General features: G+C 47.0%; 14 protein-coding genes, 11 long non-coding RNA genes and 1 pseudogene across 33 annotated transcripts in view; 14 read left to right on the top strand and 12 right to left on the bottom strand.

The window, feature by feature from the left end:
* Positions 1 to 68,405: 68,405 nt before the first annotated feature.
* Positions 68,406 to 76,824, top strand: LOC140421986 (uncharacterized). Its single transcript, XR_011947200.1, has 3 exons — positions 68,406 to 68,594; positions 71,016 to 72,047; positions 74,862 to 76,824. It is a non-coding gene; the product is annotated as an uncharacterized lncRNA (long non-coding RNA).
* Positions 76,825 to 81,451: 4,627 nt separating this feature from the next.
* Positions 81,452 to 86,127, bottom strand: LOC140421932 (uncharacterized). Its single transcript, XM_072506915.1, has 2 exons — positions 86,005 to 86,127; positions 81,452 to 83,394 (listed from the first exon to the last, which is right to left on the bottom strand). Exon 2 carries the CDS (start codon positions 83,034 to 83,036, stop codon positions 82,029 to 82,031), a length of 1,008 nt encoding a protein of 335 aa, XP_072363016.1. The 5' UTR covers positions 83,037 to 83,394; positions 86,005 to 86,127; the 3' UTR covers positions 81,452 to 82,028.
* A 58-nt stretch (positions 86,128 to 86,185) lies between these two features.
* Positions 86,186 to 87,992, top strand: LOC140421973 (uncharacterized). Its single transcript, XR_011947187.1, has 2 exons — positions 86,186 to 86,332; positions 87,626 to 87,992. It is a non-coding gene; the product is annotated as an uncharacterized lncRNA (long non-coding RNA).
* Positions 87,993 to 99,401: 11,409 nt separating this feature from the next.
* Positions 99,402 to 106,363, bottom strand: LOC140421972 (uncharacterized). Its single transcript, XR_011947186.1, has 2 exons — positions 106,137 to 106,363; positions 99,402 to 106,047 (listed from the first exon to the last, which is right to left on the bottom strand). It is a non-coding gene; the product is annotated as an uncharacterized lncRNA (long non-coding RNA).
* Positions 106,364 to 117,543: 11,180 nt separating this feature from the next.
* Positions 117,544 to 122,932, top strand: LOC140421935 (uncharacterized). Its single transcript, XM_072506918.1, has 2 exons — positions 117,544 to 117,624; positions 120,443 to 122,932. The coding sequence occupies exon 2, from the start codon at positions 120,799 to 120,801 to the stop codon at positions 121,750 to 121,752; it is 954 nt and encodes a 317-aa protein (XP_072363019.1). The 5' UTR covers positions 117,544 to 117,624; positions 120,443 to 120,798; the 3' UTR covers positions 121,753 to 122,932.
* Positions 122,933 to 136,213: 13,281 nt separating this feature from the next.
* On the top strand, positions 136,214 to 137,531 carry LOC140421472 (uncharacterized; the record flags this gene model as incomplete). The annotated part of the gene is made up of 1 exon (XM_072506174.1): positions 136,214 to 137,531. A coding segment is annotated over one exon (1,071 nt), but the record flags the coding sequence as incomplete, so codon positions are not given.
* Positions 137,532 to 141,090: 3,559 nt separating this feature from the next.
* On the bottom strand, positions 141,091 to 147,830 carry LOC140421959 (uncharacterized; annotated as a pseudogene).
* Positions 147,831 to 167,275: 19,445 nt separating this feature from the next.
* On the bottom strand, positions 167,276 to 265,272 carry LOC140417959 (uncharacterized). The gene is made up of 5 exons (XM_072501390.1): positions 264,901 to 265,272; positions 261,455 to 261,999; positions 259,054 to 260,372; positions 232,084 to 232,521; positions 167,276 to 168,765 (listed from the first exon to the last, which is right to left on the bottom strand). Exons 3-5 carry the CDS (start codon positions 260,323 to 260,325, stop codon positions 167,884 to 167,886), a joined length of 2,592 nt encoding a protein of 863 aa, XP_072357491.1. The 5' UTR covers positions 260,326 to 260,372; positions 261,455 to 261,999; positions 264,901 to 265,272; the 3' UTR covers positions 167,276 to 167,883.
* LOC140421937 (uncharacterized) lies at positions 175,943 to 187,268 on the top strand. Its single transcript, XM_072506921.1, has one exon. The coding sequence runs from the start codon at positions 176,286 to 176,288 to the stop codon at positions 177,234 to 177,236; it is 951 nt and encodes a 316-aa protein (XP_072363022.1). The 5' UTR covers positions 175,943 to 176,285; the 3' UTR covers positions 177,237 to 187,268.
* On the bottom strand, positions 193,313 to 203,401 carry LOC140421983 (uncharacterized). The gene is made up of 3 exons (XR_011947197.1): positions 203,243 to 203,401; positions 201,796 to 202,015; positions 193,313 to 193,652 (listed from the first exon to the last, which is right to left on the bottom strand). It is a non-coding gene; the product is annotated as an uncharacterized lncRNA (long non-coding RNA).
* LOC140421956 (uncharacterized) lies at positions 203,462 to 208,961 on the top strand. The gene is made up of 2 exons (XM_072506949.1): positions 203,462 to 203,610; positions 204,645 to 208,961. Exon 2 carries the CDS (start codon positions 204,922 to 204,924, stop codon positions 205,630 to 205,632), a length of 711 nt encoding a protein of 236 aa, XP_072363050.1. The 5' UTR covers positions 203,462 to 203,610; positions 204,645 to 204,921; the 3' UTR covers positions 205,633 to 208,961.
* Positions 238,261 to 248,125, top strand: LOC140421992 (uncharacterized). The gene is made up of 2 exons (XR_011947206.1): positions 238,261 to 238,570; positions 243,019 to 248,125. It is a non-coding gene; the product is annotated as an uncharacterized lncRNA (long non-coding RNA).
* Positions 265,273 to 265,401: 129 nt separating the features above from the next.
* LOC140421908 (uncharacterized) lies at positions 265,402 to 297,939 on the top strand. 6 transcript variants are annotated; one of them, XR_011947165.1, is made up of 2 exons: positions 265,402 to 265,704; positions 270,214 to 270,581. XR_011947165.1 is itself a non-coding variant. In XM_072506868.1 (2 exons), the coding sequence occupies exon 2, from the start codon at positions 293,522 to 293,524 to the stop codon at positions 295,037 to 295,039; it is 1,518 nt and encodes a 505-aa protein (XP_072362969.1). In that variant the 5' UTR covers positions 280,201 to 280,318; positions 293,164 to 293,521; the 3' UTR covers positions 295,040 to 297,939. The 6 variants fall into 6 exon arrangements, 5 of the variants coding, with proteins under 5 accessions (XP_072362969.1, XP_072362967.1, XP_072362966.1 ...); XM_072506868.1 differs by lacking the exons at positions 265,402 to 265,704; positions 270,214 to 270,581 and adding exons at positions 280,201 to 280,318; positions 293,164 to 297,939; XM_072506866.1 differs by lacking the exons at positions 265,402 to 265,704; positions 270,214 to 270,581 and adding exons at positions 285,014 to 285,623; positions 293,164 to 297,939.
* LOC140422000 (uncharacterized) lies at positions 274,076 to 280,162 on the bottom strand. The gene is made up of 2 exons (XR_011947214.1): positions 279,916 to 280,162; positions 274,076 to 275,095 (listed from the first exon to the last, which is right to left on the bottom strand). It is a non-coding gene; the product is annotated as an uncharacterized lncRNA (long non-coding RNA).
* Positions 297,940 to 303,243: 5,304 nt separating the features above from the next.
* Positions 303,244 to 313,437, bottom strand: LOC140420024 (uncharacterized). Its single transcript, XR_011946145.1, has 2 exons — positions 313,242 to 313,437; positions 303,244 to 306,460 (listed from the first exon to the last, which is right to left on the bottom strand). It is a non-coding gene; the product is annotated as an uncharacterized lncRNA (long non-coding RNA).
* Positions 313,438 to 322,021: 8,584 nt separating this feature from the next.
* On the bottom strand, positions 322,022 to 335,848 carry LOC140422004 (uncharacterized). Its single transcript, XR_011947218.1, has 2 exons — positions 335,774 to 335,848; positions 322,022 to 330,219 (listed from the first exon to the last, which is right to left on the bottom strand). It is a non-coding gene; the product is annotated as an uncharacterized lncRNA (long non-coding RNA).
* Positions 335,849 to 336,130: 282 nt separating this feature from the next.
* On the top strand, positions 336,131 to 343,862 carry LOC140421913 (uncharacterized). Of its 2 annotated transcripts, none has more exons than XM_072506879.1 (2): positions 336,131 to 336,240; positions 341,901 to 343,862. In XM_072506879.1, the coding sequence occupies exon 2, from the start codon at positions 342,248 to 342,250 to the stop codon at positions 343,616 to 343,618; it is 1,371 nt and encodes a 456-aa protein (XP_072362980.1). In that variant the 5' UTR covers positions 336,131 to 336,240; positions 341,901 to 342,247; the 3' UTR covers positions 343,619 to 343,862. The 2 variants fall into 2 exon arrangements, with proteins under 2 accessions (XP_072362980.1, XP_072362981.1); XM_072506880.1 differs by lacking the exon at positions 336,131 to 336,240 and adding an exon at positions 339,142 to 339,216.
* A 3,306-nt stretch (positions 343,863 to 347,168) lies between these two features.
* Positions 347,169 to 475,553, bottom strand: LOC140417958 (uncharacterized). The gene is given in 11 exon segments (XM_072501389.1): positions 347,169 to 347,836; positions 366,925 to 367,976; positions 374,057 to 374,126; positions 378,936 to 379,043; positions 397,099 to 397,779; positions 405,864 to 405,879; positions 429,494 to 429,956; positions 433,401 to 433,467; positions 440,389 to 441,096; positions 474,007 to 474,768; positions 475,431 to 475,553. Coding segments are annotated over 10 exon segments (4,131 nt in total). The 5' UTR covers positions 474,415 to 474,768; positions 475,431 to 475,553; the 3' UTR covers positions 347,169 to 347,278.
* On the top strand, positions 390,371 to 394,229 carry LOC140421987 (uncharacterized). Its single transcript, XR_011947201.1, has 2 exons — positions 390,371 to 390,877; positions 391,969 to 394,229. It is a non-coding gene; the product is annotated as an uncharacterized lncRNA (long non-coding RNA).
* Positions 453,542 to 458,315, top strand: LOC140421921 (uncharacterized). Its single transcript, XM_072506892.1, has 2 exons — positions 453,542 to 453,698; positions 456,292 to 458,315. Exon 2 carries the CDS (start codon positions 456,648 to 456,650, stop codon positions 457,743 to 457,745), a length of 1,098 nt encoding a protein of 365 aa, XP_072362993.1. The 5' UTR covers positions 453,542 to 453,698; positions 456,292 to 456,647; the 3' UTR covers positions 457,746 to 458,315.
* Positions 475,554 to 483,861: 8,308 nt separating the features above from the next.
* On the bottom strand, positions 483,862 to 492,799 carry LOC140421943 (uncharacterized). Of its 2 annotated transcripts, none has more exons than XM_072506932.1 (2): positions 492,372 to 492,799; positions 483,862 to 489,915 (listed from the first exon to the last, which is right to left on the bottom strand). In XM_072506932.1, exon 2 carries the CDS (start codon positions 489,546 to 489,548, stop codon positions 488,625 to 488,627), a length of 924 nt encoding a protein of 307 aa, XP_072363033.1. In that variant the 5' UTR covers positions 489,549 to 489,915; positions 492,372 to 492,799; the 3' UTR covers positions 483,862 to 488,624. The 2 variants fall into 2 exon arrangements, with proteins under 2 accessions (XP_072363033.1, XP_072363034.1); XM_072506933.1 differs by lacking the exon at positions 492,372 to 492,799 and adding an exon at positions 490,764 to 491,212.
* A 9,925-nt stretch (positions 492,800 to 502,724) lies between these two features.
* LOC140421953 (uncharacterized) lies at positions 502,725 to 512,201 on the bottom strand. 2 transcript variants are annotated; one of them, XM_072506947.1, is made up of 2 exons: positions 511,978 to 512,201; positions 502,725 to 504,267 (listed from the first exon to the last, which is right to left on the bottom strand). In XM_072506947.1, exon 2 carries the CDS (start codon positions 503,678 to 503,680, stop codon positions 502,961 to 502,963), a length of 720 nt encoding a protein of 239 aa, XP_072363048.1. In that variant the 5' UTR covers positions 503,681 to 504,267; positions 511,978 to 512,201; the 3' UTR covers positions 502,725 to 502,960. The 2 variants fall into 2 exon arrangements, with proteins under 2 accessions (XP_072363048.1, XP_072363049.1); XM_072506948.1 differs by lacking the exon at positions 511,978 to 512,201 and adding an exon at positions 507,635 to 507,653.
* LOC140421990 (uncharacterized) lies at positions 512,168 to 529,578 on the top strand. Its single transcript, XR_011947204.1, has 2 exons — positions 512,168 to 512,659; positions 520,547 to 529,578. It is a non-coding gene; the product is annotated as an uncharacterized lncRNA (long non-coding RNA).
* Positions 529,579 to 534,722: 5,144 nt separating this feature from the next.
* LOC140421934 (uncharacterized) lies at positions 534,723 to 539,797 on the top strand. The gene is made up of 2 exons (XM_072506917.1): positions 534,723 to 534,935; positions 536,556 to 539,797. Exon 2 carries the CDS (start codon positions 536,891 to 536,893, stop codon positions 537,842 to 537,844), a length of 954 nt encoding a protein of 317 aa, XP_072363018.1. The 5' UTR covers positions 534,723 to 534,935; positions 536,556 to 536,890; the 3' UTR covers positions 537,845 to 539,797.
* An 18,628-nt stretch (positions 539,798 to 558,425) lies between these two features.
* On the top strand, positions 558,426 to 560,528 carry LOC140421951 (uncharacterized). Its single transcript, XM_072506945.1, has one exon. The coding sequence runs from the start codon at positions 558,713 to 558,715 to the stop codon at positions 559,439 to 559,441; it is 729 nt and encodes a 242-aa protein (XP_072363046.1). The 5' UTR covers positions 558,426 to 558,712; the 3' UTR covers positions 559,442 to 560,528.
* Positions 560,529 to 571,715: 11,187 nt separating this feature from the next.
* LOC140421989 (uncharacterized) overlaps positions 571,716 to 573,840 on the bottom strand; it is a 5,067-nt gene continuing 2,942 nt past the window's right edge. Inside the window, exon 2 of the long non-coding RNA XR_011947203.1 lies at positions 571,716 to 572,840. This is a non-coding gene — a long non-coding RNA (uncharacterized lncRNA). The remainder of the gene's footprint in view (positions 572,841 to 573,840) is intronic.

The raw sequence follows: 573,840 nt of genomic DNA, 5'->3' as shown, positions 1-573,840 counted from the left end.
GTACAGCCTTAAATGAGAGTAATGCTGTACACAGTGCTCCAGATGTGGTCTCACCAATGTCCTATACAACTGAAGCATAACCTCCCTACTTTTGTATTCAATCCTCCTCCCAATAAACAATAACATTCTATTAGCTTTCCTAATTACTTGCTGTACCTGTATACTCGCCTTTTGTGATTCATGCTCTTGGACACCCAGATCCCTCTGAATCTCAGAGCTCTGCAATCTCTCACCATATAGATAACAAGCTTTTTTATTATTTTGCCAAAATTGATAAGTCACGTTTTCCCACATAATACTCGATTGGGCAGATCTTTTCCTACTCACGTAACCTATCTATATCCCTTTGTAACCTCCTTATGTCCTCTTCACAATTTAGTTTCCTACCTGTCTTTATATCATTGGAACTTAGGAGCAGGAGTTGGCCATTCAGCCCGTCGAGCCTGCTCCACCATTCAATACGATCATGGCTGATCATCCACTTCAAAGCCTTTTCCCCCACACTATCCCCATATCCCTTTGTGTTATTGGAATTTAGAAATCTGTCAGTCTCTGCTTTAAACACACCCAATGACTGAGCTCCCACAGCCCTCTGGGGTAGAGAATTCCAAAGATTCACAACCCTGTGAGTAAAGAAATCTCTCCTCCGAGACCGGTCCTAAGTGGCTTCCCCCTTATTTTTAAATTGTGTCCCCTGGTTCTAGACTCCCCAACCAGGGGAAACATCTCACCTGCACCTACCCTGTCTATTCCATTCAGTATCTTAGAAGTTTCGGTGAGATCGCCTCTCATTCTTCAAAACTCGAGTGAATACGGGCCCAGTTTCCCCAATCTCTATTCATAGGACAGTCTTGCCATCCCCTGTGGTCTCTGGTTCCCTGTTTTCTCTCTCCCTCCTTAAATCGCGGGTTTGCATTTACCAGTTTCCAATCTAGAAAATTTTGAAAGATGATCACCAATGTATCCACTATCTCTCCACCCACCTCTTTCAACACTCTGGGATGTAGAGCATCAGCTTTTGGGGATTTCTGATTTATTTCTTTATTGCCACGTGTACTGAGGTACAGTAAAAAGTATTGTTCTATGTACAGTCCAGACAGATCACTCCATACAGGGAAAACATACCATTTATTAACTTTCAATCACATTAATTTCTCCAGTACTAGTTTTTCACTGATATTAATCTTTTTCAGTTCCTCGGGCTCTCTAGTCCTTTGGTGTTCTCATGTTTGGGGGAAATTTCTGTATCTTCCTCCGTGAAGACAGACTCACATTATTTAGTTTCTCTGCCATTTCCTTATTCCCCATTATAAACTCTCCTGTCTCTGTCTGGAATGGACCCACATTGGTCTTTGCTAATCTTTTCCTTTTCACATTCCTATAGGAGCTTTTCCTGTCGGTTTTATGTTTCTCGCCTGTTTGCTCTCACATTCTATTTTCTCTTTCTTTATCAGTCTTTTGGTTTGGTTTTCAGCAAAGGAGAACCAAGTTCCCAATCCTCAGACTTACTATGATTTTGACCACTTCATGAACCTCTTCCTTTGACCTAATGGAATCTTTAACATTGCTTATTAGCCACGGTTGCAAAACTTCTGTTGGAGTTTTGTTTATTAAGGGAGTCTATATTTTTTGTAAATATGTAACAATTCCTCAAATACTTGTGATTACCTGTCTATCGTCATACCATTTATTGTAATTTCCCAATCTACCACAGACAACTGTGAATACAGGCCCAGTTTCCCCAATGTCTCTTCATAGGACAGTCCTCTGTGGTAAAATGTGCCGTGGCCTGTATTTTAGGCTCGATAAAATCAGACACTTTAAATTAAAAATTGGCCATTTTAAATGGAGCCACAGCCAGCTCCAGCAACCAGCCTGAATACACTGAACTCCGACAAGCTGCCAGCACATGTCTGGAGCTGCTCTGCTCCATCCATCACCAATCAAGAGATAATTGGCTCTATTCATCGATTGATTGTTTTGAATAGACAAAGTTACATAACAAACAACGCACAGGGAAATGGACTCCCATGGACAGATTCCAGTGTCCTGCTGAGTGGCCATTGGTAACTCCATTGGGTGGTACCACTCCCACCCTGTGACCTCATCGGCTGGGGTCAGAGAACATTCTGGAAGGACACAGAAAGGGTATAACGATTGAACCCTCGGACCGCCCAGCAGTGAAGACTCCACGCAGAGGTAATCGAGACGACTGACCAGAGACGTAAAGAAGCAGCGGCGAGACCCATCTTCTCGGAAGAAGACCCCGAGGAGATTGAGGTACAGAATCAAACCCGCAGCTCGAATGAGTCCATCGGCTTGGGTACTATTGAGAATCTTGGGACTGTAATTAGTGGGATAATTTAAGGGTAACTGTTTTACTGCTTGTGGAATAAAGTTATGTGATTTATACACTCCATTGTCCTTTGTTTACCTGGTCAATAAAGATACCTGGGTAAAATATTTGTTTAATAAACTGGTCGAAGTGTCTGAGGTTTTATAGACACAACACCTCCCATCCCCAGAACAAGTCTGGTGAACCTTCCTTGCCCTCCCTCTTTGGCAATAATACCTTCTTTAAGGTAAGGGGAGTAAAACTGCACACCGTACTCCAGCTGTGGTCTAACCAAGGTCCTATACTATTGAAGCAAGTCTTCACTACTCCTGTACTCAAATCCTCTTGTGATAAAGACCAACATCCCATTCGCCTTCCTAATAACTTGCTGCACCTGTATGTTAGCCTTCAGTGACTTATTGATGAGGACACCCAGGTCCCTTTGTACATCTACACTTTCTAATCTCTATTTGAGACATACTCTGCTCATCGGTTCCTCCTACCAAAGTGATAATCTTACATTTTTCCACATTATATTCCATCTGCCATGTCCTTGCCCACTCACTTAAGTCTGTCCAAATCCTCCTGTAGCCGTTTTACATCTTCCTCACAACACACATTCCCACCCAGCTTTGTGTCATCAGTGAACTTGGAAATATTCCATTTGGTCCCCACATCCAAATCATTGTATAAACCATGAACAGCTGGGGCCCAAGTACTGATCTTTGCAGTAACCCACTCGTCCCAACTGCTAAGGTGAGAATGACCCATTTATTCCTCCTCTCTGTTTTCTGCCTGTTAGCCAATCCTCAATCCATGCCAGTATATTACCTCCCATCCCATGTGTTTTCATTTTGCTGACTAACCTCCTGTCGGGTGTTTGTCATAAACCTTCTGAAAATCCAAGTGTGCCACAACCACGGACTCCCCTTTATCAATTCTGTTAATAACATCCTCAAAAACTCCAAAAGGTTCGTCGGACATGATTTCCTATTCCTAAATCCATGTTAGAAGTCTTACAACACCAGGTTAAAGTCCAACAGGTTTGTTTCAAATCACTAGCTTTCGGAGCACAGCTCCTTCCTCAGGTGAGGAAGAAGCTCCTTCACCTGATGAAGGAGCAGCGCTCCGAAAGCTAGTGATTCGAAACAAACCTGTTGGACTTTAACCTGGTGTTGTAAGACTTCTTACTGTGCCCACCCCAGTTCAACGTCGGCATCTCCATATCATAAATCCAAGTTAATTATTATTATCCAGGTGTCCATTTATCACATCCTTTATAATAGATGCTGGTATTTTCCCAATACTGATGTCAGGCTAACAGATCTGTAGTTCACCATTTTCTCTCTCCCTTCCTGAATAGTGGGGTGACATTTACTGCCTTCAATCTGCAGGAACTATTCCAGAATCTATAGAATTGTGGAAGATGATCATCAATGTATCCACTATCTTTATATCATCACTTTTGACTGGTTCTGAGACACTTAAGTTTGGATTTCTGGTGCAGAGTAAAGTATAACCGTGGAGTGGAATTTTAGATTGTGTAAAAGGACAAAGTTCTATTTTATAAATAAAGATGGAGGTTTCTGGCAAAAATAGTGTTTAGTTAACGTTGCTTCTAAGGCATCGCAGTGGTTAGCACTGCTGCCTCACGGCGCCGAGGACCCGAGTTCAATCCTGGCCCCGGGTCACTGTCCGTGTGGAGTTTGCACATTCTCCCCGTGTCTGCGCGGGTCACACCACCACAACCCAAAGACGTGCAGGAGAGGTGGATTGGCCGCACTCAATTGCCCCTTAATTGGAAAAATTAAAAACAAAATGTTGCTTCTAGTTTGTTTGCTGCAGTAAAAGCCATAAAACCTTAACTCCTGTTGTGTGATCCTTTACATTGTTGACTTGGAATTGATTTTTTTTAAAGTTATTGATCTGTCCAGAGATCCTAATCCACAAGTTTTGACTTCCCATTTGAGCCTCAGGCAGTTTTCTGGCTCACTATTCTTGTGTCAGTGACAGCCAGGAGATGGAGCTGAGGGCTGAATTTAAGTTACCAATAACGGGGCCTGCACCCCAGTTGGGAAACTGCCATGGGTGTCGCACTAATAGAGAGACAGGAAGGTGCTGGAGGACTGACTGGGAAATGGGCCTCCAACCAATTAGGACACAGAAGGAGGTGACCAGGGCTGGTAGTGACCCCCCGGTATTCAGTGCCCCGGTGTCCAAAGTGGGGAGTCACGGGAACAGAGTAAAGAGAAACCATTTGGGTTCTGAACATTGTGAACATCCGTTTACTTTGCTTGCTATTTATTCTCAAGTAATTTTCTGTTTCTTTGTTTATCCATGTTGTTTCATTAATAAACAATTAACAGTAAAAATATTTGATTTTGTTGGATTTTTCATGATTAGATTGATGTAGTTCAGGGAAAGTGGGTGAGAGGTTGACAGGCTCTTTAACAGAAAGTGAGTCCCTCTAAGGCGATTGGCAAAGGAACCAGAGGGGTCGAGGAGATGTGATTTTTCTTTTGACACGCAAAATGGGGTTCAGGTTCTGATTCACTCATTTATTCAGGCTCCTTGAGGGAGTAACATGGGATGTCAATAAAGGGGAACCTGCAGATGTGGTTTATTTAGATTTATAGAAAGTATTTCCCAAGGTGCCACATCAAAGGTCACTGCACAACATAAGAGGTCATGGTGTAGAGGGCAACATATCAGCAGGGATAGCGGATTGGTTAGCTCATAGGAAGCAGAGAGTGGGTATAAATGGGTCATTTTTGGGTAGGTAAGATGTGACAAGTGGAGTATCACAAGGATCAGTGCTGGCCCTCAACTATTTACAATCTATATTAATGAGTTGAATGTGGTTAAATTTGCTGATGACACAAAGAGGGATTGGAAATGAATTTGTCAAGTGGACTTGGAGAATGCAAAGGACATCAAATAGGTTAAGTGAGTGGGAATGAATTGACAGATGGAGTATAATTTGGGAAAATGTGAATGTGTCCACATTATTTAAATGGGAGAGAGATTACAGAACTCTGAGGCACAGCGGTATCTGGGTGTCCTGGTACAGGAATCACAAGTTAGTTTGCCGTGTTACGACATCTGGGCTCGTGCGCGGTCAATTCCAGCCCCACAGTCACAGCACAAGCGAATTGACCAATAATTCTTATAAAAATACCCTATGTCTTTGGCCCTTGGCTGCCCAATAATCAGTCACCGTGGTTGCAAATATAAATACGATTACTGTTTATTTATAACAAGAACAATAATAAAATATGCAGCAAACACAACTGATTTACAATAAGCCAATTCCTAATTCCCACTTTAACCTGCCCCCAACCTCTACACACACAGAGACAGACAAACACAGAGGGGTGGAAAGGGATAAAATCATGTGAAAGAAATTCTTTTTTTCAGATGATGATTTTTAGCACACTTTACTTCACAGCAAGCTTGCAGATTAAAGTCTTTAGTTTACAGTCTGTAGTGATCTTCTCTGTAGGTTAATTTGTTCACGTTCTCTGTAGTTTAGAAATGCAGTACTCACACTTTTCTGGAGCGGCACCTCATCTCTGTTCAAACTTTTCTTTCAGTTTGTGGTTTGTATTCAGGTCTCCATGGTTTCAGGAATACAGCACCCACAGGCTATCTGGGAAGAGAGATAGCACTCACAGCTGCCTTCTGGAGAGAGAGTTAATCAGTTCTGCCTCTTGTGCTGCTAGAATCAAACTGAAAGCTTGGGACTCTGAAAAACATCCCAGTGGGATAGGATCCAATCACCGCCTGTTACCTAGGAGCACAGCCTTTTGGACCAATTCATTGGCCACCAGCGAATCAATCAAACCGAGTCCCAACCCCAATTCTCACACTGGTGCCTAAAGATCTGCAGCTCCAGTTTAAACCGGCACAGACACCTGGATTCTTCTGCTTGAATTAAAGATACAGGCTGCTTGCCTTAAAGTGACATGTCCATTAATCATCCATGGAGCAAAAATGTAACAGCAGAAATAAAAGAACGGGGAAATAAGGTTATGAAAAGGAAGGGCCCTTCCAGCCGGTACAGCAAGTGATTAGGAAGGTGAATGGAATATTGTTATTTATTGCAAAGGGACTGGAATATAAAAGTTGGGGTGTTTTGCTGCAGTTGTACAGGGCCTTGGTGAGACCATGGGCTGGATTCTCCACTGGCGAGATTCTCTGTTGCGCCGGCAGCGCACTCACACCCGGGGATTTCCAGGCGACGGACTGGCAACAATGGGAAACTCATTGGCCGTCTGGCAGGACGGAGAATCCCGCTGCTGGCAGGGACGTGCAGGGACGCGCCGCAGGATGGAGCATCCCGCTGCTGGCAGGGATGCGCTGCAGGATGGAGAATCCCGCTGATGGCAGGGATGCGTTGCAGGACGGAGAATCCCGCTGCTGGCAGGGACACGCTGCAGGATGGAGAATCCCGCTGCTGGCAGGGACATGCCGCAGGACGGAGAATCCCGCTGCTGGCAGGGACACGCCGCAGGACGGAGAATCTCGCTGCTGGCAGGGAAGCGCTGCAGGACGGAGAATCCCGCTGCTGGCAGGGACACGCCGCAGGACGGAGAATCCCGCTGCTGGCAGGGACACGCCGCAGGACGGAGAATCCCGCTGCTGGCAGGGACATGCCGCAGGACGGAGAATCCCGCTGCTGGCAGGGACACGCCGCACGACGGAGAATCCCGCTGCTGGCAGGGATGCGCCGCAGGACGGAGAATCCCGCTGCTGGCAGGGATGCGCCGCAGGACGGAGAATCCCGCTGCTGGCAGGGACACGCCGCAGGACGGAGAATCCCGCTGCTGGCAGGGACATGCCGCAGGACGGAGAATCCCGCTGCTGGCAGGGACACGCCGCACGACGGAGAATCCCGCTGCTGGCAGGGATGCGCCGCAGGACGGAGAATCCCGCTGCTGGCAGGGACACGCCGCAGGACGGAGAATCCCGCTGCTGGCAGGGACCTGCCGCAGGATGGAGAATCCCGCTGCTGGCAGGGACATGCCGCAGGATGGAGAATCCCGCTGCTGGCAGGGACATGCCGCAGGACGGAGAATCCCGCTGCTGGCAGGGACATGCCGCAGGACGGAGAATCCCGCTGCTGGCAGGGACACGCCGCAGGACGGAGAATCCCGCTGCTGGCAGGGACACGCCGCAGGACGGAGAATCCTGCTGCTGGCAGGGACCCGCCGCAGGACGGAGAATCCCGCTGCTGGCAGGGACACGCCGCAGGATGGAGAATACCGCTGCTGGCAGGGATGCGCTGCAGGACGGAGAATCCCGCTGCTGGCAGGGATGCGCCACAGGATGGAGAATCCCGCTGCTGGCAGGGATGCGCTGCAGGACGGAGAATCCCGCTCCTGGCAGGGACACGCCGCAGGACGGAGAATCCCGCTGCTGGCAGGGATGCGATGCAGGACGGAGAATCCCGCTGCTGGCAGGGATGCGCTGCAGGATGGAGAATCCCGCTGCTGGCCGGGATGCGCTGCAGAATGGAGAATCCCGCTGCTGGCAGGGATGCGCTGCAGGACGGAGAATCCCGCTGCTGGCAGGGATGAGCTGCAGGATGGAGAATCCCGCTGCTGGCAGGGACACGCCGCAGGACGGAGAATCCCGTTGCTTGCAGGGATGCGCTGCAGGACGGAGAATCCCGCTGCTGGCAGGGACACGCCGCAGGATGGAGAATCCCGCTGCTGGCAGGGATGCGCTGCAGGACGGAGAATCCCGCTGCTGGCAGGGACACGCCGCAGGACGGAGAATCCCGCTGCTTGCAGGGACACGCCGCAGGACGGAGAATCTCGCTGCTGGCAGGGATGCGCTGCAGGATGGAGAATCCCGCTGCTGGCAGGGTCGCGCTGCAGGATGGAGAATCCCGCTGCTGGCAGGGATGCGCTGCAGGATGGCGAATCCCGCTGCTGGCAGGGATGCGCTGCAGGACGGAGAATCCCGCTGCTGGCAGGGATGCGCTGCAGGGTGGAGAATCCCGCTGCTGGCAGGGATGCGCTGCAGGATGGAGAATCCCGCTGCTGGCAGGGACGAGCTGCAGGATGGAGAATCCCGCTGCTGGCAGGGACACGCCGCAGGACGGAGAATCCCGCTGCTTGCAGGGATGCGCTGCAGGACGGAGAATCCCGCTGCTGGCAGGGACGTGCTGCAGGACGGAGAATCCCGCTGCTGGCAGGGACACGCCGCAGGATGGAGAATCCCGCTGCTGGCAGGGATACGCTGCAGGACGGAGAATCCCGCTGCTGGCAGGGACACGCCGCAGGATGGAGAATCCCGCTGCTGGCAGGGATGCGCTGCAGGACGGAGAATCCCGCTGCTGGCAGGGACACGCCGCAGGACGGAGAATCCCGCTACTTGCAGGGACACGCCGCAGGACGGAGAATCCCGCTGCTGGCAGGGACACGCCGCAGGACGGAGAATCCCGCTGCTGGCAGGGACACGCCGCAGGACGGAGAATCCCGCTACTTGCAGGGACACGCCGCAGGACGGAGAATCCCGCTGCTGGCAGGGACGCGCCGCAGGATGGAGAATCCCGCTGCTGGCAGGGACGCGCCGCAGGACGGAGAATCTCGCTGCTGGCAGGGATGCGCTGCAGGACGGAGAATCCCGCTGCTGGCAGGGACACGCCGCAGGATGGAGAATCCCGCTACTTGCAGGGACACGCCGCAGGACGGAGAATCTCGCTGCTGGCAGGGACGCGCCGCAGGATGGAGAATCCCGCTGCTGGCAGGGATGCGCCGCAGGACGGAGAATCCCGCTGCTGGCAGGGACACGCCGCAGGACGGAGAATCCCGCTGCTGGCAGGGATGCGCTGCAGGACGGGAATCCCGCCCCATACTTAGAGCACTGTGTACAGTTTGGGTCTCCTTATTTCAGAAATTAGATAATTGCATTAGAAGCAGTTCAGAGGAGGTTTACTCCCAGATTCTGGAATGAGGGGGTTATCCTCTGAGGAAAGGTTTGACTGGTTGGGAATGTATCCATTGCTGTTGAGAAGAATGAGAGATGATCTTATTGAAGCACGTGAGATCCTGAGTGGAATTGACAGAGAGAATGCTGAGAGAATGTTTCCCTTGTGGCAGAGACTAGAAATAGGGGAGACTCGGTTAAAATCTGAAATGTCCGAGCAGCCACTCAGTTCAAGGGCAATAAATTCTGGTCCAGCGACTCCCACATCCCATTAAGAATTTACAAAACTCTCTCCACAAAACCTCACTCAATTTCACTCCTTTATTGTCCAGTTCTGGCTCCGCCTGGGGTAACATCTACTCCATATTTTCTTCTTGTGCGGTGAGTTCTAGGTTACTGGTACATAAGGACAGATGCTTCAAGCAACAGATCAAACATGGATGTAAAAGATTCTCCAGCTCTCTCTTTGTGGACAGTTCTTACTCAGTATTATTTCTCCCAAGCCCTTCATTGTCCCATTATCGCTTTAATTTCACTCCCACTTTGACCATGTCCAGTGTGTTTAATTCTATCCTGATTGTTTTAAAGTCAGTTTCTCTCTGGAGTGTGTCAATGTCTTGATGATGTCACAATGGTGTCTCAATCCCCTGGCCACATTAACCATTTCATCTCCTGCTGTGTCTCCAGTAGCTGTGTGTGTTTGGGACCCGGTCTTCAGTCCATTTCACCATGAATTTAGGCTTGTTATTTTTCACATGGAACAAATCACATCTGTACACCCACACCGGTATCCCAAAATCACGTCACATATACTTAACTCTCAGATGCTCTGAAGATCAAAGTGAGTGTCTGTTTGTCTTATCTGCCCTGTTATGGTGCTGATATTTCATGTTGTGTCCAAGCTTTCAAATGTGGATTTCTTTGAAACAAAGTTCATGGGCCAGGATGTAAATATTTCCAGGAGAAAGCGATCAATTTATTCATCCCATCTAAACATTCCAGACTTTCACTGGAACACAGGTGGAGACCAGATTGATATAGGTTTGCCTTTCAGTAGTCAATGGTCAGACACCTTGTACCATTTGTCAAACTGGACTATTTGACGAACTGCGTGTTTTAATTAACATCCCTCTTTCCTCCAGTTGCTCTACTGTGGGTAAAATCCCTTCGGTTGAGGACGGGTTGATGGGTATTGTTTGGTACACGGTGGAACATTACCAGTGAATGATGCTGGTTCCATCTGTAATTGGCCACAATCATTCTAACCTTTTGCCACATTTGATGTTCATAAAGCTGATCTTTCCTGATGGTTCTGATTGACCATGTTACTTTCCCATTTTCAAAGCTTAAGGGAGAATTCAATTAGGATCAAATATCCAGACCCAGAATAGCCTGGTCCACTGGGCCTATCCAGACTGAGGATATCAATTCATGTAAACCAAATTCTATTGATGTGGAGATGCCGGCGTTGGACTGGGGTGAGCACAGTACGAAGTCTTACAACACCAGGTTAAAGTCCAACAGGTTTGTTTCGATGTCACTAGCTTTCGGAGCGCTGCTCCTTCCTCAGATGAATGCAGAGGTCTGTTCCAGAAACACATATATAGACAAATTCAAAGATGCCAGACAATGCTCGGAATGTGAGCATTAGCAGGTGATTAAATCTTTACAGATCCAGAGATGGGGTAACCCCAGGTTAAAGAGGTGTGAATTGTATCAAGCCAGGACAGTTGGTAGGATTTTGCAGGCCAGATGGTGGGGGATGAATGTCATGCGACATGAATCCCAGGTCCCGGTTGAGGCCGCACTCATGTGTGCGGAACTTGGCTATAAGTTTCTGCTCGGCGATTCTGCGTTGTCGCGGGTCCTGAAGGCCGCCTTGGAGAACGCTTACCCGGAGATCAGAGGCTGAATGCCCTTGACTGCTGAAGTGTTCCCCGACTGGAAAGGAACATTCCTGCCTGGTGATTGTCGCAGCGTCTGCATGGTCTCGCCAATGTACCACGCTTCGGGACATCCTTTCCTGCAGCGTATGAGGTAGACAACGTTGGCCGAGTCGCACGAGTATGTACCGCGTACCTGGTGGGTGGTGTTCTCATGTGTAATAGTGGTATCCATGTCGATGATCTGGCACGTCTTGCAGAGATTGCCATGACAGGGTTGTGTGGTGTCGTGGTCACTGTTCTGAAGACTGGGTAGTTTGCTGCAAACAATGGTTCGTTTGAGGTTGCGCGGTTGTTTGAAGGCAAGTAGTGGGGGTGTGGGGATGACCTTGGCAAGATGTTCATCGTCATCAATGACGTGTTGAAGGCTGTGAAGAAGATGACGTAGTTTCTCCGCTCCGGGGAAGTACTGGACGACGAAGGGTATTCTGTCGGTTGTGTCCCATGTTTGTCTTGTGAGGAGGTCGGTCCGGTTTTTCGCTGTGGCGCGTTGGAACTGTCGATCGATGAGTCGAGTGCCATATCCCGTTCGTACGAGGGCATCTTTCAACGTCTGTAGATGTCTGTTACGCTCCTCCTCGTCTGAGCAGATCCTGTGTATACGGAGTGCTTGTCCATAGGGGATGGCTTCTTTAATGTGTTTAGGGTGGAAGCTGGAGAAGTGGAGCATCATGAGGTTATCCGTGGGTTTGCGGTAAAGCGAAGTGCTGAGGTGACCGTCCTTGATGGAGACGAGTGTGTCCAAGAATGCAACTGATTTTGGAGAGTAGTCCATGGTGAGTCTGATGGTCGGATGGAACTTATTAATGTCATCGTGTAGTCGTTTCAGTGATTCTTCGCCGTGGGTCCAAAGGAAAAAAATGTCATCGATGTATCTGGTGTATAACGTCGGTTGAAGGTCCTGTGCGGTGAGTAGGTCCTGTTCAAACTTGTGCATGAAGATGTTGGCGTATTGGGGTGCGAATTTGGTCCCCATGGCTGTTCCGTGCGTCTGGATGAAGAACTTGTTGTCGAAGGTGAAGACGTTGTGATCCAGAATGAAGCGGATGAGTTGCAGAATTGCGTCTGGAGATTGGCAGTTGTCGGTGTTGAGTACTGAGGCTGTTGCAGCAATGCCGTCGTCATGGGGGATGCTGGTGTAGCGTGCCGAGACGTCCATTGTGACGAGGAATGTTCCTGGTTCAACTGGTCCATGGGTGCCGAGTTTCTGTAGGAAGTCCGTTGTGTCGCGACAGAAGCTGAGTGTACCTTGTACGATGGGTTTCAAGATGCCCTCGATGTAGCCAGAGAGGTTCTCACACAGGGTCCCATTGCCTGAAACGATAGGGCGGCCTGGTGTGTTGGCCTTATGTATTTTCGGGAGGCAGTAGAGATCTCCAATGCGGGGGGTACGTGGGATGAAAGCACGTAGGGTGCTCTGAAGATCTGGATCCAAGGTCTTGATCAGTCTGTTAAGTTGGCGGATGTGTTCCTTGGTCGGATCTGCGGGTAACTGTCTGTAATGTTCTTGGTTGTTCAGTTGTCGGTATACTTCTTTGCAGTAGTCCGTTCTGTTCAGTACGATAGTGGCCCCCCCTTTGTCTGCTGGTTTGATGACGATGCTGCGGTTGGTCTTGAGAGCGCGGATGGCATTGCGTTGTGCTTGGGTGACGTTCGGGGCTGTCTTGTGAATGCGACTGATGAATCTGGCATTGACGCGGCTCCTGACGGCTTGAGCATACATGTCGAGTCTAAGGCAGCGGCCTTCCGGAGGGGTCCAATTCGACTCTTTCCTCTTCGGTTGCCGCACCGCAGATCTCTCGGTCTGCTGTTCCGGTTCATTGGTAGTCTGCTTGGGTTCGCTGTTGGCCTCTTGGGGTCTGTGCTATTGACATGGCCATGTCAACCCTATTGACATGGGTTGAGTTCTTTTAATAGTATAATTATAATCTGTATTATTGTCACAAGGAGGCTGACATTAACACTGCAATGAAGTTACTGTGAAAATCCCCCAGTCGCAATATTCCGGCACGTGTTTGGGTACACCCGAGGGAGAATTCAGAATGTCCAATTCACCGAACAAGCACGTCTTTCGGGACTTGTGGGAGGAACCCGGAGCACCCGGGGGAAACCCACGCAGACTCAGGGAGAACGTGTAGACTCCGCACAGACAGTAACCCAAGCCTGGAATCGATCCCGGGTCCCTGGTGCTAACCACTGTGCTACCGTGCCGCCCCATTAATAGATTGTAGCATTTTCCCACCTTCTGATGTCAGGCTAATGGGTCTGTGGTTCCCCGTTTACTCTCTCCCTCCTTAAATTGTGGGGTTACATTTACCACCTTCCAATCTGCAGGAACCATTCCAGAATCTACAGAATTGTGACAGATGATCACCAATGTATCCACTATCTCTACAGCCGCCTCTTTCAACACTCTGGGATGTAGAGCATCACGTTTGAGGGCTGATTAACTTTCAACCACATTAATTTCTCCAGGACTACTTTTTTACTTATTAATCTCATTCAGTTCCCAGTCCTCAGGCTGACTACTATTTTGGCCACTTTATGAGCCTCTTCCTTTGATCTAATGGAATCTTTAACTTTTCTTGTTAGCCGCAGTTGCATCACTTTTCCTGTTCGATTTTTTCCCCTAAAGGAATCAATTTTGGTGTGTATATGTGAAATGAGTTGCAAATGTCCCAGAAGACCAGAGACTGCTCTCCCCCTTGAGAGAGCGAGAGAGAGAGACAACTGGTGGTTTAACCTGAGGGTCACCACACCTCAGGCGAGGGGCAATGTTGCGAAGGTGGACCCTTCATGGATAACCTCAGCCAATACGACAGTTGAATCCCTGCTATTGGAGTCACTCCACATCATGAACCAGCCATCCAGCCAACTGAGCTAACTGACCCCCCCAGTAGATGAATAATAATGCCTGAAAATATTAGCTATTGCCTGTCTCCCATCATACCATTTAATGTGGTTTCCCAGTCTACCTCAGACAACAAGTCCCTCATACCCTGATTGGGTGTTCACCCAGATAAATTAAACAAAAACATGTAACCACCAATGCCCATCTTCATGGTAATGTGGCATGATTTAGGGGGATCCAAACAGAAATGGAAACTGAATATCTTCTCTCTTCGAAACACCCCTTCACTCTGTGATCGTTGTGAAATTTGAACCAAGGTAGTCGCAACAAGGCTCAAAGAGCGTCAGCCATCTGGAGGCAAAGCCATAGGACTGCCAAGTCGAGCAGAACAAAACCCTCCGACCCTCCCCAGTGACCAACTGACAGAATGAACAAAATACAGTCTTGGATGTAACTGAGAGCAGAAACAATAACAGCAATAGCCCTTGTAATCACTTGTGAACTTGTTGGTGTCTCAGCAGGTGCGATGAATCATGGATTCCCTTCCAACACAGAGGAGAATGACCTCTCACCAGTGTGAATTCGCTGGTGTGTCTGCAGGTGGGATGGATCACTAATTGCCTTCCCCTACTCAGAGCACGTGATTGCCTTCTCCCCAGTGTGAACTCGCTGGTGTCTCTTCAGGTTCGATAAGTCAGTGAATTCCTTCCCACACTGAGAGCAGATGAATGGCCTCTGCCCAGTGTGAACTCGCTGATGTGTCCGCAGTTTGGATGACTCACTGAACCCCTTCCCACACTGAGAGCAGAAGAACGGTCTCTCCCCAGTGTGAATTCGCTGGTGAGTCCACAGGTGGGATAACTGGGTGAATCCCTTCCCACAATGAGAGCAGGTGAATGGCCTCTCCCCAGTGTGAACTCGCTGATGTGTCTGCAGATTGGAGAACTGAGTGAATCCCTTCCCACACTGAGAGCAGATGAACGGTCTCTCCCCAGTGTGAACTCGCTCGTGACTTTGCAGGTGGGATAACTGAGTGAATCCCTTCGCACACTGAGAGCAGGTGAATGGCCTCTCCCCAGTGTGAATTCGCTGGTGTTTCTTCAGCCTGGAGAACAGAGTGAATCCCTTCTCACACACAGAGCAGGTGAATGGCCTCTCCCCAGTGTGAATGCGTCGATGAGTCTCCAACTCAGATGGGAATCTGTATCCCTTCCCACAGTCCCCACATTTCCACGGTTTCTCCATGTTTTGGGTCTCCTCGTGTCTCTCCAGGATGGACGATCAGTTAAGGCCTCGCCCACACACAGAACACGTGTACGGTCTCTCCCCGCTGTGAATGGTGCAATGTTTGTTCAGGCTGTGTAAATGTTTAAAGCTCTTTCCACAGTCAGTGCTCTGGAACACTCTCGCTGGGGTGTGTGTGTCTCGGTGCTTTTCCAGTCACATTGATGTTTAAAATATTTTGATGCTGACAGATTCGGCAAACATTTCTCCTTCTAGATTCAAAGGCCGGTGACATTCAGATCCCAAGGTATCGAGTGACTCTGTGGGACCGAGACGTGACAATTGAGATTTCTGTCTGTAATTCCTCCTCTTGTAATATCTGTAAAAGGAGTTTTCAAAGTCAACACTCAGTACAGGATAGAAATTCAGAACAGAGAATTCTAGTTTCTATGGAACATTCCTTCCTCTCATTCCCCAATACCTCGTCTCCAGGGAGCGGACGCGGAGGGGCAGGGTATCGGAGCAGTGACTGTAGGAAGGATGAGCTAGCTGACCACTGCACCCTGGTACAGGAGGCCATTCAAGCGGGGGAAGTGGTAGTTGTCGGGGTTTCTATAATTAGGGGAACTAATAACATCCTTTGGAAGCAGGACCGAGAGTCCCACATGGTATGTTGCCTGCCCGGTGCCAGGGTGAGGGGCATCTCTAACCGGCTTGAAAGGATATTGGAGAGGGAGGGGGAGGATCCAGTTGTTGTGGTCCACGTTGGGATAAACAACATCAGCAAGACTAGGAAAGAGGACCTGTTTGGGAATATCAGAAATTAGGAACAGAATTAAACAACAGGTCCCAAGGATTATAATCTCTGGATTATTCCCTGAGCCACGTGCAAATTGGCATAGGGATGAGAAAATTAGAGAAGTAAACACGTGGCTAAAGGAGTGGTGCAGGAAAGAGGGGTTCCATTTCATGGGGCACAGGCATCAGTATTGGGACAGGAGGGATCTGTGCCGTTGGGACGGTCTCCACCTGAACCGATCTGGGGCCAGTGTCCTCGTGGAAAGGATAAATAGGGAGGTCAGAAGGACTTTAAACTAACAAATGGTGGGGGAGAGGAAGGCCTCCTGGGAACTCAATACAGTTCCAAAAACAAATAGCAGGATGGTCTGGACTGGGTACCAAATATACCGGTCATAAAGTTTACAGGAGGGACAGAGAATATGGCAGAGGGGGTGGAGTAGCCTTACTGATTAGAAATACTATCACCTCAATGGTGAGGATTGGATTTGTTTATTGTCACGTGTACCGAGATACAGTGAAAAGTATTGATCTGCGTACAGTTCAGACAGATCATTCCATACATGAGAATACACAGGGCAAACATCAATACGCAATGTAAATACATAGACACAGGCATTGGGTGAAGCATACAGGAGTGTAGCACTACTCAGTGGAGGAGATGTGTGAAGAGATCAGGTCAGTCCATAAGAGGGTCGATTAGGAGTCTGGTAACAGCGGAAAAGATGTTTTTGAATCTGTTAGAACATAGAACATACAGTGCAGAAGGAGGCCATTCGGCCCATCGAGTCTGCGCCAACCCACTTAAGCCCTCACTTCCACCCTATCCCCATAACCCAATAACACCTCCTAATCTTTTTGGTCACTAAGGGCAATTCATCATGGCCAATCCACCTAACCTGCACGTCTTTGGACGTGTTCTCAGACTTTTGTATCTCCTGCCCGATGGAAGAAGTTGGAAGTGTGAACAAGCGGGTGGGAGGGATCTTTGAATATGCTGCCCGCTATCCCAAAGCAGCGGGAGAGTCAATGGATGGGACGCGGGTTCGCGTGATGGACTGGGCGTGTTCACCACTCTCTGTCATTTCTTACAGTCTTGGACCGAGCAGTTGCCAGGCCAGGCTGTGATGCTGCCAGGTAGGATGCTTTCTATGGTGCATCTGTAAAAGTTGGGAAGAGTCAATGTGGACGTGTTGAATTTCCTTAGTTTCCTGAAAAAGTATAGGCGCTGTTGTGCTTTCTTGGTCGTAGTGTTGATGTGGGTCGACCAGGACAGATTGTTGGTGATGTGCACACCTCGGAATTTGAAGCTGTAGTCAATGAATAGGAGACTGATGTTGGAGTCCTTGTTGTCGAGGTGCTCCAGGTGAGTGCAGCGCCAGGGAGATGGTGTCTGCTGTGGAGGATATAATGAGGGGAAGGATCCAGCGAAGACCATGGGCTGGATTCTCCGTCGGCGGGGTCCTCCGCTTTCCGGCAGCGCACTCATGCCCACGGACTTCCCGACAGCATGGGGGTGCCCACAACGGGAAACCCCATTGGCCGGCTGCCTGGATGGAGAATCCCCTCCCACATAGGTGGAACTGAGGAACAAAAAAAAATCTCAAACTGTAATGGGTGTTGTGTATCGACCGTCTGGTTAGCTCTCAGGCACTAGATTGTATAAAGGCAGAAATTAGGTGAGTGTGTAGCAAAGGCAGAGTAGTATTAATGGGGGATTATAACTGACACACAATTGGGAGAGGCAGACAAGCAACTGTCAGAAAGGGAGTGAATTTCTGGAATGTGTCCGGGATAGTTTCCTGCAGCAATATGTTCCAGATGTAACAAGGGGACAGGCAATATTAGATTTAGTTATGAGTAATGAGCCCAATTTAATTAGTAGCCTAACTGTGATCACAACATGATTGAATTCAGTGTAGTGTTTGAAAGTGAAAAGCACGTTACAGACAGTAGAGTTTTAGACTTGGGTAAGGCTGACGTTAACGGGATGAGACAGAGACTGTCCTCGGTAAACTGGGGAGATCTGTTAATGGGTCAAACAACTGAAGATCAGTGGAGAATATTTAAAGAAACATTTAACGAGATAGAGAGCAAGTATATCCCCCTGAGAGGAAAAGGCTCCATTTAACAAAAAAAAAAACAGCCACGGACAAATAAAGAGGTTAGGGACAGCTTAAAACTAAAAGAAATAACGCACAAAAATACAAGACACAGGACAGATCCGGACGAATAGGGTGGGAACAAGGACTCACAAAGGGTCACAAAGCAGCTTGTAAGAGCGACTGAAAGGGATTATGAAAGGAAACTTGCAAGGGACATCAATATCAATGAGAAGAACTGTTTAGTTATATAAAGGGAAAGCGGGTGTGAAGAGCAATGTAGGCCCAGTAAAAGCTGGAAATGGAGATATTGTCAGTGATAATGGGGGAATGGCAGACACGCTGAACAATTACTTTGCCTCAGTATTTACAGTTGAAAAGGAGGATAACTTGCCATAAGTCCCGAAAAAATTAATAGTCGATAAGAGGACAGGGACTTAACACAATTAACATAACTATACCATCACTAACTAGGAAATTAATGGAACTGAAGAGTGACAAATCCCCAGGACCTGACGGTTTCCATCAAGGGTGTTAAAGGAAGTCGGGGAGCACATTGTAGATGCCCCAACGATAATCGTCCAGAGTTCCCTAGATTCAGGAGTAGTCCCTCTGGATTGGAAAAATGCACTTTTTGAAGTGCGGTGCGGATACATCAGCGAGTTTACACTGGGGAGAAGCCATTCACCTGCTCTTAGTGTGCGAAGGGATTCATTATTTAAGAAGGGTGAAAGGCGAAAAACAGGGAATTACAGACCAGTTAGCCGAACACGACATGGTAGCACAATGGTTAGCACTGTTGCTATACAGGGCCAGGGACCCAAGTTCGATTCCCGCCTTGCGTCACTGTAAGTGTGGAGTCTGCACGTTCTCTGCTGTGTCTGCGTGGGTTTTATCCTGGTGCTCCCACAAGTCCCAAAAGACGTGCTGTTCGGTGAATCGGACAGTCTGAATTCAGTCCCTCAGTGTTAATGTAAGCCTACTTGTGACACTAATAAAGATTATTATTATGAACATCTATGGTGGGGAAACTGCTGGAATGTATAATTAGGGGTGGGGTAACTGAACACTTTGAAAAACTTTGTTCGATCAGGGACAGCCAGCCTGACTTATTTACTGAATTTTTTGAGGAGGTGACGAGGGTAGAGGACAGGGGAATGTCTATGGATGTCATTTATATGGACTCCCAGAAGGCATTTGATAAAGTTCCACACAAGAGACTGTTAGCTAAGGTGGAAGCCCTCGGAGTTGAGGGCAAATTATTGACACGGTTAGGAAATTGGTTGAGTGGCAGGAGAGTGTGGGGATATGGGTATTTAATAAGATACAATGAAGAGTATAACACCGAGTTGTACAGAAAACAAAACATTTTATTTAACATTAACTATATACACAGCTCCAGTTGCTGAGTTAGGAGGCGAGATTACCCAAATTTGACCTGTTGCACTTTTCAGGATTAAATTCAATTTGCCACTGTTCTGCCATCTAACCAGCCCGTCCATATCATCCTGTAATCTGAGGCGTTCCTCACCATTTCCCACAACCCCAATTTTTGTGTCATCTGCCAACTTATCATATCTCCAACATTCACATCCAGATCATTGATGTATGCTCCGAACAACATGGAACCCAACACCGATCGCAGTGGAACACCATTGGACACAGGCTTCCAGTCACAAAGACAATCTTTGACCATCTCCCTCTGCCTGCTGCCAGGAAGCCAATTTTGGTATCAATTTGCCCTGGATCCCATCGTGACCAGTCCCCCATGTGAGACCTTGTGAAAAGCCTGACTGACGTCTATATGGGTTACATGTGGGCGGCACTCAAACACAGTGGGTAGCACTGTTGCTCCACAGTGCCATGGTTCCAGGTTCGATTCCCGGCTTGGGTCAGTCTGTATGGAGTCTGCACGTGCTCCCCGTGTCTGCGTGGGGTTCTTCCGGGTGCTCTGGGTTCCTCCCACAAGTCCCGAAAGACGTGCTTGTTAGGAGAATTCGGAATGTCGAATTCACCTGAGTGCACCTGAACAGGCGCCAGAATGTGGCGACTAGGGGATTTTCACAGTAACTTCATTGCAGTGTTAATGTAAGCCTACTTGTGACAATAAAGATTATTATTAACTGCACTACCCTCAACGACACGCTTTGTCACCTCCTCAGAAAATGCAAATGAAATAGAATCCACAGAATCCTTCTGCACCGACCCTCCGATAGAGCATGCTACCCAGGTCCACTCCTCCTCTCTATCACCTTAAACCCACCTACCTTTTGGACACTAAGGGACAATTGTTCATGGCCAATCCACTTATCCTGCACATCTTCTGGACTATGGGAGAAAACTGGAGCGTCCAGAGGAAACCCACACAGACAGGGGAAGAACGAGCAAACTCCACACAGTGTACACCTTAGATCTCTTCCTTTCCAATTCCCCACCCTCTTCCTTCAAACCAACTTTCCCCTTCTGATTTCCTGCTTTCAGAGACTCAAAGACTTAGAGTCATAGAGTTTTACAGCACAGAAAGATGCTCTTCAGCCTATCGTGAAAATGCTGCCTGTTCAGCCACAGCAGGTCAAAGATGAAAAGAGAGAGCAACAGCTCAGCACTTCATGAAGACAGGTAGCCATTTGATCTGACCCTCACTGCTACCAGCTCAGATACAACACTGCACAAACTTAGCAGCCACTATAGAGTTGGGATCAGCTGTGGTGAAACACTGGACTGGATCCAGGACAGGGTGAAATATAGTTTGCTTGTCAGTTCATTGGAGGGTGTGGTCAGAGATGGGTGCTGCTTCGGGTGGATCAGATGAGGATTTTAATAGGCACTGATGAGGGTGTATATTGAGATGCTGGGCGGATTGTCTGGGTTGTCAGACAGTCTCCTCTTCACTGTCAAGCGGCATGTAGAGGTCTGGCTCCAAGTCTCCAAATTGCCAGAGGACATTGTGCAGAACGTGCCCTGTCCACAACCTCAGCTCCATCTCCTTGTCCTGGTGCAGAACCAGAGGCACTGCTAGTGCTGCTCTGAAACCTGTTACAGTCTTTGTTTGGGTTGGTCTTTAGAAGACATAATCTTCCTTTGACAAAGCCATGCTAACTATCCTTTTTAAAAAATAAATTTAGAGTACCCAATTTTTTTTTTCCGATTAAGAGGCAATTTAGCGTGGCCAATCCACCTAACCAGCACATCTTTGGGTTGTGGGGGTGAAACCCACACAGACATGCTGACTATCCTTAATTAGTTCTTGCCTTCGCAACAGAAATTAATTCTGTCCCTCAGAATATTTTCCAATCATTTCCTGACCACTCAAGTTAAACTCACTGGTCTGTAATTGCCTGGATTTACCCTACTTCACTTCTTGAACAATGGAACCACATTATCTGTCCTCCAGTCCTCTGGCACCGCTCCTGTGGCCAGAAAAAATTGAAAATTGTCAGAGTGTCTGCAATCTCTTGTCTTGCTTCCCACAGCAGCCTGGAAATATCTCATCTGGGCCTGGGGATTTAAACAAGTCACCAATAAAGGGCAGAATAAGAACATAAATTTAATGGGGAGAAAAGAAAGGGTTTTACTTACAGACGTGAGAGGAAGTTTCAGTCTGTGTGAAGCTGGAGGAGCAGCAGCTTTGCTGGGCAGACAGTGAAGGAAGCTCCGTGCAGCCAGTGACACAGGCCCCAGACTCTGATTGGCTGAAGGATCAGCGCCTGTCCAGTCGTCCACAGGTTCCTATTGGCCAATCTCCGTCATGGAGACAATGAGGGGACGGACCTCGGCGCACGTGGGGTGGGCGGGTATTTGACCTCCCGACGCTGAGCTCTTGTCCAATCCGGAGTATTTTGTTTCTGTGACCAGTTGTTGCTCTCAGAGTGCTGGGAACGCCCCTCTGGGTCATTGCGACGTCCCAAAGAAGCCCTGCCTGAATCACACTGTTCCGCGGTGACGTTTCCGGGTTCCAATGCGCAGGCCCGGCGGGCGGGCACGAGAGCCCCGACCCCTCCTGTTGTTCCCCCTCTCCCTTCCCCTGCACATCCTGCAGACAAGGTTTCCAGGCAACCGGTTGACGCTTCCGGCCAGAGCGAGAACTAGCCCAGTGATCTCCATCTCCACCCAGCCCGGGACTGCGCATGTCCAAGGGCGGCAGTGAACTGCGCAGTGCAGAGGAGAGCCCACCCTCTGACCTTCCTGCTCAGGTATTGGCTATTGAGAAACTGGGAGGACCAAAAGGACTTTGGTCCTCCAGCCAATCAGAGCACTGCCTTTGTGTGAATAAGATTGAATGAAGCTTCACACAGACTGAAACGTCCTCCTGTCTCCAACATCTGTGAGGAAAACACTTCCTTTTCTCCCCCTTTCCATTTCTTTTCTCATTCTGACCTTCAATTGGTCACTTGCAGCAACTGAAGGGAAAGGAAGTGAATCCAGGGAGGGTGCAGACTCTGGAAAGCTTGGCCCAGGTCCCTCTCTCTCTCTTAAAGACATTGACATCCTTTGCTCCCTCAGCTTGACACATTTATTTGGCTAAAAGAATGGTCTCTTTCCCAATGTTCACAATTAAAGGGCTGGTTTCCCCAGGAGATGGCTGACATTTAAGGGTCAGTAAATTAATATTAGCCAGAGATATGTCTCGTGTTGTTATATGGTACAGATTAGATATATTATTTATGGTTCTGTAAAGTACATTTATTATTATTTCTAGTAATGTAATATTGTACTGTAACTACATCATATATTTTCAGTAATCTGTTACCTCACAGGGTTGTTAATCTTGGGATTTCTCTTCCACAGGGACCAGTGGAGTCTAGAGGTCATTGAATATATTCAAGGATGAGTTAGACAGATTTAGTTTTTCAATTTAAAGAGCCCAGTCTTTTTTTTTCAATTAAGGGCCCCCATCCCTTGGACATGTGCATTTCTGGGCCATCTGCCTGCATGGCAGATAGAGCAGTTTCTCCAGCATGGGGGAATTGTTTGGAGCCCAATATCTAATCTCCTGGGACTGGGATGAAAAGTGGGGGGAGGGGGGGGATGGCATTGACCTCAACCTGACACAAAGTACATGCAGGTAGTCACTGGATTTGATTGTGACACCCCCCCCCCCCCAAACATTGAAGTCACCAAGGAATATGAGGGTAGTGTGGGTAAATGGAGCTGAGGTCGATTGGCCATTGAGCTCATTAAAGGATGGGGCAAGTGGGCCAAATGGCCGACTGCAGCTCCTATTTGTTATGATCTCTGTGTCCAGGACAGGAAGCAGTGAGCATAGATCTGTCAATCAGCACCTTCAGGAGAATTGGGAGGGAGAACGGAGGGAGAGTGTGTTGGATGGATATTTACAGCTTTTGGGGAATGAGAGAGGGAAGAATGTTCCATAGGAACCAGAATTGTCTGTTTTGAATATCTATCCTGTACTGACAGTGCTGACTTTTGTAAATTGTTTTTCCAAGATATTAGAAGTGGAGGAATTTCAGAGAGAAATCTCAAACGTCACATCTAGATCTGACAGAGTTATTCGATTCCTTGGGATCTGAATATCTTCGGCATTTGAATCTAGAAGGAGAAATGTTTGCTTGAGCTGTCGGCATCAACAGATTTTCAACACCATTGTGACTGGAAAAGCACCAAGACACACACACCCGAGTGAGAGTGTTCCAGAGCACTGTCTGTGGAAAGAGATTTAACCAGTTACGCACCCTGAAAAAACATTGCAGCATTCACAGCGGGGAGAGACCGTACATGTGTTCCCTGTGTGGGTAAGGCTTCAATTGTCCAACTTCGAGAGACACAAGGAGACCCAAAACATGGAGAAACCATGGAAATGTGTGGACTGTGGGAAAGGATTCAAGGCCCCATCTGCACTGGAAGCTCATCGACACATTCACACTGGGGATTCACCTGCTCTCTCTATGGGAAGGGATTCACTCAGATATCCAGCCTGCAGGCACATCAGGGACTTCATACTGGGGAGAAGCCGTTCACCTGCTGTCAATGTGGGAGGGAATTCAGTGATTCCTCCACCCTGCAGAGACATCAGCGAGTTCACACTGGAGAGAAACCATTCACCTGCTCTCAGTGTGGGAAGGGATTCACTCAGTTATCCAGCCTGAAGTTACACCAGCGAGTTCACACTGGGGAGAGGCCGTTCATCTGCTCTGTGTGGGAAAGGATTCAATTACTCATCCACACTGTGGAGACATCGACGAGTTCACACTGGGAAGAGGCCGTTCACTTGCTCTCAATGTGGGAAAGGATTCAGTGATTCATCACACCTGCTGAGACACCAACAAGTTCACAAGTGATTACAAGGGTTGGAATTTGCTGTTATTGTTTCTGCTTCAATTACATCCAGGACTGCATTTTGTTCATTCTGACAATTGGTCAATGGGGAGGGTCGGAGGGTTTCTTTCTGCTGGACTGGCCGATCTCCCGACTTTGCCTGCAGTGGGCTGTTGCTCTTTGAGCCTTGTTGCGAATACATGGCTTCAAATTTCACAAGGATCTGTTGTACCAAAACCATAGTGTGTCTTTAACCCTTATACGCTGGACAAATTACCATAAGTTGTATCAGACAATAATATACTTTATTTACGATCACACAATTGTTACTGTTAATTAATCACACACACATGCAAGTTGAACTCTAAGCTAATGCACACAAGACCTTAACTTAACTTTCAAGTGACTGGCAAGTACTGGGCAGATATGGCCTTATCTGGAGTCCGCAGTCTGGCAGTGTTGAAAGTCTGTTGCTGGTCGTTGTTATCCTCGATGGCGTGGATGGTTTTCCTCTTCGGTCGGTGAAGGGTCACTGTTTTTGGTTACTGTTGAGAGCTGCTGTCGAGAGAGCGAATGGTGGGCTGCGCAGCACCTTTTATCCCCAGGAGTTTGAGCCCCTTTGGGCGGTCCCAGGTGAAGGCCCAATCAATCGATCAGGGCTTGATCACCTTGATCGATAATGTTCAATTAAATTCACTACCTTGCGGGGCTTGTCCTGACCGGCCATGTCCGTTGGTGTCCGAGGCACGTATGCCTTCCCAAATGAGGAAAACTGACGCCACCAAATCTGCCACTTTGTCAATTTCCATTTAAGCCCATTGTCCCGGGATGGCCTTTCAATGGCCTTTTTCCTCGATTGTTAGACAAACCAGCTTTTTGTCTATTTGGAAGCTGCAGCCTGTCTGTCCCTGAACTTGGCCACTTTTCCCAGCATCCTTTGCCAGACGCCACTTTAGGCGGCCACATATCCCTCCTCTTGATCCTGAACACGAAGCGTGGTAGATCACAGACTTAGAATCAATACCTGCCCAGCATCCCCAGTCACCTGTCTATTAAGTAAGGCCCCAACACTAAACTCAGTTACATATTACAGATACTACTCAATTCAACCTTACAATTACACACTTAACTATATGGGCAGCTGCTGCTCTACATCCCAGAGTGTTGAAAGAGGTGGCTGGAGAGATACATTGGTGATCATCTTTCAAAATTCAATAGATTCTGGAATGGTTCCTGCAGATTGGAAGGTGGTAAATCTAACCCCAATATTTAAGGAGGGAGAAAGAAAATGGGGAACCACAGACCCATTAGCCTGACATCAGTAGGAGTGAAAATGCCAAAATCTATTATAAAGGATGTGATAACATACAAATTAGGAGGAGTAGGCCACTCGGCCCCTCGAGCCTGCTCCACCATTCAATAAGTTCCCGGCTGATCTGATTGTAACCTCAACTCCACATTCCTGCTAACCCCCCCGATAACCTTTCACCCCCTTGCTTATCAAGAATCTATTCAACTCCGTCTTCAAAATATTTAAAGACTCTGCCTGGTTCATCTTTGGCACTGGTATGATGGTGGTCTTCTTGAAGCAGGTGGGAATCTCAGAACGGAGTAGAGAGAGGTTGAGGATGTTCACGAACACACCCGCCAGTTGGCCCGCGCAGGATCTGGGTGCATGGCAGGGACTCAGTCAGGACCCGCCGCTTTCCAAGGGTTCACTTTCAAGGCGGCCAAACTGACTTTGGAGGCTGTGACGGTGGGCATGGGTGTGCCCAAGACAGCTGGGGCAGATGACAAAGGTTTGTTGGTTTCCTGCTCGAAATAAACATCAAATGCATTGAGTTTGTCGGGAAGGGGTGCGCTGTTGCAAAAGATTCTACTCGGCTTTGCTTTTTAGCGCATTATGTTGTGTAAGCCTTGCCACAATCGATGAGAGTCCATGATTCTCGCTTATTCCGGACAACTCTTCTGTTGTCGCTTGGCATCCCTGCTGGCTTTGCAGAGGTTGTACCTAGATTTTTTTGTATAGGTCAGGGTTGCCGGACTTGAATGCCTCAGACGTGCCCTTCAGTCGGGAGTGAATCTCCCGATTAAACCATGGGTTCGGGTTGGGTAACGTACGTACTACCTTCTTTGACATACAATCTTCTACAGACTTGCTGATGAAGTCTGTGATGGTGCTGGGATACATATTTAGGTTGACTGCTGAGTTCTTGAATATGGACCAGTCGAGAAGGAGCTCTTCTGTTGCCTCAGACCAGCATTTGCACAACCTTCATAGCCAGATTCTCCAGCTTAAGTTTCTGCTTGTATGCCGGGAGAAGGAGCACCGTCTTGTGGTCCGATTTTCCGAAGTGCAGTCAGGGGATGGATCATCAGGCGCTCTTGATGTTTGTGTAGCAGTGGTCAAGGATGTTGGGGCCCCTGTTGGGACAGGAGATGTGTTGGTGGAATTTTGGCAGTGCACTCTTGAGGTTGGCCTGGTTAAAGTCCCCGGCCACGATGAACAAGGCCTCCGGGTATTCTGCTTCATTGTTATTGATAGCGGTGTACAATTCATCAAGCGCCTTCTTCACTTCCGCCTGGGGTGGGATGTAGACCGCCATGATGATGGCAGAAGTGAACTCCGTGGAAGGTAGTATGGACGGCACTTCACAGTCGGGTATTCCAGATCCGGAGAGCAGTAGTTCGCCAGGGTCACCACGTCCTAGCACCAGGAGTTGACGAGGAGACAGACCCCTCCACCCACTCCAGGTTCAGTCCTGGATGTGATGAACAGCAGGAATAACAGCAGAATCTAACCCGACATCACTTGTGAACCCTTTGGTGTCTCAGCATGTTGGACGACTGAGTGAATCCCTCCCCACAGTGAGAGCAGGTGAATGGCTTCTTTCCAGTGTGAACTCGCTGGTGTCTCCGCAATGTGGATGATGTTTGAAACCTCTTTGTCGCAGTGAGAGCAGCTGAACAGTTTCTCCTCAGTGTGAATGCGCTGGTGGGACATCAGTACCTGAGAGCTTTTAAACCCACTCCCACAGTCGGAGCATTTAAAGGGTCTCTCATTGCTGTGAGTGACACTGTGGCTCAGCAAGTGATGACCGAGTGACGCTTTTCCCAGTCGGAGAGGTGAACGGGCTCTCCCCGGTGTGACCTCGCTCGTGTTTCATCAGGTTGGATGAGGATCTAAACCTCTTTGTGCAACGAGAGCAGCTGAACGTTCTCTCCTCAGAGTGAACGCGCTGGTGGGACATCAGTAGCTGTGAGCTTTTGAAACCCCTCCTGCAGTCAGAGCATTTGAAGGGCCTGCTCTTGGTGTGAGTGACATTGTGTTTCAGCAGGTTGGATAAATGAGCAAATCCCTTATCACACACAGAGCAGATGAACGGCTTCTCCCCGGTGTGAACTCGCTGGTGTCTCTGCAGGTGGGGTAACTGAGTAAATCCCTTATCACACACAGTGCAGATGAATGGCCGCTCCCCAGTGTGAACTCGCTGGTGTCTCAGCAGGTTGCCAATGTCAGTGAATCCCTTTTCACACTGAGAGCAGTTGAAAGGCCTCTCCCCAGTATGAACTCGTTCGTGTCTCCGCAGGATGCCAATGTCAATGAATCCCTTTTCACAGTGAGAGCAGGTGAAAGGCCTCTCCCCAGTGTGAACTCGTTCGTGTTTCCGCAGGCTACTAATGTTAATGAATCCCTTTTCACACTGAGAGCAGGTGAAAGGCCTCTCCCCAGTGTGAACTCGTTCGTGTTTCCGCAGGCTACTAATGTTAATGAATCCCTTTTCACACTGAGAGCAGGTGAATGGCCTCTCCCCAGTGTGAACTCGTTCGTGTTTCCGCAGGCTTCCAATGTCAGTGAAACCCTTTTCACACTGAGAGCAGGTGAAAGGCCTCTCTCCAGTGTGAATTCTCTGGTGGCTCTGCAGGTTGCATAACTGAGTGAATCCCTTCCCACAGTCAGAGCAGGTGAAAGGCCTCTCCCCAGTGTGAACTCGTTCGTGTCTCCGCAGGTTGCCAATGTCAGTGAATCCCTTTTCACACTGAGAGCAGGTGAAAGGCCTCTCTCCAGTGTGAATTCTCTGGTGGCTCTGCAGGTTGCATAACTGAGTGAATCCCTTCCCACAGTCAGAGCAGGTGAACGGCCTCTCTCCAGTGTGACTGCTTTGATGCCTTGCCAGCTTGGACGGGGCTGTGAATCCCATCCCACACACAGAACAGGTGAACAGCCTCTCTCCAGTGTGACTGCGTTGATGCCTTTCCAGCCCGTATGGGCCTTTGAATCCCTTCCCACAATCCTCACATTTCCATGGTTTCTCCATGGTCCGGGTGATCTTGCGTCTCACTGCGTTGGGCGATCAGTTGAAGCCCCGTCCACACACCGAACACCTGTACAGTCTCTCCCTGCTGTTAATGGTGTAGTATTTTGTCAGGCTGTGTCACTGGTTAATGCTCTTTCCACAGTCAGTGCTCTGTAACAGTCTCACACGGGTGTGTGTGTGTGTGTCTCAGTGCTTTTCCAGACACACTGATGTTTAAAATCTCTTGAAGCAGACAGAATAGACAAACATTTCTCCTTCTAGATTCAAAGGCCGATGATCTCCGGTTCCCAAGAATTGAGTGACTCAGTCAGTTCTTAACGTGATATTTAGTTTGTGATATCCGCCTCAAACTCCTCTCGTTCGAACTTCCTGCAATCAGATTTTACAAATCATTGTCAGTACAGGATAGAAACTCAGAACAGACAATTCTAGTTTATATCGAACATTCTTTCCTCTCTCTTTCCCTGAAATGCTCTCAATCTCCAACCCACACACTCTCCCTGCATTCTCACTCTGCTGTATCTAATATTCACCCTCCCAATTCTCCTGAAGGTGATGATTCAGGCTGATTGACAGATCCAGGACTTTAACCAGGCCAACCTCAAGAGTGCACTGCTTCCTGTCCTGGACACAGAGACCTGAAAATCTTCATGCAGGCTGCCAGACAGATATATGTCTATATTACTGGATGAAAAATGTGTGTAATATACAGACTGTATTCACTTACTTTCCCTCCCAATTTTCGTGAAGGTGCTGATCAACAAATCTCAACTCACTAAAACCTGCACAAGAGTAGAGAATCTCCATATAAGTACATTTACTGATTAGAGATAGGGAAATTCTGAGGAAGAATTTTATTTAGTCATGGAGTAGTCATGACAGGGAACTCACTGCCCACAAGGGTTGTGGAAGTCCAGATTATCAATAATTTAAAATAAAATAGGATGGTCACTTGAAGAAAATAAACTTGCAGGTGAACAGGGATATCGAGGGGGAATGGGACTGACTGGATTGCTGTACAGAGAGTCAGCATTGACTTGAGTTACCAAATGGATTCTGTCAGTGCTGCAATGACTGTATGACTGGAAATATATAATGAAGGTACAATACTATATTACAAAACTAGAAATAATAATGGATGTATTTTATTACAGAACCATCAATAATATATATAATACATACCATATAACAACACTAGACATAGCTCTGTCCGATAGTAAATTTTTAAAAATTAATTTACGGGATGTGGACAATGCTGGTCAGGCCAGCATTTATTGCCCTTCCCCAGTTGCCCTTCCGAAGTAGTGATGAGCTGCCTTCTTGAACTGCTGCAGCCTGGAGGTGTAGATACATCCCCTGGGCTGTTTTTTTAAAATTTGTTTTTTATAAATTTAAAGTACCCAATTCATTTTTTCCAATTGAGGGGCAATTTAGTGAGGCCAATCCACCTACCCTGCACATCTTTGGGTTGTGGCGGCGAAACCCACGTAAACAAGGGGAGAGTGTGCAAACTACAGACGGACAGTGAGCCAGAGCCGGGATTGAACCTGGGACCTCGGCGCCGTGAGGCAGCAGCGCTAACCACTGCTCCACCATGCTGCCCTACATCCCCTGTGCTGTTAGGGTGGGAATTCCAGGATGTTGCCCCAGGGACAGTGAAGGAACGGCAATGTATTTCCAAGTCAGGGTGGTGTGTAACTTGGAAGTGAACCTCCAGGTGGTGAGGTTCCCAGGTATCTGCTGCTCTTGTCCTTCTAGATGGTAGTGGTTGTGGGTTTGGAAGGTGCTGTCTGTGGAATCTTTATGAGTTACTGCAGTGTATCTTGTAAATGGTATACACAGCTGCTACTGTTTTTCGGTGATGGAAGGTTTGAATGCTTTGTCCTGAATAGTGTCGAGCTTCTGGAATGTTGTTGGAGCTGCACTCATCCAGCAAAGTGGAGCGTATTCCATTACACACCTGACTTGTGCTTGTAGACAAGCTTTGGGGCTTCAGGTGGTGTGTTACACACCTTGGATTCCCAGCATTTGACCTGCCCTGGGAGCAACAGTATTAATATGGCTATTCCAGATCAGTTTCTGATCAATGGTAACCCCCAGGATATTGGTTGTGGGGGATTCAGCGATGGAAATGCCACTGAATGTCAAGGGGTGTTGGTTAGATCCTCTCTTGTAGGAGATGGTCATTGCGTGGCACTTGTGTCGTACAAATGTAACTTGCCACTTATTAGGCCAAGCCTGGATATTGTCCAGGTCTTACTGAATTTGGACATGGACTGCTTTGTTATCTGAGGAGTTGAGAATGGTGCTGAACATTGTGGATGACTGCACATCACCACTTCTCACCTTATGATGGAAGGGAGATCATTGATGAAGCAACTGAAGATGGTTGGGCTGAGGAAACTGTCCTGACGAACTCCTGCAGTGATGTCCTGGAGCTGAGATGATTGACCTCCAATCACCACAACCATCTTCCTTTGTTGCAGGTGTGACTCCAACCAGTGGAGTTATCCCCCGATTCTCATTGACTCCAGTTTAGCTAGGGCTCCTTGATGCCATACTCGGTCAAATGCTGCCTTGATGTCAAGGGCAGTTACTCTCACCTCACTTCTGGCATTCAGCTCTTTCGTCCAAGTTTAAACCAAGGCTGTAATGAGGTCAGGAGCTGAGTGACCCTGGCGGAACTCAAACTGAGCGTCCGGGAGCAGGTTATTGCAGAATAAGTGCCACTTAATAGCAACTTTGATGACTCCTTCCATCACTTTGCTGATGATAGACAGTAGACCCACAGAGAAGTAATTGGCTGAGTTGGATTTGCCCTGCTTACTGTCCCCTTAAATGTCAGCCATCTCCTGGGGAAATCAGCCCTTTAATTGTGAACATGAGGAAAGAGACTGTCCTTTTAGCCAGACAAATAAATGTGTCAAGCTGAGGGAGCAAAGGATGTCAATGTCTTTAAGAGAGAGAGAGAGAGAGAGAGACCTGGGCCAAGCTTTCCAGAGTCTGCACCCTCCCTGGATTCACTTTTTTTTTCTTCAGTTGCTGCAAGTGACCAACTGAAGGTGAGAATGAGAAAAGAAATGGAAAGGGGGAGAAAAGAAAGTGTTTTACTCACAGATGTTGGACAGGAGTCTGTGCAGCTCCAGCTCATTCAGGGTTGGAGGAACAACGGCTTTGCTCGGCAGAAACCTCCATGTCCAGCTTCCGCATTGAGACAATGGGGGAGCTCTGATTGGCGGAGAAACAGAGTCCTTCCGGTCCTCCTATCTTCCCATTGGGCACAAGTCAGCGGTAAAGCCAGCGGGATTGAGCTCACCCTGCACATGCGCAGATTTCCCTCTCCCCGAGACATGCGCAGTCCTGGGTTGGGGGAGGGGCTTCTCGCTCTGGCCGGAGCTGTCAGCTGGTTGCCTGGAAACCGTCTCGACGATGTGCTGGGGGAAGAGGGAACAGACGGTGGGGGGGCCGGCACCCCGGGCGGTGGCCGCGCGCCGGGCTTGTGCGCTCAAATGCAGTGACGCCACTGCGGAACGGATTTATTCCTATTGGCTGGTTTAGAGGACGAGCTCCTTTGTGATGTCATAATGTGGAGGTTCGACAATGAGTGTCAGACGAAAACTTCCTCCTCTGGGCAACATCTGGGAGCAAATCAATGTCTCCCCCTTTCATAAGTTATAAGATATAGGAGCAGAATTAGGCCATTTGGCCCAACCAGTTTGCTCTGCAATTCTATCATGGCTGTGCTCATCCTGGCTTTAATTCCACCGTACTGCCAGTTCCCCATTACCCTTCAACACATTAAAAATCTGTCTTCTCTAAATCTGGATTTAGCCCTTTACATAAATTGTGTGACATTCATGGAAGTTTGCCAACTGGAGCGTTATTCTGTTAAATTCAGCCCTCAGCTCCATCACTGTCTGTCATTGACATGAGCAACAGAGAGACAGAAAGGTGCCCGAGGCTCAAATGGGAAGTCAAACCTTGTGACTCGAAACCAACACCTCAACATTTGTCAGTCAAATCCATGTTATTTATACTGGGGTTTTTATTATTACATTTAGGCACTGGAGGCAAAGGATGGGGGCTTTAAAGGGTAGCTTTCACTTTCTAACTTTGTATTGTCTATAGTATCAGCCGTGGCTAAGTGGGCAGTTTTCTCACCTCTGAGTCAGAAGGCTGTAGATTCAAGTCCCAGTTCAGGGACTGGAGGACAAAAATTACATCCAACATTCCTCCTCGCAGCACTGAGGGAGTGCTGCACTGTCAGAACAGCCTTCTTTCAAATAAGATGTTCAACTGAGGCCCTGTCTATCCCTATCAGATGGATGTTAGAGATCCCACGGCCATTATTTTGAAGAAGAGCAGGGGAGTTACCCCAGTGTCCTGGTCAATATTTATCCCTCAATCAACATCACTAAAAACAGATCATCTGCTCATTATCACATTGCTGTGTGTGGGATCTTGCTGTGTGTAAATTGATTGCCACGATTCCTACATTACAAAAAGTGATGACACTTCAAAGTACTTAATTGGCTGTGAAGCACTTTGGGACGCCCTATGGTTGTGAAAGGTGCTATAGAAATGCAAGGTTTTTAATTGAAGATACTGATCTTGTTATCGAGAACATAATTAATTTCAGCCACCCCCAACTTACCATTTAATAAATTCACTTTAGTTTGGACAGCATTTAAATCAATTAAGACAAAGGCAGAATTTTCTGGATAGTAAATACAAAAATAAGTTTATGAAAAGAAAAAGGTTTACTGAACTTTAAGGCATTGACTTTTCCAACTTCATGTGGGGGATCAGTCTGTAGAAGCGTAACCCTCTCTGGCTCCTTTGACAGTAATTCTTGTGGAATTCAACCTCGGAAGTCTGGCTCCTTCTTTGACAGTAATTTCCTTGGAACTCGGCCTCAGGAGTCTTCAGTACTTGGCCAGCAAGGAAGGCGTTCAGAACCTCTACTTTTATCCCCAAAGTGACCATTACCTCATAACATGACAATTGGTCAATTTGGTCACTAGATTAATTGAATTGGATCCCCAATTACTGACACCTCCTTCTCTCATTAACTTAGGCAGAAATACAATAGAACTGTTTCACACTGTCCTTTTATCTGCTTCTATAGAATCCCTTATTTTACAATATCATATGATGAGGTTAATCTGACCTTGAAGGTCTCTCTTGCCAGTACTTTTACCTTCATTACACATTCCTTCTTTAAAAATTTATAAATTTAAACTACCCAACTATTTTTCTCCAATTAAGGGCAATTTTGCGTGGCCAATCCACCTATCCTGCACAATCTTTTTGGACTGTGGGGGTGTGACCCACGCTGACGCGGGGAGAATGTGTAAACTCCACATGGACAGTGACCCTGGGCCGGGATCTAACCCGTTCTCGGCACCGTGAGGCAGCAGTGCTAACCACTGCACCACCATGCAGCCCAAAACATTCTTTACATATACAGCAATTAAGCTTTTTAAGAAATTTAGAGTACCCAATTCATTTTTTTCCAACAAAGGGGCAATTTCGCGTGGCCAATCCACCTACCCTGCACATCTTTGAGTTGTGGGGGCGAAACCCATGCGAACACGGGGAGAATGTGCAAACTCCACACGGACAGTGATCCAGAGCTTGGATCGAACCTGGGACCTTGGCATTGTGAGGCAGCAGTGCTAACCGCTGTGCTACTCTGCTGCCCTGCTTTTGCATTTTTACAGCAAATAAAAATCAGTCTTTTACGAGAACTGCTGATTCATTATTGATTCATTCATTGTAACTGAATTAAGGATCAATCAGCTGTTACTGATTGGTGGCTAAATAAAACAGTAATCTTTAATTAATATATTTGGTCACTCCAAGGTACACTGATTCAAAAAGACAGTTTGTGAAAGAAAATAGCTTTATTTCTTACTCATCTTGATTGGATTCAACAAATAGCCTTGTGGTTGAGCCAGATATTGGCACAATTTAATGTTCTCTTTCTTGTCAAAATTATTGAAGAATTTATTTATTTCAACAATTAATGCTCACTCAGCAGCGTCGAAGCATTCACGTTTATACAGTATTAATTTCTGAAATAAAGATCTCGTCACACGTTAGAGTTTAACATGGCTTCTGTAGAAACCAACTATTTTCTAATACACCTGATAGTTAAAAGATAGCTATTTAACGTTAATATTAAGCCCCAGTTTTAAATACCCATTTTAAATTAAGGATTTCAACACTCATAACCTCAGGTCATCTCAAAACATATAGCTTTAACAGAACAGAGACACAAAACAGCACGACACAGCATAATTCCATTATAGATCAAAACAGCACTTTTACTGAGCTCCATTGTTCTAACAAATACATTTGTAAGACAGTGTGACATTAAAACACAAGCCGTACCAGATATCATTCCAGGGACAGGGCAGGCACTAGTGTCCACAATGTGCAAAATAGCGAAGTCAGCAGAAGTCGGACACTAGTGTCCACAATGTGCAAAATAGCAAAGTCAGCAGAAGTCGGACACTAGTGTCCACAATGTGCAAAATAGCGAAGTCAGCAGAAGTCGGACACTAGTATCCACAATGTGCAAAATAGCAAAGTCAGCAGAAGTCGGACACTAGTGTCCACAATGTGCAAAATAGCGAAGTCAGCAGAAGTCTGACACTAGTGTCCACAATGTGCAAAATAGCGAGGGCAGCACGGTAGCATTGCGGATAGCACAATTTCTTCAGAGCTCCAGAGTCCCAGGTTCGATTCCGGCTTGGGTCACTGTCTGTGCGGAGTCTGCACATCCTCCCCGGTGTGCGTGGGTTTCCTCCGGGTGCTCCGGTTTCCTCCCACAGTCCAAAGATGTGCAGGTTAGGTGGATTGGCCATGATAAAATGCCCTTAGTGTCCAAAATTGCCCTTAGTGTTGGGTGGGGTTTCTGGGTTATGGGGATAGGGTGGAGGTGATGACCTTGGGTTGGGTGCTCTTTCCAAGAGCCGGTGCAGACTCGATGGGCCGAATGGCCTCCTTCTGCACTGTAAATTCTATTATTCTAAGTCTAGTTTAAACTGGTTGTGATAATCGCACAGAATCGCATTCCATAACATACACAAGTATTCAGATATGAAACATTTAAAGCTAATGTTGCACATTGAAAATTGACAGCTAATCGTCAAATCAAACTCATTTGATTCTAACCTAAACCAATTGGGATTACATAGGGGTGTAGATGGCTAAAGACTGATATGATTTTGTATAACCGTGCGGGTCCGTATGGCCATCTTTATTCATGAATCATCTATACTTTGATCTAAACTATTCGCTGTCTCTATACTTTCACTTTTCCACTCTAGCTGTTGAAGTAAATGCAATCTGATTTGCCGTAAGCAAGAAACCATTTCTGTATTATTTCAAAATTAAATTGTGTACAAGTTGCTTCTTTTTAAGTCCTTTTTGCTAGCCGGACTTATTAGAGAATAAGATTTAAGTGGTTCTCAATTGTAAACAAATAGAGGCAATAAACGATTCTTGTTTGCACCCAATAAATTTTAACTCAAATTTCTACTGAGTTTTAGTGTCGCAAGTGCCACTAAATCCACATGGTAGGTCTCTACAACTGGCGTCGTTTGGCAAAAGGGGAGGAGCCAGCCAGGATGAAATCAGAAGACTGAAGAAAGACCAGAAGGACGGAAGACCCAAATAAAAACGGCTAGACTGCGGTAAGAAATATCTTTTTCACCCATTAAAAGTCTTAAAGCCGCCTCAAGCAGTGCTTCGACCCCTAGAAAGGACCTTTTTATAGACTGTGTTAATTCAATCGGGTGCTGGTCGTTGAAACTAAAATAAAACAGGACTGAAAGAATAGTCGGGCTAGTGTACACAGATACACAAACATAGTTGGCGACCAAAAAGTAAGGCTGAGTTTATGGCAGACATGACTCCTAAAATAGATTCAGGACCTTCAAATGGTAGAGAACAAGTTCCCACAATGTCCAAGGGAGGTCGCGCTGTACCGGATGTCTCTATTGACGATATATTGGGTGATCTTAGATCTTTGATTTGTCGATAATATGGACTGTCTGAAGTTGCAAGAAAGATTGAATCAAAATATGATATCCCCATAGGACAGTGGTCCCTTGATAATATCAAGAAGGCATGGGGAAAAACCACACGTTTAAATGGAGGAAAACGTATGAAATGGTCTTTTGCAGTAATGGCACAACTCCAAAAACATCAAGAGACAATCGCAAAAGCTAAATTCGATCATGACCTTAAGTTCACTAAAGACCAACTAGCAGCAGTTGTTGAAGAATTACGCGATGCAAAATCTAAACTTGAACAATGTGATCAGATTAAAACATTATTGGAAAATGAAACCTTTAAAGTTCAACAACAATCATTTCAAATTGATGAACTCCAAAAGAAAGATACTGACACAGAATCCAAACTTCAACAGTTAATATCAGAAAATGATGGTCTTAAAAGTCAAAATTGCCAGTTATTTGAGGAAAAATGTATGTTGGAAAATGACAAGGACACCATGAAATGTCAGAACAAATTACTGACAGACAAATTAACAGCTCAAAAGCCTTCAAATCTGTCTTTAATAAATCAGCTGAACTCTCCAAAGCAAACAGCGACACCAACGGGAAGAGTTGAAATGATTTTAACTAAGGCCCAAGATATACCAGTGATATCTAAACCAAATCCTATATTATTGCAAGCTGCTACTGACATGAAAACAATGAATACACTGATCGAAGTTCCACAGGGGGAGTCTGGCAAAATGAACTATCTGTCAAGGACACTTTTACCACAGAACAAACCTAATTCTTACTCTTGAGACCGACCACAAAATGCTGCTGGCACCAATCCAAAAGCTTCTCATGGCAGCTTTAATAGACTGTGAGATTTTTAAACAAGAAAAGCCTATTCGGTTAAGCAACGAGCCTCATGGCAAACAAAGTGTAATACAACTTAACCCATTAAGCACCAAACAACTTGGAGATGAAGTGATAAAGACAACAACCTAGGTTGTAAACCATTTAAAAGATCTATCAAAAACCCATTTTGTCACTGGTTTAAAACCAGAACTGTCTGCAGCTTTAAACTTGATCCTACCCAGACCTCAGTCAGAAACCGCCTCTCCTCCTCCGTTACCAACAAATCTGTCCATAAGAGATATGAAATTCCTTTCTCGTGTTGAAGACGGCCATTTTGCGAGTTTCAGATTTCATGATTACAAACTGGTCTCCTATGATGAAGGCCCGCCCCCTGGCTACAGGGATACGCCCCAAGTCACGTATCGTAAAAGTTGCCAAGAACTGTTAACTTGAGAAAACTGTCATTATTTTGAATGTTGCTTTGTTAATTTTAGGAAATTAACAAATCTTGTTAGCAGTACTCCCTTTAACAGAATCAATGAATTGATATACAGAAAACCAAGTTCATTCAGCGCAAGATTGGTTCAGTCATATGTTCAATAAATTGTGTTTGATATTTTAAAATAAATGTTTAAAATTAGCTTGAAAATTAAAACTTCAGACAATGTGTAAGGTGTTTTTAAGGAAAGTAACTCTGATTAAAAACAAATCCATGGAGAGAACACATTGTTCGAAGACACTTGATAAGGGAATTTGGCAGCAATCCAACTTTTACTCCCAGTCCATTTGAGTGACATTTTAAAAAAACGTTGAGATGCAAATGGCATAATTCCAAGGTATCCACCCATTATACGCCCATTTTTGTTTCTGCAGGAAAATTAACCCTTTCAACAAGCTTTTGCGCATATTCCAGAAGATGTCAAAGACTTGACAACTCACATCCAATACAAAGTTTAAAAAAAACTTTTTTTTTTTACAAACGTTTAATTGAGGTTTTTTTTTTGCATTTCAACAACAACAAAATCAACAATATACATAACAAGAAAAATATAAACATGGTGCAAATTCCACCTTCCTCTCCCACAGGTCTTGCCATTACTTACCCCCCGAACCTACGCGAACCTAACCCCCTCCCCACCCTTTCTGCTGATGATTAGTTCTCTGCGAGGAAGTCGATGAATGGTTGCCACCTCCGAGCGAACCCCAGCAGAGACCCTTTCATGGCGAACTTAATTTTCTCCAGGCAGAGGAAGCCAGCCATGTCCGAAAGCCAGGTCTCCGATTTCGGGGGCTTTGAGTCCCTCCATGCCAACAATATCCGCCTCCGGACTACCAGGGAAGCAAAGGCCAGAACATCCGCCTCTCTCTCCTCCTGGATTCCCGGATCCAGCGACACCCCAAAAATCGCCACCTCCGTACTCATTGCCACCCTCATATTTAATACTGTGGACATGGCATCGGCAAACCCCAGCCAAAATTCCCTTACATAGAATTACATAGAACATACAGTGCAGAAGGAGGCCATTCGGCCCATCGAGTCTGCACCGACCCACATTAATCCCTCACTTCCACCTTATCCCCGCAACCCAATAACCCCTCCCAACCCTTATGGACACTACGGGTAATTTATCATGGCCAATCCACCTAACCTGCACGTCTTTGGACTGTGGGAGGAAACCGGAGCACCCGGAGGAAACCCACGCGGACACGGGGAGAACGTGCAAACTCCGCACAGACAGTGACCCAGCGGGGAATCGAACCTGGGACCCTGGCGCTGTGAAGCCACAGTGCTAATCACTTGTGCTACCGTGCTGCCCATCTTACCCCCTTAGTTTTGGACATGCCCAGAACATATGGGCATAATTCGCTGCCCCCCCCCCCCCCCCCCCCGCGCATTCCGCACACCTGTCCTCCACCCCATCCGGGCTGCTGTCATGTGAGCCCGGTGAACAACCTTAAATTGGATAAGGCTGAGCCTGGCACACGTTGCAGTAGTATTGACCCTTCCTAACGCGTCCACCCAGAGGCCCTCCTCTATCTCTCCCCCTAGCTCCTCCTCCCACTTTTGCTTCAGCTCCTCGGTTTGCGTCTCCTCCGAACCCATAAGCTCTCTATATATGTCCGAGACGCTCCCCTCCCCTATCCATCCTCTAGAGACCACCCGACCCTGAATCCCCCTTAGCGGCAGGAGTGGGAAGGTTGGTACCTGCTTCCGCAAAATGTCCCATATCTGTAAATATCGGAATTCATTTCCCCCAGCCAATGCAAACTTCTCCTCCAGCGCCCTCATACTTGGGAAGCTACCTTCCAAGAACCAGTCACCCATCCTCTCAATCCCCGCTCTCCGCCAAATTCAGAACCCCGCGTCCATCCTCCCCGGGGCAAACCGATGGTTGTTGCAGATTGGGGATCACACCGATGCCCCCTCTGCTCCCACATGTCTCCTCCACTGCCCCCAGACTCTCAGGGCTGCCACCACCGCTGGACTGGTGGAGTACCGCGCCGGCGGGAACGGCAGCGGCGCCGTCACCAATGCCCCTAAACTTGTGCCCTTACCTGAAGCCGCCTCCATGCGCACCCACGCCGGCTCACCCCCCCCCACCTATCACCTCCGAACCATGGCTATGTTAGTCACCCAGTAGTAATTGCTGAAATTCGGCAGCGCCAGCCCACCATCACCCGACTCCGCTCGAGCATTGCCCTCTTCACCCGCGGCGGCTTGCCATCCCCACACAAAGCCCACCATAATCATATTGATCCACTTAAAAAAGGACCGCGGGATGAAGATGGGGAGGCACTGGAAAACGAAAAGGAACTTCGGGAGGACCATCATTTTGACCGACCACCAGAGACAACGGGAGCGTGTCCCATCTTCGGAAATCCTCCTTCATCTGGTCCACCCACCGGGCCAGGTTCAATTTGTGTAGCCTGTCCCAATCCCTCGCCACCTGAATACCCAAGTACCTAAAACTGTCCCCTACCACTCTAAACGGCAGTTCCCCCAGTCGCCTCTCCTGACCTCTCGCCTGAACCACAAACAACTCGCTCTTTCCCATATTAGCTTGTACCCCGAAAACCGGCCGAATTCCCCTAAGATTCCCATAATTTCCCCCATCCCCTCCATTGGGTCTGAGACATACATCAGTAGGTCATCCGCATATAGCGAGGCTCTGTGCTCCACCCACCCCGGACCAACCCCTTCCAGCCCCTTGAGGCCCTCAGAGCAATTGCCAGCGGCTCTATCGGCAGCGCAAACAGCAGTGGGGAGAGAGGACATCCCGGTCTCTTCCCCCGGTGTAGCCTGAAATATTCTGAAGTCGTCCTGTTTGTCCATACACGAGCTACCGGAGCCTGGTACAGCAATCTAACCCAGTCAACAAAGCCCCTTCCAAACCCGAACCGCTCCAGCACCTCCCATAAGTAATCCCACTCGACCCGGTCGAAGGTTTTTTCCGCGTCCATCGCAACCACCACTTCAACTTCCCTACCTTCCAGGGGCATCATGATCACGTTTAGCAACCTTCTTACTTTGGCCCCCAGCTGCCTACCCTTAACGATCCCTGTCTGGTCCTCCCCTATAACGTCCGGTACACAGTCCTCAATCCTAGAGGCCAGAAGTTTGGCATCCACGTTCAGCAAGGCGATTGGCCTATAAGAATCACACAGCTCCGGTCTTTGTCCCTTTTCAGAATGAGCGAGATCATGGCCTGTGACATTGTCTGGGGTAAAACCCCTCTTTCCTTGGCCTCATTAAAGACCTTCAACAGTACAGACCCCAATATTCTGGAGAACTTTTTATAGAACTCGATTGGGTACCCATCCGGTCCCGGGGCCTTACCCGACTGCATGCCCTTCAAACACTCCACTATCTCCTCCAGCCCGATCGGGGCCCCCAGCCCTTCTACCAGCTCCCCATCCACCTTCGGGGAAGTCAACCCATCCAAAAAGTGCCTCATCCCATCCGGCCCCGCAGGGGGTTCCGACCTATACAACCTACTATAAAAGTCACAAAAGGTCTTGCTCACTCCTGCCGAGTCCCCGAGTTCCCATCCCCGTCAACAACTTTCCCTATTTCCCTAGCTGCCTCTCTCTTTCTGAGCTGCTGTGCAAGCATCCTACTGGCCTTCCTATGCTTGTAAATCACCCCCTTCACCTTTCTCAGCTGCTCCACTGCCCTTCCTGTGGTGAACAAACCAAATTCCGCCTGCAGCCTCCGGCGTTCCCTTAACAACCCTACCTCTGGAGCCTCCGCATGCCTCCTATCCACTCGCAGAATCTCTTTTACCAGTCGGTCCGTTTCTGCCCTATCCGTCCTGTCCCTGTGAGCCCGGATCGAGATCAGCTCACCACTGCCTTCAGCGCTTCCCAGACCACCGCTGCTGAGACCTCCCCCGTGTCGTTTACCTGCAGGTAGTTCAGCATGCACTTCCTCAACCTCTCGCACACCAACAGCCCCACATCCAACCTCCATTGCGCATGCTGCTTGCTATCCATAGTGACCTGTCCATCCAGTGCGGAGCATGGTCTGAGATCGTAATCGCCGAATAACCTGTGTCCACCACCCCCGCCATCAGAGCCCTGCCCACAACAAAGAAATCTATTCGGGAATACACCCCGTGTACGTGGGAGAAAGAAGAAAATTCCTTGGCCCTCGGCTGCCTAAATCTCCATGGATCCCCCCCCCCCACCATCTGCTCCATGAACCCTTTCAGCTCCTTTGCCATTGCTGGCACCTTGCCCGTTCTCGAGCATGACCGATCCAGGCCTGGATCAATAACCGTGTTGAAATCCCCACCCATAATCAGCCTGTGCGATTCCAGGTCTGGAATCTTCCCCAGCACCCTCTTTATAAAATCCCCATCGTCCCAATGTGGCGCGTATACGTTGACCAGCACTACCTTCATCCCGTGCAGCTTGCCACTAACCATGATATATCGGCCTCCCACATCCGAGACTATCCTCCCCACCTCAAATACCACCCGCTTGTTAATCAGAATCGTAGCCCCTCTTGTCTTTGAATCCAGCCCCGAGTGGAAAACCTGATAACCCAACCTTTCCTCAACCTGACCTGATCTACTACTTTAAGATGTGTCTCCTGCAGCATCACCACGTCCACCTTCAGTCTCCTCAGGTGCGCAAACACACGTGCCCTCTTTACCGGCCCATTTAGCCCCCGGACATTCCAGGTGACCAGCCTAGTTGGGGGGGCAAAGGGCCCCCCCCCCAAAAAGGGGCAACGGGGCTGGTCAGCCATCCCCTTTCTTGGGCCCGCCTCTAGCCCATGCGCCGCACCAGCTATAAGCCTTCTTGACACCTGTTTCAACCTGCCTTGCCACCTTCAGAGAATTATGGACTTGAATGAGCTGGAAGCTCATTCTTCCAGCGGAGCGGGCAGAGAGGGGAGCGATTTTTGGAGGGGAGAGCTGGAAGCTAAGCTCAGTTTTTGATTTTTAACTTACTTTTTCGGAGCAGGAAACCGGAAGTCGGCCGTGGGGAGACCAGGGAAGGTTGTATTACCCAATAAATTTGAAAGGTGAGGAAACCAGAGACATTACATGTGTAGTGTCTCCCACCCTCCCGCCTCCTCTAACCTAAAAAAAAAAGACTCAGTGCTGTGAGCAGGTAAGCTATTTTTTCTTTCATTTTTACTGGGAGACTAAGTAGAGTTGATAGCAGCGAGGGCAGTGGAATGTTCCTCCTGCAGAATGTCCGAGGTAAGGGAGACCACCGGTGTCCTTGCTGACTTCACCTGCGGGAAGTGCAGCCATCTCCAGCTCCTCACAGACCAGTGTTAGGGAACTGGAGCTGGATGAACTGAGGGTCATTCGGGAAGCTGAGGGGATGATAGATAGAAGCAACAGGGACATAGTTACACCTGAGAACAAAGGTAGCTGGGTAACAGTTCGAGGTGGGAAGAGGAGGAAGCAGTCAGTGCAGGGATCCCCTGTGGTCGTTCCTCTCAACAATAAGTATACCGCTTTGGATACAGTTGGGGGGTATTACCTAGCAGGGGTAGGCTGCAGTGACCGGGTCTCTGGCACGAGGTCCGGTTCTGGGGCTCAGAAGGGAAGGGGAGATATTAGGAGAGCAGTAGTTATAGGGGACTCAATAGTTAGAGGTACAGACAGGTGGTTCTGTGGGCACGGGAGAGACTCTCGGATGGTTTGTTGCCTCCCGGGTGCCAGGGTCCATGACGTCTCGGATCGTGCCTTCAGGATCCTTAAGGGGGAGGGGGAGCAGCCAGAAGTCGTGGTGCACATTGGTACCAACGACGAAGGTAGGAAAAGGGGTGTGGATGTAACAAACGAGTTTAGGGAGTTAGGCTGGAAGTTAAAAGCCAGGACAGACAGAGTTGTCATCTCTGGTTTGTTGCCGGTGCCACGTGATAGCGAGGCTAGGAATAGGGAGAGAGTGCAGTTGAACATGTGGCTGCAGGAATGGTGTAAGAGGGAGGGCTTCAGGTATTTGGATAATTGGAGTACATTCTGGGGAAGGTGGGACCTGTACAAGCAGGACGGGTTGCATCTGAACCAGAGGGGCACCAATATCCTGGGATGGAGGTTTTCTAGTACTCTTCGGGAGGGTTTAAACTAATTTGGCTGGGGAATGGGAACCGGATTTGTAGTCCAGCAACTAAGGTAGCCGATGTTCAGGACGCCAAAGCATGTAGTGAGGCAGTGGGAAAGGTAACACTGACAAAGGAGAGTACTTGCAGGCACGGAGATGGGTTGAAGTGTGTATACTTCAATGCAAGGAGCATCAGGAATAAGGTGGGTGAACTTAAGGCATGGATCGGTACTTGGGACTACGATGTGGTGGCCATCACGGAAACCTGGATAGAAGAGGGGCAGATATGGTTGTTGGAGGTTCCTGGTTATAGATGTTTCAATAAGATTAGGGGGGTGGCATTGTTAATTAGAGATAATATAACAGCTGCAGAAAGGCAGTTGGAGGAGGATCTGCCGACTGAGGTAGTATGGGTTGAAGTCAGAAATAGGAAAGGAGCAGTCACCTTGTTGGGAGTTTTCTATCGGCCCCCCAATAGCAGCAGAGATGTGGAGGAACAGATTGGGAAACAGATTTTGGAAAGATGCAGAAGTCACAGGGTAGTAGTCATGGGTGACTTCAACTTCCAAAAAATTGAGTGGAAATTCTTTAGATCAAATAGTTTGGATGGGGTGGTGATTATGCAGTGTGTCCAGGAAGCTTTTCTCACACAGTATGTAGATTGTCCGACCAGAGGAGAGGCCATATTGGATTTGGTACTTTGTAATGAACCAGGGCAAGTGATAGATTTGTTAGTGGGGGAGCATTTTGGCGATAGTGACCACAATTCTGTGACTTTCACTTTAATAATGGAGAGGGATAGGTGTGTGCAACAGGGCAAGGTTTACAATTGTGGGAAGGGTAAATACGATGCTGTCAAACAAGAACTGAAGTGCATAAGTTGGGAACATGGGCTGTCAGGGAAGCAGACAATTGAAATGTGGAACTTGTTCAAGGAACAGATACTACGTGTCCTTGATATGTATGTCCCTGTCAGGCAGGGAAGAGATGGTCGTGTGAGGGAACCATGGTTGACAAGAGAGGTTGAATGTCTTGTTAAGAGGAAGAAGGATACTTATGTAAGGCTGAGGAAACAAGGTTCAGACAGGGCGCTGGAAGGATACAAGATAGCCAGGAGAGAACTGAAGAAAGGGATTAGGAGAGCTAAGAGAGGGCATGAAAAATCTTTGGCGGGTAGGATCAAGGAAAACCCCAAGGCCTTTTACACATATGTGAGAAATATGAGAATGACTAGAGCGAGGGTAGGTCCGATCAAGGACAGTAGCGGGAGATTGTGTATGGAGTCTGAAGAGATAGGAGAGGTCTTGAACGAGTACTTTTCTTCAGTATTTACAAATGAGAGGGGCCATATTGTTGGCGAGGAGATACTTGTTAGGAAGGAAGATGTGTTGGGCATTTTGAAAAACTTGAGGATAGACAAGTCCCCCGGGCCTGACGGGATATATCCAAGGATTCTATGGGAAGCAAGAGATGAAATTGCAGAGCCGTTGGCAATGATCTTTTCGTCCTCACTGTCAACAGGGGCGGTACCAGGGGATTGGAGAGTGGCGAATGTCGTGCCCCTGTTCAAAAAAGGGAATAGGGATAACCCTGGGAATTACAGGCCAGTTAGTCGTACTTTGGCGGTAGGCAAAGTAATGGAAAGGGTACGGAGGGATAGGATTTCTGAGCATCTGGACACTGCTTCATTAGGGATAGTCAGCACGGATTTGTGAGGAGTAGGTCTTGCCTCACAAGTCTTATTGAATTCTTTGAGAAGGTGACCAAGAACGTGGATGAAGATAAAGCAGTGGATGTAGTGTACATGGATTTTATAAGGCATTTGATAAGGTTTCCCATGGGAGGCTTATGCAGAAAGTAAGGAGGCATGGGATAGTGGGAAATTTGGCCAGTTGGATAACAAACTGGTTAACTGATAGAAGTCAGAGAGTGGTGGTGGATGGCAAATATTCAGCCTGGAGCCCAGTTACCAGTGGCGTACCGCAGGGATCAGTTTTGGGTCCTCTGCTGTTTGTGATTTTCATTAATGACTTGGATGAGGGAGTTGAAGGGTGGGTCAGTAAATTTGCAGACGATACGAAGATTGGTGGAGTTGTGGATAGTGAGGAGGGCTGTTGTCGGCTGCAAAGAGACATAGATAAGATGCAGAGCTGGGCTGAGAAGTGGCAGATGGAGTTTAACCCTGAAAAGTGTGAGGTTGTCCATTTTGGAAGGACAAATATGAATGCGGAATACAGGGTTAATGGTAGGGTTCTTGGCAATGCGGAGGAGCAGAGAGATCTTGGGGTCTATGGTCATAGATCTTTGAAAGTTGCCACTCAAGTGGATAGAGCTGTGAAGAAGGCCTATGATGTGCTAGTGTTCATTAGCAGAGGGATTGAATTTAAAAGCCGTGAGATGATGATGCAGCTGTACAAAACGTTGGTAAGGCCACATTTGGAGTACTGTGTGCAGTTCTGGTCACCTCATTTTAGGAAGGATGTGGAAGCTTTGGAAAAGGTGCAAAGGAGATTTACCAGGATGTTGCCTGGAATGGAGAGTAGGTGTTACGAGGAAAGGTTGAGGGTGTTAGGCCTTTTCTCATTAGAACGGAGAAAGATGAGGGACGACTTGATAGAGGTTTATAAGAATTATGGAGTTTAATTTAGATAAATGTGAGGTGATGCATTTTGGCAGATCGAATCAGGCCAGGACCTACTCAGTTAATGGCATGGCGTTGGGGAGAGTTATAGAACAAAGAGATCTAGGAGTACAGGTTCATAGCTCCTTGAAGGTGGAGTCGCAGGTGGACAGGGTGGTGAAGAAAGCATTCGGCATGCTTGGTTTCATTGGTCAGAACATTGAATACAGGAGTTGGGACGTCTTGTTGAAGTTGTACAAGACATTGGTACGGCCACACTTGGAATACTGTGTGCAGTTCTGGTCACCCTATTATAGGAAGGATATTATTAAACTGGAAAGAGTGCTGAAAAGATTTACTAGGATGTTGCCGGGACTTGATGGTTTGAGTTATAAGGAGAGGCTGGATAGACTGGGACTTTTTTCCTTGGAGCGTAGGAGGCTTAGGGGTGATCTTATAGAGGTCTATAAAATAATGAGGGGCATAGATAAGGTAGATAGTCAACATCTTTTCCCAAAGGTAGGGGAGTCTAAAACTAGAGGGCATAGGTTTAAGGTGAGAGGGGAGAGATTCAGAAGGACCCAGAGGGGCAATTTCTTCACTCAGAGGGTAGTGAGTGTCTGGAATGGGCTGCCAGAGGTAGTTCCAAACGGGTCAGGCTGTATGGCATTAACAACTCACGGGTGACAGGTCATCCCCCGCAACCTCCAGGGCCTGTTCCTCGTAGGGGGTGAGGACTCTGATATCCGGCACCCCACCGCCTGTCTGGGAATTCTCCCATCTGTTGTGGGCCAACTTCTCCTGCCTCATACAGAGGAGGCATTGTGAGCTGCGTGCTTCGTTCATCGCGCCGGGGGGGGGGGGGGGGGGAGGAGGCGTACGGAGGGGAATGGGGACTATGGGGGGGATGGAGAATATGGGGGATGGGGAGTATGGAGATGGGGAGTATGGGGGGGGGGGATGGGGAGTTTGGGGGGCGATAGGGAGTACGCTGTGTCCATAACTGGAAAATATAGGTAGACACTAACCACTCGGTCCCGAGTTACTGACCATGATCCGATCCTGGCCTCTGCAACCTCCGCCCAGGCCCGGTTGACATCTGTGGGTGACAACCTCCTTCCCACCTCGGGGAACAGTGTGCCCCACGTCTCCTCCATGGCATCCAGTAAAAGCTCGAGCTCTGTATCCGTGAATCTCGGGGCCTGCTTTGGAATTGCATTAGTGCCACGTGGTGTGAATGCTGCCGCATTAGCATGTCCTAAATGGCTCCGGCAGTCACGCCCCCATCAGGACCGGGGAACACCTCCCATTCAGTCCTGGTGTCTACACTTAGCCTCTCAAACAGAGAATTCTGCCCCTTGTTCTTTGCTTCCTGACTTGATTCTCTAAATTGGGGAATTGTGGTCCCTGTGACATCACACTGTCGGGTATGATGCTATTGTGACAGAGTTCTGTGATGTCACGGTACCCACCATGTTTGTTTACGTCATCCCGCATCACCTGTTTCCATAGTTACCCAGTTTAACTCGCTGTTGACAGAATCTTTACCATTGATTTGGTCTTCTACCTGCCAACTGCTCACACAGAAAACGATTGCTAAGAGTGAACATTTTATCCAAGCACTCAGAACAATGATCGTGACTACGTGGATTATATATTGTTGGGCAAATGGTAAGATACACGGAGCAGTTTGTTCCGTTTCTATCGCAAAGATTGATGAAGTGAATACTGTAGAAATTATCCCCGGTGGAGATCAGGCACAACATGTCAACAGTCAAAATACCTCAGCTGCTGTTGTGTCTGGACAGGAGATCGAAGTTGGAACCGAACAGCCAGAAGAGGAGCTGAACCTCCAGGCCCTCATGTCAGAGATCAAAGGTCAGCTGTTGTGGAGGAGGGTGATCCTGGTACCGAGCGGCCAGAGTGACCAGCAGGATCTGGAAGTTTCCCTGGAGATCAACGAAGGTGTGAGAGACTGTAAAATGATCGACGTGGACAAGCAGCGCACCTGAACCAATGGTTGAATCTCTTACTCCAGCTGTTAATCTTGATGACATTGAATGCCAAATTGAACTGCAGGAAAATAGCGTCAATGGCAGTAGTGATGTGCAAGACAGATCTGCCGGTGAGGTCTCCTCTGTTGCCATCGATCATCATCCAGAGGACCAAACCTCACTGCTCAGCAACACTGAGGGAGCCACTGTGGACAATACCCCATCTTCTTCATAGATGATGAAGAAATGGACAGTATCGATCTAGAATCCGCGTCGGACGCTAGGAGCTTCAGGTCCTCCGGATTTTTATTCGTGCAATTCCCGAGCAGCGGTGAGAATGACTCACTGCTGAGCAACATTGAGGGAGACATAATGGACAATACCACAGCGAGAGGAATGGATGACATCGACCTGGAATCGCTGTTGGACTCAGAGACCTACAATTTCACCGGACGTTTACTCTTGCAGTTCCCGAGTGACACTGAGAGTGAGCAGTCTATTCGGAGACCATTACTGACACATTCTGTTGAGAGAATGCAGTGAAGAAAGGACTGAAAAAAAGTAAAGTCGCTTCAGACACCAGGAACATCGTTGAACGCTCAGCAGTTCGCGTCAGAAGTTGGAAAGCCCAAATTGAAGAGAAGATCCGCAGAGGCCCTGGACAATATCCCATTCCCAATAGTGCTTTACGCCCCGAATGCCGGCTCGCCAGTTGATTCGCCGAGGTAGAGCTCGGAGGGCCAGGCACGTTGAGGATCAGAGGGCACTGGGGTAGGGGGGAGGGGCCAGGTAGAGGGTGATGAGGGAGTGGGGTCGGGGGGCGGGAGGGTTGGGGGGGGGGCTCTCTTGGAAATGGGATATTGTGCAGCACATTAAACAACTCTCTGCACAAACATTTTGATGCCTCTGTCACTTTCCTCCGCAATGCGGGCTGACCCCCGGACACTTTGCCTGTCTCTCCAGACAAACCCCCCTCCCCCTGGCACCAACCCACCCTCCGGCCGTGAACATCTCCCGGGAGCTGTGTCCCAGCCCCTGGGTGTTCGGATGTTGGCTGCTGCGTGTGTGGTGTTGACCCCCACACAGTCTCCAGGCATTAAGGTTCGATTGGAATACGAGGCAATGACTCCCACATGCTACATGGCCCCACTTGGCACGACACATGGGATTGGGATTCAAGGGTTGGCATGGTGACGCCGCGAGGGATTGCCCCCCCCAGCGTTTCCCCTCCACCCTCCCATGGTGGCCCACCCCCAGCCGAGGGTTCCCCACCCCCCGCCGAGTACTGGGGTGGCAAGACCAGCCCCCACCCCCCGGTCTCTTTCCTGTGCACAAAGATTGCTGCTCCCCTTCTCGGCTCCCCACGGAAACCCTTCCGCCAGGTGCACGTTTTGAAAAAGGAGTATCAATGGGCGCCGGCGTGACCACTTGCTGGGGAGGCCGGGAAATGACAGGAGGCCGTTGGATGACAGGTGGCTCTCGTTAATTGTATGGAAATGGGCCTTAAATCGGTGATAGTTGGTTTCTGCCACGCTACGGCGGGATTCCGAATTCACCGACGGGAGCAGGCCGGTTGCATCGCAAACTGTTTGGCACCTGGCGCGGTTACTGTTTTTGGCCTCTCCCACTATTTCCCGGCCTCGTTACGCTTGAGCACAGGTGTAATGAGGCCGGAAGATCATGCCCAGAATTTCTGTTGGCACTGGGGAGCTGAACTCAGAGATCGGACTGCCATTTTGAAGAGCACTGTCTCCCTTTCAGGACCCCCACCCATTACCCACTCCCTACTTACGGGCCCTGTACTCCCCCTCCCTTCAAACCCTCCCTCCACCCTCATATTATGGGCAAGCTCCCCCTCGCCCCATGGAAGAGACAACCTGGGGTGGACCAGGCGGAACGGCACCCAGGGGGGTCATCAGAGACTCCAGGGTGGTCAGGGTAGCTGCAGGGTCGCCCTCTGGCCTTATCCCTGGTATGCGGTCAACTTTGCACTGTCCAGCTGGCATCCTTGCACTGCAACCCTGGCAACCAGGCAGTGCTCCTGCTGGCTCGGCAGTGCCATTCCAGCACCTTGTTCAGTTTGGGTTTAAAGTCAAACTAGTTTAATATTCTGATTCAGAATAAAGTTTTGTTTAACAATAGCCAAGCCGTAGTTTTTATGATGTCACTCCTGGAGTGAATCATTCTTTCTGCACACTCTGACAAAATAAACTAAAATATTGGGTTTTGGTCCAGTTTCCTAGACACTGTTGGGGCCGGGTCGGTGATCGTAGTATCGAGGCTGTCTGCTGCTCACAGGTAACCGGAGTCATTGTGATCCCCATAACCTTCAAAGGTTCCCCAGTATATATGGCCAACGTGGCCCTGGAGTCTCGCAGGGCTCGGGGCAAGATGCCCATCCGGAGATGCCGGAATGTTTATTCCCTGACGGTGGAGACGTCAGCTCCCGTATCCGCCTCTATTTCTCGGGAATGGCCATTGACCAAGAGTGTTATCTTTATCAGGGACACCGTAGGGATGATGATGCAGTTTAGTATTGCTCATTCTGACAGCTCTGACTGGCTCATGTTTTTTGGCCACACTTACAGCAATCTTGCGGCTGACATTTGTTCGTCCTCCCGGAAGGTTTGCCCAGTACTTCTAGGGTTTTGTGTCTGTCTCGAGATGCCAGAATGTCCTTGCTGAATGTCGAGTTGATGGTGAGTGTGGCACATGAGAGCTTTCATTGGGAATTCTGTCCTGGTATTCCCAGGGATCGTCCCAGCAGTGTAGAATCGGTAACGCTGCAGGTTTACGGACAGTTTAGGGTCATAATGTTTCTTTACTAAATCCACAAGATGGTTGAACATCTGGGCCCTTTCTCGCCTGTTATGGGCCAACTTCTCCTGTGGGACAGAGAGGGCAATGTGAGCCACATAAAAGCTTCAGTGGCAGCGGAAGGGGAGCTGTGGCGGGTGACAGGCATGGGCACCGCTGCTGATGATGGGTGGGGTGCGCAGGTTGGTGCCAAGGTGTACTGGGGGTGGGGGTGCTGTGCAAACCACAGGGCCATGAGAATAAGGGGGTGCAGCCGCGGTGGCGTGTGAGACTGGTGCGAGGTGGCGGATGCTAACTCACCCCTGCTGCCCGATGGAGGTCATTGATCTTCTTGCGGCACTGGGTGTCGGTCCTCCTGGTGACACCCCCCGAGTTGATGGCCGCTGCCACTGCCTCCCAGGCGGCACTGGCCGACCTGTGGCTGACCCTCCAACCACTTGGAGGAACAATTTATCCCGTGTGGACTCCACCGTATTCAACAGTCTGGTGAGGTCGGCACGCCTGAATCACTGTGCGGGTCTCCTTGGCCGCATGGCTGTGTGCTGTCTGGGGTTTGCTCTGTGAAATGTGTGAACGTCGTGAGCTTTTGTCCTCTAGAAAATGAGTGAAGAATTGATAATGGAAAATAAGGAGCTGGCTGATGAATTGAACAGAATTGTATCATTGTTCATTAGAAAGGATCCAAGTAACTTTAGGGGTTGCCCATTTAAGGCAGATTTGAGAAGAAGTATTTTCTCTCCGAGCGGGATGTGTCATTGGAACACTCTTCCTCAAAAGGCAGTGGAAGCAGAGTCGGTGAATATATTTACAGCTAACTGGATAGATTCTCGACAAGTAGCAACGTGAATGGTTGTTGGGGGCAGCTGGGAATGTGGCGTTGAGGTTACAATCAGATCAGCCATGATCTTGCTTTTCACCTGATTATTAAGCTGACGTTAGCCACCCTATTTCTGCTTCATCTTACACTTCAGTTCTTTTATCATCCTGGGAGCTCAATGAGTTGTCCTCCTTTTCCTTCTTGTACGAATAAACACTGACGGTACCTGAAGTATTTAATCTCTAGAAGGGGACCACTGTTCTGTTACAGTTTTGCTGCCAATCGTTGGTTGCAATTAATCTGGAATAGGTTCTAAATCCCTTGAAATTGGTCCCAAGTGTTTTTATTCTCGATTCTTTCCTGTTCTTTTCCAGAGCTTATCTAATTCTTGTATGTTCTTATTTTCCCTTTTCCCTAAACGTTGCGGAGACCAGCAGTAAGCAGGAAAATGTGGCGAGAGCAGCGATCGCTAGATCAGCGAGGAGGATAACGGAGCAGTGAGAGCAGCGATCGCTAGATCAGCGAGGAGGATAACGGAGCGGTGAGAGCAGCGATCGCTAGATCAGCGAGGAGGATAACGGAGCAGAGAGAGCAGCGATCGCGAGATCAGCGGGGAGGATACCGGAGCGGGGAGAGCAGCGATCACTCGATCAGCGAGGAGGATAACGGAGCAGTGAGAGCAGCGATCGCTAAATCAGCGAGGATAATGGAGCGGTGAGAGCAGCGATCGCTAGATGAGCGAGGAGGATAACGGAGCAGTGAGAGCAGTGATCGCTGGATCAGCGAGGAGGATAACGGTGCGGTGAGAGCAGCGATCGCCAGATCAGCGAGGGGGATAACGGAACGGTGAGAGCAGCGATCGCTAGATCAGCGAGGAGGATAACGGAGCGGTGAGAGCAGCGATCGCTCGATCAGCGAGGAGGATAACGGAGCAGTGAGAGCAGCGATCACTAGATCAGAGAGGAGGATAACGGAGCAGTGAGAGCAGCGATCGCCAGATCAGCGAGGAGGATAACGGAGCGGTGAGAGCAGCGATCGCTAGATCAGCGAGGAGGATAACGGAGCAGTGAGAGCAGCGATCGCCAGATCAGCGAGGAGGATAACGGAGCGGTGAGAGCAGCGATCGCTCGATCAGTGAGGAGGATAATGGAGCAGTGAGACAGCGATGGGAGACCAGCAGCATGGATAAACGCTCAACTGAAACAGATTATTTGCTCAAATTCAACTTGTGTTTAATCCAATTTCTTCATTCAAATGTAGTTGTATGTAGACAAACTTAAAATGTTTACTGATATAATTTGCCTTTGTTCATAGATATACAATGTGTAAAATAGAAATTTTAATGTCATGTATTTAATTAAGTTTACTTTTTAATTAGGTTTACTTATTGGTTTTAAATTAATTAATTGATCTAGCTTGCATTAGAGGTACTTATATTAAATTCAATGTTTACAGATTTAACCCTACACGCCTCCTTGTGTTGTGATGATCGATGTGAATGTTTCTTCCAGCTCCAATCACACATTCACAGAGAGGGAAAAATGACAAAGAGAGGGAGAAAGAGTGAGAGTGTGGGAGAAAGACTGAAGGCCTCGGGCCCTGTTGACAGAACTCTGCTCACAGCCTGCTCAGTGTCTGCTCCCTCATGGCCTCTGTTTCAGTGCCAGCTCTGCTCAAAGTCTCACCCACTGTCACCACACTTTGTCCCAGGGTAGATGGGCGTTATAACCTGCCTGCTTACCATTGGCTGGGGACTAATGACAATCCCACAATCCTGTGGGAGTATGAGCTTCCCCAATGAGGGGGGCGGAGAAATCCTTGAAACTCGTGCTGGATTCTTCGTGGCCCTCACAAAACTGGCGACGAGAATTAAAGTGAATAGCTGTCTACACTACTGACACCACCTATCTGGATTTTTGTTGGATACAGTTTGGAAGTAGTTTTCTATTACACCATGCCTCTGTATGGACGTTTGGATGTTTTTGATGCTGCGCGGGAAAGCTGGAACCAGTATGCACAACGGATGCGTTACTATTTCCGGGCAAACAATATCACCTAAAATGAGCGCCAGGTGGTCATATTGCTCACCGCCTTTGGCCCGCATACGTTTGGGGTGATTAGGAGCCTTACGTACCCAACTTTGCCGGACACCAAAACGCTTGAGGAACTTGCGAATTTAGTGGGGCAGCATTTTAACCCAGCCCCGTCCACGATAGTCCAACATTACCGGTTTAATACCGCTGAGAGGACCCCTGGAGAATCCCTTGCCAACTTTCTATCCAGGCCACGCAGGATTGAGGAGTACTGTGACTATGGTGAGACCTTGTCAGAAATGTTACGCGACCGTTTGGTTTGCGGTATTAATAATGCGGCCACCCAGAGAAAGTTGTTATCTCAGCCAACATTGACTTTTCAACAGGCCATTCAAATAGTATTGTCCCGAGAGAGTGCAGAACGAGGAGCGCAGGAGATACAGGGAATGGAAGTGCATGCCTTGGGGCGCGACCACTTCTGTCCGAAAACGTCCCCCCGCACTCCTGCGGCACCTTGGGCGAGACGACGTCCGGATCGACGCCAGTGGCCGTCGGACATTCCTCCCCGAAGGGAGCCTTCTCCAGAACCAATGGATGAGGAGCCATGCCCGTGTCAGACTTGTAGGCGCCGACCCCGTCGCGGACGCCGGTCCTGGGGGCACCAGAGGCGCCATCGTTCCGACCGAAACTGGGACCAGCCCAGGGGCCGTACCTTCCATGTGGATGAACCTGCGGCGACTACTCCTGAGGACGTGGAGACGGAGGACGACTGCCTGCAGCTCCATTGTGTGGCAGCTCCCCGTGTGGCCCCCATTAAGGTGACAGTACGGGTCAATGGTCACCCGCTTGAGATGGAGTTGGACACTGGCGTAGCGGTCTCCGTGATCGCCCAGAGGACATTCGACCGCATCAAGCAGGGTATACAGACCCTTACATGAACCGACACACAGGCCAGGTTGGCCACCTACACGGGGGAACCATTGGACAGCGCAGGAACTACGATGACCCCTGTTGTTTATAGACGCCAGGAGGAGCGTTTCCCATTTATCGTGGTGCGCGGCCATGGGCCCAGCCTGTTGGGACGGGACTGGTTGCGCCATTTGCGGTTGCAGTGGCAGCACATCCTCCAAACAGTTTCTGGAGGGTTGACTGAGGTGCTAGGACGATACCCAGATGTATTCCAGCCCGGTTTGGGGAAAATAAAAGGGGCCGTAGCCCGTATCCAAGTCGAACCAGGAGCCACGCCGCGCTATTTCCGGGCGCGCCCGGTGCCTTACGCCTTGCTCGAGAAGGTAGAAGGGGAGCTCACTCATTTGGAAACTTTGGGTATTATCAGGCCCGTCCGTTTCGCTGACTGGGCAGCACCAATTGTACCTGGAATGAAGCCAGTTGCCACAGTTCGCTTGTGCAGCGACTATAAACTTACAGTGAATACACGTCTTCCCTACTCGACCGATATCCAATGCCTCGCATAGTGGATCTCTACGCAAAGCTTGCAGGTGGACTCTCGTTCACAAAATGAGATGAGTCACGCCTACCTACAGTTGGAGCTGGACCCTGCCTCCCGACCATATGTAACGATTAATACACACCGGGGCCTGTATGAATGTACACGTTTGCCCTTTGGAGTATCCTCTGCCTGCGCTATTTTTCAACGCGTTATGGAGGGCATTTGAGAGGTTTACCGTGTGGCGCTGTCTACTTAGATGACGTTTCGATCACAGGGACGCTGGAGCAGGAGCATTTGGAAAATCTGGAGGCTGTCGTTAAGACTCTTTTCGGAGGCTGGCGTCTGTTCACGTCGCTCAAGGTGCGTCTTTCAGGCAAAGGAAGTAGTCTACCTGGGTTATTGGGTGGAACACGAAGGTTTGCACCCCGTCGCAGAGAAGGTGCGCGCAATTCAACAGGCCCCCGCCCCGACTGACACTTCGCATCTTTGTTCTTTTCTTGGCCTCGTAAACTATTACGGGAAGTTCCTCCCAAATCTGGCAACTACGCTGGCCCCGTTGCATCTTCTGCTAAAGACAAATCACACCTGGGTTTGGGGTCAGCCGCAAGAAACTGCTTTCCGGCGGGTAAAACAACAATTGTCGTCGTCCGGGTTACTAACCCACTATGATCCTGGAAAGCCTTTGCTTGTCACATGTGATGCATCCCCGTATGGTATTGGAGTCATCCTGTCCCACAAGATGGAGAACGGGGCCGAGCGGCCGATAGCTTTCGCCTCCCGCACATTGACTGCAGCGGAAAAAAAGTGTGCGCAGATCGAGAAGGAGGGCCTTGCAGTGGTCTTTGCGGTGAAACATTTCCGCCAGTACGTGTATGGCCGCCACTTCACTTTCGTGACTGATCATAAGCCTCTGCTGGGACTTTTCAGAGAGGATAAGCCAATACCGCCCATTGCTTCCGCACGGATCCAGCGCTGGGCTTTGTTGCTCGCTGCATACGAGTATTCTCTGGAGCACAAACCAGGAACGCAGATAGCGAATGCCGACGCACTGAGCCGATTGCCTTTATCGACCGGCCCCATGTCGACCCCCACGACCGGTGAGGTGGTTGCAACCCTAAATTTTATGGACACCTTGCCTATCACGGCATCACAAATCCGTGAGTAGACCCAGACGGAGCCAGTCCTGTCAAAGGTTCGACACATAGTCCTGTATGGTGGGCAGCAGAGACAGCTCCCAGGTGAGTTGCAGGCATTTTCCTCCAAGCTGTCAGAATTCAGCGTGGAAGACGGCATCCTCTTGTGGGGGACGCGTGTGATTGTGCCGGAAAAAGGACAGGAACTGATACTAAGAGACTTGCACAATGGGCATCCAGGTGTGACCAAAATGAAAATGTTGGCCCGGAGTTATGTTTGGTAGCCAGGCATCGACACCGACATTGAGAAGGTGGCCCAAAACTGCTCCATTTGCCAGGAGCTTCAGCCGGCCGTGCCCCTACATCACTGGGAATGGCCAGGGCGGCCTTGGGCACGCTTGCATGCAGATTTTGCAGGCCCTTTTCAAGGATCCATGTTCCTTCTATTAATCGACGCCCAGTCTAAATGGCTAGAGGTGCATAAGATGCAGGGGACAACGTCCTGCGCAACAATTGAGAAGATGCGTTTGTCTTTTAGTACACATGGCCTCCCCGAGGTGCTGGTCACGGATAACGGCACTCCATTCACCAGTGAGGAGTTTGCGAGGTTCATTAAGATGAACGGCATACGCCATATCCACACTGCCCCTTACCACCCGGCTTCAAATGGGTTGGCAGAGCGCGCAGTGCAGACATTCAAACGAGGCCTATAGAAGCAGTCTTCCGGGTCAATGGACACGAGACTGGCTCGCTTTTTGTTTTCGTATAGAACCACCCCCCATGCGATGACTGGGGTAGCTCCCGCAGAACTCCTAATGGGCCGGAGACTTCGCACCCGCCTTAGTATGGTTTTCCCAGACATTGGCCCAAAAGTACGCCGCACACAAGAACGGCAGGGACAGGGTTTTTCTCGGCATCGGCCAATTCGGCAGTTTGCATCCGGTGACCCAGCGTTTGTTCGCAATTTTGCTGGTGGTGCCCAGTGGGTCCCTGGCGTAATCTTTCGCCAAACGGGCCCTATATCTTACCAGGTGCAAGCCCAGGGTCGTCTCCAGCGCAAACATGTAGACCACGTTCGGTCCAGAAGACTATCCCTTCCAAAGATTCCCCGCCCCCGGAGCTCATTTCTACAGCCGCAGAGACCAGAGACAATGGTCCTCACAATCTTCCTCTGGTGCCTCACTCAAAGCCTGCGCAGGTCGTTACAGAACCGTATGGAGATAGAGACGCCGAGATGACAGAGGCAGCAGACTCTGACTCCGAGATGGAGACACAGGACGCATCAGAGGGGGAATCCTCGGGCACACGGGCCGTGGATGTACAACCGTTACGCCGTTCATCATGGAAGCGCCGGTCTCCATCTCGTTACACGCCACCCGATCCAGCGCCTCGTTCGAATGGTGTCCGGCCTGCGGCAAAACGAGTCCGACGCCCTCCTTCGCCAGGGTCTTCGGTGGATTCCTTGGACTTCGGCAGGGGGGTGGGGGGGGGATGTTATAACCTGCCTGCTTACCATTGGCTGGAGACTAATGACAATCCCACAAGCCTGTGGGAGTATGAGCTTCCCCAATGAGGGGGGGCGGAGAAATCATTAGCAGACTCCCTGTATAAATAAAGCTGGCCAGTTTGGAACTAGCAGGATGGAGTAAGCAGCAAGTGAGGTTGCTGCTGTTGTGTATTTATGTTATTGTAAATAAATGTTATTTCTTTGTATCCTTGAAACTCGTGCTGGATTCTTCTTGGCCCTCACAAAAAGGGGGCAATTACTAGGGGGCATAGGTTTAAGGTGCGAGGGGCAAAGTTTAGAGGAGATGTACGAGGCAAGTGTTTTACACAGAGGGTAGTGGATGCCTGGAACTCGCTGCCGGAGGAGGTGGTGGAAGCAGGGGCGATCGTGATGTTTAAGGGACATCTTGACAAATATATGAATAGGATGGGAATAGAGGGATACGGACTCCGGAAGTATAGAAGATTTTAGTTTAGACGGGCAGCATGTTCGGCACAGGCTTGGAGGGCCTGTTCCTGTGCTGTACTTTTCTCTGTTCTTTGTTCACACTGCTCACAGACTCAGATTTTATGAATGCTCTGCTCACTGCATCAGCCTCCATCACCACTCGGCTCAGGGCCACAGCCTCTGTGGCTCCACTGCTCCCATCCCCCCACTGAGCCGCTCACGGCCTCAGCCTCCGTCACCACTCGGCTCAGGGCCATGGCCTCTGTGGCTGCACTGCTCCCATCCCCCCACTGAGCCGCTCACGGCCTCAGCCTCCGTCACCATTCGGCTCAGGGCCACAGCCTCTGTGACTGCACTGCTCCCATCCCCCCATCCCATTACTGAGCCACTCACAGCCTCGGCCTCTGTCACCAATCGGCTCAGGGCCACGGCCTCTGTGACTGCACTGCTCCCATCCCCCCATCCCATTACTGAGCCGCTCATGGCCTCGGCCTCAGTCACTACTGTTTGGGGCCTGAGCCTCTGTGACCGCACCACCCACTGCCTCGGTCTGAGAACATTCTGCTCACAGCACTGCCTTCTCCGAGGCCAAAATACTGTGGGTGGAGACTGCCAGTGAGCATGCAAATCAATACAACAGACTTCAATTGCCGTCTAAAAAGTGACAGGGTGGAAACATAGAAAATAGAAGCAGGAGGAGGCCATTCAGCCCTTCGAGCCTGCTCCACCCTTCATTATGCTCATGGCTGATCATCAAGTTCAATACTCTGATCCCGCCTTCCCCATATCCCTTTATCCCTTTAGTCCCAAGAGCGATATCTAATTCCTCTTGAATTACACAACTACCTTTTGGCCTCAACTACTTTTTGTGTTGGCGAATTCCACAGATTCCCCACTCTCTGGGTGATGAAATTTCTCCTCACCTCAGTCCTAAAAGGTTTACCCCTTATCCTCAAACTAGGACCCCGAGTTCTGGACTCGCCCACCATTGAGAACATTCTTTCTGAATCTACCCTGTCTAATCCTGTTAAAATTTTGTAATTTCTTTGGGATCCTCTCTCATTCTTTTAAACGCCAATGAATTTAATCCTAACCGATTTAGTCTCTCCTCATATGACAGTCCCGCCATCCCTGGGATCAGCCTGGTAAATCTTCGCTGCACTCTCTCCACAGCAAGAACATCTTTCCTCAGATAAGAATACTAAAACTGCGCACAATATTCCAGGTGTGGCCTCAGCAATGCCCTATACAATTGCAGTAAAACATCTCGATTCCAATCCTTAAATCCTCTCGCTATGAAGGCCAACATACTATTTGCCTTCTTTACTGCCTTCTGTACCTGTGCGCTTACTTTCAGCGACTGATGCACGAGGACACCAAGTTCTCGCTGAGTACCCACCTCACACAATTTACACCCATTCAAATAATAATCTGCTTCACTAATTTTGCTCCCAAAGCTGTAAAAGGAGCATGGAGCTGAATGTGGAACTGAAAGGGGATTTAGACATGAAGGGAGGGAGACTGGTACCGAACGAGTATCTGCCTTTACCACAGAACTTGGTGTCCAAGGCATTGCTGACTCACGGCACCGAGGACCCTGGTTCGATCCCGGCCCCGGGTCACTGTCCGTGTGGAGTTTGCACATTCTCGCAGTGACTGTGTGGGTCCCACGCCCACAACCCAAAAAAAGATGTGCAGGGTAGTTGGATTGGCCGTGATAAATTGTCCCTTAATTGTAAAAAATAATTGGCTACTCTAAATTTATTTAAAAAAACAACTTGGTGTCCAAGCCAGAGTGAAAAAGGAGGCAGTCGAGACACTGATGGGTTAAACGTTGACAGTGAGGTATTTGATAGGCTGAATTTACTGAAAATCGGTAAGTTACCAGAACCGGATGAGACAGATTTAAGGATACGGAGTTTATATTAACTACAAAGGAGAAGAACACAGCAGGAGAACAGCAGAGGTTACAGAGATAGGGAGGGTCACAGGTGCTGAAGGAGGTTGCAGAATTCAGGAGTGTTGTAGGGGTAGACAATGTTACAGAGATAGAGAGGGTCGTCGGGGCTAAAATAATTTTTACACAGAGAGGGAAACCTATATGGATAGCAGGATGCTGGGGACAGAGGGAGGGCTGTGGGGGATGTACGGTTGTGCATGAAGGTCCCTCCTTCTCAATGTTGCCCCTCACCTGAGGAATGGTAATCCTCAGGTTAAATCACCACAAGTTAGCTCTCCCCCTCAAAGGGGAAAGCAGCCTGTGGTCATCTGCAACTATTGTGACTTACTTACTTTACTGTAGGGGAGGGAACTATTATAGAGATAGGGAAGGTTGTAGGGGCTGTATGATGTATGAAAGTTCAGGTGGGGTGTAACATCAATAGGAGGTTTCAAAGATAGGAAGCGTTGTAGGGGTGGGAGGAAGCTACAGAGATAGGAAGCGTTGTAGGGATGGGAGGAAGCTACAGAGATAGGAAGCGTTGTAGGGATGGGAGGAAGCTACAGAGATAGAGAGAGTTGTAGGGGCTGGAGGATGTGACAGAGACAGGGAGAATTGTACAGTTGAGAGAAGGTAACAGGCATGGTGTGGTATTAAGAGTCTCAACACAGTAACTGGGATGGAGAGAGTTTTATGGCTATTGGGATTATCAGACAAGGGAGCAATTGAGGGGATACAGCAATAGTGAGTATTTTTAGAGGCTGGGGAAGATTACAGCACTGTGTGCATTGTGGGGGCATCGAGGATTTAACAGAAAAAAAGAGGTTGGAGGGGGTTAAAGTGGTTTCAGGGATAAGGTAGGGTTGCAGGGGCTTTAGGGTTGCAGCATCTGGAGGAGATTGCTGTAATTTGATGTGCTATCTAAGAGCTGAGCTAACGGATGTTATGGAAAGTGGAGGGGATGTAGGAACTGAAGAATATTACAACGATGAACAGGGTTATACCTCTTAATGAGGTTGGAGAAATAGGGATAGTTTTGGGATTGGAGGAGGTCACAGAGATAGGAAGGGTTGTAGGAGCTGGAAGATATAGGATGTAGCCTCTGAATGACAAACTCAGATCAGAAGGGGCGAAGGTTTCGTGGATCGTAAAGAGAACTGGAGGATTCTAGTGGGAGGAAAATGTGAGATTGATGGGGATCGTTGCAGAGATTGGAATTGGTAAGAGATAGGGCGAGTTAGATGGTCTGGATGTACCGAGAGAGATAGGGCGCGGGGTTCTGCGGTTCCCCAGCCGTGTGGTTCTCGGCGGCGCGCCATTCGCCGGCGGCGGGATTCTTTTTGTTTAAATATTGTATTGGAGGCATTTTCAAATATATACTTAACAAAGAAGAAAAACACAAAACAACCATGGCAACAGCGAACAGCCACAGCATCCTTACCGCCACCACCCCCCCCAGAAATCTCCCCCCTCACCTCAACTTGGTGCCACCCCAGGCCTTCCCCACACCCCCCCCCCCCGTTTTTTTAAAAGAAACATTTTATTGAGGTATTTCTTTGGCATTGTAACAGCAACAAAATAACAATGTACATAACAAGGAAAATATTAACCTAGTGCAAATACCACCTCCCTCTCCCACAGGTTCAACAATTACTTACCCCCCTAATCTACGCGAGCCTAACCCCCTCCCCCCCCTTCTGCTGACGATTAATTCTCCGCGAAGTCGACGAATGGTTGCCACCTCCGGGTGAACCCTAACAGAGACACTCTCTTGGCAAACTTAATTTTCTCCAGGCAGAGGAAGCCAGCCATGTCCAAAAGCCAGGTCTCCGATTTCGGGGGCTTTGAGTCCCTCCATGCCAGTAATATCCGCCTCCGGGCTACCAGGGAAGCAAAGGCCAGAACATCCGCCTCTTTCTCCTCCTGGATTCCCGGATCCGGCGACAACCCGAAAATCGCCACCTCTGGACTCATTGCCACCCTCGTATTTAATACCTTGGACATGACGTCGGCAAACCCCTGCCAAAATCCCCTCAGCCTTGGACATGCCCAGAACATGTGGACATGGTTCACTGGCCCCCGCACACATTTCACACACCTGTCCTCCACCCCAAAGAATCTGCTCATCCGAGCCACTGTCATGTGGGCCGGTGAACGACCTTAAATTGGATCCGGCTGAGCCGGGCACATGTTGCGGTCGCGTTGACCCGACTCAACGCGTCTGCCCAAAGGCTCTCCTCTAACTCACCCCCCAGCTCCTCCTCCCACGTTTGCTTCAGCTCCTCAGTCTGCGTCTCCTCCGATCCCATAAGCTCTTTATATATGTCCGAGGCGCTTCCCTCTCCTATCCATCCTCTAGAAACCACCCTATCCTGAATCCCCCTTAGCGGCAGGAGTGGGAAGGTTGGTACCTGCTTCCGCAAAAAGTCCCGCACCTGCAGATATCGAAATTCATTTCCCCCCGCCAATGCAAACTTCTCCACCAGCGCCCTCATACTCGGAAAACTCCCCTCTATAAACATGTCGCCCATCCAAAGGCTCTCCTCTAACTCTCCCCCCAGCTCCTCCTCCCACGTTTGCTTTGGCTCCTCAGTCTGCGTCTCCTCCGATCCCATAAGCTCTTTATATATGTCCGAGGCGCTTCCCTCTCCTATCCATCCTTTCGAAACCACCCTATCCTGAATCCCCCTTAGCGGCAGGAGTGGGAAGGTTGGTACGTGCTTCCGCAAAAAGTCCCGCACCTGCAGATATCGAAATTCATTTCCCCCCGCCAATGCAAACTTCTCCACCAGCGCCCTCATACTCGGAAAACTCCCCTCTATAAACATGTCGCCCATCCTCTCGATCCCCGCTCTCCGCCAAATTCGGAACCCCCCTGTCCATCCTCCCCGGGGCAAAGCAGTGATTATCGCAGTTTGGGGACCACACCGATGCCCCCTCTGCTTCCACATGTCTCCTTCACTCCCCCCAGACTCTCAGGCCGCCACCACCACTCGGACTGGTGGAGTACCGCGCTGGCGGGAATGGTAGAGGCGCTGTTACCAACGCCCCCAGACTTGTGCCCTTGCAAGAAACCGCCTCCATGCGCACCCACGCCAGCTTCCCCCCCACCAGTCACCTCCTCACCATGGCTATGTTAGCCGCCCAGTAATAACTGCTGAAATTCGGCAGCGCCAGCTCACGATCCCCCCGACTCCACTCGCGGGGACTTGCCCCCCACACAAAGCCCACAATAACTTTATTGACCCGCTGAAAAAAGGACTGCGGGATGAAGATGGGGAGGCATTGAAAAATGAATAGGAATCTTGGGAGGACCGTCATTTTTACCGTTTAATCTCTGCCCGCCAGAGACAACGGGAGCGCATCCCATTTCCGGATCCCTCCTTCATCTGATCCTCCAGCCGGGCCAAATTCTATTTAGTCGCAAATCCATTGCCACTCGGATACCTAGGTACCTGAAACTGTCCCCTACCACTCTGAATGGCAGATCCCGCAGTCGTCTCTCCTGATCTCTCGCCTGGACCACAAACATCTTGCTCTTCCCCATATTGAGCTTATACCCCGAAACCATCCTGGATGACCTGCATCAACTGCTCCGATGGTCGCAGCGCCGCCACCCCAGGCGTCCGGTCCTCGGCCATGCTGTCTCCTGCTGCAGCTTCAACACAGCTCCTGGCTAACTTTTTATTTCTGCCTTTTCGTGCATTTCTGGTTCTTTGCTCCATACACGAATACGTGGAAACGGTGCCCAATTGATTCAGCCTTTGAATTTACCGTTTAAAACCAGAAAGAAGTCCACGGGATAGGTCCAAAAGTCCGACCAGAGCGGGAGCCACCAAATGTGCAACTTACTCCTTCATAGCCGCCACCGGAGGTCTCCCTCCATAGCCGCCACCGGAAGTCCAGAGTTGGTGAATTGGCCACTCTACATTGCTCCTTAATTGGAAAGAATGAATTGGGTACTCTAAATTAAAAAAAAAAAACACTCCTGTCTCTGCCTGGAATGGACCCACATTGGTCTTTGCTAATCTTTTCCTTTTCACAATCCTATAGGAGCTTTTCCAGTCGTTTTTTATGTTTATCGTTCTCATATTCTATTTTCTCTTTATCAGTTTCTTGATCCTCCTTTGCTGAATTCTCAAACAAGTTCTCAATCCTCAGGCTTACGACTATTTTGGCCACTTTATGAGTCTCCTCCATTGATCTAATGGAATCTTTAACATTTCTTGTTAGCCACGGTTGCATCACTTTTCCTGTTGGATTTTTGCTCCTTAAAGGAATCTATGTTTGTTGTATTTGTGTGAAATAAGAGTCGCCAAAGTCCCAGAGGACCAGAGTCTGCTTTGCCCTCTTGAGAGAGAGAGAGAGCTGACTGGTGGTGATTGAATCTGACGGTCAGCACACCTCAGGCAAGGGGCAATGTTGAAAAGGTGGGGCCTTCATGGATAACCTCAGCCGGTACGGGAGTTGAACCCCCTGATGTTGGAGTCGCTTTGCATCACAAACCAGCCATCCAGCCAACTGAGTTAATTCTCCCTGGTGTGAACTCGTTGGTGTTTCCGCAGGTTGGATAACGTGGTGATGGCCTTCTCACACGGAGAGCAGGTGAACGGCCTCTCCCCAGTGTGAACTCGCTGGTGTGTCTGCAGGCTGGATAACTCAGACAATTTATTTCCACACTGAGAGCAGGTGAACAGCCTCTCCCCAGTGTGAATTCGCTGATGTCTCCACAGGTGAGAGAAACCGTGGATATGTGGGGACTGCAGGTGGGATAACTGAGTGACTCCCTTCCCACACTGAGAGCAGGTGAACGGCCTCTCCCCAGTGTGAACTTGCTGGTGTATCTGCAGGTTGGATGAGGAAATGAATCCCTTCCCACACTGAGAGCAGGTGAACGGCCACTTGCCGCTATGAACTCGCTCGTGTATCTGCAGGCTGATCAACTGAATGAATCCCTCCCCACACTGAGAGCAGGTGAATGGTCTCTCTCCAGTGTGAACTCACTGGTGTGTCCGCAGACTGGATAACTGACTGAATCCTTTCTCACACTGAGAGCAGGTGAACGGCCTCTCCCCGGTGTGAACTCGCTGGTGTGTCTGCAGGTCAGAATACTGAGTGAATCCCTTCTCACACTGAGAGCAGGTGAAGGGCCTCGCCCCAGTGTGACTGCGTCGATGAATCTCCAGCACAGATGGGACTCTGAATCCCTTCCCACAGTCCCCACATTTCCATCGTTTCTCCATATTTTGGGTCTCCTCGTGTCTCTCCAGGGCGGACAATCAGTTGACGCCTTGTTGACACACAGAACACGTGTACGGTCTCTCCCCGCTGTGAATGGTGTGATGTTTTTTTCAGGCTGTGTAACTGGTTAAAGCTCTTTCCACAGTCAGTGCTCTGGAACACTCTCAGTCGGGTGTGTGTGTCTTGGTGCTTTTCCAGTCATCCTGATGTTCAAAATCTTCTCAAGCTGACAGACGAGGCAAACATTTCTCCTTCTAGATTCAAAGTCCGATGACGTTCAGGCCCTGATGAATCGAGTGACCCAGTCTGATCGAGACGTTTAGTTTGAGATATCTGTCTGTAATTCCTCCTTTTCTAATATCTTGTAAAAACAATTTACAAAAGACATCAGTGTCAGTACAGCAGAAATTAAGAACAGACGGGGACTTAGGTTGCGACATGTCGAGAGCAGCCGCATATGAGGCAGCTCTCATCCGGGGACTTTGTTTTCCATCTTTCTCCGGCCTCTCCCCAGTGTGAACTCACTGGTGTGTCTGCAGGCTGGATAACTCAGAGAATTTATTTCCACACTGAGAGCTGGTGAACAGCCTCTCCCCAGTGTGAACTTGCTGATGTGCTGATGTCTCCGCAGGTGAGATAACTGAGTGAATCACTTCCCACCCTGAGCAGTTGAACGGCCTCTCCCCAGTGTGAACTCGCTGGTGTGTCTGTAGGCGGGATAACACAGTGAATCCCTCCCGACACTGAGCACAGGTGAACGGCCTCTCCCCGGTGTGAATGCGTCGATTAATCTCAAGTTGAGATGGTGCATTGAATCCCTTCCCACAGTCCCCACATATCCGCGGTTTCTCCATGTTTTGTGTCTCTCCAGGTCAGAAAATTAGTTGGAAGTCTCGTTCACATGTGTCACGCCCCGCTGTGAATGGCACAATGTTGATTCATGCGGGGGGGGGGGGGGGGGGATTTTAGTGCTTTTCCAGTCACAATGATGTTTAAAATCCTTTTGAGGCTGTCAGATTAGGCAAACAGTTCTTCTTCCCTTGTAGATTCAAAGGCTGATGATAGTCAGATCCCAGGGAATCTGGTGACTCTGTCAGATCGAGACGTTACGTTTGAGATTTCAGTCTGTAATTCCTCCTCTTCTCATATCCTGTAAAAGGAGTTTACAAAAGACATCACTGTAAGCACAGGATAGAAATTCAGAACAGACAATTCTAGTTCCTGGAGAACATTCTTTCCTCTCTCATTCCCCAATACCGAGTCTCTAACGCCTCTTTCTCCATGTCTTCAGGGAGCGGACTTGGAGGGGCAGAGTCTCGGAGCAGTCAGTGTAAAGACCTTTCCTCGGGGATTCACGGCCTAGTTTCCAGGGAGTGGACTGAGAGGTCCGGATTTTCGGAGCTCAATGAAAAAACCTTTCCTTGGGGATTCACGGCCTACTCGCTAGGGTGTGATTTTGGAGCCGGAATTTGAATACCTTACGTTGGGAATGCGCTGCCCAGTCTCCAGGTAACGGATCGGAGCTGGAGGACTGAGAGCCGCCTGGTCCTCCAGCCAATCAGAGTGAATGAGAGGCGGGGCTGGATGACTGAGAGCCGACTGGTCCTCCAGCCAATCAGAGATAATGAGGGGCGGGCCTGGAGGACTGAGACTGCCGCTTGGCCCTCCAGCCAGTCAGAGTTAATGAGAATGGAGGACTGTGTCAACCATTTGAGTGAATGAGGGGCGGGACTGGAGGACTGAGACAGATGCATGGTCCTCCAGCACGCAGTGAATGAGGGGCGGGTCTGGAGGACTCAGAGAGCCGCTCGGTCCTCCAGTCAATCAGAGAGAATGAGGGGCGGGGCTAGAGGACGGAGATAGCCACTCGGTCCTTCAGCCAGTCAGAGTGAATGAGGGGCGGGGTCTAACCTTATTGTTTCCCCTCCCCATCCTCCACTCACTGAACAAATATTTTGGGCATTAACTTGAGCCTGGACCTGGGAAAGAATTTCCCGAACCAGGATCAGGGAGCTGACAACTATTCATCAGGTTTTGCGGCTCCACAGAGTATTTCCAAATCTTTCCACCCACCTCCTTAGTTTTGCTCGGGCTTTCCAAAACGAACAGGCCCATTATTCCGAATGCGCATGCTCCAAACACCGACAATTCCGCTTGTGGCCCAACGTCGACCGGTAATGCGCATGTCCATAACAGAGAGGCAGCTGCGCATGTGCAGAGACCCACCCCCCCGCCCTGACTTCCCGCTGAAATGTTGACGAAAGGAAAGAGTGGGCCACCGGAAGGACTTTTGCCCTTCAGCCAATCAGAGCGCGGGCTTTGTGTGAATGAATATTGAGCTTTACCCAGACTGATACTTCCTCTTGTCTTCAACGTCTGTGAGTAAAACAGTTTATTTTCTCCCCCTTTCCATTTATTTTCTCATTCTGATCTTTAATTGGTGACTTGCAGCAACCGAAGGGAAAGGAAGTGAATCCAGGGAGGGTGCAGACTCTGCAAAGGTTGGCCCAGGTCTCTCTCTCTGAAAGACATTGACATCCTTTGCTCCCTCAGCTTGACACATTTATTTGTCTGGCTAAAATGATGGTACCTTTTATGATTCGCCAGACCCGAGAACACCAAGCTCACCTGTCTGCCACCCCCGAGAACAAAACCACACAACCTAGTCAGATGTGCCCTGTGCACTGAGTCAAGCTCCACTTAACACAGGAGGAGGTTGTGTTGACCCTGTACAGCCTCACTCCACACCCCCTCCACAGAAACCAGATCCAATTCCCCCTTCCACTTTCTCCTCACCTCATTCAGTGGAGCTTGCTCTGCAGACTGTAGATATCTGAAATCCTACCCTCACCCACGTCAGCAAGAGATAGAATCCAAATCATCAGAGACGGCAGGGGTGCTAAAGGAAACGCCGAGATCTCCTTACGTAGGAAATCATGCATCTAAGAAAATTAGAGCTCGCGAGTTGTAATTTTTCCACCAGTTCATCAAAACCAATAAACCTGCCGTTCACAAACAAGTCACCAAACTTATCCAGAGCTTCCCTCCTCCAGGACCTAAATCTAAATCCGTAGGCAAAAAGTGGTGAGTCCCATAGAGAGGGGCCAACAACAATATTGAGCTGAGCCAATAGCGTTGCCTGAACTGTCTCCAAACCCTCAGTGTAGCCACCACCACAGGGCTCAAGGTACATTTCATAGGAGAAAACGGAAGCAAGGCATTAACCAAGGCCCATAAACTGGACCCTGACAAGTGCCTGTCTCCATCTGCCCCCATATAGAATTCAGATCTCTGAATAACCCCAGCACCCTTTCAATATTGGCTGCCCAATAATAGAACAAAGAAAAGTACAGCACAGGAACAGGCCTTTCGGCCCTCCAAGCCTGTGCCGACCATGCTGCCCGACTAAACTACAATCTTCTACACTTCCTGGGTCCGTATCCCTCTATTCCCATCCTATTCATGTATTTGTCAAGACGCCCCTTAAATGTCACTATCGTCCCTGCTTCCACCACCTCCTCCGGTAGTGAGTTCCAGGCACCCACTACCCTCTGTGTAAAAAAACTTGCCTCGTACATCTACTCTAAACCTTGCCCCTCGCACCTTAAACCTATGCCCCCGAGTAATTGACCCCTCTACCCTGGGGAAAAGCCTCTGACTATCCACTCTGTCTATGCCCCTCACAATTTTGTAGATCTCTATCAGATCGCCCTTCAACCTCCGTCGTTCCAGTGAGAACAAACCAAGTTTATTCAACCGCTCCTCATAGCTAATGCTCTCCATACCAGGCAACATTCTGGTACATCTCTTCTGCACCCTCTCTAAAGCCTCCACATCCGTCTGGTAGTGTGGCGACCAGAATTGAACACTATACTCCAAGTGTGGCCTAACTAAGGTTCTATACAGCTGCAACATGACTTGCCAATTCTTATACTCAATGCCCCGGCCAATGAAGGCAAGCATACTGTATGCCTTCTTGACTACCTTCTCCACCTGTGTTGCCCCTTTCAGTGACCTGTGTGGACCTGTACACCTAGATCTCTCTGACTTTCAATACTCTTGAGGGGTCTACCATTCACTGTATATTCCCTACCTGCATTAGACCTTCCAAAATGCATTACCTCACATTTGTTCGGATTAAACTCCATCTGCCATCTCTCCGCCCAAGTCTCCAAAACAATCTAAATCCTGCTGTATCCTCTGACAGTCCTCATCGCTATCCGCAATTCCACCAACCTTTGTGTCGTCTGCAAACTTACTAATCAGACAGGTTACATTTCCTCCAAATCATTTATATATACTACAAACAGCAAAGGTCCCAGCACTGATCCCTGCGGAACACCACTAGTCACAGCCCTCCAATTAGAAAAGCATCCTTCCATTGCTACTCTCTGCCTTCTATGACCTAGCCAGTTCTGTATCCACCTTGCCAGCTCACTCCTGATCCCGTGTGACTTCACCTTTTGTACTAGTCTACCATGAGGGACCTTGTCAAAGGCCTTACTGAAGTCCATATAGACAACATCCACTGCCCTACCTGCATCAATCATCTTAGTGACCTCCTCGAAAAACTCTATCAAGTTAGTGAGACATGACCTCACCTTCACAAAACCATGCTGCCTCTCACTAATATGTCCATTTGCTTCCAAATGGGAGTAGATCCTGTCTCGAAGAATTCTCTCCAGTAATTTCCCTATCACTGACGGAACGCTCACCAGCCTGTAGTTCCCTGGATTATCCTTGCTACCCTTCTTAAACAGATGAAATATGGCTAAGCCTGTCTCTCTCTCTCTCTGCAGGAATGTCCTGCAAATCCTCGGGGTCCTTCCCACCCAAATGAAAGAAGTAATCAGCGTATTGATTTTAACATTGGATGATTTGTGAAGAAAGATAAAAGATAGGGAGACATTGGAAAAGAAACAGCAACCTCGGAAGGATGTTCATGTTAACCATCTGAACCCTGTCAGCCAAAGACAGTGGGAGGTTGCCACCTCTGCAAATCTGCCCTGACCTCATTCACCAGCCGAGCAAACTGACATTTCTGAAGAGAGGCCCACTCGTGGGCTACCTGGATTCCCAGATAACCAAGCTGGATCTGGCAAGGTTAAAAGGCAACATCCCCAGGTCAGCCCCCCTCTCTGGGGGATCACCAGATAATATGAGCTCTTGTCCGGATTTACTCTGTACCCAGAAAAGGAGTCAAAACTCCACAAAAGCTTCATTATCTCATCCATCATGGAGACTAGGTCCGTGATATAAAGAAGCAGATCATCTGCATACAGGGACACCCTGTGCTCTCTCCCTCGCCTCTCTAACCCTGTCCATCACCCGGAAAACCTCAACATAGTAGCCAATGGCTTTATTCATAGTATTATCGAATTCCTACAGTACAGAAGGAGGCAATTCGGCCCATCAAGTCTGCACCGCCCCTCTGAAAGAGCATCCTACCTAGGCCCACACCTCTACCCTATTCCTGTAACCCAACCATCCCCTTTTGGACACTAGGGGGATGTTTATCATGGCCGTTCCACCTCACCTGAACATCTTTGGACTGTGGGAGGAAACCGGAGCTCCAGGAGGAAACCCACCCAGATACGAGGAGAAAGGGCAAACTCCACACAGACAGTCACCCAAGGCTGGAATTGAACCCGGGTCCATGGTGCTGTGAGGCAGCAGTGCTAACCACTGTGCCACCATGCCACCCCAAGGCAAACAGAAGCAGAGACAGTGGGCAACACTGCCTTGTGCCCCTATCCAACTGAAAATAACCTGAGCTCAGCATATTTGTATAAACACTAGTGGTGGGAGGCCTTTATAACAACGGATCCAAGGTATGAATTTCTGCCCCCCAATCTGCTCCATGAAGTTAGATGGGTTCTTGATTAATAAGGGGATCAGGGGTTATGGGGAGAACGCAGGAGAATGGGGATGAGAAAATATCAGCCATGATTGAATGGCGGAGCAGACTCGATGGGCCGAGTGGCCTAATTCTGCTCCTATGTCATATGGTCTTATGAAAGTCACCACCACTCTGGCCACCCGAAGGAATCACAGACCTGGGCATAGATCGGTCAGACTAGGATCCAAAACACAATTAAAGTCTCCCCCCAAGATTAGCTGATGTGTGTCCAAGTCAGGAATAGAGGTCAGTAATTTATTAATATAAACTGTGATCGTCCCAATTCGGAGTGGACACATGTACTGGGACTATCAAGGTGCCCACGAAAGACCCACTGACAATCACGTGTCTCCCATTCGGATCTGTCAGAATTCGAAAAGCTGAAAAAGAAACGCTTTTACTTATCAACACTGCGGTCCCCTGGGACCTACATCTGTCCCACCCAAGACTTCCGTAACCGTGTCTGATCCTGACCCGCAAATGGCTCTCCTGCAAAAACACCACATCCGCATTCAAACTCTTCACATAAGCGAATATCCCTGATCTCTTCACTAGACCGTTCAACCCCCTCACATCCTCACATTCCAAATGGCCAGTCGGATTGAGGGTTTACCCCCACCCACCCCGTACCCCAGTCAGCCATATCCACCAAAAGAGATCATTCTAAAATGACTGGAAAAGTATCGGCATCGAGCCCACCTGAGTCGGCCACCAGGCCCCCAACAAAACAGAGCAAAGAGCAAGCTGTAGTCACTGTCGATAAACCCTCCCCATCCCCCAGCTCCCCATCCCCCAGCTCCCCATCCCCCAGCTCCCCATCCCCCAGCTCCCCATCCCCCAGCTCCCCATCCCCCAGCTCCCCATCTCCCAGCTCCCCATCTCCCAGCTCCCCATCCCCCAGCTCCCCATCCCCCAGCTCCTCATCCTCCAGCTCCCCATCCCCCAGCTCCCCATCCCATCCCCCAGCTCCCCATCCCCCCATCCCCCAGCTCCCCATCCCCCAGCTCCCCATCCCCCAGCTCCCCATCCCCCAGCTCCCCATCCCATCCCCCAGCTCCCCATCCCCCCATCCCCCAGCTCCCCATCCCCCAGCTCCCCATCCCCCAGCTCCCCATCCCCCAGCTCCCCATCCCCCAGCTCCCCATGCCCCAGCTCCCCATGCCCCAGCTCCCCATCCCCCAGCTCCCCATCCCCCAGCTCCCCATCCCCCAGCTCCCCATCCCCCAGCTCCCCATCCCCCAGCTCTCCATCCCCCAGCTCTCCATCCCCCAGCTCTCCATCCCCCAGCTCTCCATCCCCCATCTCCCCGTCTCTCATTAAAACCACAACCAAAAGCCCGAAGAACCCCCCCAGACCCTTAGCTCAACAATCCTTGCTCAACAATCCTTAACGCCAAACAGAACCAACACACTCAGCCCATAATCTAAAACCTATACTATGTTAATGAGCTGCAGTTACCCCCACCACTTCGTTCCCATTAACTACCTTCTTCAGCTCGCAGGGCAACTCCCCCCCGGGGCATATAAAACTGAGTAACCATAACAACCCCCCCCCTCCCACCTGCACCCAACTTTAAATAAAGGAAACCCCCACCCCCACAAAAAAACAGTCAAATACAAACTGGTACAAGAAACCCCAACAAGACCCCAAAACCACAATCCCGCTCCAAAAACAACAAGACCCCATATATAATACAAAAATACCGAGCCTGAGCTTCCTCACAAAAGCATCGGCATCATCCAGCGCCTCAAAAGTAGTGGTCTTTTGAATTAAAACTCACTGGGAGGTGTGCTGGGTAAACCACCCCAAACCGAACACCACGTATGAAAAGTGCAGCCTTGGCCTTGATAAATGCCGCCCTCTTTTTTGGCAGCTCCGCCCCCACATCCTGATGGGGCCTGATGGCATGGCTATCCCATTTGTAGTTACGGTGATCATTCGCCCACCTCAGGACTCGTTCCTTATCCCGGTAACTGTGGAACCTGACGGTAATTGCCAGAGGTGGCTCTCCTGGGCAAGGCGTCTGACAGAGCGAGTGATGGGCCCCATCCAGCTCAGGAAGGAACAACTGTTCACCCTCCCCACCATCTTCCCAAACATCCTGGACGTGTATTCAGTCGGGTGCGGGCCCTCCAATCCCTCCAGCAGCCCCATAACGCGAAGAGTTTGTCTCCTGAAGTGATTCTCTAAGTCGTCTACTTTGGCACATAGAGATTTGTTATTATCAGCCAAAAGACCATCTTAGCCTCTAAAGAGACAATCTGCTTGCTCTTCATCGAAAGAGCCACCCCCATGCCCTGCACCCTTTACCGTTTATCAATTGAATAGGAGCTGGGGGCTCCTCGGTTGATATAGGGAAATCCTTGGAGATAGTCGGCTGTTGTTAAGATGCCCATGAGCATCTCAACTGACAACACTATAACTTTCGCTTCGGCAGCAGCCGCCGCCATTTTGTTTCCAATGAGCCTGGAAAAGAATCTGAATCGGATGACAATTCTTTGCCCGCTGGCTTCTTCAAACTTGGTTTCTTGGACATTTCCACAGTAATTGAGCTTTATCCCATTGACAAATTTGAAATATCCCCAAACCCCCTCAAAGACCGGGTGAAAAAGATGGAAAACAAAGTCCCCGGATGAGAGCTGCCTCATATGCGGCCGCTCCCGACATGTCGCAACCGGAAGTCCCCGTGTGTTCTGAGTTTCTGTCCTGTACTGACACTGATGTGTTTTGTAAATTGTTTTTACAGGATATTAGAAAAGGAGGAATTACAGACAGATATCTCAAACTAAGCGTCTCGATCAGACTGAGTCACTCGATTCATCAGGGCATGAACATCATCGGACTTTGAATCTAGAAGGAGAAATGTTTGCCTCGTCTGTTGGCTTGAGAAGATTTTAAAACATCAGTGTGACTGGAAAAGCACCGAGACACACACACCCGAGTGAGAGTGTTCCAGAGCACTGACTGTGGAAAGAGCTCTAATCAGTTACACAGCCTGAAAAAACAGCAGGAAGAGACCGTACACGTGTTCTGTGTGTGAACAAGGCGTCAACTGATTGTCCGCCCTGGAGAGACACAAATAGACCCAAAATATGGAGAAACGATGGAAATGTGGGGACTGTGGGAAGGGATTCAGAGTCCCATCTGCGCTGGAGATTCATCGACGCATTCACACTGGGGAGAGGCCATTCACCTGCTCTCAGTGTGGGAAAGGATTCATTTCCTCATCCAACCTGCAGAGACACCAGCGAGTTTACACAGGGGAGAGGCCGTTTGCCTGCTCCCAGTGTGGGAAGGGATTCACTCAGTTATCCCACCTGCAGATACACCAGCGAGTTCACACTGGGGAGAGGCCGTTCACCTGCTCTCAGTGTGGGAAGACATTCACTTTGTTATCCAACCTGCGGGCACACCGTCGAGTTCACACTGGGGAGAAGCCATTCGCCTGCTCTCATTGTAGGAAGGGATTCACTCGGTTATCCAACCTACAGAGACACCAGCGAGTTCACACTGGGGAGAAGCCATTCACCTGCTCTCCGTGTGGGAAGGGATTCACTCAGTTATCCCATCTGCAGGCACATCAGCGAGTTCACACTGGGGAGAGTTTGTTCACCTGCTCTGAATGTGGGAAGGGATTCCGTGATTCATCGCAGCTTCTGAGACACAAACAAGTTCACAAGTGATTACAGGGGTTGGATTCTGCTGTTAGTGTTGCTACTCTCAATTACATCCAGGACTACATTTTGTTCATTCTGACAGTTGGTCAATGGGGATGGTTGTCGAGTTTTCTCTGCTGGACTGGCCGGTCTCACGACTTTGACTCCAGTGGGCTGTTGCTCTTCGAGCCTTGTTGCGAATACCTGGTTTCAAATTTCACAAGGATCACAGATTGAAAGTTGGTTTGGAAGTTGGAAGATGTTTCCTTCCCATTTCTGTTTGGATCCCCCTAAAGCATGCCACCTTGCCATGGAGATGGGCCATGGAGGGTACATGGTTCTTTTGTTTAATTTATCTCTTGTGTTTCTCACAGAAGAAAATGATCAAGGTATGGGGCAGGTTGTCTGACATGGACTGAGAAACAACATTAAATGGTGTGATGGGAGACAGGCAATAACTAATATTTCAGGGGATTGGTTAGCTCAGTTGGCTGGATGGCTGGTTTGTGATACTGAGCGACACCAACAGCGTGGGTTCAACTGCCGTACCGGCTGAGGCCATCCATGAAGGCCCCGCCTCCTCAACATTGTCCCTCGTCTGAGGTGTGGTGACCGTGGTGACCGTCAGATTAAATCACCACCAGTCAGCTCACTCTCTCCCTCACAAAGGGGGATGCTCGTATGGAATTCTGACAATGGTACCAGCCAGTAACAAGGTTAAGATAAGTGAGTTATGTATACACGAGACCCAAGGATGGTCGATGAGGGGGTCTGGAAGGCATCATGAGTTCATGAGTAACCCCCTAGCTGTCCATGAGCTGATCACGCAATTCCCTGCTGCCCAGTAACCACTTTCATTGGGTCTACCAGTCAATGTGTGTAATCTACAGTCATTGTGATTGGGTCGTTTCCGGCTGAGTTGGGCTGACTAACTATTTGAAATTGTATAAATGATGATGATTCCCTTTGTTCAGTGGAGAGGTATCTGCCTTTGCCCAGAGGCTTACTCCCCGCCGGTGTTACAACAATAAACTGTTTGGTGTTTGAAGCAGACCTGAATGTCGAGGGATTCTTTTGGATTCATTCCCGCTCACAGGAGCATAACCTACTTTTGTATTCAATTCCCCTCACAATAAACAATAACATTCTATTAGCTTTCCTAATTACTTGCTGTACCTGTATACTCGCCTTTTGTGATTCATGCTCTTGGACACCCAGATCCCTCTGAATCTCAGAGCTCTGCAATCTCTCACCGTTTAGATAAGAAGCTTTTTTATTCTTCCTGCCAAAATGGACAATTTCACATTTTCCCACATTATTCTCCATTTTGCATATTTTTTCCACTCACTTAACCTATCTATATCACCTTGTAACCTCCTTATGTCCTCTTCACAATTCACTTTCCTACTTTTCTTTGTATCATTGGAACATAGGAGCAGGAGTTGGCCATTCAGCCCATCGAGCCTGCGCCAACATTCAATACAATCATGGCTGATCATCCACTTGAGTGAGTCTGTGTGAGTGAGTGAGTGAGTCTGTGTGAGTGAGTGATTGAGTGAGTCTGTGTGAGTGAGTGAGTCTGTGTGAGTGAGTGAGTGAGTCTGTGTGAGTGAGTGAGTGAGTCTGTGTGAGTGAGTGAGTGAGAGTCTGGGTCCCCCACACTATCCCCATATCCCTTTGTGTTATTGCTATTTAGAAATCTGTCAGTCTCTGCTTTAAACACACTCAATGACTGAGCTCCCACAGCCCTCTGGGGTAGAGAATTCCAAACATTCACAACACTCTGAGTAAAAAAATGTCTCCTCCGAGACCGGTCCTAAGTGGCTTCCCCCTTATTTTGAAATTGTGTCCACTGGTTCCAGACTCCCCAACCAGGGGAAACATCTCACCTGCACCTCCCCTGTCTATTCCTTTCAGTATTTTGTAGGTTTCATTGTGATCACTTCTCATTATTTGACACTAGAGAATACAGGCCAGGTTTCTCCAATCTCTCCTCTAAGGGCAGTCCTGCCATCCCCGGAACAAGTCTGGTGAACCTTTGTTGCCCTTTCCCTCTGGCGACAAGGGCAGTAAAACTGCACACAGTCCTCCAGCTGCGGTCTGACCAAGGTTCTATACAACAGGTACATTCTGGACAGTCTCATGACTTTGCATTTATTTTATCCTGGATAGTATGGGGGAGGCGGTGGCCTAGTGGTATTGCCGCTGGACGAGTAATCCAGAGACCCAGGTATTATTCTGGGGTTCGAATCCCACCAGGACAGATGGTGAAATTTTAATTCAATAAAAATTTGGAATTAAAAGTCTAATGATGACAATGAAACCATTGTCGATTGTTGTAAAAACCCATCTGTTTTACTAATGTCCTTCAGTGAAAGAAATCTGCCATCCTTACCTGGTCTGGCCCACACGTGACTCCAGAGCCACACAGATGTGGTTGACTCTTAACTGTCCCCCACTGTAATGACCTAGCAAGCCACTCAGTTCAAGGGCAATTATGAATGGGTAACAAATGCTGACCCAGCCCGTGATGTCTCCATCCCAAGAAAAGAGTTTTATCAGGTGGATCTAAAATAAATACATTTGTCTCGGTTCCATTGAGTCTACAGCACTGGGCCAGGCCAGTCGGTGCTCAATTGGTCTCTGTCAGTATTTATGCTCCACATGAGCCTCCACCCAGCCCTCTTCATCTCCCCCCATCAGCATATCCTTCTATTCCTTTCTCCCTTGTCAACATACAGCTGTTCATGCAGCATTCATGCTGTTCACCTCAACCACTCACTGTGGTAGCGAGTTCCACATTCTCACAACTCGCTGGATGAAGAGGTTTCACTTGAAATCCCTATTGGATTATTGAACCCCTGAAAATGGATTGAAAATGCACTCAGCATTTGACAGAGATTGGATGAATTGTCAGCGCAGATGGGGCAGCACGGTGGTGCAGTGGTTAGCAGTGCTGCCTCACGGCGCCGAGGTCCCAGGTTCGATCCTGGCTCTGGGTCACTGACATGTGGAGTTTGCACATTCTCTTCGTGTTTGCGTGGGTTTCACCCCCACAATTGAAAGATGTGCAGGCTAGGTGGATTGGCCATGCTAAATTGCCCCTTAATTGGAAAAATGAATTGGGTACTCTAAATTTAAAAAAAAGAATTGTCAGCACGGATAGAGATAAATGTGTGTCCTGATAGACGTTACAGAGACTTGTTTGAAAGGGGACCAAGGCTGGAATCTAAATGTTGAAGGGTATTTGACATATTGGAATGCATGAAGCTCGGAAAAGATGATGGGATTGCTCCTGTTCATTAAGGATTACATTAGTTCAGGACAGAGAGATCAACTTAGCCTGAACGTTAAGGGTGTGGAATCAGCTTTGCTCGAGATAAGAACTAATAAGTTACAAGGTCTCTTGTGTGAGTAGTTAATGGGCCTCCTAACAGTAGTTACATTGTAGGTAGAGTGTACAGGAAGTATTAAATAAGGCTTGTAATTAATGTACCACAATAATCATGGGTGACTTTAGGCATCAGTTAGGACGATGAGCCTGACGAATATTAATCATGAGGAAGTGACACCACAATGAGAAACTGACATCACACATCAGCAAGGTGACCGATATCCTTCAGAGAGCAATCAGACAGTGATCGTGCCCCATTTAACCAATCAGGGACTGATCATGGGCTGCTTGGGCCAATCAGAACCACAGGAAACTACCAGCCATGCGTAGAGGTAGGTACTAGAAAGGGTTAATGAGCTACAATTCTCGAGCTCGGTGCACAACACAACATGAAGAAAGAGGATAGACTTCAGTCAACAGAACAAGAGACAGCTCCACAGTCACCTGGAAGCTGAGAGCTGGTGATCCAGAGTGAACGGACTGATCCACTGCCTTTGTTAATTATTGTGATTTTGTACTTATTACAATTAACTTAATAAATTCTGTGACAATATTCTTGTACCTGGAATGGTCTGCAACTAGTCAGGAGCTGCAGGTAAGTTTCACAACACAGTCTGACGTGTAATTGATTTGAGTGTTACAATTGAGATTGGAGCCAAACCCGGATCTTACAATAGGATCGAATTTCACATTTCATTTGGGTATCCTGCACTAACAGTGATGGCTTTTGTAAACTCCTTTTACAGGATATTAGAAGGGGAGGAGTTACAGACAGAAATTTCACACCAAACATCACATCAAGATGTGACAGAGTCACTCGATTCATGGGAGCTGAATATCATCGACCTTTGAATTTAGAATGAGAAATGTTTGTCTGTTCTTCAGCTGAAAGAGATTTTTACACATCACTCAGTGTACAGACACTGAGCCAGGCTCATCCGAGTGAGGCATCACTAAAAAAATCCATTTTATATTTTGCAGCTCACTCAAAGATGGAAATTTCAGCACACGTTTCTCCATCTTGTATTTTTTAATGTTTTGTTTGCCTGTTAAATATCCTTGCCCTCTGGATGTTTCATTACAGAACTCAGCTCGAAGACATCAAAACTTGTATCCAGCCTTGCCTGTGGGCCCCATTCATCAATTCAACTTTGCAGCAGCTCAGTCCCAGCTTTGGAAACATCTTCATCTTTCTGTGAGGCCCCGGCCCCATTGACTGTGACAGGGTTCATACTGTCTCCCTGAGATTGTTGATGTAAAGTCACATCAGACCCACACTGCCCGATTTCCAATCCAATTTATTTAAAGGTCCCAGAAGCCTGGCTCCAACCTTAAATGTTGTTCTGATCCTGTCAGTAACATTATTTTGGAACTCACTAGTACCACCACATAGGCAGCCATCAACATGCATCATAAAGATGCCCGAGAGTTTCCTGCCTTCGTACCAATAAAGCACGGCAGCTTCTGCCTTCAGGTAGGGACAACCTGACTTGGACAAAACTGATCTAACTGAGAAGTGCCATACACTTGAAACATTGTTCAAAACATGGACAAACTTATTGAACTTCCAAAGTCTTCGATCTCCATCTGGCACCGTAGGTGGTTGCAGAAACCCTGCCCTCTGGAGGTGATCCCCCAGCGCAAATGCAGCTTTAATGTTTCTTGACTGAAGGTTCCGAGAAAATGTCACGAAAAGGGCCAAAGAAATTTCAAATTTACCTTTCCCGCTGTGGTCCACTCTGACCTCTTTCTCTCCAAAGACTTCTTCAAATTCCCGCGTCACTGACCTCACCTTGGGCCTTATAAGTTCCATCTGGTTGGACCTTTTCTGTGCAGATCCATCGATGTGATGATGCTGGCTGACCCCTATCTGGGACCTCTGAACACACGCCAAACTCTGTCCAACTGCCAAATCTTTCTGTTTCACCTCCCGTACGCCTTTATCCCCTCATATTTTGGCAGCTACAAAACCCTCTCGGTCACGGGGACTTCAGTATCGCCCCCAAACATATCCTTGGTGTAAAACCGACAATTCCCTGCCTGAAATGTTCCAGTTACTGAAATTGCATTGAATGGATGTCAAAGAAACAGACCAGAAACAGATCCCTGAGGTTCTGAGGAGTCCCCAGTGGTCAGTCAAACTGAACTAAACACGGGTGGTATAAAACAAACAATACTCACCCCGGTATCTGCTGTCCACGGGGACTTTCCTTTAATCAGAGCCGTCAGTGGATCCTGTTCCTGACACCAGGTTGTTTTGGGACAAATGTCACTCGGAGTCTAGAGTTGGGTAAAGTTTGGGAATCTTTATTACAAACATGTAGGGAATGCTTCAGCGAACCGAAGCATCTCTGGGAGTAGTTACAATAACACACGTTTATACACAGTACAGTTGCAGCTGTTTTGTCTGCAGGTTAGTGGGAAAGTACAGGATGTACTTTAGCACCTTGATACTGCCGATACTTCCAGTCAAGGATGTTGGGGTCCCTGTCGGGACAGGAGATGTGTTGGTGAAATTTTGGCAGTACACTCGAGGTTGGCCTGGTTGAAGTCCCCGGCCACGATGAACAAGGCCTCCGGGTATTCTGCTTCATTGTTATTTATAGCAGTGCGGTGTACAATTCATCAAGCGCCTTCTTCACGTCCGCCTGGGGTGGGATGTAGACCGCCGTGATGATGGCAGAAGAGAATTCCCATGGAAGGTAGTTTGGACGGCACTTCACAGTCGGGTATTCCAGATCCGGGGAGCAGTAGTTCGCCAGGGTCACCACGTCCGAGCACCAGGAGTTGGCGAGGAGACAAACACTTACACCCACTCCAGGTTCAGTCCTGGATGTGATTAACAGCAGAATCTAACCCAACATCACTTGTGAACCCTTTGGTGTTTCAGCATGTTGGACGACTGAGTGAATCCCTCCCCACAGTGAGAGCAGGTGAATGGCTTCTTTCCAGTGTGAACTCGCTGGTGTCTCCGCAATCTGGATGATGTTTGAAACCTCTTTGTGCAGTGAGAGCAGCTGAACGGTCTCTCCTCAGTGTGAATGCGCTGGTGGGACATCAGTAGCTGAGCGCTTTTGAAACCCTTCCTGCAGTCAGAGCATTTAAAGGGCCTGCTCTTGGTGTGAGTGACATTGTGGCTACGCAGGTTGGATAATTGAGTGAATCCCATATCACACACAGTGCAGATGTACGGCTTCTCCCCGGTGTGAACTCGCTGGTGTCTCTGCAGGTGGGATAACTGAGTGAATCCCTTATCACACACAGTGCAGATGAACGGCTTCTCCCCGGTGTGAACTCTCTGGTGTCTCTGCAGGTGGGGTAACCGAGTAAATCCCTTATCACACACAGTGCAGATGAATGGTCTCTCCCCGGTGTGAACTCGCTGGTGGGTCTGCAGGTTGTGTAAATGAGTGAATCCCTTATCACACACAGTGCAGATGAATGGCCTCTCTCCGGTGTGAACTCGTTCGTGTCTCCGCAGGCTGCCAATGTCAGTGAATCCCTTATCACACTGAGAGCAGGTGAAAGGCCTCTCTCCAGTGTGGACTCTTTCGTGTCTCCGCAGGCTGCTAATGTCAGTGAATCCCTTATCACACACAGTGCAGATGAATGGCCTCTCCCCGGTGTGAACTCGTTCGTGTCTCCGCAGGCTGCCAATGTCAGTGAACCCCTTTTCACACACAGTGCAGATGAATGGCCTCTCCCCAGTGTGAACTCGTTCGTGTCTCCGCAGGCTGCCAATGGCAGTGAATCCCTTTAAACACTGAGAGGTGAACGACCTCTCTCCAGTGTGACTGTGTTGATGCCTTGCCAGCTCGTGTGGGGCTGTGAATCCCTTCCCACAATCCTCACATTTCCATGGTTTCTCCATGGTCCAGGTGATCTTGCGTCTCACCGCGTTGACCAATCAGTGAAGCCTCGTCCACACACGGAACACCTATACAGTCTCTCCCTGCTGTGAATGGTGTAGTATTTTTTCAGGCTGTGTCACTGGTTAAAGCTCTTTCCACAGTCAGTGCTCTGTAACAGTCTCACATGGGTGTGTGTTTGTGTCCCAGTGCTTTTCCAGACACACTAATGTTTAAAATCTCGTGAAGCAGACAGAATAGACAAACATTTCTCCTTCTAGATTCAAAGGCCGATGATCCCAAGAATTGAGTTACTCAGTCAGTTCTTGATGTGATATTTAGTTTGAGATATCGGCCTCAAACCCCTCTCGTTCGAACTTCCTGCAAACAGATTTTACAATAGGAATCATTGTCAGTACAGGATAGAAACTCAGAACAGACAATTCTAGTTTATATCGAACATTCTTTCCTCTCTCTTCCCCTGAAATGCTGTAAATCTCAATCCCACACACTCCAAGGCAGGCCAGCAGCACGGTTCAGTTCCCGTAACAGCCTCCCCGAACAGGCGCCGGAATGTGACGACTAGGGGCTTTTCACAGTACCTTCATTTGAAGCCTACTTGTGACAATAAGCGATTTTCATTTCATTTTCATTGTATCTAATATTCACCCTCCCAATTCTCCTGAAGGTGCTGATTCAGGCTCATTGACAGATCCAAGCTCACTGCTTCCTGTCCTGGACACAGAGACCTGAAAATCTTCATGCAGGCTGCCAGACAGATATATGTCGATATTACTGGATGAAAAATGTGTGTAATATACAGATTGTATTCACTTATTTTCCCTCCCAGTTTTCGTGAAGGCGCTGATTAACAAATCTAAACTCACTAAAACCTGTACAAGAGTAGAGAATCTCCATATAAGTATATTTACTGATTAGAGGTAGGGAAATTCTGAGGAAGAATTTTATTTAGTCATGACAGGGAACTCACTGCCCACAAGGGTTGTGGAAGTCGAGATGATCAATAATTTAAAGTAAAATAGGATGGTTACTTGAAGAAAATAAACTTGCAGGTGAACAGGGATATCGAGGGGGAATGGCACTGACTGGATTGCTGTACAGAGAGTCAGCATTGAGTTGAGTTCCCAAATGGATTCTGTCAGTGCTGCAATGACTATAACTGGAAATATATAATGTAGGTACAGTACTACGTTACAAAAGTAGAAATAATAATCCATGTATTTTATTACAGAACCATCAATAATATCTACAATACATACCATATAACAACACTAGACATATCTCTGTCCAATATTAAATTTTTAAAAATTAATTTACGGGATATGGACAATGCTGGTCAGGCCAGCATTTATTGCCCTTCCCCAGTTGCCCTTCCGAAGTAGTGGTGAGCTGCCTTCTTGAACTGCTGCAGTCCTGGAGGTGTAGGTACATCCCCTGTGCTGTTAGGGAGGGAATTCCAGGATGTTGCCCCAGGGACAGTGAAGGAATGGCAATATATTTCCAAGTCAAGGTGGTGAGTAACTTGGAGGAGAACTTCCAGGTGGTGGGCTTCCCAGGTTTCTGCTGCTCTTGTCCTTCTAGATGGTAGTGGTTGTGGGTTTGGAAGTTGCTGTCTGAGGAACCTTTATGAGTTACTGCAGTGTATCTTGTAGATGGTATACACAGCTGCTACTGTTTGGAAGGTGGTGGAAGGTTTGAATGTTTATGGAAGGGGGTGCAATCAATTAGGCTGCTTTGTCCTGGATAGAGCTTCTTTGTTGTTGGAGCTGCACTCATCCAGCAAAGTGGAGCACATTCGATTACACTCCTGACTTGTGCTTGTAGATGTCTGGTGGACAGGCTTTGGGGTATCAGGAAGCGTGTTACTCGTCGTAGGATTCCCAACCCTTGATCTGCCCTGGTAGCTACAGTATTAATATGGTTAGTCCAGTTCAGTTTTTGATCAATGGTAACCCCCAGGATGTTGGTTGTGTGGGTGTCAGCGATGGGAATGCCACTGAATGTCAAGGGGTGGTAGTTAGATCCTCTCTTTTCGAAGATGGTCATTGCCTGGCACTTGTGTAGCGCGAATGTAACTTGCCACTTATCAGCCCAAGTCTGGATATTGTCCAGGTCTTACTGAATTTGGACATGGACTGCTTCATTATCTGAGGAGTTGAGAATGGTGCTGAACATTGTTTGTGGATGACTGCACATCACCACTTCTCACCTTATGATGGAAGGGAGATCATTGATGAAACAGCTGAAGATGGTTGGGCCTAGGATACTGCCCTGAGGAACTCCTGCAGTGATGTCATGGAGCTGAGATGATTGACCTCCAATCACCACAACCATCTTCTTTTGTGCCAGGTATGACTCCAACCAGTGGAAAGTTATCCCCCGATTCCCATTGACTCCAGTTTAGCTGGGGCTCCTTGATGCCATACTCGGTCAAATGCTGCCTTGATGTCAAGGGAAGTCACTCTCACCTCACTTCTGGCATTCAGCTCTTTCGTCCAAGTTTGAACCAAGGATGTAATGAGGTCAGGAGCTGAGTGACCCTGCGGAACCCAAACTGAGCGTCCAGGAGCAGGTTATTGCAGAATAAGTGCCACTTAATAGGACCTTTGATGACTCCTTCCATCACTTTGCTGATGATGGAGAGTATTCCGACAGGGAAGTAACTGGCTGGGTTGGATTTGGCCTGTTTACTGACCCCATCAATGCCAGCCATCTCCTGGAGAAACCAGCCTTTAATTGTGAACATCAGGAAAGAGACCATCCTTTTAGCCAGGCAAATAAATGTGTCAAGCTGAGAGAGCAAAGGATGTCAATGTCTTTAAGCGAGAGAGAGCGACCTGGGCCAAGCTTTGCAGAGTCTGCACCCTCCCTGGATTCACTTCCTTTCCCTTCAGTTGCTGCAAGTGACCAATTGAAGGTGAGAATGAGAAAAGAAATGGAAAGGGGGAGAAAAGAAAGTGTTTTACTCACAGATGTTGAAGACAGAAGTCTGTCTGCAGCTCAAGCTCAGTCAGGGTTCAAGGAACAACAGCTTTGCTCCGCAGAAACCTCCTTTTCCAACTTCCGCATCTGATTGGCGGAGGGGCAGATTCTTTCCGGTCCTCCCAGTCTTTCCATTGGTGAACATCTGAGCGGAAAGGTCAGCGGAAGTGAGCTCTCCTGCGCATGCGGAGCTTCCCCTCTCCCTGAGACATGCGCAGTCCCGGGTCAGGGGAGGGGGATATCACCGACGGCCGGAACTGTCAGCCGGTTGCCTGGAAACCGTTTCGAGGATGTGTTGGGGAAGAGAGAACAAAGGGTGGGGACGGGGCTCGCGCGTCCGCGCGCCTGCGTGTGCGCACTAATGCATTGACGTCACCGCGGAGCGGATCGATTCCTATTGGCTGATTTAGAGGATGATCTCCTTTGTGATGTCACAATGTGGAGATTGGACAATGAGTTTCAGACTAAAACTTCCTCCTCTGGGCAACATCTGGGAATCAAATCAATGTCTCCCCCTTTCAGAAGTTCATAATGTGGAGATGCCGGCGTTGGACTGGGGTGGGCACAGTAAGAAGTCTTACAACACCAGGTTAAAGTCCAACAGTTTTGTTTCGATGTCACTAGCTTTGGAGCGCTGCTCCTTCACCTGAGGAAGGAGCAGAGCTCTGAAAGCTAGTGACATCGAAATAAACCTGTTGGACTTTAACCAGAAGTTCATAAGATATAGGAGCAGAATTAGGCCATTTGGCCCATCGAGTCTGCTCTGCCATTCGGTCATGGCTGATCTCATCCTGGCCTTATCTCCACTGTCCTGAGAGTTCTTCAGAACCATTGAACCCGATTAAAAATCTGTCCAACTCTAAATTTACTCACTGTCCCAGCTCCACCGCACTCTGGGGTAGTGAATTCCACATATTCACAGCCCTTGGGAGAAACAGTTTTTCCTCAACTCTGTTTTGAATAGGGCAGCACTGTGGACCAGTGGTTAGCACTGCTGTCTACGGTGCTGAGGACCTGGGTTCGATCCCGGCCCCGGGTCACTGCCTGTGGAATTTGCACTGTCTCCCCGTGTCTGCGTAGGTTTCACCCCCACAACCCATAGATGTGCAGAGTTGGTGAATTGGTCACACTAAATTGCCCCTTAATTGGAAGAAAAAATAATTGGTTACTCTAAAAAAAAAAATTTTTTTTAATTAAAACTGTTTTGAATTTGCTACCGCTTTTCGTAAGACTATTACCTCTCGTTCTGGAATGCCCCACAAGAGGCAGCAGCCGCTCCAAGTCTACTTTATCTTTCCATTTATTTTCTCATCCTGAGGGGTCATTGGTAACTTGCAGCAACTGAAGAGAAAGGAAGTGAATCTAGTCGATATGTTCCACACATTTTGAGTTCAGTAATATAGACATATTTATGTCTGGCAGTCTGCATGGAGATTTTCAGGCCTCTCCAAGATGGGAAGCAGTGAGCAGGGATCTGTCAGTCAGCCTGAATCAGCACCTTTAGAGAATTAGGAGGATGAACATTACAGAGTGAGAATGGAGGGAGAGTGTGTTGGATGGAAACTAGAATTGCCTGTTCTCAATTTCCATTTATAAATTCCTTTTACAGGATATTAGATGAAGATTTGCAGAAAAAAAACGAACGTCACTTCAGGATTTGGAAGAGTCACTTGGTTTTTCAGGACCTGAATATCATCAGGAAAACTATCACTGCAAAAGACACATCTGGGGTTAAGGATTGCCAGTCAGGCGAAGGAACAGAATGGAAGTAAACACAGGAATGAAGAATCACATTGGGCTGGTTCCAGGAGAATTGAGTGACAACTTCAGCGACAAAACCATGGAGTGTGATTTTTGATTGTCTTAAAAGTAAAAGGGCAACATTCTATTTATAGTTTAAGGGATACGTTCCCTATAAAAATAGTGTTAAGGCATTGTTGCTTCTAGTTTGTTGCAGTAAAAATCATAAAACATGATGTTTTTGTCTTATGTCTCATTAATTTGTTCACTGGGTATAGAATTTATCCTTTAAAATTCCTGATCTTTTCAGAGATCTTACACAGTTGGTTTTGAGTCACAAGTTTCAACTTCCCATTCAGCCTCAGGCAACTTGCTGTCTCTTTGTTGCTCATGTCAATGACAGCCCAGTAACAGAGCTGAGGGCTGGAGATGCTGTGACCCATTGTAGGAGCTGGGATCAGTAGAAAGAAGAACCGTTGTTTCTGGTTGAGCTTTGTGTGAGGTGTCTGACCATGATGATATATGCAATAGCTAACCAGGTAATATGTTGTGATGAGGGTTTAGAAACAGACCCTGGGTAGACGAGTTCAGTGAAGCTGTGGGCTCGTCAGCTGTCCAGTGAAACCAGGCATCCAACAGCCACAGAGACCTCGAATATTGGACACTGGGTTTAATCCTGTTCTGTATTAAACAGAAGACCTAGTTGATACTGGGTGACTGTGATATAGTTAATCTTACCCTTTATTCAAAATTGAATAACATTGATTCAAGTAAAGTAACTACCATGTCAATCTGTCAGTAAAGTGGTGTCAGTTCATGCAGATCCATGTCTGAACTCAATTCCATTACTTATTTTTGTTACTGACTAGACTGTCTCTCTCTTCTCTCCTCTCTCCTGCCTCTCTCAGTCTCTGGTGCTCCTTTCTCTCTGGTGCCTCTCACTCCCTCTGCTTCCTCTCTCTCCCTCTGTCTCTCTCAGCTGCCAATCACTCTCTCTCTTCAGTGCTTAGGAAGGCAGGTGGGATAGTTTCCTTTGGTAGCCGAGGGCTGAGATTATGAGAATAGGGAGATTGTGCTGGAACTGCATCAAACACCAGTTAGACCACAGCCATATTACATGAAGGATGTGATCACACGAGAGAGACTGCAGAGGAGATTTATTTATTTATTTATTTAAATTTAGAGTTCCCAATTAATTTTTCCAATTAAGGGGCAATTTATTTTGGCCAATCGACCTACCCTGCACAAGTTTGTGTTGTGGGGGCGAAACCCACGCAAACGGGGGGAGAATGTGCAAACTCCGCACGGACAGTGACCCAGAGTCGGGATCGAACCTGGGACCTCATGCTGCCTGCTGCAGAGGAGATTTATGATGATGTTACCAGGGATGGAGAATTTTAACTATGAGGAAATATTGGATCTCCCCAGTGTGAATTCGCCGGTGTACAGGGAGTTGCTCCGATCGCATGAATCTCGTCCCACAGTGAGAGCACCTGAACGGTCTCTCATCAGTGAACAAGCTGATGGGGCATCAGTTCCCCGGACGTTTTATAGAATTTCCCACAGTTTAGACATTTGAAAGGTCTGTCTTTAATAATAATCTCTTGTCACAAGTAAGCTCACATTAACATTGCAATGAAGTGAAAAGCCCCGAGTCGCCACATTCTGCCGTCTGTTCGGGTACACGGTGGGAGAATTCAGAATGTCCAAATTACCCAACAGCACGTTAGATAAACTCGGTCAGTTCTCACTGGAACGACGGAGGTTGAGAGGCGAGCTGATAGAGGTTTACAAGATTATGAGTGGTATGGACAGAGTGGATAGTCAGATGCTCTTTCCTAGGGTAGGAGAGTCAAGTACTCGGGGACATAGGTTTAAAGTGCACGGGGAAATGTTCAGAACAGATGTGCGGAGCAGGTTTTTTACACAGGGTGGGAAATATATGGAACGTGCTGCCTGGGGAGGTGGTGGGAGCCGGTACCTTCGCGGCATTTAAGGGACATCTAGATAAATATATGAATAGGGTGGGAATGGAAGGATATGGACTCCATAAGTGCAGACAGTTTTAGTTTAGGCAGGTACCAGGGTCGGCGCAGGCTTGGAGGGCCGAAGGGCCTGTTCCTGTGCTGTATTGTTCTGTTTTTTTTTTAATTTAGAGTACCCAATTCACCTTTTCCAATTAAGGGGCAATTTAGCATGTTCAATCCACCTACCATGCACATCTTTTGGGTTGTGGGGGTGACACCCACGCAAACACGGGAAGAATGTGGAAACTCCACACGGACAGTGACCCAGAGCTGGGATTGAACCTGGGACCTCGGTGCCGTGAGACTGCAATGCTACCACTGCGCCATCGTGCTGCTCTTGTATTATTCTATGTTCATCTCTTTTGGGACTCATGGGAGGAAACTGGAGCACCCGGAGGAAACCCACGCAGACACGGGGAGAACGTGCAGACTCCACATAGACAGTGACCCAAGCCGGGAATCAAACCTGAGACCCTGGCGCTATGAAGCAACAGTGCTACCCACAGTGCTACTGTACCACCCCAATATGATCCCACTAGTATTTCAGCAAGGCGGATGACTGCATGAATCCCTTCCCACAATCAGATGAATGGCCTCTCCCCAGTGTGAATTCGCTGGTGGACAGTGAGTTGAGATGATCGCCTGAACCCAGTCACACAGCGAGAGCACCTGAACGGTCTCTCATCAGTGTGAATATGTTGATGGGCCATCAGCTCCCAGGAGACTTTATAACATTTCACATAGTCTGGGCATTTAAAATGTCTCCCATCAGTGTGAACATGTTGATGGTACATCCGTTTTCCAGAGCTTTTAAAGAACTTCCCACAGTGCAGACATTTAAAAGGCATTTTGTCAGTGTGAACTCGCTGGTGTCTCAGCAGGGTGGATATATGAGTGAATCCCTTCCCACACTCAGTGCAGACAAATGGTCTCTCCCCGGTGTGAACTCGCTGCTGTTTCAGTCGCTTGGATGAATCAGTGAATCCTTTTCCACACACACAGCAGGTGAACAGCTTCTCTCCAGTGTGAACCCGCTGTTGTGTCAGCAAGTTTGATGACCAAGTAGATCTCTTCCCACTCACGGAGCAGATGAATGGTCTCTCCCCAGTGTGAGTGCGTCGATGAGTTTCCAGCTCAGACGGGAAACCAAATGCCGCCTCACAATCCCCACATTTCAACGGTTTCGCGCCAGTGTGAATGCGCTTGTGTCTTGACAGGCCAGAAGATTGGCTGAAACCTCGTCCACACACACAACACATGTATGGTTTCTCTCCACTGTGAACGGTGTTTTTTCCTTCCATGTGAATTGATGGAATTCCCTGCCCAGTGAAGCAGTTGAGGCTCCTTCATTCAATGTTTTCAAGATAAAGATAGATAGTATTTTGAAGAATAAAGGAATAAAGGGTTATGGTGTTCTGGCGGGAAAGTGGAGCTGAGTCGACAAAAGATCAGCCATGATCTCATTGAATGGCGGAGCAGGCTCGAAGGTCCAGGTGGCCTACTCCTGCTTCCAGTTCTTATGTTCTTATATTATGTTCAAAACCTGTGAGGCCGGCACTAGGAAAAGGTGACCTTGAAAACTGCCAGATTTTCACAAAAGAACAACTGATTCACTGATGTCGTTCAGGGAAGGGAACCTTCCGCAGGTCTGGGCCAGAAACGTTTCGGGCCTCTGTGGTGGGAGGAGAGTGAGAAAAGATTGAGAGCAGAGGCGGAGAAGGAGAGGGAATTTATATTTCCAAAATTCAACCAGAACATTGACAGAATCTCCCAAACCCTCAACCTCTGCCTCCTTGAAGGACCAAGATATCGGGTCTGTGAACACCATCACATCCAGGTTTCCCTCCAAGGCACACACAGTTCTTTCTGACAGTAAGTAATGGGTGAGCAGAAACTTTCTCCACTTCAGTATTGGGAAGACATTGCGTTCAGCCCCTGTAACAAACTCCTTTATTAGCCACTGACTCCATCCCTCACCCTGGTCATTGTTTTGAGATTGAGATTGAAAGACATTGTCCAAATGGTTGGTGTGATATTTGACCCCGTGACTTGCTCCCAACCACATATTTACATCATCTTGAAGACTGGATTCCACCTCAGTAACATCGCCTGACTCCACCCAAGGCTCAGAGCATCTGTTGCTAAAACTCTGATCTATTCCTTTGTTATCTCTGAGACATCTATGATCCTCAAATTGATACTTCCTGAGTATTCCTGATTTTATTTACTCTGTCTTAGGTGGCATCACCTGAAGGTGCCAAGACCTCAAGACTTTGTAAGGTGCACCTTGTACACCACCTTCAGCGGTATCAGCCCCAGCCTCACACACAAAATCGAGGCGTTTAGCCTCCGCAGCACACAACCCTCCTCCAGCGCCACAGCCAGCTTTTCCTCCCACTTCGCATTAACACCTCCATGGACACCCCATCCTCCTCCAAAACCCTCCTGTAAATCACCGAGACGATCCCCTGTCGCCACCCCCCGCTCCCCCCCCCCCCCCCTCACCCCGTCCGCTGACAACACCACCTCCAACAGCGAGGAGACAGGCACTATTGGGAAGGTCGGGAAGACCTTCCTTGCAAAGTCCAGCACCCGCATATACCTAAAACATTCTCCCCATGCCAACCCAAACAGCTCAGTAAGCCGGTCAAAGCTCGTAAACGGCCCTTCCAGAAACAGAGATTCTATAATTCTAACTTTTAAAAAATATTTTAGAGAAGCCAATTATATTTCTTTTCCAATTAAGGGGCAATTTAACGCGGCCAATCCACCCAACCATCACATCTTTGGGTGTGAATATAATTCTAACTTAGGATGACCACTCGTGTGCCCTACTGAACTTAACTTTACCCCTTGTCATTGTCAGCAGTCCCTTCTTGGTGCAATATATAGATAGTCCAACGAGGGAAGGGGCAGTACTGGATCTGGTATTGGGGAATGAGCCTGGACAGGTGGTTGAGGTTTCAGTGGGGGAACATTTTGGGAGTAGTGAAGATAATTCCATATGTTTTAGGGTACGTTTGCCACAGATTTCTGGGCACATAAGGCAGGACGTCCCTTGAGGTAGTAGGATCCAGAGAGCAGGAGTTACATCCTTTTCTTTCCTTCCCTGCTTCCACCCTGCCTCCTCATTAAGACACTGGGACACAAAGGGTGACCCAGTTTGATGGACAGTTTGTCTCTATTCGAAACAATGGGGGACAAGCTCCACCCAGCTATGAAAATATTGCCCCCAACGTGGCGGCCGCACATGCTCAGTGCTGCACATTGCCCCCAATAAAGATGGTGATCATTAACCGGGACGACTTTAGGGATCTTTGGCCCCGCTCAGTACAAATGGGATTGCTGAGTTTTTGAGGGAGTTTGTAGATGACAGAACCTTTATAGAAATTGTCCCGTCCACACGCCGGCTCCATCATACGCTCCGATCTGCAATTTGCCGCTTACAAATTACAGATCCAAGAAAAAAAGCATCCACCCCTCACCATTTCCCGCATTGTGCATGCTTCGTTCACTGCCCCTCATTCGCTCCGATTGGTTGGAGGACCAGCTGCTCCCATTCGGTCCTCCAGTCCCGCCCCCTATTACTAGTGGTCCGGAGCCGCCATCAATCATTCCCATTGTGATCTGGAGCATGCGCAGTGCGGTTGATGAGGTGAGACAGTAGCGCGCAGGCGCAATGCTGTTGTTCGTCTGGAGGAGAGTCCTTTGTCCCGCGGAAGCAATGTTAGCATCAGGCGGTGGGAGGGAGGATCCGCAAACCCTTCACAATCATTGTCAGCTCCCTGATTTGCAGCTGCGGGGCTTCTCCCTCCTAGGAACAGGCCCAGGTTAAAGGTCACCATCCTGCTTCAGCGACTGGAGGATGGTTCACATCAGAGGATGGGGGAGGGGAACAATAAATAAGAGTTGTCACTTTGCACTCAAATCAATGAGGATTCTGATCTCTGGGAAGGAAGGAAACCCTGGGAGGTGGGCGGGGAGGATTCACAAACACCCGCTGGAGGCCCCAAACTGCCAAGAAGAACCCACAGATCCTGATTTTGCAGCTCCCGGGGCTTGTTTGCTTCAGCTGCGGCCGTCTTGGTGAAACAACAGAGTGGGCGGGGCATCAGGATTCCAGTGACCAGGAGAGAAAATTACCGATTTATTCTCACTCTACACTGAGGGACTTGAGAACTCAACCCAGCCAGAGTGGAGGGAGCGGGTAAACTGTAAGGAAAGGAATTTTGAAGGTGGTTTGAAAGGTTTGGCAGACTGACAAACTCTCATGGTGAAAATTAAAGGTAAGCCTGCATGGGTCTGTGTGAAGAGGTGGGCGGTGTTGGGAGGGCTGCTGACAGAAATGTGAGGCCAGGGAGGGGGTGGTTGGCTGCCAGAACGGTTGGAACAGAGTTCTACATAGGTCCAGTTGACGAGTCAGACACCCAAGCAGCAAATCTCAGTGGATTCAAATATGGCCCATAAAATGTGGGCTGGTCTGTCACCCTGGGGTTTGGATTCCAGCATAGGAAAGAGGAAGAACGTATGTGATGAGGATTTACTGTTTCGCAGAAAGAAGTGCAGAAAACCTGTTCCAAACAAACGAGAATTGTCTGTCCTTTATTTTTATTCGGTGTTGACAATGATGATGTTTATAAACTCTTTTTATGGGAAATTTGAAATCTACAGGTGTGAAATCGTCCAACCTGGAGAGACACAAGGACATCCACACCATAGACAAACCATGGAAATGTGGGGCCTGTGGGAAGGCATTCATATCTCCATCCCAACTGGAAACTCATCTGCGTAGTCACTCAGGGGAGAGACCTTTCACCTGCTCCATGTGTGGGAAACAATTTAATCGATTGTTCAACCTTCGCACACATCAGCAAATTCACACTGGAGAGCGGCCATTCATCTGCTCTGTGTGTATGAAGGGATTCAGCAGTTCATCACACCTGCTGAAACACAAGCGTGGTCACACTGGGGAAAGACCTTTCATCTGCTTCAAGTGTGGGAAGAGATTTACTAATTCACCTGACCTTCTAACACACCAGCGAGTTCACATCGGGGAGAGGCCTTTCAACTGCTCCATGTGTGGGAAGAGATTCACGCAGTCACAAAACCTAATGAGACACAGGCGAGTTCACAAATAACTTTTGGAAGTAGATTCAGCTGAACGGGTGATCTCAGTGTCAGTGACAAAGAAATCAATGAGCTCCTTGCACTTGTTCGAAGTCAGGAGAGAGATTTAGGAAGATGATCATGAAGAACAGAATCTGGGTTGTCCTTGCTTCCAGGAATAATCCAGAAATAGTGACCAGTTTAGGCAGAGGAGAGCAGGGCCAGGTAGAGCTGGATGTGTTGCTGCTGCCTCTGGTAATCAACAGTTCAACCAGTTGATAAGACTGCGCCAAGTGAAAAGGGAATTGGTCAGAGTGAGAAAATGGGCAGCAAATGATCTCAAGTTTACAGATGATAAAAGTTAGGATGCTGGTCGGGAGTGTGTTGGAATCATCAAGTTTAAAGATAACAGTTGCATAGATGTTGGTTTCAGAGCAGACACACTGAGGTGAGGGCTAGGTCAGGTAATATTATTGAGCTGGATATAAACAGTCTTAGTGATGGTGCAAATATGTAGTCAAAAGCTCATCTGGTCAAATATGACATTGAAATCTGCATTAGTCGCACACAGTGCGTGTATCACCTACAAGATGCACTGCAGCAACTCATCAGGCTCTTTAGACAGTACTTTTCAACCCGTGACCACCTCATACGACAAGCACAGCAGACACATGAGAACATCATCACCTGCAGGTTCCCCTCCAAGCCACACAACATCCTGACTTGGAACTATGTCACTGTTCCTTCACTGTTGTTGGGTGAAAATCCTGGAACTCCCACCCTGGCTATGCTGTGACTCAACCTACACATCATGTATTACAGCGGTTTGAGAAGACAACTCACTACCATCTTCTCGAGGGCAATTTGGAGTGGGCAATGATTTCTCCCAGCAATATCCACTCCCTGTGAAAGGATAAAATAAACACAGTTTCCAGCGAGGTGGATGGTGGCTAGAGAATGGAGTTTGTAGCAGGGCCATAAGACAATGGCTTCACTATTTATTTTTAAAAATAAATTTCGAGTTCCCAATTATTATTTTCCAATTTAGCGTGGCCAATCCACCCACGCTGCACATCTTTGGGTTGTGGGGATGACACCCACGCAGACACTGGGAGAATGTGCAAACTCAATGACTTCGCTATTTCCGATGTTTAATTGGAGGAAATGTCTGCTCACCCAATTCTGGATGTCAGACAAGTCAGGACGATGTGTGAATTGGAGGTGGTGGTTTTCATATACACCTCTTACTTTGGGGAAGTTGGGGGTTTGAGATTCTGTCAAAGTTATTGTTCAAGTTAGACCATAAAACCATAAGACATAGGAGCGGAAGTAAGGCCATTCAGCCCATCGAGTCCACTCCACTATTCAATCATGGATGAAGTTGTAGTTGTATAACATTTGTCTCTTTCACCTCTTGTCTCTCCACTTCTATTTGTCCCCTTCTGCTCCCAAAGTGTCCAGAGTCTAGTGTCGGCCCACTGACCCAGGTGACCGGCCGCCATCTTGGTAGAAACAAAGTAGAAACTTGGTAGAAGTGGCGCATGTGCGGCCATTTTGGTGAGGGAACAGGAAGTGGAGGCTTCAGGGTCCCAGTGACCAGAAGAAAAATCATTCTGAACCCTGGACCAGCTCTACCCTCCCATCCAATAATTTTAATATTCAAACATATTTTTCAGTTGATATTTTTGAAATACTCTCGTACTGCCCACTGCAAAACCTTCACTGAACTACCTGTATCACAATGGCAGTTGAGCAAAACTCAGTGAATTCCAGGATCTGCCTGAAAATGCAGCGGTATGATTCACTAATTAATTTTAAAAGAGAGGTGGATAGTTACCTGAGTATGAGAAGGTGCATGGCGTGGGACATGAAATGGGAATGACGGACTGAACAAGTCTGTTCTTTCTAAAATTCAGCACAGGAAAGATGGGCTGAACAACCCCCATCGCCCCCTCTTGTGCAATGCACCTCTACGATTCTCGGAACCTGAATGGAACCAAAATAAAATTTGAAATCGTTATTGGTCATTTTACTAAATGTAAAGAGTACACTGTCCATCAAGAGCCACTTAAGAGCAGAATAAACAGGAGCAGTTGGAGGACATAGAGCCTGCTCCACTTTTTCTCCTTGTCGCCATTTTCCTTCTTTCCCTCTGTATCCAATAATCTGTTGAATTCAGTCTTGAATATACTCAGCGACTGAGCATCCACAGCCTTCAAGGATGTCGAATTCCAATTGACAAACTTGAATGAAGAAACACCTCATCTTATTCACATAGCGCCACTAACATCTCAAGCTGTTTTACCGGAGGATAGGCAGACAGGGATTCCTACAAATAGTTGTTTGCGGTTCATTGCAGTTCCTTGACAAGGTATCGGCTTTATTCTGAGTGTTGTGAAGGCTGAGCTGCCTTTGCTGGTACGCCTGCTTTCCAGAGATGATCAGACAAGAGTAATGCTGCTGGGCTCAACGCTTTTTCATCAACAATGATTCGGCCTCTGCAGGAAATTGAGAAAAGAGGCAGCATTGCTCTGCGGCCACACAGGATAGTACTGGTTAGATTCAATGTCTTTATCCAGAGGGTGTGGAACTTGCTGCCACAGGGACTGGTTGAGGAAAACAGCATGAATGCACTTAGCAAGTTGCAGACACAAGAGAGAAAGGAATAGAAATACCTGCTGACAGAGAGAAGTGATAGGCTCATGGGGAATATATACACTGACACTGGATACAATGACCTGTTTTTGTGCTGTCTATTGAGTTTCATTCTACTTTGATTATTTTTACAGGGTATGGAATGGAAAAACTTACAGGCAGCAAACTCAAGATTTGAGAGCCTTTTGATTTGTCAGGATATGAATATCATCGGCCCCTGAATGTGGAAGGAGAAATGTTTGTCTTCTATCTGTGGGAAGGTCAGTGTGACTGAAAAAAGCACCGAGACACATACATATGCAAGTGAATGTGTTCCAGTGAGCTGACTGTGAAAAGAGCCTTAACCAGTTACACAGCCTGAAAAAACATCCCATCATTCACAGCAGCGAGAAACTGTACACGATGTTCTGTGTGTGAATGAGGCTCCAATCTGGAGAGACACAAGGTCATCGGCACCATGGAGAAACGGTGGAAATGTGGAGGTTGTGGGAAGGGGTTCAAATCTCCATCCCTGCCGGAAGCTCATCAATGCAGTCACACTGGTGAGGGACCGTTCACCTGCTGCCTGTGTGGAAAGGGATTTACTCAGTCAGCACACCTTATGAAACATCAACTTGTGCACAGTAATAAGAGATCTTTTAAATGTTCTGACTGTGAGAAGAGCTTCAAAAGTGAAATGAACCAGCGAGTTCACACCGGAAAGAGGCCATTCACCTGCTCCGAGTGTGGGAAGGGATTCACTCATTCAGCCAAGCTGCTCACACACCAGCAAGTTCACCCTGGGGAGAGGCTGTTCCCTTGCTCTGTGTGTGGGGAAAGATTTAATCATTTATCTAACCTGCAGAGACACCAGAGAGTTCACACTGGAGAGAGGTCGTTCACCTGCTCTGAGTGTGGGAAAAGATTCCTTCACTTCTGGAACCTTGCTACACATCAACTTGTTCACAGTGATCAGAAACCTTTTAAATGTTCTGACTGTGAGAAGAGCTATAAAACTACATCTGATCTGCTGAAACACCAACGCACTCACACTGGGGAGAGGCCGTTCATCTGCTGTGTGCGTGGGAAGAGATTCACTTGGTCATCCCACATGCTGAGACACCAGAGACTTCACGAGTGACTGCAGGGGTTGGATTCTGCTGTTATTGCTGCTGTTAATCACATCCAGGACTGAACCATGTTCATTCTGACAGCTGGAGTTTGTTTCTGTTGATAATAATCCCTGATACCAGTTGGAGTTTAATATTTTGATATTTGTCAAATAAATTAATGTTTCAGACGCACACTTTGTTGGGTCCTTAATTTCTCCAGGATAAGAGGCAACTAATTTGTGTCCTGTCGCAGACTGCTCCATTTTTTGGACTTTTCTCCTTTCTAACTCTATATTATTTCAATTCTCATACCTTATTACTTCCTTGGGTTTGAGGGTGAGACCCACACAGACACAAAATACTGTGTTTTCTGTATTGGACAATTACATTAAAATCTGGAACACGTGTAGATATGGATTGGTGTCTCCATATCATGTGTATAAAGTATTGATGTTCTCTAGTTATGCTCTTCTCCACATTCTCTCCATATCCTCTCTCACAAAACCTTCCATTATTTTAAACATTTCTATTAGGTTATCCCCTCCGCCTTCATTTCTAAGGACAGAGGAGACCCAGCCTGTCAATCCTTTCCTGATATTTTATATGTACCTACACATTTCTGGTTTCACAATTATAAATCTTCTTTGCACCCTCTTCAGTGCCTTGGTATCATTTTATAATATCGTGACCAGAACAGCATGCAGTGATCGGTGAGATACTTGATCCAAGAGTCACAGATAACCCCAAAAATGGGACCAAGCTAATGTGCGATTTTACGCTGGTTTATTAAGAAACAACAGTTTAAAAATGATGCATAATGGACACACAAAACATCATACAGCCTGAGAATGATTTCCCAGTCCCAGAGGACAGACGGATGATGCAGAATGAGTACTGGTCTCCATTACTAGTGGCTGCAGTCTCCTCTGGATGGTTCACTGCTGTGAGCCAGTGTGGGTGTTGGGTGAAGCCAGTATGGATCTTTTTAGAAATCTCTTCCTGTTTTAGCCTTTACACAGACAAATGGTTTGCGGATGGATCCTGAGATCCAATCATATCAGGGTTAGAAATGTCAATTTAAGAGCCTGTGTTAGAGACCAGTCCTGGGCAGAAAGAACAGGCCTGCCCTGTGTTTGTCACCCAGCAAACTGCTGTGGAAGATTTCGTCACAGGCGAGAAAGGCAGTGAGCTATTCCTATAATATTCAATAAATGCTTCATATTTTATCATTTATTTCTTACAAATCTTCCTGTCTTTGTATATCAGAGACACAAGTATTTGAAATCAGTTAGGAGGTAACTCCCATATCTCCCGTTCTCAAACACCCTGTTTTGAAAGATAAGAAATGGGATAAAGCCAAAAGGCAAATTGTCACCATGCTGTCAGTGGAATGGGTTAACTTCTCTGTTTGTTTGCAAAGGGATTGGAGCAAACATTTCTAACTGTGCCCAATTGTGCTGACTTTAGGTGACTTTCCTTTTCAGATCAAAGATGAACCAAACACCATTTGAAACTTTGTTTTCCAATTCTTTTGGGAAGGGGGTTTCAGCTTTGCCCAATTGTAACTTTTTTCCCCCATTCTCCTTGAGGCACCTTTCCAAATCACAGGAATAAACCTGAAGAAAAATAAAGCAAGAACATTAGCTTTTATCGGTCAGCTTCAACCTTCTTAAAGAGGGTGGAGCCTCCCACAGTTTGTGAGTTCTGAAATATTACTTCAAGATCCAAGGAATAAGCCCACAAATTGGCCAGGAGAAACAACAAACCTGAGGATTGGGAGCAGGTTAGAATTCAGCAAAGGAGGACCAAGAGATTGATTAGGAAGGGGGAAATAGCGTACGAGAGTAAGCTGGCGTGGAACATAAAAAACTGACTGCAAAAGTTTCTATAGATACGCGAAGAGAAAGAGATTGGTGAAGACAAATGGCTGAGCAACTCAATACATACTTTGCTTCTGTCTTCTCAAAGGACGACACAAATAACATACCAGAAATGTTGGGGAATGCAGGGTTCAGAGAGGGGAGGAACTTAAGGAAATAAGAGTAGAGAAATGGCGTTGGGGAAATTGATGAGATTGAAGGTCGATAAATCTCCGGGGCCTGATAATCTACATACCAGACTACTTAAGGAAGTGACTCAAGAAATAGTGGATGCATTGGTGGTCATCTTCCAAGATTGTACAGATTCTGGAACAGTTCCTACAGATTAGAGGGTGGCTAATGTAACCCCACTCTTTAAAAAGGGTGGTAGAAAGTAAACGGAATTATAGACCAATCAACGTGATGACGGCAGTGGGGAAAATTCTAAAGTCCATGATCAAAGGTTTTAAAGCGAAGTACTTAGAAAACAGTGGCAGAATTGGACAGAATCAACATGGATTTATGAAAGGGAAATCATGCTTGACAAATCTATTGGAATTCTTCAAGGATGTAACTAGTAGTCGATGAGGGGAAGCCAGTGGATGTGGTTTATTTGGACTTTCAGAAGGCTTTCAACAAAGTTCCACATCAGAGATTAGCATGTGAAGTTGAAACGCATGGGTTTGGGGATAGTGTATTGAGATGGATAGAAAATTGGTTGGCAGGCAGGAAATAAAGAGTAGGAATAAACGAGTAGGAATAAACAAGTATTTTTCCGAATGGATTGGTACTAGGACCTCAGCTATTCACAATATATATTCATGATTTAGATGAGGGATGTCTTGTTGCAATTATACAGGGCCTTGGTGAGGCCGCACCTGGGATATTGTCTGCAGCTTTGGTCTCCTTATCTGAGGAAGGATGTTCTTGCTATAGAGGGAGTGCAGCGAAGGTTTACCAGACTGATTCCTGGGATGGTGGGACTGACGTATGAGGAGAGATTCAGCCAGTTAGGATTATGTTCGCTGGAGTTCAGAAGAATGAGAGGGATCTTATGGAAACCTATAAACTTCTGACAGGACTAGACTGGGTAAATGTGGGAAGGATATTCCCGATGGTGGGGGAGTCCAGCACCATGTGTGATAGTCGAAGGATATGGGTAGACCTTTTAGGACAGAGACGAGGAGAAATTTCTTCACACAGAGAGTGGTCAGCCTGGGGAATTCACTACCACAGAAAGAGTTGAGGACAAAACATTGTCTGCTTTCAAGAAGCAGTTAGATACAGCTCTTCGGGCAAAAGGGATCAAAGGATGTGGAGGGAAAGTGGGGAACAGGTTACTGAGTTGGGTGATCAGCCATGATCATAATGAATGATGGTGCAAGCTCGAAGGGCCGAATGGCCTCCTCCTGCTTCTATTTTATATGTTTCTATGTAAGGCTGAAGTTTGTCTTGAGGGAATCAAACATTTTGGTGCCTTTTCCAATTGTACAATTAAATTGTGATTCACACTGAAAGGTTCACTTTCACTCAGTAATGATAACGTTTCACTTTTCTCAGCATAGACATTTTAGATTAAATACCAATTGTTCACTTCTCTTGTAGCTGGTATGTGGAGAAGATCATGTTCACTGCAGACCTGTCAGCAGAGAAAGCGCACTGTGCTTTGATGCACGAGGGATGTCTGGAGACCCTGTGGGGGACAAGATGGCGGCGCCACTGGTGCGCACATTGCGGGGTCGGGACAAGATGGCGGCGCCCATGGTGCGCACATCGAGGGATCGGGACAAGATGGCGGCACCCACAGGGCGCACATGGACGAAGGGGGACAAGATGGCGGCGCCCATTGGTCGCACATGGACCCGGGAGGAGAAGATTGTGGCTCCCATTGTGCGTCTGGCGTGGGGTAGGGGGCAACAGCGGGCGCGATCGCAACGACTGCGCGGGCCTGGCTCCCAGCCGCTAAGTGGCCCTTTTTACTGCAGGCTTTACAAACTGCAGTGCGGGCCGGGCAGTGTTGGTGGGGGTGCTTCTGCTGACCGCAGAAGTAGCAGCGGGGACCCCTGGGGTGCGCGGATCGGCGTGCGGCGAATTGGGAAGGCAGGGCCCCAGCTGAGGAGGTCATCAGCGGGGTCCAGGAGGGGTAGGAAAGAGTAGAAGGGTGGGCAGCGCGGCGGGAGGGGTACAATTATACGTTACGGGATGCGACCGTCATGGAGAGCGCCAAGGTTTTTGTCTCCGCCAGTTCGAGCGTGGCCCCTTCCAGTAATTGTTCTCGGATGCGGTCCGCGCAATCCCCGTCACGAAGGCATCATGCATGAGGAGATTTGCGTGTTCGGCGGTCGTAACGGCCTGACAGTCACAGTCCCGGACGAGTGGATTTAGGGCCCGCCAGAAGTCTTTGATGGACTCACCATGTAGTTGCGAGCGGGTGGCGAGTACATGCCTGGCGAAGAGCGTGTTCGCCTTCTGCGCGTAGTGTTCCTTAAGGAGTTCCATTGCTTTTGTGTAATTCGTGGCGTCTTGGATCAACGGGAACACGCTGGAGCTCAGTCTGGAGTACAGGACGTTTATCTTCTGAGCCTCCGTTGGCTCGGGGTCCGCAGCCTTGATGTAGGCCTCAAAACATGCTAGCCAGTGAGTAAAGTCTTTTCTAGCATCGGGCGAGTGCGGATCTAGCTGCAGGCGATCGGGCTTAATTCTGATATCCATTCTGTGGAAAATCTGACCGTAATAAATTGATGCATGATCAATTGCACAAAGACTAAAGTTGGGTAGAACTGTGGCTTTATTACAGTCAGATGCGTGGCCTCCTGCTGCAGCTGGCGAAATGGCAGGGCACTGGAGGTCATGCATATTTATACAGTTCTCCGTGGGCGGAGCCAGCCGGCAGGAGCTACCGGCGAACCTGTAGTGCAGGTCCTACCTTACATCTCCTATTACAGTGGTTCACCACATACTTCTGGATATATCAGTCTGCAAGTAGATGGATCTTTTAGACATGACCCTAGTGAAGGACCTCCCAGTGATGCTAAGGAGTGAGATGTCCCTGTAGTTGTTGGAATCTCCTCTGTCACTGCTGATTTTATATGTTGTGATGATTTTACATCACACGTATGGAATGGTTCCTGTCCCCCATCAGAGACGCCGGAGGTCATGAAGGTGCGACAGCCGAAGGGACTTTCCGTGTGTAAGCAGATCAGCTGGAATTCCATCCTTGCCGGGTGCCTTTCTGCTTGCTCAGCAATCAATGGCCTCTTCCAGCTCAAGTGGTGAGGGTTCCTTCTCCAACTCAACATGGAAGCTGCAATAGAGGCAATCAGAGTCTGGGAGATGTCCAGCTCACAGTCGTGATCAACCCAGCAGGACATCTGTTTACTTCTGTTGGTAAGAACTTCACCAGCTGCCAATTTCAGTCGCACAACTTTAGTGATGGTCGGACAAAGTTCCCTCTTGACCCCATCAGTCGTAGATTTCCATTGTCACAGGCAGCTTGGAATTATTGACAGAGGCTGGTCCAATGTTTATTTGCACAGGATCTCCCTGATATTTACACAACTGTCTTGGCTACGTTCAAGTAATGCAGTGTTCTAGCTGTTGGGTTTATGCTGCACATCAGGTCGACTTTGCTTTTTGCTTCAATGACAGATGTCATCTCGGCTGAGTGAGTCTGAACCAGTCTTTGTTGTGGGTTCCACCTTTACCAAATGTTGCTGCTGCTGTGTCAGAAATGATTCAACTCAGCGACTTCCAAACTTCATCAGTATACATGTTGATGTTAAGATTTCTATGTACGTTTTTACAGTACCTGTATAATATTTCACTGTTTGTTTCGCTTCCTTCACAATTTAATATCATAATGGACAGAACACTGAAGAAGTCAGTAAGAATTGTCAGCAAGGATTAATCTGCAGTTTGTAATTGGAGATGTCAATCAGTGGAACCTTTTAGACACTGATTTGCATCAAAGACCAAGTTAGGATTGAAGTACAAGTTCTTAACGTGGGCAGCACGGTAGCATTGTGGATAGCACAATTGCTTCACAGCTCCAGGGTCCCAGGTTCGATTCCGGCTTGGGTCACTGTCTGTGCGGAGTTTGCACATCCTCCCCGTGTGTGCGTGGGTTTCCTCCGGGTGCTCCGGTTTCCTCCCACAGTCCAAAGATGTGCAGGTTAGGTGGATTGGCCATGATAAATTGCCCTTAGTGTCCAAAATTGCCCTTAGTGTTGGGTGGGGTTACTGGGTTATGGGGATGGGGCAGAGGTGTTGACCTTGGGTAGGGTGCTCTTTCCAAGAGCCGGTGTGAACTCGATGGACCGGTTGGCCTCCTTCTGCACTGTAAATTCTATGACAATCTATGATAATTTTACTGTGAATGTGTTCCTGTTGAGAGTTCTTGAATTAAGGAGAAATATCACAGATGGGGCTTTTAAAAAGGGACATTGCAGCCCCAAAAATCAGTGACATTTTCAGAATATTAAACTGCAGCCAGTTATAGAGATTGTTAACATCAGCAGAATCAAACCAGATATTGTCAGACTATCAATCCTGGATGCGATTAGCAGCAGCAAAACAGCAGATTCCAATCCCTGCAGTCATTTGTGAACTCGCTGGTGTCTCAGCAGGTGTTGTGACTGAGTGAATCCCGCTCCACACAAGGAGCAAGAGAACCGTCTCCCCCCCGGTGTGATCCCACTGATGTGTCAGCAATTGGGATGCCCAAGGAAATCCCATCCCACACACGGAGCAGGTGAACGGCTTCTCCCCAGTGTGAGTGTGTTGGTGCTCACTGAGGTCAGTTGACTGACTGAAAGTCTCTCCACAGGTGATGCACCTGAATGGTTCCTCGTTTGTGTGCATTTGGTGGTGTGTCTGGAGGGTGAATACCTGAGTGAATCCCTTCCCACACACAAAGCAAATGAATGGTTTCTGACCCGTGTGAATTCGCTGGTGTTCAGTGAGGATGGATAAAGACTTGAATTTCTCTTCACAGGTTGTGCAGCTGAATGGTTTCTTCTCAGCGTGAACTCGCTGGTGTAAGCGAAGGGCAGATGAATGAGTGAATCTCCTCTCACACACAGAACAGCTGAACGGCCTTTCCCCAGTGTGAACGCGTCGATGGATTTCCAGCCGGGGTGAAGAATTGAATCCTTCACCACAGTCCTCACATTTCCACGGTTTCTCCATGGTGCCAGTTTCCTCATATCTCTCCAGCTTGGACAGTCCGTTGAAGCTTTGTCCACGCACACAGAACACCTGTATGGTTTCTCCCTACTGCGAATCATGTGATTTTTTTTTTACAGGCTGTTTCACTGGTTAAAGCTCTTTGTACAGTCAATGTACTGGAACACTCTCATTCCAGTGTGTGTCCTGATGCTTTTCCAGTCACAATGATGTCTGAAATGGTGTCACACAGGCAGAACACACAAACATTTCTCCTTCCAAATTCAATGGCTAATGATATTCTGGCCGTGGCGACTCAGTGACTCTGTCAGATCATGCTGTGATGTTCGGTTTGAGCTTCCTGTCTGTAAATCCACCCAATCTAGTGCCCTGGAAAATAAGTTTAAAATAAGTTTAAAAAAGAGAAATCTTGAACATACAATTCTATTTTCTACACAACATATTTTCTTTATTTGTACCTGCAAAACAGTAAATCCTACTCCCATACACTCTCTTGCAGAGATCAGAATCCTCGTTGATTTGAGTCCAAAGTGTCAGCTCTTATTTACTGTCCCCCTCCTCTGGTGTGAACCATCCTCCAGTCGCTGAAGTAGGAGGGTTAACCTGGGCCTGTTCCCGGCAGCTGCAAACCAGGGAGCTGACAATGATTCTGAAGGGTTTGCGGATCCTCCCACCCACCGCCTGACGCTGATTCTCCGGGACAAATGAGTCCCTTCCCGAGGCCAACACTGGAATTGCGCATGCTCCGAACTCCGTTCCTGCGCCTGCGCACTGATGTCGAACAATAGCAGCCGCATTGCGCATGCTCTGCATCACAATGCCAGGTTGACTGACGGCAGCCCCCGACCAATAGAAAGAGGGGACGGACCTGGATGGCTGAACGGGAGCAGCTGGTCCTCCAACCAGTCGGAGTGCGTGAGGGGCGGGGATCAGCTGGAATCTCCCACATTGGCTGGAACTCTACATCATTTTAAGCTGATTTGTCTCAAACTCCAGGAGAAAACTGGACCTTCCTGTTTGTGGCTTTAAACAGATGAAACCCTGTGGATCTGGAGCAAATATTTCAACGTTTGTTCCTCAAATGTGGAAATCTGAAACTATGTCCACACAATTCAGGGGCTGACTTCAAAATAAAGCTGGGTAGACAGGGAATGTCTCCAGTACCATAATGTACTGGACAATCTCAGCAGGTCTGACAGCATCTGTGGAGAGAAAAGGGAGCAAATATTTTGTCTGGATGACTCTTTGTCAAAGCCATCCAGACTCGAAACATTAGCTCCCTTTCTCTCCACAGATGCTGTCAGACCTGCTGAGATTGTTGAGTATTTACTGATTTTGTTTCAGATTCCAGCATCTGCAGTAACTTGCTCTTATCTGAATATTTACAGTATCTTGTTTTGGGGTCACTGTGAATCAGTTTTCTTCCACTTACCATTACCTGTTTAAATGTGAAACATTAAAGAATGCGAAACAGTAACTGACACCCTATTCAAAATAAAACTAAACTCGCTGTTTGTCTTTACCAAGGAGGTAGATGCTACCCAGGCTATGGACAGACTAGCAAACTTTGTTCCTAGATGGGTTCAAAATTGATAAGGTGGAAGTGTTAAAGTGAGAATATAAATTACAGGGCAGCTGGCAATAATTTCCCAGTCTTTGCTGAAGGCGCAGAGGACTGGAGAATTACAAATCTTATGCATTTGTTCAAAAAGGATAGCCCCAGCAATTACAGATCAGTTAGTTTAACATCATTGGTGGGCAAGCTTCGAGAATCAATTATTCCAGATTGAATTAAAAACCACATGGAAAAATATGGACTGATTTGCAAGAACCAGTATGGATTTCTAAAGGGGAAATCGTGTTTAACTGACTTGCTGGATTTTTTTATTTTTTTTTTAAATAATATTTTATTGAAAATTTTTGGTCAACCAACACAGTACATTGTGCATCCTTTACACAACATTGTAACAATACAGATAATAATGACCTTTTTAAATTTAAACAAAAACAACAACAAATAAATAAATATTAAATAACAAAAAATAAAAACTAGCCCTAATTGGCAACTGCCTTGTCTCAGGCCACCCCCCCCTCCCCATCCCCCCCCCCCCCCAAGTCCTGGGCCGCTGCTGCTGCCTTCTTTGTTCTCCCCCATCTATCTTTCCGCAAGATATTCGACGAACGGTTGCCACCGCCTAGTAAACCCTTGAGCCGACCCCCTTAGGACGAACTTAATCCGCTCTAACTTTATGAACCCCGCCATATCATTTATCCAGGTCTCCACCCCCGGGGGCTTGGCTTCTTTCCACATTAGCAGTATTCTGCGCCGGGCTACTAGGGACGCAAAGGCCAAAACATCGGCCTCTTTCGCCTCCTGCACTCCCGGCTCTTGTGCAACCCCAAATATAGCCAACCCCCAGCTTGGTTCGACCCGGACTCCTACTACTTTCGAAAGCACCTTTGTCACCCCCATCCAAAACCCCTGTAGTGCCGGGCATGACCAAAACATATGGGTATGATTCGCTGGGCTTCTCGAGCACCTCGCACACCTATCCTCCACCCCAAAAAATTTACTGAGCCGTGTTCCAGTCATATGTGCCCTGTGTAATACCTTAAACTGAATCAGGCTTAGCCTGGCGCACGAGGACGACGAGTTTACCCTGTTTAGGGCATCTGCCCACATCCCCTCCTCAATCTCCTCCCCTAGCTCTTCTTCCCATTTCCCTTTTAGTTCGTCCATCATAGTCTCCCCTTCGTCTCTCATTTCCCTATATATATCCGACACCTTACCATCCCCCACCCATTTCTTTGAGATGACTCTGTCCTGCACCTCTTGTGTCGGGAGCTGCGGGAATTCCCTCACCTGTTGCCTCGCAAAAGCCCTCAATTGCATGTACCTGAATGCATTCCCTTGGGGCAACCCATATTTCTCGGTCAGCGCTCCCAGACTCGCAAACTTCCCATCCACAAATAGATCTTTCAATTGCGTTATACCTGCTCTTTGCCACATTCCATATCCCCCATCCATTCCCCCCGGGGCAAACCTATGGTTGTTTCTTATCGGGGACCCCCCCAGTGCTCCGGTCTTTCCCCTATGTCGTCTCCACTGTCCCCAAATCTTCAGTGTAGCTACCACCACCGGACTCGTGGTATAGTTCCTTGGTGAGAACGGCAATGGGGCAGTCACCATAGCCTGCAGGCTGGTCCCCCTACAGGACGCCCTCTCTAATCTCTTCCACGCCGCTCCTTCCTCCTCTCCCATCCACTTACTCACCATTGAAATATCAGCGGCCCAATAATACTCACTTAGGCTCGGTAGTGCCAGCCCCCCCCTATCCCTACTACGCTGTAAGAATCCCTTCCTCACTCTCGGAGTCTTCCCGGCCCAAACAAAACCCATGATACTCTTTTCTATCCTTTTGAAAAAAGCCTTCGTGATCACCACCGGGAGACACTGAAACACAAAAAGGAATCTCGGGAGGACCACCATCTTAACCGCCTGCACCCTCCCTGCCATTGACAATGCTACCATATCCCATCTCTTGAAATCTTCCTCCATCTGTTCCACCAACCGCGTCAAATTTAGCCTGTGCAATGTGCCCCAATTCTTAGCTATCTGGATCCCCAGGTAACAAAAGTCTCTTGTTACCTTCCTCAACGGTAGGTCTTCTATTTCTCTACTCTGCTCCCCTGGATGCACCACAAACAGCTCACTCTTCCCCATGTTCAATTTATACCCTGAAAAATCCCCAAACTCCCCAAGTATCCGCATTATTTCTGGCATCCCCTCCGCTGGATCCGCCACATATAGTAGCAGATCATCCGCATATAAAGATACCCGGTGTTCTTCTACTCCCCTAAGTATTCCCCTCCATCCCTTGGAACCTCTCAGCGCTATGGCAAGGGGCTCAATCGCCACTGCAAACAGTAATGGGGACAGAGGACATCCCTGCCTTGTCCCTCTATGGAGCCGAAAATATGCCGATCCCCGTCCATTCGTGACCACACTCGCCACTGGGGCCCTATACAACAGCTGCACCCATCTAACATACCCCTCTCCGAACCCAAATCTCCTCAACACCTCCCACAGATAATCCCACTCCACTCTATCAAATGCTTTCTCGGCATCCATCGCCACTACTATCTCCGTTTCACCCTCTGGTGGGGCCATCATCATTACCCCTAACAACCTCCATATGTTCGTGTTCAGCTGTCTCCCCTTCACAAACCCAGTTTGGTCCTCATGAACCACCCCCGGGACACATTCCTCTATTCTCATTGCCATTACCTTGGCCAAGACCTTGGCATCTACATTGAGGAGGGAGATTGGTCTGTAGGACCCGCATTGTAGTGGATCCTTTTCCTTCTTTAAAAGAAGCGATATCGTTGCTTCTGACATAGTCGGGGGCAGTTGTCCCCTTTCCTTTGCCTCGTTGAAGGTCCTCGTCAGTAGCGGGGCGAGCAAGTCCAAATATTTTCTGTAAAATTCAACTGGGAATCCGTCCGGTCCCGGGGCCTTTCCCGTCTGCATGTTCCTAATTCCTTTCACCACTTCCTCTACCGTGATCTGTGCTCCCAATCCCATCCTATCCTGCTCTTCCACCTTGGGAATTTCCAGCCGATCCAAAAACTCCATCATTCTCTCCCTCCCATCCGGGGGTTGAGCTTCATACAATTTTTTATAAAATGTCTTAAACACTTCATTCACTCTCCCTGCTCCCCGCTCCGTCTCTCCATCTTCGTCTCTCACCCCCCCTATTTCCCTCGCTGCTCCCCTTTTCCTCAATTGGTGTGCCAGCAATCTGCTCGCCTTCTCTCCATATTCATACTGTACACACTGCGCCTTCCTCCATTGTGCCTCTGCAGTGCCTGTGGTCAGCAAGTCAAATTCCACATGCAGCCTTTGCCTTTCCCTATACAGTCCCTCCTCCGGTGCTTCCGCATACTGTCTGTCCACCCTCAAAAGTTCTTGCAACAACCGCTCCCGTTCCTTACTCTCCTGCTTCCCTTTATGTGTCCTTATTGATATCAGCTCCCCCCTAACCACCGCCTTCAACGCCTCCCAGACCACTCCCACCTGAACCTCCCCATTGTCATTGAGTTCCAAGTACTTTTCAATGCATCCCCTCACCCTTAAGCACACCCCCTCATCCGCCATTAGTCCCATGTCCATTCTCCAGGGTGGACGCCCTCTTGTTTCCTCCCCTATCTCCAAGTCTACCCAGTGTGGGGCATGATCCGAAATGGCTATAGCCGTATATTCCGTTCCCCTCACCCTCGGGATCAATGCCCTACCCAACACAAAAAAGTCTATGCGTGAATAGACTTTATGGACATAGGAGAAAAACGAGAACTCCTTACTCCTAGGTCTACTGAATCTCCACGGGTCCACCCCTCCCATCTGCTCCATAAAATCCTTGAGCACCTTGGCTGCTGCCGGCCTCCTACCAGTCCTGGACTTCGACCTATCCAGCCTTGGTTCCAACACCGTGTTAAAGTCTCCCCCCATTATCAGCTTTCCGGTCTCTAGGTCTGGGATGCGTCCTAGCATTCGCCTCATAAAATTGGCATCGTCCCAATTCGGGGCATACACGTTTACCAACACCACCATCTCTCCCTGTAATTTGCCACTCACCATCACGTATCTGCCCCCGTTATCCGCCACTATAGTCTTTGCCTCGAACATTACCCGCTTCCCCACTAATATAGCCACCCCCCTGTTTTTCGCATCCAGCCCCGAATGGAACACCTGCCCTACCCATCCTTTGCGCAACCTAACCTGATCTATCAGTTTCAGGTGCGTTTCCTGTAACATGACCACATCTGCTTTAAGTTTCTTAAGGTGTGCGAGTACTCGTGCCCTCTTTATCGGCCCGTTAAGCCCCCTCACGTTCCACGTGATCAGCCGAGTTGGGGGGCTTCCCACCCCCCCCCCTTGCCGGTTAGCCATCATCTTTTTCCAGCTTCTCGCCCAGTTCCCACGCGGCTGTATTTCTCCCAGACGGTGCCCCCCCGCCCATCCTTTCCCGTACCCACTCCCCCCTTTCCCCAGCAGCAGCAACCCAGTAATTCCCCCCTCCCCCCCCCCCCCGCTAGACCCCCCGCTAGCGTAATTACTCCCCCCATGTTGCTCCCAGAAGTCAGCAAACTCTGGCTGACCTCGGCTTCCCCCCGTGATCACGGCTCACCCCGTGCGGCGCCCCCTCCTTCCTGCTTCTCTATTCCCGCCATAATTACCATAGCGCGGGAACCAAGCCCGCGCCTCTCCCTCGGCCCCGCCTCCCATGGCCAACGCCCCATCTCCTCTCCCTCCCCACCTCCCCCCATCACCACCTGTGGGAGAAAGAAAAGTTACCATACCGCAGGATTAATCATACAATCCCTCTTCGCCCCCCCCCCCCCCCCCCCCACTCGTCCCACCACTTTGTCCAAACGTTCATTTTCGTAGTCCAATCATTCCAATTTTTCTTCTACAATAAAAGTCCACGCTTCATCCGCCGTCTCAAAGTAGTGGTGCCTCCCTTGATATGTGACCCACAGTCTTGCCGGTTGCAGCATTCCAAACTTTATCTTTTTTTTGTGAAGTACCGCTTTGGCCCGATTAAAGCTCGCCCTCCTTCTCGCCACCTCCGCACTCCAATCTTGATAGACGCGGATCACCGCGTTCTCCCATTTACTACACCGAGTTTTCTTCGCCCATCTAAGGACCATTTCTCTATCCTTAAAACGGAGAAATCTCACCACTATGGCTCTGGGAGCTTCTCCTGTTCTCGATCCTCGCACCATAACTCGGTATGCTCCCTCCACCTCCAACGGACCCGTCGGGGCCTCCACTCCCATTAACGAGTGCAGCATCGTGCTCACATATGCCCCGACGTCCGCCCCCTCCACACCTTCAGGAAGGCCAAGAATCCTCAAGTTGTTCCTCCTTGCGTTATTTTCCAGTGCCTCCAACCTCTCCACAGATCGTTTCTGGTGTGCCTCCTGTATCTCCGACTTCACCACCAGGCCCTGTATGTCGTTTTCATTCTCTGCTGCTTTCGCCTTCACGACCCGAAGCTCCTGCTCCTGGGTCTTTTGTTCCTCTTTCAGCCCTTCAATCGCCTGTAATATCGGGGCCAACAACTCTTTCTTCATTTCCTTTTTTATCTCCTCCACGCAGCGTTTCAAAAACTCTTGTTGTTCAGGGTCCCATATGAAACTGCCACCTTCCGACGCCATCTTGGTTTCTGCTTGCCTTCCTTGCCGTTGTTCCAAAGGATCCGCTGCAATCCGGCCACTTTCCTCTCCTTTTTCCATCCGTGTCCAGGGGGAACACCCTTCTGGTTTACCGCACGGTGTTTTCAGCCATTAAAATTGCCGTTGGGGCTCCTATCAAGAGCCCAAAAGTCCGTTTCACAGGGAGCTGCCGAAACGTGCGACTCAGCTGGTCATCGCCGCACCCGGAAGTCCTTGCTGGATTTTTTAAGGAGGTAACAGAAAGGGTTGATGAGGGTAATGCCGTTGATGTAGTGTACATTGACTTTCAGTGAGCATTCAATGCAATGCAACACAACAGATTTGTGGGAAGAATTATAGCTCATGGAATAAAAGAGACAGTGGTAAGGTGGACACAAAAAGTGGCAGAATAATAGGAAGCAGAGAATAACAGTCAATGGATATTTTTCAGGCTGGAGGGAGGTTTGTAGTGGTGTCCCCCAGGGGACAGTATTTGGACCCTTGCTTTTCCTGGTGTATATTAATAATCTAGATCGTGTTTGCAGGGGACAATTTCAAAGTTTGCAGATGACACAAATCTTGGAAGCGGATCTGAATCCATGTTCACCCATTGCTCAGCAATCAATGGCTTTTCCCAGCTCAAGTGATGAGTGTTCCTTGTCCAACTCAACCATGAGAGGAAGCTGTAGGAGAGTCAAGCAGAGACTGACAGTTTGTCTGTCGGAGCACAGCTGACAGTCATATTAAACCCAGAAGGACATCTGTTTACATCTGCCAATTTCAGGGAAACAACTTTGGTGATGGTCAGACACAGAGCACACTTCTTCCCATCACACACAGCACATAAATTTCCTTTATCACAGGTGGGGGGGAGGGGGGGGGGGGGGGGGAAGCTGGAGAATGAGGTTGTTTTGGTGATCTATGGTAGGATTATGGCGGAGAACAAGGAGTCCATGAAAAGGATTAAGACCAAGTGGGAGGAAGGGTTTGGGATGGTGTTGGAGGGAGGACTATGGTGTGAGGTGCTGTGGAGGGTTAACGTCTCAACCTCGTGTGCGAGGCTAGGGTTGATTCAATTGAAAGTTGTGCACAGGGTGCACTTAATGAAGGTGAGGATGAGTTGGTTGTTCAAGGAGGTGGGAGGATAGCTGTGAGTGGTGTGGGAGGGGTGCAGCCAATCAAGTCCATATGTTCTGGTCCTGCCCAAAGTTGGAGAAATTTTGGGGGTCAATTTTCAGCACCATGTCTGAGGTTCTGCATGAGCATTTGGAGCCGGGTCCCTTCGTGATCGTGTTTGGGGTGTCAGACCTGCCGGAGCTACAGATGGGTGAGTGGGCAGATGTTTTAGCCTTCGCCTTGTTGATTGCCCGCAGGCAGGATCTGTTGAGGTGGAGGCCAGCTTGCCCCCCTTCCCCCCTGCTCCCCTCCCACTGCACCGGTGCCTCAACGTGGCTGGAGGATCTAATGGAGTTCTTGTTCTTGTATTTAGAGAAGGTGAAATTTGCTCTGAGAGGGGCAGATGAGGGGTTCCACCAGAGATGGGTTTTGTTTGTGTTATATTTTGGGGATCTGGTGGCCGTCAAAGAGTAGGGGGGCAGTTTGTGGTTGGGGAGAGAGGAGTTGGGGTTTGGGTTTGTTTGTTTGTGTGTTGTACAAATGTTAAAATGTTGAAAACTTGAATAAAAATATTTTTTAAAAAAACAAACTTCACATCAAAATCTGACAACATTACTGAATTCATTGAATATCAATGGCTTTTAAATCCAGGAGGAGAAATGTTTGATTGTTCCTTTGCTTCAAAATGTTTTCAACATCAGTGTGACTGGAAAAGCACCGAGACACACACCCGAGTGAGAGTGTTCCAGTTCACTGACTGTGGAAAGATCCTGAAAAAGATCCTGCACCATTCACAGTGGGCAGGGACCGTACACGTATCCTGTGTGAGCCTTCAACTGATTGTCTAACCCGGAGAGACAAGCAGGCAACACCCGTACCATGGAGAAACGATGGAAATGCACAGTGCATTCACACTGGGGAGAGACCGTTTAGCTGCTCTCACTGCACAAAGAAGTTTAGAAGGTCATCCACACTGCGGAGACACCAGCGAGGTTTAGTTGTCCATCTACAGTGGAAATGCATTGACACATTCACACCAGGGTGTGACCATTCTGCTGCTCTGTGTGGGAAAGGTATTCAATGTTCCATTCAACCTGTGGACACACCAGCGAGTTCATACTGACGAGAGGCCGTTTGCCTGCTCTGACTGTGGGAAGAGATTCAATACTTCATCCCACCTAATAATAAAAACCTTTATTAGTGTCACAAGTAGGCTTACATTATCAGTGCAATTAAGTTACTGTGAAAATCCCCGAATCGCCACTCTACGGCACCTGTTCGGGTATAGTGAGGGACAATTCAGAATGTCAAATTCACCTAACAAGCACGTCTTTCGGCACTTAGGAGAGGAAACTGGAGTGCCCGGAAGAAACCCACGCAGACATGGGGAGAACGTGCAGACTCTGCACAGACAGTGACTCAAGCTGGGAATCAAACCCGGGTCACTGGCATGAGCCAGCTGACTGGGGAGGACAGGAGCTCCCAGTGTGGTCACTGAATACATTGTGGGAACTGCCCATTTAAAGAGGCTGCCTTGACTCGCTGGTCTCAGAATCCACCCCTTGTCCCTCTGTGTAACGCTGGCTGAGAATAGACATTGGGGCTGCTCAATGTACTGAAAGCCATTTGCTTCTGTTCTCTGTCTAAAATCAAATTGGAAGGAAAGGGAGACAACTCTGAAACTGGGAAAAGAGAATTCCAGGCATTATTGACATCACTGTACTTATTACAGACACACATTTATTCATCTTTGACCACAGAATCTCACTGCACAGGAGGCCATTCGGCCCATCGTGCCTGTGCTGGCTCTTAGAAAGAAGTACTCAATTAGTCCCACTATCCTGCCCTTTCTCCATGAACCCTGAAAACTAGTCCCTTTCTAAAATGTATCCAACTCCCTGTGTTGAATCTGCTTCCATCAGCCTGTCAGGCAGTGCATTCCGGAGCAAGATTCATCATCCTCATTTCCCCTCTGGCTTTTATGTAAATTACCTTAAATCTTGTCCTCTGGTTAACAACCCTTTTGTCAGTGGAAACAGTTTCTCTTTATTTACTCGATGTAAACCGTTCATGATCTTGTCTAAACTCAGATAATAGAAAGATCCTGAACAGTCCGATTATTCTATTCCACAGAACAATTTACATCAATGGTTAAATCCAATAAAATTAACCCAGTGACAACAATGACCAATTGTCTGATTACAACAGGTCTGATTCAAGATGAGGTAATGTTAATTCAAGAGGTAAAAGTGGGATTTGTGAGTGATCTTGGGTTTTGTAAGTTGGACTCTAGTCGTGGAGACACTGGAGTGTTCCTGGGCAGGAATTTAGGAAATCACTGTTGGTTCAGGAACCTGAGGAAGATTCACACTTCTACCAGGACAGGTCACCCAATTGAGGTGGTGAACGTCACTCGTGTACTTCATCAGTATACTGCTTTTAAAAAATAAACATTGACATTTCAGAGTCCTTTCTTGTCTGATTGTTAAGCCTCTTTCGAATTGAAGCATTTTAGAGGGTCAATTTGGAACTGAGTAAATAAGGTACCTTCAACCAAATTAAACCCAATCTAAATATTAATTATATACCCTTTAAAACAGAGATAGGGCCTCCAGGATGTGCAAGAAAGATTAACAAGGATGATATCAGAACTGAGAGTGTTTAAGTTTCAGGAGATATTGAACAGGTTGGGGATATTTTCCCTGGGGAAGAGAAGGTTGAAGACTGACCTGATAGAGACTTTAATGGGTGTGATAGGATTGACATCATCAGGGTGGCATAGTGGTCAGCACTGCTGCCACACGGTGCTGAGGACCCGGGTTCACTCCCTGCCCTGGGTCTGTGTGGAGTTTGCACATTCTCGCCGTGTCTACGTGGGTCTCACCCCCACAACCCAAAAAGGTGTGTAGGTTAGGTAGATTGGCCATGCTAAACTGCCCCTTAATTGGAAAAAAATAATTGGGTACTCTAAATCTATATAAAAAAATGTTTTTTTTAAGTCATCGCTGTGATTACAGAATACAAATTCACAACTGACAATTCTAGTTGTCACAGAAAATCCTTCTTCCTCTCAAACTATAAATGTGTGACCCCCACCTATGCTCTCCTCAGTATTGATTTTAACACTAATTTATCCTTCTGTCCTCCTGCTTTTCCCCAAGTCTCCTCCCGTCAAGATGCTGACTCTCGGGTTCAGTTTCACTCTCACCTATTGCCCTCCCCAGGTGCTAAGAGCGAACGTCACAATCAATTCCTGTGACTACCAACATGTACTTTGTGTCAGGGTGAGGTCACTGTCCCTCCTCCACTTTTCATCCCAGGACCAGGAGCTTGGACAGTGTCGGCCGTAGCTCCCACAATCCCCCGCGCTGGGGAACCCGCTCTATCCGCCGCACGGGCGGGTGATCAGGTACTGCGCATGTCCAAGGGTGAGGGGAAGCTGCGCATGTGTGGAGGAAAGCCCTCCCCCTGACCTTCCTGCTAAGGTGTTGACCAATGGGAAAGTGGGAGGACCGGAAGGACTCTGCTCCTCCAGCCAATCAGAAGGCAGGCGTTGTGTTAATGAAGATTGACCATGACACAGGCTGAAACGTTTTCCTGTCTCCAACATCTGTGAGTAAAACACTTTCTTTTCTCCCCCTTTTCATTTCTTTTCACGTTCTGACCTTCAATTGGTCACTTGCAGCAGCTGAACGGAAAGGAAGTGAGTCCAGGGAGGATGTAGACTCTGGAAAGCTTGGCCCAGGTCTCTCTCCCTCTTAAAGACATTGACATCTTTTGCTCCCTCAGCTTGACACATTTATTTGTTTGGCTAAAAGGGTGGTCTCTTTCCTCATGTTCACAATTAAAAGGGTTGTTCCCAGAGTTCTCCCTGTGTCTACGCAGGTTTCCTGCAGGTGCTCCGGCTTCCTCCCACAAGTCCTGAAAGACGTACTGTCTGATAATTTGGACATTCTGAATGTTCCCTCTGTGTACCCGAACAGCACGGCAGCCTTGTGGATAGCACAATTGCTTCACAGCTCCAGGGTCCCAGGTTCGATTCCAGCTTGGGTCACTGTCTGTGCGGAGTCTGCACATCCTCCCCGTGTGTGTGTGGGTTTCCTCCGGGTGCTCCGGTTTCCTCCCACAGTCCAAAGATGTGCAGGTTACGTGGATTGGCCCTGATAAATTGCCCTTAGTGTCCAAAATTGCCCTTAGTGTTGGTTGGGGTTACTGGGTTATGGGGATAGGGTGGCGGTGTTGGCCTTGGGTAGGGTGCTCTTTCCAAGAGCCGGTGCAGACTCGATGGGCCGAATAGCCTCCTTCTGCACTGTAAATTCTATGATCTATGAGCACGGTAGCATAGTGGTTGGCACAATTGCTGCACAGCTCCAGGGTCCCAGGTTCGATTCCCGGCTTGGGTCACTGTCTGTGCGGAGTCTGCATGTTCTCCCCGTGTGTGCATGGGTTTCCTCCGGGTGCTCCGGATAACAGGCGCCGGAATGTGGCGACTCGGCTTTTCACAATAATTTCATTGCAGTGTTAATGTAAGCCTACTTGTGAAAATAAAGATTATTATTATTAGAGTTGGCTAAAATTTAAATGGACAGTAAATAAATGTCGGACAGAGATATGTCTAGTGTTTTTACATGGTACAGATTCGATATATTATCAAAACTAATTACTGTGGAGGCTGGAATCTTAAACAAAAACAGAAAATACTGGACAATCTCAGAAGGTCTGACAGCATCTGTGGAGAGAAAAGGGAACTAATGTTTCGAGTCTGCATAACTCTTTGTGACAGAGAGAACTGGGAATGGGGTCAGATTTGTACTGTAGTGGGGGAGGGGTGGAATGGAGCGGTGAGGCTGGATAGGGGCCAGCAATAGGTGGAGATATAGACAAAGATGTCGAGAACAGAAGATAAAAGGAATGCAAATGGTGGTAATTCAGGCTAAGAAGGGTGCTGATAGTGGAGATGCCAGTGTTGGACTGAGGTGAGCACAGTAAGAAGTCTTACAACATCAGGTTAAAGTCCATCATGTTTGTTTCAAACACAAACACTAGCTTTCGGAGCACTGCTCCTTCCTCAGGTGAGTGCTGATAGTGATACATAAAAAGGTTATAATGTGCAAATGGCAGAATAAAGGTGAGCAGTCTGTAACGAGCAACCTGAAATAATTCGAATGGGGGGAGGGGAGGAAAATAATGGGGAGGGAAAAAACGATCAATGGAAGAAATGAAAATAAAAATGGGGTAAAGGTGGTGGAGAGTCTGAGGTTGTTGAACTCAATGTTGAACTCAATGGTGTATCAAGCTTAATCGGAAGATGAGGTGCTGTTCCTCCAGTTTGCGCTGGGCTTCACCTGAACATTGCAGCAAGCCAAGGATGGACATGTTGTCTGAGAGTAGGACGGTGAGTTGAAATGGCAAACGACAGGAAGGTCTGGATGGACCGGAGGCGTTCTGCAAAGTCTGGAAAAATATATTCATTTTGCTTCCGGTTTGCACCCCTCTATCACCTCCACATGGTCTATCTCCAACACTTTCCTTTCCTTCCTTGACCTTTCTATTTTAATTTCTGAGATAGACAGTCCACTAATATCCATTACAAGCCTACCGGCTCCCACGACTATGCCGACTACAGCACTTCACACCCCACATCCTGCAAGGACTCCATCCCATTCTCTCAGTTCCTTCACCTCCATCACATCTGTTCCGATGATGCCACTTTCCAAAACGGTGCTGCTGACATGTCTTCATCCTTCCTTAACCGTGGCTTCCCACCCACTGTGGTCGACGGGGCTCTCAACCGTGTCCGACCATCTCCCACACCTCTGCCCTCCCCCTCGCTCCTCTCCCAGAACCCGGATAGAATCTCCACTGTCCTCACTTTTCACCCCACCAGCCTCCGCATTGAAGAAATTATCCTCCGCCAGTTCTGCCAACTCCAGCATGATTCCACCACCAAACACATCTTCCCCTCGCTTCCCCGGTCAGCATTTGGAATTCTCTACCCCAGAGGACTGGAACCTCCGTCATCAAGTATTTTCAAATCCGAGATTGCTAACGTTTCAAGGGAGTGAAGGTATCGAGGGATATGGGAGATAGTGTTGGAAAATTATGCTGAGGTAGATCGGCCAATGCTCTCATTGAATGGTTGAGCAGGTTCAAATGGCTGACTGCAGCTCCGATTTGTTATGGTCCCTGTGTCCAGGACAGGAAGCAGTGAGCATGGATCTGTCAATCAGCCTGAATCAGCACCTTCAGGAGAATTGGGAGGGTGAATATTAGGTACAGCAGAGTGAGAATGGAGGGAGAATGTGTGGGATGGAGATTTACAGATCTTGCGGAATGCAAGAGAAAAGAATGTACCAGAGAAACTAGAATTGTCTGTTCTGAATTTCTATCTTGTACTGACAGTGATGTCTTTTGTAAATTGTTTTAACAGGAGATTCAAAGAGGCCAAATTACAGACAAAAATCTAATACATGTCGTCTGGATCTGACAGTCCCTCAATTCCTTGGGACCTGAATATCATTGGCCTTCGAATCTAAAGGAGAAATGTTTGCCTCATCTGTCAACTTGAAAAGATTTTAAACATCATTGTGACTGGAAAAGCACCGAGACACACACACCCGAGTGAAAGTATTCCAGAGCACTGACTGTGGAAAGAGCTTTAACCAGTTACACAGCCTGAAAAAACATTGCACTAGTCACAGCGGGAAGAGACCCTACACGTGTTCTGTGTGTGGACGAAGCCCCAACTGATTGTCCGAACTGGACAGACACGAGGAGACCTAAAACATGGAGAAACCATGGAAATGTGAGGACTGTGGGAAGGGATTCACAGCACCGTCTGTGCTGGAAGTTCATCGACGCAGTCACACTGGTGAGAGGCCGTTCACCTGCTCTCAGTGTGGAAAAGGATTCACTCTATTATCTGACCTGCAGCGACACCAGAGAGTTCACACTGGGGAGAAGCCTTTCATCTGCTCTCAATGTGGGAAGAGATTCACTCGGTTATCCAGCCTGCAGACACACCAGCGAGTTCACACTGGGAAGAGGCCGTTCACCTGCTCTCAGTGTGGGAAGGGATTCACTCAATTATCTGACCTGCAGAAACATCAACGAGTTCACACGGGGGGGAGGCCGTTCACCTGCTCTCAGTGTGGGAAGGGCTTCACTCAGTTATCCCACCTGCGGATCCACCAGCGAGTTCACACTGGGGAGAGGCCGTTTACGTGCTCTCAGTGTAAGAAGGGATTCACTCAGATATCCCACCTGCGGAGACACCAGCGAGTTCACACTGGGAAGAGGCCGTTCACCTGCTCTCAGTGTGGGAAGGCATTCACTCAATTATCTGACCTGCAGAGACATCAGCGAGTTCACACTGGGGAGAGGCCATTCACCTGCTCTCAGTGTGGGAAGGGATGCACTCAGTTATCCCACCTGCGGAGCCACCAGCGAGTTCACACTGGGGAGAGGCCATTCACCTGCCCTCAGTGTGGGAAGGGATTCTCTCGGTTATCCACCCTGCGGAGCCACCAGCCAGTTCACACTGGGGAGAGGCCGTTCACCTGCTCTCAGTGTGGGAAGGGATTCTCTCGGTTATCCACCCTGCAGAGCCACCAGCGAGTTCACACTGGGGAGAGGCCGTTCACCTGCTCTCAGTGTGGGAAGAGATTTGCTTGGTTATCCAGCCTGCGGAGACACCAAAGCGTTCACACTGGGGAGGTGCCGTTCACCTGCTCTGAGTAGGTGAGATATTCAGTGATCCATCCCAACTATGGAGACACCGCCGAGTTCTCACTGGGGAGAGGCCGTTCACCTGCTCTGAGTAGGTGAGATATTCAGTGATCCATCCCAACTATGGAATCACTGCCAAGTTCTCACTGGGGAGAGGCCGTTCATCTGCTCTCAGTGTAGGAGAGATTTTGTGTTTCATCGCACATGCTCACACACCAAGTTCACAATTGATTAGAGGGGTTGGATTCTGCTGTTCTGCTCTCAATTGCATCCAGGACTGCATTTTGTTAATTCTGTCAGTTGATCAATAGGGATGGGCGGACGGTTTCTTCCTGCTGGACTGGTTGGACTCACAAATTTGCCTCCAGTGGGCTGATGATCATTGAGCCATGTTGTGAATTCCTGGCTTCAATTTTCACGAGTATCACAGAGCGAAAGGGTGTTTGGTGGTGTAGCCATCTGGGATGGACACGTACAAAGAAACATGGACATTTGCAAAGCCTCAAGGGAAATATGGCCAATGTAAGATTCAGGCAGGCTCAGAGCCTAAATGTATATTTGTAAGCAGAACCAGACAGGATCGAAACCCCCAGCCGATTTGCATGCTAATGACCCATTTCCCTCAGACAAAGGACTGGTGCTCGGGTATCCGATACAATTCCAGACACATCGGCGCCACTCCCTTTACTCAGGAAGCATAAACAGCAAGGTCAATGACCGCTCAGGACACGCCCAGCCATCAAGGCACCCGCCCCTTTATTGGCTCAGATCGAAAGCCGTGATCGAGGACTGCAGAAATTATTGGGTCCAAACCTAAAGACCGCCCAAAAGAGGAGTACTACTCAGTGGAGAACTACCTGGCCTCTCCCCAGTGTGAACTCGCTGGTGGCTCCGCAGGTCGGATAACTGCAGTGGTGCTGCAGATGGAGTCAGACTCCCATCTGCAGCACCACCAGGTTCAAGTTCAATGCTCGCTACCAGACGGATGAGCCTAGCTGAACCACAGTTACTTCTCCAGACCCAGCAGATCCAGATTTGAACAAAGGCCACTGTTCCTCTGACCTAAGCCGGGTGCCTGAAGTTAAGTACAGGCTGTCATAGTGATAGGTGTAATTTAGCTCATAGTGTTTATGTTGCATGTGTAAGTTAATCCTGTGTATAAATAAAGTATTATTGATCTTGAACTAACAAACTGGTTGTTTGGGGTCTTTGATCGATATCCGGTTGAACCTTGTGGCGGTATCATTTGATACCTGGCGACTCTGAAAGCATATCCTATTCATATCTAGATTAAGAAGGGCAACCTTACTAGCTGCCATATTTATAGCAAGTAAATATAGCAACAGTGGTTGGAAGATATTTAGTTCCCATTTCTGTTTGGAACCTCTGAAAGCATGCCACGTTGCCATGAAGATGGGCTATGGTGGTTACATGGTTCCTTTGTTTAACATATCGACGTGTTTTTCACAAAGAAAACTCGAGGTTTGAAAGGCAAGTTGTCTGTGGTAGATTGGGACATTACAACAATAGACAGGCAATCACTAATTTTTAAGGTATTATTACATGTTGACATCAAATGTAGACTCCTTTAAGGAACAAAAAGCCACAGGAAAAGTGATGCAACTGTGGCTAACGAAAAAATGTAGGAATTCCACTAGATCAAAGGAAGAGGCTCATAAAGTGGCCAAAATAGCCGTACGCCTGTGGATTGGTGATTGATTTAGAATTCAGCAAAGGAGGACCAAGAAACTGATAAAGAGAAAATAGAATATGGGACCAAACTGACGAGAAACATAAAAACCGACTGGAAAAGCTCCTATAAGAATGTGAAAAGAAAAAGATTAGCCAAGACCAATGTGAGTCCGTTCCAGACAGAGACAGGAGTGTTTATAATGGGGAATAAGGAAATGTCAGAGAAACTAAACAATCTGTATCTGTCTTCACGGGGGAAGATACAGAAATCGTCCCAAAAGCACGAGAGTACTAAGGGGACTAGTGAGCACGAGGAACTGGGTGAGGTCAGTTAATCCTTGTTCCACTTACCAGCCTTCCCGAACAGGCGCCGGAATGTGGCGACTAGAGGCTTTTCACAGTAACTTCATTTGAAGCCTACCTGTGACAGTAAGCGATTTTCATTTTCATTTCACTTGTCTTCTTCAATATTCTCTTGGCTGCCTGGGAGTGGCAGTGGTCACTTGATCGGCTAGGGCAGGGCAGGAGTAACTGTGTTTATTGGGTTGGGCGGTCTGATGGGTGGTTGAGTGAGTTTCCCTTCCCTGAGTTGTCCCCTTTGGAGGCCCCTGGTCTGCTCCTCCTCTGGTCCTCCTCCACAGCCTGGTATGGCAACTGCTCGGGGCAAGACCATTAGAAACTACAGAGAGTTGTGAACACAGCCCAGTCCATCACGCGAACCCGCCTCCCATCCATTGACTCTGTCTACACCTCCCGCTGCCTTGGGAAAACAGGCAGCATAATCAAAGACCTCTCCCACCCGGGTTATTCTCTCTTCCAACCTCTTCTATCGGGCAGTGAGATACAAAAGTCTGAGAACACGCACTAACAGATAAGAAAACAGCTTCTTCCCTGCTGTTACCAGACTCCTGAATAACTCTTATGCTCTGACCTGACCTCTTCACACACCTTCTCCACTGAGTAGTACTGCGCTCCGTATGCTTCACCCGATGCCTGTGTCTATGTATTTACATTGTGTATTTATCTATGTCCTATGTTTTGTTTTTCATGTATGGAACGATTTGTATGGACTGTACGCAGAACAATACTTGTCCCTGTCCCTCGGTGCACGTAACAATAAAACAAATCAATCAAATCATCAATCAATCCTCTCGGGATAGGTTCCACTGGGGAGGTAGTAACCTGTGGGTTGGAGGGTTTGAGTGAGAGTTCCGAGTGTTGTGGATCATTGATGTTTGAGCCCTCATTGGGTCTGAGGGGGAGGCTGAGGGGGGAGATAGGCACCCTGCTCCAAGTGGGATTATATTGTGACTTCCTGAATGCCCCCCTTGTTGAAGCAGGGTCTCCCGTGGGGAGGCAGTGTTTTGACGCCAATGAGGCTACGCAGCTCTGCCCCGAGTATCCGTTTTGTGATGGTGCACGGTGCAACTTTCTTTCATTGGGCTGACGTTGAATCTTGATATTGTCATGTGAATAAAGAACATTAGACTTTGTTTCATAAACATAGTAAGAAGTCTTACAATACCAGGTTAAAGTCCAACAGGTTTGTTTCAAACACTAGCTTTTGGAGCACTGTCCCTTCCTCAGGTGAATGGAAGGAGCAGTGCTCCGAAAGCTAGTGTTTGTGTTGAAACAAACCTGTTGGACTTTAACCTGGTGTTGTAAGACTTCTTATTGTGCTCACCCCAGTCCAACGCCGGCATCTCCACATCATTTCATAAACATAGTTATTTATTACTAACACTACACTAACGAATTACTAAAATGTCTCGGATTAATACAGTTAGAAATAATGGTCTAATACTAACTTACACTAAGATACTACAGAGCTCCTCACCAACTCCTTACCAACACCTTCTCCTGGAACACATGGTGTGTCCGGGTCACATGTCTGCATACTCACAGCACCTGATGGTCGGATGCTGGAACTACAACAATTAACATATATCATTATTTACGTACAGATGACAATCTACTTATCATCACATATGGTGCTGGTTCTTGCCTGGCATCCTTTGGCCAATCCTGGTGTTCCTCTCTTTTGGAGTTACTTTTCCTTGAGGCAGTAGCGTACTGATGTAGGCCCCGATTTGGTACATTGTATCTCGGGGGTTTCCTTTGCCGTGAGTGGGGATGGAGGATCGCACCCCTCCCGAGATGCCGAGTTGTTGGGTGTCTTGACGAATTTTCCTCTCCTTGTGGGTGGAATCTCCTTGATGGAGGACGGTGAATCTTCTTGTGTGCACTGCCCTCGGGTGTGGTGAAAGAGGAGTGAGGTTGGGTGAGTCCTGCACAGTGTGACTATCCTTGCTTTCCTGACTCCTGTGTACGAGGGTGTACAGGGCCGGGCCAGGTCTTGTACTGTGGTCACTTTCCTGTTGTCCCCTTTTGCTTGGGAGGTTCCTTCTTGGCCGGGTGTCCTGAGAGGCTGAGTGAGGTTTTGAATGAGCAGCTTTTTCCCTTTTTGTCTTGTGGTGAGGGGCGTACGTCAGGGGACCGTGTGCTCAGGGCTGTATCCTGGTCCCTGTTATCCTGAGATCCTCTGCTTTTGGTAGTACTTTTTAAAATCCTGTTATTGTTAGTCTCTTGGAAGCTGCATCGGTTAGAATTTGAACCAATTGTGTGAATATTTGCTGGTCTTCTCTGTGTAATTGTGTTGAGTGATGATTGTTCTGTGCTGTTCCGGTGTTGGGGTTTTATTGCGTCCTTTTAGGATGAGTGTCCTTGTTGATTTTTTCCTGAAATTTAAGTATGTTATTTTGGGGTTGAAGAATCGTTGACCGTTTCCTGTAACGGTAGACAGGTCTTGTACCCGAGAAGGGGACATAAGGATGTGTTATTGATGCCTCTGGTGTGACTGGACCTGGGGGTTCAGTGTGTTCTGACGCCCGCCCGAACATGACGCCGTGATCTTATTCTGGTGGGTGGTGCGAGCACTCGCTACGTGGGAAGGTGTGCACCATGGCCTTTTCCTCCTCTCCCTTGTTCTCCAGTATATCCATTGGTACATACGGATGCACCAAGCTTAATGATTATACTGACCCATCTGTATTGTCGTCCTCCTGTCCTCTCCTGTACTTCTGTATTGCTGAGAAATTTATGCTGTGCTGCACCAATCCTGAGCTTTTGTTGGATATATATAAATACAAAAACCTGCAAATGGCTAAAACATTGGCTCTTGTTCCTCCCAGACTGACTCACTCTCCGTGTCTTCCCCCATCGTGGAAGTCTCACTGCTGGAAAGACGGATCTCCCGCAACAGTAAACCTCCCTCTGAAGGAACATTCCATTAGACTTCGGATTCTGGACACATGGAAAACCATGACTTGGATTTTATTGTTGTCATTCCCTGAACCCTCTTCCTTTTTCCTCATCCCCCGTTTATTGTACGAGTGCAAATGTGGGTGGGTGTTGGGAAACCCCTCTCACCCCGTGTGTGTAAAAATAAACCAACCTCTTTATTTCATCTTACCTTGAGTTTGCTGTGCAAGGTATTCACAGAGAATTGAAACATTCTCCTTGGGAAAAATGGGCGAGGCCCCAGCACCGATCCTCTGACTGGTGAGGGGCTCGCAGCCACGGACGTAAAACGCATGGCCTCCACAAAATAAATGGCCAGAGAATTGACGGGTCCTTAGCCGCGCATGTGCATGGCGATGACCTGCAGCAGTCGCCCTGTACAACATGGTGCCGGCCGCGCGCGGACCTGACCTACCAGATAGTGCTCCCCTGGACCTTGCCTGGGCCACCAGTTCCCCATGCCCTCGCTGAAGTGCCCCCCCCCCCCCCCCCCCCCCCCGACTGTGGAGCCGCTGGACACAGTTTGCCACCATGCGGCTTCTCACACAGCTGGGACCACACGTCAACTATGCGGTCGGGAACTCGGCCCATCGGGGGAGGGCCTTTAGCTAACATCCTGAGGCCGTCCCAATGGCATGCGCCGTACTCCTCGATGACGCCGTTTTGGAGGGTGCGGAGCGTCCAAAAACAGGTGCCAACCCCCCCCCCCCCCCCCCCCCCCCGATTTGGTTGGAAAAAGGAATTCTCTGCCTGATCGCTGAACCCCCGGCGGGGGTGAATGGGGTGTTTAGGGACTTCTATAGCAAGCTGTATGAGTCGGAATCCCCAGCCGGGGTAGAGGTGGTTTTTAGAGGGGTTGGAGTTCCCGAAGGTGGATGAAGAGCTGTTGGAGGTCCTGGGGGGCCCAATTGGACTGGTAGAAGCGGTGGAGGAGCTTGAAGCGATGCAATCGGGCAAGGCCCCAGGTCCGGATGGGTTGTTAGAAATTCTCGGGGGTATTGGGACTGCTGCTAGTAAGGGACTCGAACAAGGCAAGGGAGCTGGAAGTGCTCTTCCCCTGACGTTGTCGCAGTCTTCGATCTCCCTCATTTTGAAGCGTAAAAAGGACCCGGAACAATGTGAGTCATACAAACCTATCTCCCTGTTAAATGTGCATGCCAAACTATTGGCTAAGATCTTGGCCTTGAGAATAGAGCATTGTGTCCCAGGGTGACAGGGAAGGACCAGACGGGGTTTGTGAAGGGGAGGCATCTAGCGGCCGACATCAGGAGGCTACTCAATGATACCTCCAGAGGGACGAGAGGTAGAGGTGGTGGTTGCCATGGATGCCGAGAAGGCCTTTGATCGAGTGGAGTGGGATTATTTGTGGGAGGTCCTGGGGCGGCTTGGATTATTTGTGGACTGGGTCTGGTTGTTATACCAGGCACCGGTGGCATTTATACAGGCGAACCGGGTGAGTTCAGATTATTTCAGGCTGCATGGGGGGACTGCCCTGGCTATAGAACCGTTGGCAACGGCACTGAGAGTGGCAGGGATCTTGCAGGGGATAGTGGACATTATATAAGAGACCATCCTTTTAGCCAGACAAATAAATGTGTCAAGCTGAGGGAGCAAAGGGTGTCAATGTGTTTAAGAGAGAGAGAGAGACCTGGGCCAAGCTTTCCAGGGTCTGCACCCTCCCTGGATTCACTTCCTTTCCCTTCAGTTGAGGAAAGAAATGGAAAGGGGGAGAAAAGAAAGTGTTTTCCTCACAGATGTTGGAGACAGGAGGAAAGCTCTTTCTCGCTCGCGCTGATTGGTCAATACCTCAGCAGGAAGGTCAGGGGGTGGGTTTTCCCTCACACATGCGCAACCGCTCCTCTCTCTTGGACATGCGCAGTCCCGGGCCGGGGGGAAGATCACCGAGAGGCTTCTCGCTCTGGCCGGAGTTGTCAGCCGGTTGCCTGGAAACCTTGTCTCGGGGAGTGGGGCGGAGCTGATGTATCCGCCCGCCGGGCCTCCGCACTGGGACCGTGAGACGTCACCGCGGATGCCAATGCGTGCACCGGAAGATTGCTGACCAATGGGAAGAGTTGGTGAGCCGGAAGGACTCTCTTCCACCATCCAATCAGCTCCCCCGTTGGCTGAATGCGGAAGCAAAACTGGGGCCTCGCACAGACTGAAAACTCCTGTCTCCAACATCTGTGAGTAAAACACTTTCTTTTCTTCCCCTTTCCATTTCTTTTCTCATTCTGACCTTCAATTGGTCACTTGTAGCAACTGAAGGGAAAGGAAGTGAATCCAGGGAGGGTGTAGACTCTGGAAAGACCCAGGCCTCTCTCTGTCTCGTAAAGACATTGACATTCCTTTGCTCCCTCAGCTTGACACATTTATCTGTTCACAATTAATCAGTGGTTTCTCCAGGCGATTGCTGACATTTAAGAAGACAGTAAATTAATGTCGGACAGAGACATGTCTCATGTTATATGGTACAGATTAGATATATTATGGTTCTCTATTAAAGTACATTTATTATTAGTTCTAACCTTGTAATATTGTACTGTCGCTATCATAGATTATCATAGAATTTACAGTGTAGAAGGAGGCCATTCGGCCCATCGAGTCTGCACCCTACCCAAGGTTAACACCTCCACCCTATCCAGGCCAATCCACCTAACCTGTTATTATTATTAGTCTCTGGATTTCTCTTCCACAGGGGCCAGTGGGGTGTGGGGATCATTGAATATATTCATGCATGAGTTGGACAGATTTTGAATAAATTGTTATTTTTAAAAATCATGTTTTAAACGATGAATGCAACAGAGTAACAGAAAAAGTGGTGGGAAATGGGCACAAAGCGGAACAAGAGATATTGCCAACATAAATACAAGCAGCATATTGCAGAATTATTTTGGAACAGGATGTTTGAGGGCCCAGAGCCTCAAGATGAAATGCTAGATTAATTGAACAACCAATTAACAGGTTAAAATAGTGAATGGGGAAAGAAGGTAAGATTATATAAAAACGGAGGATAACAATTCAGTTTATAAACCCAAAAATATTGCAAACAGACTAACAGCTTAATCAAATTAAAATGAATAACACAACATAGATGACATAGAACTCCTATAGTGCAAAAGGCCATTCACCCCTCAAGTCTGCAGTGAGCCTCAGAAAGAGCATTTCACTGAAGCCCACTCCCCATTCTATCCTCGTAACCCGGTGCATTGATCATGGTCAACCCACCTAACATACACATCTTGGACAATATGGGGCAATTTAGCGTGACCAATCCACTTTAGCTGCACATCTTTGGACAGTGGGAGGAAACCAGAGCACCCGGAGCAAACACACATAGACACGAGGAGAATATGCAAACTCCACACAGACAGCCACCCAAGGCTGGAATTGAACCTGGGTCCCTGGCGCTGAGATAGCAGTACTAACCACTGTGCCCTACTCCCAGCCTAAGTTAAATTGAATTCACTCATGGAAAGCCCAGGAGGAGCAAGTCAGTCAAATTGGAGCCTATGTATTTGAGATGGGAGTCCCGTACTTGACCCAATGCATCAGACTCAGAATGAATTACAGACATTAAAAATTGCATGGAAATGCATTCCATAATCAGCCTATGCCAGTTTTTAATAGAGGGAGAACTGACTGGTCTGCTTCCGAATGAGCCTGATGAATGTTAGTCCATCCTCACCCAATCCATAAGACGAGAGCCCAATTGACGAAGCCTGATTTTCAGGAGACCATACCCTCCTTAGCGATTGGAGCTTAACAAACTTGAGGCGAGGTTTCTTTTTGTTCCAGGTAGAGTTATAGATGTTTACAGCATGGAGCCAGGCCCTTCGGCCCAGCTAGTCCATGCCGCCCAATTTCTATCGCTAAGCTAGTCCCACCTGCCAGCATTTGGCCCATATCCCTCTCTACCCACCCTGCCCATGTAACTGTCTAACTGATTTTTAAAGGACAAATTGTACCTTCCTCTACCACTGCCTCTGGCAGCCCATTCCAGATGTTCACCATCCTCTGTGTGAAGAAATTTCCCCTCTGGTCTCTTTTTTTGTATCTCTCTCCTCTCACCTTAAACCTATGCTCTCTAGTTCCAGACTCTTCTACGTCAGGGAAAAAATGTTGGCTATCTTCCTTATCAATGCACCTCATTATTTTCTAGACCTCTATAAGATCACACCTAAGCCTCCTACGCTCAGGGAAAAAAAGTCCCAGCCTATCCAGCCTCTCCTTATAACTCAGATCATCAAGTCCTGGCAGCATCCTTGTAAATCTCTTCTGCGCCCTTTCTCATTGAACAATATTCTTCCTATAATAGGGTGACCAGAACTGAACACTGTATTCCATGTGTGGTCTTACCAATGTCTTGTCCAACTTCAACAAGACATCCCAACTCCTGTATTCAATATTCTAACCAATAAAACCGAGCATACTGAATGCCTTCTTCACCATCCTGTCCACCTGCGACTCCACCTACAAGGAGCTATAAACCTGTACTCTTAGATCTCTTTGTTCTGTAACTCTCCCCAACTCCCACCCATTAACTGAGTAGGCCCTGCCCTTATTTGATTAATTCCCCTAACGACTCTGGTTGACAGCAGCATAGGCAGCATCTGCAGAGGGTACAACAATCTGGGCAACACATTCACTTTAATGAAGGCGATCCTCCCTCACCATGAAATCGGAAGAGCCGACCACTGGGCAAGGACCCACCTAATAGTCACCATCAGCTTTGGAAAGTTGGCCCCATATAGCAGTCTCAACGAGGAGCCATTGACATTCCCAGGTTTTTAAATGGCATGGTGTGGGGGGGGGGACATCTGAAGGGGAAGTTAGCAAGAGGAGGGGGCTTACCCCTCAACCTCTCCCCACCGGCATGGCCTCAGACTCAGTAAAATTGATCTCGATACGAGAGAGGATACTAAATCTATCCAATAATGTCCGGGCCTGAAACACTGGGATCGACACAAACAGCAGCCCGTCATCTGCACACAGCATGATCTTGTGCTGCCTCACCCCACCCCCCAATCCAGATATCAGAGGATCAAATCTAATATCCTCCGGCAAGGGCTCAGTGGCCAACTGTTGCTAACTTTTGCCTTAGTTTGTTTGTTGTTTTATCACCTTTGCTCTTGAGTCGCCAGGTATCTTTCTGATACCGCCACGTGGTTCAAGTCCGAGTAATGATCAATAATCCAATACACCGCTTAGTAAGATTTAAATCAAAGCACATTTATTATACACAGTAATCACTACTCGTGCATAAATTCTACGTCTAAGCTACTTCTACCACTAACAGGCCTATACTTAACTTGGAACTGGCCCACCAGGTCAGGGAAACGAATGGCCTTTCGTTCGGGTTCTGAGCCTGCGGGATTCGAAGTTGGTACAGATTGGTAGCTAGGAGCACCTATCTCGTAGCGAGCGTTGAAGTAAGACTTACTAGATTTCAGCGATGGCTGGACACCCGGTCACTGTCAAGGGTTGGTTCGCATTGCTGAGTAACCCGGTCAAGAAGAGCGATTTGAACTTGGACTGTATTCTTATAGTCCCCAGGGGCTTCCTGCCTTTCGGGGCGGACCCTGTACCTGGTTCCAAGTGATTGGACTTTGTCCCAATCACTTGGTTCAATTTTCTCCAATGCTGGAGTGATTCCTTGATCGATGGGCGGTCTTGAGGTGGTCGCACACCTCCCTTTGTGTAGGCTTCTGCTGGCGCCACGGAGTCTGGGTTGGCTTTATGTTTCTAAATGTTGCTCATTGTTCCCGGGGATTGCTCATTAATATGCAGATGGCTGGTGTTTTGTTATGCTGATGGTTGCCGGTATCGATCTCGTCTGGCCTTTCCAGCCAGAGGTAAATATACACTCAACCCGCAGCTGCTTGTTTGTGTCTTGTTGGCTGACTTTCTCATCAGCCTTTGCCGTTCGGCATTTTAAATCGGGAGTTAGCCATTCTAAATCGGGAGTTAGCCATTTTAACTGGCTACACAACGCAAACAGCAAGGGAGACAGAGGGCAGCCCTGTCCCGTCCCTCTCTGAAGCTCAAACTTCGACACCCTTATACCATTGGTGAGCACCGCCGCTGCCGGTTTGTGATGTAACAATTGAATCCACTCAATATAATCCTCACCCAACCCGAAGCCTCGCAGCGGATACACCAGATAATTCCACTCAACTCAAGGAAAAGCTTTCTCTGCATCGAAGGAGATCACCAGCCCATCCAATGCATATTTCTGAAAAGCCTGAATCACATTCAGCTCCCTTCCAACATTGTTACTGGAAACTCTTCCCCGTATAAACCCAGTCTGGTCCTCCCGCACAATTGTCAGAAGGATGTCCTCCAGCCTTATCGCCAAAACATAAGATCGCAGTTTCAAGTCAACATTCAAAAGAGAGATTGGGTGATGAGAGGCCCACTCCTCTGGGTCCTTGTCCACCTTCAGAATCAAAGAGATATTAACCTCATGAAGAGACGGTGGCAGTATCCCAGAGTCAAAAGAGTGACAATACATATCTACCAATGGGTCCAACAACAAAGCCGCAAACCCCCGATAAAACCCCACAGCCATCCGGTCCCGGGGCTTTACCCGGCTGCAGCTCCTTCATGGCCTTTGACACCTCTTCCCTAGAAAGGAGATCATTCAGATTTTCTGAGGCCTCCAGAAGCTTCAGGGAAGAGAAAGACTGTTCCACACCCACCAACACATCACCAGACTGCTCAGACTTGTATAATCCTGCATAGAATTCCCAAAATCCCTGTTTTTCTCCTCCGTCTTCATGACCCTTTTCCATCCCTTTGTCAAACGGACCAAGTATTTGCTCGGCTTATTCCCAAACTGGTACAATTTCGACCTCTCAAACTTTCAACTTTTCTCGACCTGCTGAGTAAACAGGGAGCCCAAAGCCACTCTTGCTGCGTTAACCTCCTTCAGCAATAGCTTACTCGGGTCCTCCATATGATTCTCCTCCACCTTCACCAAACAAACCTCCAGACGCCGCTGGTTCTCCAGCATTCTGCACCTTTTATTAGCAGTGTGAGAAATGATCAGCCCCCGAGCATAAACTTTACACGTCTCCCACAAAATGGAGGGGGAAATACCAGGAGTCAAGTTAACCAAAAGGAAGAACTTCCTTCTGCACTATAAATTCCATGAACTCAAACTCTTCCCGAAAGTGCATAATAAATGAACTCTGGGAGGCTCCAAACCTCCACATTCTCGACCTGGGGGTGAGCCCTCGAGCAGAAACTCCAGACAAAAAGGGAAGGTCTGCGATTACGATGCTCCCTGTGGTGCAAGTGGACACCAGGTGTAGGATCGTCCTCGGCACAAAAAAGTTATTGATTCTAGTCTGACACTGCTGTGGGGCTGGAAAGAAGGTAAAATCTCTGCTCCTCGGGTACAAAGTTCTCTAAACAACCACATAACCCACCTCCTCACTGTTATGATCCCGGACCAGACCCCAACAGTGGCTCAGATACTGGACACAAATCCCAATATTTTATTTGTGTTTTGTAAGATTGTGAGGAAAGGATACCTCACTCCAGGAGTGATGTCACGAACAATAGGGCCATGCTATATGAAAACAAACTTTATTACTGACACAATATTAAAATAAATTTAACATCACACCAGAAAACAGCTGACAATTAGCCCTTAAACAATGCTAATCAATACAATGAATACAGTAACCCTTAACTGCTACCTTTATTCCCACTCAAACAACAAAAACACCATGTCAGCTCTCAATCCACCAGGAAACAAAGTTAGCCCTCAGAGATGTTCTTTGAGAAAGAGAGATCTTGTGTCACTGCTTTAAAGAAAAGATCTGAATCTTGTTAGTACCATGCAGAAAGTCTGGCTGTATTTCATCGGAAGCTGTTTCAGCTTGTTACAGCTCACCTTCTAATTCCACTCTGCTTGGAAAGAAACTGCTAATTTGGCTCCAGACATATCTTTTCAACTGAACTGGGATGCTTGACCTCTGCTCATATCTTCAACTCATTCTCAACTAAAACACTGCTTTCCTGCAAAAAGCCTGAAACCGTGGCTCCTCCCAGTACTGACATCATCTTACCAAGCTGAAACCTAATTAACTCCACAGGGAATCCCCTTCATCCAAACAACTTTCCATTAGCCCATGTTTTTTATGATGCTTTAATTGCACCTTTGGCACCAAAACTTAGTTGTCTTTCAAACTAGGATTTCTTTTAGAAACATGACTGCAGCAGTCACACACACTAACTCAGGCTTTTAACCCTGACTGCGCCAAATACCCAGAATACAAAAACTCTGAAATTCCTACAGTCATCAAATTACAAGCCGAGGCCAACGGCCAAGGTTGCAGCGTGGGGGTGTTGGTGGTACCGGGAGTTTATCTACCAGAGGATTTCAGTGGCAGTTGAAGTCACCAACCACAAAAGCGTTCATTGAAGCTAACTCTGCAAAATCCTCAGTAATGAACTCCGGGGAGTAATTTGGGGATCCATAAAATTCATTATTGAAACAACATCTTCATTCACCGAACCTCTAATGATCACATATCCACCTTCTTTGTCCTTGATGCCGGTTTCAACCTTAAAAGTGATATTTTTATTAATAAGCATTTCCACACCCTTGCTACTTGACTGAATGGAGGCAGAAAACGTGCCCCACCCAAACCCGCCTCAATTGAAAGTGTTCCTCATCACCAGATGGGTTTCCTGCAATAAAGCTATGTCGACTTTCTCCTTAAGAAAGGAGAGGATCTTTTTCCTTCTGATTGGGTGATGGATGTCCCGTACATTCCCTGAGAAAATTTGCAGATTAACTGCCGCCATTAGTTAGGCGACAGTGAGAACAGGAACAGATTTTCACACCACAATCGGGCGTGCGCCATTACCCCCTCCTCCAACTCTCTTTACACCAGAGGCACCAAAGTTTCCCCAAACTGCTCCTTTCACAGATAAAAGCCCTGTCTGTACCAGAGTAGGATAAAGTCAACAACACATAAACCCTCCCATAATAACAAAAATACAAAAGAATCACCACCACAATAGACCCAAGGGGACATTCCTCAATAAGACTGAGGACCCGGAGGATTAACCCCACGGCCAGACTGTCGTTACCCTCAGGATACCTTCTCCAAAATGAGGAGAAGAAAAGTAACTTTTGTAAATTGTTTTTACAGGATATTAGAAGAGGAGGAATTACAGACAGAAATCTCAAACGTCACGTCTCAATCTGACTGAGTCTCTCAATTCCTTGGAACTGAGTATCACCGGACTTAGAATCTAGAAGGAGAAATGTTTGTCTTTTCTGTCGGCTTCAAAAGATCAGTGTGACTGGAAAAGCCCCGAGACACACACACCCGAGTGAGAGTGTTCCAGAGCACTGACTGTGGAAAGAGCTTTAACCAGTTACACAGACTGAAAAAAAAATCACACCATTCACAGTCGGGAAAGACCGTACACGTGTTCTGTGTGTGGACGAGGCTTCAACTGATCGACAAACCTGGAGAGACAAGAGGACACCCCCACCCTGGAGAAGCGTTGGAAATGTGGGGACTGTGGGAAGGGATTCAGGGTTCCATCTGCACTGGAAACTCATCGGCGCATTCACACTGGGGAGAGGCCGTTCACCTGCTCTGTGTGTGGGAAGGGATTCATTCAGTTATCCACCCTGCAGAGACACCAGCGAGTTCACAACGGGGAGAAGCCGTTCACCTGCTCTCACTGTGAGAAGGGATTCACTCAATCATCCCACCTGCAGACACACCAGCGAGTTCACACTGGGGAGAGGCCATTCACCTGCTCTGTGTGTGGGAAGGGATTCACTACTTCATCAAGGCTGCAGAGACACCAGCGAGTTCACAACGTGGAGAGGCCATACACCTGCTCTGTGTGTGGGAAGGGATTCATTCAATCATCCGACCTGCGGAAACACCAGCGTGTTCACACCGGGGAGAGGCCGTTCACCTGCTCTGTGTGTGGGAAGGGATTCATTCAATCATCCGACCTGCGGAAACACCAGCGGGTTCACACCGGGGAGAGGCCGTTCATCTGCTCTGAGTGTGAGAAGGGATTCACTACTTTAAGGAGTCTGCAGATTCACCAGCTAGTACACACTGGGGAGAAGCCGTTCACCTGCTCTGAGTGTAAGAAGGGATTCAGTCAATCATCTGACCTGCTGACACACCAGCGAGTGCACACTGGGGAGAGGCCGTTCATCTGCACTCAGTGTGAGAAGGGATTCGCTCAGTTATCTGCCCTGCAGTCACACCAGCGAGTTCACACTGGGGAGAGGCCGTTCACCTGCTCTCAGTGTGAGAAGGGATTCACTACTTCATCGAGCCTGCGGAGACACCAGCAAGTTCACACTGGGGAGAAGCCGTTCATCTGCTCTCAGTGTAAGAACGGATTCGCTCAGTTATCCGATCTGCAGAAACACCAGCGAGTTCACACTGGGGAGAGGCCGTTCATCTGCTCTCAGTGTAAGAACGGATTCGCTCAGTTATCCCACCTGCAGAGACACCAGCGAGTTCACACAGGGGAGAAGGTGTTAACCTGTTCTTAGTGAGAGAAAGGATTCAGATATCCAGACACCCTGCAGGAACACTAGCGAGTTCACACCCGGAAGAAGCCATTCACCTGCTCTGAGCAGGGGAGACATTCAATGATCCGTCCCAACTACGGAGACACGAGCGAGTTAATTATGGGGAGAGACCATTCATCTGCTCTCAATGTGGGGAGGGGTTTTGTGATTCATCACACCTGTTGTGACTCCACCAAGTATACAATAAATTACAGATGTTGGCTCCGTTGTTATTGTTTCTGCTCTCACTGACATCCAGGACTGTATTTTGTTCATTCTGACATCTGGTGAATGGTGATGATTGGAGGGTTTCTTTCTGCTGGACTGGCCGGTCTAACACCTCTGCCTCCAGTGGGCTGACTATTTTTGAGGCTAGTTGCGATTCACTGCAGTGGTCCTGTTTTTATTTTAAAGAAGGCTCCTGTTTTGCAGGGCCTGGGTGTTTTTAGTAGCCAGAGGGTGAAATTGACAAAGGAATGTGTTTTGCAGTCTGGGCTAATGGACTGTGGTTTGACTGGGATAGTACTTGTGGAATTTCTGTACTTTGCAGCCGTCAGGGATCATTTGTTTTCCAGCTTGGGGAGATGAGGTCATTGCTGGATGGAACCAAGGAAGGCAGAAAGACATTTTAAAAATCTTTAGAGAGCAGTTTTTGGAGAACGATTTGGAGGAGTTGAATTCTAGGTCCACAATTCTCCATAGTAAGATAGATTGAGAGCTGTATCTTTCTTTTCCTGTTGTTTAATGAGAGATTGAGTAGCTGTGGTTGAATGGGTAATTGTAAGCTGTTGTTTTTGGGTGTGATGTTAAAATGCTTAATATTGTCGCCATAATAAAATTTTATTTTAAAAATAACCAAGCCCTATTTCTTCATGTGATCACTCCTGGAGAGAATCATTCTTTCCGCACAGTCTGACAAATAATCTGAAATGTTGGGGTTTTGGTCCAGTATCCTAGCCACTGTTGGGGTCTGATCTGGGATCGGAATAGTGACCGATGTAACAATTGGTTGGAGGCCCATTTCCCAGTCAGTCCTCCAGCGCCTACCTGACTCTCAATTAGTGCGACACACATGGCAGTTTCCCAACTGGGATGCAGACCCCGTTTTTCTCAGCTAAAGTCAGCCCACAGCTCCATCTCCCGGCTGTCATTGATATGAGCAATAGAGACAGAAAGGTGCAGAGGAGCAAGTGGAAAGTCAAAACTTGTGGCTCGAAATCAATACTTCAACATTTGTCAGCGAAATATTTTTATACTGGAGTTTTTAATTATTAGATTTAGGCATCGGAGGCAAAGGGTGGAGGGTTTTAAAGTATAACTTTTCCTTTCTAACTCGTGTCCGCCATAGCTCAGTAGGCAGCTCTCTCACCTCTGAGTCAGAAAGTTAAGACCCAGTCAGGGACCTGTGGACAAAAAACAGTTCCAACATTCCTGGTCCGACCACGGAGTGAGTGCTGCACTGTCAGAACAGCCTTCTTTCAAATAAGATGTTAAACTGAGGCCCTGTCTGCCCCTCTCAGGTGGGTGTAAAAGTTCCCACAGACACTATATTGAAGAGCAGGGGAGTTATCCCCGGTGTCCTGGTCAATATTTATCCCTCAATCAACATCACCAAAAACAGATCATCTGCTCATTATCACATTGCTGTGTGTGGGATCTTGCTGTGTGTAAATTGGCTGCTGCGTTTCATACATTATAACAGTGACTGCACTTCAAAAGTACTTCATTGACTGTAAAGTATGTTGGGCCTGTTGCTCTTTTTAATAATGATGCTCTTTAAAGTCGCCAGATATCAAATGATACCACCACAAGGCTTTACCGGATATCGATCAAAGGACCACACAACCAGTTAGTCAGTTCAAGTTCAAAGATGGTTTATTTACACCCAAGGATTACTTCGACATGCAACACAAAACACGACAAGTTAAACTACACCTAACAACTACAATAACCTCTACTTAGCTTCAGGGCAACCGGCTCTATGCAGATGGACAAGGCCTTTGTCTGGATCTTGTGTGGCTAGGTGGAAGAAGTGGCTCTTTCTGCTGGGCCCATCCATCTGGTAGCGATCGTTGGTCTTGAACTTGTCTGTCTGGTCGTTATACTGCATTTGGGTTGGCATAGGCCGGATCCAAGAGAGACCGAGCATGGCTGTGTCTCTTCTTATCCCTCTGGGATTTCGCAGTCTGGGGCGGTCCTTAACTTGGACCCAATAATGCGACAGGCTTCGATCACTGCCTTCGATTTTGGCCCATAAAGGGGCGGGTGCCTTGATGGCTGGGCGTGTCCTCAGCGGTCATTGACCTTGGCTGTTTGGGCTCCCTGACCAAAGGGAGTGGCGTTACTTAGTCTGTATCTGTATCGGTTACCTGAGTACAGTTCTTTTGTTCTGGGGAAATGGGCCATTAGAATGCAAACGAGCGGGGGTTTCGATCACGTCTAGCTATCTGGGTTGCAAATACACACACAAGCTCGGAGTCTGTCTGAGTCCTGGGTTGGCCATAATTCCCATGGTCCTTTGCACATGGCCATCTGAGCTGGCTACGGGACATCCTCAGGTGTGAAAGGCGCTATAGAAATGCAAGTTTTTAAATTGAAGATTTCTATTATCTGAACTTTTATCTGGAACTTAATTGATTTCAGACACCCACAAATTTCCATTTAATAAATTCACTTTGGTTCAGACAAACCAATTAAGGCAAGATCAGAATTCTCTGGATTTAAAAGTTTATTAAATGAAATGATTTACTGAACAACTTTCAGACATTGACTTTTACAACTTCATGTGGGTGATCAGTCTGTAGAAGAGTAACCCTCTCTGGCTCCTTCTTTGACAGTAATTCTTGTGGAATTCAGCCTCGCGAGTCTGGCTCCTTTGACAGTAATTTCCTTGGAACTCGGTCTCGGGAATCTTCAGTACTTGGCCAACAAGGAAGACCTTCGGACCCTCTACCTTTATCCCCAAAGTGTCCATTAACTCATGTCAGAGTTGGGCCTGTTGTAACATGATAATTGTCAATTTGGTCACAAGATTAATTGAATTGGATCCCCAATTACTTATACTGCCTACTCTCATTATCTGAGACAGGAATACAATAGAACTGTTTCATACCCTTCGTGTTGGGTGGGGTTACTGGGTTATGGGGATAGGGTGGAGGTGTTAACCTTGGGTAGGGTGCTCTTTCCAAGAGCCGATCCAGACTTGATGGGCTGAATGGCCTCCTTCTGCACTGTAAATTCTATGATACTATCCCTTTATCTGATTCTGTACAATCCCTTATTCATACAGTTTCAAATGTTGAGGTTAATCAGAGTTTGAAGGTCTCTCTTGCCAGTACATTTATCTTCATTTCACATTCTTTACATACACAGCAATTAAGCTTTTACATTTTTACAGCAAATAAAATTCAAGCTTTCACTATCACTACTGATTCACAGTGGATTCATTAGTTGCAAATCGATTAAGGCTCACTAGGTATTACTGCTACTGGCTGGTAGCTAATTAATACAGTAATCTAATTCATACATTTGGTTAATGCAAGATATACTGGTTTAAAAAGACAGTTTGTGGAAGGCAATAGCTTCTTTTCTAATTTTTTTTTTCATTAAAAATTTTTTTAAAGAAAAATAAATTTAAAGTACCCAATTCAGTTTTCCCAATTAAGGGCCAATTTTAACGTGGACAATCCGCTTAGCCTGCGGGGAGAATGTGCAACTCCTCACGGACAGTGACCCAGAGCCAAGATTGAACCTGGGACCTCGGCGCCGTGAGGCAGCAGTGCTATCCACTGCGCCACCGTGCTGCCCCCCTTTTTTTTTTTTTCCAATCTTGATCAGGTTGAATAATAAGCTTATTCTTGAGTCAGACTTGGATAGAATATGATAGCCCGCTATTTATCAGAATACTTTCTTTGTATAAACAATTTCTGCTCGCTCTGCAGTTTAGAAACATTTGGGTTTGTACAATCTTAATTTATAAAACAATAATTTGGCCATTACAATATTATCTATTACATTGTTTTGCGAATTATAACTTAATCAGAGTTCATTGTTGCATAATCAACTGTTTTGTGACTGGCTTCTAACATGAAATCAATATGTGATTAACAAAGAAATGTTCCATAATCTGTGCTAGAAGCTAGATGTTACGAGTTTAAAATGACTTCCTTGACCTTGTTACTTATAGCCATGAATATGGAATTATAAAATTTAATGGATTTCCCAGTCCTACCTACAGTTTTGTACATTACAACAATGACTACACTTAGCACTACATTCATTAAGCTTCACCCGATGTCTGTGTATTTACATTGTGTATTTATTGCATGTCCTCTGTTTTCCATGTATGGAACAATCTGCTTGCACTTTACGCAGAACAATACTTTTTACTGTATCTCAGTACACGTAACAATATATTTAAATCTAAAATCTAAATCTTTTGGAGGTTCTATGATGTTACAGAAAAGGATTTTTTTTTTTTTAGATTTTCCTCAAACTTGGGATATATTACAGTTGGTCCCCTCATTAAAATGATTGATGAAGATTGAGGTTTAATTTTGAGTAATATTTTGATTCTCTCTGAAATTCTCAATGAAAATCTAAACATACTATATCCTGAATAATTTGTTTTTAAAATACAGGCAAGTTGTTGTGATCAGGAGTGCATTACCTGAAAAGGGTGCAAGAAACAGATTCAACTCTTTCTTCAAAAGGGAATTGGACAGATCCTTGAAACGAAAAGAACATTTCTGGACAATGGGATTAATTGGTTGGCTCTTTCACAGATCTGGCATTAGCACGATCGGCCGAATGGTCTCATTCTGTGTGACCTGAGCCTCGTATGCAGTTAACGTGAGTGGTAATGAGGGTAAAGAGACCTGGGTATAAATGGACCTGGGCATCCTGTCAATAAGTCACTGAAGGCTATCATGCAGGTGCAGCAAGTTATTAGGAAGGTTAATGGGATGTTGGCCTTTATCACAAGAGGATTTGAGTACAGGAGAAGTGTAGAACCTAGGTTAGACCGCAGCTAGAGTACTGTGTGCAGTTTTGCTCCCCTTACCTTAGGAAAGATAGTATTGCCACAGAGGGAGGGCAATGAAGGTTCACCAGACTTGTTCCGGGGATGGCAGGACTATCCTATGAAGAGAGATTGGGGAAACTGGATGTGCAGTCTCCAGAATCTTGAAGAATGAGAGGTGATCTTAAAGGAATTGAAAGTCTGGAATCAAGGACCGGTCTCGGAGGAGACATTTCTTTACTCAAGAGGGCTGTGGAAGTGCAGTCATTGAGTGTGTTTAAAGTAGAGACTGACAGCTTTCTAAATACCAATAACACAAAGGGATGTGGAGATAAAGGAATTGAAGTGGATGATGAGCCATGAATGTATTGAATGATAGAGCAGGCTTGATGGGCTGAATGGCCAACCCCTGCTATGTTCCAATGATACAAAGGTAAGCAGGAAAGTAAATTGTGAAGAGGACATAAGGTTAAAAAGGAAGATGTTAAATGAATGGAATAACACCTGCCAAATGGAGAATAACGTGGGAAAATGTTTCATTGTCCATTTTGGCCAGAAGAATAAAAAAAGCTTATTATCTAAATGGTGAGAGATTCCAGAGCTCTGAGACTCAGAGGGATCTGGGTGTCCAAGAGCATGAATCACAAAAGGCGAGTATACAGGTGCAGCAAGTAATTAGGAAAGCTAATAGAATTATTGTTTGTGAGGGGAATTGAATACAAAAGTAGGGAGGTTATGCTTCAGTTATACAGGTCATCGGTGAGACCACATCTGGAGCACTGTGTATAGTATCGCTCTCATTAAAGGAATGATGTAAATGTGTTGGAAGCAGTTCAGAGAAGGTTTACTGGACTCATACCTGGAATTGGAGGCTGGTCTTATGAGGAATGATTGGACAGGCTGGGCTTGTGTCCGATGGAGTTTAGGTGACTTGATTGAACCGTATAAGATCCTGAGGTGCCTCGACAGGGTGGATGTGGAAAGGATGTTCCCTCTTGTGGGAGGATCTAGAAATTGGAGTCACTTTAAAAGTAACAAGTTGCCCATTTGAGGCAGAGGCTTGGGAGTCTTTGGAACTCTCTTTCTCAAAGGGCAGTGGAAACAAAGTCTGAATATTTTGAAGGCACAGCTGGATAGATTCTTGATAAGCAAGGGGGTGAAAGGTTATCAGAGGGGTCGGCGGGAATGTGAAGCTGAGGTTACAATCAGATCAGCTCTTAACTTATTCAATGGTGGAGCAGGCTCGAGGGGCCGAGTGGCCTACTCCTGTTCCTAATTCGTATGTTATCACATCCTTTATAATAGATTGTAGCATTTTCCATCCTGCTGATGTCAGGTTAATGGGTCTGTGGTTCTTTGTTTTCTCTCTCTCTCCTTAAATAGTGGGGTTACATTTACCACCTTCCAATCGGCAGGAACCATTCCAGAATCTATAGAATTTTGAAAGATGATCACCAATGTATCCACTATCTCTACAGCCACCTCTTTCAACACTCTGGGATGTGGATCATCAGCTTTTGGGGGTTTATTAACTTTCAACCACTGGGTTACGGGGTTAGGGTGGAGGTGTGGGCTTAAGTAGGGTGCTCTTTCCAAGGGCCGGTGCAGACTCAATGGGCCGAATGGCCTCCTTCTGCACTATAAATTCTATGAGAATTTCTCCAGTGCTACTTTTTCAGTTCCTCGTGCTCACTAGTCCCTTGGTCTCTGGTGTTTTGGGGACAATTTCAATATCTTGCTCTGTGAAGACAGACACACATTGTTTAGTTTCTCTGCCATTTCCTTATCCACCATTATAAACTCTCCTGTCTCTGCCTGGAATGGACCCACATTGGTCTTTGCTAATCTTTTCCTTTTCGCATTCCTAAAGTTGCTTTTCTAGTCGGTTTTTATGTTTCTCCCCAGTTTGCTCTGATATTCTATTTTCTCTTTATCAGTTTCTTGGTCCTCCTTTGCTGAATTCTAAAACAAGTTCCCAATCCTCAGGCCCGCTACTATTTTGGCCACTTTGAGTCTCTTCCTTTGATCTAATGGAATCTTTAACTTTTCTTGTTAGTCAGGGTCGCATAACTGTTCCTTTTGGAATTTTTGTTCCTTAAAACAAGCTATATTTAATGTCAACAGGTAATAATTCCTTAAATGCTGGCAATTTCCTGTCCACCATCGTGCCTTTTATTGTAATTTTCCAGTTTCCCACAGACAACTTGCCCCTTAGCTTGGCAGTTTTCTTCTGTGAGAAACACCCGAATAAATTAAACAAAGGACCATGTAATCACCATTGTCCATCTCTATGGCAACGAGCATAATTTAGGGGGTTCCAAAATGAAATGTGAAGTAAATATATTCTTACTTTCAAACATCCTTTCACTCGGTGATCCTTGTGAAATTTGAAAACAAGTATTCACAACAAGGCTCAAAGAGCATCAGCCCACTGACGGTCTGGAATGCACTGCCTTTTCCTTCGATCTAATGGAACCGTTAACTTTTCTTGTTAGCCATGGTTCCATCACTTCTGTTGGATTTTTGTTCCTTAAAGAAATCTATATTTATTGTATAGATGTGATATGAAAGTCTCCAAAATCCCAGAGGGCCATAGGTTGTTCTCCGCTTTGACAGAGAGAGCTGACTGGTGGTGATTTAACCTGAGGGTCAATGCACCTCAGGTGATGGGCAATGTTGAGAAGCTAGACCCTTCACGGATAACCTCAGCCGGCACTGGAGATGAAGTTGTGCTGTTGGCCCCTTCGCATCATGAACCAGCCATCCAGCCAACTGAGTTAACTGACCCACTGGTAGATATATAATACTTCCTTGAATATTAGCTATTGCCTGTGTCCCATCATACCATTTAATGTGGTTTCCCAGTCCACCTCAAACAACATGTCCCGCATACCCTGATAGTTTTCTTCTGCGAGAAACACCCAGATAAATTAAACAAAAGAACCATATACCACCATAGCCCATCTTCATGACAATGTGGCATGCTTTGGGAGGTTCCAAACAGAAATGCAAATTAAGTACCTTCTGACTTCCAAATATCCTTTCAATCTGTTCTTTGTGAAATTTAGCCAGGTATTCACAACAAGGCTCAAAGAGCATCAACCCACTGGAAATAAAGTTATTAGTCCAGATACTCAAGCAGAAAGAAACTCTCCAACCATCGCTATTGACAATATGGCAGAATTAACGAAATGCCATCCTTGATGCAATTGAGAGCAGGATTAACAACAGCAGAATACAATTCCTGTAATCACTTGTGGACTTGTTGGTGCCTCCGCAGGTGGGATGGATCACTGAATGCCTTGTCACAGTGAGAGCAGGTAAATGGCCTCGCCCCGGTGTGAACTCGTAGGTGTGTCTGCAGGGACGATGAATCACTGAATCCCTTCCCACACTGAGAGCAGATGAATGGCCTCTCCCCGGTGTGAACTCGCTGATGTGTCCACAGGGTGGATGAATCAATGAACCCCTTCCCACACTGAGAGCAGGTAAATGGCCTCTCCCCAGTGTGAACTCGCTGGTGTACCTGCAGGTTGGATACGTGAGTGAATCCTTTCCCACACTAAGGGCAGATGAATGGCTTTTCCCCTGTATGAGCTCGATGATGTGTTCGCAGGGTGGATGAATCACTGAACCCCTTCCCACACTGGGAGCAGATGAAAGGCTTCTCCCCAGTGTGAATTCGTTGATGTACCCGTAAGTTGGATAAGTGAGAGAATGCCTTCGCACACTGAGAGCAGGTAAATGGCCTCTCCTGTGTGTGTACTCGCTGGTGTGACTGCAGGTGCGATAACTGAGTGAATCGCTTCCCACACTTAGAGCAGCTGAATGGCCTCTCCCCAGTGTGACTGCGTCGATGAGCTTCCAACTCCGATGGGGCTTTGTATCCCTTCCCACAGTCTCCACATTTCCATGGTTTCCCCATGGTTTGTGTCTCGTTCACACAGAGAAAAAGGGTAGGGTCTCTCCCCGCTGTGAATGGTGTGATGTGTTTTCAGGCTGTGTAACTGGTTAAAGCTCTTTCCACAGTCAGTGCTCTGGAACACTCACTCAGGTGTATGTGTCTCGGTGCTTTTCCAGTCACACTGAGGTTTGAAATATTTTGAAGCCGACAGATCAGGCAAAGATTTCTCCTTCCACATACAAAGGCTGATAATATTCAGGTCCCAAGGAATTGAGAGACTCTGTCAGATGTAGAGATTTGGTTTGAGATTTTTGTTTGTATTTCCTCCCCTTCCAATGTCCTGTAAAAACAAATTACAAAAGACATCTGTCAGTACAGGACAGAAACTCTGAACAGACAATTCTACTTTCACTGGAACATTCTTTCCTCATCTGTTCCCAAATACCATCTCCGTCCCACACACTCTCTCTCCATTCTCACTCTGCTGTATCTAATATTCACCCTCCCAATTCTCCTTATGGTGCTGATTCAGGCTGATTGACATATCCAGAGTTGCCACTTCCTCTCCAGGAAACTGGGACCATAAAAAGTAGCAGCTGCAGCGAGCCATTTGGCCCATCAAGCTAGCTCAAACATTTATGAGATCATTGGCCTAACTACCTCAGCACCATCTTCCCCCACTATCCCCCATATTCCTTTATATATTCAACATCTAGAAACCTATCAATTTCTTGAAAATAGTTGACGACTGAGGATCAATAGCTCTCCAGAGAGAGAATTCCAAAGCTTCACCACATCCTCGAATGAGGAAATCCCTCCTCACTTCAGCACTCTCTCCATTTTCCTACCTGTTCCCCACAACTTTTGACTCCCTCGTCAATCAGAAATCTGTCAAACAAATCGTTGAAAATATTCAATGACCCCCAGACTCCAGTGGTCCCTTTGGAAGAGAAATCCAGAGACTATCAACCCTCTGAGGGAAGAGATGACTGGAATATATAATGTAGCTACAGTACAACATAGCAAGACTAGAAATAATAATAAACATACTTTATTACTGAACCATAAATAAGATATCTAATCTGTACCATGAAACAACACGAGACATATCTCTGTCCGATATTAATTTACTGTCCCTTAAATGTCAGCCAACTCCTGGGGAAACCAGCCCTTTAATTGTGATCATTAGGGAAGAGACCATCCTTTTAGCCAGACAAATAAATGTGTCAAGCTGAGGGAGCAAAGGATGTCAATGTGTTTAAGAGAGAGAGAGACCTGGACCAAGCTTTCCAGAGTCTGCACCCTCCCTGATTCACTTCCTTTCCCTTCAGTTGCTGCAAGTGACGCATTGAAGGTGAGAATGAGAAAATAAATGGAAAGGGGGAGAAAAGAAAGTGTTTTACTCACAGATGTTAGAGACCGGAGGCGGTTTCAGTCTGTGTGAAGCTCAATGGACATTCACACAAAGCCCGCGCAGGAAGGTCAGTGAGGGGCCTCTACCCCGCACATGCGCAGCTTCCCCTCACATTTGAACATGCGCAGTCCCGGGGAGAAAGGGAGGGCACGGGGATGCTCGCCCTGGCCGGAGCAGCCGGTTGCCTGGAAACCATCTCGTGGAGTTGCAGGGGGAGGGGCTCCCGTATCCGCGCGCCGGGCCTGCGCACTGGAACCCCGGGACGTCACTGCGGAGCAGAGTGATTCCTATTGGCTCGTTCAGGCAGGGTTCCATTTTAACGTCACGTCACAACACAGAAGTTGGAGGAAAGCTTCCCCCTCTGGGCAACATCTGGGAGGAAATCCATATTTCCCCCTTTCCATTTATTTTCTCAGTCTGGGGGAACATTGGTGACTTACAACAACTGAAGAAAAGGAAGTAAATCCAGTCTGTATGTTACACACATTTTCAGTCCAGTTATGTAGGCATATATCTGTCTGGCAAGCCAACATGAAGATTTTCAGATCTCTGTGTCCAAGACAGGGAGCAGTGAGCATGGATCTGTCAATCAGCCTGAATCAGCACCTTCAGGAGAATTGGGAGGGTGAATATTAGATACAGCAGAGTGAGAATGGAGGGAGAGTGCGTGAGATGAAGATTTACAGCATTTGGAGAAAGAGAGGAAAGAATGTCCAATAGAAATTAGAATTGTCCGTTCTGAATTTCTACCCGGTACCGATATTGATAACTTTTTAAAACTCAGTTCCATTGTATTTAAAGGTACAGGTTTCTCTTTGGCTCTGAGTGACCGATATAACAATTGGTTGGGGCCCATTTCCCTGTCAGTCCTCCAGCTCCTTCCTGTCTCTCTATTAAGTACGAAGTCTTACAACACCAGGTTAAAGTCCAACAGGTTTGTTTCGATGTCACTAGCTTTCGGAGCGCTGCTCCTTCCTCAGGTGAAGGAGCAGCGCTCCGAAAGCTAGTGACATCGAAACAAACCTGTTGGACTTTAACCTGGTGTTGTAAGACTTCGTACTGTGCTCACCCCAGTCCAACGCCAGCATCTCCACATCATGGCTCTCTCTATTAATGCAAAGCAGTTTCCCAACCGGGGTGCAGGCCCCATTATTCTCAGTTAAATTCAGCCCTCAACTCCGTTGCCTGGTTGTCATTGACACGAGCAATAGAGAGACAGAAATGTGCCCGAGAGGTGGCATGGTGGCGCAGTGGTTAACACTGCTGCCTCATGGCACCAAGGCCCCAGGTTCAATACTGCCCCAAGTCGCTGCTCATGTGGAGTTTGCACATTCTCCCCGTATCTGCGTCGGTCTCACCCCCACAACTCAAAGATGTGCCGGCTACGTGGATTGGACATGCTAAATTGACCCTTAATTGAAAAAACAATTGTGTATTCTAAATTTATTTAAAAGAAAGAAAGGTTCCCAAGGCTCACATGGGAAGTCAAAACTTGTGGCTCAAAACCGACACTTCTACATTTGTCAGTCAAATCCATGTTCATAGATTATCCTAGTATTTACAGTGCAGAAGGAGGCCATTCGGCCCATTGAGTCTGCACCAGCTCTTGGAAAGCGCACCCTACCCAAGGTCAACACCTCCACCCTATCCCCATAACCCAGTAACTCCATCCAACACTAAGGGCAATTTTGGACACTGAGGGCAATTTATCATGGCCAATCCGCCTAACCTGCACATCTTTGGACTGGGAGGAAACCGGAGCACCCGGAGGAAACCCACGCACACACGGGGAGGATGTGCAGACTCCGCACAGACAGGTTATTTATACCTGGGGTTTATTACTAGATTTAAGCACTGGAGACAAAGGGTAGGGGATTTAAAGGGTAACTTTCACTTTCTAACTTTGTATTGTCTATAGTGTCAGTCGTGGCTCAATGGGCAGCTCTCTCACCTCGGAGTCAGAAGGTTGTGGGTTCAAATCTCAGTGTAGAGGCCTGAGAGCAATATTCATCCCAGCAATGAGGGAGTGCTGCACTGTCAGAACATCCTTCTTTCAAATAAGATGTTAAACTGAGGCCCTGTCTGCCCCTCTCAGGTGAATGTAGAAGTTCCCACAGTCACTATTTTGAAGAAGAGCAGGGGAGTTATCCCCAGTCTCCTGGTCAATATTTATCCCTCAATCAACATCCCGAGAAACAAATCATCTGCTCATTATCACACCGCTGTGTGTGGGATCTTGCTGTGTGTAAATTAGCTGCTGCATTTCCTACATTACAACAGTGACTACACTTCATTGGGTGCACAGCACTTTGGGACATCCTGTGGTTGTGAAAGGTGCTATAGAAATGAAAGTTTTTAAATTGAAGATTTGTGTTATCTAGAATTTAATTGATTTCAACCACCCCCAACTTACCATTTAATAAATTCACTTTGGTTCTGGTTATCATCAACTGCTAGGGGGGAGGAGGGGGGAGGGATGGGAGGGAGTGAGGTGGGGAGGGGAGGGAGTGAGGTTGGGAGGTTGGTTCGGGTGTTGGGGGTGGGGTGGGTCTGGGGGTTTTGTGTTGGGTTTATTTTGTAATGTTCTGTGCTGTAATCGTTAAAATGCTAAAATCTGAATAAAAATACTTTTTTTAAAAATCTATCCACTACTCCAATAATGGCCGGGACTGAAACACTGGAGGTCGACACAAACAGCAGCCCGTCATCTGCACGCAGAGTGATCTTGTGCTGCCTCACCCCACCCTCCAGTCCTGATATCAGAGACTCCGATGAAATATCCTCCGGCAAGGGCTCAGTGGACAACGCAAACAACAAGGAGACAGAGGGCAACCCTGTCTAGTCCCTCTCCCAAGCTCTTAAACCATTGGTGAGCACCGAATGTAAAATGAAAGGTTTCCACCTCCGGGTGAGCCCCTCTACCGACCCCCACAAAGTGAACGTGACCTTCTCCAGCCGCAGGCATTCTGCCAGGTCGCTCACCCACATTCCCTCTTCCGGCCGCTCCGAGTCCCGCCAGCACAACAAAATCCGTCTCCGGGCTATCAAGGAGGCAGAGGCCAAAACATCTGCCTCTCTCCCCACCTGGAGTCCCGCATCCTCCGACACACCGAATATCGCCACCTCCGGACCCAGGGCCACCCCCACACCCATAACATCCGAGAACCCCTGCCCGAACCCCTCAGTCTCAGACACGCCCAGAACATGTGAACGTGATTCACGGGCCCTCCGCACACGGTCACACCACCTTCCACCCCCGCAAAGAACCGGCTCATCCTCACCACCATCATGTGGGCCCTATGCACTACCTTAAACTGGATGAGGCTCAACCTCGCACACGGCGAGGACGCATTCACTTTCCGCACGGCCTCGGCCCATGTCCCGGCTGCACCTCCCCTCCCAACCCCTCCCATTTGCTCTTAATCTCCTCCCCCGGGGCACCCACCCTCTCCATCAATTCCCTGTAGATATCCGACACCGTCCCCTCCCCTATATCATCCTCTGAACTTGTCCTGCAACACCGGAGGCGGCAGCCCCGGGAAGAACGGCACCTCTCTCCTCAAGAAATCTCTCACCTGCAGGAACCTAAAGCCGTTCCCTTTTGGCAACTCTCACAATTCCTCCAACTCCTCCAGTCTCGCAAATTTCCCCCCTGTGAACAAGTCTCTAAAGTTCTCTCTCCCACCTGCCGCCACCCTCGGAACCTCGTATCCAGCCCCGCCAGCACAAAGCTGTGGTTGTCAGGTATCGGTGCCCACACCGACATGTCCTCCAGCCCGAAATGCTGCCAGCACTGACCCCACACCCAAAATGCTGAAACCACCACCGGGCTCACGGAGTTCCTGACCGGGGAGAACAGAAAAGGTGCCAACAACTGTGCCCTCAAACCCGTGCCCCTACACGATGCTACCTCCACCCACCCACACACCGATCTCTCCTCCATCACCCATTTCCTCACCATCGCAATGTTCGCCACCCAATAATAATTTGTCAAATTCAGCAACACCCCGCCCCCTCCCATCCTATCTCCAGGAACACCTGCTTCACCCACGGGGCCCATACACATACTCACAGACCTCCTTCAGCCCCAAACCCTCACCCCCTCCACCTTGGGGAACTCCAACCCATCCAGGAACCGTCTCGACCTCTCCTTCCTGGTTGGGGCTTAATCACGTACAGCCTCCTATAGAAGGCCTCAAATGCCCCATTCACCACCTCCAGATGCCCCTCTCGTTCCTCACTGTACCAATCTCCCTCGCCACTGCCTGCTTCTTCAGCTGATGGCCCAGCATCCTGCTCGCCTTTTCCCCACTCATACACTGCCCCTCTGGCCCTCCGCAACTGCCCCGTGGACACCAACCAAAACTCCATCTGGAGCCTCTGTCTCTCCTTTAACAACCTCTCCTCCAGTGCCACCGAGTCCCTCTGATCCACCCTCAGAATATCCCCTACCAGCCTCGCCCTCTCCTCACGCTCCACCCTCTCTCTATGCACATCGATTGAAATAAATTCCCCCCTAATTACTGCCTTAAGTGCCTCCCACAGCGTGGTGGCTGTGACCTCCCCCGTGTCGTTGAACTCCACATAGCCCCGTGTGGAAGCCGTCACTCGCTCACACACTCCCTCATTCGCCAACAGCCCCACATCTAACCTCTACTGCGGCCATTGGGCCTCCCCCTTCACCACCCACAAATCCACCCAGTGCGGCGCGTGGCCGGAAACCACAATCACCGAGTAGTCCGAGTCGGCCACCCCGGCCCACAGCACCTTGTCCATAACAAAACTGTCGATCCGGGAATACACCCGGAGCATACGGGAGAAATACGAAAACTCCTTCTCCCTCGGCCTCCCAAACCTCAGTGGGTCCGCCCCCTGAGGTGCTTCATGACCCTCCTCCCCCCTCCGACTTAAAACTCGACCGATCCAAACTCGGATCCAGGATCGTATCAACATTACCCTCCATAATCATCCGGTGCATTGTCCAGGTCTGGGATCTTCCCTAACACCCGCCTCATAAAGTCGACCTCGTCCCAATTCTGGACATAAATCAGGAATACCGGCATCCCCCCCAACTTCCCACTGACGGTCACGCACCTACCCCTCGACTCGGCCAAGATGCTCCCCACCTCAAAAGCCACTGTCATATTAACCAACACCACCACCGCCTCATCGTCATGTCGAACCCCGAGTGGAGCCCTGCCCCACCATCCCCTTCCTCAGCCTCGTCTGATCCCCCAACTTCAGGATCGTCTCCTGCAAGAACACCACGTCCGCCTTCAGGCTCCTCCAATGCGCAAAAACATGTGACCGTTTAACCGGCCCATTCAACCCTCACACGTTCCACCTGACCAGCCTGGTCGGGGCGGGGGGGGCGGGGGCGGCGGCAGGGTTCCCTTGCCGATCAGCCAGATCCCATTTTAAGCCAGCCCCCAACCCGGGTCACCAGACCCGCCTTCCGAAATCTGCCGCCATCTCTCCCTTCCCAACTGCGCCACACCAACCGCAGTCAATTCAGAAACCCTCTTTCCCCCCCCCACCCCCATCACCCAAACAAAAAAACAACCCAATCACCCCCACCTCCCCCCACCACCCCTTCCTCCTGCCAACCGCCCACTTCACTCCCGTTAACTAGCCCGCCCAGCTAGCATGGTGGCCCCCGGCCAAGGCCGCTGACTTCCCTCCGCCCTTACAGTCCACCCCTCCCCCATCCTCTCAGCCTCAAACAAAGAGAAACAAAAGGCACGCTCACCATCACTGCTCCCCCATCGAAACCTGCGAGGTGGTCGAGGGTTATGGGGAAAAGGCAGGAAAATGGAGAGAAAGCTGAGATGAGGGATTTCTTCACTCGAGGATGTGGTGAAACTTTGGAATTCTCTCCCCCAGAGACCGTGGAGCCTCAGTCATCAAGTATTTTCAAGACAGACACTGATCGGTTTCTCGATATTGAAGAGATCGAGGGAACTGGGGAATAGTTTGGGAAAATGGTGCTGAGGTAGATCAGCCAATGATCTCATTGAATGGTTGAGCAGGCTCGATGGGCCGAATGGCCTACTGCAGCTCCTATTTCTTATGATCTCTGTGTCCAGGACAGGAAGCAGTGAGCATGGATCTGTCAGTCAGCCTGAATCAGCACCTTCAGGAGAATTGGGAGGGTGAATATTAGATACAGCCGAGTGAGAATGGAGGGAGAGTGTGTGGGGCGGAGATTTACAGCTTTTGGGGAATGAGAGAGGAAAGAATGTTCCAAAGAAATTAAAATAATCTGTTCTAAATTTCTATCCTGTACTGATTGTGATGTCTTTTGTAAACTCCTTTTACAGGATGTTAAAAGGATAGGATTTACAGACAGAAATCTCAAACATCACGTCTAGATCTGACAGTCACTCGGTTCATCAACCATTAAATTTGGAAGGAGAAATGTTTGCCCGACCTGTTGATTTCAAAAGATTTTAAACATCAGTGCGACTGGAAAAACACCGAGACACACACACCCGACTGAGAGTGTTCCAGAGCACTGACTGTGGAAAGAGCTTTAACCAGTTACACAGCCTGAAAACACATCGCACCATTTACAGCGGGGAGAGACTGTACACGTGTTGTGTGTGTGGACGAGGTTTCAACTGACTGTTGGACCTGGAGAGACACGAGGAGACCCAAAACATGGACAAACCGTGGAAATGTGGGGATTGTGGGAAGGGATACAGTTTCCCATCAGAGCTGGAATCTCATCGACGCAGTCACACTGGGGAGAGGCCGTTCACCTGCTCTCAGTGTGAGAAGGGATTCACTCAGTTATCCCACCTACAGACACACCTGCGAGTTCATACTGGGGAGAAGCCATTCATCTGCTCTCTGTGTGGGAGGGGATTCACTCAGTTATCCCACCTACAGACACACCAGCGGGTTCACACTGGGGAGAAGCCATTCACCTGCCTTCAGTGTGGGAACGAATTCGGACATTCATCCACCCTGTGGAAACATCAGCGAGTTCACACTGGGGAGAAGCTATTCATTTGCTCTCAGTGTGGGATGGGATTTATTCAGTTATCCACACTGCGGATACACCAGCGAATTCACACTGGAGAGAAGCCATTCACCTGCTCTCAGTGTGGGAAAGGATTCAGACATTCATCCAGCCTGCGGAGACACCAACAAATTCACAGTGGGGAGAGGCCATTCATCTGCCCTCAGTGTGGGAAGGGATTCAGACATTCATCCAGCCTGCAGAAACATCAGCGAGTTCACACTGGGGAGAGGCCGTTCACCTGCACCGTGTATGGGAAGGGATTCACTCGGTCAACAGACCTGCGGAGACACCAGCGGGTTCACAAGTGATGACAGGGGTTGGATTCTGCTGTTATTGCTGCTGTTAATCACATCCAGGACTGAACCATGTTCATTCTGACAGTGGGTAAGTTTGTGAATAGGAGCTTAAATGTAATTTTAGTGGAGTCTTGTTATTCCCAAATTGATGTTTTATTGTTGCTAAATCCCTCCTCCCTTCAGTGGCAGCAGCCGAATATTCGGCGATTGTCATCTCTGACCACGCCCCTCATTTTGTTGATTTTGGCCCTTCCCAATGCCCACCTTGGAGACTCGACACCACGCTGAGGTCTGATGACAAATGTTGTGAGTGGTTGTCTGCGGCCAAAGCTCAACAAATCAGAGTCAATATCTCCTTCCACACTCTGGGAGGCCCTAAAGATGTAATCATGGGGGAAATGATCTCACATAAATCTCACACCATGAAAACAGAGATTGGAGTGACAAAGACTGGTGGACTCCATTTTGGAAGTTGACCACCAATATTTACTTGTCCCAACACCGGAGCGACTGACGTACAGGACGAAATTACAGCTCCAATTTGAACTGATACCTATGGATAAGGCTGTGGGTCAGTTACGGTGTTCCAGGGACACCTTGCACAAACATGGGGAGAAGGCTGATCACCTTCGGAATAAGGAAGGTAACCTGGATCAGCTCCTCTCCAGGTTAATGTAGCTTTCGGTTCATATCACCGTGAGCTGTATGAGTCGGAGCCTCCAAACACATCAGGTATGATTTTTTTTTGGATGGTTTACATTTCCCGACCGGAGAGGGAGGCAGGAGATGGGAATTGGATTCCCCCCTGTGCCGGGCAGGAATATTGATGTGTATTGGGCAGCTGCAATCTGGCAAAGCCCCAGGTCCGGACAGCTTCCCAGCTGAATTTTAGAAATGTTCTCGGAGCAGCTCATACCTTTGTTAATGGACATGTTTAACCACTCGCTGTGCAGGGGGTCACTACCCCTGACCCTCACTCGAGCCTCAATTTCTTTGCTCCTCAAGGGGGACAAGGACCCAGTAGAAGGTGGGCCGTACCGACCCATTTCACTTCTGAACACCGATGTTAAGCTGTTGGCTGAGGGCGTCGTTCCAGCTGGAGCCGTGTCTCCCAGTTATCGTGCCTGAAGATTGGACAGGCTTTGTGAAGGGATGGCCGTTGTCGGCCAATGCTCAACGCCTCTTAAACATTGTCCTCTCCCCCTCCACTGCTCTGGAGCCTGAGGTCATGGTGTCTTTGGATGCTGAAAAACATTTGATAGGCTGGAATGGAACTAATTATTTGAGATTTTGGGGAGATTTGCAATCGGTCCTACATTTGCCTCCTGGATTTGTCTGCTGTATAATGCCCCCGAGGCCAATATTCATACAGATTTTAAAAACAAATAAATTCAGAGTACACAATTTTTTTTTCAGTTAAGGGGCAATTTAGCATCGCTAACCCACTTACACTGCACACCTTTGGCTTGTGGGGGTGAGACCCACGCAGACACGGGGAGAATGTGCAATTTCCACACAGACAGTGACCCAGGGCCGGGATCGAACCTGGGTCCTCGTCGACTGGTGTGTAAGGGAACCCTTGGGTGGAACTGAATGTAGAATGGGATTAGAACTTAAATAGGTGTTAGGTTAGTAGCATGAACTTTATTCATTTTGTTTAATTTCCATTAAAGTTTGTTTTGCTAAAAGGAATGTAATCCTGTGTTACGGTTCTTTTAGTTAATTACTGAGTGTTTGGATTTCTCTTTAAATATTAACAGTCCCGACCGGGATCGTAACAGCCTGGGAGAGCATATTTCTTTTTTTTTTTTTAATACTTTATTGAAAATTTTTGGTCAACCATCACAGTACTTTGTGTGTCCTTTACACAATAATATAACCGTATAAATAACAATGACCTGTTTTATAAACAAAGAATAAATAGTATATAACAAAAACGAAAACTAAAACTAAATGGCAACTGCCTTGTCTCAGATAAACACTCTCCAAAAATATGGTTTAACAGTCCAATATACAATTATTTATAGCAACGACCTATACATATTATACATATATATTAACAACCCTGAGAGTCCTTCTGGTTCCTCCCCCCCTCCCCCCCCCCCTCCCCCCCCTCCCCCCCTGGGCTGCTGCTGCTACCTTCTTCTTTTCCATTCCCTCTATCTTTCTGTGAGGTATTCGACGAACGGTTGCCACCGCCTGGTGAACCCTTGAGCCGATCCCCTTAGGACGAACTTAATCCGTTCCAGCTTTATAAACCCTGCCATGTCATTTATCCAGGTCTCCACACCCGGGGGCCTGGCTTCCTTCCACATCAACAGTATCCTGCGCCGGGCTACTAGGGACGCAAAGGCCAAAACATCGGCCTCTCTCGCCTCCTGCACTCCCGGCTCTTGTGCAACCCCAAATATAGCCAACCCCCAGCTTGGTTCGACCTGGACCCCCACTACTTTCGAAAGCACCTTTGTCACCCCCCACCCAGAACCCCTGTAGTGCCGGACATGACCAGAACATGTGGGTGTGATTCGCTGGGCTTCTCGAGCATCTCGCACACCTATCCTCTACCCCAAAAAATTTACTGAGCCGTGCTCCAGTCATATGCGCCCTGTGTAACACCTTAAATTGAATCAGGCTTAGCCTGGCACACGAGGACGATGAGTTTACCCTACTTAGGGCATCCGCCCACAGCCCCTCCTCAATCTCCTCCCCCAGCTCTTCTTCCCATTTCCCTTTCAGCTCATCTACCATAATCTCCCCCTCGTCCCTCATTTCCCTATATATATCTGACACCTTACCGTCCCCCACCCATGTCTTTGAGATCACTCTGTCCTGCACCTCATTCGTCGGGAGCTGCGGGAATTCCCTCACCTGTTGCCTCGCAAAAGCCCTCAGTTGCATATACCGGAATGCATTCCCTTGGGGCAACCCATATTTCTCGGTCAGCGCTCCCAGACTTGCGAACTTCCCATCCACAAACAGATCTTTCAGTTGCGTTACTCCTGCTCTTTGCCATATTCCAAATCCCCCATCCATTCTCCCCGGGGCAAACCTATGGTTATTTCTTATCGGGGACCCCACCAAGGCTCCCGTCTTTCCCCTATGCCGTCTCCACTGTCCCCAAATTTTCAAAGTCGCCACCACCACCGGGCTTGTGGTGTATTTCTTCGGTGAGAACGGCAATGGGGCCGTCACCATAGCTTGTAGGCTAGTCCCCCTACAGGACGCCCTCTCCAATCTCTTCCACGCCGCTCCCTCCTCTTCTCCCATCCACTTACTCACCATTGAGATATTGGCGGCCCAGTAGTACTCACTTAGGCTCGGTAGTGCCAGCCCCCCCTATCCCTACTACGCTGTAAGAATCCCTTCCTCACTCTCGGGGTCTTCCCGGCCCACACAAAACTCATGATACTCTTTTCGATCCTTTTGAAAAAAGCCTTCGTGATCACCACCAGGAGGCACTGAAACACAAAGAGAAATCTCGGGAGGACTACCATTTTAACCGCCTGCACCCTCCCTGCCAGTGACAGGGATACCATGTCCCATCTCTTGAAGTCCTCCTCCATTTGTTCCACCAATCACGTTAGATTTAACCTATGCAATGTACCCCAATTCTTGGCTATCTGGATCCCCAAGTAACGAAAGTCCCTTGTTACCTTCCTCAGCGGAAAGTCCTCTATTTCTCTGCTCTGCTCCCCTGGATGCACCACAAACAACTCACTTTTCCCCATGTTCAGTTTATATCCTGAGAATTCTCCAAACTCCCGAAGTGTCCGCATTATCTCTGGCATCCCCTCCACCGGGTCCGCTACATATAACAACAAATCATCCGCATACAGAGATACCCGGTGTTCTTCTCCTCCTCTAAGTACTCCCCTCCACTTCTTGGAACCCCTCAATGCTATTGCCAGGGGCTCAATCGCCAGTGCAAACAATAATGGGGACAGAGGGCATCCCTGCCTTGTCCCTCTATGGAGCCGAAAGTATGCAGATCCCCGTCCATTCGTGACCACACTCGCCACTGGGGCCCTATACAACAGCTGCACCCATCCAACATATTCATCTCCAAACCCAAATCTCCTCAGCACCTCCCACAGATAATCCCACTCCACTCTATCAAATGCTTTCTCGGCATCCATCGCCACCACTATCTCCGCTTCCCCCTCTGGTGGGGGCATTATCATTACCCCTAGCAGCCTCCGTATATTCGTATTCAGCTGTCTCCCCTTCACAAACCCAGTTTGGTCCTCATGGACCACCCTCGGGACACAATCCTCTATCCTCATTGCCATTACCTTGGCCAGAATCTTAGCGTCTACATTTAGGAGGGAAATAGGTCTATAGGACCCGCATTGCAGCGGGTCCTTTTCCTTCTTTAGGAGAAGCGATATCGTTGCCTCAGACATAGTCGGGGGCAGCTGTCCCCTTTCCTTTGCCTCATTAAAGGTCCTCATCAGTAGCGGGGCGAGCAAGTCCACATATTTCCTGTAAAATTCAACTGGGAATCCATCCGGTCCCGGAGCCTTCCCCGCCTGCATGCTCCTAATTCCTTTCACTACTTCCTCTATTTCAATCTGTGCTCCCAGTCCCACCCTTTCCTGCTCCTCCACCTTGGGAAATTCCAGCCGGTCCAGAAAGCCCATCATTCTCTCCCTCCCATCCGGGGGTTGAGCTTCGTATAATTTTTTATAAAATGCCTTGAACACTCCATTCACTCTCTCCGCTCCCCGCTCCATCTCTCCTTCCTCATCCCTCACTCCCCCTATTTCCCTCGCTGCTCCCCTTTTCCTCAATTGGTGGGCCAGCAACCTGCTCGCCTTCTCCCCATATTCGTACTGTACACCCTGTGCCTTCCTCCACTGTGCCTCTGCAGTACCTGTTGTCAGCAGGTCAAATTCTACGTGTAGCCTTTGCCTTTCCCTGTACAGTCCCTCCTCCGGTGCCTCCGCATATTGCCTGTCCACCCTCAGAAGTTCTTGCAGCAACCGCTCCCGTTCCCTACTCTCCTGCTTTCCTTTATGTGCCCTTATTGATATCAGCTCCCCTCTAACCACTGCCTTCAGCGCCTCCCAGACCACTCCCACCTGGACCTCCCCATTATCATTGAGTTCCAAGTACTTTTCAATGCACCCCCTCACCCTTAGACACCCCCCCCTCATCTGCCATTATCCCATGTCCATTCTCCAGGGTGGGCGCCCTTCTGTTTCCTCCCCTATCTCCAAGTCCACCCAATGTGGAGCGTGATCCGAAATGGCTATAGCCGTATACTCCGTCCCCCTCACCTTCGGGATCAACGCCCTTCCCAAAACAAAAAGGTCTATTCGCGAATAGACTTTGTGGACATAGGAGAAAAACGAAAACCCCTTACTCCTAGGTCTGCTAAATCTCCACGGGTCTACTCCTCCCATCTGCTCCATAAAATCTTTAAGCACCTTGGCTGCTGCCGGCCTCCTTCCAGTCCTGGACTCGACCTGTCCTGCCCTGGTTCCAACACCGTATTGAAATCTCCCCCCATTACCAACTTTCCCACCTCTAGGTCCGGGATGCGTCCTAGCATATGCCTCATAAAATTGGCATCATCCCAGTTCGGGGCATATACGTTTACCAAAACCACCGTCTCCCCCTGTAGTTTGCCACTCACCATCACGTATCTGCCCCCGCTATCCGCCACTATAGTCTTTGCCTCAAACATTACCCGCTTCCCCACTAATATAGCCACCCACCTGTTTTTCGCATCTAGCCCCGAATGGAACACCTGCCCCACCCAACCTTTGCGTAGTCTCACCTGGTCTATCAGTTTCAAGTGCGTTTCCTGTAACATAACGACATCTGCCTTAAGTTTCTTAAGGTGTGCGAGTACCCGTGCCCTCTTTATCGGCCCATTCAGCCCTCTCACGTTCCACGTGATCAGCCGGGTTGGGGGGCATTTTTTTACACCCCCCCCTTGTCGATTAGCCATCCCCTTTTTCCAGCTCCTCACCTGGTTCCCATGCAGCTGTGTCTCCCCAGGCGGTGCCCCCCCGCCCATCCCACCCCATACCAGCTCCCCCCTCTCCCCAGCAGCAGCAGCCCAATAGTTCCCCCCCCCCCGGCTAGATCCCCCACTAGCGTAGTTACACCCGCCATGTTGCTCCCAGAAGTCAGCAAACTCTGGCCGACCTCGGCTTCCCCCCGTGACCTCGGCTCGCACCGTGCTACGCCCCCTCCTTCCTGCTTCCCTATTCCCGCCATGATTATCATAGCGCGGGAACCGAGCCCGGGCTTCCCCCTTGGCCCCGCCCCCAATGGTCAATGCCCCATCTCCTCCACCTCCTTTCCTCCCCCCACCACCTCCTGTGGAAGAGAGAAAAGTTACCACATCGCAGGATTAATAACATAAAACTCCTCTTTCCCCCCCTCTTCGCCCCCCATACTCGCCCCACCACTTTGTTTCAAACGTTCTTTTTTTTAATAACCCGCTCATTCCAATTTTTCTTCCACGATAAAAGTCCACGCCTCATCCGCCGTCTCAAAGTAGTGGTGCCTCCCTTGATATGTGACCCACAGTCTTGCCGGTTGCAGCATTCCGAATTTTATCTTCTTTTTGTGAAGCACCGCCTTGGCCCGATTAAAGCTCGCCCTCCTTCTCGCCACCTCCGCACTCCAGTCTTGGTATACGCGGATCACCGCGTTCTCCCACTTACTGCTCCGAGTTTTCTTTGCCCATCGAAGGACCACCTCTTTGTCCTTAAAACGGAGGAATCTCACCACTATGGCTCTAGGAATTTCTCCTGCTCTCGGTCCTCGCGCCATCACTCGGTATGCTCCCTCCACCTCCAGCGGACCTGCCGGGGCCTCTGCTCCCATTAACGAGTGCAGCATCGTGCTCACATATGCCCCGACGTCCGCTCCCTCCGCACCTTCAGGAAGACCAAGAATCCTTAGGTTGTTCCTCCTCGCGTTGTTCTCCAGCGCCTCCAGCCTTTCCACACATCGTTTATGGTGTGCCTCGTGCATCTCCGTCTTCACCACCAGGCCCTGTATGTCGTCCTCATTCTCGGCAGCCTTTGCCTTCACGACCCGAAGCTCTCGTTCCTGGGTCTTTTGCTCCTCCTTTAGCCCTTCGATCGCCTGTAATATCGGGGCCAACAGCTCCTTCTTCATTTCCTTTTTGAGTTCTTCCACGCAGCGTTTCAAAAACTCGTGTTGTTCAGGGCCCCATATTAAACTGCCACCTTCCGACGCCATCTTGGTTTTTGCTTGTCTTCCTTGCCGCTGCTCTAAAGGATCCACCGCAATCCGGCCACCTTCCTCTCCTTTTTTCATCTGTATCCAGGGGGGGATTCCCTTCTGGTTCACCGCACAGTACTTTTAGCCGTTAAAATTGCCGTTGGGGCTCTTATTAAGAGCCCAAAAGTCCGTTCCACCGGGAGCTGCCGAAACGTGCGACTCAGCTGGTCATCGCCGCACCCGGAAGCCTGGGAGAGCATATTTCCACTGAGATTACCCTAAAAAGCTGATGAAGGACATTTATTTTACCCTGGATAGTAAATAGTGTTTTCCCCCCACTACAGTTGGATCTAAAATAAATACATTTGCCTCTGTTACATTGAGTCTACAGCACAGGGTCAGGCCAGTCATCTTGATTGGTCTCTGTCAATATTAATGCTCCACATGAGCCTCCACCCACCTCTCTTCATCTCCCCCATCAGCATCTCCTTCTATTCCTTTCCACCTCATGTATTTATCTAGCTTCCCCTTCAATGTATTCAAGCTGTTCACCTCAACCACTCGCTGTGGTAGCGAGTTCCACATTCTCACCACTCGCTGGGTAAAGATGTTTCTCGTGAAATCCCTCAGTTACCTGTGATCCAGTTAAGGAACAAATTGATGGAAGAAACTATATCGATGGAACAATTCTAGTAACGGACACTAAAGAGGCGGCGGAAGGTTTTGCAGAATTTCCAAATCAAACACCGGCACAGAAAGGACTGAAAGCTGATCCGAAACGCCGTGGAAGTGGGAGAGTGTTCCAACTAGGGGCTGGTTTAGCACACTGGGCTAAATCACTGGCTTTTAAAGCAGACCAAGCAGGCCAGCAGCAAGGTTCAATTCCCGTACCAGCCTCCCCGAACAGGCGCCGGAATGTGGCGACTAGGGGCTTTTCACAGTAACTTCATTGAAGCCTACTTGTGACAATAAGCGATTTTCATTTCACCTGAAACACTGGTTTGTGTGGTGGCTTGTCTTTTTGGATACTAGTGAGAAAGGTCTGTGGAAACAGTGAGAACTCAACCCTCTTTCATTAAACAACAATAAAAGTCTTCAGTAAAGTAGATGAAAGATAATGAAACATTACAAAGAACAATCTTATACTTCGGTACATTAACAGTGAGCATTTAGTCTCTCAAAGACGGGGAACACAAAGGCATCTATTTCCCACATAATCCTCAACTCTACCGAGACCCCTCCTTTTCCCAAACAACAACCAAAATCCATTGGTCAAATCTAGCCAGTAACTACCACACGGTACGGCCTAAGTGACCAGGACTTGGGAATGGTCTTCGGTTTAGCAAAGAAAATGATCTTTTGCACAAACTGGCCTTTTGTCTTCAGCACTTCATCTGTAGCTGAGCTGTTTCCCTGGGGATGGCTTCCCCTCACTCTCTCTCTTACTTGTTTATTCAACACCTCATCTGTGACCAGCCTGCTTCCTGGCTCACAGCGCTCTGCAATTGAGACATTTAATAGTCAAAGAACAGCCTGTTCCCTAATCTTTCCTGTTCCTTCTGTTCTCTTAGTTGCTGCCCAGACATGGTTTACAAAGTACTTGGCTGTTTGATTTTACTTGTGCAAAAAAACGAGACATTCATTTTAATAGCATCCTACCCTCCAGATCTCGGAATGAGCAGAAAGGGTTAATGACCATTAACACTGAACTAAATGGTCCTGTTAGTGAGATGCAGGATACAGCTGGAAAAAATCCAAACCACTGGACTGAGATCAAAAGACCAGTCACAACCTCAGAACGATTGGTGTAAACTGATTGGTGAAATGTGTGGAAGGTTCAGAAAGAAAATGCAAGATCCAAAACGAGGAGGCTGTTGATGTTGCTCAGGAAAAATTCAATGGAATCCGATCTGAATGGGATCAGGAGAAACTGACAGATTGAGAATTGTTTAAAGCTCAGACCAAACGAGAATATCAAACCTTTCTGCTTGAGCAGAAACAGCATCTGGATGATGTTCTTAAAGTGGCCCAAGGAAGATCTTGGCCAAATAAAGAACCAGTTCTTGGTTCAAAAGAAAGCCATTTTGAACTTATCTCAAAAAGAGAATTTAAAATGTTTAAGGCTGGAAATTGAACTTTAATCTGAAACTATGAATTAGGAACAGCAGACGGCCATTCGGCCCCTCGAGTCTGCTCCGCCATTTGATAAGATCATGGCTGATCCAATTGTATTTCAAGCTCCACATTCCCGATAACCTTTGATTCTCTAACAAAGAACAAGAATCTATCTACCTCTGTGTTAAACATATTCAGTGACCCGCCTTCTGCGGCAGAGTTCCAAAGTCACACATCCCTCTGAGGGAGAAAGAATCTTGTCTCTGTCCGGAAAGGACGGCCCCTAATTTTAAACAAGTGCCCCCTACTTCAGGACACGTCCACAACAGGAAACATCCTTTCCATGTCCACTTTGTCAATACCGTTCAGGATCTTATTTACTTCAATCAGATCAACCCCTCACTCTCCGAAACTCCAGCGGAAACAATCCCAGTCTGTCTATATGACTGTACGACAACATGTAACGAAGAGAGGGAGAGACAAGTTAACTACGGAATTTACAAAGATGTTTTTTGTCGAGTTGAAAGATGAGGATGTATGAGATAGGAGCAGAAATAGGCCATTCGGCCCCTCGAGCCTGTTCCACTTTTCATTAAGATCATGGCTGACCTTGTTGTGTCTCCAGTTCCATACTACCCAATGACCTTTGATTCTCTTGTCTAATACACATCTAGCTACCTCCACCTTAAACATATCCAATGAACCTGCATCCACCTTCTGAGGCAGAGAGGGCCAACATTGCACAATCCTCTGAGAGAAAAAGGACAATAAAGTTCAAATCTGAAATCAGCAGAGTCTGTTTTGAAGACAGGTTGAAAGTTCACCTGTGGAGAACAACGAGGAATCTTCAGTTGCACTTGGACCTTTGGCTGGAATGACTGCAAGAAGCAAACTTTCAGAAACCAGGTAAAAAGTGTGACATTTTTCATCTCAAAATGGACGTGGAACTCAGCAGAGAGCTGAAAGATGAGTGAATTTGGACAATGGGGGATTGATCAATGTGTATTTAATGCTGTTTCTCTCTGATTCCTATCACCCGATGCCATTAATCCTTCTCAAACACTCTGATTAGAAACATCAGCTATCGTTCAGGGGATACAATAATGACCTGATTGCGTAAACTGCACATCCACTGACTTTGTAAAACAATTGCTTTATCTTGCTCCCTATCCAGTTGTATTTGTGTCTTTTTATGGAAGGTTTACTCTACATAAAGATATTTCACTAGTCCTGATATTTCACTGACTCCAGCTATGCTGCATGGAATCCCCACTCTTTTTAGTGACTTCAATGTGTTGATATCACAAAATTGAAACAAGAAGAATTTTATACTCCTGAACCTTGTGTCGATCTTCACCATGTGGCGAATCTGGGTAACATTTCCAACAATCTGATCCACATACTGTTGGGTGCAGCCACCGTCTAACACAGCACAGTTGAATGAGTCTGTGACAAACACACTCATCACTGGATCACTTCATGCTGATCTTTCAGAAGGCCTTTGACAAGGTCTCACATGGCAGATTACTGTGTAAAGTTAAAGCACAGGGGATTACGGGTAGTGTTTTGAGAAGGATAGAAAACAGGAAGCAAAAAGTTGGAATAAATGGGTCTTTTTCCGATTGGCAGGCAGTGACAATGGGGTACCGCAGGGATGTGTGCAAAGACCCCAACTGTCCACATTATATATTAATGATTTGGACGAGGGAACTAAATGTATTATCTACAAATTTGAAGATGGTACAACGTTGGGTGGGAGGGTGAGCTGTGAGGAAGATGCAGAGATGCTTCAGTGGGATTTGGACAGACTGAGTAAGTGGGCATGTGCATGATATGTGCAGTATAATGTAGATAAATGTGAGATTATCTGCTTTGGGAGCAAAAATGGGAAGGGCAGATTATTATTTGAATGGATGTTAATTGAAAGCTCAGCAAGACCTTGGTGACCTCATACATCAGTTATTGAAAGTAAGCGCGCAGGTACAGCAAGCAGGCAGTAAAGAAGGCAAATGTATGTTGGCCTTCATAGCAAATGTATTTGAGTATCGGAATAGAAATGTTTTACTGCAATTGTATAGGGCACTGGTGAGGCCACACCTGGAGTATTGTGTGCAGTTTTGGTTTCCTTATCTGAGGATGTTATTGCTATGGAAGGGAAGGTTTACCAGGCCGATTCCTGGGATAGCGGGACTGTCATGAGCAGAGACTAAATCGGTTAGGATTATATTCATTGGAGTTTAGACGAGTTAGAGGGGATCTCATAGAAACTTACAAAATTCCAACAGGATTAGACAGGGTAGATTCAGAAAGAACGTTCCCGATGGTGGGCGAGTCCAGAACTAGGGGTCATAATTGGAGGATAAGGAGTAAACCTTTTAGGTCTGAAGTGAGGGGAAATTTCTTCACCCAGAGAGTGGTGAATCTTTGCAATTCACCATCACAGAAAATAGTTGAGGCCAAAACATTGTGTAATTTCAAGAAGGAATTAGATACAGCTCTTGGGACTAAAGGGATCAATGGATATGGAGGGAAGTCTCAGGGTATTGAACTTGATAATCAGTCATGCATCATAGACATCCAACAGATCATCTTTCTTGTAAACCTCATCAATGAAACCCTAATGGAAAATCCAAACTTTAATCAGGATCCAACTGACGGGCTCCCAGAATACTTTGCTTCTGATTTTCCTTTTGTTAGGAAGTGAGGATGCCGAGGCCAGACCTTGTTTCCTCCTTGGTGGGGATGTAACCCCTGTCCACATCTCCACTTCATTCTTCCACTGGTCATATGGCTCAGACTCCGAGAACATCGGCGAGTAATCAGACCCTGACAATTTCCACTTGCTTCAGTTATTTCTCACAAAAACTACTGGGATTGTAAGATTCTGTCTGAACTATTATTTTTCAACCTTCACAATCCGGCAACCATTCTGTGTTCCTATGTTACAATCCTGAGAGCTTTATGGTGAAGGAAGAAACTGGAGCCACTCTGTACTTGGTATGGATTTATTCACAGAGTGAAACATTACAGGTAGATACCTCCTGACCCCACTCCACTCCATGTCAGTCAGTGTTTCTTGTTACAGAAAGGAGGGGAATTAATTTAAACAGCTCTGATTTCTCCTCTCACTACTGGTCTGTAAACAGAATGGAGGTTTTGATTCCTGATCTCCCCCTTTATAAATGGTGGCGTATTTTTCTTCACCTTTCAGTTTGGTGTGAGCTCGAACCTCCATTAATAATCCAGCCTTAGGGTGGACTCAATCTCTATTTGGTGTGGATTTGTTCACAGAGTGAAATGTTCCATTTATAAACCACCTGCCACCACCTGATGTCAGTCAGCGTCTCTTTCTGCTCCTTTAAAACAAACAATAACATTGACTGGGCAGTGAAACAAAAAACAAATTATCAAAGTAAAGTTATAAAACTTGAAACTAAAATGTTATCTTGTGAGTCAATGATGCAGCCCAACCCCCGCAGTGCCCACCGGGCATGAAGAATGGCTCTTTATATTTGCTCAAGTAACCATCCAATCAATACTGTGGATACTGAAACCCAACAGATACAATTAACACCACAATCAGAGCATCTAAAATGTCTCTAATCAGTGTGACTGCCTTGGTGTCTCAGCAGCTCGGATGAACAAATAAATCCCTTCCCACACACAGAACAGGTGAACGGCCTCTCTCCACTGTGAACTCGCTGGTGTGTCTGCAGGTGGGATGACTGAGTGAATCCCTTCCCACATGCAGAGCAAGTAAAAGGACGCTCCCCATTGTGAATTCGCTGATGTGTTTGCAGGTGGTAAGACTGAGCAAATCGCTTCCCACACTCAGAGCAGGTGAATGGCCTCTCCCCGGTGTGAACTCTCTGGTGTCTCTGCAGAGTGGATGAATCCATGAATCCTTTCCCACACATGGAGCATGTGAAAGGCCTCTCCCCACTGTGAACCCGCTGGTGTGACAGCAGGTTGGATAACTGAGGGAATCCTTTCCCACACGCGGAGCAAGTAAAAGGCCGCTCCCCATTGTGAATTCGCTGATGTGTCTGCAGGTGGGATGACTGAGCGAATCCCCTCCCACACTCAGAGCAGGAGAACGGCTTTTCCCTGGTGTGAATTCGCTGATGTTTCTTTAGAGTGGATGAATCAATGAATCCCATCGCACACTGAGAGCAGGTGTGTGGCCTCTCTCCCGTGTGAACTCTCTGATGTAACTTCAGGTTGGATGACTTGGTGAATCCTTTCCCACACTCAAAGCAGGAGAATGGCCTTTCCCGGGTGTGAGTTCGCTGGTGTAACTGAAGGTTAAATAACCGAGCGAATCCCTTCCCACACTCGGGGCAGGTGAACGGCCTCTCCCCAGTGTGGCTGCGTCGATGAATTTCCAGCTCGGATGGGACTTTGTATCCTTTCCCACAGTCCCCACATTTCCATGGTTTCTCCATTCGGCAGGTGTTTACGTGACTCGCCAGGTTTGGCAATCAGTTGACAGCTTGGCTCACACACACAGAACACGTATGGTCTCTCCCTGCTATGAATGGTGTGATGTTTTTTTCAGGCTGTTAAGTTATTTCCACAGTCAGTTAACTGGAAGACTCTCACTTTGGTGTGTGTCTCAGTGCTCTTTCAATCACACTGATGATTAAAATCTTTTGAAGTAGTCAAAACAAACATTTCTCCCTCGAGACTCAAAGGCCAATGATATTCAGGCTCTGTGAATCTGAATGTCTTTGGCAGATGCTGACATGATGTCTGGTTTGAGATTTCTGTCTGTAAATCCTCCTCTTGAAACATCCTGTAAAAGGAGATTCCAAAATTCATTACTCAGCACAGGATAGAAATTTAGAAAAGACAATTCTGTTTTTATGGAATATTATTTTCCATCTTGTTTCCCCCAAAACTGTAATTTCCATCCCACACACACTCCCTCCATTCTAGCCAGACAAATAAATGTGTCAAGCTGTTGGAACAAAGAATGTCAATGTCTTTAAGAGAGAGAGAGACCTGGACCAACCTTTCCAGGGTCTGCACCCTCCCTGGATTCACTGCCTTTCCCTTCAGTTGCTGCAAGTCACCAATTGAAGGTCAGAATGAGAAAAGAAATGGAAAGGGGGAGAAAAGAAAGTGTTTTACTCACAGATGTTGGAGACAGGAAGAGGTTGCAGTCTGTGTGAAGCTCAATCTCTCAGTCACACAAAGCCCGCGCGCTGATTGGCTGGAAGACGAGAGTCCTTCCGGTTCCACAACTCTTTCCAATGGTCTAAACCTCAGACGAAAGGTCAGGAGGCGGGCTCTCCCCTGCACCTGTGCAACTTCCCCTCTTGCTTGGGACATGCGCAGTCCGGGGCCAGGGGGAGCTCACCGAGCTGCTTCTCGCTCTGGCTGGAGCCGTCAGCCGGTTTCTTGGAAACCTTTGTCTCGAGGAGGTACAGGGTGAAAACTGGTGGGGGTGGGGCTCCGTGTCCGCGTGCCGGGCCTGCGCACTGAGACCCGAACGTCACCGTTGAACAGAGTGATTCTTATTGGCTGATTCAGACCGGGTTCCCGTGACGTCACAAAGCGGACTTTGGAGCTGAAACTGCCTCCTGTTTCCAACATCTGTGAGTAAAACACTTTCTTTTCTCCCCCTTTATATTTCTTTTCTCATTCCCACCTTCAATTGGTGACTTGCAGCAACTGAAGGGAAAGGGCAGTGAATCCAGGGAGGGTGCAGACTCTGCAAAGCTTGGCCCAGGTCTCTCTCTCTCTTAAAGACATTGACATCCTTTGCTCCCTCAGCTTGACACATTTATTTGTCTGGCTAAAAGGATGGTCTCTTTCCTAATGTTCACAATGAAGGGCTGTAGGAGATGGCTGACATTTAAGGGACAGTAAATTAATATGAGACAGAGATATGTCTAGTATTTTTAAATGGTACAGATTAGATAATTATGGTTCTGTAATAAAATACATTGATTATTATTTATGGTTGTGTAATATTGAACTGTCCTTATTTCTATATTTCCAGTCATCTCTTCCTCAGAGGGTTGTTAGTCTCTGGCTTTCTCTTCCACAGGGACCAGTGGAGTCTGGGAGTCACTGAATATGTTCAAGGATGAGTTGGATGGATTTTTAATATTTATTGTGTTATGCTTTTTAAAACTATTTTTAAAATAATGAATGCAATAGACTAACAGAAATATTGATGGAAAATGGGTATAGTGTAGAACAACTGATATTGCCGCATAAATACAAGCAACACATTGAGAATTAATTTGTAGCAGGATATTTTTGGGACTAGAGCTGCTATGTGAAATGCCAGATCAATTGAACAACCAGTTAACAGGTTAACACAGTGAGTGGGGAAAGAGGGTAAGATTATATAAAAACAGAAGGGTAACAATGCACGTCCCAAAATATTACAAAACAGACTAACAGCATAGTCAAATTAAAATAACATGGATGACACAGAATCTCTATTGTGCAGAAAGAGGCCATTCGCTTCTTCAAGTCTGACCCTCAGAAAAAGCACTCACCGAGGCAGACTCCTCACCCTATCCCCATAATCCGGTGCATTGATCATCATCAACCCACCTAACCTAACATCTTTGGACTCTAAGGGGCAATTTAGCATGACCAATCCACTTATCCTGCACATCTTTAGACTGTGGAAGGAAACCAGAGCACCCGGAGGAAACCCACGCAGACACGGGGAGAATGCGCATCTCCACACAGACAGCCACTCAAGGAATCAAACCTGCGACCCTGGCTCTGTGCGGCAGCAGTGCTAACCACTGTGCCTGACTCTGGGCTCCGTTGAATTGAATTCACTGATGGAAAGCCCTGGAGGAGCAAGTCAGCCAGATTGGAGCACATGCATTTGAGATAAGGGTCGCATAATTTAACAAATGCATCAGACTTAGACTGAAGTAGACATTAAAAATTCCAATGGGATACATTCCGTAATCAGTCTGTGCCAGTTTTGGATAGAGGGAGAACTGACTGGACTGCTTCCATATCGAGCCTGATGGATGTTGGGTCTATCCTAACCAAATTCAGTGTGAACCTAAGATGAGAGGCCAATTGATAAAGCCTGACATTCGGGAGACAACTCCCCACCCCCCACCCCCCTCTTGGTATTTGGAGCTTAACAAACTTGAGGTAAGGTTTCTTTTTGTTTCAGATAAATGTACTAATCATTCCATTAATTTCCTTAATGACTGGTCGACAGCAGTATAGGCAGCATCTGCAGAGGGTACAACAGTCTGGGCAACACATTCATTTTCATGAAGGCGATCCTACCTCGCCATGAAATCGGAAGAGCCGATCACTGGGAAAGGTCCCACCTAATAGTCACCATCAGCTGTGGAAAGTTGGCCCCATATAGCTGTCTGAAAGAGGTGTCATTGACATTCCCAGATATTTAAATCCCAAGAGGGGAGCACCTGATTGGAAACTTAGCAAGAGGAGGGGGCTTACCCTTCAACATCCCCCTCTCCCCACCAGCATAGCCTCTGACTCAGTAAAATTCATCTTATAACTAGAGAAGGCACTAAATCTATCCACAATCGGGTACAGCTGGTTAAGATGAACATTTTGCTGTGGTTTTTATTTTTATCTCCGTGCCTAATGGTCTTTTTGCCAAAATTGTTCTTTATGGGGGTGGATAGGTTGGTTTAATCGTTTGTGTGGGCAGATAAGGTGGCAAGGATTAGGAAGACGGTGATTCAGAGAGGGCGACAGTCAGGCGGCTTGGCCCTGCTGAACCTGTTATACTATTATTGGGCGGCGACGCAGAGTAGGTGTGGAGTTGGAGCAGGGAGATGGAGGCTTTGTAGGCTTACATTAAAGGGTCGGTGGGGTTAATGGGTTACAGAGATAGGATGGAGACATGGGCTTATGTAGGGTGCTCTTTCGAAGAGCCGGTGCAGACTCGATGGGCCGAATGACCTTCTGCACTGTAGGAATTCTATGTTCTATAGTAGGGTGCGGGGCGGGGGGGGGAAATGCGGTCTGATCATGGGAGGGGGAACTTCACCACTGTTCACAGGATCCATTGACTGACAGATCAATCCCAGAACAGGGAAAATGACAGGCACAGCGAGGGAACTGAGAATGTTCATGGAGCAGACGGGGGCAGTGGACCCCTGGCAGTTCATGGAGCAGACGGGGGCAGTGGACCCCGGGCGGTTCATGGAGCAGACAGGGGCAGTGGATCCCTGGCGATTCTTACACCCGGATGAGAAGGAATTCTCGTTCTTCTCACCAGTACACAAGGTCTACACTCACATCGGCTTCTTTGTTGAGGGGAAATCGGTGCTTCCCGAAATAGCAATCCACGATTGTAATCTCAGACCATGCTCCACATTACATGAATGTGAGGTTGGAGACAAGCCAAGCCCAATGCCCCACATGGAGGTTGGACACGGCCCTCTTGGCCGCCAAGGTCTTCTGCCAGAAAACATCACCGGCCATCGGCAAGTGCATCACTAACAACCAGAACGGGGAAGTCTCACCTTCCACATTCTGGGAGGCACTGAAGGCTGTGATTAGGGGATAAACAATCGGCAAAAGGCTCGCAGAGACAGGGAAGAGAGAGCGGTTAGGCAGCAACTGATCAACTCCATTCTGGAGGTTAACAGACGATACTCCGAGGCCCTGACCATAGAGCTTCTGCTGGAGAGGAAGAAGCTGCAAAAGAACTTTCACCTGCTGGCCACCAGGAAGGCAGTGCACCAACTCCACCAGGCACGGGGGACCTTTTATGAGCACGGAGAGGGCTAGCCGCCTGCTGGTTCACCAGCTGAGAAAGAAGGCAGCCACGAGGGAAATAGCTCCGGTAAAGGATAACAGAGGCAGACTAGTTTAATAATAATCTTTATTATTGTCACAAGTAGGCTAACATTAACACTGCAATGAAGTTACTGTGAAAATCCCCAAGTCACCACACTCCGGTGCCTGTTCGGGTACACTGAGGGAGAATTCAGAATGTCCAATTCACCCAACAGTATGCCTTTCGGGACTTGTGGGAGGAAACCGGAGCTCCCGGAGGAAACCCGTGCAGACACGGAGAGAGCGTGCAGACTCCACACAGACAGTGACCCAAACTGGGAATCGAACCTGGGACCCTGGCGCTGTGAAGCAAAATTGCTGACCACTGTGCTACCGTGCCGCCCAACCATAGCCGTCCTGTAGCCCAACCAAAAAAGGTCAACCAAACATTCGAGGCCATCTACCGGGGACTGTACACCTCCGACAACCCCTCCCCTCCCCCGGAGAGAGTTCGGAATCTTCTTGGGCTACAAACTCAACCTGGGCAAAAACAAAGATTTCCCGGTGAGGGGGAGGGGCAGAGCTGGAGGGCCTCCCAGTTAAAATAGCCCAAAACAAATTCCGCTACCTGGAGATCCAGGTTTCCCACGAGTGGACACGGATCCACAAGTGGAAGCTGACCAGTCTGGCGGAGGAAGTCAAAAACGACCCACAGAGATGGGATGGATTCCTGCTTTCCCTGGCGGGGAGGATGCAGACGATCAAGATGAACGTACTGCCCAGGTTCCTCTTCCTGTTTGGATCCTTACCGATCTACATCCCCAAGGCCTTTTTCCATTCAATAGATAAGGTGATTATGATGTTTGTGCGGAGGGGCAAGAATTCAAAAATCCCTAAAACAGTACAACAATGGAGAAGAAACATGGGAGGCCTGGCCCTCCCGAACTTGCAATACTATCACTGGGCAGCCACGGCCGAAAGAGTGAGGAGATGGGTAAAGGACCCTGACATGGAATGGGTGAGGATGGACGAGTCCTCATGTACAGGAATGATCCTCCGGGCCCTCGCCACAGCAACACTCCCATCCCCGCCAGCACCAGCCCAGTGGTGGTAGCTACCCTGAGAACCTGGAACCAGATGTGGCAGCATTTCAGTCTGACCGATGTGTCCATCATGGCCCCCATCTGCTGCAACCATAGGTTTGTACCGACCATTCTCAACACCACCTTCAAGAGGTGGAGACAGGACGGGGGAACACTGATGGTTAGGGACTTTTACACGGGAAATAGACTAGCGACCTTAGAGGAGCTGGCGGAGAGACTGGACCTACCAAACAGGGATGAGCTTCAGGTCAAAAACTTTCTCTGCAAGGAGACACCGGCATACACAGAAACCCTGAGAAGCACAATGCAAGAGGAGTTACTGGACGCAGACAGTCTGGGGAAGGGAAACTGTGGGACCTGAACGGACAACTCCTGATAAGGATGCGCTCCTTACTTGACAAAACCTAGGAAAAATGGGAGGAAGAGCGAGGGACGGAAATAGGGTGGGGACTCTGGAGTGAAGCACTGAACGGGATCAACTCCACCTTCTCCTATGCAAAGCCAAGCTTCATGCAGCTGAATGTTGTGCACAGAGCACACCTGACAAGAACCCGAATGAGCAGGTTCTTCTCGGAGATGGAGGACAAATGTGAATGGTGCCAGCGGGGCCCGGCAAACCATGCCCACATGTTCTGGGTATGTCCCAGACTTGTCGAATTCTGCACAGCCTATTTAAAGGCTGCAGACTGGCTGGCAGACCTATCGGGATTTCTCCACTTGGAGAAGATCAAGCTCACCGTCCGAGGGTCAGAGGATGGTTCCCACAAAGTGTGGAGACCATTCACCAACTTGTTCCAGGACCTGTTTGAAGCCAGCGGCCAGTGGAACACTGGGGAGGGAGGTGGACGTATGGGGGCCAACGGGATCACGGAGCAGGCAGGAAAGGGATGTGGGGAGGGGTGGGGGGGCAGAAACCAACTGACACAGAGACCAGAGAGCAGAGAACAAAAACACAAGAATAGGAAGCCCCAAGGGAAGGTTTAAAACAGGACAGGGAGTGCGCGGGGTGGAAGGGGGAGGCCCATCAATGGGGGGAAGGGAGGGCACCGTCCACTTGTAAATAACAGATAACTCCCATTGTACAGTGAAGGGCGCAGGAAAGGACCCAGAAACGACGAGTGAAGGGGGCGGAGGGGAGGGACGGGAGATGGGGGGACCGGCACAAAGGAAATTGACATGCACATTGTAATCGGCAGAGTTACCCTGACTGCTTGGAGAGTGTATAATAAGCATTGCCACAAGTCTGTTACTGGATGAAAAAGAGGTGAAAAAAAGCTGCCCCATCCAATCCCGCCTCAATTTAAAGTGTTTTTCCTAATCCAGATGAGTTTCCTGGAATAAAGCGATGTCGACTTGCTCCTTTAGAAAGGAGAGAATCCTTTTCCTTCTGATAGGGTGATGGATACCCTGTACATTCCCTGAGAAAATTTGCAGATTAACTGCCGCCATTAGTTAGGTGACAGAGAGACAGGAACAGATTTTCACACCACAATCGGGCGTGCGCCATTACCCCCTCCTCCAACTCACTTTACACCAGAGGCACCAAAGTCTCCCCAAACTGCTCCTTTCACAGATAATAGCCCTGTCTGTACCAGAGTGGGATAAAGTCAACAACACATAAACCCTCCCATAATAACAAAAATACAAAAGAATCACCACCACAATAGATCCAAGGGGACATTCCTCAATAAGACTGAGGACCCGGAGGATTAACCCCACGGCCAGACTGTCGTTACCCTCAGGATACCTTCTCCAAAATGCGGAGCGGAAAAGTAACTTTTGTGAATTGTTTTTACAGAATATTAGAGGAGGAGGAATTACAGACAGAAATCTCAAACGTCACGTCTCGATCTGACTGAGTCTCTCAATTCCTTGGAACTGAATATCACCGGACAGTGAATCGAGAAGGAGAAATGTTTGTCTTTTCTGTCGACTTCAAAACATCAGTGTGACTGGAAAAGCCCCGAGACACACGCACCCGAGTGAGAGTGTTCCAGAGCACTGACTGTGGAAAGAGCTTTAACCAGTTACACAGCCTGAAAAAACATCACACCATTCACAGTGGGGAGAGACCGTACACGTGTTCTGTGTGTGGACGAGGCTTCAACTGATCGACAAACCTGGAGAGACACGAGAAGACCCAAAACATGGAGAAACCGTGGAAATGTGGGGACTGTGGGAAGGGATTCAGGTTTCCATCTGTGCTGGAAGCTCATTGGCGCATTCACACTGGGGAGAGGCCATTCACCTGCTCTGTGTGTGAGAAGGGATTCATTCAGTTATCCGCCCTGCAGTCACACCAGCGAGCTCACACTGGGGAGAGGCCGTTCACTTGCTCTCAATGTGAAAAGGGATTCACTCAGTTATCCGACCTGCGGAAACATCAGCGACGTCACACTGGAGAGAGGCCGTTCACCTGCTCTCAGTGTGAGAAGGGATTCACTGAGTTATCCAACCTGCGGAGACACCAGCGAGTTCACACTGGGGAGAAGCCGTTCACCTGCTCTCAGTGTGGGAAGGGATTCACTCAGTTATCCCACCTGCGGATACATCAGCGACGTCACACTGGGGAGAGGCCGTTCACTTGCTCTCAGTGTGAAAAGGGATTCACTCAGTTATCCGACCTGCAGAAACATCTGCGACGTCACACTGGGGAGAGGCCGTTCACCTGCTCTCAGTGTGAGAAGGGATTCACTGAATTATCCAACCTGCGGAAACATCAGCGAGTTCACACTGGAGAGAGGCCGTTCACCTGCTCTCAGTGTGAGAAGGGATTCACTCAGTTATCCAACCTGCGGAAACATCAGCGAGTTCACACTGGGGAGAGGCCGTTCACCTGCTCTCAGTGTGAGAAGGGATTCACTCAATCATCCGACCTGCAGATACATCAGCGAGTTCACACTGAGGGGAGGCCGTTCACCTGCTCTCAGTGTGAGAAGGGATTCACTACCTCATCGAGCCTGCAGAAACACCAGCAGGTTCACACTGGGGAGAGGCCGTTCACCTGTTCTCAGTGTGAGAAGGGATTCACTCGGTTATCCCACCTGCAGAGACACCAGCGAGTTCACACTGGGGAGAAGGCGTTAACCTGCTCTTAGTGAGAGAAGGGATTCAGATATCCATACACCCTGCAGGAACACGAGCGAGTTCACACCTGGAAGAAGCCATTCACCTGCTCTGAGCAGGGGAGACATTCAATGATCCGTCCCAACTCCGGAGACACTAGCAAGTTAATTCTGGGGAGAGACCATTCATCTGCTCTCAATGTGGGGAGGGGTTTTGTGATTCATTGCACCAGTTGTGACGCCAACAAGTTCACAAATTACAGATGTTGGCTCCGTTGTTATTGTTTCTGCTCTCACTGACATCCAGGACTGCATTTTGTTCATTCTGACATCTGGTGAATGGTGATGATTGGAGGGTTTATTTCTGCTGGACTGGCCGGTCTAACACCTCTGCCTCCGGTGGGCTGACCATTTTTGAGGGTAGTTGCGATAACCTGGTTCCAAGTTTGACGAGGAGCACAGAATGAAAAGGTGTTTGCAGGTTGGAAGATATTTACTTCCCAAAGCAGCCACGTTGCCATGAAGATGGGCTATGGTGGTTACAGGGTTCTTTTGCCTAATTTATCTGGGTGTTTCTCGCAGAAGGAAACTGTCATGGTCTGAGGGGCAAGTTAGAATTTTCATAAAATTTACAGTGCAGAAGGAGGCCATTTGGCCCATCGAGTCTGCACCAGCTCTTGGAAAGAGCACCCTACCCAAGGTCAACACCTCCACCCTATCCCCATAACCCAGTAACCCCACCCAGCACTAAGGGCAATTTTGGACACTAAGGGCAATTTATCATGGCCAAACCACCTAACCTACACATCTTTGGATTGTGGGAGGAAATTGGAGCACCCGGAGGAAACCCATGCGCACACGGGGAGGATGTACAGACTCCACAAAGACAGTGACCCAAGCCGGAATCGAACCTGGGATCCTGGAGCTGTGAAGCAATTGTGCTATCCACAATGCTACCGTGCTGCCCACTGTTGTCTGGTAGATTGGGTAATTACAATAAATATATCACTGAAAGTGGCAACGCAGGTGGATAAGGAGCTAAGAATGCAGACGGCATGCTTGTCTTCATTGGTCGGGGTATTGAGTATAAAAATTGGCAAGTCATGCTGCAGCTGTACAGAACCTTAGTTAGGCCACACGTGGAATATTGCCTACAATTCTGGTCACCACATTACCAAAAGGATGTGGAGGCTTTGGAGAGAGTACAGAGGAGGTTTACCAGGATATTGCCTGGCCTGGAGGGTATTAGCTATGGGGAGAGGTTGGATAAACTCAGATTGTTTTCACTGAGCGACAGAGTTGAGGAATGACCTGATAAAAGTTTACAAAATTGACTGGCACGGACAGAGTGGATAGTCAGAAGCTTTTTCCCAGGTTGGAAAAGTCAATTACCAGGTGACAGGTTTAAAGTGCGAGGGGCAAAGTTTAGAGATGTGTGAGGGAGGTTTTTTACACAGAGGGTGGTCAGTGCCTGGAACTCGCTGCTGGAGGAGGTCGTGGAAGCAGGTACGATAGTGACGTTTAAGAGGCATCTTGATGAATACATGAATAGGATGGGAATAGACGGATACAGACCCTAGAAGCACAGAAGGTTTTAGTTTAGTCAGACATCATGATCCCAGCAGGCATGGTGGGCCGAAGGGCCTGTTCCTGTGCTGTACTGTCCTCTGTTCTTTGTTGTTCTTTGTATGACGATAGACAATAGACAGGCAACCACTCGCATTTTATTTACATAAAATATAGATTCCTTTAAGAAGCAAAACATAAACAGCAAAATGAAGCGATTGTGGCCAACCGGAAAAGTTAGATTCTATTCGATCAATGGAGGAGATTCAAAGTGGCTAAAATATTCATGAGCCTGAGGATTGGGAATTTGGTTCAGAATTCAGCAAAGGACCGAGAAACTGATAAAGAGAAAATAGAATATGCGAACAAACTGGTGAGAAAGATTAAAAACAACTGGAAAATCTGCTATCGGAATGTGAACTGTTGCTCTTTTTAACCTTAGTCTATTGGCTCTGATTACGTCACCCTTGCTCATGAGTCGCCAGGTATCTTTATGATACCGCCACGTGGTTCAAGTTCAGGTTATGATTAATAATACAGCACACCGCTTAGTAAGGATTAAAACAACGGTCATTTATTATATACAACAAGCAATATTAATACCCTAATACTACTTTCTATACAATAAACCTATCACTACTGGCCAATACTTAACTTAGGAAGAGCCCACCAGGTCAGGGAAACGAATGGCTTGTCCAATCAGATCTGGCCCGCGGGATTCAAAAGGCTGCTACAGGTCGCTGGCTAGGTGTCTCTACCAGATAGCGATCGCTGGATTCAAACTTACTGTTGCCGGTTGCTGTTCTTGCGAAGGTCTCAAGCAGGCGAAGAGGAGAGAGAGAGAGAGAGATCTGAACTTGGACCTTCACTTTTATAGGGCCCAGGGGCTTCCCGCCTCCCGGGGCGGCCCTTGACCCCGAGTCCCAAGTGATTGGATTCTGTCCCCAATCTCTGTGGTCGATGTGTCCAATGGTGAGGCGATTCCTCGATCGGGGGGTGGTCGCTCACCTGTCTTTGTTTCGGCCACTGCAGGCGCCGACAGGTCTGGCCCGGTATTCAATTGCTAATATGTTGCAATTGTTCCCGGGGATAGCTGATTTAACTGTGGATGTCTGAATAGATTAGCTGCAAACAGTCCTGAATGCTACTGCGAATACCTGGGTTGATGGGCTGTTGATAGCCCTGTGTGTCGATCTGGGCTACCTTCCCAGAGCCGAATCTGCAAAACTGTCTGCAGCTGCCTGCTTGTGTCTTCTTGGCTGCTTTTCCCAGCAGTCTTTCGCGTTAGCCGTTTTAAACTGGGTTTTGGCCAGATTAATCGGAACGCAGCCATTTTACATGGCTACAGAACAGGAAAAGATTAGCAAAGACCAATATGGGTCCATTCCAGGCAGAGACAGGAGAGTTTCTAATGGGGAATAAGGAAATGGCAGAGAAACTAAACAATGTGTGTTTGTCTTCACGGAGGAAGATACAGAAATCATTCCAAAAACACGAGAGAACCAAGGGACCAGTGAGCACGAGGGAATGAAAGAGATTAGTATCAGTGAAAAAATAGTACTGGAGAAATTAATGGGATTGAGGTTAATAAATCCCCAAAAGCTGATGCTCTACATCCCAGAGTGTTGAAAGAGGTGGCTGTAGAGATAGTGGATACATTGGTGATCATCTTTCAAAATTCTATAGATTCTGGAATGGTTCCTGCAGATTGGAAGGTGGTAAATGTAACCCCACTATTTAAGGAGGGAGAGAGAAAACGGGGAACCACAGATCCATTAGCCTGACATCAGGAGGAGGGAAAATGCTACAATCTATTATAAAGGATGTGATTAAAACGAATTAGGAGCAGGAGTAGGCCACTCGGCCCCTCGAGCCTGCTCCACCATTCAATAAGTTCACGGCTGATCTGATTGAAACCTCAACTCCACAGAGGCCCCTTAGAAAGTAAATCTGAGGAGAGGGTAATAATATTCTTTATTGTTATCTTTATTATTGTTACAAATAGGCTTACATTAACACTGCAATGAAGTTACTGTGAAAATCCGCCAGTCCCCACACTACAGCACCTGTTTGGGTACACAGAGGGAGAATTCAGAATGTCCAATTCACCTAACAAGCACGTCTTTTGGGACTTGTGGGAGGAAAGCCACGCAGTTTTGGGAGAACGTGGAGACTCCGCACAAACAGTGACCCAAGCCAGGAATTGAACCCGGGCCTCTGGAGCTGTGAAGCAACAGTGCTAACCACCATGTGCCTCCATGCCTCTGTGTCAGTTATGAGGAACAAGGAAATGGCAGAGGAGTTAAACAGATTTTTTTGCATCAATCTTTATGGTGGAAGATACTTTGACTGTCCCATTAATACTAAAGAATACAAATGGAGCAATTAAATGCCATCACTGGAGAAGTTGTTTTGGACAAACTAATGGGGATAAGATAAGTCCCCTGGATGGCTGCATCCAAGGATCCTAAAAGAAATGGCTACAGAGATAGTGGATGCATTGATTGTAATTTTAAAAAAATCCTTGGATTCTGGAGAAGTACCAGAGGATTGGAAAACTGCCAATGTGACAACCCCCGATTCAGAATGGGAGGGAGGAAAAAAACGAGACACTATAGGATGATTAACCTAACATTTATTGTTTGAAAAAAATGTTGGAATCAATTATTAGGAAGTAATAGGAGCACATTGAGAAAATCATAATCTAATCAAGCAGAGTCAGCATGGCTTTGTGAAAGGGAAACCGTGTCTGAGTGTTTCGAGGAAGTCTCAACCAGAGTGGATAGAGGGGGACCAGTAGATGTGTTGTATTTAAACTTCCAGAAGGCCTTTGACAAGGTATCTCACAAAACGTTGTCATGCGATAAGAACCCATGGTGTTGGCATGGATAGAGAATTGGTTAATGAGCAGGAAATAGCGAGTGGGGATAAGGGATTCTTTTTCAGGTTGGTGACCTGTAACCAGTGGGGTTCCACAGGGATCAGTCCTGGGACCGCAACTATGTACAATTTATATTAATGACTTGGAGGAAGGAAGCGAACGTACTGTGCCCAAATTTGAAGACAACACAAAAATAGGTGGAAAGGCAAGTTGCGAGGGTGTTACAAACAGTTTGCAAATAGCTATTGAGAGGTTAAGCAGGTGGACAAAAAGTTGCATGGAGCATAATGTGGGAAAATATGAAGTTCATTTTGGAAGAGAGAACAAAAGAACAGTATTATTTAAATGGAGAAAAACTGCAGAAAGCTGCAACACAAAGGGACTTGGGGGAACTTGTGCACGAAACACAGAAAGCTAGCAGACAGGTGCAGCAGGTAATCAGGAAGGCTAATGGAATGTTGGCCCTGATTCCAAGGGGGTTGGAGTATAAGAGTCGGGAAGTCTTGCTGCAGCTGTACACGGTGCTGGTGAGACCACATCTGGAGAACTGAGAGCAGTTTTGATCCCCTTATGTTAGGAAATTTTTCATTGGAGGCTGTTTAGAGAAGGTTCACTAGAATGATCCCAGGTATGGAGGGATTGTCTTAGGAGCAAAGGTTAAATAGGTTGGGACTCTACTCATTGGAATTTAGAACAATGAGAGGTGATCTCATTGAAACATACAGGATTCTGAAGGGGCTTCACAGGGTAAATGCTCAGAGGATGTTTCCCCTCGTGGGAGAGTCTAGGATCAGAGAGCATCGTCTCAGAATAAAGAGGAGCCAAATTAAGACTGAGATGAGGAGGAAAGGCTTCTGAGAGTCTTTGGAACTAAGTTGTGGGAACAGAGTCCTTGTGTATATTTAAGGCTGAGATAGATTCTTGATAAGTGAGGGAACCAAGAATTACAGGGAAAGTGTGAAATGTCAGATCAGCTGTGATCCTATTGAAAGATGGGCCAGGTTGGAAGGGCTGAATGGCTTACTCCTGTTCCTATTCCGTCTGGTCTTAGTATGGTCTTATTCCCGCCTACCCACCCGATAATCTTTCACCCCCTTGCTTTTCAAGAATCTATCCAGCCTGCCTTCAAAATATTCAAAGACTTTGTTTCCACTGCCCTTTGAGGAAGAGAGTTCCAAAGATTCCCAACCCTCTGCCTTAAATGGGCAAGTTGTTACTTTTAAAGTGACTCCAATTTCTAGATCCTCCCACAAGAGGAAACATCCTTTCCACATCCACCCTGTCAAGGCCCCTCAGGATCTTACACGGTCCAATCAAGTCCCCTAAACTCCATTGGTCACAAGCCCAGCCTGTCCAATCATTCCTCATAAGACCAGCCTCCAATTCCAGGTATGAGTCCAGTAAACCTTCTCTGAACTGCTTCCAACACATTTACATCATTCCTTAAATGAGAGCAATACTGTACACAGTGTTCCAGATGTGGTCTCACCAATATCCTGTATAACTGAAGCATAACCTCCCTACTTTTGTATTCCATTCCCCTCACAATAAACAATAACATTCTATTAGCTTTCCTAATTACTTGCTGTACCTGTATACTCGCCTTTTGTTATTCCTGCTCTTGGACACCCAGATTCCTCTGAATCTCAGAGCTCTGCAATCTCTCACCATTTAGATAATAAGATTTTTTATTCTTCCTGCCAGAGTGGACAATTACACATTTTCCCTCATTATTCTCAATTTGCCAGATTTTATCGCGCTCATTTAACATAAACCTTTTTAACCTCCACCATTCAGTATTATCATCCACTTCAATGCCTTTCCACCCCCCCCCCCCCCCCCCCTCCCACACACACACTATTCCTGTGTGTTATTGCATCTTTACAAATACATGAATAGGATGGGAATAGAGGGATATGGACCCCGGAAGTATAGAAGACTTTAGTTTAGACGGGCACCATGGTCGGCGCAGGCTGGGAGGGCCGAAGAGCCTGTTCCTGTGCTGTACTTTTCTTTGTTCTTTGCTATTTAGAAATCTGTCAGACTCAGCTTTAAACACACTCAATGAGTGAGCTCCCACAGCCCTCTGGGGTAGAGAATTCCAAAGATCCACAAATTGTAGATTTCTTTCGATCAAATGATTGCCCTGTTCTATTCCCGTATCCCTGTCAGTTTATTTCCCTCAAAAGCCCATCCAATTTCCTTTTGGAAACATTTCATCATCTCAGCTTCTACCCCCTTCGTAGGAAATGGGTTTCAGATATTTCCCAAATACTGCCAAACTCTCGTTCAAGTCTAAGATTTTCTTCAAAAGTAAACGAGAACCAGAGAGCAAAGAAGGAGGCCATTCAACCTTCCATTCCCATGTTAGCTCTTTGAATGAACAATCGATTTGGTCCCATCACCCTGCAAGTTTATTTTCCCACAGAATCTGTTCAGTTCCCTTTTGAAAGCTGCAGTTGAATTTACTTCCTGCACCATTGTCAGGCAGTGAATCCCAAATCACAACAACTCGTTCTGTTTTAAATACTTTCACGATACGCTGTGTTTGGAGTTTCACAGGGGATTTGAAATGGAGTGAAAGATATGGTTGTTACATAAAATGAAGTCTGAGTCTTTACTGATGATTTTCGTAAGTGGACCGAGTGTGATATATCCAAGTTTGGGGACTAGTTCTAAAAAAAATTACATTTATTTGAGCGGCATAGTAGTTAGCACTGTTGCCTCACAGTACCAGAGGCCCATGTTCAATTCTGGCCATGGTCACTGTCTGTGTGGAGTTTGTACGTCCTCCTGTGTCTGTGTGAGTTTCCTCCGAGTGCTCGGGTTTCCTCCCACAGTCCTAAGATGTATGGGTTAGGTGGATTAGCCCTGATAAATTGCCCCCCAGTGTCCAGGGATGTGCAGGTTAGGTTATGGATGAGTGGATATGGGTAGAGTGCTCTTTTGAAGGGTTGGTGCCAACTCGATGGGCTGAATGGCCTCCTTCTGCACTCAAGGGATTCTATATCTCTTTCTATAACACCTTTCATGACCACACAATCCCCTAAAGCTTTTGCTTTGAAGTACTTTTGAAGTGTAGTCACTATTGTAATGTCGGAAATTCTGGATATGCCTCATTAATAATATTTCATTTTAAAAATCAATCACTCGTCAATTTTCACTGTTATAAGTAGCAAGGTTAAGGAAACCATGTTAAACTCTAAAATGTGACTGGACCTTTATTTTAAAAATTCATTCTGTATAAACCAAAGCTGAATGAGGCAAAATTGTTTCAAGTAACAAATTGTTCCAGAATTTTGTAAAGTTACAGAAGATCATATATTGCCAAAGTCTGGTTCAAGTCGAAGACTCAATGTTCAATCCAATCCAGGTTAATAAGAAAGAAAGGTATTGTCTTTCACAAAACTGTCTTTTTCAACTAGTGGATATTGTATTAACCAAATGTATTAATTAAAGATTTCTGTATTAATTAGCGACCTGTCAGTAACAGATGATTGAATAAGTATTGAGCATTAATTGAGTTACAATTAATGAATCAATAATGAATCAGTAGTTACAGTGAAAAACTGAGTTTTATTTGCTGTAAAAATGTAAAAGCTTAATTGCTGTGTATGTAAAGAATGTGCAATGAGGATAAATGTACTGGCAAGAAATTTACCCGTTAAAACTCCCACCCTTTGTCTCCCCTCTCACTCATTTTCCCTGAAGTTCACCAATGTGACATGAAAAGGGGTGGCACGGTCATAATAGAAACCCCAGTATAAATAAGATGGATTTGATTGGCAAATGTTGAAGTCTTGGTTTAGAGCCACAAGTATTGACTTCCCATTTGAGCTTCGGGCACCTTTCTGTGTCTATTGCTCGTCTCAATGACAGGCAGGAGACAGAGCTGGGGGCTAAATTTAGCTGAGAATAATGGGGCCTGTGCCTCAGTTGGGAAACTGCCATGGACGTCGCACTAATAGAGAGACAGGAAGGTGCTGGAGGACTGACTGGGAAATGGGCCTCCAACCAATTGTTATATCGGTCACTCTGAGCTAAAGAGAAACCCGTCTCTTTAAATACATAAATAGGGAAGAGGCTGCAATGAAATCTGTCCCTTTTAACCTGCACAAAAGCAGGAGGCTCAGATTCACAGGCTGCAGTAGGAGTCCATTCAGCCCATCGTGCCCCTGCTGTCTCTCTGAAAGACACTCGGACTCATCCAACTGCTCTGCTCTTTCCCCACAGCCCTGCAAATTCTTCCCTTTCAAGTATTTACACTTCGGAAAGATACTATTGAATCTGTTTTCAGGCCGATCAGAACAACTCACTGTGTCAAAAAATAAAATAAAATCTCATCTCCCCCTCTGGCTCCTTTGCCAATTACCTTGGAAGGACTCACTTTCTGTTAAAGAGCCTGTCAACCTCTCACCCACTTTCCCTAAAGTACATCAACCTAATCATGAAAAGTGAAGAAAAATCAAATATTTTTACTGATAAACGCTCATTAATGAAACCGAACATGGTTAAAATAAAACAGAAAATGACTTGAGGATCAAAGACAACCAGAGTAAAAGGATGTTCACAATGATCTGGACCCAAATTAATTAATCTGGAGCCTGTTCCCTGCCCTCTTTGTGGAACAGCTCCACTCAGTCCACAAGCATGACCCTGACCTTCCACTTGCTGCCATTAGAATTCACCACCTTGCTCTCAGGCTCACATTTCTGTCCTCGGCCTGCTGCAATGTTCCGGAGAAGCCCAACACAAGCTGGACAAACAGCCCCTGAGCACAGTGGGCTAAGCAGCTGGAATGTAATGCAGAACAAGACAGCAGCGTGGGTTCAATTCCCATACCAGCCTCCCCAAAAAGGCGCCGGGATGTGGCGACTAGGGGCTTTTCACAGTAACTTCTCTGAAGCCTAACTTGTGACAATAAGCTATTATTATTTTCCGATGAGGCACTTTACAGCCTTCTGGACTCAACATAGAAAGAGCAAGATGGTGGTGCAGTGGTTAGCACTGCTGCCTCATGGCACTGAGGCCCCGGGTTCGACCCCGGCACTGGGTCACTGTCTGTGTGGCGCCTGCACATTCTCCCCATGTCTGCATGGGTCTCACCCCCACAACCCAAAAGGATGTGCAGGGTAGGTGAATTGGCCACGCTAAATTGGCCCTTAACTGGAAAAAGCAATTGGATACTCCAAATTTAGAAAAAAGTAGAATAAAAGAGCAGGGATGTACTGGACCCCATTTGGAATATTGTGAGCAGTTTTGGGCTCCGTATCTAAGGACGAATGTGCTGGCCTCGGAGAGGATGCAGAGGAGGTTCACAAGAATGATCCCTGGAATGAAGGACATATGAGGAGCGTTGAGGACTGTAGGTCTTTACTTGATGCAGTTTAGAAGGATAAGGGGGGATCTCATCGAAATTTACTGAGACACTGTTATTACTGCATTATTAACCAATTATTACTGAATCATATAATCAACTTCAATTATTACTGAATTGTTATTGTACTTTATAATCACTTTTTGAATAAAACACTTTCAGAATGCTTGTAATGCTTGCAAAGCTATGCCCGCTCTATTGTTGAAGGCTGTTCTCAACCATTAAAGGCAATGTGAATGAGTTCCTCTCCATGCTTACTTCTATCCTGTCACATTTCTTTCTTCTATTCATTATTTTGATTAATCTTATTAATCTTTAGAAGAATCAAAAGGGGAGACTGATAGAAATCAGTGTTTTGTTCCCTGTGTGGTAGGTAACATGTGCTACTCAATCCTTGTTTAGTGATGAGGTATTCTGAATCCCGATGAAGAAGATTCAAACTCTTCCAGTAATAACAAAAGGTTTATTGAGTAACTACAACAATATTTACATGAGTTCTTTACTTTAACTTTGATACTAGTGTTAAGGTTAACAAGATCTAATTATGGTACCTATACGTAACTCCACTGGCCAGTTAAACTAGTCTGCTGTTGCTATGATCACAGTACACCCAAGAGAGAGAGAGAGAGCCCCAATGTGGCTCCCTTTTATACCCCTGTTGGTCCGGTCCTCTAGTGATCATGTGGTGCTACTGATGACACATTAACCCCTTGTGTACATGCACACATAGAGATCACCACATCCCCCTCTTTTTCGTGTTACGTATTTTCTGTATGTTGTAAAGAAAATTGAACAAAACATAATGGATGCAGCTTGCAAAAGCATAACAGAAAATCAATGAGTTAGTCCATCAAATGTACATTTAGTCTCAAGTTTTTTTTTTGCTTGCGTAAAATAGGTAGACAAATGACGTTATGTACAAGTTGTGATGATATTGACGATTATACAAAGCCAATTAATATTTATGAGTCCAGTCTTAATTTAAAGAATTGGTGGGAATCCATACTTTGAGTTTGTTCGGTCAAGTTGCTTTCATCTTCTGTTGTTGAAGTTGTGATGTTAATGTTGTTATTTCTTTGTGAATGTCATCAGTGTTCCTATGTTTAAGTAACCAAGAAGTCATCAATGAGGTATTTGAATGGTCGAATCACTTTGTTGTCTGATTTATGCTTTTCTTTCTATGCTTGTGGTAGCAATTCTGTGTTACATCTTTGTTGTCTGACCTGGACTTTTTTTTGTGTTTGTGGTATTAATTCTGTATGGCAACTTTCTTGAAGGCTGGTTTGCTTGTTTGTTGTGGAGCAAATGTGAATTTGTGAGATTTGTTGCCATGGCATGTTTGTGCTCTTGCCATTGTTTTGCAGTGTGCTGTGGCATTGTCCTTTATGTGCAGAGTTGTACCATGTTGTACAGGTCATTGTTTCATTGTTGTTGTTCTTGTTGTTGTTTTCGTCATGCTTGTTGTTTCTGTTCTTGTTGTTTTTCTCGTCGTGCTCGTTGTTTCTTTTTTTGTTATGCTTCTTGTTGTGTTTGTTGTTCTTGTAGTTTTTGTTCTTGTGCTTGTAGTTTTTGATGTTGCTATCGTTGTTCTTGTTTCCGCTGTGCTTCTTGCGGTTGTTGTTCCTGTTGCGCTCGATGAGTGTTCCGTGTGGATGACGTGAGTCATTGTCACAGTTATTGGTGTCAGTGTCCTTTGTGGCATCTGTTACATTGAGCGTTTCTTCTTGAGAATTGTGGGAATGATCTGATGTTGGTGACATCAGTCATTTGTGGTGGATTTGATTCCTCTTCTTTGTTTCCTTGGTACTCCTCTTCTAAAGTCATTTCTGGTTCACTTGAATTATCTGCGATCTCTTTGTGCTCCTCTTCTGGAGTTATTTCTGGTTCATTTGAATCATCTTTGATTTCTTGGTGCTCCTCTTCTGGAGTCAAAATCTTCAAGATTTCTATTAACGTGGTCTCTCTGGACTCTTGGTGCTCCTCTTTTGGAGTCAAAATCTTCACAATTTCATTTGACGTGGTCTCTCTGGACTCGTGAGTAGCCGTCCTCTAATTATTGAGTGCTTCAGTGCAGACGAACTGAGATGTGTCTGTCTCGCTGTGATCCTGCACATCCTGTATGGGAATTGTGATTTCTTGATTTCTTCATCTCACATACAGTGGGTAGATATTCAGTGTCTTCTTGTTGGTTAAATGAGCTGGGTAGACTTTCATAGTCTTCTTCTCGTGGCTCAAATAAGCTGGATAGATTTTATGGTCTTGTTTATGCATGGCGTTCGCTATGGAGTGTTTGCTTGCTTCCATTTTTTGAGTTTGTCACCGAGCTGTCTGTGGAGACTTGCGTCGCTCTCTCTGTGGAGTCCTTCATCGCTCTCTCTGTGGAGTCCTTCATCGCTCTCTCTGTGGAGTCCTTCATCGCTCTCTCTGTGGAGTCCTTCATCGCTCTCTCTGTGGAGTCCTTCATCGCTCTCTCTGTGGAGTCCTTCATCGCTCTCTCTGTGGAGTCCTTCATCGCTCTCTCTCTGGAGTCGTGCAGTGTTCTCGCTGTAAAGTCAATCTGTGCTCTCTCAATGCAGTCGTTCTGTGCTCTCTGTGGGGCGTCGTCTTCGTCTTGGGTATTGCTGTCATCCAATGTATTGACGATCTGCCATGGCACCATGGTATTGGATTCATCTACCATGAGAAGAGTCGTGTTGAGCTTTTCAACCGAGCTTTTCAACAGTGTTGCTGATGCTGTAATCAGGATCTCCGAATAACTCAGCCATGTCTGAGAAGTATTGTGTGCATCGTTCGATAGACAAATCATCCCTTTTTGTTCGGAGTTGTTATCGTTCTCTTCATGTTCAATGAACAAATCATCTTCTTTGGTTTCGGATTTTTCATTGTGCTCTTCACTTTGGGTGGTGCAGACTGCTTGTTCCAGGGTGTTGTGAAAGTTATCAACTGCTGGTGTAAGTTCGGGCATTGTTCTGTCTTTTGAGGTAAGAAAATTGAGTTTGACAGCTTTAAATTTCTTTTTGTTCATTTTCGTGCATTTCCCTTTTAAATGGGCGTGGTCCTGGTCCTCTGACATCATGACGCTTGTGAAGTCATGCGTATGACTCCAGCGCACATGCGCAATTCGAGGTTCCTTTACTGTGCTCTCTTTGCACAACTGTGCATGTGCGGCTCCTTTCACAAGATGGCTGCCGCTCAGAACAGTCTTTTGTTTCAACCCTGCCTTGCCTCGTGGTAAGTTTTGGCGCCGTTTTTTCCGATTTTCTTTTCTCGACACTGACTCTGTGTTTGTAAAGACTGACAGTATTGATTTTGTTTTTGTTCATAAGCAAGGCATTTTTGTATAGCAGTTTCTAGAGTTAGATGCTTATTTTGTGATAGTTCTTCCCTCAAATTTTTATCAGATAATCCAGAACTTAATTGATGCATTATCATAGTGTTTCTGAAATCAGCATAATCACAGCCTTGTGGTATTAACTTGAGATTTGTAATAAAATCAGTGATGGGCCCTCCGTTTCTCTGGAATTTATGACAATTGTTAAATATTTCCAGCATCTCACCAGAGTGACTCTTACAGTGTTCATCAAATTTTTTGAGTATTACTTCTATTTTGGTGTCATCTTCACCTTCTAAGTAATTAAAGCAATTATAGATTTTTCTAGCTTCATGCCCTCCTATTTAGAGTAGTAGTGCTATTTTTGTTGCACTAGAGACCATGCTTAAACCATTAGCTGCGATAAATATTTGGAAAATCTGTTCAAATCTTTTCCAGTCATAACTTAAATTACCGGTTGTTTCCAGCTGCTCTAGAGGTCCAATGAGTCCCATAGTTAGTCGTCGAGGATTCATTTGCTGCGAAGTCTTTCACAGTCTTCTCTTTTTGTCTAACCTTGACGAATGTGATATAAAATAATTGTTTTAGAGATATTAGTTACTGTAATGTAGAGATAGGCCAGTCTCATTCTGGTGAGTTCACAGACAAAGGATTTCAGAACGCATGGCAAAGCAAGGAGGAGGTGTGTCCAGCTACGGAGGGGAAAAGGATGCTGGGTAATAGGGGCCAGAGGAAGGGATTGGAAGTGAGCCAATTAGGATGTATGGCCAGGTCAGGAGGGGTATAGGATGACCTATGGGAATCGTGTATGTGAAACTTGATGCCATTTGAATGTATCAGTAGAACCTTCTTTGTTCTACAGACTCACTTGATTCCGGAGGTACAGAAAACAGGATGTGTTTTGTACCGCTGTGAACTGAGTCAGGCTTGCAAGTCAAATAAAATAACTAATGCTATACCTGCAAATCCATCTCGACTTTTATTGAGGCCAGACTGACAGGTAAAGAAAATTTTGATTTGTCAACCTTATCTAACTAGTTCTGTTAAAGCCACTCGACTGGTACCATGTTTTGTCCCCTGTGTGGTAGGTAACATGTGCTACTCAATCCTTGTTTAGTGATGAGGTATTCTGAATCCCAATGAAGAAGGTTTGAACTCTTCCAGTAATAACAAAAGGTTTATTGAGTGACTACAACAATATTTACATGAGTTCTTTACTTTAACTTTGATACTAGTGATAAGGTTAACAAGATCTAACTATGGTAACTGTATGTAACTCCACTGGTCATCTAAACTAGTCTGCTGTTGCTATGATCACAGTGCACCCAAGAGAGAGAGAGAGAGAGAGCCCTAATGTGGCTGCCTTTTATACCCCTGTTGGTCCGGCCCTCTAGTGGTCATGTGGTGCTACTGATGACACATTAACCCCTTGTGTACATGCACACATAGAGATCACCACAATCAGATTTTCGGATTAGCTATAGATGAGGCAGATAGGGGTTTTTAATAAGAAATCATTGGGAGTAATTGACTGAATCATATTAACCATGAGATTAAGAGAAGCTGACTAACTGGGAATTAATCAGATAAGACTTAAAATGTTCATATTTTTGCAAGTTGTGTAAACTGCTAGAGACTGCCAGGTCAAATCACAGAAAGACCCTTTGTGTTAAGACCCGGGTTCGATCCCCGGGTTACTCTTGTGTTGAGTTTGCACATTCTCCCCATGTCTGCGTGGGTCTCACCCCCACAACCAAAAGATGTGCAGGTTTGGTGGATTGGCCATGCTAAATTGGAAATAAATAATTGGGTACTTTAAAATAAAAAAACACACATTACCCTTCCCTTTGCCTTTTGTTCCAGGATAATTTTTATCATTTACTCTCACCCACCCTCTAACCAATCCCTGACTTTCCCTTTTGTTCTACTTGACCCTGCCCCTTTCTCACCAGCATCAAGCCCATCACATTTCTCCCTCTCTTTAGTTCTGAAGTAGAGTTACATTGGATGTGATTCATTAACTCAGTTTCAATTTCCACAGATGCTGCCAGACCTGCTGTGTTTTTCCAGTTCTTTCTGTGTTTATTTTAGATCTACCTGTAGTGGGGGGAAAAAAAATCACTATTTACTATCCAGGATAAAATAAATGTCCTTCATCATCTTTTGTCGATCATTTCAGTGGAAATGTGCTCTCCCAGGCTCAAAGAGCATCAGCCCACTGGAAGCAAAGTTGTGAGAACGGCCAGTCCAGCAGTAAGAAACCCTCCAACCCTCCCCCTTCACCAAGTGTCAGAATGAACATGGTTCAGTCCTGGATATGATTAACAGCAGCAATAACAGCAGAATCCAACACCCATCATCACTTGTGAACTTGCTGGTGTATCCGCAGTGTGGATGATGTCCGAAACCTCTTTGCACAGTGAGAGCAGCTGAACGGTCTCTCCTCAGTGTGAATGCGCTGGTGGATCATCAGTACGTGAGAGCTTTTGAAACCCCTTCCACAGTCAGAGCATTTAAAGGGTCTCTCATTGGTGTGAGTGACATTGTGTCTGAGCAAGTTGGACGACTGAGTGAATCCCTTTCCACACACAGAGCAGGTGAAAGGCCTCTCCCCGGTGTGAACTCGCTGGTGTCTCTGCAGTGCAAATAAGTGAGTGAATCCCTTCCCACACACAGAACAGGTGAACGGCTTCTCCCCGGTGTGAACTCGCTGGTGTGTCTGCAGGGTGGATGACTGAATGAAACTCTTCCCACACACAGAGCATCTGAATGGCTTCTCACCTGTGTGAATTCGCTGATGTCTCCTGAGACTGGATGAATCACTGAATTCTCTTCCACACTTTAAGCAGCTGAATGGCCTCGTCCCAGCATGAATGCGTCGATGAGTTTCCAGTGCAGATGGGTACCTAAATCCCTTCCCACAGTCCCCACATTTCCACCGTTTCTCCATGGTGCGGGTGTCTCTGAAGGCTAGACAATCAGTTGAAGGCTCACACAGGACAGTTTCTCCCTGCTGTGAATGGTGCAATGTGTTTTCAGGCTGTGTAACCGATTAAAGCTCCTTCCCCAGTCAGTGCACTTGGACAGCCTCACTCAGGTGTGTTTGTGTGTCTCGATGCTTTCCCACTCACACTGATGGTTAAAGCATTCTGAAGTAAACAGAACAAACAATCATTTGTCCGCCTAGATTTAAAGACCGATAATATTCAGCACCCGATGAATTGAGTGACAGTCAGATTTTGATGTGAATTTGGGTTTGAGATTTCTGTCTGTAAATCCTCATCTTCGGATACCCTGTAAAAGGAGATTACAAAAAGTTACCACTGTCAGTACAGGATACAAACTCAGAACAGACAATTTGAGTTTCCATGGAACGTATTTTCTTCTCTCAGGCCCCAAAAATCTCCTCCCCACACACACTCCCTCCATTCTTACTCTGCTGTATCTAATATTCATCCTCCCAATTCTCCTGAAGGTGCTGATTCAGGCTGATCCATGCTCACTGTTTCCTGTCCTGGACACCGAGACATGAAAATCTTCATGGAGGCTGCCAGACAGATGTGTGTGTTTAATATATAGCAAAACAGAAAACCTCAGCAAGTCTGACAGAAAAGGGAACTAACATTTCAAGTCTCAATGACTCTTTGTCAAAGTTAGAGAGAACTGGAAATGGGGTCAGATTTATACTGTTGTTGGGGGGTGGTGAGCGTGGAGCGGTGGGGCTGAATAGGGAGCCAGTTATAGGTGGAGACAGATGAACCTCAACATCCACAGATGTGCAGGTTAGGTGGATTGCCCGTGATAAATTGCTCCTTAGTGTCCAACAAAGGTTAGCTGGGGTTATGGGGATATGATGGGATGCTCTTTCGGAGGATTGGTGCAGACACGATGGGCTGAATGGCCTCCGTCTGCACTGTAGGAGCACATCTCTGTCCTCATAGAATCAGAGAGTTTACAGCAGAGAAAGAGGCCCTTCGGCCCATCATTTCTGCACCAGCCATCAAGCACCTCTCTATTCCAATCCCACTTTCCAGCTCTTGGTCCGTAGCCTTGTATGCTGTGGCCAATCAAGTGCTCATCTCAATGCTTCTTAACTGTTGTGAGGGTCCCCGCGTCTCGCACACCTTCAGAGAGCGAGTTTCAGATTCCCACCACCCTCTGGTGAAAATGTTTTCCCTCAAAACCCTCTAAATCCTCTGGCCCTTACCGTACATTTACACCCCCTGGTTATTGACCTGTAAGGGGAAAGGATTCTTCTTATCGACTCTGGCTAAAATGGCCTTCTCTAGTCCTTCATAAATTTGTACACCTCAATCACACCTCCCCTCAGCCTCTTCTGGTCTCAGGAAAGTAACTCCTAACCAGCCTCTCTTTTTTTCTCCCAGGTAACATCCTGGAGAGTCTCCTCTGAACCCTTTCTAGTGCAATCACATCGTTCCTCGAGTGTGGCGATCATAACTGCACACAGTACTCTAAATGAGGCCTAACGAGTGTTTCATACAGCTCCATCATAACCTCCCTGCTCTTATATTCTATACCTCAGCTAATAGAGCAAGTATCCCATATCCCTTTTTAACCACCTGATCAACCTGTCCTGTGGTCTTCTGGGGGATTTTCACAGTAACTTCATTGCTGTGTTAATGTAAGCCTACTTGTGACACTAAAAAATATTATTTTATTATATTTCCTTGTCTTGTTAGTCCTCCCAAAATGCATGACCACACGCTTTTCAAGTTAAATTCCGTTTGCCACTGTTCTGTCCATCTAACCAGCTCTTCTATGTGGTCCTGTAATCTAAGGCTTTCCACCTCACTACTTATCACACAACTAATTTTTGTGTCAGAGAACAAAGAAAAGTACAGCACAGGAACAGGCCCTTTGGCCCTCCAAGCCTGTGCCGATCATGATCCCCCAACTAAGAACTTCAGACTGTCATCTGCAAACTTACTTGATCTTACCTCCTCCATTCACATCCAAATCATTAATGTACACTACAAACAGCAAAGGCCCAGCACTGATCCCTGTGGAACACCACTGGACACGGGCTTCCAGTCACAAAAATAACCTTCAACCATCACCCTCTGCCACTCAGTCAATTCTGGGTCCAAATTGCCAACTGCTCTGGGTCCCATCTTGACCAATCTCCCGTGAGAGACTTGTCAAAAACCTCATTGAAATCCACGAAGACTACATCAACTGCACTACCCTCATCTATACACCTAGTCACCTCCTCAAAGAATTCAGGTCAAAGTTGTAAGACATGGGCCGGAACTCTCCCCCACCCGGCGGGGCGGGGGAATCCGGTGTAATGGAGTGGCGGGAACCAATCCGGCATCGCGCCATTCTCCGCACCTTTAGGGGCCAAGCCCTCACCTTGAGGGGCTAGGCCTGCGCCGGAGAGATTTCCACCACGCCGGCTGGCAGGAAAAGCCTTTGGCACCACGCCAGCCGGCGCCGAAAGGACTTCGCCGGGCAACGCATGCGCAGGAGCATCAGCGGATGCTCACGGCATCCCCGCGCATGCGCAGTGGAGGAGGTCTCTTCCGCCTCCGCCATAGTGGAGACCATGGCGAAGGTGGAAGAAAAAGAGTGCCCCCACGGCACAGGCCCGCCCGCCGATCGGTGGACCCCGATCACGGGCCAGGCCACCGTGGGGGCACCCCCGAGGCCAGCTCTGCTGGCCAGAGAAGATTTGAAAATTATTGTCTGAGCCTCTGCAATCTCACAGCAGCCTGGGAAATATCTCAACTGGGCCTGAGGATTTAAACAAGTGACCAATTGAAGGTCAGAATGAGAAAAGAAATGGAAAGGGGAGAAAAGAAAGTGTTTTACTCACAGATGATGGAAACATGCGGAAGTTTCAGTCTGTGTGAAGCTCAATCTTCACTCAGAGACAGAGGAGCTGTTGGACAGACAGTGGAGGAAGCTCCATGCAGCGCTCCCAATGGGACAGTGTGTACTGAGAACACCCCTCTGAGTCATAATGACGTTACAATGGAGCCCTGCCCGAATCAGCCAATAGAAATCACACTACTCAGCGGTGACGTCTCGGGGTTCCAATGCTCAGGCTGGGCGCGCGGACACTGGAGCTTCGCCCCCACCCGTCGTTCCACCTCCTCGAGACAAGGTTTCCAGGCAACTGGCTGACGGCTCCGGCCAAAGCGAGATGCCGCTCGGTGATCTGCCCCGGCACTGCGCATGTCCAAGGGAGAGGGGAAAGTGCGCGTGTGCAGTGGACAACCCACCCTTGACCTTCCTGCTGAGGTTTTGACCAATGGGAAACCGAGAGGGTCAACCAATCAGAGCGCGGGATTTGTGTGAATGGTACTGAGCTTCGCACAGACTGAAACTTCCTCCTGTCTCCAACATAGAATTTGCAGTGCAGAAGGAGGCCATTCGGCCCATTGAGTCTGTACTGGAAAGCGCACCCTACCCAAGGTCCACACCGCCATCCTATCCCCATAACGCAGTAACCCCACCCGACACTAAGGGCAATTTAGCATGGCCAATCCACCTAACCTGCACATCTTTGGACTGTGGGAGGAAACCGGAGCACCCGGAGGAAACCCACGCACACATGGGGAGAATGTGCAGACTCTGCACAGACAGTGACCCAGGCCGTGAATCGAACCTGGGACCCTGGAGCTGTGAAGCATTGTGCTACCCACAATGCTACCATGCTGCCCACATCTGTGAGTAAAACACTTTCTTTTCTCCCCCTTTCCATTTCTTTTCTCATTCAATTGGTCCCTTGCAGCAACTGAAGGGAAAGGAAGTGATTCCAGGAAGAGTGCAGACTCCGGAAAGGTTGGCCCAACGCTTTCTCTCTCTTTTTATATAAAACATTTTATTGAGGTATTTGTGATTTTGTAACAATAACATAAGAAACAGTGTACATACAAATATAAACATAGTGCAAAGACCGTCTTCCTCCCTCACAGGTCCCACCTTTCTTACACACTAATCTGAGCTAAACCGGCTCCCCCCCCACCCCCTTCTCTGCTGATGGTTAATTTTCTCTAACAAAGTCGACGAACGCCTGCCACCTCCGGACGTACCCTGACATTGACCCTCTCAGGGCGAATGTGATTTTCTCCAGACAGAGAAAGCTAGCCATGTCAGTGAGCCAGGTCTCTGACTTCGGGGGCTTTGAGTCCCTCTAAGCTGATAGTATCTGTCTCCGGGCTACCAGGGAGGCAAAGGCCAGAATGTCTCCCTCTTTCTCCTCCAGGACTCCCGGATCCTCCGACACTCCGAAAATCGCAAACCTCTGGACTCGGTGCCACCCTTGTTTTTAACACCTTGGACATGACATCCGCAAACCCCTGCCAGAATCCCCTGAGCTTCGGGCATGTCCAGAACATATGGACATGGTTATCTGGTCCTCCCGCACACCTTCTGCACCAATCTTCTATCCCAAAGAACCTGCTCATCCGGGCCACTGTTATGTGTGCCCAGTGAACGACCTTAAATTGTATCAGGCTGAGCCTGGTGCATGATGTGGAAGCATTGACTCTACTCAATGCATCCGCCCAGAGACCATCCTCTATCTCTCCTCCTAACTCCTCTTCCCATTTGTGTTTCAGCTCTTCGGTCTGCGTTTCCTCTGACCCCATTAGTTCCTGGTAAATGTCCGAAACCCTCCCCTCTCCCACCCATACTCTGGAAACTACCCTGTCCTGTATCCCCCTTGGTGGTAGGAGTGGGAAGGTTGAAACCTGCCTGTGTAGGAGGTCCCGCACCTGCAGGTACCTGAACTCATTCCCTCCCGTCAATTCAAATTTCTCCTCCAACTCCCTCAGGCTGGGTAAACTCCCCTCTATGAACAGATTTCCCATCCTCTCAATCCCTGCTCTTTGCCATCTCCGAAACCCTCCATCCAGCCTCCCCGGGGCAAACCGATGATTATTGCAGATTGGAGACCAAACGGATGCTCCCTCTTGGAGGAAACCCACATGTTTCCTCCATTGCCCCTAGACTCTCAGGGCCACCATCACCACGGGGCCGCCATCACCACGGGGCTGGTGGAGTACCATGCCAGCAGGAACGGCAGAAGCGCCGTTACCAATGCCCCCAAACTCGTGCCCTTACATGATGCTGCCTCTACCCGCTCCCACACCGACTAAAATAGCCCAATGTCAACCTGTTTGTCTGTACACTCACCACAGGCGCCTGATACAGCAGCCTAACCCAGTCGATGAAGCCCCGTTCAAACCCAAATCGCCACAGCACCTCCCACAGATAGGTCCATTCCACCCGATCAAATGCCTTCTCTGCGTCCATTGCGACCACTACCTTTACGTTTCTTCCCTCTGGGGGCATCATGATCACATTCAACAGTCTTCTAAGGTTGGCTGCCAACTGCCTGTCCTTAACAAATCCCGTCTGGTCCACCCCAATCACATCCGGAATGCAGTCTTTGATCCTCGAGGACAAAAGTTTGGCTAACAGTTTGAAGTCAACATTTAACAAGGAGATTGGTCTGTAGGACCCGCACAGCTCCGGGTCCTTCTCCCGCTTCAAGATCAGTGAGATCGTAGCCTGTGACATTGTCGGGGGAAGCCCCCCTCTCTCCCTTGCCTCATTAAATGTCCTCATCGGCAGCGACCCCAGCATCCCAGAGAACGTTTTATAAAACTCCACCGGGTACCCGTCCGGTCCTGGGGCTTTACCCGACTGCATGGCCTTCAGCCCTTCTGATATTTCTTCAATCCCGATCTGGGCCCTTCTACCAGCCCCCCCGTCCACCTTCGGGAGCCTCAGCCCCCCTAAGAATTGCCTTATCCGTTCCGGCCTGGCTGGGGGTTCCGACTCAGATAGCGTGTTATAAAACTCCTTAAATACCTTATTAACCCCTGCTGACCAACTTCTGGTCTCTGTTCTTCATTTTCCCAATCTCCCTGGCTGCCCCCCTCTTTCTGAGCTGCTGCACAAGCTTTCTGCTGGCCTTCTCTCCATATTCATATATCGCCCCCTCACCTTCCTCAGCTGCTCCACCGCCTTCCCTGTAGTTAGCAAGCCAAACTCCGCCTGTAGCCTCCGTCATTCCCTTAAAAGCCCTGCCTCTGGGGTCTCTGCATAATCTCCTGTCGACCTAAAGTATTTCCCCTATCAGTCGATCCGTCTCTGCTCTATCTACCTTCTCCCTGTGGGCTCATATCGAAATCAGCTCCCCTCTGACCACCGCCTTCAGTGCCTCCCAGACCATTGCTGCCGAGACTTCCCCCGTGTCATTAACTTCCAGATAGTTCTGGATGCATGTCCTCACCCGTCCGCACACCTCCTCATCCGCTAACAGTCCGACATCCAATCTCCAATGCGGACGCTGGCCACACTCCTTGCTCACCTGTAAGTCCAGCCAGTGCAGGGCATGATCCGAGACCGTGATCACTGAGTACTCAGTGTCCATTATCCCCCTTAGTAAAACCCGGTTCAAGGTGAAAAAGTCGATCCGGGAGAAAACTTTATGTACGTGTGTGTAGAAAGAGAACTCCTTCACTCTCGGCCGCCCAAACCTCCATGGGTCCATAAGACATAGGAGCGGAAGCAAGGCCATTCAGCCCATCGAGTCCACTTCACCATTCAATCATGGCTGATTTCAACTCCATTTACCCGCTCTCTCTCCATAGCCCTTAATTCCTCGAGAAATCAAGAATTTATCAACTTCTGTGTTAAAGACACTCAACGTTCCAGCCTCCACCGCCCTCTGTGGCAATGAATTCCACAGACCCACCACTCTCTGGCTGAAGAAATTCCTCCTCATCTCTGTTCTAAAGTGACTCCCTTTTATTCTAAGGCTGTGCCCCCGGGTCCTAGTCTCCCCTGCTATTGGAAACAACTTCCCTACGTCCACCCTATCTAAGCCATTCATTATCTTGTAAGTTTCTATTAGATCTCCCCTCAACCTCCTAAACTCCAATTAATATAATCCCAGGATCCTCAGACGTTCATCGCATGTTAGGCCTACCATTCTTGGGATCATCCGTGTGAATCTCCGCTGGGCCCGCTCCAGTGCCAGTATGTCCTTCCTGAGGTGTGGGGCCCAAAATTGCTCACAGTATTCTAAATGGGGCCTAACTAGTGCTTTATAAAGCGTCAGAAGTACATCCCTGCTTTTATATTCCAAGCCTCTTGAGATAAATGACAACATTGCATTTGCTTTCTTAATTGCGGACTCAACCTGCAAGTTTACCTTTAGAGAATCCTGGGACTAGCACTCCCAAGTCCCTTTGCACTTCAGCATTATGAATTTTGTCACCGTTTAGAAAATAGTCCATGCCTTTACTCTTTTTTCCAAAGTGCAAGACCTCGCACTTGCCCACGTTGAATTTCATCAGCCATTTCTTGGATCACTCTCCTAAACTGTCTAAATCTTTCTGCAGCCTCCCCACCTCCTCAATACTACCTGCCCCGCCACCTATATTTGTATCACTCTCCCCATCTGCTCCATAAACCCCTCTAGCTCCTTTGCCATTGCTGGCACCCTGCCGTCCTTGAGCTCGATCGGTCTAGCCTTGGGTCAATGACTGTGTTGAAGTCCGTCCCCCCATGACCAGTCCATGAGGCCAGGTCCGGGATCTTCCCAACATCCTCCTTATAAACTCCACATCATCTTAGTTTGGCGCGTAGACATTCACGAGTACCCAGGAGTGGCAGTCCTTCCAGCTTCCCATTAACCATGATGTACTGACCTCCCATATCCGCAACTATTCTTCCCACCTCGAATGACACTCGCTTATTAATTAGAATCACGACCACTCTAGTCTTAGAGTCCAGCCCCGAATGCAATACCTGCGTGACTCACCCTTCCTTAGTCTAGTCTGATTGATTACCCTAAGATGCGTCTCCTGTAACATTGCCACATCCGCCTTCAATCCCCTCGCGCGATCACGTGTGCCCTCTTAACTGGCCCATTAAGCCCTCTAATGTTCCACGTGATCAGACTGGTGGAGGTGCTTCCCTTCCCGCCCCCCCCCCTCCCCCCCCCACCCCCACCGCACCGATCAACCATTACCTTTCTTAGGCCAGTGTCCAGCTTGCACCCCACGCACCCGCAGGCCCACCCCCAGGCAGCTTCCGTCCGCGACCTCCCTTTTGTCCCCCAGCAACAGTCCCTCCCCCATCAGCAGAGCAATTCCCCCCTCCCCCCAGTAACAGCACAGTAAAAACAGCCCCCTTCAACAAGCATAACATCTGCTCACCCATATCCCACTGCGCTTCCGTGAGCCAGCCAGCCCAGCTAGCTTGGCAGCACCAGCCCATGGCACCAAACATTTTCCCACCTATTGTTTCCCCCCTACCCCGCTCGGATACACATATGCAAGAGAAAAAACATTCCCAGCCCAATTAACCGAAAGAAACAAAAAGACAAGAAAGGCCCCACATTGAAAATTCACACCTCCATCCCCCACCAGTACAAATGCAAACTTTAACTTACAAAAATACGCGGCAGCTCCAGGATCGATACAGAAGGCATTACAAATCTAGTGCAAAAACAAAAGTATTTTTAACGTGAACACTGCAGCAGTTCAAACACCTCAGTTCCCTTCCAGCCCTTTGCCGATGACATTCATGTCCTGTAGAATTGAGCAGTTCTGCAAGATCTTGATGTGACGTTTGTTGAGATTTGTGTCTGCAAATCATCTGCTTCCTCTATCCTGCAAAAGGAGTTTACAAATGTTATCACTGACAGTACAGGATAGAAATTCAGAACAAACAATTCAATTTCCTATAGAACTCTTTTCTTCTTTCGTTCCCCAAAAGTTGACCATCTCCATCCCAAAAACCCATCCCGCCCCATTCAGTTCTCACTCTGCTGTACCTAGTATACACCCTCCCAATTCTCCTCAATGTGCTAATTCATACTGATCAACAAATCCATGCCTACTGAAAATTTTATCCAATGTACAATACTGAATTACGTGACACATGAGTGAGGAGAGGAAGAACCTACTTTGGGCAGAACATAATCATGTCCTGGAACTTATTGCCTAAGGTTGACAAAGTGAAGATGATCAATGTGTTTCAAGTGAAATTCGATAGGTGATTGAAGGAGAAATACTGCAGGGGAATGGGGGATATAGAGGCTGGTTTAGCACAGGGCTAAATCGCTGGCTTTGAAAGCAGACCAAGGCAGGCCAGCAGCATGGTTCAATTCCCGTACCATCCTCCCCGAACAGGCGCCGGAATGTGGCGACTAGGGGCTTTTCACAGTAACTTCATTTGAGGCCTACTTGTGACAATAAGCGATTTTCATTTCATTTTTCATATAGAGGGTGAATGGGACTGACTGGGTTGCTCTGCATTGGTACAGACTCGAGTTACCAAAGGGACTCCTTCTCTGTCTAAATGCCTCTATGCTTGGAAATAAATGGAAAGGTAGAATGAGAAAAGAAATGGAAAGAAGGAGAAAAGAATGGCTAGCACAGTGGTTGGCACTGCTGCCTCACAACGCCACTGTCCCAGGTTCAATTCCAGCCTTGGGTGACACAGTCCAAAGATGTGTAGGTCAGGTCGATTGGCCATGCTAAATTGTCCCTTAATGTCCAAAGGCTAGGAGGAGTTACGGGGATTGGGCGGGGTTTTGGGCCGAGGAAGGGTGGCCTTAGCAGAGGGTCGGTGCGGACGTGATCGGCCGAATGGCCTCCGTCTGCACAAAGGGATTCTATGATTAAAAATACAGCACTTTACTAAAGAAGAAAATAATGCTACGAGGAGAACCATGAATAAAAAGTACATTATAACACACATCAATGCCCCATGGTAGCAAAATGTCCATTTAAATATCAGCCATCTCCTGGGGAAACATTGATTTCCTCCCAGATGTTTCACAGAGGAGGAAGTTTCAACCTCCAGCTCATTGAAACGTCACAATGGAGCACTACCTCAATCAGCCAGTAGGAATCACTCTGTTCCTCGGTGACGTCTCCGGGTTCCAGTGCGCAGGCCCGGCGCGCGGTCACGCGAGCCCCACCCCACCCCTCCTCGGACATCCACGAGACAAGGCTTCCAGGCAACCAGCTGACGGCCAGAGCGAGAAGCCGCTCAGTGTTCTCCCCGGCCCTGCCCATGTCTAAGGGAGAGGCGTTGCGCATGCGCGGGGAACACCCAACCCTGACCTTTCTGCTGAGGTATTGACCAAAGAGAGGAGTACCGGAAGGATTCTGACCCAGCAGCCAATCAGAACGTGGGTTCTGTGCAATTGAAGGTTGAAGTTCACGCAGACGGAAACGTCCTCCTGTCTACAACATCTGTGAGTAAAACACTTTCTTTTCTCCCCCTTTCCATTTATTTTCTCATTCTGACCTTCAATTGGTCACTTGCAGCAACTGAAGGGAAAGGAAGTGAATCCAGGGAGGGTGCAGACTCTGGAAAGGTTGGCCCAGGTCTCTCTCTCTATCTTAAAGACATTGACATCCTTTGCTCCCTCAGCTTGACACATTTATTTGTCTGGCTAAAAGGATGGTCTCTTTCCTAATGTTCACAATTAAAGGGCTGGTTTTCCCAGGAGATGGCTGACATTTAATATGGACAGAGAGATATCTGATGCTGTTATGTGGTACACATTCATAGAATCCCTAAAGTGCAGAAGGAGGACATCCAGTCCATCGAGTTTGCACCGTCCCTCCCAAAGAGCACCCTACCCAGGCCCAGTCCCCCACCCACTCCCCATAACCTCATACAACCATTGGACACTAAGGGGCAATTTAGCATGGCCGATCCACCTAACCTGCACATCTTTGGATATATGAGATATATTATTTATGGTTATGGATAATGTACATTCATTAGTATTTCTAGTCTTATAATATAGTATTGTAACTGTTAATTATTTCCAGTCATAGGTTCATTACAGTACAGAAAGCCCCCATTCAACAGCTCAAATTGGTTTGTTATGTAACCCTGCAAGTGCATTTCCTTGCAGTGCACATGCAATCATATTTTGAAATTATTGATCATATCTAAATGTTTACCCTCATAGGCAGCAAGTTCAAAGTCAAATAAATCGCTGCCTAAGTAGATATCTTTCTCACAAATCCCTGTACCTTCACCAACTGAAACAGGACTCGGTGACCATGAATCTGTCAATCAGTTTGAATCAGCACCTTCAAGAGAATTGGGAGGATGAATATTAGATTCAGCAAAGTGAGAATGGAGGGATTATGTTGGCCGGAGATTTACAGCTTTTGGGGAATGAGAGGAAAGACTTCCATAGAAACTGGAATTGTCTGTTTTGAATTTCTATCCTTTACTGCCGGTGCTAACTTTTGTAAACTCCTTTTACAGTATACCAGAAGTTGGATATCCTATAGACACAATTCTCCAAACAAATGTCATGTGAGTATTTGACAGAGTCACTTGATTCATCAGGCCCTGAATATCTTCAACCTTTGAATCTAGAAGGAGAAATATTTGTTTGTTCTGTCTGCTTTAAACAATTTCAAACATCAGTGCACTGACTGTGGAAAGAGCTTACGCCATTTAAACAAGCTGAAATATTATCACACCATTCAGTGAGGAGAGACCATACCCATGTTCTCTGTGTGGACAAGGCTTCAACTGAATGTTCAGCTTGAAAAATCGCAAGGATACCTGCACCATGGAGAAACCGTGGAAATGTGGTGATTGTGGGAAGGGATTTCGTGCCCCTTCTGATCTGGAGATTCATCGACGCAGCCACACTGGGGAGAGGCCGTTCACCTGCTCTGTGTGTGCGAAGGGGTTCAGTAGGTCATCCATCTTGCAGACGCACCAGCGAGTTCACAGCGGAGAGAGGCGGTTTACCTGCCCTGACTGTGGGAAAGGATTCACTCATTCATGGAACCTGCAGACACACCAGCGAGTTCACACTGGAGAGAGACCATTCACCTGTTCTGAGTGTGGGAAGGGGTTCAGTCGGTTGTCCAGCCTTCAGATACACCGGCGAGTTCACACCGGGGAGAGGCTGTTCTCCTGTTCTGCATGTGGGAAGGGATTCACTGATCCATCCAACCTGTGGAAGCACCAGCGAGTTCACACAGGGGAGAAGCCTTTCACCTGCTCCAAGTGTGGGAAGGGATTCTGTGATTCATCACATCTGCTGGCACACCAGCGAGTTCACACTGGCGAGAGGCCATTCATTTGCTCTCAGTGTGGGAAGGGATTCACTCAGTTCTCAAACCTACTCACACATCGGCGACTTCACACCGGGGAGAGGCCATTCACCTGCCCGGAGTGTGAGAAGGGATTCACTCAGTTAATATGCCTGCAGAAACACCAACGAGTTCACAAGTGATTAGAGGTGTTCGATTATGCTGTTAATCACATCCATGACTGAACCATGTTCATTCTGTCAGTTAATGAATAGGGAGAGTCAGAGGGCTTCTTGCAGTTGGACTGACCAGTCTCACAACTTTGCTTCAAATGGTTTGATGTACTTTGCGACTTACAGCAAAAATATAGCTACATGTTTCACATGGATCACCGAATCAAGGGATATTTTGAAGACAGAATATACTGACTGTGCTTTTATGTTTGGAACCTCCCAATTGTGCCACATTGGCATGGAAATGGTCTGTGGGGATTCGGAAGGTTCTTTTGTTTAATTTATCTGGGTGTTTCTCACAGAAGATTATTGCTGATTTGGTCCTGTGTAATTTACAGTTCATTTGCAGTTTGTGCAAGAGAAGAGGAGGCTGGATGATTTTCCTAGCTTGGAGCTCGAAACCTTCGGTGGTCCCCACGCTGAAAGACAGTGAGCCGAAGGCGGTCAGCTTGAACAGTGAGCTTGGAAAGAGGTGTGAAGCAGCTGCAGGATCTGACAGGGGAGGCAGTCAGTCTGTGCAAGAAGGCAGTGGAACATATAAAATAGAGGGGAGGCAGTGGCATATTGGTATTGTCACTGGGCTAGTAATCCAGAGACCCAGATAATGCCCTGGGGATTCGGGTTCAAATCCACAGCAGATGAGCACATTTGATTGCAATAAAAAAAAGTGTGGAATTAAAAGTTGAATGATGACCATGAAATCATTGTCAGTTGTTGTAAAACCCCCCACCTGGTTTACTAATGTCCTTCAGGGAAGGAAATCTGCTGTCCTTAACCGGTCTGGCCTACATGTGACTCCAGACCCAAGCAACGTGATTGACTCTTTTTTTTTCTAAATTAATGTAGAGTGCCCAATTCATATTTCTTTTCCAATTAAGGGCCAATTTAGCGTGGCCAATCCACCTAGCTTGCACATCTTTTGGCTGTGGGGGCGAAACCCACGCAAACACGGGGAGAATGTGCAAACTCCACACGGACAGTGACCCAGAGCCGCGATCGAACCTGGCACCTCGGCGCCATGATGCCGCAGTGCTAACCCACTGCGCCACCGTGCTGCCCTACGTGATTGACTCTTAAAATGTCCTCTGAAATGACCTAGCAAGCCACTCAGTTCAAGAGTAATTAGGGATGGGCAATAAATGCTGGCTCAGCCAGTGATGCCCAATCCTATGATCGAATAAAAATAAACATACAAACTAGGAGTTTGGCCACGAGAGTCTGTTCCACCATTCATCTGATCTGATTTTAACGTCAACTCCAAATTCCTGCTGCCCCTGTTCATCCTCTTGCTGGTCAAGAATTTATCCAGCTCTGCTTTCAAAATATTCAAAGACTCTGCTTCCACTGCCCTTTGAGGAAAAGAGTTCCAAAGACTCACAACCCTCTGAGAGAGAAAAAGGTTCTCCTCATCTCTGTCTTAAATGATCGATAACTTATTTTTAAACAGTCCACATCCACCGATGAAAACCCCTCAGGATCTTAAATATTTGATCAACTCACCTCTTACTTTTCTAGATTCCAGTGGATACAATCGGAACCTGTCCAACCTTTCCTCATGAGACAAGCCGCCCATTCTTCTGAATTGCTTGTAGACCATTTCCATCTTTCCTTAAATAAGGAGACCGATACTGTCCACAGTGCTCCAGGTGTGGTCTCACCAGTGCCCTGTATAACTGAAGCACAACCTCCCTACTCTTGTAATCCAGTCTCCTTGCAATAAACAATATTCTGTTAGCTTTCCTAATTACTTGGAATCCTCACAGCGAGAAAATGTATTTAAAATGTATTTATTTATTTAAGGGGAAGTTATGGTGTTTTATTGTTCAATATACAATTGAAAATATTTTAATGCATCAGGTGATCTTCAAGCTGGTGCCATTGAAATTAAAATGAAAAATGAAATGAAAATCGCTTATTGTCACAAGTAGGCTTCAAATGAAGTTGTTGTGAAAAGCCCCTAGTCGCCACATTCCGGCGCCTGTTTGCGGAGGCTGTTACGGGAATTGAACCGTGCTGCTGGCGTGCTGTGGTCTGCTTGCAAAGCCAGCGATTTAGCCCTGTGCTAAACAGCCCCAAATGGATGGAGGGAAAGGAAATTGTTTTTAAAAATAATTAAAATGTTGCATTGTGAAGCTATGGTATTATCAGGAAAACTCTTTTAAAGGTTACATTTTAAAACTTTGGACTGAATTTTGTGAGGAACCCACCTTTGATAGAAATTGAGTGTGGGACATTCTCCCTCCTGAAGCAAGATTAACCCGAGGCTGGGAAGGTAGCGTTCTTCATAAAGCGCGGGTCAATATACCCATCAACACGGGTCCAGTGGAGGACACCTGGACAGCAAAGAGAAGCTTTGTATATCCAAGTTAACAAAGAACTGCTGTTGCCGGGCGAAAGACTTTTCCTGGTTGGTTAACAAACTCCAGGCCTGAGAGAAGTATTCTGTGAACATTTTCATTATTTAAAACTCTCGGGACAGAGAGTGTGCACCTCGGCAGCCGGCTGCAAGAAGAAGTCTCTCTCTTCCTCCCACCTTTGTGTTACATTCGGTCTCGAGTGAGTTCATCTTTCATCCAAAATGTCTCATCAGAATAACTCCCCTTTTTTTTTTGAAAGTCTGTAAAAGTGTGATAAATAAAAGTCATCAACGCCTGTTTCACCATAAATAGAACTTCCAACTCTAACCTGACAGAATTTAGTCAGATCAGCAGCACCAAGATCCTTCCGAGTTTTATCCTTTTAAATGAATGTTCTCAGGCCCCAGCTTCTGCAGGTGAATGTGTTCTGTTATGTTTTTTGTTTGTGTGAGAGTGTCATGGGAATATACCTTTAAGAAATAGGTGTTGGATTGTATCATGGGAGTGAAACTTTAAGAAATGGGTGTTTACGAACTAGCTGCAGTGATGTCATTGTGTGGGTAGAGCTGGGTTGTGTCTGACTTTCACTTTCGTTTTGAGCTGGAAGCTGTTTGTGGCTTTGTGTCTTACCTTCGTTTTAGGCAGTTGAAAGCTGAATCAGACCAGGAAGGTTCATTTTGTCTCTCTCTCTCTCTATGTTAAAAGGTACCCAGATCACTTGATAATTTAAAAGTGATAACTGTCTTGTGTAAAGAATTTAGACCTACTGCTTTGTTAAAAGGGGTGTTTGGCTGATGGATGTTATTAGGAAAGTTTTTAAGGGTTACATATAGAGTACCGTGTCTGCGGGGGTATTTGTGTTGGTAGTTGATAAAATGTTTACTGTGTGTTTATAAAATGTGAACTGAATTCATAGAATAAACATTGTTTTGTTTAAAAATACTTAAAGTCTCTGTTGCATCACACCTGGAAAGTGGGCCCTTGTGCTCCTCATAACCAAAATCTAATAAAAGTTGTGGGTCAGGAATGTAGGAATCTGTCATTTATGGGATCTTAACTTGTCGAACTACGCCAAGTTTGGGGGAAGATTAGTTGATGAATCAAAGTCCTGGCGCAATACGACAAGTTGTAAGATTTGTAATATTTCTGGACTATGCCAAGTTGTTCGATTCCTTGTATTATTCGACTGTGTAAAGTTGAAGGAATTTATATCATTTCTGCTATTCGGTTATCAGTAGCACTTTGCGAATACTGGAACTCAGCAGAAATTTCAGTTAAAACTTCTCAGGTGCCAAAAATAATTGTTTTATTTGTAGTCACTTGATTACAATTTGAAAGTCATTTAAAAGGCAATTCGTAGACAATTCGAAGCTTTCAGAGAATTACAGACATTATCTTTTTTGCTTAGGCAGACAGCTCGAAAGTAACTTTTTAATCGGTCAAAGTCTGGCAATGAAACATGAAGAGAGAGAGAAAGCTAATCTTCAGCTAAACTGACTAAACTAACAGAAAGACAACACAACACAAAGACAGAAATTAAGGACAGACAACACAAAAGACAACACACCAAAGACAACACTAAAATGGCGGGCGGAAACTTTTCAGTTATACACTTTCATATCTGTCTTAAGTCATCTAATCACACCCCAATATAATCCTAATTGGTTTGGGTTAGACTCAAACACATTTGATTTGATGGCAAGCTGTCCATCTTCAATGTGCAACATTAGCTTTTCTGACCTAGCTGTTATCTGCATTCTGAACAATGGTGTCTTCATGTTGCTATGTATTCAGTCCTTGTCCTTGACAATTAGCACGAGCAGTGTCAAATTGTCTTGCAACTGTGCTGTTTTAATGTCATACTGACTTTGAAAATATGCATTTGCCAGAACAACGGACCTCAGTAACAGTGAATTATGCTGTATAAGTGGGTATTTAAAACTGGGGCTTAATATCTATGCTTAAACAGCTATCTTTTACCTATACTAGTTGTATTCGAAATACCTGGCTTCTACAGTCAGGTAAACTCCATGACATACTTTGGAGTTTTCTAAACCCAGGCCCATAAGCGTGTCTGGCAGTGTACGAGTATCTGTAATTTTAGAAAAAGGGGTTAATTGTTACACTTTGAAACTACAACTTGTATGTTCACCAGCTTTATAACTTGTTTTTAAAAAAGATTATTTTACAATAAATCACTTTTTCTGTGATTACTGAAAGAAGCCTGGGAGTAACATTATCAAATTGGCCAGTTTTGTGGGTGAGTTAGATGTTTAAATTATTGCTATGACCTGTGGAGAAGGGGGCTGGATTTAACTGTCGTAAAAACTCACCTGGTTCACGAATGTACTTCAGGAAAGGAAATCTGCCGTCCTTACCATGTGTGGCCTACATGTGACTCCAGACCCTCACAGCGAAGTGGTTGACTGCTAACTGCACCCCCCCCCCCCTTCCACTGAAATGGCCGAGTAAGTCACTCAGTTCAAGGTCAATTAGGGGTGGGCAACAAATGCTGGCCGAGCCAGTGACGCCCACATCCCAAGAGCGAATTTTAAAAAATTTGAGACATTGTGTTTAGCTTAGTAATGATGATATAGTTAATGGGAGGGGATGAAGCAGTCAGGTGCTGGGCTTTTCAGTTTATTAATTCAGTTTTAGATCAGGATGTGCTCGCAGTACAGTTCAATTAAATACCTAACTGGGGATAGGCATGAGAAGTCTTAGGCTGGCAGTTTAAACAGCTGGAGGGCTTCTTGAAACAATATGTAGACAGTCCAACTAGGGAAGGGGCGGTACTGGACCTGGTATTGGGGAATGAGCCCGGCCAGGTGGTAGACGTTTCAGTAGGGGAGCATTTCGGGAACAGTGACCACAATTCAGTAAGTTTAAGTGCTGGTGGACAAGGATAAGAGTGGTCCTAGGATGAATGTGCTAAATTGGGGGAGGGCTAATTGTAACAATGTTAGGCGGGAACTGAAGAACATAGATTGGGGGCGGATGTTGAGGGTAAATCAACATCTGACATGTGGGAGGCTTTCAAGTGTCAGTTGAAAGGAATTCAGGACCGGCATGTTCCTGTGAGGAAGAAGGATAAATACGGCAATTTTCGGGAACCTTGGATAACGAGAGATATTGTAGGCCTCGTCAAAAAGAAAAAGGAGGCATTTGTCAGGGCTAAAAGGCTGGGAACAGACGAAGCCTGTGTGGAATATAAGGAAAGTAGGAAGGAACTTAAGCAAGGAGTCAGGAGGGCTAGAAGGGGTCACGAAAAGTAATTGGCAAATAGGGTTAAGGAAAATCCCAAGGCTTTTTACACGTACATAAAAAGCAAGAGGGTAGCCAGGGAAAGGGTTGGCCCACTGAAGGATAGGCAAGGGAATCTATGTGTGGAGCCAGAGGAAATGGGCGCGGTACTAAATGAATACTTTGCATCAGTATTCACCCAAGAGAAGGAATTGGTAGATGTTGAGTCTGGAGAAGGGTGTGTAGATAGCCTGGGTCACATTGAGATCCAAAAAGATGAGGTGTTGGGCGTCTTAAAAAATATTAAGGTAGATAAGTCCCTAGGGCCTGATGGATCTACCCCAGAATACTGAAGGAGGCTGGAGAGGAAATTGCTGAGGCCTTGACAGAAATCTTTGGATCCTCACTGTCTTCAGGTGATGTCCCGGAGGACTGGAGAATAGCCAATGTTGTTCCTTTGTTTAGCAAGGGTAGCAAGGATAATCCAGGGAACTACAGGCCGGTGAGCCTTACTTCAGTGGTAGGAAAATTACTGGAGAGAATTCTTCGAGACAGGATCTACTCCCATTTGGAAGCAAATGGACGTATTAGTGAGAGGCAGCATGGTTTTGTGAAGGGGAGGTCGTGTCTCACTAACTTGATAAGAGTTTTTCGAGGAGGTCACAAAGATGATTGATACAGGTAGGGCAGTGGATGTTGTCTATATGGACTTCAGTAAGGCCTTTGACAAGGTCCCTCATGGTAGACTAGTACAAAAGGTGAAGTCACACGGGATCAGGGGTGAGCTGGCAAGGTGGATACAGAACTGGCTCGGTCATAGAAGGCAGAGAGTAGCAATGGAAGGATGCTTTTCTAATTGGAGGGCTGTGATCAGTGGTGTTCCGCAGGGATCAGTGCTGGGACCTTTGCTGTTTGTAGTATATATAAATGATTTGGAGGAAAATGTAACTGGTCTGATTAGTAAGTTTGCAGATGACACAAAGGTTGGTGGAATTGCGGATAGCGATGAGGACTGTCAGAGGATACAGCAGGATTTAGATTGTTTGGAGACTTGGGCAGAGAGATGGCAGATGGAGTTTAATCCGAACAAATGTGAGGTAATGCATTTTGGAAGGTCTAATGCAGGTAGGGAATAGACAGTGAATGGTAGAACCCTCAAGAGTATTGAAAGTCAGAGAGATCTACGAGTACAGGTCCACAGGTCACTGAACGGGGCAACACAGGTGGAGAAGGTAGTCAAGAAGGCATACGGCATGCTTGCCTTCATTGGCCGGGGCATTGAGTATAAGAATTGGCAAGTCATGTTGCAGCTGTATAGAACCTTAGTTAGGCCACACTTGGAGTATAGTATTCAACTCTGGTCGCCACACTATCAGAAGGATGTGGAGGCTTTAGAGAGGGTGCAGAAGAGATTTACCAGAATGTTTTCTGGTATGGAGGGCATTAGCTATGAGGAGCGGTTGAATAAACTTGGTTTGTTCTCACTGGAACGACGGAGGTTGAGGGGCGACCTGATAGAGGTCTACAAAATTATGAGGGGCATAGACAGAGTGGATAGTCAGAGGCTTTTCCCCAGGGTAGAGGGGTCAATTACTAGGGGGCATAGGTTTAAGGTGAGGGAGGCAAGGTTTAGAGTAGATGTACGAGGCAAGTTTTTTACGCAGAGGGTAGTGGGTGCCTGGAACTCGCTACCGGAGGAGGTGGTGGAAGCAGGGACGATAGTGACATTTAAGGGGCATCTTGACAAATACATGAATAGGATGGGAATAGAGGGATATGGACCCAGGAAGTGTAGAAGATTGTAGTTTAGTCGGGCAGCATGGTCTGCACGCGCTTGGAGGGCCGAAGGCCCTGTTCCTGTGCTGTACATTTCTTTGTTCTTTGTTCTAGTTTGAGACGGGCAAGAATCTGCAGCTGGTAGCTGAAGGATATCTCTTTCTCAAAGTGGGGTATCTATTAAGCAAGTATGCCTGGGTCTGCTAACTGTATTTAAAGGTGGATTTTGACCTGAGATGAGTTTGTTTGAGTGGAGATAAAGATAGCAGTTACGGGTATTGTTTAATTGTAATGTTCGTAGAATCCCTGCAGTGCAAAAGGAGGCCATTTGGCCCATCGAGTCTGCACCCACCCTATGAAAGAGCTCTCCACACCGCCCTATTCCAATAACCCTTTAACCTAACCTGCACATGGGACTTCCGGTGACGGCGGGCGGGAGGCAGCCGCACATTGGAGGGCTTCCACTCGGGAATAGAATTTTCGGGGTTTTAACGCCCAGTCCGAGGGGCAACGGAGGCTGAGAAAGTTGTAAGAAGGCACAGTGAGGAGAAATGTCCAAGTTTGGGAAAAAAATGGCCGTGAAAAAGGGGTTAATGAAAGTCCGCCGGTGAGAGGAAAAGTCAGCGCGGGAACTGTAAGGAAAGCGGAGGCTGGGGCACCAGGGGAGGCCGCATTGCTCACACAGAAGAAATGACCAAGGTGATGGCAGTGCAACTTTGAAAACAGTTCACAAAGCACATGGAGGCGATGAAGAAGGAGATGGGGGCAGTATTGAAAGTGCTGGTGGAGGAGGCGATTGCCCCAGTGAGGTGGGCAGTATCGAGCGCAGCGGCTGAGGTGCGGGAGCAAGGTGAGGCACTGAAGGAAGTGGAAGAGGCACTATTGCAACACAGTGATCAACTCACCTTTATGGGGAAGGAGCTGCGGAGGGTGATATAGACCAATAAGGGCCTGCGAGCCAAAATGGAACACATGGAAAACGGATCCAGGCAGCCGAATCTGAGGATCGTGGGTCTGCCTGAAGGGGTGGAAGGCCTGAGGCCAACGTAGTATTTTGCCACGATGTTGGCAGAGCTATTGGGGGAGGGGGACGATCCCTCCCGATATGAACTGGATCGGGCTCATTGGTCGTGGAAGCCTATATCAAAAGTGAGTGAGCCGCCAAGAGTAGTAACTGTTTGTAACTGCATTGAATATTAGGGAGTGGGGGGGGGGGGGGGGGGGGGGGGGGAGATTGGGGGGTGGACTCTATATGTCAATGGTGACCATAGGTGATTCCTGATTCCTTTTTCTTTTTTTTTTCCTTGGGATGTTTCGTTTTATTTGTTGCTTATATTGTCAGGTGGGCTGTTGTTTGGGGGTTGGTGGGAGGATGGGATCGTTGTTGTTAATAAGGGGATTGACATTGTATTTGTTACCGTTTACGGTTTGTTGGTGGGGTGTAAATTTTGAAGAAAATGTGAAAATGGAGAATAAAAATAGTTTTTTTTTAAACTTAACCTGCACATCCCTGGACACTAAGGGCAATTTAGCACGCCCAATCCAACTAATCTGCACATCTTTGGACTGTGGGAGGAAACTGGAGCACCCGGATGAAACCCATGCAGACTCAGGGTGAAAGTGCAAACTCCACACAGACAGTCACCCAAGTCAGAATTGAACCCAGATCCCTGCCGTTGTGATGCAGCAGTGCTAACCACTGTACCACCATGCTGTCCTGTTCAATGGGTTTGTAAGCTATTTTCTTTGTGATGCTTAAATTTGTAATACTGTGTTTGTCATAACGTTTGTTTTAATATACCAAATCCCTATATATGCGTGAAATTACTCCTGGAATGAAGTATCATTTCCTCACAGTCTTACAAATTAAATTAAATATTTCGGTTTCTGTCCAGTATCCTAGCAACTGTTGGGGTCTGGTCCAGGAGCATAAACCTGCCATGAAGTACAGAAAAAGCAGATCAAGCTGCCTGGACGCAGATACATCTCGAAACAGCTTCAGGACAGCAGAGAAGAAACTGCTCCTCAACAGGAAGGGAGAGACAGAGGCATCGAGAAACAGCAAAGGCTTCTGCTGTCAGTACCTGATGGACAGATTGAAAGTGCTGTGTCCACAGAACCAGAAACAAGGAACCACCTCTCGTCCAAAGATGTGCAGGTTGGGTGGATTGGCCATTCTAAATTGCCCCTAATATCCAAAATGGTTAGGTGGGGTTACTGGGTTATGGGAATAGGGTGGAGGTCTGGATTAATTATGTGGCTTTTTCCAAGGGCCAGTGCAGACTCGATGGGCCGAATGGCCTCCTTCTGCATTGTAAATTCTATTTATTTATGTCCCTGTGAATCCGATTCCATCTGTTAAGCTAACCTTTGAAAGTAACCTCTGGCCATTCAACAGTGGAAGGCATCACAGTGGCGGGGGCAATCCTACACCTCAAAAATCTTCCCCTCAGACAATGCAACATGGTAGCACTGTTGCTTCACAGCACCAGGGTCCCAGGTTCGATTCCCGGCTTGGGTCACTGTCTGCGGAGTCTGCACATTCTCCCCGTGTCTGCGAGGGTTTCCTCCGGGTGCTCCGGCTTCCTCCCCCAAGTCCCGAAAAATGTGCTGTTAGATAATTTGGACATTCTGAATTCTCCCTCTGTGTACCTGAACAGGCGCTGGAATGTGGCGACTGGGTGCTTTTCAGAGTAACTTCATTCCAGTGTTAATGTAAGCCTACTTGTGATAAGAAAGATTATTATCTCAACTTCAACAATCCCCAGCTGGCACCCACAATAGAGACTGAACGGATTCTGTATTTATAAGTCTCATTTTATCTTCATCTGTAATTAATCTTTGTGAGTGTGTAAATAACCTTCCGAGCAATTACGTGAAGTAAACTAACCTTTTCTTTGTATTATAAAGGCTTTGTTGCTGGGTGATTTTATATTGACTCTCTCATTCCAAGTGTGAAATGTCCACACTCATATACACGCCCATTGTTCACAGGAAACTGTGGGCAAACACCTTTTAAAGTACCGGGACACTGACATTTTATTTTCCTTCAGTTTCTCGCCTTCACTGTTAGACAAACATTCTCTGTTATCGTGTTATAATCCTGACAGCCTGATGGTGAAGTAAAAAACTGCAACCAATCTTTTCTTGATATAGATTTATTCACGGTGAAACATTACAGGTATATACATCCTGACCCCATCCTATGTCATGTCAAAATGTCTCTCTCTACATGTGCTCAAGTGACCATCCAATCAAAACCTGCATATTGAACTTCGTTTGGCATAATTAACACCCACAGAGCACCAAAAATGTGTCTAATGTCAGAAAATGTGAAGTTATACACTTTGGTAGGAAGAATAAAAGAGCTGAATATTATTTAAATGGAGAAAGACTGCAGCACTGAGGGAGTTGGGGCTCCTTGCGCATAAGTCACAGAAGTCCAGCATGCAAATTCAGCAGGCCTTTATTTCCAAGATAATGGAGTATAAAAATAGGGAAGACCTGCTAAAACTATACAAGGCGTTTGTTACACCACACATGGAACACTGAACAGTTTTGGTCCCCTTATCTAAGGAGAGGTATAATGGCATTGGAGGCAGTCCAGAGAAGATTCACATGGTTTATCCCGGATATGGAGGTATTTTATGATGAGGAGAGGTTGAGTAAGTTAGGCAAGTATTCATTGGACTTTAGAAGAATGAGAGGTGACTGTTGAGACATGTAGGATTCTCAGGGGGCTTGACAAGGTCAATGCTGAGAGGGTGTTTCACCTTATAGGAGAGTCTCGGGGGGGGGGGGGGGGGGAAGCACGGTGGCGCAGTGGGTTAGTCCTGCAGCCTCATGGCGCCGAGGTCCCAGGTTCGATCCCAGCTCTGGGTCACTGTCTGTGTAGAATTTGCACATTCTCCCTGTGATTGCGTGGGTTTCACCCCCACAACCCAAATATGTGCAGGGTAGGTGAATTGGTAATGCTAAATTGCCCATTAATTGGAACAAATGAATTGGGTACTCTAAATTTTTATTTTTAAATAGGAGAGTTTTGGAGCAGAGGGCATAATCCAGAGTATGGGGTCGCCCATTTAAGACAGAGAGGAGGAGGAATTTCTTCTCAGAGAGTATTAAATCTGAGGAATTCCTGACCACAGGGGCCTGTAGAGGCAACACTTGTGTCTCAGCGGGCTGGATTAGTAACTGAATTGCTTCTCATGCTCGGAGCAGCTGAATGGCTTCTCCCTGGTGTGAACCCGCTGGTGTTCTAAATCTCTTCATTAAACCTCTTTATGCAGTGAGAGCAACTGAATGGTCTCTCCTCAGTGTGAATGCACTGATGGGACATCAGTTTTGCTGTACTTTTAAAAGCACTCCCACACTCAAGAGCATTTAAACGGTCTCTGTTGGTGTGAGTGACATGGTGTTTTAGTGGGCTGGAGGACTGAGTGAATCCCTTCCCACATTCATTGGATGTGAACGTCCTCTCTCTAGTGTGAACAAGTTGGTGTGTCAGCATACTGAATAACTCAGTGAATCCCTTCCCACACATGGAGCAGGAGAACGGTCTCTCCCCAGTGTGAACTCTCTAGTGTGTCTTCAGGGAGGATAACAGAATGAATCCCTTCCCACACTCTGTACAGGTGAACGGTCTCTCCCCAGTTCGACTGCATCGATGAACTTCCAGTTCAAATGCAAATCTGTATCCATTACCACAGGCCCCACATTTCCATAGTTTCTCCCGAGTGTAGAACACTGAGAACTGTCCAGGTTCTGAAGTGAGTTGAAGTCTCGTCCACACACGGAACGCGGGCACGGTCTGACCTGAGTCAGTGCATTGGAAAACTTTAAAGTCACACAATGTTTCAAATCTTTTGAAGCAGACAGAACAGAAGAACATTTCTCCTTCTAGATTCAAAGACTGATTATATTCAGGTTCCGATGAATTGAGTGACTCTGTCAGATCTTGACATGATGTTTCTGTCTGTAATTCCCCCTCTTTTAATATCCTGTAAAAGGTGTGCACAAAAGTTATCGCTCTCATTCCAGGATAGAAATTCAGAACAGACAATTCTAGTTTCAGTGGAACATTAGGTGGGATTACTGTGTAACGGGGATTGGGTGGGGGCATGGGGAGGGTGCTCGTTCAGTGGGTCGGTGCAGACTCAATAGACCGAATGGTCTCATTCTGCACTGTAGGGATTCTATTCTATGAACATTCTTTCCTCTCTCATTCTCCCAAATCTGTAAATCTCCGTCCCACACACTCTCCCTCCATTCTCACTCTGTTGTATCTAATATTCACCCTCGCAATTCTCCTGAAGGTGCTGATTCAGACTGAGCAACAGATCCATGCTCACTGCTTCCTGTCCTGGACACAGAGACCTAAAAAGCTTCCTGCAGGCTGCCAGACAGATATATGTCTATATGCCTGGACTAAAAATGTGTTTAACATACAGACTGGATTCACTTCCTTTTCCTTCAGTTGCTGCAAATCACCAATGTCCCCCCAGAATGAGAAACGAAATGGAAAGGGGGAAACATTGATTTCCTCCCAGATGTTGCACAGAAGAGGAAGTTTTAGATCTTTTAGTTTATTGACATTTCCACAATACAAAAGGACATAGCTAAATGCAGAACAACCCCCGCCCCAGCGGTAACAGCACAGCGGTGGAAACGTGCCCAACATGTATGTGGGAAAGCATGCGTGTGAAAAGCAGTGCATGCATGTCAGCAAGAGCGGGTGTGTGTGAAGGAGTATCTGAGCAAATGTCTGCATGTACCTGTCTGTAAGTGTGTGTGTGTGTGAGAGAGAGAGAGAACGAGCAGCACAGACCATCGGAAAAGGACACTGACGCGGGCACGGCGGAAGAGAGAGAGAGAGAACACCTCTCCCTCCCAAGAGGGAATACAGTTCAGACCAAAAAAGCAATTCCATTACCCAAGAGGCCAAGGTACAGGGTAGACACAAAAAAAACACAATGGACACAATGCAAAAATCATATCAACTGAACACCAGAGACAAATACCTCCAAACAATCAATAAGAAAACAAAGCCGCCAGCACCCGAGCCAGCAAACGCTCTCCGCCCTATCCCTGATTCCAGCAGCAGCCCCACATCGGTGGAAAGGCACCCAATACATTCGTATGGGAAAGCATGTGTGTGAACATCAGTGCATGCATGGCTGTGAGAACTGTGCGTTGCCAGAGTGTATATGAGTGAATGTCTGTGCATGCCTGTCAGAGTGTGTGTGAGAGTGAGCAGCACAGTCCACCGGGAAAGGACACACAGGCGTGGAGCATGGCTGAGGAATGAGAGAGAACCTCCCTCCCCCTCACCAGCACTGCGAGCTGACCACACCCCCAGTCCACAGAAGCATGAGGGGCCGCACCTGGCAAGCACACAGCCGCTGGTAAAAAAACAATAACACAATAGCAAACATACAATTCCCCACCAATTACACGGAGACCAACATCAGTACAAAACAAAAACATCAGCACCCTGCATAGCCCCCAAACCAGGAGCAGCCACAAACACAGGTCACCATGCTGGAACGGCTGTTGCTTCCGGATGTGGAAGGGGAGGGAAGAATTGGGGATATATATACAAGTGGCTGGGGGAGCAGAGAGGCGAGCGGGTGGTGAAGATCAAGGAGAAATGGGAAGCGGAGTTGGGAGGGGAGATCAATTGGGGAGTATGGAATGAGGCACTGTGTAGGGTAAACGGGACCTCCTCTTGTGCAAGGATGAGCCTGATACAGTTTAAGGTGGTGCACAGGGTGCATATGACACAGGGGCGAATGAGTGGGTTCTTCCAGGGGGTAGCAGATAAGTGTGGAGGTGTGGGCGGGGGCCAGCGAATCACGTGTACATATTTTGGGGTTGCGAAAAATTGGGACGATTCTGGGTGGGAGTATTCGCGGTCTTAGCCAAGATAGTGGAGGAGGAGGTGGACCCAGACCCTTTGGTGGCAATATTTTGGGTTTCAGAGAAGCTAGAGCTCATGCAGAGAAGGAAGGCCGATGTTGTGGCCTTCGCCTCTCTGATTGCACAACGGCAAATTTTGCTGGAGTGACGGTCAGCATCGCCACCGGGGATGGCAGCTTGGTTGGGTGACCTGTATGACTTCCTGCGGTTAGAAGATATAAAGTATGAGTTAATGGGCTCTTATGAGGAAAGGTGGGGGATGTTTGTGACTATGTGTGAGGGGCTCTTTGTCGGGGGGGGGGGGGGGGGTGAAAATGGTGGAAAACCTGTACAGACTGTATAGTTGATTGCTGGGAAGCATGTTTTCCGGGGTGTTTATTTTCTGTAACCTGCTTTGATACATGTTTGTAATAAAATACATTAAAAACAAACAAACAGGAGTCACCAGTAGGTTATGAGATACCCTGATAAGACCTCAAGAGTTACACAGTCAATTGGGCCGCTGCCTTGCCTCTCCCACAGTACCAGAATCTGGTCTCCCGACACTGTCCAGTTCAAAGACTGCAAGAGTGAGCTCTCCTCCACCTTCAGCTCGGCAGCATGCCAACCAAAATCCGCCCCTTCCAGCAGGCTCCTCCTCCCCTTCATCAAATTGGTAGCAGGCTTGTACTCCCTTGCCCCAGTCCTGGCTGCAGTCAGAAAAAGGCAGTCACCATACAAAACACCAGGTCTGGAAACAGTGTTACAGCCAAAACGGCGCACACCGAGCCATGCTACAGGCTTCAATACACTACAACCCACGACAATGTAGCTGTACAAATGGATAACTGCCGCATCACAGTGACATGAGGAAACCAATTACAGAAGAAACAAATACATAGTGAACAGGGCCCTCAGATTCGTTGTCCCCTCGCACTCGGCACGATGTTGGTCAGTGTGCCCTCGCCCTCAGTATGGCTTTGCGCTCGGTGTGCGCTCATGCTCGGTATGGCTTTGTGCTCAGTGTGCCCTCACGCTCGGTGTGCACTTGCCTTCGCATTGGTGTGCAGACGCATTGGTGTCCCCTCGCACTCGCACTCCTCCCTCCTGCATTTCTCCTGCTGCTTTCCCCCCAATCCTTCTCCCCTGAAGGTACTGACTCTCGGGTTCAGTTTCACTCTCACCTATTGCTCTCCCCAATATGTCACCCAGGTGCCTAAATTTTTCCACCTGAAGTTAACAAATTGTTTTGCTAAGGAGGGGCGTCACAATCAAATCCAGTGACTGCCGATATGTACTTTGTGTCAGGGTGAGGTGACTGCGCTCCCCACCCCAGTTTTCATCCCAGTCCCATGAGTTTGGTGACTGGTCTCCGGATGAGTAATGGCGTTCGTAGCTCCCAGGCTGCCCCGCGCTGGGGAAACCGCTTTATCCGCTGCGCGGGCGGGCGGCTCGGGAGTGCGCATGTCCAAGGGAGGGGGCAGCTGCTCACATGCGGGAAAGAGCCCTCCCCTGGATTGGATTGGATTTGTTTATTGTCACGTGTACCGAGGTACAGTGAAAAGTATTTTTCTGCGAGCAGCTCAACAGATCATTAAGTACATGAGAAGAAAAGGGAATAAAATAAAATACATAATAGGGCAACACAACATTTACAATGTAACTACAAAAGCACTGGCATCGGATGAAGCATACAGGGTGTAGTGTTAATGAAATCAGCCCATAAGAGGGTCATTTAGGAGTCTGGTGACAGTGGGGAAGAAGCTGTTTTTGAGTCTGTTCATGCGTGTTCTCAGACTTCTGTATCTCCTGCCCGATGGAAGAAGTTGGAAGAGTGAGTAAGCCGGGTGGGAGGGATTTTTGATTATACTGCCCGCTTTCCCCAGGCAGCAGGAGGTGTAGATGGAGTCAATGGATGGGAGGCAGGTTTGTGTGATGGACTGGGCGGTGTTCACGACTCTCTGAAGTTTCTTGCGGCCCTGGGCCGAGCAGTTGCCATACCAGGCTGTGATGCAGCCTGATAGGATGCTTTCTATGGTGCATCTGTAAAAGTTGACCTTCCTGCTGAGATGTTGACCAATGAAAAAAGTTTGAGGACTGGTGGGACTCTGGTTCTGCAGCCAATCAGAGCGTGGGCTTTGTGTGAGTGATGATTTAGCTTCACACAAACTGAAACTTCCCCCTGTCCCCAACATCTGTGAGTAAAACACTTTCTTTTCCATCCCTTTCCATTTCTTTTCTCATTCTGACCTCAACTGAAGGGAATGGAAGTAAATCCAGGGAGGGTGCAGACTCTGGAAAGGTTGGCTCATGTCTCTCTCTCTCTCTTAAAGACATTGACATCCTTTGCTCCCTCAGCTTGACACATGAAAAAATGAAATGAAAATCGCTTGTCACAAGTAGGCTTCAACTGAAGTTACTGTGAAAAGCCCCTAGTCGCCACATTCCAGCACCTGTTCGGGGAGGCTGGTACAGGAATTGAACCATGCTGCTGGCCTGCCTTAGTCTGCTTTCAAAGCCAGCGATTTAACCCTGTGCTAAACCAGCCCCACATTTATTTGTCTGGCTAAAAGGATCGTCTCTTTCCTAATGTTCACAGATAAGGGGCTGGATTCCCGTGGAGATAGCTGACAATTAAGGGGACAGTAAGTTAATACGGGCTAGATATGTCCAGTGTTGTTATCTGGTACAGATTAGATGTATTATTTTTGGTTCTGTAATAAAGTATATTAACTAATATTTCTAATCTTGTAATATAATACTACAGCTACGTTATATATTTCCAGACATAGAGTCATGACGGCACAGAACAAATCAATTTAATAGCTTGTCCATTCTGACTCTCTGTAGAGCTAAACAATCAGTCCCATTTCTCCTCGCTATCCCTGTTCCCCTGAAAGTTTATTTCCTTCATGTACCCATTCAATTTCATTGTGAAATTCTTAATCATCTCTGCTACCACCAACTTCAGAGGCAGGCGGTTCGAGGGCTCTTCCTCCAAAATAAAGTTATTCCTTGAAGCAACCCCATGCTGTCTTTAACCCCCCCCCCCCAAACATCCCTAAATGTCTAATCAAATAATACAGTTCTATATATTACCCAAACGTTTAGTCCAGTAATATAGACATATCATAGAATCACAGAATTTACAGTGCAGAAGGAGGCCATTCAGCCCATCAAGTCTGCACCAGCCGTTGGAAAGAGCACCCTACCCAAGCCCACACCTCCACCCTCCCTGTAATCCAGTAACCCCACCCAACCTTTTTGAACACTAACGGCAATTTAGCATGGCCAATCCACCTAACCTGCACTTCTTTAGACTGCAGGAGGAAACCGGAGCACCTGGAGGAAACCCACGCAGACACGGGAAGAATGTGCAGACCCCGCACAGACAGTGACCCAAGCCAGGAATTGAACCTGGGACCCTGGAGCTGTGAAGTAACTGTGCTAACCACTATGCTACTGTAGCTGCAGAAAGACTTTCAGGTCCCTGTTTTCAGGACAGGAGGCAGTGAACATGGATTTGCCTTTCAACCTGAATCAGCATCCTTCAGGAGAATTGGGAGGGTGAGTATTAGATACAGCAGAGTGAGAATGGAGGGAGAGTGTGTGGGGTGGAGATTTGCAGTTTTTGAGGAATGAAAGAGGACTGAATGTTGCAGGGAAACTAGAATTGTCTGTTCTTAATTTCTATCCTATGCTGACAGTGATGACTTTTGTAAACTCATTTTACAGAACATCAAAAATCTCAAGCCAAATCTCACTTCAAGATCTGACAGTCACTTGATTCATCAGGACATGATTATCATCGGCCTTTCAATCTAGAACGAAAAATAATTTTACTGTTCTGTCTTCTTCAAAAGGCTTTAAACATCAATCTGACCAGAAAAAAATACCAAGACCCAGGCATCTGATTGAGAGTCTTCCAGTTCACTGACTGTGGAAAGAGCTTTAACCAGTTACACAGCCTGAAAAAACATTGCACAGCGGGGAGAGACCGTACTCACGTTCAGTGGATAACTCAGCTGATCATCGAACCTGGAGAGCCACCATGAAGAAACCGTGGAAATGTTGGGACTGTGGGAAAGGATTCTGCTCCCCATCGGTGCTGGAAACACATCGACATGTTCACACTGGGGAGAGACCGTTCACCTGCTCTGTGTGTGGGAAGGGATTCAGTCATTCATCCCAACTGCTGACAGACCAGCGAGTTCACTCCGAGGAGAGGCCGTTCACCTGCAGTGTGTGGGGGAAGGGATTCTCTCAATTAACCAACCTGCTGACACACCAGAGAGTTCACTCCGAGAAGAGGCCGTTCACCTGCTCTGTGTGCGGGAGGGGATTCACTCAGTCATCCATCCTGCTGAGACATCAGCGAGTTCATACAGGTGAGAAGCCATTGACCTGCCCTCTGTATGGTAAGGGGCTCAGTGATTCATCCCAACTGCAGAGACATTGGCGAATTCACACTGAGGAGAGGCCATTCACCTGCTCTGTGTGGGAAGGGATTCACTGAGTTATCCCACCTGCAGACAGACCCTTTAAATGCTCTGACTGTGCGAACGGCTTCAAAAGCTTTTGGGAACTGATGGCCCAACAGCACAGTCACATTGAGGCGAGACCATTTAGCTACTCTCTGCACACAGAGGTTTAGAACATCATTTACACTGTGGGTACATCAGCGAGTTCACACCAGAGAGAGGCCATTCACCTGCTCTCAGTGTGGAAAGGGATTCACTCAGTTATCCAGCCTGCTGAGACACCAGCGAGTTCACACTGGGGAGAAGCCCTTCACCTGCTCTGTGTGGGAAGGGATTGACTCAGTTTCCAGCCTGAAGAAACATCAGCGAATTCACAAGGCATTGAAGGAGTTGGACTCTGCTACAATTTCTGCTGTTAATCACATCCAGGACTGAACCATGTTAATTCTGACACTTGGTGAAGTGGGAGGGTCGGAGGGTTTCTTTCTGCTGGACTGGCCGGTCTCACGACTTTGCTTCCAGTGGGCTGATGCTCTTAGAGCCTGGGAGAGCACATTTCCACTGAAATGGTCCACAAAGGCTGAGGAAGGACATTTATTTTATCCTCGACAGTAAATAGCATTCCCCCCCCACTACAGACAGATATAACATAAATACAGAAAGAACTGAAAAATGTAGCAGATCTGGCAGCTGTGGAAAGAGGAGAGGGCGTGATCTCACGGAAAAGTTTCAAAGTGTTATTTGTGGCCAGTTTGTTGTGAGTTTCTCCCTGACTCTGTCGGCGAGTTCTCCACCGCTATTTAACCACATTTAGTCACTTTTTTGGTTCTGGGGGAATTTCTCCCCAGTCAAGCCCACACTGAGAATTATCCTCATCACTGGGGAGCTGAACTCGCCGGCCAGACCGGCTTCTCACAGCTCGGTTTGGAAAGGGTGCCCCAATCTCTATAAGTCAGCTTGAGGCTCCCCCACCCACGAGCAATCTCACTCCCCACACACATGACGTTATCCCACAACTCCCCATGGGCTATGGGGTCACTGATGACCCCCCTTTCTCAGGGCTTCCAATGTCTGTGTGGACCAGTACTGAACGGCGCGTGGCTGGGGTTTCCCTGGTGACGCCGATAGATGCTGGGAGCCGATAGATCCTGGGTTTTAAACCCAGTTAAGTGTGCGAGGCTCGATCCCGCACATTGTGGGCGCGATCCTGATTGCGACGCCTTGCGAGACCCGGTTAGATCTCATGGGAGATCTCTCCCAACATCTACCGGCCACACGGCGCCTCCTGTTCGGGCGCAACACAGCAGGTAGACCATACCCAGAGTTAACGTTTCACGTCCAATGTAACTCTACTTCAGAACTAAAGAGAGGGAGAAATGTGATGGGTTTAATGCTGGTGAGAAAGGGGGAGGGTCAGGTAGAACAAAAGGGAAAGTCAGGGATTGGTTAGAGGGTGGGCGAGATTAAAAGGCAAAAATGTCCTGGAACAAAAGGCAAAGGGAGAGGTAATGGTTGTAGTAAAGAATCAAAGCATTGGGGCAGAGTAAGTGTCAATGGCAGAATAAAGGACAGCTCTGTCTGCAAGCAAAAAACATGAAAACATGATGCAGACTGGCACTCGGCAAAAAACAAATCAAAATGGAGGAGAGAGTTCAGGGTTTGAAGTTGTTGAACTCAATGTTGAGTCCAGAAGGCTGTAAAGTGCCTCATGGGAAGATGAGGGGCTGTTCGTCCAGCTTGTGTTGGGCTTCTCCGGAACATTGCAGCAGGCTGAGGACAGAAATGTGAGCCTGAGAGCAAGGTGGTGAATTCTAATGGCAGCAAGCGGCAGGTCAGGGTCATGCTTGTGGACTGAGCGGAGATGTTCCACAAAGAGGGCAGGGAACAGGCTCCAGATGAATTAAAGAGAAACAATTTGGGTCCAGAACATTGTGAACATCTTTTTACTCTGGTTGTCTTTGATCCTCAGCCATTTTCTGTTTTTTTTAATCGTGTTCTGTTTCATCACTAAACATTTATTCGTAAAAATATTAGATTTTTCTGTACTTTTCATTAGATTGATGCACTTTAGGGAAAGTGGGTGAGAGGGGTTGACAGGCTCGTTCCAGAAAGTGAGTCCCTCTGTGGTAATTGGCAAAGGAGCCAGAAGGGTAGATGAAACTTTGTTTTATTTTTTGTCTGCGAGTTGTTCTGATCTGCCTGAAAGTATTTTCAATAATATCTTTCCAAAGGAGAAATATTTGAAAGGGAAGAATTTGCAAGTCTGTGGGTAAAGAGCAGAGCAATTGGATGAATCAAATAATTCTTTCAAAGATAATAGTAGTACAAATGGACTCCTCCTGCAGCCTGGGAATCTGAGCCTCTTACTTTTGTGGGGGTTAAAAGGGACAAATTTCAAGGGCAACATGGTGGCGCAGTGGTTAGCATTGCTGCCTCATAGCGCCAAGGTCCCAGGTTTGATCCCGGCTCTGGGTCACTATCTGTGTGGAATTTGTACATTCTCCCTGTGTTTGCATGGGTTTTGCCCCCACAACCCAAATCTGTGTAGGTGGATTGGCCACGCTAAATTGTCCCTTAATTGGAAAAACAAAATTAATTGGGTACTCTAAATTTATTTTTCAAAAAAGGGACATATTTCATTGCAGCCTCTTCCCTGTATACGTATTTAAAGATAGGTTTCTCCAAGTGACCCATATAACAATTGGTTGGAGACTAATTCCCAGTCACACCTCTAACAACTTCCTGTTTCTCTAATAGTGCGATCCCCATGGCAGTTTCCCAACTGGGACACAGGCCCCGTTCTTCTCAGCTAAATTCAGCCCTCAGCTCCGTCGCCTCGCTGTCATTGACATGAGCAATAGAGACAGAAAGGTGCCCGAGGCTCAAATGGGAAGTCGAAACTTGTGGCTCTAAACCAACACTTCAACATTTGCCAGTCAAATCCATGTTATTTATACTGGGGGTTTTATTATTAGATTTAGGCACTGGAGGCAAAGGGTGGGGGTTTTAAAGGGTAACTTTTCCTTTCTAACTTTGTATTGACGACAGTGTCAGCTGTGGCTCAGTGGGCAGCTCTTTCACCTCTGAGTCAGAAGGTTGTGGGTTCAAATCCCAGTCCAGGCACCCGAGGACAAAAATCACATCCAACATTCCTCGTCCCAGCACTGAGGGAGTGCTGCACTGTCAGAACAGCCTTGTTTCAAATAAGGTGTTAAACTGAGGCCCTGTCTGCCCCTCTCGGGTGGGTGTAAAAGTTCCCACAGCCACTCTTTTGAAGAAGAGCAGGGGAATTATCCCCGGTGGCCTGGTCAATATTTATCCCTCAATCACTAAAAACAGATCATCTGCTCATTATCACATTGCTGTTTGAGGGATCTTGCTGTGTGTAAACTGGTTGATGCGTGTCCTACATTGCAACAGTGACTACACTTCAAAAGTACTTCATTGAATGTAAAGCACTTTGGGATGTCCTGTGGGTGTGAAAGACGCTATAGAAATGTAAGTTTTTAAATTGAAGATTTCTGTTATCTGATCTTGTTATCTGGAACTTAATTAATTTCAGCCACTCTGAACTTAGCATTTCATAAATTCACTTTGGTTCGGATAAGGCTTTCATCAATTGAGGCAAAGACAGAACTCACTGGTAAGAAAATTTACAAAATAAATTTATTAAATGAAAAATGTTTACTGAACAACTTTCAGACATTGACTTTTACAACTTCATGTGGGTGATCAGTCTGTAGAAGCGTAACCCTCTCTGGCTCCTTCTTTGACAGTAATTCTTGCGAAATTCAGCCTCGGGGCTCTTCAGTACTTGGCCAGCAAGGAAGACCTTTGGAACCTCTACTTTTATCCCCAAAGTGACCATTACCTCACGTCAGAGTTGGGCCTGTTGTAATATGACAATTGGTCTATTTGGTCACTGGATTAATTTAATTGGATCCCCACCTTCTCTCATTATCTTAGACCGAAATACAATAGAACTGTTTCATACTATCCCTTTATCTGATTCTATACAATCCCTTATTCATACCGTTTCAAATGTTGAGGCTAATCAGAGCTTGAAGGTCTCTCTTGTCAGTACATTTATCCTCATTGCACTTTCTTTATATACACAGCAATTAAGTGTTTACATTTTGACAGCAAATAAAACTCAGTCTTTCACTCAAACTACTGATTAATTAACTGTAACTCAATTAAGACTCAATACTTATTCAATCATCTGTTACTGACAGGTCGCTAATTAATACAGAAATCTTTAATTAATACATTTATTAAATACAAGATACACTCGTTCAAAGAGATAGTTAATGGAACATTGAGCCTTATTTCTTTTTATTATTTATTCATGGGAACGTGGACGTCGCTGGTGAGGCCACCATTTATTGCCCATTTCTAAATGCCCTTGAACTGAGTGGTTTGCTTAGCCATCTCAGAGAACATTTACAAGTCAAGCACAACATTGCTGTGGATCTGGAGTCACATGTAGGCCAGGCCACACAAGGACAGCAGATTTCCTTCCTTACAGGTCATTAGTAAAACAGATGGGTTTTTACAACAATCGACAATGTTTCCATGGTCATCATTCGACTTTTAATTCAAGACTTGTATTAAATCTCAATTTCACCATCTGCTGCAGCCGGATTTGAACCCAGAGCATTAATCTGGATCTCTGGATTACTAGCCCAGTGACAATGCCACTACGCCACTGCCTCATCCACATACCCTTGGCAGAATATTATGTCCAGTACCTTCTCAAACTTCTAAAATACTTTATTTATTCAAACAAATTCTGCTAACTCTGCAGTTTCTAGAAACATTTTGGTTGATAGTGTTAATTTTAAAAATAAAGATCTATTCTTTACAATATAATATCCGAATACACCAATTCACTACTGATAATTATTGTTCACAAATGAATGATCATTGGTTTAATGACTGACTATTTTGGTATGAAATCAATACAGAGTTAATCTAGAAAAGATACAAAATGTGAAATGGCTGCAAGGAGCCACATTTTAGAAGTTAAAAGAGCTTCCTTGACCTTGTTCCTTGTGACACTGAATACACTATGAAAATAACAATTTTAAAACTATATTTGATTACACATGTGTTATTAGTTTCCGACATTACAGCAGTAAATGTTTCAAAAGTACTCCATTGTCTCTCAAAGACTTTAGAAGGTCCAGAGGTCATGAGAGGTGCTCTTGAAATGCACCGGTTCTAATTGTCAGCAAACTAGTATATATTACACTCGGTGTCCTCACCAAAATCATTGATAAAGATTGAATCTTAATTTTTGTAATAACCTTGTTTTTGACACCATTTCGATCACTCTGTGAAACTCCAGACACATTATATCCAATTATTTGTTGTAAAACACAGCGAGGTGTGATTTGGAATGCACTGTCGACAAACGGTGCTGGAAGCTGATTGAACTGGATCTTCAAAAAATAAATTTAATGCATTCATGAAAAGAAACAAAGTAGTCGAACAATGGGATTAAATGGGTAGCTTTACAAAGAGCTGGCATGGGAAACATGGGCCAAGTGAATTCCTTCTCTGCTCTGGGAGCCTTGTGTACATGTGGTGTGGTAATGACCCGGAACCTACTTCCTATGAGGGCAGCAAATGGAGAGGTGATAGAAGAATTTCAAAAGGAAATTGGATGGCACTTGAGGGAAATGAATGCTCAGGGATTCGGGATAATGGGGCTGACTGGTTGGTTCTATAGAGAATTGGCATGGATTCAATGGGCTGAATGGCCACATTCCCCACTCTCCAGATTCTGTGAGCTCAGAAGAGAAATTTCAGCTGCTGTAGTCTCTCCAACTCCCTCAAATTCCTCATCCCTGGTGTCATTCTCTTAATGGTGGCACCCTCTCCGAGAACTTCACATCTTTCCTAACGTGGGGGGCCCACATATAGGGTTCCATTCTAGAGGGATAGAATTGAAAAACAGGGAGGTGATGTTCAATTTGTTAGTACCAGGATTAGACTACACTGGGAGCACTGTCAACATTTGTGATCCCCATTTAGTAAAAGGAAATCGAGGCACTGGAGAAGGTACAACAGAGATTCACAAGAATAATACCAGAACTGAGAGTATTTCACCCTCAGGAAAGGCTGGGGCTGCTTTTCTCTAGAAAAGAGAAGACTGAAGGGTGACCTGATGGAAGTCTTTAAAATAATGAAGGGGTTCAATAATCCAATAGGGATTTGATGAGAAACCTCTTTACCCAGCGAGTGGTGAGAATGTGGAACTCGCCACCACAGTGAGTGGTTGAGGTGAACAGCATGAATACATTGAAGGGGAAGCTAGATACATACATGAGGGAGAAAGGAATAGAAGGAGATGCTGATGGGGGAGATGAAGAGAGGTGGGTGGAGGCTCATGTGGAGCATTGATACTGACAGACCAATCGAATCGTCTGGCCTGGTCTTGCAGACTCAATGGAACAGAGACAAATACATTTATTTCAGATCTACCTGTAGTGGGGGAAAAACATATTCACTATCCAGGATAAAATAAATGTCCTTCATCAGCTTTTGTGGATCATTTCAGTGGAAATGTGCTCTCCCAGGCTCAAAGAGCATCAGCCCACTGGAAGCAAAGTCGTGAGACCGGCCAGAATAAACCCATTGCATAGAACCTTGGTTAAACCCCAGCTGAAGCAGTGTGTGCAGTTTTACTTCCCTTACCTTCGAAAAGATATTATTGCTTCACAGAGGGAGTGCAACGAAGGTTCACCAGACTTGTTCCTGGGATGGTTGAACTGTCCTATGAGGAGAGATTGGGGAAACTGGGCCTGTATTCTCCAAGTTGTGAAGAATGAGAACAAAGAACAAAGAAAGGTACAGCACAGGAACAGGCCCTTCGGCCCTCCAAGCCTGTGCCGACCATGCTGCCCGACCGAACTAAAATCTTTTACACTTTCGGGGTCCGTATCCCTATATTCCCATCCTATTCATGTATTTGTCAAGATGCCCCTCAAACGTCACTATCGTCCCTGCTTCCACCACCTCCTCCGGCAGTGAGTTCCAGGCACCCAATACCCTCTGTGAAAAACTTGCCTCGTACATCTCCTCTAAACCTTGCCCCTCGCATCTTAAACCTTTGCCCCCCTAGTAATTGACCCCTCTACCCTGGGAAAGAGTCTCTGACTATCCACTCTGTCTATGCCCCTGTCTATAATTTTGTAGACCTCTATCAGGTCACCCCTCAACCTCCGTCGTTCCAGTGAGAACAAACCAAGTTTATTCAACCGCTCCTCATAGCTAATGCCCTCCATACCAGGCAACATTCTGGTAAATCTCTTCTGCACCCTCTCTAAAGCCTCCACATCCTTCTGGTAGTGTGGCGACCAGAATTGAACACTATACTCCAAGTGTGGCCTAACTAAGGTTCTGTACAGCTGCAACATGACTTGCCAATTTTCATACTCAATGCCCCGGCCAATGAAGGCAAGCATGCCTTACGCCTTCTTGATTACCTTCTCCATCTGTGTTGCCCCTTTCAGTGACCTGTGGACCTGTACACCTAGATCTCTCTGACTGTCAATACTTGAGGGTTCTACCATTCACTGTATATTCCCTACCTGTATTAGACCTTTGCTTGAGAACAGAAACAATAACAGCAAATCCAACCCCTGTAATCAATTGTGAACTTGTTGGTGTCTCAGTAGGTGCGATGAATCACAAAATCCCTTCCCACATTGAGAGCAGATAAATGGCCTCTCCCCAGTGTGAACTCGCTGGTGTCTCTGCAGGTTGGATGACTCACTGAATCCCTTCCCACACTGAGAGCAGGTGAATGGCTTCTCCCCAGTGTGAACCCGCTGGTGTGACAGCAGGTTGTGTAACTGAGTGAATCCCTTCCCACACTGAGAGCAGGTGAATGGCTTCTCCCCAGTGTGAACTCGCTGGTGTGAGTGCAGGTTGGATGAGTGAGTGAATCCCTTCCCACACTGAGAGCAGATGAATGGCCTCTCCCCAGTATGAATGCGTCGATGAGCTTCCAGCTCTGATGGGGCTCTGAATCCCTGTCCACAGTCCCCACATTTCCACGGTTTCTCCATGTTTTGGGTGTCCTCGTGTCTCTCCAGGTCAGACAATCAGTTGAAGCCTCGTCCACAGAACATGTGTACGGTCTCTCCCCGCTGTGAATGGTGTGATTTTTTTTTCAGGCTGTGTAACTAGTTAAAGCTCCTTCCCCAGTCAGTGCTCTGGAACACTCTCACTCGGGTGTGTGTGTGTCTCGGGGCTTTTCCAGTCACACTGATGTTTAAAATCTTTTGAAGCCAACAGGTCGGGCAAACATTTCTCCTTCCAGATTAAATGGCCAATGAACCGAGTGAATCTGTCAGATCTAGACGTGATGTTTGAGATTTCTGTCCGTAAATCCTATCCTGTAAAAGGAGTTAAGAACAGACATCACAGTCAGTACAGGATAGAAATTCAGAACAGACAATTCTAGTTCCTGGAGAACATTCTTTCCTCTCTCATTCCCCAAAGCTGTAAATCTCTGTCCCATACCCTCTCCCTCCATTCTCACTGCTGTATCTAATATTCACCCTCCCAATTCTCCTGAAGGTGCTGATTCAGGCTGATTGACAGATCCATGCTCACTGCTTCCTGTCCTGGACACAAAGATCATAACAATTAGGAGCTGCAGTCAGCCATTCGGCCCAACAAGCCTGCTCAACCATTCAATGAGATCATTGGCCAATCTACCTCAGCACCATTTTCCAACACTACCCCCCCTTGACATTGTCAATATCTAGAAAACTGACAATCTCTGTCTTGAAAATTCATTGATGACTGAGGCTCCAGAGTCCTCTGGGGTAGAGAATTCCAAAGCTTCACCAGATTGTCTTTAAATTCATTGCTGGGGGGCACAGTGGTTAGCACTGCTGCCTCTCAGCACTGAGGTCCCAGGTTCGATCCCGGCCCCGGGTCACTGTCCATGTGGAGTTTGCACATTCTCCCCGTGTCTGCGTGGGTCTCACCTCCACAACCCAAGAAAATGTGCAGGGTAGGTGGATTGGCCATGCTAAATTGCCCCTTAATTGGAAAAAAAAAAGAATTTGGTGGTCCAAATTTTTTTAAAAACAATTAATTCACTGACAGGGGATTTGGGGGTCGCAGGTTAGGCCAGCATTTATTGTCCATCCCTAGTTGTCCTTCAGAAGGTGGTGGTGAGCTGCCTTCTTGAACTTCTGCAGTCTCTGAGGTGTAGGTACACCCACTGTGCTGGTAGGGAGGAGTTCCAGGATGTTGCCCCAGCAACAATGAAGGAAGGGCGATATATTTCCAAGTCGGTCTGGTGAGTGACTTGGAGGTGACCCTCCAGGGGGTGAGGTTCCAGGTATCTGCTGCTCTTGTACTTCTAGGTGGTAGTGGTCGTGGGTTTGGAAGGTGCTGTCTATGGAACCTTGGTGAGTTACTGCAGTGCATAGATGGTACACACGACTGCCACTGTTCGTTGGCGGTGGAGGGAGTGAATGTTTGTGGAAGGGGGAGCAATCAAAATGGCTGCTTTGTCCTGGATGGTGTCGAGCTTCTTGAGTGTTGTTGGAGCTGCACTCATCCAGGCAAGTGGAGAGTATTCCATTGCACTCCTGACTTGTGCCCTGTAGATGGTGGACAGGCATTGGGGGTTCAGGAACTGAGTTACTTACCGTAGGATTCCCAGCCTTTGACCTGCCCTGGTAGCCACAATATTAATGTGGCCAGTCCACTTCAGATTCTGATCAATGGTAACCCCCAGGATGTTGTTTGTGGGGGATTCAGCGAGGGTAATGCCACTGCATGTCAAGGGGCGGTGGTTAGATCCTCTCTTGTAGGAGATGGTCATTGCCTGGCACTTGTGTTACATCCTTGAGTGAAGAAATCCCTCCTCATCTCAGCTTTCTCTCCATTTTCCTGCTGGTTCCCCATGACCCTCGGCTCCCTCATCAATCAGAAATCTGTCTGTGGGGGACCACGTGAAGTGGCGGTGCTCACCAATGGTTTAAGGGCATCAAATTCTGAGCTTCAGAGAGGCACTAGACTGGGCTGCCCTCTGTCTCCCTTGCTGTTTGCGTTGGCCACTGAGCCATTGCCAGAGGCTATTAGATTGGATCCTCTGATATTGGGACTTGTGGGGGGGGGGGGGGGGGGGGGGGGGGGGGGGGGGGGGGGTGAGGCAGCACACGATCATGCTGTGTGCAGATGACGGGCTGCAGTTTGTGTTGAACCCCAGTGTTTCAGTCCCAGCCATTATTGGAGTCGTGGATAGATTTAGCGGCTTCTCTGGTTACGAGATCAGTTTTACTGAGTCTGAGGCCATGCCAGTGGGGAGGGGTTGAGGGCTAAGCCTCCAATCTTGCTAACTTCCCCTTCAGATGTCCCACACCCCGCCCCCCACACCATGCCATTTAAAACCTGGGAATGTCAATGGCCCCTCTTTTAGACAGCTATACGGGGACAACTGAAATGAAAATCGCTTATTGTAACAAGCAGGCTGCCCACTATGCTACCGTGGGCAGCATGGTAGCATAGTGGTTAGCACAGTTGCTTAACAGCTCCAGGGTCCCAGGTTTGATTCCCGGATTCAGTGTGTGTGTGGGTTTCCTCCAGGTGCTCCAGTTTCCCCTCACAGTTCAAAGATGTGCGGTTTAGGTAGATTGGCCATGCTAAATTGCCCTTAGTGTCCAAAAAAGATTAAGTGGGATTACTGAGTTGCAGGGATAGGGTGGAGGTGTGGGCTTGGGTAGGGTGCTTTTTCCAAGGGCCGGTGCAGACTCGATAGGCCGAATGGCCTCCTTCAGCACTATAAATTGTATGATTCGATGAAATGAAGTTACTGTGATAAGCCCCTAGCCGCCACATTCTGACGCCTGTTCGGGGAGGCTGTTACGGGAATTGAACAGTGCTGCTGGCCTCCTTGGTCTGCTTTAAAAGCCAGCTATTTAGCCCTGTGTTAAACCAGCCCCATAGCTTTCCACAGCTGATGGTGGCTATTAGGTGGGACCTTGCCCAATGGTCGGCTCTTCCGATTTCATGGTGAGGGAGGATCGCCTTCATTAAAGTGAATTTGTTGCCCAGACTGTTGTACTCTCTGCAGATACTGCCTATACTGTTGTCGACCAGAGTCATGAAGGAAATTACTAAAATTAGGCAGGACCTACTCAGTTAATGATAGGAACAAAAAGAAACCTTGCCACAAGTTTGTTGAGTTCCAATCACCAGGAGCTAAGGGAGGGTATGGTCGCCCAAAAATCAGGCTTCATCAATTGGCCTCTCGTCTTAGGTTCATAAGGGATTGGATTAGGATGGAGCCCACATTCATCAGGCTCAATACAGAAGCAGACCAGTCAGTTCTCCCTCGATTCAAAACTGGCATAGGCTGATTATGGAAAGCATCTCCATGCAATTTTTAATGTCTGTAATTCATTCTGAGTCTGATGCATTGGGTAAAGTATGGGACTCCTATCTCAAATCATAGGCTCCAATTTGACTGACTTGCTCCTCCTGGGCTTTCCATGAGTGAATTCAATTTAACTTAGGCCAGGAGTAGGGTACATTGGTTGGTACTGCTACCTCACAGCACCAGGGACCCAGGTTCAATTCCAGCCTTGGGTGGGTGTCTGTGTGGAGTTTGCACATTCTCCTCATGTTTCCTCCGGGTGCGCCGGTTTCCTCCCATTGTCCAAAGATGTCCAGAAAAATGGATTGGTTACACTAAATTGCCCCACAGTGATCAAGATGTGTAGGTTACGTGGGTTGACCATGATCAATGCACCAGGTTATGAGGATAGGATGGGGCGTGGGCTTCAGTGAAATGCTCTTTCTGAGGCTCAGTGCAGATGTGAAGGGGTGAATGGCCTTCTGCACTACAGGAGGTCTATGTCATCTATGTTGTGTTATTCATTTTAATTTGATTATGCTGTTAGTCTGTTTGTAATATTTTTGCGTTTACAAACTGAATTGTTATCCTCCGTTTTTATATAATCTTACTCTCTTTCCCCACTCACTATTTTAACCTGTTAACTGGTTGTTCAATTAAACTGGCATTTAAGAACATAAGAACTAGAAGCAGGAGTAGGCCATCTGGCCCTCGAGCCTGCTCCACCATTCAATGAGATCATGGCTGATCTTCTGTGGACTCAGCTCCACTTTCCGGCCCGAACACCATAACCCTTAATCCCTTTATTCTTCAAAAAACGATCTATCTTTATCTTAAAAACATTTAATGAAGGACCCTCTACTGCTTCACTGGGCAAGGAATTCCATAGATTCACAACCCTTTGGGTGAAGAAGTTCCCTCTAAACTCAGTCCTAAATCTACTTCCCCTTATTTTGAGGCTATGCCCCCCTAGTTCTGCTTTCACCCGCCAGTGGAAACAACCTGTCCGCATCTATCCTATCTATTCCCTTCATAATTTTATATGTTTCTATAAGATCCCCCCTCGTCCTTCTAAATTCCAATGAGTACAGTCCCAGTCTACTCAATCTATCCTCATAATCCAACCCCTTCAGCTCTGGGATTAACCTAGTGAATCTCCTCTGCACACCCTCCAGTGCCAGTACGTCCTTTCTCAAGTAAGGAGACCAAAACTGAACACAATACCCCAGGTGTGGCCTCACTAACACCTTATACAATTGCAGCATAACCTCACTTGTCTTAAACTCCATCCCTCTAGCAATGAAGGACAAAATTCCATTTGCCTTCTTAATCACCTGTTGCACCTGTAAACCAACGTTTTGCGACTCATGCACTAGCACACCCAGGTCTCTCTGCACAGCAGCATGTTTTAATATTTTATCATTTAAATAATAATCCCTTTTGCTGTTATTCCTACCAAAATGGATAACCTCACATTTGTCAACATTGTATTCCATCTGCCAGACCCTAGCCCATTCACCTAGCCTATCCAAATCCCTCTGCAGACTTCCAGTATCCTCTGCACTTTTTGCTTTACCACTTATCTTTGTGTCGTCTGCAAACTTGGACACATTGCCCTTGGTTTCATCTCGAGGTTCTGGTCCCTCAAATGTGTAGCTTGTATTTATGTTGGCACTATATCTTGTTCCACTGTGTGCCCATTTGCCACCATTTTTTGTGTGACTCTGTTGCATTCATTGTTAAAAAAATTATTTTAAAACAATTTATTAAAAATCTGTCCAACTCATCCGTCAATATATTCATTGACTCTCACACCCCACAAGTCCCTGTGGAAGAGAAATCCAGAGACTAATAACCCTCTGAGGGAAGAGATGACTGGTAATATATAACATAGCGACAGTACCATATTACAAGGCTAGAAATAACAATAAATGTACTTTAATGTACTACAGAACCATAAATAACTATATCTAATCTGTACCATATAACACGAGACATGTGCCTGTCCGACATTAATTTACTGTCTTCCTAAATGTCAGCCATCTCCTGGAAAAGCCAGTCCTTTAATTGTGAACAAACAAATGTGTCAAGCTGAGGGAGCAAAGGATGTCAGTGTCTTCACGACAGAGGCCTGGGCCTTTCCAGAGTCTGCACCCTCCCTGGATTCACTTCCTGTCCCTTCATTTGCTGCAAGTCACCAATTGAAGGTCAGAATGAGAAAAGAAATGGAAAGGGGGAGAAAAGAAGGTGCTTTACTCACAGATGTTGGAGACAGGAGGAAGTTTTCAGTCTGGATGAAGCCCCAGGTTTCCTCATTGTCCAGCTTCCGCATTCAGACGAGGGAGCTGATTGGATGGAGGAAGAGAGTCCTTCCGGTCCATCAACTCTTCCCATTGGTCAGCAACCTTCCGGTGCACGCAAAGGAATCCGCGGTGACGCCTCAGGGTTCCAGTGCGCATGCCCGGCGCGCGGACACAGCAGCTCCGCCCCACTCATTCTTCCCCCTCCTCGAGACAAGGTTTCCAGGCAACCGCTGAAAGCTCCGGCCAGAGCTAGAAGCCACTCGGTAATTTCCCCTCTCCCCCCCGGCACATGACTGCGCATGTGCAAGGGAAAGCTCACCCCTGATATTCCTGCTGAGGTATTGACCATTGGGAAGAGTTAAGACCGGAAGGACTCTTGTCCTCCATCCAGTCAGCGCGACCTTTCTGTGAATGGAGATTGAGCTTCACACAGACCCAAACGTCCTCCTGTCTCTAACATCTGTGAGTAAAACACTTTCTTTTCTCCCCCTTTCCATTTCTTTTCTCATTCTGAAGGGAAAGGAAGCGAATCCAGAGAGGGTGCAGACTCTGGAAAGCTTGGCCCAGGTCTCTCTCTCTCTCTCTAACACATTGACACCCTTTGCTCCGTCAGCTTGACACATTTATTTGTCTGGCTAAAAGAATGGTCTCTTTCATAATGTCCACTAACCCCTGACGCTCTCAGTCCATCGCCAACGGTTCTTTTGCCAGGCAAACAGCAGCAGGAGAGTGGGCACCCCTGCCTCGTCCCCCAGTGCAGCCTGAAATAATCTGAACTCACCCGGTTCGTTCGTATAAATGCCACCAGTGCCTGGTATAACAACCAGACCCATTCCACAAAACCTGCCCAAATCCAAACTGCCCGAGGACCTCCCACAAATAGTCCCACTCCACTCGATCAAAGGCCTTCTCTACATCCATTGCGACCACCAACTCTACCTCTCGTCCCTCTGGAGGTATCATGATCACATTGAGTAGCCTCCTGATGTTGGCCGCCAGATGCCTCCCCTTCACAAACCCCGTCTGGTCCTCCCCTGTCACCCACGGGACCCAATCCTCTATTCTCAAGGCAAAGATCTTAGCCAACATTTAGCAGGGAGATCGGTCTCTTTGCCACACATTGTTCCAGGTCCTTTAAGGAAAAAGGAAGAGGGTTCCAGGAATGACCACAATAAAATACAGGTTTTCCAAATATCCAAAATCCAAAGTCTAATGGAATGTTCCTTCAGCGGGAGGTTTACTGTTGCGGGAGATCCGTCTTTCCAGCAGTGAGACTTCCATGATGGGGGAAGACACGGAGAGTGAGTCAGTCTGGGAGGAATACGTTCCAATGTTTCAGCCATTTGCAGGTTTTTTAATTTATATTTTTATTGATTTTTTTCCATTTTAACAAATATCCAACAAAAGCTCAGGATTGGTGCAGCACAGCAGAAATCTCTCAGCAATACAGAAATACAGGAGAGGACAGGAGGATGACAATACAGATGGATCAGTATAATCATTAAGCTTGGTGCATCCGTGTGTACCAATGGATATCCTGGAGAACAAGGGAGAAGACGAAGCTCGCATCGACCACCAAAATCCAGGATAAGATCACGGTGCCAGGTTCAGGCAGGTGTCAGAACACATCTCCCCCATCTCCAGTCACACCAGAGGCATTAATAACACATCCTTATGTCCCCTTCTCAGGTACAAGACCTATCTATACCTTTGCAGGAACCAGTCAACGTTTCTTTAACCCCAAAATAGCAGAGACATAAATTTCAGAAAAATATCAAGAAGGACACTCGTCCTAAAAGATACAGCACAGAACAATCATCATTCAACACAATTACACAGAAACCAGCAAATATTCATACAATTGGTTCAAATTCTAATGATGCAGCTTCCAAGAGACTAACAATAACAGGATTTTTTAAAAGTACTACCAAAAGCAGAGGATCTCAGGATAACAGGGACCAAGATACAGCCCTGAGCACACGGTCCCCTGATGTACACCCCTCACCACAAGCCTCATTCGAAACCTCACTCAGCCTCTCAGGACACCCCGGCCAAGAAGGAACCTCCCAAGCAAAATGTGGCAACAGGAAAGTGACCACAGTACAAGACCTGGCCCGGCCCTGTACATCCTTGTACACAGGAGTCAGGCAAGCAAGGATAGTCACACTGTGCAGGACACCCAACCTCACTCCTCTCTCACCACATCCGAGGGCAGCGCACACAAGAAGATTCACACCGTCCTCCACCAAGGAGATTCCACCCACAAGGAGAGGAAAATTCGTCAAGGCACCCAACAACTCGGCATCTCGGGAGGGGTGCGATCCTCCATCCCTGCTCACAGCAAAGGAAACCCCCGAGATACAATGTACCAAATCGGGGCCTACATCAGCACGCTATCTCCTCAAGGAAAAGTAACTCCAAAAGAGAGGAACACCAGGATTGGCCAAAGGATGCCAGACAAGAACCTGCACCATATGTGATAAGTAGATTGTCATCAATATTATCATCTGTACGTAAATAGTAATATATGTATAACTGTTGTAGTTCCAGCATCCGACCATCAGGTGGTATGAGTATGCAGACACATGACCCCGACACACCATGTGTTCCAGGAGAAGGTGTTGGTAAGGAGTTTGCAGCAGTCGCATATTCGAGTAGCTCTGTAGTATCTTAGTGTAAGTTAGTGTTAGACCATTATTTCCAATTGTATTAATCTTACACATTTTAGTAATTCGTTAGTGTAGCGTTAGTAATAAATAACTGTGTTTATGAAACAAAGTCTAATGTTCTTTATTCACACGACAATATCAAGATTCAACATCAGCCCAATGAAAGAACATTGCACTGTGCACCGTCACAAAAAGGATACTCAGGGCAAAGCTGCGTAGCCTCATTGGCGTCAAAACACTGCCTCCCCACGGGAGACCCTGCTTCAACAAGGAGGGCATTCAGGAAGTCACTATATAATCCCACTTGGAGCAGGGTGCCTATCTCCCCCCTCAGCCTCACCCTCAGACCCAATGAGGGCTCAAACATCAATGATCCACAACACTCAAACTCTCACTCAAACCCTCCAACCTACAGGTTACTACCTCCCCAGAACCTATCCCGAGAGGATTGATTGATGATTTGATTGATTTGTTTTATTGTTACGTGCACCGAGGTACAGTGACAAGTATTGTTCTGTGTACAGTCCATACAAATCGTTCCATCCATGAAAAACAAAACATAGGACATAGATAAATACACAATGTAAATACATAGACACAGGCATCGGGTGAAGCATTCGGAGCGCAGTACTACTCAGTGGAGAAGGCGTGTGAAGAGATCAGTTTCATCCATAAGAGAGTTATTCAGGAGTCTGGTGACAGCGGGGAAGAAGCTGATTTTTATCTGTTTTTTTATTCCAGGTGTGGCCTCACCAAGGCCCTGAATCATTGCAACAATACATCCCTGCTCCTGTACTCGAAACCTCTCGCAATGAAGCCAACTTACCATTATCCTTCTTTACCGCCTGCTGCACCTGCATGCTTACCTTCAGCGGCTGGTGCACAATGACACCCAGGTCCCACTGCACACTTCCCTCTCCCAATTTACAGCCATTCAGGTAGTAATCTGCCTTCTTGTTTTTGCTTCCAAATTGAATAACCTCACATATATCCAAATTATAGTGCCATTGATTTACCCAACCTGTCCAGATCATGCTGAAGGATCTCTGCATCCTCGTCACAGTTCACCCTCCCACCCATCTTGGTATCATCGGCAAACTTTAAGATGTTACATTTTATTCCCTCAACCACATCATTAGTGTATATTGTGAGTAGCTGGGGTTCCAGCACCGATCCCTGTGGCACTCCACTAGTTAATGCCTGCCAATTTGAAAAGATCCTGTTAATGCATACTCTTTGTTTCCTTTCTGTCAACCAGTTTTCTATCATTCTCAAAACACTTCCATCAATGTGCTTTAATCTTGCAAGATAATCTCTTACGCGAGACTTTGTCGAACGCTTTCTTAAAGTCCAAATATACCACATTCACTGGCTCCCCCTTGTAAACTCTACCAGTTGACTACTCTTCGTGGCATTTTGCAGCTCGGCCTCATGAGCTCACAGATATTGAGTCAGCACACTCAATCTCTGGTCAGTGACACGGAAAATGTTGGCAGTCATTATTTTCACCACCTCAGAAAGAGTCCCGGAGAGCGCGGAGTCGAGAGATCGCCTGAGGGTCAGGCCGCCATGTTGAAAAAGTGTCTCCAGGCCCTCTCTGACGCCTGTTCGGGTACACTCGGGAGAATTCAGAATATCCAATTCAACTCACAAGTACGTCTTTTGGGACTTGTGGGAGGAAACCGGAGCACCTGGAGGAAACCCACGCAGACACGGGGAGAAGGTGCAGACTCCGCAAGGACAGTGAACCAAGCCACGATTCGAACCCGGGTCCCTGGTGCTGTAAAGCAACAATGCTACCTACTGTGCTACCATGCCTCAGTCATCAAGTATTTTCAGGACCGAGATTGATATGTTTCCAGATATTGAAGATATCAAGGGATATGGGGTATAGTTTGGGAAAATGGTGCTAAGGTGGATTGGCCAATGAGCTCATTGAATGGTTGAGCAGGCTCGATGGGCTGAATGGCCGACTGCAGCTCCGATTTGTTATGGTCTCTGTGTCCAGGACAGCGAGCAGTGAGCATGGATCTGTCAATCAGCCTGAATCAGCACCTTCAGGAGAATTGGGAGGGTGAATATTAGATACAGCAGAGTGAGAATGGAGGGAGAGTGTGTGGGACGGAGATTTACAGCTTTTCGGAATGAAAGAGGAAAGAATGTTCCATAGTAACTGGAATTGTCTATTTTGAATTTCTATCCTGTACTGACAGTGATTTCTTTTATAAATTGTTTCTACAGGATATTAGGAGAGGAGGAATTACAGACAGAAATCACAAACATCGCGTCTCAATCTGACTGAGTCACTTGATTCATCGGGGCATGAATTTCATCGGCCTTTGAATCTCGAAGGAGAAATGTTTGCCCGATCTGTCTATTTTAAAAGATTTTAAACGTCAGTGTGACTGGAAAAGCACTGAGACACACACACCCGAGTGAGAGTGTTCCAGAGCACTGACTGTGGAAAGAGCTTAAACCAGTTACACAGCCTGAAAAAACATCACACCATTCACAGTGGGGAGAGACCGTACACATGTTCTGTGTGTGGACGAAGCTTCAGATCGTCAGAGCTGGAAAAACACAAAGAGACCTCAAACATGGAGAAACCGTGGAAATGTGGGGACTGTGGGAAGGGATATACAGCCCCATCTAAGCTGGAAATTCATCGACGCAGTCACACTGGGGAGAGGCCGTTCACCTGCTCTCAGTGTGGGAAGGGATTCACTCAATTATCCAGCCTGCAGAGACACTAACAAGTTCACGCAGGGGAGAGGCTGTTCACTTGCTCTCAAGTGTGGGATGGGATTTGTTCAGTTATCCACCCTGCGAAGACACCAGTGAGTTCACACAAGGGAGAGGCTGTTCAGGGGCTGTTTAGCACAGGGCTAAATCGCTGGCATTGAAAGCAGACCAACGCAGGCCAGCAGCACGGTTCAATTCCCGTAACAGCCTCCCCGAACAGGTGCCGGAATGTGGCGACTAGGGGCTTTTCATAGTAACTTCATTTGAAAGTCTACTTGTGACAATAAGTGATTTTCATTTCATTTCATTTCACCTGCTCTCCGTGTGGGAAGGGATTCACTCAATTATCCCACTTGCAGAAACACCAGCGAGTTCACACTGGGGAGAGACCATTCATCTGCTCTCAGTGTGGGAAGGGATTCACTCAGTTATCCAGCCTGCGAAGACACCAGCGAGTTCACACTGGGCAGAGATCGTTCACCTGCTCCCAGTGTGGCAAGGGATTCACTGAGTTATCCAGCCTGAAGTCACACCAGCGAAATCACACTAGGGAGAAGCCATTCACCTGCTCTCAGTGTGGGATGGGATTCATTCAGGTATCCAAGCTGAAGAGACACCAGCGACATCACCCTGGAGAGAAGTCATTTGGCTGCTTTCAGTGTGGGAAGGGATTTACTCAGTTATCAAACCTGCTGACACACCAACAAGTTCACAAGTGATTACAGGGATTGGATTCTGCTGTTATTGCTGCTGTGAATCACATCCAAGATTGAACCATGTTCATTCTGACACTTAGTGAAGTGGGAGGGCTGGAGGGTTTCTTTCTGCTGGACTGGCCGGTCTCACGACTTTGCTTCCAGTGGGCTGATGCTCTTTGAGCCTGGGAGAGCACATTTCACTGAAATGATCCACAAAAGCTGGTGAAGGACATGTATTTTATCCTGGATGGCAAATGGTGGTTTTACCCCTACTACAGATAGATCTAAAGTAAAAACAGGAAGTGCTGGCAAATGGGATTACGTCAGCAGGTCAGGTGTTTTCCATGTGTTGGTGCCGACACGATGGGCTGAAGGGCCTCTTCTGCTCTGTATTATTCTGTGATTCTGTGGTAGAAACACCATCTTTACTGACAGTAGATGAGGCTCCAGCTCCGGATGCATCCAGAGATACTGAGGGAAATGAGTGGAAATTGCACAAACACGAGTGATAATTTTCCAGTCTTCCTTAGACACAGGGCTGGTGTCAGAGGACTGGAGAATTATGAATGTTACACCTTGTTCAAAAATGGATGTGAGGATTAAGACGGCAACTACAGACCAATCGGTCTGACTTCAGTGGTAGGGAAACTTCTGGAAACTATAGTTTGGGGCTGAATCAATAGTCACTTAGACAAGTGCAGAATAATTAAGGAAAACCAGACTGGATTCATTGGGAGAAAATTATGATTAATTAACTTGTTGTGGTGTTTTGAGGAGGTAACAGAGAAGGTTGATAAGGGCAGCACTGTTGATGTAGTGCATACGATTTTCAAAAGACATTTGACATAGTATCACACAACCGACTTGTGAGAAAAAATCTAATTCATGGAATAACAAGGAAAGTCAGCACTTGGATAAGGAATTGGCTGAGTGACAGGAACAGTGTCTTAGACTTTATTAATGGGAGAGGCGGTGACGCAGTGGTATTGTCACTGGACGAGTAATCCAGAGACCTAGGGTGATGATCTGGGGACCCGGGTTCGAATCCCACTACAGCGGGTGCTGGATTTAAACTCAATAAAATATCTGGAATTAAAAGTCTCATGATGACCATGAAACCATTGCCGATTGACGTAAAAACCCATCTGGTTCACTGATCTCCTTCAGGGAAGGAAATCTGCTGCCTTACCTGGTCTGGACTACATGTGACTTCAGACCCACAGCAATGTGGTTCACTCTTAACTGCCCCCTCAAGGGCAATTGGGGATGGGCAATAAATGCTGGTCCAGCCTGAGAAGCCCACGTCCCATAAACAAATTTTTAAAAATGAATTGGGGCAGTGAGCACAAGGTCATGTTGAATTTGTATAAGTTAGGGCACATCTGGAGCACTGTATCCAATTCTGGTCACTGTGAATGAGGAAGGATGTGAAGATGTGCGAGTACAGAGGAGATTCACCAGAATGATTCCAGGGATAAAGATGTAGCTATGAGGATAGATTGGAGAGATTGGGTCTGTTTTCCTTCGAGAAATGAAGGCTGAGACTTGTTAGAGGTGTTCAACATCCTGAGGGGTTTGGACAGGGTAAATAGTGAGAATCTATTCCCACTGAAGAGAGAATCCGGAACAAGAGGGCACAGATCCAAAATAATTGGCAAAAGATTAAAAGTGCGGAGAGGGAATTTTTATTCACCCACAGGGTGGTTGGAGACTAGAATGAACTTCCTGAGAGGGTGGTGGAGGCAGATTCGATTGAGGTATTTCAAAAGAGAATTGGATTGATATCTGAAAAGAAAGAATGTGGAAGGTTACGGGGATAAGACAGGGGAGTGGGACTGGGTAGAATTCTCTGCCAGAGAGCCAGAGCAGACTCGATGGGCCGAATGGCCTCTTCCTGCACTGTGAAGATTCTGTGATTCAGTGAAGTAAGTACACCAGCTGATTCTGTACAGTGGGTCGCACTCTCGCCTCTGAGTCAGGAGGTGGGGGGAGTTGAATCTCCTCTCCAGAGACTCGAGCCCCCACAGTCAACTCTCCCGGTGTCAGTACTGAGGGAGTGTCGTCCTGTCAGAGGGACCATCTTTAGAGTGAGACATTAAGCGTGCCGCCCCTTTAAAATATGCCCCTCCTTCTAAACTGACAGAGGGCCTCAAGGAGGTGCAAGAAAGCTTCACAAGGATGATAGCAGGACTGAAATTACATGATAGCTGGAATAGGTTGGTGATATTTCCTCTGGGAAAGAGAAGGCTGAAGACTGACCCGAGAGAGACTTTAATGGGTGTGATTGGATTGACATCATCAACTCATCACTGTGATTGCAGGATGGAAATTCAGAGCTGACAATTTTATTTATCACAGAAAATTCTTCATCTCAAACTATAAATCTCTGTCTTCCTGAGACTCCCTCCTCCCTATTGACTGTAACATTAACTCATCCCACTATCCTCCTCCTGTTTTTCACCCAATTCTCCTCCCCTGAAGGTGCTGACTATCGGGTTCAGTTTCATTCTCACCTGTTGCCCTCACAGATATGTCACCCAGGTGCTTAAATCTTTACACCTGAAGTTAACAAACTGTTTTGCTAAGGGGGACATCACGATTAAATCCAGTGACTACTCACATGTACTTTTCCTACAGTCCAGATGTGGAGGTGTTGTGGGGCAGGGTTGATGAGTCGGATGTACTGCCTCCTCCGAGTCTATCTCTGTATTTCGAACGGTTGTGTGAGATTGGTGATGGTGAATAATGGCGATGACATTACCCATAATCCACTGCAGTTCAGAAACCCCCCAATCTGTCACATTGAGGGAGTCTGTGTCGGGGCCGAGATGAGGGGTGGGGGATGGGGTATCACTCTGGCTGCATCATCAATAATGTCACATGACTGCGGTGTCACTGCAACTTGTGATTCAGAGGCCGGTCTGGGATCCTCAGTTAGGGTTATCAGAGGTCAGTGTATATCCAGGGTTAGGGTTGCTGTTGGTTTAAGGTTGTGTTTCAGGTTAGGGTCATATTTGGCAAAGTAAAGATTCGGTTTTAGGGTTTGGGTTATCAGGAGTTAATGTTAGGTTATGGTTAGGATTAGTTTATGCTTGTATGGTTATAGGCGATTCGGGGTTAGGGTTTAGTTATAAAGAGTTAGGGTTAGTAGATAATCAGTGTTTGTTTTAAGAAGTTTTATGATCAGTGGATACTTCAGATGATGAGTGATTAAAGTGAATGGATATTTACGGTGGAGATAGTGGGCATTCGCGGTTAAGGTTATTGAGGATGTTAGTTAATTTTAATTAATAATAATCTTCACTATTGTCACAAGTAGGCTTACATTAACACTGCAATGAAGTTACTGTGAAAAGCCCCTAGTCGCCACATTCCGGCGCCTGTTCGGGTACACTGAGGAAGAATTGAGAATGTCCAAATTACCTGACAAGCACATCTTTCAGGCATTATGGGAGGAAACCAAAGCACCCGGAGGAAACCCATGCAGATACAGGGAGAACGTGCAGACTCCACACAGGCAGTGACCCAAAACGGAATCGAACCTGGGACCCTGGAGCTGTGAAGTAACAGTGCTAACCATTGTGGTTGTTATGATTAGATTAAGAGTATTCGGTGTTATGATTTGGATTATTAGAGGTTAGGATTAGTGTTATTAAGGTTAAGGTTAGTGCTTTTATAGGTTCGGGTGATTTGGGGTTATCAGTTAGCATTGAGGTTATGGTTTTTGGGACTGAGAGTCAGAAACAGCAATTGGCAACATCCAACATCACTCTGTTATTTCCTCCTGTCATTGTTAACCATCATTTTTACCAACAATATGTATATATGAACCACACGTGCTGTAAATATTGAACGTAAAGTGTTACTGTGTATAAATTGAAAATGCCAATAAAAATATTTTTTAAAAACAGCCATTTTTACAATATGTGACTTCTAACTAATCAGTTTCCTCAAAGCCTAATCCTAATCAGAGAGTCACAACTTGTATCTATCGAATGTCTTTAACCAGTAAATATTTCAAGAGAAATCAAAACACCCAGTAGTTAACTGAAAGAGCTAAACCACAAGGCTTAATGTCTTTAAACAAAATCAAATTTTAATGTGATTTTTTTTTTAAAAAAGCACATAATGTAACACTACATTTTGTAATTACCTAAGTTGTAAAGTCCGAACTGTATCGTCGTTCTACTGAAGAGATTCTTTACACATTGTGAGATCTTGAAGGTTTGTTTACTTTTTCAGGGATTAACCCAAAGGTATGCCACAGCCCTCTGGAATGCACATAATTTTCTTCTCAATATTTCAGCAACTATTCTCAGGCCCAAGGATTCGTCCACATCTTTCCATTAGCTTTTGGTAAATTGAGCCTCCAATGCTTGATGACTCTGGATTACTCAGCACAAGATTGAGCCTCACTGCCTTCTGGTTCTGACTTTGGGCAGACAGATATTTTTTTCCAACCAGCACCCAGATCTTCTTCACTCCTCATTTCAAGCTCACTGTTGAAGCTGATTGCTTCCACTACCAGAGAAACCAACTGTGCCGGTCACTGTAGGTTTCTTCATCTAGCTCCAAGCTAGGTAAATCTTCCAGCTTTTTTCCCCTCACGAAGTCCAAGGAAACTTGAAAATACAGTAGACCAAATCTTCAATTGCCTTCTGTGAGAAATGCCAAGATAAATTCAACAAAAGAACCTCCCAAACCCTGCAGCCCACCTTCATGGCAATGTGATATGTTCACAGAACGTTCCAAACACAAAAGCAAAGTGAATATGATTTACCTTCAAAGCAACCTTTCATTCTGTGATCCACATTAAATATGAAATTAGATTTTCGCAACAATTCTCAAAGAGAATAAGTGGGCTGGAAGCAAACTTATGAGATCAACCAGTCCAGCAGGAAGGAACCATCCCACTTCTACTAGCTGTCAGATTGAACATGATCCAGTCATGGGAGTGAGAAACAGCAGCAATAACAATAGAATTCGAACACTGTAATCACTGGTGAGCTTGTTCAGGTTTCAGTTCAGATAACCGACTGAATCTCTACCCACACAGTGAGCTGGAGAATTGTCTCTCCCCAGTGAGAACTCGTTGGTATGTCAGCAGATTGGATGACCAGGTGAATCCCTGCCCCCACTCATAGGGAGCTGGTCAAGGGCCTCTCCCCGGTGTGAACTCACTGATGTGTTAGCAGATTGAACTGTTGCTAACACAATTATATCTTTGTTTTCAAACAAGGTGAAGAAGCAGTGCACAATATTTTAGATGTGGCCTCACCAAGACCCTGCACAACTTCCATTCCCCTTCTACTAGCAAACCAACGTTTTGTGATTCCTGTACCAGGACACCCAGATTTCTCTGTACCACTTAGTATTGCAATCTCGCTCCATTTAAATAGGATACTGTTTCTCTATTCCTCTTGCCAAAGTGAACATGCTCATATTCTCTCACATCATATTCCATCTGCATTTTTCCCCCACACACTTAACCTGCCTGCATCTTTTTGTAGACATAGAATTTACAGTGCAGAAGGAGGCCATTCGACCCATCAAGCCTGCACCAGCCCTCGGAAAGAGCACCCTACTTATCCCCACCCTTCCACCCTATCCCCCTAACCCGTTCTAACCAAGCAGTTAAACTGGGACTCACTGACATCTCATCTGAAAGATGGTACCTCCAACAGAGCAGCACTACCGCAGTGCTGCACTGCAGTATCAGCCGAGTTTTGTTCTACAGTCCTGAATGGGAAGATGAGCCCAGAACTTTGGAACTCAAGAGGTAGGAGTGTTACCCACTGAGTTCTGACTGACAGTGAAGGTGAAGAGGACTGGGAGGAGGTATGTGCGGAGCATCAAAACCATCACAGACCAGGTGGGCCGATTGGCCTGATTCTTTGATGTCCATTCTATGTCATTTCAACCAGTGGAACATTTCAACCACTGAATGATCAATTTCATATTAAGGATTGTTTGGGTGTAATGCTGAAAGCAAACTTTTTTTGTAAAATAATTTCAGCTGAGTGTTTCTGAATGAATGAGGCGAGATCACAGGCAGCAGTTCTTAAAGAGACAGCAGTTCTTAAAGAGACAGCAATTCTGAAAGAGACACCGATCACCCAGAAAATCTGCAGCCCAAGTGATCCCACATCAATGATATCACACAGGTTGTTCAATCCAAATCTGTTTTTTTGACATAATCCAGAATATTAAACTCTAGTCCAGTTACAGGGGGCTGTAACTTCAGCAGAATGGAACTCCAAGTGGCAGAATGAATAAGGTTTGATCCTGAACAGCAGCAACAACAGTAAAATCCTTCTCCCTCTCAAATGTTTTTCCCCACACACTCCCTCCTCCTTGTTGATTTTAATACTGATTCATCCGAATATCCGCCTCCTGCTTTCCTCCCAATTCTCCTTCCTTGAAGGTGCTGACTCTCGGGTTCAGTTTCACTCTCACCCATTGCCCTCCCCAAATGTCACCCAGGAGTCTAAATCTTTACACCTGAAGTGAACAAATTGTTTTCTTTTTTTTTAAACAAACAATTTTATTGAGGTATTTTAGGCATATAGAAAAAGTGACATTGTACAGTACAAAAAAAAAAAGTCAAGACACAAATTACAATTTAAACATAGTGCAAACCTCGGCTCTGTTCACGCATGGACCTGCCTCATATCCCCCTACTCTACCCTAGCCCCCCTCCTCCCCCCCCCCCCCCACTGCTGACGCTTATAAATGGCTGCCACCTGAGGGTGAACCCTAGTAGCGAACCTCTTAAGGCGAACTTGACTTTCTGTAGGCCAAGAAAGCTTGCCATGCCCGATAGCCATACCTCAGCCCTCAGGGGCTTTGAGTCCCTCCATGCTGACAGTATTCGTCGCCGGGCTACCAGGGAAGCAAAGGCCAGTACATCGGCCTCCCTTTCTTCCTGGATTCCCGGGTCCTCCGAAACCCCAAAGATTGCCACCTCCGGGCTCATTACCACCCCAGTTTTCAACACCCGGGACATGACCTCTGCGAATCCCTGCCAATACCCCCGAGTTTAAGGCACGACCAGAAACATGTGTACATGTTTAGCCGGACCTCCAGCTCATCTAGCACACTTGTCCTCCAGCTTGAAGAATTTACTCATCCGGGCCACCGTCATGTGGGCCCGGTGCACGACCTTAAACTGGATCAGGCTGAGCCTGGCGCATGTTGCGGTCGTGTTTACTCTGCTCAGGGCTTCTTCCCAAATACCGTCCTCCAGCCCCCCCCCCCCCCCCTCCCACTTAAGCTTCACGTCCTCGGTCTGCGCATCCTCAGCTCTCATTAGCTTCTTGTAGACGTCCGAAACTCTACCCTCTCCCCATGAAACTATCCTGTCCTACCACCCTTTCAGCGGGAGGCGTGGGAAAGACGGCACCAGTCTGCATACAAAATGCCTCACCTGCAAGTATCTAAAGTCGTTCCCTCTCGTCAGCCCAAACTTCTCCTCCAGCGCCCTCATGCTCGGAAATCTCCCTTCCAGGAACAGACCCCCCATCCTCACAATCCCCGCCCTACTCCACAGTCGATACCCCCCCCATCCATGTTCCCCAGGGCAAATTGGTGGTTGCCGCAGATTGGGGTCCACACCGATACTCTTACCTCCCCTACATGCCACCTCCACTGGCGCCAGATCCGAAGAGCCGCCACCACTTTCGGGCTGGTGGAGTACCGTGCCGGCGAAAGTGGCAGAGGCATCGTGACCAGGGCTGCTAAGCTAGTGCCCCTGCACGAAGCAGCCTCCATCCACTCCCAAACCGACCCCGCACCCACCATCCATTTCCTTATCATCACTGTGTTGGCTGCCCAGTAATAGTTGCTGAAGTTCGGCAACGCCAGCCCCTCTTCTCCTCTGTTCCTTTCAAGCATCGCCCTCTTCATCTGCGGGGACTTCCCAGCCCATACAAATCCCAGAATAAATTTATTCAGCCTCTTAAACCTCTAGGGCAGCACGGTAGCATTGTGGATAGCACAATTGCTTCACAGCTCCAGGGTCCCAGGTTCGATTCCGGCTTGGATCACTGTCTGTGCGGAGTCTGCACATCCTCCCCGTGTGTGCATGGGTTTCCTCCGGGTGCTCCGGTTTCCTCCCACAGTCCAAAGATGTACAGGTTAGGTGGATTGGTCATGATAAATTGCCCTTCGTGTCCAAAATTGGCCTTAGTGTTGGGTAGGGTTCCTGGGTTATGGGGATAGGATGGAGGTGTTGACCTTGGGTAGGGTGCTCTTTCCAAGAGCCGGTGCAGACTCGATGGGCCGAATGGCCTCCTTCTGCACTGTAAATTCTATGATGATAAAGAAGGACCGTGGGATAAAGATGGGGAGACACTGAAAAACAAACAAGAACCGCAGGAGAATCGTCATCTTAACAGTCTGCACCCTCCCCGCCAATGACAGCGGGAGCGCATCCCACCTCCAGACCTCCTCCCTCACTCGTTCCACCAGTCGGGACAGGTTGAGTTTGTGCAACCTGCCGCAGTCCCATGCCACCTGAATCCCCAAATATCGAAAACTCTCCCCCACTAGCTTGAACGGCAACCCCTTCAGCCTACTCTCCTGCCCCCTCGCCTGAATTACAAAAAACTCACTCTTAGCCGTGTTCAGTTTGTATCTGGAGAATCGGCCAAATTCCCTCAGGGTTGCCATAATACCGTCTATCCCCACCATTGGGTCCGATACATATAACAGCAGATCATCCGCGTATAACGAGACTCAATGTTCCACTCCCCCCGGACCAGCCCTTTCCAGTCCCCAGAAGCTCAGCGCAATTGCCAGCAGCTCGATGGCCAGCACAAACAGCAGTGGGGAGAGAGGGCAGTCCTGTCTTGTCCCACAGTGCAGTCTAAAGTAGTCCGATGTCATCCTGTTCGTCCTTACACTCGCCTTCGGGGCCTGATACAATAGCCTAACCCAGTCGATGAACACCCCGCCCCCCCCCCCCCGAACCGTCCTTGTACCTCCCACAGATAATCCCACTCGACCCGGTCAAAAGTCTTTTCAGCATCCATGGCTACCACTATCTCTACCTCCCTACTCTCCGGGGGCATCATAATCACGTTGAACAGCCTTCTTATGTTGGCCACCAGCTGCCTCCCCTTTACAAACCCGGTTTGGTCCTCCACAATTACAGCCGGTACACAGTCCTGAACTCTGGTCGCCAAAATCATGGCCAGTAACTTGGCATCTACGTTAATCAACGAGATCGGCCTGAATGACCCACAGGCCTCCTGGTCCTTATCCCGTTTCAGAATGAGCGAGATGGTGGCCTGCAACATGGTCGGGGGTAAACTCCCTCTGTCTCTTGCCTCATTGAAGACCCTGACCAGCACCGGCCCCACTATCCTGGCAAATTGTTTGTAAAACTCCACCGGATACCCGTCCGGCCCCGGGGCTTTACCCGACTGCATTACCTTCAGACTCCCCAACACCTCTTTGATCCTGACCAGGGCCCCCAGTCCGTCCACCAACACCCTCCCCACTCTTGGGAATGTCAGTCCATCCAAGAATCGCCTCATCCCCCCCCCCCCCCCCCCCCCGGCCCCGGTCGGTTCCAAAGTGTACAGCTCCCTATAAAAGTCCCTAAAAACCTTGTTCAGCCCTGTTGGATCACCCACTAGATTACCTTCCCCATCCACTACCCTCCCTATTTCCCTAGCCGCTTCCCTCTTCTTCAGCTGCTGCGCAAGCATTCTACTGGCCTTCTCCCCATGCTTATAAATCGTGCCTTTTACCTTTCTAAGCTGCTCTACAGCCTTGCCTGTAGTCAGCACCCCAAATTCGGCCGGCAGCCTCTGTCGTTTCCTGAGTAACTGTGGCCTTGGGGATTCCGCGTAACTCCTGTCTGTCTGTAGAATTTCCTTAATCAGTCGGTCCGTCTCTGCCCTACCTGTCCTGTCCCTGTACGCCCGGATTGAAACCAGCTCCCATCTCACCACTGCCTTCAGTTCCTCCCAGAGCACCGCTGCCGAGACTTCTCCAGTATCATTCACCTGCAGGTAATTCTGCATGCATTTCCTCAGCCCCTCGCACACCGCCTCGTCCGCGATTAGTCCAACTTCCAGCCTCCATGGTGGGTGCTGAAAGCTGGCCTTACAAAACTGCAGGTCTACCCAGTGCGGAGCATGGTCCAATATGGCAATTGCCGAATATTCTGCCCCCACCATTCCGGCCAGCAGGTCCCTACTCACAACAAAGTAGTCAATTCGAGAATACACCTTGTGGACATGGGAGTAGTACGAGAACTCCCTTGCCATCGGCCGGCTAAATCTCCACAGATCTGCTCCCCCCATTTGCTCCATGAACCCTCTCAGTTCCTTTGCCATCGCTGGTAACCTGCCCGTTCTTGAGCATGACCGGTCCAGGCTCGGGTCCAGGCCTGTATTAAAGTCTCCACCCATGATCAGCTTACGCGAGTCCAAGTCGGGGATCATCCCGAGCATCCTCCTAATAAAATCCACATCGTCCCAATTAGGGGCATACACACTGACCAGGACTACTCTCACCCCTTCGAGCTTACCCCTCACCATAACGAACCTGCCACCCCCATCCACAACTGTGCCCTCCGCCTCAAATTGTACCCTTTTATTAATCAGGATCGCAACCCCCCTCGTCTTAGAATCAAGCCCCGAATGAAAGACCTGACTGACCCAGCCCTTCCTTAACCTAACCTGCCACTTTCAGGTGCGTCTCCTGCAACAAGATGATGTCCGCCTTCAGAACCCGCAGGTGCGCAAACACACGCGCCCTCTTCACCGGCCCGTTTAACCCTCTAACGTTCCAGGTGATCAGCCTGGTTGGGGGGGCACTGCATTCCCCCCCCCCCCCCTTTGCCAATCAGCCATCCCCTTTCCTTGGCCAGCTCCCCAGACATGTGTCGCGCTTTCTCAGGCCCACCTCCTGGTCGGCTCCACCCATGACCTCCTCTCGGTTACCATGCCCAGTTCTTATCCCCCCCAGCAGAACAACTCCCCCCCCCCCCCCCCCCCCCCCGCCCCCAGCAACACCATCCTATCACCTAACCTTTGCCCTAATCGAACTATATGGACACCCCCCACCTCGGCTCCCGTTGACCAGCTGCACTCAGCTAGCCTGGGGCTCCCAGCCTAGGCTCCAGCCCGTCTCCCACCGATTGTTCCCAGTCACCCCGACCCCTCCACATCACTTCCCCAGATCAGCCCGACTGAAGCAAACGCTCTATACAAGTCATAAACAACCCCCGCAATAGCACAATTCAAGTTAAACAAGAAAAAAAGAGATAAGAAATAACAGGCACTCTCATACAGACACAGAAAAAAAAATTGCACAAAGTTCCCCTGAAGCATCCATTTTAACCCAACCCTTTTAAACTGTTTTCTTTAATTCCCCTCCAGCCAGACTCCAACTAAGCAAAGAGCCCAAACAGGAAACATTGAGGTAAACCACGCAAAAAACCACAACAAAAAAAAAGATACATCCCAAAACAGGAGAGACACCACATATACTTAAAAGCTCTAACATGAGTCCAAACGCCCTCAGCTCAGGGCCAGCCCTTGCTTCTTAACGAAGTCAAGCGCGGGAACACCTCGTTCCCCAGCAACTTCTGAAACATACCCTCTACATATGCGGCAGCTTCTAGCCCCTCCGGGAGGCCCACGATTCTCACGTTCTGCCGGCGAGATCTGTTGTCCAGGTCCTCCAGCCTTTCCAGAAGCACTTTTTGCTGGTCCCTCAGCCTCTGAATTTCCACATCCGCCACCGTTTGAAAGTCAGCCTGCTCCTCCACTGACTTCTCCAACTGCTGGAGCTTCTCAGCCTGTTCATCCAGCCTTTTTCCCATCCGATCAATCGACTTCTGAAGTGGCTCCAAGTTGTCACGCTTCAGAGCCAAAAAGCCCTCCTGCATAGTCTGCAGCAGCTGCTCCATTGTGGGCTGGGCTGTCGGCTCCTTGCTCTGAACACCAGCCATGCTAGTCTCTCTCACAGCCTCCACTGTGCCCTTACTCGACCACTTCTTCTGCTGTTTACGGTCCCTCCGGCTTCTTAAGTCCATACAATTCTGTATGGGTCCAGTGCCTGAGTACTATTGCTTTCCAGTTCCGCGCTCAAAAGCGCAAAAAAGTCAGGAGAAAAGGTCCAAACATCCGACCGAAACGGGAGCCACCAAATGTGCGACCTACTCCCTCATAGCTGTCACCGGAGGTCCGTATTCTTTTGTATTAATGGGATAGTCAAAGTATCTTCCACCATAAAGACTGATGCAAAAAAATCTGTTTAACACCTCTGCCACTTCCTTGTTCCCCATAACTGACACAGTGACATGGAGGCACATGGTGGTTAGCACTGTTGCTTCACAGCTCCAGGGACCCAGGTTCAATTCCCGGCTTGGGTCACTGTCTGTACGGAGTCTCCATGTTCTCCCCAAAACTGCGTGGGTTTCCTCCGGGTGCTCCGGTTTCCTCCCACAAGTCCCAAAAGATGTGCTTGTTAGGTGAATTGGACATTCTGAATTCTCCCTCTGTGTACCCGAAAAGGTGCCGGAGTGTGGCGACTGGCGGATTTTCACAGTAACTTCATTGTCGTGTTAATGTAAGCCTATTTGTAACAATAATAAAGATTATAATAATAAAGAATATTATTACTATCTCCTCAGATCTATTTTCTGAGGGGCCTGTGGAGTTGATGTGTCAATCAGATCAGCCGGGAACGTATTGAATGGTGGAGCAGGCTCGAGGGGCCGAGTGGCCTACTCCTGCTCCTAATTCGTATGTTATCACATCCTTTACAATAGATTGTAGCATTTTCCCTCCGACTGATGTCAGGCTAATGGGTCTGTGGTTCCCTGTTTTCTCTCCCTCCTTAAATAGTGGGGTTACATTTACCACCTTCCAATCTGCAGAAACCATTCCAGAATCTATAGAATTGTGAAAGATGATCACCAATGTATCCACTATCTCTACAGCCGCCTCTTTCAACACTCTGGGATGTGGAGCATCAGCTTTTGGGGATTTATTAACTTTCACTCCCATTATTTACTCCAATACTACTTTTTCACTAATACAGTTCCTCGTGCTCACAGGTCCCTTGGTGCTCTCGTGTTTTTGGGACGATTTCTGTATCTTCCTCTGTGAAGACAGACACACATTGTTTAGTTTCTCTGCCATTTCCTTATTCCCCATTATAAACTCTCCTGTCTCTGCCTGGAATGGACCCACATTGGTCTTTGCTAATCTTTTCCTTTTCACATTCCTATAGGAGCTTTTCCAGTTCTCCCCAGTTTGCTCTCATATTCTATTTTCTCTTTATCGGTTTCTTGGTCCTCCTTTGCTGAATTCTAAAACAAGTTCCCAATCCTCAGACTCACTACTATTTTGGCCACTTTATGAGTCTCCTCCATTTATCTACTGGAATCTTTAACTTTTCTTGTTAGCCACAGTAGCTTCATTTTTGCTTCTGAAAGGAATCTATATTTTATGTAAATAAAATGCGAGTGGTTGCCTGTCTATTGTCTATCGTCATACAAAGAACAACAAAGAACAAAGGACAGTACAGCACAGGAACAGGCCCTTCGGCCCACCAAGCCTACTCGGATCATGATGTCTGTCTAAACTAAAACCTTCTGTGCTTCCAGGGTCTGTATCCGTCTATTCCCATCCTATTCATGTATTCGTCAAGGTGCCTCTTAAACGTCACTATCGTACCTGCTTCCACCACCTCCTCCGGCAGCGAGTTCCAGGCACTCACCACCCTCTGTGTAAAAAAATGTCCTCGCACATCTCCTCTAAACTTTGCCCCTCGCACCTTAAACCTGTCACCTGGTAATTGACTTTTCCAACCTGGGTAAAAGCTTCTGACTATCCACTCTGTCCATGCCACTCAATTTTGTAAACTTTTATCAGGTCGTCCCTCAAGCTCCGTCGCTGGAGTGAAAACAATCCGAGTTTATCCAACCTCTCCTCATAGCTAATACCCTCCAGGCCAGGCAACATCCTGGTAAACCTCCTCTGTACTCTCTCCAAAGCCTCCATATCCTTTTGGTAATATGGTGACCAGAATTGTCGGCAATATTCCACGTGTGGCCTAACTAAGGTTCTGTACAGCTGCAGCATGACTTGCCAATTTTTATACTCAATGCCCCGACCAATGAAGACAAACATGCCGTCTGCCTTCTTAGCTACCTTATCCACCTGCGTTGCCACTTTGTGATATGTTTACTGTAATTTCCAAATCTACCACAGACAACTTGCCCCTCAGACCATGACAGTTTCCTTCTGCGAGAAACACCCAGATACATTAGACAAAAGAACCCTGTAACCACCATAGCCCATCTTCATGGCAACGTGGCTGCTTTGGGAACTAAATATCTTCCAACCTGCAAACACCTTTTCATTCTGTGCTCCTCGTCAAACTTGGAATCAGATCATCACAATGAGGCTCAAAAATGGTCAGCCCACCGGAGGCAGAGGTGTTAGACCGGCCAGTCCAGCAGAAAGAAACCCTCCAATCATCACCATTCACCAGATGTCAGAATGAACAAAATGCAGTCCTGGATGTCAGTGAGAGCAGAAACAATAACAACAGAGCCAACATCTGTAATTTATTGTGAACTTGTTGGAATCACAACAGGTGTGATGAATCACAAAACCCCTCCCCACATTGACAGCAGATGAATGGTCTCTCCCCAGAATTAACTCGCTGGTGTCTCCGTAGTTGGGACGGTTCATTGAATGTCTCCCCTGCTCAGAGTAGGTGAATTGCCTCTTCCAGGTGTGAGCTTGCTCGTGTTCCTACAGGGTGTATGGATATCTGAATCCCTTCTCTCACTAAGAGCAGGTTAACGCCTTCCCCCTGTGTGAACTCGCTGGTGTGTCTGCAGGTGGGATAACCGAGCGAATCCCTTCCCACACTGAGAGCAAGTAAAGTGCCTCTCCCCAGTGTGAATTCGCTGGTGTGTCCGCAGGTTCAATGAAGTAGTGAATCCCTTCTCACACTGAGAGCAAATGAATGGCTTCTCCCCAGTGTGAACTCGCTGATGTATCCGCAGGACGGATGATTGAGTGAATCCCTTCTCACACTGAGAGCAGGTGAACGGCTTCTCCCCGGTGTGAACTCGCTGGTGTATCTGCAGATTAGATGAAGTCGTGAATCCCTTCTCACACTGAGAGCAGGTGAATGGCCTATCCCCAGTGTGAAGTCGCTGGTGTGTCCGCAGGCTCAGTAAAGTACTGAATCCCTTCTTACACTGTGAGCAGGTGAACGGCCTCTCCTCAATGTGAACTTGCTGGTGTGTCCGCAGGTTCGATGAAGTAGCGAATCCCTTCTCACACTGAGAGCAGGTGAACAGCTTCTCCCCAGTGTGAAGTCGCTGATGTATCCGCAGGTTGGAAAACTGAGTGAATCCCTTCCCACACTGAGAGCAAATGAATGGCTTCACCCCAGTGTGAATTTGCTGGTGTGTCTGCAGGCTGGATAACACAGTGAATCCCTTCTCACACTGAGAGCAGGTGAATGGCCTCTCCACAGTGTGAACACGCTGGTGTCTCTGGAGTTGGGGTAACACAGCGAATCCCTTCTTACACTGAGAGCAGGTGAATGGCTTCTCCCCAGTGTGAACTCGCTGATGTATCTGCAGGCTGGATAACCGAGTGAATCCCTTCCCACACTGAGAGCAGGTGAACGGCCTCTCCCCAGTGTGAACTCGCTGATGTCTCTGCAGATAGGATAACTTACAGAATCCCTTCTCACACTGAGAGCAGGTGAATGACCTCTCTCCAGTGTGAACTCGCCGGTGTGACTGCAGGGCGGATAACTGAGCGAATCCCTCCTCACACTGAGAGCAGGTGAACGGCTTCTCCCCAGTGTGGACTCGCTGGTGTTTCTGCAGGTCGGATGAAGTAGTGAATCCCTTCTCACAATGAGAGCAGGTGAACGGCCTCTCCGCAGCGTGAACTCGCTGGTGTCTCTGCAGGGTGCATAACACAGTGAATCCCTTCCCACACACAGAGCAGGTAAATGGCCTCTCTCCAGTGTGAATGCGACGATGAATGTCCAGCTGAGATGGAGCCATAAATCCCTTCCCACAGTCCCTACATTTCCACCGTTTCTCCATGTTTTGGGTCTCTTCGTGTCTCCCCAGGTTTGACGATCAGTTGAAGCCTGTAAAAGAAAAATGGGAAAATATGTAATTTGAAACATGGAAGTCTGGCAATACCTGGATAAGGTACATGAGAGAATGTAGGGAAAAATTCCATGAAGGGTTAACAGCTGCTGCAAAAGAAAGTTTTGAAATGCAGATAGCCTTTATCAAACAGGCGTTAAGAAAACAGCTTGTGACTATTCAAGCTGCAAAACTGATGTATGTCTTTTAAGTCACAGCAGATTGAACTTTTAGTTATATGGAAAAAAGCAATATTTCGCACCTTCTTTGAAGTTAATTATTTTAGTAAGCAGCAAAAAAAGAATTGCTAGGATTTTCAGTTGAATTGGGTGACAAATGTTTAGGTGTGAAATTCTGCTGACGCCAGGTGAATATGGGAAGCTGGACCCAACGTGTCCACGGGAACACAGGTTAGCCCCAAATTGGAGTCAGAGTTCTGAGCTGGGGGCAAAAAGCACCTTTAGAAATGACAGAAACTAGATGTAACACCCCTCTGGGATCAAAGTACTTTTGAACATCACAAAGGAAACAATGGAATCAGAGTTCGATGAGCTGAAGTCATGCTGAATATGAATACATAGTCATGTTAGAAATAATTCAGATTAAAGGTACCTTGTTCAATCACAAGTAAAATAAAGTTACTTTATGATAATGTCATATCAACTTAATAACTGCTGGAAGAGAATATAAACCCTAAAAAAGGGGATAGCCAGCAGAGCCAGCTCTCATAGCTCGGTCATGGAAAGAATAGAACATAGCAACCGAGCAGAACAGCGAATCCATCTGAGGAAGACCAACAGCTAAAGAAGAGAGAATCAGCTCTCATAGCTCGGCCATGGGAAGGATAGAGCATAGCAACCGAGCGGAACAGCTAATCCATCTGAGGAAGATCAAAAGCTAAAGAAGAGAGATTGTCAAGGTGGACCTGAAGGTCTTTTCAACCAACCAGGAGAATCCAGAAGCAAGATCTTTTTACTTTTCTGTAAATACAGTGATTGCATCTTTTAAAAGAAAAAATATATAAAATAACTGAAAAGTGTTAACCTGAAACAGTGGTTATTACAAAGTCTACTTTACTTACTTAGCAACGCGGGATCCAGGATCGATGCTACAAAGTGGTAAGTAGATAAAATTCTCCAATGAAGATATGGGTTATACCGGGGGATAACTTGAAAATACAGTTTGACCTGAATAGCACCCACCTAAGTCTGCATAGGAGTCAGGGAGTGAGAATCCCTGTTCACCATTTAGAATGTCTTATTGTCCCTTTTTGGTATAGGGGGAATTCTAAGAATAGTGGTGAGTCTTTTACTTCAAGCCTCGTCCACACAGAACATGTGTACGGTCTCTCCCCGCTGTGAATGGTGTGATGTTTTTTCTGGCTGTGTAACTGGTTAAAGCTCTTTCCAGTCAGTGCCCTGGAACACTCTCACTCGGGTGTGTGTGTCTTGGTGCTTTTCCAGTCACACTGATGTTTAAAATAATTTGAAGCCGACAGAACAGACAAATATTTCTCCTTCTAGATTTAAACTCCGGTGAAACTCAGTTCCAACGAATTGAAAGACTCAGTCAGATTGAGACGTAAAGTTTGAGAGTTCTGTCTGTAGTTCCTCCTCTTCTAATATCCTGCAAAACAATTTACAAAAGACATCATTGTCAGTACAGAATAGAAATTCAGAACAGACAATTCTAGTTCCTAGAGAACATTCTTTCCTCTCTCATTCCCCAAAAGCTGTAAATCTCCATCCCACACACTCTCCCTCCATTCTCACTCTAATATTCTAACATTATCTAATATTCACCCTCCCAATTCTCCTGAAGGTGCTGGTTCAGGCTGATTGACAGATCCATGCTCACTGCTTCCTGTCCTGGTCACAGAGATCATAACTAATCGGACCTGTAGTCACCCATTCGGCCCATCGAGCCTGCTTGTCTATTTTGTTGGATCATTGGCCGATCTATGTCAGCAAATTTATCCGTGTTACTGACCAGAGGCTGAATGTGCTGACTCAATATCTGTGACCTTATGAGGCCAAGCTGTAAAACACCAAGGAAAGGATCGACGATCCCAAGGAGAGATTCCTGAATGTTGAGCAAGATGCCTCCTCGGGGGAGGCAAGATTTAAATCCTTGGAGAACCGGCTGAGTGGAGTGGGGAAGGTCATAGATCATTGAATTTACAGTGCAGAACGAGGCAATTCGGCCCATCAAGTCTGCACCAGCTCTTGGAAAGAGCACCCTATCCAAGCCCACACCTCCACCCAAGCCCCATAACCCAGTAACCCCATCCGACACAAAGGGCAATTTTGGACACTAAAGGCAATTTAGCATGGCCAATCCACCTAACCTGCGCATCTTTGGACTGTGGGAGGAAACCGGAGCACCCGGAGGAAACCCACGCACACAAGGGGAGAACGTGCAGACTCCGCACAGACAGTGACTCAAGCCGGGAATCGAACTTGGGATCCTGGAGCTGTGAAGCAATTGTGCTAACCACTATGCTACCGTGCTTCCCCTGGAGGTCTTGGAGAACCGAGGGTCAGAGAAAAAACATCCGAGTCGTTGGCCTGCCAGAAGGTGTGGAGGGTAAGGTTCCGATTAGGCTCTTCGAGGACCGGCTGCCACATTTTCTCAAGCTGGATGTGAAGCCTGGGTGTTTCAAATTAGAAAGGGCATTGGATCCTGTCTTTGAGACCGAGGGATAGTTTTCATCCCAGGCCTGTAAACTTTCACTTCCACAGCTTGAAAGATTGGCAGAAGGTCCTGAAGACGGGTAAGGTGAGGTGGGACCCAGCTCCATGAGGGAGTGAGGATTTCCTTCTTCCAGGACTTTTCGGCAGCCACACAAACGAAGCATCGAGGCTTCGATGAAGTTTGAAGGGAACGCAAGGCTGCGGGAGTGAATTATGTCGCTTTATCCTGAGACCCTGAAAATTGAGTCTGACAACTCGGGTCAAGTCTTTTGATAATCCGACTACTGCCTTGGCCTTCATTAAATCCATGAAGGGCAAGGATTTGGAGGGATGGTTTGCAGCTCGGACTAACTCAGGCTCTAATCCGGACTCTTTCCCTATCATGGTGTTGTTGTCTGAATTTGCTATCTTTTATCCTGTTGAAGGGAGTTGTTATTCTGTGAGGGCCAATTGAATGTCTTCTTCTCCTCCCTCGAGTGTTACAGGGACTCATATTATCTTATCTCAGTTATGGTAGATGTATCCCGAGGGTAACGATAGTCTGGCAGTGGGGTTAACCCTCCAGGTCCTCAGTCATATTGAGGAAAGTCCCCTTGGATCTATTGTGGTCGTGATTCTTTTGTATTTTTGTTATTATGGGAGGGTTGATATGTTGTTGACTTTATCCTACTCTGGTACAGACGGGGCTTTTATCTGTGAAAGGAGCAGTTTGGGGATACTTTGGTTCCTCTGGTGTAAAGTGAGTTGGACGAGGGGGTAATGGCATATGCCTGATTGTGGTATGAAGATCTGTTCCTGTTCTCTCTGTCGCCTAACTAATGGCGACAGTTAATCTTCAAATTTTCTCAGGGAAAGTACAGGGGGCATCCATCACCCTATCAGAAGGAAAAAGATCCTCTCCTTTCGTAAGGAGAAAGTCGACATGAATGAATGAAAATCGCTTATTGTCACAAGTAGGCTTCAAATGAAGTTACTGTGAAAAGCCCCTAGTCGCCACATTCCGGCACCTGTTCGGGGAGCATAGCTTTATTGTAGGAAACTCATCTCGCTTAAACTCATTTGGTGCGGCAATGTGGCACAGTGGTGAGCGCAGGTGCCTTACAGCGCCAGGGACACAAGTTCAATTCAGGCCTCGAGTGACTGCATGGGTGGCGTTTGCACCTTCTCCTCGTGTCTAGGTGGGTTTTCTCTGGGTTCTCCGGTTTCCTCACACAGGGCAAAGATGTGCAGGTTAGGTGAATTGGCCATGCAAAAAAGCCCCTCAGTGTTCAAATAGGTTAGCTAGGGTTACTGGGTGATCGGGTGGAGGCTTGGGCCTAGGTAGGGTGCTCTTTCAAAGGCAGATGCAGAATTGGTGGGCTGAAAGGCATCCTTCTGCACTGTAAGGATTCGATGATGAGGAACAATTTAAATTGAGGCTGGATTGGTTGGGAAGGATTTTCTTTGCCTCTTTGTCATCAAGTAGCAGGGGTGTAGCAATCCTTATTAATAAAAATATCCCTTTTAAGGTTGAAACCTGCACCAAGGACAAAGGAGATAGATATGTGATCATCAGAGGGTTGGTGCATGGAGATGCTGTTTCAATAATGAATGTTTATGGATGCCCGAATGACTCCCCGGAGTTCAACTCGAAGGCGTTTGTGGACTTTGCTGTTAGCTTCGACTAACTCTTTTGTGGTTGGTGACTTCAACGGCCACAAATATCCTCTGGTAGATAAGCTCCCGGTTACCAGGAACCCCTCACGCTGCAAGCTAGGGCGTTGGTCTCGGCTCGTGAGGAGGTGGGTTATGTGGATATTTGGGGAACTTTGCACCCGAGGGGCGGAGATTTTACCTTTTTTCCAGTCCCACAGCAATGTCAGACTAGAATCGCCGACTTCTTCGTGCCGAGAACGACCTGGTGTCCGCTTGCACCACAGGGAACATCATAAATGCGGCCCACCCGCTTTTCAGGAGGTTCTGCTCGAGGGCTCACCCCCAGGACGAGAAAGTGGAGGTTTGATGCCTCCCTGATCAGAGATACTTCATTCACTGCACATTATAAGGAAGAGTTTGAGCTCTTCCGTTAACTCGGCCCCTGGTATTTCCCCCTCCAGACGTGTAAAGCTCATGCCGGGGCGGGGGGGGGTGATCATTTGTGTCACTGCTGATGAAAGGTGCAGAATGCTGGAGAACCAGCAGCGTCTGGAGGTTTGTTTGATGAAGGCCCAGGAGGAAGTTTCCGCCGGAGTGAAGCTCAGTCATACAAACCCCGCGCTCTGATTGGCTGGAGGACCAGACTCCTTCCGGTAGTGCAACTCTTCCCATTGGTCAATGCCTCAGCAGGAAGGTCAGGAGGTGAGCTCCTCTGTACATGCGCAGCTTCCACTCTCCTTTAGACATGCGCAGTCTCAGGCAGGGGGGAGATCACCGAGCGGCTTCCAGCTCTGGTCGGAGCCGTCAGCCGGTTGCCTGGAAACTTGTCTCGAGGAAACTTGTGGAGGGAGGGGGTCGAACGGGCGGGGCTCCCGCGTCCGCGCACTGGAACCCAGTGACGACTCCGCGGAATAGAGTAATTCCTATTGGCTGATTCAGGGAGGGCTCCATTGTGATGTCACAGGGGAAGTGAAGGTAAAACCTCCTCCAGTCTCCAACATCTGTGAGTAACTCTTTTATTGTCGTCACAATTATTACAGAAACCAATTTACAAGGCTCCAGGCCTCATTACACTTCAAATTGACGATTAAACACACTTCAAATTGACGATTAAACAGTCACTGAACACAAAACAGCTGCAGGGCACAAGGCCCAATTACATTTCACAGTAACGTTGTAACAGTCATTGAACACAAACAGCTGCAAGGCACAGGGCCGAAATACGTTTCCAAATACCAATTAGCCAGTCACTTATCACAGCCAGCCGCAAGGCACAGGCCCTACACATAGTTCAAGTAACAATCGAACATTCACAAAACACAAACAGTCGTGAGGCACAAGGCCTCGAAACCCAACGACCATTCCAAAGAAAAAAGGAACAAAAAACCACAAGACACAAGTACATTTCGAGGTAACGGCCTCTAAACACATAAAACAAGCAGTCGCGAGGCACAAGGCCTCGGAACCATACGACCACTCCAAAAGAGATGAAACAAAAACCAAAAATAAAATCCACAAAACACAAGTACATTTCAAGGTGACAACCTCTAAACACACAAGACAAGCAGTCGCGAGGCACAAGGCCCCGATACAATACGGCCGCTTCGGAAACAAATATTACCCACAGGGCCTCGATACATTTTAACAGTATCATATCAAACCCAATCACCAGGCACCAGGTCTCAATTCACCCCAGAAAATATTTAACAGGATAGAATCAATCACCGAACACTAATTCCCGCTCACCCACCCCCGTCCACCCTGCCCTGCAGCCGACACCCCGGAGGAAAGGCCCCTCCTCGCGAAGAGCACAGACCACCGGAGAGCCAGACCCGGGCGCGGCGGAGGAGAGAGGGTTCCCCCCTCCTGGACCCCGCCCGTAGGCACGGGACCATTCGGAGGGAGAGCAGTTTCCCACCAATTAGCATTCCACCACCAATACTAAATAACATTTCAGAGTAAACCAAAATGAGTTGTATGTCCTAGGCTGACAAAGAAAACGAAAAACAAAGAAAACAAGAAAACAAATCCCTCAGTACACATAGAAAAGTCCATTAAAAAAAATCCATCAATTTACACGTTCCACATCATGACCCCGGCGCCCCAGCCGAAATTTCACAAGGAACAACATGTCCTCAAAGTCCTCCAATGGCAGCGGCCAGAGTCGCTCCAATGTTGGCAACAGTCGACAATGGGGAAGAAAGTCCCAGAGAAAGTCCCAACCGCCCACAGGGCGTCCAAGGGGACCGAACCCTCTGAGACCCCAGAAACGGCAGCAACCCACCCCGGGCTGCAGGCCGCGGGCCGCCCGTCGGGCATCCACTCCCGGTCCCGACCCGCCGCTTCCAGCAGCCTATCCAGCTGCCATCCTTCCTCCATTCCTTCGTCCTCCATTGGGCAAACTCAAAACCGCCGACAGCAAACCTCGCAGTCCGAAGCAGCGTCTCCGCAGCTCGACCGCTGACTTGAAACACGACTGGTCGCAGTACTCCGAAACCGGTATTCTCCCCTTCCCTCGGGGACCAGGAGCGATGGGCACCGGGTAGTTGCTGTTCCACCCCATCCAGGAAGCTCCCAGAGGCGGCCTGCCTTTCGAATCGGCCCGGCGGCGGACACCAAGCTCGCACACAACCACCCAAGCCTCCTCCACTTGTCATCCCAGGAGTTTGGACAGTGTCGGCCGTAGCTCCCACAATCCCCCGCGCTGGGGAACCCGCTCTATCCGCCGCACGGGCGGGTGATCAGGTACTGCGCATGTCCAAGGGTGAGGGGAAGCTGCGCATGTGTGGAGGAAAGCCCGCCCTCTGACCTTCCTGCTAAGGTGTTGTCCAATGGGAAAGTGGGAGGACCGGAAGGACTATGGTCTTCCAGCCAATCAGAAGGCAGATGTTGTGTTAATGATGATTGACCATGACACGGGCTGAAACCTCTTCCTGTCTCCAACATCTGTGAGTAAAACACTTTCTTTTCTCCCCCTTTCCATTTCTTTTCTCATTCTGACCTTCAATTGGTCACTTGCAGCAACAGAAGGGAAAGGAAGTGAATCCGGGGAGGGTGCAGACTCTGCAAAGCTTGGCCCAGGTCTCTCTCTCAAAGACATTGACATCTTTTGCTCCCTCAGCTTGACACATTTATTTGTTTGGCTAAAAGGGTGGTTTCTTTCCTAATGTTAACAATTAAAAGCGTTGGTTTCCCCAAAGTTCTCCCTGTGTCAATGCGGGTTTCCTGCAGGTGCTCCGGTTTCCTCCCACAAGTCCCGAAAGACGTACTGTCTAGTAATTTGGACATTCTGAATTTTCCCTCTGTGTACCCGAACAGCATGGTAGCATAGTGGTTGGCACAATTGCTTCACAGCTCCAGGGTCCCAGGTTCGATTCCCGGCTTGGGTCACTGTCTGTGCAGAGTCTGCACGTTCTCCCATGTATGCATTGGTTTCCTCCGGGTGCTCCGGTTTCCTCCCACAATCCGCAAGTTAGGTGGATTGGTAATGCTAAATTGTCCTTCGTGTCCAAAATTGCCCTTAGTGTTGGGTGGGGTTACTGGGTTATGGGGATAGGGTGGAGGTGTGGCCTTGGGTAGGGTGCTCTTTCCAAGAGCCGGTGCAGACTCGATGGGCCGAATGGCCTCCTTCTGCACTGTAAATTCTATAACAGACGCCGGAATGTGGCGACTCAGGGCTTTTCACAATAATTTCATTGCAGTGTTAATGTAAGCCTACTTGTGACAATAAAGATTATTATTATTAGAGTTGGCTAAAATTTAAAGGAACAGTAAATAAATGTCGGACAGAGATATGTCTAGTGGTTTTACATGGCACAGTTTAGATATATTATTATGAAAACAAATTACTGTGGATGCTGGAATCTTAAACAAAAACAGAAAATACTGGACAATCTCAGAAGGTTTGACAGCATCTGTGGAGAGAAAAGGGAACTAATGTTTTGAGTCTGGATGACTCTTTGTGACAGTTCGAGAGAACTGGAAATGGGGTCAGATTTGTACTGTAGTGGGGGAGGGGTGGAATGGAGCGGTGGGGCTGGAACAGGGCCAGCAATAGGTGGAGATACAGACAAAGATGTCGAGAACAGAAGATAAAAGGAATGCAAAGGGTGGTAATTAAGGCTAAGAAGGGCTGATAGTGGTACATAAAAAGGTTAGAATGTGTGAATGGCAGAATAAAGGTGAGCAGTGTGTAAAGGGCAACTTGAAATAATTTGAATGGGGGAGGGGAGGAGAATAATGGGGAGGGAAAAAACGATCAATGGAAGAAATAAAAACAAAAATAAATTGATAGATAAAAATGGGGTAAAGGTGGTGGAGAGTCTGAGGTTGTTGAACTCAATGTTAAGTCCAGAAGGGTGTAACATGCCTAATCAGAAGATGAGGTGCTGTTCCTCCAGTTTGCGCTGGGCTTCACCTGAACATTGCAGCAGGCCAAGGACGGACATGTGGATTGAGAGCAGGGCAGTGAGTTGAAATGGCAAGCGGCAGGAAGGTCTGGGAACTGCTTGCGGATGGACTGGAGGTGTTCTGCAAAGCCTGGAAAAATATATTCATTTTGCTTCGGTTTGCACCCCTCTATCACCTCCACATGGTCTGTCTCCAACACTTCCCTTTCCTTCCTTGACCTTTCTATTTCAATTTCTGAGATAGACTGTGCACTAATATCCATTACAAACCTACCGACTCCCACGGCTACGTCGACTCCAGCACTTCACACCCCACGTCCTGTAAGGACTCCATCCCATTCTCTCAGTACCTTCACCTCCGTCACATCTGTTCCGATGATGCCACTTTCCAAAACGGTGCTGCTGACATGTCTTCATTCTTCCTTAACCGTGGCTTCCCACCCACTGTGGTCGAAGGGGCTCTCAACCGTGTCCGACCCATCTCCCACACCTCTGCCCTCCCCCTCACTCCTCTCTCCCAGAACCAGGATAGAATCCCCACTATCCTCACTTTTCACCCCACCAGCCTCCGCATTGAAGAAATCATCCTCCGCCAGTTCTGCCAACTCCAGCATGATTCCACCACCAAACACAGCTTCCCCTCACTCCCCCTGTCAGCATTTGGAATTCTCTACCCCAGAGGACTGTGGAACCTCGGTCATCAAGTATTTTCAAGACTGAGATTGCTAACGTTTCAAGGGGGTGAAGTTATCGAGGGATATGGGGAATAGTGTTGGAAAATGGTGCTGAGGTAGATCGGACAATGCTCTCATTGAATGGTTGAGCAGGTTCGAATGGCTGACTGCAGCTCCGATGTGTTATGGTCCCTGTGTCCAGGACAGGAAGCAGTGAGCATGGATCTGTCAATCAGCCTGAATCAGCACCTTCAGGAGAATTGGGTGGGTGAATATTAGATACAGTGAATTGAGGGAGAGTGTGTGGGATGGATATTTACAGATGTTGTGGAATGCAAGAGAAAAGAAAGTTCCAGAGAAACTAGAATTGTTTGTTCTGAATTTCTATCCTGTACTGACAGTGATGTCTTTTGTAAATTGTTTTAACAGGAGATTCGAAGAGGACAAATTACAGACAGAAACCTAATACATGTCGTCTGGATCTGACAGTCCCTCAATTCCTTGGAACCTGAATATCATTGGCCTTCGAATCTAAAGGAGAAATGTTTGCCTCATCTGTCAACTTCAAAACATTTTGAAGTTGACAGATGAGGCAAACATTTTTCCAAGAGACTGGAAAAACACACGAGTGAGAGTGTTCCAGAGCACTGACTGTGGAAAGAGCTTTAACCAGTTACACAGCCTGAAAAAACATTGCACAATCCACAGCGGGAAGAGACCGTACACGTGTTCTGTGTGTGGACGACGCCTCAACTGATTGTCCGAACTGGACAGACACAAGGGGACCCAAAACATGGAGAAACCGTGGAAATGTGAGGACTGTGGGAAGGGATTCACAGCACCATCTGTGATGGAAATTCATCGGCGCATTCACACTGGGGAAAGGCCATTCACCTGCTCTCAGTGTGGAAAAGGATTCACTCAATTCTCTGACCTGCAGAGACACCAGCGAGTTCACACTGGGGAGAGGCCGTTCATCTGCTCTCAGTGTGGGAAGAGATTCACTTGGTTATCCATTCTGCAGACTCACCAGCGCGTTCACACTGGGGAGAGGCCGTTCACCTGCTCTCAGTGTGGGAAGGGATTCACTCAGTTATCCAGCCTGCAGAGACATGAGCGAGTTCACACTGGGGAGAAGCCGTTCACCTGCTCTCAGTGTGGGAAGGGCTTCACTCAGTTATCCCACCTGCGGAGCCACCAGCGAGTTCACACTGGGGAGAGGCCATTCACCTGCTCTCAGTGTGGGAAGGGATTCTCTCGGTTACCCACCCTGCGGACACACCAGCGAGTTCACACTGGGGAGAGGCCGTTCACCTGCTCTGAGTAGGTGAGATATTCAGTGATCCATCCCAACTATGGAGACACCGCCGAGTTCTCACTGGGGAGAGGCCGTTCACCTGCCCTCAGCGTGGGAGGATTTTGTGTTTCATCGCACATGCTCACACACCAAGTTCACAACTGATTACGGGGGTTGGATTCCGCTGTTCTGCTCTCAATTGCATCCAGGACTGCATTTTGTTAATTCTGTCAGTTGATCAATAGGGATGGGCGGAGGGTTTCTTCCTGCTGGACTGGTTGGTCTCACAAATTTGCCTCCAGTGGGCTGATGATCATTGAGCCATGTTGTGAATTCCTGGCTTCAACTTTCACGAGGATCACAGAGCGAAAGGGTGTTTGGTGGTGTAGCCATCTGGGATGGCCATTTACAAAGAAACATGGACATTTGCAAAGCCTCAAGGGAAATATAGCCAATGTAAGATTCAGGCAGGCTCAGAGCCTAAATGTATATTTGTGAACAGAACCAGACAGGATCGAAACCCCCAGCCGATTTGCATGCTAATGACCCATTTCCCTAAGACAAAGGAACTGGTACTCGGGTATCCGATACAATTCCAGACACATCGGCGCCACTCCCTTTACTCAGGAAGCATAAACAGCCACGGTCAATGACTGCTGAGGACACGCCCAGCAATCAAGGCACCCGCCCCTTTATTGGCTCCAATCGAATACAGTGATCGAAGTCTGCCGAATTATTGGGTCCAAACCTAAGGACCGCCCAAAAGAGTGCGAAACCCCCCCAGGATAAAGAGAGACACTGCCATGTGTTCGGTCTCTTTTGGACCTGGCGCTCCGGCAACGTCTGACTCCATCTGCAGCACCTCGACCAGAAGCAAGTTCAAGTTCAATGCTCGCTACCAGACAGATGAGCCGAGCTGAACCACAGTTACTTCTCCAGACCCAGCAGATCCAGATTCGAACAAAGGCCACTGTTCCTCTGACCTAAGCCGGGTGCCTGAAGTTAAGTACAGGTTGTCATAGTGATAGGTGTAATTTAGCTTGTGTTTATGTTGCATGTGTAAGTTAATCTTGTGTGTAAATAAAGTATTATTGATCTTGAACGAACTAACTGGTTGTTTGGGTCGTTGATCGATATCCGGTTGAACCTTGTGGCGGTATCATTTGATACCTGGCGACTCTGAAAGCATATCCTATTCATATCTAGATTAAGAAGGGCAACCTTATTAGCTGCCATATTTATAGCAAGTAAATATAGCAACAGTGGTTGGAAGATATTTAGTTCCCATTTCTGTTTGGAACCTCTGAAAGCATGCCACGTTGCCATGAAGATGGGCTATGGTGGTTACATGGTTCCTTTGTTTAATTTATCCACGTGTTTTTCACAAAGAAAACTGTCGAGATTTGAAAGGCAAGTTGTGCTGTGGTAGATTGGGACATTACAACAAAAGGTATGACAATAGACAGGCAATCACTAATTTTAAAAGTATTATTACATGTTGACATCAAATGTAGACTCCTTTAAGGAACAAACAGCCACAGGAAAAGTGATGCAACTGTGGCTAACGAGAAAATTTAAAGATTCCATTAGATCAAAGGAAGAGGCTCATAAAGAGGCCAAAATAGCCGTACGCCTGTGGATTGGTGATTGATTTAGAATTCAGCAAAGGAGGACCAAGAAACTGATAAAGAGAAAATAGAATATAGGATCAAACTGACGAGAAACATAAATGCCGACTTGAAAAGCTCCTTTGAGAACGTGAAAAGAAAAAGATTAGCAAAGACCAATGTGGGTCCATTCCAGGCAGAGACAGGAGAGTTTATAATGGGGAGTAAGGAAATGTCAGAGAAACTAAACCATGTGTATCTGTCTTCACGGAGGAAGATACAGAAATCGTCCCAAAAACACGAGAGAACCAAGGGGACTAGTGAGCACGAAGAACTGGGTGTGGTCAGTTAATCCTTGTTCCACTTGTCTTCTTCAATACTCTCTTGGCTGCCTGGGAGTGGCGGTGGTCACTTGATCGGGCAGGGCAGGAGTAACTCTGTTTATTGGCTTGGGCAGAGGGTCTGTTGGGTGGTGGAGTGAGTTTCCCTTCCTGAATTGTCCCCTTTGGAGGCCCCTGGTCTGCTCCTCCTCTGCTGCTCCTCCACAGCCTGGTATGGCAACTGCTCGGGGTAAGACCATTAGAAACTAGAGAGAGTCGTGAACACACCCCAGTCCATCACGCGAACCCGCCTCCCATCCATTGACTCTGTCTACACCTCCCGCTGCCTTGGGAAAGCGGGCAGCATAATCAAAGACCTCTCCCACCCGGGTTATTCTCTTTTCCAACCTCTTCTATTGGGCAGTGAGATACAAAAGTCTGAGAACACGCACTAACAGATCAAAAACAGCTTCTTCCCCGCTGTCACCAGACTCCTGAATAACTCTCTTCTGGACTGAACTGATCTCTTCACACACCTTCTCCACTGAGTAGTACTGCGCTCCGTATGCTTCACCCGATGCCTGTGTCTATGTATTTACATTGTGTATTTATCTATGTCCTATGTTTTGTTTTTCATGTATGGAACGATTTGTATGAACTGTACACAGAACAATACTTGTCCCTGTACCTCAGTGCACGTAACAATAAAACAAATCAATCAAATCATCAATCAATCCTCTCGGGATAGGTTCCACTGGGGAGGTAGTAACCTGTGGGTTGGAGGGTTTGAGTGAGAGTTTGAGTGTTGTGGATCATTGATGTTTGAGCCCTCATTGGGTCTGAGGATGAGGCTGAGGGGAGGTAGGCACCCTGCTCCAAATGGGATTATATAGTGACTTCCTGAATGCCCTCCTTGTTGAAGCAGGGTCTCCCGTGGGGAGGCAGTGTTTTGACGCCAATGAGGCTACGCAGCTCTGCCCCGAGTATCCTTTTTGTGACGGTGCAATGTTCTTTCATTGGGCTGATGTTGAATCTTGATATTGTAGTGTGAATAAAGAACATTAGACTTTGTTTCATAAACATAGTTATTTATTACTAACACTACACTAATGAATTACTAAAATGTCTAAGATTAATACAGTTGAAAATAATGGTCTTGACGAATTTTCCTCTCCTTGTGGGTGGAACCTCCTTGGTGGAGGACGACGTGAATCTTCTTGTGTGCGCTGCCCTCGGATGTGGTGAGAGAGGAGTGAGGTTGGGTGTGTAGTGAGTCCTGGCACAGTGTGACCATCCTTGCTTGCCTGACTCCTGTGTACGAGGGTGTACAGGGCCGGGCCAGGTCTTGTACTGTGGTCACTTTCCTGTTGCCCCCTTTTGCTTGGGAGGTTCCTTCTTGGCTGGGGTGTCCTGAGAAGCTGAGTGAGGTTTCGAATGAGGCTTGTGGTGAGGGGCGTACGTCAGGGGACCGTGTGCTCAGGGCTGTATCTTGGTCCCTGTTATCCTGAGATCCTCTGCTTTTGGTAGTACTTTTTAAAATCCTGTTATTGTTAGTCTCTTGGAAGCTGCATCAATTAGAATTTCAACCAATTGTATGAATATTTGCTGGTCTTCTCTGTGTAATTGTGTTGAATGATGATTGTTCTGTGGGTCTGAGTGTCCTTGTTGATTTTTTCCTGAAATTTATGTCTGTTATTTTGGGGTACAAAAAAAATCGTTGACTGGTTCCTGCAAAGGTATAGACAGGTCTTGTACCCGAGAAGGGGACATAAGGATGTGTTATTGATGCCTCTGGTGTGACTGGAGCTGGGGGAGATGTGTTCTGACACCCGCCTGAACCTGGCACGGTGATCTTATCCTGGATTCTGGTGGGCGATGCGAGCACTCGCTACGTGAGAAGGTGTGCACCGTTTCACCATGTTTTCATGGCTTTTTCTTCTTCTCCCTTGTTCTCCAGGATATCCATTGGTACACACGGATGCACCAAGCTTAATGATTATACTGATCCATCTGTATTGTCGTCCTCCTGTCCTCTCCTGTACTTCTGTATTGCTGAGACATTTCTGCTGTGCTGCACCAATCCTGAGCTTTTGTTGGATATTTGTTAAAAGGGAAAAACATCAATAAAAATATAAATTAAAAAACCTGCAAATGGCAGAAACATTGGCTCTTGTTCCTCCCAGACCGACTCACTCTCCGTGTCTTCCCCCATCGTGGAAGTCTCACTGCTGGAAAGACGGATCTCCCGTAACAGTAAACCTCCCTCTGAAGGAACTTTCCATTAGACTTCGGATTCTGGACACATGGAAAACCATGACTTGGATTTTATTGTGGTCATTCCCGGAACCCTCTTCCTTTTTCCATATCCCCCATTTATTGTACGAATGCAAAAGTGGGTGGGTGTTGGGAAACCCCTCTCACCCCCGTGTGTGTAAAAATAAACCAACCTCTTTATTTCATCTTACCTTTTTCTGTGCAAGTTATTCAGAGAATTGAAACATACTCCGATTTTGGGCCTGTCTGGAGAATCTGGCGTTTTACGTTGGAAAATGGGCGAGGTCCCAGCACCGATCCTCTGACCGGTGAGGGGCTCGCAGCCGCGCCACGTAAAACGCACGGCCTCCACAAAATGAATTGCCGGGTTCGTGGCCGCACATGCGCATGGCGACGACCTGCAGCAGTCGCGCTGTACAACATGTCGGCTACGCGTGGACCTGATCTGCCAGATAGTGCCCCCCTGGACCTCCCCTCGCCAAAGCGCCCCCCCCCTCCCCCCGGCCAGCAGCAAGCCCCCACCCCCCCACCCCTGCTGACTGTGGAGCTGCTGGACACAGTGCGCAGCCGCCACGCAGGTTGTCGCACGGCTGGGCCCACACGTCAACTGCGTGGTCGGGCACTCGGCCCATCGGGGGCGGAGCATCAGGGGAGGGCCTTCAGCTAACATCCTGAGGCCGTCCCAATGGCATGCGGCTACTCCTCGATGTTGCCGTTTTGGAGGGGGCGGAGCGTCCAAAAACCGCCGCCACCCCCGATTCAGTCGGAAAAAGGAATTCTCTGCCTGATCGCTGATTACAAAATCGCTGTCGGCAAGCAGAGAATCCCGGCCCCTGTCTCTTTAATCAGTGAGAGATCCTGGGCCAAATTCTCCAATTTCGAGGCTAAGTGCGGAGGATCTGTGGCATTTTACATGGAAACAATCGGTGCAGCCCCCTCACCGATGCTGCGACCGGTGAGGGGTTGGCAGCCACGCCACAAAAAGCTCCCGGCCTCCACGAAATACATAGCCGGGTCTGTAGCCCCCCCTGGCCATACCATCACCAGAACAGAGATCCTGTCCCTTTAATCAGAGCGAGACCCTGTTGCTGGAACAGAACAGAGATCCTGTCCCTTTAATCAGAGAGAGACCCAGTCCCTGGAACAGAACAGAGATCCTGTCCCTTTAATCAGAGAGACCCTGTCCCTGGAACAGAACAGAGATCCTGTCCCTTTAGAGATCCTGTCCCTGGAACATAGACCGATCTCCCTGCTAAATGTTGGCTAAAATCTTGGCCTCGAGAATAGAGGATTGTGTCCCGGGGTGATAGGGGAGGACGAGACAGGTTTGTGAAGGGAAGACATCTGGCGGTCCACATCAGGAGGCTAGTGATCATGATACCTCCAGAGGGACGAGAGGTAGAGGTGGTGGTCGCAATGGATGCAGAGAAAACCTTTGATCGAGTGGAGTGGGACTATTTGTCGGAGGTCCTGGGGCGGTTTGGATTTGGGCAGGTTTTGTGGACTCGGTCTGGTTGTTATACTAGGCAGCGGTGGCATTTTACGGACGAACCGGTGAGTTCAGATTATTTCAGGCTGCACTGGGGGAGGAGGCGGGGCTCACTCTCCTGCTGCTGTTTGTCCTGGCAAAAGAACCGTTGGCGATGGACTGAGAACGTCAGGGGATAGTGGACATTATAAAAGAGACCATTCTTTTAGCCAGACAAATAAATGTGACAAGCTGATGGAGCAAAGGGTGTCAATGTGTTAGGAATAGTAAGGCGAAAAGGTAACTGATAGGAGTAGTCTATAGGCCACCAAATAGTAAGAGGATGGTAGGGCAGGCAATAAGCAAAGAAATAACGGATGCATGTAGAAATGGTACAGCGGTTATCATGGGACATTTTAATCTGCATATCGATTGGTTTAACCAGGTTGGTAAAGGCAGCCTTGAGGAGGTGTTTATAGAATGTGCCCGGGATAATTTCCTGGAACAGTATGTAATGGAACCTACAAGGGAACAAGCGGTCCTAGATCTGGTCCTGTGTAATGAGGCAGGATTGATTAATGATCTCATAGTTCGGGATCCTCTTGGAAGGAGTGACCACAATATGGTGGAATTTAAAATACAGTTGGAGGATGACAAGGTAAAATCAAACGCTAGTGTTTTGTGCTTAAACAAAGGCGATTACAATGGGATGAGAGAAGAACTAGCTAAGGTAGACTGGGAGCAAAGACTTCATGGTGAAGCAGTTGAGGAACAGTGGAGAACCTTCCGAGCGATCTTTCACAGTGTTCAGAAAAGGTTCATACCGACAAAAAAGAAAGACGGTAGAAAGGGGAAAAATCGACCATGGATGTCTAAGGAGGTGAGGGAGAGTATCAAATTGAGGGAAAAAACATACAAAGTGGCAAAAATTAGTGGGAGACTAGAGGACTGGGCAGTCTTTAGGGGACAACAGAAAGCTACTAAAAAAGCCATAAAGAAGAGTAAGGTAGACTATGAAAGTAAACTGGCTCAGAACATAAAAGCAGATAGCAAAAGCTTCTACAAATATATAAGACAAAAAAGAGTGGCTAAGGTAAATATTGGTCCTTTGGAAGATGAGAAGGGAGATTTAATAATAGGAGACGGGGAAATGGCTGAGGAGCTGAACAGGTTTTTTGGGTCAGTCTTCACAGTGGAGGACACAAATAACATGCCAGTGACTGATGGAAATAAGGATATGATAGGTGAGGACCTTGAGATGATTGTAATCACTAAGGAGACAGTATTGGGCAAGCTAATGGGGCTAAAGGTAGACAAGTCTCCTGGCCCTGATGGGATGCATCCCAGAGTGTTAAAAGAGATGGCTAGGGAAATTGTAAACGCACTAGTGATAATTTATCAAAATTCACTAGACTCTGGGGTGGTCCCAGAGGATTGGAAAGTAGCAAACGTGACACCACTGTTTAAAAAAGGAGGTCGGCAGAAAGCGGGTAATTATAGGCCGGTAAGCTTAACTTCGGTTGTAGGGAAAATGCTGGAATCTATCATTAAGGAGGAAATAGCGGGGCACCTGGAGGGAAATTGTCCCATTGGGCAGACGCAGCATGGGTTCACAAAGGGTAGGTCGTGTCTGACTAATTTGGTAGAATTTTTTGAAGCCGTTACCAGTGCAGTACATAACGGGGAGCCAATAGATGTGGTATATCTGGATTTCCAGAAAGCTTTTGACAAGGTGCCACACAAAAGGTTGCTGCATAAACTAAAGATGCATGGCATTGAGGGTAAAGTGGTAGCATGGGTAGAGGATTGGTTAACTAACAGAAAGCAGAGAGTGGGGATAAATGGGTGTTTCTCTGGTTGGCAACCTGTAACTAGTGGGGTCCCTCAAGGATCAGTGTTGGGCCCGCAGTTGTTCACAATTTACATAGACAATTTGGAGTTGGGGATCAAGTGCAATGTGTCAAAGTTTGCAGACGACACTAAGATGAGTGGTAAAGCAAAAAGTGCAGAGGATACCGGAAGTCTGCAGAAGGATTTGGATAGGTTAGGTGAATGGGCTAGGGTCTGGCAGATGGAATTCAATGTTGCCAAGTGTGAGGCTATCCATTTTGGAAGGAATAACAGCAGAATGGATTATTATTTAAACGGTAAGATGTTAAAACATGCTGCTGTGCAGAGGGACCTGGGTGTGCTGGTGCATGAGTCGCAAAAAGTTGGTGTGCAGGTGCAACAGGTGATTAAGAAGGCTAATTGAGTTTTGTCTTTCATTGCTAGAGGGATGGAGTTCAAGACTAGTGAGGTTATGCTGCAATTGTAAAGGGTGTTGGTGAGGCCGCATCTGGAGTATTGTGTTCAGTTTTGGTCTCCTTACCTGAGAAAGGACATATTGGCACTGGAGGGAGTGCAGAGGAGATTCACTAGGTTGATCCCAGAGTTGAGGGGATTAGATTATGACGAGAGGTTGAGTAGACTGGGACTGTACTCATTGGAGTTTAGAAGGATGCGGGGGGATCTTATGAGACATATAAAATTATGAAGGGAATAGATAGGATAGATGCGGGCAGGTTGTTTCCACTGGTCGGGGAAAGCAGAACTAGGGGGCATAGCCTCAAAATAAGGGGAGGTAGATTTAGGATGGAGTGTAGGAGGAACTTCTTCACCCAAAGGGTTGTGAATCTCTGGAATTCCTTGCCCAGTGAAGCAGTTGAGGCTCCTTATTTAAAGGTTTTTAAGAAAAAGATAAGATGCCTTTCTAAAGAATAAAGGGATTTGGGGATATGGTGTACGGGCCGGAGAGTGGAGCTGAGTCCAAGGATCAGCCATGATCTCATTGAATGGCGGAGCAGGCTCGAGGGGCCAGATGGCCTACTCCTGTTCCTAATTCTTATGTTACAGAGAGAGATCTGGGCCAACCTTTCCAGAGTCTCCACCCTCCCTGGGTTCACTTCCTTTCCCTTCAGTTGCTGTAAGTGACCAATTGAAGGTCAGAATGAGAAAAGAAATGGAAAGGGGGAGAAAAGAAAGTGTTTTACTCCCAGATGTTGGAGACAGGAGGAAGTTTCAGTCGATGTGAAGCTCAATCTCAATTCGCAGAAAGCCCGCGCTGAATGGATGGAGGACTAGAGTCCTTCCGGTCCTAACGATTCCCATTGGTCGATACCTCACCATGACGGTCAGGGAGTGGGTTTTCCCTCGCACATGCGCAGCCTCTCCTCTCTCTTGCACATGCGCAGTCCCGGGCCGGGGAGGGAAAATCACCGAGAGGCTTCTCGCTCTGGCAAGAGCTGTCAGCCAGTTGCCTGGAAACCTTGTCTCGAGGAGGGGGAACAATGAGTGGGGCGGAGCTGCTGTGTCTGTGCGCCGATCATGCGCACTGGAACCCTGAGACGTCACCGTGCATTCCTCTGCATGCACCGGCAGGTTGTTGACCAATGGGAAGAGTTGGTGAACCGGAAGGACTGTCTTCCACCATCCAATCAGCTCCCCCGTTGTCTGAATGCGGAAGCTGGACAATGAGCAAAACTGGGGCCTCACACAGACTGAAACCTCCCTCCTTTCTCAAACATCTGTGAGTAAAACACCTTATTTTCTCATTCTGGAGGGAAAGGATGTGAATCGAGGGAGGGTGCAGACGCTGGAAAGCTTGGCCCAGGTCTCTCTCTCTTAAACACATTGACATCCTTTGCTCCCTCAGCTTGACACATTTATTTGTTTGGCTAAAAGGATGATCTCTTTCCCAATGTTCACAATTAAAGGGCTGCTTTCCCCAGGAGATGGCTGACATTTAAGGGGACAGTAAATTAATATCGGACAGAGATATGTCTTGTGTTGTTATATGGTACAGATTAGATATATTATTTATGGTTCTGTTATAAAGTTCATTGATTATTATTTCCAGTTGTGTAATATTGTGCTGTAGCTACGTTATATATTTCCAGTCATCTCTTCCCTCAAGAGGGTTATTAGTCTCTGGATTTCTCTTGAAAATAAAATGAAAATGAATGAAATGAAAATCGCTTATTGTCACAAGTAGGCTTCAAATGAAGTTTCTGTGAAAAGCCCCTAGTCGCCACATTCCAGCGCCTGTTCGGGGAGGCTGGTATGGGAATTGAACCGTGCTGCTGGCCTGCCTTGGTCTGCTTTAAAAGCCAGCGATTTAGCCCAGTGTGCTAAACCAGCCCCTTCCACAGGGACCAGTGGGGTGTGGGGGTCATTGAATATATTCACGGATGAGGTGGACAGATTTTTAATAAATTGTTATTTTTTAAAATCATTTTTTAAACAATGAGTGCAACAGCGTAACAGAAAAAATGGTGGAAAATGGGCACAAAGCGGAACAAGAGATATTGCTAACATAAATCCAAGCAACACATTGCAGAATTAATTTGGAGCAGGATATTTGAGGGACCAGAGCCTCGAGATGAAATGCCAGATCAATTGAACAACCAGTTAACAGGTTAAAATGGTGAGTGGGGAAAGAGGGTAAGAGTTTCTAAAAACAGAGGATAACAATTCAGTTTGTAAAATATGACAAAACAGACTAACCGGATATACAAATGAAAGTGAATAACACAAAATGAATGACAGAGAACTGCAAGAATGCAGATGGCCATTCACCTCTCAAGTCTGCCGTGAGTCTTGGAAAGAACAGTTCACTGAAGCCCACTCCGCATCCTATTCTCTTAACCCGGTGCATTGATCATGGTCAAGCCACCTAACCTGAACATCTTGGACACTAAGGGGCAATTTAGTGTGACCAATCCACTTTAGCACAGTGGAACCACCCTTCAGCAATGGCAGCACTCAGTTCTGCCATGATTAACACTTGGATAATAGAAGAAAGACGATGGATAATAAGCACACGGCACATCTACCATAACTGAGATAAGGTAACACGAGTCCCTGGAACACTCGAGGAGAAGAATAACAACTCCCTTCAACAGGATAAAAGATAACAAATTCAGACAACAAATCCATGATAGGGAAAGAGTTCAGATTAGAGCCTGAGTTAGTCTGAGCTGCAAATCAGCGCTCCAATCCTTGCCCTTCAAGGATTTAGCGAAGACCAAGGCAGTATTAGGATTATTGAAAGACTTGACGGAGTTGTCGGATACAATTTTCAGGGTCACAGGATAAAGTGACATAATTCACTGTAAGGTGAGATGGGAGCCAGGTCCCACCTCACCTTACCCGTCTCCAGGACCCTCTGGTGATCTTTCAAGTTGTGGAAGGGAATGATTACGGGCCTGGGATGAAAACTATCCCTCGGCCTCAAAGACAGGATCCGATGCCCTTTCTAATTTGAAACGCCAAGGCTTCACATCCCGCTTGAGAAAACGTGGCAGCCGGTCCTCGAAGAACCTAATGGGGGCCTTACCCTCCACACCTTCTGGCAGGCCGACGACTCGGATGTTCTTTCTCTGACCCTCGGTTCTCCAAGTTCTCCAGGAGTCCACCACACCACTCAGACAGTTTTCCAAGGATTGAATTCTTGCCTCCGCCGAGGCTCAACGTTCAGGATTCTCTCCTCCGGATCATTGAGCCTCTTCATGGTGTTTTACAGCTCGGCCTCATGAGCTCACAGATATTGAGTCAGCTCACTCAGCCTCTGGTCAATAACACGGAGAATGTCGCTGACATAGATCGACCAATGATCCCACAGAATAGACGAGCAGGCTCGATGGGCCGAATGGCCAACTGCAGCTCCTATTTGTAATGGTCTCTGTTTCCAGGACAGGAAGCAGTTAGCATGGATCTGCCAATCAGTCTGAATCAGCACCTTCAGGAGAATTGTGAGGGTGAATATTAAATACAGCAGAGTGAGAATGGAGGGAGAGTGGGATGGAGATTTACAGCATTTGGGGAATGAGTGGAAAGAATGTTCCAGAGGAACTAGAATTGTCTGTTCTGAATTTCTATCCTGTACTGACAGTGATGTATTTTGTAAATTGTTTTTACAGGATATTAGATGAGGAGGAATTACAGACAGAAATCTCAAACGTCACGTCTCAATCTGACTGAGTCTTTCAATTCCTTGGAACTGAATATCACCGGACTTTGAATCTAGAAGGAGAAATGTTTGTCTGTTCTGTCAGCGTTAAAACATTTTAAACATCAGTGTGACTGGAAAAGCACCGAGACACACACACCCGAGTGAGAGTGTTCCAGAGCACTGACTGTGGAAAGAGCTTTAACCAGTTACACAGCCTGAAAAAACATCACTCCATTCACAGCGGGGAGAGTCCGTACACGTGTTCTGTGTGTGGACGAGGCTTCAACTGATCGTCAAACCTGGAGAGACACGAGGAGACCCAAAACATGGAGAAACCATGGAAATGTGGGGACTGTGGGAAGGGATTCAGAGTCCCATCTCAGCTGGACGTTCATCGACGCAGTCACACTGGGGAGAGGCCATTCACCTGCTCTGTGTGTGGGAAGGGATTCACTCAATTATACACCCTGCAGACACACCAGCGAGTTCACACTGGGGAGAGGCCATTCACCTGCTCTGTGTGTGGGAAGGGATTCACTGTGTTATGCACCCTGCAGACACACCAGCGTGTTCACACTGGGGAGAGGCCATTCATCTGCTCTCAGTGTGATAAGGGATTCACTAATTTATCCATCCTGCGAAGTCACCAGCGAGTTCACACTGGGGAGAGGCCGTTCAGCTGCTCTCAGTGTGAGAAGGAATTTGCTCAGTTATCTAACCTGCGGAAACATCAGCGAGTTCACACTGGGGCAAGGCCGTTCACCTGCTCTCAGTGTGGGAAAGGATTCACTCAGTTATCCAACCTGCGGAAACATCAGCGAGTTCACACTGGGGAGAGGCCGTTCAGCTGCTCTCAGTGTGAGAAGGAATTCGCTCAGTTATCCAGCCTGCAGTCACACCAGCGAGTTCACACTGAGTAGAGGACCTTCACCTGCTCCCAGTCTGGGAAGGGAATCCATGATTCATGGCGCCTGCTGAGACACCAAGTTCACAAGTGATTACAAGGGGTTGGATTTTGCTGTTATTGTTTCTGCTTCAATTACATCCAGGATGGCATTTTGTTCATTCTGACAGTTCATCAATGGGGAGGGTCGGAGGGTTTTGTTCTGCTGGTCTGATGGTAAATGAGCAATACTGTACACAGTGCTCCAGATGTGGTCTCACCAATGTCCTGTATAATTGACATTCTTACAGACTTCTTACTGTGCTCACCCCAGTCCAACGCCAGCACCTCCACATCACTGTATAATTGAAGCATAACCTCCCTACTTTTGTATTCAATTCCCCTCACAATAAACAATAACATTCTATTAGCTTTCCTAATTACTTGCTGCACCTGTATACTCGCCATTTGTGATTCATGCTCTTGGACACCCAGATCCCTCTGAGTCTCAGAACCATGTGAGCTCTCCTGTGTTTCTAACAGACCCACATATTCAACCAATACATCACATATCTCTGCTTTCCTAGCTTCAGCTGGCATCTCTAATTTCATTCACCTGCCAATTCACCAGTTTGCCGTTTTGAAACCCTTTTCAAGAAACCAAAGACAGGTCATCCGCCTGAAAAAACTCTCAGCAGCCTCCAGAGCCGTCCTTATACCACTACAAACCTGGTGTGTCTTTTTAATTTATACTGTAACCCAATCATCGCCGTCTGCCATTCCAAAGATCAGGGACCTGAGCCCCCAAGTTATATTGCAACCCCCGGCCTGGTGTGTGGCCAGTTCTCGCCCCGGAGGACTTCCGGTGGCGGCTATGAAGGAGTAAGTCGCACATTTGGTGGCTCCCGCTCTGGTCGGACTTTTGGACCTTTTCCCACTATTTTTTAACGGAGTTGAATTGTAGAACGGATGTTTGTGGCAATTCTCTACTGAATTCCCATTTCGGTGCATGGAGAAAAGGACTAGAAGTGTTCGTAAGGGCAGAAACAAAAAGACAGAAAAGACTTGGGCTGTAGTTGCAACAGGAGACAACATGGCGGAGAGGCGAACCTCTGGCTTGTCGACCCAGCAGTCTATGGAGCAGCTGAGGCAAGTCATTCAGGAGGGCTTTGCGACACAGAAACGGGACTGCTTGGACCCAATAAAAGCATCGATTGAGTGGTTGGAGCTCAGATTGGACGCCCAGGATCGGGCGATCCAGAAGGTGGAGAAGGCGCTGGCTGAGCAGGAGGAGCATCAGACTGCGGTGGAGCTGGAGGTGGGGATGCTGAGGGACCAGCATAAGACGCTTCTAGAGAAGGTGGCGGACCTAGAGAATAGAACCTAAGAATTGTCGGGCTCCCGGAGGGGTCTGAAGGAACGGCGCTGGGACATACGTCGCAGGCATGTTTGAGAAGCTGCTGGGGGATGGGGCATTCTCCCGGCCCTTGGAGGTGGTTAGGACTCACAGAGCACTCGCGAGGAAGCCGCGGATGGGAGGCCTCCTGAGGGCTATGGTGGTGAGATTCCACAGGTTCTCGGATAAGGAGTATATTCTGCAGTGGGCCAAGCAGACACGGAGCTATAAATGGGACAATAGCATCCTGCGGGTTTACCAAGACCTGAGTGTGGAGGTGGCCAGGAGGAGGGCAGGCTTCAATCAGATCAGGACGATCCTTTTCAAGAAAAAGGTGAAGTTTGGACTGTTATACCCAGCCCGTCTCTGGGTCACGCATGAGGATCAACACTTTTACTTCGAGTCGCCTGAGGACACGTTGGACTTTGCAAGAAAGAAAGGGCTGGCGAAGGACTGAGAACTTTTGAACTTGGCTGCAATGTTCATGTTTTTGTTTCTCTGTTTTGTTCCTCTGTTTTTGTAAAAAGTTTCTCGTTCTGCGTTTTATGGAAGATGGGTTTGAGGTGCCGTTTGCATTGATTTGGAACCAGGAGTAGAGCTGAGTGAGTTAAGGTTTTCATTTGCACTGTTGGGGGATGGAGGTGTGCTCGTTTTGATCTTGGTGTTTTTTCTGTTGGGCAATTGTGTGGGGATTGTTTGATGCTGGAGTTTGTTTGTATGAGTGGGGAGGAGGGGGGGGGGGGTGCAGGGGAGGGCGGGGAGAGAACAATAGGTGGAAGACTATCTGCCGCCGGGGATGGGGGCCGCCAAGCTAGCTCGGTGAGCTAGCTCTCGGAAGTGCAGTGGGGGGGGGTGCATATGTTTGGTTTAGGAAAGGGGTTGGGTTACAGGGTGTTGTTGCTGGGGGGGGGGTGAATGTTCTGCTGACAAGGGAGGGACTTGGGCTGAGGGACAGAGAGGAGGTCGGGGGCTGCCTGTGGGCGGACCGGTGGAGGCGCGGAACACGGGCTGGAGGTGGGCCTAAAAAAGGGGGTGGCTGAGCAGCGGAGGGTGGGGGGCAATGAGCCCCCCAACTAGGCTGATCACCTGTAATGTTCGAGGGTTAAATGGACCGGTTAAAAGGGCACGTGTGCTCGCGCAACTTAGGAGATTGAAGGTGGACGTGATAATGTTGCAGGAGACGCACCTTAAGATAACGGACCAGGTTAGATTGGGGAATGGCTCGGTCAGCCAGGTGTTTCACTCGGGACTAGATTGAAAGACTAGAGGGGTCGCGATCCTGATCAATAAACAGGTGGTGTTTGAGGCGGGTAGAACAGTCTCGGACGTGGGAGGTCGGTACATTATGGTCAGTGGGAAACTGGAGGGGGTGCAGGTGGTATTAGTAAATGTATATGCGCCAAATTGGGACAATGTGGAGTTTATTAGGAGGATGCTGGGAAAGATACCGGACCTGGACTCGCACAGGTTGGTCATGGGAGGGGACTTCAATACAGTTATGGACCCTGGCTTAGACCGGTCAAGCTCAAAAACGGGCAGGGTTCCAGCAATGGCAAAGGAACTAAGAGGGTTCATGGAGCTGATGGGCGGGGTGGATCCATGGATATTTAGGCAACCGAGGGTGAAGGAGTTCTCCTTCTCTCACGTGCATAAAGTGTATTCCCGGATTGATTTCTTTATTTTGAGCAGGGTCTTTCTGACTGGGGTAGTGGACACGGGGTATTCGGCGATTACAATCTCAGACCATGCACCGTACTGGGATGACCTGCAGGTTAGCAAAGACAGTAACCAGCGCCCGCACTGGAGGTGGGACTTTTGGCAGATGAAGGGGTGAGCGAGTGGCTGAGGAAATGCATTCAGAACTACCTGCAGGTCAATGACACGGGGGAAACTTCGGCAGCAGTGGTTTGGGAAGCACTGAAGGCGGTGGTAAGTGGGGAGCTGATCTCGATCCGGGCTCATGGGGAGAAGGTTGACAGGGCAGAGACGGACAGACTGGTAAAGGAGATACTACAGATTGATAGGAGGTATGCGGAGACCCCCAGAGGCAGGGCTATTAAGGGAACGGCGGAGGTTGCAGGCGGGGTTTAGTTTGCTGACCACAGGTGGAGCAGCTGAGAAAGGTGAAGGGGGCGATTTATGAACATGGGGAGAAGGCCAGTAGAATGCTCGCACAGCGGCTTAGGAAGAGGGAGGCAGCTAGGGAGATAGGGAAAGTAAAGGACTGAGATAGGAACCTGGTTGGTGATTCGGTAGGGGTGAATAAGGTGTTCAGAGATTTTTACAGCAGGCTGTACAGGTCGGAAACCCCTGCGGGGCCGGAGGGGATGAGGCACTTCTTGGAGGGGCTGAATTTCCCAATGGTGGACGTGGAGCGGGTAGAAGGGCTGGGGGCCCCAATTGGGCTGGAAGAGATAGTGGACGGCTTGAAGGCCATGCAGGCGGGTACGGTCCCGGGTCCGGACCGGTACCCAGTAAAGTTCTATAAAAAGTTCTCGGGGATATTGGGGCCAGTGTTGTTGCGGATGTTCAATGAGGCAAGGGAGAGAGGGGTGCTGCGCCCGACGATGTCACAGGCAATGATTTTGCTGATTCTTAAGCGGGACAAGAACCCGGAGTTGTGTGGGTCCTACAGGCTGATCTCCCTGCTGAATGTGGATGCCAAGTTGCTGGCCAAAATCTTGTTCTCCAGGATTGAGGATTGTGTTCCGGACGTTATTGGGGAGGACCAGAAGGGGTTTGTTAAGGATAGGCAGTTGATGGCCAATGTAAGAAGGCTGCTAAATGTGATCATGATGTCCCCGGAAGGTAGGGAGATTGAGGTAGTGATCGCAATGAATGCAGAAAAGGCTTTTGATGGGGTAGAATGGGATTATCTGTGGGAGGTACTGGGACAGTTTGGATTTGGGCGGGGCTTTATTGACTGAGTCAGGTTACTGTATCAGGCTCCTGTGGCAAGTGTGTGGACGAATAGACAACTTCGGACTATTTTGGACTGCACCGGGGGACGAGACAGGGATGCCCCCTCTCCCCACTGCTGTTTTTGCTGGCTATAGAGCCACTGGCAATTGCTCTGAGAGCTTCAAGGAGCTGGACTGGTTGGGGGTGGGGTGGAGCACAGGGTTTTGCTCTATGCGGATGATCTGCTTCTGAACGTTTCGGACCCAGTAGAGGGGATGGAGGAAATCATGAAGATTTTTGGGGAATTCGGCCGGTTTTCGGGGTATAAGCTAAACATGGATAAGAGTGAGATGTTTGTGGTTCAGGCGAGGGGACAGGAGGGGCGACTGGGGAGCTGCCGATCAGGTCGGTAGGGAGTCGTTTTAGGTACCTGGCATCCAAGTGGCACGGGAATGGGACCGGCTGCATAACTTGAATCTGGCCCGGCTAGTGGACCAAATGAATGACGATTTTCGGAGATGGGACGCGCTCCCGTTGTCTCTGGCCAGGAGGGTGCAATAGGTGAAAATGACGGTCCTCCCGAGGTTCCTATTTGTATTTCAATGTCTCCCCATTTTTATTCCGCGTTCCTTTTTTAAGTGGGTCAACACGGTGATCACGGGCTTCGTCTGGGCGGGCAAGACCCCACGGCTAAGGAAGGTAACGCTCGAGCGGACCCAGGGAGAGGGCGGGCTGGCGCTGCCAAATTTTAGCAATTATTACTGGGCAGCTAACATAGCCATGATCAGGAAGTGGGTGGTGGGGGAGGGGTCAGCGTGGGTGCGTAAGGAGGCGACTTCTTGTAAGGGCACCAGTCTGGGGCGTTGGTAACTGCATCTCTCCCATTCCCGCTGGCACGGTACTCTTCCAGTCCAGTGGTGGTGGCGGCCCTGAGAGTTTGGGGCCAGTGGACGTGGCATGTGGGAGCAATGGGAGCATCGGTCTGGGCCCCAATTTGTGCTAACCACCGGTTTGCCCCGGTGAGTATGGATGGGGTGTTCCGGGTATGGCGGAGAGCGGGGATTGAGAGGATGGGGGATGGGTTCATAGAGGGGAGTTTCCCGAGTATGAGGGTGCTGGAGGAAAAGTTTGGGCTGGCGAGGGGAAACAAATTCAGGTATCTGCAGGTGTGGGACTTCCTTCGTAAACAGGCGTCAACCTACCCGCTCCTACCGCTGAGGGGGATTCAGGACAGGGTAATTTCCAGGGTGGGTAGGGGAGGGGAGCGTCTCAGACATCTATAAGGAGCTTATGGGGTCGGAGGAGATGCAGACCGACGAGCTGAAGCGTAAGTGGGAGGAGGAGCTGCGAGGTGAGATAGAGGATGGTTTATGGGCAGACGCGTTTAGAGTCAACACGTCTGCAACGTGTGCCAGGCTCAGCCTGATACAATTTAAGGTTGTGCACCGGGCTCACATGACAGTGGCCCGGATGATCAGATTCTTTTAGGTGGAGGACAGGTGCACCATGTCCACATGTTTTAGACATGTTCAAAGCTTCGGGGATTCTGGCAGGGGTTTGTGTACATCATGTCCACGGTGTTAAAAACAAGGGTGGCGCTAGGTCCAGAGGTGGTGATTCTCAGGGTGGCGGAAGTTCTGGGAATCCAGGAGGAGAGAGAGGCGGATGTTCTGACCTTTGCTTCCCTGGTAGCCCGGAGACGGATACTTTTGGCATGGGGGGACCCAGAGTCCCCGAAGTCGGAGACCTGGTTATCAGACGTGGCTAGCTTTCTCTGTATGGAGAAAATTTAGTTTGCCTTGAGAGGTTCACTATTCGGGTTCACCCGGAGGTGGCAACCGTTCGGCGACTCCCATGCGGAAAATTAATTGTCAGCAGACGGGGGTGGGGTGGGGGGGGGGGGGGGGGGAGAGTAGGTTAGGTTAGAGTCGGGGGTCAATAAGGGTGAGACCTGTACCAAAGGTAAACGGTTTTTGCACGATGTTTATGGTTTCATGTATCTTTTCTATTTTGTTATTGTTTCTACATGCGCACGAACAGACTCAAAAACAGCTTCTTCCCCACTGTCACCAGACTCCTAAATGACCCTCTTATGGACTGACCTCATTAACACTACACCCTGTATGCTTCATCCGATGCCAGTGCTTATGTAGTTACATTGTGTATGTTGTGTTGCCCTGTTATGTATTTTCTTTTATTCCCTTTTCTTCCCATGTATTTAATGATCTGTTGAGCTGCTCGCAGAAAAATACTTTTCACTGTACCTCGGTACATGTGACAATAAACAAATCCAATCCAATCCAAAATACCTCAATAAAATGTTTATTAAAAAATAAAATTAGGGCTGGACCGTTCAAGAGAGATGTTAGGAAGAACTTCTTCACTCAAAGAGTTGTAGAAGTTTGGAACTCTCTCCCACAAACTGCAGTTGAAGTTAGATCAATTGTTTATTTTAAATGAAATAGATAGATTTTTGTAAATCAAAGAGGTTAAGGGATATGGGCCAAATGCAGGTATATGGAGTTAGGTCACAGATAAGCCATAATCTCATTGAATAGCGGGACAGGCTCCAGGGGCTGAATGGCCTGCTCCAGTTCCTATGTTCCGAAAAGTTGTAAATCTCCATCCCACACACTCTCCCTCCATTCTCATTCTGCTGTTTTTAATATCAACCTCTCAATTTTCCTGAAGGTGCTGATTCAGGCTGTTTGACAGATCCATGCTCACTGCTTTATAATAATAATCTTTATTGTCACAAGTAGGCTTACATTAACATTGCAGTGAAGTTACTGTGAAAAACCCCGCATCGCCACATTCCGTCGCCTGTTCGTGTACACAGAGGGAAAATTCAGAATGTCCAAATCACTGAGGGACTGGTTTAGCACAGGGCTAAAAAGCTGGCTTGTAAAACAACAAGGCCAGCAGTACGGGTTCAATTCCTGTACCAGCCTCTCCGAACAGGTGCTGGAATGTGGCGACTAGGGGCTTTTCACAGTAACTTCATTTGAAGCCTACTTGTGACAATAAGTGATTTTCATTTCATTTTTCATTTCACCGAACAGCAAGTCTTTGGAGACTTGTGGGAGGAAACCGGAGCACCCGGAGGAAACCAACGCAGACACGGGGAGAACGTGCAGACTCTGCACAGACGGTGACCCAAGCCGGGAATCAAACCTGGGACCCTGGAGCTGTGAAGCAATAGTGCTAATCACTGTGCTATCATGCGTTTCAACACAGAATAAATAGGAGCTGCATTTGGCCCATCAAGCCTGCTCAACCATTCGATAGATAATTGGCCCCTCTACCTCAGCACCATTTTCCCTGTGTTGCAACCCTACAGGAGACCAAGGAATCTGCAACCTCAGATTCCCTTAGGCCTCACCCGAGTACCACCTACCTGGATGAGGCGGGCAGAGCTACACCCTTCACCCAGGGGCCTTTGTGACAAAAACACTTCAGCCCAAGTGTGGGTCGTGGACAGGAGACCCTTCAGGCGACCGCCGGGCCAAGCACATCGGAACCACCCAGGGGTTCAGTCCAAAAACCTGGTCCCACCGTCTGTGCGGCGTCTGCACGTTCTCCCCGTGTCAAGCTGAGGGAGCAAAGGATGTCAATGTCTTTCAGAGAGAGAGAGAAAGATCTGGGCCAAGCTTTCCAGAGTCTGCACCCTCCCTGTATTCACTTCCTTTCCCTTCAGTTGCTGCAAGTGACCAATTGAAAGTCAGAATGAGAAAAGAAATGGAAAGGGGGAGAAAAGAAAGTGTTTTACTCCCAGATGTTGGAGACAGGAGGAGGTTTCCGTCTGTGTGAAGCTCAAACTTCGTTCACACAAAGCCGGAGCTCTGATTGGCTGGGGGACCAGAGTCCTTCCGGTCCTCCAATACTTCCTATTGGTCCAAATGTCACCAGTAAGGTCAGGGGTGGCCGCTCCGCCCCACGGACGCGGCTTCCCTTCTTCCCCGCACATGCGCAGTCCCGGGCCGGGGGAGGGGAAGGTCACTGATTGGGTTGTCCCCGCGTCAGACCCGCAGCACCGACCGGCGACACCGAGCAGTGAGTCCCGAGGCTCTCGGCAGCTTGACCAGGCTGCACGGAAAGAGCTGAAGCGGCTCCCTGACTCCCTGTCGGAAGGGAAGCCGCGCACCTCCCGCCAGACACCCGCAAATGTAAATATTTTTATTACTTTTCTTTTCACCATTTTTCAAACAATGAAAGCAGCAGAAAAACTGGCGGGAAATGGGCCCCGAGAACAAGAGATATTGCCGCAGAAATACAACCAGACATTGGGAATTCATTCGGAACAGGATATCTGAGGGAGCACAGCCTCCAGATCAAATGTCAGCAATTCAACAACCAGTCAACATGTTCACATAGTGAGTGGGGAAAGAGGGTTAGATTCTATAAAAACAGGAGGATAACAATGCAGCTCACACACCCCAAAGTATTGGGGAACTGACTAACAACATAGTCAACTTGAAATGGATCTGTCCTGTGTCTTGTATTTTTGTGCGCCCTTTCTTTTAGTTTTAAGCTGTCCCTAACCTCTTATTCGTCCGTGGCTGTTTTTATTTGTGAAGCGGAGCCTTTTCCTCTCGGGGATATACTTGCTCTCTATCTCGTTAAATGTTTCTTTAAATATTCTCCACTGATCTTCAGTTGTTTGACCCAGTAACCGATCTCCCCAGTTTACCGTGGACAGTCTCTGTCTCATCCCGTTAAAGTCAGCCTTGCCCAATTCTAAAATTCTACTGTCTGTAACGTGCTTTTCACTTTCAAACACTACAGTGAATTCAATCATGTTGTGATCACTATTTGATAAATGTTTGCGCAGTTAGGCTACCAACTAAATTAAGGTTATTACTCATAATTAAATCTTTTTTCAAATATATTTAGAGTAACCCAATTCTTTTTTCCCCAATTAAGGGGCAATTTAGCGTGGCCAATTGACCTACCCTGCACATCTTTTTAGGTTGTGGGGGTGAGACCCAGACAGACAGGGGGAGAATGTGCAAAGGTTTTTATACTCTTAGCTCAGATTCTCTGCCCCTCCGAGTCCCGTCCCTGGAGACTAGGCTGTGAATCCCAAGGTACGGTTGTTATACTTACTGCTCCAATACTCCATTCCTTCCTGGAGACTAGGTATGGGGGAATGAGAGAGGAAAGAATGTTATGCAGAAACTAGAATTGTTTATTCTGAATTGTTATCCGATACTGAGTTGACTTTGTAAACTCCTCCTGCAGGATATTACAAGAGGAGGAATTACACACAGAAGACTCAAACGTCACGTCTCGATCTGAAAGAGCCACTTGATTCGTTAGCATCTGAATATCATCGGCCTTTGAATCCAGAAGAATTAATGTATACCCAATCTGTCGGCATCAAAACATTTAAACCATCAGTGTGGCTGGAAAAGCACCGAGACACAGAGACCCGAGTGAGAGTGTTCCAGAGCACTGACTGTGGAAAGAGCTTTAACCAGTTACACAGCCAGAAAAAAAACACACCATTCACAGTGGGGAGAGACCGTACACGTGTTCTGTGTGTGGACGAGGCTTCAACTGGTTGTCCGACCTGGAGAAACACTAGGAGACCCAAAACATGGAGAAACCGTGGAAATGTGGAGACTGTGGGAAGGGATTCAGAGTCCCATCTGCACTGGAAACTCATCGACGCAGTCACACTGGGCAGAGGCCCTTCACCTGCTCTGTGTGTGGGAAGGGATTCAGTCAGTTATCCCACCAGCAGTCACACCAGCGAGTTCACACTGGGGAGAGGCCGTTGAACGGCCCTCAGTATGGGAAGGGATTCAGTCTGTTATCCACCCTGCGGATACACCAGCGAGTTCACACTGGGAAGAAGCTGTTCATCTGCTTACAGTGTGGGAAGAGATTTAGACAGTTATCCAGCCTGAAGTTACACCAGCGAGTTCACACTGGGGAGAGGCCATTCACCTGCTCTCAGTGTGGGAAGGGATTCAGTCAGTTGTCCACGCTGCGGATACATCAGCGAGTTCACACTGGGGAGAGGCCATTCACCTGCTCTCAGTGTGGGAAAAGATTTAAACATTTATCCAGCCTGAAGAAACACCAGCGAGTTCACACTGGGGAGAGGCCGTTCACCTGCTCTCAGTGTGGGAAGGGATTCAGATATTCATCCAACCTGCGGAAACACCAGCGAGTTCACACTGGGGAGAAGCTATTCACATGCTCTCAGTGTGGGAAAGGATTCAATCGGTTAACCCACCTACGGACACACCAGCAAGTTCACACTGGGGAGAGGCCGTTCACCTGTTCGCAGTGTGGGATGCGATTCATTCACTTATCTAGTCTGAAGACACACCAGCGAGATCACACTGGGGAGAGGCCATTCACTTGCTCTGTGTGTGAGAAAGGATTCACTCGGTTATCTAACCTGAAGACACACCAGCGGGTTCACACTGGGGAGAAGCCATTCACCTGCTCTGTGTGTGAGAAAGGATTCACTCGGTTATCTAACCTGCAGTCACACCAGCGGATTCACACTGGGGAGAGGCCATTCACCTGCTCTGTGTGTGAGAAAGGATTCACTCGGTTATCTAACCTGAAGACACATCAGCGAGTTCACACTGGGGAGAAGCCGTTCACCTGCTCTCAGTGTGGGACGCGATTCACTCACTTATCTAGTCTGAAGACGCACCAGCACGATCACACAGTGGAGAGGCCATTCATCTGCTCTGTGTGTGGGAAAGGATTCACTCGGTTATCTGACCTGAAGACACACCAGCGGGTTCATACTGGGGAGAAGCCATTCACCTGCTCTCAGTGTGGGATGCGATTCACTCGCTTATCTAGTCTTAAGACACACCAGCGAGATCACACTGGGGAGAGACCATTCACCTGCTCTGTGTGTGAGAAAGGATTCACTCGCTTATCTATTCTGAAGAGACACCAGCGGGTTCACACTGGGGAGAAGCCGTTCACCTGCTCTCAGTGTGGGAAGGGATTCAGTGATTCATCCAACCTGCAGACACACCAGCGAATTCACACTGGGGAGAGGCCATTCACCTGCTCTCGGTGTGGGAAGGGATTCACTCAGTCATCCAACCTGCAGAGTCACCAGCGAGTTCACATTGGGTAGAGGCCATTCACCTGTGGGAAGGGAAAGCATGATTCATTGCATCTGCTGAGACACCAATAAGTTGACCAGTGATTACAGGAGTTGGATTCTGCTGTTATTGTTGCTACTCTCAATTACACCCAGAACAGCATTTTGTTCATTCTGTCAGTTGGTCAATGGGGAGGGTCGGAGGGTTTCTTTCTGCTGGACTGGCTGGTCTCACGACTTTGCCTCCAGTGGGCTGATGCTCTTTGTCTTGTTGCGAATACCTGGTTTCAAATTTCACAAGGATCACAGAGTAAAAGGATGTTTCGCAAGAGAGAAGTTATTCAGCTTGCATTTCTGTTTGGATCCCCCAAAATCATGCCACATTGCCATGAAGATGGGCCGTGATGGTTACATGGGTTTTTTTTTCGGTTAATTTATCTGGGTGCTGCTCACAGAAGAACGCCATCAGGGTATGAGGGGCAAGTTGTCGGAGGTGGACTGGGAAACTGATGGGAGACGTAGAATAGCTAATATTTAAGGAATGATTACATATTTACCAGGGGCTCTCTCTCTATTGAGATTTTTGTGGTATACAGAAGAAGGATCAGTGTGTACGTACAGACATGGTTGTTTTTTCTCTCGCATTATTCACAGTGGTGGTTGTGGTTTCCTGTTTTTCGTTCCCCACTGTTTATTTTTGTTCCGGCTGTTGCCCCGGCCCACCCTCCCTTTTTCTCTTTTCTTGCGCCCCCCCCCCCCCTTGTTTCCCATGCTTCTTTTGTTGGGCATGGTTGGGTTCCATGTCTTCCTGCCCCTCTCTCATTCCCCCCCCCCCCCCCTTCCTTACTGTGTCATGACTGCCTTCAATGTTCTTTGTCTTCTAAGCTGTTGGCTATAAACAGATCTCGGAACAACCAAGTGAATGGCTCCCACGTTTTGTGGAATTCCCCTTCCGACCTCGGAAAACTTTTGCTTGACCCTTCCGAATTTTATTAACTATTACTGGGCGGCCAACATATCGATGGTTAGTCCGATTTAGAAAGAAGATTTTAGATAAAGGTACCCTGGCTTAGATGCCTGTACAAGAGGCAATTTGTAGGAATAGATAGTGGATAAAATGCTTGTGATTTTATACACTAAGAATTACTAATATCAGAAAGGACACAAAATGGCTGTTAGCTGAGCTAGGCACATTGCTGAACAACCATTAGCTGGGTTACTTGCAAACATCATTTAATTACAGACAGCAGAGTTAGTCAGGGAGGCAGGAATGATTAATATCAAGGAATTGAATGTGAAACAGACATGGGAGTTTTTAGGGAGGATTTTACCAGCACTGATAACAGCTCCACAGGACAAAGAGCAGAATGTATCCTCACCAGCTCAAGGTCTCCAGGTGCAGGCAGGAGACAGAACTTTAAGTTGGTTTTGAGTGACTTCTTCATGAAGTTAGGGGCTGGTAAGACACCAACCCACTTTGCGTAATGTCAAATTTAATTGGATATATATCTAATGTATGTAATCTATAATCAGTATTATTGGACAAGGTCCGGCTGGAATGGGCTGTGCGGCTGTTTTGAAAAATATAAGAATGGATGTTTTCCTTTGTTCAGTGGAGAGATGGTCTGGGACTGTAACAGACGCCATCTCCCCGCCGGCGAAATGAACCGTTTGGTGCGAGAACCAGTAACCCTGGGCGTTGAGTGATTTCTTTGAGATTCTCTCCCGATAACAGTTAGGAAGTGGGTAGTGGGGGAGGGGGTCGGTGTGGGAACGAGTGGAGGCAGCATCTTGTAAGGGTACGAGTTTGGAGGCTTTACTAACGGCGCCTCTGCCATTCTCGCCGGCGCGGTACTCCACAAGCCCAGTGGTAGTGGCAGCCCTGAGAGTGTGGGGGCAATGGAGGCAGCACATGAGACTGGAGGGGGTGTCGGTGTGGTCACCGATCTGTGACAATCACCGTTTTATTCTGGGAGGATTGGTCGGGGGCTTTAGGAGATGGCAGCGGGCAGGGATCGAGGGATTTGGGGATCTCTTCATTGAGGAGGGTTTCCCGAGCCTGGAGACATGAGGAGGAGGAGTTAGTTGCCGGGTGGGAACGGGTTTCGCTCCCTGCAGGTACGGGACTTTCTCCAGAGACAGGTCCCAAGTTTTCTCCGCCTCCCCCGAAGGGGATGACAGGATATGGTGATGTCAAAAACAGGGGTTAGAGAGGGGAGGGTCTCGGAAATATACAAGGAATTGATGGAGTGGGAAGGGGTCCCAAACGGGGAGGTAAAGAGGAAGTGGGAGGAAAAGTTGGGAGGTGTGTTGGAAGTCGGACTATGGGAAAGGGCCTTGATGAGAGTCAATTCATCCTCGTTGTGTGCCAGGCTTAGCCTGATCCAGTTCAAGGTGGTTCATGGGGCTCATATGACTGTGGCCCGGATGAGTAGGTTTTTTGAGGAAGTGGAGGATAGGTGAAGGCGGTTTGGGGGTAACCCGGCGAACCACGTACACATGTTCTGGGCATGTCCGAAGTTGAGAGGATTCTGGCAGGGATTTGTGGACGTCATGTCAGAGGTCCTGGAAGGGAGGGTGACTCCGAGTCCAGAAATGGCAATATTTGGGCTATCGGAAGATCTGGGGGGTGGGGGGGGAAGAGAAGCCGACGTTTTGGCCTTTGCCTCCCTGGTGGCCCAGAGACAGGTTTTGTTGGGATGGAAGGACTCGGAGCCTCCAAAGTCAGGAGTGTGGATCAGTGACATGGCACGGTTTCTCAGGCTGGAAAAGATTAAGTTCGCCTTGAGAGGTTCAATTCAGGGGTTCGCTCGGAGGTGGCAACTGTTCATCGATTTCTTCAAGGAAAACTGACCGTCAGCAGTAAGAGACGGAGGAGGGGGGGGGGGAATGGGAGGCCTGGCAGTGTAAAATAAGGACGGGGAATCTAATATATGGGTAGTTAGGAGCTCGGGGGGGGGGGGGGGGGGGGGGGTAGTTGGGTATTTTATGGTGATGTTGTTGCGTGAGTCCGTCCACTCGGTTGTTTAGAATGTTAAACTGAAAATTACAAATGCTTCAATAAAATGTTTTCATAAAAAAAAAAGGAAGAAGAACCTGGGCAATACATTCATTTTGATCATCTGCACCCTCCCCCCAGGGTGAGTGGGAGTGTGTCCCATTTCTGCAGGTCCTTTTATACTTCCTCCACCAGGCTGGTCAGATTCCACTTGTGCATCCCAGTCCAGTGATGAGCGATTTGGATCCCCAGCTAGTGGAATTTGTACCGGGCCTGTTTAATCGGCAGCCACTCCAGCTCTGCTCCTCCCCCTTGCAGGTTCACCGGGAAGATCCCGCTTTTGCTCGGGTTTAGTTTGTAGCCCAAAAAGGTTCCAAACTCTTTCAAAAGCCCCTTAATTCCTTCCATGTGGTTTGCAGGTCCGAGATGTAGAGGAGGTAATCTGTATAGAGCAAAGCTCGGTCTCCCCGCTCCGGATATCTTTCCAGTTCTTTGCCATTCTAAGCGCGATCTCGAGTGGTTTGATCGCCAGGGTGAACAGCAGCAGGGATAACGGTCATCCCTGCCTTGTGCCTCTGTGCGGCTGGAAGTATTTAGAGCTGGTGGGGGTGTTATACAGGGGTTTCATCCAGGCAGTGAACCCTGTTCCAAGCCCGAACCGCTCCAGTACCTCCATGAGGTACTTCCACTCAACTCTGTCAAAGGTCTTTTCTCTGTCCAGGGAGAAGATCACCTCAGGTTTTCTCTCCACGGATGGAGTCATGATCACGTTCAGCAGGTGCCTGATGTTCATATTTTTAAGCTCCTTATGTCCTCTTCACAACTTACTTCCCTGCTTATCTTTGTATCATTGGAACATAGGAGCAGGAGTTGGCCATTCAGCCCGTCGAGCCTGCTCCACCATTCAATACGATCATGGCTGATCATCCACTTCAATGCCTTTTTCCCCACACTATCCCCATATCCCTTTGCGTTATTGGGATTTAGAAATCTGTCAGTCTCTGCTTTAAACACTCTCAATGACTGAGCTCCCACAGCCCTCTGGGGTAGAGAATTCCAAAGATTCACAACTTGTGGATCTCGGTAGATCAAACCATTGCCCTGTTCTATCCCCGTATCCCTGTCAGTTTATTTCCCTCAAATGCCCATCCAATTTCCCTTTGGAAACATTCCAACATCTCTGCTTCTACCCGCATCGTAGGAAGTGACTTCCAGGTATTTCCCACTTTCTTCAAATGCAAACGAGTCTCAGTGAGCACAAAGAGGCCATCGTTCCCATGTTAGCTCCTTAAGTGAACTATCTAATTCGGGCCATAGCCCGGCGAGTTTCTTTTCCCACAGAATCTCTGCAGTTCTCTTTTGAAAGTTACAGTTGAATTTCCTTCCTGCACCTTTGTCAGGCAGTGAATCCCAACAGCTCGTTCAATCTTCATGAATGGGCAGAGTGTGATATACCAATGTTTTCAGTGCCAAGGTGCCATCCGGCAGTGCCAAGGTACCCATGTTTCCAGGGAAGGCCAAGGGTCCACCCTGACCATTCAAGGGCCTCCAATGGCCCGGGAGGCCCCTCGGGTGCCGTGATGCCTGGTCCATGTCTGTGTGGACCAGTAACACTCGGCGCCCGCGTGACCGCTTGCTGGGGAACTAGTTAGATCACCGGGGGCTATTAGAGGGACCTTCCGTTAATGGGATGGAGATTGGCCTTTATTGGAGCTCGACCTCGCCAACGGGAATGGGCCGGTTAAGTTGGAAACCGATTAGCGCTTGGCGTGTATCCCAATTCTGGACTCTCCAGCGGCCTAACCGGCTCGCCTGGCTGAATATGGCCATTAGATCACGGCTTGAGTTTTATTTGCTGTAAAAATGTAAAAGCTTAATTGCTGTGTATGGAAAGAATGTGCAATGAGGATAAATGTACTGGCAAGAGAGACTTTCAAGTTCTGATTCGCCTCAACATTTGAAACTGTCTGAATAAGGGATTGTATAGAATCAGATAAATGGATAGTATGAAACAGTTCTATTGTATTCCTGTCTAAGATAGTGAGAGAAGGTAGTGTCAGTAATTGGGGATCAAATTAAATTAATCCAATGACCAAATTGACCAATTATCATGTTACAACAGGCCCAACTCTGACGTGAGGTATTGGTCAATTTGGGGATAAAAGTGGAAGTCCCGAAGGTCTTCCTTGCTGGCCAAGTACTGAAGACTCCCGAGGCTGAGTTCCAAGGAAATTACTGTGAACGAAGGAGCCAGACTCCCGAGGCGGAATTCCACAAGAATTACTGTCAAAGAAGGAGCCAGAGAGGGTTACGCTTCTACAGAAGATCACCCGCATGAAGTTGTAAAAGTCAATGGGCTGGATTCTCCGATCGCCGCGTTTGGCGATTGGCCGGAGAATCCACTTTTACGGCAGAATCGGGGGCGGCGGCATTTTTGCCATTCTCCGCCCACTCAAAAACGGCGAACTCGAAGAGGTCACCTGAGACCCTCCCCAGATACTCCGCCCCTGATGGGCCGATCCCCCGATGGCGTCGCTCGCCTGTGCTCACACCGTTAGGGGACCTCGTGTGGCAGCGGTGGACTGAGTCCAGCGCTGCCAGTCACGGGGGGGAGGGGGAGCTGTTCTGCTGCCATAGGAGGCTTCGGCGGGGGCTGGTGGGGGTGGCGAGGCTGGTTACAGGGGCGTAGTTCGGCAAGTTTAGATCCTATCAAATTAAAGATTCTCTACACTTGGCGTAGTCGGCAGCTGGGGGGAGTACTGAGAACGACCTTCGGAGGAGGCCCAGGTGACGACAGAAAGCTTCAAAGATAATCGGAGGAGGTCGGGAAGCTTCAGGAAGCTTCGGAGATAATCGGAGGAGGCCCAGAAGACAGCCAGAATCCACGGCGAGACGAGGATAAGAAATATCTTTTTCACCCATTAAAAGTCTTAAAGCCGCATCAATCAGTACTTTGACCCTTGAAAAGAACATTTTTATGGACTGTGTTAAATCAATCAGGTGCCGGTCGTTGAAACTAAAATAAAACGGGACTGAAAAAATAGTCACGGCAGTCAGCGATCAAGGAAAATTTATGGCTGATCCAAATCAAAGTGTAGATTCAGAGCCTTTAGCAGGCAGAAAATTACTCCCCACTACATCCAAGGGGGGTGCTGGAATACCAGATGTTTCTGTTGAAGATACGTTGGGGGATTTTAGATCTTTAATTCGTAGACAATTTGGACTGTCTGAAGTTGCCACAAAAATTGAATCAAAATGTGATATCCCCAAAGGACAGTGGTCCCTTCAAGAAGGCATGGGGTAAGACCACACGGTTAAACGGTGGAAGACGTATGAAATGGTCTTTTGCAGTAATGACACAGCTCCAAAAACATCAAGAGGCAATTGCAAAAACTAAATTTGATCATGAGTATAGGTCCACTAAAGACCAACTAATTGCAGTTGTTGAAGAATTGCGAGATGCAAAATCCAAACTTGAGCATTATGATGAAATTATTAAAACAGATTAGCAAAATAAAACCTCTGAACTCCAGCAGTTATCTTTTCAAAAAGTAGAATTCCAAAATCAAGTTTTTGAAGTGGAGTCAAAATACCGACAGTTGCAATTAAAAACTGAGCAAATTGAACTTGCAAGTTAATCGAGGAAAGATATGTTTTAGAAAGAGATATAAACAACGTTACTGAACACTGCAAATTTTTGAGTCTTTCTGTGCAGAAATTTGAACAAACAGCACAAACTTAGAAAGCAGCCCAAGCACCCCACCTAGTGGCACAATCGGCAATTGTACAGCAGAGATCAATTGTCAAGAATAAATCAATTCCTTTGTCAGATGAATCAGACGAAGATAGTGTTCCTACAATGCAAAATACTAAAGTAATTCGACTAGCCCCTTTAAAACGCAAACGGGTTAGAGTTGGAAGCAAAAAAATAGAAGATGGTGAAACTATCACTCGAAACATATTTGACCACCAATGGATTCATGAACAAATAGATCCTTCAAAAATCGATGAATGGTCCAAAGATCTTCCACACCCTAAAAAAGGTGGTATGACCACATGGGATGGAATTCACAGATTACAAGCCATTTACAGTCTCCACCCATTTGATGGAGTACAAATTCTGACTATCATGCTTGGTACTCGTGTAATTTCAACCCTTAGAAATTAAGTAGAAATTGCCCTTGGAGACGATTTGCAAAATTTAGAAGCTGGTTGGCTAGCAGTCAAGAGTTGGCTATTAAAATTTTGCTCCCCGAGGACCAATTGGTCTAAGATCACATCTTGCATTCAAAAAAATAATGAAGATATTCAGGATTTTGAGGAAAGATTTTTACATACTTGGATGGAATATTCAGGGATGACACTCGACCAGGAAAATGACACATGGGATGCAAGCACTTTAAGTCCATTAAAAACGGCTTTTATAGCCGGTGTTAAACCTGAAGTTTCTGCTGCCTTGAATTTGGTTTTACCAGCTTGGGCCACAGCTGGCACATACTGAGACATAGTTGACCGATGCATTCAGATAGATCGTGGTTTGCACAATCAGGCAACTTTTAACACTGCAGCTGCTCAAATGCAGCCTATTGCTCAAATCCAGCCTATGTTACCTGCTGCTCCAGTGGCGGCTGTTGCAGCACCTGCAGGAATATCAGCAGTAACTACAATTTCACCACCAGCGCCAGGGCAAACATGTACCCTTGCTCCATTAAAATCATGTAAGAAAATACCACAATGTCTTTTCTGTGGTAGAGTAGGACACTGGATGGCAAAATGCGATCATAAACAACGGATGGATTCGAGAGATGATAATGAAGTAGACAATGTTCACTACAATACATTTCCACCTCGTGGTCAACCATGTAACACGTACCAACAAGACACACCCAGTATGGCTTCTGGTCAGTACCGCTGGCTAAGCAACTAAGCAACAGGCAACTGCCTGTTCGGCCTTCCACCATTATCCAATATGAAGATGATGTTCTGATAACCTCCATCAATAAAGATGATCATGACAAAGACTTACGGGTGGTCTTGAACCACCTCAGTACTAATAGTCACAAAGCTAGCTTTCACAAAGCACAAATTGCCCAGAAAGAAGATGTTTACTTGGGACAGAAAATTTCCAAGCGAAAAAGGGAACTTTCTCAGAACAGAACAGCTGCCATCAAAGCAGCTAAAGAAACCGGAACGTATCGCTAAAAAGTTGCCAAGAACTGTCAACTTAAGAAAACTGTCATTATTCTGAATGTTGCTTTATTAATTTAAAGAAATTAACATATCTTGTTAGCTGTGTTTCCTTTAACAGAATCGACAAATTCATCTACAGAAAATCAAGATACAGCACAAGATTGGTTCAGTTATATATTTAATAAGTTATTGTATTTGATATTTTAAAATAAATGTTTAAAATTAGCCTGGATATTAAAACTTCAAACAATGTGGAAGCTGGTTTTTAAAAAAACAAAACCAAATCTATATTCCAAAAGAACAGATCGTTCAAAGACATTTGATAACGGGAATTTGGCAGCAATCCGATTTTTACTCCCAGTCCATTTGAGTGACAAATAAATAAAAAAATGTTTAGAGATGCGAATGGCATCATTCCAAGCTATACGCCCCTTTTTTGTCTCTGCAAGAAAATTAACCCTTTCAACAAGCTTTTGTGTACAAAATCGAATGGCACTTGACTATGTGCTAGCTGAAAAAGGTGGCACCTGCACCCTGATTGGTGCAGAATGTTGCACTTTCATTCCCGATAACTTGAAAGAAGTTAAAGATTTGGCATTACATATCCAAAAAGAAATCAAAAAACTTGATCCACCCCAATTTATCTCTCTCTGGGATAAAATTTGCGGGTGGCTTGGACACACTGGAATGTCCACAATAAGAATAATCCTATTCTCCTGTGTAGCTGTATTCATCATTTACATAACATACCAATGTGCCAAGTGCATTAAAAAACAATTCGCTAAAAGCAGGGGACCAACTATCAGAATGATTCAAACTAACCCAACTGTACCCCCAATTGATGAACTTGAGCTGAAATACTATTATTGAAATGTTACTGATCAATCAACGATTTGACTGTATTATTAACATATTGTATAATTTATTAATACTGAATCAGTAGGATCAAATTTGATTAATTTATTAATTATAATTATTATTTTGAAAATGCCTGTTGCAATGCTAAGTGTCCATTCTATTTTTTAAAACTGCAAGGACAATATGAATGAGTTATTCTTTGCGCTTTTACCTATCCTATCGCATTAATGATGTATTTTATCTTATGGTGATATATTTCACATAATCTTTCGATTTATCAAAGGGCCGACTGTAGAAGCCAGGTATTTCTAATACAAATAATATAGGTAAAAGATAGCTGTTTAAGCATAAATATTAAGCCCCAGTTTTAAATACCCATTTATACAGCATAATTCATTTTTACTGAGGTCCATTGTTCTGGCAAATGCATATTTTCAAAGTCAGTGTGACATTAAAACACAAGCTGTACCAGTAATCAGATCAAGGACGAAGCAGGCACCATAGCAACATGAAGGCACCATTGTTCACAATGCAGATAACAGCTAAGTCAGCAGAAGACCAGTTTTGTTGGTAACGATTAGCAGAATATCACATTCCATAACATGCAGACATGAAACAATTAAAAGCTAATGTTGCACATTGAAGATGGACGGCTTGCCATCAAATCAAATGTGTTTGAGTCTAACCCAAACCAATTAGGATTATATTGGGGTGTGATTAGATGACTTAAGACAGATATGAAAGTGTATAACTGAAAGGTTTCTCCCTGCCATTTTAGTCTTTCTGTTAGTTTTTCAGTCTTTCTGTTAGTCTGTCTGTTAGTTTGTTAGTCTGTCTTTCTTTTGTGGGTTCTGTCTTTGATTCTCTGAGTCTTGTCAGTCTGTTTTAGTCAGTCTGTCTTTGTCATGATGTAGTGTATTTTTGACTTTGAGTTTGAGTTTAGCTGAAGATTAGCTCTCTCTCTCTCTCTTCATGTTTCATTTCCAGACTTTGACCTTTTAAAAGTTACTTTCGAGCTGTCTGCCTAAGCAAAAAGATAATGTCTGTAATTCTCTGAAAGCTTTGAATTGTCTACGAATTGCCTTTTAAATGACTTTCAAATTGTAATCAAGCAACTACAAATAAAACAATTCTTTTTGGCACCTGAGAAGTTTTAACGGCAAATTTCTGCTGAGTCCCAGTAATCGCAAAGTGCTACTGGTAACCGAATAGTAGAAATAATATAAATTCCTTCAACAGTCGAATAATACTAGGAATCCAACAACTTGGCATAGTCCAAAAATATTATTAGATCTTTCAACTTGTCGTAGTGCACCAGGACTTTGATTCATCAACTAAGCTTCCCCCAACTTGGCGTAGTTCGGCAGGTTAAGATCCTTTCAAATTAAAGATTCTCAACAATCGGTCACTCAGAGCTAAAGAGAAACCGCCTCTTTAAATATATATCTTGGGAAGAGGCTGCAATGAAATCTGTCCCTTTTAACCTGCACAAAAGCAGGAGGCTCAGATTCACAGGTTGCAGGAGGAGACCATTTGGCCCATTGTGCCCCTGCTATCTCTTTGAGAGGACTCTCCCATTCATCCAACTGCTCTGATCTTTCCCCAGAACTCTGCAAATTCTTCCCATTCAAGTATTTCTCCTTTGGAAAGATACGATTGAATCTGCTTTCAAGCAGATCAGAACAATTCGCTGTGCGAAATAAAATAAAATCTCATCTCCCCTCTGGCTCCTTTGCCAATTACTTTAGAGGGACTCACTTTCTGTTAAAGAGCCTGTCAACACCCCTCCCCCACTTTCCCTAAAGTACATCAATGTAACATGAAAAGGTCGCACAGTGGTTAGCACTGGGACTACGGTACTGAGGGCCAGGGTTCAATCATGGCCCTGGGTCACCGTCCGTGTGGAGTTTGCACATTCTCCCCATGTCTGCATGGATCTCGCCCCCGCAACCCAAAGGTGTACAGATTAGGTGAATTGGCCACGCTAAATTGCCCCTTCATTGGAAAAAGAATTGGGTACTCTTGAAAAAAAAAATAAAAATTAATCAGTCATGAAAAATCTAATAATTTTACTGATAAAATGTTATTGATGAAACAACATGGTTTTAAAAAAAACAGAAAATAACTTGATAATCAAAGACAACCAGAGTCAAAGGATGTTCACAATATTCTGGACAGAAATGGTTTCTCTGCTGCTCCTCTGCACCCTGCTCCCGTGCCTCCCCGCTTTGGACACAGGGAAACAGAGCCCCGGGGGTCATGTCACCATCAGCGCCGGTGTCTCCCCTCCTGGGCCCCGATTGGTTGGCGGCCCATTCACTCCTCCAGCACCTTCCTGTCTCTAGTGGGACGCACATGGCAGTTTTCCAACTTGGGCACAGGCCCCCAGCTCCGTCGCCTGGCTGTCACTGACACGAGCAAACAGAGAGACAGAAAAACAGGGCTGAAATAGGAAGCTGAAACCGGTGTCCTAAACAACTGTTAAGATCTCTGTAAAAATCAGTAACATCTCCAAGAATTTCAAATTCCCAGTGATAGAATTACATCGCGGGATTTCATATTTTTAAACAAAAATAAACTTCAAAGCATATACAAAACAAAAAAATTAAAAACCAGCACTGTGACCTTCACACTGTAGTTTATAAAGACTCCTGCTGTAACCTCAGTTTCACAGGATTCACTTTAATTCTCCTCAGTATTCCAGCTATTCCCCAAGCTCCAAGAATTGATGGGGATCCTTCCATTAGCTTTCGGCTGAACAACCCTCCAACTTTCCTTCAAGACCTCAAAACTGTGGACTCCTTAGTCCCAAGCGTGAGCTTCACTGCCTTCTTGCTGAGGGATTTAAACATTAGAAACACCCCTGGTTCCTCTCGGCTTCTCGTCCCACAGCTGGTTCACAGCGCCTGCTCCCACAACTGGTTCACAGCTCCTGCTCCCACAGCTGGTTCACAGCTCCTGCTCCCACAGCTGGTTCACAGCTCCTGCTCCCACAGCTGGTTCACAGCTCCTGCTCCCACAGCTGGTTCACAGCTCCTGCTCCCACAGCTGCCTGCTTCCAAGTTAACTGCAGACTCTGTGAGAAACACCCAGAATTCCAACCAAGGCCCCACCCTGAATCACTTATCCCCATGGTAACACAGCACAGTAGCATAGTGGTTAGCACAATTGCTTCACAGCTCCAGGGTCCCAGGTTTGATTCCCGGCTTGGGTCACTGTCTGTGTGGAGTCTGCACGTTCTCCCCGTGGGTGCGTGGGTTTCCTCCGGGTGCTCCGGTTTCCTCCCACAGTCCAAGGATGTGCAGGTTAGGTGGATTGGCCATGATAAATTGCCCTTAGTGTCCAAAATTGCCCTTAGTGGGGTTACTGGGATAGGGTGGAGGTGTGGGCTTGGATAGGGTGCTCTTTCCAAGAGCCGGTGCAGACTCGATGGGCCGAATGGCCTCCTTCTGCACTCTAAATTCTATGATTCTATGTCCAACAGATGCTGAAATTAATGGACTTTCAGCTTCAAAACCAAACCTGACCCTGAGGTCTGCATGAAGAATTCACCTCTGGAACAAAGACAGGACAGTAATTGTCAGACCTGATGTCTCCAGCTAAAAGAGCCCAGCTGCCCTTTTACAGATCTTACCCTTCCAGCTTTGACTTCAAGTCAACATCGGCCACACTTTGAGATTGTGAATTCCCCGAGAGTGTTTCTGCAAGATTCTCAACCCAGATTTTCCATTTATCTTCCCTTTAAAAAAAATCTAATTCCCAAGCTAAAAGTTATATTTCTGAAACATGAATTATGAAACAAGGCATTTGCAACATTTTCCCAGCAAAAATGAAAATGTATCACCCTCGTAATACCCTATTTAGAATATTCCACCTTACAACGTGCTGTATATATTCACAACAGCCATGCTCTTATTGAATGGTGGAGCAGGCTCAAAGGGCCAAATGGCCGACTCCTGCTAATTTAAACACTGCAACTGTTCCTGTGTTTAAATATCTGATAACCTGCAATAGACAGAATAATCCCTCCATTGTCCCCTTCACATTCACCAGTCTATCTTGCTGACAGCACACTGCTGAATTCCATGTCCAGGAATCACAGTCCACTGAAGATGGAAACATTACTTCTTGCTGTGTTTTCTGAAAGTTTTCTTCCAATAATTATCGTCCAAAGTTCCTTCTGCGAGAGGAGAGTCCTCGTTGCTGCTCAGATGTGAGCTTTCAAGTTCAGTTTTGAAAAGTCTGTTCAGAGTTCACCTTTTGAACTTTTTCTTCCATGTGTGTAGTTTCCCCATTGTTTCAATCCAAAGGGAATGTCCCGGTCAATCCCACATTTAAACTCTCCTGGCTCAGTTGTAGATGGAGCTTCATTTTTCAGTTCATTTCCCAGAATCCAACATTTTGGATTCTCTTCTGGAGACAGCAAGTTCAAAATGGCTTCTTTTTGTGTCAACAATTCCTTCCTTCATTGGTCAAAATCTTCTTCAGCCACTTTAAGAATGTCATTCAAATGCTTTTTATGTGCAAACAGAAAAGGTTCTGATATTCCTGTTTGGAGAAAATGGGATCTTGGACTTCAGAAATAGAGGGATTGAGAACAAAAGCAGGGACGTTTTGTTGAACCTTTCTAAAGCTCTGGTTCGGCCACAACTAGAGTATTGAGTCCAGTTCTGGGTCACCACACTTTAGGAAGGATGTGAGGCTCCTCGAGAGGGTGGAGAGGAGATTTACCAGAATGATTCCAGGGATGAGGGATTTTAACCACTAGGTTCGGCTGGAGAAGCTGGGGTTATTCACATTGGAGCAAAGGAGGTTGAGGGGAGGTTTGGTAGAGGTGGATGTGATTGCAACAGGTTTAGATATGGCAGTTAAAGAAAAGCTGTTGGCCATGATAAATTGCCCTGAGTGTCCAAAATTGCCCTTTGTGTTGGGTGGGGTTATTGGGTTATGGGGATAGGGTGGAGGTGTTGACCTTGGGTAGGGTGCTCTTTCCAAGAGCCGGTGCAGACTCGATGCGCCTCCTTCTGCACTGTAAATTCTATGATAATCTATGATGATGATTAGCTGATTGTACACGAATGAAAGGCGAAGGTTTTATTAATCGATTCAATGGGCTGATTGGCCTCCTTGCCTGCCGTAATGACTATGATCTAAAGAGAGACATTTCAGCTGCTCCAGTCTCCCCAACTCACAAGTCCCTCATTCCTGGTGCCATTCTCGTAAATCTCCTCTGTACCCTCTCTGAGAACTTCACATCTTTCCTAAAGTGTGGGGCCCATATATAGGATTCCATTCTAGAGGGATACAATTGAAAAGCAGGGAGGTTATGCCAACTTGTTTAGAACCAGGGTTAGACTACACTGGGAGCACCGTCAACATTTGTCATCTCCATTTAGAAAAAGGAAATCGAGGCACTGGAGAAGGTGCAACAAAGATTCACAAGAATAATACCAGAACTGAGAGCATTTCACCCTCATGAAAGGCTGGGGCTGCTTTTCTCTAGAAAAGAGAAGACTGTAGGGTGACCTGTTTTTAATATTTCTTTTTAAAATATAATTTTTTTTCTTAAGTTTAGAGTATCCAATTTTTTTCCAATTAAAGGGCAATTTTAGTGTGGCGAATTCACCTACTCTGCACATCTTTTTGGGTTGTGGGGTGTGAGACCCACACAGACATGGGAAGAATGTGCAAACCCCACACGGACAGTGACTCGGAGCCGAAATCAAACCTGGGTCCTCGGCACCGTGAAGCAGCAGTGCAAACCACTACACCACTGTGCCGCCCGAGAATTAATGGTGACCTGATGGAAGTCTTTAAGATTATGAAGGGGTTCAATAATCCAATAGGGATATGACAAAAAACTGCTTTACCCAGCGAGTGATGAGGATGTGGAACTCACTACCACAGCGAGCGGCTGAGGTAAATAACATGAATACATTGAAGGGGAAGTACATACATGAGGGAGAAAGGAATAGAAGGATATGTTGATGGGGGAGATGAAGAGGGCTGGGAGGAGGCTCATGTGGAGCATCAATACTAACAGAGACCAATTAAGCCAACTGGCCTGGCCCTGTGCTGTAGACTCAATGGAACAGAGACAAATGTGTTTATTTTAGATCTCCCTGTAGTGGGGGAGGGGGAAACACTTTACTATCCAGGATCAAAGAAATGTCCTTCGTCAGCTTTTGTGGATCATTTCAGTGGAAATGTGCTCTCCCAGGTTCAAAGAGCATAAGCCCACTGGAAGCAAAGTCGTGAGAACGGCCAGTCCAGCAGAAAGAAACCCTCCGACCCTCCCACTTCAAGTGTCAGAATGAACATGATTCAGTCCTGGATGTGATTAACAGCAGAATCCAACCCCTGTCATCACTTGTGAACTCGTTGGTGTCTCAGCAGGTTAGATGACTGTGTGAATCCCTTCCCACACACAGAGCAGGTGAACGGTCTCTTCCCGGTGTGAACTCGCTGGTGTGTCAACAGGGTAGATGAATCACTCAATCTCTTCCCACACGTCGAGCAGGTGAATGGCCTCTCCCCGGTGTGAACTCGCTGGTGTTTCCGTAGAGCAGATGACTCACAAAACCCCTTCCCACACACAGAGCAGTTGAATGGACTCGCCCCGGTGTGAACTCGCTGGTGTGTCTGCAGGTTTGATAACTGAGTGAATCTCTTCTTGCATTCAGCGCAGGTGAACGGCTTCTCCCCAGTGTGAATACGTTGGTGAATCGCCAGTTTAGATGAGGATTGAATCCCTTCTCACACTCAGAGCAGCTGAATTGTTTCTCTCCGGAGTGAACTAGCTTGTGTGATGCTAAGTTGGATGAATTCTTGAATCCTTTCTCACACTCCGAGCAGATGAACGGCCTATCCCCAGTGTGACTGTGTCGATGAATTTCCAGCTGAGATGGGCGTCTGAATCCCTTCCCACAGTCCCCACATTTCCATGGTTTCTCCAGGTTGCCCAGTGTCCTTGTGTCTCTCCAGATTTCACAATCAGTTGAAGAACACGTGTACGGTTTCTCCTCGCTATGAATGATGTGACACCTTTTGGAAGTGTAGCTGGATAAAGATCCTTCGACAGTCACTGCACTGGAACACTCTCACTTGGGTGTGTAGATGTTGAAGCTTTTCCAGTGATGCTGATTTTTAAAGTGGGCTGCACGGTGGTACAGTGGTTAGCACTGCTGCCCACGGCACTGAGGACCCGGGTTTGATCCCGGGCTGGGGTCACTGTCTGTGGAATTTGGAGATTCTCCCGATGTCTGTATGGATTTCACCCCACAACCCAAAGATGCGCAGGTTAGGTGGATTGGCCACACTAAATTGCCCCTTAATTGGAAAACTATAATTGGGTACTCTAAATTTTTTTTTTTTTAAAAAGCAGATGAGCATTTCTTATTCTAGCTTCAAAGACCAACAATATTCAGGTCATGATGAATGAAGTGACTCTGTCAGGTCTTGACGTGAGGTTTGGTTTGAGATTACCGTCTGTAAATTCTCCTCTTCTAAATCCTGTAAAAGGAGTTAACAAAACTCAACTGTCAGGACAGAATAAAAATTCAGAACACGCAATTCTAATTTCCTACGCAACATTATTTTGCTCTCCTTCCCCAAAGCCTGGAAATCCCCATCCCACACACTCTTCCTCTATTCTCACTCTGCTGTATCTAATATAGAGGGGGGATGAGACTAAAGAGAAAATGCTGGAAAATCTCAGCAGGTCTGGCAGCATCTGCAGGGAGAGAAAAGAGCTCATGTTTCGAGTCCAATGACTCTTTGTCGAAGCTAATGGACAGAGAAGTGGGGAATATTTATACTGTGGAGTGAGAATGAAAGATGAGGCTGATGGATTGTTTTACTAAGTCGGCGTGGAGTCAAGTGACCAAATGGACTCCTTTTGTGCCATAATGGCTCTATAACTGGAAATATATAATGTAGCTACGGTACTATATTACAAGACTAGAAATAATAAAAATGTATTTATTACAGAACCAATAATATCAAATCTGTACCATATAACAACACAAGAGATTTCTCTGTCCGATATTAATTTACTGTCCCCTTAAATATTGGATTGGATTTGTTTATTGTCACGTGTACCAAGGTACAGTGAAAAGTATTTTTCTGTGAGCAGCTCAACAGATCATTGAATACATGAGAAGAAAAGGGAATAAAAGAAAATACATAATAGGGCAACACAACATATACAATGTAACTACATAAGCACTGGCATCGGATGAAGCATACAGGGTGTAGTGTTAATGAAGTCAGTCCATAAGAGGGTCATTTAGGAGTCTGGTGACAGTGGGGAAGAAGCTGTCTTTGAGTCTGTTCGTGCGTGTTCTCAGACTTCTGTATCTCCTGCCCGATGGAAGAAGTTGGAAGAGTGAGTAAGCCGGGTGGGAGGGATCTTTGATTATACTGTCCGCTTTCCCCAGGCAGCGGGAGGTGTAGATGGAGTCAATGGATGGGAGGCAGATGTGTGATGGACTGGGCGGTGTTCACGACTCTCTGAAGTTTCTTGCGGTCCTGGGCCGAGCAGTTGCCATACCAGGCTGTGATGCAGCCTGATAGGATGCTTTCTGTGGTGCATCTGTAAAAGTTGGTAAGAGTCAATGTGGACATGCCGAATTTCCTTAGTTTCCTGAGGAAGTATAGGCGCTGTTGTGCTTTCTTGGTGGTAGCGTCGACGTGGGTGGACCAGGACAGATTTTTGGAGATGTGCACCCCTAGGAATTTGAAACTGCTAACCATCTCCACCTCGGCACTGTTGATGCTGACAGGGGTGGGTACAGTACTTTGCTTCCTGAAATCAATTACCAGCTCTTTAGTTTTGCTGGCATTGAGGGAGAGATTGTTGTCGCTACACCACTCCACTAGGTTCTCTATCTCCCTCCTGTATTCGGACTCATCGTTATCAGCCATCTCATGGGGAAACCAGCCCTTTAATTGTGAACATTAGGAAAGAGACCATCCTTTTAGCCAGACAAATAAATGTGTCAAGCTGAGGGAGCAAAGAATGTCAATGTCTTTCAGAGAGAGAGAGAGAGAGAGACCTGGGTCTCTCTTTCCAGAGTCTGCACCCTCCCTGGATTCACTTCCTTTCCCTTCAGTCGCTGCAAGTGACCAATTGAAGGTGAGAATGAGAAAAGAAATGGAAAGGGGGAGAAAAGAAAGTGTTTCACTCACAGATTTTCGAGGCTGGAGGAAGCTTCAGTCTTCATTCGCACAAAGTCCCACTCTGATTGGTTGGTGGACCAGAGTCCTTCCGGTCCTCCAACCTACCCATTGGTCCACACTGCATTCGGAAGGTCGGGGCGGGCGCTAGCTGGCACATGCGCAGACTACCTTGTCCCTAGGACATGCGCAGTCCGCGGCCACTTAACCGCGCAGTGGATAGAGCGATTTTTCTAACGCGCACGGAATTGTGGGAGCTGCGGCCGCCATTACCCATCCGGAGCCCAGTCTCCAAATTCCTGCCACTGGGATGGAAAGTGGTGAGGGGGGGGGGGGGGGAACTGACGTCAGCCGAACACAAAGTAAACATGTGTAGTCACTGGATTGTGACGCCCCTCGTTAGCAAAACAGTTTGTTAATTTCAGGTATAAAAATTTAGACACCTGGGTGACATATTGAGGAGGGCCATAGGTGAGAGTGAAACTGAACCCGAGAGCAACACCTTCAGGGAAGGAGAATTGGGCGTTGAGGGGTGGGATGGGGTCGGGGGTCGGGCGAGAAACTGGGAGACTGTGTTTCCTTTGCTGTATTTAGAAATAAACGTGTTCAAGGTACAGTTCAGCTTGAGACCAATGCTTCCTCTGCAGACATAATTTAGAATTAACATGGTAGCAGAGAATCAGCACTAAACTTTGGTTCCTTGTGTAGGAAGTTGTATTATACATATACATAGAACATAGTGCAGAAGGAGGCCATTCGGCCCATCGAGTCTGCACCGACCCACTTAAGCCCTCACTTCCACCCTATCCCCGTAACCCAATAACCCCACCTAACCTTTTTGGACATTAAGGGCAATTTAGAATGGCCAATCCACCTAACCTGCACGTCTTTGGACTTGGGAGGAAACCGGAGCACCCAGAAGCAACCCACACAGACAGGGGGAGAACGTGCAGACTCCGCACAGACAGTGTCCCAGCGGGGAATCAAACCTGGGACCCAGGCGCCGTGAAGACACAGTGCTAGCCACTTGTGCTCCATGCAGTCTCATCCTGTTAAAGTCAGCCGTACCCAAGTCTAAAATTCTAGTACTGAATCATGTTTTTCACTTTCAAACGCTACAAATTCAATCATGTTGTGATCACTATCTGATAAATGTTTGTGAAGTTCAGCTACTAATTAAATTTGGTTCATTACTCGTAACTAATACTGCCGGTCCCCATGTTGCATCCAGAACATATTGCCGCAGGAAACTCGCCTGGTCACATTCCAGAATTTCACTACCTTTCTGACAGGTGCTTGTCTACCTCTCCCAATCTATGTGTAAATTAAAATTCCCCATTAATACTACTCTGCCTTTGCTACACACTTGCCTAATTTCTGCATTTCTATGACCCAACACTTGTTGCTAACTTTTCGGTTGGTTCAATTGCTCTGTTTTATTACCTTTTTGCTCTCGAGTCGCCAGGTACCGGCACGAGGTTCAAGTCCAAGTAATGATTAATAACTCAATACACCGATTAGTAAGATTCAAATCAAAGCACATTTATTATGCACAGTAATCGCTACTCATGCACAAATTCTACGTCTAAGCTACTTCTACAACTAACAGGCCTATACTTAACTTCGGACTGGCCCACCAGGTCAGGGGAACAAATAGCCTTTCGTTCGGGTTCTGAGTCTGCGGGATTCGAAGTTGGTACAGATTGGTAGCTAGGAGCGCCTATCTCGTAGCGAGCATTAAGTTAAGACTTACTTCTTTCGGTGGTCACTGCACCGGTCACAGTCAAGGTTGGTTCGCATTGTTGGGTGACCCGGGCAGGACGAAGAGAGCGAGTTGAACTTGGGGGCTTAACTTTATAGTCCCCAGGGGCATCCCGTCTTTCGGGGTGGACCCTGTACCTGGTTCTAGGTGATTGGACTTTGTTCCAATCGCTTGGTTCGATTTCTCCAATACTGGAGCGTTTCCCTGATCGATGGGCGGTCTTGAGGTGTCCGTTAACCTCTTTTGTGTTGGCTCCTGCTGGCGCCGGGCAGTCTGGCTTAGTTTTATGTGTCCCAAATGTTGCTATTGTTCCCGGGGATTGCTCATTAGAATGTAGATGGCTGCTACATTATCATCATGCTGATGGCCGCTGGTATCGATGCTGTCTGGGCTTTTGCAGAGTTTTAATACACAGCAAACCTGCACCTGCTGGTTTCTGCTGGCGTTGGCTGAATTTCCCTTCAGCCTTTGCCGTTCGCCATTTTAAATCGGGAGTTGGCCAATTTAGGTGGCTACACACTGCAGAACTGCTACCAGGTGTTGTGTTCTATGGCTTTCCTGATCATGACAGTACACATAGAACTCGAAGATATGATTACTATAAGTATTTATTCTTGACCCGCTGGATGGTAACCATGCATTGCTATGTACAAACAACTCTGTCTAGGTCAGGGCAGCACGGTGGCGCAGTGGGTTAACCCTGCTGCCTCACGGCGCCGAGGTCCCAGGTTCGATCTCAGCTCTGGGTCACTGTCAGTGTGGAGCCTGCACATTCTCCCCCTGTCTGTGTGGGTTTCGTCCCCACAACCCAACAATGTGCAGGCTAGATGGATTGGCCATGCTAAATTGCCCCTTAATTGGAAAAAATGAATTGGGTACTCTAAATTTAAAAAAAAAACTCTGTCTAGTACACATAGATATGCCGATGCGCATATCACCACACCAGGGGATTGATACACAATACTGATTACAGTTTTAGATCCTTTTTGTTCCTCAGTTCCAGCCACATGGTCTCCACTGGATGCTTTCCTCTCATTAGAAATACTTTCACCTCAATGGGGAGGGAGAATATAATCAGTAAGACTACTCCGCCCACTCTGCCATCTTCCCTGCCCTTCCTGGAAACTTTATAACCAGGTATGTTTAGTTCCCAGTCCCGACCATCCTGCAGCTATGTCTCTGCAATAACAACTACATCATAATCTTCAATTTGCATTTGCGCCTGCATCTCCTCTAGTTTATTTCTTACATTCTGTACATTAGTATATAGGACTCATAACTGGACTATTCCCCCTAACCTGTCTCTCAGCACTGATGCTTTATTTGCTTGTTGATTATTTTCTTTTGGTTTAACCAGTATACTTGCAATTTTGCCACTAGCTGCAGTTCCAGGGTCCTTGTAACCACCCTATTTATCCTTTCCATTAGAACACTGGTCTCAGATTGGTTCAGATGGAGATCATCCCAACGGTACAGATGGCCAGTGCCCCATGAAATGGAACCCCTCTACCACTTGTTTATTCCCTAATTCTCTCATTCCTATGCCAATTTGCACGTGGTTTGGGTAATAATCCAGGGATTATAATTTTTGTGGACCTGTTCTTTCAGTTAGGCTTGATTGAGGTATTCAAAAGGGAAGTGGACTGCTATCTGAAAAGGATGAATGTGCAAGGTTACTGGAATAATGCAGGGGAGTGGGGTGACTTTTTCCAGACTCAATGGGCCGAATGGCCCTTTCGGCACTGTAAATATTCTGTGAACTGGTATATGCTGGCATTTATGCGCCTCCTTCCACCCTATCAGCAAAATTTCTTTCTCCCTCCAGACTCATTTCTCAGTCGTGCTTGCCTGGCTTCCTTTTAGTTGCATCTAAACAAATCTCCCTAACTACTAGTGGCAAGTTCCCATTTGTAACTACTCCCTGGGCAATGTCTCTCCTGAGCTCTCTACTGGATTTATGATTTTGCAAAAATCTGTGCACATGATTGAAATTTCAGACGTGTGACGAGTCAACATTTCTAATGCACATCTGATGGAGGTAAATTTAACATGCAAATTATTTTAATTTGACTTTAGACACTAATGAGATCAGTCTACCTGATGCCTCAATTTATTTGCACTTGTTGCCTAGTATATTAAGCTTCACAGCTTGCCACCTTTTTCATTATGTCTGGATTTGCTATTTTGGGGAGCTTCTTGACATCCACACACACACCAGGTATCATGGACAGCCACAAACATGAAAAGCATTCAAACAACAGATTTAAAATACATAAATACACACCAGCAATACAGTTTGCATACAGATGCCTGCAGCAGAAAAATTACAGCAAATAACTAACACGTAACACAGACAAGGCCCGCCAATATCAATAACACCCAGTTTGCATTGCATTCACCACTAACAGTTCACAGGATATGCAAAAATACAATGGACAAAATCAGAAGCAACATTTCAAAAAAAAATTTTAAACTCACACACCAGTGGCACAAATACAAAACATATCACATGAATGTAAATTAGTAACTGGGACAAAAAATATGTTTCCCCTCAAAGGATTATGGTACTAGGAAGTGCTGAGGGTTTTGGCCAAGGGTGGTTTCGTGACCGGTGCAGGCTTTAAGGGCCGAAGGGCCTGTTCCTGTGCTGTATTTATTCAGTTTATACCCCACATGTCAACATTTAATCCCCTTTTAAAACCCTACAGCTTTCTCTGCCTCCACCTCGGTGTTGATTATAAGCTAATATCAGCAATGATTTGAGTAAGTTACTGTTTATTCACTTAGTTTTGAAATCAAGTTTTAGATACAAATTAGTCCATACGTACAAATTAAAATTGCTTTTAATTTCTAACTTGTTTCCAATATTCAGTAAACTTGATTTTTTTTACCACTGGTTTTAGGCTCTCAGATTTTTAAAATGCAATAAATTTGATTTCTTAAACATGGAGAAATATATCTCAAACAATTTATCTATAACATCATATCAGCCAAACAACTGGTCAAAATCTCCAAGTGAGAAATCAAGTCAAATACAGCTCAAGATCAAAAAGCTTTATCAAAAGAATCAACACCACCACACCCATGAAAAACAGAACTGAGACATGGTATTAGGCATCAGATTTGGTTCAGTGGTTAGTACTCTTATGTCCGAGCCAACAGGTGAAGAATATGATATAAAATAGTTACTTTAAAGATATTAGTTACTGTAATGTAGATGTAGGCGGGTCTAATTCAGGTTAGTTCACAGACAAAGGATTTCAGAACGCATGGCAAAGCAAGGGGGAGGGGTGTCCAGCTAAGGAGGAGAAAAGGATGCTGGGTAATAGGGGGCCAGAGGAAGGGATGGGAAGTGAGCCAATTAGGATGCCTGGCCAGGTCAGGAGGGGTATAGGATGACCTATGGGAATCGTGTATGTGAAACTTGATGCCATTTGAATGTATCAGTAGAGATTTATTTGTTCTACAGAATCACTCGATTCTGGATAGCTAGGAGACTAGTTGTGTCCTAGGTTTCTGTGAAACGAGTCAGACTTGCAAGTCAAATAAAAATAACTAATGCTATGCCTGCAAATCCATCTCGAGTTTTATTAAGGCCAGACTGACGGGTAAAGAGTTAAGATTTCTCATAGGTTATAGGTTCAAACCCGACTCCAGAGCCTGAAGAACAAATTCTGGGCTGACTCTATCAATGCAGTACTGAGGGAGTACTGCACTGTCAGCAGTGGCAGTTGGGAAAACAAAGGGAGTTTTAAGGGAAATTAATATTGTATTGGTAAACATTAGAAATAAGGTATAGGTTTAAGTGTGTTTAATTTAATGTTTCTGTCTGGAAGGGTAGACCCTATAGTTAGATTCATGATGGAAGAGGGCTACTCATGAAGAATAAATAAAAGGCACAAGCATGTAGGTGTTGTCCAGAAACTGGGGTCTTATAAAAGGTAAAGCTTTTAAATTTTAGTTCAATTAATTTCATGGCAGTTGGAGATTAGTGAGAGAGCAGGCAGCTCTTATAGCTCTGCCAGAAGCAGTTGGTTTAGAAGGCTAGAGAGGGACCATCTCCCTCAGCTTTGCGAGAAGAAAAGCCATGGCATGACATGATGGTTAAGAAAACAAGTGCAGAGATCTAAAGAGCTGCTTGTTAAGGAAACCAGAGAAATTAAGAGAAGTGTCCAAGAAGTCTAAGTAGTGAACAGAGACCAAGGTATCTTTCAGAAGAATTCAAGGAAGATTAAACAGTGTTCTGCATTAGAGACAATTCCAGTAACCAGATTTAAAATGGGATAGCAGTTTTTAAAAAATAAAATTAAAACACCCAATTATTTTTTCCAATTAAGGGGAAATTTAGGGTGGCCAATCCACCTGACCTGCACATCTTTGGGTTTTTGGATAAGACCCATTCAGACACAGAGAATGTGCAAACTCCACACGGACAGTGACCCGGGGCTGGGATCGAACCCGGGTCCTCAGCGCTGTGAAGCGCCAGTGCTAACTACTGCACCACCATGCCACCCTCAGCCTTCAAAGTTAAAACAAACATCTAATGCCATTTTAATACAGTGGGAATAGAGAGTTAAAGCAAGTGTGAACAGTTTGCACAGCAGTCAAGACAAATAAATCTAAAGGGGTTGGTGTAAAATCCTGGACTGCATTCGCTGTTAAAAGTGGAGCAGAAGCTTTGTTTAAAAGTTTCATTTAGAAAACCTGGTCTCGATTTCGGAAGCAAAATGCCAAGGGAAAGCATTGTTATGAGAGAAGATTTTAAAGCTTGTTTTTGGGAGTGGAGTTTAGAAACTCTCATGTGACAGTCATCTGAGGGGATTCTGAGGAGGAATACACAAACATTCACTTGGGGTTCAGAGTGGAGAGTGCATTTTCCCAGTCTTGTGTGCTTAAAAGGGACTTTGTGTTGAGATAATTGTAGATTAATGCGTTTTGTAATCAGTGTTAATCCTAAAATCTGTGTAATTGTTAAGATTAGGGGAAGAAAGGTATGTTGTATTATCCAATTTTTTCATGTTTACGAAATGTTTTTTTCTTATTAAAACTTCAGTGATACTGTGACTCTATTCCTCCACCTTTTATTTAAAAAAATAACGGTTACAGTCTTTTGAGCCAGGGTTCCAGTCTGGGATCTTCCCGTTCAGTTAATTCAACTGGGTTCATAACACATCTTTCATACAAGATCCTATTTTTACCCCCTCACACAATTGGGTAATGTCATTATAGTTCCTGCAGACTTAGCTTTTGTTTCTTTACTTGTGTCATTATCAATGCCTTTTGTCTTGCACCATCATACCCCATTTGTCATTTAATATGTCCTGCCATCCATCTTATCACAGACCGTATCTTTTGATTTTTACTCCCTTCTGACTCAACCTTGCTCTTTTTCTGGCTGTGTACTTACTGTGTATCTTTAAATTGTTCTATCTGTAACTTTTTCCAGATGTAACAAAAAGTCGTCAACACGAAACGCTGACCGTTTCTCTCCTCAAAGATGCCGCCTGCCCCGGTTCCAACATTTTCCATTTAAGCATCAAATAGTTGTTCCAAGATCTGTTTAATTACAAAGTGTCAAAATTTTGTGAAGGGTCCTGATCACAATCCCCCAGTTGAGACTCAGATTTGACTGTCCTGGGATTGGCTGCGAGGTCCCTGTAAATATGCACAATTTGTTTTTTTAGCCTAACCCAAATGAACTCTGAGGCCCTATTACGGACACCATAGCCTGCAAAATAGTACACGTCTTAGTATCTTTTGTGCCTGTATCCCTGCTATTTGAACCCCTACCCCACTCAACAAGTTGCTCCCCTGTCCCCCACGCCACCAGTTTTTAAACTCTGGGGTTGCACCAAACGTGAAACCTTAAATTGGACTCTCAGCAGCAAAGTCTGGGAAGCACTGACATGTTATATAGCCAAGCACTTCTTTCAACATTTGTATAGCCATCTTATTGTCTTTCATTTCCTCATGTACTTAAATTGATAGGTCACAAATCGTGGACTATCTGGAAGCAGTGACACCCATGGAAAAGGAACTGCTTACAAGTTAGGAAATGTTGGTACCATTGAACAATGCTGCTAAGGCAGCTATGCGACACATACTGACATGTTGATCTGACACACAAATTATATTCAGAGCGGTGTGCACAAATTGGAAGTCGAGCAAGGAAATTAGCTGAGGTTGCCGCCTGATCCAATGATCCTTGCCAGAAATGCACTTGGAGAGATCGGATTCACACTCATCTGTGGTGCCCCTCCACAAATGAATAACACTGGTACTTTGAGAAACTTATGTGAAAACAATGCCATCTCATGCTAATGCAGCATTACTATCCCGATAGGTTTTCTAATAACATGATTGAAGTTCATACACAAACACATTTTTGTTTCAGATCTAACTAGGTGGGTAATTTTAAAAAAAAATGTTAGTATCAAAACTAAAATACACAAATGCAATTTGTATTTAAGGATAAATAGAGAACCACAGCTGAAAAGTTGCAAACCTCCAATCTGACTTGTCAGGAGTTTCAAGATCGGATTGTTTTAGATGCTGTTTTCGATAAGAACATAAACCACTGAAACACCTTATTTTCTGCCCCATACCCCTCTGCTTCTCTCAATTCACCTTTGTTATTTCCTCACTTGCGAGTCACTAACATTTTTTCAGTAGTTTATTCTGCATACATTAGTTTTAGGAGATGAAACCAAAAGTCACGCAAGTGCATGTGCTACTCTCTAAACTCAGCTTTTCTGGGGTATCAGATGAAATTGCGGCACTTCCCATGTTGAAGATGGGGTAGTAAAAAGGGATCATGCTAAGGAATATAATTTTGAAGATATCATGAGTCACCATGAATTACACTGCTGCACCTATCAGGACCAATGTCAGATTTGGAGTATCCAACGGCGCAGTCCCCTAAGGAGTAAGCGGTAAAGAATTTCAAAACGAAAGCAGAAATACCGGGGAGTATACTTTCAAATGCTACCCCCCCCCCCCCCCCCCGAGTATGACAAAAATAACTCCAACGCCACAAAGCACAAACATTTATTTAGTATCAGCTTATCACAAGTCACATCTCAGATATAGAGGTTCAAGCTCCATTTTAGGCTTGAGCTGGGCTGACCGAATGCGTTATATTTCTGAAGTGTAGTCTTCTGGATGAGATATTAGCAGAGGCCTTGACTGCCTGTTGAAGTGGATCTAAATGATGTTGTGGCATTATTTTAAGAAAAGAGCAGTGCTCTCCTAGTGTTCTGGCCAACATTCCTGCCCGTCAGTAGTTCCAAGAGGGAATGAGGTCATTAGTTTGTTTGCTGATGGTAAATCCTTGCTGAATGGAAATCAACCTACACTTAAAAAGCTGCAAAGCACTTTGCAACGACCTGAAGAAAAAAAGCACCATACAAATGCAATCTTTATGCATTACAAATTTAGATTATACGTTACGAGATTTTGATGACATAGCATTCATTATACTTCACACAAATATCTGTCGAGATAACTATCATGTGACCACTTACACCTTTATGCTCAGTCTTTCTCGCTTTCTCCATAGTAAAAAGCTAAAAATATTCCGTACATAATGGATTCCTGACAAATCTAGTTATTAAACCGAGTCCAAATTCTGAGCACCTTGGTGGTGAAAGGCAAATTTTTAAGTTTGGCACAAAACAGAAATCAGCTGTAAAAGAGGTCCCCATAGACTCTGTAACAAGACTTAAATTTAATTTAAAACTATGAAAAAGTGTATGGCAGTAAATCAGTATTTGTTCTGACAATTGTATGCCAAGGAGAGCTGTTTCAAAAGCATTGCTTAAGAGTAAAAATACGCGAAAATCGACAATATTTACGTATACATCCAACAGAATTACAATTAGTAATACGATATAGTAGAGACACATTCTTATCTTCCACCGTCTCAACAACTTCCAGATGCTGAGATTAACCATGATTTTGTCAGTTCATTGCCAGCTTCATCACATAGTCAAGCCTCAATGCAACAAGCATAAGAGTGCACAAACCGCACGCTAATATATTATCAGTGACATCGGATTTAAAATGAGAACCGCAGCTGCAGTTTCCTGACAAAAAATGTTATGCTTCTGACTCCATGAGGTGAGATTACTTTAAATCAAAAATAAACTTGTAGTATGCTGTTGAATACTAACCAGCTTTGGATGCATAATCAAAATTCAATAAAGACAACAGACATCTGAAACATTAATCCTACTTTTGTCTTTCTTTTGTCTTTTCCACAGATGTTGATTAAGCGGCTACGTCTTTCTATTTTCTACTTTAGATTTTCTGTGCCTGCATTATTTTCCTTATTGGTGACACGGTAGCACAGTGGTTACCACTGTTGCTTCACAGCACCAGTGACCTGGGTTCAATTCCCGGCTTGGGTCACTGTCTGTGTGGAGTCTGCACGTTCTCCCTGTGTCTGTGTGGGTTTCCACCCAAAAGTTCCGAAAGACATTCTTGTTAGGTGAATTGGACATTCTGAATTCTCCCTGTGTGTACCCGAACAGGTGTCAGAATGTGGCGACTGGGGGATTTTCACAGTAGCTTCATTGCAGTGTTAATATAAGCCTACTTGTGACATTAATAAAGATTATCATTCCTTTTCGGTTTTGCTTAATTCACTGCCCCATCGCTGTCAGGATTGCTCATCATTTTGAAGGCAGTCTTCTCTTCAGCATGATTTTTATTTCTTCTCCCCTTTACCTCCACTGCAATCCATTTTCCATCTTGTGTTTGATCACATGTTGACTAGTCATTTTCATAATTAAATTTCCTCTCAGCAACTGCTCCACTCCAGCTCATTCCACATAATGTAACTCCACCTTTGTTTCAAATCCACTCATGATTCGATATCTTGGTGATATTGAGTGTTTACTCTAACCATGTCTCCCACCACTTTATGAATTTAAAATGTCGAAGGCTTGACCTTTCTCTTCAGCTGTGGGTTACTTACCTCTGTGTATAGATGCTGTCTGATTTGATTACACAATCTTGCACAATAACCTTTTAATCTTTTGGTTAATATTCCTCCTGTTACATTGTTCTAACTAAGTTGGAGGATGTATCGTTTCATAAAGACTGGGAATTATTGGTTAGCACTGCTTCCTCACGGCGCCGAGGACCCAGGTTCGATCCCGGCCCCCAGGTCACCGTCCATGTGGAGCCCGCACACTCCTCCCGCGTCTGTCTGGGTCTCACCCCCACAACCCAAAGATGTGCAGGCTAGGTGGACAGGCCACGCCAAATTGCCCCTTAATTGGAAAACAAGAATTTTAAAAAAAAAGTTTGGGAATTATTCTAACTTGAGTTCCTTGCAGGACAGATTGGCTTTCTGAGCGTTTTAAGTCTGAATAATTTGATTTGCTGAACAGAACCTGGAGGGATGGGGACAGTGTAGAGGGATGGGGACAGTGTACAGCGAACAGAATCTTAAGTCAGTCTGTCAACAAGACATTCTGCCTCCTGGGTCAGATGGCTATCTTTGTTGTGTGACACGTAGGGAGGACTAGGATGGACCAGAAATATACAACAGACGTTGCTCAGTGGCTTTTTATAAGACATGGGGAAAACAGCATTTTAATTCACGAGATAAATATTTGGTGAGCATTCATCACACCTGATGCTGCATGGTACTTAGAAACATTAAAGAAGTACCTACAGGTTCAGGACTTTGATCGGAGGCAGGTTCCAAGCTTTCCTCACCTCCCCGAGGAGACTACAGGATAAGGTGATGTCAAAAATGGGGGGGTTGGGGAGGGGAGGGTCTTGGAGATATACAAGCAGTTGATGGAGTGGGAAGGAGTCCCTATCGGGGAGGTGAAGAGGAAGTGGGAAGAAGAGCTGGGAGGAGAGTTGGGAATTGAATTATGGGAAGACTCCGACGAGAGTTAATTCATCCTCGTCTTGTGCCAGACTTAGCCTGATCCAGTTCAAGGTGGTTCATAGGGCCCACATGACGGTAGCCCGGATGAGCAGGTTTTTTGAGGAAGTGGAGGATAGATGCGGGCGCTGTGGGGGAAGCCCGATGTACCATGTACATATGTTCTGGGCGTGTCCGAAGTTGAGGGGATACTGGCATGGATTTGCGGACGTTATGTCAGAGGTCCTGGAAAGGAGGGTGACTCAGAGTGCAGAATTTGCAATATTTGGGGTATCGGAAGATCCGGGGGTCAGAGACGGGTTCTGCTGGGATGTAGGAACTCGGAGCCTCCAAAGTCAGGAATGTGGGTCAGCGACATGGCAGGGTTTCCCAGGCTGGTAAAGTTCGCCAATGGCAGGTTCGCCTTGAGGGGCTCAATTCAGGGGTTCGCCCGTAGGTGGCAGCCGTTCATTGACTTCAAGGAAAATTGAACGTCAACAGCAAGGGGGGTAGGAAATGGGAGGCATGGTAGTGTAAGACAAGGACAGGGAACTTAGTACATGGGTAATTAAGAAATAGGGTGGGGGTAGGAGGGGGACTTTGGTTTTAGGTTTTTTGCGTGTGTCGGCCTGCGTGGTTGTTTAAGGAATGTTAAAGTGTTAAAATGTAAATTGTGAAAATTACTCTCTCTCTCTCTGAGAAGATGCACATTGCTGCTGACAAGTTTAGGTACAGAATGGCAGAGGACATTGCAAAATCTCAGGCTTTGATTCTCCATCAATTTTCTCGTAGGGAGAACAATATCAGAAATGGAACAGTGAAGCTGATGTGGACACAGGTTACTTCCTTACCCTGAAAGAAGCTAGGTATGGCTTTATCACTAACAGCAAAATGCAAGGTTATGAGTATTTTCAGACTCGGTCGAGGATGATTTAAATATTGCGGAAAACACTAATTTCAGGGACTTTCGTAACAAATAGACAACTCACAGTGAGGCAAAGGAGTCATCGTGGCCGAGTTTCAAATAGACAAAATATTAGTGGCAGATTCCAGAACAAAGGTATGTCTGCTGACAAGTGATGTGAAAATGATAATATGGGTCTTGGATGGTAACCGTAGGCGGTTGAACCCGGGAAATACACAGGGGTGATTAATCGGTGTTTTCAGCATTGATTCTCAGTATCATTATGTAATGAATTGTTCCCAGCGAAAGAATCGCGTTTTTCAAATAACTCATCAAACATAATCTTCGGAGGCTGAGAATGATGATGGTGACTGTTGTGGGACAACCCAGTTCCCACCAGGAGAGACTCAGGATCAGGTTTCAAAGCTTTATTCCTACTTATGAAGGAAGAAATCAATCTTATAATAATAATCTTTATTCTCACAAGTAGGCTAACATTAGCACTGCAATGAAGTTACTGTGAAAAGTCCCTCATCGCCACATTCCGGCGCCTGTTCGGGTACACAGAGGGAGAATTCAGAATGTCCAATTTACCGAAAAGTCTTTCGTGACTTGTGGGAGGAAACTGAAGCACCGGAAGGAAACCCACGCAGACACAGGGAGAACGTGCAGACTCCGCACAGACAGTGACCCAAGCTGGGAATCGAACCTGGAGGTACCCTAGCGCTCTGAAGCAACAGTGCTAACCTTAGTGAACCAGATGGCTTTTAATGACAATTGGCAATGGTATCATCATCATTAGACTTTTAATTCCAGATATTTTATTGAGTTTAAATCCTGCACCTGTCATAGTGGAATTCGAACCCAGGTCCCCAGATCATCACCCTGGGTCTCTGGATTACTCGTCCAGCGACAATACCACTTTGTCACCGCCTCTCCAATTAATAAAGTCAAAGATACTATCTGCTTTATTAACTGCTCTCTCAACATGCCCTGCCACCTTTAATGACTTATGTACATATACACAGAGGTCTCTCTGTTCCTGAACCTCCTTTAGAGTTTTCCCTTTATTTTATATTGTCTCTCCATAGTCTTCCTGCTGTAATAAATCACCTCTCACACTTCTGTGTACTGAACTTCATCTGCCACTTGTCTGCCCAATCCGCCAACTTATCAATGTCCCTTTGATGTTCAAGACTATCCTCATCACAGTTGACAATGTTTCCAATCAAACCCTGAGCACCAGTCTGGGTCATGAATATATATCAGGAAGATCAAGGGTCCCAAAACTGACCCCTGGGGAATTCCACTACAAACCTTCCTCCAGTCTGAAAAACAACCATTTATCACTATTCTCTGTTCCTGTCACTCAACAATTTCTTATCCAAGTGCCGACTTTCCCTGTTATTCCATGAATTCGATTTTTCTTCACAAGTCTGTTCTGTGACAAATATCTTTTGAGAATCCGTATACGCCACATCAACAGTGCTGCCCTTATCAACCTTCTCTGCTACCTCCTCAAAACACTCCAGCAAGTTATTTAAACATAATTTTCTCCTAATGAATCCAGGCTGGTTTTCCTTAATTTTCCTGCACTTGTGTAAGTGACTATTGATTCAGCCCCAAACTATAGTTTCCAGAAGTTTCCCTACCACTGAAGCCAGACTGACTGGTCTGTAGTTGCCGGCTTTATCCTCGCATCCCTTTTTGAACAAGGGTGGAACATTCATAATTCTCCAGTCCTCTGGCACCAGCCCTGTGTCTAAGGAAGACTGGAAAATTATCACTAGTGTCTCTGCAATTTCCACTCACTTCCCTCAGTATCTCTGGATGCATCTGGTGCTGGAGCCTCATCTACGGTCAGTAAAGATGGTGTTTCTACCACCTCAGAATCACAGAATAATACAGAACAGAAGAGGCCCTTCAGCCCATCGTGTCTGAACCAACACTTGAGAAACACCTGACCTGCCGACCTAATCCCATTTGCCAGCACTTGGTCTATAGCCTTGAATATTAAGGCGGGCCAAGTGCCAATCCAGGTACTTTTAAAGGATGTGATGCAGCCGACCTCTACCATCCTCCCAGTCAGTGCATTCCAGACCGTCACCAACCTCTGGGTAAAAAGGTTTTTCTTCAAATCCCCTCTAAACCCCCTTTCCCTCACCTTGAACTTGTGTCCTCTCATAACTGACCCTTCAACTAAGGGGAACAGCTGCTCCCTACCCACCCTGTCCATGCCCCTCATAACCTACATGCATCTATCGGGTCGCTTCTCAGTCTTTGCTGCTCCAGCGAAAACAAACCAAGCTTGTCCAATCTCTCTTCATAACTTTAAATGTTCCATCCCAGGTATCATCCTGGTGCCATTCATAGGTAACATAGACATAGAACATACAATGCAAAAGAAGGCCATTCGGCCCATCGGGTCTGTACAGACACTTAAGCCCTCACTTCCACCCTATCCCCGTAACCCAATAACCCCTCCTAACCTTTTTGGTCACTAAGGGTAATTTAGCATGGCCAATCCACCTAACCTGCACATCTTTGGACTGTGGGAGGAAACCAGAGCACCCGGAGGAAACCCACACATACACGGGGAGAACGTGCAGACTCCGCACAGACAGTGACCCAGCAGGGAATTGAACTGGGGAATCAAGCATTCATTGAATACTCCTTTGTCAAATTACTCCTTCCAATCATCTCACACTTTTCAGACTTAAATTCCATCTGCCACTTTTGCACCCATTTAACCATCCCGACTATATCTTCCTGTAACCCAAGACTCTCAAACTCACTGTTAACCATCCGGCCAATCTTTGTGTCATCCGCAAACTTACTGTTCCTGCCCCCCACATAGTCATCTGTCATTTATATAAATGATGAACATCAGGGGACCCGGGACTGATCCCTGTGGTACACCACTGGACACTGGCTTCCTGTTACTAAAGCAGCCGCCTGTCACCACCCTCTGTCTCCTACAGCTAAGCCTCCTCCTTCTCAATTATTAATTCTTCAAGTGCACCAGTTACCTCCTCTCTTACCTCGGTCTGGGTAGAATCTTCTTCCTTTTTAAAGACAGATACAAAGTACTCGTTTAAAACCTTCACTATTTCTCTTGCCTCCACCTGCAAGTTCCCCTTTTTTAGCCTAATCAGCCGGACTCTTTATTTTCCCAACTTATTAATAATATACTTACAGAAGACCTTGGAATTTCACTTTATATTCGCTGCCGGTCTCTTTTCATGCATGCTCCTAGCCTTTCTTTTAGATTTTCCATTTCTCCTTTGGTCCTTCAATACCCAGCCTGATTCTCCATTGTATTTCTACCTGAGATCGGTCATCTGCGCAATTCATTTTTCTGATCTTCACCTCTATCTCCCTCACCATCCAGGAAGCTCTGGATTTATTTCTTTTATATTTCCTTCAAGGAAATATACCTTTTTCCAATTCTTCCTGTTTTTACTTTCGATCTACCTGTAGTAGCAGTAAACCCACAATTTGCCATCCAGGATAAAATAAATGTCCTTCACCAGCGTTTGTGGTACATTTCAGTGGAAATGTGCTGTCCCAGGTACAAAGAGCATCAGCCAACTGGAAGCAAAGTCGTGATACCAGCCAGTCCTGCAGAGAAAAACCCTCAAACCCTCCCACTTCACCAAGTGTGAAAATGAACATGGTTCAGTCCTGGATGTGATTAACAGCAGCAATAACAGCAGAATCCAATCCCTGTAATCACTTGTGAACTTGATGTCTCCGCAGGTGGGATAACTGAGCGAATCTGTTCCCACACTGAGAGCAGGTGAACGGCCTCTCCCCAGTGTGAACTCGCTGATGTTTCTGCAGCTGGAATAATTTACTGAATTCCTTCCCACACGGAGAGCAGACGAACGGTCTCTCCCGAGTGTGAACGTGCTTGTGTGTCTGCAGGTTTGATAACTGAGTGAAGTGCTTCCCACACTGAGAGCAGGTGAATGGCCTCTCCCCAGTGTGAAGGCGCTGGTGCCTCTTCAGGTTGAATACCTGAATGAATCCCTTCCCACACTGAGAGCAGGTGAATGTCCTCTCCCCAGTGTGAATGCGTCGATGAATTTCCAGCTTAGATGGGGCTTTGTATCCCTTCCCACAGTCCCCATATTTCCATGGTTTCTCCGTGTTTTGGGTGTCCTCGTGTCTCTCCAGGTTGGACAATCAGTTGAAGCCTTGACCACACACAGAACACGTGTACGGTCTCTCCCCGCTGTCAATGCTGCAATGTTTTTTCAGGCTGTGTAACTGGTTAAAGTTCTTTCCACAGACAGTGCTCTGGAACAATCTCACTCGGGTGTGTGTGCCTCGGTGCTTTTCCAGTCACACTGATGTTTAAAATCGATGAATCGAGTGACTGTGAGATTGGGAGGTGATCATTGAAACTTCTGTCTGTAATTCCTCCTCTTCTAATATCCTGGAAAAACAATTTACAAAAGACATCATTGTCAGTAAAAGGATAGAAATTCAGCACAGACAATTCTAGTTCCTGGAGAACATTCTTTCCTCTCTCATTCCCCAAAAGCTCTAAATCGTAACAGCCTCCCCGAACAGGCGCTGGAATGTGGCGACTAGGGGCTTTTCACAGTAACTTCATTTGAAGCCTACTTGTGACAATAAGCGATTTTCATTTCATCTCCATCCCACACACTCTCCCTCCATTCTCACTCTGCTGTATCTAATATTCACCCTCCCAATTCTCCTGAAGATGCCGATTCAGGCGAATTGACAGATCCATGCTCAGTGCTTTCTGTCCTGGGCACAGAGATCATAACAAATAGGAGCTGCAGTCAACCATTCAGCCCATCAAGCCTGCTCAATCATTCAATCTCATTGGCCGATCTATCGCAGCACCATTTTCCAAAACTAATCCCCATATCCCTCGATATCTTCAATATCTAGAAATGTATCAATGTTGGTCCTGAAACTACTTGATGACTGAGGCAATGTAGCACAGTGGTTAGCACTGTTGCTTTACAGCGCCAGGGATCCGAGTTCAATTCCCGGCTTGGGTCACTGTCTGTGCAGAGTCTGCACATTCTCCCAGTGTTTGCGTGGGTTTCCTCCGGGTGCTCCGGTTTCCTCCCACAGTCCAAAAATGTGCAGGTTAGGTGGATTGGCCATGATAAATTGCCCTTAGTGTTGGGTTGGGTTACTGGGTTATGGGGATAGGATGGAGGTGTGGACCTTGGGTCGGGTGCTCTTTCCAAGAGCCGGTGCAGACTCGATGGGCCGAATGGACTCCTTCTGCACTGTAAATTCTATGTAAAAGACGTGCTGTTAGGTGAATTGGACATTCTGAATTCTCGTTTTTGTGTACCCGAACAGGTGCTGGGGTGTGGCGACTAGGGGATTTTAACAGTAACTTCATTAGTGTTAATGTAAGCCTACATGTGACAATAAAGATTATTATTATTACTATCATCCGTGTTACTGACCAGAGGCTGAGTGTGCTGATGCAATATCTGTGAGCTCATGAGGCTGAGCTGCAAAACACCACGAAGAGACTCGATGATCCCGAGGAGAGAATCCTGAATGTTGAGCAAGATGCCTCCTCGACGGAGGCAAGAATTCAGTCCCTGGAAAACTGGCCAGTGGCAGAAGTCCCGGAGGACTTGGAGAACCGAGGGTCGGAGAAAGAACATCTGAGTCGTCGGCCTGCCAGAAGGTGTTGCTCCCGTTAGGTTCTTCGAGGACCGGCTGCCACGTCTTCCCAAGCTGGATGTGAAGCCTGGACGATTCCAATGAGAAAGGGCATCGGATCCTGTCTTTGAGGACGAGGGATAGTTTTCATCCCAGGCCTGTAATCATTCACTTCCACAACTTGAGAAAGATCACCAGAAGGTCCTGGAGACGGGTAAGACGAGATGGGACCTGGCTCCGTGAGGGATTTCCTTCTTCCAGGACTTTTCGGCAACAAAGAAAATGAAGCATCGAGACTTCAATGAAATTCGAAGGGAACGCAAGGCTGCGGGAGTGAATTATGTCACTTTATCCTGAGACCCTGAAAATTGTATCCGAAAATTCCGTCAAGTCTTTCAATAATCCGACTACTGCCCTGGTCTTCGTTAAATCCATGAAGGACAAGGATTTGGAGGGATGGTTTGCAGCTCGGACTAACTCCCTATCACTATTTTGTTGTCTGAATTTGTTATCTTTTATCCTGTTGAAGGGAGTTGTTATTCTGTGAGGGCCAATTGAATGTTTTCTTCTCCCTCGAGTGTTATAGGGACTCGTATTATCTTATCTCAGTTATGGTAGATGTGCTGTGTGCTTATTAATCCATCGTCTTTCTTCTATTATCTGAGCGTTAATCATGGCAGAACCGAGTGGTGCCATTGCTGAAGGGTGGGTGGTGATGAATGCAGGTCTTCACGGGTGGGTCCAAAATGCGGGAGGGACATTTGATCTCCAATCCCTTGTTGGCCCTTCTTTTCTTCTCCTCATTTTGGAGAAGGTATCCTGAGGGTAACGACAGTCTGGCCGTGGGCATTAATCCTCCGGGTCCTCAGTCTTATTGGATTGGATTTGTTTATTGTCACGTGTACCGAGTTACAGTGAAAAGTATTTTTCTGTGAGCAGCTCAACAGATCATTAAGTACATGAGAAGAAAAGGGAATAAAAGAAAATACATAATAGGGCAACACAAAGTACTGAGGAATGTCCCCTTGGATCTATTGTGGTCGCGATTCTTTTGTATTTTTGTTATTATGAGAGGGTTTATGTGTTGTTGACTTATCCGTGAAAGGAGCAGTTTGGGGAAACTTTGGTGCCTCTGGTGTAAAGTGAGTTGGACGAGGGGGTAATGGCGCACGCACGATTGTGGTGTGAAAATCTGTTCCGGTTCTCTCTGTCGCCTAACTAATGGCGACAGTTAATCATCAAATTTTCTCGGGGAATGTATGGGGCATTCATCGCCCTATCAGAAGGAAAATGATTGTCTCCTTTCTTAAGGAGAAAGTTGACATAGCTTTATTCCAGGAAACACATCTAGATGAAACTCAATTGGGGTCGACACGGTGGTTAGCACTGGTGCATCAGAGCTCCAGGGTCTCGGGTTCAATTCCGGCCTCGGGTGACTGGCTGTGTGGAGTTTGCACATTCTCCCAGTGTCTTTGTGGGTTTCCTCCGGGATCTCTGGTTTCCTCCCACAGTCCAAAGATGCGCAGATTAGGTGGATTGGCCATGCTACATTGCCCCTTAGTGTTCAAAAAAGTTGGGTAGGGTTACTGGGATAGGCTGGTGCATGGCCTTAAGGAGAGTGCTCTTTCAAAGGCAGGTGCAGACATGGGCCGAATGGCCTCCTTCTGCACTGTAGGGATTCTGTGATGAGGAACACTTTAAATTGAGGCAGGATTGGGTGAGGCAGGTTTTTCTTCGCCTCTGTTTCATCAAGTAGCAGGGGTGTGGCAATCTTTATGAATAAAAATATCCCTTTTAAGGTTGAAACCTGCACCAAGGACAAAGCAGATAGATGTGATCATTAGAGGCTCGGTGCATGGCGATGTTGGTTCAATAATGAATGTTTATGGATCCCCGAATTACTCCCGGAGTTAATTGCCAAGGCTTTTGTGGATTTGGCAGAGTTAGCTCCAACTAACATTTTTGTCGTTGGCGACTTCAACTGCCACTTCAATCCTCTGGTAGATAAGCTCCCGGTTACCAAGAAACCCCACTCTTCAAGCTAGGGTGTAGCCTCGGCTTGTGAGGAGGTGGGTTATGTGGATGTTTGGAAAACTTTGCACCTGAGGGGCGGAGATTTTATGTTCTTTCCAGCCCCACATCAATGTCATACTAGAATCAACGACTTTTGTGCCGAAGACGATCCTACTCCTGATGTCCTCCTGCAACATCAGAAACATTATAATTTTGGACCAACCCCCCATTTTTCTGGAGCTTCTGCTCGAGGGCTCACCCCCAGGTCGAGAAAGTGGAGGTTTGATGCCTTCCTGATAAGAGGACTTCATTTACTACACATTTTAAGGAAGAGTTTGAGTTCTTCCGTTAACTCGGCTCCTGGAATATCCCCCTCCAGACGTGTAAAGCAAGTTTGGGAGTAACCGGAGCAAATACAGAGGCCGACTTTGGAGCGATTTTCTCTGTGCAGCTTGGCAGAGGGAAAAGGGTCACGAAGACGGAGGAAATAAAGAGGAATTTCAGGAGTCCTATGCAGGATTATACAAGTCTGAGCAGTCTGGTGATATATTGGCAGTGTGGAGCATTATTTCTCTTCCTTGAATCTCCCGGAGGCCTCAGAAAGTCAACGTGAGGCTCTTAATGCTACTCTTTCTAGGGAAGCGATGTCAAAGACCATGGAGGAGCTTCAGCCAGGTAAAGCGCTGGGACCACATGGCTGTGGGTGTGGGTTTTATAAGGGATTTGAGGATTTACTGTTGGATCTATTTGTGGCTATGTATTATCACTTTGACTCAAGTATGCTGCCATCGACTCTTTCTGAGGCTTATGTCTGTTTGATTCTGAAGCGGACAAGGATCATGGGAGTGTGTCTCTTATCAGCCAATCTCTCTTTTGAATGTTGACTTGAAACTGCTATCTAATGTTTTGGCGAGAAAGCTGGAGGCATCCTTCCGACAATCATTTTTTTTTTTTAAATTTAGAGTACCCAATTCATTTTTTCCAATTTAGGGACAATTTAGCTTGGCCAATCCACCTCCACTGCACATCTTTGGGTTGTGGGGGAGAAACCCACACAAACACGGGGAGAATGTGCAAACTCCACACGGACAGTGACCCAGAGCCGGGATCAAACCTGGCACCTCGGCGCCGTGAGGTAGCAGTGCTAACCACTGCACCACCGTGCTGCCCTCCTTCCAACAATCATGAGGGAGGACCAGTCTGACCTCGCTCTGCATCACTAACCAGCTGAGCTAAATTGGCTCCTAATTACATTGCAAGCTGGGCAGCGGCAGGGTTCATGAATGTCGTATTTGGGCTTCTGAGAAGGTCTCAACAAATGTGTCAAGCTGAGGGAGCAAAGGATGTCAATGACTTTAAGATAAAGAGAGAGACCTGGGCCAAGGTTTCCAGAGCCTGTAACCCTCCCTGGATTCACTTCCTTTCCCTTCAAATATTTTATTGTAATCACAATTCAACAGTTACAAAAAACAATTTCAAGGCACAGGGCCTAAATACATTTCAAAGTAACAATCCCCAAACACAACACAAACAGCCGCGAGGCACAAGGCCCCGACACAATACGACCGTTCTAAAGCAAAGAAAAACCACGAGGCACGGGGCCTAAATACATGTTTTAAACAGTTACGTACCAAAAACAATCACAAGGCCTCAATACACCTTTAAAAGATTTACAGAATAAAGTTAATCACAGGACACAAAGTTGTGACACATTTCAACTATGATATAACAAAAAGCCGTTACAGGATACGAAAACAACGACAGACGTTTATCAACAGACAAAGGCAGTATGAACAGAAACAACCGAAAAGAAACAACATATCGAAAAGAAACATTTACTAAATACGGAGCCGCCCACGTCCGACTCGATCACCCCCTGTCCGTCACCCCCCTGAAAGGGGTCCCCAGTTCAACGCAAACAACAGTCCCAAGCCGCCCGCCAGAGAAATTCAGCAAGCGGCTACTTCATTCACCCTTACCCCTCCCCCTCCCCAGCCCGGCAGCCAACACACCGGAGGAGAGGCTCCCTCCGCAAGGAGCACAGACCGCCGGAGAGTCACACATCCGGGCGTGGTAGAGGAGAGAGGCGCCTTCAGTCATGGAACCGTAGAAACCGACTCAACCGGCAAGGGGCCATTGGTCGGCTGAGCGATCCAACAACACGGTCAAAAAACAGACAGTAGTAAACCAACATAGTCTTACAACACTGAAACAATCATCAACAGTCCACTCAAACAACACTGAAACAATCATCAACAGTCCACTCAAAAACAACAGCATCATGTCGAAAACACCCACTACACACGAGAAACCACCTGGAAAGGTGTAATCACCCCCTGGTACCCAAGGGGTTCTCAATCAAAACCTTAACAACCGTCCTAAGCCACTTGCCAGAAAGCCAAAGTCCTTCTGGTCCTCCAACTCTTACCATTGGTCAATACCTCAGGTAAAAGGTCAGGAGGCGGGCTAACCCTTGCACATGCGCAGCCTCCCCTCTCCCGTGGACATGCGCAGTCGTGGGCAGGGGAGATCACCGATTGGCTTCTCGTTCTGGCCGTCAGCCGGTTGCCTGGAAACCTTGTCTCGAGGAAGTTCTGTTGTCGGGTTTTTTCTCCCTTGTTCAAGGGGCGGGCGAAACAACGGGTGGGGGCGGGGAGCGCCGGGCCTGCGCACTGGAACCCGGTGACGACAGCGCGGGATAGAGTAATTCCTATTGGCTAATTCAGGCAGGGCCCCATTGAGATGTCACAGCGGAAGTGAAGGAAAAAAAACTCCAACATCTGTGAGTAACTCTTTTATTGTCGTCACAATTATTACAGAAACCAATTTACAAGGCTCCAGGCCTCATTACACTTCAAATTGACGATTAAACACACTTCAAATTGACAATTAAACAGTCACTGAACACGAAACAGCTGCAAGGCACAAGGCCCAATTACATTTCACGACAACGTTGTAACAGTCATTCAACACAAACAGCTGCAAGGCGCAGGGCCGAAATACGTTTCCAGATACCAATTAACCAGTCACTTATCACAACCAGCCGCAAGGCACAGGCCCTACGCATAGTTCAAGTAACAATCAGACAGTCACATAACACGAACAGCCGTGAGGCACAAGGCCATGAAACCCAACGACCATTCCAAAAGCAAGAAGGAACAGAAAACCACAATACACAAGTACATCGAGGCAATGACCTCTAAACATATAAACAAGCAGTCTCGAAGCACAAGGCCTCGAAACCATACGACCACTTCAAAAGAAAAGAAACAAAACCCAAAAGTACAACACAAGACACAGGCACATTTCAAGGTGACGACTCTAAACACATAAGACAAGCAGTCGCGAGGCACAAGGCCCCGCTACAATACGGCCGCTCCAGTACAAATATGACCCACAGGGCCTTGATTCATTTTAACAGTATCATATCAAAAACCCAATCACCAGGCACCAGGCCTTAATTCACCCCAGAAAAGATTTAACAGGATAGAATCCATCACCGAACACTAATCCCTGCTCACCCACCCCTGTTCACCCCGCCCTGCAGCTGACACCCCGGGGGAAAGGCCCCTCCTCGCTAAGAGCACAGACCACCGGAGAGCCAGACCCGGGCGCGGCGGAGGAGAGAGGGTTCCCCCCCTCCTGGACCCCGCCCAAAGGCACGGGACCATTCGGAGGGAGAGCAGTTTCGCACCAACTAGCGTTCCACCACAAATACTAAATAACATTTCAGAAAAAAAGCCGAAATGAGCTGAATGTCATAGGCTGCTAAAGAAAACGAAAAGCAAAGAAAACATGAAAACAAAATCCCTTAGTACTCATAGAAAAGTCCATAAAAAAGAGTCCATTAATTTTGCACGTTCCACATCATGACCCCGGCGCTCCAGCCGAAATTTCACAAGGAACAACATGTCCTCAAAGTCCTCCAATGGCAGCGGCCAGAGTCGCTCCAATGTTGGCAACAGTCGACAACGGGGAAGAAAGTCCCAGAGTCAGTCCCAACCGCCCACAGGGCGTCCAGGGGGGCCGAACCCCCGGAGACCCCAGGAACGGCAGCAACCCACCCCGGGCTGCAGGCCGCGGGCCGCCCATCGGGTATCCACTCCCGGTTCCGACCCGCCGCTTCCAGCAGCCTATCCAGCTGCCATCCTTCCTCCATTCCTTCGTCCTCCATTGGGCGAACTCAAAACCGCCGACAGCAAACCTCGCAGTCCAAAGCAGCGTCTCCGCAGCTCAACCGCTGACTTGAAACACGACTGGTCGCAGTACTCCGAAACCGGTCTTCTCCCCTTCCCTCGGGGACCAGGAGCAATGGGCGCCGAGTTGCTGGTTCACCCCATCCAGGAAGCTCCCAGAGGCGGCCTGCCTTTCGAATCGGCCCGGGGGCGGACACCAAGCTCACACACAACCGCCCAAGCCTCCTCCACTTTTCGCCCCAGGAGTTTGGACAGTGTCGGCCGTAGCTCCCACAATCCCCCGCGCTGGGGAACCCGCTCTATCCGCCGCACGGTCGGGTGATCAGGTACTGCGCATGTCCAAGGGTGAGGGAAAGCTGCGCATGTGTGGAGGAAAGCCCAGCCCCTGACCTTCCTGTGAGGTGTTGGCTAATGGATAGAGTTAGGACCGGAAGGACGCTGGTCCTCCAATCAGCGCGGGCTTTATGTGAAAGGAGATTGGGCTTCACACAGACTGAAACCTCCTCCTGTCTCCAACATCTGTGAGTAAAACACTTTCTTTTCTCCCCCTTTCCATTTCGTTTCTCATTCTCACCTTCAATTGGTGACTTGCGGCAACTGAAGGGAAAGGAAGTGAATCCAGGGAGGGTGCAGACTCTGGAAAGCTTGGCCCAGGTCTCTCTCTCTCTAAGACATTGACATCCTTTGCTCCCTCAGCTTGACACACTTATTTGTCTGGCTAAAAGGGTGGTCTCTCGCCACCGGGGGTAGCAGCACGGTTGGGTGACCTGCACGACTTCCTGCGGTTAGAGAAGAGAAAGTCTGAGTTAAGGTTGCAGCAGGGGAGTTTGAGAAAAGGTGGGGGATGTTTGTGACCATGTTTGAGGAGCTGTTCGTCGCCGGGGGGGGGGGGGTGTAAAAAAGGAGAAAAATCTGTACAAACTGTATAGTTGATTGTTGGGAAGAATGTTTCCCGGGGGTGTGTTTATTTGCTGTAACCTACTTTGATACAAGTTTGAATAAAATGCATTGAAAAAATAATTAATAAATAAAAGGATGGTCTCTTTCCTGATGTTCACAATTAAAGGAAGAGAAATTGGTGGCAAATCTCAGCAGATTTGGCAGCATCTGCAGGGAGAGAAAAAAGCTGACGTTTCAAATCCGATGACTCTTTGACAAAACTTTGACAAAGAGTCATTGAACTCGAAACGCCAGCTCTTTTCTCTCCCTACAGATGCTGCCAGACCTGCTGAGATTTTCCATCATTTTCTCTTTCGTTTCAGAAGCCAGCACCCGCAGTAATTTTCTTTTATCACAATTAAAGGGCTGTTTTTTCCAGGAGATGGCTGACATTTAATGGGACAGTAAATTAATATTGGCTAGAGATATGTCTAGTATTTTTAAATTTGATATATTATTTATAGTCTGTAATAAAGTACATTTACTATTATTTCTGGTTGTGTAATATTGTACTATTGCTATTTATATATTTCCAGTCATGTCTTCCCTCAAAAAGCTATTAGTCTATGGAATTCTCTTCCACAGGGATCAATGGAGTCTGTGGATCACTGAATATATTCAAGGTTGAGTTGGACAGATTTTTAATATTTATTTTGTTATGTTTTTTTACCATTTTTAAAATAATGAATGCAACAGAATAACAGAAATATTGATGGAAAATGGGTACAGTGTAGAACAACTGATACTGCCAGCATAAATACAAGCAACACATTGCAGAATTAATTCATAGCAGGATATTTGAGTGACCAGAGCCTCTAGATGAAATGCCAGGTCAGTTAACAGGTTAACATAGTGAGCGGGGAAAGAGGGTAAGATTATATAAAAACAGAAGAATAACAATGCAGGGCGCATACCCAAAAATATTACAAAACAGACTAACAGCATAGTCAAATTAAAATAACATAGATGCCATAGAATCTCTATAGTGCAGAAGGAGGCCATTCGCTTCTTCAAGTCTGCACTGACCATCAGAAAAAGCACTCACAGCGGCAGACTCCCCATCCTATTCCCATAATCTGGTGCATTGATCATGGTCAACCCACCTAATCTAACATCGTTTGTGCGGAGGGGCAAGAATTCAAAAATCCCTAAAACAGCACTACAATGGAGAAGAAACATGGGAGGCCTGGCCCTCCCGAACTTGCAATACTATCACTGGGCAGCCACGGCCGAAAGAGTGAGGAGATGGGTAAAGGACCCTGACATGGAATGGGTAAGGATGGATGAGTCCTCATGTACAGGAATGATCCTCCTGGCCCTCGCCATGGCAACACTCCCATCCCTGCCAGCACCAGTCCAGTGGTGGCAGCTACCCTGAGAACCTGGAACCAGATGTGGTAGCATTTCAGTCTGACCGATGTGTCCTTCATGGCCCCCATCTGCGGCAACCATAGGTTTGCACCAGCCATTCTCGACGCCACCTTCAAGAGGTAGAGAAAGGACGGGGGAACACTGATGGTTAGGGACTATGACACAGGAAATAGACTAGCGACCTTAGAGGAGCTGACAGAGAGACTGGTCCTACCAAACAGGGATGAGCTCCAGATCAAAAACTTTCTCTGCAAGGAGACACCAGCATACCCAGGAACCCTGAGAAGCACAATGCAAGAGGAGTTACTGGACGCAGACAGTCTGGGGAAAGGAAACCGTGAGGACCTGTACCGACAACTCTTAATAAGGATGCGCTCCTTGACGAAACCCAGGAAAAATGGGAGAAAGAGCGAGGGATGGAAATAGGGTGGGGACTCTGGAGCGAAGCACTGAACGGGACCAACTCCACCTTCTCCTACGCAAGGCGAAGCTTCATGCACAGAACATACCTGACAAGAACCCGAATGAGCAGGTTCTTCTCGGAGATGGAGGACAAATGTGAATGGTGCCAGCGGGGTCCGGCAAACCGTGCCCACATGTTCTGGGTATGCCCCAGACTTGTCGAATTCTGGACAGCCTATTTAGACACAATGTCCATGGTTATGTGGGTGGAGCCGTGCCCACAAATGGCAGTCTTCGGGGAATCGGACCAGCCAGAACTATTCATGGAGAAGAGGGTGGACACCCTTGCCTTTGCTTCTCTAATTGGCCGCTGGAGAATCCTGCTCGGCTGGTGATTAGCAGCACCACCCACAGCTCAGACTGGCTGGCAGACCTATCGGAATTTCCCCACCTGGAGAAAATCAAGTTCACCGTCCAAGAGTCAGAGGATGGTTCCCACAAAGTGTGGAGGCCATTCACCAACTTGTTCCAGGACCTGTTTGAAGCCAGCGGCCAATGGAACACTGGGGAGGGAGCTGGGCGTACGGGAGCCAACGGGATCACAGGGAGCAGACAGGAAAGGGTGGGGGGGCTACTGGGACAAGGAGGGAGAACCCAAAACCAACTGACACAGAGACCAAAGAGCCTAGAACAAAAATACAAGAAGAGGAACCCCGAAGGGAAGGTTTAAAACAGGACAGGGAGTGCGCGGGGTGGAAGGGGGGAGGCCCATCAATGGGGGGGAAGGGAGGGCACCGTCCACTTGTAAATAACAGATAACGCCCATTGTACAGTGAAGGGCCCAGGAAAGGACCCAGAAACGACGAGTGAAGGGGGCGGAGAAGAGGGACGGGAGATGGGGGGACCGGCACAAAGGAAATTGACATGCACATTGTAATCGACAGAGTTACCCTGACTGCTTGGATAGTGTATAATAAGCATTGCCCCAAGTCTGCGACTCGATGAAAAAGAGGTGAAAAAATCTGCCCCATCCAATCCCGCCTCAATTTAAAGTGTTCCTCATAATCCAGATACGTTTCCTGTAATAAAACTGTGTTGACTTTCTCCTTAAGAAAGGAGAGGATCTTTTTCCTTCTGATAGGGTGATGGATGCCCAGTACATTCCCTGAGAAAATTTGCAGATTAACTGCCGCTATTAGTTAGGCGACAGAGAGACAGGAACAGATTTTCACACCACAATCGGGCGTGCGCCATTACCCCCTTCTCCAACTCACTTTACCAAAGTCTCCTCAAACTGCTCCTTTCACGGATAAAAGCCCCGTCTGTACCAGAGTAGGATAAAGTCAACAACACATCAACCCTCCCATAATAACAAAAATACAAAAGAATCACCACCACAATAGACCCAAGCGGACATTTCTCAATAAGACTGAGGACCCGGAGGATTAACCCCACGGCCAGACTGTCGTTACCCTCAGGATACCTTCTCCAAAATTAGGAAAAGAAAAATAACTTTTGGAAATTGTTTTTACAGGATATTAGAAGAGGAGGAATTACAGACAGAAATCTCAAACGTCACGTCTCAATCTGACTGAGTCTCTCAATTCCTTGGAACTGAGTATCACCGGACTTTGAATCGAGAAGGAGAAATGTTTGTCTTTTCTGTCGGCTTCAAAACATCAGTGAGACTGGAAAAGCCCCGAGACACACACACCCAAGTGAGAGTGTTCCAGAGCACTGACTGTGGAAAGAGCTTTACCCAGTTACAGAGCCTGAAAAAACATCACACCATTCACAGCGGGAGGGACGTTACACGTGTTCTATGTGTGTACGAGGCTTCAAAGATCGGCAAACCTGGAGAGACACGAGGAGACCCAAAATATGAAGATACCGTGGAAATGTGGGGACTGTGGGAAGGGATTCAGGTTTCCATCTGTGCTGGCCGCTCATCGGCGTATTCACACTGGGGAGAGGCCGTTCACCTGCTCTGTGTGTGAGAAGGGATTCATTCAGTTATCCACCCTGTTGACACACCAGCGAGTTCACACTGGGGAGAGGCCGTTCACTTGCTCTCAGTGTGAAAAGGGATTCACTCAGTTATCCGACCTGCGGATACACCAGCGAGTTCACACTGGGGAGAGGCCGTTCACCTGCTCTCAGTGTGAGAAGGGATTCACTCAGTTATCCCACCTGTGGAGACATCAGCGAGTTCACACTGGGGAGAGGCTGTTCACCTGCTCTCAGTGTGAGAAGGGATTCACTACTTCATCGAGACTGCTGGCACACCAGCGAGTTCACGCTGGGGAGAGGCCGTTCACCTGCTCTCAGTGTGAGAAGGGATTCACTCAGTCATCCCACCTGCAGAGACACCAGCGGGTTCACACAGGGGAGAAGGCGTTAACCTGCCCTCAGTGTGAGATGGGATTCACTCAGTTATTCAGCCTGCGGATACATCAGCGGGTTCACACTGGGGAGAGGACATTCACCTGCTCTCAGTGTGAAATGGGATTCACTCAGTTATCCGACCTGCGGCGACATCAGCGACGTCACACTGGGGAGAGACCGTTCACCTGCTCTCAGTGTGAGATGGGATTCACTACCTCATCGAGCCTGCGGAAACACCAGCAGGTTCACACTGGGGAGAGGCCATTCACCTGCTCTCAGTGTGAGAAGGGATTCGCTCAGTTATCCAACCTGCGGAGACATCAGCGAGTTCACACTGGGGAGAGGCCATTCACCTGCTTTCAGTGTGAGAAGGGATTCACTCAATCATCCGACCTGCAGATACATCAGCGACGTCACGCTGGGGAGAGACCGTTCACCTGCTCTCAGTGTGAGATGGGATTCACTACCTCATCGAGCCTGCGGAAACACCAGCAGGTTCACACTGGGGAGAGGCCGTTCACCTGCTCTCAGTGTGAGAAGGGATTCGCTCAGTTATCCAACCTGCGGAGACATCAGCGAGTTCACACTGGGGAGAGGCCATTCACCTGCTTTCAGTGTGAGAAGGGATTCACTCAATCATCCGACCTGCAGATACATCAGCGAGTCCACACTGGGGAGAGGCCGTTCACCTGCTCTCAATGTGAGAAGGGATTCACTACTTCATCGAGCCTGCTGGCACACCAGCGGGTTCACACTGGGGAGAGGCCGTTCACCTGCTCTCAGTGTGAGAAGGGATTCACTCGGTTATCCAACCTGCAGAGACACCTGCGAGTTCACACTCGGGAGAAGGCGTTAACCTGCTCTTAGTGAGGGAAGGGATTCAGATATCCATACGCCCTGCAGGAAGACTAGCGAGTTCACCCCTGTAAGAGGCCAATCACCTGCTCTGAGCAGGGGAGACATTCAATGATCCGTCCCATCTCCGGAGACACTAGCGAGATAATTCGGAGGAGAGACCATTCATCTGCTCTCAATGTGGGGAGGGGTTTTGTGATTCATCACACCTGTTGTGACTCCAACAAGTTCGCAATAAATTACAGATGTTGGATCCTTTGTTATTGTTTCTGCTCTCACTGACATCCAGGACTGCATTCTGTTCATTCTGACATCTGGTGAATGGTGATGATTGGAGGGTTTCTTTCTGCTATTCTGGCAGGTCTAACACCTCTGCCTCTGGTGGGCTGACCATTTTTGAGGCTAGTTGCGATTACCTGGTTCCAAGTGTGACGACGAGCACAGAATGAAAAGGTGTTTGTATGTTGGAAGATATTTAGTTCCCAAAGCAGCCACGTTGCCATGAAGATGGGCTATGGTGGTTACAGGGTTCTTTTGCCTAATTTATCTGGGTGTTTCTCACAGAAGGAGACTGTCATGGTATGAGGGGTAAGTTGTCTGGTAGATTGGGAAATTACAATCAGCGTATCACTGAAAGTGGCAACGCAGGTGGAGAAGGAGCTAAGAAGGCAGACGGCATGCTTGTCTTCATTGGTCGGGACATTGAGTATAAAAATTGGCAAGTCATGCTGCAGCTGTACAGAACCTTAGTTAGGCCAAACGTGGAATATTGCCTACAATTCTGGTCACTACATTACCAAAAGGATGTGGAGGCTTTGGAGAGAGTACAGAGGAGGTTTACCAGGATGTTGTCTGGCCTGGAGGGTATTAGCTATGAGGAGAGGTTGGATAAACTCGGATTGTTTTCACTAGAGCGACAGAGTTGAGGGACGACCCGATAAAAGTTTACAAAATTGACTGGCATGGACAGAGTTGATTGTCAGAAGCTTTTTCCCAGGTTGGAAAAGTCAATTACCAGGTGACATAGGTTTAAGGTCCGAGGGGCAAAGTTTAGAGGAGATGTGTGAGGGAGTTTTTTTTACACAGGGTGGTGAGTGCCTGGAACTCGCTGCTGGAGGAGATGGTGGAAGCGGGTACGATAGTGACGTTCAAGAGGCATCTTGACGAATACATGAATAGGATGGGAATAGACGGATACAGACACTGGAAGCACTGAAGGTTTTAGTTTAGTTAGACATCATGATCCAAGCAGGCTTGGTGGCCGAAGGGCCTGTTCCTGTGCTGTACTGTCCTTTGTTCTTTTTGGTTCTTTGTATGACGACAGACAATAGACAGGCAACCACTAGCATTTTATTTACATAAAATATAGATTCCTTTAAGAAGCAAAAATTAAGCCGCAAAATGAAGCTATCGTGGCTAACAAGAAAAGTTAAAGATTCGATTAGATCAATGGAGGAGACTGAAAGTGACTAAAATATCAGTGAGCCTGAGGATTGGGAACTTGTTTTAGAATTCAACAAAGGACCAAGAAACTGATAAAGAGAAAATAGAATATGAGAGCAAACTGGGGAGAAACATAAAAACTGACTGGAAAAGCTCCTATAGGAATGTGAAAAGGAAAAGATTAGCAAAGACCAATGTGGGCCCAGTCCAGACAGAGACAGGAGAGTTTATAATGGGGGATAAGGAAATGGCAGAGAAACTAAACAATGTGTTTGTCTTCACGGAGGAAGATACAGAAATTGTCCTAAAACACACAGAAAACCAAGGGACCAGTGAGCACAAGGGAATGAAAGAGATTAGTATTAGTGAAAAAGTAGCACTGGAGAAATTAATGTGGTTGGAAGTTAATAAATCCCCAAAAGCTGCTGCTCTACATCCCAGAGTGTTGAAAGAGGCGGCTGTAGAGATAGTGGATACATTGGTGATCACCTTTCACTATTATATAGATTCTGGAATGGTTCCTGCAGATTGGAAGGTGGTAAATGTAACCCCACTATTTAAGGAGAGAGAGAGAAAACGGGGAACCACAGACCCATTAGCCTGACATCAGTAGGAGGGAAAATGCTACAATCTATTATAAAGGATGTGATAACATACAAATTAGGAGCAGGAGTAGGCCACTCGGCCCCTCGAGCCTGCTCCACCTTTCAATAAGTTCCCGGCTGATCTGATTGAATCCTCAACTCCACCGAGACCCCTTAGAAAATACATCAGAGGAGATAGTAATAATATTCTTTATTATTATAATCTTTATTATTGTTACAAATAGGCTTACATTAACACTGCAATGAAAATCCGCTAGTCGCCCCACGCCGGCACCTGTTCAGGTACACAGAGGGAGAATTCAGAATGTCCAATTCACCTAACAAGCACATCTTTTGGGACTTGTGGGAGGAAACCCACGCAGTTTTGGGGAGAACGTGGAGACTCCGCACAGACAGTGACCCAAGCCGGGAATTGAACCCGGGTCCCTGGAGCTGTGAAGCAACAGTGCTAACCACCATGTGCCTCCACGCCGCTGTTTCAGTTATGGGGAACAAGGAAATGGCAGAGGAGTTTGTTTTTTGTTTAATATTTTTATTCTCCTTTTTCACATTTTCTGCCAAATTTACACCCACCAACAATAAACAATAATCAGCAACAAATATGTCAATCCCCATAACAATAACAACAATCCCATCCCCCCACCAACCCCCAAACATCAGCCCGCATGTTTACATAAACAAATGACAAAAAGGAATCTGGGATTACCCATAGTCACCCTTAATACAAGCAGCCCCCCTCCCCCAACCCTCTCCCCCCCCCCATTCCCCCCAACTAATGTTCGATGTTATCCAGTTCTTGAAAGTGCTTAATGAATAATGCCCATGACTTGTAGAACCCCTCCATCCTTCCCCTCAATTCAAACTTAACCTTCTCACAGGTCAAGTATTCCAACAGGTCCCCCCGCCACGCCAGGGCACAGGGTGGAGAAGCTGCTCCCAGCAGGATCCGCCTTCAGGCGATCAACGAGACGAAGGCTACAATATCTTCTTCTGCCCCCGTTTCCAACCCTGGCTGATTTGACACCCCGAATATGGCCTCCCGGAGATCCGGGTCCAGTTTCACGTGCACCACTTTAGAAATTACCCTAAAAACCTCCTTCCAGTACTCCTCTAGCTTTGGACAGGAACAAAACATATGAACGTGATTCGTGCCCCCTCCCCCTCCCCCCCCCCACCCCCTCCCGCAACGCTCACACACATCCTCTACTCCTTCAAAAAATCGGCTCACCCTCACCCTCGTGAGGCGTGCTCTGTATACCACCTTCAGCTGTATCAGCCCCAACCTCGCACATGAGGTAGAGGCATTTACTCTCCGGAGCACCTCACACCAGAACCCCTCTATAACCTCTCCCAACTCTTCCTCCCACTTTGCTTTGATCCCTTCCAGTGGTGCCTTAGCCTCTTCCAAAATATCTCCGTACACCGCTGACACTACCCCCTTCTCCAGTACCCTGATCGTCAGCACCTCCTCCAGCAATGTGGAGGCCGGTTCCTCCGGGAAGCTCTATCTCCTTCCTGGCAAAATCTCGAACCTGCATGTATCTAAACATTTCTCCCTGCTCCAGCCCATACTTAGCTTCCAGCTCCCTCAATCCTGCAAACCGACCTCTAAGAAACAAATCTTTTAGCGTCTTGATCCCCTTCTCTTCCCATTTCCGAAAACTTCCATCCCACCTCCCTGAACACGCTGATGTGTCTGCAGATGCGGTAACTGAGTGAATCCCTTTCCACACTCAGAGCAGATGAATGGGCTCTCCCCGGTGTGAACACACTGGTGTCTCAGCACGTGTGCAGACCGAGTGAATCCTTTCCCACACTCAGAACAGGAGAACAGCCTCTCCCCAGTGTGAACTCACCTGTGTTCCTGCAGGCTGCATGAATGAGTGAAAGCCTTCTCACACTCAGAACAGATGAAAGGCCTCTCCCCAGTGTGTACTCGCTGGTGTGTCAGTAGAGTCGGTAAAGCACCGAATCCCTTACCACACACGGAGCAGGTGAACGGCCTATCTCCAGTGTGAACTCGCTTGTGTCGCAGCAGTTTAGATGAATCACTGAATCCCTTCCCACAATCCGAGCAAGTGAATGGCCTTTCCCCAGTGTGAATTCGCTCATGTTTATACAGGTCTGATGAATTACTGAATCTCTTTACACACTGAAAGCACGTGAATGGTCTCTCCCCAGTGTGAACCCGCTGGTGTTTATACAGGTCTGATGAATTACTGAATCTCTTTACACACTGAGAGCAAGTGAATGGTCTCTCCCCAGCGTGAGCCCGCTGGTGTTTATACAGGTCTGATGAATTACTGAATCCCTTCCCACGCTCAAGGCAAGTGAACGGCCTCTCCCCGGTGTGAATTCGCTGGTGGGATTGCAACGTGGATAAATGACTCAAACCGCATCCACACTCAGGGCAGATGAACGGTCTCTCCCCAGTGTGACTGCGGTAATGAGCCTCCAGTTGTGACGGGTATTTGAATCTCTTGCCACAGTCCCCACATTTCCATGGTTGCTGCATGCAGTATGTGTCTCTCTCCAGGTCCGATGATCAGTTGAAACCTTGTCTTCATAGCGAACACGTGTATGGATTTTCCCATCTCTGAATGAAGCGATGTTTCTTTGGGCTGTGTAGCTGGTTAAAGCTCATTCAATATCTGCACTGGGACACTCTCACTCAGGTATGTGTGTCTTGGTACTTTTCAGATTGCAAAGTTGCTGAAAATCCTTTGAAGCCAACAGATGAGACAAACTTTTCTTCTTCTGGATTCAAAGTCTGATAATATTCAGCCCCAAAGAGTCGAGTGACTCTGTCAGATCGTGTTGTGATGTCTGAGATATCTGACTGGACTTCGTCCTCTTCTAATATACTGTAAAAACAATTTACAAAATACATCACTGTCAGTGCAGGATAGAAATTCAGAACAGACAATTCTAGTTGCCATGGAACATTCTTTCGTCTCTTGTTCCCCAAAAGCTGTGAATCTCCATCGCACACATTCTCCCTCCATTCTCGCTCCGTTTTTCCCAGTAAATACTCAATAATACCGCACTAAAAATGTGTGTAATATACAGGACTTGATTACAGGACTGGAGACTGATGGGGCTGTGAGGGAGATAGTTATTTCAACAGTGAGATGTGAGAGATCTGCAACTCGCTGCCTATGAGGGTGGAGGAAGCACAGACGATCATCATTTCAAAATAAAAGTGTGAGGAAATAAACTTGCAGAGTAATGGGGATATCGAGGGGGGAATGTGACTGATTGGATTTCTCTACAAAGTCGGCATGGATTGGGTTACTGAATGGAATCCAAGTGTCGTAATCATCATAGAATTTATATCATAGAATTTACAGTGCAGAAGGAGGCCATTCGGCCCAGCGAGTCTGCACCGGCTCTTGGAAAGAGCACCCTACCCAAGGTCAACACCTCCACCCTATCCCCATAACCCAGTAACCCCACCCAACACTAAGGTCAATTTTGGACACTAAGGACAATTTATCATGGCCAATGCACCTAACCTGCACATCTTTGGACTGTGGGAGGAAACCGGAGCACCCGGAGGAAACCCACGCACACACGGGGAGGATGTGCAGACTCCGCACAGACAGTGACCCAAGCCGGAATCGAACCTGGGACCCTGGAGCTGTGAAGCAATTGTGTTATCCACAATGCTACCGTGCTGCCCTAAATAAATGTGTCAAGCTGAGGGAGCAAATGTCTTTAAGGGAGAGAGAGAGCTGGGTCAACCTTTCCAGAATCTGCACCCTCCCTGGATTCACTTTCTTTCCCTTCAGTTGCTCCGAGTCGCCAATTGAAGGTGAGAATGAGAAAAGAAATGGAAAGGGGGAGAAAATAAAGTGTTTTACTCACAGATGTTGGGGACAGGAGGAGGTTTCAGTCTGTGGGGAGCTCAATCTTCATTCACTCAAAGTCCGCCTTCTGATTAGCTGGAGGATCAGAGTCCTTCCGGTCCACCAACTTTTGCTATTGGTTAATATCGTAACAGGACGTTCAGGGGGGTGGGCTCGACTCTGCACCACATGCGCAGCTTCCCTCTCTTGAACATGCATAGGCCTGGGTCGCGGGCACGGTGGATAGAGCGGTTTCACCAACGCTGGGGATTGTGGGAGATGCGGCCGTCATTACTCATCCAAAGCCCAGTCTCCAAACTCCTCGGTGACAAGTAGCGGTGGGAGGGCATTGACCCCACACTGATACAACGTACACGTGGGTAGTCACTGGATTTGATTGCGAGCTCCCCTTCGCAAAACAGTTTGTTAACTCTAGGTGTAAAGATTTAGATACATGTGTGACATATTGGGGAGGGCAATAAGTGAATGTGAAACTGAACCCGAGAGTCAGCACCTTCAGGGGAGGAGAATTGTGGATAAGCAGCAGGAGTAATTCTGGTGGGAGGATTATTTCTTAATTTCTATCCTGTACTGACAGTGATGACGTTTGCAAACTCATTCATCAGATGGGTGGATTTGAAGACAGAAATTGCAAGCCAGGCACCTCGTTGTCATCTGACAGATTCACTTAATTCATCAGGATCTGAATATCATGAACCATTGAATCTAGAAGGAGAAATTATGATCTGTCAGCTTTCAAATAATTTAAATATTACTTTCACTGGAAAGGCACAAGGACTCATCCAAGTGAGAGTTCCACTGCACTGACTGTGCAAAGCCTGAAATATTATCACAACATTCACATTGAGGAGAAACCTTTCCTGGTGTTCTGTATGTGGATGAAACTTCAACTGAGCATTGAACCTGAAGAGACACAAGGACACACACCAACGGAGGAACAATCATCAAGGTCCCCGATAATTTTAATGTCAATTGGGAGAATCAGATTCGCAAAAATATCCTAAAAAATGGGTTCAGAGTCTTTTTGGAACAATTTCTTGGAGCCATACATTTTAGAGCCAACCAGGGAGCAGACTATCCTCGATCTGGTAATGTGCAACAAGACAGGATCGTGATGGAGCCTCTAAGTCACATTGATCATAATATAATAAAATTCCACTTTCAGTTTGAAGGTGAGAAGTGCTGGTCTAAGGGCGGCACAGTGGAGCAGTGGTTAGCATAGCTGCCTCATGGCGCTGAGGACCTGAGTTCGATCCCGGCCCCGGATCACTGCCCATGTGGAGTTTACACATTCTCCCCATGTCTGTGTGGGTCTCACCCCCACAACCCAAAGGTGTGCAGTGTAGGTGGATTGGCCACGTTAAATTGCCTTTTAATTGGAAAAAAAAGAATGGGGTACTCTAAATCTTTTTTAAAAGTGCTGGCCTAAGTTAAAAACTAAATAAAGAGAACTCTGAAGGGTATGAAGGGAGAGCTGGCGAAAGCGAACTTGGGAAACTAGGTTGAAAATTGGGACATCAGTATGGAAGTGGGTGACTTTGAATAACTCTCAGCAAACATTTATGCCAGAGAGAAAGAAAGGCTGTTTGAGAAGAATGCATCATCCATGGTTAAATAAGGAAGTCAAGGAATGTATTAAATTGAAAGAAACACCATCAAAATCTACAAAGGTTAGTGTTCATTCAAAAGTTGGGCAGATTTTAGAATCAGCAAAGAATGAGTAAAAGATAAGAAACAGGCAGAAATTAGAGTATGAGGGTAAACATTCTCGGACTACAAAAGTAGATAGTAAAGGTTTCTGCAAGTATTTGAAGAGGAAAAGAGTGACTAAATCCAGGTTGGTCCTCTGGAGAGTGAGCCTGGGAAATTGATCATGGAAAACAAAGAAATGATGGAGGCTTGAAACAGGTATTTTGTGTCTATCGTCACGGTACCAGACCGAGAACAATTCACAAAGATAATTGAAAATCGAGAGGTAATAGGGAGGGAGGAACACAGAACAATCACCAGAGAAAAGATGCCAGGAAAACTATTGAACCTAAAGGCTGACAAGTCCCCAGGACTGGGTGACCTGCATTCTTGGGCTTTAAAAAAAGTGGTGGCAAAGAGAGTAGATGTATTGGTTATAATCCCACAAAATTCCTTAGATTCTGGAAAGGTCCCAGTGGATTGGAAAATAGAGAATGTAACACCTCTATTCCAGAAAGGAGGGAGGCAGAAAGCAGGAAACTATAGGCCAGTTAGCCTAACATGTGTGACAGGGAAAGTGCGAGAATCCATTATCAAGGAGGTTACAGCAGATTACTTAGAAAATGTAAACATTATTACTTTTTATTTATAACGAGAACTACCATGAAATATGCAGTAAATGCAACTGGTTAACTACAAGTTAATACCTAATACCCACATCAACCTGCCCCACCCTCTCTCTCTCATACACACACACACAAGACAGACAACCGCAAAGGGGTGGAAAGGGGCAAAAAAATTCAAAATTGGAGGAAAGAGTCTTTCTTCACAACAAGCTTGCAGATTAAAGTCTTTGGTTTGCAGTCTGTAATGATCTTCTTTGGAGATTCATTCATTCAGGTACTCTCTACATTAAAAATGCAGGAGTCAAACCTTTTCTGGAGAGACACCTTAGTTCACGTCAAACTTTGCTTTCAGTTTGTAGTTTGTCTTTCGGTCCCTGTAGTCTCAGAAGTACAGCACCCACCAGGCTATCTGGAGAGAGAGCCAGCCCTCACAATGGCCTTCTGGGGAGAGTTAGCTGGACCTTTTTGGAGAGAGTTAGATGTATCAGCGTGCTGCCAGAGTCAAAACTGATACCAAAGTGATATCTTGGGACTCGGAAAAGCGTTCTAGTGGAATAATATCCAATCACCACCTGTTACTGGACAGATCACAGATCTTTGGGCCAATTCATTGGCAACCGGCCAAATCAATCAAATGGACGTTTCATTATGAGATATGCAAGACATAAATCACCAACGTTCAATCCATCCCCATTATACAAGTTACCTACCCAGTCTTTATATTGGTAACTAGTCAGCCCTTAAACCCATGACAAAGCATCTGCAATCACATTATCCTTTCCAGGAATATGTACAATTGTAACATTGAACTGTTGTAATAATAAACTCCAATGGAATAATCTTGCGTTCCAGGTTTTAAACTTCTCTACAAATGCAAATAGATTATGGTCTGTGTAACAATGCTTTGCTGATTGTCATGTTGGACATGTACTACGAAGTGCTAAAGGGCTAGTCGCAAGGCCAAGGCTCAATGATGGAATACTTTCTTTGGCACAGACTGAATTTGTTTCTAAAAATACCTCCCTAGCCTCTTTATTCCTTCATTGTTGTCCTGTAGTAGCACTGCCCCTACTCCCAGGTCACTGGCATTTGTGGCCATTTTAAATGGTCTGGAAATGTCTGGGATGGCCAGCAATGGTTCGCCCACCAACATGGATGTTAATCTGTCAAACTCTACTTGGCGTTCTGTGGATCATTGCATTTTTAATTGTTTCCGCTACATATCGAACGTGCTTTTTATTTCAGTTTCTAACTGAGGAGGATTTTGCTTTATTAGTTCAGAATTTCTGATGTTTACTTCATGATTTGTTAACCGAGTGCCGCTTGGTGCTTCCATTCAATTCTATTCATACCCTTTCAGCATCTTTGTTATATCTGCCCCTTTCTGGGTGTCGTGCAATGTAAAGATGTGGAGATGCCAACATTCGACTGGAGTGGGCTCAGTAAGAAGTCTTACAACACTAGGTTAAACTCAAACAGGTTTGTTTCGAATCATTAGCTTTTGGAGCACAGCTCCTTCATCACCTGATGAAGGAGCTGTGTTCTGAAAGCACGTGTAATGTAATCAGTCTTTTCTGATTGTCCAATAAATGTTTATCCATATTTCAAAGATTTGCTACAGTCAAACAAAAAGCACTATTGTCAATGCTGAGGGAAATATTTGGTTCATTTTAAATCCATAAACACTCTCCAACCCCTCCAGCTTTACATGCTCTCTTTTCTTGCACATGGTTACTTTCAGAAATAAGAACCATTCTTTGTTTTACAGCTTCTACCTCCTCTTTGGAGTTTTCGTAATCACAACTCTTATCCCGATCTAGCAATACAGACCTTCAGAATCAGAGGATAACACATTGTTGGACCCATGCATTTTCTGGTTTTTGTTACCAGATGTGGTGACAGAATCACGACATAGGTCTCCATTCATCTTCCTCTTAGTTTTAAAAGATATTGATGACTGATTATTTCATCTCCTTTGCCATTTGCTCCCTTTAAGAGGCACTGTGGATCTTTAAAAGGATGTGGGTGAACCAGCTTAGTGCCACTTCACAGTCCTTACTGTCCTCGTCCTGACTAACTGATGCTGTGCTATCAAGCATACGTTGCTTCAAAGGAGGCATGCTGTGGGAAATATTTCCCCTGAAGGGGATAGCAATGGATTTACTACAAGGGACTTTAACAAATCACTTTTAGAAAAGTCCAATTCACTTTCTTCCTCCAATTTTCTGCCTTCGTTCCGAGCTCTGGGAGAATTACTTGTCATTGGCACAAGATCAGTTAGTGACAGGTCTATTTGGTAATAGCTGTTCATCATCACTCCATAATCAGAAGCAAAATTGAATTTGGTACTCTCGTCTGTCTCTTCATCATTGTCACTACTATTAAATTCAAACTCCTCTTTCCTATGGTCACCTTCAGTCTTAGAATTCTGAGAATCTGGTTCACTGTTTGATCTGTGATTAACATCTTTCAACATTTTTCTTTGAGCAATTTAATGCCCAATGAGTTTTCTTAATTCCCACATGCCCTACTGTTGGTATTTCATGTGATAACTGCAGTAATTCTCTCAGACCCTCTGTTATCATGGATGAATCTACAACCGTCACTCCTGCCAAATCTATTCCGTCCACTGGGAATTTCTCAGCCAGCCCAACAACTACTGGACCTGACACAAGATCACACTCCAATTGTACTTTATACAATGGGACTGGAATACAATCTCCACTTTTCCCATTCACTAATTCCTCAGCTTTCATTGAGTCTCTGAAAGAAGAAACAAATCCTTCTCCAGTAAGAGAGTTTGTGTAACCCCCCTGTATCCCTTAAGATTGTTATGGGTTTGGCACATGTTGGACATGTAAAGTCACAGTTTGTGGCTTAAGAAAAGTAGTGGGAAAACAGACTCAATCAAACAGGATAAGCCAGTGGGTTTTATTAAAGTGGGAGGAAAAAACATTGTCCCAGTGGAAAAGTGCAACAGAGTGTAGAGCCTATTGAGAGGTTGGTGGATAAGCAGGTAACAGAACTTTTTAAGGATATTTGTGAGGGTGAGGTTTACTCGTGTGTACAAGGTGGAGTAGGTAAGGAGATTCAGATCTTGAGGGATACAGGAGCAAGTCAATCTTTTTTTTAATAAACATTTTATTGAGGCATTTATGGTATTACAACGACAACAAAATAAACAATGTCCATGTAAATATAAACATAGTGCAAAAGCCGTCTTTCACCCTTACAGGGACCACCTTTACTAACCCCCTACTCTAAACTAAGCGAACCCCCAATCCCCCCTCACTGCCCCCCCCCCCCACCCCCCGCCTTCTGCTGATGGTTAATTTTCCCCAAAGAAGTCGACGAACGGCTGCCACCTCCGGGCGAACCCTCACACTGACCCTCTCAAGGCGAACTTGATTTTCTCCAAACAGAGAAAGCTAGCCATGTCAGTTAGCCAGGTCTCCGTCTTCGGGGGCTTTGGGTCCCTCCAGGCTAATAGTATCCGTCTCTGGGCTACCAGGGAAGCAAAGGCTAGAACGTTTGCCTCTTTCTCCTCCTGGATTCCCGGGTCTTCCGACATTCCAAAAATCGCCACCTCTGGACTCGGTGCCACCCTTGTTTTTAACACCTTGGACATGACATCCGCAAACCCCTGCCAGAATCCCCTAAGCATCGGGCATGCCCAGAACATATGGACATGGTTCGCTGACCCTCCTGCACACCTTGCGCACTTATCTTTTACCCCAAAGAACCTGTTCATACGGGCCACTGTCATGTGGGCCCGGTGAATGACCTTAAATTGTAGCAGGCTGAGCCTGGCACATGTTGTGGACGTATTGACTCTACTCAACCCGTCCGGCCAGAGACCATCCTCTATCTCTCCTCCTAACTCCTCTTCCCATTTGTGTTTCAGCTCCTCAGTCTGCGTCTCCTCTGACCCCATAAGTTCCCTATTAATGTCCGAAACCCTCCCTTCTCCCATACACATTCTGGAAACTACCCTGTCCTGTATCCCCCTTGGTGGTAGGAACGGGAAGGTTGAGACCTGCCTGCGTACAAAGTCCCGTACCTGGAGGTACCTAAACTCATTTCCCCTCCCCAATCCAAATTTCTCCTCCAGCTTTCTCAGGCTAGAAAAGCTCCCCTCCATAAACATATCTCCCATCCTCTCAATCCCTGCACTCTGCCAACTCCGGAACCCTCCATCTAACCTTCCCGGGGCAAACCGGTGATTATTACAGATTGGAGACCACACCAATGCTCCCTCCACTCCCACATTCCTCCTCAATTGCCCCAGACCATCAGGGCCGCCACCGCCACGGGCTAGTGGAGTACTGTGCCGGCGGGAATGGCAGAGGCGCCGTTATCAATGCCCCCAAACTGGTGCCGTTGCATGATGCCGCCTCCACACGCTCCCATATCGACCCTCCCCCCCCCACCACCCACTTCCTGATCATGGCTATATTCACCGCCCAATAATAATTACTAAAGTTCAGCAGCGCCGGCCCGCCCTTCCCCCGGCTCCGCTCAAGCATCCACTTTTTTACTCGCGGAGTTTTACTCACCCATACAAAGCCAGTAATCACCTTATTGACCCGTTTATAGAAGGACCATGGAATAAAGATGGGGAGACACTGAAACACAAACAGGAATCTCGGGAGGACCGTCATTTTCACTATCTGCACCCTCCCAGCTAGTGACAACGGAAGCGCGTCCCACCTTCGGAAATCGCCCTTCATTTGGTCTACTAATCGGGCCAAATTTAACTTGTGTAGCCGTTCCCATTCCCGCGCCACCTGAATGCCTAGGTATCAAAAGCTTCCCCCTACCACCCTAAACGGCAGCTCCCCCAATCACCTCTCCTGACCTTTGCCTGGATCACAAACATCTCACTTTTCCCCATATTCAGTTTATAACCCGAAAACAGGCCAAATTCCCCCAGAATCCTCATAATTTCTTCCATCCCCTCTAGTGGGTCCGAAACATATAGGAGCAGGTCGTCTGCATATAGAGAGACTCTGTGTTCCACTCCCCCCCCGGACCATCCCCTTGAGGCTCTCAGTGCAATTGCCAGCAGCTCTATGGCCAACGTGAACAGGAGTGGGCATCCCTGTCTCGTCCCCGATGCAGCCTGACATAGTCCGATGTTGACCTGTCCGTCCGTAGCTCGCAACCTGATACAACTGCCTGACCCAGTCAATAAAGCCCCGCCCTAATCCAAACCACCCAGTACCTCCCGCAGATATCCCATTCCACCCAATCAAATGCCTTCTCTGCATCCATTGCGACCACTACCTTCACGTCCCTACCTTCTGGGGGCATCATAATCACATTTAACAACCTTATATTGGCCGCCAACTGCCTACCCTTAACAAATCCCGTCTGGTCCTCCGCAATCACGGCCGGAACGCAGTCTTCAATCCGAGAGGACAAGATTTTGGCCAGCAGTTTGGCGTCCACATTTAGTAGGGATGACCTATAGGTTCCGCATAGCTCTGAGCCCTTGTCCCGCTTCAGGATCAATGAGATAGTGGCCTGTGACATCGTCGGGGGAAGCACCCCAGGTTCCCTTGCCTCATTGTATGTCCCCATCAACAGCCACCCCAATAGCCCAGAGAACCTTTTACAGAACTCCACTGGGTACCCGTCTGGCCCCGGGACTTTACCCGACTGCATGGCCTTCAGTCCCTCTGCTATTTCCTCCAACCCAATCGGGGTCCCCAGCCCTTCCCCAAACCACCTGTCCACCTTGGGGAACTTCAGCCCCCCCTAAAAAGTGCCTCATTCCCTCCGGCCCAGCTGGGGGTTCCGACCCATACAACCTGCTGTAAAACTCCTTGAACGCCTTATTCACCCCTGCTGAGTCTCCGACCACGTTTCCGTCCCCATCCTTTACTTTCCCTCTCTTCCTGGCTGCCTCCCTCTTTCTAAGCTGCTGTGCAAGCATTCTGCTGGCCTTCTCACCATGTACATATATCGCCCCCTCACATTCCTCAGCTGCTCCATCACCTTCCCTGTAGTTAACAAGCCGAACTCCGCCTGTAGCCTCTGTTGCTCCCTTAGAAGCCCTGCCTCTGAGTTCTCCGCATACCTCCTGTCAACCTGCAGTATCTCCTTTATCAGTCCGTCCGTCTCTTGCTCTGTCGGCTTTCTCTCTGTGGGCCCGTATCGAGATCAGCTCCCCTCTAACCACCGCCTTCATTGCCTCCCAGGCACCACCGCCGAAACCTCACCTGTGTCATTGATTTCCAGGTAGTTCTGAATATATTTGAGCAAGTCAATCTTTAATGGTGAGAAATGGTTTGGGAGGAGTTTTGGCAGAAAATGTGGTCATTTGTGGAATATGGGGTTGGTTTAGCACAGTGGGCTAAATAGCTGGCGTGTAATGCAGAACAATGCCAGCAGCACGCGTTGAATTCCTGTACCGGCCTCCCCGAACAGGCGCCGGAATGTGGCAACTAGGGGCTTTTCACAGTAACTTAATTGAAGCCTACTTGTGACAATAAACGATTATTATTATTATTTAGTGGTGAGAGCAGCAGTGTGCCACTATGTAAGGTATGGCGAGAGAGTTCAGTGAAAAGTGGTGAAGTGGTAGTAGGAGTAAAAGAAAAATTACCTTTTTAGGATAAGATTTATCCTAGATAATAATATACCTGGATCACAGGTGGGAGTGCAACCTACTATGGTTGAAAAGCCAGTGGAAAGTGGAACTGAGATGTTGCAAGAAATAGATCCAGGAGTGTTTCCTGATTGTGTGGTAATCAGATCACAAAACCACTGGTTAAGACAGGAGGAAGATAATTTGAGGAGTGCCAATAGGGAGGCTGAGGTTCAGTTGTCAGAAAACATGTTTGATCAGATGGTTGGTAAAAACAAGAGCAGGTGGTGGATGAAGTGGATAATTTTAGTTCAAGCAAGTTGGTTCAATGGGGAGAATGTGCAGATCCGCAGACAGTGACCCAAGCTGGGAATCGAACCTGGGTCCCTGGTGCTGTGATGCAACAGTGCTAACCACTGTGCTACCATGCCACACCGGTAGTGACACAAGAGGTGATTATACTAGTATCTGGTCAGGACTGGAGCTGTCTCACAGTTTTATAGAGAGCATCGTCTGTGGTGGAGGCTGAAGAGCTTGTACAAATGTAGCCAGAATGTTCAGCAAACGTTTGCATGCACTGACTGTTGTTTTGCACTGTCCAAATGCACCAGCACTTACCCATTATTTTTGGCTATCCTCAACAGACACAGAACACAAAGCAGCTGATAAATGTGAAGAACAGATGATGAATGCTGCAGCATCGATAGCAACCTGTCTTACCATCAAGAGAAGAATTCTGCTGTCAGAGCCAGGCAACTACATATCACTGAATTGTGTTTTTTTTTAAATTTTGAGTATCCAATTATTTTTTCTAATTAAGGGGCAATTTAGCATGGCCAATCCACCTATCTTGCACATCTTTGGGTTGTGGGGGTGAGACCCACGCAGACACGGGGAGAATGTGCAAACTCCACACGGACAGTAACCCAGGGCCAGGATCGAACCTGGGACCTCGGCGCCGTGAGGCAGCAGTGCTGACCACTGTGCCACCATTCTGTGCATTTATCACTGAATTGTTGATGAAGCTTTTCTTGTGTAATCTTGGGAGGCCACCCTGACCGTTGAAATCTCTCTCGCTCGAAGTAGTGGTTAAATTTATGCTAATGACTGTGACATGTGAGAAGACTAAAATGGACTATACTCACGTGTATGTTAGCCTGTTGAAAAATGTAAAATGTTATTATAGATTATAAGTTGCATGTAATCAGAAGAAATGTTTAAAGTTAAAAAGTTTTTAGAAAAATAAAGCCATCTGCGGACGTTGCTGGTTCATTTTTTTAAAGGGGAAGCTGTGACGATTGGAAGATTTTAGGAAAATTGGATCATAAATGTATTGGGCAATTTCAGGGTTAAAAGCGTGGGGTTAGAGTGTGATTCACTGCAGAGGTCCTGTTTTCATTTTAAAGAAGGATCCTGTTTGGCAGGGCCTGGGTGTTTTTAGTAGCCAGAAGGTGAAATTGACAAAGGAATGTGTTTTTTCAGTCTGGACTAATGGACTGTGGTCTGACTGGGAAAGTATTTGTGGAATGAATGTACTTTGCAGCTGTCAGAGATCATTTGTTTTCCAGCTTAGGGAGACGAGGTCATTGCTGGGTGCAACCAAGGAAGTCAGAAAGAAATTTTAAAAATCTTTAAAGATCAGTTTTTGGAGAAAGGTTTGGAGAGAGGAGTTGAATTCTGGGTCCACAATTCTCCCACAGTGAGACAGATTGAGAGCTGTATCTTTCTTTTCCTGTTGTTTAATGGGGGATTGAGTAGTAGTGCTTAAATGGGTAATTGTAAGCTGTTGTTTTTGGGTGTGAAGTTAAAATGTTTAATATTGTAGCCACAATAAAGTTTTCTTTTAAACATAACCAAACCCTATTTCTTCATGCAATCACTCCTGGAACGAATCATTCTTTCCGCAGCCTTACAAATAAACTGAAATATTGGGGTCCTGTATCCCAGCCACTGTTGGGGTCTGGTCTGGGATCGGAACAGTGACCGATGTAACAATTGGTTGGAGGTCCATTTCCCATTCAGTCCTCCAGCACGGTAGCATTGTGGATAGCACAATTGCTTCACAGCTCCAGGGTCCCATGTTCGATTCCCGGCTTGGGTCACTGTCTGTGCGGAGTCTGCCCATCCTCCCTGTGTGTGCCTGGGTTTCCTCCGGGTGCTCCGGTTTCCTCCCACAGTCCAAAAATGTGCAGGTTAGGTGGATTGGCCATGATAAATTGCTCTTAGTGTCCAAAATTGCCCTTAGTGTTGGGTGGGGTTCCTGGGTTATGGGGATAGGGTGGAGGTGTGGACCTTGGGTAGGGTGCTCTTTCCAAGAGCCGGTGCAGTCTCGATGGGCCGAATGGCCTCCTTCTACACTGTAATTTCTATGATGTATGCCACTCTATTAGTGCAACACCCATGGAAGTTTACCAACTGGGATGCAGGCCCCATTATTCTCAGCTAATTTCAGCCCTCAGCTCCGTCGCCTGGCTGTCATTGATATGAGCAGTAGAGAGACAGAAAGGTGCAGAGGAGCAAGTGGGAAAAACTTGTGGCTCGAAATCAACACTTCAACATTTGGCAGTTAAATCGATGTTATTTAATTATTAGATTGAGGCAAAGGTTAAAGTATAACTTTTCCTTTCTAACTAGTGTCTGCCTTGGCTCAGTGGGCAACTCTCTCACCTCTGGATCAGAAGGTTAAATCCCAGTTAGGGTCCTGTGGACAAAAACCAGTTCCAACATTCCTCGTCCCAGCACTGAGGGAGTGCTGCACTGTCAGAACAGCCTTCTTTCAAATAAGATGTTAAACTGAGGCCCTGTCTGCCCCTCTCAGGTGGATGTAAAAGTTCCCACAGCCACTATTTTGAAGAAGAGCAGGGGAGTTATCCCCGGTGTCCTGGTCAATATTTATCCCTCAGTCAACATCACTAAAAACAGATCATCTGCTCATTATCACATTGCTGTGTGTGGGATCTTGCTGTGTGTAAATTGGCTGCTGCGTTTCCTCCATTACAACAGTGACTACACTTGAAAAGTACTTCATTGGCTGTAAAGCACTTTGGGACATCCTGTGGTTGTGAAAGGTGCTATAGAAATGCAAGTTTTTAATTTGAAGATTAATGTTATCTGATCTTGTTATCTGGAACTTAATTGATTTCAGCTACCCACAAATTACCACTTAATAAATTCACTTTGGTTCGGATAAGACTTCAACCAATTAAGGCAAATTCAGAATCCTCTGGATAGTAAATTTTAAAAGTTTATTAAATGAAAAAGGTTTACTAAACAACTTTAAGACATTGACTTTTACAACTTTATGCGGGTGATCAGTCTGTAGAAGTGTAACCCTCTCTGGCTCCTTCTGTGACAGTAATTCTTGTGGAATTCAGCCTCGGGAGCCTGGCTCCTTCTTTGACAGTAATTTCCTTGGAACTCGGCCTCGGGAATCTTCAGTACTTGGCCTGCAAGGAAGACCTTCGGAACCTCTACTTTTATCCCCAAAGTGACCATTACCTCACGTCAGAGTTGGGCCTGTTGTAACATGATAATTGCTCAATTTGGTCACTAGATTAATTGAATTGGATCCCCAATTACTTATACTGCCTACTCTCATTATCTTAGACAGGAATACAATAGAACTGTTTCATACTATCCCTTTATCTGATTCTATACAATCCCTTATTCATACAGTTTCAAATGTTGAGGCTAATCTGAGCTTGAAGGTCTCTCTTGCCAGTACATTTATCTCCATTTTGTATTTTTTTACATACACATCAATTAAGATTGTACATTTTTACAGCAAATGTAAAAAGACTTTTAGTCTTTTCACTATAACTACTGATTCATGATGGATTCCTTAGCTGCAATTTGATTAAGCCTCACTAGGTATTACTGCTACTGCTGGTAGCTCATTAATACAGTAATCTAATTCATACATTTGGTTAATATAAGATACACTGGTTTAAAAAGACAGGTTGTGGAAAGCAATAGCTTTCTTTTTTACTAATCTTGATCAGGTGGAATAATAAGCTTATTCTTGAGCCAGACTTGGGTATAACATGGTAGCCCGCTGCTCATCAAAATACTTTCTTTGAATAAACAATTTATGCTAGCTCTGCAGTTTAGAAACATTTGGGTTGTACAATCTTAATTTATAAAAGAACAATTCAGCCATTACAATTTTATCGATTACATTGTTTCATGAATTCTCATCAACTGATTTGTGACTGGCTTCCAACATGAAATCCATATGTGATGAACAAAGAAATGTTGCATAATCGGTGCAAGACGCTGGATGTTAGAGTTTAAAATGGCTTCCTTGACCTTGTTACTTAAAGCCATAAATATGGTGGAAAAGTGATGGAATTATAAAATTAAATGGATTTCCCAGTCCTACCTACAGTTTTGTACATTACAACAATGACTACACTTAGCACTACACTCATTAAGCTTCACCCAATGTCTGTGTATTTACATTGTGTATTTATTGTATGTCCTCTGTTTTTCATGTATGCAACAATCTGCCTGGACTGTATGCAGAACAATACTTTTCACTGTACCTCAGTACAAGTAACAATATATCTAAATGTAAAATCTAAATCTTTTGGAGGCGCTGTGATACTATCGAAAATGATCTTTTTCTTTAGATTTTCCTCAAACTTCGTCCCATCATCAAAATGATTGACAAAGATTGAGCTTTAATTTTGAGCAATATTTTGATTCTTTCTGAAATTCTCAATGAAAATCCAAACACACTAGATCCTGAATAATTTGTTTTTAAAACACAGGCAAGTTGTTGTGATCAGGAGTGCGTTACCTGAAAAGGGTGCAAGAAACATAGTCAACTCTTTCTTTCAAAAGAAAATTGGACTATCTGGCATTAGCACGTTCGGCCAAATGGTCTCCCTCTGCGACCTGAGCCTCTTGTGCAGTTAACGGGAGTGGTTATAGTGGTAAAGGGACCCGAGTATAGATGGACCCAGGCGGCCTGTCAATAAGTCACCGAAGGCGAACATGCAGGTGCAGCAAGTTATTAGGAAGGTTAATGGGATATTGGCCTTTATCACAAGAGGATTTGAGTATAGGAGTAGTGAAGACTTGCTTCAATAGTATAGAACGTTGGTTAGACCACAGCTGGAGTACTGTGTGCAGTTTTACTCCCCCTACCTTAGGGAAGATATTATTGCCATAGAGGGACTGTAACGAAGATTCATTAGACTTGTTCTGAGCAAGATCGGACTGTCCTATGAAGAGAGATTGGGGAACCTGGGCCTCTTTTCTCCAGAATTTTGAAGAATGAGAGAGGATTTCATTGAAACTTACAAAATCCATAAAGGAATAGACAGGGTGGGTGCAGGTCTGATTTTTCCCCTGGTTGGAGAGTCTGGAACCAGGGGACACAATTTCAAAATAGGGGAAAGCCACTTAGGACCAGTCTCGGAGAGAATTTCTTTACTCGGGTGGTTGTGAATCTTTGGAATTCTCTACCCCAGAGGGCTGTGGGAGATCAGTCATTGAGTGTGTTTGAAGCAGAGACTGACAGATTTCTAAATCCCAATAACACAAAGGGATATGGGGATAGTGTGGGGGAAAAGGCATTGAAGTGAATGATCAGCCATGATCATATTGAATGTTGGAGCAGGCTCGATGGGCTGAATGGCTAACTTCTGTTCCTATTTTCCAATGTTCCAAAGGTAGGTAGGAAAGTAAATTGTGAAGAGGACATCAGGAGACTACAAAGTGATATAGATAGGTTAAGTGAGTGGGAAAAGATCTGCCAAATGGAGTATAGTGTGGGAAAATGTGAAATTGTCCATTTTGGCAGGAAGAATAAAAAAGCTTATTATCTAAATGGTGAGCGATTGCAGAGCTCTGAGACTCAGAGGGATCTGGGTGTCCAAGAGCATGAATCACAAAAGGCGAGTATACAGGTACAGCAAGTAATTAGGGAAGCTAAAAAGTAGGGAGGTTAACCTTCAGTTATACAGGCCATTGCTGAGACCACATCTGGAGCACTGTGTACAGTATTGCTCTCATTTAAGGAATGATGTCAATGTGTTGGAAGCAGTTCAGAGAAGGTTTACTGGACTCATACCTGGAATTGGAGGCTGGTCTTATGAGGAATGATTGGACAGGCTGGGCTTGTGTCCGATGGAGTTTAGGTGACTTGATTGAACTGTATAAGATCCTGAGGGGCCTTGACAGAGTGGATGTGGAAAGAACCTAGAAACTGGAGTCACTTTAAAAGTAATAACTTGTCCATTTAAGGCAGAGGAGAACTTTTTTCTCTCAGAGGATTGGGAGTCTTTGGAACTCTCTTCCTCAAAGGGCAGTGAAAACAGAGTCATAGAATCACAGAATTTACAGTGCAGAAGGAGGCAATTTGGCCCTTTGAGTTTGCACCGGCCCTTAGGAAAGAGCACCTGACTCCATCCTATCCCTGTAACCCAGCAACCCCACCTAACCTTTTTGGACACTGAGGGCAATTTATCATGGCCAATCCACCTGACCTGCACATCTTTGGACTGTGGGAGGAAACCGGGGCACCCGGAGGAAACCCACGCAGTCGCAGGGAGAACTTGCAGACTCCGCACAGACAGTGACCCAAGCCGGGAATTGAACCTTGGACCCTGGAGCTGTGAAGCAACGGTGCTAACCACTGTGCCACCGTGCTGCCCAATCTTTGAATATTTTGAGGGCAGAGTTGGATAGATGAATAAACAAGGGGTGAAAGGTTATCGGGGGCGGTTCAGTGGGAATGTGGAGTTGAGGTTACAATCAGATCAGCCGGGAACTTATTGAATGGTGGAGCAGGCTCGAGGGGCCGAGTGGCCTATTCCTGCTCCTAATTTGTATGTTATCACATCCTTTATAATAGATTGTAGCATTTTCCCTCCTACTGATGTCAGGCTCATGGGTCTGTGGTTCCCCGTTTTCTCTCTCCCTCCTCAAATAGTGGGGTTACATTTACCTCCTTCCAATCAGCAGGAACCATTCCAGAATCTATAGAATTTTGAAAGATGATCACCAATGTATCCACTATCTCTACAGCCGCCTCTTTCAACACTCTGGGATGTAGAGCAGCAGCTTTTGGGAATTTATTAACTTTCAATCCCATTAATTTCTCCAATACTACTTTCTCACTAATACTAATCTCTTTCAGTTCCTCGTGCTCACTCATCCCTTGGTTCTCCAGTGTTTTGGGGATGATTTCTGTACCTTCTTCTGTGAAGACAGACACACATTGCTTAGTTTCTCTGACATTTCCTTATTCCCCATTATAAACTCTCCTGTCTCTGTCTGGACTGGACCCACATTTGTCTTTGCTAATCTTTTCCTTTTCACATTCCTAGAGGAACTTTTCCAGTCGCTTTTTAGGTTTGCTCTCATACCCTATTTTCTCTCTCTTTAATAATAATATTAATAATCTTTATTGTCACAAGTAGGCTTACACTGAAATGAAGTTACCGTGAAAAGCCCCTCGTTGCCACATTCTAGCGCCTGTTCGGGTACACAGAGGGAGAGTTCAGAATATCCAATTTACCTAACAGCACGTCTTTTGGGACTTTATAAGTTTCTTGGTCCTTTGCTGAATTATAAATCAAGTACCCAATCCTCAGACTTACTACTATTTTGGCCACTTTCCATGGATCTAATGGAATCTTTAACTTTTCTTTGTTAGTCACGGTTGTATCACTTTTCCTGTTGGATTTTTGTTCTCAAAATTAATCTATATGTTACGTATACAGGTGAAATGAAAGTCGCCAAAGTCCCAGCGCTCCATAGTCTGCTCCCCCTTTGACAGAAGAGAGAGCTGACTGGTGGTGATTCAACCTGAGGGTCACCGCACGTCACCTGAGGGGCAATGTTGAGAAGGCTGGGCCTTCATGGATAAGCACAGCTGGTGCGGGAGTTGAAGCGGCACTGTTCATGTTGCTCTGCGTCAGAAGCATGCCATCCATCCAACTGAGCTAACTAATCCCCATGTAAATATGTAATTATTTCTTAAAGATTAGCTATTGCCTGTCTCCCATCAGTTTCCCAATCTATCACAGGTAACTTGCCTCTCATACCTTGACAGTTTCTTTCTGTGAAAGAACACCCACGTAACTTGAACAAAGGAACCATGTAACCATGAGGATCCATCTCCATGGCAACATAGCATGTTTTGGGGGATTGAAAAGAAAATTGACAACTAAATATCATCAAAAATCCAAACACCTTTTCACTCAGTGATCATTGTGCAATTTGAAGCCAGGTATTCGCAACAAGGCTCAATGAGCATCAGCCCTTTGACCACCGACAAGTCCAGCAGAAAGAAACCCTCCACCCATCCCCATTGACCAACTGTCAGAATGAACAAAATGCCATCCGCAATGTAACTAAGAGCAGAAACAATAACATCAAAATAGAACCACTGAAATTAATTATGAACTTGGTGTCTCATCATGTACGATGAATCATGGAATTCCTTCCCACATTGACAGCATGTGAACGATCTTTACCCAATGTGAACTCGCTGGTGTGTCTGCAGGTTGGAGAATTGAGTAAATCCTTTCCCACACTGAGAGCAGGTGAACGGCCTCTCCCCAGTGTGAATTCGCTCGTGTGTCTGCAGGTTGGATAATTGAGTGAATCCCTTCCCACATTGAGAGCAGTTGAACGGCCTCTCCCCAGTGTGAACCCGCTGGTGTGACTGCAAGGTGGATGAATCACTGAATCCCTTCCCACATTGAGGGCAGGAGAATGGCCACTCCCCGGTGTGAATACGCTGGTGTCTCAATAGATGGGATGAATCAATAAATCCCGTCCCACACTGGGAGCAGGTGAATGGCTTCTCCCCAGTGTGAACTCGCTGGTGTGTTTGCAGGGTGGATATTTGAGTAAATCCTTTCCCACACTGAGAGCAGGTGAATGGCCTCTCGCCAGTGTGAACGCGCCGGTGTGTTTGCAGGTTGGATAATTGAGTAAATCCTTTCCCACACTGAGAGCAGGAGAATGGCCTCTCCCCAGTGTGAATTCGTTGGTGTGTCAATAGGTGGGATGAATCACTGAATCCCTTCCCACATTGAGAGCAGGTGAATGGCCTCTCCCCGGTGTGAATTCGCCCATGTACCTGCAGGTGGGATAACTGAGAGAATCCCTTCCCACACTGAGAGCAGGTAAAAGGCCTCTCCCCAGTGTGAATACGCTGATGTTTCTGCAGAGTGCATGAATGTCTAAATCCCTTTCCACACTCAGAACAGGTGAACGGCTTCTCCCCAGTGTGAACTCGCTGGTGTTTCTGCAGGGTGGATGAAAAACTGAATCCCTTCCCACATTGAGAGCAGGTGAAAGGCTTCTCCCCAGTGTGAACTCGCTGGTGTGTATGCAGACTGGATAGCTCAGTGAATCCCTTCGCACACTGAGAGCAGGTGAATGGCCGCTCCCCAGTGTGACTGCGTCGATGAGTTTCCAGTTCTGATGGAAATCTGTATCCCTTCCCACAGTCACCACATGTCCATGGTTTCTCCATGTTTTGGGTCCCCTTGTTTCTCTCCGTGTCGGATAATGAGTTGAAGCCTCATCCACACACATAAGACGTGTACGGTCTTTTCCGCTGTGAATGGTGCAATGTTTTTTCAGGCTGTCTCACTGGTTCAACCTCTTTCTACAGTCAGTACTCTGGAACATTCTCACTCACATATGTGTCTCTGCATTTTCAGTGTCTTGATGCAGACAGAACAAACATTTCTCCTTCCAGAGTCAAATGCAGATAATGTTCATCTCCCAAGGAATCGAGTGACTCTGACAGATCTCGATGTGACGTTTGAGATTACTGCCTGTAATTCCTCCTCTTCTAATATCCTGTAAAATGTTTGAAGATGCAATATAACAAATGTAATTTATTACAAAACCAGCAATAATCATAGAATTTACAGTGCAGAAGGAGACCATTTGGCCCATCGACTCTGCACCGCCCTTGGAAAGAGCACCCTACTTAAGCCCACACCTCCACCCTGTGAACCAACCTAACCTTAATGGACATCAAGGGCAATTTAGCATGGCCAATCCACCTAACTTGTGCATCTTTGGACTGTGGGAGGAAACCAGAGCACAAGGAGGAAACCCATGGAGACACGGGGAGAACATGCAGACTCCACACAGTGACCCAAGCCGGTAATCGAAGCTGGGACCTCAGAGCGGTGAAGAAACCGTGTTAACCACTGTACTACCAATGTATCTAATCCGTACCATGTAACAACACCAGACATATCTCAAGACTGATATTAATTTACTGCCCCCTTAAATGTCAGCCATCGCCTGGGAAAAGCAGGTCTTTAATTGTGAACATTAGGAAAGAGACCATCCTTTTAGTCAGACAAATAAATGTGTCAAGCTGAGGGAGCAAAGGATGTCAATGTCTTTGAGAGAGAGAGAGAGAGAGACCTAGGCCAAGCTTTGCAGAGTCTGCACCCTCCCTGTAATCAATTCCTTTCCCTTCAGTTGCTGCAAGTGACCAATTGAAGGTGAGAATGAGAAAAGAAAGTGTTTTACTCACAGATGCTGGAGACAGGAGGAAGTTTTACCTCCAACTTCCGCTTTGTATGACGTCAGTGGAAACCTGCTTGAATCAGCCAATAGGAATTACCCTGTTCGGCGGTGACGTCTCCGGGTTCCGGCGCGCGGACACGGGAACGCCGCCCCCTCCCCCACAGCTCCTCGAAACAAGGTTTCCAGGCAACCAGCTGACAGCTCCGGCCAGCGCGAAAAGCCACTCGGCGATCTCTCCCTCCCCTGTGGTCCGGGACTGCGCATGTCCAAGGGAGAGTGGAAGTTGCGTAATTACGGGGGCGAGGCTACCCCTGACTTTCCTTCTGAGCTGTTCACCAATGGGAAGACTTGTACAGCTGAAGGACTCTGGTCCTACAGCCAATCAGAGCGCGGGCTTTGTGAGGACGAACATTGAGCTTCACACAGACTGAAACCTCCTCCTGTCTCCAACATCTGTGAGTAAAACACTTTCTTTTCTCCCCCTTTCAGTTGTTTCAGTCTGGTGTTGTTATCTGATATAGATTAGATATATTATTGATGGTTCAGTAGTAAAGTATATTTATTATTATTTCTGGTTGTGTAATATTGTCCTGCAGCTATGTTATATATTTCCAGTCATCTCTTCCCTCAGAGGGTTGTTAGTCTCTGGATTTCTCTTCCACAGGGACCAGTGGAGGCCGGGAGGGGCATTGAATATTTTCACAGATAAATTGGACAGATTGTTTTAAAACATTTTTTTTAACAATAAACACAACGGAATAACAAAAACTGGTGGAAATTGGGTACAGAGCAGAATAAGAGATATTGCCAACATAAATACAAGGTATTGCAGAATTATTTCAGAACATGATACTTGAGGGGCCTAGGCTCGCCAGATAAAATGCCAGAGCAATTGAACAGTTAACATGTTAACATAGTGGACGCGAATCTACGAAGACGAACAAATTCCCCTAGCCAGCACGTTTAGCTGCGAGTTTCCCGCCACACGCAGTGCAGAGAAGCACATGACTATTCAACACGCCTCACGTTGTATAAGGAACATGAACAAGCAATGCGCGGCCAAGGCTGCACAGTGGGGAGTTCCGCTGGTCAGAACTCCCCGCTGTCATGAGAGATCGGGAGGCCATTTTTAAATGCTGTCTCGATCTCCGAGGCCTCCAGAATGAACCCTGACCTCCCCTCTGCTCTACACCAGCCCGAACAGAGTATGGGAGGACCGCCGGCCCCACCCGCACCATCCTCAAGACTCATTCTGGGCACCACTTGCCCGATCGCACGCATGTAAAAAATGCCAGCCTGGCACCTGAAAGTGCCAACCTGCTGGCAGTGCGACCTGGACACCTTGGTAGTGCCAGGCAGGCACCCAAATGGCACCAGCAAGGTGCCAGGATGGCACTGCCAGGGTGCCTAGATGGCACCAGAAGTGCCAGGGCGCCACCCTGCCCAAAGAGCATGCAGTTTGTGACCTACAATCCCCTGGGAGACCCCTACAAGTGCTGTTCCGTCTGTCTCTTTTTATAGGGTCCAGTGCTGAACGGTGCCCTCTCAAGGTCTCTGAGGCGAAGGGATTGAATCCCAAAGCCTCAGGTACCTCGGGAATCTGCACATTAGGGTGAGACTGATGGCCTCGCCCTAATATGCAGTTTTGCCAAAAAGTGATCCCGCCCATAATGACGGGATTTACATCACAACTTCTCGCGAGATCGCGTTGAATCTTGCAAGGCGTGGCAAGCCGAGTAGATCCCGGGACAAGGTCTCCTGGCTTTCATTAGCCACACAGCACTGCGGTGAGCTGCTTTGCCGGTGCAGGTTGGCCATTGGATCGCACCCAGTGAGTGAGGAAAGAGGGTAAAATCATATACAAACAGGAGGATAAGAATACAGGTTACACACCCAGAGTTTTTCAAAACATACTAACAATATGGTCATATTCAAATGAATAAGTTAAATTGAATTCACTCATGGAAATCCCAGTGAGTTCACACTGGGGAGAGGCCGTTCACGTGCTCTCAGTGTTGGAAGGGATTTGGTCATTCATCGCACTTGCTCAGACACAACAAGTTCACAATTGATTACTGGGATTGGATTCTGCGGTTATTGTTTCTGCTCTCAATTACATCCAGGACTGCATTTTATTCAGTTGGTCAATGGGGAGGGTTGGAGGATTTCTTTCTGCTGGACTGACTGGTCTCATGACTTTGTGTCCAGTGGGCTGATACTTGAGCCTTGTTGTGAATACCTGGTTTCAACTTTCACAAGGACTACAGAGTGAAGGGGTGTTTGGAAGTTAGAAGATATTTCATTCCCATTTCTGTTTGGAATCCCCCAAATCATACCACATTGCCATGAAGATGGGATATGGTCATGACTTGGTTTATTTTTTTAATTTATCTGTGTCTTTCTCACAGCAGGGTATGAGGGGCAAGTTGTCTGAGGTAGAATGGGAAATTACCTTAATGGTTTGTTGGCTGACAGGCAATAGCTAATATTTAAGGAATTATTGCATTTTACGAGGGGATTAGTTAGCGCACTTGGCTGCACTGCTGGTTCATGATGCAGAGCGATGCCAACAGCACGGCTTCAACTCCTGTACCGGGTGCGATTATCAATGAAATGGCCTTCTCAACATTGCCCCTCACCTGAGGTGTGGCGACCCTCAGATTCAATCTCACCAATCAGCTCTCTCTCTCCCAAAGGGGAAAGCAGCCTATGGTCCTCTGGGACTTTGGTGACTTTCATTGATACAACAAATATAGATTCCTTTAAGGAACAAAAATCCAACCGGAAAGGTGATGCAACGGTGGCTAATTTCTGGTGTTAATAGTGTGAATCTTTGATGCACATTCTCCAGTGCCACTATTTCCTTTTTCTGAATGGAGATGACAAATGTTGACAGTGCTCCCAGTTAGTCTAACCCTGGTTCTAAACAAGTTGAACATAACCTCCCTGCTTTTCAATTCTATCACTCCATAATGGAATCCTATATATGGGCTCCACACTTTAGGAAAGATGTGACGTTCTCAGATAGGGTGCAGAGGACATTTATGAGAACGGCACCAGGGATGAGGGACTTCAGTGAGGTGGAGAGACTGTAACATTTGAAATTTCTCTCCTTAGATCAGACTGGCATCAGGGTTGAAAATGGGGCCATTCGGCCCATTGGATCCATGCCAGCTCTCTGTGGATCAAACCATTGTCCTATTCTATAGAAAATAGGAGGAAGAGGAGGCTATTAAGTCCTTCGAGCCTACTCCACCATTCATTATGATCATGGCTGATCATCCAGTTTAATAGCATAATCCCACTGTCCCCCTGCCCCGCTTCTTGAAAACATACAATGTTTTGGACTCAACTATTCCAGTGGTAACTAATTCCACAGGCCGACCACTCTCTGGATCAAGAAATGTCTCCTCATCTCTGTTCTCATTGGTCTACCCCGTATCCTCAGACTGTGACCCATACCCCCTTATCCCTGTCGGTTTATTTCCTTCAAGAATCCATCCAATTTCCTTTTGGAAACATTCCATCATCTCTGCTTCTACTCCACTCATAGGAGGTGGGTTCCAGGTATTTCCCACTTTCTTCAAATGCAAACGAGTCTCAGAGAGCACAGAAAGAGGCCATCCCACCTATTGTTCCTATTCTAGCTCTTTGAATGAACTATCTAATTGGTCCCATCGCCCGGCAAGTTTCATTTCCTATCAAATCTGTCCAGTTCCCTTTTGAAAGTTACAGTTGAATTTACTTCCTGCACCTTTGTCAGGCAGAGAATCCCAAATCACAACAACTCATTCTGTTTTAAATCAATAAATTCCACGATATGCTGTATTTGGATTTTCACAGGTGATTTGAAATTGAGTGAAAGACATGGGGCTGGATTCTCTGTTCCTGAGATTAAGTGTTGACGCTGGGGCAGGATTTGTGGACTTTGGCGACAGCAAAACTGGTGCCAAACCTGGACCGATTCAGCGACTGTGGAGGGGCTAGCACCGGCACCACGTGGAACACATTAGATTCCAATGATAAACAATGCGGGATTTGCCGGGTCCATGATTGACACTCTGAGGCTGACAAGCTGTAGTCGCATATACACATTACAATCCTCACAAACACACACTCATTCCAGCCAACAAGATGGCACTGGTTGTGCTAGAGTGCGCCCATACAGCTGATGGGTCGCTGGGGCCAGAGGGCACCTAGGGGGGGTGGCCTGGGGTCGGGCACCTAAAAGACCCATGGCCCTACGACCACAGTGGGCGGTCAGCAGCAGCGCAGCTGCATAGCTGCCTTTCCAGCTGAGATAATGGTGTTCCATGCCCATCCACCCCGACCCCACAGCCCCACTCCTGGCTACCCCCGCTACTCCCCCCAGCCCTGGCAAAAGCCCCCTGGCCAGCGGGACAACTATCAGCAAACTATAGCGATGTTGGACACTTCTGTACCCAATCTCTGTCCCTCAGAAGCCACAACGCTGGTTTCACGATTTTTAAAAGCTCAAGGGAACTCGGTCCATCGGAGGCGGAGAATCGCGGTGGCACCGGAGAATACTGGGTCAGGGCCGCTACTGATATGCAAGCGGTGTTTACTGTACCTGCATTCTGGACTGCATTGCTGCTGTCGAGGTCATGGAGAATTGCGATTTGGCGTCAAATCAGCACCCGCCGTGATTTTGGCATCAGAACCTATTCTCTGCCCAATTGCGTTTCCCAATTTCGAAGGGAGAATCCTGCCCAAGGTTGTTACACAAAATTAAGACTCAGTTTCTTTGAATGTCTGTGACCCCTGGTTCTGGAAACCCCCACCATCGGAAACATCCTTCTTGCATCAGCGTTGTCGAGTCCTGTTAGAATTCCCTCTCATTCTTCTGAACTCCAGTGAATACAATCCTAACCAATTCAATCTCTCCTCATAAGTCAGTCCCGCAATCCCAGGAATCAGTCTGGTAAACGTTTGCTGCAATCCCTCTGGAACAAGAACATCCTTCCTCAGATAAGGAGGCCAAAACTCCATACAATATTCCAGGTGTGGCCTCACCAAGGCTCTGTATAATTGCAGCAAGGCATCCCTACTCCTGTACTCGAATCCTCTCCCTATAAAGGCCAACATACCATTTGCCTCTGTTACCGCCTGTTGTAACTGGATGCTTACCTTCAGTGAAACCCTAACATGTGACTGGATCTTCATTTAAAAAAATAATGCTGTATAAATCAAAATGTTTCCACAAACTGAACTAGCAAAAATAGTTTAAATTAACAAATTGTTCCAGAATGTTGTAAAGGTACAGGGCATCTTATACTGCCAAAATCTGGCTCAAGTCTGAGACTCCTTGTTCAACCCAATCAAGATGAGTAAGAAAGAAAGTGATTGCCTTCCACAAAACTGGCTCTTTGAACCAGTGAATCTTGTATTGTCATGGAAGTGTCCCTTTAAGAAATGTTTTTGTCTTATCACATGGCTTCAGTGATGTCATTGTGTGGGTGGAGCTGGGCGGTGGCTCTGTGAAATTTTACTTTCGCTTTGAGTTTTGGGCTGGTTTGAACTGCACAGGTTGAAAGAAGTGTTTCTCTATCTTCATTTTAAAAGCTGTTTCCAGACTGCTTGATAACTTAAAAGAGATCGTTGCTTTCTGGAAAGAATTGTTTGGAAAGGAAACAAAAGTATCAATACCAAGTCTTCTACCAGTAAGAGTGCTAGGCCACACCTTTGAAAAGGGGGTTCTGGTTTTTACTTGGATCTTGTTATTAAATTGGAACAGTGAAGGGGGTATTCATTAAGGGTTATACATAGATTACTGTAGCTGCGTGGGCTCTTTATGTTTGTAGTTGATAATAATTCTTACTGTGTGTTTATACAAATGTTTACTAAATTTGTAGAATAAAGTTTGTTTTTTGATTAAAAGTGGCTAAGAATTCTGTTGAATGAAACCTGAAAGGCAGGCACTTCTGCTCATCATAACCAACATCAATAAACAGTTATAGGCCAGATGAACTCCGTAATACACTTTGGAATTTTCTGAACCCTGTCCCATAACAGTATTAACCAAATGCATTATTGAACGAGTTCTGTGTTAATTAGCTACCAGTCAGTAACACATGATTGAATAAATAATTAAAAAGAAAATATTATTTTAAATTTAGAGTACCAATTATTTTTTCCCAATAAAGGGGCAATTTAGTGTGGCCAATCCACCTAATCTGCACATCTTTTGGTTGTGGGAGTGAAATCCACGCAGACATGGGGAGAATGTACAAACTCCACACGGACAGGTGACCCAGGGCTGGGATTCGAACCCGGGTCCTCAGTGCCGCAGTCCCAGTGCTAACCACTGCGCCACATGCCGCCCTTTGATTGAATAAATAATGAGCCTGAATTGAGTTACAATTCATGAATCAATAATGAATCAGTGGTTATAGTGAAAGACAAAGTTTTTTTTTGTAAAATTGTAAAAACGTAATTGCTGTGTATGTAAAGAATGTGCAATGAGGATAAATGTACTGGCAAGAGAGACCTTCAAGCTCTGATTAGCCTCAACATTTGAAACTGTGTGAATAAGGGATTGTATAGAATCAGATAAAGGGATAGTATGAAACAGTTCTATTGTATTCCTGTCTGAGATAATGAGAGAAGGTGGTGTCAGTAATTGGGGATCCAATTAAATTAACCCAGTGACCAAATTGAGCAATTATCATGTTACAACAGACCCAACTCTGACGTGAGGTAATGGTCATTTTGGGGATAAAAGTAGAGGTTCCGAAGGTCTTCCTTGCTGGCCAAGTACTGAAGACTCCCGAGGCCGAGTTCCAAGGAAATTACTGTCAAAGAAGGAGCCAGACTCCCGAGGCTGAATTCCACAAGAATTACTGTCAAAGAAGGAGCCAGAGAGGGTTACACTTCTACAGACTGATCACCCACATGAAGTTGTAAAAGTCAATGTCTTAAAGTTGTCCAGTAAACATTTTTCATTTAATAAACTTATTTTTAAATTTACTATCCAGAGAATTCTGCCTTTTTCTTAATTGGTTAAAGTCTTGTCCGAACCAAAGTGCATTTATTAAATGGTAAGTTAGGGGAGGCTGAAACAATTAAGTTCCAGATAACAAATGAACAGATAGGTTGACGCAGTGGTTCAATCCCGGCCCTGGGTCAATGTCTGTGGAGTTTGCACATTCTCCCCGTGTCTGCTTGGGTCTCACCCCCACATCCCAAAAAGATGGATTGGACATGTCAAACTGCCCTTTAATTGGAATTTATTTTTAAAAAGATAATGAGCAGATGATGTGTTTTTAGTGATGTTGGTTGAGGGATAAATATTGACCAGGACACTGGGGATCAGACACTTTAGGAACTTTATAGCGGTTATTGGATAGGCACATAGAGCACACCAGAATGACAGGGAGTGGGATAGCTTGATCCTGGTTTCGGACAAAGCTCTGCACAACATCGAAGGCCAAAGGGCCTGTTCTGTGCTGTACTGTTCTATGATCTATAACTCCCCTGCTCTTCTTCAAAATAGTGGCTGTGGGAACTTTTACACCCACCTGAGGGGCAGACAGGGCCTCAGTTTAACATCTTATTTGAAAGACAGTGCAGCACTCCCTCAGTGCCGGGACGAGGAATGTTGGAAGTGATTTTAAAAAATTATTTTTACAGTACCCAATTCATTTTTTCCAATTAAGGGGCAATTTAGCGTGTCCAATCCACCTAACCTGCACATCTATGGGTAGTAGGGGCGAACACGGGGAGAATGTGCAAACTTCAAATGGACAGTGTCCCAGAGCCGGGATCAGACCTGGGACCTCGACGCTGTGAGGCAGCAATGCTAACCCACTGCGCCACCGTGCTGCCCTTTGGAAGTGATTTTTGTCTTCCGGTCCTTGGCGTGGGACTTGATCCCAGAACCTTCTGACTCAAAGGTGAGAGAGCTGCCCACTGAGCAACGGCTGACACTATAGACCAGTCATTTTCAAACTCAGGGTCACGATCGGCAGGTGAGTCGAAGGCAAGCATTGGGAGGATCGTGGGGCCATTGGTCATGGCATTCCTGATCACGGGAAGAAGTGCACAATGGCCGTGACCGGCCGCAACCAACTTTAGGAATGCCGACCGCCCCGTGCATGTGTTACCCCTCAGCAGTGCGCAGGCCTGGAGCCCAGCGGGGCAGAACGTTTCCTCCTGACGTCAGCGTGCTGACCAAGGAGTAAATTCTTTTAAAACATCAATGCAGTTTTCTGCCCAGAAGTGGCGGCAGAGAACAGGTCACCTGCCCAGACCCATGTTCAGGGTGCAAGGGAGATTGCTCCAATTTGTAGCTGCCAGCAGTGCTCATGTGAGCTCCAGGGCCTCTGGTGAACAACACATTAAAAAGAATCCAAAATCAGGAACAGAACAGCATAAAGATGATTTTTTTAACGTATGGCTTTATTAATTGTGCTAATGTGAATCCAGGTGCAAAGCTCACGTGTGTTCTATGCGGGAGGAACTGGCAAATGAAAGTTTAAAACCCTCAAAACTTCAAAGGCATTTAAAGATGAATCATGATGAGTTCAAGGATAAACCTTCTTAATTTCTTTCAACGGATGCAATGAGAACTTAAATCATCAGTTGAAGTCCTTGGCAGAAATGTAACAGTGAATGACAAAGCAAATGAGATCGTGAGAACCAAGCAGTCTCACCTGTCACATTAAAGTTACAGAAAAATTTTCGGTCGTGATAGTCGGCTGCAGTGGGTTGTGATGGTCGGCAGGCGTGGGTCACGATGATCGGCTGGCGTGGCTCGCGATGGTCGGCTGGCGTGGGTCGCGATGGTCTGCTGGCGTGGGTCGTGATGGTCGGCTGCCATGGGTCGCGATGGTCAGCAGGCATGGATCCCGGAGAATGGCCAGTTGGTAAAAATGGGCCCCGGTCAAAATATTTTGAAAAACACAGCTACATACAATACAAAGTTAGAAAGGGAAGGATACCCTTTAAAACTCCCACTCTTTGCCTCCAGAGCCGAAATCAAATAATAAAATCCCCGGTATAAATAACATGGAATTGACTAACAAATGTTGAAGTGTTGGTTTAGGACCACAAGTTTAGATTTTGCATTTGAGCCTCGGGCACCTTTCTGTTTCTCGTGTCATTGACAGGCAGGAGACGGAGCTGAGGGCTGAATTTAGCTGAGAATAACGGGGCCTGCGCACCAGTTGGGAAACTGCCATGGGCATCGCACTAATAGAGAGACAAGAAGGTGCTGGAGAACTGACTGGGAAATGGGCCTCCAACCAATTGTTATATCGGTCACTCAGAACTAAAGAGAAACTTGTCCCTTTAAATACATATACAGGGAAGGGGCTGCAATGAAATCTGTCCCTTTTAACCTGCACAAAAACAGGAGACTCAGATTCACAGGCTGCAGGAGTTCATTCGTCCCATCGTGCGTCTGCTATCTCTTTGAAAGGTCTCTGAGTCATCCAACTGCTCTGCTCTTTCCCCACAGCCCTGCAAATTCTTCTCTTTCAAGTATTTACCCACTGGAAAGATACTCGTGAATCTGCTTTCAGGCAGATCAGAACAACTCGCTGTGTAAACAAATAAAATAAAATCTCATCTCCCCCTCTGGCTTCTTTGCCAATTACCTCAGAGGGACTCACTTTCTGTTAAAGAGTCTGCCAACCCTTCTCTTCCACTTTCCCTATAGTGCATCAATCTAGTAATGAAACGTTGAATAAAATCAAACATTTCTATTGATAAAAGTTCATTAATTAAACAGAACATGGTTTTAAAATGTTAATAATCCTGCTTATGTTAAATGTGAGGGTATCCCAAAACCCAGAAGGGTAACGTGGAATTCTTCTTAGTGGTGCATATTTTCAATTTGGTATAATGTGAAAAAAAGATATGCAAACCAGGAAGGAACAGTTCAGTCTTGTTGTGATCAATTAGTAAAGTATTAACTTAAAGGAAAACACACAAGGAAATTATGATGGACAACATCAATACACTTACTTGCTCCTCTTGTCTCATTGTCTGTGCTTGTGATCTCATTACTACACAATCAGGAAACACCCAAGGATTTTCCATTTGCAATTTGTCTGTCGCTTGATTGTCTCCTGGCTGTTCAACCACAGTGGGCATCACTATTATCTGTGACTCACCTGTATCATTCCCTGAAATGAATTGAATCCCTGCAATTAGCAATGTTCCTACCACTCCTACAACCATTCCTCCCATCTTCAAAGCTACTTCTTAAGTTTGCTCTCACAGAGGAATCCTTTAACCTCCCCGTGAACACTGGTAACTAAAATTTCTTCCTTCAACATCACTTCTGAACAGATATATTTATCCCATACCATTAGGGATTGCCTTGCTCCTGTATCTGTTAAAATGTTAATATCTTTTCCCATTCCATCCTGTAAACCTGAAAAGACTTTCCCTTCACATACAAAATCGTTAAACACATAACCACCTGCAATTCACTCTGCCCCTTTACAGGTTGTGCACATGGCCGCCAACTGTGTGTACGCCATGTGGGTGAGCCCCTGCTATCCAGGGTTTCCCTTTGTCCAGGGACCCTCCAAAGTGGTTGCTTGCAAAGACATTTTGTTCCAAGTCGCCACATGTGGCCTGTTGCAGCCGGTCTAATGCCTTCCATCTTTCTACACCTATTTCTCCCTTCCGGTGTATTCTTCTCCCCCCCCCCCCCCCAATCTTCTCATCTTCTCACCCGCACACACCCACCTCCATTCCGTAGCTAAACCTTCCCCCTCCCTGCTGTTTTCTTCCCTGATTATCCCTCCGTGCCCGTTATCTGCCCGACCCCAGGCGCCATCCCCCTTGCGGGAGACGCACCGCAGCCTCTCTCTCCTGCATGAATCCCGGTGCTAGCTACCTTGCTAGTGTGGTGCCCCCTCCTGGGAGTTGTTTCACTTCCTCCCATTGCCCGATTTCTGGGCTTCCTGTCCACCATTTCCCTGTGCTTAGCTATATTTAGATCATCCTTCCCTCTCTTGCTGCTCTCGTCTCCAAAACGGGGCAGTGTTCACTCGTGTGAAGCGGTCTCTGTGGCAATGGTCTCCTGTTGGCTGTGCAGACTGTGAAAGGGAGAGAGCTTTTTTTTGTTAAAACATTGCTTTATCAAAGTCTCATTCTGCGGGCTCTTCATCGCTGCCCGTGCTGCCATTTCTCCAGTCCGTTCTCTGCGACGAACATGCGTCTGCAGGGAGCGTGAGAAAGTGTTCCCTGCCTTGATACATGACCCAGAGCTTGGCTGGGTCCAGCATTCCGAATCCTACACCGTTTCTGTACAGCGTGGCCTTCACTGTGTTAAATTCGGCCCAACGCTTGGCCAGGTCAGCCCCAATGTCCTGGTAGATCCGGATCTTGTGACCTTCCCGGCTGCAGTTTGTGGACTGCCTGGCCCAGCACAGGATTCTTTCCCAGTCCTGGTACCGGTGCATCTTGCCGATTATCGCCCTCGGCTGTTCCCCGGTTTGCGCTTTGGTCGGAGCGATCGGTGCGCTCTGTCGATTTCAGGTGGGTTGGGGAAGCTGTCCCTTCCCAGCAGGTTACCCAGCATTTGGGCCACATAATCTGTGGGGTTCTGACCTTCGCTCCTCTCCGGTAGGCTCACGATTCGTAGGTTCTGCCGCCTCGACCGGTTCTCCTGATCCTCAACCTTTCCTCTCAGGTTGCCTTGTGTCGCGACCAGCCTTGCCACCTCCTTTTCCAGGGCGATGATCCGGTCGCTCTGGTCCGCTGCAGCTCTTTCCAGATCTTTAATCGTTGCCTCCTGGGCCTCCAGTTGCTTTTCGGCTTTGTCCAGGGCCACCTGCATGTTCGCCAGATCTTCGGCCACAAGCTTCACCGCAGTTTGTATATCCGATTTCATCTCTTCTTGGTATTCCCTCAACTCACTTGAGAGGAATATCCTCCATCCATCCCCTGGTGAGAGGGGGCTTTTCGTGCGGTGGGTCGGTTCCTCTCACTCTGGCGAGTTCCGGGTTTCACCACCTCGTGCGCTGGTCGGCTCAGCTGATAGTTGTTTGTCCCGGCTTTTCCCACTCCTGGTCTCCACTCAGCCTCTGGACTGGCTGTTGTTCAGCATCTTTCCTTCTTCCTTCATTTTGTAATGGTGTGGGGCTGATTTGTATCGTTTGCAGGCGTTTTTCGAGGAAAAAGAGTCTATTTTTCAGGTTCGTGGGAGGAGAGCCACCTGATGTGTGACTTCTTAGCAAACCCCCGAAACCGGAAGGCCCCTCGCCTTCTCTCTGTTCTCGTACTGGACCCTACTTGCCCTCCGTAGCTGCCGCACCGCTTTTCTCGTCATCAACCTATCAAAGTGCCCCTGCAGTTTCTTCCTCACCGCCAGCAACTCCTTAGTGGCCCCCCTCCCCGGTATCTCCTGCCCACCAGCACTGAGTGCTGAATTTGGTGCTTTTTGAGTGCGATAGTGAGAGTTTGGTGACCGAGGGAGTATAAGGCTTCATTTTTATCTAAAGTTTTTATCTTTCTTTTATTTAGTTAATTAACTTAAAAGTTGCTGTTTGGTTTAGAAGAAGGTGAATTTTCAATCAGCTTTAAACAGGCTTCTACTTGTAGGCACTTGCAGCTGGAGCTTGTTAATTAGTTAATTGGATTAGGCCAGTTTTTCAGAGGCTAGATTCACAGTATAAAAGTGATCCCCTACAGTGCAGACTTTGTTTGCACTGAGTGCTGAATTTGGTGCTTTTTGAGTGCGATAGTGAGAGTTTGGTGACCGAGGGAGTATAAGGCTTCATTTTTATCTAAAGTTTTTATCTTTCTTTTATTTAGTTAATTAACTTAAAAGTTGCTGTTTGGTTTAGAAGAAGGTGAATTTTCAATCAGCTTTAAACAGGCTTCTACTTGTAGGCACTTGCAGCTGGAGCTTGTTAATTAGTTAATTGGATTAGGCCAGTTTTTCAGAGGCTAGATTCACAGTATAAAAGTGATCCCCTACAGTGCAGACTTTGTTTGCACTGAGTGCTGAATTTGGTGCTTTTTGAGTGCGATAGTGAGAGTTTGGTGACCGAGGGAGTGCTGAATTTGGTGCATTTTGAGTGCTATAGTAAGAGTTTGGTGACCGAGGGAGTGCTGAATTTGGTGCTTTTTGAGTGCAATAGTGAGAGTTTGGTGACCGAGGGAGTGCTGAATTTGGTGCATTTTGAGTGCTCTAGTAAGAGTTTGGTGACCGAGGGACTTAGGTGAGGAGGGAGTACGGTGCTCCTTTCATTTTGTTTCCGACATTTCCGCAAAGAGTGCGAAGAGAGCCAGGAGTTTACAGGAAGTGTAGCTGACTGGGAGCAGAGTCGGAGGGCGCAGATCTAGTTAGTCCACACGGCAGCTATATTCTGGCAGGTAAGAGGGGATGGAGGCTAGGCCAGTTACATGCTCCTCCTGGAGGATGTGGGTGGTGAGGGATACCACCGGTGTCCCCACTGACTATACCTGCGGGAAGTGCACCCAACTTCAGCTCCTCAAAGACCGTGTTAGGGAACTGGAGCTGAAGCTGGATGAACTTCGGATCATCCGGGAGGCAGAGGGGGTGATAGAGAAGAGTTACAGGGAGGTAACCACACCCAAGGTACAGGACAAGAATAGCTGGGTTACAGTCAGGGGGAAGTCGTGGTGCACATTGGTACCAACGACATAGGTAGGAAAAGGGGTGTGGAGGTAATAAACAAGTTTAGGGAGTTAGGCTGGAAGTTGAAAGCCAGGACAGACAGAGTTGTCATCTCTGGTTTGGTGCCGGTGCCACGTGATAGCGAGGCTAGGAATAGGGAGAGAGTGCAGTTGAACACGTGGCTGCAGGAATGGTGTAGGAGGGAGGGCTTCAGGTATTTGGATAATTGGAGCGCATTCTGGGGAAGGTGGGACCTGTACAAGCAGGACGGGTTGCATCTGAACCAGAGGGGCACCAATATCCTGGGAGGGAGGTTTTCTAGTACTTTTCGGGAGGGTTTAAACTAATTTGGCAGGGGAATGGGAACCGGATTTGTAGTCCAGCAACTAAGGTAGCCGATATTCAGGACGCCAAAGCGTGTAATGAGGCAGTGGGGAAGGGAACACTGACAAAGGAGAGTACTTGCAGGCACGGAGATGGGTTGAAGTGTGTATACTTCAACGCAAGAAGCATCAGGAATAAGGTGGGTGAACTTAAGGCATGGATCGGTACTTGGGACTATGATGTGGTGGCCATCACGGAAACTTGGATAGAAGAGGGGCAGAAATGGTTGTTGGAGGTCCCTGGTGATAGATGTTTCAATAAGATTAGGGAGGGTGGTAAAAGAGGTGGGGGGGGGTGGCATTATTAATTAGAGATAGTATAACAGCTGCAGAAAGGCAGTTCGAGGAGTATCACCCTATTGAGGTAGTATGGGTTGAAGTCAGAAATAGGAAAGGAGCAGTCACCTTGTTAGGAGTTTTCTATAGGCCCGCAAATAGTAACAGAGATGTGGAGGAACAGATTGGGAAACAGATTTTGGAAAGGTGCAGAAGTCATAGGGTAGTAGTCATGGGCGACTTTAACTTCCCAAATATTGAGTGGAAACTCTTTAGATCAAATAGTTTGGATGGGGTGGTGTTTGTGCAGTGTGTCCAGGAAGCTTTTCTAACGCAGTATGTAGATTGTCCGACCAGAGGAGGGGCAATATTGGATTTAGTACTGGGTAATGAACCAGGGCAAATGATAGATTTGTTAGTGGGGGAGCGTTTTGGAGATAGTGACCACAATTCTGTGACTTTCACTTTAGTAATGGAGAGGGATAGGTACGTGCTACAGGGCAAGGTTTACAATTGGGGGAAGGGTAAATACGATGTTGTCAGACAAGAATTTAAGTGCATAAGTTGGGAACATAGGCTGGCAGGGAAGGACACAAGTGAAATGTGGAACTTGTTCAAGGAACAGGTGCTACGTGTCCTTGATATGTATGTCCCTGTCAGGCAGGGAAGAGATGGTCGAGTGAGGGAACCATGGTTGACAAGAGAGGTTGAATGTCTTGTTAAGAGGAAAAAGGTGACTTATGTAAGGCTGAGGAAACATGGTTCAGACAGGACATTGGCGGGATACAAGATAGCCAGGAGGGAACTGAAGAAAGGGATTAGGAGAGCTAAGAGAGGGCATGAACAATCTTTGGTGGGTAGGATCAAGGAAACCCCAAGGCCTTTTACACATGTGAGAACTATGAGAATGACTGGAGCGAGGGTAGGTCCGATCAAGGACAGTAACGGGAGATTGTGTATTGAGTCTGAAGAGATAGGAGAGGTCTTGAACGAGTACTTTTCTTCTGTATTTACAAATGAGAGGGGCGATATTGTTGGAGAGGACAGTGTGAAAGAGATTGGTAAGCTCGAGGAAATACTTGTTAGGAAGGAAGATGTGTTGGGCATTTTGAAAAACTTGAGGATAGACAAGTCCCCCGGGCCTGACGGGATATATCCAAGGATTCTCTGGGAAGCAAGAGATGAAATTGCAGAGCCGTTGGCAATGATCTTTTCGTCCTCACTGTCAACAGGGGTGGTACCAGGGGATTGGAGAGTGGCGAATGTCGTGCCCCTGTTCAAAAAAGGAACTAGGGATAACCCTGGGAATTACAGACCAGTTAGTCTTACTTCGGTGGTAGGCAAAGTAATGGAAAGGATACTGAAGGATAGGATTTCTGAGCATCTGGAAAGACACTGCTTGATTAGGGATAGTCAGCACGGATTTGTGAGGGGTAGGTCTTGCCTTACAAATCTTATTGAATTCTTTGAGGAGGTGACCAAGCATGTGGATGAAGGTAAAGCAGTGGATGTAGTGTACATGGATTTTAGTAAGGCATTTGATAAAGTTCCCCATGGTAGGCTTATGCAGAAAGTAAGGAGGCATGGGATAGTGGGAAATTTGGCCAGTTGGATAACGAACTGGCTAACCAATAGAAGTCAGAGAGTGGTGGTGGATGGCAAATATTCAGCCTGGATCCCTGTTACCAGTGGCGTACCGCAGGGATCAGTTCTGGGTCCTCTGCTGTTTGTGATTTTCATTAATGACTTGGATGAGGGAGTTGAAGTGTGGGTCAGTAAATTTGCAGACGATACGAAGATTGGTGGAGTTGTGGATAGTGAGGAGGGCTGTTGTCGGCTGCAAAGAGACATAGATAGGATGCAGAGCTGGGCTGAGAAGTGGCAGATGGAGTTTAACCCTGAAAAGTGTGAGGTTGTCCATTTTGGAAGGACAAATATGAATGCGGAATACAGGGTTAACGGTAGAGTTCTTGGCAATGTGGAGGAGCAGAGAGATCTTGGGGTCTATGTTCATACATCTTTGAAAGTTGCCACTCAAGTGGATAGAGCTGTGAAGAAGGCCTATGGTGTGCTCGCGTTCATTAACAGAGGGATTGAATTTAAGAGCCGTGAGGTGATGATGCAGCTGTACAAAACTTTGGTAAGGCCACATTTGGAGTACTGTGCACAGTTCTGGTCGCATCATTTTAGGAAGGACGTGGAAGCTCTGGAAAAGGTGCAAAGAAGATTTACCAGGATGTTGCCTGGAATGGAGAGTAGGTCTTACGAGGAAAGGTTGAGGGTGCTAGGCCTTTTCTCCGCTCCTTAGAGCGGAGAAGGATGAGGGGCGACTTGATGGAGGTTTATAAGATGATCAGGGGAATAGATAGAGTAGACAGTCAGAGACTTTTTCCCCGGGTGGAACAAACCATTACAAGGGGACATAAATTTAAGGTGAAAGGTGGAAGATATGGGAGGGATATCAGAGGTAGGTTCTTTACCCAGAGAGTAGTGGGGGCATGGCATGCACTGCCTGTGGAAGTAGTTGAGTCGGAAACATTAGGGACCTTCAAGCAGCTATTGGATAGGTACATGGATTACGGTAAAATGATATAGTGTAGATTTATTTGTTCTTAAGGGCAGCACGGTAGCATTGTGGATAGCACAATTGCTTCACAGCTCCATGGTCCCAGGTTCGATTCCGGCTTGGGTCATTGTCTGTGCGGAGTCTGCACGTCCTCCCCGTGTCTGCGTGGGTTTCCTCCGGGTGCTCCGGTTTCCTCCCACAGTCCAAAGATGTGCGGGTTAGGTGAATTGGCCAATGATAAATTGCCCTTAATGTCCAAATTGCCCTTGGTGTTGGGTGGAGGTGTTGAGTTTGGGTAGGGTGCTCTTTCCAGGAGCCGGTGCAGACTCAGGGGGCCGAATGGCCTCCTTCTGCACTGTAAATTCAATAATAATCTATGATTAATCTAGGACAAAGGTTCGGCACAACATAGTGGGCCGAAGGGCCTGTTCTGTGCTGTATTTTCTATGTTCTATGTATCTCGTCCAGCAGCCGTCCGTGCTCCTCCCTCCTCCTCCGACCCGTGAGCCTTAAACAAGATAATCTCACATTGAACCACCGCCTTCAACGTCTCCCAGAACGTGGGTGCTGACACCTCCCCATTCTGATTCAGCTCCACATAATCCCCAGTCACCCTCATCACCTTCTAACAAAACCCCTTATCCGCCAATATGCCTGAGTCCAGCCTCCATCCCGGCCTCTGCACCTGTCCCGAACGAAGCCTCATCCAGCCAGCCAGTGCAGTGCAAGATCTGAGATCATGATTCACGCATAGGCCACTCCCACTACCCCCACCAACACCACCCGACTCACCACAAAGAAATCAATACTTCAATACACATTATACACATGCGAGAAGAAGGAGTACTCCCTCCATCCCGGGTTCCTGAACCTTCATGGGACAACCATTTCCATATTCTCCATAAACTCTCCCAACTCCTTTGTCATCCTCGACCTTCCCATCGACTTGTGCCTCGACATGTCCACCTTCAGCTTCATTTCACAATTAAAGTCTCTGCCCATAATCAGTTGCTGTGTATCTATCTCCAGGATCGCTCCCAAGACCCCCTTATAAACCCAGCAACTTCCCAATTCGGCACATATACATTGACTAGCACCACAGGCGTCCCCTCTAGCACCGCACTCACTATCACACACCTTCCTCCTGGGTCCTGCACCTCCCTGGCCCCCACGCACCCTGTTCTCTTGTTCAGCAGGATGGCTACCTCTCCTAGACTCTGAATCAAACCCCGAGTGGAACACTTGCCCCACCCATCCCTCCCTCAGCCTAACCTGATCCTTCACCTGGAGATGCATCTCCTGTAGAAAAATCACCTCCGCTTTCATACCCCTCAGGTGTGCAAAAACCCGGGCCCTCTTGACCGGCCCATTTAGCCCCCGGACATTTTATGTCACAATCATTACTGGAGGCTTGTACCTCTATTCCCCTCTACCGTCCGCCATCATCCCCTATCAGTTCTGCCTCACTTAATTCCCCCCTGAACTGGGCCCATCCAAGATGGCCCCCCTCTCTGCTCATGACTGCTCTCAGCCTCCAATCCTGACACATTACAATCCCCCCGCCACCACCACCCCTACCTGACCATCCCACTCCCCCTCCCCTTCCCCCACCTGACCACCCCTCACAACCTATCTAAAACCTTTCTAATTGATGTTACTGCACTTGTGTTTCAGCCGGCTGGGTGAATTATTGAATTTCTTACCATACATGGAGCAGGTGAATGGTCTCTCCCTGGTGTGAACTCACGGGTATATCTGCAGATCAGATTAATTACTGAATCCCTTCTCACACTTGGAGCAGGTCTCTCCCCGGTGTGAACCCACTGGTATCTCAGCTGGTGGGATGATGTTATAAATCTCTTTGTGCAGTGACAGCAGCTGAATGGTTTATCCTCAGTGTGAGTGATGGGCCATCAGTTCCACAGCGCTTTGAAAGGCACTCACACACTCAGAGCATTTAAACTGTCTGTTATTGGTGTGAGTGACATGGTATTTCAGTGAGCTGGAGGACTGAGTGAATCTCTTCCCACACTCTGAGCAGGTGACCGATCTCACTCGCGTGATTGCATCGATGAGCTTCCAGCGCAAATGCGCCCATACCTGGGCCTCGTTTGCTGAGGAAGAACATTGAAAAGCAGAGAAGTCATGTTCAATTTGTTAGATCCTGGTTTGACTACACTTCGAATACTGTGAGCAGTTCTGCATCTCCATAATTATAAAAATGAGAGAGAGAAACAGGACAAGGTGCAAGAAAGATTCACAAGGACGGTACATGAATGGAGAGTTTTAAGTTACAGGATAGACTGAACAGACTGGGGGTATTTTCTCTGGGAAAGAGAAGGCTGATGGTTGACCTGATAGAGACTTTAAGATTATAAAGGTTTTTTTTTAGGGTTGATGTTGAGATGAAGAGTTTCCACTTGTGGGGGAGGCCAGAAATTGTGGAAACAAAGATAAGATGATCACTGATAAATTCAGGAGGAACTGTTCTTTTTTTCAGGGAGGTGAGAATGTGGACCACGCTACCACATGAAGTGGTTGAGGTGAGAGACAGATATAAGGGGAACCTAGATGAACACATGACGGGAGAAGGAATAGAAGGTTCTGCTGATTTACAGGAGTTGAAGTAGAATTGAAGGAAGCTCAAGTGGAGCCTAAACACTGACGTAGACCAACTGAGCTAATGTCAGAATGAATATTCTTGACTGTAATTAGCAGCAATAACAGCAAAATCCAATCTCTGCACTCACATATGAACTCGCTGGAGTCTCAGCTGGGTAGATGACCCAAGGAATCCCTTTCCAAACTGGATGCAGGTGAATGGCTTCTCCCCTGCGTGACTGGATTGTTGTGACAGCAGGTGGGACAACTGAATGAATCTCTTCTCACACAGAGCAGGCGAATGTCCCATCCTCATTGTGAACTCACTGGTGGTTCAGTCGGTTGGCTGAATCTGTAAATCCCTTCCAATACATGTCAACAGCTCTAACTGGTGTGACAGTGTTGATGAGTTTCCATGCAAGTAGGATCTGAATTAGTTCCCACAATTCCTACATTTCCATGCATCTATGGTCTCTCCAAACACTGAATGGTTCGATGTTATATCAGGCTGCATAACTGGTTGAAGATCTTTCCACAGTCAGTGCTCTGGAGCACTCTCACTTCCCTGTGTGTATTTCACTGCTTTACCATTCACACTCCCATTTAACATGTTTCAAACTGACAGAACAAAAAATCACTTCTCCAAGATAAAAAGACCGATGATATTCACAACCTGAGAAATTGAATGAATCAATCAGACCCTGCCTACATTTGATTTAGTTTACAGTCTGTAAAAGCTCCCCTTCTAAAATGCTACAAAAAAGGTCATTACAGTCAGTTGCATTCAGTTCACAGCACTCTCGCCTCTGAATCACAGGTCCCGATATTTATATCTTACTCAAGGATTTGAGCATAAAAACCAAGGATGACTACTGCAGTCTGGAAGGAGAACTGCAATGTAGAATTTCAGATCAGGCAGGGGAGTTATTCCTGGTGTCCTGGCCAATATTTATCTGGTAATCATCAAATAAATTATTTTGGTGGAATCCAGATGTTTGTCTCTGATGCCAACACAACTGCAGCAAAAATAGATGACAGAAATTCAGAATACAAAATTCTACTTGCCATGAAACATCCTTCTCCCTCTCAAACTATAAATCTCTGCCCCCTCATGCACTCCCATCTCACTATTTATTTTAACACTAATTCATCCCACTGTTCTCCTGCTTTTCCCCAATTCTCCTCCCCTCAAGATGCTGACTCTGGCAGAGTTTCACTCTCACCTATTGTCCTCCCCAATATGTCACCCAATTGTCTGAATCTTATCCTTAAGTTAACAAACTGTTTTGCTAAGGGGAGAGGCATGGTGGTGCAGTAGTTAGCACTGCTACCTCATGGCGCCAAAAGAAGTTTGCATATTCTTCCCGTGTCTGCTTGGGTCTCATCCCCACAACTCAAAGATGTGCAGAGTAGCTGGATTGGCCACGCTAAATTGCCCCTTAATTGGAAAATGAATTTGGCAGCAGTGGTTAGCACTGCTGCCTCATGACACGGAGGACCCAGTATCGATCCCATCCCTGGGTCACAGTGTGTGTGGAGTTTGCCCATTCTCCCTGTCCCTACCTGGGACTCACCCCCACAACTCAAAAAGATATGCAGGGTGGGTGAATTGGCCATGCTAATTTTGCCCCTTCGTTGGAAAAAAAGAATTGGGTACTCTAAATTTATATTAAAAATTGGAAAATAAATTAATTGGGTACTTTAATTTTTTTTACATTTACCCACTAGTACTTTGTGCCAGGATGAGGTTACTGCCGCCCACTCCTCCTCGCTTTTCATCCCAGTCCCAGTAATTTGGAGACTGGGCTCAGTATGGGTAATGGCGACCGGAGCTCCCACAATCCCGTGCGCTTGAGAAACCGCTTTATCCGCAGCGCTGGCGGGGAGCACGGGACTGCGCATGTCCAAGGAAGAGGTCAGTTGCACACACAGAAAATGGCTATTCCATTGGGCATGTGATCCGCTCTTGAGGTCAAAAGTGCATTCGTGGCCACGTGACATGGTGCCCTGTGTCTTTATGCGGCTGGCAACCAATGGGAAGAGTTGAACGATCGGAAGGACTCTGCTCCTCCGCCAATCAGAGCTCCCCCATTGTCTCAATGCAAGAAGCTGGACATGGAGGTTTCTGCCGAGCAAAGCTGTTGTTCCTCGAATGCTGAATGAGCTTGAACTTCACACAGACTAAAACTTCCTCCTGTATCCAACATCTAGGGAGCAAAACTTTCTTTTCTCCCCCTTTCCATTTATTTTCTCATTCTGATCTTCAATTGGTCACTTGCAGCAAATGAAGAGAAAGGAAGTGAATTCAGGGAGAGTGCATACTCTGGAAAGCTTGGCCCAGGTCTCTCTGTCTATGAAAGACATTGACATCCTTTGCTTCCTCAGCTTGACACCTTTATTTGCCTGGCTAAAAGGATGGTCTCTTTCCTAAAGTTCACAATTAAAGGGCTGGTTTCCCCAGGTGAAGGCTGAACATTTAAGGGTACAGTAAATTATATCGGCCAGAGAAATGTCCAGTGTTGTTATATGGGGAAAATTAGATATATTATTTATGGTTCTGTAAAGTACATTTATTATTATTTCTAGTCTTGTAATATTGTACTGTAACAATGTTTTATATTTTCAGTACTCTCTTACCTCAAGAGGATTGTTAATCTCTGGAATTCGTTTCCCAGAGGAACCAGTGCAGTCTGGGGGTCATTGAATATATTCAAGGATGAGCTAGACAGAATTATTTTTAAAAAATTCTAAGTGCCCAGTGTTTTTTTTTCATTTAAGGGCCCTTTCCCTTGGACATGTGCAGTTCCAGACCACCCACCCACATGGCGGATAGAGAGGTTTCTCCAGCATGGGGGGATTGTGGGAGCTGCGCTCGCCATTACTCGTCCGGAGCTGAGTCTCCAATCTCCTGGGACTGGGATGAAAAGTGAGGGGGTGGATATTGACCCCAACCTGACAAAAAGTACATGTGGGTAGTTTCATAGAATTTACAGTGCAGAAGGAGGCCATTCGGCCCATCGAGTCTGCACCGGCTCTTGGAAAGAGCACCCTACCCAAGGTCAACACCGTCACCCTATCCCCATAACCCAGTAATCCCACCCAACACTAAGGGCAATCTTGGACACTAAGGGCAATTTATCATGGCCAATTCACCTAACCCGCACATGTTTGGACTGTGGGAGGAAACTGGAGCACCCGGAGGAAACCCACGCACACACGGGATGTGCAGACTCCGCACAGACAGTGACCCAAGCCAGAATCGAACCTGGGACCCTGGAGCTGTGAAGCAATTGTGCTATCCACAAGGCTACCGTGCTGCCCCGTTGCTGGATTTGATTGTGATGTCCCCCTGTGATGATCTCTGTGTTAAGGACAGGAAGCCGTGAGCGTGAATCTGTCAATCAGCATCTTCAGGAGAATTGGGAGGTTGAATATTAGATACAGCAGAGTGAGAATGGAGGGGAAGTGTGTGGAACGGAGATGTACAGCTTTTGGGGAATGAGTGTTCAGAAAGTCTGTTCTGAGTTTCTATCCTGTGCTGACAGTGATGTCTTTTGTAAATTGTTTTTCTAGAATATTAAAAGAGGAGGAATTATAGACAGAAACCTCAAACATCATGTCTTGATCTGCCAGAGTCACTTGATTCCTCGGGGAACACACACCCGAGAGAGAGTGTTCCAGAGCACTGACTGTGGAAAGAGCTTTAACCAGACACGCAGCCTGACAAAACATCGCAGCTCTTACAACAGGGAGAGACTGCTGATGTGCTCTCTGTATGGGTAAGGCTTCACTTGTCTAACCTGGAGAGACACAAGGAGACCCAAATTATGGAGAAACAGTGGAAATGCTGGAACTGTGGGAAGAGATACAGAGCCCCATCTGCACTGGAAGTTCATCGACGCATTCACACTGCGGAGAGCCCATTCAGCTGCTCTCTTTGTGGGAAAGGATTCAGTCAGTCATTCACCCTGCAGACACACCAGAGAGTTCACACTGGGGAGAGGCCGTTCACCTACTCTCAGTGTGGGAATGGATTCACTCAATTATCCAGCCTGCAGAGGCACTAGTGGGATCACACTGGCGAGAGGCCATTCATCTGCTCTCAATGTGGGAAGGGATTCAATCAATTATCCAGCCTGACGTCCCACCAGCGAGTTCACAGGAGGGAGAGACCATTCACCTGCTCTCAGTGTGGGAAGGGATTCTGTGTTTCCTCGTACCTGCTGAGACACCAACAAGTTCACAATTGATTACAGGGGTTAGATTCTGCTGCTATTATTTCTGCTCTCAACTACATCCAGGACTGCATTTTGTTCATTCTGACAGTTGGTCAATGGGGAGGGTCGGAGGGTTTCTTTCTGCTGAACTGGCCTTCTCACGACTGATGCTCTTGAGCCTTGTGGCAAATTTCATAAGGATCACAGAGTGAAAGGGTGTTTGGAAGGTAGATGACAGATAGTTCCTGTTTCTGTTTGGAACCCCTAAAGAATGCAGGTTTAAATGAAGATAGGCTATGGTGGTTACATGGTTCTGTCTCAGAAGGAAACTGTCAAGCTATGAAGGGCAAGTTGATTGGGAAATTTCAATAAAATGTGTAATGATACACAGGCAATCACATTTAAGGAATTATCACATATTTACATAAAATATAGATTCCCTTCAGAAACAAAAATCCAACAGGAAAAGTGACGCAACCGTGACTATCAAGAAAAATTAAAGATTCCACTGGTTAAAGGAAGAGGCTCATTGATAGATTACAGATTTATTGCTTCACTGATTTATTGGTACCTTTAAGAATTAATGCAGTATAATTCTTAAATTCAGTATACATACAGACAGAAAATGGAATATCCACAAGGCAAAGTCATTGTTTCAGATAAAAATATGAGAATTGCTGCACAGGAAGTTAATTATGTGTCAGAATCTAACACGGTTTCAAGAAAAGTTGCAGAAAAGCCCTCGTAGTGAATAAACCATTTTTCTACAAATACATTTAGTAATGAAAACGAATTGCAGCCTCAGCAACAGAAACATTTACAAAATGTAGCAAAGCCTGAGCAACAAGCAACGTTAATGCAGAACACCTCATCTTCAGAGGATTGGTACACGTGGCGGGAGCATGTAGATATTTAATTAATTTGATAGACATTAATGAATCTTAAGTCATGACCAATGCCTGGGTAACAAATCATGCTCCAAGTGACAGAGAGTTTTTTGAATTAATCAGGAAGCCTCAGCTGAGAATTTGAAACCAATAAGGGGTTAGACCACTGATGAGAATTTCTTTAAGAATAAAGTTTCATGACTAAAGTTTGTTCTGTATTCATGCTTTAAGAAATTCTGAACCATCTATTCATTTCCTAATTTTTTCTCATGTTTTTGTTTAACTCTCTTCATTATGTTTTGATGTATTATTTGATCTGAATTTTGATTTATTTTTATTAAGAGAATCAAGGTGGATAATTAGCAATAAAGTTGTATTTTTGGACACCTCTAATCAACCAGAACGTGGGATCATTTTTGAAGATAAAATAAGAGATCTTATCACTCATATAGGATGATAATGGCGTAGTGTAGGTTAGATGGCTTTTGTTTCGGTGCAAAATCGTGGGCCGAAGGGCCTGTACTGCGCTGTATCGTTCTATGTTCTATAGTTGCCAAAATAAATGTCACCCTGAGGACTGGGAACTTGTTTTAGAATTCAGCAAAGGACCAAGAAACTGATGCAGAGAAAATAGAATCTGAGAGCAAACTGGGGAGAACTGGAAAAGCTCCTGTAGGAATGTGAAAAGGAAAAGATTTGCAAAGACCAATGTGGATCCATTCCAGACAGAGACAGGAGAGTTTATAATGGGGAATAAGGAAGTGGCAGAGAAACTAAACAATATGTGTCTGTCTTCACAGAGGAAGATACAGAAATCGTCCCAAAAACATGAGACCCAAGGGACCAGTGAGCACGAGGAGCTGAAAGAGATTAGTATTAGTGAGAAAGTAGTATTGGAGAAATTAATGTGGTTGAAAGTTAATAAATCCCCAAAAGCTGATGTTCTACATCCCAGAGTGTTGAAAGAGGTGGCTGGAGAGATAGTGGACACATGGGTGATCATATTTCAAAATTCTATAGATTCTGGAATGGTTCCTGCAGATTGGAAGGTGGTAAATGTAACCCCACTATTTAAGGAGGGAGAGAAAACAGGGAACCACAGACCCATTAGCCTGACATCAGTAGGAGGGAAAATGCTGCAATCTATTATAAAGGATGTGATAACATATAAATTAGGAGCAGGAGTAGGCCACTCGGCCCCTCGAGCCTGCTCCACCATTCAATAAGTTCCCGGCTGATCGGATTGTAACGTCAACTCCACATTCCCACCGACCCCCCGATAATCTTTTACCCCCTTGCTTATCAAGAATCTATTCAACTCAGTCTTCAAAATTTCAAAGATTCAGCTTCCACTGCCCTTTGAGGAAGAGAGTTCCAAAGACTTCCAACCCTCTTAAGAGAAAAAAGTTCACTGCCTTAAATGGGCAACTTATTACTTTTAAAGTGACTCCAATTTCTAGACTCTCCCACAAGAGGAAACATCCTTTCAACATCCACCCTGTCAAGGCCCCTCAGGATCACTTCAATGCCTTTTCCCCCACACTGTCCCCTTATCCCTTTGTGTTATTGGGCTTTAGAAATCTGTGAGTCTCTGCTTTAAACACACTCAGTGACTGAGCTCCCACAGCCCTCTGGGGTAGAGAATTCCAAAGATTCACAACCCTCTGACTAAAGAAATGTCTGCTCCGAGACCCGTCCTAAGTGGCTTCCCCCTTATTTTGAAATTTTGTCCCAGGGTCTAGACTCCCCAATCCAGGGAAACATCTCACCTGCACCTCCTCTGTCTATTCCTTTATGTATTTTATAAGTTTCAATTAAATCCCTCTCATTCCTTGAAACTCGAGAGAAAAAAGACCTAGTATCCCCAATCTCTCTTCATAGAACAGTCCTTCCAAACCCAGAACAAGTCTGGTGAAACGTTGTTGCTGTTCCTCTGTGGCAATACCTTTCCTAAGGTAAGGGGAGTAAAACTGGACACATTACTCCAGCTATGGTCTAAACATTTCATAATGATCGATGTCAAGGCCATCAGACGGTATTCATTGAGGCACGTTGCCTGGTTCTTCTTTGGCACCGGTATGATGGTGGTCTTCTTGAAGCAGGTGGGAACCTCAGAACGGAGTAGGGAGAGGTTGAGGATGTCCGCGAACACACCCGCCTGTTGGTCAGCGCAGGATCTGGGTGCATGGCAGGGATCCCGTCAGGACCTGTCGCTTTCCGAGGGTTCACTTTCAAGAAGGCCAATCTGGCTTTGGAGGCTGTGACGGTGGGTATGGGTGTGTCCAAGGCTCCTGGGGCAGTTTGTTGGTTTCCTGCTCGAAGTAAGCATAGAATGCGTTGAGTTTGTCGGGGAGGGCTGCGCTGCTGCTGAAGACTCTACTCGGCTTTACTTTGCACCCATTATGTTATTTAAGCCTTGCCACAACCAACGAGAATCCATGTCGTTAATCTGTGATTCGAGCTTAGTCTGGTATTGTCCCTTGGAGTCCTGGTGTGGTCTCTTGGAGTCTGTGATGGCTTTGCGGAGATCATACCTAGATCTCTTGATTAGGTCAGGGTCGCCTGTCTTGAACTCCTCAGACGTGCCCTTCCGTAGGGAGTGAATCTCCCGATTAAACCATGGTTTCTGGTTGGGTAACGTACGTACTACCTTCTTTGACACACAATCTTCTACACACTTGCTGATGAAGTCTGTGACGGTGCTGGCATACGTGTTTAGGTTGGCTGCTGAGTTCTTGAATATGGACCAGTCCACTGACACCAAGCAGTCGCGTAGGAGCTCTTCTGTTGCCTCGGACCAGCATTGCACAATCTTCTTAATCGGATTCTCCGCTTCAGTTTCTGCTTGTATGTCGGGAGAAGGAGCACCGTCTTGTGCTCCGATTTTCCGAAGTGCGGTCAGGGGATGGATCGAGAGGCGCCCTCGATGTTTGTGTAGCAGTGGTCAAGGATGTTGGGGCCCCTGTCGGGACAGGAGATGTATTGGCGGAATTTTGGCATTACACCTGAGGTTGGCCTGGTTAAAGTCCCCGGCCACGATGAACAAGGCCTCCGGGTATTCTGCTTCATTGTTATTTATAGCGGTTACAATTCATCAAGCGCCTTTTTCACCTCCGTTTGGCGTAGGATGCAGACCGCCGTGATGATGGCAGAAGAGAATTCCCATGGAAGGTAGTATGGACGGCACTTCACAGTCGGGTATTCCAGATCGGGAAGCAGGAGTTCGCCAGGGTCGCCATGTCCTAGCACCAGGAAGAGTTGATGAGAAGACAAATCCCTCCACGCACTTCAGTCCTGGATGTGAACAGCAGGAATAACAGCAGAATCTAACCCATCATCACATGAGAACCATTTGGTGTCTCAGCATGTTGGACGACTGAGTGAATCCCTCCCCACAGTGAGAGCAGGTGAATGGCTTCTTTCCAGTGTGAACTCATTACTGTCTCCGCAATGTGGATGATGTTTCAAACCTCTTTCTGCAGTGAGAGCATCTGAACAGTTTCTCCTTAGTGTGAATGCGCTGGTGGGACATCAGTACCAGAGAGCTTTTAAACCCACTCCCACAGTCAGAGCATTTAACGGGTCTCTCATTGGTGTGAGTGACATTGTGGCTCAGCAAGTGATGACCGAGTGAAGCTTTTCCCAGTCAGAGGGGTGAACAGGCTCTCCCCGGTGTGACCTCGCTCGTGTTTCATCAGGTTGGATGAGGTTCTGAACCTCTTTGTGCAATGAGAGCAGCTGAACGGTGTCTCCTCAGAGTGAACGCGCTGATGGGACATCAGTAGGTGTGAGCTTTTGAAACCCCTCCTGCAGTCAGAGCATTTAAAGGGCCTGGTCTTGGTGTGAGTGACATTGTGTTTCAGCAGGCTGGATAATTCAGTGAATCCCTGATCACACACAGTGCAGATGAACGGCTTCTCCCCGGTGTGAACTCTCTGGTAGGTCTGCAGGTGGGATAACTGAGTGAATCCCTTATCATAAACAGTGCAGATGAATGGCCTCTCCCCAGTGTGAACTCGTTCGTGTTTCCGCAGGCTGCCAATGTCAGTGAATCCCTTTTCACACTGAGAGCAGGTGAAAGGCTTCTCTCCAGTGTGAACTCGTTCGTGTCTCCGCAGGCTGCCACTATCAATGAAATCCGTTTCACAGTGAGAGCAGGTGAACGGTCTCTCTCCAGTGTGAACTCGTTCGTGTTTCCGCAGGTTGCCAATGTCAGTGAATCCCTTTTCACATTGAGAACAGGTGAAAGGCCTCTCTCCAGTGTGAACTCTCTGGTGGCTCTGCAGTCTGGATAACCGAGTGAATCCCTTCCCACAGTCAGAGCAGGTGAACGGCCTCTCCCCAGTGTGAACTTGTTCGTGTTTCCGCAGGTTGCCAATGTGAGTAAATCTCTTTTCACACTGAGAGCAGGTGAAAGGCTTCTCTCCAGTGTGACTGCGTTGATGCCTTTCAAGCTCGCACGGGCCTTTGAATCCCTTCCCACAATCCTCACATTTCCATGGTTTCTCCATGGTCTGGGTGATCTTGCATCTCACCACGTTGGACGATCAGTTGAAGCCTCATCCACACACAGAACACCTATACAGTCTCTCCCTGCTGTGAATGGTGTAGTATTTTTTCAGGCTGTATCACTGGTTAAAGCTCTTTCCACAGTCAGTGCTCTGTAACAGTCTCACACGGGGTGTGTGTGTGTCTCAGTGCTTTTCCAGACACACTGATGTTTAAAATATCTTGAAGCAGACAGAATAGACAAACATTTCTCCTTCTAGATTCAAAGGCCGATGATCTTCAGTTCCCAAGAATTGAGTGACTCAGTCAGTTCTTGACATGATATTTAGTTTGAGATATCGGCCTCAAACTCCTCTCGTTCTAACTTCCTGCAAACAGATTTTACAATAGTAATCATTGTCAGTACAGGATAGAAATTCAGAACAGACAATTCTAGTTTATATCGAACATTCTTTCCTATCTCTTTCCCTGAAATGCTCTAAATCTCAATCCCACACACTCTCCCTCCATTCTCACTCTGCTGTATCTAATATTCATACTCCCAATTCTCCTGAAGGTGCTGATTCAGGCTGATTGAGAGATCCAAGCTCACTGCTTCCTGTCCTGGACACAGAGACCTGAAAAACTTCATGCAGGCTGCCAGACAGATATATGTCGATATTACTGGATGAAAAATGTATGTAATATACAGACTGTATTCAGTTACTTTCCCTCCCAATTTTCCTGAAGCTGCTGATCAACAAATCTAAACTCACTAAAACCTGTACAAGAGTAGAGAATCTCCATGTAAGTACATTTACTGATTAGAGATGGGGAAAGTCTGAGGAAAAATTTTATTTAGTCATGGAGTGGTCATGACAGGGAACTCACTGCCCACAAGGGTTGTGGAAGTTATTGAGATGATCAATAATTTAAAATAAAATAGGATGGTCACTTGAAGAAAATAAGCTTGCGGGGGAACAGGGATATCGAGGGGGAATGGGACTGACTGGATTGCTGGACAGAGAGTCAGCATTGACTTGAGTTACCAAATGGATTCTGTCAGTGCTGCAATGACTGTATGACTGGAAATATATAATGTAGGTACAGTACTATTTACAAAACTAGAAATAATAATACATGTATTTTATTACAGAACCATCAATATCTATAATACATACCATATAACAACACTAGACATATCTCTGTCCGATATTAAATTTTAAAAAATTAATTTACAGGATGTGGACAATGCTGGTTAGGCCAGCATTTATTGCCCATCCCCAGTTGCCCTTGCGAAGTAGTGGTGAGCTGCCTTCTTGAACCGCTGCTTTCCTTGAGGTGTAGATACATCCCGTGCTGTTTTTTTTTTTTATAATTTGTTTTTTATAAATTTAAAGTACCCATTTCATTTTTTTCCAGTTACTGCAGTGTATCTTGTAGATGGTATACACGGCTGCTGCTGTTTGTCGGTGGTGGAAGGTTTGAATGTTTGTGGAAGGGGGTGCAATCAATCAGGCTGCTTTGTCCTGGATAGGTTTGAGCTTCTTGCGTGTTGTTGGAGCTGCACTCATCCAGCAAAGTGGAGTGTATTCCATTACACTCCAGACTTGTGCTTGTAGATGTCTGGTGGGCAGGCTTTGGGGCATCAGGAGGTGTGTTACTCGCCATAAGATTTCCAGCCCTTGATCTGCCCTGGTAGCCACAGTATTAATATGGCTAGCCCAGTTCAGTTTCTGATCAATGGTAACCCCCAGGATGTTGGTTGTGCGGGTTTCAGTGATGCGAATGCCACTGAATGTCAAGGGGTGGTGGTTAGATCCTCTCTTGCCAGAGATGGTCATTGCCTGGCACTTGTGTCGCGCAAATGTAACTTGTCACTTATCAGCCCAAGTCTGGATATTGTCCCAAGTCTTACTGAATTTGGACATGGACTGCTTCATTATCTGAGGAGTTGAGAATGGTGCTCAACATTGTGCAGTCATCCGCAAACATCACCACTTCTCACCTTATGATGGAAGGGAGATGATTGATGAAGCAGCTGAAGATGGTTGGGCCTATGATACTGCCCTGAGGAACTCCTGCAGTGAAGTCCAGGAGCTGAGATGGTTGACCTCTATTACCACAACCATCTTTCTTTGTGCCAGGTATGACTCCAACCAGTGAAGAATAATCCCCTGATTCCCATTGACTCCAGTTTAGCTGGGGCACCTTGATGCCATACTCAGTCAAATGATGCCTTGATGTCAAGGGGAGTCACTCTCACCTCACTTGTGGCATTCAGCTCTTTTGTCCAAGTTTGAACCAAGGCTGTAATGAGGTCAGGAGCTGAGTGACCGTGGCAGAACCCAAACTGAGCATCCAGGAGCAAGTTATTGCAGAATAAGTGCCACTTAATAGGACTTTTGATGACTCCTTCCATCGCTATGCTGATGATGGAGAGTATTCCGACAGGGAAGTAATTGGCTGGGTTGGATTTGGCCTGTTTACTGTCCCCTTAAATGTCAGCCATCTCCTGGAGAAACGAGCCCTTTAATTGTGAACATTAGGAACAGACCATCCTTTTAGCCAGACAAATAAATGTATCAAGCTGAGGGAGCAAAGGATGTCAATGTGTTTAACAGAGAAAGAGACCTGGACCCAGCTTTCCAGAGTCTGCACCCTCCCTGGATTCATTTCCTTTCCCTTCAGTTGCTGCAAGTGACCAATTGAAGGTGAGAATGAGAAAATAAATGAAAAGGGGGAGAAAAGAAAGTGTTTTACTCACAGTTGTTGGAGACAGGAGTCTGTGTGTAGCTCAAGCTCATTCCGGGTTGGAGGAACAACAACTTTGATCGGCAGAAACCTCCATGTCCAGCTTCCGCATTCAGACACTGGTGGAGCTCTGATTGGCGGTGAAACAGAGTACTTCCGGTCCTCCAAGTCTTCCCATTGGTCAACACCTGAGCGGAAAGGTCCACGGAATGAGCTTCCCCGCGCATGCGCAGCTTCCCCACACCCTGAGACATGCGCAGTCCCGGGTCATGGGATGGGGACACCACGGACGGCTGGAACTGTCAGGCGGTTGCCTTGAAACCGTCTCGAGGAAGTGTTGGGGGGGGGAGGAAACAGAGGGTGGGGGCGGGGGACGCGTGTCTGAGCGCAGGCGTGTGCGCTCTGATGCAGTGACGTCACCGCGGAGCGGATTGATTCCTATTGGCTGATTTAGAGAATGAGCTCTTTTGGGATGTCATGATGTGGAGGTTGAACAATGGGTTTCAGACTAAAACTTCCTCCTCTGGACAACATCTGGGAGCAAATCAATGTCTCCCCTTTCAGAAGTTCATAAATATAGGAGCAGAATTAGGCCATTTGGCCCATCGAGTCTGCTCGGTCATGGCTGATCTCATCCTGGCCTTGTCTCCACCGTCCTGAGAGTTCTTCAGAACCCTTCAACCCAATAAAAAATCTGTCTAACTTCTCCCTAAATTTACTCACTGTCCCAGCACCACCACACTCTGGGGTAGTTTTGTAAGGGCCACGAAGAATCCAGCACGAGTTTTAAGGATACAAAGTAATAACATTTATTTACTATAACAATATACACATAACAGTAGCAGTAACTTCCCTTGCTACCTTCTCCTTCCTGCTGGTTCCTGAACTGGCCAGCTTATTTATACTAGGAGTTTCTCCGCCCCCCCCCTCATTGGGGAAGTTCATACTCCCACAGGATTGTGGGATAGTCATTAGTCCCCAGCCAATCGTCAGTAGGCAGGTTATAACAGGTAGTGAACTCCACAGATTCACAGCCCTTGGGAGAAGCAGTTTTTCCTCAACTCTGTTTTGAATAGGGCAGCACTGTGGCCCAGTGGTTAGCACTGCTGTCTACGGTGCTGAGGACCTGGGATTGTGATATAGTTCTCCCCGTGTCTGCGTAGGTTTCACCCCCACAACCCAAAGATGTGCAGAGTAGGTGGATTGGTCACACTAAATTGCCCCTTAATTGGAAAAAAATAATTGGGTACTCTTAAAAAAAAATTGAAATTAAAACTGTTTTGAATTTGCTACCGCTTATCTCGTTCTGGAATGCCCCACAAGAGGCAGCAGCCGCTCCAAGTCTAATTTATCTTTCCATTTCTTTTCTCATTCTGAGGGGTCATTGGTAACTTGCAGCAACTGAAGAGAAAGGAAGTGAATCTAGTCTGTATGTTCCACACATTTAGAGTTCAGTAATATAGACATATTTATGTCTGGCAGTCTGCATGGAGAATTTCAATCCTCTCCAAGATGGGAAGCAGTGAGCAGGGATCCGTCAGTCAGCCTGAATCAGCACCTTTAGATAATTAGGAGGATGAATATTACATACAGCAGAGTGAGAATGGAGGGAGAGTGTTGGATGGAAACTAGAATTGCCTGTTCTCAATTTTCGTTTGTAAATTCCTTTTACAGGATATTAGACGAAGATTTGCAGAAAAAAACCTAACGCCACTTCAGGATTTGAAATTAAATGAAATGAAAATCACTTATTGTCACAAGTAGGCTTCAAATGAAGTTACTGTGAAAAGCCCCAAGACGCCACATTCCGGCGCCTGTTCGGGAAGGCTGGTACGGCAATGAACCATGCTGCTGGCAAGCCTGGGTCTGCTTTAAAAGGCAGCTATTTAGCCCAGTGTGCTAAACCAGCTCCTAGCCCCTATTTGGAAGAGTCACTTGGTTTATCGGGACCTGAATATCATCAGGAGAACCATCACCGCAAAAGACACTTCTGGGATGAAGGTTTGCCAGTCAGGCAAAGGAATAGAATGGAAGTAAACACAGGAACGAAGAATCACATTGGGCTGGTTCCAGGGGAATTGAGTGACAACTTCAGCGATGTAACCATGTTTGATTGTGTGAAAAGTAAAAGGGCTACATTCTATTTATAGTTTAAGGGATACGTTCCCTGTAAAAATAGTGTTAAGGCATTGTTGCTTCTCGTTTGTTTGTTGCAGTAAAAGTCATAAAACCTGAAGTTTTTGTCTTATGACTCATTAATTTGTTCACTGGGTTTAGAATTTATCTTTTAAAATTCATGATCTTTTCAGAGTTCTTACACAGTTAGTTTTGAGTCACAAGTTTCAACTTCCCTCAGAGACCAGACGGCGGGGACCAGATGGAACGGGCCTCCAAGGGGGATCGGAGGTGCCCAGCTGCATGCCCTTTGGGCAGTGTGGTTCCCTGGCACTGCTGGTGCCACCTTGGTACCCTGTAAGTGCCAACCTAGAATCCTGGCAGTGCCCAGGTGGCATTGCCAGCTGGCACTGCAAAGATGCCAAGCTGGCATTTTTTGTGCGTGCACGATTGGGCCGGGGTTGCCCAGCGTGGGTATTGCAGGGGAGGGGAAGGGGGGTGCTGGGGACCCTGCCATATTGCGGTCGGGCTTGGGGGGGTGGGGCGGTTGAGGATTCTTTCATGTGCCTCGGAGATTGGGATGCGATCCGATCTCTCGGTACAACGGGGAGATCCGGCGAGCAGAGCTCTCCATTGTAAAAAAACGGGGCCGTGTGCGGCCTCGGCCAAGCGCTTCCCGATCAGGCCCCTTATTCAACACGAGTCGCAGAAAAAAAAAAAACTTACTGGAACGAAGGAGGTTGAGGGGCGACCTGATAGAGGTATACAAAATTATGAGGGGCATAGACAGAGTGGATAGTCAGAGGCTTTTCCCCAGGGTAGAGGGGTCAATTACTAGGGGGCATAGGTTTAAGGTGAGAGGGGCAAAGTTTAGAGTAGATGTACGAGGCAAGTTTTTTACGCAGAGGGTAGTGGGTGCCTGGAACTCACTACCGGAGGAGGTAGTGGAAGCAGGGACGATAGGGACATTTAAGGGGCATCTTGACAAATATATGAATAGGATGGGAATAGAAGGATACGGACCCAGGAAGTGTAGAAGATTGTAGTTTAGTCGGGCAGTATGGTCGGCACGGGCTTGGAGGGCCGAAGGGCCTGTTCCTGTGCTGTACATTTCTTTGTTCTTTGTTCTTTGTTCCCATTTAAGCCTCAGGCAACTTGCTATCTCTCTGTTGCTCATGACAATGACAGCCCAGTAACAAAGCTGAGGGCTGGAGATGCTGTGACCACTTGGAGCTGGAATCAGTAGAAAGAAGAACCATAGTTTCTGGTTGAACTTTGTGTTTGCTGTCCGACCATGATGATATATCCAATAGCTAACCAGGTAAGATGTTGTGATGAGGGTTTATGAAACAGACCTCGGGTAGATGAGTTCAGTGAAGCTGTGGACTTGTCAGTTGTACAGCGAAACTAGGCGTCCAACAGCCACAGAGACCTCTAATATTGGACACTGGGTTTAATCCTGTTCTGTATTAAACAGACCTAGTTGATCCTGGGTGATTGTGATATAGTTACTCTGACCCTTTATTCATTCAATTCCAAAAGTGAATAACATTGATTCAAGTACAGTAACTACCTTGTCAATCTGTCAATAAAGTGGTGTCAGTTCATGCAGATCTGTGTCTGAACTGAATTCCATTACTTATTTTTGTTACTGACTAGACTGTCTCTCTCTCCTCTCTCTCCTGCCTCTCTCAGTCTCTGGTGTTCCTCTCTCTCAGCTGCCTCTCACTCTCTCTCTTCAGTGCTCAGGAAGGTAGGTGGGATAGTTTCCTTTGGTAGCCGAGGGCTGAGATTATGAGAACAGAGAGATTGTGCTGGAACTGCATCAAACACCAGTTAGACCACAGCCATATTACAGGAAGGATGTGATCATCCAAGAGAGACTGCAGAGGAGATTTATTTAAATTTAGAGTGCCCAATTAATTTTTTCCAATTAAGGGGCAATTTATTGTGGCCAATCGACCTAGCCAGCACAACTTTGGTGTTGTGGGGGCGAAACCCACGCAAACACAGGGAGAATGTACAAACTCCACACGGGCAGTAACCCAGAGTCGGGATCGAACCTGGGACCTCATGCTGCCCGTTGCAGAGAAGATTTATGATGATGTTACCAGGGATGGAGAATTTTAACTATGAGGAAAATTTGGATCACCCCAGTGTGAATTCGCCGGTGTAAGTGAGTTGCTGAATCTAGTCCCACAGTGAGAGCACCTGAACGGTCTCTCATCAGTATGAACAAGCTGATGGGACATCAGTTCCCCAGACGTTTTATAGAATTTCCCACAGTTTAAACATTTGAAAGGTCTGTCTTTAATAATAATCATCTCTATTGTCATAAGTAAGCTCACATTAACATTGCAATGAAGTGAAAAGCCCCGAGTCACCACATTCTGCCGTCTGTTCGGGTACATGGAGGGAGAATTCAGAATGTCCAATGTACCCAACAGCACGTTAGATAAACTCGGTCAGTTCTCACTGGAACGATGGAGGTTGAGAGGCGAGCTGATAGACGTTTACAAGATGATGAGTGGTATGGACAGAGTGGATAGTCAGATGCTCTTTCCTAGGGTAGGAGAGTCAAGTACTAGGGGACATAGGTTTAAAGTGCACGGGGAAAAGTTCAGAACAGATGTGCAAAACAGGTTTTTTACACAGGGTGGGAAATATATGGAACGTGCTGCCTGGGGAGGTGGTGGGAGCAGGTACGGTAGCGGCATTTAAGGGACATCTAGATAAATATATGAATAGGGTGGGAATGGAAGGATATGGACTTCAGAAGTGCAGACGGTTTTAGTTTAGGCAGGTACCATGGACGGCGTAGGCTTGGAGGGCCGAAGGGTCTGTTCCTGTGCTGTATTGTTCTGGGTTTTTTTGAAATTTAGAGTACCCAATTCATCTTTTCCAATTGAGGGGCAATTTAGCATGTTCAATCCACCTACCCTGCACATCTTTTGGGTTGTGGGGGTGACACCCACGCAAACACGGGGAGAATGTGGAAACTCCACACGGACAGTGACCCAGAGCTGGGATTGAACCTGGGACCTCGTGCCGTGAGACTGCAGTGCTACCACTGCGCCATCGTGCTGCTCTTGCATATTGTTCTATGTTCACCTCTTTCGGGACTTGTGGGAGGAAACCGGAGCACTCGGAGGAAACCCACGCAGACACGGGGAGAACGTGTAGACTCCGCACAGACAGTGACCCAAGCCGGGAATCGAACCTGGGACCCAGTGCTAACCACTGTGCTACTGTACCACCCCAATATGATCCCACTAGTATTTCAGCAAGGCGGATGCCTGCATAAATCCCTTCCCACAATGAGATGAATGGCCTCTCCCCAGTGTGAATTCGCTGGTGGACAGTGAGTTGAGATGATCTCCTGAACCCAGTCCCACAGCGAGAGCACCTGAACGGTCTCTCATCAGTGTGAATATGTTGATGGGACATCAGCTCCCAGGAGCCTTCATAACATTTCACATAGTCTGGGCATTTAAAATGTCTCCCATCAGTGTGAACATGTTGATGGTACATCCGTTTTCCAGAGCTTTTAAAGCACTTCACACAGTGCAGACATTTAAAAGGTATTTTGTCAGTGTGAACTCGCTGGTGTCTCAGCAGGGTGGATATATGAGTGAATCCCTTCCCACACTCAGTGCAGGCAGATGGTCTCTCCCCAGTGTGAACTCGCTGCTGTTTCAGTCGCTTGGATGAATCAATGAATCCTTTTCCACACACACAGCAGGTGAACAGCTTCTCCCAGTGTGAACCTGCGATTGTGTCAGCAAGTTTGATGACCAAGTAAATCCCTTCCCACACACGGAGCAGATGAATGGTCTCTCCCCAGTGTGAGTGCATCGATGAGTTTCCAGCTCAGACGGGAAACCAAATGCCGCCTCACAATCCCCACATTTCCACGGTTTCGCGCCAGTGTGAATGCGCTTGTGTCTTGACAGGCCAGAAGATTGGCTGAAACCTCGTCCACACACACAACACATGTATGGTTTCTCTCCACTGTGAACGGTGTTTTTTCCTTCCATGTGAATCGATGGAATTCCCTGCCCAGTGAAGCAGTTGAGGCTCCTTCATTAAATGTTTTCAAGATAAAGATAGATAGTTTTTTGAAGAATAGAGGGATAAAGGGTTATGGTGTTCTGGCGGGAAAGTGGAGCTAAGTCGACAATACATCAGCCATGATCTCATTGAATGGCGGAGCAGGCTCGAAGGTCCAGGTGGCCTACTCCTGCTTCCAGTTCTGATATCCTTATATTATGTTCAAAACCTGTTGATATTCAGTAACAATAACTTAAGCGACTCCGCCAGATCCTGATGTGATGTTTCCCAAATGCAAACCTTCCCCTTCCAATATCCTGTGAAATCAGTTTAGACAGAAAAAAAGGAGTGAGAGAAAATCCAGAAGAACACAAAGGTGGGTTGTGAAATTGAGCTGAAATCTGGTCATTTGTGAGGCCGGCACTAGGAAAAGGTAACCTTGAAAACTGCCAGATTTTCACAAAAGAACAACTGATTCACTGATGTCGTTCAGGGAAGGGAATCTTCCACAGCTCTGGGCCAGAAAAGTTTCAAGCCTCTGTGGGGGGAGGAGAGTGAGAAAAGATTGAGAGCAGAGGTGGAGAAGGAGAGGGAATTTCTCTTTCCAAAATCTAACCAGAACATTGACAGAATCTCCCAAACCCTCAACCGTCGCTTCCTTGAAGGACCAGGATATCGGGTCTGTGAACACCATCACATCCAGGTTCCCTTCCAAGGCACACAGAGTTCTGACAGTAAGTAATGGGTGAGCAGAAACCTTCTCCACTTCAGTATTGGGAAGACATTGCGTTCAGCCCCTGTAACAAACTCCATTTATTAGCCACTGACTCCATCCCTCACCCTGGTCATTGTTTTGAGATTGAGGTTGAAAGAGATTGTCCAAATGGTTGGTGTGATATTTGACCCTGTGCCTTGCTCCCAACCACATATTTTCATCATCTTGAAGACTGGATTCCACCTCAGTAACATTGCCTGACTCCAGCCAAGGCTCAGAGCATCTGTTGCTAAAACTCTGATCTATTCCTTTGTTACCCCTGAGAGATCTATGCTCCTCGAATTGATACTTCCTGAATATTCCTAATTTTATTTACTCTGTCTTAGGTGGCATCACCTGAAGGTGCCAAGACCACAAGACTTTGTAAGGTGCACCTTGTCCACCACCTTCAGCGGTATCAGCCCCAGCCTCGCACACAAAGTTGAGGCGTTTAGCCTCCGCAGCACACACCCTCCTCCAGTGCCACACCCAGCTTTTCCTCCCACTTCGCCTTAACCCCTCCATGGACACCCCATCCTCCTCCAAAACCCTCCTGTAAATCACCGAGACGACCCCCCCCTCCCCTCCCCTCCCCCTGTCTGTTGACAGCACCGCCTCCAACAGCGAGGAGACAGGCACTATTCGGAAGGTCGGGAAGACCTTCCTTGCAAAGTCCAGCACCCGCATATACCTAAAACAGTCTCCCCACGCCAACCCAAACATGTCAGTCAGCCCCTCAAAGCTCGTAAACTGCCCTCCCAGAAACAGGGATTCTTTTCCAATTAAGGGGCAATTTAGCGTGGCCAATCCACCCAACCAGCACATCTTTGGTTGTGAATATAATTCTAACTTAGGATGACCACTCGTGTGCCCTTCTGAACTTAACTTTACCCCTTGTCATTGTCAGCAGTCCCTTCTTGGTGCAATATGTAGATAGTCCAACCAGGGAAGGGGCAGTGGATCTGGTATTGGGGAATGAGCCTGGACAGGTGGTTGAGGTTTCAGTAGGGGAACATTTTGGGAGTGGTGAGCATAATTCCATATGTTTTAGGGTACTTTTGCCACAGATTTTTGGGCACATAAGGCAGGACGTCCCTTGAGGTAGTAGGATCCAGAGAGCAGGATTTACATCCTTTTCTTTCCTTCCCTGCTTCCTCAAAGGGTGACCCAGTTTGATGGACAGGTTGTCTCTATTCGAAACAATGGGGGACAAGCTCCACCCAGCTCTGAAAATATTGCCCCCAACGTGATGGTGGCCGCACATGCTCAGTGCTGCACATTGCCCCCAATAAAGATGGTGATCATTAACCGGGACGACCTAAGGGATCTTTGGCCCCGCTCAGTACAAATGGGATTGATGTCTTTTTGAGGGAGTTTGTAGATCACACAATCTGTATAGAAATTGTACCGTCCACACGCCAGCTCCATCATATGCTCCGATCTACGATTTTCCGCTTACAAATTACAGATCCGAGAAAAAAAGCATCTACCCCTCGCCATTTCCCGCATTACGCATGCTTCATTCACTGCCCCTCATTCGCTCCGATTGGTTGGAGGACCAGCTGCTCCCATACAATCCTCCAGTCCCGCCCCCTATTACTAGTGGTCCGGAGCCACCTTCAATCATTCCCCTGGGCATTGTGATCTGGAGCATGCGCAGTGCGGTTGATGAGGTGAGACAGTAGCGCGCAGACGCAATGCTATTGTTCGTCTGGAGGAGAGTCCTTTGTCCCGTGGAAGCAAAGTTAGTGTCAGGTGGTGGGAGGGAAGATCCGCAAACCCTTCACAATCATTGTCAGCTCCCTGGTTTGCAGCTGCGGGGCTTCTCCCTCCTAGGAACAGGCCCAGGTTAAAGGTCACCATCCTGCTTCAGCGACTGGAGGATGGTTCACATCAGAGGATTGGGGAGGGGGGAGACAATAAATAAGAGCTGACACTTTGCACTCAAATCAATGAGGACTCTGATCTCTGGAAAGGAAGGAAGCCATGGGAGGTGGGCGGGGAGGATTCACAAATACCTGCTGGAGGCCCCAAACCACCAAGAAGAACCCACAGATCCTGATTTTGCAGCTCCCGGGGCTTGTTTACTTCAGCTGCGGCCATCTTGTTGAAACAACAGAGTGGGCGGAGCATCAGGATTCCAGTGACCAGGAGAGAAAATTACCGATTTATTCTCACTTTACACAGAGGGACTTGAGAACTGAACCCAGCCAGAGTGGAGGGAGCGGGTAAACTGTAAGGAAAGGCATTTTGAAGATGGTTTGAAAGGTTTGGCAGACTGACAAACTCTCATGGTGAAAATTAAAGGTAAGCCTGCACGGGTCTGCGTGAAGAGGTGGGCGGTGTTGGGTGGGCTGCTGACAGAAATGTGAGGCCAGGGAGGGGGTGGTTGGCTGCCAGAACGGTTGGAACAGAGTTCTACATAGGTCCAGTTGACGAGTCAGACACCCAAGCAGCAAATCTCAGTGGATTCACATATGCCCATAAAATGTGGGCTGGTTTGTCACCCTGGGGTTTGGATTCCAGCATAGGGCGGAGAGAGAATGTATGTGATGAGGATTTACTGTTTCGCAAAAACGAGTGCAGAAAACCTGTTCCATACAAATGAGAATTGTCTCTCCTTCATTTTTATTCGGTATTGACAATGATGGTGTTTAGAAACTCTTTTTATGGGAAATTTGAAATTTACAGGTGTGAAATCGTCCAACCTGGAGAGACACAAGGCCATCCACACCATAGACAAACCAAGGAAATGCGGGGCCTGTGGGAAGGTGCAGCCAGTTAAAATGGCTAACTCCCGATTTAGAATGGCTAACTCCCGATTAAAATGGCGAACGGCAAAGGCTGATGGGAAAATCAGCCAACAGGACAAAAACGAGCAGCTGCAGGTTAACTGTGTATTCACCTCTGGGAAGGCCAGACAAGATCGATACCAGTAACCATCAGCACAACAAAACACCAGCCACCTGCATATTAATGAGCAATCCCCGGGAACAATATGCAACATTTGGACACACAAAGCCAACCCAGACTCGTCGGCGCCAGCAGAAGCCTACACAAAGGGAGGTGAATGACCACGTCAAGACAGCCCATCGATCAAGGAATCGCTCCAGCATTGGAGAAAATCGAACCAAGTGATTGGGACAAAGTCCAATCACTTGGAACCAGGTACAGGGTCCGCCCCGAAAGGCGGGAAGCTCCTGGGGACTATAAGAATCAAGCCCAAGTTCAAATCGGCCTTTCTGCTTCTTCTTCTTCTTCTGGACCGGGTCACTCAGCAACGCGAACCAACCCTTGACAGTGACCGGTCCAGCCACCGCTGATACATCCAGTAAGTCTTACTTCAAAGCTCGCAACGAGATAGGCGCTCCTAGCTTTCAATCTGTACCAGCTTCGTATCCCGCAGGCTCAGAACCCGAACGAAAGGCCATTCGTTTCCCTGACCTGGTGGGCCAGTTCCAAGTTAAGTATTGGCCTGTTAGTTGTAGGAAGTAGCTTAGACGTAAAATTTATGCATGAGTAGTGATTACTGTGTATAATAAATGTGCTTTGATTTAAATCTTACTAAGTGGTGTATTGGATTATTGATCATTACTCGTACTTGAACCACGTGGCGGTATCAGAAAGATACCTGGCGACTCAAGAGCAAAGGTGATAGAACAGAGCAATTAAACTAAGGCAAAAGTTAGCAACATTATTTGGCGACATCCTGACGGGACCCGATCTAGAAGTGGAAAACCACTCCGGGAGAACCCAAGATTTTGAATTAGAGATCTAATTGGAAACAGAAAACCACAAGTGTTCAAGTAGTTCTGATCAATACTCATAATTCGGAAGTGTGTGTCTGCATGCGTAACTAACAGGGCTATAAGGTAAAACTGATAGATTTTTGTTGCGTCAAAACTGTCGGAAGTTTGTACATCGGAAAGTAGCGAAAGCCGTACCCATATTTACAGCACCGCCTTAGCTCCCCTGTTCCAAATTTAGAAGAAGCATTCGGATAGGAAAGATGGCAATGCAGGCAATGCAGCGCCTAATGAACCCCAAGGAATTTGCGGTCGCAGCGACCAGCAGCAGTAGAGTGGGACAATGTCCCATTTGGGAGGAAGAGATCAGGAAATATCTCAAAGGGAAAGGATGGCCCCTTTGGAATGAATTCTGTGACAACGAGGAATCAGGCCCCGGGTGTATAGGACATACTTGGTGGGAGAACCTGAGCGAGATCCACAAAAAGAGCTTAGGGAAAGCTCGCAAGCCGATGGCAATCGTGTCCTGCTTGGCACAATTGTGAGGCACAGAGGAGGTCGTCAAGACGCTCCGCAAAGAAGTTGAGGGCATACATCGAATGAGTAAGGTCGATGTAAGCGAGGTAGAAAAGGAGAATTTAGACTTGAGAAGGAAATTGGCAGCAAAAGATGTCGAGGTGGATGATGCCAAAAGGGCTCACCAGTCTTGTCTGGCGCACTTAAGCAGCTTCCAGTCTCAATATGAAAAGGCCTATCAGGACACGCAACGTGCAGTCCTGGTACGAGAAGAAACGGAAAAACAGGTAGAGACATTACAGAAACAGTGTAGTGACCTCAAGGCAGCATTAAGAGCACTCCATGCTGCCACCACAGAACAAAGACAAAGCACATTAGACCATGCGAAGTGCCGGAAGCAGATTGCAGAGCTGCAATCGCTGCGTTCTGTTCAAAAAGGTGTTCAGGAAACCTTTGGGGAAAAATTAGATCAGGAAGACGGCCCTGATTGGGAAGAGTTGAATGAAACAGCGCTGAGATATGTTCAGGGAACATGTGCGCAGGGAAAGCCACAAAAGAGAAAAGCGCCCCAACCCCCCACACAGCAGATACTTCACGCTCCGATGAACCCAGTCACCACACACCACACAGCCACATCGGCCGATGCAGAATTTCTATATTCCACCCCCTTAACAGTGACCCAATTACGGGACGCGTGTGATAAGATCACACCGTTCCTCCCCACCTCAGACCCCCACCATTTCTTTGCCACAGTTAAGCATCAGGCGACCATGTGTGGCCTGGATGAGCGAGAGCATGTAAAGCTCACCGTTTTAAGTTTAGACCCATCAGTAGCAGCAGCCTTTCCCGAACCACAGGATGTAGGAGGAGGCACCCTTGCAGAAATGCATACCGCAATCCTGGATGCGATCGGGTATAACCGGGGTGACCCCATAGATGGCCTCAACAAATATAGGCAAAAGAAATCCGAGCACCCCACAGCGTTCGCTGGACGCCTGTGGATTCACTTTGCAGCAGTCTTTGGAGACTTAGACCGTGCCCATTTGTCCCCAGACAACATGGCCAAATGGACCCGCACCCTTATCTCCCATGCCACAGAAACAGGACAGAAAGCTTGTATGAGTTATGATCCCTCAGAGGAGGCCCATAACGAGAAGTGGGTAGTGAAAAGATTGTCCCGCGCTTGGGAGCAATCTGTTCAAAGTAAACCCACAGTTAAGAATAGCGAGGAAAAGCAGGCTGGCGCAGATATGCAGGCAGTAAAAACACACCAGAACCCCGCATGGGTGAATGAGAGAAAGAACAGCCCCCCACCCAAGTCACAGGAGTGTTACAACTGTGGACAGTTGGGACACTTCGCAAAAGAGTGCAATGCCCCTAAAAAGCCACAGAGAGCCCAGCAGATGGGCACTCTGATTAAGAAAAAGACAGAGCCCAATCATAGCGTTCAGATCAGACGGACTTGACCGGAACGGACTGACGGTGTACGGGCTCCCCCAGTTGGGTCTGCGACACCATTTGGGATAGGTCCTGATGACCGGGAGTTGCAGCAAAAATTCGGGGACAGCCCATCGAATTTCTATGGGACACAGGAGGGTCCCGCACCACAATAAATTCCTCCACCATGTTCCATAAAGACACGTGGCCCACTACAGTCACTATCACCCTCAGTGGCTTTACAGGCCACTCACAGCAGGGACACATCACAGCCCCTGTACCCATTCAAATCGGTAACATCACCACCAAGCGCCCCGTGGTTTTAGTTGACCTGCCCCACACAGCAGAACACATCCTGGGAATTGATTTCATGAATTCCCATAATCTTTCATTCGATCCAGTCAACCAGTGTGTCTGGAAGATGGCAAAATCCGAAAGAGCCCCCGCAACGCACAACATAGGAGAGTACATGAACGAAATTAGCGCCGTAGGCGAATTTTGGTTCAACCCGACCGACCACGCTTAGCACGGACAAGCAGGTTAGGGCAGTTCTGCAAAATAACAGGGCAGCATTCGCGACCCACAAGCACGACTGTGGGCGGATGACTGGCTCCGTACAAGTAACAGGACCTGACCCTAGACCCCCAAAACAGTACGGATTTCCCCAAGAGGCAGAGGGAGAAATCTCCAAGATAATAGACAGCTTATTCGAGCAGGGCGTACTTAGATCAGTAGCCTCCACTAATAATGCCCCGATTTGGCCAGTGAGAAAGCCTGATGGATCATGGCGACTGACCATCGAGTACCGGGAACTCAACAAAGTCACCCCCGCAGCAGCCCCCACAGCAGCAACAAGTCCCGAGACCATGCTCAAGCAGGGACTCAATTCCCGGTTCTTCACGGTTTTGGACATCAGTAATGGATTCTGGTCCATTCCATTGGCAAAGGTGTGCCAGTACAAATTTACCTTCACTTTTAAAGCACAGCAGTACACGTGGACATGCCTGCCACAAGGCTTCCACAACTCCCCCTCCATTTTCCACCGACAGCTGGCAAATGGTTTAGCCAAATTCTCTCGCCCCGAATGTCTGGTACAGTATGTAGATGACCTACTATTGTGGACAGACACCAAGGAAGAGCACATCGAGCTTCTGTCCGAACTCCTGGAACTCTTACACTCAATCGGTTGTAAAGTCAACCCCAAAACGGCCCAGATTTTGGAAGAAAAAATCTTCCAACAATTATTTGGGAACAATTATCACACATGGTAAACGCAAGATCGAGCATAAAAGAATTGACTCGATCGCTAAATTGCCCCTTCCCCAGAACGTTTCAGCCCTCTGGTCGTTTTTAGGACTGGTTGGCTACTGCCGAAACCACATTGATGGTTTCGCCAGTAAGGCAGCGCCCCGCTCAGACCTCCTAAAGAAAGGAGCCCCCTGGGAATGGCTTCCACAGCATACGGATGCTGTGGATTCTTTAAAACAGGCACTCATAGCAGCCCCCGCACTACAAGTTCCAGACCCGCTTTCCCCTTACGCAATAGAGCTAGCAACCACAGACCGCACCCTTTCAGCCGTGCTCCTCCAGGAACGGCACGACCAGTTAAGGCCCGTAGCTTACGCCTCCAGAATTTTAGATGCTGTGGAGCAGGGATTTTCAGCCTGTGAGAGGCACCTGCTCGCAGTATTTTGGGCAGTTCAGTATTTTTCCTATATTACCGGACTGAACCCCATCACAATTCTCACCGAACACACCCCCACCCAACTTTTACTGGACAGACGACTCAAGGACGGCACGGTAAGCCAGATTAGAGCAGCGAGATGGACCCTTCCCTTGCAGGGACGGGACATCACAGTTAAAAGGACAAAGACGCACACCTACTTAGCCGACAACTTACAGTACCCCAGAAACCCCCATGAATGTGAGATTATCTCTTCACACCAAAACACCCCCCAGAAAGATAGGTAATTCAACCCAGAGCCCCCAGCACATGGACACGTGTGAGCCCATAAAGATCTATGTGGACGGATCTTCCACAGTCTTGGATGGGAAGCGCATAACAGGTTGCGGTATCTATGTCAAGGACGCGCAGGGATGCGCCCTTGAGGAAATATCGTTAAAACTCCCAGGCCACTTAGGCGCGCAGGCAGCAGAGTTCACGGCCATCGCGTATATAGTGGAACACCCAGATTCCTTCCCCAGCCCAGCAGACATATACTCAGATAGCCTCTATGTCTGCAACAGCCTCACGGAATTCCTGACCCTGTGGAAAGCAAGAGGATTTGTTTCCGCAGACGGAAAACCCCTCCCCTCCTTCATATTGCTTCGTCATATTTCAGAAGGACCCAGAACAGGACTTTTGGGATAATCAAAGTCCGCAGTCACCATCGTTCCTCCCCCCTGGAAATGTAAACGCCGATGCACTGGCTAAGGCAGGTTCCAGGCATGGATATTTTTGGAAACCCCCCCGAAAGCACGCCAGTGAGTGCAGTTCAGGTCTCACAAACAAAGATCGAGGATCTAGTAGAGGCCCAGAAGCAGGACAGCAATCTCAGGGAGATTGTAAAAGGAAAGTATCCAGCACCCTACGAGAGGTTCAAAAATGCACTGACCACACATGACGGTGTGGTGTTAAAAGACACCCTTTATGTGGTTCCTGAACAGGACAGGAATCAACTGATTTGTTTGTTCCATGACGGTCATGGACATCACATCAGGGAATCGATACCACTACAGCCCATCTCAAGCAGCTTTGTTGATGGCTGAATTTAAAGGATGATGTAAACCATTATATAGAGAATTGTCTTATCTGTGCCCAGAATAATCCGGACAGATATGCCAAAAAGGCTCAACTCAGCCACACCCGACCCGTTAATGGCCCCTGGACTAACCTCCAGATTGATTTTATAGGACCATTGCCCCCTTGCAGGAATGGCTATAAATATGTACTTGTGGTAATTGACACATTTACAAAATGGGTGGAAGCATTCCCAGCCCGCACAAACACTGCAAAAACCACAGCCAAGATTTTGACCCACCACATGATTACAAGATGGGGACTCCCCCGCAGCATTGAATCAGACCAAGGTTCCCATTTTACGGGATGTGCCATGCAGAACGTCCTCACGATATTTGGCATCACCCAAAAATTCCACACAGCACACCACACACAGTCGAGTGGTATCGTGGAGCGCATGAATCGGACCCTAAAATCCACCCTCAGAAAAATGGTCCAGCAGAACAACACCACTTGGGACTCAGTCCTCCCTTTTGCGCTGATGTTTTTGCGTAACACTATTTCTACCTCCACAGGTTGCACCCCACACACCCTCATGACCGGATGCCCCATGCAAGGCACAGAATATTTGTTAGGTTTGGACCTGACCAGCCCCGAAGTGACGGCCCTCACACACGTGAAAGCCGTGGAGCAATTAGTTGCAAATGTTAAAACGGCTCAGCTAGCAGCCGCAGTAAAATTGGGCACCAGAAAGAAACAGAGCAAGGCTTGTTTCGAGAAGACAGTGCATGCGACTGAGTACAGTATAGGATAGCAAGTTATGCTCTCTGTATATAACCCCAGCACATTCCTGTCACCAAAATACTCGTGTCCGTATTCCATTGCGGATAAAGTAAGCCCTTCCGTTTATAAAATAAAATACCCCAACGGTAAGACTGCGTGGTTCCATATAAACCAGCTGAAGGCTTATGGAACACAGTCGAACCACGCACACCACGTCATGCTCGACGCAGCACACCACACCCCGCCCACAGCCAACGTAACCCTACCATCCCCCACCACGTTCAGCCCATCCACGGACTCGACCTCGACTCCACCCCCGAAATATACACTCCGGCCCGGAACGCCCACAGACTGCAGCAGCAGAGACAGCGACTGTGACTCTGACGATAGCCACAGCACGCCTCCCTACTATCCCCATGCAACCGGATCCACACCCAGCAACTCCGACTATGATCCGAGTGATCCCTTCATGATCACTTTCCTAAATAAACCTCACCACAGACCACCGAACTACACCGACGACCCCGATTTCGTCCCCACCCAACTAGACACCAACTATTGGCACCGAAATAACTCGTTCCGACTCGTCCGCAACGACGAGAGCCACCCCAACTCACACCAGGCAGCCCTTTCAGCCCTGATCCACTCCAGAGTTTGGCACCCGGGAGAAGAGGACGACCTTAGGTCTGACTCCCAAACCGAGAACCCCTTTGCGACCCTGTTCGCAACCGAGAACTGAGGTGTCCAGATGATGTTTTAAAGGAACCGCTTGGGAGAAGTGGTGTCCTTTCTGATGGAACCTGCAGAATGTTTTATGTTGTTTGTAAGTTTGTTAAATGTTGTATGTCCGACAGGAGAATTTTCTTTCTCACTGCCCCACGCCTATTCGGCCGAAACCTCGGAGGACTTGCCTACAGAGACTCACTGTGGCCAGACACTAGTTCAGAGGAACTAGCTTGTCTGCAGACACTTGTTAAGGAACCAGATGCCCGTTCATAACTGCCCTTCTGGTTCAAAGGAAAGAACCACTACGGCAGCCCCACCACGATGACTACATTTTTTGCCCGTTTTTGTCGGTTGCTCAGGCAGTGGAGAAACGGCCTGGGTCCCGCCCTGCTTGGGAACCCCCCTCTGGTCAACTACGCTCGGGTAGGAGAGACACGGCATTGGTAACCCTCCCACCCGGGGACTCCACCCAACTCTTACCCGTCGCGGCCCACACGCACCTCATTTTGGCATTTTCGTTCAAAAAGCTTTGTTTTGTTTAGGTAACCCTTACGTTGCCGACCATCTGCTATTTACATCCTGAAACATTTGGAGGTAAATTGCACAGTTTGCGAGACGGCTCGCACTGGTTCATCATTGGGAAGTGTGTCTTCTCCTAAAATTTGTTTTTGAAAAAAAATAAATGAGGGAGTCACACATAGTGACCAATTATAAAGGGAATAATTGGCACCAAAGGACAGACACACTAGCGTACAAGATATTAAACAAAGATGGTTACAGACACTATGCTTGTTTCCACAGAACTCCAGAAGCTCCAGGACCGGAGAAGACAAAGAAAGAAAAGGAAAAAGAGCCATGAGGACTTCCTTCAAGTGGATCATCCTCATGATTTTGAACATTTGGTTGCGCGTGAACGCGAACTCCATGACTTCAAGCCCCCCAGCCGTTAATGTTCACTTTCCCGCAGTACCCAGAGCCCAGTCACCAGTGACACTACAGCATCTTGGTGTGCCAGGTTTATAACCTGGTACTCTCTGTCCTAGGTGATAGAAACTTTACTAGCATTAGCGATACTCTGCTGCATAGTGCAGACTACGCGTCTATGGAAATGGAGAAGGAGAGCCTACCGCGCTCGAACCCCGGTATATCGGATCAGATCCCCTATTTTTGGTTACGACCAGACCCCCGACCCCCGCGATCTATAATAAAGTGCATTCACTTGTGTTTATTGTAAATAAAGAAATGTAAAGAACTTTTCATGAGCAAATTGTATGATCCTGAGCTTGACTGCCAAGCCAGGAAACACTGTGCATGAAATGCTATGATTTTGTTGTATGATTGAGGAAGGTAGGATAATGGAATGTTTAAGTGAGTGTAGTGTATTAAGAATAAGTTAGAGGTTGCCAGTTTATTGTTTTGTAATGCATGTCCCTGTCTGACATAGCGCCCTTAGAATTGTTAGTTAAAATTTTTTTTGCATAGCTATGGTCAGTGCAGAGGCCATGAATTGGCTAGCTGTAAGAAGGCAGAGGGTGGTGGTTAATGTGAAATGTTCAGCCTGGAGTTCAGTTACTAGTGGTGTACTACAAGGATCTGTTTTGGGGTCACTGCTGTTTGTTATTTTTATAAATGACCTGGAGGAGGGCGTAGAAGGATGGGTGAGTAAATTTGTGGATGACACTAAAGTCGGTGGAGTTGTGGACAATGCGGAAGGATGTTGCAGTTTACAGAGGGACATAGATAAGCTGCAGAGCTGGGCAGAGAAGTGGCAAATGGAGTTTAATGCAGAAAAGTATGAGGTGATTCATTTTGGAAGGAATAACAGGAATACAGAGTACTGGGCTAATGGTAAGATTCTTGGTGGTGTAGATGAGCAGAGAGATCTCGGTGTCCATGTATATAGATCCCTGAAAGTTGCCACCCAGGTTGATAGGGTTGTTATAATGTGTACAGTGTGTTAGCTGTTATTGGTAGAGGGATTGAGTTTCAGAGCCGTGAGGTCATGTTGCATCTGTACAAAACGCTGGTGTGGCCGCATTTGGAGTATTGCGTGCAGTTCTGGTCGCCGCATTATAGGAAGAATGTGGAAGCTTTGGAGCGGGTGCAGAGGAGATTTACCAGGATGTTGCCTGGTATGGAGGGAAGATCTTATGAGGAAAGGCTGAGGGACTTGAGGCTGTATTCGTTGGAGAAAAGGTTAAGAGGTGACTTAATAGAGGCATACAAAATGATCAGAGGATTAGATGGGGTAGACAGTGAGAGCCTTTTTCCTCAGATGGTGATGGCTAGCATGAGGGGACATAGATTTAATTTGAGGGGAGGTAGATATAGGACATATGTCATAGGTAGGTTCTTTACTCAGAGAGTAGTAAGGGCGTGGAATGCCCTGCCTGCAACAGCAGTGGACTCGCCAACATTAAAGGCATTTAAATGGTCATTGGATAAACATATGGATGATAATAGAATAACGTAGATGGACTTTAGATTGGTTTCACAGGTTGGCGCAACATCGAGGGCCGAAGGGCCTGTACTGCGCTGTAATGTTCTATTCTATTCTATTTTACAGGACATTAGATTGGATGTTGAGTCAAGATCTGCCAAAGTCATCGTTGCATCAGGACCTGGATATCATCGGCCTTTGAATCGAGAAAGAGAAATGTTTGTGCATTCTAAGCGTTTCAAAATATTTTAAACATCAGTATAACTGGAAAAACACCAAGATGCACACACCCAAAGTGACTGTGTCCCAGTGCACTGTCCATAGAACGAGATTTTACCAGTTGCACTGCCAGAAAAAACAGCATCCCAATCACAGCAGGGAGAGACCGTACACGTGTTCTGTGTGGCATGAGGCTTGGTTGTCCAACCTGGAGAGACACAGTCAGACCCACACCATGGAGAAACCGTGGTGACTGTGGAAAGGGATTCAGATCCCCCTTCTGTGCTGGAAATTCATCAAAGCATTCACACTGGGGAGAGACCGTTCACCTGCTCCGAGTGTGAGAAGGGTTTCATTAATTCATCCAACTTCCTGAAGCACTTGCAACTTCACACTAGGAGAAGGCCGTTCACCTGTCCTGAGTGTGGGACGGGATTCAGTCATTCATCAAATTTACTGATACACCGACGGGTTCACACTGGGCAGAGGCGAGTCACCTGTCCTGAGTGTGGTAAGGGATCTATTAATTCATCCGACTTGCTGACACACCGAAGAGTTCACACTGGGGAGAGGCTGTTCACCTGTCCTGAGTGTGGGAAGGGATTCAGTCATTCATCCAATTTACTGATACACCGACGGGTTCACACTGGGGAGAGGCTGTTCACCTGTCCTGAGTGTGGGAAGGGATTCAGTCATTCATCCAATTTACTGATACACCGACGGGTTCACACTGGGGAGAGACTGTTCACCTGCACTGAGTGTGGAAAAGCATTCATTAATTCATCTCACCTGCGGAGACACCAGCGAGTTCACACTGCGGAGAGGCCATTCATCTGCTCTGTGTGTGGAAAGGGATTCAGTCAGTAATGCAGCCTGCAGAGACACCAGCGAGTTCACACCGGTGAGAAGCCGTTCATCTGCTCTGACTGTGGGAAGGGATTCACTCAATCATCCCATCTGCTGACACACCAGCGAGTTCACAAGTGATTACAGACCAGAGGAAGCTGGAGAACCCAATGGCTGCCTGCTGAATGCTGTTCCATTCACCCCCAACAAGAATCCACCTCCATCCACTAATTAAATCGCCCATAAATACTTATCGAGTGTAGATATAGACACAGAATGAGACAAAGTACAAGATGGAAGAGAGATGAATGGAAAATGCTTCAGGATGACAGAAATAACGAAGCAAGGATCCGCAGCCCCTCTCCACATGGCAGCAACGGGCCTGTCCCAACACCTCATTCAGGTCTGGAGAAGTCTGAGCTGAGACTATCCTGACTGAGCTGAGAAAATTCAGAAAAGACATTAGTGACACCCTTGGGACAATGAAAAATTCAGTCTCAGAACTGGAACAAGCTGTCAGCGGTTTGGGAAAGAGGGTAGTGGAGCCTGAGAACAGAATTAGTACGGTTAACGATAGTAACATTCACAGATACAGGCTCCTTTCTTATTTACACCAGAGAGACAGATGGTTAGAGGACAGATGTCAGAACCTCGAACATTTCATGAGATGGAACAACCTGTGAATTTATGAGGTGCCAGAAAACTCAGTAGGCGGGACATTATCCGCTGGGTCGAAAGCTTTCTCAAGAACCTGCTTAAACTCCCGATCGATTTCCCACTGCAACTAGAGTGGGCTCACAGATCACTGCAACAAAAGCCGTCAGATGCTAATTCACCCCCGAGATCATTTGTGGTGAAATTTCTCAGCTCCAGATGAAAATGTTAAATTAATTGCATACTCTAAATTTTAAAAAAATATGTGAAAGGGTGACATAAACCCATTGAGAGAAAAAAGATGCTCTGTCAGTTGAAACATCTAGGCTGCAAGGGGCTGGTTTAGCACACTGGGCTAAATCGCTGGCTTTTAAAGCAGACCAAGGCAGGCCAGCAGCACGGTTTGATTCCCGCACCAGCCTCCCCGAACAAGTGCCGGAATGTGGTAAGCTGGGCAGATCCTGGGCAAACCAGATATTATTTTCCTCTCGTGCATCAGGCTAAATTGCCCCTTAATTGGAAAAAAATAATTAGGTCCTCTAAATTTTTATTTTAAAATGCAAGCACTGGCCTGGATGGCTACATAAACAAATTTTATAAGACCGTTAAAGACATACATCCACCTTTACTTCAGCAGGCCTATCGTCACTCATTAGAAACTGGATCATTGGCTCCTTCATGGAGAGATGCAATTATAACAGTCATTCATAAGGAGGGGAGAGACCCAACAGAGTGTGGGTCACATCGCCCCATATCATAACTTAATTGTATCCTGAAGGTTCTAACAACAATACTGGCCCATAAACAGGATAATAACAGGTTATACATCCAGACCAAACTGGATTGATAACAGGTGTTACTCTGGAGACAATCTCCACAGGCTCCTTAACATCATGACTCATGTCCAAGGGAATGGGGTTGAGGCCATGATCTTATCTTTAGACGCTGAAAAGACATTTGATCAAATATCATGGGTGTACCTATTTCAGACTTTACACCAGCCTGGAGTTTGGACTCAACTTTGTGAGATGGGTCCAGATCCTCTATTCAAATCCACAGGCCTCTGTTCATGTGAACAGTCATATTGCTGAAGTCTTTGGACGATAGAGGGGGACAAGACCGGGTTGGCCTCTGTCCCCTTCTTCTGTTCACTTATGTATAAAACCCTTAACCCAAATGGTGAGAAACAAGACGGACATACAGAGGTTCCAGCTGGAGAAGAAAAGCACAAGTTGTCATTCTATGCTGATGACGTCCTGCTTTACTTATTAGATCCTGCAACATCCATATTTTCTATGAAAGAGAGTATTTAAAAGATAGGCTGTGACTCAGGTTATAAAGTTAATGTTAAAAAAATTGAAGCAACGGAAATAGGTGGACAAATCCCAACCATATTGAGACACAAAGTGCCTTTAAATGGCTCAGTCAGGCACTAAATATCTCAGTATTCTTGTCCCACCAACAATCGATAGAATATATGGAGCAAATTACACTCGTATCATTAACCATATGAAGAGTGATCTGGATGGGTGGCTGAGCCGACCACTCTCTCTGTTAGGACGGATTGAAGGTATTCGGATGAATGTCCTCCCCAGATTGTTGTCCCTGTTCCAGATGTTACTTATTCAGATTTCAGAATCTACATTCAATTTGCTACATTGTCTGATCTCCTGTTTTTAGGCAGCTCAACTATAATCTGTGACAGCTTGGTTAACAGACAGCGTAGACACACGGTGGCTGAACCTGGAGAAACCTGCGTCCCAACTTCCATTAACAGCACTGCCATTTCTGGGTAACAGCTTAAACGATTGCAGAATGAGTAAATGCCAGATTGACTAACAATATTTGGAAAGAAATTCAGAAATCATTTGATTTACCTGGTTCAATCTCGGCTCTGACCACCATTGGGTCTATAAAATATTTAATACTCTCCATGCACGATAAGGACTTTTTAAGAAATGGTCTGAATATTGCCTCACCTTCACCAGATATTTCAGCAGATACTCCAAAATCTTTTGAGCAGATCAGAGGGGAATTTGGCCTTCCAAATATTAACATTTTTAGCATACGTACAGATACAACATTTTCTTTGCAAACATGAAGGGGGCAATTTCATGGAAAAGAAACATTTTCCCCATTTTGGGCATGTTTAACAGGATGGTTTTCAGCGCTTGCAACAGGAGATACCAGTGGAAGACTGGGATCAAACTTGTCCTGAGACCAATCTCGTCACCGACCCAAATATCCGGAGGGAATATAAATGGAAGCTCATTACGAGCTACTTCAGAAGACCACATATTACTGTAAGAATTGGTTCCTCCACTATAAGTAGTACTGAAAAGACTGCAGGAAATCATTACTTCCACACATACTGATCGTGGCCAAATTTGAGAGAGTATTGGCATAAGATATTCAAAACATTGGCTGAGGTGTTGCACATGGACATCCCACAGACCCCCCTCCAGCTGCTCTGTGAGGGACAATTCCAGAAGAGATGGAAAGAAGAAAACAACACAATCTTTTACAAGTTTTGCTGTCATGAAGGGTGTTGTCTTCAAATAGCTGAAATCCATTCCCCCAACCTGTGAAACTTGGTGATCCGAAGTCAGAGAGCGATTTGAGATGGACAGAATCCCGCATGCATTCCGCTCCCAGAGCCAAACATTATTTCAAAGGTGAGTGCCAGTAACGGGATTATTCATATGAATTAAACCACAGAGCGGACTCCCGCCCCCAACCCAGCCCCACTCATTATATACATTTTATTTGCCTTTTAAAAAAAAAACGTGTTTTCCCATATATTTCCGTGGTCATTTTTCCCTGATGCTCGATGTAAGGAAGCAACTTTTATACGGACCAGTTATCATCATCAAACTCTTGTTTATCTGCTGTATCGACACCTGTCTGTACGTGTAACTTGATTCTCAAAACTAAAAGTGACTTTGTTATACTGTGTCTGTTATATTTCTGTCAACAATGCCAATGATTGATGTGGACAATTCGAACCATTTTAACCTTTTGTTTCTGTGTGCCGTGAGAAAATTAAAATAAAGAGTTTATCAAAAAACACTCCATTGGTTGCAAAGCACTATGGGACATCCAGTGGTTGTGGAAGGCGCTATAGAAATGAAAGTTTTTAAATTGAAGACTTCTGTCATCTGATCTTGTTTTATGGAACTTAATTGATTTCAGCCACCCCCAACTTACCATTTAATAAATTCACTTTGGGTCAGACAAGACTTTAAACAATTAAGGCAAAGGCAGAATTCTCTGGATGGTAAATTTTAAAAGAAGTTTATTAAATGAAAAAGGTTTACTGAACAACTTTAAGATATTGACTTTTCCAACTTCATGTGGGTGATCAGTCTGTAGAAGCGTAACCCTCTCTGGCTCCATCTTTGACAGTAATTCTTGTGGAATTCAGCCTCGGGAGTCTGGCTCTTTCTATGACAGTAATTTCCTTGGAACTCGGCCTCGGGAATCTTCAGTACTTGGCCAACAAGGAAGACCTTCGTAACCTCTATTTTTATCCCCAAAGTGACCATCACCTCACGTCAGAGTTGGGCCTGTTGTAACATGACAATTAGTCAATTTGGTCACTGGATAGCCAAAGCATGAGAGGGGGAGATAGAACGGGAGGGGGGGGGCAACTCATTCTAAGAGGAAGGAAAGGTGAACCACGGGGGGGGGGGGGGGGGAGGAGAGACAGGGAACAATAGAGGAGATCCAGGGAGGGAGGTGGGGGGGGGGGAGGCTGGGAAACATTAACCAACTTGACATCCACAGGAACAGAGAAAAAGGAGAACACAGGTGGAGGGCGGGAGGGCCGGCTGAAGCAGCAGCGTGCACGTGAAGACAACGGCGGCAAAATCTGACCGGGAGAGGTGAGGGGCAACACCGGCACCAGACCCACTCGAGGATTGCCCTCCGAAAGTGCCTCGCCGGCACAAACGGGTGCCTGCTTACATGTATATAGATATATCATATCCTGTGTACGTAACGGCAAAATATACTCTGTTCAAAAATACAATAAAAAACATTTTTTTAAAAATAATAATTTGGTCACTGGATTATTTTAATTGGATCCCCAATTACGGACACCACCTTCTCTCATTATCTCAGACAAGAATACAATAGAACTGTTTCTTATTATCCCTTTATCTGATTCTATACAATCCCTTATTCAGACAGTTTCAAATGTTGACACTAATCAGAGCGTGAAGGTCTCTCTTGCCAGTACATTTATCCTCATTACACATTCTTTTTTATAATAAATTTAGAGTATCCAATTCATTTTTTCCAATGAAGGGACAATTTAGCGTGGCAAATCCTCCTACCCTGCACATCTTTTGGGTTGTGGGGGTGAGACCCATGCAGACAGTGACCCGGAGCGGGGATCGAACCCGGGTCCTCGGCACCGTGAGGCAGTAGTGCTAACCACTGCACCACCATGCCACCCACTTCATTGTACATTCTTTACATACACAGCAATTAAGGTTTTATATGTTTACAGCAAATAAAACTCAGCCTTTTACTATAATTACTGATTCATTAATTGTAGCTCAATTAAGGTCACTTAATCATCTGTTACTGACAGGTAGCTAATTAGCTAATTAGTACAGTAATCTTTAATTAATACATTTGGTTACTACATGATCCACTGATTCAAAAAATCAAGTTTGGAAGACAATAGCTTTCTTTCTTACTCATCGTGATTGGACTGAAGTATCTGCCTTATACTTGATGCCAGATTGGACAAAACATAATATTGTGTAGCTGATCAAAATGATAAAATAAATTCTTAGTTTAAACAATTTCTGTTGCTATGCAGCTTATTCAAGCATTTAGGTTGATACAGTGTTACCTTTTGAAATAAAGTTCCTGTCACATAGTCGAGTTTAAAATGGCTTCCTTGACCTTGTTATGTATAACGTTCAGAGTCAGCATAGGCATAAGGGGTCGATTGGGCTCCTTCTGTGCTTTCTGAGCCGCATTTGCACTTAAAGAAAAGTGGTAAATACCAGGAATCCACTTCCTACGAGTGGATTCGAAGCAGAGACATTGGAATGTTTCCCAAAGGAAGTTGGAGGGGCACCTGAGGGATACAAATGAAAAGGGATAGATCTAGAGAGAGAAATTTCATCTGCTCCAGTCTCTCCAATTAACTGACGTTGCTCATCCCAGGTGACATTCTCGTAAATCTCCTCTGCACCCTCTCTGAGAACTTCACATCTGTCCTAAAGTGTGGGGCCCCAAAATAAGGTTCAATATTTGAGGGTTAGAATTGTTCAATACGTTAAACTTGTTTAGAACCAGGGTTAGATTACACAGGCAGTACTGTAAACATTTGTGATCGCCATTTAGAAAAAGGAAATCGAGGCCTTGGAGAAGGTGCAACAAAGATTCACAAAAATACTACGATCAGATGAAATGGGGCAGCAGTAGGCCATTCGAGGGACCGGGTGGCCTACTGCTGCTCGTAATTCGTGTCTTATCACATCCTTTATAATAGATTGGAGCATTTTCCCTCCTACTGATTTCAGGCTAATGGGTCTGTGGTTCCCCGTTTTCTCTCTCCCTCCTTTAATATTGGGGTTACATTTACCACCTTCCAATCTGCAGGAACCACTCCAGAATCTATAGAATTTTGAATGAATGAAATGAAATGAAAATCACTTATTGTCACAAGTAGGCTTCAAATGAAGCTACTGTGAAAAGCCCCTACTCGCCACATTCCAGCACCTGTTCAGGGAGGCTGGTACGGGAATTGAACCGTGCTGCTGGCCTGCCTTGGTCTGCTTTAAAAGCCAGCTCTTTAGCCCTGTGCTAAATCAGCCCCATTTGTGATGATCACCAATGTATCCACTGTCTCTCCAGCGACCTCTTTCAACACTCTGGGATGTAGAGCAGCAGCTTTTGGGGATTTATTAACTTTCAGCCACATTAATGTCTCCATTACTATTTTTTCACCAATTCTAACCTCTTTCAGTCCCTTGTGCTCACTAGTCCCTTGGTTCCCTAGTGTTTTTGGGACAATTAATGTGTCTTCCTCCATGACGGCAGACACATTGTTTAGTTTCTCTGCCATTTCCTTATTCCCCATTATAAACTCTCCTCTCTCTGTCTGGAATGAACCCACATTGGTCTTTGCTAATCTTTTCCTTTTCACAGTCCTAGATGAGCTTTTCCAGTCGGTTTTTATGTTTATCGCCAGTTTGCTCTCATATTCTATTTTCTCTTTATCAGTTTCTTGGTCCTTTGCTGAATTCTAAACAAGTTCTGAAATCTCAGGCTTTTTATTTTTAAAGTTAGAGTCCCCAATTCACTTTTCCAATTAAGGGGCAATTTAGCTTGGCCAATCCTCCTACCCTGCACATCTTTGGGTTGTGGGGACGAAACCCACGGAAACACGGGAGAATGTGCAAACTCCACACAAATAGTGACCCAGAGCCGGTATCGAACCTGGGACCTCGGCGCTATGAGGCAGCAGTGCTAACCACTGTGCCGCCGTGCTGCCCTTGAAACTTCAGACTTACTACTATTTTGTCCAGTTTATGGGTCCCTTCCTTTGATCAAAAGGAATCTTTAACTTTCTTGTAGCCACGTTTGCATCACTTTTCCTGTTTGATATTTGTTTCTGAAAGGAATCTATATTTGATCTAAATATTTGAATTTAAAGTCGCTAAAATTCCCAAAAGATCATCGGCTGCTCTCCCCTTTGAGAGAGAGAGCTGACTGGTGGTGATTTAAACTGAGGGTCACCACACCTCAGTTGCGGGGCAATGTTGACAAGGCTGGGCCTTCATGGATAACCAAAGCCGCTCGGGGTGGTTGACATTGTCATTGTGCCGCATCACGAACCGGCCGTCCAGCTAGCTGTGCTAACTGACCCCTTGGTAAATATGTAATAATTCCTTAAATATTAGCTACTGCCTATCTCGGAACATACCATTTAATGTAGTTTCTCAGTCCACCTCAGACAACGTACCTCTCATACCGATAGTTTCCTTCTGCGAGAAACATCCAGATACATTAGACAAAAGAACCATGTAAACACCAAAGCCATCTTCATGGCAACATGGCATGCTTTGGGGATTTCCAAACAAAAATGAGAAATAGTTATCTTCGAACTTCCAAACCCACTTTCCCTCTGTGATCCATGTGCAATTTGAAGCCAAAATCACTCAAAGGCCCAAAAAGCATCAGCCCACTGGAGGCAAATTAGTCAGACCGGTCAGTCCAGCAGAAAGAAAAGTTCCGACCATCCCCATTGTCCAACTGTCAGATGAACAAAACGCAGTCCTGGATGTAATTGAGAGCAGAAACAAAATCATCAGAATCCAACCCCTGTAATCACTTGTGAACTTGTTGGTGTCTCCGCAGGTGCGATGAATCACAAAATCCCCTCCCACACTGAGAGCAGGTGAATGGTTTCTCCCCAGTGTGAACTCGCTGGTGTTTCTGCAGGTGGGATAACTGAGTAAATCCCTTCTCACACTGAGAGCAGGTGAATGGCTTCTCCCCAGTGTGAACTCGCTGGTGTCTCTGCAGAGTGGATGAATCACTGAATCTCTTCCCACACTGAGAGGTGAACGGCTTTTCCCCAGTGTGAATTTGCTGATGTCTATGCAGGTGGGATTGCAGAGTGAATCCGGTCCCACACTCAGAGCAGGTGAATGGATTCTCCCCAGTGTGAACCCGTTGGTGTGTCCACAGGCTGGATAACTGAGCAAATCTTTTCCTACATTGAGAGCAGGTGAATGGCTTCTCCCCAGTGTGAACTCGCTGGTGTTTCTGCAGATGGGATAACTGAGTGAATCGCTTCCCACACTGAGAGCAGGAGAATGGCTTTTCCCCAGTGTGAACTCGCTGGTGTCTCTGCAGAGTGGATGAATCACTGAACCCCTTCCCACACTGAGAGCAGGTGAACGGCTTTTCCCCAGTGTGAATTCGCTGATGTCTGTGCAGATGGGATTGCAGAATGAATCCCGTCCCACATTGAAAGCAGGTGAATGGCCTCTCCCCGGTGTGACTGCGTCGATGAGCTTCCAGCACTGATGGTGCATTGTATCTCTTTTCACAATCCCCACATTTCCACGGTTTCTCCATGGTGCGCTTGCCCGAGTGTCTCTCCAGATTGGACAAGCAGTTGAAACCTTTACCACTCACATGTGGATGATTTCTCCCCGCTGTGAATGGTACGATGACTATTCAGGCTGTGAAACCGGTTAAAGCTCTTTCCACACTCTCACTCAGCTGCCTGTGTGTCGCAGTGCTTTCCAGTCACACTGATGTCTGAAATATTTGAAGCAGACAAACATTTCTCCTTCCAGATTATGAGGCTGTTGATCGTCACAAACCTAATAATCGAGTGACTCGAGTGAGATCTGGACTTTTGGTTTGAGATGTCTGTCTGTAATCCCTCCTTTTCTAATATCCTGCAAGTAGAATTCACAACAGACATCACATTTAGTACAGGGCAGAAATTCAGAACAGACAATTTAATTTCTGTGAAACATTCTTTCCTCTCTCATTCCCCAAAAGCTGTAAATCTCCATCCCACACACTCTCCCTCCATTCTCATTCTGCTGTATCTAATATTCACCCTTCCAATTCTCCTGAAGGTGCTGATTCAGGCTGATCAATACATCCACGCTGACCACTTCATCTCTCGGACTGAGAGGTTCATAAGAAATAGGAGCTGCAGCAGGTGAGGGCTTTTGTGAGGTGACAGGTGAGGGAATTCCCGTTGCTCCCGGCACAAGAAGTTCAAGATAGGGTGATCTCGGGTGTATGGGTCGGGGAGGGCAAGGTGTCGGAAATACACCAGGAGTTGAAAGAAGAGGGGGAAGCGCTGGCAGAAGAGTTGAAGGGTAAATGGGAGGAGGAGCTAGGGGAGGAGATCGAGGAAGGTCTGTGGGCTGATGCCCTAGGTAGGGTTAATTCCTCCTCCTCGTGTGCCAGACTCAGCCTGATACAATTTAAGGTGGTCCACAGAGCGCACTTGATGGGGGCGAGGTTGAGTAGATTCTTTGGGGTAGAGGACAGATGTGGAAGGTGCTCAGGGAGCCCGGCGAACCATGTCCATATGTTTTGGTCATGCCCGGCACTGGAGGGGTTCTGGAGAGGAGTGGCGGGAGCAATATCTCAGGTGGTGAAAGTCCAGGTCAAGCCAAGCTGGGGGCCAGCAATATTTGGAGTAGTGGACGAACCGGGAGTGCAGGAGGCGAAAGAGGCCGGCATTCTGGCCTTTGCGTCCCTAGTAGCCCGGCGAAGGATCTTGCTAATGTGGAAGGAGGCGAAGCCCCCCAGCCCAGAGGCCCGGATAAATGATATGGCTGGGTTCATAAAGTTGGAGAGGATTAAGTTCGCCTTGAGAAGGTCTGCGCAGGGATTCTACAGGCGGTGGCAACCGTTCCTAGACTATCTCGCGGAGCGTTAGAGGAAGGTCGGTCAGCAGCAGCAGCAACCTTGGGGGGTGGGGGGGAGGAGGGGGGGGGCGTCTTGGGAGGGGGGGGGGCGGTGGGGGGACTGCCAGGGAGGGTGGATGAGCAAGAGATAACATGAAGGGTTGGGGAAACTGGCACGTACGAATGAGGGCCAGTGTACAAAGCTGTGTAAATATATAATCTTGCCATGTATATATCTTGCTCTGCGCGATTTCTCGGGGGGGGTTTTGTTACGGGGGGGGGTTATTGTTTGTAAGGGAGAAAAATTGTGTTAAAAAACTTTAATAAATATATTTTTTTTAAAAAGAAATAGGAGCTGCAATCGGCTATTCATCCCTTCAGACCAGCTCAGCCATTCAATGAGATCATTGGCTGATCTACATAAGCACCATTTCCCCACAATGCCCTATATCCCTTGATATCTGTAATATCTAGAAACCTATCAATCTCTATCTTGCAAATCCTTAATGACTGAGGTTCCACACTCTTCTGGGGTAGAGAATTCTTAATTTTCCTGCCTATTCCCCAAAACCCTCGACTCCCTTGTCAATCAGAAATTGGTAGAACTCATCCTTGAAAATATTCAATTCCACTGATCCCAGTGGAAGAGAAATCCAGAGACAAACAACCCTCCGAGGAAAGAGATGACTGGAAATATATAATGTAGCTACAGTACAATACATGTATTTAAAAAAAAATTTAATTCAGAGTACCCGATTAATTCCAATCAAGGGGCAATTTAGCGTGGCCAATTCACCTATCCTGCACATCTTTCTGGGGTTATGGGGGTGAGACCCACGCAGACACGGGAGAATGTGCAAACTCCACATGGACAGTGACCCGGGGCTGGGACCGAACCAGGGTCCCCAGTGCTATCCACTGCACCACCGTGCTGCCCTCTACAGTACAATATTACACAACTAGAAATAATATTAAATGTACTTTATTACAGAACCATCAATATATCGAATCTATTATTTCACACTAGGCATATCTCTGTCCGATATTAATTTACTGACCCTTTAAATGTCAGCCATCTCCTGGGGAAACCAGCCCTTTAATTGTGAACATTGGGAAAGAGACCATTCTTTTAGCCAAACAAATAAACGTGTCAAGCTGAGGGAGCAAAGGATGTCAATGTCTTTAAGAGAGAGAGAGAGAGAGAGAGACCTGGGCCAAGCTTTCCAGAGTCTGCACCCTCCCTGGATTCACTTCCTTTCCCTTCAGTTGCTGCAAGTTACCAAGTAAAGGTCAGAATGAGAAAAGAAATGAAAAGGGAGAGAAAATAAAGTGTGTTACTCACAGATGTTTGGAGACAGGAGACAGTTTCCGTCTGGGAAGCTCAATTTTCATTCATACAAATCCGGCGCACTGATTGACTGGAGAACCAGAGTCCTTCCGATCCACCAATTGTTCCCATTGGTCAACACCTCAGCAGGAAGGTCAGGTTGTTGACTCTCCTCCGCACGTGCGCAGCTTCCCCTCACCCTTGCACATGCGCAGTCCCGGGCCGCCTACCCACGCGGCGGATAGAGCCTTTCTCCAGTACGGGGAATTGTGGGAACCGCGGCCGCCATTACTCATGTGGAGCCCAGTCTCCAAACTCCTGGGACTGGGATCAAGAGTGGGGCTGCGGGAGGGAGCAGTGACCCAACCCTGACACAAAGTCACTGGATTTGTTTGTGACGTCTCCCTTTGCAGAACAGTTTGTTAACTTCAGGTGTAAAGATTTAGTCACCTGGGTGACATATTGGGGAGGGAATAGGTGTGAGTGAAACTGAACCCGAGAGTCAGCACCTTCAGGGGAGGAGAATTGGGGGAAAAGCAGGAGGAGGATAGTGGGATGAAGTAGTGTTACAACCAGTAGGGAGGAGGTAGAGATTGGGGACACAGGTTTATTGTTTGAGACAAAGAGTGATTCTGCTGTTGTTGCTGTACCAAATCTTATTGATGCTGAAGGTTGGGGCTTATTTTTGCTGATGTTAGAGATGCCTGTAACTGAGATGGAGTTTAAAATTCTGGATTTAGGTCAAATGAACCAAATTTGAATTGCACACCCTGTGTCATGTCCTTCCTGTAGTTCAGTTGGGTCTGCTGATTGCTGGGTGATCAGTGTCTTTTTAAGAACTGCTGTTTGTGATCTCTCCACATTCATTCAGGGACTCTCAGCTGAAATTATTTTACAATAAAACAGTTCACTTTCAGCATCGCTCCCAAACAAATCCATTGGTGTGAAATCAACAATTCCAACCTGATTGAAATGACATAGAATGGACATCAAATAAACATGCCATAAGGTCCACCTGGTCTGTGATGGTTTTGATGCTCCAAATATGTTTCCTCCCAGTCTTCTTCACCTTCACCGTCAGTCAGGGCTCAGCGGATAACAATCCTGCCTCTCAGTTCCAAAGGTTCTGGGTTCATTTCTCAATCAGGACTGGAGAACAAAACCACGGCTGCCCTCTAGTGCAGTGCTGAGGGAGTGCTGCTCTTTTGGAGGTGCCATCTTTCAAATTATGTGTGAAACTGTGGTCCCATTTTCCTCCTTTGGTGAATATAAAATATCCCACATCATTCTTTTTGAAGACGAGCAGGGGAGTTATCCCAGGTGTCCTGGTCAATATATATCCCTCAATAAACATCACTAAAACAGATCATTATTATCCTATTGCTGTTTGTTAACTGTCAATAGGTTGTAGGGAGACTACAAACAGATACAGACAGGTTAGGTGAGTGGGCAACAATTTGCAGATGGAATAGAATGTGGGGAAATTTGAATGTGTTCACTTCGGCAAGAAGAATAGAGAAACACAATTCTATTTAAATTGAGAGAGATTTCAATACTCAGTATTACAAAGGGATCTGTGTGTCCTGGTACAGGAATCACAAAATGTTAATATGAAGGTACATTAAGTGATTAGGAAAACAACTGGAATATTAGTGTTTCCCACAAGGGGAATGAAAGTTACAGCTGTGCAGGGCCTTGGTGAGACCACATCTGGAATATTGTGCACTAATTCTTCACTTTGTTTGAAACACAAAGATATAATTGTGTTCGCAGCAGTTCAGAGAAGGTTCACTCGACTCATTCTCAGGATGAAGGGCTTCTCTTATGCAGAAAGGTGGAACATGTTAGGTCCTCAGTCACTAGAGTTCAGAGGAAGGAGAGTAATATTATAGAAACATTTACAATCCTGAGGTGATTTAATAGGGTGGAAATTAGGAAGATGTTTCCAAATATGAGAGAGACTAGAACTAGGGGATACAGTTTATCAATATGAGATCCACTATTCAGACGGAGATTGAGGAGAATGTTTTTCTCACAGAGGGTGTTTAGTCTGGAATTCTCTTCATCAGAGAGCAGTGGGGGCTGGGTCATTGAATATATTCAAGGCAGAGTTCGACAGATTATTGACAGAGGAGACAAGGGTTATGGGGGTGAGACAGGAAAGTCTCAGCCAGAGTAGCAATAATCTTATCGAATTGGGCAGCAGGTTCAAAGAGCTGAATGGCATTCTCCTGTTCCTGTGTTCCTATCTTGTTTTGCCTAAATTTGCTGCCACGTTTCCTACACAACAGTGACTACACCTCAGAAAGTTCATCATTAGCTGGAAAGAGCATTGAGAAATCCAGTGGCCCTGAAAGCTGTTATACAAGTCTAAAGCTACATTAGAGTATCTGACACTTCAAGGGAGATGCTATTGAATATATTTAATCACCGAGCTTATGTACAGTACAAATTAATTACAAAAATGCGTTAATGAGGTGAAGTCTAACAGCCAATTATGATAAAGTGGCTGACACCAACTATTCTCCATGGAATCACCACTCTTTTTAGTGACTACAATGTACTGACATCACCAAACCTAAACACGTAGAGCTTCCAGACTCATCGATCCCCAAACAGGCTGAATGTGCCCTGGTGCCCAAAGTGGGGAGTCACAGGAACAGCTAACAGAGGAGCCAAAGAGAAATCATTTGGGGAGCCTAAGAGAAACCATTTGGGTCCAGAACATTGTAAATATCCTTTTACTCTGGCTGTGAGCCTCAACTCATTTTCTGCTTTTTATAACCATGTTCAGTTTCATTAATAAACTTTTATCAGGAAATATATTTGATTTTTGTTGACTTTTCTTGATTAGACCGATGCACATTAAGGATAGCGGGTAAGAGGGAGTGACAGGCTCTTTAACAGAAAGTGAGTCCCTCTATGGCAGTGTTTTTCAAACGTTTTTACTGAGTACCCATTTTTACCAACCGGTCGACCTTCGCAACCCACATCGGCCAAACTTTGCGACCCACGTCAGCCAATCTTTGCGAGCCACATCGGCTGACCTATGTGACCCTCACTGGCCAACCTTCGTGATCCACCATTTTCACTGACCTTTAATGTGACAGGTTAGCCTGCTTGCTCCTCACGATCTCACTTGCTTTGTTATTCAATGTTACGTTCCTGACAATGACTTCAGCTGATGATTTAAGATCTCACTGCATCCATTGAAAAAAATAAAGAAATTTATCCTCAAACTCGCCATGTTTCGTCTTCAAATGTCTTTGAAGTTTTGAGGGTTTTAAACTTTCATTTCCCAGTGCTTCCCTGCATATAACACACTTTGAATCCTGACTTGCAGTGGTACAATGAATAACGCATCCCTCAAGTAATCATCTTTATGCTGCTTTGTTCCTGTTCGCAGCTTCTTCTTCATGGGTTGTTCACCAGAGGCCCTGGAGCTCAAAATGGAGGAATCACTCTCGCGCGCCCAGAGCACGTGATGTCAGTGTGGCCTGCTGTCTGCCACCACTCCAGGCAGAAGACTCCAGCTATATAAAAAAAAATTCTGCCCCTGGGTCAGCGCACTGACATCAGGAGGCCGCATTCTACCGCGCTGGGCTCCGGACCTGCACACTGCTGAGGGGGCACGCATGCGGGGAACAGCCGGCATTCTAAAAGCGGTTGCGCCGTTGAGCACCAATTTCCGTGATCTGGGACGCCCGCGGCACGACCTTCCCAATACCCTCCCAGGACCCACCCTCAAGTCGTGCCGCTCAATTTGAAAGTGACTGCTCCAAGGTAATTGACAAAGGAGCCAGTGGGGTAGATAAGATTTTATTTTTTGACACAGCGAGCTGTTCTGATCTGCCTGAAAGCTGATTCAGTAGTATCTTTCCAATGGGTAAATACTTGAAAGGTAAGAATTTGCAGGGCTGTGGGGAAAGAGCACAGCAGTTGGATGAATGGGAGAGTCCTTCCAAAGAGTTAGCAGGGGCACGATGGGCCAAATGGTCTCCTCCTGCAGCCTGTGAATCTGAGCCTCCTGCTTTTGTGCAGGTTAAAAGGGACAGATTTCATTGCAGCCTCTTCCCTTTGTATGTATTTAAAGAGCTGGGTTTATCTTTAGCTCCGAGTGACCGATATACCAATTGGTTGGAGGCCCATTTCCCAGTCAGTCCTCCAGCACCTTCCTGTCTCTCTATTAGTGCGACGTCCATGGCAGTTTCCCTACTGGGGCACAGGCCCTGTTAGTCTCAGCTAAATTCAGCCCCCAGCTCGGTCTCCTGCCTGTCATTGACACGAGCAATAGACACAGAAAGGTGCCCGAGGCTCAAATGGGAAGTCGAAACTTGTAGCTCTAAACCAAGACTTCAACATTTGTCAATCAAATCCATGTTATTTATACTGGGGTTTCTATTATTACAGTGCCACCCCTTTTTATGTCACATTGATGTACTTTAGGGAAAGTGGGTGAGAGGGGAGACAAAGGGTGGGAGTTTTAACGGGTAACTTTCCCTTTCTAACTTTGCATTGTCGATAGTGTCAGCCGTGGCTCAGTGGGCAGCTCTCTCACCTCTGAGTCAGAAGGTTGTTGGTTCAAATCCCAGTCCAGGGACCCGAGGACAAGAATCACATCCAACATTCCTGGTCCCAGCACTGAAGGAGTCTGCACAGCCCTCTTTCAAATAAGATATTAAACCGAGGCCCTGTCTGCCCCACTCAGGTGGGTGTAAAAGTTCCACAGCCACTATTTTGAAGAAGAGCAGGGGAGTTATCCCCGGTGTCCTGGCCAATATTTACCCCTCAATCAACATCACTAAAAACAGATCATCTGCTCATTATCACATTGCTGTGTGTGGGATCTTGCTGTGTGTAAATTGGCTGCTGTGTTTCCTACATTGCAACAGTGACTACACTTCAAAAGTACTTCATTGGCTGTAAAGCACTTTGTGACATCCTGTGGTTGTGAAAGATGCTATAGAAATGCAAGTTGTTAAATTGAAGATTTCTGTTGTCTGAACTTGTTATCTGGAACTTTATTGATTTCAGCCACCCCCAACCTACCATTTCGTAAATTCACTTTGGTTCAGACAAGGCAATTAAGACAAAGATAGAATTTGCTTGATATTAAATTTAAAAGTTTATTCAAATAAACTTTAAGACATTAACTTTTACAACTTCATGTGGGTGATCAGTCTGTAGAAGAGTAACCCTCTCTGGCTCCTTCTTTGAGAGTAATTCTTGTGGAATTCAGCCTCGGGAGTCTGGCTCCTTCTTTGACAGTAATTTCCTTGGAACTCGGCCTTGGGAATCTTCAGTACTTGGCCAGCAAGGAAGACCTTCAGAATCTCTACTTTTATCCACAAAGTGACCATTACCTCACGTCAGAGTTGGGCCTGTTGTAACATGGCCATTGGTCAATTTAGTCACTGGATTAATTTAATTGGATCCCTAATTACTGACACCACCTTCTCTCATTATCTCAGACAGGAATACAATAGAACTGTTTCATACTATCCCTTTATCTGATTCTATACAATCCCTTATTCATACAGTTTCAAATGTTGAGGCTAATCAGAGCTTGAAGGTCTCTCTTGCCAGTACATTTATCATGATTGCACATATCTTACATACACAGCAATTAAGCTTTACATTTTTACAGCAAATAAACCTGAGTCTCTTACTGTAACTACTGATTCATTTTTGATTATTTAATTGTCACTCAATTAAGGCTCATTACTTAATCAGTCATCTGTTACTGACTGGTAGCTAATTAATACAGTAATCTTTAATTAATATATTTGGTTAATACAAGATACACAGGTTCAAAGAGACAGTCTTGTGGAAGACAATCTCTTTCTTTCTTACTAACTTTGATTGGATTGAACAATGAGTCTGAGACTTGAGCCAGACTTTGGCAGAATATGATACCCTGTAGCTTTACAAAATTCTGGAACAATTTGTTACTTTAAATAATTTCGCCTCATTCATCAGTTTCGAGAAACAGTTTGGTTTATACAGAATGAATTTTTAAAATAAAGGTCCAGTCACGTTTCAGAGTTTAACATGGCTTCCTTAATCTTGTTACTTATAACAGTGAAGTTGGACGAGTGATTGATTTTTAAAAAGAAATATTATTAATGAGGCACACGCAGAATTTCCAACATTACAACAGTGACTGCACTTCAAAAGTATTTCAAAGACTGTAAAAAGTTTTAGGAGATTGTGTGGTCACGAAAGATGTTATAGAAATAGATATAGAATCCCTTGCGTGCAGAAGGAGGTCATTCAGCCCATCGAGTCAGCACCAACCCTTCAAAAGAGCACTCTACCCATATCCACTCACCCATAACCTAACCTGCACACCCCGGACACTGGGGGGCAATTTATCAGGGCCGATCCCCCTAACCCATACATTTTAGGACTGTGGGAGGAAACCCACACAGACATGGGGAGAATATACAAACCACACGCAGACAGTGACCAAGGTCAGAATGGAACATGGGCCCCTGGTGCTGTGAGGCAACAGTGCTAACTACTATGCCATTGTGCCACTGTAATAAATGTAATTTATTTTTAGAACTAGTTCCCAAACTTGGATATATCACACTCGGTCCACTCACGAAGATCACTCATAAAGATTGAGACTTGATTTTATGTAACAACCATGTCTTTCACTTCATTTCAAATACCCTGTGAAAATCCAAACACAGTATCTCATGAAAGTATTTGATTTGAAACAGAATGACTTGTTGTGATTTGGGGTTCAACGGTAACTTTCAAAAGGAAACTGGACAGATTCTGCAGGAAAATAAACTTGCAGGGTGAAGGGACCAATTAGATTGTTCATTCAAAGAACTAGCATGGGAATGGTGGGCTTAATGGCCTCCTTCTTTGCCCTTTGATTCCTGTTTACATTTGAAGAAAATCTTCGACATGAACCAGAGTTTGGCAGTATTTGGGAAATACCTGAAATCCACTTCCTACGAGGGGGGTAGAAGCGGAGATGATGGAATGTTCCCCAAAGGAAATTGGATGGGCTTTTGAGGGAAATAAACTGATAGGGATACGGGAATAGAACAGGGCAATCATTTGATCAATAGAAATCTACAAGTTGTGAATCTTTGGAATTCTCTACCCCAGAGGGCTGTGGGAGCTCAGTCATTGAGTGTGTTTAAAGCAGAGACTGACAGATTTCTAAATCCCAATAACACAAAGGGATATGGGGATAGTGTGGGGGAAAAGCATTGAAGTGGATGATCAGCCATGATCGTATTGAATGGTGGAGCAGGCTCAATGGGCTGAATGGCCAACTCCTGCTCCTATGTTCCAATGATACAAAGATGCGAGAAACAGCCAGATAAATTAGACAAAAGAACGATGTAATCATCATAGCCCATCTTCATGGCAACATGGCTGCTTTGGGAACTAAATAGCTTCCAACGTGAAAACACCTTTTCATTCTGTGCTCCTCGTCAAACTTGGAACCAGGTTAATCGCAACTAGCCTCAAAAATGGTCAGCCCACTGGAGGCAGCGGTGTTAGACCGGCCAGTCCAGCAGAAAGAAACCCTCCAATCATCACCATTCACCAGATGTCAGAATGAACAAAATGCAGTCCTGGATGTCAGTGAGAGCAGAAACAATAACAACGGAGCCAACATCTGTAATTTATTGTGAACTTGTTGGAGTCACAACACGTGTGATGAATCACAAACCCCCTCCCCACATTGACAGCAGATGAATGGTCTCTCCCCAGAATTAACTCGCTGGTGTCTCCGTAGTTGGGACGGATCATTGAATGTCTCCGCTGCTCAGAGCAGGTGAATGGCTTCTTCCAGGTGTGAACTCGCTAGGGTTCCCGCAGGGTGTATGGATATCTGAATCCCTACTCTCACTAAGAGCAGGTTAACGCCTTCTCCCCTGTGTGAACTCGCTGGTGTCTCTCCAGGTGGGATAACCGAGTGAATCCCTTCTCACATTGAGAGCAGGTGAACGGCTTCTCCCCAGTGTGAACTCGCTGGTGTATCCGCAGGCTCGATGAAGTAGTGAATCCCTTCCCGCACTGAGAGCAGGTGAACGGCCTCTCCCCAGTGTGAACTCGCTGGTGTGTCCGCAGGTCGGATGATTGAGTGAATCCCTTCCCACACTGATAGCAGGTGAACGGCCTCTCCCCAGTGTGAACTCGCTGATGTGTCCGCAGGTTGGATAACTGAGCGAATCCCTTCTCACACTGAGAGCAGGTGAATGGCCTCTCCCCAGTGTGAACCCGCTGATGTATCCGCAGGTTGGATAACTGAGTGAATCCCTTCTCACACTGAGAGCAGATGAACGGCCGCTCCCCAGTGTGAACTCGCTGGTGTGTCCGCAGTTCGGATGCTTGAGTGAATCCCTTCTCACACTGAGAGCAGGTGAACGGCCTCTCCCCAGTGTGAACTCGCTGATGTATCCGCAGGTTGGATAACTGAGCAAATCCCTTCTCACACTGAGAGCAGATGAACGGCCTCTCCCCAGTGTGAAGTCGCTTGTGTGTCCGCAGGTCGGATGATTGAGTGAATCCCTTCTCACACACAGAGCAGGTGAACGGCCTCTCTCCAGTGTGAACTCGCTGGTGAATCTGCAGGCTCCTTAAAGTAGTGAATCCCTTCTCACACTCAGAGCAGATGAACGGCCTCTCTCCAGTGTGAACCCGCTGGTGTGTCCGCAGGTCGGATGATTGAATGAATCCCTTCCCACACACAGAGCAGGTGAACGGCCTCTCCCCAGTGTGAACTCGCTGGTGTTTCTGCAGGGCGGATAATTGAATGAACCCCTTCCCACACACAGAGCAGGTGAACGGCCTCTCCCCAGTGTGACTGCGCCGATGAGCTTCCAGTGCAGATGGAACCCTGAATCCCTTCCCACAGTCCCCACATTTCCACCGTTTCTCCAGGGTGGGGGTCTCCTCGTGTCTCTCCAGGTTTGTCGATCAGTTGAAGCCTCGTCCACACACAGAACACGTGTAACGTCTCTCCCACTGTGAATGGTGTGATGTTTTTTCAGGCTGCGTAACTGGTTAAAGTCTTTCCACAGTCAACGCTCTGGAACACTCTCACTCGGGTGTGTGTGTCTCGGTGCTTTTCCAGTCACACTGATGTTTTGAAGCCGACAGAAAAGATAAACATTTCTCCTTCTCGATTCAAAGTCCGGTGATACTCAGTTCCAAGGAATTGAGAGACTCAGTCAGATTGAGACGTGACGTTTGAGATTTCTGTCTGTAATTCCTCCTCTTCTAATATCCTGTAAAAACAATTTACAAAAGTTACTTTTCTTCCCCTCATTTTGGAGACGGTATCCTGAGGGTAACGACAGTCTGGCCGTGGGGTTAATCCTCCGGGTCCTCAGTCTTATTGAGGAATGTCCCCTTGGGTCTATTGTGGTGGTGATTCTTTTGTATTTTTGTTATTATGGGAGGGTTTATGTGTTGTTGACTTTATCCTACTCTGGTACAGACGGAGCTTTTATCTGTGAAAGGAGCAGTTTGGGGAGACTTTGGTGCCTCTGGTGTAAAGAGAGTTGAGGAGGGGGTAATGGCGCACGCCCGATTGTGGTGTGAAAATCTGTTCCTGTCTCTCTGTCGCCTAACTAATGGTGGCAGTTAATCTGCAAATTTTCTCAGGGAATGTACGGGGCATCCATCACCCTATCAGAAGGAAAAAGATCCTCTCCTTTCTTAAGGAGGAAGTTGACATAGCTTTATTACAGGAAACCCATCTGGATTATGAGGAACACTTTAAATTGAGGCGGGATTGGATGGGGGGATTTCACCTCCTTTTCATCCAGTAACAGACTTGTGGCGATGCTTATTATACACTATCCAAGCAGTCAGGGTAACTCTGCCGATTACAATGTGCATGTCAATTTCCTTTGTGCCGGTCCCCCCATCTCCCGTCCCTCCCCTCCGCCCCCTTCACTCGCCGTTTCTGGGTCCTTTCCTGGGCCCTTCACTGTACAATGGGAGTTATCTGTTATTTACAAGTGGACGGTGCCCTCCCTTCCCCCCCATTGATGGGCCTCCCCCCTTCCACCCCGCGCACTCCCCGTCCTGTTTTAAACCTTCCCTTGGGGGTTCCTCTTCTTGTGTTTTTGTTCTCTGCACTCTGGTCTCTGTGTCAGTTGGTTTCTGGCCTCTCCCTCCTTTTCCCAGTAGCCTCCACCCCCCCCCCCCTTTTCCTGCCTGCTCCCTGTGATCCCGTTGGCCCCCGTACGCCCAACTCCCTCCCCAGTGTTCCATTGGCTGCTGGCTTCAAACAGGTCCTGGAACAAGTTGGTGAATGGCCTCCACACTTTGTGGGGACCATCCTCTGACCCTTGGACGGTGAGCTTGATCTTCTCCAGGTGGAGAAATTCCGATAGGTCTGTCAGCCAGTCTGCAGCCTTTAAATAGGCTGTGCAGAATTCGACAAGTCTGGGACATACCCAGAACATGTGGGCATGGTTTGCCAGGACCCGCTGGCACCTTTCCCATTTGTCCTCCGTCTCCAGGAAGAACCTGCTCATTCGGGTTCTTGTCAGGTATGTTCTGTGCACAACATTCAGCTGCATGAAGCTTCGCCTTGCGTAGGAGAAGGTGGAGTTGGTCCCATTCAGTGCTTCGCTCCAGAGTCCCCACCCTATTTCCGTCCCTCCCTCTTCCTCCCATTTTTCCTGGGTTTGGTCGAGTAAGGAGCGCATCCTTATTAAGAGTTGACCGTACAGGTCCCCACAGTTTCCCTTCCCCAGACTGTCTGCTTCCAGTAACCCCTCTTGCATTGTACTTCTCAGGGTTTCTGGGTGTGCTGGGGTCTCCTTGTGGAGAATGTTTTTGACCTGGAGCTCATCCCTGTTTGGTAGGTCCAGTCTCTCCGTCAGCTCCACTAAGGTCGCAAGTCTATTTCCCGTGTAAAAGTCCCTAACCATCAGTGTGCCCCCGTCCTGGCTCCACCTCTTGAAGGTGGCGTCGAGAATGGCTGGTGCAAACCTATGGTTGCCGCAGATGGGGGCCATGATGGACACATCGGTCAGACTGAAATGCTGCCACATCTGGTTCCAGGTTCTCAGGGTAGCTGCCACCACTGGACTGGTGCTGGCGGGGATGGGAGTGTTGTCGTGACGAGGGCCTGGAGGGTCATTCCTGTACATGAGGACTCATCCATCCTCACCCATTCCATGTCTGGGTCCTTTACCCATCTCCTCACTCTTTCGGCCGTGGCTGCCCAGTGATAGTATTGCAAGTTCTGGAGGGGGGAGGCCTCCCATGTTTCTTCTCCATTGTAGTACTGTTTTAGGGATTCCTGCCCTCCACACAAATGCCAGAATCACTTTATCTATTGAATGGAAAAAGGCCTTGGGGATGTAGATCGGTAAGGATCGAAACAGGAAGCAGAACCTGGGCAGTACGTTCATCTTGATCGTCTGCATCCTCCCCACCAGGGAAAGCAGGAATCCATCCCATCTCTATGGGTCGGTTTTGACTTCCTCCGCCAGACTGGTCAGCTTCCACTTGTGGATCCGTGTCCACTCGTGGGGAACCTGGATCTCCAGGTAGCGGGATTTGTTTTGGGCTATTTTAACTGGGAGGCCCTCCAGCTCTGCCCCTCCCCCTCACCGGGAAATCTTTGTTTTTGCCCAGGTTGAGTTTGTAGCCCAAGGTGGAAGGGGGGGGGGGGACAGGAAGGCTATGGTTGGGCAGCAGGGAAGCACAGTGGTCAGCAATTTTGCTTCACAGCGCCAGGGTCCCAGGTTCGATTCCCGGTTTGGGTCACTGTCTGTGTGGAGTCTGCACGTTCTCCCCATGTCTGCGCGGGTTTCCTCCGGGAGCTCCAGTTTCCTCCCACAAGTCCCGAAAGGCATACTGGTCGGTAATTTGGACATTCTGAATTCTCCCTCAGTGTACCCGAACAGGCGCCGGAGTGTGGCGACTGGGGGATTTTCACAATAACGTCATTGCAGTGTTAATGTAAGCATACATGTGACAATAATAAAGATTATTATTATACCAGTCTGCCTCTGTTATCCTTTACCTGGGCTATTTCCCTCGTGGCTGCCTTCTTTCTCAGCTGGTGAACCAGCAGGCGGCTAGCCCTCTCCGTGCTCATAAAAGGTCCCCCGTGCCTGGCGGAGTTGGTGCACTGCCTTCCTGGTGGGGAGCAGGTCAAAGTTCTTTTGCAGCTTCTTCCTCTCCAGCAGAAGCTCTATGGTCAGGGCCTCAGAGTATCGTCTGTCAACCTCCAGAATGGAGTCGATCAGTTGCTGCCTAACCGCTCTCTCTTCCCTGTCTCTACGAGCCTTTTGGTGATTATTTCTCCCCTAATCACAGCCTTCAGTGCCTCCCAGAACGTGGAAGGTGAGACTTCCCCGTTCTGGTTGTTCGTGATGTACTTGCCGATGGCCTGTGATGTTTTCTGGCAGAAGACCTTGTTGGCCAAGAGGGTCGTGTCCAACCTCCATGTGGGGCATTGGGCTTGGCCCGTCTCCAACCTCACATCCATGTAATGTGGAGCGTGGTCTGAGATTACAATCATGGATTATTCCACTCTGACTATTTCTGGAAGCACCGATTTCCCCACAACAAAGAAGCTGATGTGAGTGTAGACCTTTGTGTACTGGTGAGAAGAACGAGAATTCCTTCTCATCCGGGTGTAAGAATCACCAGGGATCCACTGCCCTGTCTGATCCATGGACCGCCAGGGATCCACTGCCCCATCTGCTCCAAGAATCGCCAGGGATCCACTGCCCCCGTCTGCTCCATGAACCGCCAGGAATCCACTGTCCCGTCTGCTCCATGAACCGCCAGGGATCTACTGCCCCCATCTGCTCCATGAACTGCCAGGGATCCACTACCCCGTCTGCTCCATGAACCGCCAGGGATCCACTGCCCCGTCTGCTCCATGAACGTTCCCAGTTCCCTCGCCGTGCCTGTCATTTTACGTGTTCTGGGATTGAACTGATTGTCAATGGATCCTGTAAACAGTTGTGAAGTTCCCCCTCCCGTGATCAGACCGTATTCCCCCTCTTCTATCTCCCCCACCCCACCGTGTTCCTCCCTCTTTTATTCCCCCCACCGTATCCCCTTCCTCTATCTGCCCCCCCTCCCAGATGCTCTCTTCCCAGTGGGAGATGTGCCGCGGTCCCGCTCTCTCTCGTACTTCCCGGCACTAGCTTTCCTGCTGGTGTGTGGCCCCCCCACCCAGGATCGATCTGACCCCCCTCCTACGCCCGCTCTGCTTGCGTCCCTGCTGTCTCCTCCTCACCGTCTCCTGCACTCTGCTGCCCTTGCCCCCTCCCTCCTATGAGCTGGCTCCCCTGTTCATTGCGAGGTGATGCAGTCGGAGAGACCTGTGAGCCCTGTCGATCTCTGGCGGTTTGGGGAAGCTGTCCCTCCCAATCAGGTTGTCCAGCATTTGGGCCACGTAGTCGATTGGGTCCCTGCCCTCGATCCCCTCTGGCAGGCCCACTATCCGAATGTTCTGCCTTCTTGACCGATTCTACTGGTCCACAACCTTTTCCAGCTCTCGAACTGTGCTCCCCTGGGCTTCCAGTTTCCTCCACATGCCATTGAGCATCTTCTGCATGGCGGCTAGCACCTCCGCCAGCTTGACCGTCACCCTTATCTCAGCCTTAATGTCATCCTTCATTGCGTTTAGTTCCTTGGTTAGGAACATCCTCCATCCATCGCCTGGTCGGGGGAGGGGGAGGAGTTGGGGGTGGCTTGTTTTCTGGATCGCCGGTCTCCCTCTGTCGGGAAGACTGGAGACCGCTTGCCTCGTGGGGTCGCCGACCCGCTTGCTCGCCGCTCCTGTCCCTTGCTGCAGTTTCTGTGACTCTGCAGCCTTTCGAGCTGTTGCTTTCTGGCATTTTGTTGTCCGCACTATTGTTGAGGGTGAGGGGATGTTGAACTCTGATTTTGTGGCTAAATTCGTCCGACACTGCCTATTTTTCTGTTGTATGGAGGAGAGCCACCTGATGTGTGACTACTCAGCACATCCCCGTCACAAGTTCCCTCTCTTTTGAATGTTGACTTGAAACTGCGATCTTATGTTTTTGTGAGAAGGTTGGAGGACATCCTTCCGACAATCGTGCGGGAGGACCAGACTGGGTTTATACGGGGGGGAAGATTTTCCAGTAACAACGTTGGAAGGTTTCTGAACGTGATTCAGTCTTTTCAGAAATATGCATTGGATGGGCTGCTGATCTCCTTCGATGCAGAGAAAGCTTTTGCTCGAGTTGAGTGGAACTATCTGGTGTATCCGCTGTGAGGCTTCGGGTTGGGTGAGGATTATATTGAGTGGATTCAATTGTTACATCACAGACCGGCAGCGGCGGTGCTCACCAATGGTTTACGGGCATCGAATTTTCAGCTTCAGAGAGGGACTAGACAGGGCTGCCCTCTGACCCCCTTGTTGTTGGCCACTGAGCCATTGCCAGAGGCTATTAGATCGGATCCTCTGATATCGGGACTGGGGGGTGGGGTGAGGCAGCACAAGATCACTCTGTTCCAGAGGACGGGCTGCAGTTTGTGTTGAACCCCAGTGTTTCAGTCCTGGACATTATTGGAGAAGTGGATAGATTTTTTGAAGTATTTTCAATCAGATTTTAACATTTACAACACATAACATTACAAAGTAAAACCAACAAAAAAAACATAAACCCACCCCAACTCCCTAACCAACCTCTCCACCTCCTTCCCTCCCACCTATCAGTTGATGGTAACCAGCGCCGTGAAATTATAGGATCCCTACAGTGCAGGAGGCGGCCATTCAGCCCATCGAGTCTGCACCGGCTCTTTGAAGGAGCACCCTACATAAACCATGTCTCCACCCTATCCCTGTAACCCATTAACCCCACCTATCCTTTAATGGAAGCCTACAAAGCCTCCGTCGCGCTGCTCCAACCCCACGCCTACTCTGCGTTCGTCGCCCAATAATAGTATAACAGGTTCAGCAGGGCCAAGCCCCCTGACTGTCGCCCTCTCTGAGTCTTCCTAATCGTTGCCAACTTATCTGCCCACACAAACGATTAAGCCAACCTATCCACCTCCATAAAGAACAATTTTGGCAAAAAGACCATTAGCACGGAGATAAAAATAAAAACCACAGCAAAATGTTCATCTTAACCAGCTGTACCCGATTGTGGATAGATTTAGTGCCTTCTCTGGTTATAAGATGAATTTTACTGAGTCAGAGGCCATGCTGGTGGGGGGAGGGGGGTGTTGAAGGGTAAGCCCCCTCCTCTTGCTAAGTTCCACACTGGTCGCCACACTACCAGAAGGATGTGGAGGCTTTAGAGAGGGTGCAGAAGAGATTTACCAGAATGTTGCCTGGTATGGAGGGCATAAGCTATGAGGAGCGATTGAATAAACTCGGTTTGTTCTCACTGGAACGAAGGAGGTTGAGGGGCGACCTGATAGAGGTATACAAAATTATGAGGGGCATAGACAGAGTGGATAGTCAGAGGCTTTTCCCCAGGGTAGAGGGGTCAATTACTAGGGGGCATAGGTTTAAGGTGAGAGGGGCAAAGTTTAGAGTAGATGTACGAGGCAAGTTTTTTACGCAGAGGGTAGTGGGTGCCTGGAACTCACTACCGGAGGAGGTAGTGGAGGCAGGGACGATAGGGACATTTAAGGGGCATCTTGACAAATATATGAATAGGATGGGAATAGAAGGATACGGACCCAGGAAGTGTAGAAGATTGTAGTTTAGTCGGGCAGTATGGTCGGCACGGGCTTGGAGGGCCGAAGGGCCTGTTCCTGTGCTGTACATTTCTTTGTTCTTTGTTCCCAATCAGATGCTCCCCCATTGGGATTTAAATATCCGGGAATGTCAATGACCCCCCTCTTCCAGGCAACTTTTTGGGGCCAACTTTCCACAGCTGATGGTGACTATTAGGTGGGACCTTTCCCAGTGATCGGCTCTTCTGATTTCATGGTGAGGGAGGATTGTCTTCATTAAAATGAATGTGTTGCCCAGACTGTTGTACCCTCTGCAGATGCTGCCTATACTGCTGTCAACCAGAGTCATTTAGGAAATTAATGGAATGATTAATACAGTTATCTGGAACAAAAATAAACTTTGCCTCAAGTTTGTTCAGCTCCAATCACCAGGATCTAAGGGAGGGTTGAGTCTCCGGAATATCGGGCTATATCAATTGGCCTCTCATCTTAAGTTCATAAGGGATTGGGTGAGGATGGACCCAACATCCCTCTGGCTCAATATACAAGCAGGCCAGTCACTTCTCCCTCTATCCAAAACTGGCATCGGCCGATTACAGAATGCACCCCCATGGAATTTTTAATGTCTGTAGTTCATTCAAAGTCTGATACATTTGGTAAATTATACAACCCCTATCTCAGATATATAGGTTCCAATTTGACTGACTTGCTCCTCCAGAGATTTCCATCAGTGAATTAAATTCAACTTAGGTCGGGAGTAGGGCACAGTGAGGCACAGTGGTTAGCACTGCTGCCGCACAGAGGCAGGGACCAAGGATTGATTTCTTGAGTATCTGTGTGGAGTTTGCATGTTCTCCGCGTCTGCTCTGGTTTCCTGCCACAGTCCAAAGATGTGCAGGTTCAGTGGATTCATCATGCTAAATTGCCCCTTTGTGTCCAAAGGTGTTAGGTTAGGTGGGTTGACCATGATCAATACACGAGGTTACGGGGATAGAGTGGGAAGTGTGCCTCAGTGGAGTGCTTTTTCTGAGGGTCAGTGCAGATTGAAGGAGAGAATGGCCTCCTTCTGCACTGCAGGGCTTCAATGTCATTATAAGACCATAAGACATAGGAGCGGAAGTAAGGCCATTCGGCCCATCGAGTCCACTCCGCCATTCAATCATGGCTGATTTCAACTCCATTGACCCGCTCTCTCTCCATAGCCCTTAATTCCTCGAGAAATCAAGAATTTATCAACTTCTGTCTTAAAGACACTCAACGTGCCGGCCTCCACTGCCCTCTGTGGCAATGAATTCCACAGACCCACCACTCTCTGGCTGAAGAAATTTCTCCTCATCTCTGTTCTAAAGTGACTCCCTTTTATTTTAAGGCTGTGCCCCTGGGTCCTAGTCTCCCCTGCTAATGGAAACAACTTCCCTACATCCACCCTATCTAAGCCATTCATTATCTTGTAAGTTTCTATTAGATCTCCCCTCAACCTCCTAAACTCCAATGAATATAATCCCAGGATCCTCAGACGTTCATCGTATGTTAGGCCTACCATTCCTGGGATCATCCGTGTGAATCTCCGCTGGACCCGCTCCAGTGCCAGTATGTCCTTCCTGAGGTGTGGGGCCCAAAATTGCTCACAGTATTCTAAATGGGGCCTAACTAATGCTTTATAAAGCTTCAGAAGTACATCCCTGCTTTTATATTCCAAGCCTCTTGAGATGAATGACAACATTGCATTTGCTTTCTTAATTACGGACTCAACCTGCAAGTTTACCTTTAGAGAATCCTGGACTAGGACTCCCAAGTCCCTTTGCACTTCAGCATTATGAATTTTGTCACCGTTTAGAAAATAGTCCATGCCTCTATTCTTTTTTCCAAAGTGCAAGACCTCGCACTTGCCCACGTTGAATTTCATCAGCCATTTCTTGGACCACTCTCCTAAACTGTCTAAATCTTTCTGCAGCCTCCCCACCTCCTCCATACTACCTGCCCCTCCACCTATCTTTGTATCATCGGCAAACTTAGCCAGAATGCCCCCAGTCCCGTCATCTAGATCGTTAATATATAAAGAGAACAGCTGTGGCCCCAACACTGAACCCTGCGGGACACCACTCGTCACCGGTTGCCATTCCGAAAAATAACCTTTTATCCCAACTCTCTGCCTTCTGCCTGACAGCCAATCGTCAATCCATGTTAGTACCTTGCCTCGAATACCATGGGCCCTTATTTTACTCAGCAGTCTCCCGTGAGGCACCTTATCAAAGGCCTTTTGGAAGTCAAGATAGATAACATCCATTGGCTCTCCTTGGTCTAACCTATTTGTTATCTCTTCAAAGAACTCTAACAGGTTTGTCAGGCACGACCTCCCCTTACTAAATCCATGCTGACTTGTCCTAATCTGACCCTGCACTTCCAAGAATTTAGAAATCTCATCCTTAACAATGGATTCTAGAATCTTGCCAACAACCGAGGTTAGGCTAATTGGCCTATAATTTTCCATCTTTTTCCTTGTTCCCTTCTTGAACAGGGGGGTTACAACAGCGATTTTCCAATCCTCTGGGACTTTCCCGGACTCCAGTGACTTTTGAACGATCATAACTAACGCCTCCACTATTTCTTCAGCTATCTCCTTTAGAACTCTAGGATGTAGTCTATCTGGGCCCGGAGATTTATCAATTTTTAGACCTCTTAGTTTCTCTAGCACTTTCTCCTTTGTGATGGCTACCATATTCAACTCTGCCCCCTGACTCTCCGGAATTGTTGGGATATTACTCATGTCTTCTACTGTGAAGACTGACGCAAAGTACTTATTTAGTTCCTCAGCTATTTCCTTGTCTCCCATCACAAAATTACCAGCGTCATTTTGGAGCAGCCCAATGTCAACTTTTTCCTCCAGTTTGTTTTTATTGTATTTAAAGAAACTTTTACTATCATTCCTAATGTTACTGGCTAGCCTACCTTCATATTTGATCCTCTCTTTCCTTATTTCTCTCTTTGTTATCCTCGGTTTGTTTTTGTAGCCTTCCCAATCTTCTGACTTCCCACTACTCTTTGCCACATTATAGGCTTTCTCTTTTGCTTTGATGCATTCCCTAACTTCCTTTGTCAGCCATGGCTGCCTAATCCCCCTTCTGATAACCTTTCTTTTCTTTGGGATGAACCTCTGCACTGTGTCCTCAATTACTCCCAGAAACTCCTGCCATTGCTGTTCTACTGTCTTTCCCACTAGGCTCTGCTCCCAGTCGATTTTTGTCAGTTCCTCCCTCATGCCCCTGTAGTTACCTTTATTTAACTGTAACACCTTTACATCTGATTCTACCTTCTTTCTTTCAAATTGGAGATTGAATTCTACCATATTATGATCACTGCCTCCTAAGTGCTCCCTTACTTTAAGATCTTTAATCAAGTCTGGCTCATTACATAACACTAAGTCCAGAATGGCCTGTTCCCTCGTGGGCTCCATCACAAGCTGTTCCAAAAAGCCCTCCTGTAAACATTCAATGAATTCCCTTTCCTTGGGTCCACTGGCAGCATTATTTACCCAGTCTACCTGCATATTGAAGTCCCCCATGATCACTGTGACCTTGCCTTTCTGACATGCACTTTCTATTTTGTGGTGCATTTTGTGCCCCTGGTCCTGACCACTGTTAGGAGGCCTGTACATAACTCCCATTATGTTTTTTTTGCCTTTGTGGTTCCTCAAATTATGTTATTTTATTTATTTGAATTCGACTATGCTGTTAGTCCATTTGTAATGTTTTGGGGAGTGCGTCCTGCATTATTATTCTTCCATTTTTATATAATCGTACCCTCTTTCTCCACTCACTATGTTAACCTGTTAACTGGTTGTTCAATGGATCAAGCATTTCATCTCGAGGCACTGGTCACTCAAATATTCTGCTATGAATTCATTCTGCAATGTGTTGCTTGTATTTATGTTGGCCCTTTCAGTTGTTCTGCTCTGTACCCGTTTTCCACATTTTGTCTGTTATTCTGTTGCATTCGTTATTTAAAAATTGGTTAGAAAACATAACAAAAGAAATATTAAAAATATTAACTCATCCATGAACACATTCAGTGACTCCCAGACTCCACAGGTCCCTTTGGAAGATAAATCCAGAGACTAACAACACTCTTGAAGGAAGAGATGACTGAAATATATAACGGAGCTACAACACAGTATTACACTACTGAAATAATAATAAATATCCTTCATTATAGAACCATGAACAATATATCTAATATGTACCAAATAACAACACTGGACATATCTCTGTCCGATATTAATTTACTGACCCCTTAAATATCAGCCAAATCCTGGGGAAACCAGCCCTTTAATTGTGAACTTCAGGAAAGAGACCATTCTTTTAGCCAGACAAATAAATGTGTCAAGCTGAGGGAGCAAAGGATGTCAATGTCTTTAAGACAGTAAGAAGTCTTACAACTCCAGGTTCAAGTCCAACAGGTTTCTTTCGATATCACTAGCTTTCGGAGCGCTAGTGAGAACAAACCTGTTGGACTTTAAGCTGGTGTTGCAAGGCTTCTTACTGTGCTCACCCCAGTCCAACGTCGGCATCTCCACACAATGTCTTTAAGAGAGAGAGAGAGACCTGGGCCAAGCTTTCCAGTCTGCACCATCCCTGGATTCACTTCCTTTCCCTTCAGTTGCTGCAAGTGACCAATTGAAGGTGAGAATGGGGGAAGAAAATAAATTGTTTCACTCACAGATGTTGGAGACAGGAGGAGGTTTTACCTTCACTTCCGCTGTGACATCACCATGCCTCCCTGAATCAGCCAATAGGAATTACTCTATTCCGCGGTGTCGTCACTGGGTTCCAGTGCGCGGACGCGGGAGCCCCGCCCGTTCAACCCCCTCCCTCCACACCTCTCGACCAGGTTTCCAAGGCAACCGGCTGACGGCTCCGACCAGAGCTGGAAGCCGCTCGGTGATCTCCTCCCTGCCTGAGACTGCGCATGTCGAAAGGAGTGGAAGCTGCGCATGTACAGGGGAGCTCACCTCCTGACCGTCCTGCTGAGGCATTGACCAATGGGAACAGTTGCGCGACCGGAAGTACTCTGGTCCTCCAGCCAATCAGAGCGCGGGGTTGGTGTGACTGAGCTTCACTCCGGCGGAAACTTCCTCCTGGGCCTTCAGCAAACAAACCTCCAGACGCCGCTGGTTCTCCAGCATTCTGCACCTTTCATCAGCAGTGACGCAAATGATCATCCCCACCCCCGGCATGAGCTTTACACGTCTGGCGGGGGAAATACCAGGGGCCGAGTAAACGGAAGAACTAAAACTCTTCCTGAAAATGTGCAGTGAATGAAGTATCTCTGATCAGGGAGGCATCAAACCTCCACCTTCTCGTCCTGGGGGTGAGCCCTCGAGCAGAATCTCAAGAAAACCGGGGGGGGGGGGGGGGATGGGCAGTATTTATGATGTTCCCTGTGGTGCAAGCGGACACCAGGTCGTTCTCGGCACGAAGAAGTCGGCGATTCTAGTCTGACATTGCTGTGGGACTGGAAAGAAGGTAAAATCTCCACCCCTCGGGTGCAAAGTTCCCCAAATATCCACATAACCCACCTCCTCACAAGCCGAGACCAACGCCCTAGCTTGTAGGGGGGCGGGGTGCCTGGTAACCGGGAGCTTATCCACCAGAGGATATAAGAGGCCGTTGAAGTGACCAACCACAAAAGAGTTAGTCGAAGCTAACAGCAAAATCCACAAAAGCCTTCGCAATGAGCTCCGGGGAGTCGTTCGGGCATCCATAAACATTCATTATTGAAACAGCATCTCCATGCACCAAACCTCTAATGATCACATATCCATCTCCTTTGTTCTTAGTACAGGTTTCAACCTTAAAAGGGATATTTCTATTAATAAGCATTGCCACACCCATGTTACTTGATGACAAAGAGGCAAAGAAAATCCTTCCCAACCGATCCAGCCTCAATTTACAGTGTTCCTCAGCATAGAATCCCTACAGTGCAGAAGGATGCCATTCAGCCCATCGATTGCGCATCTGCCTTTGAAAGAGGACCCTACCTAGGCCCATGACTCCACCGTGTCACTGTCACCCAGTAACCCTACCTAACCTATTTGAATACCAAGGGGCCAATCCACCTAACTTGCACATCTTTGCCCTGTGGGAGGGAACCGGAGAAGCCAGAGAAAACCCACGCAGACATGAGGAGAAGGTGCAAACTCCAACCAGGCAGTCACTCAAGGCCCGAATTTAACTTGTGTCCCTGATGCTGTGAGGCAGTTGTGCTAACCACTGTGCCACCTTGCCGCACCAAATGAGTTTAAGCTTGATGAGATTCCTGCAATAAAGCTATGTCGACTTTCACCTTAAGAAAGGAGAGGATTTTTTTCCTTCTGATGGGGTGATGGATGCCCCGTACATTCCCTGAGAAAATTTGCAGATTAACTGCCGCCATTAGCTAGACGACAGAGAACAGGAACAGATTTTCACACCACAGTCGGATATGTGCCATGACCCCCTCCTCCAACTCATTTTACACCAAAGGCACCAAAATCTCCCCAAACTGCTCCTTTCCCGGATAAATGCCCCGTCTGTACCAGAGTAGGATAAAGTCAACAACACATAAACCCTCCCATAATAACAAAAAGACAAAAGAATCACCACCACAATAGATCCAAGGGGACATTCCTCAATATGACTGAGGACCCGAAGGATTAACCCCACGGCCAGACTGTCGTTACCCTCGGGATACCTTCTCCAAACTGAGGAGAAGAAAAGAAGGGCCAACAAGGGAATGGGGATCGAATGTCCCTCCCACATTTTAGACCCACCCGTGAAAACGTGCATCCACCACCACCCACCCGTTGGCAATGGCGCCACTCGGTTCTGCCATGATTAACGTTCGGATAATAGAAGAAAGACGACGGATAATCATACGGCACATCTACCATAACTGAGATAAAATAATATGAGTCCCTGTAACACTCGAGGGAGGAGAAGACATTCAATCGGCCCTCACAGAATAACAACTCCCTTCAACAGGATAAAAGATAACAAATTCAGACAACAAATAAGTGATAAGGAAAGAGTCCGGATTAGTTAGTCCGAGCTGCAAACCATCCCTACAAATCCTTGCCCTTCATGGATTTAATGAAGGCCGATGCAGTAGTCGGATTATCAAAAGACTTGACGGACTTGTCCGATACAATTTACAGGGTCACAGGGTAAAGCGACAGAATTCACTCCCGCAGCCTTGAGTTCCCTTCAAACTTCATCGAAGCCTCGATGCTTCGTTTGTGTGGCTGCCAAAAGAAGGAAATCCTCACTCCCTCATGGAGCCGGGTCCCACCTCACCTTACCTGTCTCCAGGACCCTCTGGTGATCTTTAAGTTGTGGAAGCGAATGATTACAGGCCTGGGATGAAAACTATCCCTCGGCCTCAAAGACAGGATCCGATGCCCTTTCTAATTTGAAACACCCAGGCTTCACATCCAGCTTGAGAAAACGTGGCAGCCGGTCCTCGAAGGACCTGTCGGGAGCCTTACCCTCCACACCTTCTGGTAGGCCGACGACTCGGATGTTCTTTCTCTGACCCTCGGTTCTCCAAGTCCCCCAGGACCTCCCCCACGGCACTCAGACGGTTCTCCAAGGATTTAATTCCTGCCTCCACCGAGGAGGCATCTTGCTCAACGTTCAGAATTCTCTCCTTGGGTTCGTCGTTCCTTTTCTTGGTGTTTTACAGCTCGGCCTCATGAGCTCACAGATATTGAGTCAGCACACTCAGCCTTTGATCAGTAACACGGAGAATGTTGATGACATAGGTTGGTCAATGACCCCACAAAATAGACGAGCAGGCTTGATGGGCTGAATGGCTGACTGCAGCTCCTATTTGTTATGGTCTCTGTGTCCAGGACAGGAAGCAGTGAGCATGGATCTGTCAATCAGCCTGAATCAGCACCTTCAGGAGAATTGGGAGGGTGAATATTAGATATAGCAGGGTGAGAATGGAGGGAGAGTGTGTGGGACGGAGATTTACAGCTTTTGGGGAATGAGAGAGGAAAAAATGATCTGTCGAATTGTCTATTCTGAATTTCTATCCTGTGCTGACAGTGATGACTTTTGTAAATTGTTTTTACAGGACATTAGAACAAGAGGAATTACAGACAGAAATCTCAAACTTTACGTCTCAATCTGACTGGGTCTCAATTCCTTGGAACTGAATATCACCGGACTTTGAATCTAGAAGGAGAAATGTTTGTCTGTTCTGTCGGCTTCAAAAGATTTTAACCATCAGTGTGACTGGAAAAGCACCGAGACACACACACCCGAGTGAGAGTGTTCCAGAGCACTGACTGTGGAAAGAGCTTTAACCAGTTACACAGCCTGAAAAAACATCACATCATTCACAGCGGGGAGAGATCGTACACGTGTTCTGTGTGTGGACGAGGCTTCAACTGATTGTCCGACCTGGAGAAACACGAGGAGACCCAACACATGGAGAAACCGTGGAAATGTGGAGACTGTGGGAAGGGATTTAGAGCCCCATCACAGCTGGAAGCTCATAGACGCATTCACACTGGGGAGAGGCCATTCACCTGCTCTGTGTGTGAGAAGGGATTCATTCAGTTATCCGCCCTGCGGACACACCAGCGAGTTCACACTGAGGCGAAGCCATTCACCTGTTCTCAGTGTGAGAAGGGATTCACTACTTTATCGAGCGTGCGGATACATCAGCGAGTTCACACTGGGGAGAAGCCATTCGCCTGCTCTGTGTGTGGGAAGGGATTCACTCTGTTATGTGCCCTGCAGACACACCAGCGAGTTCACACTGGGGAGAAGCCATTCACCTGCATTCAGTGTGAGAAGGGATTCACTCAGTTATCCAGCCTGCAGTCACACCAGAGAATTCACACTGGGGAGAGACCGTTCACTTGCTCTCAGTGTGAGAAGGGATTCACTACTTTATCGAGCCTGCGGAGACACCAGCGGGTTCACACTGGGGAGAGGCCGTTCACCTGTTCTCAGTGTGGGAAGCGATTCACACAATCATCCGACCTGCAGATACACCAGCGGGTGCACACTGGGGAGAGGCCATTCACCTGCTCTCAGTGTGGGTTGGGATTCACTCAGTTATCCGCCCTGCAGTCACACCAGCGAGTTCACACTGGGGAGAGGCCGTTCATCTGCTTTCAGTGTGAGAAGGGATTTGGTGATTCATCCACCCTGCGGATACATCAGCGAGTTCACACTGGGGAGAGGCCATTCACCTGCTCTCAGTGTGGGAAGGGATTCACTACTTCATCGAGCCTGCGGATACACCAGCGAGTTCACACTGGGGAGAGGCCTTTCACCTGCTCTCATTGTGCAAAGAGATTCACTACTTTAAAGAGCCTGCGGATACATCAGCGACTTCACACTGGGGAGAGGCCGTTCACCTGCTCTCAGTGTGAGAAGAGATTCACGACTTCATCGAGCCTGCGGATACACCAGCGAGTTCACACTGGGGAGAGGCCTTTCACCTGCTCGGAGTGTGAGAAGGGATTCACTCGGTTATCCAGCCTGCAGACACACCAGCGAGTTCACACAGGGTAGAAGCCGTAAACCTGCTCTTAGTGAGAGAAGGGATTCAGATATCCAAACACTGCAGGAACCCTAGCGAGTTCACACCTGGAAGAAGCCATTCACCTGCTCTGAGCAGGGGAAACATTCAATGATCCGTCCTAACTACCGAGACACTAGCGAGTTAATTCTGGGGAGAGACCATTCACCTGCTCTCAATGTGGGGAGGGGTTTTGTGATTCAGCACACCTGTTGTGACTCCAACAAGTTCACAATAAATTACAGATGTTGGCTCCGTTGTTATTGTTTCTGCTCTCACTGACCAGAAAAAGGTGTAATTCTGTTCTCTCTGCCATCTAAAGACTATCTCCAGATCATTTGGTGAATTCAGAGTGATGACTGCTCTCAGTAGAGAATTTAAACCTGATGTTCTTCTGTAAAAAGGATTTTTGTCTTACGGATGTTAAAAGGAAATTTTAAGGATTACTTATAGTATTGAATTCTTTTGGGGGTGTATTTGAATTGATGGGTGCTAAGATGTTCACTGTATGTTTTGAAAAGGTTAACTGAGTTCATAGAATAAACATTGTTTTACTTTAAAAATTACTTTTAAATTTCTGCTGCACCACACCTGTAGAGTGGGCCGTGTGCTCCCCATACCACAATCTAGTAAAAGTTGTGGGTCAGGTGAACTCCATGATACACTTTGGGGTTCTCTAAACCCTGGCCCATAACACATGGTCTGAGGGGCAAGTTGTCTGTGGTAGATTGGGAAATTACAATAAACATATCACTGAAAGTGGCAACGCAGGTGGATAAGGAGCTAAGAAGGCAGACGGCATGCTTGTCTTCATTGATGTGGGAATTGAGTACACAAAATTGTCATGTTAATGCTGCAGCAGTACAGAACCTTAGTTAGGCCACACGTGGAATATTGCCTACAATTCTGGTCCTCACCAGATTACCAAAAGGTTGTGGAGGCTTTGGAGAGAGTACAGAGGAAGTTTACCAGGATGTTGCCTGGCCTGGAGGGTATTAACTATGAGGAGAGGTTGGATAAACTCAGATTGTTTTCACTGGAAAGACGGAGGTTGAGGGACGACCTGATAAAAGTTTACAAAATTATGAATGGCATGAACACAGTGGATAGTCAGAAGCTTTTTGCCAGGTTGTAAAAGTCAATTACCAGGTGACATAGGTTTAAGGTGCGAGGGGCAAATTTTGGAGTTGATGTGCGAGGGAAATCTTTTACACAGAGGATGGTGAGTGCCTGGAACTCGCTGCCGGAGGAGGTGGTGGAAGCAGGTACGATAGTGACGTTTAAGAGGCACCTTGACAAATACATGAATAGGATGGGAATAGACGGATACAGACCCTGGAAGCACAAAAGGTTTTAGTTTAGTCAGACATCATGATCCGAGCAGGCTTGGTGGGCCGAAGGGCCTGTTCCTGTGCTGTACTGTCCTTTGTTCTTTGCTGTTCTTTGTATGACAATAGACAATAGACAGGCAACCACTCGCATTTTATTTACATAAAATATAGATTCCTTTAAGAAGCAAAAATTAAACAGCAAAAGTGAAGCTATCGTGGCGAATAAGAAAAGTTAAAGATTCCATTAGATCAATGGAGGAGACAATATAGTAGTGAGTCTGAGGATTGGGAACTTGTTTTAGAATTCAGCAAAGGAGGATCAAGAAACTGATAAAGAGAAAATAGAATATGAGAGCAAACTGAGGAGAACTGGAAAAGCTCCGATAGGAATGTGAAAAGGAAAAGATTAGCAAAGACCAATGTGGGTCCATTCCAGGCAGAGACAGTACAGTTTATAATGGGGAATAAGGACATGGCAGAGAAACTAAACAATGTGAGTCTGTCTTCACAGAGAAAGATATAGAAATCGTCCCAAAAACACGAGAGAACCAAGGAACTATTGAGCACGAGGAACTGCAAGAGATTTGTATTAGTGAAAAAGCAGTACTGGAGAAAATAATGGGATTGACAGTTAATAAATCCCCAAAAGCTAATGCTCGACATCCCAGAGTGTTGAAAGAGGTGGCTGTAGAGATAGTGGAGACATTGGTGATCATCTTTCAAAATTCTATAGATTTGGGAATGGTTCCTGCAGATTGGAAGGTGGTAAATGTAGCCCCAATATTTAAGGAGAGAGAGAGAAAATGGGGAACCACAGACCCATTAGCCTGACATCTGTGTGAGGGAAAATGCTACAATCTATTACAAAGGATGTGATAACATACGAATTAGGAGCAGGACTAGGCCACTCGGCCCCTCGAGCCTGCTCCACCATTCAATAAGTTCCCGGTGATCTGATTGTGACCTCAACTACACAGAGGCTCCTTGGAAAATAAATCTTGGGAGAGCATAAGAATATTCTTTATTATAATCATCTTTATTATTGTCACAAGTAGGCTTACATTAACACTGCAATGAAGTTACTGTGAAAATCCCCTAGTCGCCACACTCAGGCACCTGTTCGGGTACAGAGAGGGAGAATTCAGAATGGCCAATTCACCTAACAAGCACGTCTTTTGGGACTTGTGGGAGGAAACCGGAGCACCCGGAGGAAACCCACGCAGTTTTGGGGAGAACGTGCAGACTCCGCACAGACAGTGACCCAAGCCGGGAATTGAACCCAGGTCCCTGGAGCTGTGTAGCAACAGTGCTAACCACCGTGCCGCTGTGTCAGTTGTGGGGAACAAGGAAATGGCAGAGGAGTTAAACAGATATTTTGCATCAGTCTTTACGCTGGAAGATACTTCGAATATCCCATCAATACTAAAGGATGTGGAGGAAGCAATTAAATACCAACACTGGAGAAGTTGTATTGGACAAACTAATGGGGATAAGATAAGTCCCCTGGATGACTGCAGCCTAGGATCCTAAAAGAAATGGCTGCAGGGATAGGGGATGCATTGATTGTAATTTTCCAAAAATCCTTGGATTCTGGAGAAGTATCAGAGGATTGGAAAACTGCCAAAGTGACAACCCCCGATTCAGAATGGGAGGGAGGCAAAAATGAGACACTATAGGACGATTAGCCTAACATTTATTATTGATAAAAATGTTGGAATCAATTATTAGGAAGTAATAGCAGCACATTGAGAAAATTATAATCTAATCAAGCAGAGTCAGCATGGCTTTGTGAAAGGGAAACCGTGTCTGACTAATTTATCAGAGTGTTTCGAGGAAGTTTCAACCAGACTGGATAGAGGGGGACCAGTAGATGTGTTGTATTTAAACTTCCAGAAGGCCTTTGACAAGGTACCTCACAAAACGTTAAGTCATGAGATAAGAACCCATGGTGTTGGCGTGGATAGAGAATTGGCTAATGAGCAGGAAACAGTGAGTGGGGATAAGGGGCTCTTTTTCAGGTTGGTGACCTGTAACCAGTGGGGTTCCACAGGGGTCAGTGCTGGGATTGCAACTGTGTACAATTTATATCAATGACTTGGAGGGAGGAAGCGAACGTACTGTGCCCTAATTTTCAGACGACACAAAAATAGGTGGAAAGGCAAGTTGCGAGGGGGATACTAACAGTTTGCAAAGAGATATTGAAAGGTTAAGCAAGTGGACAAAAAGTTGCCACATGGAGCATAATGTGGGAAAATGTGAAGTTCATTTTGGAAGGGAGAACAAAAGAACAGTATTATTTAAATGGAGAAAAACTGCAGAAAGTTGCAACACAAAGGGACTTGGGGGACTTGTGCACGAAACACAGAAAGCTAGCAGACAGGTGCAGCAGGTAATCAGGAAGGCTAATGGAATGTTGGCCCTGATTCCAAGGGGGTTGGAGTATAAGAGTCGGGAAGTCTTGCTGCAGCGGTACAAGGTGCTGGTGAGACCACATCTGGAGAACTGAGAGCAGTTTTGGTCACCTTATTAAGGAAAGATATTATTTCATTGGAGGCTGTTTAGAGAAGGTTCACGAGGATGATCCCAGGTATGGAGGGATTGTCTTAGGAGCAAAGGTTGAACAGGTTGGGACTCTACTCATTGGAATTTAGAAGAATGAGAGGTGATCTCATTGAAACATACAGGATTCTTAAGGAGCTTCACAGGGTAAATGCTGAGAGGATGGTTCCCTTCATGGGAGAGTCTAGGACCAGAGGGCATCGTCTCAGAATAAAGAGGAGCCAAATTAAGACTGAGATGAGGAGGAAAGTCTTCTGAGAGTCTTTGGAACTGAGAGTTGTGGGGACAGAGTCCTTGTGTATATTTACGGCCGAGATAGATTGTTGATCAGTGAGGGAACCGAGGATTACAGGGAAAGGGCAGGAAAGTGAACGTGAGAAATGTCAGATCAGCTGTGATCCTATTGAAAGATGGACCAGGCTGGAAGGGCCGAATGGCCTACTCCTGTTCCTATTATGTCTGGTCTTAGTATGGTCTTATTCCCGCGTACCCTCCCGATAACCTTTCACCCCATTGCTTTTCAAGAATCTATCCAGCCTGCTTTCAAAATATTCAAATACCTTGTTTCCACTGTCCTTTGAGGAAGAGAGTTCCAAAGACTCCAAACTTTCTGCCTTAAATGGGCAAGTTGTTACTTTTAAAGTGACTCCAATTTCTAGATTCTCCCACATGAGGAAACATCCTTTCCGCATCCACCCTGTCAAGGACTCTCAGGATCTGAGATGGTTCAATTAAGTTACCTAAACTCCATTGGACACAAGCCCAGCCTGTCCAATCATTCCTCATAAGACCAGCCTCCAATTCCAGGTGTGATTTCATTAAACCTTCTCTGAACTGCTTCCAACACATTTACATCATTCCTTAAATGAGAGCAATACTGTACACGCTGCTCCAGATGTGGTCTCACCAATGTCCTGTACAACTGAAGCATAACCTCCCTACTTTTGTATTCAATTCCCCTCACAATATGCAATAACATTCTATTAGCTTTCCTAATTACTTGCTGTACCTGTATACTCGCCTTTTGTGATTCATGCTCTCGGACACCCAGATCCTTCTGAATCTCAGAGCTCTGCAATCTCTCACCATTTAGATAATAAGCTTTTTTAATCTTCCTGCCACGTGGACCATGACACATTTTCCCATGTTATTCTCAATTTGCCAGATTTCTTCCTGCTCATTTAACATATAACTTTGTAACCTCCTTATGTCCTCTTCACAATTTACTTTCCTGCTTATCTGTGTACCTTTGGAACATAGGAGCAGAAGTTGGCCATTCAGCCCATCAAGCCTGCTCCACAATTCAATACGATGGCTGATTATCCACTTCAATGCCTTTCCCCCCACACTATCCCCATATCCCTTTGTTATTGGTATTTAGAAATCTGTCAGTCTCTGCTTTAAACACACTCCATGACTGAGCTCCCACAGCCCTCTGGGCTAGAGAATTCCAAAGATTCACAACTTGTAGATTTCTATTGATCAAATGATTGCCCTGTTCTATTCCCGTATCTCTGCCAGTTTATTTCCCTCAAAAGCCCACCCAATTTCTTTTTGGAAACAGTCCATCATCTCCGCTTCTACCCCCCTCCTCAGAAGTGGGTTTCAGGTATTTCCCAAATACTGCCAAACTCTGGTTCAAGATTTTCCTCAAAAGTAAACGAGAACCAGAGGGCAAAGAAGGAGGCCATTCAGTCTACCATTCCCATACTAGCTCTTTGAATGAACAATCGATTTGGTCCCATCTCCCTGCAAGTTTATTTTCCTACAGAATCTATTCAGTTCCCTTTTGAAAGTTACAGTTGAATTTACTTCCTGCACCTTTGTCAGGCAGTGAATCCCAAATCACAACAAGTCATTCTGTTTTAAATACTTTCACGATACACTGTGTTTGGATTTTCACGGGGGATTTGAAATGGAGAGAAAGACATGGTTGTACAAAATCAAGTCTCAGTCTTTATTGATGATCTTCATGAGTGGACCGAGTGTGATATGTCCAGGTTTGGGCACTAGTTCTGAAAATAAATTACATTTATTTGAGTGGCGCAATGGCACAGTAGTTAGCACTGTTGCCTCACAGCACCAGGGACCCATGTTCAATTCTGACCTTGGTCACTTGTGTGGGGTTTGTATGTTCTCCCCGTGAATGTATGGGTTTCTTCCGAGTGCTCTGGTTTCCTCCCACAGTCCTAAAATGTATGGGTTAGGTGGATTAGCCCTGATAAATTGCCCCTCAGTGTCCAGGGATGTGCAGGTGAGGTTATGGGTTTACAGGTGAGTGGATATGGGTAGAGTGCTCTTTTGAAGGGTCGGTGCAGACTCGATGGGCTGAATGGCCTCCTTCTGCACTTAAGGGATTCTGTATCTATTTCTATAGCACCTTTCGTGACCACACAATCACCTAAAGCTTTTTACAGCCTTTGAAGTACTTTTGAAGTGTAGTCACTGTTGTAATGTCGGAAACTCTCGGTATGCCTCATTAATAATATTTTGTTTTAAAAAACAATCACTCGGCAATCTTCACTGTTATAAGTAGCAAGGTTAAGGAAACCATGTTAAACTCTGAAACGTGACTGGACCTTTATTTTAAAAATTCATTCTGTATAAACCAAACTGTTTCTAGATACTGCTGAATGAGGCAAAATTGTTTAAAGAACAAATTGTTCCAGAATTTTGTAAAGCTACAGAAGATCATATATTGCCAAAGTCTGGCTCAAATCGAAGACCCATTGTTCAATCCAATCAAAGTTAGTAAGAAAGAAAGTGATTGTCTTCCATAAAACAGTCTTTTCCAACCAGTGGATATTGTATTAACCAAACGTATTAATTAAAGATTACTGTATTAATTAGCTGCCAGTCAGTAACAGATGATTGATTAAGAGCCTTAATTCAGTTACAATGAATCAAAAATGATTTAGTAGGTATAGTGAAAGACTGAGTTTTATTTGCTGTAAAAATGTAAAAGCTTAATTGCTGTGTATGGAAAGAATGTGCAATGAGGATAAATGTACTGGCAAGAGAGACCTTCAAACTCTGATTAGCCTCAACTTTTGAAGCTGTATGAATAAGGGATTGTTATAGAATCAGATAAAGGGATAGTATGAAACAGTTCTATTGTATTCCTGTCTAAGATAATGAGAGAAGGTGGTGTCAGTAATTGGGGATCCAATTAAATTAATCCAGTGACCAAATTGACCAATTGTCATATTACAACAGACCCAACTCTGACGTGAGGTAATGGTCACTTTGGGGATAAAAGCAGAACATCTGAAGGTCTTCCATGCTGGCCAAGTACTGAAGATTCCCGAGGCCGAGTTCCAAGGAAATTACTGTCAAAGGAGCCAGAGAGGGTAACACTCCTGCAGACTGATTACCCGCATGAAGTTGTAAAATTCAATGTCTAAAAAGTTTCTTTGAATAAACTTTTTAAATTTAATATCAAGAGAATTCTGCCTTTGCCTTAATTGCCTTGTCTGAACCAAAGTGAATTTATTAAATGGTAAGTTGGAGGTGGCTGAAATCAATAAAGTTCCAGGTAACAAGTTCAGAAAACATAAATCTTCAATTTAAAAACTTGAATTTCTATAGCACATTTCACAACCACAGGATATCCCAAAGTGCTTTAAAGCAAATGAAGAACTTTTGAAGTGTAGTCACTGTTGGGCAGCACGGTAGCGCAAGTGGATAGCACTGTGGCTTTGCAGCGTCAGGGTCCCAGGTTCGATTACCCGCTGGGTCACTGTCTGTGCGGAGTCTGCACGTTCTCCCCGTGTCTGTGTGGGTTTCCTCCGGGTGCTCCGGTTTCCTCCCACAGTCCAAAGACGTGCAGGTTAGATGGATTGGCAATGATAAACTTCCCTTAGTGACCAAAAAGGTTAGGAGGGGTTACGGGAATAGGGTGGAGGTAAGGGCTTAAGTGGGTCAGTGCAGACTTGATGGGCCGAATGGGCACCTTCAGCTCTGTATGTTCTAATGTTGGAAAAGCAGCAACCAATTTACACACAGCAAGATCCCACACACAGCAATGTGATAATGAGCAGATGATGTGTTTTTAGTGATGTTGATTGAGGGATAAATATTGACCGGGACACCGGGGATAACTCCCCTGCTCTTCTTCAAAATAGTGGCTGTGGGAACTTTTACGCCCACCTGAGAGGGGCAGACAGGGCCTCAGTTTAACATCTTATTTGAAAGAAGGCTGTTCTGACAGTGCAGCACTCCCTCAGTGCTGGGATGAGGAACAATGAAACTGAATTTAGCCCACATGTCCCTGGACTGGGATTTGAATCCACAACCATCTGACTCAGAGGTGAGAGAGCTGCCCACTGAGCCACAGCTGACACTAGAGACAATACAAAGTTAGAAATGGAAAGTTACCCACTAAAAACCCCACCCACCCTTTGCCTCCAGTGCCTAAATCTATTAATGAACACCCCAGCATAAATAACATGTTTGACTGACAAATGATGAACTGTTGGTTTAGAGCCACTAGTTTCGAATTTCCATTTGAGCCTCGGGCACCTTTCTGTCTCTATAGCTCGTGTCAATGACAGCCAGGCGACGGAGCTGAGGCTGAATTTAGCTGAGAATAATTGGGGTCTGTGCCCAGTTGGGAAACTTCCATGCATGTCGCACTAATAGAGAGACAGGAAAGTGCTGGAGGTCTGACTGGGAAATGGGCCTCCAAACGATTATTAAATCGGTCACTCAGAGCTAAAGAGAAACCCGTCTCTTTAAATACATATACAGGAAAGAGGCTGCAATGAATCTGTCCCTTTTAGCCTGCACAAAAGCAGGAGGCTCAGATTCACAGGCTGCAGGAGGAGACCATTCAGCCCATCGTGCCCCTGCTATCTCATTGAAAGGATTCTCTGATTCATCCAACTGCTCTGCCCTTTCCCCACAGCCCTGCAAATTCTTCCCTTTCAAGCATTTACCCTTTGGAAAGATACAATTGAATCTGCTTTCAGGCAGATCAGAACAACTCGCTGTGTCAAAAAATAAAATAAAATAACATCTCCCCCTCTGACTCCTTTGCCAATTACCTCAAAGGGACTCACTTTCTGTGAAAGAGCCTGTCAGCCCTCTCACCCACTTTTCCTAAAGTGCAGTAATCTAATCACGAAAAGTCCAGAAAAATCTAATATTTTTACTGATAAAAGTTTATTAATGAAACAAAACACGGTTAAAAAACACAAAATGACTTGAGGATCAAAGACAACCATAGTAAAAGGATGTTCACAATGTTCTGGACCCAAATGGTTTCTCTTTAATTCATCTGTAGCCTGTTCCCTGCCCTCTTTGTGGAACACCTCCGCTCAGTCCACAAGCATGACCCTAACCTTCCGCTTGCTGCCATTAGAATTCACCACCTTGCTCTCAGGCTCACATTTCTGTCCTCGGCCTGCTGCAATGTTCCGGAGAAGCTAAAGGAAACTATAATTTATGGGATCTTAACCAGTCGAACTACGCCAGGTTTGGGGGAAGCTTAGTTGATGAATCAAGTCCTGGCGCAATACGACAAGTTGTAAGATTTGTACTATTGTAGACTGTGTTAAGTTGTTCGATTCCTTGTATTATTCGACTGTGTAAAGTTGAAGGAATTTATATCATCTCTGCTATTCGGTTATCAGTAGCACTTTGCGAATACTGGAACTCAGCAGAAATTTGCAGTATAAACTCCTCAGGTGCCAAAAAGAATTGTTTTATTTGTAGTCGCTTGATTACAATTTGAAAGTCATTTAAAAGGCAATTCGTAGACAATTCGAAGCTTTCAGAGAATTACAGACATTATCTTTCTTTGCTTAGGCAGACAGCTCAAAAGTAACTTTTTAAAGGTCAAAGTCTGGCAATGAAACATGAAGAGAGAGAGAAAGCTAATCTTCAGCTAAACTCAAACTCAAAGTCAAAAGTGGACTAACATCACTGGCACAGACTGTTAAACTGACAACCCCCAAAAGACATAAACTAAAATGGAGACTAGAATCAAAGGCAAAAACTGACTAAACTAACAGAAAGACAAAACTTAAGCTAAAATGGCGGGGAGAAACTTTTTAGTTATACACTTTCATATCTGTCTTAAGTCGTCTAATTACACCCCAATATAATCCTAATTGGTTTGGGTTAGACTCAAACACATTTGATTTGATGGCAAGCCGTCCATCTTCAATGTGCAACATCAGCTTTTCTGACCCAGCTGTTATCTGCATTGTGAACAATGTTGCTGTGTATTCAATCCCTTGACCTTGACAATTAGCACAAGACAGTGTCATTATCTTGAAAATATGCATTTGCCAGAACAACGGACTTCAGTAAAAGTGAATTATGCTGTATAAATGGGTATTTAAAACTGGGGCTCAACATTTATGCTTAAACAGCTATCTTTTACCTATACTAGTTGTATTTGAAATACTTGGCTTCTACAGTCGGCCCTTTGATAAATCGAAAAATTGAGATATATCAGGAAAGATTAAAATACATCATTAATGCGATAGGATAGGTAAAAGCGCAAAGAATCATTGCAGTTTTAAACAATAAAATGGAATTAACATTGCAACAGGCATTTCAAAATAATTATTAAAATTATTATACAATAAAAGTTGAACATATGATCTAGTAATAAATGGTAAAATGATTATCAAAATTGATGTCAATCTTTGACATCTTCTGGATAATACACAAAAGCTTGTTGAAAGGGTTAATTTTCTTACAGAGACAAAAGAGGCGTATAGCTTGGAATGATGCCATTCGCATCTTTAAACTTTTTTTTTGTCACTCAAATGGACTGGGAGTAAAAGTTGGATTGCTGCCAAATTACCGTTATCAAATTTCTTTGAACAACCTGTTCTTTTGGCTTTTAATCAAAGATTGTTGGTTTTTTTTTTAAACTAGCTTCCACATTGTTTGAAGTTTTTAATTTCCAGGCTAATTCTAAACATTTATTTTAAAATATCAAAAACAATAACTTATTAAATATATAACTGAACCAATCTTGCGCTGTATCTTGATTTTCTGTAGATGAATTTGCCGATTCTGTTAAAGGAAACACAGCTAACAAGATATGTTAATTTCTTTAAATTAATAAAGCAACGTTCAGAATGACAGTTTTCTTAAGTTGACAGTTCTTGGCAACTTTTTAGCGATACATTGAGGGTTCTTTAGCTGCTTTGATGGCAGCCGTTCTCTTCTGAGTAAGTTCCCTTTTTCGTTTGGAAATTTTCTGTCCCAAGTAAACATCTTTCTGGGCAATTTGTGCTTTGTGAAAGCTAGCTTTGCGACTGTTAGTACTGAGGTGGTTCAAGACCATCCGTAAATCTTTGTCATGATCATCTTTATTGATAGAGGTTATCAGAACATCATCTTCATATTGGATAATGGTGGAAGGCCGAACAGGCAGTTGCCTGAGATGATTCTGTAAAGCCATGTGGTAAACAGTTGGGCTATTATGATACTGTTGTTGATTAACTGTAAAAGCAACCCATGGTTGTAGTTGCTTAGCCAGTGTTGCTGACCAGAAGCCATACTGGGTGTGTCTTGTTGGTACGTGTTACATGGTTGACCACGAGGTGGAGATGTATTGTAGTGAACATTGTCTACTTCATTATCATCTCTTGAATCCATCCGTTGTTTTTGATAGCATTTTGCCATCCAGTGTCCTACTCTACCACAGGAAAGACATTGTGGTATTTTCTTACGTGATTTTAATGGAGCAAGGGTACATGTTTGCCCTGGCGCCGGTGGTGAAATTGTAGTTACTGCTGATATTCCTGCAGGTGCTGCAACAGCCGCCGCTGGAGCAGCAGGTAACATGGGCTGGATTTGAGCAATAGGCTGCATTTGAGCAGCTGCAGTGTTAAAAGTTGCCTGATTGTGCAAACCACGATCTATCTGAATGCATCGGTCAACTATGTCTCGGTATGTGCCAGCTGTGGCCCAAGCTGGTAAAACCAAATTCAAGGCAGCAGAAACTCCAGGTTTAACACCGGCTATAAAAGCCGTTTTTAATGGACTTAAAGTGCTTGCATCCCATGTGTCATTTTCCTGGTCGAGTGTCATCCCTGAATATTCCATCCAAGTACGTAAAAATCTTTCCTCAAAATCCTGAATATCTTCATTCTTTTTTTGAAAGCAAGCTGTGATCTTAGACCAATTGGTCCTCGGGGGGCGAAATTGTAATAGCCAATTCTTGATTGTTAGCCAACCAGCTTCTAAATTTTGCAAATCGTCTCCAAGGGCAACTTCTACTTCATTTTTAAGGGTTGAACTTATACGAGTACCTAGCATGATAGTCAGAATTTGTACTCCATCAAATGGGTGGAGACTGTAAATGGCTTGTAATCTGTGAATTCCATCCCATGTGGTCTTACCACCCTTTTTAGGGTGTGGAAGACCCTTGGACCATTCGTCAATTTTAGAAGGATCAATTTGTTCATGAACCCATTGGTGGTCAAATATGTTTCTAGTGATAGTTTCACCATCTTCTTCTATATTTTTGCTTCCAACTCTAACCCGTTTGTGTTTTAAAGGGGCTAGTCGAATTGCTTTAGTATTTTGTATTGTAGGAACACTATCTTCGTCTGATTCATCCGACAGAGAAAATGATTTATGTTTAACAATTGATCTTGGCTGTGCAATTGCCGATTGTGCCACTAGGTGGGTGGCTTGGACTGCTTTCTGAGTTTGTTCAATCTTTTGTACAGAAAGCATGTTTGTCAAAGAATTGCAATGTTCAGTCACGCTGGTTATATTTCTTTCTAAAACACATCTTTCTTTCACTAACTTGCAATTTTCAAGTTCAATTCGCTCAGTTTTTAATTGCAATTGTCGGTATTTTGACTCCACTTCAAAGACTTGATTTTGGAATTCTGTTATTTGAAAAGATAACGGCTGGAGTTCAGAGGTTTTGTTTTGCAAATCTGTCTCAAGTTTGGATTTTGCATCTCGCAATTCTGTTTTAATTTCATCATAATGCTCAAGTTTGGATTTTGCAACTTGCAATTCTGTTTCAAGTTTGGATTTTGCAACTTGCAAATCTGTTTTAATTTCATCAGAATGCTCAAGTTTGGATTTTGCATCTTGCAAATCTGTTTCAAGTTTGGATTTTGCATCTTGCAATTCTTCAACAACTGTAATTAATTGCCTTTTAGTAGACCTATACTCATCATCACTTCGTTCAGTATTTAATTGCAGCTGTTGGTATTTTGACTCCACTTTAAAAACTTGATTTTGAAATTCTCCGATTTGAACAGATAACTGCTGGAGTTCAGAGGTTTTATTTTGCAAATCTGTTCTAATTTCATCATAATGCTCAAGTTTGGATTTTGCATCTCGCAATTCTTCAACAACTGCCATTAGTTGGTCTTTAGTCGACCTATACTCATGATCAAATTTAATTTTAGCAATTGTCTCTTGATGTTTTTGGAGCTGTGCCATTACTGCAAAAGACCATTTCATACGTCTTCCACCGTTTAACCGTGTGGTCTTACCCCATGCCTTCTTGATATTATCAAGGGACCACTGTCCTTTGGGGATATCATATTTTGATTCAATTTTTGTAGCAACTTCAGACAGTCCAAATTGTCTACGAATGAAAGATCTAAAATCCCCCAACATATCTTCAACAAAAACATCTGGTATTCCAGCACCCCCCTTGGATGTAGTGGGGAGTAATTTTCTGTCTGCTAAAGGCTCTGAATCTACACTTTGATTAGGATCAGCCATAACTTTTCTTGATCGCTGACTGCCGTTTTATTTTAGTTACTGCAGTGACTAATCTTCCAGTCACGCCTGATAGTCTGACCGACCGACTGGCACTTGATTTATTTAACACAGTCTATAAAAAATGTTCTTTTCAAGGGTCGAAGTACTGATTGATGCGGCTTTAAGACTTTTAAGGGTGAAAAAGATATTTCTTACCCCAGTCTAGCCGTGGGTTCCGGCTGTCTTCTGGGCCTCCTCCGATTATCTCCGAAGCTTCCCGAAGGTTCCCGACCTCCTCCGATTATCTTCGAAGCTTTCCGTCGTCACCTGGGCCTCCGAAGGTCGTCCTCAGTACTCCCCCCCCCCCCCCGACTGCCTGACTACGCCAATTAAAAGGAATCTTTAATTTAAGGATCTTAACCTGTCGAACTACGCCAGGTTTGGGGGAAGCTTAGTTGATGAATCAAGTCCTGGCGCAATACGACAAGTTGTAAGATTTGTACTATTGTAGACTGTGTTAAGTTGTTCGATTCCTTGTATTATTCGACTGTGTAAAGTTGAAGGAATTTATATCATCTCTGCTATTCGGTTATCAGTAGCACTTTGCGAATACTGGAACTCAGCAGAAATTTGCAGTATAAACTCCTCAGGTGCCAAAAAGAATTGTTTTATTTGTAGTCGCTTGATTACAATTTGAAAGTCATTTAAAAGGCAATTCGTAGACAATTCGAAGCTTTCAGAGAATTACAGACATTATCTTTCTTTGCTTAGGCAGACAGCTCGAAAGTAACTTTTTAAAGGTCAAAGTCTGGCAATGAAACATGAAGAGAGAGAGAAAGCTAATCTTCAGCTAAACTCAAACTCAAAGTCAAAAGTGGACTAACATCACTGGCACAGACTGTTAAACTGACAACCCCCAAAAGACATAAACTAAAATGGAGACTAGAATCAAAGGCAAAAACTGACTAAACTAACAGAAAGACAAAACTTAAGCTAAAATGGCGGGGAGAAACTTTTTAGTTATACACTTTCATATCTGTCTTAAGTCGTCTAATTACACCCCAATATAATCCTAATTGGTTTGGGTTAGACTCAAACACATTTGATTTGATGGCAAGCCGTCCATCTTCAATGTGCAACATCAGCTTTTCTGACCCAGCTGTTATCTGCATTGTGAACAATGTTGCTGTGTATTCAATCCCTTGACCTTGACAATTAGCACAAGACAGTGTCATTATCTTGAAAATATGCATTTGCCAGAACAACGGACTTCAGTAAAAGTGAATTATGCTGTATAAATGGGTATTTAAAACTGGGGCTCAACATTTATGCTTAAACAGCTATCTTTTACCTATACTAGTTGTATTTGAAATACTTGGCTTCTACAGAAGCCCAACACAAGCTGGACCAACAGCCCCTCATCTTTCGATGAGGCACTTTACAGCCTTCTGGACTCAACATTGAGTTCAACAACTTCACACCCTGAACTCTCTCCTCCATTTTGATTTGTTTTTTTACTGAGTGCCAGTCTGCATCTTGTTTTCATGTTTTTTGCTTCCAGACAGAGCTGTCCTTTATTCTGCCATTAACACTTACTCTGGACCAATGCTTTGTTTCTTTCCCACAACCATTACCTCTCCCTTTTGTTCCAGGACATTTTTGTAATTTAATCTTACCCACCCTCTAACCAATCACTGACTTTCCCTTTTGTTCTACCTGACCTTCCCCCTCTTTCACCAGTGTGGTGAATGTATAATTACTGATAATTCACCAGTGCACTGTGTTATGTTATTCACCCTGTGGGCTCTACCTATGGGCCATTGTGTGGCTTCATCCACAGGGGATATGTTGGGGCATGTACGGGCTCCGGCCACTGCTCCACCCCCTTTACAGGAAGTATAAGAGCTGCTGACCTGCGGGGCCGCCTTCAGTGTTGTACCAGTCACAGGCAGGCTCAGTTCTAAGCTGATTAAAACCACAGTTTACTTCTCCACGTGTCTTCGAGTGAATTGATGGTCGCATCAAACCCAACACATTTCTCCCTCTCTTTAGTTCTGAAGTAGAGATACATTGGACGTGAAACTTCTGTTTCTCTTAGCACAGATGCTGCCAGACTTTTTTCCAATTCTGTCTGTATTTTAGATTTGCCTGAAATCAGGAAAATATTTATTGTGAAAGTTATAATAAATGTACTTTCAATTTTTGTGGATCGTTTCAGTGGAAATGTGCTCTCCCAGGCTCAAAGACCATCACCCCACTGGAAGCAAAGTCATGAGACCGGTCAGTCCAGCAGAAAGAAACCCTCCAACCCTCCCACTTCACCAAGTGTCAGAATGAACATGATTCAGTCCTGGGTGTGATTAACAGCAGCTAAAGGAGTAGAATCCAAACTCTGTCATCACTAGTGAACTCGCTGGTGTCTTAGCAGGTGGGATGACTGAGAGAAGCCCTTTCCACACACTGTGCAGGTGAATGGCCTCGTCCCCATGTGAACTCGCTGGTGTTCCCGCAGGTTGGAAGACCTTTTAAACTTTTTTGTGCACTGAGAGCAGCTGAACGGTCTCTCCTCGGTGTGAATGTGCTGGTGGTACATCAGTTCTCGAGAACTTTTGAAGCTGTTGCCACAGTCAGAGCATTTAAAGGGTCTCTCATTTGTGTGAGTGACTTTGTGTCTCCGCTGGCTGGATAAATGAGTGAATCCTTTCCCACACACGGTGCAGGTAAATGGTTTCTCTCCAGTGTGAACTCGCTGGTGTGTCAGCAGTTGGGAAGAATTACTGAATCCATTCCCACACGTGGAACAGGTAAATGGTCCTTCCCCGGTGTGAATTCGCTGGTGTGCCTGCAGATGGGGTAATTGAGTGAATCCCTTCCCACACTGAGAGCAGGTGAATGGCCTCTCCCCAGTGTGAACCCGCTGGTGTGTCCGCAGGTTGGATGAATCACTGAATCCTTTCCCACATACAGAGCAGGTAAATGGCCTCTCTCCAGTGTGACAGCGTCGATGAATTTCCAGCTCAGATGGTGACCTGAATCCCTTCCCACAGTCCCTACATTTCCACCGTTTCTCCATGGTGAGGGTGTGCTTGTGAGGCTCCAGTTTGACAAAAGTTGAAAGCTCGTCCACACACAGAACACATTTACGGTCGCTCTCCGCTGTGAGTGCTGCAATGTTGTTTTCAGGCTGTGAAACTGGTTAAAGTTCTTTCCACAGTCACTGCAGTGGAACACTCTCTTGGGTTTGTGTGTGTCTCTGTGCTTTTCCAGTCACGACGATATTCAAAGTCTTTTCCCACAGACTAAAAATTCTCTTTCCAGATTCACATCTCGATGATATTCAGGTCCTGATGAATGGAGAGACTCTGTTAAATCTTGATGTGAAGTCTGATTTGAGTTTCCCATCTGTAAATCCTCCCCTTGTAATATCCTGGAAAATGAGTTTACAAAAATCATCACTGTCAGTCGCAGATAGAAATTCAGACGAGACAATTCTCGTTTCTATGGAATATATTTTTCCTCCTTTTCCCTTAAAGTTGCAAATCTCCGTCTCGCACGCTCTCCCTCCTCCCTGGGCTGAAATCCAAACCCATCTCACCATCTGCACCATTTCTTCCCTCCACTCCCAGTTTTCACCTTCCCTCTCCCTGGATTCAGTTCTCCAGCTCCTGTCTGCAGACTGACAATAAAATCAATGAGTCTAATTGATAGGTTGGGGCCTCCAGCGGGTGTTTCTGAATCCTCCTCGCCCACCTCCCAGGGTTTCCTTCCTTCCCAGAGATCAGAATCCTCATTGATTTGAGCCCAAAGTGGAACCTCTGATTTATTGTACCCTCCCCCTCCCGGAACAATGGGAACAGGGGGCGGGTCTGGATGACTGAGACAGGCATCTGGTCCTCCAGCCAATCAGAGTAAATAGGGGCGGGGCCTATTCTCATTGTTTGATTCCCCCCCCTGAACCCTCCACTCACTTAACCGAGATGGCGGCCGTTAACCTGGACCAAGTTCCGGGAGGGAGAAATTCCGAAGGAGCGAACCAGGTGAGCTGACAATTTTTAATAGGGCTTAGCCGACCACAAAGTGTTTCCAAACCTTCCCACCATCTCCTTAGTTTTCCTCGTCTTCTACAGGACGAACAGGGCCAACGCGCATCCTCCAAACAGTTCAACAGCTGCACGTGCGTGCTCGTGTCCCAGCCCAAAAGCCGTGATGCGCATATTCAAGTGACAGAGGAAACTGCGCATGTGCAGTGTCCCCCTCCCGCGCTTCATGCTGAGGGCTTGACCAATGGGAAAACTTGAGTGACCGGAAGGACTCGACCTTCAGGCAATCAGAGCCCGGGCTTGTGTGAATAAGGATTGAGCTTAACGCAGACTGAAACTTCCTCCTGTCTCCAACATCTGTGAGTAAAACATTTTATTTTCTCCCCCTTTCCATTTCTTTCTCATTCTGACCTACAATTGGTCACTTGCAGCAACTGAAGGGAAAGGAAGTGAATCCAGGGAGGGTGCAGGCTCTGGAAAGCTTGGTCCAGGTCTCTCTCTCTCTTAAAGACATTGACATATTTTGCTCCCTCAGCTCGACACATTTATTTGTTTGGCTAAAAGGATGGCCTTTTTCCTAATGTTCACAATTAAAGGGCTGGTTTGAGATGGCTGACATTTAAGGGGACATTAAATTAATATTGAATGGAGAAATGTCTACTGTTATATGGTACAGATTAGATCTATAATTTATGGTTATGTAAAGTACATTTATTATTATTTCTAGTTGTATATTGTACGCAACTATGTTATATATTTCCAGTCATAGAGTCATGATGGCACAGAAGCCGTCCATTTGACAACTCGAATCCATGCCGACTCTCAAGCAATTCTGTAATTCTCAACGAGCCTTCCTGTAACACTGCAGTACCCATCCAATTTCCTTCACAAATTATTGATCATCTGTACTCGACTAACCTCATAGGCAACAAGTTCAATATTCTGATCGATCTACCCTGTCCATGAAACACGTTTTAGTCCAGTAATACAGACATTCATCTGTGTGGCAGCCTGCATGCGTGTCCAGGACAGGAAGCAGTGAGCATGGATCTGTCAATCCGCCTGAATCAGCACCTTCAGGAGAATTGGGAGGGTGAATATTAGATACAGCAGAGTGAGAATGGAGGGAGAGTGTGTGGGACGGAGATTTACAGATTTTGGGGAATAAGAGAGGAAAGAATGTTCCAGAGAAACTAGAATTGTCTGTTCTGAATTTCTATCCTGTACTGACAGTGATGTCTTTTGTAAATTCCTTTTCCAGGATACTCGAAGAGGCGGAATTATAGACGGAAATCTCAAACCAAACATGATATCAAAATCTGATAGTCACTCGATTCCACGGGTCTGGAATATTACCTGTCTTTGAAACTAGAAGGAGAAATGTTTCTCTATTCTGTCTGTTTCAAAAGATTTTAATCATCAGTGTGACTGGAAAAGCACCGAGACACACACACACCCAAGTGAGAGTGTTCCAGAGCACTGACTGTGGAAAGAGTTTTAACCAGTTACAGCCTGAAAAAACATCACACCATTCACAGCGGGAGGAGGCTGTACACATGTTCTGTGTGAGAGTTCAACTGATTGTCTAACCTGGAGAGACACCAGAACATCCAGCACCTTAGAGAAACGGTGGAAATGTGGAGACTGTGGGAAGGGATTCAGGTACCCATCTCATCTGGAAATTCGACACATTCACACTCGGAGTGAGACCTTTCACCTGCTCTGTTGTGGGAAGGGCTTCAGTGGTTCACCCACCTGCAGAAACACCAGAGAGTCCACATCAGGGAGAGACCATTCACCTGCTGACTGTGGAATGGATTTAGTACTTCATTCCAAATGATGAAACACCAACAAGTTCACACCGTGGAGACACCGCTGAACTGCTTTGTCGGTGGTGGTATTGAAAATATGGAAAGATGTGTCATTTGAAACATGGAAGTCTGGCAATATCTGGTCTGAGAGAAACATGAGAGGATACAGGGAAAGATCCCATGAAGGGTTAACAGCAGCTGCAAAGAGCAGGATTATAAAATGCAGATTCCTTCTCCCAAACAGGCTTAGCAAACAAACAGGATTTTTGTATGAAGCTAAAAGCAATGGCTCACACCTTCATTGAAATTAATCATCTTAGTAAGCATCTGGAAAAGCATGGATGAGGGTTTCAGTTGAGTTAGGTGATAAATGTAAACCTTTCAAGTTATAACCAAGTGGATTTTTAGCATTACGCTAAAAGCAATGATTCACACCTTCATTGAAGTAAGATCAACAGATAGAAAATAATGACTAGGGGGTCAAATATATAGGTGTGAAGCTCTGCTGCAATCAGGTAAATTAAAGAAAACTGGAGACAACATGTCTACGAGAACACAAATTAGACCCAGATCAAAGTCAAAATTATGAGCTGGGGCCACAATTCAATAACAAAACTATAGCAATGACAGGAACCAAAATTCACACTCCTATTGAAATCAAAGCATTTTTGAATATCACAAAGGAACGTTGAACATCACAAAGGAAACAATATAATCAGGGATCTGTAGGCTGAGGCCATGCCCAAAATTAATACTTCGTTGTGTTAGAAAAATTCAGATTAAAGGTACCTTTTCCAATCCAAGAGAAATAAAAGTTACTTTACAATAAAGTCATAACTTAATAACTGTCAGAAAAATATATAACCCTGAGAGAGAGGCAGAGAGGGGCAGAGAAGGAACGAGAGAAACAGAGAAGGAACAAGAGAAGCAAGCAGAGTCAGCTTACAGTCAGCTCGGTCATGGGAAAGGGACAAAGCAAAGTAGCCCAGCTAAAATAGCTAATACATCTAAGGAAGACCAGAATTTAAAGAGGAGGCAGAGTCAGCTCAGAGACAGCCAGCAGAGCCAGCTCTCATAGCTCAGTACATGGGAAAGATAGGACATAGCAACCGAGCAGAACAGTGAATACATCTAAAGAAGACCAGACTTTTAAAAAAGATCGATTGTCAAGTTGGGCCTGAAGGTCCCTTCAACCAACCAGAAGGATCCAGAAGCAAGATCTTTTTACCTTTCTGTAAAGACAGTGATTGCAGCTTTTAAAAGAAAAAATATAATAATAAAATAACTTAAAAGATTTAACCTGAAACAGTGGTTATTCCTAAGTCTACTTTACTTACTTAGCAATGCGGGACCCAGGATCGATGCTACTAAGTGATAAGTAGATGAAATCTTCTGTGAAGGGATGGGTTATACCGGGGGATAACTTGAAAACATAGTTTCACCTGAAAAGCACCCACCGAAGCCTGCATAGGAGTCAGGGAGTGAGAATCTCTGTTCACCATTTAGAATGTTGGCCCTTTTTGGTATAGGAGGACTTCTAAGAATAGTGGTGAGTTTTCAACAACAGTGGGAAGGGATTTACTGAGTTACCCAACCTGCTGAGCCACGTCACAAACACTTAGGAGAGACCCTTTAAATGCTCTGACTGTGGGAGTGGCTTCAAATGGTTTTAGGTACTGATGGCCCACCAGCGCATTCACACTGGGGAGAGACTGTTCAGCTGCTCTCACTGCACAAAGAAGTTTAGAACGTCATTCGCCCTGCAGAAACACCAGCGAGTTCACACTGGGGAGAGCCGCTCTCCTGCACTGTGTTGGGAAGGGATTCAGTCAGTCAGGCCACCTGGGGAGACACCAGCGAGTTCACACCAGGGAGAGGCCATTTACCTGCTCTGACTGGGAAGCGATTCAGTGATTCATCCCAAATGATGAAACACCAACGGGTTCACACCGAGGAGAGACCATTAAACTGCTCGCACTGCAAAAAGAGGTTTAGAACAGTGATCTTCAAAGTCGGGGGTGCGACTCGCTAGGGGGTCGTGGGCGTGTGTTGGGAAGGTCGCGGAGCCGTCCGTCACGGCACTCCCGATTGCGCAAATTTGCGCGCAACAGCCGCATCAGCCAGCTTTTAACTATGCCAGCTGCGAGCGGCCTTTTTACCATATAAAAAAGTGCGCCGCACTGTGCGATGATCAGGCACGCATGCGCAGTGCAGCAGCATTTCTTTTATATGGTAAAAGGGCCGCTCACAGCTGTCATAGTTAAAAGCCGGCTGCTGCTCGCTCTGTCTGGTTCGTAAGTGCTTGGTTCTTCTGAATGAAGCTAAGGCCGAGTTTCCCCCCCGGCGACTAGCACCATCGGACCCACCAGCAGAGATCCAGCGCCATGGCCTCCACCTCGGAACTCGCCTGGATCTACAGCACCCTCATCCTGCACAACGACGAGGTCACCGTCACCGAAGACAAACTCAATGTCCTGATTAAAACAGCTGGTGTGACCATTGAGCCTTTCTGGCCTAGTCTGTTTGCCAAGGCATTGGCTAATATTGACGTCAATAGTTTGATCTGCAACGTTGGTGCTGGTAGCAGTGCCCCAGCTGCTGCAGCAGTTGATTCCACCGCTGCCCATGTTGCTGCTGAAGAGGAAAAGGACGAGAAGAAACAGGAAGAATCTGAAGAGTCTGACGATGACATGGGCTTTGGTCTCTGATTAAACGTGCCGTGCAACAACATTGTTACAATTTACAAAAAATAAATAAAAATTGAATATAAAAGCCAGCTGCTGCGGCTGAGGATCGAAAATTTGCACAATCGGAGACGCAGAAGATTTTTTAAAAAATTCTATATAATCTTCCTGCCTGAGGGAGGCAGAGAGCAGGTCACAGCCCCCGAACGTCGCCGTCATGTGCTTTGGGCGAGATTGTGATTCCTCCATTTTGTCAGCAGCAAACAATGTAAGAGAAAATGGTGGGTCGCGAAGGTCGGCTGACGTGGGTCGCGAAGGTCGGCCGGCGTGGGTCCCGAAGGTTGGCCAGTTAGTAAAAATGGGTCCCCGGAAAAAAAGTTTGAAAAACACTGGGCGGAAATCTCCGGAAACGGCGCGATGTCCGCCGACTGGCGCCCAAAACGGCGCAAATCAGACGGGCATCGCGCCGCCGCAAAGGTGCGGATCTTTGGGGGCCGAGCCCCAACATTGAGGGGCTAGGCCGGCGCCGGAGGAATTTCCGCCCCGCCAGCTGGCGGAAAAGGCCTTTGGTGCCCCACCAGCTGGCGCGGAAATGACATCTCCGGGCGGCGCATGCGCGGGAGCGTTAGCGGCCGCTGACAGCATTCCCGCGCATGCGCAGTGGAGGGAGTCTCTTCCGCCTCCGCCATGGTGGAGACCGTGGAGGAGGCGGAAGGGAAAGAGTGCCCCCACGGCACAGGCCCGCCCGCGGATCGGTGGGCCCCGATCGCGGGCCAGGCCACCGTGGGGGCACCCCCCGGTGCCAGATTGCCCCGCGCCCCCCCAGGACCCCGGAGCCCACCCGCGCCGCCTTGTCCCGCCGGTAAGGTAGGTGATTTAATTTACGCCGGCGGGACAGGCATTTTAGCGGCGGGAGAATCGAGCGGGGGGGGGCCTGCCAACCGGCGCGGCGCGATTCCCGCCCCCCGCCGAATCTCCGGTGCCTAAAATGGATTAAAAAATCCATTTTACATTTTGCAGCTCACCCAAAGATGGAAATTTCTTTCTTTTTAAAAAAAAAATGTTTTATTCTCCTTTTTCATGTTTTCTCCCACATTTACACCCATCAACAATAAACAATAATCAACAAGATATGTCAATCCCCATAATAACAACGATCCCATCCGCCCACCAACCCCCAAACCTCAACCCGCATGTTTACATAAACAAATGACAAAAAGGAATCAGGGATTACCCATAGTCACCCTTAATCTACACGGCTCTCCACCCCCCGCACCCCCCCCCCCACCCAACGCCATCCAGCCTCTAAGAGAGTACCGTGCATGATACCCCACAGTTGTACCCCGCCCCCCCAACGTCTCCAGCTCTTCCCATCCACTGGTTCTTGTAAAACTCCTCCTCCCAACCTCGGTTCCCTCCCCCAACCTCGGATCCCTCCCCCCAACTCTCCACCGCGGCGAGACCCTGTTCTGCCAGGCTCCGATGGCCGCAGCCCCTCCCCCCACCTCACTCCCGTTCACTGGCCAGCTTAAACCGGCCAGCGTGGAGGCCCCCGCCCGGGTCCCTTTCCCCCTTGCCCGGCGCTAGGAAAGCCCAAAGATCCCCTTTTAGCACACAAACCCCGCATATCCACCTACACCCCAAAGAGCCCTCCTTTCGAATGAAAGTCCCGTCCCTTCCCTTGTCCAAATCTATGCAACATTGGCTCCTTTAGCCTCTACCCCCGCGCGCAGTGATACAAAAAAACAAAAAAAAAGAAAATACAGTCCTGAGGTTACATCGGCACATGACCATTCCTCAATTTGTCAGTTCTGCCACAGTCCTTCTGCCCTCGCAAACTCCTCCGCTGCTTCCACCGTTCCAAAATAAAAGTCCCTGAGCTTGTAAGTCACCCTCAGCTTCGCTGGATATACAATGCCACACTGCACCTTGCCAATGTACAGTGCCCTCTTCACCCGGTTGAAGGCAGCCCACCTCCTCGGCAGCTCCACCGTAAAGTCCTGGTATACACGTATACCAGCTCCAGCCCACTGCACCACCCGCTTCTGCTTGGCCCAGCTCAGGACCTTCTCCTTCACACTGTACCTACGGAAGCACAGAGTCACTGCCCTTGGCGGCTCACTCGCCTTTGGTACAGGCCTCCACGACTGATGAGCCCGATCCAGTTCATATTGGGAGGGGTCCTCCCCCTCCCCCAGTAGTTTTGCCAGCATCGCGGCAAAATACTCAGTCGGCTTCGGTCCTTCAACTCCTTCGGGCAGCCCCACGACCCTCAAATTCTGTCGCCTGGATCTGTTTTCCAGATCTTCCATTTTTCCTCGCAGATTCTTGTTCGTGTCCATCACCTTCCGCATCTCTTTCCCCATCGACGCAAGTTGATCACCGTGCTGCAATACCGTCTTCTCCACTTCCTTCAGCGCCTCCCCTTGCTCTCGCACCTCCGCCACTGCGCTCGCCACCGCCGTCTTCACCGGGGAAACCGCCTCCTCCACCAGCACACTCAAAACCTCCTGCATCTCCTTCCTCACCATCTCCATACATTTCTCAATCTGCGCCAACTGCTTTTGGAATTCCGCAGCCATCACCTTAGTTAGTTCTTCAGCCGTAAGCACTGCGGCCTCCCCTGGTGCTCCAGCCTCCATCTTCTTTGTTGACCCCGCGGTGACCTTTCCCCTCTCAAAGATGGAAATTTCAGCACACATTTCTCCATCTTGTATTTTTTAATTTTTGTTTGCACTTTAAATATCCTTGACCTCTGGATGTTTCATTACAGAACTCAGCTCAAAGACATCAAAACATGTATCCGGCCTTGCCTGTGTGCCCCATTCGTCAATTCAACTTTGCAGCAGCTCAGTCCCAGCTTTGGAAACACCTTCCTCTTTCTGTGTGAGGCCCCGGCCCCATTGACTGTGACAGGGTTCATACTGTCTGCCTGAGATTGTTGATGTAAAGTTACGTCAGACCCACACTGCCCGATTTCCAATCTAATTTATTTAAAGGTCCCAGAAGCCCGACTCCAAACCTTAAATGTTGTTCTGATCCTGTCAGTAACATTATTTTGGAACTCACTAGTATCACCACATAGGCAGTCATCAACATGCATCTTAAAGATGCCCGAGAGTTTCCTGCCTTCGTACCAATAAAGCACGGCAGCTTCTGCCTTCAGGTAGGGACAACCCGACTTGCACAAAACTGATCTAACTGAGAAGTGCCATACACCCTGAAACATCGTTCAAAACATGGACAAACTTATTGAACTTCCAAAGTCTTCCATCTACATCTGGCACCTTAGGAGGTTGTAGAAACACTGCCCTCTGGAGGTGATCCCCCAGCGCAAATGCAGCTTTTATGTTTCTTGACTGAACGTTCCGAGAAAATGTCACGAAAAGGGCCAAAGAAATTTCAAAATTACCTTTCCTGCTGTGGGTGAGTCCACTCTGACCTCTTTATCTCCCAAAGCTTCTTCAAATCCCCGCGCCACTAACCTCACCTTGGGCCTTATACGTTCCATCTGGTTGGACCTTTTCTGTGCAGATCCATCGATGTGTTGATGCTGGCTGACCCCTATCTGGGACCTCTGAACACACGCCAAACTCTGTCCAACTGCCTAACTCTTTCTGTTTCACCTCCCGTACGGCTTTATCCCCTCATTTGTCAGCAGCTACAAAACCCTCTCAGTCACGGGGACTTCAGCATCGCCCCCAAACATATCCTTGGTGTAAAACCGATAATTCCCTGCCTGAAATGTTCCAGTTATTGAAATTACATTGAATGGATGTCAAAGAAACAGACCAGAAACAGATCCCTGAGGTTCTGAGGAGTCCCCAGTGGTCAGTCAGACTGAACTAAACACGGGTGGTATAAAACAAACAATACTCACCCCGGTATCTGCTGTCCACGGGGACTTTCCTTTAATCAGAGCCGTCAGTGGATCCTGTTCCTGACACCAGACTGTTGTGGGACAAATGTCACTCGGAGTCTAGAGTTGGTTAAAGTTTAGGAATCTTTATTACAAACATGCAGGGAATGCTTCAGCGAATCGAATCATCTCAAGGAGTAGTTACAATAACACACGTTTATACACAGTACAGTTGCAGCTGTTTTGTCTGCAGGTTAGTGGGAAAGTACAGGACGTAAAAGAAACAACTCGAAAACGGCTACAGTGACTTCACCTCTCACAAAACACATCTTGGAAAACAATAGCCAGACGAGTAATCGAGAGACCCAGGGTAATGCAATAGGGATCCAGGTTCGGCAGATGGTGAAATTTAAATTAATACAAAATCTGGAATTAAAAGTCATCGATGACCATGAAAGCATTGTCGATAGTTGTAAAAACCCATCTGGTTTATTTTAGATCCACCTGTGGTGGGGGAATAACAGTATTTACTATCCAGGATAAAATAAATGTACTTCAGCCTTTGTGGATCATTCCAGTGGAAATGTGTTCTCCCCCAGGCTCAAAGATCATAATCCACTGGAAGCAAAGCCATTAGACCGGCCAATCCAGCAGAAAGAAACCCTCCGACCCTCCCACTTCACCAAGTGTCAGAATGAACAATGTTTGATTTGATTAAATTTATTCACGTGCACCGAGGTAAAGTGAAACGTATTGTTCTGTGTACAATACAGGCAGATCATTTTATACATGAAAAAACATAGGCCATATGATAAATACATAATATAAATACGTAGACATCGGGAGAAGCATACGGAGTGTCGTGCTACTCAGTAGAGAAGGTGTGTGGAGAGATCAGTTCAGTCCATAAGAGGGTCATTCCAGAATCTGGTAACAGCGGGGAAGAAGCTGTTTTGAATCTGTTATTGCAAGTTCTCAGACTTTTGTATCTCCTGCCCAATGGAAGAGATTGGAAAAGAGAATAACCTCGGTGGGAGGGTCTTTGATTTTGCTGCCCGCTTTCCCAAAGCAGCGGGAGGGGTAGACAGAGTCAATGAACGGGAGGCGGGTTCATGTGAGGGACTGGACTGTGTTCACAACTCTCTGTAGTTTCTTACAGTCTTGGGCTGGGCAGTTGCCATACCAAGTGTCATGGGAGTGTCCCTTTAAGAAATGGTTTTGTCTTATCACATGGCTTCTGTGATGTTATTGTGTGGGTGGAGCTGGGCTGTGGCTCTGGGAGTTGGTTTTACTTTCGCTTTGGTTTAGGGCTATTTTGTGTCTCTGAGTTTTCTGCTTTCGTTCTCACATTTTTGGCTGCTGTACTCAGAAAGAGGAGTATTTTGGCCTCTCTCTCTATCTTTATTTTAAAAGCTGTTTCCAGGCGGCTTGATAACTTGAAAAGAAATAATTGCTTTCTGGAAGGAATTCAAACCTGCTGTTTTGGAAAGGAAACAAGAGCATCCATACCAGGTCTTGTGTGCTGTGTGCTGGACCACACCTTTGAAAAGGAGGTACTGGTTTATGGATCTTGTTATTAAATTGAAACAGTTAAAGGGGGGAATTTATTAAGGGTTATACATAGATTACTGTAGCTGTGTGGGGTATTTATGTTTGTAATTGAGAAAAATGCTTAGTGTGTGTGTTTATAAAAATGTTAACTAAATTCGTAGAATAAATCTTGTTTTGATTAAAAGTGGTTAAGGCCTCTGTTGAATAACACCTGAAAGGCAGCCCTTGTACTCATCGGAACCAAAATCAATAAACAATTGTAGGTCAGGTGAACTCCATGATATACTTTGGAGTTTTCTGAACACTGGCCCATAACACCTTGGGTGGGGTGCTCTTTCCAAGAGCCGGTGCAGACTTGATGGGCCAAATGGCCTCCTTCTGCACTGTAAATTCTATGAAACTATGAAACACAAGCTGTGATGCAGCCAGATAAGATGTTTTTTATGGTGCTCCTGTAAAAGTTGGTGCACCTGTAATAATTGGTAAAAGTCAATGATAATCTTCATAATTGTCACAAGTAGGCTTACGTTAACGCTGCAATGAAGTTACTGTGAAAATCTCTTAGTCGTCACACTCTGGCGCCTGTTCGGGTTCACTGAGGGAGAATTCAGAATGTCCAATTCACCTGACAAGCATGTTTTTCGGGACTTGTGGGAGGAAACCGGAGCACCCGGAGGAAACCCACGCAGACACGGGGAGAACATGCATACTCTGCACAGACAATGACCCAAGCGGGAATCAAACCTGGGACGCTGGCGCTGTGAAGCAACAATGCTAACCATGTGTTACTGTGCCGCCCATGTGGCAATCGGTGTGGACATGCTGAATTTCCTTAGTTTCCTAAGTATATGTTTCTTGGTCGTAGCGTCGATGTGGGTGGACCAGGACAGAATGCTGGTGATGTGCACACCTCAGAATTTGAAGCTGCTAACCATCTCCACCTCAGCCCCATTAATGCAGACAGGGGTGTGTACGATACTTCGCTTCCTGAAGTCAATGACCAGCTCCTTAGTTTTGCTGACATTGAGGGAGAGATTGTTGTTATTACACCATGCCACTAGGTTCTCTATCTCTTTCCTGGACTCTGACTCATCGTTGTTTGATATCCGACCCATTACGTCGTGTCATCAGCAAACTTGTAGATGGAGCGGGAACAGATTTTGCCACACAGTCGTGTGTGTATAACGAGCGTAGTAGGGGGCTAAGTACGCAGCCTTGTGGGCCCCGGTATTGAGGACTATCATGGAGATGTTCGTGATCCGAACCACTACAGTCGTGTCATCAGCAAACATGTGGATGGATTTGGAGCTAAATTTTGCCATGCAGTCGTATTTGTGTATAGGCAGTGCTGCCTTGCGGGGCTCCTGAATTGAGAACTATCATGGAGGAGGTGTTGTTGTTTATCTTTACTGATTGTGGTCTGTGGGTCAGAAAGTCGAGGATCCAGTGCAGAGGGAGGAGCCTAGTCCGAAGTTTTGGAGTTTTGATATGAGCTTGGCTGGGATTATGGCGTTGAAGGCGGAGCTGTAGTCAATGAATAGGAGTCTGACGTAGGAGTCCTTGTTGTCGAGATGCTTCGGGGGCGAGTATAGGGCCAGGGAGATGGCATCTGCTGTGGACCGGTTGTGGCGGTATGCGAATTGCAGTGGATCAAGGAATGCTGCGAGTATGGAGTTGATGTGTCCAGCATCTCGAAGCAATTCATAATGATCAATGTCAAGGCCACCGGATGGTAGTCATTGAGGCACGTTGCCTGGTTCTTCTTTGGCACAGGTATGATGGTGGTCTTCTTGAAGCCGATGGGAACCTTGGAACGGAGGAGGGAGAGATTGAGGATGTCCGCAAACACACCTGCCAGTGGGTCAGTGCAGGATCTGGGTGCATGACCTGGCACAACCAATGAGAGTCCCTGTCGTTAGTCTGCGACTCAAGATTAGTTTGGTATTGTCACTTGGAGTTCCTGATGGCTTTGCGGAGGTCATATATAGATTTCTTGAATATGTCAGGGTTGCCTGCCTTGAACACCTTCAGTCGGGAGTGAACCTCCCAATGAAACCATGGATTCTGGTTGGGTAACGTACAGACTACCTTCTTTTGCACGCAATCTTCTACACATTTACTGATGAAGTCTGTGACGGTGCTGGCATACTCGTCTAGGTTGGCTGCTGAGTTAACATAGAACATACAGTGCAGAAGGAGGCCATTCGACCCATCGGGTCTACACCAACCCACTTAAGCCCTCACTTCCACCCTATCCCTGTAACCCAATAACCCCTCCTAACCTTTTTTGGTCACTAAGGGCAATTTATCATGGCCAATCCACCTAACCTGCAAGTCTTTGGGAGGAAACCGGAGCACCCGGAGGAAACCCACGCAGAAACGGGGAGAACGTGCAGACTCCGCACAGACAGTGACCCAGCAAGGAATCGAACCTGGGGCCCTGGTGCTGTGAAGCCACAGTGCTATCCACTTGTGCTACCATGCTGCCCTTGTTCTTGAATATGGACCAGTCCACTGACACTAAGCAGTCGCGTAGGAGCTCTTCCGTTGCATCAACCTTCTTAAACGGATTCTCCTGCTTAAGTTTCTGCTTGTATGCTGGGAGAAGGAGCACCGTATCGTGGTCCGATTTTACGAAATGCGGTCAGGGGATGGATCATCAGGCGCCCTTGATGTTTGTGTGGCAGTGGTCAAGGATGTTGGGGCCCCTGTCGGGACAGGAGATGTGTTGGTGGAATTTTGGCAGTACACTTGAGGTTGGCCTGGTTAAAGTCCCCGGCCACGATGAACAAGGCCGCCAGGTATTCTGCTTCATTGTTATTTATAGCGGTTACAATTCATCAAGGGCCTTCTTCACTTCCGCCTGGGGTGGGATGTAGACCGCCGTGATGATGGCAGAAGTGAACTCAGTGGAAGGCAGTATGGACTGTACTTCACAGTCGGGTATTCCAGGTCCGGGGAGCAGTAGTTCACCCGGGTCGCCACATCCGAGCATCAGGAGGAGTTGACGAGGAGGCAAACACCTTCACCCACTCCAGGTTCAGTCCTGGATGTGATTAACAGCAGAATAATAGCAGAATCTAACCCGTCATCACTTGTGAACCCTTTGGTGTCTCCGCATGTTGGACGACTGACTGAATCCCTCCCCACAGTGAGTGATGAATGGCTTCTTTCCAGTGTGAACTCGCTGGTGTCTCCGCAATGTGGATGATGTTTGAAATCTCTTTGTGCAGTGAGAGCAGCTGAGCGGTCTCTCCTCAGTGTGAATGCGCTGGTGTTCCCTCAGTACCCGAGAGCTTTTAAACCCACTCCCACAGTCGGAGCATTTAAAGGGTCTCTCATTGCTGTGAGTGACATTGTGGTTCAGCAAGTGATGACCGAGTGAAGCTTTTTCCAGTCGGAGAAGTGAATGGTCTCTCCTCAGAGTGAACGCGCTGGTGGGACATCAGTAGCTGTGAGCTTTTGAAACCCCTCCTGCATTCAGAGCATTTAAAGGGCCTGCTCTTGGTGTGAGTGACATTGTGTTTCAGCAGGCTGGATAATTGAGTGAATCCCATATCACACACATTGCAGATGAACGGCTTCTCCCCGGTGTGAACTCGCTGGTGGTTCTGCAGGTGGGGTAAGCGAGTGAATCCCTTATCACACACAGTGCAGGTGAATGGCCTCTCCCCAGTGTGAGCGCTCTGGTGTCTCTGCAGGTGGGATAACCGAGTGAATCCCTTATCACACACAGTGCAGATGAACGGCCTCTCCCCGGTGTGAACTCTCTGGTGTCTCTGCAGGTTGGGTAACTGAGTGAATTCCTTCCCACACACAGTGCAGGTGAACGGATTCTCCCCAGTGTGAACTCGATGGTGTCTCTGCAGGTGGAATAACCGAGTGAATTCCTTCCCACAGTCAGAGCAGGTGAAAGGCCTCTCTCCAGTGTGATCTCGTTCGTGTCTCCGCAGGCTACCAATGTCAGTGAATCCCTTTTCACACTGAGAGCAGGTGAAAGGCCTCTCTCCAGTGTGAACTCTTTCGTGTCTCCGCAGGTTGCCAATGTCAGTGAATCCCTTTTCACACTGAGAGCAGGTGAAAGGCCTTTCTCCAGTGTGACTGCGTTGATGCCTTTCCAGCTGGCACGGGGCTGTGAATCCCGTCTCACACACAGAGCAGGTGAACGGCCTCGCTCCAGTGTGACTGCGTTGATGCCTTTCCAGTCCATACGGACCTTTGAACCCCTTTCCACAATCCTCACATTTCCATGGTTTCTCCATGGTCCGGATGATCTTGCGTCTCACCACGTTGGACGATCAGTTGAAGCCTGGTCCACACACAGAACACCTATACAGTCTCTCCCTGCTGTGAATGGCGTAGTATTTTTTCAGGCTGTGTCACTGGTTAAAGCTCTTTCCACAGTCAGTGCTCTGTAACAGTCTCACACGGGTGTGTGTGTCTGTCTCAGTGCTTTTCCAGACGCACTGATGTTTAAAATCTCTTGAAGCAGACAGAATAGACAAACATTTCTCCTTCTCGATTCAAAGGCCGATGATCTTCAGTTCCCAAGAATTGAGTGACTCAGTCAGTTCTTGACGTGATATTTAGTTTGAGGTATCGGCCTCAAACTCCTCTCGTTCGAACTTCCTGCAAACAGATTTTACAATGGTAATCATTGTCAGTACAGGATAGAAACTTAGAACAGACAATTCTAGTTTATATCAAACATTCTTTCCTCTCTCTTTCACTGAAATGCTCTAAATCTCAATCCCACACACTCTCCCTCCATTCTCACTCTGCTGTATCTGATATTCACCCTCCCAATTCTCCTGAAGGTGCTGATTCAGGCTGATTGAGAGATCCAAGCTCTCTGCTTCCTGTCCTGGACACAGAGACCTGAAAACCTTCATGCAGGCTGCCAGACAGATATATGTCTATATCACTGGATGAAAAATGTGTGTAATATACAGACTGTATTCACTTACTTTCCCTCCCAATTTTCCTGAAGGTGCTGATGAACAAATCTAAACTCACTAAAACCTGTACAAGAGTAGAGAATCTCCATATAAGTACATTTACTGATTAGAGATAGGGAAATTCTGAGGAAGAATTTTATTTAGTCATGGAGTGGTCATGACAGGGAACTCACTGCCCACAAGGGTTGTGGAAGTCCAGATGATCAATAATTTAAAATAAAATAGGATAGTCACTTGAAGAAAATAAACTTGCAGGGGAACAGGGATGTCGATTGGGAATGGGACTAACTGGATTGCTGTACAGAGAGTCAGCATTGACTCGAGTTCATAAATGGATTCCGTCAGTGCTGCAATGATTGTATGACTGGAAATATATAACGTAGGTACAGTACTATATTACAAAACTAGAAATAATAATACATGTATTTTGTTACAGAACCATCAATAATATATCTAATACATTCCATGTAACACTAGATATATCTCTGTCCGATATTTTAAAAATTCAAATTCATTTACGGGATGTGAGAGTCGCTGGTTCAGCCAGCATTTATTGCCCATCCATTCAGAAGGTGGTGATGAGTTGCCTTCTTGAATCGCTGCAGTCCTTGAGTTGTAGGTACATCCCCTGTGCTGACAGGGAAGGAGTTCCAGGATGTTGCCCCAGCAACAATGAAGGAAGGGCGATATATTTCCAAGTCCATCTGGTGAGTGAACCTCCAGGTAGTGGGGTTCCCAGGTATCTGCTGCTCTTGTCCTTCTAGATAGTAGTAGTCGTGGGTTTGGAAGGTGCTGATGGAGGAACCTTGGTGAGTTACTGCAGTGCACATTGTAGATGGTATACACGGCTGCTACTAGTTATCGGTGGTGGAGTGTTTGAATATTCATGATATGGGGAGCAGTCAAGCAGGCTGCTTTGTTCTGGATGGTGTAGAGCAGCATCTTGAGTGTTGTTGGAGCTGCACTCAACCAGGCAAGTAGCGATTATTCTATTATACGCCTGATTTGCGCCTTGTGGACAGGCTTTGGGGGTCAGGAGGTGTGTTACTCGCTGTAGCCTTTGGCCTGCCCTGGTGGCCACCATATTAATATGGCTAGTCCAGTTCAGTTTCTGATCAATGATAACTCTCAGGATGTTGGTTGTGGAGGATTCAGCGATGCTAATGCCACTGAATGTCAAGGGGCGGTGGTTAGATCCTCCTTTGTCGGAGATGGTCATTGCCTGGCACTTGTGTAGCACAAATGTAACTTGCCACTTATCAGCCAACATCTGGATACTGTGCAGGGCATGCTGCATTTGGACATGGACTGCTTCATTATCTGAGGAGTCACGAATGGTGCTGAACATTGTGCAGTCATCCACAAACATCCCCACTTCTCACCTTATGATGAAAGGGAGGTCATTGATGAGGTAGCTAAAGATGGTTGGGCCTAGGAGTGTGCCCTGAGGAACTCCTGGAGCTGAGATGATTGACCTCCAACCACCACAACCATCTTCCTTTGTGCCAGGTATGACTCCAACCAGTGGAGAGTTTTCTCCGATTCCCATTGACTCCAGTTTAGCTGGGGCTACTTGATGCCACAGTCGGTCAAATGCTGCCTTGATATCAAGGGCAGTCACTCTCACCTCACCTCTGGCATTCAGCTCTTTTGTTCATGTTTGAACCAAGGCTGTAATGAGGTCAGGAGCTGAGTGACCCTGGTTGGACCCAAACTGAGCGTCTGTGAGCAGGTTTTGCTGAGTAAGTACCACTTGATAGTGCTATTAATAACTTCTTCCATCACTTTGCTGATGGTGGAGAGTATTCCGACAGGGAAGTAATTGGTTGGGTTTGATTTGTCCTGTTTACTGTTCCCTTTATTTCAGCCATCTCCTGGGGAAACCAGCTCTTTAATTGTGAACATTAGGAAAGAGACCATCATTTTAGCCAGACAAATAAATGTGTCAAGCTGAGGGAGCGAAGGATGTCAATGTCTTTCAGAGAGAGAGAGACCTGGGCCAAGCTCTCCAGAGTCTGCACCCTCCCTGGATTCACTTCCTTTCCCTTCAGTTGCTGCAAGTGACCAATTGAAGGTCAGAATGAGACAATAAATGGAATGAGGGAGAAAAGAAAGTGTTTTACTCACAGATGTTGAAGACAGGAGGAAGGTTCAGTCTGTCTGAAGCTCAAGCTCATTCAGGGTTGGAGGAACTTGCTCGGGAGAAACCTCCATGTCCAGCTTCCGCATGGAGACAATTGGGGAGCTCTGATTGGTAGAGGAGCAGAATCTTTCCGGCCCTCCAATCTTCCTACTGGGCAACACGTTCGCAGTCAGGTCAGCGGAAGTGAGCGCCCCCTTCCCTTAGACATGCGCAGTCCTGGGTCAGGGGAGGGGTAGAGCACCGACGGCCGGAACTGTCAGCCGGTTGCCTGGAAACCTTGTCTCGAGGATATGTGGGGGAGGGGAACAATGGGTAGGGGCGGGACTCCCGCGTCTGCGCGCTGGGCAGTGACGTCACCGCGGAGCGGATTTATTCCTATTGGCTGATTTAGAGGACGAGTTTCTTTGTGATGTCACAATGTGGAGGTTGGACAATAAGTTTCAGACTAAAACTTCCTCCTCTGGGCAACATCTGGGAGCAAATCAATGTCTCCCCCTTTCAGAAGGTCATAAAATATAGGAGCAGAATGAGGCCATTTGGCCCATCAAGTATAATCCTTCAACCATGAAAAATCTGTCTAACTCCTCCCTAAATTTACTCACTGTCCCAGCTCCACCGCACTCTGGGGTAGTGAATTCCACAGATTCACAGCCCTTTGGGAGAAGGAGCTTCTCCTCAACTCTTTAGAATTTGTTACCTCTTTTTTTTAAATAATCTTTATTGTCACAAGTATTGTCTGCAAAGAAGTTACTCTGAAAAGCCCCTACACTCCACATTTTGGCTCCTGTTCGGATACACAGAGGGAGAATTCAGACATCCAAATTATCTAACAGCACGTCTTTCGGGGCTTGTGGGAGAAAACCGAAGCACCCGGTGGAATCATAGAATTTACAGTGCAGAAGGAGGGCATTCAGCCCATCGAATCGGCACCAGCCCTGTAAAGAGCACCCCACCCCAGTCCACGCCTCCACCCCATTCCCGTAACCCAGTAAACCCACCTAATCTTTTTGGGCACAAAGAACATAGAACATTACAGCACAGCACAGGCCCTTCGGCCCTCGATGTTGCGCCTACCTGTGAAACCACTGTAAAGCCCATCTACACTATTCCCTTATCGTCCATATATCTATCCAATGACCATTTGAATGCCCTTAGTGTTGGCAAGTCCACTACTGTTGCAGGCAGGGCATTCCACGCCCTTACTACTCTCTGAGTAAAGAACCTACCTCTGACATCTGTCTTATATCTATCTCCCCTCAATTTAAAGCTATGTCCCCTTGTGCTAGACATCACCATCCGAGGACAAAGGCGCTCACTGTCCACCCTATCCAATCCTCTGATCATCTTGTATGCCTCAATTAAGTCACCTCTCAACCTTCTCTCTAACGAAAACAGCCACAAGTCCCTCAGCCTTTCCTCATACGGGCTTCCCTCCATACCAGGCAACATTCTGTTGAATCTCCTCTGCACCCTTTCCAATGCTTCCACATCCTTCCTATAATGCGGCGACCAGAATTGCACGCAATACTCCAAATGCGGCTGCACCAGAGTTTTGTACAGCTGCAACATGACCTCACAGCTCCGAAACTCAATCCCTCTACCAATAAAAGCCAACACACCGTACGCCTTCTTAACAACCCTCTCAACCTGGGTGGCAACTTTCAGGGATCTATGTACATGGACACCGAGATCTCTCTGCTCATCCACACTGCCCAGAATCTTACCATTAGCCCAGTACTCTGTCTCCGTTATTCCTTCAAAAATGAATCACCTCACACTTTTCTGCATTAAACTCCATTTGTCACATCTCAGCCCAGCGCTGCAGCTTATCTATGTCCCTCTGTAACTTGTAACATCCTTCCGCACTGTCCGCAACTCACCGACTTTAGTGTCATCTGCAAATTTACTCACCCATCCTTCTTCGCCCTCCTCCAGGTCATTTATAAAAATAACTAACAGCCGTGGCCCCAAAACAGATCCTTGGTGTACACCACTAGTAACTGGACTCCAGTCTGAACATTTCCCATCAACCACCACCCTTTGTCTTCTTCCAGCTAGCCAATTTCTGATCCAAACTGCTAAATCATCCCGAATCCCATGCCTCCGTATTTTCTGCAGTAGCCTACCGTGGGGAACCTTATCAAACACTTTACTGAAATCCATATACACCACTGCGTTACCCTCATCCACCTGTTTGGTCACCTTCTCAAAGAACTCAATAAGGTTTGTGAGGCACGACTTACCCTTCACAAAACCGTGTTGACTATCTCTAATCAAATTATTCCTTTCCAGATGATTTTACATCCTATCTCTTATAAACCTTTCCAAGATTTTGCCCACAACAGAAGTAAGGCTCACTGGTCTAATCATTACCGGGGTTGTCTCTACTCCCCTTTTTGAACACGGGGACAACATTTGCTATCCTCCAGTCTTCTGGCACTATTCCTGTAGACAAAGATGACTTAAAGATCAAAGCCAAAGGCTCAGCAATCACCTCCCTAGCTTCCCAGAGAATCCTAGGATAAATCCCATCCGGCCCAGGGGACTTATCTATTTTCACACTTTCCAGAATTGCTAACACCTCTTCCTTATGAACCTCAAGCCCTCCTAGTCTAGTAGCCTGAATCTCAGTATTCTCCTCGACAACGTTGTCTTTTTTTTGTGTGAATACTGATGAAAAATATTCATTTAGCGCCTCTCCTATCTCATCGGACTCCACGCACAACTTCCCACTACTGTCCTTGACTGGCCCTACTCTTACCCTAGTCATTCTTTTATTCATGACATATCTATAGAAAGCCTTAGGGTTATCCTTGATCCTACCTGCCAAAGACTTTTCATGTCCCCTCCTGTCTCTTCTTAGCTCTCTCTTTAGGTCCTTCCTTGCTAACTTGTAACTCTCGAGCGCCCTAACTGAACCTTCATGTCTCATCTTTACATAAGCCTCTTTCTTCCTCTTGACAAGTGTTTCGACTGCTTTAGTAAACCACGGTTCCCTTGCTCGACCACCTCCTCCCTGCCTGACAGGTACATACTTATCAAGGACTCGCAGTAGCTGTTCCTTGAACAAGCTCCATATTTCCATTGTGCCCATCCCCTGCAGTTTTCCTCTCCATCTGATGCATCCTAAGTCTTGCCTCATCGCATCATAATTGCCTTTCCCCCAGATATAACTCATGCCCTGCGGTATATACTTATCCCTTTCCATCACTAAAGTAAACGTAATCAAATTGTGGTCACTATCACCAAAGTGCTCACCGACTTCCAAATCTAACACCTGTCCTGGTTCATTACCCAGTACCAAATCCAATATGGTCTCACCTCTCGTTGGCCTATCTACACACTGTGTCAGGAAACCCTCCTGCACACATTGGACAAAAACGGACCCATCTAAAGTACTCAAACTATAGCGTTTCCAGTCAATATTTGGAAAGTTAAAGTCCCCCATAACAACTACCCTGTTGCTTTCGCCCCTACCCAGAATCATCTTTGCAAACCTTTCCTCTACATCTCTGGAACTTTTCGGATGCCTATAAAAAACCCCTAACAGGGTGACCTCTCCTTTCCTGTTTCTAACCTCAGCCCATACTACGTCAGTAGACGAGTCCTCATCAAACGTCCTTTCTGCCACCGTAATACTGTCCTTGACTAACAATGCCACCCCTCACCCTCTTTTACCACCTTCCCTGAGCTTACTCAAATATCTCTTGATCTTTACAGCGGCTGGTTTTTTTTTGGTTAGAGGAGGAGGTAGGGAGGGAAACACTGAAGAAGTGTTTCGGGTTTAAGTGTCACTTGATAACAGCTCCTCCACAAACCACCTTCAAGTTAGGGTGATCACACGGACGTATGCAAATTTCCGCCGCAACAGCCAATCAGCAGCCCCGCTCTACTGCCCCCTGCTGGATGCTTGTCTTCACTTGAACAGCTAGGGTCTCTTGCACATGTACACCTTCAAGTTAGGGTGACCACACGGACGTATGCAAATTTCCCCCGCAACAGCCAATCAGCAGCTCCACTCTACTGCCCTCTGCTGGAGGCAATTGCTAAAGGCAATTTATCATGGCCAATCCACCTAACCTGCACATCTTTGGACTGTGGGAGGAAACCGGAGCACCCGTACAAAACCTACGAAGACCCTGGAGATGTGAAGCAACGTGCTAACCACTGTACTACCATGCTGGCCATCTTATCTCTCGTTCTAGAATGCCTGAAAGACGTGCTGTTCGGTGAATTGAACATTCTGAATTCTCCTTCTGTGTACCCGAACAGGCGCCAGAATGTGGCAACTTGGGGAGTTTCACAGTAACTTCATTGCCGTGTTTTGAAAAAAAGTTTAAAGTACCCAATTCATTTTTTCCAATTAAGGGGCAATTTAGCGTGGCCAATCCACCTACCCTGCACATCTTTGGGTTGTGGGGGTGAAACCCATGTAAACACGGGGAGAATGTGCAAACTCCGTATGGACAGTGACCTAGATCCGGGATCGAACCTGGTACCTCGGTGCCATGAGGCGGCAGTGCTAACCACTGCACCACCATGCTGCCCCATTGCGGTGTTAATGTAAGCCTTGTGACAAAAATAAAGATTATTATTCTTATTATTAAGTGGGAGTAGCCTCTCCAAGGCAGCCTTCAGGATGCGCGACAATGCAGAATCGCCAAGCACAAACTTGTAGCCAAGTTCCGCAAACAAGTACGGCCTTGACCGGGACCTTGGATTCATGACACATTACATTCACCCCCCCCCCCCCCCCCCAACCATCTGGCCTGGGCTTGCAAAATTCTACCAACTGTCCTGGCTTAAGACAATTCACAGCTCTTTAACCTGGGATTATCCCTCTCTCCAGTCACTCCGTCTGGACCTGTAAAGACTTAATTACCTGCAAAGATTCGCATTCAAAAGTATCATCTTGCATCATTGACTTTGTCTATGTATGTTTCTGGAACCCATCTCTTCATTCACCGGAGGAAGGAGCTGTGCTCCGAAAGCTCGTGATTCGAAACAAACCTGTTGAACTTTAACCTGGTGTGATAAGACTTCTTACTGTGCTCACCCCAGTCCAACGCCAGTATTACCATATTAAAGTAAAGGGGCAAAGTGGCACCACGGTGGCGCAGTGGTTAGTGCTGCTGCCTCACGGCGTTGAGGTCCCAGGTTCGATCCTGGCTCTGGGTCACTGTCCGTATGGAGTTTGCACATTCTCCCTGTGTTTGCGTGGGTTTCACCCCCACAACCCAAAGATGTGCAGGGTAGGTGAACTGGTAATGCTAAATTGCCCCTTAATTGGAAAAAATAAATTGGGTACTCTAAAAAAAATTTAAAAGTAAAAGGGCAAAGTCTATTTACAGTTTAAGAGATACATTCCTAATAAAAATAGTGTTTAGGCATTGTTGCTTCTAGTTTTTTGCAGTAAAAGTTATAAAACCTGAAGTCTTTGCCTTATGACTCTTTAATTTGTTCACTGGGTTTAGAATTTATTTACAGTTACTTATCTTTTCAGAAATCTTACACAGTTGATTTAGAGCTACAAGTTTCAACTTCCCATTAAGCCTCAGGCAACTTCTGTCTCTCTATTGCTCATGTCAATGACAGCCCAGCAACAGAGCTGAGGACTGGAGATGCCGTCACTCCTTGTAGGAGCTGGAATCAGTAGAAAGAAGAACCATAGTTTCTGGTTGAGCTTTGTGTGAGCTGTCTGACCATGATGACCATATATAAATAGCTAACCAGGTAATATGTTGTGATGAGGGTTTAGAAACAGATCCTGGGTAGACGAGTTCACTGAAGCTGTGGGCTTGTCAGCTGTACAATGAAACTAGGCATACAACAGCCACAGAGACTTCTAATATTGGACACTGGGTTTAACCCTGTTCTGTATTAAACAGACCTATCTGATACTGGGGGTGATAATCTGACCCTTAATTCATTCAATTCCAAAAGTGAATAACATTGTTTCAAGTACAGTGATTACTCTGTTAATCTGTGAACAAAGTGGTGTCAGTTCATGCAGATCTCTGTCTGAACTCAATTTCATTACTTATTTTTGTTACTGACTAGGGTCTCTCTCTCTCTCTTCTCTCCTGTCTCTCTCCTGCCTCTCTCAGTATCTGGTGCGCCTTTCTCCCTCTGCTGCCTCTGTCACTCTCAGCTGCCTCTCACTCTCTGTTATCAGTGCTTAGGAAGGCTGGTGGGATAGTTTCCTTTGGTAGCCGAGGGCCAAGTATATAAGAACAGGGAGATTATGCTGGAACTGGATCAAACACCAGTTAGACCACAGCCGGAGCACTGTGGACAGTTCTGGTCACCACATTACAGGAAGGATGTGATCACACGAGAGAGGCTGCAGAGGGGATTTATGATGATGTTACCCAGGATGGAGAATTTTAACGCTGAGGAAAGATTGGAGAGGCTGGGGTTGTTCTCATTGGAACAGAGGAGGCTGAGGGGAGATTGAATTGAGTTGTGTGTAATTCTGAGGGGCTCAGACAGAGTGAATATTTCCCTCAGCAGAGTCCAAGCCCTGCAGTCAAACATGAAGTCACTGGTGTGTCAGGAAGTGGGATGAGTGAGTGACTCTCTATCCGCAGAGAACATGGAAACAGCAGCTCCCCAGTTTGAACTCACTGGTGTGTCAACAGGCTGGAGGATTGGCTGAATTCCATCCCACTCCTGGAACATTTTCCAATGTCCTCTCCCCAGTGCCAGCAGGCTGCCTGACTGAGAGAAGCTCTGTCCACAGACAGAGCAGATGAATGGCCTGTCGTTATTATGTTGATGTTGGTGTCATATTGATATTGTTCATTCTGGGGACTTCCGGTGACAACATGTCGGTGGATGTCGCACGTTAGGTGGCTCCTGCGAGAATCTCGGATTTTGGGACGTTTATCCCCAGTTTCGGGGTAGTTTTTAAATGAATTGTGGTGGGACGTCATAAGGAGGCTGACGAAGTCCCAGAGGAAAGGTGCTGGAAAGAAGGGGGCGAGTGCTGCTGTGAGTCCTGCAGGAAGGAAGATGGCGGGGACTGGGTCGTCGGGTGGGGCCGCTCCCCTCACCGGGGAAACTCTGACCGAGGTGATGTCAGAGCTTCAGACATAAGTAGATATTACCCCTTTGAACTGAATTGGTCACATTCCTCTCAGAGGCCTGTTCTATTCTCTGAGCCTCACCCATTTGTCCCGGTTGATCCTCGGTCGTCGCTGAAACGGAATCTTCGAGGCTTGGTTCTTATTCTCCTTCTGACCCGTGTCCCAGACAGGCCAAATTTACTCTACTTCAAACTGTCGAATGACATCTTTCTTCTAACCACAGATCCATTCTTCAGACATTGTGGTTCAAGGTGTCAACTCAGATTCTGCTCAGCATTTCATCGGTGGTTTGGGAGGCTCTGAAAGCGGTCATGGGGGGGTGGGGGTATCCTGTTTAAGGCCAAGGTCGTTAGGAAGATTGTGATCCAGGCGAGCGGGCAGGAGAGGAGACTGGGGGAACTGCCGTTTAAAATGGTGGGAGTTTCTGTTACTTGGGAATTCAGGTGGCACGGGGATGGGAGCAGTGACATCAATTAAATTTGACCCCGTTAGTCGAACAAAGAAAGAGGACGTTCGGAGGTGGGACAGGCTTCCGTTGTCACTGGCGGGGAGGGTACAGACCATAAAAATGACAGTCCTCCCGAGATTTCTGTTTGTTTTCCAGTGTCTCCCTATTTTTATACCAAAGGCCTTTTTTAAGCGGGTGAACAGGGTGATTTCTGGTTGTGTGTGGGCGGGTAAAACCCCGCGAGTAAAGAAGGTGCTGTTAGAGCGGAGCCGGGCGGGGGCGGGGGTGGGGGTGCTGCCAAACCTTTGTAACTACTACTGGGCGGCAAATATAGCCATGATCAGGAGGTGGGCCGCGGGGGAAGGGTCAGTGTGGGAGTGGGTAGAGGCGGAATCATGTAAGGGCACAAGTTTGGGGCATTGGTAACGGCTCCTCTGCCGTTCTCCCCAGCCCCGTACTTCACAAACCCAGTGGCAGTGGCGGCTCTGAGAGTTTGGGGGCAGTGGCGGAAGCATACGGGAGTGGGGGGAGCATCGGTGTGGGCTCCAATTTGTGGCAACCATTGGTTTGTCCCGGGGATGCTGGATGGAGGGTTTCGGAGGTGGCAGAGAGCAGGGATTGAGAGGCTAGGGGATCTATTTATTGAAGGAAGCTTTCCATGTTTAGAGGATTTGGAGGAGTTTGAATTGCCGGGAGGGAATGGGTTTTGATATCTGCAGATAAGGGATTTTGCGCGAAGGCAGGTTTCGACCTTTCCGCTTCTACCGCCACAGGGGATACAGGACAAGGTGGTTTCTGGAACGGGGGTGGGGGAGGGGGAGGTTTCAGAAATTTACAGAGAACGTATGGAGTGGGGGAAACCCAGTTAGGTGAGCGAAAGCATAAATGGGAAGATGAGTTGGGAGGGGAGGTAGAGGCGGGTCTGTGGGAGGATGCTCTGAACAGAGTCAACACGTCCTCATCATGTGCCAGGCTCAGCCTGATACAATTCAAGGTGGTTCATCGGACACACATGACGGTGTCCCGGATGAGCAAATTTTTTGGGATAGAGGACAGGTGTGTGAAGTGCGCGGGAGGGCCCGCATACCATGTCCACATGCTTTGGGCATGCCCGAAGCTTAGGGGACACTGGCAGGGATTTGCGGATGTCATGTCCATTATGCTAAAAACAAGGGTGGCGCCAAGTCCAGAGGTGGCGATTTTTGGAGTTTCGGAAGATCCGGGAGTTCAGGGGGCGAGAGAGGCTGACGTCTTGGCCTTTGTCTCCTTGGTAGCCCGGAGACGGATATTGTTAGCATGGAGGGACTCAAAGCCCCCGAAATCAGGTTTGGGTTTGCGACATGGCCGGGTTTCTTAGACTTGAGAAAATTAAGTTCACCCTGAGAGGATCAACATTAGGGTTCGTTCGGAGGTGGCAGCCGTTTATCGATTCCTTCAGAGAAAACTAAACTGTCAGCAGAGGCAATAAAGGGGGGGGGGGGGTGTGTGTGTGGGGGGGGGGGGTGATGGGAGAGAGGGGAGTTCGGCTATGTTGTGTCTAGAGTAGGCGGGAGCAGTGGGAGATGGAGGGATGTTTACGCACTGAACTATGTTTACATTTGTATCGCTTATTGTTATAAAAGCATAAATGCCTCAATAAAATGTTTTTAAAAACGTTGCCCCTCGCACCTTAAACCTATGTCACCTGGTAATTGACTTTTCCAACCTGGGAAAAGCTTCTGACTATCCACTCTGTCCGTGCCAGTCATAATTTTGTAAACTTTTATCAGGTCGTCCGTCAACCTCCGTCGCTCGAGTTTCGAATCCGAATTTATCCAACCTCTCCTGACAGCTAATGCCCTCCAGGCCAGGCAACGTCCTGGTAAACCTCCTCTGTACTCTCTCCAAAGCCTCCATATCCTTTTGGTAATGTGCTGACCAGAATTGTCGGCAATATTCCACGTGTGGCCTAACTAAGGTTCTGTACAGCTGCAGCATGACTTGCCAATTTTTATACTCAATGCCCCGACCAATGAAGACAACCATAGAATCATAGAATTTACAGTGCAGAAGGAGGCCATTTGGCCCATCGATTCTGCACCGGCTCTTGGAAAGAGCACCCTACTTAAGGTGACACCTCCACCCTATCCCCATAACCCAGTAACCCCACCCAACACGAAGTGCAATTTTGGTCACTAAGGGTAATTTATCATGGCCAATCCACCGAACCTGCACATGTTTGGACTGCGGGAGGAAACCGGGGCACTCGGGGGAAACCCACGCACACACGGGGAGAATGTGCAGATTCCGCACAGACAGTGACCCACGCTGGGAATCGAACCTGGGACCCTGGAGCTGTGAAACAATTGTGCTAACCACTATGCTACCGTGCTGAACAAGCAGGCCGTATGCCTTCTTGGCTAACTTATCCACTTGCGTTGCCACTTACCGTGGTACGTTTATTGTAATTTCCCAATCAACCAGACAACTTGCCCCTCATACCATGACAGTTTCCTTCTGCGAGAAACACCCAGATAAATTAGGCAAAAGAACCCTGTAACCACCATAGCTCATCTTCATGGCAACATGGCTGCTTTGGGAACTAAATATCTTCCAACATGCAGACACCTTTTCATTCTGTGCTCCTCGTCAAACTTGGAACCAGGTAATCGCAACGAGGCTCAAAAATGGTCAGCCCACCGGAGGCAGAGGTGTTAGACCGGCCAGTCCAGCAGAAAGAAACCCTCCAATCATCACCATTCACCAGATGTCGGAATGAACAAAATGCAGTCCTGGATGTCAGTGAGAGCAGAAACAATACAACGGAGCAAACATCTGTAATTTATTGTGAACTTGTTGGGAGTCACAACAGATGCGATGAATCACAAAACCCCTCCCCACATTGAGGGCAGATGAATGGTCTCCCCCCAGAATTAACTCGCTAGTGTCTCCGGATCATTGAATGTTTCCCCTGCTAAGAGCAGGTGAATGGCCTCTTCCAGGTGTGAACTCGCTAGTGTTCCTGCAGGGTGTATGGATATCTGAATCCCTTCTCTCACTAAGAGCAGGTTAACGCCTTCTCCCCTGTGTGAACCCGCTGGTGTCTCTGCAGGTGGGATAACTGAGTGAATCCCTTCTCACACTGAGAGCAGGTGAACGGCTTCTCCCCAGTGTGAACTCGCTGATGCGTCTGCAGGTTGGATAGCTGAGCGAATCTCTTCTCACACTGAGAGCAGGTGAACGGCCTCTCCCCAGTGTGAACTCGCTGATGTATCTGCAGGTTGGATAACCGAGCGAATCCCTTCTCACACTGAAAGCAGGTGAACGTCCTCGCCCCAGTGTGAACTCGCTGGTGTTTCTGCAGGTCGGATGATTGAGTGAATCTCTTCTCACACTGAGAGCAGGTGAACGGCCTCTCCTCAGTGTGAACTACCTGATGTATCCGCAGGCTGTCTAACCGAGTGAATCCCTTCCCACACTGAGAGCAGATGAATGGCCTCTCTCCAGTGTGAACTCGCTGGTGAGACAGCAGGCTCGAGGAAGTAGTGAATCCCTTCTCGCACTGAGAGCAGGTGAACGGCCTCTCTCCACTGTGAACTCGCTGGTGTTTCAGCAGGCTCGATGAAGCAGTGAATCCCTTCTCACACTGAGAGCAGGTGAACGGCCTCTCCCCAGTGTGAACTCGCTGATGTATCCGCAGGTTGTCTAACCGAGTGAATCCCTTCCCACATGGAGAGCAGATGATTGGCCTCTCCCCAGTGTGAACTTGCTGATGCATCTGCAGGTTGCCTAACCGAGTGAATCCCTTCCCACACTGAGAACAGGTGAACGGCCTCTCCCCAGTGTGAACTCGCTGGTGTGTCCGCAGGGCGGATAACTGAATGAATCCCTTCCCACAAACAGAGCAGATGAACAGCCTCTCCCCAGTGTGACTGCGCCGATGAGTTTCCAGTAGAGATGGAGCCCTGAATCTCTTCCCACAGTCCCCGCATTTCCACCGTTTCTCCAGGGTGCGTGTTTCCTCGTGTCTCTCCAGGTTTGTCGATCAGTTGAAACCTCGTCCACACACACAACACGTGTACGGTCTCTCCCCACTGTGAATGGTATGATGTTTTTTCAGGCTGTGTTACTGGTGAAAGCTCTTTCCGCAGTCAGTGCTCTGGAACACTCTCACTCGGGTGTGTGTGTCTCGGTGCTTTTCCAGTCACACTGATGTTTAAAATCTTTTGAAGCCGACAGAAAAGACAAACATTTCTCCTTCTAGATTCAATGTCCGGTGATTTTCAGTTCCAAGGAATTGAGAGACTGTCAGATCGAGAGGTTACGGTTGAGATTTCTGTCTGTAATTCCTCCTCTTCTAATATCCTGTAAAAACAATTTACAAAAGACATCATTGTCAGCACTGGATAGAAATTCAGAACAGACAATTCTATTCCTGGAGAACATTCTTTCCTCTCTCATTCCCCAAAGCTGTAAATCTCCATCCCACACACTCTCACTGCATTCTCACTCTGCTGTATCTAATATTCACCCTCCCAATTCTCCTGAAGGTGCTGATTCAGGCTGATTGACAGATCCATGCTCACTGCTTCCTGTCCTGGACAAAGAGATCATAACAAATACGAGCTGCAGTTGGCCATTCGGCCCATCGAGCCTGCTCGTCTATTCTGTGGGATCATTGGCCGATCTATGTCAGCGACATTCTCCGTATTATTGACCAGAGGCTGAGTGAGCTGACTCAATATCTGTGAGCTCATGAAGCCGAGCTGTAAAACACCATGAAGAGGCTCAATGATCCGGAAGAGAGAATCCTGAATGTTGAGCAAGATGCCTCCTCGGTAGAATTTAATCCTTGGAAAACCGGCTGAGTGGTGTGGTGGACACCTGGAGAACTTGGAGAACCGAGGGTCAGAGAAAGAACTGCCAGAAGATGTGGAGAGTCAGGTTCCCGTTAGGTTCTTCGAGGACCGGCTGCCACGTTTTCTCAAGCTGGATGTGAAGCCTGAGCGATTCAAATTAGAAAGGACATCGGATCCTGTCTTTGAGGCTGAGGGACAGTTTTCATCCCAGGCCTGTGGTCATTCACTTCCACAACTTGAAAGGTCAGCAGAGGGTCCTGGAGACGGGCAAGGTGAGGTGGGACCTGGCTCCCACCTCACCTTACAGTGAATTATGTCACTTTATCCTGTGACCCTGAAAATTGTATCCGACAACTCCGTCAAGTCTTTCAATAATCAGACTACTGCCTTGGTCTTCGGTAAATCCTTGAAGAGCTAGGATTGGAGCGATGATTTGCTGCTCAGACTAACTTAGGCTCTAATCCGGACTCTTTCCCTATCATGGTGTTGTTGTCTGAAATTGTTATCTTTTATCCTGTTGAAGGGAGTTGTTATTCTGTGAGCGCCAATTGAATGTCTTCTTCTTCTCGAGTGTTCCAGGGACTCGTATTATCTTATCTCAGTTATGGTAGATGTGCCGTGTGCTTATTATCCATCATCTTTCTTCTATTATCCGAGCGTTAATCATGGCAGAACCGAGTGGTGCCATTGCCAAAAGGGTGGTTCCACTGTGCTAAAGTGGATTGGTCACACTAAATTGCCCCTTAGTGTCCAAGACGTGTAGGTTAGGTGGATTGACCATGATCAATGCACCGGGTTACGAGGATAGAATGGGGAGTGGGCTTCAGTGAAGTGTTCTTTCTGAGGCTCACTGCAGACTTGAGGGGTGAATTGCCTTCTGCACTGTAGGAGTTCTATGTCATCTATGTTGTGTTATTCATTTTAATTTGTATATGCTGTTAGTCTGTTTGTAATATTTTACAAACTGAATTGTTCTCTGTTTTTATATAATCTTACCCTCTTTCCCCACTCACTATTTTAACCTGTTAACTGGTTGTTCAATTGATCTGGCATTTCATTTTGAGGCTCTGGTCCCTCAAATATCCTGTTCCAAATTAATTCTGCAATGTGTTTTCCAAAGCTGGCACCGAGCGGGAATTAAAAGGATGGGGGATTTATTAATCGATGTGACTTTTGCCAGTCTGAGGGCGCTGGAGGAGAAATTTGGGTCACCTCCGGGAAATGCCTTTCGGTATATGCAGGTTCGGGCGTTCGTGAGAAAGCAGGTAGGGGAATTCCCGCTGCTGCCTGCCCGAAGGATACAGGACAGGGTGGTTTCGGGCGTGTGGGTCGGGGAGGGTAAGATATCGGAGATATACCAGGAGCTGCAGGAGGCGGAGGCAGCCTCGGTGGAGGAGCTGAAGGGCAAGTGGGAGGAGGAGCTGGATGAGGGCCTGTGGGCTGATGCCCTGGGCAGGGTCAATTCCTCCTCATGTTGCGCCAGGCTCAGCCTGATCCAGTTTAAAGTGATGCACAGGGCACATATGACAGGGGGCGAGGATGTGTAAGTTTTTTTGGGGTAGAGGACAGGTGTGTGATGTGTTTGGGGAGCCCAGCAAACCATGCCCATATGTTTTGAACATGCCCAGTGCTTACGGAATTTTGGAAGGGCTTCGCAAAGGCTATGTCCAAGGTCTTGGATACTCGGGTAAAACCGAGCTAGAAGATAGCGATATTTGGGGTATCGGACGATCCAGGAGTGCAGGAGTCGAAAGAGGCCGGAGTTCTGGCCTTTGCCTCCTTGGTAGGCTGGAGAAGGCTCTTGTTAATTTGGAGGGACGCGAAGCCCCCAAGCGTAGAGGCTTGGGTCAATGACATGGCGGGGTTTCTTAGGTTGGAGAAGATAAAGTTTGCCTTGCAAGGGTCCTTGCAGCGGTTCTCCGGGCGGTCGCAACCGTTCCTTGACTTTCTCGCGGAACGTTAGGTGGAAGTCAGCAGCAGCTGCAACCCAGGGGGAGGGTGGGGGGAGGGGGGGAGGAGGAGGGGGGGGGGGGGGGGACAGGCTGACTTATTTTGCTTTTTGTAAGGGGCGCATGCCCCATTTTGCTTTGAGATGTGTGTTAAATTGTTAATCGTTCAGAGGGTTAAGTTGTTTTGTTTCGTTGGCATATTGCCCTGTTTTCATTGTATTATTTTCCTTTTTGGAGTGTTTTGTAAAAATTATTGAAAAACCTGGAATGAAAACATTTTTAAATTAAAAAAATAAAATTCTGCAGTGTGTTGCTTGTATTTATGTTGGCAATATCTCTTGTTCTGCTCTGTGCCCATTTCCCACCATTTTTTCTGTTACTCTGTTGCACTCATTGTTTAAAGAATGATTTGCAAAAATAACTTATTACAAATCTGTCCACCTCATCCATGAATATATTCAATCACCCCCACACCCCACTGGTCCCTGTGGAAGAGAAATCTAGAGACTAATAACCCTCTGAGGGAAGAGATGACTGGAAATATATAACGTAGCCACAGTACAATATTACAAGACTAGAAATAATAATAAATGTACTTTATTACAGAACCATCAATAATATATCTAATCTGTACCATATAACAACACAAAACATGTCTGTCTGATATTAATTTACTGTCCCCTTAAATATCAGCCATTGCCTGGAGAAACCAGCCCTTTAATTGTGAACATTAGGAAAGAGACCATCCTTTTAGGCAGACAAATAAATGTGTCAAGCTGAGGGAGCAAAGGATGTCAATGTTTTTACGAGAGAGAGAGACCTGGGCCAAGCTTTGCAGAGTCTGCACCCTCCCTGGATTCACTTCCTTTCCCTTCAGAATGAGAAAAAAATGTAAAGGGGGAGAAAAGAAAGTGTTTTACTCACAGATGTGGGAGACAGGAGGACGTTTCAGTCTGTGTGAAGCCCAATCTCCTTTCACATAAAACCCGCGCTGATTGGAGGACCAGCGTCCTTCCGGTCCTAACTCTTTCCATTAGCCAACACCTCACAGGAAGGTCAGGGGCTGGGCTTTCCTCCACACATGCGCAGCTTCCCCTCACCCTTGGACATGCGCAGCTTCCCCTCACCCTTGGACATGCGCGGTACCTGATCACCCGCCCGTGCGGCGGATAGAGCGGGTTCCCCAGCGCGGGGGATTGTGGGAGCTACGGCCGGCACTGTCCAAACTCCTGGGGTGAAAAGTGGAGGAGGCTTGGGCGGTTGTGTGCGAGCTTGGTGTCCGCCCCCGGGCCGATTCGAAAGGCAGGCCGCCTCTGGGAGGTTCCTGGATGGGGTGAACCAGCAACTCGGCGCCCATTGCTCCTGGTCCCCGAGGGAAGGGGAGACCGGTTTCGGAGTACTGCGACCAGTCGTGTTTCAAGTCAGCGGTTAAGTTGCGGAGACGCTGCTTCGGACTGCGAGGTTTGCTGTCGGCGGTTTTGAGTTCGCCCAATGGAGGACGAAGGAATGGAGGAAGGATGGCAGCTAGAGAGGCTGCTGGAAGCGGCGGGTCGGAACCGGGAGTGGATACCCGATGGGCGGCCCACGGCCTGCAGCCCGGGGTGGGTTGCTGCCGTTCCTGGGGTCTCCGGGGGTTCGGCCCCCCTGGACGCCCTGTGGGCGGTTGGGACTGACTCTGGGACTTTCTTCTCCATTGTCGACTGTTGCTAACATTGGAGCGACCCTGGCCGCTGCCATTGGAGGACTTTGAGGACATGTTGTTCCTTGTGAAATTTCGGCTGGAGCGCCGGGGTCATGATGTGGAACGTGCAAAATTAATGGACTCTTTTTTATGGACTTTTCTATGAGTACTAAGGGATTTTGTTTTCATGTTTTCTTTGCTTTCGTTTTCTTTAGCAGCCTATGATATTCAACTCATTTTGGGTTTCCCTGAAATGGTAATTAGTAATTGTGGTGGAACGCTAGTTGGTGTGAAACTGCTCTCCCTCCGAATGGTCCCGTGCCTTTGGGCGGGGTCCAGGAGGGGGGAACCCTCTCTCCTCCGCCACGCCCGGGTCTGGCTCTCCGGTGGTCTGTGCTCTTAGCGAGGAGGGGCCTTTCCCACGGGGTGTCGGCTGTAGGGCGGGGTGAACGGGGGGTGGGTGAGCGGGGATTAGTGTTTGGTGATTGATTCTATCCTGTTAAATCTTTTCTGGGGTGAATTGAGGCCTGGTGCCTGGTGATTGGGTTTGATATGACACTGTTAAAATGTATCGATTTCCTGTGGGTCATATTTGTTTCCGAAGCGGCTGTATTGTATCGGGGCCTTGTGCCTCGCGACTGCTTGTTTTATGTGTTTAGAGGCCGTTACCTCAATGTACTCGTGTCTTGTGGGTTTTTTTGTTCCTTTTTTCTTTGGAATGGTCGTTGGGCTTCGAGGCCTTGTGCCTCACGACTGTTCGTGTTATGTGACTGTCTGATTGTTACTTGGACTATGCGTAGGGCCTGTGCCTTGTGGCTGGTTGTGATAAGTGACTGGTTAATTGGTATCTGGAAACGTATTTCGGCCCTGTGCCTTGCAGCTGTTTGTGTTGAATGACTGTTACAACGTTATTGTGAAATGTAATTGGGCCTTGTGCCTTGCAGCTGTTTTGTGTTAAGTGACTGTTTATCGTCAATTTGAAGTGTGTTTAATCGTCAATTTGAAGTGTAATGAGGTCTGGAGCCTTGTAAATTGGTTTCTGTAATAATTGTGACGACAATAAAAGAGTTACTCACAGATGTGGGAGACAGGAGGACGTTTCAGTCTGTGTAAAGCCCAATCTCCTTTCACACAAAGCCTGCGCTGATTGGAGGACCAGCGTCTTTCCGGTCCTAACTCTATCCATTAGCCAACACCTCACAGGAAGGGCAGGGCTTTCCTCCACACATGCGCAGCTTCCCCTCACCCTTGGACATGCGCAGTACCTGATCACCCGCCCGTGCGGCGGATAGAGCGGGTTCCCCAGCGCGGGGGATTGTGGGAGCTACGGCCGACACTGTCCAAACTCCTGGGGTGAAAAGTGGAGGAGGCTTGGGCAGTTGTGTGCGAGCTTGGTGTCCGCCCCCGGGCCGATTCACAAGGCAGGCCGCTTCTGGGAGCTTCCTGGATGGGGTGGAACGGCAACTCGGCGCCCATCGCTCCTGGTCCCTGAGAGAAGAGGAGAGGACCGGTTTCGGAATACCGCGACCAGTTGAGTTTCAGGTCAGCGGTCGAGCTGCGGAGATGCTGCTTCGGACTGCGAGGTTTGCTGTTGGCGGTTGTGAGTTCGCCCACTGGAGGACGAAGGAATGGAGGAAGGATGGCAGCTGGATAGGCTGCTGGAAGCGGCGGGACGGAACCGGGGTGTAGATTGTCCGATGGGCGGGCCTGCAGCCCGGGGTGGGTTGCTGCCGTTCCTGGGGTCTCCGGTGGCTCGCCCCCCCCTGGACGCCCTGTGGGCGGATGGGACTGACTCCGGGACTTTCTTCCCCATTTTCGACTGTTGCCAACATTGGAGCGACTCAGGCCGCTGCCACTGGAGGACTTTGAGGACATGTTGTCTCTCGTGAAATTTCGGCAAGAGCGCTGGTACCACTTGCAAAATTAATGGACTTTTTCTATAGACTTTTCTATGTATGCTGGGGGATTTGTTTTCTTGTTTTCTTTGCCTTGTTGTATTTAGTAGCCTATTACATTTAACTCATTTCGTTTTTTTCCGAAATGGTATCCTAGTATTAATAGTGGAACGCTGGTCAGTGTGGAGCTGCTCTCCCTCCGAATGGTCCCGTGCTTTTGGGCGGGGTCCAGGAGGGGGGAACCCTCTCTCCTCCGCCGCGCTCAGGTCTGGCGCCCCGGGGGTCTGTGCTCTCAGCCATGGGGGGGCCTTTCCCCTGGGGTGTCGGCTGTAGGGCGGGGTGAACGGGGGTGGGTGAGCAGGGATTAGTGTTCGGTGATGGATTGGATCTTGATAAAGTTTTTCTGGGGTAAATTGAGGCTTGGTGACTGGTGATTGGGTTATTGATATGAAATTGTTAAAATGTGAAACTGCTCTCCCTCCGAATGGTCCCGTGCCCTCGGGCAGGGTCCAGTAGGGGGGAACCCTCTCTCCTCCGCCGCGCTCAGGTCTGGCGCCCCAGGTGTCTGTGCTTTTCAGCCAGGCCTTTCCTCCGTGGTGTCGGCTGCAGGACGGGGTGAATGGGGGCGGGTGAGCAGGGATTAGTGTTCGATGATGGATTGGATCTTGATAAATCTTTTCTGGGGTGAATTGAGGCCTGGTGCCTGGTGATTGGGTTATTGATATGAAATTGTTAAAATGTGAAACTGCTCTCCCTCCGAATGGTCCCGAGCCCTCGGGCGGGGTCCAGAAGGGGGGAACCCTCTCTCCTCCGCCGCGCCCGGGCCTGGCTCACCGGTGGTCTGTGCTCTTACAAGGAGGGGGCCTTTCCTCCGTGGTGTCGGCTGCAGGGCGGGGTGAACGGGGGCGGGTGAGCAGGGATTAATGTTCGATGACGGATTTTATCCTGGTAAATTTTTTCTGGGGTGAATTAAGGCCTGGTCCCCGGTGACTGGGTTTTTGATATGATAACTGTTACGATAAATTGAGGCCCTGAGGTTCATATTTGTACTGGAGTGGCCGTATTGTATCGGGGCCTTGTGCCTCGTGACTGCTTGTCTCATGTGTGTAGAGTCGTTACTTCGAAACCTGTCTGTGTTGTGTGTTGTACTTTTGGGTTTCGTTTTTTTCTTTTTCTTTATTTCTTTTGGAGTGGTCGTATGATTTCGGGGCTTTGTGCCTCGCGACTGCTTGTGTATGTGTTTAGAGGTGGTTGCCTTGATGTGGTTGTGTCTTGTGTTTTTATTTCCTTTTGGAACAGTCGTTTGGTTAGCCTTGTGCCTTACGACTGTTCGAGTTACGAATCTGTGTGATTGTTATCTGAACTATATGTGGGGCCTGTGCCTTGTTGTTGGTTGTGATAAATGACTGGCTGATTGGTACTAGGGAACGTATCTCGGCCCTGCGCTTTGCAGCTGTTTGTGTTCAATGACTGTTGCAACGTTATCGTAAAATGTAATTGGGCCTTGCGCCTCGCAGCTGTTTTATGCTCAATGATCGTTTAATCGTTAATGTGAAGTGTAACTAGGCCTTGTGCCTTGCAGCTGTTTCGTGTTCAGTGACTGGTTAACCGTTAACGTGAAGTGTAATCGGGCCTTGTGCCCTGTAAATGAGTCTATGTTGAAAATTGTGACGACAATAAGAGATACTCACAGATATTGGAGACAGGAGACGTTTTCAGTCTGTGTGAGGCCCCGGTTTTGCTCTGTGTCCAGCTTCCGCATTCAGACAATGGCGGAGCTGATTGGATGGGGAAGAGAGTCCTTCCGGTTCACCAACTCTTCCCATTGGTCAACAACTTTCTGACGCACGCAGAGAAATCCGCGGTGACGTCTCAGGGTCCAGTGCGCAGGTCCGGCAGACACAGCAGCTCCGACCCACTCATTGTTCCCCCTCCTCAAGACAAGGTTTCCAGGCAACCGGCTGACAGCTCCGGCCAGAGCGAGAAGCCTCTCGGTGATTTTTTTCTCCCCCGGCCCTGGACTGCGCATGTCCAAGAGAGAGGCGAGGGAAAGCCCACCCCTGACCTTCCTGCTGAGGCGTTGACCAATGCGAAGAGTTAGGACCGGAAGGACTCTCCTCCTCCAGCCAATCAGCGCGAGCTATGTGTGTGAATGGAGATTGAACTTCACACTCTCTGATACCTCCTCCTGTCTCTAACATTTGTGAATAAAACACTTTCTTTTCTCATTCTGGCCTTCAGTTGGTCCCTTGCTGCAACTGAACGGAAAGGAAGTGAATCCAGGGAGGGTGCAGACTCTGCAAAGCTTGGCCCAGGTCTCTCTCTCTCTCTCTCTTAAAGACAGTGATGTGGAGATGTCGGCGTTGGTCTGCGGTGAGTACAGTAAGAAGTCTTACAACACCAGGTTAAAGTCCAACAGGTTTGTTTCAAATCACTAGCTTTCGGAGCGCTGCTCCTTCCTCAGGTGAATGAAGAGGTAGGTTCCAGAAACATATATAGACACAGTCAAAGATGCAAGACAATGCTTTGAATGCAGGCATTTGCAGGTAATTAAGTCTACAGATCCAGAGAGGGGTAATCCCAGGTTAAAGAGATATGAATTATCTCAAGCCAGGACCGTTTGTAGGATTTCGCAAACCCTGGCCAGATGGTGTGGGGGGGGGGGGTGGTGAATGTACTGCGACATGAATCCAAGGTCCCGGTTGAGGCCATACTCATATGTGCGGAACTTGGCAATAAGTTTCTGTTCGGCGATTCTGCATCGTCGCGCATCCTGAAGGCCACCTTGGAAAACGCTTACCTGGAGATCAGAGGCTGAATACCCTTGACTGCTGAAGTGTTCCTCGACTGGAAGGGAACATTCCTGCCTGGTGATTGTTGCGCGATGTCGCTTCATCCATTGTCGCAGGGTCTGCTTGGTCTTGCCAATGTACCATGCTTCGGGACATCCTTTCCTGCAGCGTATGAGGTGGATAACATTGGCCGAGTCGCACGAGTATGTACTGGTGGGTGGTGTTCTCACGTGTAATGGTGGTACCCATGTCGATGATCTGGCACATCTTGCAGAGATTGCCATGGCAGGGTTGTGTGGTGTCGTGGTCACTGTTCTGAAGGTTGGGTAGTTTGCTGCAAACAATGGTTTGTTTGAAGTTGCACGGTTGTTTGAAGGCAAGTAGTGGGGGTGTGGGGATGACCTTGGCAAGATGTTCATCTTCATCGATGATATGTTGAAGGTTGTGAAGAAGATGTTGTAGTTTCTCCGCTCCGGGGAAATACTGGATGACGAAGGGTACTCTGTCGGTTGTGTCCCATGTTTGTCTTCTGAGGAGGTTGGTGCGTTTTTTTGCTATGTCGCGTTGGAACTGTCGATCGATGAGTCGAGTGCCATATCCCATTCGTACAAGAGCATCTTTCTGCATCTGTAGATGTCAGTTACGCTCCTCCTCGTCTGAGTAGATCCTGTGTATAGGAGGGCTTGTCCATAGGGAATAGCTTCTTTAATATGTTTAGGTTGGAAGCTGGAGAAGTGGAGCATTGTGAGGTTATCCGTGGGATTGCGGTAAAACAAAGTGCTGAGGTGACCATCCTTGATGGAGATGAGTGTGTCCAAGAATGCAACCGATTTTGGAGAGTAGTCCATGGTGAGTCTGATGGTGGGATGGAACTTATTGATGTCATCATGTAGTCGTTTCAGTGATTGTTCGCTGTGGATCCAAAGGAACAAAATGTCAATAATGTATCTGGTGTATAACGTTGGTTGATGGTCCTGTGCGGTGAGGAGGTCTTGTTCAAACTTGTGCATGAAGATGTTGGCATATTGAGGTGCAAATCTGGTCCCCATGGCTGTTCCGTGTGTTTGGATGAAGAACTTGTTGACTAAGGTGAAGACGTTGTGATCCAGAATGAAGCGGATGAGTTGCGGAATTGCATCTGGAGATTGGCAGTTAATGGTGTTGAGTACTGAGGCTGTTGCAGCATTGCTGTCATCATGAGGGATGCTGGTGTAGAGTGCCGAGACGTCCATTGTGACGAGGAATGTTCCTGGTTCGATTGGCCCATGGGTGCAGAGTTTCTGTAAGAAGTCCGCCATATCGCGACAGAAGCTGGACGTTCCTTGTACGATGGGTTTCAAAGATGCCCTCGATGTAGCCAGAGAGGTTCTCACACAGGGTCCCATTGCCTGACACGATAGGCATGCCTGGTGTGTTGGACTTGTGTATTTTCGGGAGGCAGTAGAGATCTCCAACGCGGGGAGTACGTGGGAAGAGAGCACGTAGGGTGCTCTGAAGGTCTGGATCCAAGGTCTTGATCGGTCTATTGAGTTGGCGGGTGTGTTCCTTGGTCGGATCTGCAGGTAATGTCTGACGTGTTCCTGATTGTTGAGTTGTCGGTGCACTTCTTTGCAGTAGTCCGTTCTGTTCAGTATGATGGTGGCCCCTCTTTTGTCTGCTGGTTTGATGACGATGTTGCGGTTGGTCTTCGAATGTGGATGGCATTGCGTTGTGCTTGGGTGATGTTCGGGGCTGTCTTGTGAATGCGACTGATGAATCTGGCATTGACGCAACTCCTGACGGCTTGAGCATACATGTCGAGTCTAGGGCAGCGACCTTCCGGAGGGTCCAATTCAACCCTTTCCACTTCGGTTGCCGCACCGCAGTCTTTCACCGAATGAAGATTGAGCTTTACACAGACTGAAACTTCCCCTGTCTCCAACATCTGTGAGTAAAACACTTTCTTTTCTCCCCCTTTCCATTTCTTTTCTCATTCTCACCTTCAATTGGTCACTTGCAGCAACTGAAGGGAAAGGAAGTGAATCCAGGGAAGGTGCAGACTCTGGAAAGCTTGATCCACGTCGCTCTCTTAAAAACATTGACATCCTTTACTCCCTCAGCTTCATAGAATCATAGAATTTACAGTGCAGAAGGAGCCCATTCAGCCCATCAAGTCTGCACCGGCCCTTAGAAAGAGCACCCCAGTTAAGCCCACGCCTCCACCCTATCCCTGTAACCCAGTGAACCGACCTAACCTTTTGGACACTAAGGGGCAATTTAGCATGGCCAATCCACCTAACCTGCACATCTTTGGACTGTGGGAGGAAACCACAGCACCCGGAGGAAACCCACACAGACACGGGGAGAAAGCGCAAACTCCACACAGACAGTCATCCGAGGCCACAATTGAACCTGGGTCCCTGAACTGTGAGGCAGCAGTGCTAACCACTGTGCCACCCGTGCCGCCCTTGATACATTTGTTTGTCTGGCTAAAAGGATGGTCAGTTTTCTAATGTTCATGATTAAATGGCTGGTTTCCCCAGGAGATGGTTGACATTTAAGGGGGACAATAAATTACTATCAGACTGAGATATGTCCAGTGTTGTTAGATGGTGCAGATTAGATATATTATTTATGGTTCAGTAATAAAGTACTTTTATTATTATTTCGAGCCTTGTAATATTGTGCTGTAGCTACATTATATATTTCCAGTCATCTCTTCCCTCAGAGGGTTGTTAGTCTCTGGATTTCTCTTCCACGGGGACCAGTGGAGGCTTGGGGGTAGTTAAATATATTCATGGATGAGTTAGACAGATTTTTAATATATATATTTTTTTAACCATTTTTTAAACAATGAATGCAGCAGCGTAACAGAAAAACTGGTGGAAAATGGTCACAGAGCAGAACAAGAGCTATTGCCGCATAAATACAACACATTGCAGAATTAATTTAGAACAGGATATTTGAGGGACCTTTAGATGAAATGCCAGATCAGTGAACAACCAGTTAACAGGTTAACATAGTGAGTGGGGAAAGAGGGTAAGATTATATAAAAACGGAGGATAACGATGCAGGTCGCACACCCCAATATATTATAAAACAGACTATAGTCAAATTCAAATGAATAACAGAACAGAGATGACATAGAATTTATATAGTGCAGAAGGAGGCCATTTGCCCCTTCAAATCTGCACTGACCCGCGGAAAGAACACTTCAATAAGATCCACTCTCTGCCCTATCCCTGTAACCTTGTGCATTAATTATGGTCAACCCACCTAACCCTCCTGGTGATTGGAGCTGAACAAACTTGAGGCGAGGTTACTTTTTGTTCCAGATCAATGTGCTAATTGTTGCAGTATATTCTTTAACACCTCTTTGGACACTAAGGAGAAATTCAGCATGATCAATCCACTTTAACTGCACATCTTTGGACTGTGGGAGGAAAACGGAGCACTCAGAGGAAACACACGCAGACACAGGGAGAATGTCTATCTTCACACAGACAGCCACTCAAGGAATCAAACCTGGGCCCCTGGTGCTGTGAGGCAGCAGTGCTACCCACTGTGCCCCACTCCTGGCCAAAGTTAAATTGAATTCACTCATGGAATGCCCAGGAGGAGCAAGTCAGTCAAATTGGAGCCTATGTATTTGAGATAGGAGTCCCATAATTCACCCAATGCATCAGACTCAGAATGAATCACGGACATTAAAAATTGCATGGAGATGCATTCCATAATCAGCCTATGCCAGTTTTGGATAGAGGGAGACCTGACTGGTCTGCTTCTGTATTGAGCCAGATGGATGTTGGGTCCATCCTAACCCAATCTCTTATGAACCGAAGACGAGAGGCCAATTAATAAAACTTGATATTCAGGAGACCCAACCTTCCCTTAGCTCCTGGTGATTGGAGCTGAACAAACTTGAGGCGAGGTTTATTTTTGTTCCAGATAAATGTGCTAATTGTTCCATTAATTTCTTTAACAACAGCAGTACAGGCAGCATCTGCAGAGGGTACAACAGTCTGGGCAACACATTCATTTTAATGAAGGCAATCCTCCCTCACCATGAAATCGGAAGAGCCGACCACTGGGCAAGGTCCCACCTAATAGTCACCATCAGCTGTGGAAAGTTGGCCCCATATAGCTGTCTGAAAGAGGGGGGTAATTGACATGCCCAGATATTTAAATCCCATGGGGAACCATCTGAAGGGTAACTTAGCAAGAAAAGAGGGCTTATCCTTGAAGCCCCCCCCCCCCCTTCAAACAAGCCAAGTATTTGGTTGGCTTATGCCCAAACTCGTACAACGTCTGCCTCACAAACTCTCAACTTTTCTCAACCTGCTGAGTCAACAGGGAGTCCAAAGGCACTCTTGCTGCGTTAACCTCCTTCAGCAATAGTTTACTAGGAGCCTTCTTATAATTCTCTTCCGCCTTCGCGAAACAAACCTCCAGACGCCGCTGGTTCTCCAGAATGCTGCACTTTTTATTAGCAGTGAGTTTTACACGTCTCCGACAAAATGGAGTGGTAAATACCAGGGGTCGAATTAACCGAAAGGAAGAACTTAAACTCTTCCGTAAAGTGCGTCGTAAATGATGTAGCTCCTTTTAGGGAGGCTCCAAACCTCCATATTCTCGACCTGGGGGTGAGCCCACGAGCAGAAACTGCAGACAAACGGGGGAAGGTCTGCGATTACGCTGCTCCCTGTGGTGCAAGTGGACACCAGGTGTAGGATCGTCCTCGGCACAAACAAATTGTCGTTTCTAGTCTGACATTGATGTGGGGCTGGAAAGAAGGTAAAATCTCTGCTCCTCGGGTACAAAGTTCTCTAAACATCCACATAACCCACCTCCTCACTGTTATGATCCCGGGCCAGACCCCAACAGTGGCTCGGATACTGGACACAAACTCCAATATTTTATTTGTGTTTTGTCAGACTGTGAGGAAAGGATTCCTCACTCCAGGAGTGATTTCACACAAAATAGGGCTGTGCTACAGGAAAACAAACTTTATTCCTGACACAATATTAAAATATGTTTAACATCACACCAGAAAACAGCTGACAATTAGCCCTTAAACAATGCTAATCAATACAGTGAATACAGTAACCCTTAACTGCTACCTTTATTCCCACTCAAACAACAAAAACACATCTCGGCTCTCAATCCACCATTAAACACAGTTAGCCCTGAGCAATACCTGCTTGACAGGTTCTTTGAGAAAGAGAGGTCTTGTGTCACCGCTTTAAAGAAAAGATCTGAACCCTGTCAGAACCATGAAGAAACTTGGGAAGCTGTTTCAGCTTGTTTCAGCTCGCCTTCTAATGACACTCTTCGGAACTGCTTGGAAAGAAACTGCAAATCTAGCTACAGACATATCTTTTCAACTGAACTGAGATGCTTGACCTCTGCTCACATCTTGAACTAATCCTCAACTAAAACACTGCTTTGCTGCAAAAAGCCTGAAACCGTGGTTCCTCCCAGTAATGACATCATTTTACAAGCTGAAATCTAATTAACTCCACAGGGAATCCCCTCGATCTCCATTAGCCCACGTTTTTTATGATGCTTTAATTGCACCTCTAGCTCCATAATTTAGTTGTCTTTCAAACTAGGATTTATTTAAGAAACATGACTGCAGAAGTCACACACACTAACTCCGGCTTTTAATCCTTACTGCACCAAATACCCAGAATACAATATCTCCGAAATTCTCACAGTCTTCAAATCACAAGCCGAGGCCAGCGGGTTTGATCCTGGCCCCGGGTCACTATCTGTGTGGAGTTTGCACATTTTCTCCATGTCTGCATGGGTCTCACCCCCACAACCCAAAAAGATGTGCAGGGTAGGTGAATTGGCCACGCTAAATTGCCTCTTAATTGGTAAAAAAAGAATTGGATACTCTCAATATTTTTTTTTAAATGATGGGGAACGAGTCCGGATGAGATCCTGAGTTAGTCTGAGCTGCAAACCATCCCTCCAAATCCTTGCCCTTCGTGGATTCAACGAAGGCCATGGCTGCAGTCAGATTATCGAAAGACTTGACGGAGTTGCCAGATACAATTTTCAGGGTCTCCGGATAAAGCGACATAATTCACTCCCACAGCCTTGAGTTCCCTTCAAACTTCATCGAAGCCTCGATGCTCCGTTTGCGTTGCTGCCGAAAAGTCCTGGAAGAAGGAAAAACTTACTCCCTCATGGAGCCAGGTCCCACCTCACATTACCCGTCTCCAGGACCCTCTGGTGATCTTTCAAGTTGTGGAAGTGAATGATTACAGGCCTGGGATGAAAACTATCCCTCAGGCCCAAAGACAGGATCTGATGCCCCTTCTAATTTGAAACACCCAGGCTTCACATCCAGCTTGGGAAAACGTGGCAGCCGGTCCTCGAAGAACCTAATGGGAGCCTTACCCTCCACACCTTCTGGCAGGCCGACGACTCGAATGTTCTTTCTCTGACCCTCAGTACTCCAAGTCCTCCAGGACCTCCGCCACGTCACTAAGACAGTTTGCCAAGGATTGAAGTTTTGCCTCAGCTGAGGAGGCATCTTGCTCAAAAGTTCAGGATTCTCTCCTCCGGATCATCAAGCCTCTTCATGGTATTTTACAGCTCGGCCACATAAGCTCACAGATATTGAGTCCGCACAGGCAGCCTCTGGTCAATCATCATTTTCACCACCTCCGAGAGCGCGGGGTCAAGAAACCTCCTGAAGGTCAGGCCGCCATGTTGAAAAGGCGGCTCTGCCCCTGATGAATCCTGCGCTCTTTTATCGACTGATTTCATAAGTTTCTTAGGCATAATCTCACCAAACCTTACCCCTGAAGTCTTTCAGGGATATGAGAACAAATATTAATTCAAGGACGAGGTAGATGAGTGCTGGCCAATCAGGATAAATGATGGATTCTAGGCGAGTGGCACCAGAACCTGCGGAAAAGCAGCTACTCCCACATCCGCCTCGCGTGGTTCCTCCCCCAGACAGATTTCTGATTGACGAGACAGTCAAGTGTTCTAGGGAACAGGCAGAAAAATGGAGATGGGGATGTGGTGAAGCTTTGGAATTCTCTACCCCAGAGAGCTGTGGAGCCTCAGTCATCGAGTATTTTCAAGACCGAGATTGATAGGTTTCTAGATATTGAAGATATCGAGGGATATGGGGGATAGTGTGGGAAAATGGTGCTGAGGTAGATCGGCCAATGATCTCATTGAATGGTTGAGCAGGCTTGATGGGTCGAATGGCCGAATACAGCTCTTATTTATTCTGATCTCTGTGTCCAGTTCAGGAAGCAGTGAGCATGAATCTGTCAATTGGCCTGAATCAGCACCTTCAGGAGAATTGGGAGGGTGAATATTAGATACAGCAGAGTGAGAACGGAGGGAGAGTGTGTGGGATGGAGATTTACAGTTACGGGGGAACAAGAGAGAAAAGAAAAATTGTCTGTTTTGAATTTCTATCCTGTCTTAAAGTGATGACTTCTGTAAATTGTTTTTCCAGGATATTAGAAGAGGAGGAGATACAGACAGAAATCTAAAAGGTCACGTGGCGATTTGACCGAGTCACTCAATTCATCGTCCTGAATATCACGGCCTTTGAATCTAGAAGGAGAAATGTTTGCCCGATCTGTCAACTTTGAAAGATTTTAAACATCAGTGTGACTGGAAAAGCACCGAGACAGATACACACCCGAGTGAGAGTGTTCCAGGGCACTGACTGTGGAAAGAGCTTTAACCAGTTACACAGCCTGAAAAAACATCACACCATTCACAGCGGGGAGAGACCATACACGTGTTCTGTGTGTGGACAAGGCTTTGGCTGATTGTCTGACCTGGAGAGACACGAGGAGACCCAAAACATGGGGAAACCATGGAAATGTTGGGACTGTGGGAAGGGATTCAGAGTCCCATCTAAACTGGAGATCCATCGACGCATTCACACTGGGGAGAGGCCATTCACCTACTTTGTGTGTGGGAAGGGATTCACTGAATTATCCAGCCTGAAGCCACACCAGCGAGCCCACACTGGGGAGAAGCCTTTCACTTGCTCCCAGTGTGAGAAGGGATTTGCTCGTCTATCCAACCTGAAGAGTCACCAGTGTGTTCACTCTGGGGAGAGGCCGTTCACCTGCTCTCACTGTGGGAATGCATTCACCCGGTTATCCAACCTGCAGAGACACCAGCGTGTTCACACTGGGGAGAGGCCGTTCACCTGCCCTCAATGTGGGGAGGGATTCTCTGAGTTATCCAGCTTGAAGTCACACCAGCGAATTCACACTGGGGAGAAGCCATTCACCTGTTCTCTGTGTGGGAAGGGATTCAGACATTCGTCCACCCTGCCGAAACATCACCGAGTTCACACTGGGGAGAGGCCATTCACCTGCTCTCAGTGTGGCAAGAGATTCAGTGATTCATCCAACCTGCAGAGACATCAGCGAATTCACACAGGGGAGAGGCCGTTCACCTGCTCTGATTAGGGAGGAATTCAGCGATCCATCCCAGCTGCCTCGACGGCGGCGAGTTCATCTGCACCCAATGTGGGAACTGATTTTGTGATTCATCACACCTGCTGAGACACCAACAAGTTCAAAGTGATTACAGGGTTGGATTCTGCTGTTATTGTTTCTGTTCTCAGTTCAATGCAGCATGGCATTTCATTCATTCTGTCAGTTGGTCAATGGGGAGGGTCGGAGGGTTTCTGCTGGACTGGCCGGTCTCTCAACTTTGCCTCCAGTGGGCTGATGCTCTTGAGCCTTGTTGCAAATACTTGGTTTCAGTTTTCACGAGGTTCACAGAGTGAAAGGGTGTTTGGAAGTTAAAGGTTTATTAATTTTGCATTTCTGTTTGGAAGTACCCCAATGCAGCCATGTTGCCATGAAGATGGGCTAAGGTGGTTATACGGTTACTCTGTTTAACTCATCTGGGTGTTTCTCACAGAAGGAAACTGCCAAGGTCTGAGGAATAAGTTGTATGTGGTAGATTGGGTACTTACAATAAACGTTAGACAGGCAAGCACAGCATTTCAGGATGTGTTACATAGTTACAAAAAATATCGATTCTTTTAAGAAGCCTGAGGACTGGGAACTTGTTTCAGAATTTAGCAAAGGAGGACCAAGAAACTGATAAAGAGAAAATAGAATATGAGAGCAAACTGGTGAGAAACATAAAAACCGACTGGAAAAGCTCCTATATATAGGAATGTGAAAAGAAAAAGATTAGCAAAGACCAATGTGGGTCCATTCCAGGCAGAGACAGGAGAGTTTATAATGGGGAATAAGGAAATGGCAGAGAAACTAAACAATGTGAGTCTGTTTCACAGAGGAAGATACAGAAATTGTCCCCAAAACACTAGAGAACCAAGGAACTAGCGAGCACGAAGGACTGAAAGAGATTAGTATTAGTGAAAAGCAGTACTGGAGAATTTTATGGGATTGAAAGCTAATAAATCTCCAAAAGCTGATGCTCTACATCCCAGAGTGTTGAAAGAGGCGGCTGTAGAGATAGTGGATACATTGGTGATCATCTTTCAAAATTCTGTAGATTCTGGAATGGTTCCTGCAGATTGGAAGGTGGTAAATGTAACCCCACTATTTAAGGAGGGAGAGAAAAAACAGAAAACCACAGACCCATTAGCCTGACATCAGTCGGAGGGAAAATGCTACAATCTATTATAAAGGATGTGATAACATACGAGTTAGGAGCAGGAGTAGGCCACTCGGCCCCTCGAGCCTGCTCCACCATTCAATAAGTTCCCGGCTGATCTGATTGTAACCTCAACTCCACAGAGGCCCCTTAGAAAATACATCTGGGGAGATAGTTATGGGGTACAAGGAAATGGCAAAGGAGTTAAACAGATATTTTGCATCAGTGTCGAATATTCCATTAATGCTAAATAAATATGGGTAAGGAATTAAATACCATCACTAGAGATGTAGTAAAAACAAAGAAAAGTGCATCACAGGAACAGGCCTTTCGGCCATCCAAGCCTGTGCCGATCATGATGTGCTAACTAATAAAAAAACTTTCTACCCTTACTCGGTCCGTATCCCTCGACTTCCTCCCGATTCATGTACCCATCCAGTTGCCTCTTAAATGTTGCTAATGTGCCTGCTTCCACCACAACCTCTGGCAGCTGTTCCAGGCACCCACCAGTCTCTGTGTGAGAAACCTACCTCGCACATCTCTCTTAAACTTTCCCCCTTTCACCTTGATCCTGTAACACCTGGTGATTGACACTTCACCATTGGAAATAGCCTCTGACTATCCACCCTGTCTATGCCTCTCACTATTTTGTAGACCTCTATCAGGTCTCCCCTCAGTCTCCGTCTTTCCAGTGAAAACTATCCTGGTTTATTCAACCTCTACTCATAGCCAAGAACCTGGAGACCAGGCAACATCCTGGTGAACCTTCTTTGCACTCTCTCCAAAGCTTCCACATCCTGAATATGTGGTGACCAGAACTGCATGCAATACTCCAAATGCAACGTAACCAAGGTTTTATATAGCTGCAACATGATTTTCCAGCTCTTGTACTCACTGCCCCGGCTGATGAAGACAAGCATTCCATATGCCTTCTCAATCACCTTGGCCACCTGTGTTGCCACTTCTAGGGAACTGTGGACCTGCACGCCCAAAATCCCTCTGTATGTTAATGTTGCTAAGGGTTCTGCCATTTACAGTATAATTCATACCTAGATTTGATAGTCCAAAATGCATCACCTCGCATTTGTCCGGATTAAACGCCATCTGCCATTTCTGTGCCCAAGTCTCCAATCTATCTACATCCTGTTGTATCCTCTGACAATCCTCAGCACCATCAGCAAATCTGCCAATCTTAGTGTCATCTACAAACTTACTGATCAGACTACCCACATTTTCCTCCAGACCATTTATATATGCTACAAACAACAGCGATCCCAGCACTGATCCATGCAGAACACCACTAGCTACAGATCTCCATTCTGAAAACACCCTTCCACCGCGACTCTCTGTTTCTATAACCAAGCCAGTTCTATATCCATCTAGCCAGCCCATCCCGAATCTCATGAGATTTTAGTTTTTTTCCAGTCTGCCATGTGGGACTTGTCAAATGCCTTGTCCATACTAATGTCCATATGAACTTCACCCACCGCCCTTCCCTCATCAATTTTCTTTGTCAGCTCTTCAAACAACTCGATCACGTTGGTGAGACATGACCTTCCCCATACAAAACCATGCTGCCTGTCAATAATTAGTCCATTTTCCTCCAAATCTGCATACATCCTGTCCCTCATCTTTTCCAAAAGCTTCCCCACCACTGATGTCAGGCTCACCAGCCAATAATTTGCTGGATTATCCCTGCTTCCTTTCTTAAACAAGGAACAACATTGGCTATTCCCAAGTCCTCTGGAACCTCACCTGTGGTCAAAGAGGATGTGAAGATATCTGTTAAGGCCCCAGCTATTTCTCTCCTTGTCTCCCGCAGTAACCTGGGATAGATCCTATCCGGCCCTGGGGACTTGTCTACCTTAATGCAATTTAGGATACTCAACACTTCCCCCTTTGATATATTGACGTTCTCAAGAGCTTTCACACACCTATCCCTGACCTCAACATCCATCATGTGCTTCTCCCTAATGAATACCGAATACAAAGTACTCCTTACGATTTCACCCACTTCCTGCGGGTCCACGCAGAACTTCCCTCCATTGTCCTTGAGTGGGCCTACTCTTTCTCTTGCTCCTAATATATGCATAAAAAGCCTTGGAATTCTCCTTGACCATGTTCGCTTGAGACATTTCATGGCCCCTTTTGGCTGGCCGAATTCCCCGTTTCAGTTCCTACTTTCACTGTACTCCTCAAGGGCTTTATACTCCTCAAGGGCGTGATCAGTTTTTAGATGCTGAGACCTATCGTATGCTTCCTTTTTCCTTTTGACTAAGCTTACAATTTGTCATCCATGGTTCCCGAATCCTGCCATTTCTATCCTTCATTTTTGCGGGGACATGCCTGCCCTGCGCTTCAATCAACTGGTCTTTAAAAGCCTCCCACATGTTAGACGTGGATTTGCTCTTAAATAGCCGCTCCCAATCCACATTCCCCAGTTTCTGTCTAATTTGGATGTAATTGGCCCTCTCCAATTAAGCACCCTCACCCGCGGGCCACTCTTATCCTTATCCATGACTACTCAAAATTTTATGGAATTATGGTCACTAAGCCCAGAATGCTCTCCCACTGAAACATTAATCATCTGGCCTGGCTCATTCCGCAATGCCAAGTCTAGTATGGCCCCCTCCCTGGTTGCATTGTCAACATACTGTATGAAAAAGCCCTCATGGACACATCTAACAAATTGCTCTCCATCCGAGCCCTGGCTGTAAGTGATTCCCAGTCAATATGGGGGAAGTTAAAGTCACCCATCACAACGACCCTACTTTTTTCACGTTTTCAGTATCCGACTACACAATTGCTCCTCTGTCTCCTGCGGGCTATTGGGAGGTCTATAGTACACTCCCAACATTGTGATTTCACCCTTCCTATCCCTGAGCTCCACCCATAATGCCTCATTGAAAGATCCCTCCAATGTGTCCTCCCTCAACACAGCTGTGATCTGCTCCCTATTCAGCAATGCAACTCCCCCACCTCTTTAGTTTCCCCTTCTGTCCCGTCTAAAACAACGATATCCGGAATGTTAAGCTGCCAGTCCTGTCCCTCTTTTAGCTATTTCTCCCTAATTGTAATTACATCGCCAGAGTTCAATGCAGTAATCCAGGCTCTCAGTTCATCTCTCTCACCTGATATACTTCTTGCATTGAAGCAAATGCACTCCAGACCTACAGTCCCGCTGAGCCCTGCGGCTTCCCTCTGCCTGCTCTAACTCTGCGCTACGTTTATCTCAGTCTCACTTTCCCCCCCAGTCTCTACACTTACTGGCCTGCTGTTCCCGTTCCCACCACCCTGCCAAACTAGTTTTAGACAAATAATGAGGCAAACGGCAGACAAGTCCCCTGGTCCTAATGGCTTGCATCCTAGGATCGGAAAAGAAATGGCTACAGAGATAGTGGATGCACTGGTTGTGATTTTCCAAAAATCCTTGGATTCTGGAGAAGTACCGGAGGATTGGAGAACTGTCAATGTGACCCCACTATTCAAAAAGGGATTGAGGCAAAAAGCAGGTAAATATAGGCCAATTAGCCCAACATTTATTGTTGGGAAGATTTTGGAAGCAGTAATTAAGGAAGTAATAGTAGGACATTTGGAAAATGATAATCTAATCAAGCAGAGTCAGCATGGCTTTGTGAAAGGGAAAACGTGTCTGACTAATTTAGCAGTGTTTTTCGAGGAAGTCTCAACCAGAGTGGATAGAGGGGGACCAGTAGATGTGTTTGGTGTATTTAAACTTCCAGAAGGTGTTCAACAAGGTATCTCACAAAAGGTAAAGTCATAAGATAAGAGCCCATGGTGTTGGAACTCGTATATTGGGATAGATAGAGAATTGGCTAATGGCACAAAACAGTGAGTGGTGGCACAGCGACCTATAACTATTGGGGTTCCACAGGGATCAGTCCTGGGATCGCAACTGTGTACAATTTATATTAATGACTTGGAAGGAAGCGAACGTACTGTGCCCAAATTTGAAGACAACACAAAAAAGGTGGACAGGTAAGTTGCGAGGGGGATACAAACAGTTTGCAAAGAGATATTGAGAGGTCAAGTAAGTGGACAAAAAGTTGAAAATGGAGTATAATGTGGAAAAATGTGAAGTTGTTCATTTTGGAAGGGAGAACAAAAGAACATTATTTAAATGGAGAAAAACTGCAGATATCTGCAACACAAAGGGACTTGGGGGGAACTTGTGCACGAAACACAAAGCTAGCAGACAGGTGCAGCAGGTAATCAGGAAGTCTAATGGAATGTTGGCCCTGATTCCAAGGGGGTTGGAGTATAAGAGTCGGGATGTCTTGCTGCAGCTGTACAAGGTGCTGGTGAGACCACAACTGGAGAACTGAGCAGTTTTGATCCCCTTATTTAAGGAAAGATATTATTTCATTGGAAGCTGTTTGGAGAAGGTTCAGTTGGATGAATCACGATAAGGAGGGATTGTCATAGAGTAAAGATTAAACAGGTTGGAATTTGGAAGAATAAGAGGTAATCTCATTGAAACATACAGAATTCTTAAGGGGCTTAATTGGGTAAATGCTGAGAGGATGTTTCCCCTAACGGGAGAGTCTAGGACCAGCGGGCATAGTCTCAGAATAAAGAGATGTCAATTTAACACTGAGATGAGGAGGAATTTCTTCTTTGAGGGTTGTGCATTTTTGGAACTGTGAGAGCTGTGGGGACAGAGTCTTTGTGTATATTTAAAGCTGCAATAGATTCTTGATCAGTGAGGGAATGAAGGCTTACAGGGAAAGGGCAGGAAAGTGGACAAGAGAAATGTTGGAGCAGCCATGATTGAATGGCGGGGAGGCATGATGGGCCGAATAACCTAGTCCTGTTCCTATTTCTTACGGTATTATGGTCTAACTCACCTTTCGCCCCCTTGCTTAACAAGAATCTATCCAGCTCTGCCTTTAAAGTATTCAAAGACTCTGCTTCCACTGCCCTTTGAGGAAGAGAGTTCCAAAGACTCCCAACCCTCTGAGAGAAAAAAGTTCTCCTCTGCCTTAAATGGACAAGTTATTACTTTTAAAGTGACTCCAATTTCTGTATTGTCCCACAAGAGGAAGCATCCTTTCCACATCCATCTTGTCAAGGCCCCTCGGGATCTTAAACGGTTCAATCAAGTCACCTAAACTCCATCGGACACGAGCCCAGTCTGTCCAATCATTCCTCATAAGACCAGCATCCAATTCCAGCTATGAATCCAGTAAACCTTCTCTGAACTGCTTCCAACACATTTACATCATTCCTTAAATGAGAGCAATACTGTACACAGTGCTCCAGATGTGGTCTCACCAATGTCCTGTATAACTGAAGCATAACCTCCCTTTTATATTCAATTCCCCTCACAATAAACAATAACATTCTATTAGCTTTCCTAATTACTTGCTGTACCTGTATACTCACCTTTTGTGATTCATGCTCTTGGATACCCAGATCCCTCTGAGTCTCAGAGCTCTGCAATCTCTCACTAGTTCGATGAGAAGCTTCTTTTTCTTCCGGACAAAATGTACAATTTCACATTTTCCCACATTACACTAATTTTGCTAGATTTTATTCCACTCATTTAAAATATACCTTTCTAACCTCCTTATGTTCTCTTCACAACTTACTTTCCTCCCTATTTTTGTATCATTGAAACATAGGAGCAGGAGTTGGCCATTCAATCGAGTCTGCACTGACATTCAATACGATCATGGCTGATCATCCACTTCAGTGCCTTTTTCCCCATATCAAATAATTTCCCCGTTCTATTCCCGTGTCCCTGTCGCTTTATTTCCCTCAAGTGCCCTTCCAATTTCCTTTGGGAAACATTGCTTCATCTCTGCTTCTCCCTCCCTCATAGGAAGTGAGTTCCAAATATTTCCTACTTTCCTCAAATGTAAACGAGGCTCATAAAGCACCGGAGTCCATTCTGCCCATCATTCCCATGCTAGCTCTTTGGATCAATTATCTAAGTAATTCCACCGCCCTACAAGTCTATTTTCCTAGTTTATTTCCAAGTTTATTTTGAATCCCAACTCGCAACAACTCGTTCTGGTTTTTGTCTAATAATTTCATATACTGTATTTGGATTTTCAGGAGCTATTTGAAATGGAGCGAAAGGCACAAAGTCAAGACTCAGATTTTATTGCTGATTGTCGCAAGTGGGCTGAGTTTCGGGACTAATTCTAGAAATAGTTTACATTTCTATAGCATCTTTCATGGCCCACAGATTCTCCTAAAGCTTTTTCCAGTCAATTAAGTACTTTTGAGATGTCAGAAATTGTAGATATGACTCAGTAATAATATTTCATTTTTAAAAACAATCACTCGTCCATCTTCATTGTTTTAGGTAACAAGGCCAAAGAAACCATGTTAAACTCTAACATGTGACTGGACCTTTATTTTAAAAATTAATACTGTTTCAACCAAAACTGCTGAACTCGTGGAAATTGTTTAAACAATTGTTCCAGCATTTTATAAAGCTACAGAACATCATATCATGCTCAGTCTAAGACTCATTGTTCAATCCAGTCAAGGTTAGTAAGAAAGAAAGATATTGCCTTCCACAAAACTGTCTCTTTGAACCAATGTACCTTATATTATCCAACAGTATTAATGAAAGATTACTGTATTAATTGGCTAAAGGTCAGTAACTGTTGACTGAATAAATAATGAGCCTTAATTGTGTTACAATTAATGAATCAATAATGAATCAGTAGTTATAGTGAAAGACTGAGTTTTATTTGCTTTCAAAATATAAAACGTTCATTGCTGTGCATATAAATAATGTGCAATGAAGATAAATGTTCTGGCAAGAGAGACCTTCAAGCTCTGATTAGCCTCAACTTTTGAAATTGTATGAATAAGGGATTTGTATAGAATCAGATAAAGGAATAGTATGAAACAGTTGTATTGTATTCATAGGATCATAGAATCCCTACAGTGTAGAAGGCCATTCATCCCATCGAGTCTGCGCTGATCCGCTGAATGAGCATCCCACCGAGGCCCACTTCCCCACCCTATCTCCATTACCCCTTAACCCCACATAACCTGCACATCTTTGGACACTAAAGGACAATTTAGCATGGCTGGTCCACCTGACCTGCACATCTTTGGACTGCAGGAGCATCTGGAGGAAACCCATGGGGTGATACAAACTCCACACTGATAGTGACCCAAGGCCGAAATTGTCCCTGACACTGAGGCAGCAGTGCTAACCACTGTGTCACCCCTGTCAAAGAGAGAAACTGGTGCAAGTAGTTGGGGATCCAATTAAATTGATCCAGTGGCCAAATTGACCAATTGTCATGTTGCAACAGGCCCAACTCTGACGTGAGGTAATGGTCACTTTGGGGATAAAGGTAGAGGTTCCGAAGGTCTTCCTTGCTGGCCAAGTACTGAAGATTCCCGAGGCCGAGTTCCAAGGAAATTACTGTCAAAGAAGGAGCCAGACTCCTGAGGCTGAATTCCACAAGAATTGGCCTTAATTGTATCCAGATCTCGCCAATGGGAATAGGCCGGTTAGATTGGAAACCGAGGGCAACACGGTGGCACAGTGGGTTAGCCCTGATGCCTGACGGAGCCGAGGTCCCAGGTTCGATCCCGGCTCTGGGTCACTGTCTGTGTGGAGTTTGCACATTCTCCCCGTGCTTGTGTGGGTTTAGCCCCCACAACCCAAAGATGTGGAGGGTAGGTGGATTGGCTACACTAAATTGCCCCTTAGTTGGAAAAAATGAATTGGGTACTCTAAATTTATATTAAAAAAGAAAAAAAAAGATTGTAAACCGATCGGCGCTTGGTGTCCAATTTCGGACACTCCTGCGATCTAACTGCCGCACTTGGATTTGCGCCTTGCGCATCGAGGGCATTAGATCATGCCCTGATTTTCATTTGCTGTAAAAATTGCAAAAGCTTAATTGCTGTGCATGTAAAGAAAGTGCAGTGAGGATAAATATACTGGTAAGAGAAACCTTCAAACTCTGATTTGCCTCAACATTTGAAACTGTCTGAATAAGGGATAGTATAGAATCAGATAAAGGGATAGTAAGAAACAGTTTTATTGTATTCCTGTCTAAGATAATGAGAGAAGGTGGAGTCAGTAATTGGGGATCCAATTAAATTAATCTGGTGCCAAATTGACCAATTGTCATGTTACAACAGGCCCAACTCTGATGTGAGGTAATGGCCACTTTGGGGATAAAAGTAGAGGTTCTGAAGGTCTTCCTTGCAGGCTAAGTACTGAAGATTCCCGAGGCTGAGTTCCAAGGAAATTACTGTCAAAGAAGGAGCCAGACTCACGAGGCTGAATTCCACAAGAATTACTGTCAAAGGAGCCAGAGAGGGTTACACTTCTACAGACTGATCACCCGCATGAAGTTGTAAAAGTCAATGTCTTAAAGTTATTCAGTAAACCTTTTTCATTTAATAAGCTTTTTAAATTTACCATTCAGAGAATTCTGACTTTGCTTTAATTGGTTAAAGTCTTGTCTGAACCAAAGTGAATTTATTAAATGGTAGGTTGGGTGTGGCTGAAAACAATTAAGTTCCAGATAACAAGATCAGATAGCATAAATCTTCAATTTAAAAACTTGCATTTCTATAGCGGCTTTCACAACCACAGGACGTCCCAAAGTGCTTTACAACCAATGAAGTACTTTTGAAGTATAGTCACGGTTGTAATGTCTGAAACGCAGCTGCCAATTTACACACAGCAAGATCCCACACACAGCAACGTGATAATGAACAGATGATGTGTTTTTAGTGATGTTGATTGAGAGATAAATATTGACCAAGAAATAGTGGCTGTGGGAACTTTCACATCCACCTGAAAGGGGCAGACAGGGCCTCAGTTCAACATCTTATTTGAAAGAAGGCTGTTCTGATAGTGCAGCATTCCCTCAGTGCTGGGACAAGGAACGTTGGATGTGATTTTTGTCTTCAAGTCCCTGGACTGGGATTTGAACCCACAACCTTCTGACCCAGAGGTGAGAGAGCTGCCCACTGAGGCACGGCTAACACTATAACAATACAAAGTTAGAAAGGGAAAGTTACCCTTTAAAATCCTCACCCTTTGCCTCCAGTGCCTAAATCTAATAATAATAAAAACCCCAGTTTAAATAACATGGATTTGACTGACAAATGTTGAGGTGTTGGTTTCGAGCCACAAGTTTCGACTTCCCATTTGAGCCTCGGGCACCTTCCTGTCTCTCTATTGCTCATGTCAAAATTAAAGTGTTTACTTTGGCAGGAGGAATCGGGAAGCAAAACCATATTTAAATGGAGAGATTGCAATAGTTTTTTTAAAATGTTTTATTAAAGCATTTGTATATACATTAAACAGAACAAAAACCTCATAAATAAATAATACCCGACTGCCCCACCCTCCCTGCCGTACCCATGCACCCATCCTGTCTTCCCCATTCTAACCCTTTAACTCTCCTCTCCCCCCCCCCCCCCCCTCCGAAGCCAGTAAACGGCTTCCACCTCCGGGTAAATCCACCAACTGACCCTCTCAAGGCAAACTTAATTTTTTCCAGCCTAAGGAACTCTGCCAGGTTGCTGATACACACACCCTTCTTCGGCGCCCCGAGTCCCTCCACTCCAACAAAATCTGTCTCCAGGCTACCAGGGAGGCAAAAGCCAAGACGTCGGCCTCTTTCACCCCCTGGGCTCCCGGGTCTTCCAACGTCCAAATATCGTCACCTCCGGACCCGGGGCCACCTTCACCTTCAACACCTCAGACATTACGTCCGCGAACCCGTGCCAGAACCCCCTTCAGCTTCGGACATGCCCAAAACATGAGAGATTGCAATACTCAGTGTCACAGATGAATGTGTGCTGCAGGAATCACTAAACGTTAGTGTGCTGCTCCAGCATTTAATTAGAAAAGCAACTGGAATATTGGTGTTTCTCACAAGGGGAAAGGAATCTAGAGGTGCAGGGCCTCTGTGAGACCACATTGGAATATTGTGCACTGTTCCTTCACCTTGTTTGAAAAACAAAGATAGAATTGTGTTGGCTGCAGTTCAGAGAAGGTTCACTTAATACATTCTTGGGCTGAAAGGCTTCTCATGAAGAAAGGTTGAACATGTTGGGTCTGTACCCACTGGAATTTAGAGGTGATCTTATTGAAACATGTACAATCTTGTCTGTCTTGTCTTGTGTGTGAAGTCTGCGCGTTCTCCCCATGTCTGCGTGAGTTTCCTCTGTGTGCTCAGGTTTCCTCCCACAGTCCAAAGATGTGCAGCTTATGTGGATTAGCCATGTACATTTTCCCCTTGTTGTCCACAAAAAGGTTAGGTGGGGTTACTGGGTTATGGAGATAGATTGGGGGAGTGGTCCTAGGTAGGGTGCTCTTTTCAGAGGGTTGGCGCAGACTCGATGGGCCGAATTAACTCCTCCTCCACCGTAGGGATTCTATCATCCTGAGGTGATTGATAAGTTAAAAATCAGGAGGATGTGTCCAATTGTGGGAGAGATTAGAACAAGGGGACACAGGTTATCAATATGCAGTCCACAGTTAAGACCGAGATTGAGGAGAACGTTTTTCTCTCAGATGGTGTTTAGTCTGTGGAATTCTGTAACCCAGAGAGCAGTGGGGGCTGGATCATTGAATATATTCAGGGCAGGGTTGACAGAGTTTTGATAGTGGAGTGGAGGGTTATGGGGGCCAGACAAGAAAGTGGAGTTGAGATCACAACCAGATCATCCATGATCTTAAAGAATGGAGCAGAAGGCTCGATGGGCTGAATGGCCTACACCTGCTCCTCTATTCCTTTCTGCAAATTTCACAGGATGTTCAATTCAAACCTGGTTCAGTTGATCGAAACCCAGAATTTATTCCAGCCTAGTTACAGGGGGCTCCAACATCAGCAGAATTAAACTCCAAGGGTCAAAATCAATATAGGCGGCAAGGTTTTGCAGTGCTTAGCACTGCTGCCTCACGGCGCTGACGATCCAGGTTAGATCCCGGCCCTGGGTCACTGTCCATGTGGAGATTGCACATTCTCCCCATGTCTGCGTGGGTCTCCCGCTCACATCCCAAACATGTGCAGGGTAAGTGGGTTGGCCATGCTAAATTGCCCCATAATTGGAAGAAAAAAAAAATTGGTACTCAAATTATATTTTTAAAACCTCAATATGGTTTTGTCCTACACAGGAGCAACATCAGAATCATTCTCTCTCTCAAACTATAAATCTCTGTTATAGAATCCCTACAGTGCAGAAGGGAGCCATTCAGCCCACTGAGTCTGCACTGACCCTCTGAAAGAGCATCCACCCAAGCCCACACTCAAACCACATCCCAATAACCCCTTAACCTCACCTACACATCTTTGAATAATAAGCGGCAATTTAGAATGGCCAATCCACCTAACCTGCATGTCTTTGGATTGTGGGAGGAAACCGGAGCACCTGGAGGAAACCCACGCAGACACGGGAAGAAAGTGCAAACTCCAGTCAGAATTGAACCCGGGTCCCTGGCACTGAGGCAGCAGTGCTAACTACTGCAATGTGCTGCCTCATACACACTCCCTCCTACCTAGTTATTTTAACACTAATTCATCCCACTATTCTCCTCCTGCTTTCCCCTCAATTCTCCTCCCCTGAAGGTGCTGACTCTCTGGTTGTTTCACTCTCACCTATTGCCCTTCCCAATATGTCACCCAGGTGTCTAAATCTTTACACCTGAAGTTAACAAACTGTTTTGTTAAGAGGGACGTCACAATCCAATCCACTGCTGCCCCCCCCACCCCATCCCCCCCCCCAACCCCACCCCATCCCCATCCCCCCCCCCAACCCCACCCCATCCCCCCCCCCCACCCCATCCCCCCCCCCACCCCCCCCCCATCCCCCCCATCCCCCCCCCCATCCCCCCCACCCCATCCCCCCCCCCCATCCCCCCCCCCCCATCCCCCCCCCCCCCCCCCCACCCCATCCCCCCCCCCCCCACCCCCCCCCCATCACCCCCCCCCCCCACCCCCCCCAACGCGTTTCGTATTGGCCAAATAGCTAACGTCAACAGTGACTTCCGTTGTCCATTGTCATCAGGCGCCAAATAACCAATGGAAAGACTGCAGGAAAGAGAGGAGAGGCTGCGCATGTGCGAGAAAAGGCCCACCCCCTGACCTTCCTGCTGAGGTGTTGAGCAATGGGAAGAGTTAATACCGGAAGGACTCTTGTCCTCTATCCAATCAGACCGCGGGCTTTGTGTGAATGAAGATTGAGCTCACACAGACTGAAACCTCCTCCTGTCTCCAACATCTGTGAGTAAAACACTTTATTTTCTCGCCCTTTCCATTTCTTTTCTCATTCTCACTTCTTTTCTCATTCTCACTTTCAATTGGTTACTTGCAGCAACTGAAAGGAAAGTAAGTGAATCCAGGGAGGGTGCAGACTCTGGAAAACTTGGCCCAGGTCCCTCTCTCTCTCTTAAAGACAATGATAGTAAGAAGTCTTACAACACCAGGCTAAAGTCCAACATGTGCTCCGAAAGCTAGTGTTTGAAACAAACATGTTGGACTTTAACCTGGTGTTGTAAGACTTCTTCCTGTGCTCACCCCAGTCCAATGCCGGCATCTCCATATCAAAGACAATGATAGCTTTTGCTCTCAGCTTGACACATTTATTTGGCGAAAAGGATGGTCTCTTACCTAATGTTCCCAATTAATGGGCTGGTTTCCCCAGGAGATGGCTGACATTTAAGGGGACAATAAATGAATATCGGTCAGAGATATATGTCTAGTTATAAGGTGCAGATTACAAATATTATTTATGGTTCTGTAATAAAGTACATTGATATTTCCAGTTGTGTAACATTGTACTGTAGCTACATTATATATTTGCTTTCATCTCTTTCCTCAGGGGGTTGTTGGTCTCTGGAATTCACTTTCTCAGGGACTAGAACATAGAACATAGAAAAATACAGCACAGAACAGGCCCTTCGGCCCACGATGTTGTGCCGAACCTTTGTCCTAGATTAATCATAGATTATCATAGAATTTACAGTGCAGAAGGAGGCCATTCGGCCCATTGAGTCTGCACCGGCTCTTGGAAAGAGCACCCTACCCATAGTCAACACCTCCACCCAACACTAAGGGTGATTTTGGATACTAAGGGCAATTTATCATGGCCAATCCACCTATCCTGCACATCTTTGGACTGTGGGAGGAAACCGGAGCACCCGGAGTAAACCCACGCACACACTGGGAGGATGTGCAGACTCCACACAGACAGTGACCCAAGCCGGAATCGAACCTGGGACCCTGGAGCTGTGAAGTAATTGTGCTATCCGCAATGCTTAACTCCGAGAGGAGTCTGGGAGTCATTGAATATATTCAAGAATGAGTTGGACAGATTTCTGATTGACAAGGGAGTTAAGGTTTATGGGGAACAGGCAGGAGGAGGGATTTCTTCACTCAAGGATGTGGTGAAGCTTTGGAATTCTCTACCCCAGAGGACTGTGGAGCTTCATCATCCAAGTATTTTCAAGACTGAGATTGATAGGTTTCTAAATATTGAGGATATCAAGGGATGTGGAGGACAGTGTGGGAAAATGGTGCTGACGTAAATCAGCCAATGATCTCATGAAATGGTTGACGAGGTTCGATGGGCCTAATGGCCGACTGCAGCGCCTATTTGTTATGATCTCCCTATCCTGGAGAGGAAGCATGGATCTGTCAATCAGCCTGAATCAGCACTTTCAGGACAATTGGGAGGGTGAATATTAGATACAGCAGAGTGAGAATGGAGGGAGAGTGTGTGGGATGGAGACTTACAGTTTTTGGGAATGAGAGGGGGAAAAATGTTCCATACAAACTAGAAATGTCTGTTCTGAATTTCTATCCTGTACTGACAGTGATGTCCTTTCCAAAATGTTTTTACAGGATAGTAGAAGAGGAGGAATTACAGACTGAAATCTCAAAACATCATGTCTAGATCTCTTGATTCCTTGGGACCAGAATATCATCGCCTTTGAATCCTGAAGAAATGTTTGACTGCTCTGTAGGCTTCAAAACATTTTAAACATTTGTGCGACTTGAAAATCACCGAGACAACACACACACTAGTGAGAGTGTTCCAGAGCACTGACTTTTAACCAGTTACACAGCCTGAAAAACATCACACCATTCACAGCGGGGAGAGACTGTACACGTGTTCTGTATGTGGTTAAGGGTTCAACTGATTGTCCAACACGGAGAGATACAAGGAAACTCAAAGCATGGAGAAATCTTGGAAATGTGGGGACTGTGGGAAGGGATACAGGGCCCCATCAGAGCTGGAAGCTCATCGGCGCAGTCACACTGGTGAGAGGCCGTTCATTTGCACTCAGTGTGGGAAGGGATTCAGTGATTCATCCCATCTGTTGAGGCACCATCAAGTTCACACTGTAGAGAAGCCGTTCACTTGCTGTCAGTGTGGGAAGGAATTCAATCGTTCATCCACCCTGCAGACACATCAGCGGGTTCACACTGGGGAGAAGCCATTCACCTGCTCAAGGTGTGGGAAGGGATTCAGACATTCATCCACCCTGCAGAAACATCAGCGAATTCACACTGGAGAGAGGCCATTCACCTGCTCTCAGTGTGGGAAAGGATTCACTCAATTATCCAGCCTGCGAACACACCAGCGAGTTCACACTGGGCAAAGGCCATTCGTCTGCTCTCAGTGTGGGAAGGGATTCACTCAGTTAGCCCACCTGCAGGCACATCTGCGAGTTCACACTGGGGAGAGACCGTTCACCTGCTCTCAGTGTGGGAAGGGATTCACTCACTTATCCCACCTGCGGGTACACCGCCGAGTTCACACTGGGGAGAGGCCATTCAGCTGCTCTCAGTGTGGGAAGCTATTCAGTGATTCATCGCACCTGTTGAGACACCAGCGAATTCACACTGGGGAGAGGCCATTCTCCTGCCCTCAGTGTGGGAAGGGATTCAGTGATTCATCCACCCTGCAGACACACCAGCGAGTTCACACTGGCGAGCGGCCATTTCTATGCTCAGTGTGTGGGAAAGGATTCACTCTTTCATCCATCCTGCTGACACACCATAGAGTTCACACCGGGGAGAGACCATTCATCTGCCCTGAATGTGGGAAGGGATTCATGGATGAACGCAACCTGCGGAAACACCAGCGAGTTCACATCTTGGAGATACCATTCACCTGCTCTGAGTAGGGGAAGGGATTCACTGATCCATCCCACCTGCAGAGACACTGGCAACTTCACACTGGGTAGAGGCCATTCACCTGCTCTCCATGTGGGAAGGGTTTCTGTGATTCATGGCGCCTGCTGGGACACCAACATGTTCACAAGTGATTACAGGGGTTGGATTCTGCTGTTATTGTTTCTGTTCTGAATTACATCCAGGACTGCATTGTGTTCATTCTGTCAGTTGATGAATGGGGAGGGTTGGAGGGTTTCTTTCTGCTGGACTGGCTGGTCTCACAACTTTGCCTCCAATGGGCTGATGCTCTTTGTCTTGTTGAGAAAACCTGGTTTCAGATTTCACAAAGATCACAGAGTGAAGGGATGTTTGGAAGTAGAAGATATTTCATTCCCATTTCTGTTTGGGAACCCCTAAAATTATGCCGCCTTGCCATGAAGATCTGATATGGTCGTTACATGGTTTATTTCTTTAACACATTTAAGTGTTTTCGTCTGTGAGAAACAATCAGAGGATGAGGGGCAAGTTGTCTGAGGTGAACTGGGAAACTGATGGGAGACAAAGAATAGCTAATATTTACGGAATTATTACATATTTACCAGGGGGCCAATTTGCTCAGTTGGCTGGACAACTGCTTCATGATGTGGAGCGACACCAACAGTGCGGGTTCAACTCTCGTACTGGCTGAGGTCATCTATGAAAGCCCCGCCTTCTCAACATTGCCCCTCGCCTGGGGTGTGGTGATCCTCAGGTTAAATCACCACCAGTCAGCTCTCCATCTCCTAAATACATACATAGATACATCGAAAATAGAAGCAGGAGGAGGCCATTCGACCCTTCGAGCCTGCTCTCCCATTCATTATGATCTGGGTGATCATCAAGCTCAATACCCTGACCCTGCCTTCTCCCCATATTCTTTTAGCTACAGGAGCTTTGACTAACTCTTTCTTGAAATTACACAATGCTCTTGTATCAACTACTTTGTGTGGTGGTGAATTCCACAGATTCACCACTCTCTGGGTGAAGAAATGTCTCCTCGCCTCAGTCCGAGAAGGTTTACCCCTTATCCTCAAACTATGACCCCTCGTTCTGGATTCCTCCACCATCAGGAACATTCTTTCTGAATCTACCCTGTCTAATCCTGTTGGAACTTTATAAGTTTCTATGAGATCCCTTCTCACTCTTCTAAACGCCAATGAATATAATGCTAAACGACTTAGTCTCTCCCTCAATGTCAACAAAACGAAGGAGATTGTCATCGACATCAGGAAGCGTAGTGGAGAACATGCCCCTCTACATCAATGGGAACCAAGTAGAAAGGGTCGAGAGCTTCAAGTTTTTAGGTGTCCAGATCACCAACAACCTGTCCTGGTCCCCCCATGCCGACACTATAGTTAAGAAAGCCCACCAACGACTCAACTTTCTCAGAAGACTAAGGAAATTTGGCACGTCAGTTACGACTCACCAACCTTTACAGATGCACCATAGAAAGTATTCTTTCTGATTGTATCTCAGCTTGATATGGATCCTGCTCTGTCCAAGACCGCAGGAAACTACAAAAGGTTGTGAATGTAACCCAATCCATCACGCAAACCAGCCTACCATCCATTGACTCTGTTTAGAATTCCCGCTGTCTCGAAAAGGCAGCCAGCATAATTAAGGACCCCACGCACCCCGGACATACTCTTTCACCTTCTTCCGTCAGGAAAAAGATACAAAGGTTTGAGGTCATGTACCAACCGACTCAAGAACAGCTTCTTCCATACTGCCATCAGACTTTTGAATGGACCTACCTCGTATTAAGTTGATCTTTTCTCTACACCCTAGCTATGACTGGTAACATTACATTCTGCAATATCTCCTTCCTTCCCTATGTATGGTATGCATTGGCTGTATAGCATGCAAGAAACAATACTTTTCACTGTATACTAATACATGTTACAATAAATCAAATCAAATCAAAATCCTCATATGACAGTCCCTTCCTAGGATCCAGCCTGTTAAACCTTCGCTGCACTCTCCCCAAAGCAAGAACATCCTTCCTCAGATAAGGACACCAAAACTGCACACAATACTCCAGGTGTGGCCTCACCAGTGCCTATACAACTGCAATAAAACATCTCTATTCCTATACTCCAATCCTCTCACTATGACGGCCAACATACCATTTGCCTTCTTTACTGCCTGTTGTACCTGAGAACTTATATTCAGTGACTGATGCTAGGGGACACCAAGGTCTCACTGTGCATCCACCTCTCCTAATTTGCACTCATTAAAATCATAATCTACCTTCCAATTTTTGCGACCAAAGTGGATAACCTAACATTTATCCAGATTATACTGCACCTGCCATACATTTGTCCACTCACCCACCCAGACTGTCCAAATCACACTGAAACATCTCTGCATCCTCCTCACAGCTCACCCTCTCACCCAAGTTTGTATCATCTGCAAACTTGGAGATAATACATTTAGTTCCCTCTTCCAAATCATGAATACATAATGTGAACAGTTGGGGTCTGAGCACAGATCCCTGTGGCACCCCAGTAGTCACTGCCTGCCAATCAGAAAAATACTTATTTATTACAACTTTTTGCTTCCTGTCTGCTAACCAGCTTTCTATCCATCGCAAGACACTACCCAAATGCTTTAACTTTACACAGTAATCTGCTATGGGAGACTTTGTCGAAAGCCTTCTGAATAAACCACATCCATTGGGTCTCCCTGGTCAAATCTACTAGTTACCTCACGGCGCTGAGGTCCCAGGTTCGATTCCAGCTCGGGGTCACTGTCTATGGGGAGTTTGCACATGCTCCCCGAGTTTGCGTGGGTTTCACCCCCACAACCCAAAAGATGTGCAGGGTATGCCATGCTAAATTGCCCCTGAATTGGAAAAAATGAATTGTGCACTCTAAATTTTTTTTTTTTTTAGATTTACTAGTTACATCTCAAAGAATTCTAGTGGATTTGTCAAGCATGATTTCACTTTCATAAATTCTTCGGTTCTTTGGCAATCTCGGTTTCTGCGGATTGACCAGAAGTCACACGATCGTGTCGGCCTGGATTTCACCCCCACAACCCGAAGATGTGCAGGATTGGCCACACTAAATTGCCCCTTAATTGAAAAAAAAGAATTGGGTACGCTAAATTTATATTTTAAAAAATCTTCAGTTTGTACAGTATAGGAATCAGGGTCAGTTTCCACACGACCATAAGACTAGGGATGGGCAATAAATACTGGCCCAACCAGCCCGTATCCCATAAATGAATTTGAAAAAAATGTGGAGCCGAATTAGGCAATTTGGCCCATCTAGTCTGCTCTGCCATTCAATCATGGCTGACATGTAGGGGCTGGTTTAGCAGGAGGTGGTTCAGCACAGTGGGCTAAACAGCTGGCTTGTAATGCAGAACAAGGCAGCAGCGCAGGTTCAATTCCCGTACCAGCCTCCCCGAACAGGCGCCGGAATGTGGTGACTAGGGGCTTTTCACAGTAACGTCATTGAAGCCTACTTGTGACAATAAGCGATTAGTATCATTATGTATCTCATCCTTAGTCTCCTGCCTTCTCCACATAACCCCTGATCCCCTTATTAATTAAGAACCTATGTCTTAAAGACACTCAGTGAATTGGCCTCCACAGCCTTCTGCAGCAATGAGTTCCACAAATTCACCACCTTCTGGCCGAAGGAATTCCTCATCTCAGTATTGAGATTTTCCCTTAAGTCTGAGGCTGTGGCCTCAGGTTCTAGTTTTTCCTACTAGTGGAAATATTCTCTCCGATCCGCTCTATCTCGGCCTCTCGGTATCCTATAAGTTTCAATAAAATCTCCCCTCATCCTTCTAAATTCCAACAAGTACAGACCCAGATTCCTCAACCGCTCCTCATACGACAAGCTCTTAATTCCAGGGATCATTCTTGTGAACCTCCTCTGGTCTCTTTCCAAGGCCAGCACATCCTTCTTTAGATACGGGGCCCACAATACTCCAAATGGGGTCTGACCAGAGCCTGAGACAACCTCAGAAGTACCTCCCTGCTCTTGTATTCTATCCCTCACGACATGAATGCTAACATTACATTTTCCTTCCTAACTGCTGACTGAACCTGCACATTAACCTTAAGAGAATCGTGAACAAGGACTCCTAAATCCCCATTTAGAAAATAATCTATGCCTCCATTCTTCCTGCCAAAGTGTATGACGTCATACTTTTCCACATTATATTCCATCTGCCACTTCTTTGCCCACTCTCCGAGCCTGTTCAAGTCTTAGCCCCCTTCTTCCTCAATACCCCTGCTTCCTCAATACTAACTGTCCCTCTGCATATCTTTGTATCATCTGAAAACTTAGCAACAGTGTCCTTAGTTCATGTTCCAGATCATTAATGTATATTGTGAAAAGTTGTGGTCCCAGCACAAACCCCTGAGGCTCACCACTGGTCATCAGCTGCCATTCTGAAAAAGACCACTTTCCCCACTCTCTGACTTCTGCCAGTCAGCCAATCCTCTTATCAATGCCAGTATTTTACCCTTAACACCACGGGCTCTTAACTTATTTAACAGCCTCCTATATGCCATCTTGTCAAAGACCTTCTGGTAATCTAAATAGATCTCGTCCACTGGTTCTCCTTTGTTTAACTTCCTTGTTACATCCTCAAAAAACTCCAACAGATTTGTCAAACATGACTCCCCTTGACGAAGCCGTGCTGACTCAGTCCTATTTTATCATGTACTTCCAGATACTCCACAATCTCATCTTTAATCTTACATCTTAAAATCTTACCAATGACCAAAGTCAGAAACTGGCCTATAATTTCCTGTCTTCTGCCTCCCTCCCTTCTTAAACAGAGGTGTTACATTAGCCAATTTCCCGTCCTTTTGGACCCTCCCTGCCTTTAGTGATTCCACCAGTAATGCCTCCACAATCTCCTCAGCTATCTCCTTTTGCAACCCTTGAATATAGTCCATCTGGTCCAGGTGATTTATCCACCTTCAGACCTTTCAATTTCCCCAGAACCTTCTCCTTAGTGATGGCCATTACACTAACCTCTGCCCCCTGATTCACCTGAAGTTCTGGTATCCCACTGGTGTCTTCCACCTTGAAGACTGACACAAAGTAGCTATTCAGTTCCTCTGCCATTTCTTTGTTTCCTGTTACTAATTCTCCAGCTTCATTTTCCAGTGATCCAATGTTTATTCTTGCCTCTCCCCTTTTATGTATTGTAAAAAGCTCTTGCTATCTTCTTTTATATTACTCGCTATTTCATCTCACCCCGCCCCCCCCTATTGGTTTTTTAGTTGTCCTCTACTCGCTTTTAAAAGCGTCCCAATCCTCTGGCTTCCCACTAATTCTCACCAACTTGTATGCTTTTGTTTTGCTTTTATGCTATCCCTGACTTTCTTTGTCAGCCATGGATGCCTTGTCCTCCCCTTAGCATGTTTCCTCCTCCTTGGGTTGAATTTCGGTTGTGCCTCCCAAATAACCCCCCAAAATTCCTGCCATTGCTGTTCCACTGTCTTCCCTGCTAGGCTCCCCTTCCAATCAACTCTGGCCAGCTCCTCCCTCATGTCTTTGTAGTTACCTTTATTCAATTGTAATACCATTACACCTGATTCCAGCTTCTCCCTCTCAAACTGCAGGGCAAATTCTATCATATTGTGGTCACTGCCCCCTAAGGGTTCCTTCACCTTAAGTTCCCTAATCAGGTCTGCCTCATTACACATCACCAAATCCAGAATTGCTTTTTCCCGAATGGGCTCTACCACAAGCTGCTCCAAAAGTTCCCTTTCTTGGGATCTGCTATCAACCTGATTTTCCCAGTCCACCTGCATATCGAAGCCCCCCATGATTATTGTAATATGCCAATACAGTTGCAGGAACCCACTTCTCGCTGGTAGTACAGCTGCGCACCAATACTTGCTGTCCTTGTCCAAGCAAGCGTCTTTTGGGATTGCCTTCTCTTCAGGTTTGTGACTGCTGATTGTGTTCCACTGTCTCAGACGTCTCCGGGGGAATGTTTTTTTTTTAAATTTGTTTTTATTAAAGCTTTTTTCAAACAGAATTTTTACATAACCAATAACAGAAAAATAAACGAAAAATATTTAACAAACCTAGGTGGCTGCTATCATTATACAAAAAGAGAATATACATTAAATAGACAGTTCCCCCACCTGAGCCCCCACCCCTGGTTGCTGCTGCTGCTGAAATTTTACTGCTCCCCTAGAAAGTCAAGGAAAGGTTGCCACCGCCGGGAGAACCCCAGCAAGGACCCTCTCAAGGCAAACTTTATTCGCTCCAGGTTGCGGAACCCAGCCATGTCACTAACCCAGGTCTCCACACTTGGGAGTTTCAAGTCTCTCCACATTAACAAGATCCGTCTCCGCGCTACCAGGAAGGCAAAGGCCAAAACCTCGGCCTCTTTCGCTTCCTGCACTCCCGGATCTTCTGACACCCCAAAGATCGCTATTGTTGGACTCGGCTTCACCTGCGTGTCCAAAATCCTGGACCTAGCCCTCGCAAAGCCCTGCCAGAATTCTTTAAGCACCGGGCATGCCCAGAACATATGGACATGGTTCGCTGGATTCCCTGAATATCTCGCACACCTGTCCTCCACCCCGAAGAACTTGTTAATTCTCGCTGTCATCATATGAGCCCGGTGTACCACCTTAAATTGAATTAAGCTGAGCCTGGCACATGATGAGGAGGAATTTACCCTGCCCAGGGCATCAGCCCACAGGCCCTCATCTAGCTCCTCACCTAGCTCCTCCTCCCACTTCCCTTCAGTTCCTCCACTGATGCTTCCTCCGTCACCTGCAGCTCTTGGTAGATGTCCAACACCTTTCCCTCTCCTACCCAGATGCCAGACACCACCCTGTCCTGTATCCTTCGAAGGGGTAGCAACTGAAATGTCCCCACCTGTTTTTTGAGAAAGTCGCGGACTTGGAGGTATCTGAAGGCATTTCCCGGGGGTAGGGTGAACTTCTCCTCCAGCGCCTTCAAGCTTGGGAAAGTCCCATCTATAAACAGGTCTCCCATCCTTCTAATGCTTGCCCTATACCAGCCTTGAAACCCCCTGTCTATCTTGCCCGGAGCAAATCTATGGTTGTTCCGTATCGGGGTCCAAACTGAGGACCCCTCCTTCCCATGCCTTCTCCACTGACCCCAGACCTGCAGTGCCGCCGTGACCACCGGGCTTGTGGTGTATTGTGCTGGCGGGAACAGCACAATACTAGTGCCGTTACTAGTGCCCCTAGGCTGGTGCCTTTGCATGATGCCGCCCCATGCCGCCCCCTACTCCATTACCCATTTCCTAATCATGGCCACATTAGCCGCCCAGTAGTAGCGACAGAAGACACCAACACCCCCCCCCCCAACCCCCCTCCCCCCGCCCCTCCCTGGCTGCGCTCTAAGAACAGTCTTTTAACACGCGGGGTCTTGTTTGCCCACACAAATCCCGTGATAATCCTGTTCCCCCAATTGAAGAAGGATTTGGGGATGAAGATGGGAAGGCACTGGAAAACAAACAGGAATCTGGGGAGGACCGTCATCTTCACGATCTGCACTCTTCCTGCCAGGGAAAGCGGGAGCATGTCCCACCTTTTAAAGTCTCCCTCCATCTGCTCTACAAGCCGAGATAGATTGAGCCTGTGCAATGCATCCCAGTTCCTAGCCACCTGTATACCTAGGTAACGAAAGCTTCCCTCCGCCATCTCGAGCGGGAGCTACCCCAGTCTCTCCTCCTGACCCCTAGCGTGGATTACAAACAGCTCACTTTTCTCCACGTTCAACTTGTATCCCGAGAAGCTCCCAAAGTCCCTTAGGATCCGCATGATCTTCCCCGTCCCCTCTGGCGGGTCTGAAATATACAACAGCAGGTCGTCTGCGGAGAGGGCACCCGATGCTCCTCCCCCTCCGGACCAGCCCCCTCCAGTTCCTTGAAGTCCTCAGCGTTATGGCCAACGGCTCAATTGCCAGGGCAAACAGTAGCGGGGATAGGGGGCACCCCTGCCTCGTCCCTCAATGCAGTCTAAAATACTCCGACCTCAGCCGGTTCGTGGATACACTTGCTATGGAGGACTGATACAGTAGCTTGACCCACCCTATGAGCCCCTCACCAAATACAAACCTACCTAACACTTCCCACATGTACTCCCACTCCACCCTGTCAAAGGCTTTCTCTGCGTCCATTGCAGCCACTACTTCTGCGCCCCCTCCTTCTGAGGGCATCATAATAATATTCAGGAGCCTCCTCACATTGGTGTTCAATTGCCTGCCATTGATGAAACCCGCCTGGTCCTCCTCAATCACTCCTGAACGTAGTCCTCTATTCTGGTAGCCAAAATGTTTGCTAGCAGTTTGGCATCCACATTGAGGAGGGATGTCGGCCTGAAGGACCCACATTGAAGCGGATCATTCCCCCTCTTCAAAATGAGCGAGATCAGTGCCTGCGACATCGTCGGGGGGGAGGGTTCCTCTCTCCTTTGCCTCGTTAAAGGTTCTTAGCAGGAATGGGCTCAGTAGCTCCGAGAATTTCTTATAAATTTCTACAGGGAAGCCCTCCAGACCCGGGACCTTGCCTGACTGCATACTTGCTAGGCCCTTAACCACCTCCTCCAACTCAATTGGGACCCCCAGTCCCTCCACCCGCTCCTCGTCCACCCTTGGGAACCTCAATCGATGCATAAATTGCTTCATCCCTTCCCCGCCCCTTGGGGGTTCTGACTCGTACAGTTTACAGTAAAACTCCTTAAAGACTTCATTGACCTTCTCTGGGCCCAAGAACGTATTACCTTCCTTATCCCTCACTCCCCCGATCTCCCTGGCCCCGTCTCTCCTGCGAAGTTGGTGCGCCAGCATCCTACTTGCTTTCTCCCCATACTCGTAAACTGCCCCTTTCACTTTCCTCAACTGTGCCTCCGCCTTCCCAGTGGTCAGCAAATCGAACTCCGCCTGTAATCTCCGGCGCTCCTTTAACAGGCCCCCCCTCGGGGGCCTCCACGTACTTCCTGTCTACCCTAAGTATCTCTCCCACCAGCCTCTCCCTGTCCGCTGTGGGATCTTTAACATCCACCTGATAGGGACAGATAGGGCCTCCATTTAGGATCTTATTTGAATCTTATTATTATGGGCTGGTTTAGCATTGGGCTAAATCGCTGGCTTTGAAAGCATATCAGGGCTGGCCAGCAGCACGGTTCAATTCCCGTACCAGCCACCCCGAACAGGCGCTGGACAACTAGGGGCTTTTCACAGTTACTTCATTTGAAGCCTACTTGTGACAATAATTGATTTTCATTTCTTTTCATTTATTTGAAAGAAGGCTGTTCTGACAGTGCAGCACTCCCTCAGTGCTGGGACGACGAATGTTGGATGTGATTTTTGTCCTCATGTCCCTGGAATAGGACTTGAACCTACAACCTTCTGACTCCGAGGTGAGAGAGCTGCCCACTGAGCCATGGCTGACAATAGAAAGTGAAAGTTGCCCTTTAAAACCCCCACCCTTTGCCTCCAGTGCCTAAATGTAATATAAACCCCAGCATAAATAACATGGATTTGACGGACAAATGTTGAGGTGTTGCTTTTGAGTCACAAGTTCTGACTTCCCATTTGAGCCTCGGGCACCTTTCTGTCTCTCTGTTGCTCATGTCAATGACAGGCAGCGACGGGGCTGAGGGCTGAGTTTAACTGAGAATAACGCTCCAGTTGGCAAACTTCCATGAATGTCACACAACTTTGTTGCTCTTATTAGCCTTAGTTTTACAGCTCTAATTCTGTCACCTTTGCTCACGAGTCACCACGTATCTTTCTGATACCGCCACGTGGTTCAAGCTCTAGTTATGATTAATAAGACAGCACACCGCTTAGTAAATGTTAAATCAACGATCATTTATTATATACAGCAATAAATACTTATACAATAATCCTACTTTCTAGACTACTACCTACCACTACAGGCCAATACTTAACTTTGGGAATATTTTGGAGACAGGAATGTGCTGGGGTTATATACAGACAACATCACTTGTTGTCCTATATCATACTCCATTGCATGTACTGCCTTATCAAAACAGGCCTTGCTCTGTTTCTTTTTGGTGCCCAATTTAACTGCGGCTGCTAACTGAGCCGTTTTTACATTCGCAACTAATTGCTCAACGGCTTTCTCGTGGGTGAGGGCCATAACTTCAGGGCTGGTCAGGTCTAAACCTAACAAGTACTCTGTCCCTTTCATAGGGCGTCCGGTCATAAGAGTGCGTGGGGTGTAACCTGTGGAGGTGGAAACAGTGTTACGCAAAAACATCAGCGCAAACGGAAGGACTGAGTCCCAAGTGGTGTTGTTCTGCTGGACCATTTTTCGGAGGGTGGTTTTTAGGGTCCAATTCATGCGCTCCACTATACCATTCGACTGTGGGTAGTACGCAATGTGAAATTTTTGGGTTATGCCAAATATCGTGAGGACGTTCTGCATGACCCGTCCCGTAAAGTGAGAACCTTGGTCCGATTCAATACTGCGGGGGAGTCCCCATCTTGTAAAGATGTGGTGTGTTAGGATCTTGGCTGTGGTTTTCGCGGTGTTGGTGCGGGCTGGAAATGCTTCCACCCACTTTGTAAAAGTGTCTATGACCACCAGAACATAGTTATAGCCATTCCTGCAAGGGAGCAATGGACCTATAAAATCAATCTGGAGGTTAGTCCAGGGGCCGTTAACGGGTCGGGTGTGGCTGAGTTGTGCCTTTTTGGCATATCTATCTGGGTTGTTCTGTGCGCAGATGAGGCCATTCTCAATCAAATGGGATACATCTTCCTTGAGATTTGGCCACCAACAAAGCTGTTTGAGGTGGGCTGTAGTGGGATCGATTCCCTGGTGTCCATGACCATCATGGAATAAACAAATTAATTGGTTCCTATCCTGCTCAGGAACTACATAAAGGGTGTCCTTTAGCACCGCACGTCATGTGTGGTTATCGTATTTCTGTACCTCTCGTATGAGGCTGGAAACTTCCCTTTCACAATCTCAGTGAGAGCGCTATCCTTCTTCTGGGCCTCTACTAGATCTTTGATCCTAGTCTGCGTGACCTGAATTGCACTCACTGGCGCACTCACTGGCGCGCTTTCGGGGGGTTTCCAAAAAATACCCATGCCTGGATCCTGCCTTAGCCAGTGCGTCGGCTTTTACATTTCCAGGGGGGGAGGAATGATGGTGGCTGCGGACTTTTATGATGCCAAAAGTCCTGTTCTTGGCTTTCTCTAGAATGTGGCGGAGTAATGGGGCTGAGGGGAGCGGTTTTCCATCCGCGGAAACAAATCCTCTTGTTTCCCAGAGGGGCAGAAATTCTGTGAGGCTGTTGCAGACATATAGGCTGTCTGAATATATGTCCGCTGGGCTGGGGAAGGAATCTAGGTGGTCTACGATGTAAGCGATGACCGCAAGCTCTGCTGCCTGCGCACCTAAGTGTCCGGGTAATTTTAATGCGATTTCCTTTAGGGCGCGTCCGTGCGCGTCCTCCACATAAATCCCGCAACCTGTTATGCGTTGCCCATCTAAGACTGTGGAAGATCCATCCACATAAATCTTAATGGGGTCACACGTGTCCGTGTGAGGGGAGCTCTGAGATGGATTGGCTAATTTTCTGGGGGGTGTTTTAGCTATAAGGGGCCTGTGTTGTGGTGTGGGGAGATGATTTCACATTCATGGGGGATTCCGGGGAACTGTAAATTGTCCGCTAAATATGTGTTGGTCTTTGTCCGTTTGACTGTGATGTCCCATCCTTGCAAGAGAAGGGCCCACCTAGCAGCGCGTATTTGGCTGACGGTGCCGTCTTTAAGTCGTCCGTCCAGTAAAAGTTGGGTGGGGGTGTGTTCGGTCAAAATGGTGATGGGGTTCAGTCCGGTAATGTCTGAAAAGTACTGGACTGCCCAGAAAACTGCGAGCAGGTGCCTCTCACAGGCTGAAAATCCCTGCTCCACAGCATCCAAAAGTCGGGAAGCATAAGCTACGGGTCTTAACTGGTCGTGCCGTTCCTGCAGGAGCACGGCCTGCGGAACGGGTGCGGTCTGTGGTCGCAACTTCTATTGCGTAAGGGGAAAGCGGGTCTGGAACTTGTAGTGCGGGGGCGGCTATGAGCGCCTGTTTTAAAGATTCCACAACATCCGTATGCTGCGGAAGCCATTCCCAGGGGGCTCCTTTCTTTAGGAGGTCTGAGAGGGGCGCTGCCTTGCTGGCGAAACCGTCGATGTGGTTTCGGCAGTAGCCAATCAGTCCTAAAAACGACCAGAGGGCTGAAATGTTCTGGGGAAGGGACAATTTAGCGATCGAGTCAATTCTTTTGTGCTCGATCTCGCGTTTGCTGTGTGTGATAATAGTACCCAAATATACCACTTTTTCTTCCAATATCTGGGCCTTTTTGGGGTTTACTTTACATCAAATTGACTGTAACAATTCCAGGAGTTCGAACAGAAGCTCAATGTGCTCTTCCTTAGTGTCTGTCTGCAGTAGTAGATCATCTACATACTGTACCAGACATTCGGGGCGAGAAAATTTTGCTAGTCCATTTGCCAGCTGTCGGTAGAAAATGGAGGGGGAGTTGTGGAAGCCTTGTGGCAGGCATGTCCACGTGTATTGCTGCGCTTTAAAAGTGAAGGCAAATTTATACTGGCACGCCTTTGCCAATGGAATGGACCAGAATCCATTACTGACGTCCGTGAAATAGCGGGAATCGAGTCCCTGTTTGAGCATGGTCTCGGGACTTGTTGCTACGGTGGGGGCTGCTGCAGGGGTGACTTTGTTGAGTTCCCGATAGTCAATGGTCAAGCGCCATGATCCGTCGGGCTTTCTCACTGGCCAAATTGGGGCATTATTAGTTGAGGCTACCGATCTTAGTACGCCCTGCTCTAATAAGCTCTCTATAACCTTTAGGATTTCTCCCTCTGCTTCTAGGCGGAATCTGTACTGTTGTTGGGGTCTAGGGCCCGGTCCGGTTACTTGTACGGAGCTAGTCATCCGTCCACAGTCGTGCTTGTGGGTCGCGAATGCTGCCCTGTTCTTTTGCAGGACTGCCCTAACCTGTCTGTCCGTGCTGAGTGTGTTGGGGTTGAACCAAAACTCGTCTACTGCGCTAATTCTGTTCATATAGTCCCCTATGTTGAGCGTTGCGGGGGCTCTAGCGGATTTCGCTATCTTCCAGACACACTGGTTGACTGGATCAAAAGATAGGTGGTGGGAATTCATAAAGTCGATTCCCAGAATGTGTTCTGCTGTGTGGGGCAGGTCGACTAAAACTACGGGGTGTTTTGTGGTAATGTTTCGTATTTGGATGGGCACAGGGGCTGTGATGTGTCCCTGCTGTGAGTGGCCTGTGAAGCCGCTGAGGGTGATAGTGGCTGTAGTGGGCCACGTGTCCTGACAAAGGGTGGAGGAATTTATGGTGGTGCGGGACCCTCCTGTGTCCCAAAGAAACCCGATAGGCTGTCCCCGAATTTTCACTGCGACTACGGGTCGTCCTGACCTATCCCAAAGGGTATCGCAGACCCAACTGGTGGAGCCTGTACACCATCAGTCCGTTTTGGTCAAGTCCGTCTGATCCAAACGGGCGCTAACGCTATGTATGGGCTCTGCCTTTTTCTTACTGAGAGTGCCTGTCTGTTGGGCTCTCGGTGGCTTTTTAGGGCATTGCATTCTTTGGCAAAATGTCCCAACTGTCCGCAATTGTAACATGCTTGCGGTTTTGTTGGGGGGCTGTTCTTTCCCTCATTTACCCAGGCGGGATTGTGGGGTGTGGCTTTTACTGCCTGCATGTCTGCGGCGGCTTGCTTTTCCTCTGTGGTTTTAGCGGCGGGTCGATTGTGAACAGACTGCTCTCAAACGCGGGACAATCTTTTAACCACCCACTTCTCGTTATGAGCCTCCTCCGAGGGATCATAACCACTACAGGCATTCTGTCCTGCTTCTGTGGCATGGGAGATAAGGGTGCTGGTCCATTTGGCCATATTGTCTGGGGACAAATGGGCACGGTCTACGTTTCTGAAAACGGCTTCAAAGTGAATCCACAAGCGTCCTGCGAACGCTGTGGGGTGTTCAGACTTCTTCTGCCTGCACTTATTTAGGCCATCTACGGGGTCACCCCGGTTATACCCGATCGCATCCAAGGTCGCGGTATGCATTTCTGCAAGGGTGCCTCCTCCTATGTTCTGTGGGTCGGGAAGGGCTGCTGCTACCCATGGGTCTAGACTTAGAACCATGAGATTTAATGCTCTCTCTCATCCAGGCCGTACATGGTCGCCTGATGTTTGACGGTGGCAAAGGAATGGTGTGGGTCTGAAGCTGGGAGGAACGGTGTGATTTTTGCACACGCGTCCCGTAATTGGGTCACTGTGAGGGGGGTGGAATATAGGAATTCCGCCTCGTCTGATGTGGCTGTGCGGTGGGTTGTTACAGGGTTCATGGGAGCCTGAACTACCTGCTGTGTGGGGGGTGGGGGTGCTTTCCTCCTTTGGGGCTTTCCCTGCGCACATGTTCCCTGAACATATCTCTGTGCTGTTTCCTGCAATTCTTCCCAATCAGGGCTGTCTTCCTGTTCTAAACTTTCCCCAAAGGTTTCTTGGAATCCCTTTTGGACAGAAAGCAGTGATTGCAGGTCTGCAATTTGCTTCCGGCACTTTGCATGGTCTATGGTGCTCTGCCTTTGTTCCGTGGTTGCAGCGTGGAGCGCTCTCAAGGCTGCCTTGAGATCACTACATTGCTTCTGTAGCGTCTCCACCTGCTTCTCTGTCTCTTTCTTTACCAGGACTGCACGCTGCGTGTCCAGATAAGTCTTTTCGTACTGGGACTGGAAACTACTCAAATGCGCCAGACAAGACTGGTGACCCCGTTTGGCGTCGGCCACCTCTTCGTCCTTTGCTGCCAATTTCCTCCTTAACTCTAAATTCTCTTTCTCCACCTCACATACATTGACTTTACTCATGCGATGTATGCCCTCTACTTCTTTGCAGAGCGTCCTGACGACCTCCTCTGTGCCTCGCAATTGTGCCAGACAGGACACAATTGCCATCGGCTTGCGAGCTTTTGTAAAATTCTTTTTGTGGATTTCATTGATGTTCTCCCACCAAGTATGCCCTATACTTCCGGGACCTGAGTCGTCATTATTACAGAAATCATTCCACATGGGCCAACCTTTGCCCTTGAGGTATTTCTGAATTTCCTCTTCCCAAGAGGGGCACTGTCCCACTCTACTGCTGCTGGTCGCTGCGACCGCAAATTCCTCCGGGTTCATGAGGCGTTGCATTGCCTGCATGGCCATCTCTCCTATCTGCTTGCTTCGGTTAAATTTGGAACAGGGGGCTAAGGTGGTGTCGTAGATGCGGGTACGGCTTGCACTAATTTCCGAAAATACAGACTTCCGACAGTTTTGACACAACAAAAATCTATCAGTTTTACCTTATAGCCCTGTTAGTTACGCATGCATACACACAGTTCCGAATTGTGAATTATTAATCAGAACCGCTTGAACACTTGTGGTTTTTTGTTTCCAATTGGATTCTATTCAAATTTCTTGGGTTCTCCCGGAGTGCTTTTCCACTTCTAGATCGGGTCCCGTCAGGATGTCGCCAAAATGTTGCTCTTATTAGCCTTAGTTTTACAGCTCTAATTCTGTCACCTTTGCTCACGAGTCGCCAGGTATCTTTCTGATACCGCCACGTAGTTCAAGCTCTAGTTATGATTAATAAGCCAGCACACCGCTTAGTAAATGTTAATTCAACAATCATTTATTATATACAGCAATAAATACTTATACAATAATCCTACTTTCTAGACTACTACCTACCACTACAGGCCAATAATTAACTTTGGGAATGGCCCACCAGGTCAGGGAAACGAATGGCTTATCGAATTGGGTCTGGCCTGCGGGATTCAAAGGCTGATACAGGTTGATGGCTAGGAGTCTCTATCAGGTAGCGATCGCTGGAGTCAAACTTACGGTTTCTTGTTGATGGTTCTTGCGAAGGTTGCGAGAAGGAGAAGAAGGGAGAGAACGGTCGATCTGAACTTGGCCCCTATCTTTATAGTCCCCAGGGGCTTCCCGCCTCTCGGGGCGGACCTTGACCCTGGTCCCAAGTGATTGGACTTGGTCCCAATCACTGGGTTCAATATGCTCCAATAATGGGGCGATTCCTTGATCGGGGGGTGGTCGTTCACCTTTCTTTGTCTCGGCCACTGCTGGCGCCGAGAGGTCTGGATCGGCTTTCAATTGCTAATTTGTTGCAATTGTTCCTGGGGATAGCCGATTAAATTGCAGATGGCTGGGTTGATGTGCTGCTAATGGTTGCAGGTATCGATCTGGGGTGACTTCCCCAGAGCCGAATACACTGTTCTGTCTGCAGTTGTCCGTTTGTGTCCTGTTGGCTGATTTTCCCATCAGCCTTTCCGGTTAGCCATTTTACATCGGGTTTTGGCCAAATCAATCGGGAATCAGCCATTTTAGGTGGCTACAACTTATGTAAAGGGCTAAATCCAGATTTAGAGAAGACAGATTTTTAATAGGTAATGGGTTGAAGGGTTATGGAGAACTGGCAGTACGGTGGAATTAAAGCCAGAATGAGAACAGCCATGATAGAATGGCAGAGCAGACTCGATGGGCCAAATGGCCTAATTCTGCTCCTAAATCTTATGACCTTATTACGAAGTCTTACAACACCAGGTTAAAGTCGAACAGGTTTGTTTCGTTGTCACTAGCTTTCGAAGCGCTGCTCCTTCCTCAGGTGAGATCCAGAACTGTAAAAATTTAATCACCTGCTAATGGTCGCATTCCAAGCATTGTCTGGCATCTTTGGATTTGTCTATGTGGTGTTGGGTGTTCTGACACACAGATGAGCCAACACAGTTGCATATGGTACAACGCTTCTTTATTTAAACTCACTATTTACAACTTGGTCTTTGCACTCTGCACGTGGGGGGCTCCCTGCTTGTGGTGTTTCAACAGCTCTTTCTTGTTTCCTTCTCCCCAGACCTACTGACCTCCAGGTGTCGTGCTCGTGCTTTTTATGTGGTTGGTGTTCTTGTCTGTGATTGGTTGTGGTGTTGTGTACTCTGATTTGCCTGTTAGTGTGTCCATCATGATGTGTGTGTTTGAATATCATGACAGTCTATATATATATTTCTGGAACAGACCTCTTCATTCACCTGAGGAAGGAGCAGCGCTCCAAAAGCTAGTGTCATCGAAACAAACCTGTTGGACTTTAACCTGGTGTTGTAAGACTTCTTTCTGTGCTCACCCCAGTCCAACGCCGGCATCTCCACATTTTGACCTTATGAAACGGGAGACATTGATTTGCTCCCAGATGTTGCCCAGAGGAGAAAGTTTGAGTCTGAAACTCATTGTCCAACCTCCACATTGTGACATCACAAAGGAACGCGTCCTCTAAATCAGCCAATAGGAATAAATCCTTTCCGCAGTGACGTCACTGCATTTGAGCGCACCCACCCGGCGCGAGGACACGGGAGCCCCGCCCCCACCCATTGTTCTTCCTCCCCCAGTCACATCGTCAAGACGGTTTCCAGGCAACCGGCTGACAGCTCCGGCCAGAGCGAGAAGCCCCTCCCCCCAACTCAGGACTCCGCATGTCTCAGGGAGAGGGGAATCTGCGCATGTGCATGGTGAGCTCAATACCTCTGACTTGTGCCCAATGGAATGGTCCTTTGGAGGACCGGAAGGACTCTGCTTCTCCACCAATCAGAGCTCCCCCATTGTCTCAATGCGGAAGCTGGACATGGAGGTTTCTGCCGAGCAAAGCTGTTGTTCATCCAGCCCTGAATGAGCTTGAGCTGCTCACAGACTCCTGTCTCCAACATCTGTGAGTAAAACACTTTCTTTTCTCCCCTTTCCATTTCTTTTCTCATTCTCACCTTCAATTGGTCACTTGCAGCAACTGAAGGGAAAGGAAGTGAACCCAGGGAGGTTGCAGGCTCTGGAAAGCTTGGCCCAGGTCTCTCTCTCAAAGACATTGATATCCTTTGCTCCCTCAGCTTGACACATTTATTTGTCTGGCTAAAAGGACGATCTCTTCCTTAATGTTCACAAGTAAAGGGCTGGTTTCCCCAGGAGATGACTGATATTTAAGGGGACAGTAAACAGGGCAAATCCAACTCAGCCAATTACTTCTCTGAAGGTCCACTGTCCATCATCAGCAAAGTAATGGAAGGAGTCATCAAAGTTGCTATTAAGTGGCACTTATTCTGCAATAACCTGCTCCTGGACGCTCAGTTTGGGTTCCGCCAGGGTCACTCAGCTCCTGACCTCATTACAGCTTTAGTTGAAACTTGGACGAAAGAGCTGAATGCCAGAAGTGAGGTGAGAGTGACTCCCCTTGACATCAAGGCAGCATTTGACGGAGTATGGCATCAAGGAGCACTAGCTAAACTGGAGCCAATGGGAATCGGGGGATAACTCTCCACTGGTTGGGGTCATACCTGGCACAAAGGAAGATGGTTGTGGTGATTGGAAGTCAATCATCTCAGCTCCAGGACATCACTGCAGGAGTTCCTCAGGACAGTTTCCTCGGCCCAACCATCTTCAGCTGCTTCATCAATGATCTCCCTTCCATCATAAGGTGAGAAGTGGTGATGTTTGTGGATGACTGCACAATGTTCAGCACCATTCTCAACTCTTCAGATAATGAAGCTGTCCATGTCCAAATACAGTAAGACCTGGACAATATCCAGGATTGGCCTAATAAGTGGCAAGTTACATTCGTGCTACACAAGTGCCAGGCAATGACCATCGCCTACAAGAGAGGATCTAACCACCACCCCTTGACATTCAGTGGCATTTCCATCGCTGAATCCCCCACAACCAACATCCTGGGGGTTACCATTGATCAGAAACTGAACTGGACGAGCCATATTAATACTGTAGCTCCCAGAGCAGGTCAAAGGCTGGGAATCCAAGGTGAGTAACACACCACCTGATGCCTCAAAGCTTGTCTACCAGACATCTACAAGCACAAGTCAGGAGTGTAATGGAATACGCTCCACTTTGCTGGATGAGTGCAGCTCCAACAACACTCAAGAAGCTCGACACTATCCAGGACAAAGCAGCCTGATTGATTGCACCCCCTTTCACAAACATTCAAACCTTCCATCACCAACAAACAGTAGCTGTGAATACCATCGACAAGATTCACTGCAGTAACTCATAAAGGTTCCTCAGACAGCACCTTCCAAACCCACAACCACTACCATCTAGAAGGCCAAGAGCAGCAAATACCTGGGAACCTCACCACCCGGAGGTTCGCTTCCAAGTTACACAGCACCCTGACTTGGAAACATATTGCAGTTCCTTCACTGTCCCTGGGGCAACATCCTGGAATTCCCTCCCTAACAGTACAGGGGATGTAGGGCAGCATGGTGGAGCAGTGGTTAGCACTGCTGCCTCACGGCGCCGAGGTCTCAGGTTCGATCCCGGCTCTGGGTCACTGTCCGTGTGTAGTTTACACACTCTCCCCTTGTTTACGTGGGCTTCGCCCCCACAACCCAAAGATGTGCAGGGTAGGTGGATTGGCCACGCTAAATTGCCCCTTAATTGGAAAAAATGAATTGGGTACTCTAAATTTATAAAAAACAAATGAAAAAAAAACAGCACAGGGGATGTACCAACACCTCAAGGACTGCAGCAGTTCAAGAAGGCAGCTCACCCCTACTTCGGAAGGGCAACTGGGGATGGGCAGTAAATGCTGGCCTGACCAGCATTGTCCACATCCCGTAAATTAATTTTTAAAAATTTAATATCAGACAGATATATGTCTAGTGTTGTTATTTGGTATGTATTGTAGATATTGATGGTTCTGTAATAAAATACATGTATTATTAGTTCTAGTTTTGTAATATAGTACTGGACCTACATTATATATTTCCAGTCATACAGTCATTGCAGCACTGACAGAATCCATTTGGGAACTCAAGTCAATGCTGAGTCTCTGTACAGCAATCCAGTCAGTCCCATTCCCCCTCGATATCCCTGTTCCCCTGCAAGTTTATTTTCTTCAAGTGACTATCCTATTTTATTTTAAATTATTGATCATCTCGACTTCCACAACCCTTGTAGGTAGTGAGTTCCCTGTCATGACCACTCCATGACTAAATAAAATTCTTCCTCCAAATTTCCCCATCTCTAATCAGTAAATGTACTTATATGGAGATTCTCTACTCTTGTACAGGTTTTAGTAAGTTTTGATTTGTTGATCAGCACCTTCAGGAAAATTGGGAGGTAAGTGAATACAGTCTGTATATTACACCCATTTTTAATCCAGTAATATAGACATATATCTGTCTGGCAGCCTGCATGAAGATTTTATGGTCTCTGTGTCCAGGACAGGAAGCAGTGAGTTTGGATCTGTCAATCAGCCTGAATCAGCACCTTCAGGAGAATTGGGAGGGTGACTATTAGATACAGCAGAGTCTGAATGGAGGGCGAGTGTGTGGGATGGAGATTTAGAGCATTTTAGAGAAAGAGAGAGGAAAGAATGTTCGATAGAAACTAGAATTGTCTGTTCTGAATTTCTATCCTGTACTGGCAATGATTACTACTGTAAAATCTGTTTGCAGGAAGTTCGAACGAGAGGAGTTTGAGGCCGATATTTCAAACTAAATATCACGTCAAGAACTGACTGAGTCACTCAATACTTGGGAACCGAAGATCATCGGCCTTTGAATCTAGAAGGAGAAATGTTTGTCTATGCTGTCTGCTTCAAGAGATTTTAAACATCAGTGTGTCTGGAAAAGCACTGAGACAGAGCTTTAACCAGTGACCCAGCCTGAAAAAATACTACACCATTCACAGCAGGGAGAGACTGTATAGGTGTTCTGTGTGTGGACGAGGCTTCAACTGATCGTCCAACATGATGAGACGCAAGATCACCCGGACCATGGAGAAACCATGGAAATGTGAGGATTGTGGGAAGGGATTCACAGCCCCGTGTGAGCTGGAAAGGCATCAACGAGTTCACACTGGAGAGAGGCCTTTCACCTGCTCCCAATGTGAAAAGGGATTCACTGACATTGGCAACCTGCGGAGACACGAACGAGTTCACACTGGAGAGAGGCCATTCACCTGCTCCCAGTGTGAAAAGGGATTCAATGACATTGGCAACCTGCGGAGACACGAACGAGTTCACACTGGAAAGAGGCCATTCACCTGCTCCCAGTGTGAAAAGGGATTCAATGACATTGGCAACCTGCGGAGACATGAACGAGTTCACACTGGGGAGAGGCCGTTCACCTGCTCTCAGTGTGAAAAGGGATTCACTAACATTATCACCCTGCGGAGCCATGAACAAAATCACACTGCAGAGAGGCCGTTAACCTGCTCTGACTGTGGGAAGGAATTCATTCGGTTATCCCACCTGCAGAGACACCATCGAGTTCACACTGGGGAGAGTCCGTTCACCTGCACTATGTGTGGGAAGGGATTCACTCAGTTACCCAACCTGCAGAGACACCAGCGTGTTCACACCGGGGAGAAGCCGTTCATCTGCTCTGTGTGTGATAAGGGATTCACTCGGTTAACCCACCTGCAGATACACCAGAGAGTTCACACCTCGGAGAGGCCATTCACCTGCACTGTGTGATAAGGGATTCACTCAGTTATCCAACCTGCAGACACACCAGCGAGTTCACACCAGGGAGAGGCCTTTCACCTGCACTGTGTGTGATATGGGATTCACTCAATTATCCAGCCTTCTGAAACACAATGTCACTCACACCAAGAGCAGGCCCTTTAAATGCTCTGACTGCAGGAGGGGTTTCAAAAGCTCTCAGCTACTGATGTCCCACCAGCGCGTTCACTCTGAGGAGAGACCGTTCAGCTGCTCTCACTGCACAAAGAGCTTTAGAACCTCATCCAACCTGATGAAATACGAGCGAGGACACATTGGGGATGGCCCGTTCACCTCTCCGACTGGGAAAAGATTCACTCGGTCATCACTTGCTGATCCACAATGTCACTGACACCAATGAGAGACCCTTTAAATGCTCCGACTGTGGGAGTGGGTTTAAAAGCTCTCAGTTACTGATGTCCAACCAGCGCATTCACACGGAAGAGAAGCCGTTCAGCTGCTCTTACTGCACAAAGAGGTTTAGAACATCATCAACATTGCGGAGACATAATAGCTTCATTGAAAATCTGGAGGCAGTATCGCCAACACTTCGGGTTGGGGTTAGTGTCAAGGGAAATGCCGATTCGGGGGAACCACAGATTTGAGCCAGGGAGGTGGGATGGAAGTTTTTCGGAAATGGGAAGAGAAGGGGATTAAGACGCTAAAAAATTTGTTTCTTCGGGGTCGGTTTGCAGGATTGAGGGAGCTGGAAGCGAAGTATGGGCTAGAGCAGGGAGAAGGGTTTAGGTACATGCAGGTTTGGGATTTTGCCAGGAAGGAGATACAGAGCTTCCCAGAGGAACCGGCCTCCACATTACTGGAGGAGGTGTTGACGACAAGGGGACTGGAGAAGGGGGCAGCGTCAGCGGTGTACGGAGCTATTCTGGAAGAGGATAAGGCTCCACTGGACGGGATCAAAGCAAAGTGGGAGGAAGAGCTGGGAGAGGTTATAGAGGAGGGGGTCTGGTGTGAGGTGCTCCGGAGAGTAAATGCCTGCACCTCATGTGCGAGGTTGGGGCTGATACAGCTGAAGGTGGTACATAGAGCGCACCTGACGAGGGCGAGGATGAGCCAATTTTTTGAAGGAGTAGAGGATGTGTGTGAGCGTTGCGGGGGGGGGGGGGGGGGCGGGGGGGGGGGGGGGGGGGGCGAATCACGTTCATATGTTTTGGTCCTATCCAAAGCTAGGGGAGTACTGGAAGGAGGTGTTTAGGGTAATTTCCAAGGTGGTGCGTGTGAAACTGGACCCGGGTCCCCAGGAGATCATATTCGGGGTGTCGGACCAGCCAGGGTTGCAAACGGGTGCGGAAGCAGATATCATAGCCTTCGCCTCGTTGATCGCCCGAAGCGGATCCTGCTGGGATGGAGAGCAGCCTCTCCACCCAGTGCCCTGGCGTGGCGGGGGGACCTGTTGGAATACTTGACCCTTGAGAAGGTTAAGTTCGAACTGAGGGGAAGCTCGGAGGGGTTCTACAAGTCATGGGGACTATTTATTATGCACTTTCAAGAACTGGATAACATTGAACATTAGTTGGAGGGGTGGGTGGGGTGGGGGGGAGGGGGGCTGTGTAGATTAAGGGTGACTATGGGTAATCCCTGATTCCTTTTTGTCATTTGTTTGTGTAAACATGTGGGCTGAGGTTTGGGGGTTGGTGGGCGGATGGGATCGTTGTTATTATGGGGATTGACATATCTTGCTGATTATTGTTTATTGTTGATGGGTGTAAATGTGGGAGAAAATGTGAAAAAGGAGGAGAATAAAACATTTTTTTTTAAAAACGTTGCGGAGACACCAGCGAGTTCACACTGGGAGACCCGTTGATTCACCTGCTCTGATTGTGGGAAGAGATTCCGTGATTCATCTGCCCTCTTGACGCACCTGCGAGTCCACACTGGAAAGAAGCCATTCACCTGCTCTCACTGTGGGGAGGGATTCACTCCACCATTCAACATGCTGAGACACCAAAGGGTTCACAAGTGATGATGGGTTATATTCTGCTGTTATTCCTGCTGTTAATCACATCCAGGACTGAACCTGGAGTGGGTGGAGGGGTTTGTCTCCTCGTCAACTCCTGGTGCTAGGACGTGGCGACCCTGGCGAACTACTGCTCCCCGGACCTGGAATACCCGACTGTGAAGTACCGTCCATACTACCTTCCATGGAGTTCACTTCTGCCATCATCACGGCGGTCTACATCCCACCCCAGGCGGAAGTGAAGAAGGCGCGTGATGAATTGTAACCGCTATAAATAACAATGAAGCAGAATACCCGGAGGCCTTGTTCATCGTGGCCTGGGACTTTTATTTTTAAAAAAAGGTTGTCTGGATGTTACCCAACCAGAAACCATGGTTTATTTGGGAGATTCACTCCCGACTGAAGGCCACGTCTGAGGCGTTCAAGTCAGGCAACCTTAACATTTTGACTTTTTAATTTCTATTTTTGGTTTATTTGGCTGATGACAACGCGATTAGTGTTTGTTTATGAAATTCAATAAATATATATACCAAAAAAAGAAAATATCTGGCTGTGAGCTAATGGATTTTGTTCTTAATTGTTAAAGATTTTGATAGACAAGAGAGAATGTTTCCACTTGTTGCGGGAGAGCAAGTCTAGAGGCAATCAAAAAAGATACTGATAAATCTAACCAGAGAATGGTGAGAATATGGAGCTCGATACCACAGGAAGTGGGAGAGGTGAATAACATCGATACATTCATGGGGAAGCTGGATAAACACAAGGGGGAGAAATGAGAAGATGGTTACACTGATAAGAGTCAGATGGGAAAGCGGGGAGGAGACTCAACTGAAGTATACCCCCCAACCACTGCTCTTGTCCTATTCTCGATGCTTTTTGTGAGGGGTTGGAGGTGTCCGAGGTAGAGTCATCACCCCAGACTGGTCACTTGGGTGGTGGACATGGTGGAAGTGAAAGTGCTTCATTCGTTGGCATCCTTGTGAGATCCTGAGAAGTGCTCGCTGATCCTGACATGTCTTTGAGCAACAGAGCTGGTGTCATTGTCCTGTAATTCTCGATAATCCCAGACATGACTCCCTTGTGATTATGTTGTTGATTGTTTATTGTTATCTTTTCTCCTGCCAGGGTGTGTGAAATGTGAGCACGAGGGCACGTGTCTTCTATTAACCTGTTCTAGCAAAAATCATTATTGAGTCGCTTATGTGCGATGTGACTGTGCAGTTTTCCTCCTTATTCTGTCTTCTAATCCTTCTGGTTATGGGTAGGGCATGGTTTTGTTTTTACATCCGGAATTCGTTTATAAGACCATAAGACATAGGAGCAGAATTAGGCCACTCGGCTTATCAAGTCTGCTCCGCCATTCAATCATGGCTGATATTTTTCTCATCCCCATTTTCACGCCTTCTCCCCATAACCCCTGATTGATCAAAAACATATCTATCTCTGTCTTAAAGACACTCAGTGATTTGGCCTCCACAGGCTTCTGCGGCAAAGAGTTCCACAGATTCACCACCCTCTGGCTGAAGAAATTCCTCCTCATCTCTGTTTTAAAAGATTGTCCTTTTAGTCTGAGATGATGTCCTCTGGTTCTAGTTTTTCCTACAAGTGGAAATATCCTCTCCACGTCCACTCTATCCAAGTCACACAGTATCCTGTAAGTTTCAATAAGTTCTCCCCTCATCCTTCTAAACTCCAACGAGTACAGTCCCAGAGTCCTCAACTGTTTCTCATATGACAAGCTCTTCGTTCCAGGGATTATTCTTGTGAACCTCTTCTGGACTCTTTCCAAGCACATCCTTCCTTAGATATGGGGCCCAAAACTGCTCACAATGCTCCAAATGGGGTCTGACCAGAGCCTTATACAACCTCAGAAGTACATCCCTGGTCTTGTATTCTAGCCCCCTCGACATGAATGCTAACAAAGCATTTGCCTTCCTAACTGCCGACTGAACCTGCAAATTAACCTTAAGAGAATCTTGAACAAGTCCCTTTGTGCTTCTGATTTCCTAAGATCTTCCAATTTAAAAAATAGTCCATGCCTCCATTTTTCCTTCCAAAGTGCATGACCTCACACTTTTCCACATTGTATTCCATCTTCCACTTCTTTGCCCACTCTCTTAGCCTGTCTAAGTCCTTCTGCAGCCCGCCTGCTTCCTCAATACTAACTGCCCCTCGCCAGATCTTTGTATCATCTGCAAACTTAGCAACAGTGCCTTCAGTTCCTTCCTCCAGATCATTAATGTATATTGTTTATAATTAAGATGAGTGGAGCCAGGGCGGGATGATGGATGAATGGTTGGGTGGAGTTGGATATTAGGGTTGGTTAAGCCCTGACATTGATTGAGGATGCCCCCCCCCCCCCCCACCCCCCACCCCCCAGTTAGAACTAACTTTACAAGTTTGGTGTTTTGATTTTATTTGTTAGAATTCATGAATCCGTGCTTGCCTCCTGCGATGGCCGGGGCAGATTTTGTATCCTGGACAGGACCACGTTATTTTTGACCCTTCCTTATTTTTTTTCCCTGGCTCCTTTTTCCTTGGAGCTATTCCAGTGGGAGATACTGAATGGTGGTGCACACCGAGGTCGGCTTGGTCAATCCTTGGCCAGTCTGCTGATGAGGGAATGTTGGTTTTCTTGGAATGGTGGCAATGCTGGGCGGTTGTTAATATTTTTGGGCTGTTTTAGGAGTTCTTCCCTTGTGGGGGTGGGGGTATTTCTCTTTTTCTGGTCATCTGGGTGAGCAGTGTATTGTTACTAATCCTGGTTGGGGGCTTCCCCTTTTTTCTCAGGAGGGGAGGGAATCAACACCCCCACCCCCGCCCCCGGCACTGGATTGTTGCCCTTCTCGACGATTCTTCTCCTCGGTGATGGGACTTCTTCCCCGGCTGGGGTTAGTGTAATTATCCTTTTTTTCTTGGTGTAAATGAAAGTGGTGCACAATGAAAATGGAGTGCAGGTCTGGCTGGGCTGTAAGTTTGGGGGGGAGCAGGAACATTTGGAAAATCTGGAGGCTGTCCTTAGACGCTTTTCGGAGGCTGGAGTCCGTTTACGTTGCACAAAGTGCATATTTCAGGCAAAGGAAGAAGTCTACCTAGGTTATCGGGTGGACCGCGAAGGTTTGCACCCTGTCGCAGAGAAGGTGCGCGCGATTCAACAGGCCCCCGCCCCGATTGACACTTCGCATCTTTGTTCTTTTCTCGATCTCATAAACTATTACGGGAAGTTCCTCCCCAATCTGGCAACTACGCTGGCCCCGTTGCACCTTCTGCTAAAGAAAAATCACACCTGGGTTTGGGGTCACCCGCAAGAAACCACTTTCCGGTGGGTAAAGCAACAATTGTCGTCGTCTGGGTTACTAACCGACTATGATCCTGGAAAGCCTTTGCTCGTCACATGTGATGCATCCCCGTATGGTATTGGGGGCGTCTTGTCCCACAAGATGGAGAACGGGGCCGAGCGGCCGATAGCTTTCACCTCCCGCACATTGACTGCAGCGGAGAAAAAGTACGCGCAGATCGAGAAGTAGGGCCTGGCAGTGGTTTTTGCGGTGAAACGCTTCCACCAGTACGTGTATGGCCGCCATTTCACTATCGTGACTGATCATAAGCCTCTGCTGGGACTTTTCAGAGACGATAAGCCAATACCGCCCATTGCTTCTGTACGGATCCAGCACTGGGCTTTGTTGCTTGCTGCATACGAGTATTCTCTGGAGCACAAACCAGGAATGCAGATAGCGAATGCCGACGCACTGAGCCGATTGCCTTTATCGACCGGCCCCATGTCGACCCCACGACTGGTGAGGTGGTTGCAACCCTAAATTTTATGGACACCTTGCCTGTCATGGCATCACAGATCCGTGAGTGGACCCAGACGGAGCTAGTCCTGTCAAAGTTTCGGCACATAGTCCTGTATGGTGGGCAGCATAGACAGCTCCCAGGCGAGTTGCGGGCATTTTCCTCCAAGCTTTCAGAATTCAGCATGGAAGACGGCATCCTCTTGTGGGGGACACGTGTGATTGTCCTGGAAAAAGGACAGGAGCTGATACTAAGAGACTTGCACAATGGGCATCCAGGTGTGACCAAAATGAAAATGTTGGCCCGGAGTTATGTCTGGTGGCCAGGCCTCGACACCGACATTGAGAAGGTGGCCCAAAACTGCTCCATTCGCCAGGAGCATCAGAAGCATCCGCCCGCTGCGCCCCTACATCACTGGGAATGGCCAGGGCGTCCTTGGGCGCGCTTGCATGCGGATTTCGCAGGCCCTTTTCAAGGATCCATGTTCCTTCCATTAATCGGCGCCCAGTCTAAATGGCTAGAGATGCATAAGATACTGGGCACAACGTACTGCGCAACAATTGAGAAGATGCGTTTGTCTTTTAGTACACATGGCCTCCCCGAGGTGCTGGTCACGGATAACGGCACTCCATTCACAAGTGAGGAGTTTGCGAGATTGATGAAGATGAACGGCATACAGCATATCCGCACTGCCCCTTACCACCCGGCTTCAAATGGGTTGGCAGAGCGCGCAGTGCCGACATTCAAACGAGGCCTAAAGAAGCAGTCTTCCGGATCAATGGACACGAGACTGGCTCACTTTTTGTTTTCGTATAGGACCACCCCCATGCAGTGACTGGGGTAGCTCCCACGGAACTCCTAATGGGCCAGAGACTTCGCTCCCGCCTTCGTATGGTTTTCCCAGACATTGGTGCAAAAGTACGCCGCACACAAGAACGGCAGGGACAGGGTTTTTCTCGGCATCGGCTGATTCGGCAGTTTGTGCCCGGTGACCCAGTGTTCGTTCGGAATTTTGCTGGTGGTGCCCAGTGGGTTCCTGGCGTAATCTTTCGCCAAACGGGCCCTATATCTTACCAGGTGCAAGCCCAGGGTCGTCTCCAGCGCAAACATGTAGACCATGTTCGGTCCAGAAGACCATCCCTTCCAAAGATTCCCCGCCCCCGGAGCTCATTGCTACAGCCACAGAGACCAGAGACAATGGAAGGTAGTCCTCACAATCTTCCTCTGGTGCCTCACTCAAAGCCTGCACAGGTCGTTACAGAACCGTGTGGAGATAGAGGCGCCGAGATGACAGAGGCAGCAGACTCTGACTCCGAGATGGAGACACCGGATGCATCAGAGGGGGAATCCTCAGGCCCACGGGCCGTGGATGTACAACCGTTACGCCGTTCATCACGGAAGCGCCGGTCTCCGTCCCATTACACGTCGCCTGATCCAGCGCCGCATGCAAATGGTGTCCGGCCTGCGGCAAAACGAGTCCGACGCCCTCCTTCGCCAGGGTCTTTGGTGCATTCCTTGGACTTTGGGGGGAGGGATGTTATAACCTGCCTGCTTACCATTGGCTGGGGACTAATGACAATCCCACAATCCTGTGGGAGTATGAGCTTCCCCAATGAGGGGGGCGGAGAAACCATGAGTAAACTCCATGTATAAATAAGGCTGGCCAGTTTGGAACCAGCAGGAAGGAGTGTGCAGCAAGGAAAGCTGCTGTTATATATATGTTATTTTAAATAAATGTTATTGCTTTGTATCCTTAAAACTCGTGCTGGATTCTTCGTGGCCCTCACAAAAGTTGCCAAACTGTTTTGCTAAGGGGGGGGGGCGTCACAATGAAATCCAGTGACAACCCACATGTACTTTGCGTCAGGGGGGGGTCACTGCCTTCCTCCAACGTTTCCTCCCAGTCCCAGGAATTTGGAGCCAGGGTCCGGATGAGTAATGGCGGCCGCAGGTCCCACAGTCCCCTGCGCTGCGGAAATCGCTGTATCCAGCGCGCGGGCGAGCGGTCCGGGACTGCGCATGTCTAAGGGAGAAGGGAAGCTGCACATGTGCAGAAGAAATTCCCTTGACCTTCCTGCTGAGGTGTTGAGGAATCGGAACAGTTGGAGACCGGAAGGACTCTTGACCTCCAGCCAATCAGAGCGCAGTCTTTGCGTGAATGAAGATTGAGCTTCACACAAACGGAAACCTCCTCCTGTCCCGAACATTTGTGAGTAAAACATTTTTTTTTCTCCCCTTTCCATTTCCCATTCTGACCTTCAATTGGTGACTTGCAGCAACTGAAGGGAAAGGAAGTGAATCCAGGGAGGATGCAGACTCTGGAAAGGTTGGCTCGGGTCTCTCTCTCCTCGCTCTTTCTTAAAGACATTGACATCCTTTGCTCCCTCAGCTTTGACACATTTATTTGTCTGGCTAAAAGGATGGTCTCTTTCCCAATGTTCACAATTAAAGGGCTGCTTTCCTCAGGAGATGGCTGACATTTAAGGGGACAGTAAATTAATATCGGACAGAGATATGTCTAATGTTGTTACGTGGTACCGATTAGGTATATTATTTATGGTTCTGTAATAAAATAGATTTATTAATATTTCTAGTTTTGTAATGTAGCTATGTCATATATTTCCAGTCATAGAGTTATTCTGGCACAGAAGGTGTCCATTCGGCAACTCGATTCCATGCCGAATCTCTGTAGAGCAAGGCAGTCAGTCCCATACCCCCTCTTTCTCCCTGTTGCCCTGCAAGTTTAATTCCAATTTCATTTTGAAATCATTAATCATCTCTGATTCGACCAGCATCATAGACAGGAAGTTTGAGGTCATGACTGCTCGCATCTGTGTAAAGTTGTTCTTTGCATTGCCTGAACCATCTATAATCAAGCAATATAATTCTGTACATTATACACACATTTAGTTCAGTAATATAGACATATACATGGCTCACAGCTGCATTAAGATTTTCAGTCCCCTGTTCTCAGCATAGGACGCAGTGAGCAGGATGAATTAGGGGGCATGTATATTAGGTACAACAGCGTGAGAATGGAGGGAGGGTGGCGTGGAGATTTACAGCTTTTGGAGAACTAGTGAGGACAGAATGTCTCTTTCGAAACTGGAATTGTCTGTTGTCAATTTCTATCCTGTACTGACTGATGACTTTTGTAAAGTCCTTTCGCAGGATATGATAAGGATTTTCAGAATGAATTCTCAAACACACATCATGTCAACATCTGACAGATTCATTCAATACATCAGGTTCTGAATATCATCAGGCGTTGAATCAAGAAGGAAAAGTGTTTGTCTGCTTCAAAAGGCTTTAAACATCAGTGTGATTGGAAAAGCACCAAGTCACATACACCCGAGTAAGAGTGCTCTGATGTGGAAAGACCTGTAACAGCCTGAAAAAACAACACCGTTCACAGAGGGGAGAGACCATACACATGTTCTGTGTGGACATTCCAGCTGATTGAAACTGGAGAGATACAAGGAACCCACACAATGGAGAAATCATGGCAATGTGGGGCTTGTGGGAAGGGATTCAGATCTCCATCTGTGCTGGAAACCCATCGAAACAGTCGCACTGGGGAGAGGCCGTACACCTGCTCTGTGTGTGGAAAGGAATTCAGTCATTTATCCAGCCTGCTAACGCACCAGTGAGTTCATACTGGGCAGCGGCCGTTCACATGCTTAGATTGTGGGATGGGATTCAGTACTTCATTCCAACTGTTGGCACACCAGCGAGTTCACACCAGGGAGAGGCCATTCACCTGCTCTGTGTGTGGGAAGGGATTCACTCAGTCATCCAATCCAGCGTGCTGGCACACCAAAGTGTTCACTCTGGTGAGAGGCCATTCACCTGCTCTGTGTGTGGGCAGCTATTCACTCAGTTATCCAGCCTGTTGAGACACAAAGTCACTCATACCAACGAGAGACCCTTTAAATGCTCTGACTGCGGGAGTGGGTTCAAAAGTGCTGCGGATGACTTCCGGTGACGGCGGGCGGGACGCGGCCGCACAATGGAGGGCTCCCGTTCGGGAACGGTATTGTCGGGGCTTTAAGCCCGGCCACAGGGTCCACGGAGGCAGCAAAAGCAGGGAGAAGGCACAGAGGCAGCAGAGTGAAGGCACAGTGAAGAAAAATGTCGAGGGTGAGCAAAAGAACGTCCGTAAGGAAAACAGCTGAAGGTCCGTTGGGAGTGGAAATGTCACCACGGGGTCACCAAGGAAAATGGAGGCTGGAGCACCGGGGAGGCCGCATTGCTTACGGCTGAAGAAATAACTAATGTGATGACTGCCGAATTCAAAAGGCAGTTTACAAAATACATGGAGACAATGAGGAAGGAGATGAGAGAGGTTTTGAGTGTGCTGGTGGAGGAGGCGTTTTCCCCGGTGACGAAGGCAGTGGTGAGCGCAGTGGCGGAGGTGCGAGAGCAAGGGGAGGCACTGAAGGAAGTGGAGGAGACGTTATTCCAGCACGGTGATCAACTTACCTCGATGGGGAAGGAGGTGCGGAAGGTGATAGACATGAGCAAGGATCTGCGAGGAAAAATGGAAGACCAGGAAAACAGATCCAGGCGACAGAATTTGAGGATTGTGGGGCTGCCCGAAGGAGTTGAAGGACCGAGGCCGACTGAGTATTTTGCCGCGATGCTGGCGAAACTATTGGGAGAGGGGAGTATCCCTCCCGATATGAACTGGATCGGGCTCATCGGTCGTGGAGGCCTGTACCAAAGGCGAGTGAGCCACCAAGGGTAGTGACTCTGTGCTTCCGTAGGTACAGTGTGAAGGAGAAGGTCTTGAGCTGGGCCAAGCAGAAGCGGGTGGTGCAGTGGGCTGGAGCTGGTATACGTGTATACCAGGACTTTATACGGTGGAGCTGGCGAGGAGGCGGGCTGCCTTCAACCGGGTGAAGAGGTCACTGTACATTAGCAAGGTGCAGTGCGGCAAAGGGGATTTCTGGGCTTTCCTAGGGCCGGGCAAGGGGGAAAGGGACCCGGGCGGGGGCCTCCACGCTGGCCGGTTTAAGCCGGCCAGTGAACGGGAGTGAGGTGGGGGGAGGGGCTGCGGCCATCGGAGCCTGACAGAACAGGGTCCGAGTGGTCTAGTCGGGGTGGAAAGTTGGGGGGAAGGAACCGAGGTTGGGGAGGAGTTTTGCAAGAGGCAAAGAGGCAGTGGACGGGAGGAGTTGGGGGGGGGGGGGAGAATTTACAACTCTTGGGTATCATGTACGGTACTCTTTCAGAGGTTGGATGGCGTTGAGTGTAGGGGGGGGGGGGGGGGAGGAAGGGGAGTGGACTCTATAGGTTAATGGTGACCATGGGCGGTCCTGGACTCCTTTTTCTTTTTCTCCTTTGTTTTTTGTTTCCACCGTGGGAGGGTTTGTTTTATTGGATGCATATATTGACAGGCGGGCCGTTGTTTGGGGTGGTGGAAGGATGGGATTGATTTTGTCAGTTACCGTTTACTGTTTGTGGGTGGGGTGTAAATTTTGAAGGAAAATGTGAAAATGGAGAATAAAAACATTTTATAAAGAAATAAATGAATAAAACCTTCTGTGCTTCCAGGGTATGTATCCATCGTTCCCATCCTATTCATGTATTCGTCAAGGTGCCTCTTAAACGTCACTATCGTATCTGCTTCCACCACCTCCTCCGGCAGCAAGTTCCAGGCACCCACTACCCTGTGTGTAAAAAACCTCCCTCGCACATCTCCTCTAAACTTTGCCCCTCGCACCTTAAACCTATGTCACCTGGTAATTGACTTTTTCAACCTGGGGAAAAAGCTTCTGACTATCCACTCTTTTATCAGGTAGTCCCTCAACTCCGTCGCTCTCGTGAATACAATCCGAGTTTATCCAACCTCTCCTGACAGCTAATGCCCTCCAGGCCAGGCAACATCCTGGTAAACCTCCTCTGTACTCTCTCCAAAGCCTCCACATCCTTTTGGTAATGTGGTGACCAGAATTGGAGGCAATATTCCACGTGTGGCCGAACTAAGGTTCTGTACAGCTGCAGCATGACTTGCCAATTTTTGTACTCAATGCCCCGACCAATGAAGACAAGCATGCCGTCTGCCTTCTTAGCTCCTTATCCACCTGCGTTGCCACTTTCAGTGATATGTTTATTGTAATTTCCCAATCTACCACAGACAACTTGCCCCTCATACCATGACAGTTTCCTTCTGCAAGAAACACTCCAATAAATTAGGCAAAAGAACCCTGTAACCACCATAGCCCATCTTCATGGCAACGTGGCTGCTTTGGGAACTAAATATCTTCCAACGTGCAAACACCTTTTCATTCTGTGCTCCTCGTCAAACTTGGAACCAGGTAATCGCAACGAGGCTCAAAAATGGTCAGCCCACCGGAGGCAGAGGTGTTCGACCGGCCAGTCCAGCAGAAAGAAACCCTCCAATCATCACCATTCACCAGATGTCAGAATGAACAAAATGCAGTCCTGGATGTCAGTGAGAGCAGAAACAATAACAACGGAGCCAACATCTGTAATTTATTGTGAACTTGTTGGAGTCACAACAGGTGTGATGAATCACAAAACCCCTCCCCACATTGAGAACAGATGAATGGTCTCTCCCCAGAATTAACTCGCTAGTGTCTCCGTAGTTGGGACGGTTAATTGAATGTCTCCCCTGCTCAGAGCAGGTGAGTGGCTTCTTCCAGGTGTGAACTCGCTAGTGTTCCTGCAGGGTGTATGGATATCTGAATCCCTTCTGTCACTAAGAGCAGGTGACCAGCCTCTCCCCAGTGTGAACTCGCTGGTGTGTCAGCAGGCTCGATGAAGTAGTGAATCCCTTCTCACACCGAGAGCAGGTGAACGGCTTCTCCCCAGTGTGAACTCGCTGGTGTTTCTGCAGGTCGGATGATTGAGTGAATCCCTTCCCACACTGAGAGCAGGTGAACGGCCTCTCCCCAGTGTGAATTCGCTGATGTATCCGCAGGATGGATAATTGAGTGAATCCCTTCTCACACTGAGAGCAGGTGAAAGGCTTCTCCCCAGTGTGAACTCGCTGATGTATCCGCAGGTTGGATGAATCACCGAATCCCTTCCCACACACAGAGCAAATGAACGGCCTCTCCCCAGTGTGAACTCGCTGGTGTGACTGCAAGGCGGCAAACTGAATGAATCCCTTCCCACACACCGAGCAGATGAACGGCCTATCCCCAGTGTGAATACGCCGATGAGCTTCCAGTGCAGATGGAACCCTGAATCCCTTCCCACAGTCCCCACATTTCCACTGTTTCTCCAGCGTGGGGGTGTCCTCGTGTCTCTCCAGGTTTGTCGATCAGTTGAAGTCTCGTCCACACACAGAACACATGTACGGTCTCTCCCCACTATGAATGGTGTGAATTTTCTCAATCTGTGCAACTGGTTCAAACTCTTTCCACAGTCAGTGCTCTGGAACACTCTCACTCGTGTGTGTGTGTGTGTCTCGGGGCTTTTCCAGTCACACTGATGTTTTGAAGCCGACAGAAAAGACAAACATTTCTCCTTCTTGATTCAAAGTGATATTCAGTTCCAAGGAATTGAGAGACTCAGTCAGATTGCGACGCGATGTTTGAGATTTCTGTCTGCAATTCCTCCTCTTCTAATATCCTGTAAAAACAATTTATAAAAGTTACTTTTCTTCCCCTCATTTTGGAGAAGGTATCCTGAGGGTAACGACAGTCTGGCCGTGGGGTTAATCCTCCGGGTCCTCAGTCTTATTGAGGAATGTCCCCTTGGATCTATTGTGGTGGTGATTCTTTTGTATTTTTGTTCTTTTGAGACGGTTTATGTGTTGTTGACTTTATCCTACTCTGGTACAGACGGGGCTTTTATCCGTGAAAGGAGCAGTTTGGGGAAACTTTGGTGCCTCTAGTTTAAAGTGAGTTGGAGGAGGGGGTAATGGCGCACGCCCGATTGTGGCGTGAAAATCTGTTCCTGTCTCTCTGTCGCCTAACTAATGGCGACAGTTAATCTGCAAATTTTCTGGGCATCCATCACCCTATCAGAAGGAAAATGATCCTCTCCTTTCTTAAGGAGAAAGTTGACATAGCTTTATTACAGGAAACCCATCTGGATTATGAGGAACACTTTAAATTGAGGCGGGATTGGTTGGGGCAGTTTTTTTCACCTCTTTTTCATCGAGTCGCAGGGTTGTGGCAAACCTTATTACACACTATCCAAGCAGTCACGGTAACTCTGCCGATTACAATGTGCATGTCAATTTCCTTTGTGCCGGTCACCCCATCACCCGTCCCTCCCCTCTGCCCCCTTCACTTGTCGTTTCTGAGTCCTTTCCTGGGCCCTTCACTGGACAATGGGAGTTATCTGTTATTTACAAGTGGACGGTGCCCCCCCCAATTGATATGCCTCCCCCCTTCCACCCCGCGCACTCCCTGTCCTGTTTTAAACCTTCCCTTGGGGGTTGCTCTTCTTGTGCTTTTGTTCTGGGCTCTCTGGTCTCTGTGTCAGTTGGTTTCTGGCATCTCCCTCCTTTTCCCAGTAGCCTCACCCTACCCTCCCCACATCCCTTTTCCTGCCTGCTCCCTGTGATCTCTTTGGCTCCCATACACCCACCTCCCTCCCCAGTGTTCCATTGGCCGCTGGCTTC

This window comes from Scyliorhinus torazame, chromosome 5 (genome assembly GCF_047496885.1).
Source record: "Scyliorhinus torazame isolate Kashiwa2021f chromosome 5, sScyTor2.1, whole genome shotgun sequence".
NCBI lineage: Eukaryota > Metazoa > Chordata > Chondrichthyes > Carcharhiniformes > Scyliorhinidae > Scyliorhinus > Scyliorhinus torazame.
This window is presented reverse-complemented; position numbering and strand designations above follow the sequence as displayed.

What these genes read in the sequence shown, in the direction of transcription:
- LOC140421932 (XM_072506915.1), bottom strand. Translation starts at nt 83,036, where the DNA reads ATGGAGAAACCATGGAAATGTGAGGATTGTGGGAAGGGATTCACAGCC.
- LOC140421935 (XM_072506918.1), top strand. Translation starts at nt 120,799, where the DNA reads ATGGAGAAACCATGGAAATGTGAGGACTGTGGGAAGGGATTCACAGCA.
- LOC140421937 (XM_072506921.1), top strand. Translation starts at nt 176,286, where the DNA reads ATGGAGAAACCGTGGAAATGTGGGGACTGTGGGAAGGGATTCAGGTTT.
- LOC140421956 (XM_072506949.1), top strand. Translation starts at nt 204,922, where the DNA reads ATGTTCAGCTTGAAAAATCGCAAGGATACCTGCACCATGGAGAAACCG.
- LOC140417959 (XM_072501390.1), bottom strand. Translation starts at nt 260,325, where the DNA reads ATGGAGAAACGGTGGAAATGTAGGGACTGTGGGAAGGGATTTATGGCT. An exon ending in TTCACACAGGGGGAAGGCGT is followed by an intron (nt 232,522 to 259,053) that starts TAACCTGCTCTT and finishes TGATTGTCTGAC; the next exon opens with CTGGAGAGACACGAGGACAC. An exon ending in ACCTACTGAGACACCAACAA is followed by an intron (nt 168,766 to 232,083) that starts GTTCACAATTGA and finishes GCTGTCAACTGA; the next exon opens with TTGCCAAACCTGGCGAGTCA.
- LOC140421908 (XM_072506868.1), top strand. Translation starts at nt 293,522, where the DNA reads ATGGAGAAACCGTGGAAATGTGGAGACTGTGGGAAGGGATTCAGAGTC.
- LOC140421913 (XM_072506879.1), top strand. Translation starts at nt 342,248, where the DNA reads ATGAAGATACCGTGGAAATGTGGGGACTGTGGGAAGGGATTCAGGTTT.
- LOC140421921 (XM_072506892.1), top strand. Translation starts at nt 456,648, where the DNA reads ATGGAGAAACCGTGGAAATGTGGAGACTGTGGGAAGGGATTTAGAGCC.
- LOC140421943 (XM_072506932.1), bottom strand. Translation starts at nt 489,548, where the DNA reads ATGGAGAAACCATGGAAATGTGAGGATTGTGGAAAGGGGTTCAAAGGT.
- LOC140421953 (XM_072506947.1), bottom strand. Translation starts at nt 503,680, where the DNA reads ATGCATCAGCAAGTTCACACTGGGGAGAGGCCAATCATCTGCTCTCCA.
- LOC140421934 (XM_072506917.1), top strand. Translation starts at nt 536,891, where the DNA reads ATGGAGAAATCTTGGAAATGTGGGGACTGTGGGAAGGGATACAGGGCC.
- LOC140421951 (XM_072506945.1), top strand. Translation starts at nt 558,713, where the DNA reads ATGATGAGACGCAAGATCACCCGGACCATGGAGAAACCATGGAAATGT.